The sequence below is a fragment of the Jaculus jaculus genome, chromosome 13 (assembly GCF_020740685.1).
Source record: "Jaculus jaculus isolate mJacJac1 chromosome 13, mJacJac1.mat.Y.cur, whole genome shotgun sequence".
NCBI classification, from domain to species: Eukaryota; Metazoa; Chordata; class Mammalia; order Rodentia; family Dipodidae; genus Jaculus; species Jaculus jaculus.
The window spans coordinates 22,640,069-23,162,044 of record NC_059114.1 but is presented as its reverse complement, the minus strand read 5'-3'; the positions used below and the strand labels follow the sequence as shown (position 1 = coordinate 23,162,044).

The following is a 521,976-nucleotide window of genomic DNA, read 5'->3' as shown; positions in this document are numbered from 1 at the left end:
CCCCCCTTCCCAGTTCCTCAAATGCAATCTCTGGCCAGCCCCAAAAAAGGGTGGGGAGGGGAGGAGATTTTTGCACCAGAATTCAAAGACCCTGAAAGACTCTCTAGGCAGTGCTGAACCTGTAGCATCCACGCTCCGCCACTTATTTTGATGAAGGGATGGAGACCCCTAGTTATGCTGAACCCCCTCCAAGTTGCGTGGAGTGTATCTACCAGAGCCAGCCCACCTGGACAGGGCGGAGGGGCTTCCGGAAGTGACAAACCTCGCAGCCACATGGCCTGGACTCAGAATGCGTGGGGGGCTGGAGGGGAGGCGCATCCTCCCGCCACCATTCCTCACAGCCTCAGTTGGACCACTTACACTGGCCAGACCCCTGGCGGTGACCCTCAAGCCCCTCGGCCGGTCACAAGCTGGGAACCGCTCCCTCCTCCAGTCAGCAGCTTTAAAGGGGGGTCCGAGGGTCGCTCCGTTACCATTCCATGCCCAGCACGTGGGTGGGTGCGCGGCGGTGTCGCAGGGGCTGGGACCTGGTCACCCCACCCCGGAGCACCTCCACGCGAATCAGCGGCAAGGCAGGACAAGCTCTGGGGCCTCCTCCTCCTCCCCATGGCCCTCCCAGCTTACCGAAGAGAGAGGGGGTCGGGGCCCGGCCGGCCCATGGCGTCGCGCGCCCCCGGCCCTTGACGCGTCCTCCACGGCGCGCTGGCTCGTCGCTCACGGCGCGCGGAGAGCAGCAGCAGCGGGGCTCAGGCAGGAAACCCGGGCTCGGAAAATGGCCAGCGCCTCATTTCCGCCGCCAGCGCTTGACAGTGGCGGGAGGATGCGCCCCCGGGCCGCCCCCGGGGAAACTCAGCAGCCGCCGCCGTAGCCACCACGGCGGGCCGAGACAGTCCGGGCGGGCAGCCGGGCGGAGGCGGTAGCCCGAGCCCATGCCGCCCCGCGCCGTTATGTAAAGAGGAACCGGCCGTGAGCGCGGAGCCCGGCGGGGGAGGGCGTCAAGGGGAGGAGGGGCGGAGTCACGGAGAAGCCCCGCCCACCCATAGCGAGCCGACTCCGTGGGGCGGAGCCTGGACAGGTCCCGCCCACCTCCGCGGACAGCCCGGTCCTGGAGCGTACGGGCGCCAGTCCAGGAGGAGGCGGGGCCGGGTCAGGCCACGCCCACCACCACGCCGCGGAGGGGCGGGCCTTCCTCGACTCGACCCTCCTCCGGGTGCCAGCCACCGGGTGTCTGAGCGTGGCGGGGGCGGGGCCGGGATAAGGGGCGGGGCCTGCGCAGGGCGGGGCCGGCCCAGCCGCCCGGCCTCGTGGGGACGCGCCCCTGTTCACTCTCTCCCGCCGGGCCTTATCTGCGCTCGCCCATCCGGGTCGTGCAACTGCGACCGTGGCTTTCATCATCACCGGAGGAGGGGGCCCAAGCCCTGCCAGGGCCCCGCTGTCCGCGACTCGCCACGACCCCACCTCCCCCTCCACACACACTCGGGTTCTGGCATCCTCCTCTCCGCGCGTTTGCGGCCGCTGGACCCGAGTGGACCAGCCTCTCTACCTGGCCGCCTGGCCCCTCTTCCAGCACGGGCTTAGCTTTCTCCAAGAAGTGCTCCCCTCCCAGTTCTGCTGCCGTCCGCGCGCCCCCAAACCACTCACCTGTTCACTATGGCTTCGCTGTGGCTTCACGGGGGTGAGGTTGGGGAGGTGCCCCCTATTCCAAAGTGGACCATACTGCTCGCCAGCGCTTCCCGCGACACACGGGAGGGAGGGAGGAATGACTGAGCTTCTCCCCCTCCCCCAACAGGAAGCAGGCCGCCCACGCCCCAGCTTGGAGGGGCCACTGCTGCCCTTCCCAGACTGCACACTCCTGCGAGCCACTGCCTCCCCCCACACCGCCACTCCTTGCAGCCTGCGACCAATAACTTGACTTCAGTCCTCAGTCTCCTCACCTAAGGAAATAGAAATAACGTGTTTCCAGCCCACTGGGGGTGATGGAAGGATTAAATGATTTAGCACGACTCGGCTCGTGCTGAGGAGGTGCTGCGGCGTTAGTGTGTTAACCTAGGGGCTTGAGGGAGGGGCTTCCCTTGGGAGCCAGAAAGGGACTCCCCAGAAGGTGGGGATTTCCAGGGTCCAGGCAGAACGCAAGCAAGGAGAGGAAGCAGAGGGTCGGTCGGCTGTGGATCCTAAAGGTCAAAGAGTTTTCCACAAGTCTGTGTCAGATACCTGCTATGTGTATATATATAACTATACTCTTTTTCTGGAAACACACAGGAAGTTACCGGTTCTGGTGAGGGGAATAGCATCACATGAAGGTCACACAACAGTTGAGGGATGCGGAGTGGCAGTGGGCTGCTGGAGCTCAGGAAGAAACAAGTTTGAGTGATATTTAGGCTGAGACATCCCCCAAACCTCGTGACAAGAAGAATGGGGTATTCTAAAGCCTGAAGGGCGGGCATTCCAGGCCAAGGGCACAGCAAGTACAGAGGCCCTAAGATGGGAGTGTGTTTCGTGTCTTGGGAGTAAGTGAAAAGAAAGGGCATATAAGATGGGAAGACCAAGGTTGAAGAGGCAGTCCCCGTCGCGTGGTGTGTCATCACGATCCTGGTGATCTGGGAATTATTTTTGAGGGCGATGGGGAGCCAGAAAAGGACTGTGGGGAAGAGAAGAACCTGTTGAATGTTGGGACTCTTGAGCTGCAAAGCCTGGAGTTTGGGCCCCCCCGATTACGAAGTGTCCCCTTGACTGTCACCCAGCATCTGAGGATGTGGGAGGCGTGGGCAGGGTTGCAATGACGTCTAGCCTGCTAAAGCCTTATCACCATCTCTCTTTATTACACTTGGGGCGACAGTGTTTGGGGGGGGGAGCATTTCAGCTCCTGCAACCAGGTATTCGAAGCCTTTGCTAAATGGCTGCGGCCCTCGGCAGCCACAAGCACTTTCCCTCTCGCGGCCGGCAGCAGCTCTGCTGACTTAAACGGGGAATTGCGGTTCTTCCCTTTTTAATCACAGGCCCTGCCTGCCAGATTTCTCCGAGGCCCGAAGCCGTTTCCTTCCTGGCTCAGTTTCTTCTCCCCACGGGGCCCTCCCTGGTCGGGGTTCTCCTCCGAGAGAGGGCCCCGGGCCATCAGGACGCTTCTCAGTTTTGTGTGCGCTTTTCCTTCGAAAGTCACGGGGCTCCCCGGCCTCCGCTGGGCCCTCCGTGAGCCCCGCCGAGACAGCCCAGCCGCGACCTTCTCCCACGCCTGTCCCGCAGGGCCGGGCCTCCTCCCTCTTCCCCGAGCCGGAGGCCCAGGGGGGAAAGTGGACGATTCCCACGGCCAGCCCGGGTTCCTGGAAGCAGGCCGTCCTGTCCTGGGGGCAGGCCACCCGCCCTTCCTTCCTGCCGAGAGGCCCAGGCACCCAGGAGGGAATGACCACCAAACCACAGTCCTAGCCTGTTCTGTAGGTCACCAAGGTCATTGCCATTGATGTTCACATTAACAAGATCCGACCAGCGGGGGTTGGGGGGTACACCAGTAAGCCCAGCACTTGGGGAGTGGAGACCAGAGGGTCTGGAGGCACAGGCCAGCCTCAGTCAGCTACAAAGAGAGTCTGAAGCCAGACAGTGCTACATGAGAGACTGTCTCAAAACAAATACAAGAAGGGGGAAGGGCCCGGAGAGATGGCTCAGCCCTTAAGCCTGCAAAGCCTAACAACCTGGGTTCGATTAACCAGTACCCATGTAAAGCCATGCAAAGCGGCACATGTATCTGGAGTTCATCTGCAGTGACTAGAAGGATACAGGTTCTGGAATGCCCATTCTCTTTCTCTCTCTGTATCTCCCTCTGCTTGCAAATAAATAATTAAAAAAAACCTTTCACCAAGCATGGTATTGCACGCGTTTAATCCCAGCACTCAGGAGGCAGAAGTGGGAGGATCGCTGTGAGTTTGAGGCCACCCTGAAAATACAGAGTGAATTCCAGGTCAGCCTGGGCTAGCGTGAGATCCCCCACCTCGGAAAAAAAAAAAAAAACCTAAAACTTTCAACAATCAACATCAATAAAAGTTAAGCAAAGTTGAAACAATATTAAAAAATCAATGATCAATGCCATTCACATTAATATCATCAATAACATCAATTAACAGAAGTTAACTATTACAGGAAAATATTAACAAGATAAGAATGTAACAATAGGGCTGGAGTGATGGCTTAATGGTTAAGGCATGTCCCTAGAAAGCCTAAGGACACAGGTTTGGTTCCTGAGTACCCAAGTAAACCACATGCAGAAGGTGATGCATGTGTCTAGAGTTTGTTTGCAGTGGCTAGAGACCCTGGCATGCCCATTCTCTATATACATATGTTGGCCCCTTTCTCAAATAAATAATTTTTAATTAAATTAAAAATTTTTTAAAGTGTAACAATAAGAGCTAGAAATACAGCTCAGTGATAGAGTGCTTGCCTTACATGCATGAGCCCTGGCTTCAACACCCAGTATTCCCCTCGCACAGTAAAATAAGCCAGCTGTGGGGCACACACGTGTAATCCCAGCATTTGGGAAATGGAGGCAGAAAGATTAGGAATTCAAGCTCATCCTTGGTGACACAGAAAATTTGAGACCAGCCTGCCCTATACATGACCCTGTCTGAAAACAATAAACAAAGGAACAACAACAACAAAAAATACTCCAGAGGCTGGAGAGATGGCTTAGTGGTTGAGGTGCTTGTCTGTGAAGCCTGAGGACTCTGGTTCGATTCCCCAGTACCCACGTAAGCCAGGTGTACAAGGGGTCTCATGCATCTGGAGTTCCTTTGCACTGGCTGGAGGCCCTGGAGTGTCCATTCACTTTCTATCTGCTTCTTTCTCTTTCTCTCCCTCTCAAATAAATAAAAATAAAATATAAGAGCTGGAGAGATGGCTTAGTGGCTAAGCGCTTGCCTGTGAAGCCTAAGGACCCTGGTTCGAGGCTCGATTCCCCAGAACCCATGTTAGCCAGATGCACAAGGGGGCCCACACGTCTGGAGTTCGTCTGCAGTGGCTGGAGGCCCTGGCGCACCCATTCTTTCTTTCTCTCTCTCTCTCTCTCTGCCTCTTACTCTCTCTGTCTGTCGCTCTCAAATAAATAAATAAAAATGAAGAAAAAAATTTTTAAAAATAAAATATAAAAGAGCTCCAAAAGATAAATAACGATAGGATATTAATTATTAACATAATTATAAAATGATACTTAACAGTAGTATACTTATACTTAGCTTTATAATTATAAGGATGATTAATAATATTAAAATAATAATATGGGGACGGGGAGTGAGTGCAGCTCCTTCGGTAGAACACATGCTTGAGGCGCTGTGTTCCTTTCCCAGCACTGCAAATGAAAAACAAAAGAAAGATAATAGTGTGAGCATAATAAAACTATTAATGTTCAATAGCAATAAATAATTTACATTTAATAAAATGGACAATAAACAAACTAACAATAGGCTGTTTGCAAGTGATGATAAGTATGACGTGACTGCCTGAAATGTAGCCAGTGTCACCAAGGAAATGAACTTGTAACTTCTGTGTGTGTGTTTTGGTGCGGGGTCCTCAGGAGTGCTAGGCAAGTGTTCTACCACTGAGCTGTAGGCCCAGCCCCCCTTTTATTGTTTATTTATGTATTTGTGTGTGTAGTCTGTGGCCTGGAGCTCAAGCCTTTTTTTTTTTTTTTTTTTGGTTAGGATAACCAGAGAGCCCCAACAATCCGGCCTCTGTTCCACGCCCCCTTTAGCACTGGAGTCACAGTCAAGCATGGCCATGTCCAGCTTTTTAAGTGAGTGCTCTTGGGATCAGACTCATGCTTGTGCAGCAAGCACCCTTACCTGCTGAGCCATCTCCCCTCTTCTAATTGTTTTTGTTTGTTTTGTTTTGTTTTTGTTTTTCTCACTCTGGCCCAGGCTGACCTGGAATTCACTATGTAGTCCCAGGTGGCTTCGAACTCACACTGTTCCTCCTACCTTTGCCTCCCAAATGCTGGGATTAGAGATGTGTGCCACCACGCCCAGCCCTCTTTTAATTGTTTTGTTTTGTTTTTTGAGGTAGAGTCTCACTGTAGCCCAGACTGACCTGGAATTCACGATCTAGTCTCAGGGAGGCCTCGAACTCACGGTATCCTCCTATCTCTGCCTCCTGAGTTCTGGGATTAAAGGCGTGTGCCACCATGCCTGGCTGCCGCCGCCATTATTATTAATAAATAATAATAATAATAATAATAATAATAATAATAATAATAATAATATTTGGGGGATGTTTTCGAGGTAGGGTCTTGCTTTAGCCCAGGCTAACCTGAAATTCACTATGGAGTCTCTGGGTGGTCTTGTACTCTGTGATCCTCTGACTTTGCTTCCTAAATGCTGGGATTAAAGGTGTGCACTGCCATGCACAGCTCTAACTTTATTATTATTTTTTATTTTATTTATTTATTTATTTATTTTTCATTTTCAAGGTAGGGTCTCACTCTCGCTCAGGCTGACCTGGAATTCACTATGTAGTCTCAGGGTGGCCTTGAACTCATGGTAATCCTCCTACCTCTGCCTCCCTAGTGCTGGGATTAAAGGTGTGCACCACCAAGCCTGGCTAACTTTATTTTTATTTTATTTTATTTTATTTTTTGGTTTTTCGAGGTAGGGTTTCACACTAGCTCAGGCTCTCCTGGAATTCACTATGTAGTCTCAGGGTAGCTTTGAACTCATGGTAATCCTCCTATCCCTGCCTCCCAAATGCTGGGATTAAAGGCGTGCGCCACCACGCCCGGCCTGGCTAACTTCATTATTTTTTTCTTTTTTTCTTTCTTTTTTTTTTTTCGAGGTAGGGTCTCACTCTAGCCCATGCTGACCTGGAATTCACTCTGTATTCTCAGGGTGGCCTCGAACTCATGGCAATCCTCCTACCTCTGCCTCCCAAGTGCTGGGATTAAAGGCATGTGCCACCACGCCCGGCTAACTTTATTTTTTAAAAATATTTTTACTTAACTTAGGAAGAGAGAGACAGACAGAGAGAAAGGTCAACAGAGAGATGGCGAGAGTATGGGCACACCAGGGCCTCCTGCCACTGCAAATGAACTCCAGACACATATGCCACCTAGTGTATCTGGTTTTATGTAGGTATTGGAGAATAGAACCCAGGCTGTCAGATTTGCAAGCAAGTGCCTTTAACCATTGAGAAACCTCTCTAGCACACTTAAAAAAAAAATTTATTTATTTATTTGTGAGAGAGAGAGAAAGAAGGAGAGAGAGAGAGAGAGAGAGAGAGAGAGAGAGGGAGAGAGAGAGGGAGAGAATGGGCACGCCAGGGACCTCAGCCACTGCAAACGCATTCCAGATGCATGGGCCATCTTGTGCATCTGGCTTACATAGGTCCTGGGGAATCAAACTGAGGTCCTTTAGCTTTGCAGGCAAGTGCCTTAACCACTAAGCCATCTCTCCGGTCCATTTCATTTGTTTGTTTTGAGAAAAAGTCTTGCTAGGTAACCCAGGTAGCCGGAAACTTGTGATTCTACTGTCTCCTCCGAAGTGCAGGAGTTCTCAGGTGTGCAACACCAGACCGAGCTTGCACTGTAACTCTATTTAATATGAATTGAAACAATGACCAGAGCCAGTGGGGTAGCTCACACCTACAATGCCAGCACTTGGGAGGCAGAGACAGGAGGACCACTGCAAGTTTAAGGCCAGCCTGGTCTTTTCATAGCAAGTTCTAGGTCAGCCTGGGCTACAGAGTGAGGCCCTGTCTCAAAAAAACAGCTAAAAGCTCCCTAGTTCTTGGACACGCCTCCATTGAAAGGCTGGGCCTGGCCCCCGCTGTAGAGTCTGAGAGGCATTACTGACTCATGGCAGCTAGCAGGATCCGGTAGAAGTGATGCTGAGTAATTTCTGAGGCTGTAGGGTCATCAGATACATTGTGACAGCTTCTGTCCTCAGCCTTCCACGACTCAGGATGGCAGCCATCCCGTTAAGAGGTCTCCTGCCTCAGCCTTCCAAGTGCCAGGATTACACATATGAGCTACTACCCTCACCCTCCAGTCCTCTTGTTAATCCTTATCTGTGTGATGAGTGTGTAAACATGCTCATGGGTGTTCATGAAAGCAGGCACGTGCATGTAGGACAGAGGATAACTTCAGGTGTTAGTTCTTCCATCTTGTTTGAGACAAGGTCTCTTTTTAAAAAAATTTATTTAGGGCTGGAGAGATGGCTTAGCGGTTAAGCACTTGCCTGTGAAGCCTAAAGACCCTGGTTCGAGGCTCGGTTCCCCAGGTCCCACGTTAGCCAGATGCACAAGGGGGCGCACACGTCTGGAGTTCGTTTGCAGTGGCTGGAAGCCCTGGCGAGCCCATTCTCTCTCTCTCTCCCTCTATCTGTCTTTCTCTCTGTGTCTGTCGCTCTCAAATAAATAAACAAACAAACAAAAAGACGGGTGTGGTGGTGCACACCTTAAAAATAAATTTATTTATTTAGCGGGGCGCAGTGGTGCGCACATTTAATCCCGGCACTTGGGAGGCAGAGGTAGGAGGATTGCCGAGAGTTCCAGGCCACCCTGAGACTACATAGTGAATTCCAGGTCAGCCTGAGCTAGAGTGGGACCCTACCTCGACAAACAAACAAAAAATTATTTATTTACAAGCAGAGAGAGAGAAGACAGAGAAGAGAGGCAGAGCTTCCATCCACTGCAAACAAACTCCAGATACATGTGCTACTGTACATCCAGGTTGTTAGGCTTTGCAAGCAAGTGCCTTAACTGCTGAGCCATCTCCCCAGCCCCCCAGGGTCGCTAGCTCTCCACTGCACTGTGTACACCGGATTCATTTGTCTCTCAAGCTTCCAGGAATTTTCCTGCCTCTGCCTTCCATCCCACTTTAGGAGTGCTGGGATTATAGATAGGTGCTACTGTGTCCACCTTTACAAGGGCTCTGGGGATCTGAACTCAGGTCCTCAGGCTTAGACAGAAAGTGCTTTATCTACTGAGCCATCTCCCAAGCCAATTAAAAGAATATGATGCCAGGTGTGGTGGTGCATGCCTTTAATCCCAGCATTGGGAGGCAGAGGTAGGAGGGTTGCTGTGAGTTCAAGGCCACCCTGAGACGACAGAGTGAATTCCACGTCAGCCTGGACTAGTATGAGACCCTACCTCGAAAAACCAAAACAAGGGTTGAAGAGATTGCTTAGTGGTTAAGGTGCTTGCCTGCAAAGTCAAGGATCCAGGTTTGATTTCTGAGAGCCCAAATAAGCCAGATGCACAAGGTGGCACATGTGTCTGGGGTTCATTTGCAGCAGCCAGAGGCCCTCACATGCCTATTCTCTCTCCCTTTCTCTTTTTCTCTGCCTCTTTCTCTCTCTCTCTCAAATAAGTAAGTAAATTTAAAAAAGGTGGGGGGGGGGGCCTAGAGCGATGGCTTAGCAGTTAAGGCATTTGTCTGCAAAGCCAAAGGATCCCAGTTCAATTCTCCAGGACTCATGTAAGCCAGAAGCACAAGGGGGCACATGCATCTGGAGTTCCTTTGCAGTGGCTGGAGGCCCTGGCGCACCCATTCTCTCCCTCTCTCTCACTCTTTGCCTCTTTCTCTCTCAAATAAATAAAAAGCCGGTGTGGTGGCACACACCTTTAATCCCAGCACTAGGAAGGCAGACGTGGAGGATTCCTGTGAGTTTGAGGGCAGCCTGAGAACATAGTGAATTCCAGGTCAGCCTGGGCTAGAGTGAAACCCAACCTCAAAAAAACAAGAAGACAAAAAAAAAAGGGGGGGTGTCAGAGAGATGGTTTAGTGGCTAAGGCACCTGCCTGCAAAGCCAAAGGACACAGTCAATCTTCAGTATTCACGTAAGCCAGATACACAAGTTGGCACATGTGTCTGGAGTTCATTTGCAGTGGCTGAAGGTCCTGACACACCCATTCCCTATCTGTCCCCACCTCTCAAGGCCAGCCTGAGACTACATAGCTAATTTCAGGTCAGCCTGGGCTAGAGTGAGACCCTACCAAAAACCAAAAGAAAAAAAAATTATTTGAGAGAATCCTACTATGTAGCCCACACTGGCCTCAAACTCTTTTTTCCGAACATTTATTTATTTATTTATTTGGGGGGGGGGTTCTCCAGCCACTGCAAACAAACTCCAGATACATCGCCCCCTTGTGCACATGTGCAACATTGCATGCTTTTCATCACTGCGCATGTGGGACCTGGAGATTTGAACATGAGTTCGTAAGGTTTGCAAGCAAGCACCTTAACTGCTAAGCCATCTCTCCAGCCCAACCTCAAACTATTTTTATTTTTAAAATTATTTAGTTATTTATTTATTTGAGAGCAACAGACACAGAGAGAAAGACAGATAGAGGGAGAGAGAAAGAATGGGCGCGCCAGGGCTTCCAGCCTCTGCAAACGAACTCCAGACGCGTGCGCCCCCTTGTGCATCTGGCTAATGTGGGACCTGGGGAACCGAGCCTCGAACCGGGGTCCTTAGGCTTCACAGGCAAGCACTTAACCACTAAGCCATCTCTCTAGCCCTATTTTTTGTTCTTTTGAGGTAGGGTCTCACTCTATTCCAGGCTGACCTGGAATTCATTCTGTATTCTCAGGGTGGCCTCAAACTCATGGCTATCCTCCTGCCTCTGCCTCCCAAGTGCTGGGATTAAAGGCATGCACCATGATGCCCAGCAGCCTCAAACTCTTGATCCTCCTGTTTCAACCTCTCCAATGCTGGGATTATAGGCACATCCCACCACCCTCAGCTATCAATGCCCCCTTTTCTCATTAGAACCCTTGAGCCACAATTGATCAAACTATACCTAAATTCCCAAAACCATATGTCACAGCTAAGGATTGCTTCATCTAGCAAGCCACAGAGTTTGGGAGTAACTTCTTAGGAAGCAGTTGCTAACTGATATAGCGCCCTGGATGGCTCTAAGGTGTCTTTCTAGCCTATTTTCCACACACTGTGTCCACACATGCTGGGAAGGTTCCAGAAAAGCTCCTTGGCCTTGCTCATGTCTGACACAGGTCTGCCCCAGGCTGGGAGGTGTTATGTAACTGGGTTCTTCCTCTTTCTACAGGCACACAGAACTCCCAAGCCAGATTCCTGGGCTGTGGGTTTAATCTGCTGAGCTCAGGTGCTCCATCTACTCTCCAAACTTCCTCCTTGGGCTCTGGTTCCCTTTTTTAAACCCAGTGGCTTTGACTCTAAAACTGCCACAAGGCCTTGACTAAGAAAAGAATGTTCAGTGTTCACCACCCATCGGATGGATCTCTGTGTGTTGAGCTGAGGCTGCAGGACTCATCACCATCTCTGGCCCAGAAAGGAAGGGGTTGCTATTCATTTCCACGTTTCACATAAAGAAACTGGGGCTCATGGCCCGGGAGGTCCCTGATGCCCCCAAAACATTATAGGCCATTGCCGAGGCCCTTGGTTTCCCACCAGGAATAGATGGTAAGACCCCATTGCTGAAGACTCCACATACTCTGGCTGCAAGGCCACTGAGTAATCCTGCTGGAACTGAGCTAATAACCTCCTCCATGTAGACCAGCTGACAGAAAGCTGGAAGAAGCCATTCTGCATGCAGTTCAATAGGAGAGAAATCACCAGTGATGATACTCAACAGTGGACACTACAAGTCTCATATTTGGCCAGCCAGGCCAAATGAGCCAATGGGTGCCACAATGGCCCATCTGTCATGGTGGAAACCAACTGCCCTCTAATTGGACTGGAGCCCCACTCCATGGAAGGGAATACATCCCTGATACTGAAAACTTAAAACAGGGGTAGTCATGAGCCCTAGGGGTGTAACGTCTGCTGCTGTCTGGCTAAATGTATATACTATGCTCATCAAACTGCCCAGTAAGCACTTCTCTTAATATTCATACCCTTATATTAATGTTACTCTCACTTTTGGTAGAGAAGCTTCTCTTTTCAGATTGCAGTGATCTTGGGGTGACTCAGAAGGCATCATGGTGCTGGGAAGAAGTGACAAGAGTGCTCATTACTGCAATATCTCTATCACACCTTCCAAGACTCAGGATCTCTTGTGGAAGAGGTGGTGGAAAGAATGTAAGAGCCAAAGGAAGGGTTTGACTCCTTACAATGTGCTCCTCCAGACACAAAATGGCCTGGATATCCATGACCTCACAGTGCCTGACACTACCTACACAAGACCATTATAACAGGAGGAAAAGATCATGACATCAAAATAAAAGAGACTGATGGAGAGGGGGAGGGGATATGATGGAGAATGGAGTTTCAAAGGGGAAGGTGGGGGAAGGGAGGGCATTGTTTTTATAATGGGATGGGATTTTTTTATAATCATGGAAGTTGTTAATAAAAAAATTTGAAAAAAAAAATGCAAACTAAATGAATAAAAATAAAGCCAGATGGCTTAAAAGAAAGAAAAACTGGGGCTCAGAATAGTAGAGTGACCTGATCAAGGCCACACAGCTGGTAAGGGACTAAAGCAGCTGCCCTGGACTTCAGACCTGTCCGTTTTAGAGCCATATTGGCCCCTACAAGGACTGATTTTTGTTCTGTAGTCTCAGGCCTCGAACTCACAGTGCTCCTCCTACCTCTGCCTCCTGAGTGCTGGGATTAAAATCATGCCACACCCGGTCCCTGTTTTAGTTTTTATTATTTATTTATTTGCTTTTATTATTTATTTATTTGATAGAAAGAAAGGCAGACAAAGTAAGAGAGAGAACAGGTGCATCAGGGCCTCCAGCTGCTGTAAACAAATGCCAGATGTATGCACCACCTTGGGCATCTGGCTTAGGTGGGTCCTGGGGAACTGAACCTGGGTCCTTCGGCTCTGCAGGCAAATGCCTTTACCGCTAAGCCATCTCTCCAGCCCCTTGTTTTTCTCTACAACCCCTTGTTTTTGTTTAATCCTTTATGTGTGTGGTGCGCGTGCTTGTATGTGTGTACTGGCACATGTGAGTGTGGAGATAGAGGTCAACGCTGGTGTCTTCCTCAAATGCTCCCCACCTTATTTTTGTTTAAAACTTTTTTCTTTATTTGAGAGAGAGAAAGTGGGGGGGGGGGAGAATGGGCGTGCCAGGGCCTTCAGCCACTGCAAACTCTAGACGCATGCACCACCTTGCGCACCTGGCTTATGTGGGTCCTGAGGAATTGGCTTTGGCTTTGCAGGCAAGTGCCTTAACCACTAAGCCATCTCTCCAGCATTTTATTTTATTATTTTTATATTATTTTTATATTATTCTTATTATTTTTATATTATTATTTTTTATTTTTTTATTATTTTATTTTATTTTATTATTTTATTTTATTTTAGACAGGTCTCTCCCTGAGCTTGAAGCTCACCCATTGCACTAAGGTGTTCATCAAGCCCCAAGGCTGCTCCTGTCTGTCTGCTCAGCGCTGAGATGACTGGCCAGCACCTGTCTTTTACATGGATCGAGCTTTTTACACGAGGCGGGGGTGCTGGGAATCCAAACTCAGGTCCTCATGCTTGCTCAGCAAACTCCTGGCACCTGTTTTGAGGGCTTTCAGAGGATTCATAATTGGCCTTGCCAACAACTATACAGGATGCTTCTCTTCACTGGGCAGAGGAGGAAACTGAGGCACAAAATGTCACCAGGCGGTTGGGAGCCTCCCCCGCAGGGCTCTGCACCCCGCTGGCCCCGAGGTTCTGGTGCTGGCTGGCGCAGCCGCCCCCTCTTCCGCCAGCCCCGGGAATCTGGTTTCTGGGGAAGTGACTCAGTGGCCTGAGGCCTCGCAGATAATTATCCACTTCCAATCCCGGTAATTAAAGGCCCTAATTGCTCCGCAGAGGACGAGCAACCCAGAGACGCCCGCCCCTACCCCCGCCGGTTCAGCGCGAGCGCTTCCTGGGTGGGAGCCCGGCCACCTCCCAGCCCGCCGCGGGGACTGCGGCTCGCGGGGCTCGGGCGCCCCCTGCTGGTTCCAGACGCGCCCTGCCCCTGGTCTCATCAAACAGCACCCAGGCAGCACTGAATGCTGAAAGAAAGGCCTCCATGGAGGTGAAGGACACAGCTGGGGGGCTTGGTTTCATTCCGCCTTTCTTCTTTTTTTTTTTTTAATTTTAATTTTTATTTATTTATTTATTTGAGAGCGACAGACACAGAGAGAAAGACAGATAGAGGGAGAGAGAGAGAATGGGCGCCCAGGGCTTCCAGCCTCTGCAAACGAACTCCAGACGCGTGCGCCCCCTTGTGCATCTGGCTAACGTGGGACCTGGGGAACCGAGCCTCGAACCAGGGTCCTTAGGCTTCACAGGCAAGCGCTTAACCGCTAAGCCATCTCTCCAGCCCCCGCCTTTCTTCTTTAGTGAGAGTTCAGGCCTGTAACCCCAGCGCTCAGGAAGCTAAGGCAGGTGGATCGCGAGGAGTTCAAGGCCAGCCTAGTATACAGAATGTGACAGACCTCCATCTCCAAAAAAAGGTAGCATTCTCCCTCCTTCCTCCCTTCTCCCTCCTCCCTCTCTCTTCCTTCCTTTTTCTTTCCTCCCCCCCCCGCCCCCAGGTAGGGTCTCACTCTAGCCCAGGCTGACCTGGAATTCACTACTATGTAGTCTCAGGGTGCACTTGAACTCACAGCGATCCTCCTACCTCTGCCTCCCAAGTGCTGGGATTAAAGATGTGCACCACCATGTCCAGCATTGTTTTATTTATTTACTTGAGAGAGAGAGAGACAGAGAGAGAGAGAGAGAGAGATTGATTAGGCCTCTGCAAACAAACTCCAGATGCATGGACCACCTGTGTATCTGGTTTACATGGGTACTGGGGAAATCAAACCTGGGTCCTTAGGCTTCCAGGCAAGTGCCTTAACCACTAATCCATCTCTTCAGCCCTCCTTCCTCTTTTTTTTTGGGGGGGGGATGATGGTGGTGGTGGTGAGAATGGATCCCAGGGCATCATACATATTAAGAAAGAAGTGGCCAGGTGTGGTGGTGCACATCTTAAATCCCAGCACTCAGGAGATAGAGATAGGAGGATCGCCGTGAGTTCGGGGCCACCATGAGACTACATAGTGAATTTCTGGTCAGTCTAAGCTAACTTGAGACTCTACCTCAAACCCCCTTCCCCCCCATAAAAAAGGAAAGAAAGAAGGAAGTAAGTGCTTTACCACTGAGCCACATCATCAGTGACTTAGGTCTTTAGTCCTTCACTTCCTTCACCTGTAAAATAGAGTGAGAAATGACTCTACGGGCTGGAGAGATGGCTTAGTGATTAAGGCGCTTGCCTGCAAAGCCTAAGGACCCAGGTATGAATCTCCAGTACCCAGGTAAGCCAGATACAAGGGTGGCACATGTGCCTGGAGTTCGTTTGCAGTGGCTAGAGGCCCTGGTGCACTGATACTCACTCACATGCTCTTTTCTTTATCTCTCTCAAATAAATAAATAGGTACAATTTTTTTTTTTTTTAAGGCAAGCCCAACAGACTGGCCTCCTTTTTTGGTTTGGTTTTTTGGTTTTTTCGAGGTAGGGTCTCACTCTAGCTCAGGCTGACCTGGAATTCACTATGGAGTCTCAGGGTGGCCTCGGACTCATGGCGATCCTCCTACCAATGCCTCGCGAGTACTGGGATTAAAGGTGTGCGCCACCACGCCTGGCTCTGACTGGCCTTTTTTTTTTTTTTTTTTTTTTTTTGGTGTGTGCGAGAGAGAGAGAGAGGGGGGGGGGGAAGAATATTGGTGTGCCAGGGCCTCCAGCCACTGTAATAAAACTCCAGTGTGTGTACCACTTTGTGCATCTGGCTTACATGGATACTGAGAAATTGAACCTGGATCCTTTGACTTTGCAGGAAAATGCCTTAACCGCTAAGCCATCTCTCCAGCCCTGCTTGCTCTTTTTAAAAAATTATCTGCTGGGCATGTTGGCACACACCTTTAATCCCAGCACTCAGGAGTCAGGGGTAGGAGGATCGCCGTGAGTTCGAGGCCACCCTGAGACTCCATAGTGAATTCCAGGTCAGCTTGAGCTAGAGTGAGACCCTACCTTGAAAAAAAAAAAAATCTATCTATATATCTACATATCTGAGAGAGAAACATAGAGGCGCAGAGAGAGAGAAAGAGAGTGAGTGTATGGGTGTGCCAGGGTCTCCTGCATCTGCAAACAAACCCCAGATGCATGCACTACTTTGTGCATCTGGCTTTATGTAGGTACTGGGGAATTGAACCTGGGCTGTCAGGCCTTGTAAGCAAGTGCCTTTAACCACTGAGCTATCTCTCTAGCCCACAGAAAATGCTGTTCATGCTGAGCTATCTGTCTAACCCTATTTCTTTTGAGACAAGGTCTCATGTAGCCCAAGCTGGTCTTGAACTCCCTATGTAGCTGAGGCTGTCCTTGAACTCTTGAGCCTTCTGCCTCTGCTTCCCAAGAGCTGGGATCTCAGACATATACCACCACACCCAGTTAGGATAAATAAACATTTATAGAAACTAAACAATTCAGTGGCTCCCAGTGTCTGGGAAGAGAGAACAGGGAGTGGCTTCTAAGGAGTACAGGGTTTCCTTTGGGGGTGGTGGAATGTTCTGGAACTTGACAGAGATGAAATGCTAGCTGTATAACCCTGTATATGTACTAAATACCATGACTAAGCTTAAAATTTATTTTTACTTATTTGCAAGGAAAGAGAGAGAGAGAGAGAGGGAGAGAGAGAGAGAATGAGAATAGGTGTGCCAGGGCCTCTAGCCACTGCAAACAAAGTCCAGATACATGCACCACTTTGTGCATCTGGCTTTATGTGGGTACTGGGGACTCCAACCTGGATTGTTAGGCTTTATAGGCAAGCGCCTTAGCTGCTGAGCCATCTCTCTAGCCCATAACTGAACTTTAAAATGGTCATTTCTAAGCTATGTATTTCACCATCTATCTGTCCATCTACCTACCTACCTACCATCTGTCTTTTCATCCAAACAGTAAGTGTTTTGGCCCAGGGTCTCACTACGTAGCCCAGGCTAGCCTTAAACTCAGAATACTTCCTCTACCTCCTGAGTGCCGGGGTTATAGGCATGTGCCACCGAGACTAGCTGTCCCTTTGAGTTTTAGAAAATGCCCAAAAGAGCTGGGGACATGTCTCAGTAGGTAAGTGAGCTTGTCTCACAAGCATGAGGTCCTGGTTCATCCTCAGTTCTGTTCCCTAGCACCCATGTAAACAACTGCACATGAACACACACACACTCACCCCCCCCCCCATAACAGCGCCAGTTCTGTCGGGAGTGGAGATCAGAATTGGTGAGACTTGTCGCAACTTTAGGCTCAGAGACAGACCATCTCAAGGAGACATACAGGTGAGGAGGACACTGACGATTGCCTCTGACTTCCACACACATGCACACTGTCGCAGTCCTGTTCTCATTGCTGGTAGCAATCACCCAACCAAGAGCAGGTTCTGGGAAAAAGAGATTTATTTTGGCTTACAGCTCCAGGGGAAGCTCCACGATGGCAGGGGAAAACGATGGCATGAGCAGAGGGTGGACATCACCCCCTGGCCAACACAAGCTGGACAATAGCAACAGGAGAGTGTGCCAAACACTGGCATGGGGAAACTGCCTATAACACCCATAAGCCCGCCCCAACAATACACTCCCTCCAGGAGGCGTTAATTCCCAAATCTCTATCAGCTGGGAACCTAGCATTCAGAACACCTGAGTTTATGGGGGACACCTGAATCAAACCACCACATTCCACCCCTGGCCCCCATAAACTGATAACCATACATGATGTAAAATGCAATGCATTCATCAAACTTTAAAAGTCCCATAGTTTTTATCAATTCCAATGATGTTATACATCCCCATAGTCCAAGATCTTTTAACTGAGCCATAATACCAAAAAAATAACCTCAAAAAACCCATAGTGGCACAGAATAAATATCCACACTGCAAAAGATGGCATTGGGCATAGCAAAGAAACATTCAACCAATACAAGATTTAAAACAAGCAGGGCAAACATCAAACTCTGTAGCTCCAAGTCCAACAACTCTAGCCAGTGACAAACAACCAAGTCTGATAATTCTAACCAGCAACAAATCTCTGGCATTCCAATTCCGCCCCTCCAGCTAGGCTACTCACAATCCTGGAAACTTCATCAGGGCCGGCAGCTCTCCTTGGCAGCCATCTCATGGTCCTGGCATCTCCACTGGGTCTCCACTGAAAGCCACAGTTCATCTTCATGGCCCCATGGGGTTTCCATGCAGGCAATCCAGCAAACCCGCTTCACACTGCCCATGGCCATTTCCAAAACACAAGACTGTGTTGCAAACTCAATGACCCTCTTTCCAGCATTTCTTATACTCCACAATACCAGGTAGGGTGCCAATTTGTTAATCTATGGGAGAATAAAGCAGACTTTGAAGAACAGGACACTCCTTGAGCACTCAGGCCCCTTCAAAAGAGTTGACATTCTTCTTGTTGCCCCAGCGCAGGTCAGCTAGCCCAGTCTCAAAGGTTGTAATCTCTCAGTTGCAGCTGAATGGGCAACAGTTCACCCCAAAGATTTTACTTTCTGTGCCATCTCCCTCTGCTCACACCAGTTCATTTCTATGCAAAGCAATCCTACACAACTTCTCAGGACATGGGCATAAGAGCAAGCTTCTCGCACAAACTGCTAGCCCAGTCCAAGCAAAGCTCTTTCTCACCCTCATACACCAAACCTCACAGTCCATAGTTCTTACTGCCTTCAGGTCTTGCAACTCAGACCAGAATAGTCCATCAAGCTGTATTTACAGCACTGCAAGGCATCTCTTAGGCCAAGGTTTCAAATCCTTCCACATTCCTCTTGAAAATCAGGTCCAAAAGGCCAAAGCCACACAGTCAGGTGTCCAGCAGCAACCCCACTCCTCGGTACCACTTTACTGTTGCAGTCAGATTCGCATTGCTGATAGAAATCACCCAACCAAGAGCAGCTTGTGGGAAAAAGAGGTTTATGGGAAGCTCCACGATGGCAGGGAAAACTATGGCATGAGCAGAGGGTGGACAGCACCCCCTGGCCAACACAAGCTGGACAATAGCAACAGGAGAGTGTGCCAAACACTGGCATGGGGAAACTGGTTATAACACCCATAAGCCCGCCCCCAACAATACACTCCCTCCACGAGGCATTAATTCCCAAATCTCTATCAGCTGAGAACTTAGCATTCAGAACACCTGAGTTTATGGGAGACACCTGAATCAAACCACACACACACACACACACACACACACACACACACACACACACACAGAGCATGCACGGCTGCACATCGTGCATTTGCCAACCCCCGACACTCATGTGAAAAAAGTATGAGAAAAAATTCGGGGACTTGGCCGGGCCTGGTGGCACACACCTTTAATCCTAGCACTCGGGAGGCAGAGGTAGGAGGATCACCGTGAGTTTGAGGCCACCTTGAGACAACATAGTGAATTCCAGGTCAGCCTGAGCTAGAGTGAGACCCTACCTTGAAAAAAAAAAATTAGGGGCTTGAGAGATGGCTTAGCGGTTAAACACTTGCCTAGGGACCTAGGTTTGACTCCACAGAACCCACTTAAGCCAGATGCACATGGTGGTGCATGCATCTGGAGTTCATGTGCAGTGGTTAGAGGCCATAGCATGCACATTCTCTCTCTCTCTCTGTCTCATAAATAAATAAAAAATATTTTTAAAGATTAGGGGTCCAAGGTGTGGCTCAGATGTGGGGTGGTGAACAGGCGTAGGACTTGGGAGAGGAGTAGTGCATACTAGATCTTCCCTCTCTCTTCTTCCAACAGCCTAGGCTGGTCTTGGCTCAACAACAGATTTGCCCAAAGCTGGGAAGCTCTTTCCCTACCCATTCTTCCCTGGCAGAGGCTGGGGACGGTCCTTACACGTCTGCCAGGGTGGCTCTGTGGTCCTAGGTCACTGAGGCAGGGTCAGGTGCCTGGACACAGTGTGGCAGTCGGGGAGCCTGAGGCAGGACCCAGGCTGCCATTGGTGTGCAGGCTGCAGGAAGCACGGAGCTGCACAGAGCTGATGGGGAGGCCCATGGCCTTTCTGGGCCACTAAGGGCTGTATGGTCACAGGGCATGCCATTCATCACTGGCTGCAAAGGGGTTGTCTGCCAGGCGCCTGAGTCCTTTCCTTCTGAATTTGGACTCAGGGCTGCAGAGATGGCTCAACACTTAAGGCACTTGCCTGAAAAGCCTGATGACCAGGGTTTGATTCCCCAGTACCCATTTAAAGCCAGGTGCACAAAGTGGCGCATGCATTTGGAGTTTGTTTGCAGAGGTTAGAGCCCCCCCCCTCTTTTTCTGTGCAAATAAAAAGAAATTTGGACTCAGCCCCCCCCCCCAGGCTACCCTGAGATGTGTGAGCAGTGTTTGCTTACTCCAGGTCAGGAACTGAGCTCTGGGGTCACCTTGGTGCTCAGCCCCATAACCTGCCAGGCCAAGGAGAGGGTGAGGGACATACTTGCCCATGCTCCGGGACACAGAGGAGGAGGAGGGGCAGGGATGCAGAGTGGGGGCTTGTGGTGGTTGGATTCAGGGGTCCCCCATAGACTTATGCGTTCTGAATGCTGGCTCCCCAGCTAGTGGCAATTTGGGAATTGGAGCCTCCTGGAGGTGACGGATTGTTGGGGATATTATAGTCAGCTTCCCCTTGCCAGTGTTTGGCACACTCTCCAACTGCTCTCCCCTTGATATTGGCCGGGAGGTGATGTCCAGCCTCTGCTCATGCCATCGTTTTCCCCTGCCATCATGGAACTTTCCCTTGAGTTTGTAGGTCAGAATAAACCCTGTCCTCCTTGGTCTGGTGTTTTCTGCCAGCAAGGTGAGGCTAACAGCAACAGGCCCCAGTACCGTTTTCCTCAAGCTGGGAGCCACTCAGTGTGAATCAAGAGATCAGAAAGGAGTTCATGCCCAACCCTCCCCCCCATCTCATCACCTGCCTTTCCCTAGTATCTCGGGTCAAGCAAGTCCCTGGGCTGACCTTTTGGCCCCTACCCAAGTGGCAAGTGTAGGGAGAGGTTGGTGAGATCAGTTCCAGGCTTGGCAAAACACTGTTGACAAATTATCTCACTCTACTGTTTATTTATTTATTTATTTTTACTTGTTTATTTGAGAGGGAAAGAGAGATAGATAAATTGATAGAGAGAGAGAGAGAGAGAGAGAGAGAGAGAGAGAGAGAGAGGGCATGCCAGGCTTCCATCCACTACAAACCTTGTGCATCTGGTTTACATGGGTCCTGGGGAATTGAACCAGAATCCTTTGGCTTTGAAGGCAAATGCCTTAACCGCTAAGCCATCTTCTCCTACCCTCACTCCACTGTTTAGAGAGGTGGGAGGACCTAAGTCTGGAGCTTCTTGAAGTCTCTTATCCTAGGGCCAAGTAAATCCCAGGGACCAAGAGAAACTGAGTCCAGATAGCTATGGCTGTGCTCCCTGATCCAGCCACACCTGCAAGCAATACACTGGAACTTTTCAGTGACGGGAGACCATTGTTGCCAGGGGATGGAAGCTGGCATCCTTCTGGCATTTCATACTTGGCCACAGCTCTCTGTCATGGCTCTCTCATCCTAACATCTCCTACTGGGCATTTCAATACTTACGGCTGGAGGCTGTGAATGGTTCAGGGGCTGGAGGGACACCTTGGGAAAGGCAACCGAGAGGAGCTGGGTCCCATGAAGTGGTGGAACTCACAGCCTCTGAGGTTGACTTTTGAAGCCCTCCTGTGCACAGTGCATTCTGGTTTTTTTTTGAGGTAGGGTTTCACTCTAGCCCAGGCTGACCTGGAATTCACTTCGTAGTCTCAGGGCGGCCTTGAACTCACAGTGATCCTCCTACTTCTGCCTCCCGAGTGCTGGGATTAAAGGCATGCACCACCACGCCCGGCTCACAGTGCATTCTGAACACTGGGGTACATCGGTGTTGCAGTCACCTACATGCTGCTGGCACAAAGCACCTGACCAAACACAGCTTGCAGGAGGAAAGGGTTTGTTTTGGCTTATAGACTTAAGGGGAAGCTCTATGATGGCAGGGGAAAACGTAGCATGAGCAGAGGGCGGACATCACCTTCTGGCCAGCATCAAGTGAACAACAGCAATAGGAGAGTGTGCCAAACACTATCAAGGGGACACTGGCTGTAACATCCAGAAGCCCGTCCTCAACAGCACTCCTCCTTCAGTAAGGATCCAATTTCCACATTGCCATCAGCTGGGGATCTAGCATTCAGGGCATATGAGTTTGTGGGGGACTCCTAATTCAAACCAGCACAGATGTGAACATAGACAACCTGGAACATGGGCTGTTATTGAATGGCTCCTTATGTAAACAGAGGCCAGTTAGGGAAAGCGTTCAAAGCTCAGTGACTTGTACCACCTCACTTCCAGATGGGAAAGTGAGGCTGAGAGAGGGGAAGGGACTTGTTCAAAGTTGCATAGCTACTTAGATTCTGAGCTGGGATTAAACCCAGGTCTAGCACTCAGACAGACATCTTGGTTTTTATAAGTTATTAAAATTAAAATAAAATATTCCACAATTATGTTTTAGACTAATAATAAATTATTATGCATCCATTTTTCTTCTTCTTCTTTTTTTTTTTTTGGTAAGGACTCGCTATAGCCCAGGCTGACCTAGAATTCACTACATAGTCTCAGGCTGGCCTCAAACTCATGGTGACCCTCCTACTTCTGCCTCCTGAGACATCTCCTTCTTTTATGTCTGGCTTTCTGTGAGCACTGAGGAATCAAACCCAGGATGGCAGGCTTTGCAAGCAAGTGCCTTTAACAGCTGAGTCATCTCTTTAGCCTCCATTCATTCATTGGATTTTTTTGGGGGGGTACTTTTTTTTGAGATAAGGTGTCACTCTAGCCCAGGCTGATCTGCCTCTTGAGTGCTGGGATTAAAGAGTGTACCATCATGCCTGGCCTGGCCCTATGTGTTTAAACTTTTTAACATTTATTTTATTTATTTGAGAGAGAGATTGAGGGGGTGAGGGAGCATACCAGGGCCCGTAGCAATTACAAATGAACTTCAGATGTATGCACCACCTTGTGCATCTGGTGTATGTGGGTATTAGGGAATGAAACCTGGATCTTTGGCTTCACAGGCAAGTGCCTTAACCACTAAGCCATCCCTCCAGCCCAAAGGACTCAGGTTCTACTCCCCAGGACCCATATAAGATGGATGCACAAGGTAGTGCATGCATCTGGAGTTTGTTTGCAGTTACTAGAGGCTCTGGTGCACCCATTCTCCTCTCTCTCCCTCTCTAATAAGTAAATAAATAATTTTATTTTTCGAGGTAAGGTCTCACTCTAGTCCAGGCTGACCTGGAATTCACTATGTAGTCTTAGGGTGGCCTCGAACTCACAGCAATCCTCCTATCTCTGCCTCCCGAGTGCTGGGATTAAAGGTGTGTGCCACCACGCCTGGCTAAATAATTTTTTTTGTTTTTTGTTTTTTTGTTTTTCGAGGTAGGGTCTCACTCTGGCTCAGGCTGACCTGGAATTCACTATGTAGTCTCAGGGTAGTCTCAGCAATCCTCTTACCTCTGCCTCCCGAGAAATGAAAAAATTTTAAATATTTTTATTAATTTGCGGGGTGGGGGAGAGAGGGAAGGGAGACAGAGGGAATGGGCGGGTTAGGACCTCTAGAACTCTGGATGCATGCGCCACCATGTATCTGGCCTTATGTGAGTACTGGGGAGTTGAAGCTAGGTCACCAGGTTTTTCGGGTAAGCTCCTTAACTGCTGAGCCATCTCTCCAGCCCCATTCATTCATTTTTGACAATGTTTTTCTATGTTGCCCTGACTGGCCTGGAACTTGCAGCACAGACCAGGCTGCCTGAGACTTGCAGCAATCCTCCAGCCTCCACCTCCCGAGTGCTGTGATTCAGGCATGAGCCACCATGTCTAGCCAAAAAAAAAAAAAAAAAAAAAAAATTTTAAAGTCAAGGTCTCACTCTAGCATATACTGACCTGGAACTCACTCTGTAGCCCCAAGCTGGCCTTGAACTCACAGTGATCATCTGACCTCAGTCTCCAGAGTGCTGGGATTAAAGGCATGTACCACCATGCCCAGATAAAAACATTTTTTAGTTTTATTCTTTTGAAGTAGGGTCTTGCTGTAGTCCAGGCTGACCTGGAATTCACTGTGTGGTCTCAAGGTAGCCTCGAACTCACAGTGATCTTCTTCCCTCTGCCTTCTGAGTGCTAGGATTAAAGGTACGTGCCACCGCACCCAGCAACAATTATTATTTATTTTTATTTACTTATTTGAGAGAGAGAGAGAAAGAAGAAGAATGAGCAAACAAGCGAGAGAGAGAGAGAGAGAATGGGCATGTTGGGGTCTTCAGCTGCTGCAAACACCAGCTGTGTGTACATGTGTGACATTGCACACTTGTGTCATGTGTGTTTGGCTTACATGGGACCTGGAGATTTGCACATGAGTTCTTAGTCTTCACAGGCACCTTAACTGCTATGCCATCTCATTGTCTGCTTTTTTTTTTTTCAAATTTTTATTAACAACTTCCATGATTGTAAACAATATCCATGGTAATGCCCTTCCTCCCTCCACTTTCCCCTTTGAAACTGTTCTCCATCATATCCCCTCCCCTTCTCAATCAGTCTCTCTTTTATTTTGATCTCATGTTCTTTTCTTCCTATTATGAGGGTCTTGTGTAGGTAGTGTCAGGCACTGTGAGGTCATGGATATCCAGGCCATTTTGTGTCTGGGCAGTTTGATAAGCATAGTGTATACATTTAGCCAGACAGCAGCAGATGTTATACCCCTAGGGCTCATGGCTACCCTGTTTTAAGTTTTCAGTATCAGGGATGTATTCCCTCCCATGGAGCGGGCCTCCAGTCCAATTAGAGGGCAGTTGGTTTCCACCATGACAGATGTGCCACTATTGCAACCATTGGCCCATTTGGCCTGGCTGGCCAATTATAAGGCTTGCAGTGTCCACTGTTGAGTATCTTCACTGGTGATTTCTCTCTACCATTGAGCTGCATGCAGAATGGCTTCTTCCAGATTTCTGTCAGCTGGTCTACATGGAGGAGGTTATCAGTTCAGTTCCAGCAGGATTTCTCAGTGGCCTTGCACGGCTTTATTTTTATTTTTTTGAGGTAGGGTTTCACTCTAGCATAGGCTGACTTGGAATTCACTATATAGTTTCAGGGTGGTCTTGAACTCTTGGTAATCCTCCTACCTCTGCCTCCCAAGTGCTGGGATTAAAGGCATGCACCACCATGCTGGGATTTTATTTTATTTATTTATTTATTTTTAATTTATTTTTTAATGTGTGTGTTTGAGTCAGATTCTCACTCTAGCCCAGGCTAATCTGGGACTCACTATGTAGTCTCAGGCTGACCTCAAACTCACAGTGATCATCCTACCTCAGCCTTCCTAGTGCTGGAATTAAAGGCAATATTTTACTTATTTATTTGCAAACAGAGAGTGAGGAAGCGAGAGCGAGAGAGAGAGAGCGAGAGAGAGAGAGAGAGAGAGAGAGAGAGAGGGGCGCGGAAGGAAAGAGGGAGAGAGGGAGAGAGAGAATGGGTGCACCATGGCCTTCTGCCACTGAAGGTGAACTCCAGACATAGACACCACTTTGTACATGTGGCTTTATGTGGGTGCTGGGGAATTGAACCTGCGCCTTCAGACTTTGCCAGCAAGCGCCTTTAACTGCTGAGCTACCTCCCAAGGCCAGCAATGGCATCTTTTAGTGCAGGGTTTATGTCTTCTGTGTGAGGTGCGTAGAGCCCTGCAGATCACCCCAGGAATCTTCCTGTCTCCCCTCCCTCTGTGTTGGAATTGGAAGTGCCTACACCACCCCTGGCCTTTTTGTTTGTTTGTTCTTTTGAACCCAGGCTGATCTGGAATTCACTCAGGCCGGCCTCAAACTCACAGTGATCCTCCAACCTCTGCCTCCAAGTGCTGGGATTAAAGGTGTGCGCTACCACGCAGGGCTTTTTTATGTGGATCTCAGGTCCTCATGCTCCAAGACAAGCCCTTTACCCACCGAGCCATTTTTCCCAGCGCCCAGGGAAGCAGCTCCAAGCCCTTATCCTCTCCACAGGCCATTCACCATCCCCACCACTGTGTCTGTGGAGCACTGGTTCTGTTCCCCTTTTCCCAGGCTCTGCCCTGGGAACAACTGCTGGAAGCCACCAGTCCGTGTACTGTCCCTAGGGATTTGTATGTTCTGGAAACTTCTCAGCAGCATCGTTCCCCGTGATCTTGGGGTCTAGCTCTTCCGCTTGGCTTCAAGTCTGCGAGATGGTGCCACATGCAGTGAACATCTGTGTATGGGTCTTGTTTTAGATATTAATGAAATAATGATTTGAGGGAGGGCGAGAGGCAGATAGAGAGAGAGAGGATGGGCACACCAGGGCCTTCAGCCACTGCACACAAACTCCAGACACATGCGCCACCTTGTGCATCTGGCTTATGTGGGTCCTGGGGAATTGAACCTGGGTCCTTAGGCTTCACAAGTGTCTTAACTGCTAAGCTGTCTCTCTAGCCCACATTTTTTTTTTCCCCGAGGTAGGGTCTCACTGTAGCCCAGGCTGACCTGGAATTTACTATGTAGTCTCAGGGTGGCCTCGAACTCACAGTGATCCTTCTACCTCTGCCTCCCGAGTGCTGGGATTAAAGGCGTGCACCACATGGATCCTTTTTATGGTTGACTAATACTCTGTACTGGAGAGGTACCGTGCTGTGTTGACCCATGATCCACTGTGAAACCTTCTGGCTGCCGTAGAACATGAACATCAGGAACATGTTTAAAGAAGCCTTAAGCTTTTTTTCCAATATATTTTATTTATTTATTTGGAGAGAGAGAGAGAAAAAAAAGAAAAGGGGTGCACCAGGGCCTTCAGCCACTGCAAACAAACTTCAGATACATGAGCCCCCTTCTGCATCTGGCTTACATGGGTCCTGGAGAGTCGAACGGGGATCCTTTGACGTAGCAGGCAAACGCTTTAACTGTTAAGCCATCTCTCCAGTCCCCATGTCTGTTTATTTACTTATTTGAGACTGAGTAAGAGAGAGAGATACAGAAATAGGCAAGGAGAGAGAGAGAGGGAGAGGGAGAGAATGGGTGCACCAGGGCCTCCAGCCACTGCAAATGAACTCCAGATGTGTGTGCCCCTTTGTGCATCTGGCTTACATGGGTCCTAGAGAGTCGAACCTGGGTGCTTTGGCTTTGCAGGCAAGTGACTTAACCACTAAGACACCTTTCCAGCCCTTATGTCTGTTTTTTAACTTGTGCCCCTAGTGCCTGGGACGACAGAGTGCTCATTGAATAGTACTGGCTGAAAGAATGGTTGATTGGGTGTGAGGATGACCCTGAAGTCAGTAAGAAAGAGGAGCAGGGGCTGTATGAGGAGATGGCTCAGTGGTTAAAGGTGCTTGCTTGCAAAGTCTGATCTTCCCAGTATCCAGTAAAGCCAGATGCACAAAGTAGAACATCTATCTGGAGTTCATTTACTCTAGCAAGAGGCTCTGGTGTGCCCCTCTGTCTCTCAAATAAATAAGTAAATAAAACCAAGTAATATACTTTTTATTTTTATTTATTTTTGAGAGAGAGAGAGGGAAAGAATGGAGGTGGCACCAGGGTCTCCAGCTACTGCAAATGGACTCCAGATGCATGCATCGCCTTGTGCATCTGGCTTACATGGGTCCTGGAAAATTGAACCTGGGTCCTTTGGCTTTGCAGGCAAGCACCTTGATGGCTAAGCCATCCCTCCAGCCCAAAATAAAACAAATAAAATAGGGCTGGAGGATGGCTTAGCGGTTAAAAAAGCCAAAGGACCTAGGTTCGACTCCCCAGGACCCACGTTAGCCAGATACACAAGGGGGTGCATGCATCTTCGTTTGCAGTGGCTGGAGACCCTGGCACACCCATTCATTCTCTCTCTCTCCCTCTTTCTCTGTCAAATAAATAAATAAATAAAATATTAAAAAATTAATAAAGCTGGGTGTGGTGGTGCAGGTCTTTAATTCCACTTGGGAGGCAGAACTAGGAGGATTACTGTGAGATTGAGGCCACCCTGGGACTACGTAGTGAATTTTAGGTCAGCCTGGGTCAGAGCGAAACCCTAACTTGAAATAAACAACAAAACAAAACAAAACACCACTCTGCTGCTCTGCTGCTGCTGAAAGATGACAGTGGCCTGGAATGTAGAAGTGTGGGAGGGAGGGGACGTGACAGCTTCATGCATGGCTTGGAGGGGAACTCATGTGGACTTGTGGCCACAGCCCAGTTCTGGTTTCCAAATTCCCCTTACCAGCCTTTCTTTCTTTCTCTCTCTCTCTCTCTCTCTCTCTCTCTCTTTTTTTTTTTTCCCGAGGTAGAGTCTCATTGTAGCCCAGGCTGGCCTGGAATTCACTATGTAGTCTCAAGGTGGTCTTGAACTCAGGGCAAATCCTCCTACCTTTGCCTAGGAGTGCTGGATTAAAGGCGTGCACCACCACGCCCAGCTTTTTTTTTTTTTGGTTCCTTACCAGCCTTTCTGACTCACAGTCCTTTCTCCACAGGCCTCCAGTACCCAGCCACAAAGGTGCCAACTACTCATAGTGGCCCAATGGTGGGAATGGCTTAGGGTTTCTCAGTGGTTGGGCAGATAAGCAAAATGAAGTCTGCTGCTGATGCATAATTACTCAGCTATGGCAAGGACAGAGGTGCCAACACAGACTAGAACGTGGGCAAGCCTAGAACCCTGGTCAGTGAATTCCGTAATTCCATTTACATCAAATAGCGCACATCCGTGGGGGGAAGGTTGGCTGGGGGAGTGGGGACATGGTAACTAGATCTCTCAGAGCTCTCTGTGCTGTAAATTGAACACAGGACATCACTCATTCTGGGCAAGTGCTGTACCACTGAACTATAACCCAGTACCTGGATATGTGTGTGTCTCTCTTCGTACATACACATGTGTAGTATGTGATGTGTGTGTGGGGGGGTGGGCTATGAGCATGAGTATGCAGATGTGTGTGCCTACCCCATGTGTGTGAACACAGGCTAGAGGAGAACCCCGGGTGGCCCCCTCCATGGCTCACTGTGTGTTTCCTTGAGAAGGAGGTTCACAACTCTGGAGCTTCCATTTTCAATTCTTGGTCTCTGCTCTCCACAGGACTGGGGTTAACATGCTTGCATGTCACACTCAGCAGTTCACATGGTAGATGAGAACTGAACTCACGGGGTCTTGGGCCCCCTTAGGTCCTCAAGCTTGCCTGGAAAGCACTCCTAACTACTGAGCCATCTCTCCAGCCCCCTGAATCTCTCTATTTATTTATTTGTTTTTTGTGAGGTCAGGTCTCACTCTAGTCCAGGCTAACCTGGAATTCACTATGGAGTCTCAGGGTGGCCTCAAACTCATGGTGATCCTCCTGCCTCTGCCTCCTAAGTGCTGGGATTAAAGGCATGGTCACCATGCCTGCACTATCTTTGTTTTTTGTTTCTTTCTTTAAACATTTTATTTATTTATTTATTTTGAGATAGAGTTTCACTCTAGCCCAGGCTGACCTATAATTCACTATATATTCTCAGGGTGGCTTGAACACACAGTGATCCTCCTACTTCTGCCTTCAGAGTGCTGGGATTAAAGGCATGTGCCGCCACACCCAGCTATTTATTTATTAATTTATTTTTCTTGGATCTGAAGTTTTTATTAACAGTAATTCATGTAAAGGACAAATGTCTTTATTTTCCAAATCACTAAGAAATATGTCATTTTGCTGTTTTTTAATAATTTTTAAATTTTTATTAACATTTTCCATGATTACAAAAAATATATCCCATGGTAATTCCCTCCCTCCCCCCTGACATGTTCCCCTTTGAAATTCCATTCTCCATCATATTACCTCCCCATCTCAATCATTGTACTTACATATATACAATATCAACCTATTAAGTACCCTCCTCCCTTCCTTTCTCTTCCCTTTATGTCTCCTTTTTAACTTACTGGCCTCTGCTACTAAGTATTTGCCTTCTCATGCAGAAGCCCAATCATCTGTAGCTAGGATCCACATATGAGAGAGAACATGTGACACTTGGCTTTCTGGGCCTGGGTTACCTCACTTAGTATAATCCTTTCCAGGTCCATCCATTTTTCTGCAAAATTCATAACTTCATTTTTCTTTACCACTGAGTAGAACTCCATTGTATAAATGTGCCACATCTTCATTATCCACTCATCAGTTGAGGGACATCTAGGCTGGCTACATTTCCCAGCTATTATAAATTGAGCAGCAATGAACATGGTTGAGCACGTACTTCTAAGGAAATGAGATGAGTCCTTCGGATATATGCCTAGGAGTGCTATAGCTGGGTCATATGGTAGATCAATCTTTAGCTGTTTTAGGAACCTCCACACTGTTTTCCACAATGGCTGGACCAGATTGCATTCCCACCAGCAGTGTAGAAGGGTTCCTCTTTTTCCACATCCCCGCCAACATTTATGATCATTTGTTTTCATGATGGTGGCCAATCTGACAGGAGTGAGATGGAATCTCAATGTAGTTTTAATCTGCATTTCCCTGATGACTAGTGACGTAGAACATTTTTTAGATGATTATATGCCATTCATATTTCTTCCTTTGCTCTATAGCTCCATAGCCCATTTTTTGATTGGCTTGTTTGATTCCTTATTATTTAACTTTTTGAGTTCTTTGTATATCCTAGATGTTAATCCTCTATCAGATATATAGCTGGCGAAGATTTTTTCCCATTCTGTAGGTTGCCTCTTTGCTTTTTTCACTGTGTCCTTTGCAGTGCAAAATCTTTGTAATTTCATGAAGTCCCAGTGATTAATCTGGTTTATTGCCTGAACAACTGAGGATGTATTCAGAAAGTCTTTGCCAAGACCAACATGTTGAAGGGTTTCCCCTACTTTTTCCTCTAGCAGTTTCAGAGTTTCAGGTCTGATGTTAAGGTCTTTAATCCATTTGGACTTAATTCTTGTGCATGGCAAGAGAGAAGAATCTATTTTCATCCTTCTGCAGATATATATTCAGTTTTACCAACACCATTTGCTGAAGAGGCTGTCTTTTCTCCAATGAGTATTTTTGGCATTTTTATCGAATATCAGGTGGCTATAGCCACTTGGGCTTACATCTGGGTCCTCTATTCTGTTCCACTGATCTACATGTCTGTTTTTGTGCCAGTACCACGCTGTTTTTGTTACTATGGCTCTGTAGTATAGGTTAAAATCAGGTATGGTGATACCACCAGTCTTATTTTTGTTGCTCAGTATTATTTTAGATATTCGAGGTTTTTTGTGATTCCAAATGAATTTTTGGATTGTTTTTTCTATTTCCATGAAGAATGCCTTTGGAATTTTGATAGGGATTGCATTAAATGTGTAGATTGCTTTAGGTAAGATTGCCAACATTTTGCTGTTTTTGATAAGAATTTTCCCAGGAAATTTCTCCTGTGCCCACTTAGTTACAAGAGTAAAGACATTTATAAGAATGTTATCTTGTGCTATTACATCCATTTTTTAAATTTTTATTCCAATGTTTTTCATAAACCAAGGAAAACAAGGCTGTTGTTTAAAAAGTCAGATGTTTTTCTCATATTAACCCTGTATAATATTTACAGTAAAGGAAAACTTATTTTAACTGAAGTGTGAAATGGGTAGAAACGGTAAATAACACAGTCCATTTACAGTTACAAAAACTGTTTCCCAGATAGATATTTAGTAAATAAAACAAGCACTTGGAAAAATCCTTTGAAAACAGGCCTAGGGCCATGGATGGCGTGCATCACTCAGCTGCACAGGTTTTTTTTTTTAAGAAAAGGCCAGATTCGAGCCAAGCGTGGTGGCACACGTCTTTAATCCCAGCACTCGGGAGGCACAGGTAGGAAGATCACTGTGAGTTCGAGGCCACCCTGAGACCACATAGTGAATTCCAGGTCAGCCTGAGCCAGAGTGAGACCCTATCTTGAAAAACAAAAAACAAACAAACAAACAAAAAAAAGACCAGATTTGAAAAGGTACCCTGTCAGGAAACAAGCAAATGCAGACATAATAGGGGTGTCCTCAGAAAAGGGTCACGGGGAGTCCCGCAGTAGTGGCTGATACAGAAAACACCACCTGTGCAGCGCTAATCCAAGTCTTTGACTCAGCAGCAGATTTCTTCTATGAAGTTGGAGCATTTTGCATTGCCTCCTAAATCTTTCGTTAAGCTCTTCCCATCCTTAATTGTAGCAAAACACGCAGCCTCAACTTTGGCAGCACTGTCAAAAAGTCCCATGTGGCGCAGCATCATCCCAGCACTGAGCAGGAGGCCAGTGGGGTTGGCCATGTCCTTGCCTGCCATGTCCGGGGCCGTCCCGTGGACCGACTCAAAGATAGTGATCCTGTTGGCTCCAATGTTGTCACTTGGAGTCACACCAAGACTTCCAATCAATCCTGCACACAGGTCACTAAGGATGACTCCATACAAATTTGGCAGAACAGGAACATCAAATTGGGATGGATCATGTACCATATTCAAACATACTGTATCAAGGGACATCTCATTGAATTTAATATCTTTACAGTTCTCTGCAGCTTCCCCGCATTTCTGCAGAGAAAAGCCCATATGACATTCGCATGATGCTGGCTTCGTGCACAGCCATAATGTTGCTCTGGTGGTTGTTCTGGGTGTACTCAAAGGCAAACTCGGCAATGCGCTTGCTGGCCTCCTCGGTGATGAGCTTGATGCTCTGCACGACTCCTTCAACAATCATGTGCTCCATTCCACTGTATTCTCCTTCTGTGTTCTCTCGAATGGTGATGACATTTACATTGGTGTAAGGGGTTTTACAGCCTTCAATCGACGCACATGGCCGGATATTGGCATAAAGATCAAAAGTTTTACACAGCAATAAATTCATAGATGGGTGACCAGCAGCTATTAGGGTCTTCAAAGGGCTTCAGCAGCATCAAAAATCTTCATAACTGAGGCTGAAATTTCTGGGCCAATTTCATCTCCTGGAACTAAAGTTACTCTGGTCACCTGTTTTATATTTTGGAGTGCGCCCAGCAGCCAAGAGACCTTGGAGATCCATGCAGACCCGGTCATCTCGCCCACTCCTCTTGCCCACAGACAGTGGCGACAGCCCCGGCTATTTATTTGAGAGAGAGAGGGGGGGGGGGGAGAGAAAGGGAGGGAGAATGGGCGCACCAGGGCCTCTGCTGCTTCAAGCGAACTCCAGACCCACGTGCCACCTTGTGCATATGGCTTATGTGGGTCCTGAAGAATCAAACCTGGGTTCTTTGGCTTCACAAGCAAGCACCTTAATCACTGAGCCATCTCCAGCCCTCTTTCTTTTCTTTTCATTTTCTCTATCCCTCTGTTCAAGTCAACATCATGTTTCCTTGGACCACTGCAATAGGTTCTTGTTTGGCCTCTTAGTTTCTTCCCTACAGTTCCCTAAAGACTCTCTCTGCTCAAGACCCTCATGACTTCCTAGTACTCTCAGAGTAAAAGCTAACAAAATTACTTTATTTATTCCTTTATATTTGCTTTGAGGCAGGGTGTCAATCTTGCCATGGCAGATCTGGAACTCACTCTGTAGCTCAGGCTGGCTTTGAACTTATGAAAATCCTCCTATTTTAGCCTGCAAAGTGCTGGGATTAATGACATGCACCATCACACTCAGCTTTAAAAATAATTTTTTTTTTAAGGCTGGGGAGATGGCTTAGTGGTTAAGGTGCTTGTCTGCAAAGCCAAAGAGCCCAGGTTTGATTCCCCAGGACCCACATAAGGCAGATGTACAAGGTGGCTCATGCGTCTGGAGTTCATTTGCAATGGCTGGAGGCCCTGGTGCACCAATTCTCTCTCTATCATTCATCTATCTATCTGTCTATCTACCTATCTATCTGCCTCTCCCTCTCTCTCTCTCAAATAAATAAATAAAAATATATAAAAATCATTTTTTAGACTGAGTCTTGCTATATAACCCTGGTAGACCTGGAACTCCCTATGTAGTCCAGGCTGGTCTAGAATTTCCAGCAATCCTGCCTCTGTTTCCCAGGTGCTGGTATTGTAAGCTTGTGCACCATGCCTGCTTAAAAGCAAAAATTTCCCTACAGTTCACCAGGCTCTATGCAGTGTGGCTGTGTCAAAACTCTTAGGCCCAATTTCCCAGTCGTCCTCCATTTGCTACCTGCCCAAGCATGTCAGGAAGGTTCAGTCCTCTGGGCCTTTGTACTTGCAGTTCTCTGTGTGGGGCACCCTTCCTGCAGGTGTCCACGGGGCTGCCTCCCTCATTCCTCCAGGTCTTGTTCAGAGGCTGAGCCTTATCTCAAAGCTGTGCTTTCAGTCTAGTCTTTTTTTCCTGGCACCAATCACTTCTTGACCTGTTTGTTGACAGACTCCTCTGGGTCAGAGTGCACCAGACACACAGTAGGCGCTAGTGAGACTCAACAGCTCTGGAATGAGCCTGAGATGCTGGTCTGTCCTGTTAGTCTTTACCGCCAGGCTAGGACTGGACTCCGGGGTGGGAGGTGGCAGGACCAGGAAGTAAAAAAGGATTCAGGAAGGTAGGAAAAAATAAAAAAGAAACACCAAACAAACAGCAATTCCTACTTACTGAGAGCACCTGCTGCTGAGATATAAGGTCTTTATGCTTGTCTTTGACAGATGAGGACATGAAAGCCCAGAGAAGCTAAGCGATTGCTCTAAAATCACACAGCCATCCAGCGTCTTAGTGGACTCCACCTCTGCCCACCTCTAGAACGTTCTCTCTTCAACTGGATGGAGCAAAGAATTGGTGTGTGTATTTAGGAAAGACCTGTAATTAATTTTGTTTCGTGACATTCAACTTTGTTCTTTCGATTACATTAAACATTTTCTGGGATTATTTTTCCTTTCTTTCATTTCTTTCTCTTTTTCTTCCTCGAGGTAGAGTCTTCCTTTATTTAGCCCAGGCTGACCTAGTCTAGTCTCAGGGTGGCCAGGAACTCACGTGGATCCTTCTTCTACCTCTGCCTCCCGAGGGCTGGGATTAAAGGTGTGCGCCACCACGCCCTGCGGAGGATTATTTTTCATGTCGGGCTGAACGTTAAATTTGCTCAATCTGTCAGCCCTGGAGGGGAGCATTTGTACTTGGAGCATTGGTACTATTTGTACCAAGCCTAGGACTCCGTTCTGCCCCGAATCATCAGAGTTTTCCAGGTTCAAGTGTGCCAGAACGGACGCCGGGGTTTCCTCGAACCCCACGAGATCCCTTTAAGAGGGGTTCCCAGGCGCTCGGCCCCCTTAGGGGCGTGGCCCATATGGAGTTGGCCAATGAGGAGGCGCTCCGGGCGCGAGGGCGGGCCCTGCGCAGGCGGGCCGCGGGGGGTTAAAGGGGCGCGCCCGCAGGTCGGCGACCGCCCGGCCGCCCCGCCTCCCTTCGTCCCTGGGGCACCCTCCCGCCGCTGTGCCGCCCGGAGACAAAGCGCCGCCGCCGCCGTCGCCGCCGCCTCCGCCGCCCTGCTCCTGGACCATGGCCGGACCGTCCTCCCCCGGCCTTGCGCCTCCCGGCTCGCCGCCGCCCTAGGCCAGCAGCGAGGTAAGGCGGGCCTCGCGGGGGACTGCGCGCGCACGCGGGCCCGGACCGGTCTCCGCTCCCGAGACGCCGCGGAGATTGTGGCCGTGAGCCGCAGCCCGCTGGGGACAATCGCGGGCCGGTTCCCCGGGCGGCCCCTGTCCTCCCGCCACCCCCACCCCTCGTCGTCGGCCTCGCGATCGGGGCCCGGGCCGCTGGAGCGCGGCGAGGCCAGCGCCGGGCCGCCAGCCCCGAGCCCGGGCCCGCCCCTCCCTCCCGCACGCTCACTGCTGGGCGACGCTCCGGCCCGCTGGACCCGGCTCCCGGACTTGTGGTTTTGGCTGCTTTCCTTGACGTGAGTGCCACACCTCGCTTTATCCGGAATGCTGATGAGCCTGGAGGCGGTGGGTTAATTATTGACCTCCTCCCTCCCCCCTCTCCCCACCCGGAGTCAGGAGCTGGCTTTGTAGCCCAGGCTGGTCTCGAACGCTGGGCCGACCTCAGCCTCCAGTGCTGGACCGGCACTTGTGTTCCAGCACATCCACACTAATTCTCAGCGCCTTTCCCGCGGGTTGCCAGTGGTTTTCCTCAGTTTAGCTCTGCTGGTCACTTATCAGATGAGGAAAGCGAGGCCCAGGAGGGGGAGGTGGCTGGGGCCAGAGTGTTCCAGCCTGCCAGGGCAGTGGCAGGAACTTGGTATTGGGAACCCACTGGTCCAGTCCCCAGCAGCACCCTGCATGGCTTCAGCCTGCTAAATCAGGACTTTAGTGATCACCGGGACTCTGAACTTTCCGGAGAGCAGCCTGGTTAGATAAGCGGGGAGTAGGCACTCCCTCCAAGCCAGGTTGGACCCAAGCCTGTGCCCTGGCTGCTTCCAGACCCCCCCTACCTAGGTCTGGTGTAGGCAGAGGCCAGGGGCCTAGCTGGTGACCTTGGATGAAGGTAGCTCCTTTCGGGAATTCTTGGGAGAACAGCTGCTGAGCATGAGGGAAGTTACTATTCCTTTAGTGTTAGTGGGATGGGGAGACCCCAAGACTAGCCCCTCATTTGGGCCGTTTGTCCAGAGCCCTGCTCTTCCCGCAAGTTCCTGACCCCTCTAGGCTTCCGTTTTTCTATCTGGGAATGTAGACTGGGGGACAGATTCCCCTGGGGCTGTGAGGTTGACAAAGGTGACCAAGCGCTTGCTTTGCCTGCTGCCTGCAGGCTCCTGCACACCTGCTAATGCCAGGCACATAAATGACCCATCTCTTGTGCTGAGGGAGGTCAGGGACTGCATCCCAAGGAGGTGGTAATGTCAAGACTAAAGGTGGTTCTGTGCAGACAGAACAGCTCTGGCAGAGGCCCTGGGATAGGACAGTTCTTGGTATAATGGAGGGACAGAAAGGTGGCTGCAGACCAGTGAGTGAGGGACACGGAAGTCTAGAAAAGGAACTCGGAGGGGGTGTTTGGTGTGTGTGAATGTGCATGTACTCATGTATATGAGTGCATGTGTGCAGGGGGGGTCGGTGTGTGTGAATGTGCATGCATTCACGTATGTGAGTGCGTGTGCAGCGAGGTCAAAGGACTAATTTTTTGTTTTTCCGAGGTAGGTTCTCACTGTACCTCAGGCTGACCTGGAATTCACTATGAATTCTCAGGGTGACCTTGAACTCATGGCGATCCTCCTATCTCTGCCTCCTGAGGCTGGGATTACAGGTGTGCGCCACAACACCTGGTTTACAAAGGACCTTTGAGGCAGAGTCTTGTGCTGTTCACTGTTTCTTTCACCAGGCCAGCTGACCTCTTAAGCCTCTGGCAGATTCTCCCCTTTAGCCTGTACGGGGGACTGGGGTTACCAATGTCTGCCAAAGCTCCCGGCCCTTTCCACGTTTTTTGTGGGTTCCACAGTTGGGTCCTTAGTCTTTCACAGCAAGCACTTTATTCACTGAGCCGTCTCCCCAGTCCCAGGATTGTGTTTTATACTGAGAAGTGAAGAGCCATGGAAGGTGGGAGACAGGAGGAGTGTGGTAGAGGAGATATTGGCCTGGCAGAAGGTCTTAGGGAAATCAGGATTCAACCCTGAGGTACACAGACAGGGAGGGCAAAGGTGGAGGCACATGATAGCCACCCGTCCCACCTAGTATGGATAGGGATCTAGAATGGGGGAGGGGCTGAACAGTGGGCTGCTGATTTGAAAGACATTGGAGTGATTACCTAGCCTTAGTGACCGGGTGTGGGAGTGAGAGGGACTTTGAGAACCATTTAGCTAAGAATGTCAACAGTTAGGACATCTGTTGTCACAACCTTGACCTAGGCAGTGTTATGCTCCCATTTTACAGATGCAGAAACAAAGGCTCAGAGAGGCTGTGTGTATGTGTGTCCCGGGTGACCCAGCCTGGAGACTGCAGAGCTGACGTGTGAACCGAGTGAGCCGAGCTGGGCGCTGGGCACAGGTAGGAGGCAAAGGGCCCGTGGGGTAGGAGGTTCCTGTGGGAAATAGGCTCTCTGTCCCCGTGGGGTTATTTTTCTGGGTGGGGATGCTTAAGTCCCTTTATGTGCTGAGAGAGCTTGTGCGTGAGGTCCCACAGCTCAGGGAGGCAGGATAGGAATGGAACTTGCTGAACCCCTGGCTGCTGAGATCACAGCCTTGCTGCTTTGTTGAGAGAAGCTGGTCCCAACTTCTGACAACAGGAAGCTGTCCCTGGCTGCATGCGATGTGGGTGGCATGAAATGGCAAGAAAACAAGGATTTGTTTTGGCAGCAGGTTCTCCCTCCGCCCTGGGTCAAGTGGCCCAGCCTGGCATCACAGTGGTGTTCCCCAGGGAGCCACCACCTAGACCTTATTCCTCCAGGCCCCAAGAAAGGCACCACCCAGGCAGGGGAGTGAACATTAATCGAGCACCGACTGCTCTGCAGGCTCTTTACATTTGCCTCTTTGAAAGCTCAGCCACCATCTTTATGGGGTGAGGCTTGGGGCTATGGAAGCTTGGGGCGCGGGTCTTTCTTTGCAGCCACACTGGGAGCCCACATGTCACCTCTTGGCGAGTCCCACGTGGTGAGCATTGACCTGCCATCTGCTCCCTGTTGGGAGGTGGATGGAGTTAGAATGCCCTGTGCTCTGTGAGTGGGCATGCAGCATGCGTGCCCCTGGCTGCATCTTCCTCTCCCTCTCCGCTCTGCTCCCCTTCCTCCTCCGACCACAGGTTCTCGCCATAGGGCGCCTGCATCTGCTGTGCTCTCTGCCAGCCACGCACAAGGCTTCCTCTCTCCCCAACTTCCAGTCTCTACTCACATGTCACCTTTTCAGGTTGGCTTTTCTTCACTCTGAGTCAAATGCTGTTCTTGTCCCCAACATTCCTGACCCCTTCGCTGTCTTCGTTTCTCATAGTACTTTAGACTACCTGGCAGACGTATGAGCTGTTACTTGCCTCTGAGTTACACCTGTCACTACCATATTCGCACCTCTGTCCTTGCTCATGGCTATGTCTGCAGTGCCTAGAACATCACTGAACATACCTGGGCACGTTTTTGGGATGAAGTGAGTCCCTGCAGCACTAATGTATGCTCTGCAATTCTCCCTATTTTTCAGATCAGACAAGATCAGGGTGGTATGGCTATGACGAAGGAGTTCATATCCCCCCCCTTTTTTTCTCTCTTTATTTATTTATTTATTTTTTGAGGGAGGGTCTCACTTTAGCTCAGTCTGACTTGGAATTCACTGTGTAGTCTCAGGGCGGCTTCAAACTCAAAGTGATCCTCCTATCTCTGCCTCCCAAGTGCTGGGATTAAAAGCATGTGCCACCATGCCCGGCATCATATCTCTACTTAAAAAAATATTTTAGTGGGGCTTAGCAGTTAAGGCGCTTGCCTGCAAAACCAAAGGACTTTGGTTTTGATTCCCCAGTACCTACATAAGCCAGATGCACAAGGTGGTGCATGCATCTGGAGTTTGTTTGCAGTGGCTGGAGACCCTGGCATTCTCTCTCTCTCTCTCTGTCTCTTTCTCTCAAATAAGTAAATAAATAAATAAAAATAATAACAATAAATATTTTAGTGGCTGGAAAGATGGCTTAGTGGTTAAGGCACTTGCCTGCAAAGCCTAAGGACCCAGGTTCGGTTCCCCAGTACCCACATAAGCCAGTTGCACAAAGTGGTCCATGCATCTGGAGTTTGTTTGTAGTGGCTGGAGGTCCTGATGCACCCATTCTCCCTGCTTGTCTATGTGCTTCTCTCTCTCTTAAAACTAAATAAATAAAATACTATTTTTATTTATTTGTATGAGAGAGGATGCACTGTGGCTTCTAGCCACTACAAATGAACTCCATATGCATGTGCCACCATGTGTATCTGCCTTATGTGGGTTCTGGGCAATTGAACCTGGGTCCAAAGGCTTTGCAAGCAAGTGCCTTAACTGCTAAACCATCTCTCCAGCCTCATATCCCTATTTTTATTTATTTATTTATTTTTGTTTTTTTTGAGGTAGAGTTCGAACTCATGGTGATCCTCCTGCCTTTGCCTTCCGAGTGCTGGGATTAAAGGTGTGTGCCATCATGCCCAGCCCCCTATTTTTTTTTTTTTCGAGGTAGCCTCAAGCTGGCCTGGAATTCACAACAAACCTCCTGTTTCTGCCTCCTGAGGCTGGGATTAAAGGCATGTGCCACCACTCCTGGCTCATATCCTTATTTTTAAAAATAATATTTAATTAATTTATTTATTTGAGAGGAAGAGAGAATGGGCACGCCAGGGCCTTTAGCCACTGCAAGCGAACTCCAGATTATGTGACCCTTGTGCATCTGGTTTATGTGGGTCCTGGGGAATTGAACTGGGGTCCTTAGACTTTGCAAGCAAACACCTTAACTACTAAGCCATTTTCCAAGCCCTTTTTTAAAATTGTTGTTTATATATGTATTTATTTGAGAGCGACAGACAGAGAAAGAGGTAGATAGAGAGAAGTAGAGAGAATGGGCACACCAGGGCCTCCAGCCACTGCAAACGAACTCCAGATGCGTGCACCCCTTGTGCATCTGGCTTACGTGGGTCCTGGGGAATCGAGCCTCGAACTGGGGTCCTTAGGCTTCACAGGCAAGCGCTTAACTGCTAAGCCATCTCTCCAGTTTTTTGTTTTTTTTTTTTGAGGCAGGGTCTCACTCTAGCTCAGGCTGACCTGGAATTCACTGTGTTGTCTCAGGGTGTCCTTGAACTCACAATGATCCTCCTACCTCTGCCTCTTGACTGCTGGGATTAAAGGCATGTGCCACCACGCCCAGCTATATATCCCTATTTTTAATGGATAAACTGAGGCTGAGTCATACAGTCTGAGCTGAGACCTGCAATAAGGGGCCAACAGGTCTTGTCTGGGGATGGTGGAAACAGTAGCTTTTCCCAGTTTGCTTTGTGATCCTAGATAAATGCCTTCCCTCTCTGTGCTTGTTTCCTTATCTGTCAAATGGGAGCAATACCAGTTCCTGCCCCCTGAGGTCTGTTGCCAGGCTGAGTTAGTGAATGCTGTCTGGCACACAGTAGGAACTCTCACCATCATTTCCAGAGTCAAGGGCAGAAGCTCCGAGGCTGCCTGTGGGGGGCCTGTCAGTACTGGGGGTGAGTTCTGTCCCCCTCCGTGGGGCTGTATGAGCTCAGGCAAGCAGATTCCTTTCTATGGACTGGGATGTTGGGTGCTCACGGTGGAGGGCCTGGGAGGTCCCTGTGAGGGGCTGGGGGACACAGACTCTGGCTATGGAAATAATGGGGGTTCCGGTGGTGGACAGGCCCTGGCTCACCACCATGAAGTTGAACGAGCGCAGCTTGGCCTTCTACGCGACATGTGATGCCCCCGTGGACAACGCAGGCTTCCTGTACAAGAGGGGCGGGAGTCGGCGCTGGTTTGTGCTGCGAGGCAACATGCTCTTCTACTTCGAGGACGCGGCCGGCCGCGAGCCGCTGGGCGTCATCCTGCTGGAGGGCTGCACGGTGGAGCTGGTGGAGGCCCGCCAGGAGTTTGCCTTCGCCGTGCGCTTCCCGGGCGGCCGGGTCCGGCCCTACGTGCTGGTGGCTGACAGCCAGGAGGCGCTGGAGGGCTGGGTGAAGGCACTGTCGCGGGCCAGCTTCCACTACCTGCGTCTGGTAGTGCGGGAACTGGAGCAGCAGCTGGCGGCCATGCGTGCAGGAAGCCCAGCCTCGGCCTTGACCCCAACCCCGGCCTTGACCCCAACCCCAGCCCCAGTCCTGCGGCCCAAGGAGAATGGCCGGGCAGCCTGGAGCACACAGCCTGAGCTGTTGGCTGTCCCAGAGGGCCCACCATTGCCACCTCGACGCCAGGCCTCAGCACCCAATGGCCCCCTAGCCTTGGCACCCTTTGCCCAGCTGCATGAGCGCTATGGGCAGGAGGTGCGGGCCCTCAGGAGCCAGTGGCGGAGAGGCCAGCCTAGTCCAGAGACACCCTGGAGTCCCTCAGGTTCTATTGGGACTCATGTTCCTGCCCCACTGTGACAACTGTAGTAACTCTGAGGGAACCCTGGGGTCTCATATCTGAAGGAAACCCTGGTCTTAGCAGGTCCTGAGGGTCCTGGACTTGCTCTGAGCAGTGCTGGGTTCCCAGGGGATGAAAGCCCAAGCCCAACATCCAGACATCCACAGTGGCTAACACTGAGGAGAAGCCAGGGCCTGCTCAAGGTGCCAGAGTGGAGCATTCGGCTTCCCAAGTGGCCATGTGACCCAGACAAAGCCTTCTGCTGGCCACAGGCCAGGGCCCTGCCTGGGTCCTGACCAGGATCTCTTGGCTGTTGACTGAAATGCTGACGTGGGCCTGACCTGCCTTGGAAGCATCAGGTGCAGGGCAGCTGCCAGGAAGGTGTCAGTGTGAACTGGCCTGGTCCCCAGGGTGCTTGGCCTGGAACATGCCGAGACAGGACTTTGCCCAGGCCCTGCCAGGCCTTAAGGCGGTGCCCCTAGCAAGCAGGCAGATAGCTCTGGGCCCTCACACCTCACCTGACACTCCTTCCCGCAACTTCCAGTGCTGGGGCCTGGGGTTGCCTGACCCGAGGAGATAGGCCTTGGACTGACTGATCACCTGCCTGTCTCAGGAAGGGGAACGCAGCAGCTGCAGAATGGTGCTCCCTCCACCCAGGCCCTCGTGTCCCCTGGGGACGGCTCTCCCTGCTGGCTCTGCTCCTCAACCCACCACAGTGCCACTCCTCATCCGGGATGTTGAGGGTTAATACCCGCCTCACCTTGGTCACGTTTACAGTTCTCAGTACCTCACCCAGGGACACCTGAGGACACTCACTCCAACGTCTGCTTGCCCAAACCAACTCCTCTCTGGATGGACAGATTCACCCTGCTGTTTGACAGACCCTAGGTTGGGGATCTGTGGGGAACTGTCTTGTCTTAGGACCTCATAGCTCCCTGCTGGCTCAGGGGCTGGGGCTTGGCTGGGGTTTTATTTTTAAGAATGTAGATGTTTGATTTTGCTTTCTTTTTGTCTGGCAACAAAGCTTAGGTTTTGTTTTTTTTTTTTTTTTTTTTCCCTGCCACTTTTGTTCCTGTTGGCTAACCAGGACGGATGGCTCCAAGCTTGGGTGGCATTGTCTTTGGGGAACAGGCCCGCTGTAGACGCACAGGCGCCTGCTGAGGGCAGCTGACTTGGTCCTCCCCTTTCATGTTCTGACCCTGGAGCTCTGCTTTCGGCACTGGTCCCTCTGGACCTTGGTACGTCCCATCTCTCCTCTCTGAGTCACTGTGCGCTCAGGACATCTTGGCAGAGCCCAGCTGGAGGACTGGGGTAGACCCCAACCTGGGACAGGTTTACAAACTGTATGGTACAGAAGTCCTGGTCCTCAGGGGCAGGACTTTCCCCTTCCTTCCAAAGCACAAGTTGGGGGTCTCTAGCTACCTCTGAGCTGGGGATGGCATATAAGGGTCAAAATAAAAGTTGGTCAAATAATGGCTGGTTGTGTCAGGTGTGTGTGTTTGGGCATGCAAGTGCAATGGCTTGTTTGTGGAGATCAGAGGACAGCTTTGGGGTATTGGTCCCTGCCTCCAACCTTATTTGAGACAAGGTCTCACATCTTGTGTGGCTCTGTAGTGCCAGGCCAGCTGGCCCATGAACTTTGAGCTTTGGGGTTCTCCTGGATCTGCCTCCCATTGCCCTAGGTGTGTTGGGATTAGAGACGTATGTGCTGCATGCATCTGCCTTTATGTGGGTTCTGCAGATCTGAACTCTGGTCACAAGGCTGAGCAAGCATCTTTAACCACTGGGTCATCTGCCTTTGACATTTTTTTTTTTTTTCCTCCCAGCAAAATCCCTGATCCCTGTGTCTGGTAGAGCCTGGGGCAGGCACTACAAGGGAGGTGACCCATGTAGTCTTGTGGCTTGTGCTCTGCTAGGCATTGCCACCATCTCTTAGGGCAGACAGAGTTCATTGTAAAGCACAGAGGATCCCAACACCTGGGAAAGTTTGAAGGAAAGAGTCCAATTAGTAATGTCTGCTGTGAGCTACGGGTCTGCTCTCTTGGGCTTTTCTGCCGTGCCGGTGGTGGTGGTGGGGCGGTCACATGTGGGAAGGGACTGTCTGAGGTGGCCCTGTGTGATGGCTGAGACCCAGAGGTTCCAAAGGTGGGCTCAGAGCACTCGTCCCACCTGTCCCTTGGCATCCTGGAAACCTGGCACCTTTGGAAAAAATGTGGTGTCAGGATGAGCTGAGGAACCTCTGCATCTCATGTTCGAGCTCAAGAGGCAGATTCAGGGTCAGGGGTTCATGTACCACCCGCGTTTCCAGCCCGTGCTGAGTAACTCTCCCCATGTCTCGTGGGACTACATGATGGGGACTGGGGAGGCAGCCATCTCACAGGCTGAGTCAGGCACCACCGGCAGCACTGGTGACCACAGCCACCGCAGAACACAGGCTGGGGGAAGTAGCAGGGGAGACTCCCAAGAGGGAAGGCCACAGTGTGCCCTCACTTGCCAGAATGTTCCCTTGGAGTGACTAGGGAGATCGCTCAGTGGTAAAAGGTGCTTGCTTGCAAAGTCTGCCAGTCAGGGTTCACTTCCCCCAGACCCATATAAATCTGTATGTAAACTGGCATGCATACACACAAATAAATACAAATTTTTAAAAAAGGCAAAGGGGGCCTGGGCATGGTGGTACGTGCCTTTAATCCCAGCACTTGGGAGGCAGAAGTAGGAGGATCGCTGGGAGTTCAAGGCCACCCTGAGAGAATAGAGAGTGAATTCCAGGTCAGCCTGGGCTAGAGTGAGACCCTACCTTGCGGAAAATAGATAAACAAGCAAAATAGTCAGATGACACAGCAATCCGGGGTTGGGACCCAGAAAGGCCGAAACAGCGTCCTGGTATTTGCACACCTGGGTTCATAGTTGCACACAGAATGATGGTCACACAACGGTATAGCATTCTGGAGGATGTGGGGCCTGGAACGCATCAGGCCCACCCAAGAATCTCGGCCATGAGGACTTCCTAGACAAGGTGATCGTTCCTAGATGCCTGTGATGTCAGGGAGTGGAACCAGAGTCACCAAGAAGAGAGACCAGCCTCACTGGCCCAGTAGCCACGTGCTTTCAGATCCTCACCTGGGGCCGGCCGCATCTACATCCCAGTCCCAGGTGCCACATGAGGACAGCTAGCTATCCCCTTGGAACTCGCAGGAACAACTTTACTGGCCCGTTTCTTTTTCTTTTTCCTTTCTCTCTCTCTCTCTCTCTCTTTGTTTTTTCAAGGTAGGGTCTCACTCTAGTCCAGGCTGACCTGGAATTCACTATGTAGTCTCAGGGTAGCCTCGGACACACAGTGATCCTCCTACTCCTGCCTCCCAGGTGCTGGAATTGAAGGTGTGCATCACCACGCCCGGCTCTCTGGCTCTGTTTCTATTTTTCTTTGTAGTGCTGGGGATGGAACCCCAAGATAGCAGCTGTGTGATGAAGTCACTGTGGCAGCCCCAGGAAAGGGTCACCTGGAGAGGGCACCAACAGCCAACCAATTGGAAGCCCGGCTGTGCCAGATTAGCATCTCAGAGAAGATGAATGGCCTGCCCCAGAGCCAGCTAGGTGGTTTATCAGATTGCTGACCCAGGCTGTGGGAGAGAAGAGGCTCTGGCTGTAAAGCAACTAAGTCCAGGTGCCTTTGTTTTATGTCACAGATGGCTAGCACATGAAGACAGCCATTTCACTGAGGCCCTGGGTACCAGATGGAGGTACCAACCCAAGCTTAAAAAAATTTTTTTTTTTCAGTTTTGTTTTGTTTTTGCTTTTTTGAGGTAGGGTCTCGCTGTAGTCCAGGTTGGCCTGGAATTCACGTAGTCTTAGGCTGATTTTGAACTCAAGGCGATTCTCCCACTTCTGCCTGCCGAGTTCTGAGATTAAAGGATTGTGCCACCATGCCCGGCATTAATTTTTTTTCTTTTAAACAATTTTATTTATTTAATTGAGAGGGACGGGGGCAGGGAGGCAGATAGAGAGAAAGAGAATGGGCACACCAGGGCCTTCAGCCATTGCAAATGAGCTCCAGATGCATGTACCACCTTGTGCATCTGGTTTACATGAGTCCTGGGGAATCGAACCAGGGTCCTTTGGCTTCACAGGCAAGCGCCTTAACTGCTAAGCCATCTCTCCAGCCCAACCCAGACTTTTAAGGTCTGCACCCTTGGATATTACAGGACCAGATCTCAGGCCAACTCTCTGGGGACCTGGAGTGAGGAGTCACATTGGCCAGGGTCATCCAGCTGCCTGTCCAGGTTGCCCCCTGCCCAGCCCTACCCCTCTGGGGTCTGGTGAGGTGACTTCAGCATCCAGGTGCTATGGTGGCCATCTCCTATCAAGTGGCCTACGGAGGAGAAAAGGGAGGGTAGGGGTCCTGTCACCGTTCTTGGCCTGCCACCTCCACAGGCAGGTGGAACCAAAGTGCAGATCTGACCACAGCAGCCCTCCCCCTCCCCCGAGCCTCATGCCCTGCCTTTTCTTCTTTCTTTTCTTCTTTTTGAGGTTGGGTCTTGCTTTGGCTCAGGCTGACCTGTAATTCACTATGTAGTCTCAGGGTGGCCTCGATCTTAGGGTGATCCTTCTCCCTCTGCCTCCTGAGTGCTGGGATTAAAGGCGTGTGCCACCCCACCCAGCTTTCCTGCATTTCTTTAGTGACCAAGAGAAAGGCACACTTTTAGTCATGTCCCAAAGTGCTTCTCCTTCCGGCGCCATCTCTCTTCCTCCCATGCCTCTTCCCAGAGTTCATCTCTTTCTTTCTTTCTTTCTTTCTTTCTTTCTTTCTTTCTTTCTTTCTTTCTTTCTTTCTTTCTTTCTTTCTTTTTTTTTTTTGTTTTTTTGAGGTAGGGTCTCACTCTAGTCCAGACTGACTGGAATTCACTATGGAGTCTCAGGGTGGCCTCGAACTCATGGCGATCCTCCCACCTCTGCCTCCCGAGTGCTGGGATTAAAGGTGTGCGCCACCACGCCCAGCTTCTGCTTCTATCCCTTGTCTTTGTTGATGGTCTCATGGAGATGCCTTCTTCAGGAAGACTTCCTGGATCCACATCTCATGTTTTCCCCTTCATGGACTCTCCCATCAACTACTGAACTTGCAGTAGGTACTAAGTAGATATTTCCCAGCTAGAGGACCAGATATCCATTGTCCCTAACTTGGCTCCCTGCTCACCTTGGCCCTATCCAAACCACCCTTCTCTGGGAAGGCCTCCAGGCTTTCTTAGTCTGTTCTACTCTCTCCATTGCCCTTCTCTCCCAGGTCAGAATCCCACATTTTGATTTTCTACCTGCAATTTTCACTCAGAAAATGACTGCTGACAATATAACAAAAAGCAGGTGACTCTCAGTCCCCAGAGTCCATAGGGACCTGCTGCTCCACAAGGTCTCACATGGCTTCTGACCCACATTCCCTCGGGGGGGGGGGGTCACAGAATGAGGAGCTTGCATTTTTTTTTTTTTTTTTTTTGTGGGGGAGGACAGGGTTCACATATCCCAGGCTGGCCTACAACTTGCTAGGTAGTAGAGGATGACCTTGAACTTCTGATTCTCCTGTGTCTTCTGAGTGCTGGAGTTAAAGGAATTCACCACCATGCCTGGTATGTATGGTGCTGGGATTGAACCCAGGTCCTTGTATGTGCCAGGCAAGCATACTACAATAAACTGAGCTACACTTCCAGTCTGTTTGGCCTTTACATTTTTTTTTTTTGTTTGTTTTGTTTTCTTCAAGGTAGTGTCTCATTCTAGCCCAGGCTGACCTGGAATTCACTATGGAGTCTCAGGGTGGCCGCGAACTCATGGCAGTCCTCCTACCTCTGCCTCGTGAGTCCTGGGATTAAAGGTGTGCGCCACCGCACCTGGCTTAAAATTTGTTTTTAATTTCAAATTTCATTACTTGCATGTGTATACACACCAGGGTCCCTTCCCCACTGCAAATGAATGCCCATTTAGTTTTACGTGAGTAGCTGAGGAATTGAACTGGGATCCAGCAGGCTTTGCAAGCAAGCACCCTTAACCACTAAGCCATCTCTGCAGCCCCCTCTTGGCCCCCCTTGTTTTGAGACATTTTCACTATGTTGCCTAGGTTGGTCTTGAGTCCCTAGCCTCAAGCAACCCCCTGCCTCAGTTTCCTGCGTAGCAGTTACCAGGCATACATCATATCATCACATTATTCTGACTTCTGACCTTCCCAAGAGCTGTGAAGCACATCCCAAAGGTCCAGCCCATCTTCATGCTGAAATTTAAAGCCATCTGGTTAGGAGGGTACATTACTGTTACCCTCACTTTAAAGCTGGGGAACCCAAGGCACAGAGGGATTAGGCATTTGTTCCAAGTCGCAGAGCTATCAGACATGGAAGCCAGGCTGTCTGGTTCCTCAACTCCGAGGGAGGCCTGGGCCAACCTGCAATGTTGCCTTTTGTGAGACATCTCAGGATCTGCACCTACTGCCCACCCACCCTGTTGGGGTGTCCAGACCATTCCAGGAGATCCTGCTTGGCTGGAGGTTGGATCATTGGTCACTAAGTACTACCATAGGGTATGTGGCAACCTGGAGCTGGGGGAAGGTTTTCTGACCAGGGCGATGGTCTGTGCCCAGTGCCATGTGGCTTTGGCTTGTGGGTGGGTGATTCTCACTGCCACATCAGGCCTTTCTTGTCCAACCCCCCAAGTAGGGTTTAGGGTCTCACTGTAGCCCAGGCTGACCTGGAATTCACTATGTAGTCTCAGGGTGGCCTCAAACTCAACGGTGATCCTCCTACCTCTGCCTCCTGAGTGCTGGGATTAAAAAGGTGTATGCTACCACACCTGGCTGGCCTTTCTTGATATTATTCATACACCTTCATCACATGGTCACTGGACTGGGCCAGGTATATCTGATAGCTGCACCCATGTTCTGCACCCTGCCCTGTGCTCCATGTGCTTCCAGAGCAACTCAGAAAAATCTCCAGCCAGATGCTATGACACCCCATTTTACAGGTGAATAAACTGAGGTCTGCATTCTGCAACAGGGAAAGAGGTAGTACTCTGTCTCATTCAAGACCCTCTTGGCCTGACCTCATCACTAACACTTCCCCTTGCTTATTTTTTTTTTTTTTGTTTATTTATTTATTTACTTGAGAATGACAGAGAAAGAGGCAGATAGAGAATGGGCGCACCAGGGCCTCCAGCCACTGCAAACAAACTCCAGATGCACGTGCCACCTTGTACACCTGGCTTATGTGGGTCCTGGGGAACTTGAGCCTTGAACTGTGGTCCTTAAGCTTCATAGGCAAGCGCCTAACTGCTAAGCCATCTCTCCAGCCCTTCCCTCATTTTTATTTTTTAATTTTTCAAGGTAGGGTCTCACTCTAGCCCAGGCTGACCTGGAATTTACTATGTAGTCTCAGGGTGGCCTTGAACTCAAGGCGATCCTCCTACCTCTGCCTCCTGGGATTAAAGGCGTGCACCACCATGCCCAACTTTTCCCTCACTTACTGCCTGGCCTGTGGAGCAGGGCATGACCTTGACTTCTTAGGCTCAGGCGGCAGGGTCTGACCATCACACTCCCCCGCAGCACCACTGCAGGCAATGGCTGCAAACCTCCCCTTTCTTCTCAGCAGCTTGCAACCAGAGGCTGGAGGAGCAGGCAGGTGCCTGTGCAAGGGAGGCTCTTCAGACTGCTGTTGTCACATCAAAATGTGACCGTAGGTAGTCACATATTAGGGTTTTCAAGAGAAGGCAGGATCTGCAATTTTTAGGTGACATGCCCCCATATTTTAACATTGGTACTTAATTAAGAAAACTTTTTTTTTTTTTTTTTTTTTATTAGCCAGGCATGGTGTCACACTATAAATCCAGCACTGAGGGGAGACTGAGGTAGGGGGATCCCCATGAGTTTGAGGCCTGGGCTACGGAGTGAGTTCAGGTCAGCCTTGGTTACAGGGAGACTGTCTTAACACACACACACACATGCACACACCCAACACAAGTTTTAGTCAGCTTGTGGTACATGCCTGTAATCCCAGCACTGTGCAGATGCAAGCAGGCGGATCAGGAGTTCAAGGTCATCTTTGCTGCATAGCTGGTTTATGGCCAGCCTGAGCAACATGAGACCGTGTCTCAAACAAAACCAGTTTTTGTTGGGAATGGTGGCATACGCCTGTATTCCCAGCATCTTGAGAGGCTCACGTGGGAAGATCACAAATTCAAGACTGGCCTGGGCTATACAGAGAGACCCTGTGTTAAAACAAACAAAAAACCCAAAAAGGATAGTTTTGAAGAAATACAGTCTTAGTCTGAAGAGCTGGCTTAGAGGTTAAGGCACTTGCCTGCGAAGCCCAAGGACCCAGGTTCAATCCTCCTAATATCCATGCAAGCCAGATGCACAAGGTGGTGCATGTGTCTGGAGTTCATTTCCAGTGGCTACAGGCCATGGCAAGCTCATTCTCATTCTTTCTTTCTCTTGCTCTCAAACAAACAATAAATAGTACAGTCTTTACCCAGATGTGATCCCAGAATATAAAAGGTGAAGGCAGTAGTCAGGAGTTCAAGGTCACCCTGAGCTACATAGCAAGTTTGAAGCCAGTCTGGGCTACATGAGATCTTATCTCTAGGAACAAAACCAAAACACTCCCCCAAAACAACCAAACCAAAATACAGTTTTGTAAAAGACCTCTGGGGCCCACCTCTGACCCCCTACCATACACCCCCAGCTCCAGAACAAAGAAGTGGAACCCCAGGAGTTATACAATTCTGTATTTAGTGACTCATTTACAGAATGTGTTCCTTTTTTTTAAACTTTAAACAAAGTTCATCAATCTCTCATATGAAACAGTTTTGTGGGTTTTTTTTGTTTTGTGTTAAACCATTACAGGATGTGAACCACACAAAATTGCTCACAGGTCCTCAAACTTCAGTACAACAGGATTTCTGTGTTTGAAAGACTAGACCAAATGTCTATTCAGATCCTGTTACACTAAAGCCAAAGTGAACTCTGATGAGTGGAGTCAGTATGCAGCCTGGATTTCAAAGACATGGTGGATTCAAGAATAAAAACTGGTGTTTCTCCCCCAGGGATGTCTAATTGTGACCGAGTGGTGGTGGCTAGATGATGCTTCATTTGTTCCAGATTGGATTACTCTGAAAATTGAGCATTGTTTCCTAGTGTCAAAATATAAAAATACCTTCCTCTGGATAAAAATGTATTCAGTGGAAAACTCTTGAATGCATAGCCAGGGTGTGTGGAAAAAGATGTTCCAGGGTGCGATGTGGACTATCTGGTGTGGAGACTGCAGGCTGGGCTTGGTGCATGTTAGTTGGGACTTCTGGATCATTCCTCGTTTGTCCCTTTCTGGTTGCCAGTATTTGCCCCTTGGTTTCAAAATGCTCACTGGGTTCATCAGCCATCTTTCCTTCTGACACTGGATCTGCACCAGTGATGGTCACATTTTCATCATCATTCCAGGAAACCACCAATTCAGTTTAGAAAAGAACATGAGAGTGGTTGCTCCCTCCGGATGGGGATCTCTCTTCCAGGAAATTGTGATGAGGACACTGGAGATAAGGTGCCTTTAAGTGGGAGGGAGCCAATTCTTTATTCCCCAAAAGCTCCTGTGTTGGAAAGCAGGAGGGTGAACCTGGAGACTGGGGTAAGGTGGATGTGCTGTGATGATCTTGGCCTTGCTGACACCTTCCCCTGATGGCACTTTGAGGTCCACTTGAGAGAAGATGGTGATAAGGGGAGTTGAGGTCTCTAGCTGGTTAAAATTATCTTTTGGCACTGAGTGCTAAGCTTCAGTGTTGAGAAGGACCAACAGTTGTACTTTCTAGAAACAAGGAGGGAAGATGGTGGCCAGTCTTTTCTGGAATGTCCTGCTTATACCTACAGGAAACCTGGTACAGCCACACTTCAGGTTTGGAAACATGGTCACTCTGGCCTAAGTACCTCTCTGAGCACCTCCTCTATACACAGCTCTCCAAAATCTCTGGAAATACTTCCTATCTTCACAGGGTCAGGATCAGGATGCAGCCCCACCTGTTTTGAACTCAGGGGGTGTAAGCATTTGCATTGTGCACCATGCTGCATCCTGTACTGGGCCACGGTCACACCACTACAATATTCCCATTAGTAAAAGGGCATTCTGTGACATCGAGGTTGCAGACAGACCACCAGAACGGACCACATCCTCAATGGTGTGTAGGTTTCATTTAGAGTCTTTTGGACTTTCTTTTCAGCATGGTTTCTGGAAGGGTTGTAGCCACGTGCTGCATCTCACAGACAGGCGTGGGGGAAAAACCAAATGGCGGTTCAAAGGTTATTTAAATTTGGTCAGTTTTAGAGTGTTTTATGATGGCTTTGATCATTTGTCTTCTTTTAATCTCATCTAGTGGCAAAAATGACACAACATCAATGTCTACTCCGCAACAGTTGTGACAGCATCCTGATTTCATAACTCTCTGTGATATCAAAACAGTATCGCTGGGAATAAATTCCAAAGGATCCTTTATTAAAATAGCTAAAAGAGGTCTATAAATATTTCTTTATTTTTTTTTTTTTCTAAAAGAGTTTGGAGTTTTCAGGTGAGAATGTAGCGCCATTTTGTTCCTGTCTCCTGTAGAGGAGTCTGGGTGGGGATAATGGGCAGGATTCTGGTACCTTCTGTGGCATGGGATACTGAGAGGAAGAGGTGGTGGCATCTGCTCCACCCACTTACTCATGACTTCAGAGAACTAGGATTACAACAATAAACGTAAACGGCGTAACATTGCTGTCCACATCTGGATGGCTGAATTCTACCCTCTCTGGCCCCACCCACCCTGTCCACAAGATCAGTGAGAGAGGGATGTGGCTAGAGCATGCCCATTGCCTCAGAACTCCCACTCCAGGGCCTCCTCTCGGTTGGCAGCTCTCTCCAATCTGTAAATAATACTGTTCAAGTTGGCCATTTTCTCGTGCCGTCGCTGCAAGTTAGGGTTCACCTTGGCACTGGGGTGCAAGGTCCCGGTTGTGTCAGCAGTTGGGCTGGCACTTGGTACTTTGGCAGGCAGGGCACTGGGTGAGGATGGGGAGATGGGGGCTGAGGAGGAAGGGATGGGTGATACACATGTTGTGAGGCCTGGTGAGGAGGTGGCAGAGGGTGAGTTCAGGGGCTCTTCCAGACTGCAGTGTGAGGACTCTGAGGCAGACTTGGACCTCAGAGGGTCTGAGTGAATCCGATCCTCTCCCTCCCTCTCCTGGGAGGGGTGTAGTGAAGAACAGTCTGGGCTGGGCCCATCTGGAAGGTGGGTCTCAGGGGCTGTTTCTGAAAGTCCATTGCTCTCCAGAGGGTCAGGATGCTCCTCTTTGGGGGAACCTTGCCCTTTGTCAGGTTCCCCTAAGTCTTGGGGCTGGCTGCCCACCCCTTCCTCAGCATCCTCCTCACTCTGCTCCTGCTTGATCTTCACTGGGACCCTGTCCACGGTAGTTGTGGGTATGGCACCCTCCTCAGACTCCCGCAGTCCCAGGCTCTTCACAGCAGGCTTCTGATCCTCAGCCTCTGAATCAGGGCTCTGCAGGATGGAGTCTGTGTGGGTGTGGCCTGGTGGCAGGACACCAGGGGTCCCACTGGGGTCGAGGTCCGGCTCCTCCTGCGTTCCTTCCACCAACATCTCCCGCCGCATCCTGGACCTGAGGCAGAAAGTGGGGTAAGTCTGGGGCTGAGTCTGCTAACTCTGGACTGAGCCCCCACAAAAAGCATCTGAACTCTACTCAGCACCCTGGATGATATCTACGTCTACAGCAGTGTCTCCCTGGTCATGTTCCATAACACCTCCTGTTGTTCATTCTTCCTGTAGTTTGCTGTCATCTGTCACTATATTTTCTACATTTATTTACTTATTTATTTATTGTTTTGAGAGGTAGGGTCTTGCTCTAGCCCAGGCTGACCTAGAATTCACTATATAGTTTCAGCGTGGCCTGAAACTCACAGTGATCCTCTGGCCTCTCCCTCCTGAGTGCTGGGGATTAAAGGCATGTGCCATCATGCCCAGCCTTTTTTTACTTTATTTATTTGTGAGGAGAGAAAATGAATATGGGCATACCAAGGTCCCTTGCCACTGCACATGAAATGACACACGCACCACCTTGAGCATCTGGCTTCATGTGAGTACTGGGGAAATGAACCCAGGCCGGCAGGCTGTGAACACAAGCACCTTTAACCACTGAGGATCTCTGCAGCCCTGTTGTTCTATATTTAGACGAACATCTGCCATCAGAAAGAAGTACTGAGGGCCATGGCTTTATCTTGCTTTCTGAAGTTCCTTGGACAGAGTTTTCTCTCTAAGTCTTTCTGTAGCACAACTGGGCAAGCACTCTGTATATCTGTATATCTCCATTCTGACTTCTTTTGAAAGTAGAATTGTTTGTTCCATGGCACAAACTCTTACTTAGCCTTTAAAACCCACCTCAAACACCTCCTCTGCCCAGCCTTCTGTTTTATAGCATTTATTAGGTGGTGGTGAAATGACTTGGCTTGTGATGATAATCTTCCTAGGTTTAGGGAAGGTGACTTTGAACTCCTTATTTTCAGACCCCCTTTTCACTGTGCATACATTATATGTGTATATATGTTTAGTTGTTTTTTTTGTTTTTTTTTTTTTTTTGAGGTAGGGTCTCACTCTGGCCCAGGCTGACATGAAATTCACAATGTAGTCTCAGCGTGGCCTCGAACACATGGTGATCCTCCTACCTCTGTCTCCCGAGTGCTGGGATTAAAGGCATGTGCCACCACGCCCGGCTATATGTTTAGTTTTGCTCATGTGAGTGTGTTATTTTGTGTGCGGAGGGCGGTGACATGGAGTCATATATCCCAGACTAGCATTCTGTGTAACTGAGGGTGACCTTGAATTTCTGATCCACCTGCCTCCACTTCCCAGATTCTGAGATTACAACAGGTTGCAAACACCATTCCTGGTTTATGGGAAGCTGGGAATTGTACCCAGGACCTTGTGCATGGCTAGGCAATCACTCTACCAACTGGGCTGTATGCCTAGTCCATTTTATTATTTATTTATTTATTTATTTTTTGATAGTCAAGGTCTTTATTAACAGTAACAGCAACCATTGGTGAGAATTTCCCCCCACCCCCCACTTCCAAACGTTTTCTGGCTTGGAAGGACTGCCTAGTCCATTTTAAAGGAAAGAGCCAGATGCTGATGGAGTGCTTAGTTCCTGTGTGCAACGAGAAGGGAGATGTCCCCATGTCACTGAGGGAGGAGAGGAGGCAAGGTTGTAAAGACCTATGCCATTTGTTGTTTAGCAGCCTGAGGTCTGAGTCAGGTAATCTGCGAATACTGTAGGATGTGTGTCATCCTTCATTTGACCATAGTTCGGCACTTGGAGGCAGGCATTACATTCCTTACCATATGCTATCTGGACAAGACTATGAGAGCTCATAGAACTCCCTCCTAGAACTGTGGGATGTCAAGCACAGGCTGGGAGGGGGGACTGAGCAGTCCATCACCAGTCCCCACATGCCCTTTTCCCTGGGAATCTCAAGACTTCTCTCTGCCCCAGGACCAACTGGATAGGTATATGTACCACTGGTACCAGTGACACTTCCTGCTCAGGAAGCAGGGTGTAGCTTCTGAGCTGGTCCCTGAGGTATGTTGTGTGCAAACCTCCCTATGGAGTCCTCAGTTGGCCTCAGGAAGTTCTCTGCCGTGACTTCCTCCAAGCCACAGCAGCTGGAATGGGTGAAACTGGGGCTGGGAGAGCAGGAAGGGGTACAGGAAAGTGGCATACACAGAGGTGGAATGGGGTTCTCCTTTGGGTCCCTGAAGTGGCAGAGCCCCTGGAACTCCAGCTGGAGGACCCCAGGCCTTGGCCTGCACATGGATCCCTGTCCCCCCTAGAGGCAGCTTTCCAGAGAAAGCTGGCTGGCAGACTGGAAGTAGCAGCCGTCACATATTCAAAGCCCGGCAGGTGTTTACATAAACGTCTCTGGGTCCTCCACAAGGGGGCCTCTATGGGGAAGGAATGTCACTTGCTTAGGTTCCTCAGCTGGAAGTGAAGGATCTGGATATGAATCTAAACACCTGTATTATCTGGCCCAGCTCCACGGGACTGATATACCTAGGTCTTCTATGTACATCTGGGTCTTCTTCTATGGCCCTTTGTGTCTCCTGTGGGCCTCTGGGTTTCCCCAAAGATATCTATGTCCCCTGAGGTCCCCAAGGGCTTCCTGTGCCTCCTAGGTTCCCAAGGCCCTTGGTAATCCACATGTCTCCCCATGCCCCTGTGCTCCCGAGGTCCCCACTCCCCTAGTGTTCCCCGTGGCCACCTGTAGTTGTGGAACCAGTTGATGACAGTGTTGGTCTTGAGGTTGAGCTGGAAGGACAGCAGCTCGATGGTCTGCTGAGAGGGGTAGGGCTCCAGCTGGTAGGCCTTCCGCAGTGCCTCCTTCTCCGCGGGCGCCAGCACCACGCGCGGCTTCTTGGCCTGCAGGAGGCTCACCTCCTGCGGCTGCAGGCATGGGCTGGGGCACTCAGAGCGTGTGGCCGGCGACTCACTGTCTGAACCGGTGCTGATGAGCCCATAGCGGCGCTTTAGGTAGGCTAGCGGGAGGGAAGGAGGGAGGCTGAGGGGCAATTGCCAGTCCCCCAGTTCTCCAGGGACAGTGGGAGCTCTGGGGCTGGTGATCAGCCAGTCCAGCAAAGCCCTCTGTGCCCCCTAGTCTCGTCCCCTTGGCCTGTGTCCACTCCCCAATCCTCTTCTGAGATACTAGCCTGTCCCCCTGCCCCTGTCCTGCTGCCTGAGGCCTTCTCAGGGGTTCCTAGAACATGGCTGCACAGAAGGGTGGCAGGACCTCACATGCAGGAAATGCTTGAGCCAGGGTGCCCTGTGGCACTGTCACAAAAGTCAAAGGTGGGCTGGATGTGGTGGCGCACGCCTTTAATCCCAGCACTCAGGAGGCTGAGGTAGGAGGAATGCCGTGAGACCACATAGTGAATTCCAGGTCAGCTTGGGCTATAGCAAAACCCTACCTAAAAAAAAAAAAAAAGAAGTCAGAGGTGCCACTGAATTTCAGAACAGTCTAATGTGAGAAGGCCTGATTTAGATGAAGCCACTTACTATCAGACACATCTGAACTCTCCACCATCAAAGTACTGCTAAGGTTTGGATCTGAAAGCCAGCCACCTCCTGCCCCGACCCCAAGAGACACTTAGGTTGAAGGCTTGGTCCCAATTGGGTGCTTTTGGGAGGTGGTAGGCCCTTTAAGAGGTGGGCCCTTGTGGGCCCTTGAAAGGACTACTGAGACCCCAGTCTCTCCTCACTTGCTGGTTGGGCCCAGGAGAAATGGAGACCAAGAGAAGGCGCTTGTGTGCGGCAGAGGATGGCAGCAAGACTTCACTAACTCTGGGCCCAGGAGAGAACAGCACGCAAAGCGCCGTGTTGGATTTTCTTGGGAGATGTATGAGTTACTTTTATACATGTCTGTGGGTGCATGTGCTTACAGAAGCCTTGGGTGCTGTCCTCAGGATCATCAGACTTCTCTTTTTTCTTTTCCGATTGAGGTAGGGTCTTGCTGTAGCCCAGGCTGACATAGAACTCACTATGTAGTCTCAGGCTGGCCTTAAATTTATAGTGATCCTCCTATCTGTCCTCCCAAGTGCTGGGATTAAGTTATATATCACCATGCTCAGCTTTTTTTTTTCCCCGAGGCAGGGTCTTACTTTAGCTCAGGTTGATCTGGATCTCACTCTGTAGTTCTGGGCTGGCCTTGAACTCATAGCCATCCTCTCTCTTCCAAGAGCTGGGATTAAAAGTGTGTGTGTGCCACCACACGTGGCCAAATATTTTTTTAAGACAGGGTTTCTCATTGGCCTAGAGTTCACCAATCAGGCTAGCTTGGGTGATCAATGAGCCCTAGGGATTCTCCTTTCTCTGTCTCCCCAGTACTGGGATTATTGCTACATATCACTACACCTGGCATGGGGCTTGAACTCAGGTCCTCATGCTTGAGAGGCAAACATTTTACTGACTGAGCCATCTCTCCAATCTCAAGATGTGGGTATGTTCATTGCTGCCACTGGCATGGTTCTTTGGGATTATGGTTTCATGAAGTCCTGTACCTGGCTGGTACTGAGTTGACCCGAGTCACCCAGTGAAGCATTTACCTTTCTTCTCCAGCTTCTTCATATCCCGCAGCTTCTCCACATTGTGAGGGTCACTGAGCCACAGCTGCATGCGCACAAAGGGCTCCCGGCCCTTTAGGCTCAGCTTGTGCCAGGGCTTGGGCCGAGACAGCAAGTCAGACACAGAGCCCTGGGTCAAGCCCAGGATGCTCTCCCCAAACAGCCGCTGCCCTGGGAACAGGGAAGAGCAGCTGTTACCCCAGCAGGATGGAGAGACAGACGGGGAGCAGGCAGGATTCAGGTGAGCCTAGGGAGGGTGGGCTGCAGGCATGAGGACCCATGCCCAGGGGAACCCCATGGAAACCTCTACATAAGAGATTTGGGGCGTGGCACTAAACAGCAACTAACAAAATGCTTTTCCATTTATGAGGTCCTTCATTCCTAGAGGATCCCCAGAACTGCCTGCAACTGTCATGTATGCAAGCGTCTTATCATTTTTTTTGTTGTTGTTGTTTTGGATAACTTGGCAGGCTCAGAATTTTAAATATATTTGGCCTTTGATTCAGCAGTTGCATGGCCTGGGATTAGTTTAGAGTGATACTTGCTTGAGGGCACAAAAATGCATACAGACTTTTTTTGGGGGTTGGGGGACTAGGGATCTAACTAGGGCCTCATGCATACTAGGTAGGCATTCTACTACTGAGCTCAATCCTCAGCCCATATGTGTTATATTATTTACTAATATATATTTTGAGATAGGGTCTCATGTAGCCCAGGCATGCCTAGAACTTGCTGTGTAGCCAAGGCTGTCCTTGTAATTCTGATCCTATTGCGCACACCTCCCAAGTGCTAGGAGTACAGGCATATACTACCATGTCTGGCCTTCCTCAACATATCTGTAAAGACAGCAGGAAACTCAAATCAACCACCATGTCTATCATCTGGCCCAAGCCCTTTGTTACAGTGGAAAACACTGTGGGTAATATGACCCCCCCATCCTGAGGCTGTCCCCCAAAGTGGGGGGTTCTCAGGAGCAAGTTGCAAGACAGCATGTGTAGAATCCCATACAGAACTAAGAGCTTAGCCACAGAGTTGTAAATATATTCATTCCCATCTGTGTTCAGAAAGTATCAGAGATGCCAAAAGTGGAACAGCTAAGAGGTGGGGAGGATTTCCATAATTTTTTTTTTGTGTGTGTATGCATGGTATAGGCACTGGGAATCAAACCCAAGGCCTTATACATGCTAGACAAGCTCTTGGCCACACTTAGCTGCTGTTATTTATTTGTTTGTTTATTTATTTAGACATTGAGACAGGGTCTTATATAGCTGAGGCTGGCCTTAAATTTGGTTTTTCAGTTTTTATTTATTTGTATGTGTGTGTGTGTACTTGGTACACTAGAGTCTTTTTTTTCCCAAGGTTGGGTCTCACTCTAGCCCAGGCTAACCTGGAATTCACTATGGAGTCTCAGGGTGGCCTCGAACTGACGGCAATCCACCTACCTCTGCCTCCCGAGTGCTGGGATTAAAGGCGTGCACCACCACGCCCGGCTCAAGTCTTCTGTTGCTGCAAATGATTGCTCATCCAACTTTATGTGGTTGGCTGGGGGTTTGAACCTGGACTGACAGGCTTTGCAAGGAGGCACCTTTAACTACTAACTCATCTTCCAGGCCTTGGCTCCAAACTTGTGATCCTCCTGTCTCAGCCTCCTGAGCTCTGGGATTATACAACCATGCTGTCTTGATTACTTGATAACTGCCTGGGTGCTGGGATCCTAACTCAGGTCCTCATGCTTCCAAGATAAGCACTTTACTGACTGAGCCATCTTTTCAGACTTCTTATTTATTTATTTATTTTTTAGACAGGGTCTCACTATGTAGTCCAGGTGAGCCTTGAATTTGCTTGCTGCAGCCTCCCAGGTGTTGGGATTACAGACGTGAACCAACATGCTATGCTCCTGCCTGGTATTCTGAAATACCAGCTCTGTCTTATTTTCATGGTGGAAGTCACATTGAAAGGTTCTAGGTTTACATGTGGCCCTGGGGAAGGGGGAAGAGCTGGCACTTGTCACTATGAGTGTGTCATGCAGACAAGGAAAGAGCAGGGACAGGTATCCTCGCTGGCTGAGCACCCAGAGGACATAACTTTGGCCCTGGATGAAGTCATCCTGGGGTCAAAGTCATATGTCACCTTCAGAGTCCTGGATGCCCAGGGCTAGTGGGCACTTATGGGGCTGTCCCAGTAACACTTTTCTTGAGACCAGAAGGAGCCAGTTGGGGCTGGAGACAGTGTCCCAGGCCCTGCCCACCATACCTAGGTTGTTGTCTGTGAGGACCTCTTTGACCTTCTTGGTGATGGAGTAGGTGTCCAGCTCCGGGGACATGGCCACGATCTCCTGGATCCCCCCTGTGGCCTGGCTGACCGAGATCATCTTCCCGCCCAGTGAGGAGCCAGCACGGCCTTCTGGCTGCTGGTTCTCTTTGCTGCTCTCCAACGACAGGCCCAGGGGCTCCTGTGAAGTCTTCTCAGGCTCTGTGGGGCTCAGGGGTGGTGACGGTGAGGACCTCAGCTCGGTGGGACTGGCTGTGGGCCAGAGAGACAGCAAGGTGGTCACCACTATCTGCTGTGTCGGGGGCGGGATGGTTTGTTGGAGCTGAGTCAGCACCAAGCCATTCTGTGGCCACCACAATGACACCCAGGAAGGGGCCATCCACAGGAGGCTCACAGAGGCAGAACAGTCACTGAGCAGGGGTAGTCCCCATGGACATAATGAGGTGATCAGCATCAATAGTCACAGGACACATCAACAGCCCGTGTCCCTGTTGTGATACAATGGGAGGACCTTGTGTCACTAATGTGAAACTCCTGTGTTGAGTATGGACATAATACCAGGGAATATAGGAAACCCAATAGAGGCCAAGCACTAAGGACCCAGCACTAGGGAGGCTGAGGCAAAGGGTTTTCATGAGTCTGAGGACAACCTGGGCTGCACAGAAAGACCTTGTCTCAGAACGAAGAAACAGGGTAGGGGAGGTGGCTCAGTGATTAAGAGCACTTCCTGTACAAGCACAAGGGCCTGAGGAGGCCTGAGAGACCATTGAGTTTAATCCCTAGGACCCACATAAACAGCTGGGCATGGCCACATACATCTGAAACCTCAGTCTTACAGGAATCACAGACTGGAGAATCACCAGTCGCCAGGAATTGCTAAACAATTGCAGGCTCTAGGACCAGTAAGAGAATCCAGTTTGAGTAAGAATGGTCACCTTACCTCAAAAAACAAACAACAGAAACAAAACGCTGGGCGTGGTGGCACACACCTTTAATCCCAGCACTTGGGAAGGCAGAGGTAAGGGGATCACTGTGAGTTCGAGGCCAGCCTGGGACTACAGAGTGAATTCCAGGTTAGCATAGGCTAGAGTGAGACCCTACCTTGAAAAACAAAAAACAAAAGAATGGGCAGGAGAGTGATGGAGGAGAACATCAGATATTCTTCCCCAACCACTGTAGGTGAGTGTTCCCCACCACAGGCAGTCACGTGGGGTGCTGCAAGGACACCATACCGCATTACACACACACATACACACACACGAGCAAATAGAATAAGAAATGGGCTGGGCATGTGGCCCCATACGTAAAGTGCTGTGTTCACAGGTATGAGGACAGAGTTCGGGTCCAGAGAACTCAGGTAAAAACTGGGTGGTGGGGCTGGAGCGATGACTCAGCTATTAAAGGAACTTGCTTACAAAGCCTGAAGCCCTGGGTTCAACGCCACAAGGTGGTGCACATGACTAGAACTCGTTTGCAGAGACAGGAGGCCTTGGAGTACCCATTCCCTCTCTAAAAAGAAAATGCTGGGTGGTGGCATGGTGGCTTGCTTGTAATCCCAGCACTTGGAAGGCAGAGATGGGATCCTGCAGGGAAGCAGACCAGCTAGCTGAATCAGTGAGCTCTGGGTTCAAGTGAAGAGACCCTACCTCAATAAACAAAGGGGACACACCTAATGTTGACCTCTGGCCTCTATATGCACCTGCACACTGAGCACCTACAAGAATATGAACACACACACTGACGTGCAAAATAAAATTTATGAAACTGACAGACAAATCTGGGCATGGTGGCGCACACCTTTAATCCCAGCTCTTGGGAGGTACAGGTAGGAGAATCACTGTGAGTTCGAGGCCACCCTGAGATTACATAGTAAATTCCAGTTCAGCCTGAGCTAGAGTGAGACCCTACCATCTAGTGCCAGAAGGTGCTACATGGGCGACTAGGGGAAAATGACCAATATCTGTCCAAGCAACTCATGGTCTAACCTACTTAGCAGCAATCTGTTGTGATGCCCACACAAATGTAATAGTGGTGCACAGCCATGGTGGGAACCAGCTGCTCTTGATTCGGCTAACTGATCCCCTCAGTGGTATGTGACCCATAGCTGGAGCTGGGAAACAAGTCAGAACCATATCCAAACATGAGCACACTCTCCATTATCAAGCTACCATCAATTGTGGGCTACAAGAGGGCACACACCTACTAAATTCTCTATAAAAAAGTAAGGGTTATCCCATTTGTCTGGTGCTAACTTACTCTCCGTTGGAGAATCTGCTTCTCTTTTTCAGATAGATGTAGATCCTAAGGAGAGAGCCACCCCATCATACCTCAAAAGGGCCCCGGCTGAAACTAAGAACAATTGGCGAAACAAGCAAGGGTGCTGTTTTCTTGGTGAATCGGATACCAGCACAAGGGTGAAGGAGATCAACACAGAGAAAAATCAACTCCTACCAAATCAGAGATCCAGAGACCCAGAGGCCCCCAACACCTCATCACTGAAGCAGATCAAAAATGAACTCAACATGGCTCAGGGAAATTTTGCGGAAGAGGGATTTTGCGGAAAGAATGTCAGAGCCACATGTTGGGCCATGATATACAGAGACATTTATCCTAACCCATGACTGGGCTAACTCCAGAATGCATGACCCAGATACCTCAACAAGGAGGGGCCAAGTGGAGGGGGTAGGTCATGGATGAGCCTAATAATGGTACCAAAGTGACTGTATTCGCTGAGTACAAAACTCATTAACAAAAAAATAAATAAAAGAAAAAAGAAAAAACAAAACCAAACCCCCAAAATCCCAACAAACAAAAAACAACATGATGAGCCGGGCATGGTGGTGCACACCTTTAATCCCAGCACTCGGGAGGCATCCCTGAGAGGCCACCCTGAGTCTAAATGAATTCCAGGTCAGCCTGGGCTAGAGTTAAACCCTACCTTGAGAAACAAACAAACAAAAGCAACATGATAACTGAATGTAACAATGGCTTCTGAGCTGCCCCTGGAAAGAGAAAAAATTTATGTGTGTAACATTTATTAGAGTATAAAGTATAATCTTTTTTACCAGCACTAGGGATTGATCCCAGAGTTTTGCATAAGATAGGCAAATGCTCTATCACTGAGCTACAGCCCAATGATTTAAAAGAAAAATGACTTTGCCAGGTGTGGTGGTGCATGCCTTTAATCCCAGCACTCGGGAGGCAGGGATAGGAGGATCACCATGAGTTTGAGGCCACCCTGAGGCGACACAGTCAGCCTGAGCTAGAGTGAGACCCTACCTCGAAAAATAAAAAAAAAAAAGGAAAGAAAAAATAAAGAAAAGAAAAAAGGAAAATGACTTTGAGATAGGTCTCTCTAAATTGCCCAAGCTGGCCTTGAACTGGTGATCCTCCTGCCTCAGCCTCCTGAGGGTTGGGGTCACAGGCATGTACCACCAGGCCTGATTTCATTTCTGTTTCTTGGAAAGTCCTGCCAGCCTCGGTCTCCTTGGATTCAGCAATCACAGCTCAACCAACACTGAAGAGAAATATTTAGAGAAGCTGCCATCTGTTATTTGTGCACCTGCTGGTCTATCTAGCTGACCATTCGCCTGTCTGATCACCTGCCTGTCACCTGTCTGTCCACCTGCTTGCTGTCTGTCTGCCTCTTCTGTCCATCTGCCTGTCATGTCGGCTGTCTGCCCACCTGTTGCCACCTTTCTGCCTGCCTGTCCACCTGCTTGCCTGTTGCCTGTCTGCTGCTTGTCTTCATGCTTGCCTGTCACCTGTTTGCCCGTCACTCTGCTTGTCTGCTCACCTGTCACTTATTTGCCCACCTGCTTGTCACCTGTCTGCCCGTCTGTTTGCCCAGAAGCTTCTCTCTACTTTGCAGCCACAGATTAATCAGACAAGCTATTGTCCTGTGGGTGATGAGTGCCAAAGGACCTTGGTTTCTGTCACTTGACATGTTTCTGGTCTGTAAACCTGTTGGCAGTGCCTGTCCCTGGCTCATTTCTGTGCATGTAAAGTGGGGGGTCACTGAAACTGGGCTCCAGTCCAAGAGCTTGGAGTCTGTCTCTCTCTCGTCTCTGTGGCAGTGTGTACTCTGCAGCCACATGCCCTGATCCCAGTGCCACCAACAGGGTCTCCAACAGCCACACCTACTGGCCATCTGAGCAAGAGGGAGCTTGGTCCCTTCCTCTGGGCCCTGTGACTTTGGGGACTGTCTGAGCCTCAGTTTCCTCACACTATGAGCTCAGATTCCACCTGCCCCACACCTTGTTAATGAATGGCTAATTTCTCCTCCTCTCCCCAGCCTAGGCTAAGAAGGCTTCTGGGGCACAATTCTGTGTCTTTGGAGAAAGCTGAGGTCAGCCAGTGAGACTGATGATGCAGGAGGAGAGAACTCTGTAGGAAGTTTGTCCCACCTGCTTTGGTGCCTCAGGCCCCCTGCAGGGGCATTACCAGGGCGTCTGCTGTGGGATGTGGACATTTCCTTCCAGCTGGGATCAGAAGGGGAGCAGCAGGGGGACCACAGAAGCACACGTGGTCCCCAGGGGCAGCAATGGAGGCCAGGACCAGAGCTGGGTTGTGGGGATGGAGGGAAGGAAGGGAAGTCCATGGGGAGCATGGGACCCCATACAGACCCCCCCCCCCCACAGCCCCGTGCTCACCCTGAGAGGTGCCAGGCTGCCGGGCTGTGGCCTGGCCCAGCTGGTCCGACAGCCAGAGCTGCATGCGAATGAAGGGTTCCCGGCCTTTCTGGGTCAGCTTGCTCCACGGCTTTGGCCGGGACAGCATGTCGCTCACGCTGCCCTGTGACAGGCCCAGCACCTGTGGGTGGGATGGGTCAGCAGGCCTCGGGACAGGCTTTCCTGGCCCTCTCCCTGGACCTTGGGGCCGCCTCCCTCTTGTTCCTCCTACCCCTTCGCCCTGATGGCCCTGTGTTTCAAACTCCCAACTGCCTGAAGGGCCTCTTGTGCTGTGCTTCCCCTTAGGTCACTCCCGTGGCCCCCACCCCGTGCTCTGGGCTTCATGACTTTCCGTCATTCCTGTGCTATTTAAACCTGGTCCTCCAGGGATACATGAGCTGGGCTCAGCGCTAATCCTTCAGGGGCCGGACCGCGAGGACTCTGGAGGAGGGAGCGGGTGGTGGCTGGACACAGGACAAGAGGCCCGATCGGGGTCCTGAGGCGCAGCTTCCCACCCTGGTCTCCCTTCAGACCACAGGCCAGGGCCAAGGACTTGGCGGGCCTCCTGGGTGCCCAGCCTCTCACTGTCCACACCTTCTCCCCGAAGATGCGCTGGCAGATGCCATTTTTGGCCAGTTTCTCCTTGACCTGGCGCGTCAGCTCCAGAGTGTCCACCTCGCGGTACATGTACAGCTCGTACTGCTCGGGCGTCAGGGGCGGCACGGTGGGCTTCAGCGTGCGGGGCACGTAGGCCGGGTAGTAGGCCAGGCGCCCACTGCCCGCCTCGGGAACCCCAGCCTCGGACTTCAGCTCTCCCACCCTGGAGGGATCGTCCTCTCCCGTGGGTGCCTCATCGTCAGGGGCAGTGGAGGCCTCGTCGGTGCGGGGCCAGGCCCGGCCGTTGGGCTGTCCAGAATAGCCGGAGGAGGAGGAGGACAGGGAGGGCGACACAGAGGCGTAGGGGCGGCTGAGCAGGCCGCGGTCCGAGGCCCAGTGGTGGTCAAAGTAGCCGGCATCACCGATCTCAGACTTCACCTTCCGGATGATGCTTTGAACGAATGCAGCGGGGGACAGGACCGTGAGCGCCGTCTGTGTGCCGCTGCTGCCGGGGCCTCCGCCAACACCGCCGCCGCCGCCACCGCCCTCCTGCTTGACGTAGGTCGGGGGTCCGTTCTGGCTCACGGCGGCCAGAGAGGGGTGCTCTGGGGGCGAGGGAGGTACCGAGCGGCCTCGGGGTCCAGACTCCATCTCCAGCAGGGCTTGCTGCTGGGCTTGCATTTCCCTGCGAGCTTGTTCCAGGATGTTCTTGATGGCGTCTTCCGAGGTGCTGGAGGAGGCTGTGCCATTGGGAATGCTCATCGGGGCTGTTGAGTTCTTGGGCTCACCTGTGGAGAGGGTGACAGGGTGGCCAGGGGCCCAGCATCAGGGTGAAGTCATGTGTAGCATTGGGGTTGATGCTGGCCAAGTGTTGGGACAATCTGTCCAACAACTGGGGACTGGTTAAATAAGCTATGACCTAACTGTATGGTGGCATATTAGTCAGCCATTGAAAAGCTGGCTATCAGGGAGATTTTAGCATAGGTGGAGAAAGTGCATGTGGGGATAATACAGCTTTAAAAAACCTGCCTTTTGGACTGGGTGTGGTGCCGCCCTCCTTTAATCCCAGCACTCTGAGGCAGAGGTAGGAGGATCGTGATGAGTTCGAGGCCACCCTGAGACTACATAGTGAGTTATTCCATGTCAGCCTGAGCTCAAGTGTAGCAAAACAGTGGTACAAACCCAAATGCCAATGGACAGAAGAGAAGAGCAAATACAACGGAGTATGTCTCGCCAATTCAGGCTGGAATCTTAATGACATAATATTGGGCAAAATAAACAAACAAATGAAGCAGAGTCCTAGAAGGTGACACACAGTGTGACAGGTCCTCTATAAAGCTACTAAGCAAACAAATTGGACCGTTTGTGGTTTAGGGACAAGGCTTTATCAAAAGGCAAACACAGTGGAGTGATGACAGGGAAAGGATGAGGATGACAGCTGTCTCTGGGAGGGGCGGGGTGGGAGAGGCAAGGCCAGAAGGTCAAAGACTCGGGGAAATTTCTAACTCTTGGGTGGGGTCATAGAACCCCAGAGACTCATTTTGTCGTATGAATGAATGACGAATGAATGTGTAAATAAGTATATAGCAGAAGGCTGCAAGGGAGCCTAGGACAAGGTGATCAGTGCCTGGAGGAGTGGCAATCAGCGTGTGAACAGATGCCAGCACCGTTCTCTGAGCAGTGTCTCCCGTGTCAGAATCTCCCACCCCCGGGCCAGGCTGACCAACAAGGGTGCCTCCATGACCCCTCTGTGCAGTCTCCATCTTGGAGATCGCCTTCTATAGAGCCACTAAAAGCAATTTTTTAAACTAAAAAAGTAATTCTGGCCAGTGTGGTGGCACACATCTTTAATCCCAGCACTCAGGAGAAAGAGGTAGGAGGATTTCCATGAGTTCAAGGCCACCCTGAGACTACATAGTGAATTCTAGGTCAGACTTGGCTACAGCGAGACCCTACCTCAAAATCAAACAAACAAAGAAGCCAAAAAAGAATAAGGAAGTAATTCTGCAATGGAACATTGTTGAGTCATGAAAAGGAACACAGCACAGATCCAAGCAACTACTTGAAAATGATTCAGAAGGACACAGAGGCACAATGATGCATCTGTGGGAACTGTCCAGAAACAGCTGGGGAAAGGGGGTATGGAGAGTGGCTGCTTAATGGGGATGGAGTGTCTTTTTAGGGTGTTGAGAATTACAAATGATGACCTAACATTGGGACTGTATGAAATGTCACAGTTGTACACAGTAACACTTAATTTTTTTTTAAATATTTTTTGTCCATTTTTTTAATTTATTTATTTGAGAGCGACAGACACAGAGAGAAAGACAGATAGAGGGAGAGAGAGAGAATGGGCATGCCAGGGCTTCCAGCCACTGCAAACGAACTCCAGACATGTGCGCCCCCTTGTGCATCTCGCAAACATGGGACCTGGAGAACCGAGCCTCGAACCAGGGTCCTTAGGCTTCACAGGCAAGCGCTTAACCGCTAAGCCATCTCTCCAGCCCAACACTTAATTGTATGTTATGTGATTTTCACCTAAATTTTAAAACAGATCACTCACTCCAGGAAAGGTCACAGATGCTAATGTGGAAAACATGGAATACCACAGAAAGACAAGGACTGAGGACGAAAATAAATGCTAGCAGTTTCTCCCAGAAGCCATCGTGGGAAGTATTTCCTTGTAGTCTGTTTTCTACATGACACACATCCTGTGAGCAAGGCCACTGTGTGGAAACACAACCTGCTTTGTGCCCAAGAGAGTTACTAACATGACCTATTTTTCCTATCATTAAAAGCTCTTCCTCTTTAAGCTGGGTCTGGTGGCACAAGCCTGTCACCCCAGCTACTCAGGAGGCAGAGGCAGGAGGTCTGCAAGTCTTAGGCCTACCTGAGTCTCAAGATCAAGATAAAAACATGAGTGCTCTGCCGGGCGTGGTGGCGCACACCCTTAATCCCAGTACTCAGGAGGCAGAGGTAGAAGGATCACTATGAGTTTGAGGTCAGCCTGAGCTAAAGTGAGACCGTACTTCAGAAAGGAAAACAAAACAGAACAACAAAAAGCCCCACAGTGCTTGTCTGGTGTGTGGACGGCTCTGGGCTCCACCTCCAGTACCGACACAACATGCCGATGGGACAAAGCGAACTCCATCACTAATGGCTGCCCAGGCCACTGGAGGGACATTATCTGGTTTATGTGCCCAGCGCTCCTCTGCGGGGCGCTTGGTTGTTTTCACTTGTATATAACTCCCTACTCTTGTGCGGTGTATTTCTTTTGAGTCCCTGAAGCAGAGCTCCCCGGCTGGTAGCCAGCCGGCCACATGCCTTTCTTTTCTGGGGACTGCTCGTGCCCTCCGCTCGCTCCGTGGCATTCACCTTTGGGGAATGTAGAGGTGTCCTGTGGCTTGGCCTTTTGCCTTTTCAGAGGTCCCAGACCACCAGCTGCCTGCTTGTGACGAATGTTTCACTGTGTCTGTTTCTGATTCCCAGAGGAAGCACTGTGGTGGGGTCAGGAGCCCGGGGTCTATCTGTGTAACTGATCTCATGGCTCGTGTCCAGCACGCAGGGAGAGCTTAAGGAATGTCTACTGTATGACCAGCCAGAGCTGAGTAAGAAGAAAAACGGCGTGCTTCAGGTATACAGCATAGGGCTCAGGAGACAGGTGACACACTGTTCTCTCTTCTATTGTCCCTCCCAGGGAGGGAGCTGGCAGGAGGGCAGCCATGGGGACGCATCTCAGCTCTCAGGACTTTGGCAACCCAGGCCGAAGTTGAGCAGGAGTAATAGCAGCCACTAGAGGGCAGAAGATGCCACACACTGGAGAAGGGAGCTGGGAGCTGAGCATCCTGGCTCTAGGTCAAGGTCTATACTGTGCTGGGTTGATGTGCCCCTACAACCCGGTCCTGGCTGCAAGAAGACCCCATACCACGGACAGGACAGACACGTAGGCAGAGCCATTGACAATAGTATGGGTATATATATATATATATATATATATATATATATATATATATTTATATATATATATATATATTTTTTTTTTGGGGGGGTGGGGGGGCTTTAGAGGTAGTGTCTTGCTCTAACCCAGGCTGACCTGGAATTTACTGTGTAGTCTCAGGGTGGCCTTGAAGTCACGGTGATCCTCCTACCTCTGCCACCACACCCAATAAGAAAGATGATCTTGACTGTAACGAAGTCAGTCCTCACAAGCCTGGGACAGACACACAGCAGGCTTGTGAGGACTGACTTCACTTAAAGATGGGAGAATGGGGCTGGAGAGATGGCTCAGCAGTTAAGGTGTTTGCCTGTGAAGCCTCAGAACCCAGGTTCAGTTCCCCAGTACCCACATAAGCCAGATGCACAAGGTGGTGCATGCATCTGGAGTTTGTTTGCAGTGGCTAGAGGTCCTAGTGTGTTCATTCTCTTTCTCTATCTGCCTTTTCGCTCTCAATCTCAAATAAAATAAAGTATTTTAAAAAAAGATGGGAAAATGGAGACAGAGGGGCTAAGGAACTTATGCAAAGTCACACAGTTAACAAACAGCAGAGCCAGAATTCCTGGCCAACCTGAGTCCGTTAGGTCATGACAGGGGAATGGTGAAGGGGCAGCGACCAATCCATCTGGATGAGCTTGGGGGCTTCCTGGAGGAGGTGAAGTAGACTGTCGGGCCTAGACATCTCACTGAGGAGTTGAGATTTTACCAGAAGGACAGAAGAGTCACGCGGAGATCTTAGCAGTGCCAGGACCATGTTTGTGTTCTAGAAAAAATTTTTCTGGGTCCTGGCAGTTTGGACTGGCTTGAGATCCCTCTGGGGTAGGCAGGGGTGGACAAGGCCTCACCTCCTGCTGAGAGCAACCCTGGGTGGCTCAGGCGTTGCCGCTGGCTGAGGCCAAACTCACCCCCCTTCTGAGACTCGATCTCCTTCTTGGCCTGTTCCAGGATATTCTTGATGGCATCATCGGAGCCTGTCTCTGGTGTACGAATTCTTGGGGTGATGCTGCCTGGGGAGGCAAGAAGATGTTGGTTGTGGGGTGCAGGCAGGGGGTGAAGTGGTGGATGGCCCTGTGACTGGCTAAGAAACCATGATGACAGAGACGATGGTGAAGACAACCCGTTCTTGAGCTATTAGGCTGTGCCAGGTGCTGTGGTCAGGGCTCTAGGATCATTTAGACCTTCCCCAGAAGGATGACAAATGGGGAAACTGAAGCACATGCTCAGGGCCCAGGCTGAGCTGCCCTGGGAGGGCTGGGGCAGGAAGGCCATGGTTGTCTGGGGAAGGAGGGAGCAAGACTGTGTTTCCTTCTTTTATAGAGGGGGGAAACTGAGGTGCAGAGTGAAAGAGCCACCTGCCCCAGGGCTGGGCTCTGTCCCCAGCTGCTCACCTCGCTGCCGCACCTGGATGGTCCTGAGGGCCAGCACGTTCTGCTCGTCTGACAGGAACTGCCTCATCTTGATGAAAGGTTCCTTGCCCTTCACGGTGAGCTTGCGCCAGGGCTTGGGCCGGGCCAGGATCTCACTCACTGAGCCCTGCGACAGCCCCAGCACGTAGTGGCCGAACACGCGCTGGCCGATGTTGTGCTTCAACAGCTGTTCCTTCACCTGGAAGGCGATCTCGGCCGTGTCCAGCTGCTCCTCCTCTGCCCCGGCCCCGTCTGCAGCCTCAGGGGCCCCAGGAGGCTCTGAGCCAGGTGCTGGGGTGGCAGGGGCCGTGGGGGGCTTGGTGCCACCATAGAAGGCTGGTGGAAAGGCCAGCAGGCCGCCTGCCTCCCCCTTGAAGACAGCTGGGCCCATCATGTGCTTGGGTAGCAGTGTGTCCCCAGCCAGCCTCTCCCCCGATGCCAGGCTGGGGAAAGGGGACAGTGAGAAAGTCCGTGGGCCTTCGGGTGCCAGGCTGGGGCCCAGCAAGGGCTGCCCAGGACTCGGGGACAGTGGGTCTTCGGGCCCTGGCGGAGGCGGGAGCTGTTGAGGAGATGGGTAGGGGGGCTCTGTGCCCAGTGAGGCCTTGATGGAGTCGTCCTCTGAGGGGTCTTCCTCTAGAACGCCGGGAGGGACGCACAGATGGACAGAGGAGGGTGGCAACGGGGGCAGAGGGAGTTGCAGAGATAAGCGAGACAAGGAGAGAGGGAGGCGGAGACGTCATGGGGGAGGAAAGAAAAGGAAGGAGGGAGAGATAATGAAGGACAGAGGGACACAGACATAGAGAGACAAACTCAGAGGAAAGGAGGAAGGGAGGAGAGACGAAGAGGGGGTAGGGACAGGGGTGGGAGAGAAAGGCTATAGGCCTCAGCGGTCATACGTGCCCGTACTTCCCCCTCCATTCTCAAATCCGGAGTCCTTGGGGCCCCTTCAAGTGCCAGCTTTGGGAGCTGACTGCTGCCATGGGGGACAGTACCCTAGCACCTGCTATGGGTCCCCCATGTCACTGAAGGTAAGGAATTAAGCCTCACCATTACCCACAGGTGTCCTGGCTTCCCAGATCTTCCTCACTTAGCCTGCCCAGCACCAAGGACCCCTACTACCGCCCCCATTTTGTAGGTGAGATAACATGGTCTTAGAGGTAGGCAAAAGGCTGGTGAATTGTGGGAGAAGGCAATGTTAGCAGACAAACAATGACTGTGGGCCATTGCCCAGTGGTCAGTTATGAGATGCGACATGGATACCTTTCCCTGTCCCTGTGAAGTCTTGGAAGGCTTTGGGACTGAGTTGTGTGACCTTGAATACGGGTGAATACCCCTTGCAAGAGGCACACAGCGGGGGCTCAGTCAACACCCCTGTCTCTGGGTTCTCCTGTTACATGGACGGCAGTGGCCCTGGGGTGTGGAGTCGGCCAGGGGCTCAGGAATCTCTGTGTGGCCCTCAGCCCCATAGTGCCTCAGTGTGTCCTTCATACCCTACCAGGGCTGGCCAGAAGTGCCGGCTTTTCCAGAAGAAACTTCTGCGTGGGGAAGAAGGCCTCCTTTGCCATGAGCAGGGGGTCGTCGGACTTGGCCAGGCCCTGAGGAGATGGGAAGCAGGGCTGAGAAGGTGTGGTAGGTGTAGGCTCAGGGATAGCAGCCTTTGGGGACAGGGATGGCGGCAAGGACATGTACCTGTGGGAGGTTGCAGGTGCTGGAGGCCAGCTTCATGGCTCTCAGGATGCTGCCGGAGAAAGCGAAGGGGCCTGGGGTCAGCAGGCCCTGGCTGGAGGAGAGGCCATGCAACAGGCTCTGCCCATGTGGGCATGCTACCTGGGGGGCTCCTGGGCCTCAAGCCCACACTCTACTTGTTTCTTTTCTGTTTTATTTATTTATGGAGTCTGTTTTCTTTCTTTTGTTTGGTTTTTTGAGGTAGGGTCTTGCTCTAGCCCAGGCTAACCTGGAATTCACTATGTAGTCTCAGGGTGGCCTTGAACTCATGGAGATCCTCCTATCTCTGCCTCCCATATGCTGGGATTCAAAAGTGTGTGCCACCATACCTGGTGTTTATTATTATTTTTGATAGTTCAGACTGGCCTTGAACTCACTATTTAAGAAACTGCCTTTGACCATTGAGCAATCTCCTCAGCCCAGTGAACTCACTGCACAATTGAAGATGACCTTGAACTCATTCTTCTGCCTCCACCTCTCAAGTGCTGGGATTATAGGTATGTGCCATTACCCAAGCGCTCTCTCTCTCCTCTCCTTTGTGGTGCTGGGGATGGAATCCAGGGTCTCTTGCATGCTACACAAGTAACTTAAGTACATGCAGCCCACCTTCCACATTATGATCTTATTAAACCAGGAATGAAAAATATTTTAAAAATTTTTTCCAGAAACTTCCAAAAGGCTTTTTTTTTTTTTTTTTTTTTTGTATTTGCCTCAGACTGAATGCCACATGCCACAGACTCCATACAAAGTGATGCATGGGCACTGTGTTAGAAATCACAGGGAACAGACAGGACAGAGTCTCTGGGGAATGTGCCTTGGTTCTACAGAATACAATGCCACTTACATGAAGGACCTGTGCACTCCGGGAGTCTGGCCTTGGCATTCCAAGTGGACACCAAGGGTCAACTGCATATTGTTGACTTGTGGCAACTGTAGGCCTGATGTCAAGGGTTTTCTAGTGGCAGCTGGGTCTGGTGACATCACCCCCTTTCCCAGTCTGTGCTTAGCTGGCTCGTGGGTGAGCTCTCAGTGTTAATACCATGACAGAATGGCTACCTCGTGTGTCCTTCATGGGTCGCTCTGGATGGAAAGGGCCAGTTGGTTTTGTTTTGTGGCAGGGTCTTGCTATATAGTTGAGGCTAGCATCCAACGTGTGTTCCTCCTGCCTCAGCCTCCTGAGTGCTGGGATCACAGGCACGTGCCAGGTGTCATTCGAGGAGACAAGGGACTATGGAGGGCAGCTGTGAGGGGGAAGTTTTGCTCCAGCCCTGCAGTGCACTGTACCTCAGTTCTGTCTTAATTTCTTCATAGTCAGCCTGGGCCTGCAGCTTCTCTTCTAGCTTCTAGAAGACAAACAGCACCGTGAAGCTGGCCACGTGCTCCGAAGCTGCCTCCCCACCATGGGCCACCTGCCACCAGGGACCTGCCTCTATGGCCTCGGACTTGGCAGCCAGCTGCCGCTCCAGGTCGGCGATCTGGTTGGCAGAGACCTCCTCCAGCTCTTGCAGCGAGTGTCGCAGCTGCTGTGCATCCTTGAGCAGCCGGAGGATCTCCCTGTCCTTGGAGGCCAGTGCTGCCTCCAGCCGGGGCCCGGAGCACAGTGTGAAGCTCACCTTCTCCTGGGGAGAGAGGAGCTCTGAGGGGCTGTAGGGGGACAGAGCCAGGGTCCGCCATCCTGGCTCCCAAGCAGGATGCAGTGCCCCATTTGTGAGAACCAATTCATTATGCCATGTATTTCTCTTTATGTAGCTACACTGCAGTCAAAACATTTACTTGAGTCTTTTTTTTTAAAAGTCATCTCCGTTTTCATGGCTACAAGTATTTTATTTTTATTTACTCATTTATTTGACAGAGAAAGAGGGAGAGAGAGAGAGAGAATGGACGCGCCAGGGCCTCCAGCCACTGCAAACGAACTCCAGACGCGTGTGCCCCCTTGTGCGTCTGGCTAATGTGGGTCCTGGGAAATTGAACCCGGGTCCTTTGGCTTTGCAGGCAAATGCCTTAACCACTCAGCCATCCCTTCAGCCCTAAGACTTTTTTTTTTTTTGTGTGTGTGCGTGTTTTGTTTTTTCGAAGGTAGGGTCTTTCTCTAGAGCCCAGGATAATGTGGAATTCACTATGTAGTCTCAGGGTATCCTTGAACTCATGGCCATCCTCCTACCTCTGCCTCCTGAGTGCTGGTACTGAAGGTGTGTGCCACCATGTTCTATATATATAATTTAAATATTTATTTGAGAGAGGAAGAGAGAGTGAGCTAGAGAGAGAGAGGGAGAGAGAGAGAGACAGAATAAATGAATGGGCCTCCTGCTGTTGTAAACAAACTCCAGATGCATGCATCACTTTTGGCATCTGGCTTTGCGTGGGTACTGGGGAACTGAAACCAGGCCATCAGGCTTTGTAATTAAGTACCTTTAACCACTGAGTTGTGTCTCCAGCCCCAAAGCATTATTAGAAAAGAACAACCGGCGGCCAGGGAGATGGTTCAGTGGGTAAAATACTTGCTGTGCAAGCATGAGGCCCTGTGTTCAGACCCCCAGCACCCACATAAAACCAGGACATGGTGGTGGGTGCCTGTAATTCCAGGTATGGGGAGGTGGAGACAGGGAATCCCTGGGGCTTGCTGGCTAACTGCTCTATCAGAAATGGTGGGTTTTGGACTCAGCAAGAGATTCTGCCTTAAAAAATAAAGTAAGAGCAGCTGAAGAAGACACCCAACATCTACCTCTGGCTTCCATGTGCACATGTGCACACACGTTCACACATATGTGTGCAAGAAAACAAAAGAAAAAAAGAGAAAGAACCACAGCCAGATGCAGTGGCACACACCTGAAATCCCAGCAAAGGCAAAAGGATCACCACAAGTTCAAGGCCAGCCTGGGCTACACAGCAAGAACTTGTCTCAAAAACCTGGAAAAGGGGGCTGGAGAGATGGCTTAGCGGTTAAGGCGTTTGCCTGCAAAGCCTAAGGACCCAGGTTTGATTCCCCAGGACCCATGCTAGCCAGATGCACAAGGGACACATGCGTCTGGAATTCGTTAGCAGTGGCTGGAGGCCCTGGCGCTCCCATTCTCTCCCTCTCTCTCTGTCAAATGAATAATAGTAGTAAAAAAAAATAAATAAAACCTGGAAAAGGGGGCTGGGGAGATGGCTCAGCAGTTGAAGTGCTTGCTTGCAAAACCTGAGGTCTGAGTTCAATTCCCCAACTATCCATGTAAAGCAAGATGCACAAAGGGCTGTGTGCATCTGGAGTTCATTTGCAGTAGTCGGAGGCCCTTTTGCATCCATTCTCTGTCTCTCTCTCAGAAAAGTAAATATTTTTATTTATTTTTTTATTTCAAGATAGGATCTCACTCTAGCCCAGGCTGACCTGGAATTTCCTGTATTCCAGGGTGGCCTTGAACTCATGGTGATCCACCTACCTCTGCCTCCCGAGTGCTGAGATTAAATGTGTGTGCCACCATGCCCAGCTCCAAATAAATATTTTTTTTAAAAAACTGAGAGAAAATCTGGACAGTGGGACACGTGCTGAGGAAGTGACTGACAGAGGTTTGGACTGTGGGGCTGGAAGATGGCTCCAATGGTGGTAAGAGACTCTGTGGCACATGCAGACAGAAAAGGTCTGAGTTGCTAGGTTAGTCTGGGTTCCCCTCCAGGGGGGCAGCCCATCCCAGGCAACCCTCATGGTTAGAATAGAAGCATCACATAACCACAGGCCACATTATGATGTCTTCTCTTGGGTCACAAACCAGGTTCATGGCCACTCTGGGCTTTAAGAAACAGCTCCCAGGACCAGAGGGATGGCTTAGCAGTTAAGGTGTTTGCCTATAAAGCCAAAGGACCCAGGGTCAATTCCCCAGGACCCACGTAAGCCAGATGCACAAGATGGTGTACGTGTCTGGAGTTCATTTGCAGTGGCTGGAGACCCCGGCATATCCATTCTCTCTTTCCCTGTGTCTCTCAAATAAAAAAAAGAAAAAGAGAAAGAAATGGCTCCTGTGTCCTGGGTGAAGAGGGACAGGTCTTGTGTACAGGAACTTAAAGTTAGGCTCCGTTTAGCTACACATAAATCTAAGAAGCATAAAAAGAGAAGAAAAAAAAAAAACCCTCACAACAAAAAACAGCCCACCATTACCGACCCTGAGATAAATGCCAATTAAAACAGGAAGCGGATGCCATTAATACATTAAATTAATTAGCATCAGGCCCCACTGTTGTGCTCAGGAAAGCTTGCCTCCCAAAGCCGCGAGCTCCCTGCGGCTGATTAGCCTAGCCATTTACAGGTTCCACGGGGGTTAATTAAGAGCCGCTGGTGAGCTCTCTCGGAGGCATCTGCGGGACCTTGCCTGCTCCAGTTATCTCTTCTCCGTGTGGGACAGTCAACCTGACAGATCAACACACACACACGGGTATCACAGAGATATCCATAGGGTCATGTCACCATGACACCCAGATGCATGGAATAATAGCAAAGAGCCCAGGTGCTCTCATGAGCACAGCCACCAAAGACACACAGTATCAGTCGAAGCATCAAATATTTCCTGAACATCTGCGAGACAGGATCATCCAAGTACTTCCCATGCAACCTTCCCAATAACTGCGTAAGGGAGGTGAGGACAGGTGAGGCAACTGAGGCACAGTTAGATATTAGGGACACAGTTACTTGTCCACAGGTCACAAGTGTACGCGCATGCACACACACGCACACACACACGGATAACTCCACAGAGACACCAGCCAGTGTGCAAATTGAGAGACAACCATGGACACTATGGCCTTTGTGTCAGGCCAGGTAGAAATTATACCAGCCACTTCCAGTTCAAGGTGGAAACTGAAATGGACATGCAGTTATTTTATATAAGGTATGGTGACTCTTAACTGCCCAGGCATACGGATGAAGAAGGAAGTCCGACCCATTTACGGGAAGCAGGGATGGAAACTGCTAAGACGTGGTATATGGGCAGAGTGGGGGAATTCTGACTAAAGTCCTTAGGCAGGAAATGACCTCATGGGTGCTAGCCAGGGGTGACCTGATTTCGCCTAGGAACCTCAGGTTGCTGACCAAGATGGGTTCTTTGCAGTGTGTGGCTGGGGTGGGAGGTCCTGCAAGAATTGCCTCTGCAGGTTTTGGGAACCAAGGCTGTATGCTGACACTGCTACCCTGCAGTTCTCTAGGAATGAGCGGACACACCAGCCAGGGCTCCTCTGGCACATGCTAAGCAGTGAAAGCCCCGCACTCAACAGGGCCCCCTGGTGGCCTCCATCCACACTGCATCTGATGCTCAAATTCCTTGTTCGGGGCCATCTAGCATTAGGAGCAACCTTCTGTGTTCTGAGATATTCCTGGACAAGGGATGAAGGGCCTCCAAAGGAAGATGCGAGAGTTTTTCTTACAAAAGAGTATCCGGAGGGCCGGGCGTGGTGCCACACACTTTTAATCCCAGCACATGGGAGGTAGAGGTAGGAGGATCGCCATAAATTGGAGGTCACCCTGAGACTACAGAGTGAATTCCAGGTCAGCCTGGGCTACAGTGGGACCCCTACCTTGAAAAAAAAAAGAGCATATGGAGGAGCTGAGGAGGTGGCTCAGTGAGAAAAAGTGCTTGCTGGGTAAGTGTAAGAGCTTTAGTTTAGACGCACCCCACCCATGTAAGCTGGACACAGCAGCAAGTACCTGTATTCTGTCATCCTATAGCAAGATGGGTGGCAGAGACAGGAGGCTCCGTGGAAGCTCACAGACCAGCCAGCCTGGTGTGAGCAGCGGTGAGCAAGAGACAAGGTGAAAGGTCAGGACGAGCCTCTTAGGTTGTCCTCTGACCCTCCCCGCATGGGCCGTGGCACATGTATAACTGTGTGCACGCATGCACACCCACACAGAGATAAGTATATAGCGTATACATAATGTGGTGGCTATGTGTTGTCCTTGCTGGCACAACAGGTCCCAGGAGTTATGTTTAACTACACTGCCCTTGGCAACGGAGACATGATGTCCTCTGTACACACAAAGACCAATAACTCCCTGCTCCTGATTCCACATGGATGTGCAGAGCAGACCCTCGGCCATGCCACCCAGCTATTCATCTTTCAAGAGATGCAGCCCTTCCTTCTGGATAGTTCCTCTGCCCCCTACCTTCCCATGCCCGGCCTCCTTACCCCACTGGGTCCCTGCGGGGAGCAGCAAGCCAGGCGCACGGAGCTGTTGACGGATGCCAGCTGTTCCCGGAGACTTTCCACCTCCCTTTGGGCTGCCTCAGCTCGCTGGGGAGAAGGGAGTGCATGGGTGCAAACTGCGAGCCACAAAACCCCTGTACTCACGCCAGCTCAGGGAGGCAGCCCGAGCACCCCTTTCTTGGTATGGGGTCCAGGCCTGGAGCTAGGAAGCCCTATCTTAGAGCTCTGGGGTGGGGATAAAGAAATGGCCATTCCATGTTTACTCTGTGCCTGGAGGGGGGTGGTCAGGACAGAAGCAGCTGTGGATGATATTTGAGACCCCCCCACCAAAGTGACAACATTCCCATTTACCAGGGTAGGCGGGAAGGACCGTCAGGGGTGGTGGCGGTTCTGCCATCCGCACTTCAGGCCTGGCTAAGGCAATCTAGCAGTAAAGCGCTTGCCTGTGGAGCCTAAGGACTCAGGTTCGACTCTCTGGGTCCCACGTAAGCCAGACGCAGTGACACAAGTGGGGAAGTTTGCACATGAGCACACATCTAGAGTTCATTTGCAGTGGCTGGAGGCCCTGGTGTGCCAGTTCTCTCTCTCTCTTTCTCATTAAAAAAAAAAAAAAAAAAGAGTTTGTCAGCTCTTGGATCACTGCATAGAGAATGTGTCCTGGATGGAGTGTCTGCCAAGGTGACTCCAGCTTACAGGCTGTAACAGACCCCTGGGCAAGTTCCTTTCCCTTTCAGGGTCTCTTTTTTTTGTGAAACAGGTAATGTAACCCCCGAGGCATTGAGCAGTTAAAAATAAACATGGCAGTATGCTAAATTAAATCTATGGTATATCTTGTATGTGTGTGTGTGTAGTATGTGGTATGTGGGTGTGATATGTGTATGCATAGTGTGTGCATGTGTGTGCATAGATGCATGCCCTGTGGAGCCAGAGAGAGAGAGACCAGAGGGGTACTTGTGAGTCTCTTCCTCTGTTGCTCTTCCGCCTTATTCCCTTGAGATGGAGTCTCTCACTGAACCTGGAGTTGTCATTATTTTGGTCAGACTGGGCTGATCAGGGAGCCCCAGTGATTCTCCTGTCTCCACCTACCACAGGATTGGGGTTCCAGGCACATGTGGCCGTGGCTAGCTTTTTTATTTAATTTTATTTATTGATTTGCAAACAGAAAGAGAGAGAGAGAGAGAGAGAGAGGGAGAATCAATGAGAATGGGCATGCCAGGGCCTCCTGCCACTGCAAATGAAGTCCAGATGCATGCACTGCTTTGTGCATCTGGCATTATGTGGGTACTGGGGAATCAAACCTAGGTTTGAAAAGATGGTGACACCAAAATAAAAGAGACACTGACTGGGGGGGGAGGGGTATGATGGAGAGTGGAGTTTCAAAGGGGAAAGTGGGGGCAGAGAGGGAAAGTTGTCAGTAAAAAATTTAGCCAGGCGTGGTGGCACACACCTTTAATTCCAGCACTCAGGAGGCAGAGGTAGGAGGATTGCCATGAGTTCAAGGCCACCCTGAGACTGCATAGTGAATTCCAGGTCAGCCTGGGCTCAAGTGACATCCTACCTTGAAAAACCAAAAAAAAAAAAACAAAAAAACAAAAAAAAAACAGTAAATAAATAAAGCCAAAACAAACAAACAAAAAACAAACCAACTTAGGTTTGTCAGGCTTTGTAAGCAAGTGCCTTTAACCTTGGAACTACCTCTCTAGCCCTCTTCTTGCTTTTTGAAATAGGGTCTTACTGTGTAGCCCAGGCTATCCTCAAACCTGTGGCGGTCTTCCTGCCTCGGCCTCACTAGTGCTGGGTATAGGCACAAGATAACACACCTGGGCAAGATCCATCTTCCCCGTAGTTATATGATTGGCCAAGATCTGAAGGCACTGGCCTGCTACCAGACTTCTCCCCCTGTCGGGAGGATCAGTTTTACTGTCTGTGTAAGGCAGCTTCGCTCTATGTGCTGTGTTACAAAGGTACAGGCCCCGCAAACAATTCTGCTCCCAGGAACAGGCCCAACACATTGGCTGGGGCATGTGTGAAACGGTGTCTGCATGAGGTTAATCACAGAGGTATTAGTTGGGATAGGAAAAGATGGCAATACTATAAACATTCATCAATGGAGGCTTAAGCAGAGCAGGGATGACAATCTGTAGCTACTGTCTGTTATAAATAAAGGTTTAGTGGCACACAGCCACACTCACTCACTGACAGAGTACGCTTTCCTGCTGTAGTGGTGAAGTCTCTCTGTGACACAGACTGTGGTGTTTGTAGATCTGAATGCAGTTATTCTCCAACATCTCATGAAAAATCTACTGTTCTCTGGGTGAGCTGAAGGCGTGTCTATATAGCAGACACCACGAGGTATAAGCTACCAGAACCCGTTTTTCTTTTGTTTGTTTGTTTAAAACATATTTTATTTATTTGAGAGAGAGAGAGAGAGAGGGAGAGAGAGACAGACAGACAGACACAATGTACACACTAGGGCCTCCAGCTGCATGTGCCCCCTTGTGCATCTGGCTTACGTAGGTCCTGGAGAATCGAACCGGGATCCTCTGGCTTTGGAGGCAAACACCTTAACTGGTAAGCCATCTCTCCAGCCCCAGAGCCTGGTTTTTATGGTGACCCAGAAGATGCCAACACCTACATGATTCAGGATGATATGAATGGGTGGGTCATCTCTGTAGGAAGATTCCAGAAACTGGGCAGGGAGTTTGAGTTTCTGGATATGCCCTCATACACCTTTTTTTTTTCTTGAGTTTTTAAATTAATTAACTAATTAATTTATGAGAGAGAGAGAGAATGAGAATGGGCATGCCAGAGCCTCTAGCCTCTGCAAACGAACTCCAGATGCATGCATCACCATATGCATCTAGTTTACGTGGGTCCTTGGGAATTGATCCTGGGTCCTTAGGCTTTGCAGGCAAGTGTCTTAACCACTAAGCCATCACTCCAGCTCCCCTCCCTTTTTTTTTTTTTTTTTTGAGTTTTGAACTATGTGAATGAATTATATCTTCAAAGAACTTAGAGTAAAATGCTATGCAGGTTGTAAAAAAAAAGGCGACTAGCTCAGTCGGTACAGCATGAGACTCTTAAAAATGGGGCGTATTTAACATTTACAACACACAGGAGCCGGCAAAGCTACTGCAGCCACCACCACCACTGCTGTGGCTCTGCTTCTCCTAGGGGGACGCAGCTCCTGTCAGGGGCAGGCGCGGAGGCTCATGGGTACCAGCCCTAGAGTGATCCTATTGCAACACTGCCTTGTAGAATGGCTCAGTGAATGAGCGCTTGCCTAGCAAGCACAAGGCCCTGGGTTTGGTCCTCAGCACCAGGAAAAACAAACAAACAACAACAAAAAACAAACAAACAAGGGACCTAGAGTGGGGAGGATGGGCCAGTGTGGGCCTGTAAGTTCTGGTAACTTCCTATGGGGATGGGACCTTGGAACCTGCCCTCCTGGCCCCAGGGCTTCTGCCTGGAAGGTGCGGGGCTCTGAAACCCAGCCCTGATGTTCGCTCCATCACAGGGTCCTACAATGACCCCTGTAAAAATGACCATGTGCCCAGGACCCCTTCCACCCACCAGCCTCAACCCCAGCCCAGCGGGAGGTACTGGGCGGCTCACTCTCACCTGGTGCGCTTTCTCCAGGTTGGTCATGATCAGGCCGACCTCGTCCGCCCTGAGACACAAAGACACAAAGGTGGGGAGCCCTTAGAGAGGCTGGCAGCCTTGTCCAAGCCTGCCCCATTATGGGGGTCTTCAGCGGCTGCCTTCCCCACTTCCCGTGGGAAGGAAACCAGGCTGGGTGGAGAAGAACCTTGGCTGAGGGGCACTGGGAGCCATGCCTCAACACTCCCCCCAACTACCCCAGACCCCTGCTGTCTGGGGAGCTTCCCACCATACCTTTGCCCCCACCATGCCGATCCCTAGAAAACTCAGCTCCAAGATGGTTCTGGGGGTCCTGTTTAACTTCTCAGGGGTCAGCCAGGGCCTGGGACGCACTTGGTGACTATCACCGTGCTGCGTGCATGCTCAAGGTCTTCCCTGGGTCCGGCTGTTCTCATTGCCCGGAAGCCACCCTGACTACCCTGGATGAAGGATCCACTCCTGCTTATCTTCTTTGCCTACCCCGAGCTCTCCCGGTCAAAGCGTTGACCACTGCCCCAGTTATGATCGATGTCTTCCGCGATTGAGGGCAGGGACCGACATCTAATGTCCCCCCCAGGGACTTAGACACAGCACAAGATAAACAGTAGATGTTCAGTAAATGTTTATGTTGTGACTGATGTCTTCGGGCCCTGGATAATTCAAGTGATGTCACTTGGCCTCCAAGGGTTGGACCGTGGAGTTGAGGGGTGGTGACAGTTCTAGAGGCTGGTCCCCTGGAACTTGGCTGTGAGGTGACTGAGTGGCTTGGGAAGGCAGGACAGGTGTACTTGGGGTGGCGAGGAAAGTAGACAATCAGAGGACATCAGAAAGAGGAGCATGCGTGAGAGGGACAGAGGAGGGATGCCGCAAATCTGGAGGGTCCAGGGGAGGGAGGAGGCACCCCGCAGGGCGCTCACTTACTTGGACGCGGCCTCCTCGTCATATTTCCGCCGCAGCTCCAGCAGCTCTGTCTGGGTGGCCTTCAGCGCTGGGAGAAGTGAGGAATCAGGTGAGCGCACAGGGACAGGGCTGGGCCTCTGTGCAAGGCCCTCTCTTGCATCCGAAGGCAGTAAGGGTGGGTGGGTGAGGCAAGCATTGTTGACAGTGGCGAACCTCCTGTCCCTAGAAGGGTTTCAGGCTGGGGCAGGTGGGACCAGCAGAGGGCAGGGCTGGCGAGATCCCTCTGGGCCTGGGACACGCAAGGACCGAGAGAGTGGGCACGGGCCATGGGGCTGTAGGTCCCAGACTGGCAAGGAACTCAAGGCCTCTCCCACTGCAGACTGTGGGTGGGGCAGGCACCCATGAGCTCAGCCCACCTTGAGGCCAGCCTGGTAGCAAAATCTGCAGGTTCACATCTATGAAGAAATTTCTAGAACAGTCCACACTTTTTTGTTGTTGTTGTGCTTTGAGACTGGGTCTCATCATAGAGCAGAGGCTGATCTTGAACTCATGATCCTACCTCAGCCTTCTGCCTGGAAGTTAGGCTTGCATTACCACAACTAGGCTAAGGCCCAGACTTCTGATGGCTCCAGGAAACTTGATGGCTGGGTCACTCACTCTGGGCCACAGGGTAGGGCTACATGGCACAGGCAATGGCTGCCTCTCTCCCAGGCTGGTTCTACCAAGGGTCTTGGATGCTGTCTGTCTCTGTCCTTCATATATCAGACACTGTCTACACTGGCCTTGTCACCCTGTTCTCTCTAACCCAAGTCCTGCTTCCACAACAGTCTGGCTGCCCGGGACCCTCTGGGAAGGATGCTCTCCCGGCTCTCTTCCTAGCTGTCCCTCTGCGCGTGTGTCCCTGGAACCCTGCACATGGCAGACCCAATCTGTGTCCAATCTGTGTCCATAGCTTCACTATGACCCTCCCCCAGCCTAGCTGTGGGCCGCATGGTCTGGGGGTTGGGGCCGTCATGATGGGGCCAGGACCATACCTGAATGTAAGACCTTGATTTTCTCCTCTGCCTCCCCCAGCCTGGCTGCCAAGGTGACTTGTACTTCTTGAAGGCCCCTGTGGAGACATGGGTCTGCTCATGCTGGCCACAGGGACCAACTTGGTCCAGCCCCTGAGCCAGGTCCTGCCCAACCATCTGCACGTTGGTCTGCATCCTGAACTGGGACATCCAGGCCTCTGGTTGGCATGTGTGATTGTAGGGACCCTCCTGGTGGTTTTCCCTGTATGTTTCTGTCAGTGTCTTTTTTTTTTTTTGTTTTTTTGAGGTAGGTTTTCATTCTAGCTCAGGCTGACCTAGAATTCACTATGTAGTCTCAGGGTGGCCTTGAACTCATGGGGATCCTCCTACCTCTGCCTCCTGAGTACTTGGATTAAAGGTGTGTGCCACCACGTCTGGCTTAAGATTTTTTTTATTTTTATCTGAGAGCAACAGAGAAAGAGGTAGAGGGACAGACAGAATGGGCTCACCAGGACCTCCAGCCACTGCAAACGCACTCCAGATGCATGAGCCACCTTGTGCATCTGGCTTATGTGGGTACTGGGGAGTTGAACCCTGAACCAGGGTCCTTAGGCTTCACAAGCAAGAGCTTAACTGCTAAGCCATCTCTCCAGCCCCTTAAGATTTGTTTTTATTTATCTATTAGAGACAGAGAAAGCGAGAGAGAGAATGGGTGCGCCAGGGCCTCTAGCTACTGCAAATGAACTCCAGATGCATGCGCCACCATGCATGCTTACGTGGGACATACGATCCTCCTACCTCTGTCTCCCGAGGGCTGGGATTAAAGGCATGTGCCACCATGCCTGGCTTCTTTTTTTTTTTTTCAAGGTAGGGTTTCACTCTAGCTCAGGCTGACCTGGAACTCACTATGTAGTCTCAGGAAGAGAGAGAGAGGGAGGGAGGGAGGGAGGGAGGGAGAACATGGGTGTGCCAGGTCTTCAGCTGCTGTAAACAAACTCCAGATGCATGCATCCCCTTGTGCATCTTGCTTATGTGGATCCTGGGGAACCTGTGTCCTTTGGCTTTGCAGGGAAATGCCTTAACCACTAAGCCATCTCTTTAGCCTTTTATAAAAAAAAATTCATTTTTATTTATTTGAAAGAGAGAGAGACAGAGAGAGAAAGAGAGAGAGAGAAAAATAGACAGGAAGAGAGAGAGAGAGAATGGGCAACACTATTTCTTTGTCTTTAGGTATTTTTCTTATGAAAGCAACCCATGGCGGGGGTGGGGTGGGTGGAGGAGATAGGGAGCTTTGTCCAGTTTTGTCACTGTTGTGTTTTGTCCCCAGAGTCTAGAACAGTACATGGCACATGGTAGGTGCTTCCGTAGACAGGTGGAATGATGAGGGACAAGAGGAAGTGTGGGGTGACCACTGTGAACACGCCTGGAAATGTCCTGGCTTGCAGAAGTGAGTCCCACAGCACCGGTCACTTAGGTGACCGTCCATGCCACCCATGCCTCCAGAGCAGTCCCTTAAACCAACAGGTTCCTCTCATTTCCAAGTGGACGCCACTGAGGGCAGTACACCAGGCTGGCTCCTCCGCATGCTAACTTTGGTGTCTCTACAGACGGTCTCAGCTGTGACATCACATCGAGGAGACACTGGGGTGGGGGTGCTCATCTAAACACTGGGTCTAGAGCAAAGAGAGGATGAAGGTTCTGTCCTCAGACTGCAGGAGCTGTGATTGCGGACAGTTCCCACCTGCTCTACCAATTGTACAATTGCTAGCCTCGTGGTGACCATGTGACCAGTGTCCCTGAGATACATGCGTTTATAAAACCAAAACAAAACAGAGCACAAAACTCAAAGGTAACACAAAACCCCTACTGTTTCTGCAGACCCCTGATGAATGCTCTGCCATCAGCCCCTCTCTCCAGATGGGGAAACTAAGGCTTGGAAGAGTGATATGAGCCTGCCTCAGTGAACCCAGAGCCCCTGACCCTTCCCCATCTTCCACCTGCCCCAATGCCCCACCCTCCAGGCCTCCTGGGCAGGGAGCCCCTCTTTCCCTCCCTCTCTCCCTCCCTCCCTCCTCACTTCGGTTTCTCAGCCTCATTCCTTTGCAGCAAGGTGTCTGTCAACAGGGCGTTCCCAGGACCTGGGAGGTGGCTGCCCTCGGTTGGCGTGGGCCCAGTGGGACACGTCCCCTCGTTCTGCTCTGCGTGAGAGAGGGAGAAACACTCATCGCTAAGAGAGCCACATGCAGGCTGAGTGACTTTCTGCAAGCTGGGTGCATCCATTGGGTCCGGTGCAGTGAATTCCTCAAACCTGACACTGAACTAAGTGTGAGGTTCAGGGCCAACTGAGGCCATGGTGTGTTGAGGTCCAAGAACAGCCTCTAGTGTCCTGGTCTTCTGCTCTCTCCCCCTCTCTTCTCTTCTTCAGCAGGGTCTTACTGGCCTAGAACGCACTCTGCAGTCCCAGGCTGGCACAAACTCACTGCTATCCTCCCACCTCAGCTTCCCGAGTTCTATAAAGGCATGCGCCATCACACTGGCTTTCTACTTTGGTGTTTTTTTTTTTTTTTTTTTTTTTTTTTGTTTATTTTGAGATAGCTCAGGCTGACCTGGAATTCACTATGTAGTCTCAGAATGGCCTTGAACTCACAGCGATCCTCCTACCTCTGCCTCCCGAGTGCTGGGACTAAAGGTGTGCGCCACCACATGTGGCTTTCAATTTTATTTTATTTTGTTTATTTTTAAAAATTTGTTTATTTATAATTTATTTGAGAGCAAGAGAGAGAGAGAGAGAAAGCAAGCAAGAAAGAAAGAAAGCAAGAGAGAAAGCAAGAAAGAAAGCAAGAAAGAAAGCAAGAAAGAAAGCAAGCAAGCAAGCAAGCAAGCAAGCAAGAAAGAAAGAAAGAAAGAAAGAAAGAAAGAAAGAAAGAAAATGGGAGCACCAGGGCCTCTAGCCACTGCAAATGAACTCCAGACGCATGCACCACCTTGTGTATCTGGCGTATGTGGGTACTGGAGAGTCCAGCCTTGAACCAGGATTCTTAGGCTTCACAGACAAGTGCTTAACTGCTATGCCATGTGTCTAGCCCCTCAATTTTATTCATTCATTTTTTTTTTTTTTTTGAGGTAGGGTCTCACTGTAGCTCAGGCTGACCTGGAATTCACTATGTAGTCTCAGGGTGGCCTTGAACTCATGGTGATCCTCCTACCTCTGCCTCCTGAGTGCTGGGATTAAAGGCATGTACCACCATGCCTGGCTAATTTTATTTGTTTTTAAGAATACTGTTAAAAATATGTGTTTGGGGGCTGGAGAGATGGCTTAGCGGTTAAGCGCTTGCCTGTGAAGCCTAAGGACCCCGGTTCGAGGCTCGGTTCCCCAGGTCCCACATTAGCCAGATGCACAAGAGGGCGCACGTGTCTGGAGTTCGTTTGCAGAGGCTGGAAGCCCTGGCGCGCCCATTCTCTCTCTCTCCCTCTATCTGTCTTTCTCTCTGTGTCTGTCGCTCTCAAATAAATAAATTAAAAAAAATATGTGTTTGGGGGATGGAGAGATGGCTTAGTGGTTAAGGCATTTGCCTGCAAAACCAAACGATCTGGGTCAACTCTCCAAGACCCATATAAGCCAGATGCACAAGGGAGCGCATGCATCTGGAGTTTGCAGTGGCTGGAGACCCTGGCATACTCATTCTCTCTCTGCCTCTCCCTTTCTCTGCCTCTCTCTCTCAAGTAAATAAAATAAAGTTAAAAAATGTTAAAAAATATGTGTTTGCAAGGAGAGAGAGAGAGAGAGAGAGAGAGAGAGAGAGAGAGTGAGAGAGGCATATATATAGAGAGAGAGACAGGCAGACAGAGAGAGAGAGAGAATGAATATGAATAAATGAGAAAATAGACACACCAGGGCCTCTAGCCACTCCAAATAAACTCCAGATGCATGCGCCACTTTGTGCATCTGACTTTACATGGGTACTGAGGAATTGAACCCAGGTCATTAGGTTTTGCTAGCAAGTGTCTTTTTTTTTAAATTTAAATTTTATTTTTTATTTGAGAGCGACAGACACAGAGAGAAAGACAGATAGAGGGAGAGAATGGGCGCGCCAGGGGTTCCAGCCTCTGCAAACGAACTCCAGAGGCGTGCACCCCCTTGTACATCTGGCTAACATGGGACCTGGGGAACCGAGCCTCGAACTGGGGTCCTTAAGCTTCACAGGCAAGCGCTTAACCGCTAAGCCATCTCTCCAGCCCACTAGCAAGTGTCTTAATAGCCAAGCCATCTTTCCAGTCCCACTTTGATTTTTAAAAAATTTATTTATGTATTTGAGAGAGTGGAAGAGGCAGACAGAGAGAGAGAGAGAGAGAGAGAGAGAGAGAGAGAGAGAGAGAGAGAGGGTGGGCACACCAGGGCTTTCAACCACTGCAAATGAACTCCAGTTGTATGTGCCACCTTGTGCATCTGGCTTACGTGGTCCTGGGGAATTGACCCGAGGTACTTTGTTTGGCTTTGCAGGCAAATGCCTTAACCACTAGGCCATGTCTTCAGGGCCTCACTTTGAGTTTTTTTTTTTAATTTATTTTGGGTTGCAGAGATGGCTTAGTGGTTAAGGTGCTGGCCTGCAAAGCCAAAGGACCCAGGTTCGATTTCCCAGGACCCACATGAGCCAGATGCACAAGGTGGCGCATATATTTGGAGTTCATTTGCACTGGCTAGAGGGCCTGGTGTGCCATTCTCTCTATCTGCCTCTTTCTTTCTCTCTCCCACAAATATTAAAATATATTTTATTATTTATTTATTTTTGATACTTTATTATTTATTTATTTTTAATATTTTATTATTTATTTATTTATTTGAGAAAGAGAGGGAGAGGCAGATAGAGAATGGGCATGCCAGGACCTTCAGCTGGTGCAACTGAACTCCAGATGCATGCACTACCTTGTGCAACTGGCTCATGTGGGTCCTGGGAAATGAACCTGGGTCCTTTGGCTTGGTAGGCAAGTGCCTTAACCACTAAGCAATATCTCTAGGCCCCACTTTGATTTTTTTTTAGAGAGACAGCAAGAGCAAGAGTGAGCGTGCGTGAGGGAGAATTGGCATGCCAGGGTCATAGGCACTGAACTTTCCCTCTAGACACTTGCGCCACCTAGTGCACACGTATGACCCTGTGCTTGCATCATTGTGCATCTGGCTTATGTGGGGTCTGGAGAGAGATCAAACCTGGGTCCTTAGGCTTCGCAGGCAAGTGCCTTAACTGCTAAGTGATTTCTCCAGCCCTGATTAAAAAAAAGTTTTTTTTTGTTCATTTTTATTTATTTATTTGAGAGTGACAGAGAAAGAGGCAGATAGAGAGAGAGAGAGACAGAATGAGCATGCCAGAGCCTCCAGCCATGCAAATGAACTCCAGACGTGTGCACCCCCTTGTGCATCTGGCTAACGCGGGTCCTGGAGAATCGAGCCTCGAACCAGGGTCCTTAGGTTTCACAGGCAAGCGCTTAACCACTAAGCCATCTTTCTAGTCCTCCATCACTGATTTTTTTTGGTTTATTTTTATTTATTTATTTGAAAGCGACAGACAGAGAAAGAAAGAGGCAGATAGAGAGAGAGAGAATGGGTAAGCCAGGGCCTCCAACCATGCAAACAAACTCCAGATGCGTGCACCCGCTTGTGCTTTTGGCTAACGTGGGTCCTGGAGAATCGAGCCTCGAACCGGGGTCCTTAGGCTTCACAGGCAAAGGCTTAACCACCAAGCCATCTCTCCAGCCCCTGATTTTTTAAAAAGTATTATTTATTTGTGAGCAAAGAGAGAGAGGGAAGGAGGGGTATAGAGACAATGAGTATACCATGGCCTTTTGCAAATGAGCTCCAGATGCACGTACCACTTTATGCATCTGGCTTTATGTGGGTATTAGAGATTGAATCGGAGCCATCAGGCTTTGCAAGCAAGCACCTTGACTATGAAACCATCTCTCCAGCCCTCCACTTGGATTCTGAGGTAGGGACTCTAGCTGTTCACCACAGTGTCCACCAGCCTAGCTGGCCCTGAGCTTCAGGATCTCCCGTCTCCCATCTCATAAGCAGGCTGGGATTACAGATCGGTTTTATGGTGTCCAGCTTGAAGTGGGGTCTGGGGATCTGAACTCAGGTCCTCACACTTGCGCAGCAAGTGCTTTATCCACTGAGCCATCTCCCCAGTCCCAATCCCACCTTTTAACCATTTTAGTGACATTTAGTCCATTCACAATATTTTTTGTTTGCTTAGGTTTTTGGGTGTGGGGTGGGTGAGGGACAGGGTCTCACCATGTAGCCCAGTTGGCTTTGAACTCATCATCTTCCTGTCCCAGCTTCCAGAGTGCTGCGATTGCAGTCAGGGCTGCCAGGCCCAGTGTACATTCCCAGTATTGTGCAGCCATTACTAAGTCCAAAATATTGTCGCCACCCTAAAAGGAAACCCATTGTCCACTCCCCCAGCCCCCAGCAACTAACTTCCAGTCTGCAGTCACCTCCCTGGATTTGTCTGCTCTGGACTTTTCCTATTGATTGCATCAGACAGGACAGGTCCCCTGCGTCTGGCTTCTTTCATGGGCAGCACTTGGTTGTTGCCCTCCCAAGAGCTGGTGGCAGCACACTGTTCCTGCTACAGTTTGCACATGGCTTGTGTTTGATGCCAGGGCAGTTGTTGTGACCTACATCTCAGCATCAGATGCGGAAAGCCCCTTATCTTATGACCTTGCCAACCTATGGCACCATCAGACCCACAACCTGGCATCTGAGATGGGGTGAGGACCTGACTGGCTGTTTGGCATGGAACACCAGTGAGGTCCTGGTCCCTCCCTGGGCTGTCACCTCTGTGAGATGTCTACTTGTACCTTCCAGCCTTTTAGTGTCTGTAGACCAGGCATGTTGTTGACGGGAAGGACAGGAGAAGCTGGGTATAGCTGGCTTGGACCCTTGGGGATCTGTGTCCCTCACTGCAGCCTGCCCATGTCAGCTGCACCCTCCCTGTGTGCCAAAACATCCTCTTGTGGCAGACCCAGCCTTTCTGAGAGAGGCCTTGAGGTCAAACCCTGGCCTCCACTCTGGCCCTGGCAACAGGTTGTCTTGGTGGTCCTGGGACCAGAGGAGGTGCTCCTGTATACTCTGACGGGCTCTTCCTTCTTTCTTTTTTAATTAAGAATTTAATTTTTTTTTTTTTTTTTTTTTTTAGAGAGAGAGAGAGAAAGCAAGAAAAAATTGGCACACCAGGGCCTCAGCCACTGCCATTGAACGCCACATGCTTGTGCCACATAGTGGGCATGTGCAACCTTGTGCTTGCCTCACCTTTGTGCATCTGGCTTATGTGAGATCTGGAGAGTCGAACACGGGTCCTTAGGCTCCGCAGGCAAGCACCTTAACCACTAAACCATCTTTCGAGCCCTGGCTATCCCTTCTTTCTGTGCAGGAATCAAGCTCTGGCCTCCATCACTGGCTCTACCCATTCTGCTTCTTTTCTTTAATTTTTTTTTTTAAGTGCTGGGGAAGAACCCAGCCAGGGCTTTTGGAGCCATGCCAGGGTGTGGCTCGATGGCAGAGTTTGTTCCTCACATGCACAAGGCCCTGGTTTTAACCCCTTCACTGTGAAAAGGACACAAAGGAGTCATAGCCATGTACTCCCGTCAGACCCCTGCGATTACAGGCCTCTCAGCTTCTACAACCATAAGCTCCCCAGAATCAGGAAGTAGGCTACTTCCTGTAACCTGTCTTTCACTTAAGAGGTCTTGGGGGCTCACCCTGCCCTGGGCAACATCTCTCCTACCCTTCTCCTGGACACACAGCTGGACTACATCTCCCAGACTCCTCTGTGGCTGGCTGTGGCCACAAGCCTGGGCTCTGGTCAGTGGGATGAAGATTCTTAGAAGGGCTGCAGGGGTCCAAGCTGGGCGAGACTCCATATGCTTTGGTGTAACCTCCATATTCTTTCTCTGCCTGCTGGGGGTGTGTGCTAACATTGCTGGCGGTCACATGTGTGAGCTGATTTGACCTTGGCCACGTGGGGCCCAGAGTGACAGAATACACTGACCTTCAGCAGATCCAGCCCCGAGATCCGGGACTCATCTGCTTTAGCTGCGCCCATTCGACAATGATAAGGCCCGGCTTCCTGACCCCAACACCTAGGCCCTACCACCAGAGCTTGTCACAGACCCCCTTGATGGCCTTGTCAGTACCTTTGGGGCTGAGGATCTCTGGATACCTCTTCCACAAAGCGTGGATCTCTCGCCGGGGCTGCCCGCTGGGGTCGAAGCTGGGGCGCTGCAGTCTGCTGTCTAGGCTACGTGTTACCTCAAATGCTGGCACAGGGTCTGTGGAGAGAGACACAGAGGGTTGGGTGGGGTGAGGCGCTCCACGGGGTACAGATGTCCAGGCTGAGGCTCTCACATCTTTCTTCTGGTAGCCGAGGGACCGACAACAAGAGCCACCTGGAGTCACTGTGGTGACTATGGGGAAGCAATGAGGACTTTCTGCTTCACAGGAGAGCACCTTCTCCAGGCCCCTTTCACAGGGTGGGTGTTGCAGTCAGCTTTGCGTTGCTGGCAGAAAGCACCCAACACAAAGAAGCTTGTGGGAGGAAAGAGTTTATTTTGGCTTACAGACTTGAGGGGAAGCTCCATGATGGCAAGGAAAAACGATGGCACGAGCAGAGGGTGGATATCACCTCCTGGCCAGCATCAGGTGGACCATAGCAACAGGAGATTGTGCCAAACACTGGCAAGGGGAAGCTGGAAGCTGGCTATAACACCCATAAGCCTGCCTCCAACAATATAACAGCTCTGGGAGGTTCCAATTCCCAAATTGCCATCAGCGGAGGTCCATGTATTCAGAACACACAAGTTTAGGGGGAGCATTAGAATCAACCCACCACAGTGGGGATCCTGCCCAGCTGGGATGAGGGTCATAATTGTCACACTCATAGAATGTTCTCAATTTGGCAATGCCATCTGTGGGGGCCCCGAGACTATGCCTTGCAGACCACCAAGCATGAGAGCCACCATGCATGGACACAGTGGCCACCTTCTGGAACCGTTATGTTAGTTTTCCTGAGAGCGTCTGTTTCTATTCACTTGGATAGAGACGACAACACAGACTGAAGAAACAATTCCATGTGAATGTAGCTTGGTGAGCCAGTGAGTTTTGGGGACTACTTAAAGAGAAGTGTGGGTGACTCAAAGGCAGCTTCACCACCAAAAAGCCCACCCCAGCATGGGTGACAGATTATGGATGCTGCATCCTTGGCGCTCCCTGCTCAACTTGCAGGCAGCTCCACTGAAGAGTCTCCTCTCCCCAGAAGTGGTGGCAGCTTATTTAACTTCAGAGAGGCAGCCTGAGCCTTGTAGCTTTCATGTGAGTTTCCTGAGCCTCCACCTGGGAATGTTGCAATCTGGAAGAAACAGAAACCTCTCCCAAGGCCAATCCCAGGCCTGCTGCACATGCTTGCCTGACACAGCACGGGGTGGGGCTGCTCTGGGGGCCGGCCACCACGGCTCGGACCCGCCACCTGTTGCTTCCAGCTAGCCTTCAGCCTCTCCAGTCCTTAACTGGCCACCTGGTCTGCAGTTGTCCTGTGCCTTCTGGCCCCCCAGCTCCGTGTGCCTCATGGCACCCTTGAAGCTGCTCCTGGCTGCTATGTCTAGTGGACAGGGTGGACACACTGATTTGTGATAAGCACCGCCAACAAGTGGCTTTTCTGGGACCAAAATCCGTGGATCTGAGACACACCCAGCTGCCTAATCACTAGGAGGTAAAGACTTCAGTAGACCCTTGTGCCTGCCTGAGACTCATCCGCTCTCTACCCCTCTACAGAGTCCTGGTGGCACTTCCTCCAGGGTGTAAGGACTACCCTGCATGATTCCTGAGGTAAGGCGGGGGAGGGCACCATATAGGTCATAGAACCTACCACAGGAATGAGTCCTCACCGCATTCCCCAGTGGCCAGATTGGATGGACCCATTATCACGGATGAGGAGACTGAGGTTCCGAGAGGCTGGTGGTTTGCTGCAGTTGGAGGTGACACCAGAATCAGGGTTTTCTGGGTGATTCCACAAAGGTGTCTAGGCCTAGAGGGAAATCATGGCCCTAGCAGATCCACAAGGTGCCCATGAGGCTAAGAAAGCCAGGGACCCGTTGTTTCCCACTGACCGTGAGGCCTGTGGCACACCCCTTTGCCATCTGGTCTCCTGCCAGCACCCGCTTAGCACTGCTCTTGGCTGGGGAGCAGAGGGACTGTGGGCATGACTCTGCAGTCGGGCCTGTCCAGACCTGGTCCAATCCCAGCTTGCTTCCTGGGATGGCTTGGCAAGCAAGTCCACCTCTCTGTGCCGCACCAATAAGCGACAGTGTCCCGGAGCTATGGGCACAATCCCCAGAAAGTTATCAGCCTAGAGCTGGAGATCTCATCAGCTCAGAATAAACCCAAGCCCCTACTGCCCTGTCCTCATCTACTCACCTGCGGCCACCCTGGCCGCCTTGGCATTCCTTGGCAGCACCATCTCACCTCACAGCCGTCACACATGAGCTAAGGCAGGAACACACTCCCCACGTGCAACTCACACACTGCCTCTTCCAAGGAGCCCTCCTTGATGACTCCATCTTCTCACATGAGAATAAATTTCATGTACCCCTTCATAGCTGCCACCACAGTCACAGTTTATTTCTCTGTAAGTCCATCTCATTATAACTCACTGGATCCAAACCATACAGGGGAGGGCCAGGGTTACATCTCTCTCTCTCCTTTATTTTTTAATTTTAGAGAGAGTGAGTGAGCAAGAGAGGGAGGGAGAGAATTGGCGTGCCAGGGCCTCAGCCACTGCCATCGAGCTCCACACACTTGTGCCACCTAGTGGGCATGTGCTACCTTGTGCTTGCCTCACCTTTGTGTGTCTGGCTTATGTGGGATCTGGAGAGTCAAACATGGGTCCTTAGGCTTTGCAGGCAAGTGCCTTAACCTCTAAACCATCTCTCCAGCCCACATTTCTCTCTTTTAAAAATATTTTATTTATCTGTTTATGAGAGAGAGAGAGAGAGAGAGAGAGAGAGAGAGAGAGAGAGAGAGACAGATAGATAGAGAGAATGCAGGCACGCTACTGCAAATGAACCCCAGATGCATGTGCATCTGGCTTTTCATGGGTACTGGGGAATCGAACCTGAGTCCTTAGGCTTCGCAGGCAAGTGCTTTAACCACTAAGCCATCTCTGCAGCCTCAGGATTACATCTCTTTTTGCCCCTTCCCCCAGATCCCCCTGAACTCAGCCCTACATGGTTCAAAGTAATACATTTTTGTTGGCAGAAGACATGGGTTGTGCCTGCAGGGGGCAGCCTGTCCTTTTCTTGGTCTTCTGCTTCTGTTTGTTTAGGTGGCAGGGAGGGTGGACAATGGACACGTGCCGAGGTGAGCAGGTGCCAGGGACGGACTTGGCTCTCGTCAGTGGAGACAGCCCCCTCCCCACGCCCATCATTAGGCCAGGGCCTGCTCAGCAGGGTGTGCCATTCTCTCTCCCCGGGCTGGTGTAATTATACATTGACATAATTAACCCAGCAAGCGCATTAGGCAGGCCGGCTAAAAATTCATCTATAATTATTTGTTGTGCGCGTGTTGATGAGCCCATCTGCACTGCCTTTGTACAACACGAACAAATTAATTTACAAGTCTGGATTTTTTAATAAGTTCAAGGAATCGCTGCCTATTGTGCCCTGGGTTTTTGAGGAAAGAAGAAAAAGGCGACAGCGAGCGCACCGGGGTCAGGGAAGTTAGATAAACATGGCCGGGTGTGGGCTGGGCCGGCCAAAGGGATCCCTCTCAGGGTCCGATGAGTAGGCCAAGTGCCAGCTCCTGGCCAGGGGCCTTGGCACCCACCTCATTCACAGCAGGCAGTGACAGCCCTTTGTTCTGCTTGAGTCCTTTGTGGCTGGCTTGTCCTGTCCAGGGAGACTGCCCTTGGGTGACACAACCCTCCCCTCAAAGAAGTGGAGGGAATGGGGGGTGGACCCCCAACACAGGACCCGTGGGCTTCGAGCTTTCTGCCCTCATTTGATGGCTTAGCGACTGTCATTAACTCAATAGAATCTGAAGTTTGTCTCTGGGTCCAAGTTCAAGTTCCCAGGGCCTTGAGCCTCACATCCCCCTCCCCCCCCCTTTTTTGGTTTCTTGAGGTAAGTTTTACTCCAGCCCAGAATGACTTGGAATTTATTATGTAGTCTCAGGGTATCCTCAAACTCAGGGCGATAGTCCTACCTCTGCCTCCCGAGTGCTGGGATTAAAGGCGTGCGCCACCACAGCTTGGCCAGTTTCCCCATTTTTTTAAGGTGAAGTTTCATGTAGCTCGGCTGGCCTCGAGCTCCCTATCTGCCAGAGATGACCTTAAATTTCTGATGCCTGGTTTATGCAGTGCTGGGGATTGAACCCAAGGCTTCATGCAAGCTAGGCAAGCAAGCACTGGGATTAAAGGCGTGTGCCATCACACCAGGCTAGCTTCCCCATTTTCAAGTGGGAATAACACAACAGTTCTTACTTTGCAGGAGGTCATATTGGGGAGATTAAAGAGAAGCAAGTCTGGGCTGGATTAAAAAAAAAAAAAAAAAGAAACTCTCATTGTTAAAAAGGCCTGGAGGGCTAGAGAGATGCTTAGCGGTAAAGCGCTTGCCTGTGAAGCCTAAGGACCCCGGTTTGAGGCTTGATACCCCAGGACCCACATTAGCCAGATGCACAAGGGGGCGCATGCATCTGGAGTTTGTTTGCAGTGGCTGGAGGCCCTGGAGCACCCATTCTCTCCCTCCTCTCTCTCTGCCTCTTTCTCTGTCTTTGTTGCACTCAAATAAATAAGCATAAACAACAACAATAAAAAAAACTTAAAAAGGCACAGAGAGATGGCTTAGTGGTTAAGGTGCTTGATGCAAAGCTAAGAACCCAGGTTCAATTCCCTAGGACCCACATAAGCCAGATGTGCAAGGTGGCGCATGCATCTGGAGTTCATTTGTAGTAGCTGGAGGCCTTGAAGCACCCATCTCTCTCTTTCTCTCCCCCTCTCCCTTGTTCTCTCTCAAATAAATAAATAAACAAACAAACAAACAAACAAACTTTTTTTTTTTAAGTGAGTCTGGCCTGGTGGCACAGAAGGAAGACTACAAGTTCAAGGCCATCCTGGGCAATTTAGTGAGCTCCTGTCTAAAATAAAAAAGCAAAAAGAGCCAGCGTGGTGGTATATGCCTTCAATCCCAGCACTCGGGAGGCAGAAGTGGGAGGATCGCCTAGAGTTTGAGGCCACCCTGAGACTGTACAGTGAATTACAGGTCAGGCTGGGCTAGAGCGAGACCCTACCTCAAAAAACAAAACAAAACAAAACAAATACAAAAACAACAAGAACAAAAAATCAAGGAGAGGGCTGAGGATGTACCTCAGTGATAAAGAGATTGCCTGGCATGTTTGAGACCTCTAGCTCTGAAAAATAAAAAAAAGATAGCCATGGAGAGGTGTGACTTTGGGTACAGCTCCAGCTCCCATTGGTCCCAGGGCCTCTGGACCACTGGCTGACATTGGAACCTCTGCTTCCTGCCTGTAAAGGGCGGTGTCTGCAGCATGTGGAGGTGTGAGGGACTGAGTGGGGCAAGGTGCCGAGCAGGCCACTGTCCCCCAACTCCAAAAGGCAAGAGCTCACTGGGGCTCTGGGTCTTGTGGTCCCAGGGCGGGGGCACATAGTGGTGCTTTGCTGAGTCTGGGAACGAGAGGGTGTCCTCACATGTTGGCATCTGTCTCCGGGAGAGATGGGATGCAGTCGCTTTGAGCTGTGCTAACTCCGCTCTAGGATGCCAAGATCCCACCCAGACAGTTGTCCTGGGGACAGAATTGCCAACTTCATCTGTCCCATACCTCACTAACACAGTGCCCAGATGGGGACTGGAGGGGTGTCCGGGACCTGCTAGACAGCTGGTGGCAAAGCAAACACAGCCACTTATCCCAATATGAGCCTCTGGGGTCCTCAGAGTGAAGAAGACCATGGAATAGAGGGGTGTTCCCATGACTCCCTCAAAGTCAGTCTGCGACTGGGTCCCTCTACCCACACAGGAGGCAGTTAGTTCTATATCCCCACTTCACAGGCAGAGAAACTGAGGCATGGGTTCTAGTACTTCCCCATGGTGAGGCAGTGAGCACAGAGGCCCCTGAGGTGGGCTGGAGAAGATGGCTTAGTGGTTAACGTGCTTTCCTGCAAAGCCAAAGGACCCAGGTTCGATTCCCCAGTGTCCATGTAAAGCCAGCTGCACAAAGCGACACATGTATCTGGTGTTTGCAGTGGCTACAGGCCCTGATGTGCCCATTCTCTCTCCTTATCTGTCTCTCTCTCTCTCATATAAATATATTTAAAATTTATTTATTTGCAAGTAGAGAGAAGAGAGACAGACAGAAAGAATGGGTGCCAGGGCGTCCAGCTGCTGCAAACACACTGTCACCCAGATGCATGTGCCACTTTGTACATTTGGCTTTATGTGGGTACTGGGGAATTGAACCTGGGTTGTTAGGCTTTGTAGGTAAGTGCCTTAATTGCTGAGCCATCTCTCTAGCCCTTAAATATTTTTTCCCTTCAGGAGCATGTTTATTGTGTTTGAGATGACACATTAGTGCTCTCTGAGCTACAAAGGGCAAAAGAAATCCTCTCATTACAAGCTGACAAAGGTAAAAGGTAAAACATTTTCACAACAGCATGAATCATATACTCAGAAATAGATCCGGGCTTAATACAAATGACATAATTCCTAGTCATCTACAGCTACTTTTTGACTTCATACAGATATGAATTGGGCTAAAATGCACTATAATATTTGGTAGACTTCAGAACCCGTATCCTTAGTACATGACAAAATACAATTGATATCCTAAAGAAGCAAGGCTTGCAAATAGGCGTTTTGAACAGAACTAATCTACAGCTACAAAGTTCTACTCCTGATAGCATTTACCTTTTGGGGGAGTCTCCCAGGCTCCAGAGGATCAAAGCAGAGTAGAACCAGTATAACATATACACAGAAGTCCGTATTGTAAAGGCTATAAAGATCTGCAGCACAGGGAGAAGAGGCTTCTGCTCCCTCACACTGCACACAGCTCATGTGGATTATGTTCGTATCTCTTGGTCCACTGTCTGGCTATCCTGTCATGTTCTGCTCTGTTGGTCAAATACTGAGTGGCCCTTAAATATTTTTAAATATATTTTATTTATTTAAGGGAGAGAGAGACAGACAATGGGCACGCCAGGGCCTCCAGCCACTGCAAACAAACTCCAGATGCATGTGGCCCCTTGTGTATCTGGTTTATGTGGGTCCTGGAGAGTCAAACTGGGATCCTTAACAACTAAGCCATCTTTCCAGCCCCAGCCCTTAAATATTTTTATTTACTTATCTGCAAGGGGAGAGAGAGAGAGAGGGAGAGAGAGAAAGGCAGGGAGGGGGGAGAGAATGAATGAATATGGGTATGATGCCAGGGCCACTGCACACATGTGCCACTTTATGCATCTGGCTTTATGTGAGCACTGGGGAATCAAACCCTGGCCGTCTGGCTTGTGAGCAAGCACTTTTAACTGCTAAGCCATCTCCCCAGCCCCGGCCCTGCAGTTTTGATCTCCTCTTAGCTTCCAATGGGGCTTCCAATACAGCCTCCCTGCCTTCCCCTGACTTTGGCTGGCCAACCAGACATGGCCATGGGAACTGGCTCTCCACCCAGCCCCAGGGCCATGCCAGGCACAGCCCCATGATCTTGCTGTCTGGGACCTCTCTGCCTCCCGATGAATCCCCCTCCGACTTTATGGCATCTTCTGCCTGATCACTGCACACTCCCAGTGGCTATGACAAAGGGGCTCTGAGAAGTCACACAGCCAGGGGGCTCATTTCAAGGCTGCGTAACGATGGGCCACATCATAAAGGGACCAGGACCAGGAGCTGTGTACCTATCGCAGGCTGATGACACACATCTGGGCTGACTCAGAGCAGTGGGCTGGGTGGAGAGCCTCAGAAGGAAGGAGTAGGGAAACAGCCCCAAAGGATCTGCTGTGTTTACTGACATACAGTAGGCGCTTGATAAATGCCAGCTGAGTGAGAGGCAGGGGGTCCAGCACCAGCCCTTTTTAGTCACAGACCTGGGTAGATGCTTAAAGTGGGCATCAGAGGAAGGACAAGACTTCAACAAGACTCTCGGGAGGCTTGTGTTTAAGTTCCACCTCTCAGGAAGGAGAGATGGCTCAGCAGTTAAGGAGCTTGCCTGCAAAGCCTACCTATCCGGGTTTGATTCCCCATTGCACACATAAAGCCAGATGCACAAAGTGGTGCACTCGTCTAGAGTTTGCAGTGGCTGGAGGTCCTGGTGTGCCCATTCTCCCTGTCTCTCTTCTCTCTACCTCTCTCTTTGCTTATAAATATAATAAAATAAAATAAAAAATCCCACCTCTCACCAACTCAGCAGAGGCCACAGATAAAGCACGTGACCACTGAAGGTCTTAGTGTTTCTGCCTGCAGAATGGAGATTCTAACAGCATCCAGAACAGACCTAGAGGGGGAAGTAGCCACTCTGGTTGGCTGACACAGGTCTCAGCACTGGGGACCCTGCGCCAGACCCCTGAGAGCTAACAGCTGATGATGCTGGGTCTTGTATTTTTTTGGTTTTTCGAGGTAGGGTCTCACTCTAGCCCAGGCTGACCTGGAATTCACTATGTAGCCTCAGGGTGGCCTGGAACTCACAGCGATCCTCCTACCTCTGCCTCCCGAGTGCTGGGATTAAAGGCGTGCGCCACCACGCCCGGCGGGCCTTGGATTTTATTCACATCTATAGCAGTCTCAAAGGCGTAGAAGGTGGGGCAAGAGTCACTGTGGGTCTTGGGGGCTAGAATCTCAGCAGGGAAGAAAAGAGCAGTGTGTCCCGACCACACAGCCTCCGCAGAGGAACGGAGACAAGAAAGCAACAGCACCATCAAGTGCAGCGCTGCACCCGGGGCCTGGCATAGCACCAGGGCAGCCAAGAGCGATGCTCGGCTGCAGCCTTCCGTGTTGGGTATGTCCTTAGCCACATGGCAGTGATCTGGCTTGAGGGGACATCTTGATCGACCTGGCAGCCCCTCCAAGACCGTGACCACAGCCCAAAGCTCTGTCCACAGAAGCCCACGTTTTCTCTTTGCATCCTCACAATGGCAATCAAGTGCCCATGGCTGTGGTCTCCATTCTCCAGACAAAGAAATGAAGGCCCACTGAGGATGTCTAATGTACTCGGTCAGACAACTCAAAAGTAGCAACGGTGGGATTTGAACCCAAGGCTGGGTTGCCTTGAGGCAAGGTAGAGGACACCTGGCTTCTCACTATTCAACAGAAGCACAGGGCGGGCTGGGAGTGGCTTGCTGTGTGACCTCAGACAGTGCACTGACCTCTCTGGGCTCCTCATCCACATTCCTGTTACAAGTAGGTCCCAGGCAACCCGGGGGCCATCACACAGGGCAGGAACATCAAAGCGGAGTGATCTGGGCCTCGCTGTAGTGCAATCTCTGCACTGCGATTATTAAACACCTTCACCATGACAGGCCTGAGTTCTGGGAGAAAGGCGAGGGCAGGGTGGGAGATCAAAGGTTAAATCCTGTCGGCGACACCATCAGGAAAGGTGGCTTAGGGAGTCCTGGGCCTCAGTTTCTCCGCTATCAGCTGGAGAAGGCAAGGGAATGTAGGGCACAGGGCCAGTAGGCCCACACCTCACAGGGTCCTGGGGTTCTCAGTGTAGCTCTTACTGCGGATCCTGGTTGTGGGATTATGCCACGCTCTACCCCGCGCCCCCAAACACCTGTGAGGGGCTCAGATGGCGCCTGTCTCCTGCATAGAGTTCACTGGAGGCCACAGGAGCCAGGCTGCTCTAGATGACTGGGTGTGGCCAGGGTGGCAGGGCTACATGACTCCTGCACCTTGCAGCGGGCCACCGTGTTAGGGAATGAACTGCCTCCTGGTCCCACATGGAGCCCTCACCCCAACGCAGCTGCGTGTGAGATGGGGGCTTTGGTGGAAACCGCTCTGCCTGCCTGGAATTGGATGAAAGCATGCAGAATCAGGGAAGAGAAATGTTTTCTGTTCAGGCCACAGGGCTATGGTACAGCCACCCAAAGTGACCGGTGCGCCGTGCTGGGGTGCTGTTGCCAAGAGACACATTCAGGGCTCTGCTGGAGTGGGCCGCCCTCTGCCCCTCACCCATATTTCATACATCTAAGACCACCTGACATCAGCTTCCAAGGACTGGCCAGCATATGCTCCTGGTCCACCTCTCGGTCTCCGTTTCTGGTGTGTGAAATGGGACAAGCCACTGCCTTCCAGGGGAAGGGGTTGGGGCGTGACGCCAGGCATGTGTCTACCAAAAGCCCTCCCTGGTGGGGCTCAGACAGATGGTACAATGGATAAAGCACTTGCCAGGGAAGCATGAGTCCCTGGGTTTGGATCCCCAGAACCCATGGAAAGCTGGATGCTATTGTCTGCAATTCCAGCAGGCACCCAAGGAGAGAAGGGAGGTGGAGATGGGTGCATCTCCTAGAAGTTCGTGGGCCAGCTAGCCTGGTGACCAACGAGACCCTGCCTCACACTATGTGGAAGGTGAGCTCTGACTCCAGAAGTTGTCCTCTGATCTCTCTACACATATGCTGTGGCATGTGTACACACACACACACACACACACACACACACATCATACGCCATACCTGTAGAGACATACACACAACAAAACAAAACAAAATTTAAAAAAAAATTGTGGGGGCTGGAGAGATGGCTTAGCGGTTAAGTGCTTGCCTGTGAAGCCAAAGGACCCTGGTGCGAGGCTCGATTCCCCAGGACCCATGTTAGCCAGATTCACAAGAGGGCACACGCGCCTGGAGTTCATTTGCAGTGGCTGGAGGCCCTGGCATGCCCAATCTCTCTATATATATCTTCTTCTTTCTCTCTGTTGCTCTCAAATAAATAAATAAAAATTTCATTAAAAAAATCCTTAAAAAAAAACCTTGGGGATCTGGAAGCCAGTCTGAGTGGGCAACACAGGGCCCATGGACCAGCTGTAGAATGGCTGTACTTTGTGTAAAGTACAATTGCACCTCAGCACACGACACCTGTGGAGTTGGGCAAGATGGGAGGATTGGTGAGCAGGTAGATCCCACAGCTGGGGACAGGGCTGACCCATGGGTTGTGGGAAGCGAAGCTTGCTGTGGGAAAAGTGGGCTATATATAGAGGGCATGGCATAGGAGGCCACTGCTCAGCAACAGTGGGCAGCTGGGAAGCAGAGGCAGGCGGGAGATGCCAGTTAGACAGGGAGCATGGGTGGTATGTGGGTGACAATGTCCTCTCAAATCTGTGTTCATCTGGAACCTCAGAACGTGACCTGAGATGGGAACAGGCTCTATGCAGATGGGAACCAAAGACCGTTGTCCCGAAGAGAAGGGGGACAGCGGGAGGAGCCCCAAGACGCCAGCCACATGCATGGCAGACAGTTCTCAGCCTCAAGGAGCCCCCAGCCCATGCTGCCTTTAGGCTCTGGGCCCCAGAACTGCAAGGATATGGTCCTGCCACCACCCGGTTGGTGGCAGTTTGTGGGACAGACAGCAGTAGCGGCCCTGGGAACTGTCCCTGTGTTCTGGACACTGCAGACTGGAGCCAGGTGGCATGGCAGCTGTGTTGAACAAGAGCTCAGGATCCAGCCTTTCTGCCCAGCTCTGTCACTAGCAAGCTTGGCAGTCCTTGGCAGCTAGCCATGTCCCCGTAATGTCTGCCCTGTTGTGGTCTGCCTTCTCTTTCTCTCTTTGATCGATTGATTCATTGATTTGTAGACTGCCTATGTAACCCCAGCTACACAGCACTTGAGATCCTCCTGCCTCAGTCTCCTGAGTGCTTCGGTGACAGGCATGTCACAAAGTCTGGCAGTCTGTCATTTCGTGCTAGGGATGGGTCCCGGGGTTTCAGGCATGCTAGGCCAGTGCTCCGTTGATGAGCCTCGCCCCAGCCCTCCCTCTTTTTTTTAAATTTAATTTTTATTTATTTAAATATTTATTTGATAGAGAAAGAGGGAGCGAAAGAGAGAGAGAGAGAGAGAGAGAGACAGAATGGGTGCACTAGGGCCTCCAGCCGCTGCAAATAAATTCCAGACACATGTGCCCTCTTGTATATCTGGCTAATGTGGGTCCTGGGGAATCGAACGTAGGTCCTTTGGCTTTGCAGACAAATGCCTTAACTGCTAAGCCATCCTTCCAGCCTCCCTTTTTGTCAAACCAGGGGCTCACTCTAGCTCAGGCTGAGACCTGGAAATCACTATGTAGTCCCAGGCTGGCCTCAAAATCACAGTGATCCTCCTGTCTCAGCCTCCCAAGTGCTGGGATTGCAGGCGTGCCTCTCATGACCTTATCATAAACTGGTCACATCCCTCCCTGGTGCTAAGGCCCTGTTCACAGGAACTGGCAGGGAGGACTGTCTTTGGGGGGGGGGAGATGCAATTCCACGTGTGACACGTGACAACAACCTGCCAGCCTGAGGAGGGAAGGAAGTCCCTCACTCAAGGCTAACTTCCCTCCTCGCTGCTGTTCACGCGCCTCCTGTGTCGGGGAGATGAACCCTTTCTGGAAGAGAAGGAAGTGCATCCTGGCTCTGGCCCTCCTGCGGAGGCTGTGGGCTGAGTGGGGTCCCAGCCAGCTCTGAGAAGCACATATGTGACATGGAGGATCATTTACTTTCCCTGATGTCTTCCACTCCATTTCTTCCCTGAGAGGAACTCATTTATTCCCCCATTCCACATTTAGGAGACAACTCTGGAGCCCTGAGCCTGCACCCAGTTGTTGGGAATAGGGTTTGCGAAGAAAAACACGACTAACCTCACGATCCCCCCAGGGCTCCCCGCTCACTTTCCCTCGTGGGTGTTACTGTGAGCACTAGCCACGCGGCACCAGGTGCCACGAGCAAACACAGACTGAGAGACAAGACAAGAACTCCCTTGACCTGGCACGTTGTCCCCAGATGAGCCGGCAGTGCTGGGGTCTGGGTCCCTTGCTTTCCTTATGTCCTCTTTTTCCCAGGGCAGGGGCTGGCCTGTCACATCGGAGCTGTTCAATAAACGTGGGTTGTCTGAGAAGTGTGGTATGCGAGGCTGAGGGCTCTGTTTGGAGGTGTGTGAGGCAGGCACTGACCCCTACGCTTGTGACCATGCTGCAGCTATCGAAGAGTCCAGGCCACAGACAGGAAAGGTTCGAGAAAGTGACTGAACATGTTCACCTCACTGCCTGAAGGGTCTCTAAGACAAATGATGTAGGCGGTTTCTAGAAGGTGGGATAGGTGGGAGAGGGCTCTCCCCGCCAAGCCTGATGGATGCAGCCCTGACAGCACCCAGGTTGCACTTCGTTCAGACCGGCTGCGGACTTACAGCTTCCAGGGCTGGGAGGTGAGGGGTATGTGTGGTACCGGGTTGGTCTCCTGTTGCGCAAACTTTCCTATAGCCACTCACTATTTTTTAAAATTTTTATTTATTTGAGAGTGACAGAGAGAGAGAGAGAGAGAGAGAGAGAGAGAGAGGGAGAGAGAGAATGAGAATATGGACATGCCAGGGCCTCCAGCCACTGCAAACGAACTCCAAATGCGTACGCCCCCTTGTGCATCTGGCTAACGTGGGTCTTGGGGAATCGAGCCTCGAACCGGGGTCCTTAGGCTTCACAGGCAAGTGCTTAACCGCTAAGCCATTTCTCCAGCCCCACTCACTTATTTTTATTGAGTCAAACTTTCAGTTTCAGACATGGGTTCTCCCCTTGCCACGGACTTCCTGAGGACAGGCCGTGTGCTGGCAAAGGTCAGGGCTGTGGAATGGAGCAGTGAGTCAGAGGAGAGCCCCGATTTCCTGGGACCAACACTCAGAGGAGATAGAGGGGCAAGGGACGGAAGGGGCTGCAGCGGTAATGGGGGTGTGCGCTGTAGGAGCATGCTGATGGGAAAGCTGAACAGAGCAGACCTGTCTACGGGGTAACATCTGAGCACAGCTTGCTAGGAGACAGAGAAGAATATTCTAGATACAGGACAGATCACGAGAAACAGTCCAAGTGGGGGCTGAGGAGGGGAGCTTTCCTTGCTTGACACCCCCACCCTCTTGGGTTACGCTCCTAGTAACACGGTCCAGTTTTCAGATGAGGATGTGGGCCTGCTAGATCTCAGTGAATCCTTATGACCTGGTTCAAACATGAGTTTCCGGTGATCACCCCCCAAAAGGCAGCAACAGTGGACCCCCATGTCTAGGAAGCTGGGGCCTAAGGCAGACAAGCACGCACTTAGTATCCCAAGTGTGGGAAATACTCAGAGGAACCTGGGCACTTTGCAAATGTTAATACCTCACTGTCCATCATATGAGACACACTTCCATCCCCCATCACCTGAGACACACTTCCACCCTCATCACGTGAGACACACTTCCATCCTCCGTCACGTGAGACACACTTCCATCCCCATCACGTGAGACACACTTCCATCCCCATCACGTGAGACACACTTCCACCCTCATCACGTGAGACACACTTCCATCCTCCGTCACGTGAGACACACTTCCATCCCCATCACGTGAGACACACTTCCATCCTCATCACGTGAGACACACTTCCATCCTCCGTCACGTGAGACACACTTCCATCCCCATCACGTGAGACACACTTCTATCACTCCACTTTCCACATGAGAATGTTGAGGCTCATGCTCAGGGTCACGGGAGCAAGAAAAGGCAGCATTTGAACCTGGCCTTCTTGCCTGCTAGCATTGCCTGAAAACTCACAACCTGTGTCATATGCACATGCTCTACCCGGCAATCAGCCTGGTATGTTCTTATGTGGCTCAACTTTTTACACTTGAGCTTAGCCAAAAGTCTAAGAAGTGATCAGGGTTTTGTTTTAGAACTTAAAAATATTTTAGCTGGGTGTGGTGGTGCACACCTTTAATCCCAGCACTTGGAGGCAGAGCTAGGTGGATGGCCATAAATCCGAGGCCATCCTGAGACTACATAGTGAATTCCAGGTCAGACTTACCTCAAAAAAACAAAGAAACAAACAAACAAAATTTTAAGGTGCCTGGGAAGATGGCTCAGTGGATAGTACTTGAGTTTGGAACCCCAGACCCTGTGTAAGAAAGCGAGAAGCCACTGGCTTCTGTAAACCCAGCACATCGACAGTAGCAAGAAAGGGATGCCAAGACAGGAGAATTTCCTGGAAGCCTTCTGGTCAGCAAGCCTGGCGAACACATGAGAAACCCTGCCTCAAAGAGAGCAAGCAGAAGGTGAGGACCGACTCGGGAAGGCTGTTCTCTGACCTCCACACGTGCCTACCCTTAGGCACATAATACATGCTGGAAAATACAAAAAATATTTTAAAGGAATTCCAACTGAGCATTTCTAATCTGGAATTTGAAATTCTCCAAAACCTAAAACTTTTTTTTTCTTTTCTTTTTTTTTTTTTTTTTTGGTGTGCACATGGAGGCTAGGGGTCCTTGCCTTCCACCTTGTTTAAGCAGGATCTCTTACTCACCATTTTGTTTGCCAGACTGGCTGGCCAGGGAGCTTCTGGGAGATTCTCCTATCTCCACCTTCCTACTCGCTCTAGACGTGCTGGGATTCCCAACGCCCGTGCTTTGCATGGTTTCTGGGGATCTGAACTCAGGTCCTTGGGCAGCAGGCGCTTCATGCCCTGGGCCACCTCTGTAGCTCACCGACACGGTGCCTTAGCGGCAGGTTTTGCACCGTGAAGCTTTGAGGCCCACAGCTGCTAAAGTCTTCTACAACTTACCTTCAGGCTGTGTGCGAGGCATGCACTAGGTGGAAGGGGAGTTCGGGGTTAAACCCCAGCCCCATCCCCAGACCTCTCGCTGCAAACATGCGAACACCCCAGAGCTAAAGGAAACCCTGCTGGTCCCAAGCACTTTGGATGGGAGTACTCAACCAGTCCTTTCACTCGACATTGTAAACAGAAAACTGGGATTTCCTATCACATGTAGACGTTGTCTCCGCCATAAAAATAGATACAAAGCTGGGCGGACCCGCAGTCCCAGCTACTTGGGGGTTTGAGCGGGGGGGACAGCTTGATTCGAACCTGGGAGTTTCAGGCCAGCTGGGCAACATGGCCAGGTCCGGTCTTGGGACAAAACAATAGAGCAGGAAACCCCCGATGAGAAAACAAGCAAGACAACCGATGATGGGCTGGGAGATGGCTCAGTGGTTTTACCTGCTTGTTTGTAAAGCCTGCCAGCCTGGGTTCAATTCCCTGGTACTCACATAAAGCCAGATGCATTAAGCATGCATATGGAGTTCAGTTGCAGTGGCAAGAGATCCTGGAATGTCCCCCGCCTCTCTCTCTTTATCTCCCTCCCTCCCTTTCCCTTCCTCTTTCAGCAAATAAATAATAATAATAATAATAATCAACCAATGCTATTAAGTTCTATTCTGACCCTGCTGCCCACTGGGGCCCAAAGGGGAGCCTGCGGGTGTCTGTGGTATACAGGGCACTGTGCGATTGCTAGGGTTGTCCCTGGCAGGAAGTGGAGAGGTGACCGCTGTCACATCCGCAGCGTGCTCGGAAGGCACAGCCTTGGCTCAGGTGCTGATGCTGCACCTCATCTCCAGGGCTGCCACGAGGAGAAACACAGGTTGCCACCCAGCTCTGGCCTCCACAATGGCCTGGGTCTACATCCAGTGCCACACTAGCCTCACCCAGAGGAGAAGCGCAAACCCCAGCAGCTCCTCGCCTGGTTCCCACCTGGCTCTGCACATGTACCAGAAACCTTCCTGTGACATGGGGCAGCCCAGAGCTGTCAGCGTGGGGCATTCCCTCCCCATATCAATCCTGCGGCTCAGGGCCTAGATGGACCAGGGCGGTGGGGGCTGGTTGCAGGGACGTGATGATCTTCCAGCCAACCTGGATTTGCAAAAGCCGGAACCAAACCCCAAGTGTGTGAACACGGTGAGCCTCGGGTCCATTGGAAACAGCGCTGACGGATATCGATGGATGTGGCCAGAGGTGGTGGCAAGGGTGTGGAGCAGGCTGCCATGGCTCACAGCTGCTGCCTGAAGAGGCCTGGTCTATGCCACCCATGCCACTAGCTGATGCCACTGGTGTCTGTGAGACATCGGGCAGGAGGCGGGGGCTGGGGATGCAGGCAAAGCAGTTCATTCTCCCACCCCCCCACGTCCATCTGAAGGCAAGTGGCATTTGGAGCTTTTTTGGGAAAGCTGGAGTGGGAAGACTGTCCACGAGACAGTTTAGAAACATATATGCAGAGGTATGCATGCGCCCCTCCAAGATAGCGCCCAGACGGGAGCCTGCTCCCATCTGGGCTCGCACTCGGTGCCCGCGTGGGTGGCAGTGAGACTAAGTTTGATCCTTGAGTCTTAACTTTTCTATAGCAGATGGGCGCAGAAGCCCTCCCTGCCGCTGTGAGCCGTGCACCCACCCACTCCTTTCTTCTTGAGCGACCAGAGCTGCCTGATTTTTTTTTTTTTTTTTTTTTTTTTTTTTGGTTTTTCGAGGTAGGGTCTTACTCTAGTCCAGGCTGACCTGGAATTCACTATGGAGTCTCAGGGTGGCCTCGAACTCACAGCAATCCTCCTACCTCTGCCTCCCGAGTGCTGGGATTAAAGGCATGCGCCACCATGCCCGGCGCTGGATTTTTTTGAGGGGGGGGGGTGTCTCCTGGCTTGCAAAGAGCCAGAGAGGCCGGGAATGAGGGTCTTTCTGGCACTGAGCATCTTAGGTTGACAGCAGATGCAGCGATGGCAGCACAAGCAATGGTCACAGTGACCACTATTGACTGAGCAGTGACTGTGTGCCAGGCACTCGCTCAGCCCTTCCAGGGGTACCAAGAGGTGAGTTATCTGTTCCGAGGAGGAAAGGGAGGTTCAGAGAGGTAGAGACAGTCACTCAAAGCCACCTAACCACCGGGGCCAAAACTGAAACCCATGGGTGCTATAATGAAGATACAGCCCCTGTCGATGGAGGCGCGTGGTGAGCGCCAGGTGGTCAGTGATGGTGCGCGCCTTGCCCAACCCCACCTCTGTGGTGGGGTAGAGGGCTGGCCCATTGCTGAACGCATAGCATGGGTTGATGTGTGAGTGCCAGGCACCAGGCAGGGTGCCCTTTGCTGCTCAGGGACCCCGTCCCCTGGCCCTGTAGTGATGGATGAATACAGTCCACGTTTTATAAAATGGCCTAGCGGGGCACTGACCCAGCTCTGCAGGAGGTCTTTCAGCCCAGAGCTCCCCTCTCCTTCCCCAGCCCTCCAAGGCTGGGGCTCTCTGGTTGCCCTCAGCTTTGGGGTGCTGGGCTAGCAAGGCCATGTTGGACTCTGTCCTGCTGGCCTCTGCCCTCCAAGGCTTGTGGCCATGAAGCCCCCTTTCTGTGAGGCTCCTGCTTTGGAGCCCTACTCTCCAGCTGGGCAGTTTTCAAAACCCTTTGATTTGTACGTGACTCCTGCAGGGAGGGTGGGATCTGGAGCCTAGGACTGTTCCTCCTCCAGTATTCCTCCACTACGTGACCTCGGGCCAGTGGTTTTAGACCTCTCTGAATCTACAGTGCCTCAGCTGTCCCATGCACAGGTGGGATACTGGGACCCACCTAAATGAGGTGAACACTGTCACACAGAAAGTATCCTAGAAATGCCCCTTCCAATCCAAATTTAAATTAATTTTTTTTTTCAAAGTAGGGTCTCACTCTAGCTCAGGCTGACCTGGAATTCACTATGTAGTCTCAGGGTGGCCTCGAACCCTTGGCGATCCTCCTGTTTCTGCCTCTCAAGTGCTGGATTAAAGGCGTGCGCCACCACACCCGGTTTACCTTTTGAGTGTCTGTGTGTGTGTGTGTGTGTGTGTGTGTGTGTGTGTGTGTGGTGTATGTATGTGCCCGCCCTGTGTGCACACATGCAGAGGCCAAAGAGGAACACTGGGCGTCTACCTCTATGTTCTTTAAGTTATTTCCATGAGACTAAGGGCCTCTAACTGAACCTGTGTTGCAGAATCTCTAATTGAACCCACACCGTTTGTGCATGGTGAGACCAGCTGATCGGTGAACCTGGTGGTCTGCTCCCGCCAGAGCTTGGATTACAGGCACGTAGTCATGCCGGGCTTTTTACACGGATGCTGGGGATCCCATGCTTGCTCAGCAAGTGCTTTTACTCCCTGTGGTGGCTTGATTCAGGTGTCCCCCATAAACTAAGGCGTTCCGAATGCTAGGTTTCCAGCTGATGGAGATTTGGGAGTTAACACCTCCTGGAGAGACTGTATTGTTGGGGTGTTATAGCCAGTGTTTGGCACACTCTCCTTGATGCTATTGTGCATCTTATGTTGGCCAGGGGGTGATGTCCACCCTCTGCTCATGCCATCGTTTCCCCCTGCCATCGTGGAGCTTCCCCTCGAGCCTGTAAGCCAAAATGAATCTCTTTTTCCCAGAAGCTGCTCTTGGTTGGGTGAGTTCTCCCAGCAATGTGAACCGGACTGTGACACTCACTGAGTCATCTACCCTCCCCCTTCTCTTAAACATGCGCATGTGTGCGCATGCGTGCATGCAGGCCAGAGGACAACCTCCGGTGCCACTCATTTGTTAGGAACACCATCTACCTTTTTTTTTTTAATTAATTTTTTTTTAAATTTATATATTTGAGAGCGACAGACACAGAGAGAAAGACAGATAGAGGGAGAGAGAGAGAATGGGCGCGCCAGGGCTTCCAGCCTCTGCAAACGAACTCCAGACGCGTGCGCCCCCTTGTGCATCTGGCTAATAGGGGAGAGGAGAAGAGAAGTCAAAGCCATTGGCCAGTTTCTTGTTATACTAAAATCTCTCTTCCCCAGGGCTATGAAGTATCATATCCACTAGATGGTGCTAAAATTAGTCATTTGGGACAAAAACCCAAACTATCCTTAGCCTTCCTATTTCCATCCAAATATATTTCAGATATTTTGTATGGTTCAGATCATAAGAATTGAAAAGATCACAAAAATACTTAGGAAAAAAGCAACCCCAAACTCCTCTAACAAATGTTTTAAATGGTGGAGAATGCCTTTAATCCCAGCACTTGGGAGGCAGAGGTAGGAGGATCACCATGAGTTCAAGGCTACCCTGAGTGAATTCCAGGTCAGCCTGGGCTAGAGTGAAACCTTACCTTGAAAAACCAAAAATAAAAAAAATTAAGAAAAAACCAGGGAAATGCAGAAAGATTTGGTAAGACCCTCTATTTTCTATAAATATTTGTTTGAACATCTGCCATATTCTAGATATAAGAGACATTATAAATAAGGTCAAAAAGCAAAAGTCAGTTTAGCGGGGAGGGTAAGTTACAAAATATGTCTACTGGCACAAAGTCTACTGCCCCTAATATGCAAAAAGCACCGACAGATCAATAATCTAGTCTCCAACAGAAAGATGACCAAAGGATAAACACACTGGTTATGTACACGAGAATAAATATAGATGGTTCATAAACAACGAAATGACATTCTGCTAACTAGTTAATAAAAGAGGGCAATAGACGTCAACATGGAGAAGAGGAACTGTGATTGTCCTGACCCGGGACTTTGGAGCTGTGATCAGTATGGGGCTGCCGTATATTTTCTTTCCCACAATAGCACTTTGCTTTCTCACATGAGCGCCCTAAAAGCCCAGCGGAGAAAGAAGCCCTGGGACTAGTCTGTCCAGCTGCTGGAGAGCCTGTCGATCCGGCAAGTAAGTTTCCAGTCTGGATCTCACAGGGAAGCCGGATGCTGGCGACGGGAAGGGGAACCAGGCACACAGATCGCAGGAGAATCAGGACTGTTTTGTAGCAGAACTTTGGGGCAAGACTGGGGCGGGGAGGAGGGAGGAGGTTTAGCAACAAATTGCATTTCTAGAAGGTTTTCTTTTCCTTCAGACTTTCTGCCTTTCAGGGCTGTGTACAATTTCTACTTCTATGCCTGGGGAGATAAACTTAGCAACCCTTAAACCCTGTTGGCCACACAGGTGCCCACACGGCTCCCCCAGCATCCTAGGGACAGAACCTCGTGTGATCATGGAGTACACTAGCAACACTCACACCCTGGTGTCCACGATTCTGCTAAATGCTCTCATGCACGGAATGTGGAATCCTCTTGTCAACTGATGGGCAGGTGCTCTGACACCCCCCCTTTTCTAAAGACAGAAACCACCGCTCAGAGACGGTAAAGCTCCTGGTAAAAGGCCACCCAGCAGAACACACCTAGTGTACAGTCCCACCTGGGTGTTATCTACCACTGTGGCCTGAGCCGTCACCCCTCTGCTGACCAGCCCTGTCCCCAGACAAGTTGCAGAGCGAGAAACACCTTGCCAAGAGCATCAAGACCCACATCCAAGTTTTCAAAACTCAAAGAAAAGCAGAGATGCATTTTGGACCACTCACCTGTCTTCCCGTCTGCTCAGCTGCACGCGTCTGCCTGCCCCCCGCCCCCCATCCTGTCCTTCTTTTGTTCCCGTCTTTCCTTCTCCTCTCCACTAGTCACTTGGTCCCCAAGTTAGCCTTCCGAAGCCGGGTCGGTACCCAGTGACTTGGTGCATGTGGTGAAGACTTTTAGCTGTCACCACAGCAAGCCGAAGCTGGGAGGTTTAAATCAAATCTTCCTTCACAACAATGACATTAATTATGCTTTTAACACGTTTTACTGCTTTTTTTCCTCACTTCACGCCACATCTGTGTGAACAATATCCAAAAGATTTACGGGTTTCTTTCGTAATTACAGATACACAGGCTGAGCACTTATCAAAATACTCGCTGAGCCATCAGCTCGTGCCTCGTTCCCTGCCAGAGATCTGGGCTGGCAGCAGTCAGTCACACAAAAAGCGTCGACTCAGGACTTGTGTGGGGCTGGGGTGGGGGGATTGCCACAAATAATACGCCTGTCAAGAAAGAGACGAAAGGGAGCGAATGTACCCCGCCTGTGTTGGAGCATTTGGGGCTCTCATGCAGAGGATGGGGGGGCAGCCAACAATGAGACTCTGAGCTCCCCCTCCAAACCACATCTGACATTTGGTTCTTGTGTCTGAGGATAAAATTTAATGAGAACAAAAATATGTCTTCCCAATTCCCCTAAGAAATCATTAAAACATTTTGTTATTCTTAAATGTCTCGAAAATGAATTAGTGCCCCTGAAGGGGCTGTTTGTGTGGCGCATCTCCATCAGTTAAGGTGCCTCGTTTTCCAGCTTGGTGACAGCTGGGGATGTCCCCCCACCCTCTGTTTCACGGTGGGTGGGGGGAGAGATGGGAAGTTAGACATATGGAGTCAGCACTAGGCTCCAAGTGACCCGCCACACTCCCAGGCTCTGGGGACAGGGGCAAGAGACCACATGGATCTTCGAGAAGGTTCCATCCATTTCAGTCTTAGGAGCTCATGTGGCTCTTGGCTGTAACAGCCTGGGGTCTAGAAAGATGAGGTTCCTGTGGTCACTCCTGAATCAGAGCCTTATTTCCCTTTTCATTTAGAGTTTTTCTTTTCTTGAGGCTGGCCTGGAACAGCGCCTTCTGTCTCACTGTCCTGGGTACTGGGATGACAGGCATGAGCCACCACACCTGGCCTGAAGCCTCATTTCTGCTCTGTCCCTCTATATCCCAAGCCCTAGATTGGCAGTTCCCAGAGGCTTTCAATAGCAGGTTATCTGAATGACAGCCTGGGCACCATGTCACCTGAGGAAGGCTAGATTCTTGTTTCTGGGTCAACAAATGGGACTATGTCGGGGACAGGCCCTCTGTGCTTAGCAGGATGTCCTCAAATGGGTCACACCTGTGTGATTCCCCCCAGACCGAAATCAACATCCCTCCTGCATAGTGACCCAGCCCCGTCAGGACCTCAGCCCTCCAGGGGCATTACTGCCTTGCCTCCCAATAGCACGAGGCCATTTTGTTCAATGGGGTGACAGTCACCGATAGGCCATTATCTTAAAGGGAATTCAGGATATCATGCTGTATGCAGCCTGACCTCTGTCGAACCTTCTTCTGTGGCCAAGAGGAAACCCCACACTCACTAAGCGGCTGCTGCTATGCCACTCCCCTGGGCCCTGTCGCCTGCTGTCTATCTTGGGGATTTGCCTATTATGGAGGTTTCTTTTAAAGGGAATCTCACACTCCATTTGTCTAGCTTCTCTCGCTAAGCAGTGTCTCTCCAGGGTCACCCGCATGCTGTAGCAGCTGTCAGCACTTTGTTCCTTTTCATGGCTGACTTGCATTCCAAAGTGTGAGGTCCACTTCTCCACCCACAGACAGGGGCCCGGTTTGCTCTGGCCACTGTGAGCAGAGATAGTGGACTGGCTTGTGCTGTTCACACTGTCTGTAAATGGAGCCCCGCCTGTGACATGTGTTCCTTTGGGTCTGGCTCCTCCTCACCATAGTGGTTTTGGGGTTAGCACTCTCTTTTTTTATTTTTTAAAAGATTTATTTATTTTTTAGAGAGAGAGGGAGAGAGAGAGAGAGAGAGAGAGAGAGAGAGAGAGATTGAGAATGGGCATGCCAGGGCCTCTAGCCACTGAAAACAAACTCCAGACACATGCACCACCATGTGCATCTGGCTTATGTGGGACCTGGAGAATTGAACCTATGTCCTTAGGCTTTGCAGGCATGTGCCTTAACTGCTAAGCCATCTCTCCAGTCCTAGCCCTGTTTCTTATCATCCCCTGCTGGCAGACACCACTGGCCCCTGTCAGGCATCTGTGGCCACAAGAGAAGGACTCCAATGGGCCAGACATGGGCTTCCCCAAAAGATCTAGGTGGGTATTACACCAGGAACCCACCAAGATTCCAACAGGAAACAATGGAGTGAGCTATGAGGACATGTCACACTAAGCTGGGTATGGTCCCAAGCCCCCAGACAGCCTGAACTCCTCCTGGACACCAGGCCTGTCCCTAGATCTCAGCGTCAGGAAACACCCAGGTAACCTGCGCCTGGCTTTTGGTAATCATTCAATGGTGGAGCCCGAGCGGTTCTTACCTGGTGATTCAATTAACTGCTTGTAAACACTCAGGAAAGCCGCCTCTGCCTCCTGACTTCTCTTACTGAGAGCCACCACCTTTGGAAACAAGAGAAAGTGTCACTTGTAGCCATGGCTCTGTGTCTGCTGGCCCATCACTTTCTACCTGCGTGGAGGATGGAGGGGGACGGGCAGAAGTGAAGGTTCCAAATCTAGGTTCTCACATTAGGGAGCTGAGTGTAAAGCTTGGGACCTGTGCAACCAGGCTGTATGACCTTGGGCAAGTCACTACTCCTCTCTGGTGGCTCAGTTAGTTACCTCATTGGTAAAATGTGGGGGCAAATAATAAAGAACCAACCTGGAGTGGGGATTAAATAAACCTGCATAGAACTGTGAAACAGGGCAAGTGCTAGGTTATTAATATCTGCTAGTAATCTCGTTATTCAAGGGCAATGTTGGCAGTTCAACTATGACACATTTTGGGAGAAAGTAGGACATTCCCTTCCCTTTCCTCCCGCCCTCCCTTCTTTCTTTCCTTCCTTCTTCTTCTTCTTCTTTTTTTTTTTTTTTTGAGGTAGGGTCTTGATCTGCCCAGGCTGACCTTGAACTCACAGTGATCTTCCTACTTCTGCCTCTCCAGTGCTGGGATTAAAGGCATGTACCACCACACCCAGCATTTTTTCTTTTCTTTCTTTTTTTGAAGCAGGGTCTCACTCTAGGCTAGCCTGAACTGGACCTCATTCTGTAGCCCAAAGTGGCCTCAAACTCACAGTGATGCTCCTACCTCAGCCTCCCAAGGGCTAAGATTAAAGGTTATGCACCATCATGCCTGGCTGAGAATATTTCTTGCTACTGGAAATTTAAGAGAAATTGTTCAAGTTCTTTTTAAAAAAGGTTTTAAATTTTGGTTTATTTTTATTTTTTTGAGTGAAACAGAGAGAGAGAGAAAGAGGCAGAGAAAGAGAGAGAATCGGTACACCAGGGCCTCCATCCAGTGCAAACAAACTCCAGATGCATGTGCCACCTTGTGCATCTGGCTTACATGGGTACTGGGAAATCGAGCCTCGAACTGAGGTTCTTAGGCTCATAGGCAAGTGCTTAACCACTAAGCAATCTCTCCAGTCCTGTTCAAGTACTTGAAACAAAACAATTTCAGCAAATGTCAGAGAGTAATAGAATTAGGTGAAACAGTCCCTGGTGTACTGACGGCGCTAAATCAACGCTTCCTCTCTGAATGGTTAAGCACAGTGAGGTGCCCAGGCGTTGAAGAGCTATATGCATGTCTTCATCCTGGATTTTTTGTTTGTTTGTTTGTTTGCTTGTTTTATGAGGTAGGGTCTCACTCTAGCTCAGGCTGACTTGGAATTCACTATGTTATCTCAGGCTGGCCTTGAACTCACAGCAATCATCCTACCTCTGCCTCCCCAAGTGCTGGGATTAAAGGCGTGTGCCTCCATGCCAGGCCCATCATGCTCTTGCTCAGGGTTCTTTCTTGTTTGGCCAGTGAGACTTTGTGGAAGATGAATGTCACCCTGCTACACGTGGAGAGACAGCTCTTGAAGGACCAGCAGCTTTGGAACTTCGGGGCTCCGAGCCCTCTCTTTTCTCGGATTTGGCAATGAATTCAGCTGCCTACATCATGGCTCTTGTTGCCCAGTAGCACTGACATGTCCCGGGGCTCCCGTGCCAGGCAGGCCACCAGCCTCAGTCCGTGCCATGGAGCACAGTGGTTGGAGTGAGTGTTCCACTCCCGATGCGGCATGACCCTCTCAGCACCAGCTTCCGCATGGTGAGAGCGCCGGGAGACTGGCTTGTCAGTGTTCCTCTGAGCTGGCATTTCCTGTGACTCCATGGAGCCAGTGAGAGAGCCAAGGGGCACAGTCAATGTGGCAGCCCCAGAGGGCAGCTCAGAGAGCTCTGTCTGCACACAACGGTTGCTCAACATAAGTTTGCTTTTGTGATAGGATCTCATGTAGCCCAGGCTGGCGTTAAACTTGCTATGTAGCTGAGGATGACCTTGACTTTCTGATCCTTCTTTCTCCACCATGCTGTCCAATATGGTTGCCACACTGTCTAATACGAATGTGGCATTATCCAGTGTGGTCACCATGCTATCCACCATGGCCACCACACTGTCCAGTATGACAGCCCATGGTGTTCAACATAGCTTCCACAAGCCACATGTGGCTAGTGGCCACTTGAGCTATAGGGAGTCCAAATCAAGGTGTGCCGTGACTGTGACATACAGAGACTTAGTATATGAAAAAAAGAGATAGTGGAATATCTCATCAGTGTTTTAAAAATTATGGGTTATGCCCCAGTTGCTCAGGAAATAAAACCAGAGATCAATTGCTGGGACCTCTTGAAATTATAAAAATTTTGTACAGCAAAGGACACTGTGAATAGAGCAAAGAGGCAACCTACAGAATGGGAGAAAATCTTTGCCAGCTATACATCTGACAGAGGATTAATATCTAGAGTAACAAAGAACTCAAAAAACTAAATAGTAAGAAATCAAAGAACCCAATTAAAAAATGGGCTATGGAACTAAATAGAGAGTTCTCAAAAGAAGAAATACAGACAGCATATAAACATATAAAAAATGTCCTATATCCTTAGCCACCAGGGAGATGCAGATTAAAACTACATTGAGATTCCATCTCACTCCTGTCAGATTGGCAACCATCATGAAAACAAATGACCATAAATGCTGGGGAGGATGCGAAAAAAGAATCCTTCTACACTGTTGGTGGGAATGCAATCTGGTCCAGCCATTGTGGAAATCAGTGTGGAGATTCCTGAGACAGCTAAAAACAGATCTACCATATGACCCAGTTATACCACTCCTAGGCATATATCCTAAAGACTTGTCTCACTACCTTAGAGATACTTGCTCAACCATGTTTATTGCTGCCCTATTCACAATAGCTGGGAAATGGAACCAGCCTAGACGTCCCTCAACTGATGAGTGGATAATGAAGATGTGGCTCATTTACACAATGGAATTCTACTCAGCAGTAAAGAAAAATAAAATTATGAAATTCGAAGGAAAATGGATGGACCTGGAAAGGATTATACTTAGTGAGGTTATCTGGGCCCAGAAAGCCAAGCATCACATGTTCTCTCTCATATGTGGATCCTAGCTACAAATGATTGGACTTCTATGTAAGTAGGAATAAAACTCAGTAGCAGAGGCCAGTAAGCTAGAAAGGGGATATAACGGGAATAGAAAGGGAGGGAGGGGGGACTTAATAGGATGGTATTGTATATATGTAAGTAGAAGAATAGATTAATGGGGGTGAAAAGGCCTAAGTGAGGTCAGGGGAAGAGAATGAGTAAGGGAAAGGTGGAGGGAGGGCTCATCAAAATATAAGAGGATATAAATAAGTCATATGCAAACCTACTTTGTTTGGACAATGGAACATTCAGAAGCCATAGATTGTTAGTAGAAAATTTTCAGTGCCTGGGATGAGATACCTTCCAGTAAATTGTTGGCCAGGGAGGTCCCTGATAACCCCAAAATGTCACAGGCCATTGCTGAGGCTCTTGGTTTCCCACCAGGAATAGATGGTAAGACCCTATTGCTGAAGACTCCACATACTTGGGCTGCAAGGCCACTGAGAAATCCTGCTGGAGCTGAGCTGAAAACCTCCTTCATGTAGACCAGCCAACAGAAAGCTGGAAAAAGCTACACTGCATGCAGTTCAATAAAGAGACAGAAATCACCAGTGACGATACTCAACAGTGGACACTGCAAACCTCATATTTGGCCAGCCAGGCCAAATGAGCCAATGGTTGCAATAGTGGCACATCTGTTATGGGGGAAACCAACCACCCTCTAATTGAAGGCCCACTCCGTGGGAGGGAACACATCCCTGATACTGAAAACCTACAACAGGGGTAGTCATGAGCTCTAGTGGTGTAACGTCTGCTGCTGTCTGGCTGAATGCATATACTATGCTCATCAAACTGCCCAGTAAGCACTTCTCTTAATGTTCATACCCATATAATAATGATATTCTTACTTTTGATTAGAGAAGCTTCTCTTTTTAGATGGCAGTGACCTTGGGATGACTTGGAAGGCCCCATGGTGCTGAGAAGAAGTGACAGAGGAGTGCTCAGCACTGTAATATCTCTAACACATTTTCCAAGGCTCTGGGTCCATTGTGGAAGAGGTGGTGTAAAGAATGTAAAACCCAAAGGAAGGGTAGGACTCCTTACAACGTGCTTCTCTAGACACAAAATGGCCTGGATATCCATGACCTCACAGTTCCTGACACTACCTACACAAGACCATCATAATAAGAGGAAAAGATGATGACATCAAAATAAAAGACAGACTGATTGAGAGGGGAGGGATATGATGGAGAATGGAGTTTCAAAAGGGGAAGTGGGGGCAAAGAGGAAATTAGCATGGGTTATTGTCTATAATTATGGAAGTTTTCAATAAAAGAAAAAAAAGAAAGAAAAAAATTATGGGTTATGTACTTACGTGATAACGTGTAATCACTTCTTGCTGTTTAAAAATGCAGCTGCCAGAATATGTGAGATTCATGTTTGGATTGTTAGATTTCTTTTTAAAAATATGTTTTAAAAATAGTTTATTTATTTCTTTGAAAGAAAGAGAGTGAGAAAATGATTAGGCACACCAGGGCCTTTTGCCATTGCAAATGAATGTCAGATGTATGTGCCACTTTGTCCAATTGGCATTACATGGGTACTGAAGAATTGAACCTACACTGTCAGGCTTTGCAAGCAAGTTCCTTTAACTGCTGAGTCATCTCTCCAGTCCCACTAAAAATATTTTTAGGGCTGGAGAGATGGCTTAGCGGTTAAGCGCTTGCCTGTGAAGCCTAAGGACCCCGGTTCAAGGCTCGGTTCCCCAGGTCCCACGTTAGCCAGATGCACAAGGAGGTGCACGCGTCTGGAGTTCGTTTGCAGTGGCTGGAAGCCCTGGAGCGCCCATTCTATCTCTCTCCCTCTATCTGTCTTTCTCCCTGTGTCTGTCGCTCTCAAATAAGTAAATAAAAAATGAACAAAAAAACTATTAAAAAAATATTCTTAGTGGGACTGGAGAGATTTCTCAGTGGTTAAGGTATTTGAGATTTCTATTGGATAGCACTGTCTGAAGATTTCACAAGGCCCATAGACAAATTTCAGAAGAGAAGTAAAGAGAAATGTATGGTCGATGTTGAACAAATGACTTTAAAAGAAAGGCCAAGCCAGGTGTGGTGGCACACGCTTTTTAATCCCAGCACTCAGAAGGCAGAGGTAGGAGGTTCGTTGTGAGTTCGAGGCCACCCTGAGAATACAGAGTGAATTCCAGGTCAGCCTGGGCTAGAATAAGACCTTACCTCAAAACACCAAAAAAAAAAAAAAAAAAGAAAAGAAAAAAAAGCTTCTGACCTTTGACCTTTCTGAGTGAGAGAAAGTCTCTTAGTCACTCAACAAACACTGACTACAAACGACGTGGCGGGCACTGGGAACTGAGAGCAGCCATGGTGATGTAGACTCCACCCCATGTGTGACTTGCAGTCTGGTGGGGACGTGGACATGAAGGCAGAGTCCCCAGTAATTCATTCATTGCAAGTGCCTAAGTGTTTGAAGGAAAAGCACCGCGGGGCCAGGAGAGGGGGCAAGAGAGGAGCTGACCCAGTTCGGGGGTGGAAACCAAGGAGGAAGGGGTGGGGAGGGAAGAGAGGGTGTGCGGAAATCCAGGGACAGGGCGAGATCATCAAACAGGCAGGCCGAGGGGACAGGTGAGTGACTGTGACCACCCCTCGGACCAGCAGCAGGGAGGTGCAGCGCCAGGGTCTCCCGACGGCGAAGGACCAGTGGTGAGGATTTTGGGATACCGTGGGTGAGACAGACATGACAGATGTGCCAGACGCTGTTTCCATCCGCGAATACCATCTGCAAGAACATGCTGGGCTCTAAGTGGCCATCGCCACTGTCCCACGGTGCAGGCAAGCAAACCGGGGCCAGGGAGGGGAGCTCCTTGCTCGAGGCCCTTTGTCCAGGGACAAACGCACACTGTCCCAGCAGGGGTGGTCATTTCTACCCTATCTGGATGCTGCTGTCCCCATGGGGTTCTGCAGCTGACCGACAGCCAGGTTGACCATGAAAAGCGATGCAGCCGGCCTGTCCCTCCCGAGGGGGAGCCAGTCACTCACACGGAACACGGCGGGTGGCTGGGGTTTGTGGAAAGGCAAGAATGTTCTCAGGTCTTCTAAAAAGGGACGCTGAGCAGGTGTGGGGATGAGGGCTGAAGAGTCCATTACTATTTCCTGCAGGGCATGCACCAGGGTGTGCCAGTGTATTACTTATCTGTGATTGTCCCCGATAATGATAATACCCAGCTTCCCCACGACAGCTAAGCCATCCAATAAGAATACCAGCAGCCTTGTGCCAGTGAACACGTGAAATAGTACAGGCGGGTGACAGCGACAGCGACAGCCGCTTGGGCATGAGAACCAGCAGCAGGACGGTGCAGTGCCAGGGTTTCCTGGCAGTGACCATTCCATGCTGAGGTGACCCGTAAGTACAACAAAATGGGAATGTAAAAGATCCCAGTAACTATTTTATATGGATTCCTTATTGAAATGATAAGAGTTGTAGATCAGGTTAAATGAAAGCTATTGTTAAGGGCTGGAGAGATGGCTTAGTGGTTAAGGCACTTGCTTGTAAAGCCTTAAGGACTCTGGTTTGATTCCCCAGTAACCCAGATGTACATGGGGTGGTGCATGTTCTGGAGTTCAACTGCAGTGGCTATAGGCCTTGGCACACCCATTCTCCCTCCCTCCCTCTCTCTCTGCCTTTTTCTCACTCTCAATAAATAAATAAAAATATCAAAAAAGGTATTATTAAAATTAAGTTTATCTGTCCCATCTTACTTTTTTTTTTTTTTTTTTGAGGTAGGGTCTCGCTGTAGCTCAGGCCGTCCTGGAATTCACTATGTATTCTCAGGGTGGCCTGGAACTCATGGTATCCTCCTACCTCTGCCTCCTGAGTGCTGGGATTAAAGGTGTGCACCACCATGCCCAGGCCATCTTACTTTTAAAAGCATAGCTTCTAGAAAAATTTAAATGGGGGGCGGCGGCTGGATAGATGGCTTAGTGGCTAAGGTGTTTGCCTGCAAAGCCTAAAGCCCTAGGTTTAATTCCCCAGAACCCATGTAAGCCAGATGCATAGGGTGGCACATGCATCTGGAGTTCATTTGCTGTGGCTGGAAGCCCTGGTGTGCCCATTCTCTCCCTCTTTCTCTCTCAAGTAAATAAATAAAACATTTTTTAAAATGGGAAAAATTTAAATGGGGGCCAAGGGCAACAGTTGGTACAGTGCTTACCTAGCATGGTGAAGCCCTGGGTTTGATTCCCAGCACCGCATAAAACTGGGCATGGTGGTATACACCTGTAATCCCAGCACTCAGGAAGTGCAGGCAGGAGAATCAGGAGTTCAGGGTCATCCTCCACTATGTAAGAGGTCAAAGTCAGGCTGTGCTACATGAGACCTTGACGAGAAATAAAGAAAACTGCAAATGACTTAAATGGCTTGAGTTGTATTTCTACTGGACAGTACTGAAGTACTGAGCCATCAAACACAGACTGGCAAACTATTGGCCCTCAGTCCAAATCTGGTTTTTCACTTTTGTTTGTATAAATAAATAATATAAATAAATAAATAATACTAAATAAACCAGAGCCATTCTTTTTTTTTTTTTTTTTCCGAGGTAGGGTCTCATTCTAGCTCAGACTGACCTGGAATTCACTAGGAGTCTCAGGGTAGTCTTGAACTCAAGGTGATCCTCCTACCTCTGCCTCCCAAGTGCTGGGATTAAAGACATACACCACCACACCCGGCATCAGAGCCATTCTTTGATGCATTGTCCGAGGCTAGTTTTGTGATTCCAGGACAGAGTTATGCCATGGTGACGGAGCCCCTGTGATCCACAAAACTAAAAATATTTACTAGCTGTTCCCTTGTGCAGAAATGCTTGCTGACCCCGGCGTCAGGGTGCCATCTGACAGGTGGATGTATTTTTAATATTTTATTTTTGTTGATTTATTTGAAAGAGAGAGAGAAAAACAGGGAGAGAGCGAGAGAGAGAGTGAGCGAGTGAGAGAGAATGGGCACGCCAGGGCCTCTAGCCACAGCACATGAACTCCAGATGCATGTGCCACCTTGTGTATCTGGCTTACGTGGGTCCTGGAGAATCGAACCTGGTTCCTTTGATTTTGTAGGCAAGTGCCTTAACCACTAAGCCATCTCTCCAGCCCTGGATGTATTTTTATAAGCATGGTCTTCAGTTGGGCATTGGTCTTATTTAGGGCTTCCCAAAGTCAATGTGAGTCTTAGGAACATAGCTATGTGGCTGTCCTGCCTGGCTTCATCTTGTTTCATAACAATGACCCTGTCTCCTTTTCTTTTTAATTATTAAATTATTATATGTATTAAGGGAAGTACAGAGAGAAAAAGTTCAAGTTGCTACTGCCATGTGGGGAGCTAGAGGAGATAAAGAACCCATGTGGAGAGTAAGGGTTGGGGCCCCTCCCAGTTGAGCCTGGGCTGAGCCAGCCCAGGCCCAGCTGAGGGAAAAACTCACCCACAGCTGGAAGTTCCCAAGTGGTCAGAGACCCTGGCTGTTTCTAGAAGGCCAGGTCCTTAGAGTTCCAACTTGAATCTGACCTATTTCAGGCTAATGGCACTGAGCGCCATGACGTGGGCAGAATGATCTGCTCCTGTCCATGGGTGTTGGTGGAAGACGCTCTGCTTTGCTATGGAATATGCCACAGGCTTTTAGGTGACTCAGGCTGTTTTCCTTTACACACATGGGTGCTCTTCTAGGGGCTGTGGGCAGCGGGGTGGGGCGATGACAGAAGAGAAGGTGGCCCTGTCTCTCTCCCGGCCACACCAGTAACCTGGAAGGGGAAGAGGAAAGCGCCCGGGCTGGGCTTGTGATAGGAAGCTCTTGGAAGGCCACAGGGGGAGGAGGTGGCCAGTCACCTATACTTCAGAAGGTCACCATAAGAAATAGTTCTACCTGCTGGGCGTGGTGGCGAATGCCTTTAATCCCAGCACTCGGGAGGCAGAGGTAGGAGGATCACCATGAGTTTGAGGCCACCCTGAGACTACATAGTGAATTCCAGGTCAGCCTGAGCTAGAGTGAGACCCTACCTCAAAAAAAAAAAAAAAAAAAAAAAAAAAAAGAAATAGAAATAGCATTTCCTAGGAAGGCCCCAGATCTGGGCCTCCGGCTTCTCTGAGCTGGCCTGGCCTGGTATGGTACAGAGGACACCCAGGAGACAGAGGCAGGCGCTGAGAGGCGTCCTAACACCGTATTCGAGGAGCTGGTCAGGGCAAGGGGAGCACAGTGAACAGAAGCAGGAAGAAGGCATGTGGGATGTTGTGTGAGTTGCATCATAGCGCCCAGCCTTGGAGGAGCGTAGTGGAACTGACTTTGAGAGGGAAGACATTTCCGAGCAGAGGGAAGAGCAGGTACAAAGGCCCTGAGGTAGGAGTGTGCTTAGGCTGTTTGAGCAACAGCAGAGGTTCGCAAGGCAAGACGGGGGCAGAAGCAGGACTGGGGAAGTGGCTACAGTCCAAGAAACAGATGGAGGCAGCTCAGAGCGGCAGGGGGTGGGAATGGGGGTAGAGGGATGGAGGGATGGAGGGGTGCAAAGGTTGGGTGTGAAGCTCAGGCTCTGGATCCACAGGACTGGCTCAGGGTGGATGTGGTGGAATATGAAGGGGGGAGGGGGAATCAAGGACCACTGCATGGTTTGGGGCCTGGACAACCACAAGCTCTTAAAGGGCCACTGCTATGCTACTGTTCTCAGAGCTGGGGGCAGGGCTGGGCACGGCCTGCCCTTCCAAACTGCCACCCTAGCACCCGAGGCTTTAGGATGGAGAAGAGGGCATCTTCAAAGTACTCTGCTGGGGCTGGCATCCTAAGCCCTTTGCTGATCTCTCTTCCCTGAGAGACTCATTTCAGGTGGGGACAGAAGTACAAGACCTGCCCAGAAGCCCCACCTTGTCCTAGGTACACTGAGATGGACAAGTCATTCACCCTCCTGAGCCTCAGTTTACCCATCTGTACAGGACCTTCCTAACTTATTGGTGCGCTGATTCTAACCACTCAGGCAGACAGATACACGCAGGTGACGTTTCCCTCTTGCACACGGACCACTGTCCACAGGACGGTCACCAGGCAGGGCCTGAGGCATGGGTGGCTTGGGGAAGGCTGGGGTGAAGAGAAACACAGGGTAATTTTATTCTAACATTTGTAATTGTGTCCAGATTACAACTCAGGTAGCTTTCAAATGTGGGCTGCAAGCACACATTTCATGTGACAGAATGCGGGCCAGAATGTGTTCATGCCAGACTGTGGGGACCCCACAAGGGGTACCCTACATGGGACAGAGTGCAAGAGCCTCACGCCAGGCCCACTACTAACACTGATGGTGTCATTACCAATGACACCTGATGGCAAACTGCTCACCGAATCACCAGCTGAACTTCTGACTTGTCTACTGCATGTGACGGCAGCTCGCGGAGTCTCTTGGTTCCAAAGCAAAGCTGGTTTCTCCCCTACTTTGCCTCTCCCCTCTATCTCTTTCTCTGTCTGGGGTGTGTAGGGGGGGGGGGAATCCCCCAGCCTCCACGTAAAACTGAATTTAAATTGCTTGTCACTCAAAACAAAAGGCGAACCACTCATTTGTAATTCACCAGCCACCTGAACGCGCTGCCTGTTTTCCTGCAAGCTTCCACGCGCTGAAGCACAAAGATCATTTTTCTATTGTTAAAATTGTATAAGCTGTTTTTTTTAAATAGCAGCAAATACACAATTTCGCTTCCCTTCTGAGAGCTCCTGGCATAAAAGGAAGAGGAGACTTTCTTCAGTGTCTTACAAATAAATTCTGCTTTGGGGTAATAAAAAAAAATCCATCATCAGCTCAGAGAATGAGCTGGAATACTATCAGTTAATTGTTAAAGTCCTGTCTAGTGAGGAGGGCAGGATAGAAGTCCTGGGGGACGAGGCTGGAAGATGGAGTCTCTGTCATGGGTGCTGCGAAGCGTGTATGTCCACGGTTCTTTCTTGGGCACTGCTGGCACCATGAATGTGGCTCTGTGCTGACTGGCATGTGGCCGGTTTCAATGCCACCTACACAGCTTGTAAGTGGGCGCTCTGAGGGACCTGATCATGCTGATGCTGCCAAGGGGCAGTCTGTCTGTGTATCTGTCTCTCTAGCTACCTCATGGGGATAATCCACAGACAACGGCCACCGAGCTCCTAGGTTTCTGTCCTTGTGGCTTAGCCTCCGATGGCCAGCCCTCCTTCCCCAATAGCTCAGTTATTCTGTGTGAAGTTACAATCAAAATACCTTCCAATTTTTACCCACAGTTTTTTATAGTGTACAAAGACTTTTCGTGGGAACAGTACATTGGAGCCCTCAAATGCTCCCTGGGGCAGCCCTGGGTGGGAAACAGTTCTTTTTTGCTTTATTTACTTATCTGCACATGCGTATGGGTAGGTTATGGCCTCTTGTTGCTGCAAATAAACACCAGGCGCTTGCATGATTTTACATCTGGCTTACGTGGGTACTGAGGAATTGAACCCATGGCTTTAACTGCTGAGCCATCTCCCCAGCCCCTCTCTTATATGAGAGACAGTTTGAGACAGTAGCTTCAAGTCACACAGCAGGGGAAGACATTGTCATCGGCAGACAGGTGTTTTCGCATGCAGAACCAACCATGTGGCAGACAATGTGGGCTGGAGTCTGTATGACCCTGACCACCAAAAGTGGCTGTGGTGGCTTCCATTTTTGAAAACTAGAATAGTCTCAAGTTCACCTTGTAATGTCCCCTGTCCCTCAGCAAAATGAGCTGTTCTTTCTTTTTTTTTTTTAAAAAATATTTTTTAAAACTTTTATTTACTTATTTGAGAGCAACACAGAGAGAAAGGTGGGGGGAGAGAGAGAGAATGGGCGTGCCAGGGCCTCCTGCCACCGCACATGAACTCCAGATGCGTGCGCCCCCTTGTGCATCTGGCTTACGTGGGTTCTGGGGAATCGAGCCTCGAACCGGGGTCCTTAGGCTTCACAGGCAAGCGCTTAACTACTAAGCCATCTCTCCAGCCCAGAGCTGTTCTTTCTTGATATCATGCATCTGTCAGAACCCACAGTGCCAAGCAACACAGCACAGAGGCCATCAATTCACTGGACACAAGATACACCCAGTGGGAGCTATGGGGGATATGGGAATCTATACTTCTGACTCCCAATTCGCTCTCAACCTAAAACTGCTCTGGAAAAAAAATGGCTCCAGGGCTGGAGAGATGGCTTAGCGGTTAAGCGCTTGCCTGGGAAGCCTAAGGACCCCGGTTCGAAGCTAGTTTCCCCATGACCCACATTAGCCAGATGCACAAGGGGGCGCACACATCTGGAGTTCCTTTGCAGTGGTTGGAGGACCTGGTGTGCCCATTCTCTCTCAATCTCTCTCTCTCTCTGTCACTCTCAACTAAATAAATTAAAAAAATGAATAAAAAAATTTAAAAAATGGCTCTACACACTAAAAGACAATACTGAACCTAACGCACGTATTAATGCTCTGAGTGCTCTTCCCGTGAACAGGCCTATGAGGCCAGCACCACCTTCCTCAGTTCACCAATAGCGAGAACAAGGATAGAGGTGGAGAAGCAGCAAGTCACAGAGCAAGCGATGCGATAGAACTTGCACCCAGGTCCCAGAGCCCATGCTTGACATCGTACGTCATCTGGTTCTCCACAAAGCCATACCTGTCCCGTGGGCAGTGTCACGCGCGCGCCGGTGTGTGAGTCAGCACGTGTGCGTTCCTGGGTCCCAACTCACTCACCGGTAATGCGAAGGATGGGCTGGGGACACCCATACTCCTATTTTCTTGGACCTTCTAGTGTTTTAAAAATATTGGAGCTGTCAAAATTTGTCAAGCCATACACTTCAGATTTGCGCATTTGACTGTGGTATGTAAATGACATCCTGTAAAGTACTGAGGATATGTAAATATGTGCATGGAGAGCGAGCCAGGATTAAAAAAAAACGACAAGCCTTCCAAGTGGCTGGCTTCTCTGGGGAATCGGAGGATCTGGCCACCCGGGCCCACGCTTCCATCCGCAGCCACCACCTGGAGCTGGCTGGGCCGTCTGTTGGGACAGGCCTGGTCTGTAGCCCACCTCCCCCCACCCAGGCCTGGCGCACCTGCTGTGTGGGCGGGGCCTGTCCCCCCATACAGAGTGGGTTCCAGGTCAGCTGGGGCTAAAGTGAGGACTCCACCTTGAAAATAACTGAACGCCCCCACCCCATTAAAAACCCAAAACTTTTCTTGAGGCCCATTAGCTCCCTCCACTCCACACCTAGAAAGAGCAATTTTGTAGGTAGGTGACAGGCAGGGTAGGGACCTTGAGGACAGAACCTGGCCCTGCTCCTGCTTCCTGCAGGCTGCCTCGCATGGCCCGCCAGCTGCCTTTCCTCGAACCTCCCAGCCAGGCCCTTCCCACCCAGTCCACTTCGACTTGGAGAATGGAGCCCCTCTGAGCACTGGAAGATTTCTGATGGAAGCCAAGTCCTGACGGGATAGAGGGACGGATGGGCTCCGTGGAGAGAAGGGTTAGGAAGGGGGGCGGGGTGCGCGTGTGGTTGGTACTCTACAAATGCTAGAGGATTCAAAGAAGTTGCCAGGAGAATCAGGCCTGATGGCTTCCATGCGCTTCGTAGACCCTCAGCCTCCCCAAGTGTGAGTGGGGACAGTGATGCACAGAGATGTTGGGGACCAATTCAGTGAGGCAAAGAAGAGGTGCAGAGTATGTCTAGTGCTTGGCAAACATGCGTCACAGGGCGGCCGGCTGAAAACACAAATGCCAGTCTTTGCTTTCCTCACCTAAAGAGGAGCAACACCATTCCCAGCCAGCATCTCATAGCACAGAGGACGATGGCCCAGCCCAGTCCACTGTTAAACATGGCTGGAAGACCACGAGGGTGAACTGGAAGTCAGCCCTGTCCAGTGAGAGGTGGAAACAGCTGGAATTCAATGGCTATGGCCAATGGCAAGAGTGTGAGGGAGGGTGAGTGACGTCAGGGACCGTCTCTCCATCCCACCCTTGCCCGTTAGTGCCCTTTGAGCCTCTGGCTGAGTCCAGGGGTCTGCTGTGGGCACCACGTCACAGCTGCTGCCTGGGCTGGCCCTGTGTTCTCCCTGTAACATGCTGAGGTGGCTTTGCCTTGGGAGGACTGCAGGGATCCCAGGTGGCAAGGGTCTCCCCTCTCAATGCCATTCTGGAAAGTTCTCCAAAATGCCATCCCAGAAAAGCAAAGCTGCAAAACACGCATGCCCTTTAAGTAGAGAAGTGGCCACTCAAATGTTACAGAAGAACCACCCCCTCCGGCCCCCAACCCTCAGCGAGGCTTTTAAATATAGCTGTGTCCTTTCCAAGGTCTCTGTGGAGTGTGGCTAGAGACGGCCCCATGGGAGCATCAGCCAGAGGTGGCCGCCTGTGTGTGCACCCGCTCTGTCTGCTGTGCCTGCTGGGGTCTCAGGGCTCTGAGGGGCTCCAGGGCAGAATCCCAGCAGCTTTCTCCATTGTTCTGGGGCCCTGGGCAGTCTTGTGTCTGCTTTGTACCTGTCCCCACATCTGAGGACCAAGGAGACAATGTAGGTATGCTTCACACTGGCCAGGCAAACCGATGACCCTTAACGGATGTTCACCCCATGATCATCAAGCACATGTTCATCAGCCCATGGGTGCTACAGTCAGAGGGGGGTGGGGAGAGGGGCGCAAGGGCACAATTTACTCTGCAGGGTGTTGGCCAGAGGAGGGCTTCCAGGAGGAGGTTGCTGGCGTGGTGAAGGGTGAGGCTTTCTGATCAGTAGAAGGGGAGTGGAGACAGGACCCCACAGAGCTCACAGCACAGTGAGCGAGCACCCCCGCCCTGGCAGACTTGAAGCCTCTCATGTCACTGAGGATGGGGTTCACGTCAGGAACCTTTCTGGCACCCCAACCTGATATCAGTCCTACATCCCAAATGTGAAAATCAAGACACAGAGAAGTCAAGAGACTTGCCGAGGGTCACACAACAAGGCAAAGCTGGCGGAGGAAGGATTTAGGGATGAGCAGTGTGGTTCTGCAGTTGGTCCTCTCAGTCCTCATGATGCTCTGCAAGACCCGAGTGTCATGATCTGCCTGATTTGGACAGAGGTCACTCTCCTATGTGGTCCATGGTGCTCCCCGCCCCTCCCTGCTGTCTTACATCCCTGTTGGTCATTTGACCTATCTAATGGCCTCTGCGGACACCTGAGGCTTCCCTGCTTTAAGATGTGTTGTCTGTGGTTGGAGAGATTGTTCAGTGGTTAAGGCACTTGCCTGCAAAGCCTAATGACCCGCCTAGGTTCGATTACCCAGCACGCACATAAAGGCAGATGCACAAAGTGGCGCATGTGTCTGGAGTTTGTTTGCAGCAGCTAGAGGCCCTGACATGCCCATCTATTCTCCCTCTCTCTGCTTGAAAGAAAATAATACATAAGTAAAATAATTTTTTTTAAAAAAAGGTGCATTCCCTGGTCCCCAATCACAAAGAGTTGGTCTAGCAAGGGTTAGGGAAGTGGCTCAGTGGCAGAGGACTTGCCTAGCATGCACAAGACCCTGGGTTTAATCCCCAGCATTGAAAAAAAAAAAAAAAAAGGCAGGGACTGGTTCAAGGGTTAAAGGTGCTTTTTCGTGAAGTCTGCCAGCCTGGGTTCAATTTCCTAACCACTCATGTAAGCAGGATGCAAAAAGTAGCATAAATGTCTGGTATTCATTTGCAGTGGTAAGAGGCCTTGGTGTATCAACACACACACACACACACACACACACACACACACAAATAAAAGAAAGAAAAGAGCATGTGCAGCCAGCACCAGCTCCTGACCCAAAGTTTCAGTGCATTTAGTCCAAATCTGGCCACCTCTCTCTCAACAGTGCTGTCATGGTTTAAGTATAAAATGCCCCAACCAGCTCATGCATTTGAATACTTGGTTCCCAGCTGTTGGCACTGTTTGGGAAGGCTGTGGGACTTTTAGGAGGTGGAGGCTTGCTCGAGGAAGTGTCACCAAAAACAGGCCTCAAGGTTTTATAACCTGGCCCCAAATCCTTTTTATAATTTATTTACTAAAGAGGAAGAGAACAAGTGAGAGAGAGAGAGAGAGAGAGAGAGAGAGAGAGAGAGAGAGAAAGAGGAAGAGAACAAGTGAGAGAGAGAGAGAGAGAGAGAGAGAGAGAGAGAGAGAGAGAGAGAAAGAGGAAGAGAACAAGTGAGAGAGAGAGAGAGAGAGAGAGAGAGAGAGAGAGAGGTGGGAGAGGGAGAGGGGGAATGGGCATGCTTGTGCCACCTTGTGCATCTGGCTTAGGTGGGTACTGGGGAGTCGAACCTGGGTCCTTAGGCTTTGCAAGCAAGCACCACTAGGCCATCTCTGCAGCCCTGATCTTTCTTCTTGACTGTGGATGTGATCAGCTGGCTTCCCACTCCTGCTACCGTGCTTTTGCTACCACGATGGACCGTGCTCCCTGGAACCGTAAACCAAAATAAACCCTTCCTTCCCTGAGTTACTTCAATACAGCGATTGGAGAGCAACTCATCCAAGCACCAACAGCACAGGGTTTAAGAAAACCTGTCGTTTTTCTCCCTCTCTTCCCCATTGCCTTTTCATACAGCCCAACTTGGACCTGATGGAATTCAGCAATCATGGTTGGTCTTCAACAGATGTGAATACTGCCCTGTTTTCCCACACTTTGCAGGGAGAAGATGCTCTATTTAGGGAGGGATGCCTGGATGGGGACCCCCATTTGTTTCTACTTCTCAAAGACAGTAAGTCTTCGTGAAGCCCCATGGCAGCTGTCACGACTCTCAGGACGGAAGCAAGTGACAGGAGGGGCTTGTGTGGAGGGACACGCATGCATGACCAGGTGTGTGCACCTTGCGGGGGGGGGGGTAACTGTGTGACTCAGCTCAACTTGGATATCACTACATCTGTGGTCGATGGTAATTTTCCGAGGCCAAGGTTTGACTGACACTTCCTGCTGTGCTGGGGAGGGGACTTTGGTGTCCTAAGCAGCCACACCAGGTTCATTCTCAGTCAGGCTTGTGTTCCTGCCCTGTTCTGGAACCCACTGTCCTGACTGGTCACACTCTATATCCAACTGCCCCTGCTTGCCAAGTGCAAGGGACAGAGGAACAAGTTCAACAGCATTTTCGGGACAGCAGTCAGCAAAACCATAGCTCCAGCCGAGGCTTGGTCCACTCGGTCCCACAAAGGAGCGCAGCACTAGCCTGTAATCCTGGAAGCAGGAGAAAACACAGTTGGGCATCCCAGAGGATGGGATGGGCCACTGGGAGAACAGTCCAGAACCAAAGTGAGTGCTCTAGTCAGGAGGGACAAGGTGGCCTCCATGATCACCCAAGGGGACAGCCCAGATGTATCAAAACCTGCATGTTCCAAGTGTTCTAGAGAGATGAATGTCACTGGCTTGGCCTGAGGCCAGTGCTGCTGGCCCTTGATCCACTCAGCTGGTATCAGAGCAATGTCTTCAGGGAAACATCTTAGTTGCTGTCACCTGTATGCCATCAGCAAGCATGTGTGCACACAGGGGCAGGACAGAGGAGGCAGCAACATTAGAAAATAATATTGTTAAATTAGCTCAGTTTGCTTGGAAATGTTCTAGTGTGAGGGACGTCAAGACTGTTTCAGTTTTAAAAACAGGATTTCTCCTTGTCTCAGACTCTAACTACAGCCATTGGTCATTCTTCCTCTTTTGGTTTTTTGAGGTAGGGTCTCACTCTAGTCCAGGCTGACCTGGAATTCATTGTGTAGTGTCAGGGTGGCCTTGAACTCATGGGAATCCTCCTACTTCTGCCTCCTAAATGCTGGGATTAAAGGTGTGCATCACTACATCAGGCTCCAGTGGTCATTCTTAAAGAGGCAGAGCAAGGAGTCATGACATATGGCTCTTATCTGAATTCTCATAGAGGCAAAAACTATTAACAAGCCAGACAGAAACATTGCCTGTATATGTGATATAAAGAAACTACTGTTGGTAGGCCCAGAGGTGCATGCCTGTCACCTCAGCCCTCAGGACGCTGAGTCAGGAGGATTGCTGTGAGTTAGAAGCCAGCCTAGGCGACAGTGTAGGACTCTATCTCAAAAAACCTGAATGAAAGCTCAGAAGATGGTTCAGCAGGTAAAGGTACTTGCTTGCAAAGCCTGATGGCCTGGGTTCTATTTCCCAGTATCCACATAAAGTCAGATGCACGAAGTAGCACATGCACTGGAGTTTGTTTGCAGTGGTAGGAGGCTCTGCTGTGCTCAATCTCTCTCTCTCTCTGTCTCCCCTTCTGCCTCTTTCTTTCTGTCTCTCTCTCCAAATAAATAAATAATATTTTTAGGGTTGAGTGAAAAAAAATTTAAATAAAATATTTTAGTTATTTTGGGGGTGGGGAGGAGGGAGAGGATGGACATGCCAGAGCCTATAAGCTACTAAAAACTAACTCCAGATGCATGTGTTACCATGTGTATCTGACTTAAGCTGGTACTGGAGAATTGAATCTGGGACCTATGCTTTGCAAGAGCCTTAACAGCTAAGCCATCTCTCCAGCGCCAAATATATATATGTATGTATGTATATATATATATATATATATATATATATATATATATACACACACACACACATATATATATATATATATGTATGTATGTATATATATATGTATAATTTTAAAGGGAAAGGAGATGTGGGAATTGGATTCATGTGGCTCACACTTTATTCTCTCTACTTTTATATGTTTGATTTTTTTCTTAATAAAGAAAGGAAGGAAGGAAGAGAGGAAGGGAGGGAAAGGCAAAAATATTACAGAAACATACACTTTTCTTTTTTCTTTTTGAGGTAGGGTCTCACTCTAGCCCAGGCTGTCCTAGATTTCATTGTGTATTCTCAGGGTGGCCTTGATGGTGGCCTCATGGTGATCCTTCTACCTCTGCCTCCTGTGTGCCAGGATTAAAGGTGTGCACCACCATGCCTGGCAGAAAGATACACTTTACTTTTTTGTTTTGCATTTTTGGTTTTTGAGTTAGGGTTTCACTCTAGTCCAGGCTGACCTGGAATTCACTATGTAGTCTCAGGGTGGCCTTGAACCCATGGCGATCCTCCTGCCTCTGCCTCCCAAGTGCTGTGATTCTTAAAGGCATGTGCCACCATGCCCAGCCAGAAAGATACACTTTGAAAGGTACTCCAAGTCACACTTGACCACTCACATTTGTTAAGTCTGATCTGCAATACAGGTTGACAAATATATCCTGGGGAAGGGCCAGAGAGGAATTACTTTCAGCACCTTTGGGCAATCTGGTGTCTGTCATAGCTGCTGTTTTCTCCCCTTATGTTGAAATAGCCTGAGACTATATATAGGTCATGACTGTCTTCCAATAAAGCTTTATTTATAAAGACAGACAGTGAGCTATGGGAATAGACCCACAGGTTATAATCTGCGTAATGGCTCATGCCTGTAATCCCAGGATATGGAAGATTGAGGTAGGAGGATCAGCTAACCTTGGCTACCCAATGAGTTTGAAGTCAGCCTGGGCTACATGAGACCCTGTCTGAAAAAAACAATCATGGAGCTAGAAATATAGCTCAGTGGGAAAAAGAGCTTTCTGCACAAGTGTGGGTTCAGACCCCTAGAGCCCACAGGAAACCAGACGCTGTAGCACGTGTCTATAATCTTAGTGCACTTGTAGCGAGATGGAGGAGAAGATCGCAGAATCCAAGAAGCTTGTAAGCCGGACCTTGTCTCAAACAGGATGGACGGCGAGGACTGATATCACGTGCGTGACACAGTATGCACGCGATCACACCCACCCGCACAGACACGCACGTGAACATACACAAGAGCATAACACGAACAATCAAACAAAAACAAACACACAAAGACCTCAGCCCTATGTCCATCAGGGCTAATGGGATAAGGAAGGGACAGAAGCTGGCCTGGTGTCGTCAAAGTGAGAGGGTCTCAGCGGCCAGCAGGTGATACTGCTATCGACCCGCCACGCCCGGCTAGAGCGCTCTGCTCACTGCTTAGAACAGCATCTGGCATGTAGGAGAAGCCCAATAAATATTTGCCCAAATGATGAACGACTATGTCTTCGCCCAGCCAGCAAGGAAAGTGCAACTGGGAAAACATGGCTTCATATGTTTTCCAAAGTTTCAGGGTCTTCCCACTGTGTGGCTCGAGAGCAGGAACTCTTGACATGGAAGGCCCCACTCCTTCCCGCGGTGAGCAGTTGGCTTGAGAGACTAACGTCCCAAGAGGCTGTGCCAGAGGGAATGGAGTCTCCAGAGTGTGAGGAGACATTTCAGGTGACAGGCCAACTGTCTCTCCAAGATCTGCCCAAAGGGTGGAGCCAGTGTGGGAAGCCTTCCTGAAGTTTTGGCAGCCACCTTGTTTAGAATGGAAATAAACTCCATTGGAACAAGGCCCCTTGGTGGGTACTCCTTTCACAGAGAACCTCCCCCTCTCTCAAAACCCTTTCTCCCTGTGTGTGTGTGTGTGTGTGTGTGTGTGTGAAAGAGAGAGAGAGAGAGAGAGAGAGGGAGGGAGGGAGGGAGGGATAGAAAGAAAGAACAGCCCAATCACATGTAAGAATAAAAGAAGATGGCGGACTGGAGAGATGGCCCAGTGGTTAAGACGCTTGCCTTCAAAGTCTACCGACCCAGGGTTCAATGCCCCAGTACCCATGTAAAGCTGGATGCACAAAGTGGCACATGCATCTGGAGTTTGTTTGCAGTGGCTGGAGGCCCTGGCACCCAATCTCTCTCTCTTTCTTCTTCTTTCTCTCTGCTTGCAAATAAATAAATAAAAATATTAAAAAAAAAAACAGACTGCAAGATGGCTTAGTGGTTAAGGCATTTGCCTGCAAAACCAAAGGACTCAGGTTCAATTCCCAGGACCCATGTAAGCCAGATGCCACAGGGTGGCACATGGATCTGGAGTTCATAAATAAATAAATAAATAAATAAAATACAAAAATAAAACCAACCAAAAAACAAGACGGCATAAGAACTTGACCCTAGTGGGCAAGTTCTTTTTAGGAGTGTGGCCCTCTTCAGACCTTACTTCTGGGTAAAGCATACCTATGGAGTCATTCTGCATGTGACCCTGTGGTATTTGTGCGTGTGTGTATCCACATGTTCACGTGTGTGTGTGTCTTCCTCAATTGCTCTCCACCTCATTTTACTGTGACAGGGCCTCTCGCTTGAACCCAGGGCCAGCTGATCTGGATGGACAGTCTAGCTAGCCAGCCTGCTCAAGGAATCTCTGGTCTCTGAGCCCCAAGAGCCGAGAGGCGTGCTGCCATACCCAGCTGGTATTTACATGGCTTCTGGGGAACCTGAACTCTGGCTCCCCACACTTTCACGGTAAGCACTTTATCCACAGAGCCCTGGTAGCCCAGCCCCTTGAGCCACTCAACAGGCCACCAGGGTGGCCCCCAACAACTACTGGCCTCTTCCCATTATGGGGCTCAGTGACATCTACCCACTTCATGGCTTTTTAGACACGGAGGTAACTAACTGCCTGTCAGCTTCTCCTGACTGAGACTCATGCCACCATTCCTTCTTCCTTCTTCCAGAGGGACAAACCCCAAAAGCCTTCAGAAAGCTGCAGGTGAGCCCGGCCCCGAAGCCTGCGTGGGAGGAGAAGACGTGGCGCGGGGAGGCTGGGGGCCGTCGGAAGACGCTCCCAGCCAATTGTTCAGAAGCTTCCATGCCAGGCAGACGAGATCGATATGAGGCGGACAGGGCTGAGGGCCAGGCTGCTCATCTGTGCCCTCTCCTCCTCCCTCCCCCGAGGTCACCGCAGCCACCAGGTTCGGGCTGCAGTAACTTCCTCACAGCAGCTGACCAGTCCGGGCCTACTCTGACCTCAAGCTAGGCTGGGGATAAGTGTCACCTCGGGAATTTGAACTGGGATCTGGTTAACTTCGACGCTTGCAGGTTCTTAGCTTGAGTGACCAGGAATTTGGGCTTGCTGCCACCCAGGAAATATGCGGAAGCCGAGAAAGCCAGTCTGGAGAAGGGCAGCAGGAGGACCTTGCCCTGGTGGGGACATGTCAGTTTTGGTTCTGGATGGTTCTGGTCGTTTGTCCTGCCCCTGAGAGCCCACCTGTACTTGCTTAGCTCTCATAAGCCTGGGCTCAAATCACAGTTCCATCACTAGCTGTGGAACTGAAGGCAATTCACCTTGATCCTTGATGAGCCTCAGTTTCTTTACCTATGAAATAGGCAGCATATTGATATCTACCTCACAGAACTGTGATCAAAATGGAATGCACCAGTGCACCTAGCATATAGTGGATACCCTACAACATCACAGCCAAGATGCTGATCAGCTCTCCTCCCTCCTTCCTTCCTTCCTTTCCTCTTTCTTTCCCTCCTTCCCTCCCTCTTTTCTTTCTTCTCTTGAGATGGACTTCCAGGGAACTGAGGAGAAGGCTCAGTGGTTACAGGTGCTTGCAAACCTGGGTTCAAGTCCCCAGTATCCACAATGTGGAGCATGCATCTGGACACCTGCACCCATCAACATACACATTTAAAAATATATATTAAAAAATATATATATATATTAAAAATTGACTTGTGGGCTGGAGAGATGGCTTAGCGGTTAAGCGCTTGCCTGTGAAGCCTAAGGACCCCGGTTCGAGGCTCGGTTCCCCAGGTCCCACGTTAGCCAGATGCACAAGGGGGCGCACGCGTCTGGAGTTCGTTTGCAGAGGCTGGAAGCCCTGGCGCGCCCATTCTCTCTCTCTCCCTCTATCTGTCTTTCTCTCTGTGTCTGTCGCTCTCAAATAAATAAATAAATAATTTAAAAAAATTGACTCGTAGCTGCCCTTACTACAGACACCTCTCACTTGGCAGCCCTAGGACATGTGAGGGTTCCTTCCTTCCCCACCAAGGCCAGGGACGGAAGCTTGGTGGGCACAGAACGTGGGTGGAGAGGCTGCCCCTGCTGCTCCCTCACCTCAGTCTCACCAAAAACAACAGACCAGACAAGCACATGGAGGAGACGGGCATCTTCTTCCCCCTGAACAACAAGGTGATGAGGACAGCTCCGCCAGTCAGGGCTCCGAGGCAAATGGCCGCTTTCACAAACAAACTCTGCTCCGACGCTCTCCCCGGAGAGGCACTGAATCCTGCTCCTGGGGCTGGGATGAGGGAAGGGTCTGGCTTGCTACTGCCTATCGACGTATCATTAATTTCTTTTTTGCTTCCCACTCAGCGCGCGCTGGGCTCAAGGTGAGAGAACGCGCCCCGGCTGCGGTTCCTCAGTGATAGATTGCATTTCTGTGCCGGGTCCGTTTCATGCTTGGTGACTCCGCAGCAAAGCAATTATCACCGTGGAATGCATAATGACCTAATTAATAACTGATGTCAGCTCAGCCTCGGAGCCATGACTGTACCTTAGCGTGCCAACTTTTTTTTTTCCTCTTAAACATTTGGAGAGAAAAATATTATTATAATTGACTGATTAAATCGTCAGAGTGTCCCTGCCCTGTGGACAGGGCATGTGGTGAGAAGCACGCGATGCCTAGAATAAGGAGAGGGAGTCGACCCCTAGCTGCTGGGGTAACTGGGAGCCAGAATTAGCTGTGTGACCTCGGGCAAGTTGCCCAACCTCTCTGTGCCCCAGACCTTGTTTGTAAACTGGTGACAACAGCAGTAGCCCTGGTCACAGGAAGACTGCACGGAAACCTGACAAGTGCTCAGAATGCTGCCTGGAACACAGCAGCATCTAGAACCACGTTTGCCAACTTATCACATGTCAATGGTCACTCAGTAAACCCCACCTCAGCATCTAGAACCATGCTTGCCAACTTATTCCATGTCAACAGTCACTTCATAAATACTCCATCAGCACCTGTTATATAGGGAACCAAGACTCCCCAAGGTGTGAACACCTTCCTTGGAGGGACAAGTATGACTCAAATGATTAGGCAGTCACACGGAACAGACAACTGTGATGAGCTCTGCGTAGGGTCCCGTGGGTGGACAGGGCCGGGGGCTGGGGGCTGGCTGAACGTGGGAGGTCATGGGGGCTTTCTGAGGAAGTGACATGAAGCCAGGGCTGTGGAGGGGGCATAGGTGTCAGACTCCTGACGACTCCCCCAGAGGGGTGACTGGCGATGTCTGCAGCCATTTCTGGCTGTGACCGAGGGACATGTTACTGGTGTTAGTGGGCACTTCCAGCCATGCTGCTGGACACCCTCCAAGGCTCAGGACAGCCCTGTGGCAAAGAACCACCGTGGTCCCGAGTATCACAGTGCCTACGCTGAGAACCTGGCATCCAGTGGCACAGTGGGTGGGGAGGAGGCCTCGGGCAGACGGTCCAGCAAAGGCCTTGGGATGGGGAGAGTGAGTTTCCAAGGAAGCATGGAAACAGGTGAAGCGAGCAAGAAGGGAGGGCAGAGTGGGTGGCAGGAGAGCCCACGTGGGTTGTTGGTGGGAGTGAATGTGGGAGCAAAGGAAACTACTGGTCATGCAGGTTCAGGAGTAGTCATGGTGGCCGGCACCTGTCATTCAGGGGCACCAACGATCACTCGGCAGATGGTCAGGAAATCTGACTCCGAGGCCTCACGGGGGGACCCTGGAAGGACAGGTGAGCCTTTACCAGGGGACTCAAGGGAGATCAAACATTCTAAGCGAAGGGAGCAGAAGCCCGGTGCCACCTCAGCGCTCCATCTCATGTGACTTGGGGCAAGTCTGTCAGTGGAGGTAGACACAGTGACCCTACTTGGCCTTGGGTGGTGGAAGGCTCTTGTTGCTTTTAGGTGGCCATGTTTTTGACAACTCCTTTGGAGGACATAACAGAGCATTAGCGCATAGCTTGGAGCTGCTGAGCGAGGGGCGCTGGAGTTGGAACCCAGGTGTCACAGATGGAGGGAGGGTCTATCGGGGGCTCGAGCTCTCTGTCCCTCTCTAACCCCTCTATTGGAACAGGGTCTTGCTATGTGGCCCAGGCTGGCCTTGAACTTGTGACCCTCCAGCCTCTGCCTCCCTAGTGCTGGGATGGCAGGCATGTGGCACCAAGCCTGGCTTGAACTCTCTCCTGTCCGGCTGTGGCCTGTGGTTTGGAGGTATCTTTGAGATACTCTGCACCCAAGCAGAGCGCCCATGTGGAGTCGCGTGCCTCACAGACAGAGCCCATCCGGGTACGCTGAGGTTGCTGGGTGCTCATCCCACCTCCCAGCTGTGAGTCCTCACGTCACTCTCTTCAGTGGGCCTAGGAATGCTCCACGAGCTGTTTCAAAGTGTGCCCATCTTGGCTTTCCTGGGGTTCTGGTACCCGGCCCCAATGTATTCTCAGCCCCTTTGCTCCAGGAAAGTCTGTCACAGAACAATTACTTTCCATCTCCGGCCTCCCATGCATGCCTCTCATCTCTTCCCAGTAAACCTACACAGCAGGCACCCATTTAGTGTCAAGGAAGCTGAGGCTCAGAAATAATTTGTCCAACATCATCGAACCAGTGACCAAACTGAGGCCGGAACACAGGGCTGTGCAGAAGAAGGCCTGTGCTCCTGCCATGGCCCGTTTCCCCACATTCTCCATCCTGCTGGGAGCTCACCTCCTCCAGGAAGCCTTCCCTGTTGGCTTGCCTGCCTAGAACCAACTACACCCTCCTTGGCGCACCCGGGATGGCCACTGTGTATCTGCGTTTGTCTCAGTGGGCTTCAGACTCGCGTGGTGGGCTCAGCATCCCTGATGGACACAGCTCCTCTCTTCCCTCACAGCCTGTCACAGAATGTGACCCTTAGTAGGAGCTTTGTAACCCTACTATGACCATGCTCCTCACCCCTGTGCTGGTGTTCCCTGGGCCTGGAAGACCCCTTGGGGTCCACTTCCCAGGCCTTTGTCCAAACATACTCCAGGGGCTGTTTTCGGGCTGTGTCCTGCTCCCAACAGCAGGGGAGGTGCTCTGTCACAGCTAAGCAATAGACAGGGCCGAGCACACTGCCCCCCGTCTCTCCTCCCCTGTAGACAGAAGCGACACTTCCTCCTTTCTCATCCACACACGAGCTAGGGGGACTGGGGGAACTACTCTGTTGAGTGGAGCAGAGCCCTGCGCCCCCACTGGCCGGCTCTAGGCCACACTTTGACCCCATCGTGCACGATATCACTATTGCTCTGATGCCTACCACAGACCCTAGCTCAAGAACGAGCTCTGCCACTTCTAAGTCAAAGCGGGGACGTTTCTCAGCACCTCAGTTTCTCTACATCTCAGTTTACCCTTGGTGGGAGAACTAGTATCTTCCCCGTGGGCTCTCTAGAAGATTCCACAGCATCTCAAATATCAGGTCGCCAGCCCTCAGTGTGACACTCGACAGTTGCTAGGGAGATGACCCCTGTCCTGTCCTGTCCTGTCTTGGGGAGTGGGACCCAGCTGTCTTTACTCTCTGCTCGCTTTTGGTCTTGTGTTATGAGTGTGTGAGGAAAGATTTCATTCCAGAGCAGCAGCTTATAAAATCTCAGGGAAGCTGCGCATGGTGGCACACGCCTTTAATCCCAGCATTTGGGAGGCAGAGGTTGGAGGATTACCATGAGTTCGAGGCCACCTGGAGACTACATAGTGGATTCCAGGTTAGCCTGGGCTGCAGCGAGAGACTGCCTTGAAAAACCACGATACAATACAATACAATACAATACAATAAAAAAATCTCAGGGAGGACATATTTTGAGAACCCTTTTCTGCACTGTGGGCTCTTGGCCAAGCAAGGGGATAGAGAGGATTTTAGGGTGGCCTCTGTGGGGGTCTGTATGCCAAGGGAAGTCTGGGGGAGCAGCACAGGACCTGGGGACACAGGGCTCGCAATTCTGGCCTGCTTCCTGCCTCAGGGCTGTTCCTTTCATGTGGGATGGCAATCCAGCCTCGGGATGGCTAGACTGCCCCCTTTCTTGCTGTGGAGAAGGGTCCCCTCCTGTGGAAGCCTTCCCTGGCTCTCAGAAGGCTTTCACGGACCCAGGGAGCTCCCAGCACAGCCCTGCTCACACAGTAACCACTGACTCGTATGTCAGCGGCTGAGCTCCGCCCGTCTTCCTAGCCGAAGGCTAGCCCTGGGAAGGAACCAGAGTTCTGCTGTCTGATTTGGCCCAGAACTTGTAATAATGCCTAGTGTGTAATCGGGACCCTGGAAATATCTGCTGAGCAGATGGATGAATGAACGCGTGAAGGAATGAAGTGATCACATGTCTGCCATTGCTAAAAGCAAGGATTAGCAACTTTTCACAAGGTGCCCAAAAGTTTTAAGGTCCACCCTGGTACTGTGGTAGCTGCTCAGTTATGTCATGGGACAGGTAGCCATGAGCATGGGGTGTTCTGATAAAACTTTATTTACAAAAGCAGATGTTGCCCCAAGGGCCACTGCTTGCTGGCCCCTAACCTCAACTGTGCCTTTGTACCTCTATCACTTGGTAGGAGGATTGTGTATGGGGATGTAATGGGGGTTAGCCTGTAGCAGCTGAGGAAACTGACGTTTTTCTTTTCTTTTCTTTTTCTTTTTTTTTTCCCCCCGAGGTAGGGTCTCATTCCAGCCCAGGCTGACCTGGAATTCACTTTGTATTCTCAGGACGGCCTCAAACTCACAGTGATCCTCCTACCTCTGCCTCTTGGATGCTGGGATTAAAGGCATGCGCCACCACACCCGGCTTTCTTTTATTTCTATAAATATTTCTATGTATTCATTTATTTGAGAGAGAGAGAGAGGGAGGGAGAGGAAGAGAAAGAGGAAGAGGCAGATAGAAAGAATGGGCATGTCAGGGCCTCTAGCCACTGCAACCAAACTCTAGATATATGTGCCACCTTGTACATTCCACACCATGCTCTGAGTCAGGGGTGGTGGCGCAAGCCATTAGTCTCAGCACTTGGCAGGCTGACGTAGGAGGATCACTGTGAGTTCAGGACCAGCTTGGGCAACAGAGTGAGTTCCAGGTCAACCTGGGCTACAGTGAGACCCTACTTCAAGAAACAAACAAACAAACAAACAAACAAACCAGGGCTGGAGAGATGGCTTAGTGGTTAAGGCATTTGCCTGTAAAGCCTAAGGATCCATGTTCACTCTCCAGGTTCCATGTAAGCCAGACACACAAAAGGTGACACAAGTGTGCAAAGTCACACATGCACACAAGGTGGCACACACATCTGGAGTTCGATTACAGTGGCTGAGGCCCTGGTGCTCCAATTTTCTCTCTTTCTCATTAAAAAAAAAAAAATAAAGGCCACTCTGTTGGGCTTACCAAAAGAAAGAAAGAAAGAAAGAAAATACAACTCACATGTGGAAGACCCGGCACCCGAGGCAGCAGAGCTCAGGGCCAGGGGCATCATAAGTGGTGGATTCCAAGGGCTCTGACCTTGCCCATGGCTCATCCATTGGCGGGCTCAGAACAGCCTCACTGGAGGTCACTTGGGGGCCACACCCCTAGTCCTTTTTGTCTCTATACTTGCTGCCCACCATGAAGCAAGCAGCTTTATTCTGTCCCATGCCCTTCTGTGACAATGGTCTGCCTCTCACATAGGCCAGAAACACAGGGCCAAGCATCCATGCTCTGAAATTGATCCAGATAGTCTTTCCTCCTCGAAGTTCTTTTTCTCCTGGCACTTTTCTGACCCTCACAGGCTGTCTTTCTCATCCCCTGTGTGCCTGGTGCCCTGCATGGGGCCTGCACACATTAGGAGCCCAAGGAATAGTGTCGGAATGATAGGGTTGGAAGGTGGGTTGAGTTTCTCCCAGGCCACCCCCCAGCCACATGAACCCCAGTCATAGTGGGGGCATTATTGGTTCTGGGGTTGTGGGCATGTCTGCTTATCTCCCAGGGGGCCACAGGCACCAAGATGGCTGGAAAGGTACTGTAGCTGATCACTCATCCTGGCATACAGCAGGTGCCAAATCAATGCTGCTGAACTAGTTCTGAGCAAGGCAGGGAAGGGAAGCAGGCATGTGTTTTGGGGAGCCGATGGAGGGAAGGAGCGCTCTTCACAAGGAAAAGTTGGTGGGAATCAGTGTGGGCTACAGGAGGAACCTTAGGAACTTACACAGTTATGGCCCACAGAGAGGTTGAACTATGAGTCTAGAACATTCTGTTCTGGTAAGGCCTGGGAGAATGTCAGGAGAATCAGATCCCCAACTGCCTTTATCTGTGTGTATCCACCCCACCTCCCTGGAGGGGGGCAGGCACTGTGCCTACCCCCACTTCAGACAGTAGTAACCTGGCTAAGAACAGGGCTACCCTGTGAACCCAGCTCCTTGTGCACCGCACCAGGTGATGGGCCTGTGAGGGGTCTGTCTGCAGCCCTGGGTACTGCGCTGGGCCACAGTAGGCGCTCAATTAGCAACGACTGAGCAGCTGAATGTGAGGCTGTGTGGTTGTCCACGCAGCCCCTGCTGGACTCGGTGAGCTGCTGTTCCAGTAGCTTCCACCTCCATGGGCTGACCAGGGGGAGGCCTCTGGGAGTTGAGGCCTGAGATGGATGCCAGCCCGGCGGCCTCATCTGCCCGCTGCCTGGCCTGCTCCGCTTTCTACAATGCAGTCCATTAAAAGGCTTGTAAATTTTCATACGTGCAAGTCTACCACGGCGTCGGCTCAGACTAATCGCTGTTAAATGTGCGGGAATGTCCCCGCCACACGCGGCCCAGGCGATCGCTCTTCACAGCCGGCCAGGCCTGGCCCAGCCCATTCCTCTGCCCGGCGGAAAGCTTACAATGCTCACACAAGGCCAAAAAAGCAATTCACGTCAGAAAGATCAATAATATCAAAATAAAGCACAAGAATTCTAGTTAAAGGGAACACCATCTAAATATGTGGCGCACGTCTGTGATTCTGAGATTAAAAAAAAAAAAAACAAACCCAGTCAATATCCTTCTTTAGATGACGTTATTTCTAATGAGAATAACGGCTTCACCGGGGGCAGGAGCATTAATAATTGACTTGATAAGGCAGAGGAGAGCGAGGGAAGAGGATGGCTGCGGGTTCTTAATTTGGTTGTAACACGGTGTGACAGGCTGGGTTTCAACAGGACATCCAGAAGGAGGAGCAGGTGAGCAGTCTCCCAGCTCATGTGATGACGTCATTGGAGGAGGGTCATGGAGGGCACACTGGCATGTTGAGGTGACAAGGAGGGAGGGGTGTTGCATCTTGCCACATCTGACTCATATTGAAGGTGGTGCCCAGTTTACTGAGCACTTAGTATGTGCTATGTCTGGGCTGAGCATGTAGCCCTTGGGTTTGAATCTCACCTTGATGAGCTTTCCTGTCACACTGTGCCCAAGCCAACAGTTGGGCAACGACACCTCTGAGTGACTCAGGTCTGGCTGAGTGACCAGGCCCTCTGCAGCCTTGAGCATCTACAGATCGTCACCTCAGATGCCAGGTCCAGAATGGAGAACCTCCTAGCTCTGCCTGCACCTGGAGGGACCTGCTGAGTCCTCCAAGCTGAGACCACATGGGCGTAACAGTGTGGGCCTGGGCAACTGCCATGCCCTTTCTGAACCCATTCAAATGTCCACAGGGGGTGAGCCAGCCATTCCTCCCTTGCCTCATTGAACCGGAAGGCTCAGTGACTACTGTCCCCAGACTGGATTCACGCCTCATCATTGTAGGCTGTGGGTGGGCCTCAGTTAGCTCACCCAAGAAATGGGTGAGAGTTGGGGGCAGGGACTGCCTCATGGGGCTCGTGGATGGCCTAAGTGTGATAGGGCTGGTCTTCTCTGGTCCTCTACTGTCCCTGTACATGTCCACATGACAGGTTTCCCAAGTAGCAACTCATTAGCTCTCATGTGGTGGCCGTGATTACTCTCTTCATTTAAAAGTGTGTGGGTGGGGGGATCTGGAGAGATGGCTTAGTGGTTAAGTGCTTGCCTGTGAAGCCTAAGGACCCCGGTTCGAGGCTGGATTCCCCAGGACCCATGTAAGCCATTTGCACAAGGTAGCACATGCATCTGGAGTTTTTTTGCAGTGACTGGAGGCCCTGGCACGCCCACTCTCTCTCTTTCTCTGCCTTTTTCTCTCTCTGTCTGTCAGTCTCAAATAAATAAATATAATTAAACAACAACAACAAAAAGTAGAGAGGGCTGGAGGGATGGCTTAGCAGTTAAGGCGTTTTCCTGCAAAGCCAAAGGACCTGGGTTCGATTCCCCAGGACCCATGTTAACCAGATGCACAAGAGTTTGTTTGCAGTTTCTCTCCCCCTCTTTCTCTGTCAAATAAATAAATAAATAAAAATAAAATATTTTAAAAAATAAAAGTAGAGGAAGCAGAGGCCCACAGAGATTAAGTGACTTGCCCAAGGTCTCAGAGGCAAGATGAAGCCATGCTGGGAAGCAAGCCCTTACCGACCTGGCTCCAGAGCCCACGCTCACCCGCCACAGGTCCTTCCAGGTAAGAGGACAGTCTCAATGGTCAGAGGCCACTCCTCTTGGTCTTGCCTGCTTGTTAGGGCTGCATGTGGCCCTTTCCCTACTTATAAAGGGAAGGCCACATCCTTGCTGGGGAGCAAGGGGTGGCGTTGCCAGACAGTGGGGAGAAGAACAGGCCTGGGTTCCATGGCCGCTTACAGGGGGAGAGGCGGAAGGCAGATGCAGAGCAGGAGGTCTGTAGGCAGCGGAGGGCCAGGCAGCACTGGGTAGGGAGAACAGGGGCTCAGAGTGGTCAAATATGGTCCCTGTTACCTTTGGAGGCCAGCAACTCTTGTCTCTTGCTTCCTCCTCCACTCTATAGCCTCTCATGACTCCCACTCACTTACAGTCATGGTCAAAGTCACGGCACGCTCAGGGCCTGAGCTCTCTGGTACCTCTAACTTCAGAAGAAGGGTGTTTTGCTAGGTGTGGGGTGGGCAGGCTGCTCCTGAGGACCTCAGATCTGAGAGGGCACATGAGCTAATGTGGTACTGGGAAGAATATCCAGGCAGAGGGCACAGTGGAGTGCCAGCTTCCCAAGGCGGGAAGAGGTCTAGTGCTAGGGGTGGCCCTGGCCCAGGGGGTCCTTCCAGCCTCCTGAGACCCAGCGCTCATAGCCCCTCCCATTCTCTCACTGCCTCAGGTCCAGACTTAGCCCTCAATGGACAATAGCTTCCTCCTCTCGGCACCTCGGTTTCCCCACAGGGATAACTACAGGCTCTTCCCCTGCGATGGAAGTACCAGGAAAAAGCCATGTGATCACCACAAGTTGAGTGTGAGTCCATGGGGGTGCCCAGGCAGAGTCACTGCAGGTGATAAGGAAAGCAGTGACAGTCCTCCCTTTGCAATCTGGCTGCTCCGTAAATGGTGATGGTGACGGCAATCCTCTCAGCACCCGGGCTTTGTCTGCTCTCCCTGTCACCTGCTGGGCACACTCTGGTCTGACTGCCCACCACCAGGATGGTGGCATATGGACATGGACAGAGGAAGGGACATCCCAGCCCTCTTTCACCTACAAGTGGGGAGTACCAGGGTGGACTCCTGGGTAACTTTGGCTTAAGTCTACAGAGAAGGATCCGGAACATAGTAAGCCATGATACTTCATATCTCTAAGCACGGGGTGCCCCAAACCCACATGGCTATAGCCAAGTGTCACAGCCCATCTCTTTAAGCTCAGAGGGTAACTGACTCAAGCCACAACTGTGGGTTGAGTCATTTGCTCATTGAACAAATCACTGTGAGGCTGGGGGTGTCACAGCGGTGAGGCACCTGCCCTCCCTGCCTGGCTACCTGCAAGAGACAGCAAGACTAGTTTCCTGTTCCTGCCAAGCTAACTACCTCTTTGCTCTTCACCCCAAAATGGATGCTGGATCTGCTGTTGACTCCCTTCAATGATCTCAAGAGAAGCCATTCAAAGGTCTTGCCTGGGTCTCCACAGGCAGCTTGGGAGGATCTGTGCCCCAGCCACCCAGCTGTCCCTCTGGAGCTGGAGGGAGGAACCCATGCTTGCCTGGAGACATGGGTCTGAGGACTAACCAGCCGAAAGAACACTGTGATAAGATCCCAACTCTACAAAGGCCAAGGGCACTGGGCTAAGGTGGGGTAACTACAGACCCCAAATGGAGAAGCTGAAAACAACCCCTTAGCACGAGGGCTCACGGTTCTGCAGGGTCCTCTTGGTGTCTCTCAGGGGGTGGTTCCTGCCTTACAATCCATTGGCGGGGTCAGATGTGTGATGTGGTTCCAACTCCCATCTGGTCCTATGTGCCCACAGCTCTTGGTCTCAGCCCTCTGGTAGTGTCCATGGACACCTGGGCATCCACCTGGTATGGCTTCTCCCAGCAGGACAGGCTCAGGCCAGTAGGATGTGGCATGAGATGAGCCACCAGGCAGGCTTAGGGCCACCCTTGGTACTGTTCCCATAATCACTTCTGCCATGAGCTCTTGGTCAAGCAGGCACAGGGACCCCCTAACATGGAGACAGAGATGCTGTGGCTTGGCAGGGGACACAAAGACATGCAGATGGCAGGAGAGATGACTATGGCTGTTATGGGGACAGGTGTGTCAAATTCAGCAAACATGGAGAGGTTCTGGAAGGGCCCATCAGTCCTCCCTTGGGTACCTGATGGGGCTCCAGACAGTCTCTCAGTGAAGGGACTTGTTACTTGGGCTTCCCTGGGTGACAGGGACAGTGTCTCACCATCTCTGGCCCATCCCCAGCCTCACCTGAGCCTGACATACAGTAAGTGCTGCCCAAGGGCACCTGCAGAGGGCCAAGTGGAAAGGTGTCCCTATCTTCTCTGGGAAGTCCTTTTGTTTATTGAACACTTGTTGACCCCCACACCAAGACAGACAGAGATGACCACCAGCTGTGGCCTTCCCTGGGTTGACATCCAGACGGCCACCCGGCAGGCTGTAGGCACTCACAAACTATTTACTGGATGACGAAATGATTGTGTGGACTCAGGTGATCATTTAAAATGTTTCCCGGCGAGTGGCATCTTGGTCCCCTCCCCATGCTCCTAGAAGACGGCCATGGTCATAGTCACATGAGCGCCTCAGATCCTGGGAGGGTGGCAAGAGAACTCCTCAGGTCCCTCAGGTCCAGGTAGACACATATAATCCACTGGGAATTGGTCACTCTCTTGCCCTCCCCCACACACATGGCATCTCAGCCCCAGGGGCTGTCCCCACCTAGGAGTGAAAATGGTGGCTCAGCGACATGAAGTCTCATAAGCTCCATCACTGGGGTGTCAGTCTCTTTCGTCCCCAGATGGCCGCTTCCAAGAGGCGTGAATGAGCATAGCTGCTCTGGGCCAAACAAAAGCCTTCCTTCCTGCAGGTCACCCTCCACTGGTGACAGACAGAAGGGGACGAGAATAAGCAAACCTCCTCACATGGCCCCATGGTCTCCCCAGCTGGTAGACAAGCTCCTTGGAAAAGTCTCCTCACCTCAGATTTAGCAAAACCAAACTTTTAATTTAGATGTTTTCATCTCTCCGTCTCCAAGTAAAAATAAGTTTAAAATAATGACTGTAATAAATGAAGGTAATTAATTGTAGTTTGTTCCTTTACTGTCTAGTCAGCTTAATTTTACCTTTTCAACTAATAATGAGAAAATAATTTTTGTGCTTGGAGGGTTAATGATATGTAACTGTGCGGACTGCTAATTGCATGTTGCGATCCATCCATCAACAACCCCATCTGTGTGCCTTGATTATGTTTCCTAAATTATTGCTTTGAATTATCTTTCATAAAGCAACTTCTGTAATTAGCGGGGCTTTTGCTTTGCTCTTTTCTCTGCGCGCAAGGATATTCAAACTTTGGTCATTTCAAACTGTCACGACAAGCCACCTTCTCTGGCTGTCTTTGTTTCCCTGAGCAGGGGAAATCAAAACTGTCCTGTGAGTAATCAAGGCTTCCTTGATTCTCAGCAGGGCAAATTTACTTCCTCCTGCCCTGCCTCCCACAGATAGGAAAGAAAAAAAAAAAAAAAAAAGGAAGACAAGGAGGAGAAAGGTGGGGGTGGAGAGAAACCAGCCTCCTCCCCCTCCAATTCTGTACACACTGAGGCTGCTGGAGAGAAATGTAGGAATGAACTTGAACATGGGAGCTTTCAACCAGAGCCCGGCAGGCAGCCTGTGTGGGGTATTAAGCCACGGGGCATTTTACAGACTGGCTTATATGACTTGGGGCAGTCTTGGTCCTTGGAGAATACTTCTAGGAGGTGGTTAACCCCCACTTGGAAACTCACAGCTCTGACAAGGAGTTCACTGTGGTGGCCTTGTTAAAATAATGAAAACTGAGCCAGTCATGGTGGCTTACTATCACAATCCCAGCACTTGGGAGGCTGAGGAAGGAGGATCGCCATGAGTTCTAGACCAGCCTGAGCTACAGTGAGACTGCCTCAAAACAAACAAACAAACAAACAAACAAACAAACAAACAAACAAACAAAGCCAAGAGAGCTGGAGTGATGGTTTAGTGGTTAAGGCTTGCCTGTGAAGCCTAATGGCTCAGGTTTGAGTCCTTAGAACCCATATAAGCCAGATGCACATGGTGGCACACGCATCTGGAGTTCGTTTGCAGTGGCTAGAGGTCCTGTTGTGCTCATTCTTATTCATTCTTTCTCTCTAATAAATAAATAAATAAATAAAATATTTTTAAAAAACCAAAAAAGGTAGTATTTTGATTATATAGCCCATGTATGAACAGTTTGTGGGGGTCCCAAGGATAAGCTTGTTGTAACAACTTGTTTCTCTCCCCGCACTGGGGAGGGGCAAGCAGCCATAGTGGCTCAGTGGAGCGATCACAGGGAAGCAGGGGCCTGGGGAATCAAAGTCCAGATAGACAGAGTCCTCTAGGCACATGCCAGGGATGGTGGAGGAGGTATCGCTTAAGAAAAGAAACATTGGGTATGGTGGCACACGCTTTTAATCCCAGCACTCAGGAGGCGGAGGTAGGAGGATTGCTGTGGGTTTGAGGCCAGCCTGAGACTATGTTGTGGATTCCAGGTCAGTCTGGGTTAGAGAGTGAGACCTTATCTCAAAACAAAAAAGGAACCAAGTTCTTTGAGGACTACCCACCCCCGGATATTTAAACAATGTCTATGTAATGTGCCATGTGGTTTAGGATATGAGTTCTCTGTTTTATCTTCCCTTTCAATACCCTGAAATTGTTCTGTCCTGGTTCTTACTGAGCACCAACTGTGTACCAGACACCTTGTGCATGTGCGTGTGTCTGTCTGTCTGTCTGCCTTGCAGCTGCTTCATGCTTTGCATCCCTCAGGCTTGTCTCAGGCATCACCAAAGAGGTTGAGGAGTTGCCCCAGGCTGCACAGCTTGAAGGAGGAGGCTGAGGTACGAAGCTGAGCCCGACTGCCTGTGCCGCATGAGGCTATGCTTAGGAGCTCCTGAGCACCGGCCACGTGGACTGTTTAACTGCTACCAAGCAGCCGTGCCAAAGTCAGCCAGCTTCTAACCAGTACAGGAAGCCTGCGTTGTTTTTTTTTTTTTTAATTAAAAAGCCAATACTGAGGTCTGTAGAGATGGCTTAGTGGTTAAGGTGCTTGCCTGCAAAACCAAAGGACCCAGGTTCGATTCCCCAGGACCCGTGTAAGCCAGACACACAAGGTAGTGCATGCGTCTGGAATTCATTTGCAGTGGCTGGATGCCCTGATGTGTCTCTTCTCTCTCTCTCAAATAAATAAAAATAAAAAAAATATTTTAAAAAGCTGATACTGGAGGCTGCAGATAAGAGGAAAAGTAATATCCAGGGCTTTGTTTCCTTTTTTTTTTTTTTTTTTTTTTGAGAAAGGCCCTCCTTATGTAATCCAGACTGAGACTATGGGCAAGAGCCACCACACCAGGTGTTCCCAAGACTTCTGAAGTACCTGGCGGCGTTTTGAGCACTTTCTTGACATTAACCTTGGTCTTCCTCGGTCTCAACCCTATGAAGGAGGAATGGTTGTTCCCATTTTATAGATGAGTACATGGAGGCACAGAGAGGTTAAGCAAACCACTTAAGGTCACACAACTAGGAAATGACTGAGGCAGGATCAAACCCCAGTGCTCTTCATTCCCTGGACGTTCTTGGAGTGGCCGACATCACATCAAGCCCTTCCTGGCTCTAGGTCTCATGTCTCACCCCCAAACAACACAAGAAGACGGGTCTTTATTGCCGAGTTATAGACGGGGAAACGGAGGCTCTCAGAGGCTAAGGGAAACTGCCCACACCAGTCCTAGCAAGGAAACACAAGGAGGTGGTGTCACCACAGTGGCTCAGTGGCTGTCCTCCGGCCAGGCAGTGGGATCAGCCGCCCAGGGAACCCTGTGCAGAGTGGCATCCATGAATCAGCAGTCAGACTTCTGAAGTGTTAAAGTCACAAAGCCAGGAAAGCACTCTTAACAGCATTTCCTCTTATGACTTTGGTTGGTTTCCTCATCAGGTGCCTCATAGTTCAATGAATCAGCATGAGCGACTCTATTAAAAAAAATTAGGCCGGGTGTAGTGGTGGACGCCTTTAATCCCAGCACTGGGGAGGCAGAAGTAAAAGGAGGATCGCCGAGAGTTCAAGGCTACCCTGAGATTACATAGTGAATTCCAAGTCAGCTTGGCCTAGAGTGAGACCCTACCTTGAGGAACCAAAAGAATAAAAAATAAATAAATAAATAAAATAAAAATTCGTGCATCAGTCTCCTTGGTCATCAAATGAAGGACTGAGAACTATGGAACAGATATAGGCCATTTATAGGACATTTCATGCCCCCCATGTGCTTATGTGGCGTGAAGAGATGGCTTTGAAGGAAGGGTTGGTGGGCGCAGAAAGTCTGATAAGAAGACCAGTCCCGGGGTCCTGCTGAGTCTAAGGGGAGCCCCGTCCCTTCAGACACTAGAGCTAACCTTCCCTCTGCTGCCTCACTCACTGTGACCCTAGAATCTTCTCAGCCACCTCCTGCACCAGCCAGGTGAGGGACGTCCTTGGCTGGGGCAGGAAAGATTGATTACGGCTGACTTCTCATTCACACAGCGGCTGGGAGCAGAATTTCTTGTCATGCTGGTAACCCCTGGGACTCGTCTGCCTGGCTGCCTTGGGCAGGGAAGCAGGCAGAATGCCATGGAGTAGTGGGGGTGGGGGTTCACTTAGCACAGGCCCCCCTCTATCATAATGGGGAAACCTGGAAGTGAGGAGAGTTGGTGACATTTAGCCCACCCCACCCCCAGTGCTTTGCCCTTGGATCTTACCTCGGCTTGGAAGCTTTTTAACACGGGAGCCACCATCTCTCTGATTTCCTGAAAAAGAGATCAGAAAAGAGTCTACCACAGGGCAGGTGGGCACTCTATATTGTCCCCTGCACCAGTTCGCGGGACCTATACCTGAGGGGTTTCATAAGGGACAGGGACACACACACACACACACACACACACACACACACACACACACACCAGATTGCAGGGAAATGGCGAGTGTGAGAGGTTCTTTTCCTGCAGGACATCTCAGAGCTTTCAATGTAATGCACATTGGGAATTTCTGGAGGAGGGAGAGAGGAATGGACTCTTCCCAATGCATTTGATCATGGCATAGTCCTTGTCACTCAATTCTGTTTTTTTTTTTTTTTTTTTTTTTTTGAGGTAGAGTCTCTCTCTAGACCAGGCTGACCTGGAATTCACTATGTAGTCTCAGGGTGGCTTCAAACTTACTGTGATCCTCCTACCTCTGCCTCCCGAGTGCTGGGATTAAAGGCGTGCACCACCATGCCCGGCTTCTAGCCCTTGTTTTTAAAAATATATTTTTATTTATTTAGAGACACAGAGAAAGAGAGATACATGATAGATAAACAGATGAGAGAGAGATAGAATGGGTGTGCCAGGGCTTCCTGCCACTATAAATGAGCTCCAGACACATGCTACATTATGCATCTGGCTTTACACAGGTACTTTACCAGGCTGTCAAGTTTTGCAAGCAAATGCCTTTAACTGCTAAGCCATTGCTCTAGCCCCCAGCCCTTGGTTTTTTAAGACCGGGTCTTGCTACATAGCTGAAGCTGTTTCAAACTCATGTTCCTCCTGTCTCAGCCTCCCGAGTGCTAGGTTTACAGGCAGGCTCACCATACCCAGCGCATGGCATGGTCCTTTACATAATATCTCATGGAAACAATAGACTGCAGTAGGGGCTGGGGAATTGGCTCACTCTCAGAGCTTGGTCACCAAAGTTCCCTCAGGAAATCCTTCTGGGGCTGTTTCCTAGTTGTCACCTGTCCCAAAAAGAATGCCTCTTAGGCCGGGCGTGGTGGTGCACGCCTATAATCCCAGCACTCGGGAGGCAGAGGTAGGATGATTGCCATGAGTTCGAGGCCACTCTGAGACTCATGGTGAATTCCAGGTCAGCCTGGACTAGTGTGAAACCCTACTTCAAAAACAAAAAAAAGCCTCCTATCTTGGCAGTGCCACTTCTCTCCTGGCTGTCCTTTGTCACCAGAATGTGCAGTTGGTTTCTTGGAGCTTGCCCAGGTCCCTAGTCCTGCCATGTACAGAGGAAGCAGATCAGTGCTGGTGAGAACAAGGGGACTTGGCTCTGGTCCTTCGACCCTGCTATTTCCAGACCCAAATCTCCTAACTTTCTCAAGTGACCCTGTGGCTCCCGGACCGAAGGGGTTCCCTGGTGGCCCTCAGGGTTCTCCCCAGCATTCAACAGGGATGTCATCTGTGCCACGAGTTCCAAGTTGCCAACCCTGAAGTTTGTGGTTTCCTCTGAGATCTACCAGGGACCATTCCTCTTGTCCCAATTGGTGAAGACCACAGGAAGATCTCGTGGGAGGAGGATTGAAGGGGCTGGAAGGTGACAGAGAGACCAGGAAGGAGAAGAGGGGCTGGAGGGTTAAGAGAAAATTCTGCCCCTGTTCTGGTCCCGGCTACCTCTTCTGGCTCACTTCAGTCTCTGGAGCGTCTCAGAGAAGCTGCTGTTCTCACATAAGCTGAGGGTGTTGCGGGTGTACAGAGCTTTGAACCCAGTGGCTTTGGCCCCAACATAGTGAGCTGGCTGAGCAATGGTAATGTCAGGAAACTCATGTTCATGGTCAGTCAAGAGCCCAGATGCAGAGGCCAGGCAGGAAGTGGGTGAGAGGGAGGCTGTTGGGGACCACAGCAGCAGTTCATGGTTGCTGTGGGCAGCCTGGATTCTCTGGGCTGCAGGACAGACCCAGCCACTTCAGAGGACACCTGAATGCCAGTTTGCAGGTTAGACAGGTCTCTGCTTCTGCCACTCAGATAGGAAGTCTCTGACTCTTCTCTATGCCTGGGACATGCATGCTGCCTACTTATCACAAAGGGCAGGAGTTCTGAGCCCTCAAACATCCAGAAGGGGACACTGAGGCCTGGGAAAGGCTGGTTTACTCAAAGTCATGTAGCAAGTAGGTGACATAGTTGAAATTTTTAAAAAATATTTTTATTTACTTATTTGATAGAGGAAAAGGAGAGAGAGAGAGAGAGAGAGAGAGAGAGGGAGGGAGGGAGAGAATGGGTGCTCCAGGGCTTCTAGCCACTGTAAATGAACTCCAGATGCATGCGCCACCTTGTGCCACTGGCTTACGTGGTTCCTGGGGAATCGAACTGAGGTCCTTTGGCTTTGCAGGCAAATGCCTTAACCTTTAAGCCATATCTCCAGCATGACAGTTGAAATTTGACCTCAGGTTACCTTACACCCCACAGGGGTTCTTTTCAGAACCCACACTCAAGCGAGGTCAGGGGTTCATATCTGAGAACTACTGGAAAGAGGAGAGCTGTCAGGCCAAGATGGGCCTCTTGCATAACGGGTGGGGAGGAGCCAGGCAGGGCCAGACACAGGTGAACTGGGCCCTGGCGAGTAGTGTTCTTAAATAAAGCTCTGGCACGACGTTTCCATCAGGAGAGGCAAGTTCCAAAAATGAGAATTTTCAGAGCCATGACTATAACAGGAAACTTATTCCTCTTAATTACATAATTGCATAATTATGCAGTATTAAAAAATTATGTAAGTCAAACTCAGAGGCTTAAAGCCTGGCCTGGATTCTCTCATCACCTGGGGCTCCCGTGTGGATGGAGGGAGGAGCAAGTTGACTTTACCATGCTGGGGGAAATATTACAAGACCGAGGGTCCGAGAGGACCAGAGAGAGAAAGAGGGTGCCGGGCTTTGAAGATCTGGGGCACAGTCAGCTGTTTTCCAGAGACTGGAGAGTCAGAGGCATTCTTAATATGAAGAGAAAAATCAGCTTAAAGACCATGCTAAGAGAACTGGAGAGGGGGCTTAGCAGTTAAGGCACTGGCCTGTGAAGCTCAAGGACCCAGGTTCAATTCCCCAGAACCCACGTAAGCCGGATGCACATGGTGGCACATGTGTCTGGAATTTTTGCTGTGGCTGGAGGCCCTGCATGCCCATTCTCTCTCTCTAATAAATAAGTTAAAAAAAATATATATGTATATATAAAGACCATGTTATGGTCTGCTTAAAAGGGAATGGAGAGTCCCTCCATGTTACCATGTCACCTAGGCCTTCTTAGCTCTCAGGGTTAAATCAAAGATTTTGCTTGAGCCGGGGTATGGTGGCACACGCCTTTAATCCCAGCACTCGGGAGGGAGAGGTAGGAGGATTGCTGTGAGTTCGAGGCCACCCTGAGACTCTATAGTGAATTCCAGGTCAGCCTGGGCTAGAGTGGGACCCTACCTCAAAAAACAAAAAAACATTAAAAAAAAACCCCAAACATAAAAAATTAAAAAAGATTTTGCTTGGCCTTGCTGAGGTCTCAATGCAGGCGACACTCAGATAAAAAGACTTCTGCCTATTTTCTTTGAAAAGCCTTTCGGTTCTCAACCCTGACTCCTAGACTTGTTTTGTGAACAAGTTCTAGCTATACCCTCATCCCCTCTCCTGCCCTGAAGAAGCGCAGCTGTTTATGACCTGATTTTACAGCTAAGGCCCCAGGCCAAAGCCCCTTTGTGCCCATGTGGCCTGACCCCGAGCTAGGTCTGCCTCGCCTCTGACTTCCCACATCCCCTCCTCCACCAGCAAGACAGCAGTGGGTGCCCCTTAGTGGGTACAGACAGCAGGCAAAAGGTCTGTGGCTGGATGCCAGCCCCCACCCATGCTCCTCCATGACCCAGTGCACCTGAGCAAGTAAGCCTGAAGTGCAGGAAACAGCAGTTGACCTCAGGGTTCTGTTTAGCTGATGTCACAGCCCCACCAAAGTTACAGACTCAAAAGCCTTTATCTTTTGTTTGTGTTTATTCCCATTGCTTTATTCTTTTTGTTTTTAATTTGAGAAGCCACAGGGGGTCCTGATGGCAGAGGGGAAAGAAATTCTCACATTCACCCCAATGAAGAACACAGACATGTCTGGGCTGGTCTGTTCCTCTGGGGTCTTTCTCTGCTTGGGGATGGCCATTCTGAGGGCCGAGGGTGGGGGGGGGGGAACGGAAGGGATAGATTCATTGACTGGCTTGGGGGAGCAGGATTCCAGAGGTAACTATGGAGGTTCTAGCTGCATTTCCCAGACCCAGTGGAAAAGTAAGATAAGAGCCAGAACTAAGGGCTGGGGAGGTGGCTAAGTTGGTAAAGTGCTTGCCTCACAAGCTTGAGGTCTTTGGTTCAATCCTCAGAACACATGTAAATGCTGGACATAATGATACACACTTACAGTCCCATTATTGGGGAGGTGGAGACAGGAAGACCCCTAGAGTTTGCTGGCCAATGAAAAAAAAGGGAGGCTGGGAAGATGGCTTAGCAGTTAAAAGTTCTTGGTTGCCTACAGAATGGGAAAAAATCTTTGTCAGCTATACATCTGATAGAGGGTTAATATCTAGGATATACAAAGAACTCAAAACATTAAATAATAAGAAATCAAACAAGCCAATTAAAAAATGGGCTATGGAGCTAAATAGAGAGTTCTCAAAATGAAGAAATACGAATGGCATGTAAGCATCTAAAAAAATATTCAACATTCCTAGTAGTCAGGGAAATGCAGATTAAAACTACATTGGGATTCCATCTCACTCCTGTCAGAGTGGCTATCATTATGAAAACAAATGATCATAAATGCTGGCGAGGATGCGGAAAAAGAGGAACCCTTCTACACTGTTGGTGGGAATGCAATCTGGTCCAGCCATTGCGGAAATCAGTGTGGAGGTTCCTGGGGCAGCTAAAAATAGATCTACCATATGACCCAGCTATAGCACTCCTAGGCGTATATCCTAAGGACTCATCTCATTTCCTTAGAAGTATATGCTCTACCATGTTTACTGCTGCTCAATTCACAATAGCTGGGAAATGGAATCAGCCTAGATGTCCCTCAACTGATAATGGATAATGAAGATATGGCACATTTATACAATGGAGTTCTACTCAGTGGTAAAGAAAAATGAAGTTATGAGTTGCAGGCCAATGGATGAATCTGGAAAGGATTATACTAAGTGAGGTAACCCAGGCCCAGAAAGCCAAGCATCGCATGTTCTCTCTCATATGTGGGTCCTAGCTACAGATGACTGGATTTCTGTGTGAGAAGGAAAAAACTCAGTAGCAGAGGCCAGTAAGCTAGAAAAGAGATAGAAAGGGAAGAGAAAGGAAAGGAGGGGGTACTTAATAGGATGGTATTGTATATATGTAATTAGAAGAATAGATTAATGGGGGTGAAAAGGCCCAAAATGAGGTCTGGGGATTGAGTAAAGGAAAGGTGGAGGGACAGCTAATCAAAATCTAAGAGGATATAAATAAAACATATGTAATCCTTCATTTTTGGATAATGGAACACTCAGGAGCTGTAGATTGTTACTAGAAAATTTTCAGTGCCAGGGATGGGATATTTTCCAGTGAGATGTTGGCCAGGAAGGTCCCTGATGCCCCCAAAACATTATAGGCCATTGCTGAGGCCCTTGGTTTCCCACCAGCAATAGATAGCAAGACCTTATTGCTGAAGACTCCATATACTTGGGCTGCAAGGCCACTGAGAAATCTTGCTGGATCTGAGCTGATAACCTCCTCCATGTAGACCAGCTGACAGAAAGGTGGAAGAAGCCATTCTGCATGCAGTTCAATGGGAGAAAGAGAAATCACCAGTGAAGATACTCATCAGTGGACACTGCAAGCCTTATAAGTGGCCAACCAGGCCAAATGAGCCAATGGGTACAATAGTGGCATGTCTGTTATGGGGGAAAACAACTGCCCTTTAATTGGACTGGAGGCCCACTCCATGGGAAGGGAATATATCCCTGATACTGAAAACTTAAAACACAGGTAGTAATGAGCCCTAGGGGTGTAACATTTGCTGTTGTCTGGCCAAATGTATATGCTATGCTTATCAAACTGCCCAGTAAGCACTTCTGTTAATGTTCACACCCTTATATTAATGCTACTCTCACTTTTGGTTGAGAATCTTCTCTTTTCAGATGGCAGTTAACTTGGGACGACTCAGAAGGTATCATGGTGATGGAAAGAAATGACCACAGTGCTCAGTACTGCAATATCTGTATCACACCTTCCAAGGCTGAGGGTCTAATGCGGAAGAGGTGGCGGAAAGAATGTAAGAGCCAAAGGAAGGGTAGGACTCCATACAACATGCTCCCTCTAGACACAAAATGGCCTGGATATCCATGACCTCACAGTGCCTGACACTACCTACATAAGACCATCATAACAGGAGGAAAAGATCAAGACATCAAAAGTAAAAGAGAGGCTGATTGAGATGGGGAGGGGATATGATGGAGAGTGGAGTTTCAAAGGTGTAAGTGGGGGGAGGGAGGGTATTACCATGGGGTACTTTTTTTATAATCATGGAAGCTGTTAATAAAAAATTTTTTTAAAAAAGCTCTTGGTTGCAAAGCCTGCCAGCCTAGGTTCCATTTCCAAGCCATCCATGTCAGCCTGATGCAAAAAGTGGCTCAAGTGCCTGGTGTTTGTTTGCAGTGGCAAGAGGCCCTGGGGAGTGCAGCCTGAAAACCCAGGAGGGGAATCTGAGTTGCGCCACCATAAATGTAAGGAAATTATAAGAGAAAAGCAACAGAGTACACCGGATTTGATCTCTACAGACAAGACTTTCATTTAGAGAAAACAGCGAGGAGCCTTAGCTTTCCTGCGGGGTGAAGGCTGAAGCACTGGGCCAGGTTGGGGTTTAAGCTTATAAGGAGGATCCTAAGAAAAACAGGCTGGAGCAGGTGCAGTTGATAAGAAGATTGGAGCTGTTTGTTTCCTTGTTCAGAATAGCTTCTTCAGCTGGAAATGTCTAAGGGAGGACACTCAGATGGTCTCTGGTCCTTCAAAACCAGCTAGGCTAAGGGGAGGGCATCAGTCAGGGGAGGGTGCCAAACTTCTTTATTGTCCGCAAGCTTTAGGGGTAACTATTAACTCTTCAGTTCCCTTTAGTTTTCAGGGAAGGCTATTTACCCTTCAGTGTGCCCATCCCACTGCAGAGAAATAAAATAAAATAAAAAGTGGGGTACATTCCTGAGGGAGACCCTCAAAGGTGGCCTCTATGCTCTTGTGCCCAAATCCACACACACACACACGCACACATACACATTAAAAAACTCCAGAACTCTGGCCAAACCATTTTTGTTGCTGTCACTGTCACGCCTTTCCCTCAGAGAGGTACAGTAATGGTTAAATCCACGTTGCCTGAGTCCGAGCCCATTCTGCCCTGACTTGAGATCTCCCACAGAGCCCCCATACACCAGGAAGCTCTGGCAGGCTGGGGCTGTAATTTCTCTTGGTGGCTAATTAGCTTCTTTTCTTGTTCGTCACTTATGTCTACAGGTTTCAAAATATAGTTTGAACAGAGAAAAATCTACATTCCTACTGGGTTAATTCCAGAACAGCAAGCATACTGTACCTCAGGTACATTTTTCTTCAATTCCCGGCGGAGTTCAATTAAGTGTTTATGAGAATGTTCACTTTCTTCCTGCCGTGCAGACAGCTCTGAAGCCACGGAACTGAGCTCTTTCTGGAAAGACAGAGAAAGCGAGAGAGGGAGAGGGAGAGAGAGAGAGAGAGAGAGGAAAAGATTTTTCTTTCTCCTTTTTAATTATTGTACAAAACAGCATTCTTAACAAGTTTTTGTAACTTATAAAGCTGAGAAGAGACAAGATATTGACTCCTGGCACAGTAATTTCAAAAACAGCATACCACCCCCAAAAAAAAAATTTTTTTTTTTTCCAGGACAGCCTTTTCTCTCTTCTTCCCCACTTCCCTTTGGAAGTCACGCAGGTCAGATCAATAATCTCCCATAAAGTTGAGTAGAGGGTTGTTTTTTCCCCCTCTTATCTCTTTCCCACTCCACCCCACCTCTTAAATTTCCAAAGGAGCGGTGGCATAAGCTTGTCAGTAACTGAAGAAAACATCTCCAAAGCATGTCAAAATACTCAAGCGTGGCATATTGTATGGGCATGCTGCAGCCTCAGAAAGTACTGCCGACAGCTTTCCTATATCAGAGGCGGGAGCCCATCCAGAGATGACTAACTTCCTTAACGGCTCATAAATACGCCTCTTAAGATATAGATGGCTTTTTAATTTCAGTAGATTTTGGAAAAATGAAGGTGCCAATAGGAAGCAGGCTGACCTTTTGTGTACCCCACAGTAAATCATTTAAGGTTCACTTCGGGTATAAGGCATATTTCATGAAATGAGTCTCGCCTGTGTGTGTCAAGCCAGTCCTTTACCCAGTCCTACCAGATAGGGGGAAACAAAAAGAGAGAGAGGGGGGGTGGTGGTGGATGCTGTGGCTTGAAGGTGACAGACAATGTCTACTGGTCCTACATGTGTATGTGATTGCCCTTCTCGAAGCTGTCCTCACGTCAGGAGGGGAGAACAACTCACCAGTTGTCACGGCATTCGTTTGCATAATTCAAGGAACACTCTGTTTATGTGGTCTGCTGCTGCTGGCACCATCTCGAGATGGGCTTTCATTTTTTTTTCTGGACCATAACTCGAGAAGCATTTCTGTATATATCACCCGATTATATTTGTAGCAATCAAGCCCCATAATTTCCTAAATCCGGCGGTGCAATAAATTTCTGCAATCAGATTTATTAAAAACACACACGCAGATGCGGGGAGTGTATTTCCAGGACGAACTCTTTAATTTAACATGTGTATGACGAGGCCCGGAGCCGTGGTGAAAGACCCCATTTGTCATCGCTAATACACATTCATCTTGCAACACACAGCGAAACACTTTTACCATTAGATAATGAAATAAAAGTACTATTAACCCACTGCAAATCCTTTTCCCTCTAAGAGACAAGACGTACCTAATTGTCTTATATCATGTCTGAGATGTTGCTCACTGGCAGCTCCCTATCGCACTGTAAACCTGCGACATCTGTCTCTGGCTTATTGGGACCTTCTGGATCAGTCCAAAAAACAAATTTATTTCTAGAAAGAAAAGAAAACAACACACACCTAACCTTTGTGGAGAATCATGAGACTAGATGGGAGAAGGCTGAGGAATTAAAATAAAGGAGTGAGAGCGGCGCTCTCCAAGGTTCTGAAACTGGGTTTTGGGTGAGCTTGGAATCTGTCCACTTGGGGGCTTCTGAGCCCAAAGGTCCCAGGGGAATTTTGAGCTAAGTGTCTTAGGAGTGGGGAACAAAACTTCAGGTTTATCATCACTTAAAACGAATTGTTGTTTCAGAAACCACAGCTCCCTGCAAACAAAATACCATGTAACTGTGGACAGAGGTGGGTGCTGAGGGCAACATAAAGATGGACGGAACCCAATAGCTGGTATAGCCAGGTGGGCAGAGCCTCACATGGCAAGAGAGAAAGGACTAGAATGCTATGGTTCAATGGAGTTGTAGCACAGTGTGTGTCATAGTTTCTCTTAGTTCTAGTCTTTTTTGAAGGCAAAGATGTGACTTTTTTTGGTTTGTTTTGCTTTGTTTTCCAGGCAGGGTCTCACTTTAGCTCAGGCTGACTTGGAACTCATTCTGTAGCCCAGGCTGGCCTCCAATTCACAGTAATCCTCCTACTTCAGCCTCCAAAGTACTGGGACTAAAGACATGCATTAGCATGCCCAACTTAAGATATATATATAGGCGCACACACATCTATATATGTATATATATTGTTGCTTATTTTTATTTATTTGAGAGTGACAGACAGACAGAGTAAGACGCAGATAGAGAGAGAATGGGCACATCAGGGCCTCCAGCCACTGCAAGTGAACTCCAGATGCATGCGCCACCTTGTGCATCTGGCTTACGTGGATCCTGGGGAATTGAGCCTTGAACCGGGTTCCTTAGGCTTCACAGGCAAGCTTTTAACTGCTAAGCCATTTCTCCAGCCCCCAAGATGTCATTATATTTGATAGAACTGGGGTTTGGATTTATGTCACTTGGTTTCGGATTATTGTGTATCTGACATTATAAGCTTCTTTCTGTCTCAAAAGAAAGGAGAAAGAAAAAGAAAAAGAGACAGAGTCTTGCTATACGGCTTACGCTAGCCTGGAACTTGCATCCTTCTGCCTCAGCCTACTGAGCGAGTTTGGCAGGAGTGTGTCACAACACCCAGCAGACTGATACATATTCTTATCCCAGGGACCCTGTGCTCTCCACATCACAGCAACCAGTACCGTAGCATCATGGGAACCGGGCTTTAACGCCCCATTAAAAACAAACAACCCAGGGCTGGAGAGATGGCTTAGCGGTTAAGCGCTTGCCTGTGAAGCCTAAGGACCCCGGTTCGAGGCTCGGTTCCCCAGGTCCCACGTTAGCCAGATGCACAAGGGGGCGCACGCGTCTGGAGTTCGTTTGCAGAGGCTGGAAGCCCTGGCGCGCCCATTCTCTCTCTCTCCCTCTATCTGTCTTTCTCTCTGTGTCTGTCGCTCTCAAATAAATAAATAAAAAATGAACAAAAAATAAAAAAATAAAAAAAAAAACCCAACCCAGTTTCTGGAAGGCAATTCCAGAACAGGGTAAGTCTGGTTTCTGGGCGTGGTGCACGTGGCAGTCTTGCTGGCCTCCGTCCACCTGCACATCCTGGACTGCTGAAGGGTGCACCTCTCATGAGCAGAGGCAGCCACGGCGGGTCGACAGGCAGCCCCAGCCCTGTCCCATCACAGCGCCAGCGCTTCTTCTTGCCAATTCTGTCACCCATGCCCCCGTTCTCCTCAACTGTGCCTGCTCTTATGCACATTTTTCAACCATGAATCCTTGCCTGCCATGGTTCTGTGGGAAAGCACACTAACAAATCAACAATAATAAATACAATCATCATAACTACCATCTCTGGAGGGCTCCTGGGTACCAGGCACTAGACGACATTGCTAGCACACGTCATCGAATATAACAAGCACATTAATGTGCCTGTAAAGCGACTCGAGCAGGGGCTAGGAAATAAATGACAGGCAAGTCTAATGAGTAAGGTGGGGACTGTCTCCTCGGTGGGTTATTAAGGCAAAATTTTAGTACCTTGTTCGTCAGCAGTGTTTTTTCTCTTTTTCCCATCAGCTGGGGGTATTTAAGGCGCCTGCTTTAAATAAAGCATCGAACCAAGCATTCAATAAATACTGGTTGACAGTAAGTTTTTTATTTGTGTGTGTTCATGTGTGTGATCGTGGGTATGTGTGTAGGTCAGAGGACAATGTCAGGTGTTCTTCCTTGCCTTCTACCTTGTTTTTGTTTTGTGACGTAAGGTCTCACTCTAGTCCAGGCTGACCTGGAATTCACTATGGAGTCTCAGAGTGGCCTCGAACTCATGGCAATCTTCCTGCCTCTGCCTCCTGAGTGCTGGGATTAAAGATGTTCGCTACCATGCCTAGCTTTTTATTTATTTTTTATTCATTTATTTGAAAGAGAGAAACAGAGAGAAAAAGGCAGACAGAGCAAGTGAATATGGGAGCTCCAGGACTTGCAAACAGACATATTCTCCACTTAGTGCCTCTGGCTCTACGTGGGTACTGAGGAATCAAACCTGGGCCCTCAGGCTTTGCAAGCAAGTGCCTTCAACCACTGAGCCATCACTCCAAAAAATCTTACCCAAAAGACAATGAAACAAAAGCCGAAGCCCGACAGGGCATTGCCAAGTGTCCCTGTATCAAGCTCATATGTTACAAATGACTTCCTCCCACTTTAAACTAACAAATATCTGACTACCAACCAAACAAGTAGGGGGAATCTACAGTGACCTTTTAAGATAGACACACTAAAAAAGCCCACACCTAGCCGGATGTGGTGATGCATGCCTTTAATCCCAGTGCTCAGGAGGCAGACGTAGGAGGATTGCTGTGAGTTTGAGGCAAGCCTGGAACTACAGAGTGAGTTCCAGGTCAGCTTTGACTACAGTAAGCCCCTACCTCAAAACAAAACAAAACAGCTCACAGCACTATATTATCAATTTCAGAGAAATAGATGAAAATTCTGCCACATACATAAGCCAGTCCAGGTCTGAAGCCAAGTGTCCTGTGCCCAAGTGGCAGGATCTCTCCTGCCACACTCCAGCAGGACTCAGACCCTCTCCCTGCCTGGCCCGCAGCCCGCAGCCCCCAGCCTGAGGGGAGCCATGATTAATGCAGCTCCAGACTTTGGGCCAAGCCCAGGCAGGAGGAGACTCAACTGATTAACCGGCCATCAGCAGCAGACAGACAGCCCGGAGCCCGGGCAGACCATTCACATAATGATCATCATAAACAGCCCATTTGCAACTAAAAAGAAATAATTTTAATGAGCTCCAAGCAGATGATAGATGCAGCTGAGGCTCTGCCAATGTGTACAGAGAAAAGAAGCTGGAACTGAGCTGCACACTGGGCCAGGAGCTGCAGAGAAAGGGGCTGGAGGAAAGGGTTCTACTGCTGGGGTCAGCAGCCCCCATCTTCACTGCGGCCCAGCATGCACCCCAGCTCCAAGATGGTCTGTTGTCTCTGGATACGAACCTCCAAGGCCTGACAACCTGAGCCACAGCGTCCTCGGGGGCCTAAGCCTGGCAACATGGATGGCTCTCAGTTTCTGCCACAGTGCTATGCCACCCGAATTACTCTTTTCCTTCCTTTCCTCCCTCCCTTTCTTTCTTCCTCTGTCTTTTTAGAGACAGGGCTTAATGTAGGACAGGCTGGTCTCAAACTTACAATGCTTACTATGTAGTGGAGGTTGGCTTTGAACTCTTTTTTTAAAATTAATTAATTAATTAATTTATTTATTTGAGAGTGACAGACACAGAAAGAAAGACAGATAGAGGGACAGAGAGAGAATGGGCGCGCCAGGGCCTCCAGCCTCTGCAAATGAATTCCAGACGTGTGCGCCCCCTTGTGCATCTGGCTAACGTGGGACCTGGGGAACCGAGCCTCGAACCGGGGTCCTTAGGCTTCACAGGCAAGCGCTTAACCGCTAAGCCATCTCTCCAGGCCTGAACTCTTTTTTTTGAAAATATGTTTTTGTTTATTTTTATTTATTTATTTGAGAGTGACAGACAGAGAGAGAACGAGGCAGATAGAGAATGGGAGAGCCAGGGCCTCCAGCCATTGCAAACGAACTCCAGATGCATGCACCACCTTGTGCACCTGGTTTACGTGGGACCTGGGGAACCGAGCCTCGAACTAGGGTCCTTAGGCTTCACAGGCAAGCGCTTAACCGCTAAGCCATCTCTCCAGCCCTGGCCTTGAACTGTTGATCCTCCTACCTTCAACAATCAAGTGCTGGGATTATAGGCACGCACTAGCACCCCTGGTCTGGATTATTTTTTACTATTTTTTTTTTTCTAGGTAGGGTTTCACTCTAGCCCAGGCTGACCTGGAATTCACTATGTAGTCTCAGGCTGGCCCCGAACTCACAGTGATCCTCCTACCTCTGCTTCCCAAGTGCTGGGATTACAGGCGTGCGCCACCATGCCCCGCTTTACTTAGTATTTCTATTCAAATTAACTCCTAGGGTTCTTTTCTCCTCCTCTTTTTTGTTGAGACAGGGCATCACTATGTAGCCCAAGCTGGTCTTGAACTCGATCCTCCTTTCTCATTCTTCTTCCAGAGTGCTAGGATCACAGGCGTGTGTCACGATGCCTGATTCAGTGTTGTCTTTGTGATCAAGACAGGTATGACTTGTTCAAAGCTCAGTGAATTTTAAAACCCACATAACTATTAAGACAGACTGTTCATGTCTCTAGTGTCACAAGCGCCTACCTCATGGTGTTCCTAGAAGCGACACTATTCTAACCCTGGCATCACAGTTTGCCGTTCTGGGTGTTTGCATGACAACACTCCCTTTTTAAACCTTAATAGCTGTCTTTGTAGTGGAAACCAGATGCACAAGGGGGCGCACGCGTCTGGAGTTCATTTGCAGAGGCTGGAAGCCCTGGCACGCCCATTCTCGCTCTCTCTCTCTCTATCTGCCTCTTTCTCTCTCTCTGTCACTCTCAAATAAATAAATAAAAATGAACAAAAAATTGTTAAAAAATAGAATTCATATTCATAGGGCAGGCCTCAATACATCTTGACTGTAAGCAGAAGTAACCAACGCTGTGCCTAGGGCCTTCAGAGGAAAATCCTTGCAGTAGCGTGTTGCCCCCTCAACAGTGTTCACACGTGTTTCTGCAAGGTTGAGCTCCATGCCCGGGACACAAGAGGCACCCAAGACTATTTGTAAAATGCATGTTGGTAGAGATAGTGAGACGTGCTTCGTGGCAGCAGCAAGGTGGAACATATCTGTGATAAATGTCCATTCTGTGTGCCAGGTCTATGAAGCCAGGGAAGGGGTGGGCTTTGCCACTTACAGCCCAGGGAACAGCCATGAAGAGAACTTCAGGGACACTGCTTGTGGCGGCGGGCAGGCGGGGAGTGTGGCCTGTAGAGAGGCCTCAGAGGGCAGCTCTGGGAGCCGGGGGGGGGGGGCGCTTGGGGATGGAGGGCACATCCTGGCCTGCCATCAGGAAGGAGACAGAGAAGACGGATGGCTGCACAGCCTGCTGAGATGGATAACTGAGCTGGGCTGAGAGGCAGCCTGGCTTACCAGAGCCATCCATCACTTCCTGTGCCCTATGTAAATTTCCAGTGCCAAGATGTATTGGACCAATTATCAGAGGTTGGGGCAAGGGGTGATGCCTACGAGAAAGGGTTCTGGCCAGACTGGCTTTGTGGCATTCCATCAGTGAGTGGTGCAGGTGATGGGCAGTTTTCACATCCAACAAGCCCATCGAGGGGAAGGAGGCCAAATTCAGAAGCCTGCGCATGTGCAGTGGGCTGCCAACAGCTGCCAGGGGACTGCTACTCAGTCATTGCCCCAGGGTAATAGCTGCCGGGCATCCAGCCCAAGTTCACTTGGTTCTCAGTGACATGTGTTGAGGGAACAAATGAATTGTGCTGATGTCCATATATGTGACATGTGGGACCTGCAGGGAGACACTTGCCTAAAGTCACCCAGCTAGAAAGCGATACCATGGGGACTCAAAACTCATGTCTTTTGGTTCTCTTTTCTAGGGTGTTTCCTTGGGGCTATGCTTCAGAGGAAGATGTTCCCTAAACTGTTTATCCATTCACCCATCCATTTATCTATCCATCCATCTACCCATCAATCATCCATCTATTCATCTATCTATTACCCATCCATCCATCTATGCATCCATCCATCATTCACCGATCCATCACCTATCATCCATCCATACATCCGTCCATCTGTCTGTCCATTCATCCATTCATCCATCCATCCACCCACCCTCCACCCACTCATTCACTCAACATGCATGTGAGGTCCAGGAGAGGACGGGCTCAGGTCCTGCCCACATGCAACCTCTCAGGCCCTTCTAGCAGCTCTCCTCACAGCTCTGGAGAACCCAGGCGGTGACCATCTGCAGCTTGGGGGAGGCCCTGAGCTGACATTTGACAGGTGGACCAGGAAGTCACACTGGCTCATGGACGACCCTCTGTCTCTCAGTGACTAGGTTTCATCATTGTGAGATGGACTTGTGACCTTACCTCCCTTTGGAGGCATCAACAGCAGGACAGGCCAGTGGCTATGGGGAAAAGACTTGTAGGAGGTACCTTGGCAACACTGGGTGCTCTTGGGCCACTGCCAGCCCTAAGATACTGGAGGGTGTGGGGGCAGCTATCTTCCCTGAAGCATTCTTCTGCGTGTCACTGGCACACAACAGCACATCTTGTCAGCTGAGGCTGAGATTTTTTTCATTCTGTCTACTACCACCAAGTCTCTGGCGTTGCTCTCTGGGTGACCACAGGAGTCTCCCCTTGGGCTGCCACTCCTGTTCTCAGCTTCTCCTAGATCCTTTGTGCTCCACGTGTCAGCCAAAGGGCCATTAAATCCTCCTCACCATGCCCTTCCTCTGCTCAAAACCCTTCCATGGTGCCCCTGGCTCACTCTGCCCTGGTCACCTGGGGTCCTGGCTGGCTCCCAAAGACATGAAGCACAACCACCCCTTTGCATGGACTGCTCCCTCTGCCTGAAATGCTGTCTTCTCAGCATTCTACAGTTTTCTCTCACAGCCTCAAATCTGCACAAAACTTCCCCACTCTCCTTCCTACTTAAAGCAGTCCACAGGTCTTTTTCTGCTCACCCAAGCCCCCTGATCATTTTCTCCATTTTGCTTGCCATCCACATAAGTGGTCACTTCTCTATCCATTTCCGGCCCATTTTCTATGCCTGGCCTCTCCAGTGACAGTTCCACAGAGACAAGATGTGGTTGCTTGGGTCAGTCCTAGACTCTGAGTGTCCAGTGCACACCAGGCGTACGTTGTTCGCTGAGTGAACAAGTGTTCAAATAAACCAAAGAAAGAGACCAGCCACCCCCGGTCCCCACTGCTACCCTCAGCCCTGCTCCTCTTTGAGCCGTGACCCTTCTCAACCACCAGGCAGAAAAGTGGCCTGCTCCTGCCACAGGCGGGACTTAGGTGGCTGTCCTGGAGGGAGGGTGCCAATCAAGCACTTAATTATCTTGCACAAATCCCAGCCACATCCGATTGCTTCCTCCCGGGCTTGATTGCTGCTTGCTATTCCAGAGTGCTTGGCATGGGTACCATCCCCCCAGTGGCACCAGGAAAACGAAGCCCTACTCTGAGGGTTTCAGGTGAGGGGCCAGGCTCTGCAGGTGGTGGAGGGACAGTTAAACCCATTACAGTCCTAAGCAGATACTGGTTTCTGATGAAGGTGGGTGGTTCTGGGGAGGGCTGGAGTGGAGGCTGGAAGTCTAGGCTTCTTGGTGTTCCCAGTAGGAACACCAAGGACTGGGTCAGAAAGTCCGGGACAGGGCTGGAGAATTGGCTTAGCAGTTAAGGTGCTTGCCTGCAAAGCCAAAGGATCTCGGTTCTATTCCCCAGGAGCCACATAAGCCAGATGTACAAGGTGGCGTATGCTCCTGGAGTTCGTCTGCACCCATTCTCTCTCTCCCCTTTTCTCTCTCTCAAATAAATAAACAAAAATAAAATATTAAAAACAAGAAAGTCTGGAACAAAATCAACGGTCCCTGGGTGCTTGCTGGAGGGGGTTGCTGGGCAGCAGTAGAGCACTTGCTTTTGGGACTGTGAGCAAGAAATGGAGCTGGGAGGCCAAAGGAGTGGAGATACCCTCTATGCCAGCTGCCTGCTAACAAGGGTGGATAGGGATTAGGCAGATGGTGGGTCTAGCTAACACCACCCAACCACAGGAGGCTGAGTGAGGTTGGATTGTAAGTGATGGTTCTCCGTGGCTGGCCTAGGAAGCCCGGGGGTCCACATGCCCTTGTCCTCTGATTCGATGTTGACTTGGCCAAGAGCTTGACCACGACTGGCTCAGGGAGGATGCCGATGTCTCAAAGGCCCCTGAGATGCTGGACTGAGCAGACACTACTTCTTAAGCAAGCAGAGGACCGTTGTTAATAAACACCCGCCATGCCTACCTGGTAAGAGCTGAGATTCAAACTTTTTTTTTGTAAAAAAAATTGTATCTTAAATGTTTTTGAGCCCTTAGAACCATTCCTAAAGAGAAATACTTGGAGCTGCATGTGATGGCGTATGTCTTTTACTCACAGCACCTGGGAGGCTGAGGTAGGAGGATCTCCATGAGTTTGAGGCCAGCCTGGGTTACAAAATGAGTTCCAGGTCAGCCTGGGCTAGAGCGAGAGACCCACTCCCCCCAACCACAACCAAACAAGTTTGGGAAGGTTGCCCTTCCTAGACCTGTGGAGGCCCAAAGCCAGGGTGCCATGCCCAACTCAGAGGCACCCCCCACCTCCCCAATGTTCAAGTCTGTTCTCCGTAGGGTAGGGGGACATTCACACGTCTTCTCCTTAGGGCCGGGGACGTTTACTGGCATGCTGATGCCTCTTAGATTGGAAGGGGTGGTGGTTGGGGGTCACTTGAGGATCCTCAACAGGGCCCATGGCAAGACCCCATCTCAGCCTCCCCCCAACATCACTGTAGCCTGCTCCTAACTGGCTGTGCCGGGCAAGTGTGGCTTATTTCTCATCAGGGTGCACAGGGCCTCGACAACTTCTTGCCACTCCAGAAGGAGAGGATGGAGGGAGAGGCAAAGCAGTCCTTCCCTTGCTGGACTGCTAATGATGGATCCTAGGTTGTCATGTGCACAGGCTGGGCAGGCTGAGCTGCACCCCAGCCCCAACGTCTGTGTGTGTGCATGGGTGTGTGAGGACACTAGAGGAGAATGTTAGGTGCTCTGTATTGCTCGTCTGTGTCTTTCCTTGAGATGGATGGAGTCTCTCCCTGACCTGGAGCTGCTGTTCTGTGGTCAGACTGGCTGACTGATCTGGACTCCATTCTGTGTGTGTGCAGTCACTCCTGGCTGTTTACGTGGGTGCTGGGGACTTGGACGCAGGGCAAGCCCGGCTCTCCCAGCCTATGTGCTTGGGTGGCAAGTGCTCTTAATTTGCTTTAGCCATATCCTCAGCTCTTGTTTATTTATTTATTTATTTATTTATTTATTTATTTATTTAAGAGCGACAGACAGACACAGAAAGGCAGATAGAAAGAAAGAGAGAGAGAATGGGAGTGCCAGGGCCTCCAGCCACTGCAAACGAACTTCAGATGCGTGCACCCTTTGTGCATCTGGCTAACGTGGGTCCTGGGGAATCGAGCCTCAAACTGGGGTCCTTAGGTTTCACAGGCAAGGGCTCAACCGCTAAGCCATCTCTCCAGCCCAATTTATTTATTTTTTAAAAGTATTTTATTTATTCATTTACGAGAGACAGAGAGAGAGAGAGAGAGAGGAAGAGGCAGACAGAAAGAGAGAGAGAGAGAGAGGTAGGGAGAGAGAATGGGTGTGCCAGGACCTCCAGCCACTGCAAATGAACTCCAGACACATGTGCCACCTTGTGTACCTGGCTTATGTGGGTACTAGGGAATCAAGCCTGAGTCTTTAGGTTTCACAGGCAAATGCCTTAACCACCGAGCTGTCTCTCTAGCTCCCCTTGTTTTTATTTTTGAGACAGGGTCTCACATGTCCCAGGCAGACCTTAAACTCAATATGTGGCCAATGATGACCTTGAACTTCAGATTCTCCTGCTCCCACCTCCTAAATGCTGGGATTCCAGGGATGCGTCACCACACCCTGTGGATTCAGTGGTAGGGATGGAACCCAGGGCTCTGTGCAGCTAGGCAAGTGCTCTACCAACTGAACTATATCCCCAGCCTATGAATCATCCTTTAAAGAAATTATTTATTTCCAAAAGAGATACAGACAGACAGACACATAAATTAATTGCCACTGCAAACTAACTCCAGACACATGTGCCACTTTGTGCATCTGGTTTTATATGGGTGTTGGGGAATGGAACCTGGGCTGGCAGGTTTTGCAAGCAAGTGTCTTTAACCGCTGAGCAATCTCCCCAACCTACCATCTTTTTAAATCTACCTCCGCTTTATTAAAATGTTTTTCTCAAAATTGTCACCCAGCTGACATCCATGAAACCTACAGTCACGCCCCCATCCCCACATTCCTCCACAGTTGATGGAGAGAGGTTCAGGGAGAATATAGGTGGCTCCATCCCAGGAGAAGTCCAGACAGCTGACACTCAAGTCCTCCATGCCCCAGAAATCCCCTTTCAAAACAGCACAGGCAAGATCTATCCCAACGCCCTCACTTCACCTGTCCCCCAGCCCGAGAGGCTTTATGGCAGAGCGCTGCCTCTCAGCCCGTGTCCCAGAAAGGGAGCGTGCGTCACTCATAGCGGATAAAAGTTAAAGACAATGGCCACCTCCAGCATCCGAGAGCCCTGAGGGAAATTCCCTGTGAGCGTGGGGGACATACAGACCCGAACAGCCACACCAATGCACACAGACTTGCAAATACACATATGTACACACACACACTACGCAAGACTTACATACACACGGAAACACAGGTGCACAAGTCACAAAACCACATAGAAATACACGGACAAAAATACATGCAGACATACACTAAAATATAGACACAAAGACATACAGGGACATAGACACAGACAAGTTCATGGGAGACCCCCGACAGAGATGCACAGTCTGAATGGAGCTGGGCTCTTGCTGTACTGACTGACTGAGAAAATCTGCTGAGCTGGCCCCACGGACCTCAGACTCCACCCTGTGTGGCTCATTCATATTCTTTCTCCCCCACCCCGCCTAACATTTAATTAATTTATTTATTTGAGAGAGAAAGAGGCAGATACAGAGAACAGGTGTGCCAGGGCCTCCAGCCACTGCAAATGAACTCCAGACACATGCGCCACCTTGTGCATCTGACTTTACGTGAGTACTAGGGAATCGAACACGGGTCTTTAAGCTTTGCAGGAAAACACTTTAATGGCTAGCCATCTCTTCAGCCCTCATCCACTTTCTTATCCCAGATGGAGACGTAAGCAGAACTGAATCTCCCCTTTAGCTCCCTCAGCTGGAGACTCCATTGCCTGGTGTGTAAAATGGGGACAGTGCTGGGTGACTGTCACTTTGGCTAGAGTCCCAAAGGATACCCTGGAGAAGAGGACAGGACCGCGGTGGTGCAGACCCCACAACGGCTGCCTGTGGGTCAGTCACCCTATCTGTAGTATGAAGGTGGCAGTAACACTAACCGAACCCCAAACTACTCCCTTCACAACTTCTTTTTTAAATTTTTTTTTGTTTATATTTATTTATTTCAGAGCAACAGAGAAAGAGAGAGAGAGAGAGAGAGAGAGAGAGAGAGGGGCAGATATATATAGAGAGAACGGGTGCACCAGGGCCTCCAGCCACTGCAAACGAACTCCAGATGCATGCGTCCTCTTGTGCATCTGGCTTATGTGGGTCCTGGGGAATCGAGCCTCAAACCGAGGTCCTTAGGCTTCACAGGCAAGCGCTTAACCACTAAGTCATCTCCCCAGCCCCCTTCACAACTTCCAAGCACCAGAAGTAACAAGGCCCACCCCCAATCCACCGTGGTCCAGGCTGCCACCAGCTCAGGCTATTTCCAGAGCCGCCGCCCCCTTTGCTACGCCCACTCCTGCTGCATGGCAGACACAGTGAGCCGCTCGGCCTTTGCGAGCCAGCGCTCCTCTCTCCCAGCTGGAAGCTCATCTGTGGTTTACAGTGCTGCAGTCTCAGATGAAAGGGTTTGCTTCCCTGTGTGTGCATTCCTACAGCTCCTGGTCTTCCGCACACCAGGACACTTGGCATACACAGTCCCCACTGCTCGCAAGGCCTCTTGCCCCCCATAGCGTTGGCATCTCCTTTGGGGGGAGAACCTCCCTAGACTGACCTCTACCCCAACTCTAAAGTAGACCCTTCCTCCTTTTCCATGGATCAGCTGCGGTCATTTGTGAAGACCAATCTATGGCAGGTTTAACCATCCGCCTCTAAGATAAGGCTTTCTGGGGCTCCCCTTCCCTCTGGGCACTAGGCTTCTAGGCCTGCAATGTTGTCCCCCCTCCCAACCCCCTCTTTTTAGTGAATGTTGGCCTCACTGGGTTTCTTTGCATAGGAAACAAGAATAAAGAAGAAAAGGTTTTGAAAACTACAAGACTCCCATACAAAGAAAAGAAAAAAGAACTATTATGTTAAAAAAAAAAAAAAGGAAATACCTTATTTTGGAGTCTAGAGGTAGAAAAACATGCGAGGGAAGAAAAGATCCAGGAGGGAACATTCAGAATGCAAGGGATGGATGGAGCCTGTGTGAGCGCCAAAGCCACCTGAGGTGGGGTGTGGAAGTCCAGACAGTAGTGTGTCCTCGTGGCAGGGCCCAAGAATTTTGCTTAGCTACAAAGCCAGACGCATTTGGAACTGTTTCCCACTGTGGACCCTGTCAGGCCGGGAGCTGGGGTGGCCTGGCTTGAGTGACCCCAGAAACCCTCACTCCCTCCACACCCACCTGACGGTCCTCCACGGCTGGCCCCAGCAACAGCTGTACCCTGTTACGACAAACCCTTGAAGGAAAGAAAGCTGGTGGCTCTCACGTTAAGCTGGACTTTGATTTATTTTATTGTTTTTTTTTTTGAAGTAGGATCTTGCTGTAGCCCAGGCAGACCTAGAATTCACTATGTAGTCTTAAGACGGCCTTAAACTCACGGTGATCCTCCTACTTCTGTATCCCGAGTCCTGGGAGACTCATGCCACCACACTCAGCTTTAAGCCTGGACTTTGGATGTCACCGAACGTGGATGTTTTCAATCATGCTTTCTGAAGGGCAGTACTGTCCTCCCCAGAAACCCTGGTCTGCTCATGCTCTGTTTGTACAAGCTGATGGCCACCATTTACTTGCTCATTCTTTCAAGTAACAAACATACACTGAATGCCTCCTCTGAGCCGCGCCCTGGGGATCCAGCAGTAGCTACGGCAGACCAGACCCCTGATTCTGAGTGCTGGGAGTCTAAGGGAGAAGATGTGGATTCAGGGAGTAGCTGCTCTTTATCCAGACCTGGGACCAGACAGAGCAAGAATACCCCAAGAAATCCCACTTCCCGTGCACGGCTCTGACTGCTTCCTTTCAGACGGCATTGCACCCTGCAGCCTCCGAAGTAGGTCTCTTGCCCTTCCCCCTGCCCTTTCATTCTCCCTTGGGCAAGCCACAGACACTGTAATTCCTCTCCCCCAAGGTGGGCCTTACAAACCATAGCCCTGTTCTGCCCCAAAGCCATAAAATCCAAAAAGTATTGCATAACCTTCCCCGCCATTATGTGGAAAAGCTGGCCAGAGAGCAATTCTCTCACCTACAACTTCTGACTATAGTTCATAGACTCCTTCCTCTTCTCTCCTCGGGCCCTTTCTCGACCCCACATGGAGGAAGAGAGCCTGGTTGAAGGGCTGGGGCATGACTCAGTGACAGATCCTTTGCCTAGCATGCAGGAGGCCCTGGGCTCCAGTCTCTCACACTGTAGAGAGAATAAAAAACCAAACCAACCGGGCGTGGTGGCGCACACCTTTAATCCCAGCACAGAGGGAGGCAGAGATAGGTGGACCACTGTGAGCTCGAGGCCACCCTGAGACTACATAGTGAATTCCAGGTCAGCTTGGGCTAGACAGTGAGACTCTACCTCAAAAAACCAAAAAAAATTAAGAAAACAACAATAGCAACAAAAAACTGAACCAGACAAAACCAAGACTGGAGGGGCTATAGACTGATGGACTAGAGCCCAGCAAACACCTACTCAGGTTAGCACAGGTTCAGCAGGGTGCCCACAACCCCAAGCTCATGTCAGCAAAGCAGAGCCCCCAACCCAACCTGTTCCCCGCGCCTGTGCGGAGTTCACTGGAGCAGGCAATAAGATGGAAGACTCCGTGTCTTCAGTCTGTGGCTTCCAGGTCCCAGAAAACTATTTTCAAATCAATGTGTCAAGCCTTTTCCAATGCTTATTTTGTCTTTTGTTTTAGGGAGTATTTGCTGTGCCATGATGGGCAGGAAATTGATCACCCCATGCCATCCCAATGGCAGACATGGACACAGGGGATCTGTGGACATCATTCTCTGACCCTCACACTTGTCCTTCAAGAGTGACGTTGTTATTCCCTCCATTTTTCATATGCAGAAACTGAGGCCTAGAGGGGACGGATCTCTTAAAATTTTTTAAAATTTATTTGCAAACAGAGAGAAATGGAGAGAAGAGAGACAGAGAGATGGAGAATGGGCCCAGCAGGGCCTCTAGCCACTGCAAACAAACTCCAGATGCATGGGCCACTGTGCATCTGGCTTTATGTGGGTACAGGGGAATCAAACCCATTAGGCTTTGCAGGCAAACACCTTAGCCACTGAGCCATCTCTCCATCCTGGAACAGATCTCTTGCCTCAGGTCACACACTTGGCAAGTGACATGGCTGGGATTTGAACCTGGGTTCTCCTGGCTCCTACATGTGGCATATTGTGTGCAGGGCCTAGAATCACCTGTGTGAGCTTATGTAGATGAGGTAAGTCTCTGTGCAGTTGGTGGGGGATTAACTTGACTGGGTTAATTAAGGTGGAAAAGACCCACCTTAACTGTGGGCGGCCCTATTCCTTGGGATGGGGTCCCCGACTCTAAACAGTCAAAAGCTAGTTGTGTCCCAGCATCATTGTCCTCTGCTTCCTAGTTGTGTTGAATGTGACCAGCTGTGTCAAGCTACTGACACTGTGCCTTCCCCACCATGATGTCACCTGGATTATCACCTGGAACTGCACACTGAAAGTAGACCCTTTCTCCCGCAGACAGATTTGGGTCAAGCATTTTTTTTTCCCCAACCACAAGAAGTTGATTAATACACACAGGCCTCACGTAACTTCACCTGTGGGCTTCTATCTAGATGCCCCTCGTCCCAGCTCTACCCCGGCCGCCTGTGGCTAGGACAGTAGAAATGTGACCAGCACTCAGGAGCTTATCGAGCAGTGACCCTGCACTTCTGGCTGTCCAGTGAGGTGTCATCTGGGAATTTCTATCTGGGACAGCTGACTGAACTTGAATGAGCCAACAGCACGTATGCACCTGTAGGCCCAGTTACTGGAAAGACCAAGACAGGAGAATGGCTTGAGCCCCAGAGGCTGGCCAACACAGATCTCATTCTGAGACAGAGAGGAGGAGGGGGAGGGGGAGGGGCAGGGGAGGGGGAGGGGTGGGGAGGGGGAGGGGGGAGGGGGAGGGGGAGGGAGAGGGGGAGGGGCAGGGTGAGGGGGAGGGAGAGGGTGAGGGGCAGGGAGAGGGGGAGGGGCAGGGGGGAGGGGGAGGGGCAGGGAGAGGGGGAGGGAGGGGGAGGGGGAGGGAGGGAGGGAGAACTTCCATTTTCGGTCTCTCTGTCAGTTGCACAAGCCACGGCTTAAGTGCTCAGTGCAGGTACCTGCAGCTGCCACTGTGCTTCTGAAACCGTACGAGCGCTACACGACAGGGCTGCTTTACGACCTTTCAGAAGATGTGACTCTGTCTTGTGCCCCTCTTGCCTGCCATTCATCTCTTTCATCCCCCACAGCTCCTAGAACCCTCCCCCCCCCCCCGCAGCTCACACCCTGATGGAAACCAGAAACAAGAAGATGCACACTCTTGAATCTCAGTGAAGACATTATCAAGTCCCCTGACTGCCAACGGGAGGTCAAGTTGGCCTGGCGCCCCGGCAGGATGGTGTAGCAGTGTCTTCATCAGTTAAGTACAGGTTTGTCTTGTGACCCAGCGAATCACACCCCTCCAACACAAGGGCACTGAAAACACCCTTACATGTTTACACAGAGATCCGCACACAGCAGCGGTGGTCACACTGGCTAGCAAGTAGGAACAGCCCATGGAGGGATAGCCTGTGGTCTCTCCATGCACAGGAATATTACTTAGCAATGTAAAGGACAAAGTACTTATGTGTGTGACAACATCTTGGGAGCATGATGCTCGGGAAGGAGTTGGCGGCAAAGGCCACAGGTTGTAGCACCCCAATCTTTAGGGAAGGCAAACCCCTCGAGGAAAGAAAGGAGTCTTGTGCTTGCCAGGGGCTGGGAATGTAATCAGAAAGCGACCATACATTGATACAAAAGGTCTTTGTGGAGTGACAGAAAGGCTTTAAACATGAGTACTGGAAACGGTGCCACCAGTCCATAAATATACCAAAACCCGTCACACTGTCTGCACCCAACAGGTGAGTTTCACAGTCTGTCACTGTAACTCAGCAGAGCTGTTCAGGACTGCTCAGAAGAGATTGGGAGGTGGGTCAGCCACGCTCCGCAGACACTTAGGTTCTTGAGCTCACACAAAAGCTTTGTTTCCGGAGCGCTGCACATCTGGGCGTTGTGCTACCCCGATGTAAAGATCATGATACACGCATGGCTGGGCATCCCTCTGTCACTGGCATTTCCATATCACAGAGGGCCGCACTGTAAGCTCAGAGAAAGTGCTTCTTTGGTTCAGGGACACAGAGCATGGTAGAACCAGGGTCCAAACCAAGTCTGTCTGCCCTGCCTCCATCCTGCGAGTTGCAACCAATCCTGTGATGCCGGGGGAAGCTCCCAGGAAGGAACTCCAGCTTCTGACCCTGAACTCTCAGGTCTACTGTGCTGTGGGTTACTAGGGACACCTGCTGGCCAGGAACCCTGGGTTGATTTCAGACCATTCTCTATTCAATTTTTTTTTTTTTTAATATTTATTTGAGAGTGACAGACAGAGAAAGAGGGGGAGAAAGAGAGAGAGAGAGGATGGGCACGCCAGGGCTTTCAGTCACTGCAAACGAACTCCAGACGTGTCCCCCCTTGTAAATCTGGCTAACATGGGTCCTGGGGAATCGAGCCTTGAACTGGGGTCCTTAGGCTTCACAGGCAAGCGCTTAACCGCTAAGCCATCTCTCCAGCCTGATTCTCTATTCTAAAACAATGTTTTGTGGTACTTCTTCTCTCCACCCCTCCTAGAGGTGTATAAACCATCTTTCTCATATCAGGTTCAGACTTTGCATACAGGTTGTTAGCCAACATACTAGGCATTTATTTCTAAAAATAACCCGCAATGGTTAAGTTATCCTTAAGCAATGGAACCAGCAGATGAGGGAAGATTTTAAAGGTGGTGTCAGTTGCTCTGTTATTTATTTATTCAGTTATTTATTAACAGTTTGAAATTGAACAGGAAAAAGTCGTCATGTGAAGGAGATGAGAGCAGGGATTAGAGACCACAGGGTCCTGGCTGGTGTGGGACCACGGGTGCTTTGGGCCCCAGGGCTGGTGCTGAGAGGTGGTACTGCTTGAGCCTCTGGGACACCTGCATGGGGAAATGGGAGAGGGGCATAGGTGGGGGCAGGACTGTCACTCAATGGCTACTGAGAGGTAGAGAAACTGGGGGACCCCCAAGTAGACATGACCAAGGCTGGGCCTACTACCTTCTTTTTGGCAAGATTCATTGAGACTTACTGTCATTCACGCCCATCCACACATATTCCAGGGACATCTGGGGAAGGCCTCTGGCCCCTTGTCGCCAGTCCCTGGCAGACCTCCTGGGGCTCAGAGCAAAGCGGGGGCTCAGAAGGCAACGTTACCGAGTGAAGACTGTGATCACCGTGCACGTCTCCCCACTGTGGGTGCTCAGTTACGGCCAGGTGATGCCACATAGGCCCCACGGGAACGGGTGTCTGATGCTCCAGACAAGCCCCAAATCCAGATGTCTTTAATGTTAAAAAAAAAAAAAAAACCTTCCCAGTTGTAATCATTGGCAAATAATTCAGGGGGAAAGACAATGTAACAATGCAGTTTGCGCCAAACAAGCAGATTTGACTGGGGGATTTGCAGCAGGCCTGTCCGTTTGCAAACTCAGGCCTACACTGTTAATTATGAGGGGTGTGTGTCGGCTCACACTGACAGCATACATGCTGTGTGTGTGTGGGGGGGGCTGTGCTGTAAGAACCCCAGCGGCGGATCTGTCGTTATCCCCATCTTACAGATGAGAACGCTGAGGCGCAGAAAGGTGAAATCACCGGCCTAGGGTCCCACGAGTAAGTCAGCAGAGCTGACTCCAGGGACTTGCTTTAGCCCTAAGTAAACTGTAAGAGAAGAGACCACTGGGGTTGTATATCCATAGAGTGGGATCAGAGATCCGTGGAGACAAGCTTTTCTTAACACTATCCACATTCATCCCCGTGCCTTGTATAAACCTGTAGCCCAGAGAGATTGGGGCTAAGCCAGAGGTTGAAAGTAGTATGTGGACTTTGGTTTTTTGGGCCTTTCTTTCTTTTCAAGGTAGGGTCTCGCTCTAGCCCAGGCTGATCTGGAATTCAAGTCTCAGGTTGGCCTTGAATTCACAGTGATCCTCCTGCCTCTGCCTCCCGAGTGCTGGGATTAAAGGTGTGCGCCGCCACATCTGGGCCTCTCGGGCTGTTTTATCCATCCTGAAACTGTCTCCAGCTGAATGCGCGCTGCTTCTGAGATGGTGTCTTTCTCAGAGACACCTCATCAGGAGGCAGGCACCAAGCTGTGTGGTGTGGCTGACCACTGCCCCCCTCCCTCAGCATCACTATTCCACTCTCAGGCTGGTGTGAGGTCCCTAGGCTGGCTGGTCTTCATGCCCACAACCTTGGGAACCCTAATCCCAGATCCCAAGCAGGGGGACTGTTCACAGCAAAGGGCTCCTCACCACCCCCCCCCCCACAGCCAGCAGATGTGCAGTCATTACAATAGTGGGAGAAAATAGAAAGAAAATTTGGAATTTGTTCTCCAAAGATATTCAAATTAGTTAATCAAGGGGCTTATTATTGCTTCTCCCCCTCAGCAGCAGTCCGTGGGGATAATTGATCCGCTGGTAATAAGAGCTGTGCTTCACTGCGGTGTTCCCAGCCCATCACCAGTGTGTTTAAAGACATTTGGCAAAGTTCTCATTATTTCAAATTGTTCTGCTGTAGAAAACCCACTTGGCCTCTTGGTCAATGGCAGGGCTGGGATGCCAGGCTGTCTGGAGGTGCTGTGAGTAAGGTTCAAGTGATCCTACATCCCCTCCTTCTTGGACAGACTCCAAGTCACTCCTCTCTCACAGCCAGCAGGGTACTGTCCCAAAGCCACCGTCTCTTAAAGACGTATCAGGTCCAACTTCCTCAGTGTGCTCTATTCGTTCATAGTTACAGAACATTGCAGTCCTCAAAGCATTATAGCCTTAGAACTTTTTAACACCCTTCAATGTGACAGACAACACCAAGGAGCCTTGCCATGGTTCACAGAGATTGATATATACATAGTATTCCAAGGTAAAACAAGGGCTTTGGTTGCATGCATTCGGGTTTGGTGCTTCTTGTGACCAAGGTTGAAGCGAGGGGTCTGGGGTCTGGTAACAGAGCCATGCGGGGAGGGGGGTCCCTGATCAGTATATACTATGAGTAGATGTATGGGAATTAGTCTGGATTACTTGGAGTTCCCATGGAAATTTCTTGGACCCTACTAATGAGGGTCAAGGCCAGAGTTCCATCTGATGGCCATCCAGCATGGAACATGGGCCAGCTTCACAAAGGGTCCTCAATTTAGGTTTCATCTTGATTCCATAGGCAACAGAAAACCCCCCACTTGAAATCATCAAGCACAGTCTGCAGGACCCACTGTGTGGGGTCAACACCGGGAGTGTGCTGAGCCCACGGTTGGAGGGGCTGGTATGCTCCTCTCTGGCTGTCTTGGAAAAGGTGGGCGTACCTAGTAGAGGTTGGAAATGTAGGAGATCATAGGTAAGTGGCCATTGTGGCTCACTAGCAGGGTGGGCAAGTGAAGGAGTGGCTACGCTGCATTCTGTAGACACTGCCGTGAGGAGCGTCAGGAATGAGAGCACAGAGTTGGCGAAGTCCGAGGGAGGGCTGGATGTGGTGGCCACACACCTGGGGTCCCAGCACGGGGGAGGCTGGGGCAGGTGGATCTGGAGCTGAAGGCCAGCCTGGTCTACAGAGTGAGAGCCTGGCTCAAAACAGCAGCAACAAAAAAGACAGAGGGCCCCTCCTCCTTCACATTGGACACCTGCTCCAACCCTGGCGCAGTAACTGTCAAATTAAAAACAACAGATGAGGGCTAGAGAGATGGCTTAGCAGTTAAGGTGCTTGACTGTGAAGCCTCAGGACGGAGGTTCGATTCCCCAGAACCTGCGTAAGCCCGATGCCCAAGGTGGAGCATGTGTGTGTTTGTCTGCAATGGCTAGAGGCCCTGGTATGCCCTTTCTCTCGCTTTCTCAAAAAATAAACACAATAAAAAAAGGTTTAAAACACAACAGATGAGATCATCTTGCAAACGTCACAATGTGGAAGAAGGGACATGCAGTTTATCTGATAAAGGAGTGTCCAAAGTCAAGAACTCTTAAAGCTTCAATAAAAAAGACAAGCTACCAGAAAAACCGCCAAGAGGGATGGAGAGATGGCTTAGAAGTTAAGGTGCTTGCCCACAAAGCCAAATGACCCAGGTTTGATTACCCACATGGTGGTGCACATCTGCTTAAAATTTTCTTTGGTTTATTTTTATTTATTTATTTGTGAGTGAGAGAGAGAAAGAGTCAGAGAGAGAGAGAGAGAAAAAAAGGTGCATCAGGGCCTCTAGCCATTGCAAACGAACTCCAGATGCATGTGCCCCCTTGTGCATCTGGCTTACGTGAGTCCTGGGGAACCAAACCAGGGTCCTTAGGCTTTGCAGCCAAGTGCCTTAACCGCTAAGCCATTTCCCCAGCCTACATATATATATATATATATATATATTTTTTTTAAAAAGTCACAGCAGAGCTGGAGGAGAAATGGCTCAGTGGTTAGGCACACTTCCTGTGCAAGCCATGAGGGCCTGATATTGATACTGCCAGAGTTCAGATTTCCAGATTCCACATAAAACAACTGCGCATGGCCACACACATCTGTAACCCTAGTCCCAACTCCAGAGAGACGCAAAACAGGATGAGGCAGAAGAGCAATGAAAAGGAACACCGAACCGATGCCTGCAGATGAGCAAGCCCACCACAGGCAGGCATATGGGGTGCTTCAAGGGCGCACACACACACACACACACACACACACACACACACACACACACATGCACAGATACATAAGCAAAGAATAAAATAAAAATGCCGCTGCATAGCTGAGTGGCCACAGCGAGCAGAGCCTCACTTAGCCGGGAGACTGTCGTGTCTATTAGGACACTAACACAAGGTCTCAAGGTGTGCAGCATGGTTGTGGACTGAAAGCCAAGATGTCACCAGAGAAGCCTCAGAGACTGGCTGCTCAGGGCTCTGCCAGATTCTGTGGCTCATGCAGATCTCCCCTGGTGGTTCACATGTGTGCTCAAGGTGTTGAGAGGCACTATTCATAACAGTCCCAGACCGGAAGTGACCTGGACACCCATGAACATACATGTCTAATCGCTCTGAGATGTATTCACCCTACGGAACGGTGTGCCACAGCCCCAGAAGTGAGGGACTGGGAAGCCAGGCCGAGAGGTCTTACATATGCCATGCTGGGTGAGAAGCTATGGGGCACGAAGGCAAACGCTGAGATACTTTTCTGGGTATCCGCCCAGCCAGAGGTCCGGGTTGGGGACATAGACGGGCCAAGTGCAAGAGATGCTTCTGGGTGATGGCATGCAGGGGTCCCTGGATCCCACTCACAAGCTTGGCTGTAGCCTCGGATCTATGTACATTTCCCAGTGAACATTCCAGGCCATGGAGGGAGAGAGGCTAGGCCCTTCAGTCCTCTGGAATGTGCCTGCGTCTGCCACGGCCCCTGCTATGACACACTCATGGAACTTAATAGGCAACTTTATAGAAAACTGGGCAACAGGGCTGGAGTGATGGCTTAGAGGTTAAGGCGTGTGCCCGCGAAGCCTCAGGATCCGTGTTCGACTCTCCAGATCCCACATAAGCCAGACACACAAGATGACGCAAGTGCGCAAGGTCACGCATGCGTACAAAGTGGTGCACGTGTCTGGAGTTTGATCGAAAAAGTGCCTGGTGTGCCAATTCTCTCTCTTTTTCATAAAAAAAAAGTTATCAAAAAAAAAAAAGAGGGTGACTGCCCAATACCCAGCAAGCTGCGATCTGACCCTACGCACCTCTCTCTCTCTTCTGTTGACATCCCGTTCTCTGTGTTCTAGCCGCTTGACTTTCTCGGCTACCTCAGGGCCTTTGTACCTGCCGTTCCCCTTTGTGTGTTTGTGTGGACCCATAAGATTTCTCTCTAAGTGACTCCATCAGACTTTCCCCGCCCTTCCTGCTCCACAGCCCCGCTCTCAGTGCCTTTGTTCGCAGCACTTGGCCTAGCTTGTGCCTGTTTCTTAGACCTCGTTGCTCTCGGAGGATGGCAGGGTCAGTGGGTGTGTCTTCTCATGTCCCCATCTCTGCTAACATTTGCTGCTCACAGTGCCTGTCTCCGTGCATACAAGGAAACGGGGAACTCTTTCCTCCTGGCTGTGGCGGTTTGTATGGGAAATGTTTCCCATAGCCTCATGTGTTTGTGATTAAGCCTTATTTATACTTAGTTCCCAACGAGTGGAGCCTTTGGGAGATGGAGCCTTGCTGAGGGAGGCACGTGAGTGGGGGGCGAGACTTGGGGTTTATCGGTCCGCCCCCACGCGTGTTCACAGCTCTATTTTCTCTCTGCTGCTGTGGAGATGTGACGCGTGGCTGTCTTCCCCTGCCACAAGGAGGGTTCCCTTTAAATCTGTTAGCTAGAAACAAACCAGTTTCTTGGGGGCTGGAGATGTGGCTCAGGTTTGACTCCCCAGTACCCACATAAAGCCAGATGCACAAGGGGGCACGTGCACCTCGTGTTCTGTTTGCAGTGGCCAGAGGCCCTGGCAAGCTGTTGCAGTCAGGTTCTCGTTGCTCGTAGAAGTCACCCGACCAAGAGCAGCTTTTGGGGAAAAGGGTTTATTTTGGCTTACAGACTCAAGGGGCAGCTCCATGATGGCAAGGGAAAATGATGGCATGGGCAAAGGGCGGACATCACCCCCTGGCCAACATAAAGTGGACAACAGCAACAGGAGAGTGTGCCAAACACTGGCAAGAGGCCACTAGCTATAACACCCATAATCCCCCCCCAACAATACACTCCCTCCAGGAGGGGTTAGTTCCCAAATCTCCATCAACTGGGAACCTAGCATTCAGAACACTTAAGTTTATGGGGGATACCTTAATCAAACCACCACATTCCGCCCATGGCTCCCATAAACTGATATCCATACATGATATAAAATACAATGCATTCAGTATGACTTTAAAAGTCCCATAAGTTTTTATCAATCCTAATGATGTCCAAACATCCCCATAATCCAAGGTCTTTTAACTGAGCCATAATACAAAAAAAAAAAAAAAATTCCCCCAAGCCCATAATGGCACAGAACACTCACACTACAAAAGATGGCATTGGGCATAGCAGGGAAATATTCAACCAAGACAAGATTTAAACAGGGCAAACATCAAACTCTGTAGCTCCAAGTTGAACAACTCTAGCCAGTGACAAATCTCCAAGTCCGAGAATTCTAACAAACAAGTCTCTGGTGTTCCAATTCTTCCCCTCCAGCTAGACTACTCACGGTCCTGGACAATTTCATCTGGGGCCAGCAGCTTTCCTTGGCAGCCGTCTCGTGGTCCTGGCATCTCCACTGGGTCTCCCCTGCAACCCACGGTTCATCCTCATGGCTCTATTGGGTCTCCATGCAGGCATCCAGCAAACCTGCTTCACACTGCCCATGGCCATTTCCAAAACACAAGACCATGTTGCAAACTCAGTGACCCTCTCTTTCCTGCAGTTCTTATACTCCACAATATCAGATACGGTGCCAATTTGTTAATCCGGGGAGCGGGGAAATCAGAAGACTTTGAAGAACAGGACACTCCTTGAGCATTCAGGCCCCCTTCAAAAGAGTCTCTATTCATCCTGTCGCCCCATTGCAGGTCAGCTGGCCCAGTCTCAATGGTTGTAATCTCTCATACAATCGCAGTTGAACGGCAGCAGTTATGGCCCAAAGATTTCATTTCTGTGCCATATCCCTCTGCTCACACCAGTCTGTTTCTACGCACTGCAGCCCTGCAAATTCTCGGGACATGGACGTACAGCAAACCTGTTACACAAATTGTTTCTAGCCCAGTCCAGACAAAGTTCCTTTTCACCATCATAAGCCAAACCTCATGGTCCATTACTGCATTCAGGTCTTGCAACTCTGACCAGAATGGTCCATCAAGCTGTACTTACAGCACTGCACGGTGTCCCTTAGGCCAAGGTTTCAAATTCATCCACATTCCTCTTGAAAATCAGCTCCAAAAGGCCAAAGCCACACAGTCAGGTGTCTAGAAGCTAATGACATCACTCCTTGGTACCAACATTACTGCTGCAGTCTGGTTTGCACTGTTGCCAGAAACCACCCAAGCAAGAACAGCTTTTGGGGAAAAAGGTTTATTTTGGCTTACAGACTCGAGGGGAAGCTCCATGACGGCAGGGGAAAAGGATGGCATGAGCAGAGGGTGGACATCATCCCCTGGCCAACTTTAGATGGAAAATAGCAACAGGAGAGTGTGCCAAACACTGTCAAGGGAACACTAGCTATAATACCCATAATCCCGTTCCCCAACAATACACTCCCTACAGGAGGTGTAAATCCCCAAATCTCCCTCAGCTGGGAACCTAGCATTCAGAACACCTGAGTCTCTAGGGTGCTCAGCTGCCATTGACTTCAGCAGCAGGGCCACTGCCTGGCTGGCCCACTTAAGGTTTTGATAATAGGCCCTAGAGGGAAGCTGGAAAGCAAGACAGAAAGGCCAAGCTCAAAAATCAAAGTAACTTAGTACAAGCACTGGGTCGATGCTCTGGGTTGTTGGGGGAGGGGACATGGCCACCCTGGCTCTGTCAGCCCTGCCCCTCACCAATCTGGGCTGGGGACAGCTCTGTCTTGAGAAGGGGACCACATGGCTGGGGTGGCTCTGGAGAGGGCCTGGGGCCATTTGGGGCTCCTGAAAAGCCAGTAAACAGTTCTCAGAGGTCCAGGAACCCCTGGAGGCAGCAAGAGAAGTGGTGGGCTGGCCCCGAGAGACCCACAGCAAGATGATAATCCCTGCCCTTGGGGTTGCATGTTCTAGGCTGGCCTGGGTTACACAGTGAATCCCAGGTCAGCCTGGGCTACAGTGAGACCCTACCTCAACCCTTCTCTCCCCAAAACCCCTAAGCAATAAAAAAAACCAAAACAAATAGTAAAAATAAAAACTTGCTAAACATATAAAAATAAAAAAGAAGTAAACTTGGGCTGGCGAGATGGCTTAGCGGTTAAGGTGTTTGCCTGCAAAGCCAAAGGATTCTCCAGGACCCATGTAAGCCACAGGCACAAGGGGGTGCACGCATCTGGAGTTTGTTTGCAGTGGCCCTGGTGCACCCATTCTCTCCCCCGCTCTCTCTGTGCCAATTTCTTTCTCTCAAATAAATAAATAAATAAATAATTTTTTTAAGAAGAAAAACTTTTACTTTCCCGTTTCCAGACAGTGCTTTCTGTTTGGAAAGGTGCTCGGGAGGTGACATGAGGGAGATCTTTGACTGCATCCTTCCAGAAACCCTGTCCTCATTTCCGGGGACCCTTGGGGCCTCTTCTGAGACTCTTGGAGGGAAGGAACTAGGAAGTTCCCTCACCCAGGCTCCGTGGTTGGATCTCCACAATGGTGATTCCAAGGACTGCACTGTCCTGTCCTGCCGTCCTGTCCTCTGGGCTTGCGCACACTGTCATGGCGCGTGTCACTGTTCTTATCCTGCTTTACCACCGCACACACTGAGGTGAGGATGGGCTCCAGACGTGGCCCTGGTCAGTCAGACACCGCGCGAGGCCTGGCACGCCTTCCCTGCACGGCACGATGCCAATGCCACCTGTTACCAGTGACTTACGGCCCCTGCCAGGTCCCGAAACCTCAATATGCCCGGACTCAGCTCTGCCCACCTCGCTTTAGGAGGCTTTGGAGTGGACTCAGGTTCCTTTCATTAAGTGGGGAGATGGTCAAGGCCAACATGAGCCCACATGAGCAGGACCAGGATCGTGACCCCCAAATCACCTTCACTGAGCCCTCAAGGATTCTGGGCAACCAGTCATCACTCTGCACTGAACCCAACAAAAGGGAGACCCCAGCCTGCACTTTACTCCTGTGCAAACTGGGCCTCTGAGAGGACACAGAGCTACATCCCAGCTAGTGGGAAGGAGCCAGGTGGCAACCCCTACTTGGCCAATACAGGAATGAGCCTTGCCTACAGCATCTGCAAGGAGGGCACGCACAAGGGCCCTTGGGCAGCACTCCACGAATCCTAGTGATGCTTGCTCCTGCCACCACACACCCACCAGAGCACCCACTCTGTGCCAGGCGCTCTGCCAGGCACTGGCCACATGGTCATTCATTCCATCCTCATAACTGCCCTGTAAGGCGATACCCATTGAGCAAGCAAAAGAACACTGTGGTCAAATAACCCACCCAAGGGCACACAACAAGCAAGAAGCAGTGCTGGGATTTGAACCGCGGAGCCTGGTTCCAGGATCCAAGCATTTAGCCACATCCTGTACTACCCCTGAATCAAACCTCAGCTGGGCCACCTAGAGATGGCAGGCCTCAGGGTTTCCCCAGCGCCCTCCCAATCTCTGAGAGCAACTGTAGCCACCAAAAGCTCAAACTGCATTCTCGGGGAGGGAGAGGAGTCATGGGTGAAGGGGCTAGGAGAGGGGAAGAGAGGGTGTGATTCCACTCAGAGCAGACAGAGGGGGCTCATGGGAAAGAAGATTTGGGGTAGTGTGTGTGTGTCGGGGAGGGGGTCAAGCATGTGGCTACGGGGGGGAGGCGGCTTATGCGTTTGAGGGTCTTGATGAAGGTTCCCGGGACTCGCCAGCTGCATTGGACACAAACTGTGAGCTGGGGGCTCCGCGGAGTACCAGAGCAAAGCTGGTGAAACCCGCACTACCCACTCGTGCCCAGAACGTGTTTGGCACGTTTAAGGAAATCGATGTGTGCACACCTTTCATCACGGATTGCACTCAAGAGTGGCAAGGTCACATAAAACCATGGGCCCTGAAAGGCAAATCCATCGCCACCCTGCTCCACATGTGGCTGGCACCCAGCTCACCCCTGTCCCACCCAACCACAGGACCTTGGCACAGGCCTTTCTCGCTGACTGGTACGCTTCCTCCCTGCCTTCCAGCTGACAGCGTCATTTGTACTTCAGGTGTCTGTTTAAGCACCATGGCTTGCAGGAAGCCACAGGGATTTCTCCAGCAGGGTCTAATGGAGGGAAGAGGAGGGAAGGGCTTAGAGGGAATAGGACAGAGGGGAAGCAAGAGAGCACTTCAGCGAGGGAGGGGGAGGGGGGAACATGGAGGAGAAGAGGGTGCAAGTGCCTGATCACCTCACATCATGGCAGTAGCAGACGGGCACAGCGGGTCTCGTTCAGGGCTGGGAGCACGCTGCTGGTCTCTGGGGAGGGGGGCGTTACCGAACCTTCCTGGCTAATGGGCTCAGGGGCTGCCCTGAGTGTGTGCGGTCTCTGGAGGGCTTGGGGACTTGCCTTTGTCCTCGGAACCCTGGCTGGGAGACCAGGGCTAGCCCTCCTGGAAGGACCCTGGGCTAGCCCTCCTGGAAGGACCCCGTGCCCAGCACTACCGCAAACAGCCTTCCTTCTGCCACGTGAACCACTGCTCATGGCCACAGAAGGGGACGTCTGCTAAGCGCCCCACATAGAGCGCCGCCACTCCACGCACACGCCATCGTCCAGGGGGGCGGAGGGAGACCTCAGCTCAGGCCAGCCAGCCAAGTAAGGAGGGGGGTGTGTGTGTGTCTCTGTTTGTATCCAGATCTGATGCCGAGAACCATGTTTTATGTTGCAGAAACGTCACACACAAAGGACAAACGCTGAGAGTGCACAGGGACGTAGCAGAAAGCTCTCATCTCCGGGGTGCCTACGACCGAGCCCCTGCAAACACGTCCACTCCTGCTCAAGCATGACCGCACCGTCTTCTCTGCCTTTAACTCCACTTAGAGCACATTACATCCCAGGTTACGCAACAGCCCATCTGCATAGACTGACCTTGCCTGCTCCTGCAGGGATGGAGAGAGAAAGTGGGGGGGGGGGGAGGGAAGAGGAGCTCTCCTTTTCGTGCTTGTAGAGCATTCTTTGTGGACAGGCCTTATTTTGTGTGTCCACTCCCCCTGCACAGATTCTTAGGTTATCTCCAAGTTGCCACTCATGGGCATTTGCGTTATTTCCCATCCTTATGACATGCGAGTTATTTTGATTCTCCCCATTCATGGTCACAGGTCATTTCCAATCCCCGCTTCATGCATGCTTAGGTTATTATTAATCCCCCATGCACACACACTTAGAACATTACCAATTTCTCCTTGGTGAACACTTAAGGTTATTTCTAATCCCCCCCCATTCCATGGGCACTTAGGTCATTTCAAATCCCTCGCTCATGGGCACTTAGGTTATTTCTAATTTCTTGTTCATGGACACAGGCTATTTTTAACCCTCCTCTCATAGACATCTAAGTTCTGCCAAGTTTTGTTTTCACTACAGATCCCACATCAATCCACCAAGACGTTTTGGTACCCACAGATGGATGTATCTAAAAGATAAGTTTTTAAACAAAGACAGGCCAGTTCCAGGGCAGGTGCATTTGTTAAAGTGACAGATGCTGTCTGCCCCCACGCCCCGCCACCAAAACAAACTGTTTCAGTGATTGCTGCCACCCACCTGCAGGAGGTGGTGTGTCTCTTTTCCCAGTTGTGATGAGATGACCTGACAAGTGGACGCAGATAGTGGGGTGTGAAAAGAAGGACAAAAGGAGAGAAACAGATATTTCAAAGGTGTGTAGAAAGTCACAATGGTTGAAACAAAAGATGGCCAGTTGACCAACTACTTTCTTTATGACTTCAGACAGGTTAATGGACCCATTTTCCCCAGACTGGAATTCTCCCTGGCCAAGTGGGTGTATGAGCCTCAACTGACCTCCACTGGTTCTAGACTAACAACAACCACACGTCTCGGGTGCTGGGCACGGGGAGATAGCCGTGCGTATAAACTCACTGTGACCTCATAGTCACCCTGGCAAGGTGACACTGGTACAGGTTTGATCATATGCCCATGGACACAAAGAGCCAAGAGTGGAATGAGGGCTGGAGGGATGGCTTAGCAGTTAAGGCGCTTGCCTGAAAAGCCAAAGGACCCAGGTTCAATTCCCCAGGACCCACGTAAGCCAGATGCACAAGGGGGCACATGCATCTGGAGTTCGTTTGTAGGGGCTGGAGGCCCTGGCACGCCCAATCTCTCTCTCCCTCCCTCCCTCTTTCTCTGTCAAATAAATAAATAAATAAATACAAATTAAAAAAAAAAAGCCAGGCATGGTGGCACATGCCCTAACCCCAGCACTTGGGAGGCACGGGTAGGAGGATCATCATGAGTTCAAGGCCACCCTGAGACTACATAGTGAGTATCAGGTCAGCCTGGGCTAGAGTGAGAACCTACCTCGAAGACCAAAAACAAACAAACAAAAAGAGTGGGATGACTCCAGGGCTCCAGTTATAGTCAATGTGACTTCAGGGTCACTGCTCACTACCAACCCAAGGTTGTCTGGTCCCAGTCAGGGGACCCAGAAAGTCACTTGCTTCCCAAGACCTTCGAGCTGCTCCTCCCAATGGCGAGACCCTCTTCCCCCACCATCTGCACTTGAGGCGTCCTTTCACGGAAGCTTCCTGGTGTGACACCAAACCGTCTCCTCTCTGTGCCCACGAGGACAAAGCAGGCTCATCCCGGGGGCTGTCTGGAGAGATGTCCTGGTTTGACTGTCTCTGGTATCCAGGAGCCCAGCTGAGTCCCCACTGGGGACGCATGTGTCATTCATCGATTCACCCACCTCACATATACTAATGGCACTTTGCCCTTCCCCACCGGGGTTAAAAGCCTTGATTCTGAAATCAACTTAATCTAATTTCCAATCTTCCCACTTTTTCACCGAGTGACCTTGGCTAGGTCACTCAATGTCTCCAAGCCCGTCTCTGCATTTACCGAACAGGCGACAGGGCTGCTTGAAGGAGGAAGGCACACAGATGGCTGGCGCTGTGTCGGCAGCAGTCGGTGGCACACAAGGGGTGGGTGTTTTTCTGATTGTTATTGAACACTGATTGACCTCTTGCCCTGCCCTCAAGTAACTTCTGATCCTCTCCACGAGCTCCTCAGGAGGGCCCTTCCGGGCGCAGTCGATGGCCGCTGTGGGGCTAGGGGACCATCAGCTCAGGTCCACCTGGTGATGCCCTTGCTCCATGGTCACGGTGTGTGCGATCGATGCTTTTCTGAGCTCAGCCAATTTCTGCAGGGCCCATTTCCTGACCCCAAAGTCAAAGTGGCCCCTCCTCTTTCTCTCTTACCAACTACTCATAGTCTAAAATTAGCCAGCAGTCGCCAATTCCAAGCGGAGCTGGCTTCTGGGAACTGGGAGGCCTTGGCATTGTCACCTGAGTCTGTCGCTCCATTCAACCGTGTAATGAATTGTCAGTCTTGGCCACCCCACTGACGGGCTTGGGTTTTACAGCTGTTTCACTATCAAGGACACTGGGGCTAATGGCTCCAAGAAGACAGATCAACTGGAGAGCACCATGATGATGGATGGACTCACCCAACGCCAGGATGCTGGCTGCTGAGTTGTGCGGAAAGGGGAATGCTTAATTTGCTTATACCCACAGTTACCTGGAGCCTGATCTTCAGGTATGATGGAGTAGAGAAGGGGTCCAACCTGGGGTCTCAGTTTGGAGCAATTTGTTACTCCAAAGTGCTGCCAACCTCTGAGGTGCTATAGCTGTGGATAACTTCCTGAGCCCCCTCCCAATATGGGGGGGGGGGTGCATCCTAGCTGGAACGAACTGTATGAGGAACCAGGAGGCTAAACATGTCAGAGGCACTTCGACAGCTCTGGAGATTGATTTAAAATTTTTATATATGTATTTTTAAAATTTTTATTTATTTATTTGTAAGCAGAGAGAAAGAAAGAGAGAGAGAAGAGGGAAAAGAGACAGTCAGAGAGAGAATGGGCACGCCAGGGTCTCTAGCCACTGCAAACAAACTCCAGATGCATATGCCCCTTGTGCATTTGGCTTTTGTGGCTCCTGGGGAATTGAACCTGTGTCCTTAGACTTAGCAGGCAAATGCCTTAACCGCTAAGCCATCTCTCCAGCCCTGGAGATCGATTTTTATCCTGAGCTTGTCTGAAACATTTCTGCACCCAGCCTTCCACTGGTATACTTTTTTGTTGTTTTTGTTTGACAAAGAATCTAACTACTTGGCCCAGGATGGCCTCAAACTTATGATTCTCCTGCCTTCCTTCTCTTGAATGCTATGATGATAAGCATGCGCCGCCTCTCCCAGGCCCCTTACATGTTTTTAAATGGTCATCCTGATGCACCTTCGCTGACTCCCTTCCCCCTAGCAGATAATACAACGAGCAGGTAGGCTACCACCTTCCCCACTAGATTTCAAGGATATTCCCCCTGCCAACCAAATATTTCATCCAGCTGTAGATATCATGAGGAAACGGCAAACAAAGAGAGAGATTTAATAACTGGAAATAAGAGTAAGGATGCAGAGGGCTTAATTTTTTTTGTATCACATCTAATTGCAATCAACAGTAGACATCTGAGTCAGTGACAGGCTCAGCAAAATTGCTGCTGAGAGAACAGAATCTTTGTCTAAAAATAATCAGACATTCTGCGCACCGCTGTTTGTTATAACGGTAATCGATGCTGGAGGCTTTGAATTCCATCAATTTATAGATCTGTGCAGGCCTGCCTGGCGATGGGCGGTGTGCAGCGGCCGCGGCCAGCTCGGGCAGCACCGGGGCCCGGTGTGTGATTAAGATAAGCCTCGATTCCTTTCTACATTCCTTATCGGGGGCTCATTCTCTAGCAGGCTGAGATGTTCCCAACAGTTAAAGATCACTGCAGCTTCTCAGACGCCAAATTCAAGGGGATCGATCAATAAATCAAATCAGGCCGATCAATCGCCCAATCAGGAGAGTCTAGCCAGTGCATTATTACCGGCGCCTCGAAGCCAGAGCCTTCCATGGGTTTCATCAAACAGCCTCACCTTGGCTCGCCGCCAGCCGCTGGCTTGTCTAATAGACTCCACAGCCGAGAGGGGCCTCCTGCCCAGCGGAAGAGCAATAAATTTCTCATCAAACAGCCGATGGAGAAACAAGATGAACATCTGTTTTGCTGCAATGAAACCCCCGTGTTCTTCACTACGGGCAAACCGCCTCTGACAGACCACCCCAATGGTGGCTTCCCTGGCACGAGGGGACCCCATGGAATATTCCACCAGTTATTTCAATCAGGTAATTTAAGGAGACTTTTGCATTCTTCTCTCAGCAGCTGCTGGAGCTCTGCAAAGACTATTCCAGCACAGTCGATAATAAATACCATCCAGGGACCCTGTAGTATGAAGGCAATTTTATGATGCCCATTATGTAGCGATGTAACTTCATTAAAAGCTGTTTATTCTCTCTAAGCATTTTAAGCACTTTTCCTCACCCATAAAGGTGGAGCCGGGAGGTTATTTTTACAGAAAAGGTTCCAGACTGTATTTCTCCTCCCAATAACATGGGAGGGGGAGCTTTGCCCAATCTCCTTCTGTCTTTGAGGTTGGGTGACGGCTCAGCCTGGGGTAACCAGGAGAGAGGAGCATGTATTCCCAGACCCACACATAGGGATGCCTCAACTGTGGGAGCTGAGAGGTCTGGGAGAGGAGAGGGCATGAGTCTCACCAGATCCTCACAGGCTCTTTGTTCTAAGCTACAGAAAGTTCTAGAACAAGACAGTAGGAATATGCCAACCAAAGACAGTGTTTCCCAAACTGGGGTTCCTGGGATCTTCCCCTCCTCCTCCTTTATTTTACCTTCAGTGTTATCATTTGAAGCTCACACTTTTAATCTCAACACTTGGGAAACTGAGGTAGGAGAACTGCTGTGAAGTTTGAGGTCAGCCTGGGTTAGAGTGAGATTCTGTCTCAAGAAAATAATAAAAATAAAGGTTGGAGAGATGGCTTAGTGGTTAAGGTGCTTGCCTGCAAAGCCTAAGGACCCAGGTTCAACTCCCAAGGACCCATGTAAGCCAGATAGATGCCCAAGGTGGCACATGCATTTGGAATTCGTTTGCAGTGGCATAAGGACCTGGCACGTCCATTCTCTCTCTGTGTGCCTCTTTCTGTTTTTTTTTCTCTCTCTCTCAAATATATATATGTATATATTTTTTTTTAGTATGTAGGAGAGGGAGAAAGGGATCCTTCTGCAGGTAGAAAATCCTGTGAGGACAACACAGGTGATAAGGGTCCCTGAGGACCCCCTTCTTTGGATGAGCAGGCTGTCTGAGGCGGGGGGACAACTCAGTCAGGGGACCCATTCTAGCAGGGTGGGTGGGGTGACAGGTTCTCGTCACTGTACACCATGGGACAGACTTCTATCCAGGCACAATTGGGTACATGAGGATCTGCAGGTGGGCACTATGTGGATCAGAGGACGGGGTCAGAGAGGCAGGACTCACGTGGGGGACAAAGCTCACAACCCTGCCTTTGACCTTGTGACATGTGGACGCCAAGGAGACAGTGCAACAGCAGCAGTGGTACCAGTGACAGGCGACTCTCCTTAGCCTGGTGGGGGCCAGCCTCCGCTCTAACTCTCACCAACCCCGCAAGTCCTGTCATTATTATTTTTTAAAGATTTCTTTATTTTATTTATTAGAGACGGAGTGGGGGGGGAGGGAGAGAATGGGCACGCCAGGGCCTTTAGCCACTGCAAACAAACACCAGACATATGTGCCAACATATGCATCTGGCTTATGTGGGACCTGGAGAATCGAACCTGGGTCCTTAGGCTTGCAGGCATGTGCCTTAACTGCTAAACCACCTCTCTAGCCCTCACTATTTATTATTTTTTTCTCAAGGTAGGGTCTCAGTCTAGCCCAGGCTGACCTGGAATTCACTATGGAGTCTCAGGGTGGCCTTGAACTCACAGAGATCTTCCTACCTCTGCCTCCCGAGTGCTGGGATTAAAGGTGTGCGCCACCAAGCCCGGCTTCATTATTATTTTTTTATTTATTTATTTTTTTTTAAAATTTATTTATTTGAGAGCGACAGACACAGAGAGAAAGACAGATAGAGGGAGAGAGAGAGAATGGGCGCGCCAGGGCTTCCAGCCTCTGCAAACGAACTCCAGACGCGTGCGCCCCCTTGTGCATCTGGCTAACGTGGGACCTGGGGAACCGAGCCTCGAACCGGGGTCCTTAGGCTTCACAGGCGAGAGCTTAACCGCTAAGCCATCTCTCCAGCCCTCATTATTTTTTTTTAAGAGAGAGAGAGAGAGAGACACATGCGTGTCCTTGTACACATGCATCTGGCTTATGCAGGTTCAGGGGAGTTGAACCTGGGTTCATAATGCTTTGTAGGCAAGTGGCTTAACCACTAACCCACCCCTTCAGCCCTCCTGCCATTATTATTCCTGCCTTGCCTAGAAAATGAGGTCCAAAAAGTAAAGGGAACCTTCCTGCAGCCATACAGGCAGCAAACAGAGCTCACCAGGGACACTGCTGGGGTCTTGCTGAGCCCCTGCTCTGGGCACCTCATATGCATTTTCTCCATGGATTTTCCCACTACTCCTCCACCAGGGCTATCATGTTTGTTTTCTAAGTGAGACTCAGAGAAACTCGGGATCAGGGAGGGAAGGGGTTCAAGCAGGTCACTGAGGCCTGGAGCTGGGAGCAGAGCCTCTTTCATGGTCCTTGGCTCCTTCAGGGCCTGTTTCCCAGCCTCCGAGCTCACACACTGGGCTCTGAATGAGGAAGAGGAGTCTCCCTGCTCCTCATGAGGTGCCCACCATCACCTGGATCCAGACAACCAGGCTTCGCCACACAGAGCTCCTACCTGGCCTGTGCCAGCCCAACCCCAGCTATCCCTTGCCCTTCACAATGCCCACCACACCCCAGCTTGGCTCTTGACACCATATGGCTTCTCAAACACCCAGGGACCAGGTGTTTCCACCTGAGCTCTGGTCACCAGCCTCCAAACTCCACATTCACGAACGCCCATCCCCCATGGGCCCAGCCTTTATGTCCTTCACCTCTAGGTCCCCAGCCTTCCCCAAGGAGCTGCAGGCACCTGACAACTTACTAGACAAAGTGGGGAGTCCTCCCTTCCTGGTGTCCCCCAAGGCCACAATACCTACAATGGAGGCCCTGTGGGCCCTTCCTGGCTCTGTCCTAGCTGAGTCCCCTCTGAATTCAGGCACAATTTGAGTCTAAATGTGGAGAGCAGGTGGTGGAAAAGAAGGGAAGGAGAGGTAGGAAAGAGGAGGAGGAGGAGTTGAAGGAGGAGAGGGGGCTTGTGGCCATCCACATGGTGCCCATGGGAAAGCTGAACCCTGCCTAGGGTTGGCCTTGTCAAGCGGAGAGCAAGTCTCAATCTTGCCAGAGTGTGGCTGCCTGCCCAACACAGATGTGTCCGGGGTCCCTCATCCAGAGGCCACGGTATGTTAGATTTATCACACACTCCAGCCAAGATGTACCGCTGAGATTTTGGGGCAAGATTTATTACACTGGCTGGTTTTTAAAATGAAAGTACGAAGAAGATATTCTGGCAAGAGCGAGTTCTGTTAATGGGGTAAGCACTGCATCCAGGGGATGGTCTTCAAGTCTCTCCGCTGGGGGTGCAGACAAGCCACCGCAGAAATGCCCGGTGCTCGGCCACATGAGCCCATGGTCGACCTTGAGGGAATGACCCTCATTCTTGGACGTGTGTCTCTTGTTTGCAACAACAAACTAGCTCTACTTTAAGCCTCCTAGATGTTGGGCACTTTGCAGGAAGTGATTCTTTGATGTGTCAATGTTTTCACTTATCTTTAAATAGTTTAACAGCCAACATAAAAAGATAAAATAATGCCTATTCATGGGGTGGGGGGTGCTTTTTAAATCGTGGCTATAATCCTTACAGACAATTATTTTCTTCCATTATGTGGATGAAGAAACCAAGGCTCAGGGAGATAGGGTCATTTGAACAGTCATCCACAAGAACAATGATGTTTAAGGCTCCTTCTAAAACCTTCTATAAATGGATCATCTCATTTGTTCTTTTTAAAAAAAACTTTATTTATTTGAGAGAGAGAGAGAGAAAGAGAAAGAGACAGAGAGAGGGAGAAAGAGAATGGGCATGCCAGGGACTCCATTCACTGCAAACGAACCCCAGATGCATGCGCCCCTTGTGCATCTGGCTTAAGTGGGTCCTAGGGAATCGAACCAAGGTCGTTTGGCTTTGCAGGCAAAACGCCTTAACCGCTAGGCCATCTCTCCAGCCCCATTTCATTTATTCTTGTCAACAATGCCACGGCATGGATCCTGTTGTCATCTCTGTTTTATATACTAAGACATCAGGGATTAGAGGGAAAAAAAATCATGCATCTGAGGCCACAAAGCTGATCAGAGAAAAGTCAGGATTCAAATTCATGTCTCCCTGATTCAAAGCTCTTAAGATTCCTCACAACCAGTCCACTGACTCTTGATGCATAGTCTCCAAATTTTTTTGTCTGTTTGTTTTTCAAGGTGGGGGTCTCACTCTAGCCCAGGCTGACCTGGAATTCACTATGTAGTCTCAGGGTGGCCTCGAACTCACGGTGATCCTCCTACCTTTGCCTCCCCAGTGCTGGGATTAAAGGCGTGCGCCATCACACCTAGCTTAAACATTAAATTCAAAATTAAACCTGGGGAAATCATCTGCTGCCACTCCCACTTAGATTGAGAACCACAGTTCAGAGATGGGGACCCAGTGCCCCAGATTCAAGTTCAACAGTTCAGCCCTCTCTCATGTTAAGAAAACAAAAAACAGGGCTAGAGAAATGGCTTAGTGGTTAAACGCTTGCCTGTGAAGCCTAAGGACCCCGGTTCAAGGCTCGATTCCCCAGGACCCACGTTAGCCAGATGCACAAGGGGGCGCATGCATCTGGAGTTTGTTTGCAGTGGCTGGAGGCCCTGGCGTGCCCATTCTCTCTCTCTCTCTCTCTCTCTCTCTCTCTCTCTCTCTCTCTCTCTCTGCCTCTTTCTTTCTCTGTCTGTCGCTCACAAATAAATAAATAAAAATAAACAAAAAAATTAAAAAAAGATAACAAAAACATGCTCAAATGCCATCCATCCCCTGCTTATCTTATTCCAACAAAACACTGCGATCTCAGGCTGGGGAGATGGCTCAAGGGTTAAAGGCGCTTGCTTGCAATGCTTGATGGCTTGGGTTCGGTTCCTTAGTACCCATGTAAAACCAAATGCATAAAGTGACACATGCATCTTGGAGTTTGTTTGTAGCACCAAGAGGTCCCTGCATGCCCGTATACTCTCTCTTTCTTGGAAATAAATAAAAATAACTTAAAAATTTATTTATTTATTTATGTATTTAAGGGGGGAGGGAGAAAATGGGCACATCAGAGCCTCCAGCCACTGCAAATGAACTCCAGACACATGTTCCACTTTGTGCACCTGGCTTTACATGGGTACTAGGGGATCAAAGCTGGGTCCTTTGGCTTTTCTGGCAAGCACCTTAACTGCTAAGTCATTCCTCTAGTCCTAAAAAGAACCTTTAAAAAACCAAAACCAACCCACTGCAACCAACAGTGAAAAGCCATTGCCCTAAGCACACACTTTAATTGATGTCTCCGGCCATTCAGGAGCACAGAGGGTTTGCTGTATTAATTCATAATAATTAGCATAATATATTGTTGGGGAGGCTGTCTTTGCTTTTGGCAACTGTTGTTAAATGCTCACCAAAAACTTCTGTCACGATCAAGCCCACCAGGAAAGCTGCATGGTCTCTTTAAGGCCATTTGGAGCCATAATGGTATAGGTTGATGATGTCACACAACCAGGTCAGGGTGATAAACAAGCCCCCAATTTAAATGTCACCTGCACATACGTTCACATTTCTCCAAATTTTGAGGAACCCTGGAGACTGGGAAGCTGTGAGGAAAAGTGTAAGAAGGTATGTGGGGGGAGCGGGGGGGCTGGGGAAAATCCCTTAAATGTTTAATATTCAATAATGTGTCAATTTTACATGGAGAGGCAAATGGGTCTTTATTGAGGAATTGGTAAATTTCCTCGGAGAAAAGTAAGTGCATTTCAGCCTTCAAGGAGTCCCAGCTGAATAGAAATGGGATGTGATTTGTGATAAAACTCAGCTGCTCTTATAAAAGACGTTAAATAAATGTTGCTGTTTCACCAGGGATATACAAAATTGATTGTGTTATAGACTGATTTCAAGATGCTGTGTCCCAGCACGGCCCCATCAGCATCCGTGTGTGTGTGTGTGTGTGTGTGTGTGTGTGTGTGTGTGTGTGTGGGGTTGCTTTTAGATGGCTTACATTTCACAATGCTCTACTTCCTCATCCTACAGCAGAATTTTCCAGAACCACAACTCCTTCTACCCCATACTTTAATTTAGGTTGAACTCTGTAAGTGTGTTGCTATATAGCTATTCTGATCTTTCCCCAATAGCGACTTCTTTCATAGCTATGGAATATTTGTGGTGGGCCAGCCGGCTGCTGACATTAAAGGAACATTTAGTGACTGGCTGAGGTTCAAGTGGGGGGGGGCGTGCAGGGGCAGAGGAGGTCTCAGTTCTTCCCAGCCACACAGGAGTCCTGCCTTTCCCTCAGTCCAGCTAGGTGTGTGTAAGTGAACCTCCCTTTTCCTATCTGAAAAATAGGCACAACTCTACCCTTCAGGGGATTTGGAAAAATCAAGCTAACTGTGGGTTGTAGTCCCATTCTCAAGCAGCTGATGCCACACAGGACTCAGGTAAGAGGCTGGGCTTCCGGGGAAGATGGGTGCACCAACACCTATCACAAGTGGAGGTCAGAATTCACTCAGATCCTGACCTCTGCTACCCGCCTGGTCCAGGCATGACTGACTCAGGCCTGAGGCCTTACGGCAGCCTCCCCTTGGGAGCTCTGCTGAGATACCCAGAAGGGACATTCTAACTCTTTCACTCTTGGTATCCAGAGGGGACAGACAGATACTGGTTCTTCCTTGTTGGAGATCTCAGATGCTCAAACGAGAGTTCAGCAGCTCCATCCACCAGGCCTGACGCGGCCTGCTCTTCCAACAGTCTGCCTCCATCTCCTCGCTCTGCCTCCACTGTTCCGGCCTTTCATTCTGTTCCTGACAGTGCAAAGCTCTTGTCAGCCCCAGGGGCCTTCACACATGCTATTTTTGCCAGTGGACACCTTCTCTTCCCAGTCCCTTGCCCTCTCTGGTGGTTTTCCCAAGTGTGGCCCCTGGTCCTTCAGCAATGTCACTAAGAACTTCTTAGAAATGTGAATTCTCAGACCAGCTCCAAGGCCATGCCATCTCTTAAAAACAAAAAACTTCCAAGGTATTCTTAGAACTGCTCAAGTCTGAGAACCAATGGTTGACCTCTGTGCCAGCCCCAGACAAACTTCAGCTTGGGGCTGGAGAGATGGCTTAGTGGTTAAGCGCTTGCCTGTGAAGCCTAAGCACCCCGGTTCGAGGCTCGATTCCCCAGGACCCACGTTAGCCAGATGCACAAGGGGGCGCACGCGTCTGGAGTTCGTTTGCAGTGGCTGGAAGCCCTGGCGTGCCCGTTCTCTCTCTCGCTCTCTGCCTCTTTCTTTCTTTCTTTCTTTCTTTCTTTCTTTCTTTCTTTCTTTCTTTCTTTCTTTCTTTCTTTCTTTCTCTCTCTCTCTGTCGCTCTCAAAAATAAAAACAAAAACAAAAAAACTTCAGCTTGGAGGAGGTGGGGGAAGGACAAGAGGAAAAGCAAGAGGCCTCTCCTCAACAGCTTCCTGCTGTGCAGATAGCTTCCAGAGAGAAACTTGGAGACCAAAGAATTGGCCTGGAAGATTCTGTCCCCGAGCCAGCCCAGACCACGCTGTCCCCCTGGGAGGAGGCCTCACGAAGCCCAGTGTCCTGGAAGCCTCTCAGGGCTCCATGGCAGGCTGTTTGGCTCTTCCTGGAGCTGAGGAGGAAGGGAAATTGTTTCTTTTCCTATAACTCAGAGCAAGTCTGTCCTCCTGACGCTGGCATCTGGCTGATGTAACTGAAAGACAGGCTCCTTCGGACCCAGGGGTGACTACGGAGAAATGTGTTTGTCCACGAGGATCTGGGGCAGCTCGGAGTTCTCTCCACTGTGGGGGACACCAGGGGCGGAAGCTCTGCTCAGGATGGGAGGTGACCTCGAGCCCCTTCCAGATCCCCAAAAATCCATTTCCATAAGGACCCATGGGGAGCTGGGCAGTCACGCGGTGGCCACGTGGTGAGCAGCCCCAACATACTGGACTTTTCCCTTTCACTGTCATCCGTCACCAACAGGGCCATCAGCCCAGATCTCGGCAGCCGGCAACCAGCAGGTGTTAAAAGCCCGACAGTTGCACCTCACTAATGGGTGGCTTGGTTTTCTTAGCCTGCTGATTTTTTTTTAAATAAGACTAAATTCCAATAATTGCTTAATGTTTATTTTTACTTAGCTCTGGTTCAGATGCCCTGCGTCGCTCCAACAGAAATTGATATCTGGCTCCTGGTGAGCCTTGTTAATACACAGATACACACGGACACACAAAGACATGCACACACAGTTACACGTGCGTGGATTCCCAGATACACACACGGACACACGTGGACATCTAGACGCATATACACAGACACAGACACGCCGACTTTCTCACACTCCTTGGGAAGTGGCGGAGATGCGGGGGTCGCATAGCTGGGGCGGGGGATGTCACCGGCTCCCTGGGCCAAGTGCTTTCTTTGTACCTTGTTCCTTCTCAGGGCAGTACAAAAGATGAAGGTTTGCACCAACGACCTGTCCTTAGCTCCAGAAGTGACGAAGGCCACCCCAGACCTTGCATTACCCCTGGAACACTTTTGCCTCTAGGTGCCCCTGATGTCACGTGCTTAGCTCTATCTGCGTTCAGAAGAAGTAGGTGGCCATGCTCTGAAGACCCACAAAACATCAGGCCACTGTGTCTGGCAGGGACTGAGGCCTGGTACTGCCTGGGTCAGCAAGAGATCCGCCCTCATCCTTGCAAGAGAATCCCCATAAGGTGCGAGGCTCTGAGGGGCCGAGGCCAGGCTAGGGACCAACGGTGCTGTCCAGTGCTTGCTCCTCTTCGTGTGCACCCGTGGGTGCTCTTCTGTGAGTGTGTGGACCGCCACCGACTTCTAAAAGGTCAGTTTCCAATTTGGTCACTCTCTTGTGGTGGGAAGGTGATGTGTTTGGCAGGAACTGTACTTCAAGTCTGGCATCTGGACAATGGCAGCGTGTTGGTCCAATGTTGGGCTGTATGGCCCTGTGATCACTTGGGCACTGTCCAGGGCCCACATCAGAAGCACTGGGGCTGGAGAGACAGCTTAGCAGTTAAGGCACTTGCCTGCAAAGCCAAAGGACCTTGGTTCGATTCCCCAGTACCCATGTAAGCCAGATGCACAAGGCAGCACATGCATCGAGAGTTCATTTGCAGTGCCTAGTCACTCCCACAGTTCCTCCTCCACTGCCCTTCCTAGTCCCACCACACAACCTGCCCATCCCAGCTGAAGTCAAGGCCACCAAAGCCACAAAGCCACCAAAGGGACAGCCTGCTACTGCCATCTCTCCAACAAAGCTACCCCAAGGAAGTAACATGCTGGGTCCTCTCTGAGCTGAAGAAGGGAACAAGTCAGACGCTTTTACAGCGGGCAAAGCGACATGTTGGGAAGGTCTCCTCATTCAAAACGTTCACTAGCCTCTGGCTATTTCCTGGCTGCAGGTCCTGGGCCAGGTCGCCCATCCTAGGATCGTGTGAGGGTGTTTCGGTTCCTAGCTCACACCTCATGACCATCTCAACATCACAGGAAGCCGTCAGAGGGCTCCACTTTCAGAGATCATGACCTTTGAGCTGCTTCCACCAGCTTCCTGCCAGGAGGGCTTCCAAAAGGCTCTGTCCACACCCAGGATTCACATTTGTCCACAGCAAGCCATTATGATGAGTAGGTCACTTTCGGACCCCCCCCCCCCGCCCCCGACCAGCCACTAGCCACACTTGCTACCCTGTATCCCCTGTCTGATTAACTCTGATCACTGTCGCCACACATATGGCGCACTCCAGCACTGTTATCAGCTAATGAGTAAGTAATATTCTGTTCTAAATCCAGAAGTGCTATTAGATACCAGAGGGGGCTAATGGGTGTTTTAAAGACCCCTTTAATCACATATTAACATGATGCCAGGCAGGCTGTGCAGCCCATATGCCAGCCTCCCGCCACAGCAGGCCTGTTCCTGGTCCCCAAAGAACAAAACAGTAAGATTTAGCACAGCCAGTGAGTCACCAGGGCTCAAGACCACCCCTAACTTGGGTCTGTCCTCCCTGAGCTCACGGAGTTGCTATCTCATCCTTGATTTTCTGGGGTGATGGGAAAGGGGGGGTACATTCATTTTCTGGGGCCACTGGGTAGCAAAGGACGATAGGGCATGGTTCTCTTCACCGGTGCAGGCAACAAGTCCAAGTTTAAAGTGTGGGCAGGTGGGGCCTCCTCTCCCCCTCACCCCGCGGTTCCAAGTACTATGCTCACCTCTGCTGTCCCACACTGTTCCCCCTGTGCCTATTTTTCCATGTGGCCCTCTCACTGTGATGCCTGTCATTAGGATCACCTTAATCCAGTTTGATGAGTGACAGCTGTGGAGACCTTGTCCCAAACAAGGTTCTGGGTGGACAGGACTTTGGGGAGACATGATTCAACCCAGCACGGGAGCTTGGTTTTGGTGCTGACAGTAGCTGGGGAGCAGAGTTCAGAATTCCTTAGTTCTTGAGGTGGATGGTACTATGGAGTGCTTGCCATTTTGCACCCTAGCCTTCCAGAAAAGATCTACCACCAGCCCCAATTCCTCCCACGGACCCATCATGCCCTATTAGCAATGCAGCGTTCTTATTAGCCCCTTCCATCACTTTCGGGAATATTCGTTTTCCCGGGTACAGTGCAGAGTCATTTCAAATTAGCCACTTTCGTATCACATTAGTGGAAGCGACAGCCATCCCGCTATAGTCCCAACATGACATGCCTGATGGAGACTTGCTAACGCAACACGACACGACCTCACTCAGACATGGAAATTGGGGTGCGCACTGAGTGACGTTGGGCCCGCGGTGTCCACGTATCCTTTAGAAGCCATGTGTCCCCATGAGCACAGCGTGAAGGCCACCTCTGCCCATTGGACAAAGCTTTAGAAGAAAGAACCAGTTCAGGGGTGCCTCTCCTGTTTCCAGTGTTCCCACCTCTCCACTTTCAAAGAACATTCCAGCTCTTGTAAAGGTCTGCAGGGGCAGGTGACAGGCAGAGAGGGACCTGGTACACATTCTGCAGTACAGTCCTCCGTGGTTTTGCCTTTATGGTGTGATCGATGGCTACTGATTACCGATGCCACAGCAGTGGACGCAGCAGAGCAGGACAGTGGGGGCCAGAGATTGCTAGGTCATGCCATGCTGACTCGGCCACGGGGCGTAGATGGTGTTGGGGTGACTGAGCTAGCCCACGTGGGTTATCACTGACTAGTTTAAAGAAAACCTCACACATCCAGGCATGGTGCTATATGTGTCTTTAATCCCAGCACTCCAGAGGCCAAGGCAGGAGGATCACTGAGAGTCTGAGACCAGCCTGAGACTACATAATGAACTCCAGGTCTAAAACCCAGACTGGCTATGCGAGGTTTTCCTTTTTCCTTAATTTTTTGAGGGAAGCTCTCACTATAACCCATGCTGACCTAGGCCAGCTCAGTCACCCCACCACCATGTTCTTTGAAGTTCAGGTTCACCACTGCTTTGTCCTAACTGGGGGCTCCTGGTCATAGACTGTTTTTTCCCCTTTTTGTGTGTGTACGTGTGGTGTGCGTGTATGTCCATATAGGTTTGTGTGTATGGCTAGAGGTCGATGTTGGGTGTCTTTGTCTATTACTCTCCATCTTATTTTTAATTAAAAAAATTATTTATTGGGAGCCAGGTGTGGTGGCACATGCCTTTAATCCCAGCACCCAGGAGGCAGAATTAGGATTGCCATGAGTTCTAGGCCACACTGAGACTACATAGTGAATTCAGGTCAGCCTGGACTAGACTGAGACCCTACCTTGAAAAACCAACCCCCCCCCAAAAAAAAACCCCAAAATTTATTTACTGGGCTGGAGAGATTATGCACAAAGATGAGGCAAGTGCAAGGCCACACATGCCCACTAGGTGGTGCAAGTGGCTGGAGTTGGAATACAGTTGCTGAGGCTCTGGCATGCCAATTCTTTCTCTCAAATCAAAAAATAAAAAAAAAATTATTTGAAAGAGAGAGAGAGAGAGAGAGAGAAAGAGAGAGGCAGATAGAGAGTATGGTGCACCAGGGCCTCCAGCCACGGCAAACAAACTCCAGATGCATGTGTCAGTTTGTGCATCTGGCTTATACGGGTATGGGGGGAGTCAAATCTGGCTCTTTAGGCTTTGCAGGCAAGCACCTTAATCACTAGGCCATCTCTCCAGCTTTCCATATGCTTTCTTTTCTTTTTGAGCCAGGGTCTTTCATTGAATCTGGAGCTCACTGCTTCAGCTAGACTAACTAGTCATCAAGCCCCAAGGATATTCCTGTCTCTGCCTCCTGGGCACTGGGGTTCCTGGTGTGTGCCACTCTGCCTGGCTTTTACATGTGTGCTGAGGACTGCACTTGAATTCTTATGCTTTCATGGAAACCACTTTACTCACTGAGCCATCTCCCCCAGTGCTTGGGCATGCAGTTTAATTGCCCAGTGTCTCAGTTTCTATGTCTGTAAAATGGGGGTGAAACAGAATCTACCTAAGAAACTTGTTATGAGATTTAGATGAGACAAAGCGTATTTAAAAAATCTGAGGGCTGGAGAGATGGCTTAGCAGTTCAGGTGCTTGCTTGTGAAGCCTAAGGACTCATGTTTGACTCTCCACATCCCATATAAGCCAGACACACAGTGAGGCAAGCGCACAAGGTCACATATGTGCACAGGGGTCACATGCATCTGGAGTTTGACTGCAGTGGCTGAGACCCTGGCGTGCCAATCCTCTCTCTCTCTTTAACTCTTGCTCTCTCACATAGAAATAAAAAAAAGAAGATCTGAGCTTCTTGCCCAGTACCTGGCCTGTGGTACATTTGCCTGAAGATATAGAATGATGGTACCCTCTCTGCTGCCAAGGGTGAATCTCCCTGCCCTTTTGAGTTCACCCATGCATTGCAGTGAGCCTTGGGAGGGGGGTTGGCAAAAAGAAAATGCTAAGTGTAACAGTCTTCCTGTTTAAGACATGCACCATCTACTTAGACAAAAGTCAGGCCCAGAAGGCAGATGTACTATCATAAGAGGTTTCCCGCCCAAACCAAGAAGACTGAACTCTGACGAGGGAAAGAGGGAACTGCAGAAGCCAGAGGTCTCAGTTTTAATATAGCTGAAGGAACGGATGTCTGTGGGGACAGGGGACATTGCTTCATTTGATATTGCAAACACTAGCGTCTCACTGGCTCTGTCCATTCAGACACAAATTCAGTGAGAGGAGATGGGGAGATGCCCAAATGAGTGCAGTGTAGCTTCTGGGTGACAGTGCTTGCTGTCTTGCTGTCTGCCAGCCTGTCTGGGCCCTGGGCAGAGTCCCTACCTGGCCCCATCGCACCCCCAGCTATCCCACAAGGCTGACAAATAACCCCCACTGTCTCCAAACGGCTCCAGGAGCGCACTGCCAAGGGGCAAGTGGCCAGATCCTCTTCCAATTGCGACATACCCTCACTATCAGAATGTGGCCGGCACACAGCCCAGAAAAATCACATTGTTGCTGGTGCTCCCCCTTCTCCCTGCCTGTCCTTCAAAAGCAGCCACCTCTTAGCCCAGATTAGATTAGTTTAGATTATTGCATGCTGGGATTACAGAAGCCTGCCATGGCCTCCCGCTTTTTGAGTGGAGTCTGGGAATCAAACTTGGGTACTCAGACTTGAGTGGCAGGCGCTATATTCACTGAGCCATCTCCCCAACCCTGTCACTGTCTTTCGCTTGCTTGCAAGTCTGTAACATCAGTCACCAGTTGCCCTCTCAATACTGGGGCTGTGGCTGGAGCTGTGAATGCCAAAGGACCCATCTCCAGCCTCGGGAAAATATCGACTGCCTGTGACAACAGTGTGGGCTTAGATGGGTCTCAGAATGAGGCAGGGGTGGTCTGAGCACTTTGAAAATATTAAGTCATTCAAGCCTTTTATTCCGCCCAGCACAGCAGGTGCAGCAATTAACCCCCAGGTAAGGGACAACTGTGGACAGAAGTCAGGCTTGGACACACACTCGGAGAAGCAAAGGAGCTCAACTCACGCAGGAAAGCAGGTGTGACATGTGGCCATATGTCAGGACCAAGGTACGCTCTGGGAAGAGCAGATAAACTTGTCTCCAGGCAGCAGGCAGGGGGATGTCAGCAGGTGGCTGTTCACTGGGCATGAGCAGGGAGAGGCTGGTATTTGTCTCTGGGGTATAAACAGCAGCACCCCAACTCAATGTGGCTTAAGCATGTGACAGAAACCATCTCCCAGGCAGCTGAGTAAAACAGGAGTGCTTCGTGGTGGCTGGATTGAGCTATACGTGCTCCGGGCAGGGTTTGATTCTCTGTTCTCCCTTTCTCTGGCCTGTTCCTAGTCACCTGAGACAAAGGGTTTCTGGCCACCCAAGGTCACTACCTGCCAGAGATAAAAGGGTTTTTCTCTCTGTTTATATATAAGTCACAGGGAAGCTTTTAAAATTTATTTTTTATTTAAAAATATTTTATTTATGTATCTGTAAGCAGAGAGAGAGAGAGAGAGAGAGAGAGAGAGAGAGAGAGAGAGAGAGAGGGGACAGACAGTGAGACTGGGCATGCCAGGACCTCCAGCCACTGCAAATGAGCTCCCGATGCATGCACCACTTTGTGCACCTGGCCCTACATGGGTACTGGGGAATCAAACTCAGGTTGTTAGGCATTGCAGGCAAGCGCCTTAACCGCTGGGTCGTCTCTCCAGCCTGGAAGTTTTACCAGAAGACAGCCACATGTGCCCATGGATACAATGCCCACAGCTGTCTTCCTGTTACAGTGGCCGAAGTGATTAGCAACAGTACAGTTTGTGTGGCTTGTAAAGCAGGAAGTATTTCTTCTTTGGCCATGTTTAGAAAAATTGATTTCCTAAGGGAAGCCTTGAAAATGTCGGGGGGCTGGGACATCAGCCCAGGTGCCCCACTCCCATCTCTTCCTGCGTCTCTTGTATCCTCTGAGCACCAGTGACATAGGACCCAGAGGAACCTTCTCTGACCACGTGACACGCATACAGGCGTATCCACTGCCCTGCGCCACATACAGGCACTCCTCTCCCCCAAGAGACGGGGCAGAATGCACTCGGTTGACCCAGACACACTGAGACATGCTGGCCTGTCTTCCTGCCAACTCCTCAGCCTTTGGGTGCAGAATCCCACTTCCTCCCTTCCTGGTTCACATGCTAAGCATCTGTCCTATCCGGTTCTAGAGGACAGGGCTATTCCTCCCATGGTCCCCAATCCCTTTTACACCCTCAGAGACAGGGCCGCACTCAACACACACCTGGCGGCCAAGCATAGTGTCCTCCAAAAGCCAGTGAGCACTACAGATGCTCCTGTCTTATTATGGGATATGCCCCAACAAGCCTGATGATAAGTTGAAAAGACTACCCCATCACAGTGTCACTTCTCCACGAGTGTTCTGTCCCAGGTGAGCGGGGCTGGCTGCGTATCTGCGGTGGGGAAGGCTGCTCACCAGACACTCCCCTGAACGTCTCCATTTAACATCGTACGTATGTTACTTATAGAATAACGCTTTTTTTTTTTTTTTTTTGCAGAGCTCACAGGTCTAAAATGGCCTGCCCAGATGTTCCCCAATCTGGCCCAGCATCGGCTCCCTTGGGAAGCATTTCCAAACTTCTGGCAGCAGACGTAGCTTGGGCGTCAACACTTCACTGGGGGAGGAGAAGAGAGGGTCCCCACACCAGGCAGCTTGAGGGGAGGGGGCCTCCCACAGGACCCGGCTCTGTGCCCCATCGGATGAAATGACACTTATCTGGGCATTAGCTGACAAGGCGGACTCTACATGAGGCTGGGATAGTTGAGGCTTAAGGCAGAGACTAGCTTATGACCTGATCAATTTTCCTAGACTCTTCCAGAAGTGGGAACTGAGTTAACTGGGTCAATATCACAGAGGGTGACCTTGAACTTTTTTTTTTAAAGAAAGAGTACATTCCATGCATAACTCTATCTAACATAATTTCACGTTTTGAAGTATTATTTTCTTGGCGCGCATGCATGTATATGTAGTATGTGTGGTATGTGTGTGAGGTGCATGTACGTGTGGATACTAGAACCCATGGAGGCCAGAGGGACATGTCCTGTGTCGTCCTCTGTGATTCATCCACTTGTTTCCTTGAGACAGAGTTTCTCACTGAACCCAGAGCTGCTATTTTCTGTCAGACTAGCTGAGCAGAGTCCAGCCATTCTCAGGTCTTCTCTCCCCACCGTGATAGGAGACAGAAATTGGCTAGGCAGTCAGGGCAACCAAACACAAAAGTGAATGGTTTTGTATTCCTTGACTAAAAGCAGGGGATGTCACTGAGCTTGTAGAAACCCGGATGTCACACCCTGCAGGAAAGATTTCTAGATTACGTGTGCACCCTTCCTAGAGGACAGAAATCCTGATCCTTACCTAAGAATACTGGCAAAGCTGTAAAATCTGGTCTTTGTCCATAGTAACCTGATGACCTGCTCTTCCTTATGTAGCCACTCCCCATAAAAATAATACTTAAAAAAACCCAGATCTGCCGGGCGTGGTGGCGCACACCTTTAATCCCAGCACTCGGGAGGCAGAGGTAGGAGGATCGCCATGAGTTCAAGGCCACCCTGAGATGACAGAGTTAATTCCAGGTCAGCCTGGACCAGAGTGAGACCCTACCTCGAAAAACCAAAAAAAAAAAAAAACCAAAAAAACCCAGATCTGAGTCTTGAGGGGGGCTTCTCAAACCCCCTCTTTTCTCTCTGGGCAAGAGCACCCCCTTGCTTCCTTCTCTTATGTTCTAGGCTTAAGCTCCCTTCTCTTTGTCTTCCCAAAGCTTTAAGCTATAAAAAAATTATCTTTCTGAACCTTATCTTCTGGACCGTGGATTTCACTCTTCAAATTCATAGGACAGGGATTTGGGAACATCCCAAATTATTGGTGCATTGGCGTACAAGGAACCTAAAATGCCTGTATCAATAGGACGGGAGTTATAGGAAGGCGTGACCATGACCAACTTCTTACACAGATGCTGGGGAATCAAACTCAGGGTGAATCAAGATCCTTCCCAGGCTTTCACACTTGCTCGGCAAACACTCTTACCCACTGAGCCATCTCTCCAGTCCCTTGTCCTGAAGTATTTCTAAAATAAATAAGATTCCAGGCCCCTAACTGCTACCTATTCCTATTCTCCTGAGGGTGCCTGGCTTTCAAAACAGCTATCCCACAGATCCCAGCTCCCTCCCCATGATAGTCTGCCTTTCCTCCACCCTTCGTGACCACAGACTGTCTCCAAGTGTCCGACGATGCCCCAGCTTCTTAAATGAGATGGGATTATAGAAAACAACAAGTGATAAAACCTAAGGAGGTTGTCAGTTGCTTATTAACTCTTTGCGGCCTCTTGCATTCTTGCTGGCTGGGGGCTGGAGAAGACGGGGAAGGACAGTCCTCAACCTCGCTTGCCCCTGACATCACGGAAACTGCTCAGTTATCCCCCTCGTCCACACTGGCCACCTATGTTGTCTCTGTTCTTTGAACTTTCCCAACTATGCTTGGCATGCAACCATGCTGGTCCTGAGGGCATCTATATTGGGTGTCGGTCAACTTTCTACATCTTCTGAGGAGTTCATTGCCTGACTGCTCTCTGGTCAATGTCAGGTTCAGGCAACCTGGCATTTCATTGTCCCATCTTCTTTCTTTCCCAAACACCCCCAAGAGCAACTAATGAATACGACTATTTTTTATGCACCTCCAAAAATACCTGTAGCTATTGTCAAAACCATCAAATACTATCCCTGGGTGGCCCTTCACCATCCCCATTCCCTCCCACCAACCACCAAATGCTTCCCAAGAGAGTAAATATGGGCCATGCATGTTGTCACTGCCTTCTCCCATGCCCATGGCAGGCACTACTAAGAGTCTGTCACATGCATCAAAGCCATCAGTGAATACATTGTGACCCACCCTCCACTGTTTACTGTGACAACTGCAGTAACCTTAAACCTGACCTTTGAACTCATCTTGCTTCTTTTTTTCTATGAACACACAAAGACACACACACTCTCTCTATATATCCTAGAATGGTCTTACTAAGTTTTTAAAGCTTTAATACTTTAAGCATATGGGAGATCTTAGCATCTGCCCCCAGAAATCACTCAAATGGAATTGAATTTCACATAGGATGCCTGGTTAATCTTGTGCCCCAAGAGTTGGCCTTGTTGGCATACATTGTGACCCTCTCCCTGCTAGAGTGTGAATTCCTTCAGTTGGTCTAAGAGCTGTGTCCAGTGCCTGACAGACAGCAGGTGCTGCGAAATGCTCATGGATTAGATGGACTCTCTGTTGCTGGTCAGAAAGTGGTCTGGGAATCCAGAAGGCTCCCACCCAACCCTCCATCAACATGGAAAACACAGCGCGTCTGCAGAGCGTTGCTGAATCCTGGGGTGCCTCCCGCCTCCCGTGACAGGGCAGGTACAGAGGCAGAGCACAAAGGCATCACTTTCACCTCTGCAGTGGACAACTCGGAACTCTTTCCTCTCTGCACTCTCAACGATTTGTGGAGGTAAAGCTCGGAGCCTAATGGGGCTTCTGGTGGGGACCTCAACAGAGACCTTGGGGGACCTCCTTCTGGGTTTGGACCAGTGTACAATTGAGGCTGACCCTGGCTTGTGAAATATCCCTTCCCCAACTGGTGGTTGGAAACACGGTCTAGAAAAATCTAAACCTTCCAGAAAATGCTGGTTTCCCAGAACTTGAAGGGGCTACTGGCAGGTGGAAGGAAAAGTTTTTTAAGCATGGTGTCCAGGGTAGGGTGAGCTCTGAGTTTGACCCCTGGCTCGCTTCACCCAGGGCAGCTGGGAGCAAAAAGACATTCTTAGGCCTCCTGCCAGGTTGTCTTGGGGGACAGGGGTAAGGACAGGAAGGGGAGGAGAGGGGACGGGAGAGTAATTAGCACTATTAATTACATCTCCAGCTCTGTCTACATTTCTGCCCTGGGATTAAAGAAACATTCATTCGGAACAACTATTAAGTCCTGAAATTCATGGCTTCACAAATCAGGGATGTGAATAAAAACTTGTCTGCAGGCCCTGGAGGCTGGAAGCAGACTTCTCTGTCGCAGGTGCCACAGCCTTGCTGGAAAAGCAGGACTTAAGAGTGAGGATGGGAACGGGCTCCCTGCTCCTGTTGCTGGCTGTTCTTTTCTATTTTTTTTCACACTGTTCCAAGCAGGGATGTGGTCCAAATGTATAATTTAATGTGCTATAAAAGTCACTAATGTGATTATACTTTTATATCATATTAGAGAAAATGAATACTAATTCAATAGCACACGCCAACTCAGTGGAACCTCAACATACTGAGAGGCTGCAAAACACTGGCTGGGTGGAACTTTCTGGAATGCGTATGTTTCAAGAGGTGGTGCACCTGGTGTAGCCATCCCTGGGCAGCAGATAGAGGTAGCTCCCCTGGGAACACATGGGTCTTTCCAGTGCCCAGGGAGTTTTTCAGATCACAAGGCACATGAATCTGTTTGGAATTCTAAAGTTAGTGTGGCATTGCCAGGTGAGCGACAGGCTGCTTCTAAATGCCTGTCTGGGTTGGGGACATCTCCTAGGCAGAACCAAGGTCCCGGGGGTGGGGGTGATCATGAACTGCTCAAGTTTATTGAGCACTTACTTACTTGGGGACAGACACTATTCTAAAGTCTTTCCCGTCATGTGCTCATTCTAGGACACAGAAGAATTTTTGGTACCCATTTGACAGATAGGGAAAATCGAGGCTTGGAGAAGTAAAGTGACTTACCCAAGGTCACACAGCTAGTGAGGAATAGGGCTGAGATACAAAGTTTGCTTGTGTGACTCTAGGTAAGAAAAGAAGTGGGGCCTGGGAACCAGACAAAGGCAGCATTAACCTTGAGGTAAATTGGGAAGGATTTGTTCGTATTTCCATGAACAAGCTGACACACCATCCGACTTTCCAAACAGCCCCAGACCATGTAGGTCAGAGCTGGGACCAAAACCCAGGGATGGCTAGCTCCCAAACCCAGGGCTTCCTTGGCACAGTACTACACAGCTTCCCAAGACCCCAAGGTCAGGGCCACACTCTCCATACTTCCAAGCACCCTGCATTTTCACAGAGATGCCCATACTTCTGTTTCTGACCTGGGAGCCCCCAGAAGGATGTGTGGGTAAATTTCAAGGACAATGCATTCCCTGATTTCCCTTGTGGAACCCCCATCTTCATGCACCCTGTACCCCACTCCACCCCCGTCTCAGAGGCACGATGTCCTGCTTTATTATCAAGTATCTTGGCCAGCCACATCCAGACACGCAGAGCCAGATTACACCAGCGGCCGCCTTCATAAATAATATGGAGCCATGTCCTCGTGCGAGGCATGGATAAATTACTCCTCTGTGCATCAAGGTTATGATGATCAAAAAGGTGGCCCGGCTGGCCTTCCTCAAGCGTGGATAAAAAGATGGCTCTGATTACACGGCAATGGCGCCACGTGTAAGGCGGAGCCTGTCGGCTGCTGCTCTGTGTGTGACAACCTGGGATCAAATGGCCAAACACTCACCAACTCCACTTCAAGGCCCTGCTCCTTGGGGACAGACGTAACCAACATCCCTCAGAGCTGAAAGGAGCTCTGGAGGACAGTGTGTGTGGCACTGCTTTCATGTCCTTTTTATTTTATTTTATTTTATTTTATTTTATTTTATTTTATTTTATTTTATTTTATTTTATTTTCTAAAGTTTATTTAGGCTCCCAGCTCCCAGTCCGCAGGTGTGGGGCGGCTGGGACCCTACATGGAGGTGAACCACCCATGAATTGGGGAGATGAGCAAGAGCGCTGCTTCCATGATGAGCCTGACAATCTGGGCCAGGGTGACAGAGACTGAGGACACTCAAAGCACACCGAAGCTGGAATCCAGAAGCTGCTGGGGGCTCAACATTAAAGTAGACTTAAAACATACCCACCAGGGCTCCGGGAATTTTGCAGAAGAGGAGATGGAAAGAATGCAAGAGCCAGAGTGGAAGGGAATGTCCAGAGGCACTGCTCCCCCTTACCATGACTGACTGCTGCCCTCACATCTCATAACCTGCAGCCCTAGGGGGGAATACCAGCAATCCCACGGAGGAGAGCCCTCAGCAGAATTGGGGGCAGGGAGGAGGGAAATGATGGCGCCAACAAACACATGATGTGTTCATATGAAGTTTCTATTTAATAAAATAACTTTAATTGTTTATTCACAAGCAGAGAAGGGTGGGGAGAGAGAGAGAGAATGGACACACCAAGGCCTCCGGCCACTGCAAACAAACTCCAGATGAGCCACTTTGTGCATCTGGTTTTATGTAGGTACTGGGGAATCGAACCTGGGTCCTTAGACTTTGCAGGCAAGCGCTTTAACTGATGGCCCATCTCCAGTCCTTTTTCTTTTTTTTTTTGTTTGGTTTTTTGAGGTAGGGTCTCACTCTAGCTCAAGCTGACCTGGAATTCACTATGCAGTCTCAGGGTGGCCTCGAACTCATGGTGATCCTGCTACCTCTGCCTCCTGAGTGCTGGGATTAAAGGTGTGCGCCACCACGCCCTGTTCTTCTTGTCCTTTTCGATGAGCACTTCCATCAGCCCTGTCACCACCACATCTGCACCACCCCTCTACCTAGAGTATTATGGACTAGAGGGTGACCCCAAATCTACATGTCGTAGGACTTCGGGATATGATTTTATTTGGAAATAGTGTTTGCACACAGGGAAGCAAGTTCAAATTGGGTAAGTCTATCTGGTAGACCCGATGTGTAGAAAAGGGGATACCTGGAACAAGGGAGCGTGGAGGGAAACGGGCACAGGAGATGAAGACCCATCCCCAGGACTACAAAAAGAAAGAAAAATGTGAAGGGCCAAGAGGCCAAGTGGGAGCCACCGTGAGAAGACAAACTCCAGGTGTGAGCTAGTCAGCCTGCAGCACTCTGTCCTGGTGGCCCTGGTGCATGCCACTTCTGAAAGTGCTCGGTCAAGGTACCAATACCAGGTCCTATGAGGATGGGCGAGGTTAGGAGCGTCTGGGCCAATCTGATCTTCACGACACGTTCGCGCAGGGGCGCCGCCTGTCCCTAACAGCAGGTTCTCTCCCAACGGGGCCATGTCTTCCCACAGTCTCAACGAAGGAGTGAGGGACAGGCAGCACGTGTGTGCTTTGCTGTCACGTGCTGCAATTCGAAAGGCTCGTGCTACCCAGAGGTGCTTCTAGAAACGGACGCCAGGTCTTCCCTCCAGGGCTGTCCCACACCTGGGGCTGCTTCTCAAGACTCACAAGAGAATAGCTCCAGCCACCACCATCTTTTGGGGCTCCACCCCTTTGCCCTGCCTCACTGTCCAGTTGACAAGTCCCAAGCCACAGCCTCCCTTCTGTCTTTAGTTCTGTTCTGAAAAATTGCCCTTATTACGTTTCTGGGATGGCTTGTTCGCAACCCCCTGACTGCTAGGAGGGAAGCTCCGGCCTCCTGCCACCTTCCCCATGCCATGATCACGTGTCCGGCTCCGCAGACCTGTCCCAGCCGGTCAAGCCGCCGCACACCTCCTTCCCCAACAGCATGTATTCTGTCAGCTGACAGCCAATGCTTTTTGCTTTCACAACTGAGTCTTGTCTGGGAACAGACACTACAAACAGGTGGCCCCTGGGCAGGCTGTGCCCACAGACATACTGTATTTAGTTTGGCCTGCATGGTTGTATGTGTTTTAATTTTTCTTTAAAAATGAGGGAGTTTTTGCATGCAAATCTAGAGGCCTAGCTTTACATGGGAAATGAATACGCCTTGACAATCCTAGCGACACATGATTGGATTCGTGGAGCCATTGTCCCCTTCTGGAGACATACCCTCCGGTCTGCTCCATGAACAGAGGTCCCAATGTCTGGCCTCTGTGAGGTTCTAGGTTTCCCCTTCTCTCCCTTCCTTTCTTCCTCCCTCCTTCTCTCCCTCCATCCCTCCCTTCCTCCATCTCTCCCTTCCTTCCTCTTCCCTCCCTCCCTCTCTCTCTCTCTCCCCCATCTCTCCCTCTCTCTCTCAGGTGTGTGTTATGAGTATGTGCACATGTATGGGTACATGTGTGTGTGAGGGTGTGTGCACCTGTGCGTGCAGGTGTGTGGAGGGCAGAGGTTGACACTGGGCATCTTCCTCAGGAGTCTTCCACCTTATCCCTTGAGATGGAGTCTCTCGCTGACCCTAGGGCACTGATTTCAAAGCCTAGCTAGCCAGCCAGCCCAGGCATCCTCTTGTCTCTACTCCTCTAGTACGGGGATGAGAAGAGGATGCCACCACGTCCAGCTTTTACAAGGGTTCTGGGGATCTGAACTCAGGTCCTCCTGCTTCTATGATACACCCTTACCCACAGAGCCATCCCTCCAGCCCCTCAAGCCTTCTTTAGATCTTAAGGCCTCCATCAAAATCAACAAGAGACCTGATTCAGAAGCGTATCCCAACAAGGTGCTGCTGGACCACTGAAGGCCTCAGCACATAGCAGGACCTCAATGCATATTCAACAAGCACTTAAACAGATGGCAGAAGAAAGCCCAATACGCCTCTGGGAAGGGGTTGGTATGATGTCATGCCCAATCCGTCAGCACACGATGGGCCTGGTCAGCTCCGTGTGGCTTCAGAGCCAGCTGGGGGACTCTCAGCCTCCTGTCCTGTCTGGCTGGCCATCAGCGCCAACAGCCAGTGATGTGACACCATCCTCCTAGCACATGCCCGCGATACCCCCACCCCGGCTGTCAGTTAAGACAGAGCTGGGCCATGGCCCTCTGCCACAGCCACCTGCCCTTGCATGCATCCAGCAGGCGCCCACTTCTCTTCGTCCTCCTAAATCCAGACAGAACTGCGAATTCCCCCTGTCAGCGTTGTATATCACTTTGAGATATATACCATATTAGCAGAAAGAACTGAATTATATTGCATTCATGATGCAATTAAACACTTCACTAGGAATCAATGTAAAACTGATGAGGCCTGAAAGTAGTGCATATGGCTTAGAACATTATAAAACATTACCTTCACTCAAATCCTTTTCAGTAGCAATTTAAATCTTCTTATAGTTACTGCTGCCAATGGTAAACCATCTACTGATTCATAACGGCACATGGTAACGAATGAATTTTTTTAAAAATTTATTCAACTACTAAATTACCCATGAAACCGGAATAGCTGACAGGAATAATCTGAATTATTATTAGCTCGGCAAGTATTCTGCATTAGCCAATTTAAAAGCTCGGCTCTCAGGCAGGAACCAGTTAGTACAGCCGGAGTGTTAAATGACGGCCATAGTTCTTCATTTCACTGCTGCTTACACTTAAAGGTCAAGAGATAAAAATTACATATGACTCCAAACATGGGAAGAGCGTTTATCTTTCCTCCACGAGTTGGGCCAGTGGTAAACTTTAAAAAACATTTGAGATGCAACTGTGCAAATTCAAAGCCCTTTGGAATATTGTGAAATTGGAAGGCCAGACATGAGCTCTTATCTTTCCCTTATATTGCTGCAAAAGAAAAAAAAATTTTTTTTTTTTTTTGAGGTGGTGTCTTGCCCTAGCTCAGACTGATTTGGAATTCACTATGAAGTCTCAGGGTAGCCTTGAACTCATGGTGATCCTCCTACCTATGCTTTGTGTGCGTGGGGATCAAAGGTGTGTGCCACCATGCCTGGCTTAAAAAAAAAAAAAAATTGGTGGTGGTGGGGCCAGAGAGATGGCTTAGCAGTTAAGGTGCTTGTTCATTTGCAGTGGCTGGAAGCCCTGGCTTGCCCATTTGTGCACGCTCTTTCTCTCACTCTGCCTCTTTCCCTCTCTCAAATAAATAAATAAAAATAAAATATTAAAAAAGATTGAAGCTGATGAGGTCCTTTTATGGACAGACACTCCTCCAAAAAAGGCCAAAATTTCTATTTTTTCTTCCCAACCTTCAAATATTCCCAAGCCTTTCCTCAGCACCCGAGTAGCTCTGGAAGGGTCTAGAAATCACAGAGCAGGTGCTCAGGAGCAAGAGTTCACATACCTCCTGCCTGGGGCAGAAGCAAGACAGAAGCTTCCACGCCCTCTGTCCATGCTCCTGTCTCTTGGGTCCCCTTCATGCCTACAAACATGCATGGGAAGCCCACAGCTACAGACAAGTGAGGAAGCAGCTTTCTCGAGGAGACCCATATGATCAATGCGCAACCAAACACGGGCATGAGATGCTGGTCCTACCGCGGCACTGCATGGCTCTCCCAGGAGCCCGTGTGCTGCTGCGCTTTGCTGAAAGAAGAGCTGGGCAAGCTGTAGGCGTGACAATTTTTTGTTTTTAAATTTCCTCTTTTTTTTTTTTTTAGGACTTCTGGTCAAGATGGCAGATTCATAAGCACATTAGAGCTCCGGGGGTGAAATCACAGAGCAGCGAGAACGGAGGACAACCATAACCTACCAACAAGACGAGGATGCTGTCTCCCTGGCAGGCGATGAACCCCTCCTCGCAGAGCATCCAGCGCCCAGGTGAAACCACAGAGGTACTGGCGAGATGAGCAAGAGCCTGACAATCTGGGCCAGGGTGATGGAGGCACACACTGAAGACACTCAACACACACCAAAGCAGAAATCCCGAAGCTGCGGAGAGCACAACGCTAGAGCAGACTTGAAACACACCCACCACCACGCCACGGCTCAGGGGATTTTGCGGAAGAGGGGGCAGGAAGAATGTAAGAGCCACAGGGTTGGGGGGGAATGTCCGGAGTCATTGCTCCCTGCCCCCCAGCCAAAATGACTGCTGTTCTCACAACTCCTTGGGGCCAGCAGTCCCACTAAGGAGGGCCACAGCGGAGTGGGGGCAGGGAGGAGGGAAATGATGGTACCAACATATCATGTGTCCATACAAAGTTTCTACTTAATAATAAAAAAAGAAGGGAAGAAAAAATTATTTAAAAATTCATTTTTTAGAGTTTTTTTTTTTATTTTTCTGATTTATTTATTAGAGACAGAGAGGACAGAGAATGAGAATGGGTGTGCCAGGGCCTCTAGCCACTGCAAATGAACTCCAGAGCTATGTGACACCCATGTACACCTGGCTTACATGGGACCTGGAGAATTGAACCTGAGTCCTTACAGGCAAGTGCCTTAACTGCTAAACCATCTCTCCAACCTGTTTTTTTTTTTTTTTTTTTAAATCCACAGAGTTATATGCTTGTTATATGGTAAAAGCTTCCCACCCTGCTTGGCTGGTATGCCAGATGTACAAGATGGCACATGTGTCTGAGGTTCGTTTGCAGTGGCTGCATACCCATTCTCTATATATATCTGCCCCTTTCTTTCTGTCTTTCTTTCTTTCTTTCTTTCTTTCTTTCTTTCTTTCTTTCTTTCTTTCTTTCTTTCTCTCTCTCTCTCTCTCTCTCGAATAAATAAATAAAATAAACATTAAAAAAAAAAAGCCTCCTTGATTTATTTACCCAAGTGAGAGTCCCCGAGCATGGCTCAAAAGAAGGCTCTGGATGCTCTGGTATGGAGACCGTGTTGTATTAATTACTTTATTCATTGCCATGACCAAAAGCCTTTAGGGCACAAAAGGGCTTATTTCAACTTACATTCATGGTTACAGCCCATCACAGCAGGGAAGGTTGATGGCAGGGACTTGAAGCTGAGCTGGTCACGTTCAGCCCACAGTGAGGAAGCAGAGAACAATGAATACTGGTGCCCAGCTCATTTTCTCCTGATTTTTAAATGTTATTTATTTATTTGCAAGCAGAGAGAGATAGAAGAGAGACAATGAGACAGAGCAAATGGGCATGCCAGGAGGGCCTCCAACCAGTGCAAAAAACCTCTAGGGCTGAAAAGATGGCTCAGCAATTAAGATGAAGCCAGAGAACCCAGGTTCAGTTCCCCAGGACCCATGTGAACCAGATGCATACAGTGGCACATGCATTTGGAGTTTGTTTGTGGGGGCCAAAGACCCTGATGCACTCATTCTCCCTGTCTGCTTCTCTCTCTCTCTCAAATAAATACATAAAATTGGTGGGTGGGGGGAGATAACTCGAGATGGATATGCCACTGTGCATCTGGCTTTACATGGGTACTAGGGAATTGAACTCAGGTCAATATACTTAGCAGACAAGTGCCTTAACTGCTAAGCCATCTCTCCAGCCCCATTTTCTCCTTTTCATTCAGTCTAGGGCCCCAGCCAATGGAATGGTGTTGCCCGCTGTTAGGATGGATCCTTCTAGTTCAATTAATCTAGAAAATTCCTCAAAAACATTCCAAGAGATTTGTTTCTATGGTGATTCGAAATCCTGTCAAGTTGACAGCTAGAGATTAACTACCACACATGCCTTTCCCAAGACCAGACAGCTTGTTTTCTTGTTTCTAGAAACTTCTTTTGCAGGGGCTGGGAAGATGGCTCAGTGGTTAAAGGTGCTTGCCCTGGGTTCAATTCCCAAGCAACTAACACAAACCCAAACTCAAAAATTAAAAAGCAGCACAAGTGTCTGACATTCCTTTGCAGAGGCAAGAGGCACTGGCACACCTAGATACACATGCATGCACATGCATGCACCCAACACACACACACACACACACACACACACACACACACACACACACACACACACAGAGAAACCTCTTTGCAAATAAGTACAATCTAAGCGTGTGCATGTAGCCTTACACCAAAACCAGATACTCAGTATTTCCCGGTGTTCTCAGGGTGACAGGGTGTGGGCAGCTGCTTTAACCTGGGGCCCTTTCCACCAGGCAGAAGGAAGCACTACAGCCCTCTCCTTCAAATGGACCCTTACACATCGGACTCACATGGCTTAAAATTTGAGCAGCCATCCAATATTCTGGGCCAACATCCCAGGGATGGGGATGGCCAAGAGATGCCCCTTCCCAGGGGACATGTGGCGATATCTGGAGACACTCTATCTCCAACTGGGCATAGCTCAATAATGGTACCAGCAGCTAGTGGGGAGCGGCTAGAGTACTTACTGTTGGACCCCTCCATGGTAGGACAGTCCCTATAGCAAAAGATGTCCCACCAGATACCCCTAGTCCAGGCTGAAAAGTCTGCTCAAATAAAAGTCTGGGAAAGGGCTGGGGAGATGGCTCAGTGGTTAAAGTCAATTGCTTGCAAAGCCTAATGGCCCAGGTCTGCTTCCCCAGTGCCTATGTAAAGCTAGATGCACAAAGAGGTTCATGTCTCTGGAGTTCATTTGCAGCTGCAAGAGGCCCTGACATGCCCATTCTTTCTCTTTTTCTCTCTCAAATAAATAAAAATATTTCTTTAAACAAAAAAAAGAAAAAGAAAAAAAAGTCTGGGCAATCCAGGGTGGTGTGGGGGAGAGAATGGATCCTGGACCCAGATATTGTGTTCAAGGCTCAGTTCAGTAGCCTACAAGCTTTGTGATGTTGGACAAATGCTTGAGTCTCTCTGAGCCTTGGTACTAAATACATTAGGTAGGTGTCCTTACCTATGTGTTAGCAGTATCTGCTTCTTAGGACATTGGGAGGTCAGCTTCACTGCTGGGATGAACCTCCAGACCAGACACAGTTATGGGAAGAAGGGAATTTATTTGAAGCCTACAGATCCACAAGAAGTTCCATAATGTTGGAAGAAGCTGGCCCCCTTTCACAGGTCCATGCAGAGAAAAAAATACCACCATCAGCACCACAAGCACACTCCAGGAACAGGCAGAGCTCCAGTGCTTTGCATATATTTAGACTGGAATTCCAGATCTGCCCCCATGCCTTAGGGCAGGACCCTAGGGTCCACCCACAGTGACACCAAATTACAAGCTTGAATAAAACTCCTGAATCTGCCAGATGTGATGGTGCATGCCTTTAATCCCAGCACTCAGAAGGCAGGGGTAGGTTAAAAAAAAAAACAAAAAACTCCTGAATCTATTGAGGAACATTCATTCAAGCTACCACACTCCATCCCTGCCCCCCCAACCAATAGATTCATAACCATCTCACAATATATGTTTTCAGTCAAAACTCAAATGTTTCATAGTTTTTCCAAACTTAAAATAGTTCAAAAGTTCCAAGTCTCCTATGAGATTTACGATTGTCTCCTAGCTGTATGTCCCATAAAATCAAAACAAATTATATACTTTCAACATATAAAGGCACAGACCAAACATTTACAATTGCTGTACGCCATAACGAGGCCAGGCTGGGACAATGGAAACTCAATAACCATCAAGCAAACATCTGCAGTTCAAGTCTGATATCATAACTAGTCACTGACAGTCTCCGGATTCTACCCTTCCAGCTGGACTGAATAGCCAGGGGAAACTTCCATCCTGAGCCAACAGTGCTCTAAGGTAGCCCTTGCACAGTCTTGGTATGGCACAGTCTTGGTATGGCACAGTCTTGGTATGGCCAAAATGTTTGTGGGTCTCTGTCCAAACCACGGTCCATCTTCCCACAGCTCCACTGGCCTATCAGGGTCATCAGGCCCTGCCTAATGCCACATCTCAGCAGTGGCTCCTGGAACCATGTGCACTTCATGACCCACTCCACACATTTTTCATGCTTCAAAACTGATAGCAGGTGTGCAGGACAACTCAGGGACAAAATAAGTCATGACCTTGAAGAGCAGGTTCTTTCTTTTCAGGCATCTTTCAAAAGAGTTTGCATGTCTACCATTTAGTCTTTCCTCAGGCATTCTTTCCATTATTTCAATGTAAAGCAGTTGGGCCCACCTTAATCATGGTTATATCTCCTTAACAATAGCACTTTTAGCAACTAGTCTCAGTGCCAGTAACTTTAAACTTGCTTGAGCTTTTCCAACTTTAAATCTTAAATTTCTCAGTTCTATATCTTTAGAAAAGCACACCAGTCCATTAGAAGTTTAACCTTGATCCAACTCTCTGGGCACTGGCATCAAAATTCAGCCAACCTTTGTGCCAGGAGCCTAGTTCCAACAAAGTTCTTTGAAGTCTTTCTTTCCCCTTAGAAAGTTTATAAGCAAAGCCTCCAAATACAATTATCTCTGCATTCAGCACTTTCAAACTCTCACCAGAATAGTCGATTAAACTTGGATTACCGCTCTGGAAGCTCTGGAAAGTGTCTTCAGTTGCAAGTACCAAATCTTTGCCCATTCCTCTAAAACAAAAGTTCCAAAAGACCAAAATCGACATGGTCAGATTCACTGTGTAGCAACACCCCACTCCTGACACCAATTCTGCAATAGTCCGCTTTATGTTGCTGGAATGAATCTCCAGACCAGACACAGTTATGGGAGGCCTCCTTTCACAGGTCCACACAGAGAAAATACCACCACCAGCACCACAAGCACACTCCAGGACCTGAGGCAAGCTCAAGTACTCTGCATATCTTTAGACTGGAATTCCGAGCTCACCCCCACACCTTAGGACTAGACTCTAGGATCCATCCATAGTGACACCAAGTTACAAGCTTGAATAAAATTCCTGAATGTATTGGGGGACATCCATTCAAACTACTACAGGAGGATTACCTGAGCTTGCTTAGGTCATGAATGAAGTTCAGGGGCTGAGGGTGTACTCAGGGACAGAGCACTGGCTAGGCATGTATAAGGCCCTGGGTTCCTTCTCAGCAACAGAGTTAAAGAATACAATGTGGGCTGGAGAGATGGCTTACCAGTTAAAACACTTACCTACAAAGCCTAAGGACCCAGGTTTGATTCCTCATACCCACTTAAGCCAGATGCACAAAGTGAGCATGATTCTGGAGTTCGTTCTCTCTGTCTTTCTTTTTGTCTGTATCTCTCTGCTTGCAAATGATTAAATAAAATATTTTTTAAAAGTACAATGAGCTGGGCATAGTGGCACACACCTTTAATCCCAGCACTTGGGAGGCAGAGGTAAGAGGATTACTGTGAGTTCAAGGCCACCCTGAGACTACATAGTGAATTCCAGGTCAGCCTGGGCTAGAGTGAGACCCTACCTTGAGAAAACCAAAATAAATAAATAAATAAATAAATAAAAGTACAATGAACATGACTTGCTAGGAGGAGTATTTTTTCTCGCAATAGCAAACAGGAGTAGTAAGAAAGATTACAGGGGCTGGAGAGATGGCTTAGCGGTTAAGCGCTTGCCTGTGAAGCCTAAGGACCCAGGTTCGAGGCATGGTTTCCCCAGGTCCCACGTTAGCCAGATGCACAAGGGGGCGCACGCGTCTGGAGTTCCTTTGCAGAGGCTGGAAGCCCTGGTGCGCCCATTCTCTCTCTCTCCCTCTACCTGTCTTTCTCTCTGTGTCTGTCGCTCTCAAATAAATAAATTAAAAAAATTAAAAAAAAAAAGAAAGATTACAGTATTATTATGTTTTTGGGGGGCAAGCCCAACAGGCTGCCTTTTGTGTGGGGGGGGTGGTTATGCAAGAGTGAGAAAATGAGAGAGAAAAAAAATTGTCTACCAGGAAGGGCCTCCAGCCACTGCACTCAAACTCCAGACATGTGTGTTCCCCTTGTGCACATGTATGACCTTATGCTCTTGCATCACTGTGCATCTGGCTTACATGGGACCTATAGAGTCAAACATGAGTCCTTAGGCTTCACAGTCAAGTGCCTTAATTGCTAAGCCATCTCTCCAGCCCTGAAGTATTGTTTTTACTGTGGGACAATACATAGAGCATGAGATCTACATAGCAATCAACGTAAGGGTTTCATTCCATGGCGTAAGCATGTTTTGTGGCTGCACAGCCATCACAGCTATCCATCCCCAGAACACTGTCAGTTCATCCCTCTGTGTATCTGTGTCCTGACCGCCTCATCTTGTAGGAATAACAGTCACTTTGGAAGGCAGCTATGCTTAGCACTATGCCACCAATGCCACACCAGTAGTCATTTTGGATTAAGGCCATTCCGCTGACCTCACATCGACTTAATCACCTCCTCTAAGACCTCTTCAAACAGAGCTACACCTGAGGCCTTGAGGGTCAGGACTTCAACACATGAACTTAGGGTGTGTGTGTGTGTGTGTGTGAGAGAGAGAGAGAGAGAGAGAGAGAGAGAGGGATAACTCAGTCCATAACAGCTTCTGTTCCTGGCTCCCTTGAAGCTGTGGATGGGTCTGGGTGAGGGGATATGAAGCCCCGGATGGACTTCCCTTCCTGAACGAAGAGGGAAAACCCTAGAGGAAATCCTTCTCCCTCAGCCACTTCAGCCTTTCCTTTTGCTGCCTGCTGGGCCCACAGAGCGTGAGCCCCAGAGGAGCAGCCACTGTGGTCTGGGACAAGGATTACTCAGACAGAAAAAGTAGACAAACGTTGCCTCCCTCTGATCTGATTGCCACATCAGAAAAGCAAGCACTGTGAGGCCATTCAGAAGCTGAGTGGATGAATATACTGGCACCACCAGACAATGGAATGCCATCCCACACCACAAAGAAAGGGCCAGGAGCCTCCTACCTCTTGCTGAGTGGAAAAAAAGACAACCCGAAAAAGTTGTGGTTCCAACTAAATATGGCCTCCAAAAATCTGTGTGTTGGAAACTTGATTCCTAGGTGTAGATGCTTGGAGGTGGGACCTTGGGAGGCCATGAGGTTAGATGTGGCTCAGCATAAGGGTGGCCCTACATGGTATTTGTGATTGAGAAGTGAGACCTGAGCTGGCATGCTTGCTTTGCCCTGCTGTGGGATTACTTCTGCCATATTCGGATGTGGCAAGGAAGCTCTCACCAGAGCCAGTGCCCGGTCCCTGGATGTCCCAGCCTCCAAACACACCTCTAGTATTTAGAAATTACCTTGACTCTGGAAATTTGTTATAGTAACAGAACACGGACCAAGACACAAAGTACATGAAATTCTGGGAGAGGAAAAGGCAGCAAGGTGGTTGAGCAGGGAAGCTGAGCTAGTCCAGATGGCTCCATGGTGGTGTACACATGCTGCTATCCGCTCGCTCAGACCCACCGACAGCAAGCCCTGCAGCAACCCATGGGCTCTGGTGATGACGCCAACACATGTCCCCCTGTGGCTCAAAGGTTGGCAATAGGGAACTGGCAGGTGGGGGCAGGACATACTTGGGAGCTTCACTTCCCACTCAAACTGCTGTAAGTAAGATAAATGAATGTAATGTGTCTATGTGAGTGTATGACACTGCTCGCTGTGTTTACAGTCCCAAGCAGCTAAATGTAATTCTTACAGAACAGAGGCCCCAAGGGTGCGCGGGGGGTGGGGGGGGTGTGGATGGTCACTGGCCAGGTCTCCAGAGAAGAGAGACATGACCAGGGCACATGGAACCTGTCACTTAGCCCAGGACCACAGACAACAAAGGGTCTCCTGCCAGCAGTCAGAGGGGAGGTGCCTGGGAGAAGCGCCAAAGGGCTCAGAACTATAAGGAGGTTCCAAGATCCTCAATCACCCATCCACAAGTCAGAAGAAGACTGCCTGCTTCTGCTGGAGCAAGAAGGCATGTTGGGAAAGAGACCTTCTGCAGGGAAAGGATGACGGCAACTCAGTGACAAGAGCAAGAGCTTTCCAGGCCCTCAGTTCCCACCCAGACCATCCCCAACCCAATCAATGGCTACATTCAACAAGCCCAGCTAGGAGAAGGTTCAGGGGGCCTTCAGCTCGTGGGTGCTGGGTGAGTGAGGGTAGTCCTTCATCCATCACTCATCATTTACTCAATCACTCACTCATCTCCAAGCATGCAAGGGATGAAGGCCTCGAGGTTGCGCTGGGTGACGCCCCGGGAAGGACATGCGCAGCCTCAAGTGTGTACCGAGGTTCTGTTTTTTATTTTATTTTATTTTATTTTTTGGTTTTTTCAAGGTAGGGTCTCACTCTAGCTCAGGCTGACCTGGAATTCTCTAAGTAGTCTCAGGGTGGCCTCTAACTCACAGCGATCCTTCTACCTCTGCTTCTCAAGTGCTGGGATTAAAGGCGTGCGCCACCACGCCCTGCTGTACCGAGGTTCTGCGGCCTGAGGCCCAAGGGGCGCGCGAGGCCCCTCCCCAGTGCAGGGCTGGGCTAGTGATCTGGAAGAGGTGACATATTTGTGGGGAGTTAGCCAACTGAAGAGCTAGAAAGGGCAGTCTTGTTAGTGGGCTGAACACGGACGCAACCAGGCAGGGACAGAACAAAGGAGTTCAGTGCCGCGACAAGCGAGTGGCACCTATGGTGGCAGATGACATTGGCGGCGTGCGGGTCCTGTTGCTGTGGCAGGCAAGTGAGGCCCACCAGGGAGCCAGCGTGTGTCAGCCATCTAGTGAGCCTTATTTTAACAATATTTTATTTACTTATTTATTTGAGAGAAAGAAAATGGGTGTGCCAGGGACACCACAAACAAACACCAGTCGCATGCGCCACCTTGTGCGTCTGGTTTCCTGTGGGTACTGGGAAATAAAACCTGGATCCTCTGGCTTTGCTAGCAAGTGCTCAGCTGCTAAACCACTTCTCCAAGCCTTAGCGAGTTCTCATTAAGTGCCCTGAGTCCCAGACACTGTTCTGCGCATCCCAGAGAGAGGCGGTGTGACAAAGACTTTCGAGGCTCACCCGGGTCCCCGCACCTCCCCATGTGGCAGAGGACCGAGCCTAGGGCAATGCAGCCAGGGGTGTGAGAAAGACAAGAACTCAGAGAAAGGACAGGGCTGGCCACAGAAAGCTTCTCTGAGGTAATGGCCCCCATCACTGAACCTTTAGCACCTAGTAAACAGACCCCACTGGGGACCACCACAGCCATCAAGAAATGCAAGCATGAGGCTGGGGAGATGGTTCCGTGGATAAAACACCACACACAAGCATGAGAAGCAGAGTTCAGATCCCCGGAACCCACAGAAATGTCAGAGATGTGCGTCGGCTGCCTCTAATTCCAGAGACCAGACCTCTGGGGGCGGCGAGCTGTTTATCCAGACTAGCCAAATTGGCAAACTCTCCAAGTGAGAGGCACTCAGTAAAGAAAGAGAGCGAATGAGAAGACACTTGACCTCCGGCCTCTACACACATTCACATCCATACCCACACATGTCTACACATGTGAACATGCTTACACACACACACACACCTACATACACATGTACACATACCCCCCCAAAATTGAGAAATTCAGAGATTTTTGTACAATAGCTGCTCCCAAGAAAAGGAACCTTGGGAGGTGCTGGAAAGGGAAACTGAGGCTCCTGAGCACAGGTGAGGGAGCCTGCAGACAAGAGGCCCACACTGGCACCCCAGGAAGGGGAAGGTGTGGCGGGCAGCTGCTTAGCGCGCACACACATCAGTGGGGAAGGCAGCCACCAGAGCTTCCAGGAAAAGAAGCGAGCTCCAACTCAGAAAGGAGGCATTGTCTCTTTAAGTGAGCAGAGCACTGTATCATCCTTTCTCTTCCTATTTTGGGTTTTATTAGGAAAGCAGTACAATGTTTATACTAGTGGGTATTACATTTGCCAGAACAATTACAGTATGACAAATGCTCCGTCAATGTAATCCATCAAGTTCGCCAAGACAGGAATCCTTTACCCGGCGCTACCATTAATTCTGCGCTCCCGTCTCTGGGGTCCCAGGCCCTGTAGCCATAGCAACGCTGATGACGCCTGATGAGAATGCCAGGGCTGGGGAGAGAGGGGCACCGCCAAGATGTGCTGGGCTTTGACCCCTGACGCCCACACGGAGTTTTCCTAGAGCAGTGGCACGGCTCCTGGGAGGCAGAGAGGGACATGCCAGCGCGTCTCCCGACCTCCCTCTCACTGCTACCAGAGGCCAACCCCGAGCCAGGAGCAAGTTCAGGTGGGGAGGGTGACAGCTGGGAGGGAATCAGGACAGGCAGCTCCAGACCCAGAGGTGGAGATGAGGAGAGCTGTCACCTTTCAAGTCACCGATGCCACAGAAAAACCTCACAGAGTACAAAAAGGCCGGCAGCCTTCTGGGCACATGGAGAAAAGGTGACGTGAGGAGAGCTTAGCTCTGTTCTGATTGGACAACCCCAGTCCCAAAGAGTGACGTACCATGGCCCACAACCCCTCTCTGGCCAAGGCACCACCTCCATTGCTGTGGCCATGGGTAGTCCACGTGTCCTTAGTCACCAGCCCTCAACATCCCCAAAATTCTTCCCTACCAGTAGATCAGAAGCCGAGAGCAGCTTTATACTATAAGACGTGGTGCTAAGGGTTTTCCAGACATTCTATGTACTTTGCTGTTAACCAAAAGAATGGACAGCCACTTCTGGGGTGTGGGGGGGAATCAAATCACAGGCCCCTAATGGAGACAGGCTCCAAAGTGCCTCGACCCACGCCTGTTTCTTTTTCTTCCCTGATAATCAATGTGGCTGCAGTCCAAGGATGCCGGCAGACAGACGGGGCTACCTCACCTGTTTTATTAAGTCATTACCAGAATCATTTTATTCCCATTTACAATGTTCAATACATGGTCTGAAGACTTTTCTAATATAGCAATTAGATGGAACAGCAGATAGATGGATTTGGTCGGGATGATATTTTATGCCATTGTTCCTTGCTTTAGAACATGCCGCCTAGCTTGGGGGGACAGCAGGATGGGGGCGTGTCTAAACTCAGCCCTTTCCTTCTGGAGGTCTGCATCAGACTGGTACGTGGCTTGTCACAGTGTGGTCCTCATTGGAGGTCAACTGGACACCTGTGACTCCATGCTAGGACCACAGAGGAAGTCCACCCTGCCTTGTCCCTGGTCCCCAGGAATCACCACCATCACATGGGTCACTGGGGTCCGTGTTTACTGGGTGTTTGCTGGACATAGAGCATGGAGCGGGGCCTTGACATTGGTTGAGGGGTCATGATATGGGGGCTCGGGGTTTTGAGATGGCCCAGAATCGGGGTTAAGTCCTGCCTCTGCTACTTGGTATGTGACTTAGAGACAGTCAGGTTGCTTCTTGAAGCCTCCGGTTCCCCCACAGCACAGGGCTTCCACTGGTGCCAACCAGGGGCGCTTCTCAGCAGCTTCAACATGACCATGAGGCACCTCACAGGACTGGACAGCGCATGCCAGCCACTCTCATCATTTCTTCATTTGGCCCAGAGAGACAACCCTGTGCCTATTTCAGAAATGGGAAAACTGAGGCTAAGAAAGAAGTCTCAGTCAAGAGGCTGTGTCCTTTGAAGAGCAGAAGACACTTCTATGAAGAAGTGTGTGCATGTAAGGGGGTGCATTGAACTAAGATCTTGAACCCCTGATCTATATCTAAGAAGAGATAGGGTTAAATTATGATCTGAATGCTAAGGGCCAAAGAAATCAGGTTTGAGGGCCAACAAACATTCATGTGCCATTTCCACTCAACCTCTGAGAGGCCACTAAAAATGAGACCAGAGAATCAAATCCTAAAGATGTCACTGGAGGCTCTCCACTCATTCTCAGGCACTGTCCCCAGGTGGAAAAAGTCAATGGAAACATCAAACCAGCAAGAATACCAAGAAACATGGGTTCAAGCTGGGAGGAGCCACAAGTCATGACTTCTTGGGCGTGGGGTCAGCCCTGTCCCTGCTCCTGGGGCTGGGTGGGCAGAGCATCTTGAAGTCCCCTGGAGGGGGTGATGCTCTGCCCAGTGCTTCATGCAGTCAGGACTCTCAGAACACCCATGTCCCCCAAGATGTTCGGGTCTCCACCTCAGCAACCAGAAGGGACAGTAACAGGTACGGGAGATTCCTGCCTACATGCAAAACCAAACAGAGGCTATGTAGCTTCTGAGGGGGGGCCCAGGGAAACTGGGGCAGAAAAGGGAAGCTCAGCGAGGTTAAATGGCCTTACCAAGGCCACACCGTCGTCGTTCTCTTTAGCACCAAAAGGCAGCTCTCATTACAGCAAGAGCTGGCTGACAGACAGCCTCTGTAACCCGCCCCCCATGGCCGCCCTCCCCCTTGGCCAGCTCCCCAGCACCCTGGTGGTAGATGGAACAGCGACACCTTGTCAAACAGGCATTTCATAAATGCAAATCTCTCTTAATTTGAATTTAATTATCAATGAAGTGAGCGACTCCCAGATCGCGTCTCCCCATCAGAAACTGGCAGATACATCTGTGCACGGGCCGAGACTGGCATCTGCTGGTCCTCGTGCCAAGCCCCTCCTGGTGGTGGCAGATCTGCCGTGACCATGTCATGTGGGGGGGAAAGGGGACAGGATATTTAGAAACTGGAGTCCCCCACCTTCACTGCAGCCCAAGTTACAGTTTTAAAAATTATTTATTTATCTATTAGAGTGAGAGAGAGAGAGAATATGAATGGGTACACCAGGGCCTCTAGTCATTGTAAGTGAGCTCCAAATGAATGTGCCACTTTGTGCATCTGGCTCATGTGGGACCCGGAGAATCGAACCTGGGTCCTTTGGCTTTGTAGGCAAGTGCCTTAACTGCTAAGCCATTTCTCCAAACCCAAGCTGCAGTTTTTCAGATGGTTCACCCACACAGTCCCTTTCTACATGACCAGAGGTTAAGACACTTGTCCAAGGCCCCAGAGCAGGGCTGGACCCAGACACGTTGCTTGTGTCATGGCCACGCCAGGGGCACGAAACCTCATTCCTTCTTCATGCTCATTTATTTCTAAGCAGTCCAGAGAGAGGGTGCCAGTGAACAGTTATGGGGCACTCACTGTACGCCACATCCTGGTGTGTGACTCTATTTGTGATTCTACTCATGCTAACTAGCTGCAGCTGTGCCAAGCCTGACTTGCAGAAGGGGAAACTGAGGCTGAAACATTGGACTTCTGCCCAGGGTCTGGCTGTGAGCCCCGAGACCTGAGGATGTACCTCCTATGCACCAAGGGAGCTCTTCAGGGAAGCAGGTTGGAGCGAGCAGCTCAAACTGTGGACCAGAGCCAGGGCCCCCATTTGACAGAGTACTCCAATTGTCCTCTTGGGGACCCTGATCCTAGGGATTCAAGGGGCAGAATCCACATTTTATCAGAAAAACAATACAAGTCAGGGGAGGTGAGCCCCACCCCCAGCACTTTACAGAAAGGAGCTCAGAGGGGGTCAGTCAGAAACCCCACTTTACGGACAAAGAAACAGAGGTGCCCAGAACTCTTCCAAGTCCAGCAATTTTCAAAGTCAGACGAAAAGAAATACAAATCTTAGCCCACCGACTAGGTAATTTGGACAAATCAAAAATAACGATGGCTCAGAATCCTCCCACTGTCCACGGAGGCATCTGAGCCTCTGTCCCAAATACTCCAGGAAAAATATGGAGAGGCAGCTGGATACACAAGACCAGAACAAGACCAGCTGTTGTACTGGGCGGATAGGACAAGGAGATTATTCCATTATTCTCTGTTTCTGTGGGTGCTTAGTATTTGCCATATTCAAGTTGGGAAAGCTGGGTATGGTATTCACCATCTACTCTCGGCTGCTTAGCCCAAACCGGGGAGTTCGCATCCTCAGCACAAGTCTGAGATGCCAGGCAAGGTGGCATGCACCTATAACCCCAGCTCTGGGGAAGCCACAGGAGAGGATCCCTGGGACTCGCTGGCAAGCTGGTATAGTCAAAGGGACTATCTCTAGGTTTAGTGAGACAGCTTGTCTCAAAATGTAAGGTGGAGGCTGGAGAGATGGCTCAGTGATTAAGTGAGTTTCCTGCACAATCATGAGTGCAGGCTGCCCAAGTTCAACAGTTCAAATCTCCAGATCCCACAAAAAACACCTGGGTGAGGCCATGTGTTCCAGAAACACTAGACACCAGCCGTTCTACTTTTGTGACTGCTGACAGACAACTCCTGCTCCAGGTGAGTATACGGGAAGCTACAAGGACATTATTGTGCAAATACCACACATACACACACACACACACACACACACACACACACACACGCTAAAAGTAAAAAAAAGGTGGACAGTGATTGAGGAAGATACCTGCTGGCAACCTTTGGCCTCTACACCTCTACATTCATGCATACATGTGCACACAGACCTGCATATACATCACATATACCATAAAATGTAAGGTTTTTGTTTGTTTTTTGTGAACAGGGTCTTAGTATACAGCCCAAGCTGATCTTGAATTTGTCATCCTTCCTGCCTCAGCCTCTGAAGGGCTGGACATAGGCCAGCACCACCTTTCTACACCTAAGAGATAAGGACTCTTGACAGGTAAGTAGCCAGGTCTTGGGCCAGGTCTGCGAGATCAAATCCTGCCTGACAACTCACTTGCTGGGTGATCTCGGGCAAGTGTCACTCCTCTGAACCTTGCATGCCCATGGGAAGAACGGGAGAGGCACTGGAGCCACTTGAGTGGCCGCTGCCTGGAAGACCGATGCTGCAGGCAGAGGGTGAGGGGCAGGCCTGCAAGCGTGGAATCCGACAAGCCTTTGGTCATTTTGATTTTGGCCTCAAGTCCCCTGGGCCCATAGCACGTGAGGTGTCCCAGAGCCTGTGGGGCCTTGACCTCTGGCCCCCTCCCCATCCCTGGCAAGGTCTGTGCGGTAGTCTGCTGTGTCCTGGCATTCCAGGTCCCAGGGCTGAGCGCCTACCCCGTTCCAAATCCCATTCCTCTCACAGACACCCATATCAGCAACGGGCAGCCCAGGCCAGGCTGCTGGCGGGTGGAGGGGTTGGGGGGTCTGAACTCCTCCCCCAACTTCTTCCACTCAAGTTCTGGCTCCATCTTGACCTCTCACAAGGATCAGTCCCTTCTCACCCTTCTGCCTTCTCCACCCCATTCTTAGGGGTTTCCTGTTCCCCATGTGAAGGTGGAATTGACCAAAACCCTCTGCTCAGGCAAAGCCTCCACCTGGCTCCGCCCACGGGCTCCCCCGTCAGGAACCACGTGGGAGTGCAGGTAGCATGACCATTAGCATTTCCCGTGTTGGCTCAGCAGCAATTAGTGCATTCATGTAGTACAACTGTCTCTGGTACCAGAACTTTCTCATCATCCCCAAAGGAGGCTCCAAACACGAGAGAGTAAGGCGAGTGGATAGCTCATGTTTTTTTCTCACATACAGAATCTAGACTTAATGATGTGACACAAAACCAGAAAGGAACTGACTGCTTGGGAGAAAGGAGACAATTTGGAGAAGGAGTTGGGCAGACAAGGGACGTTTGGGAGGGCAAGTCTGAGAAAAGTACAATGACGTGTATGTATGTGTAAAATATGCCAAACCCCATTATTTAATACACTAATTAAAATTAATAAAATAACTGTATTTTTATTTTAATTTAATTAATTTATTTGAGAGAGAGAAAGAGGCAGATAGAGGGAGAGGATGGGCATGCCAGGGCCTCCAGCCACTGCAAACAAACTCCAGAAGCATGCATCACCTTGTGCATCTGGCTTACATAGGTACTGGGGAATCAAACCTGGGTCCTTTGGCTTTGCCAGCAAGCACCTTAACCACTAAGTCTTTTCTCCAGCCTTTTTTTTTTTTTTTTTTTTGAGATAGGGTCTCTATCTAGCCCAGGCTGACCTGGAATTCACTATGTAGTCTCAGGCTGGCCTTGAACTCACTTCAGTTCTCCTTACCTCTGCCTCCTGAGTGCTGGGATTAAAGGTGTGCGCCACCACACCTGGCATTTTATCCATTTTATGGGTTGACTCCTGGGAGCATAAGTGCTGAGTCATATGGTGACCACAGCAGCTGTACGATGTGACCCAGGGAACACGTGTGGGAGTGGATCTTAAGGGACGGGATGGATGGCAAGGTTGTGATGCTGGGTGGAGCTGGATGCACTGATCTGGGCATGCTACGAAGAGGTTTGAATTTAATCTCAAGGCTCAGGGGGTTAAAAGGGCTCTCATTGGCCAGTGGGATGCGTAGTTAAAGCATAGATAGTAGGTGACCTCAGCGAATAGCAGAGCCACCGTGGAGTAAGCCAGAGGAAGGGGTCCTGATGCGGGGCAGGTAGGGGAGACAGTGGGCTTGTCATTTCCACTCTGGAAGGAGCCCACTGCTGAGAATGCATCTGTGATGGGGTCCTGGCTTCCCAAGGGGCTATGAATCAGGAAACACATGGGATTCACCTGGATACTGGGGTTGCAGGGGCCAGTGTGGCAAAGCAGCAGTGGGAATAGACTGGACTCCCCCAACCTGATGGCTAATTCACTGCAGGGTTCTCAGAAGTGAAATGGACAGGAAGCTCACTGAATTCTTACTTGATCAGTACAAACATGGCACTGACCATCTGAAGAGCATTTTAAGAACAGAATCGTGGCCCCTGATGAGAATTTCTGGGTGACATGGTACCTGGCTCCTGCCAGGGTGCCAGGAGGGGCATGGGAACACTGCCCAAAGTCTGTGCAGTTAATCTTTCTCCTGACTTCCACCAAGGGCCCATGACTTCACTGGGGATAGGAAATGACCAGAAAGTTCTGGCACTTCGGAGCTTGGGCTCTGAACTGACATGGATTTGAAGGAACCCTGGGGGTGCTGGTCAGGGCTACTGAAGGTCATTCAGCTTGGGTTCTTGTCATGGCAAGCCTGGTGAGTCCCCACCATTCTGAGGGCTGGGATGGGTGACAGGAACAGATATACCAAGCGACTGGAGGACCCCACTCTGACGCCCTGACCATGGAGAGAGAACTGCGGTGCTGGGAAGTCCAAGCATAAATGACCAGCACCACAGCTCCTAGGACGACCATAAAACACAAGCGATACCATGACTGTAGGATGACCATGACTGTGCCACCACTGAGAAGAGACCAGAGAGACACAGAAGATGCTGTCACCATGTCCCACTCAGCACACCCATCTGGCCTGCATGGGAGACTTGGGGACCTCAGAGAATCACAGTGGAATATTGAATGTTTAGCCAGCCGTGACTCCAGCGAGGGATGTGGTACTCGATGCGCCTTTGTTGCTGAGCAGGGGAACACACACTTTTTTTTTTAGACAAACCCAACAGACTGGCCTTTTTTTTTTTTTTTAATGAGAGAGAGCAAGAAAGAGAATTGGTGTGCCAGGGCCTCCTGCAAGTGTAATCTGCCTTAAATGAGATCTAGGGAGTTGAACATGGGTCCTTAGGCTTTGCAGGCAAGCACCTTATCAGCTAAGCCATCTCTCCAGCCCAAGGGAACATGTTTCTTGGTGTCTGGTCTGCAGCTACAGATCTGGCAGATGCCACTGTCTCCATCCCTGTCTGTAAAGCCACCAGACACAGGCTTTCAGTAGGCAAGGCAGAAGTACACACGCACTGTCCTTCCCCGGTGCATGTCAGTCCTTTGTCAGTGTGGGTCAGAGGGATGCTGACACATCGCCCTGGTCCTGACATGGGTGATGTCAAGCTGATTGTACCTAGCAAGTAACCACTGCTCAGCGCTTACTGCTAACGTGTACGTGGGTCACAGGGTGGGAAACACATCTGATGAAAGGGGTTGGAGGGATGGCTCAGCGGTTACAGGAGCTTGCAAAGACTGCTGGCCCAGGTTCTATCCCTTAGTATCCACATAAAGCAAGATTACAAAGTGGCGAATGTGTCTGGAATTTGTCTGCAAGTGGCAAGATACCTTGGCATGCCCATTCTCTCACTGTTTGTCTCTCTCATCTTCCCTAGAAAATAAGTAGATCTTTTTTTTAAAGTTTTATTTATTTATTTGACAGACAAAGAGGGGGAGAGAGAGAGAGAGAAAGAGAGAGAGAGAGAGAGAATGGGTGTGCCAGGGCCTCCAGCCACTGCAAACAAACTCTCGATGTGTGCGCAAGCCATGACGCTGGGTGTGCCCAGCAGCAGCCATCACCAAGTGGACTTCTCTAACGTGACTGGGCAGGGAGGGCGTGGAGGGCACAATTCAGTTTCATGAAGACATGACCCAAATGCCCATGGTCGCCTCTCCCACTACTGACCTCCTGTCCTGGCCCCACATGTAGCCTCCCACAGAAATTCTCACAGATGTACCTGGCAAAGGGAGAGAGAGCTTGTGTGACAAGCAAGTGCCATCTTCATATGGGCAGCTGTCTGGGACACTGTCCTGAAGGGACAAAGAAAGCTGTTCCAAGGGGGACTTCACACAGCACACGTGGCTGCCGAGGGCTTGGGGGAGAAATGGGCTTGCAATCATGGCTACATTCATGGGCTGGGGGTCAGTGGCTTGGATGGAAGGGGCATGATTGGCACATTGGTGACAAGGGACTCTGGGGAAGAGGTATGAGGACTAATGGACACTGTTTGCTTCCCGTCTGAAGGCCTACCTGAGTGAACTTGGCAGCAGAAGGACATCGTAATCAACTGGACAGGGTGATGCGCTCTGTGGACAAGTCAGCCACCCTTGCTACTCAGACCGAGTGGCCATGGCTACAGGGCTGGATGCTCAGCAGTACGGACATAGTAGTTAAAATTGATTGCCACTGAGCCACTGCAAGACGCTACACTGACAAGGGCTGGACCTGCGGCTGTTAATCTTATGTCAATTTACCTGGGTCAAGGGAGGGCAGCCCAAATATTGGGTTATTATGGGTGTGTCTGTGAGGGTGGGCCTGGCTAGGACTCGTGGCTGAGGGAGCAGACGAATCCTCCCAAATCTGGCTGAGCACGTTCTCCCAGAATGGAGCAGAAAGGGGCCGCCCCCTGTAAGGGGGACTCCTGATACCTGCCCCCTTTGGGTAGGGCTTTTTCTGCCTTTGCACTTGAGTTGAAACACTGGTTTGTCCCAGTCTCCAGCATGCCGGCTTTTAGACCAAGGCCACAGTGTTCCCACTCAGAACACATAAGCAAGTCCTTGTAATAATTTCCTTTTTTTCTTCTCTTCCCCCTTTCCTAGTCTTCTCGCTCTCTCTCCCCCTGTCTCTCTAACATATATACATGCACATACATTCACATATTCATACCTTGTTGCTCAACAATAGAGAATGCTCTCAGGCGATCCCCACTTTGTGCAAATGTCTCTGTGCCCCACACAGAGCAGCCTGCTGCCCGCTGAGGCCCTATGGAACATCTGCCACGCTAAAGCCACAAAACTGCAGCATGTTATGGTCCCCAACACCGTAGGCAATCACCATACAATGCCCAGTCTGTGTATTTAAACAGAAAGGGCGCAGTGAAAATGCTAGGTGACAAGACTTTTCAATCTCCATTATGATGTAACGGGACCACTGTCATTGTATAGGTGGTCTGCTGTTGACTAAAGCTGACCCTGGAGACCGCCGGTGATAAGCTTAGCAACCTAGGGCCGACACTGTACTCTGCTTGCATCAGGCTTCATCTTAGGCATGAGGGATTTTATGTAAGATGCATTTCCAAAGTGTCTTTAAAAAAGAAAAGATATATTTTTATTTTATTTATTAGAGAGAGAGAGAGAATGAGTGTGCCAGGGCCTCTAGCCACTGCAAACGAACTCCAGATGCTTATGCCACCTTGTTCATCTGGTTTATGTGGGACCTGGAGAATCAAACCTGGGTCCTTAGGCTTCGCAGGCAAACGCCTTCACCGCTCAGCCATCTCTCCAGCCCTCCAGTGTCTTCTTATAAGCCAGGAAGATCTTGCCACACTGGGCTAGCACTCCTGTCTGACAACTGTCAATCAGGGCCACCGGCTGGGACGCCTCTGGGTCACCAACCCCCGTGTCCACCACTTCCTCTCCTTTTCCTGTCTGTCAGACCCCTGGGGGAGTTGGGAAAGTTTAGTCTGTGCTTCCTGACTCATGAGTCCCTTCCCCGTTTCACCTGTGAAGCGTGACGCAGGACCACCAACACACTGCCAATACATCTGGGGTAGCATCTCCCTTAATACCAGTGTCCCAAGTCTGCTGAGTTGATGAATAAATTTTCTGAGCACTCAAGAAAAAAGCCAGCCATGTCCCTAGACTCAGCTATCCTCACTAGCTTCCTTCCACATGGCCGCACATCACTTGGGAGGTCCTGAAGGTCCAGCTACAGTTAAGACAGTTGGTCCTCAAAAAGTGAAGCAGCCGGGCGTGGTGGCGCATACCTTTAATCCCTGCACTCGGGAGGCAGAGGTAGGAGGATCGCTGTGGGTTCGAGGTCACCTTGAGACTCCATAGTGAATTCCAGGTCAGCCTGAGCTAGAGTGAGACCCTACCTCAAAAAACCAAAGCCAAACCAAAACAAACAAACAAAAAGCAAAGTGAAGCATACATGTGGGGAATCCCAATGTGGCTCATGAAGACATGAAAAAATTGTTCTTTGTCACCCCAACAAAAAGGATGCCAGCTTCACTCCCCAGGAGCGCCAGAGCTTTGGGGTACGGTCGCAGGATGCAGCGCTGGCTGACGGCTTTCTGCACCTCCATTCCAATACTGCCTATGCGTACACATTTGGGATGAATGCTTCTTCTAAAAGTGTTGGTTGGCGCCTTGATGACTTTTTTTTTGTCCCATTCTCTTTTATCTGCATTGTGTGACAACAAGATTCCTTCCAGGGCTCTTGGCAGTGATCACTGTCCCATCACTCTTACCATCACTCTCAGCACCGTCACACCCTGACTTACTATGTGCCTGGGACATCTCCTCTCCCCGCCCCCCGACTAAATCTTTTAACAGCTTTCTCGAGAAATCTAGACTGTTTCCCTCCTGTATGAATACAAAATCTTGGCACTGGAGAGATGGCTAAGCAGTTAAGGCACTTACCTAAGAAGCCTAAAGACACAAGTTCAATTCCCCAGAACCCACATAATCCAGATGCACATGGTGGCACATGTGTCTGGAGTTTGTTTGCAGTGACCAGAGGCCCTGATGCACCTATTCTCACTCTCTCATAAATAAATAAAATATTTTAAAACACTACAAAACTTCAGCTAGGTTTCCTTTAAGTCCAAGGTTTTTGCCTTACAGATATTCCTCACCATTTTTGTAAAAATTATACAAAACTGATGACTTCCTTTGAACATCCAAGTTAAAAATAAAAATGCCATAGTTAACCAAAACAAAGTGAAGTACAGAATTACTATACAAGCCAGCAATTCCACACTGAGGTGGGTACCCCAAATAATTGAAAGCAGGTGTCGAAGCAAATACTTGTCCCTGCATGTCTCCAGCAGCATATCCAACACGGCAGCCCAAAGGAAGAAACAGTCCAAATGCCAATGGAAAGATAAAATATGATCCATGTGTGTCGTGGAATCTTAATCAATCATGGAAAGGTACAAGGTGCCAACATGTACTGCAACACTGGCCGACCTTGAAAACATGCTGCTGCATTCTGCCAGACATGATGCCAGGAAAGATCTAGAGGAGATGAGCTGGTGATGACAGGATACATACTGTCTGTTACCTGGGCCTGGGACTGTCAGGGAGGGTGGATGGCACGTGGGAGTAACTACTAATGGGTGGGAGGTTTCCTTTGAGGACATTTTTAAAAATTACTTATTTATTTGAGAGCGACAGACAGAGAGAGAAAGTGGCAGATAGAGAGAGGGAGAATGGGCGCGCCAGGGCCTCCAGCCACCGTAAACGAACTCCGGACGTGTGCACCCCCTTGTGCATCTGGCTAACGTGGGACCTGGGGAACTGAGCCTCGAACCGGGGCCCTTAGGCTTCACAGGCAAGCGCTTAACCACTAAGCCATCTCTCCGGCCCGAGGACTTTTTTTTTGAGGCAAGCCTAACAGACTAGCCTTTTTTTCCTAATGTGTGTGTGTGTGTGTGAGAGAGAGAGAGAGAGAGAGAGAAAAGAGAAGAGAAGAGAAAGAGCATTGGCACCCCAGGGCATCCAGCCACTGTAAGTGAACCCCAGATATGTGTGCCACCTTGTGCTCATAAGCCATCTGGATCATTTGTGTGTCTGGCTTATATGGGACCTGGAGAGTTGAACATTGGTCCTTAGGCTTCACAGGCAAGTGCCTGAAGTGCTAAGCCATCTCTCCAGCCTGAGGACATTTTTGTTGTTAGTTTTTGAGGTAGGGTCTCACTCTAGCCCAGGCTGACCTGGAATTCACTATGTAATCCCAAACTGACCTCAAATTCACAAGTGCTGGGATTAAAGGCGTGTGCCAACTCGTCTGGCCTTTGAGACCATTTTAATGGGCAGGAAAGGAACAAGTCTGGGGACTGTCTGGAAGTGACGGTTGCACGCTGTCGGTGGTGTGAACGTAGCATGTGCCCCCACAGCCTTGTGTGCTGGTGATTAAGTCTCGTATTCAGTCCCCAGCTGGTGGCGCTCTCTGGCAGGTTTGTGGAGCCTTTGGGAGGTAGAGCCTTACTGGCCAGGCATGTGGTTGAGGTCAGGCCTTGGGGTGCTGTAGTCCAGCCTTATTCCCTTGCTCACTTACTGTCTGCTAATGTGGAGATGTGACACCTGGCTGAGGCTCCTGCCCTGCTTTCACAAGCATGATAAATTGGAAATAAACCCTTTCCTCCCATAAGCTGCTGTGGTTGGCTTTTCTGTCCCAGCAACCTAGAAAACAACTGCTACACACACCATCGCAGATGTCCTAAATGGCACTGAATGGCTTACTTTGAAATGGTTCATTCCGGGCTGGAGGGATGGCTTAGTGGTTAAGGCAATTGCCTGCAAAGCCAAAGGACCCAGGTTCAATTCCCTAGGACAGATGCACAAGGTGGCACATGCACCTGGAATTCGTTTGCACTGGATGGAGACCCTGGTGCGCCCATTACCATTCTTTCTCTATAAATTTTTTAAAAAACTTAAAAAAAAAAAGAAATGGTTCATTTCATGTTGTGTAAATTTCACCTCAATGTATTAGAAGAGTCTCAAGTTCAGAGCCAGCCTGCAAGGTTTCCAACTCTGGCTCGGATATTGGCTAGACTCCCCCTTGTGAGCCTCAGTTTCCTCATCTGTACAGTGGGACCTGCGGGCTCCTGCTTTTGCTTGGTGATGATTAGGTAACCATGTGTAGAGTATGTGAGGGGGCTGGGCAGATAGCTCAGTGGTGAAGGTGCTTGCTTGCAAAGATTGACAGGCTGGGGTCAGTTTCCCAGTACCCACATAAAGCCAGATGCGCAAAGTGGTGCATGTGCCTGGAGTGCAGTGGCAGGAAGCCCTGCTGTGCCCATCCTTTCCCTCTCTCTCTCCAAATAAGTAATTTTTTTTTTTTTAAGTAAGAAATGAAGCCAGATGTGGTGGCATATGCCTTTAGTCCCAGCACTTGGGAGGCAGAGGTAGGAGTATCGCTGTGAGTTCAAGGCCACCTGAGACTACTTAGTAAATACCAGGTCAGCCTGCGCTAGAGTGAAACCCTACCTCGGAAAACAAAACAACAACAAAAAAAGTAAAAAAATGAATGCTCTCTTTGGCAGCACATATACTAAAACTGGAATGACACAGAGAAGATGACCATGGCCCCTGTGCAAGGATGACATGCCAATTCGTGAAGCGTTCCATATTGTTCTTTTTGTCATGGGAAGACCCTTGGGTTTGGAATCTATATCTGTCCAGTCGAAGGTCTCCTATGCTCACTGTCTTTCAAAACAAATCTTATTTAAGTAAAGGCAAAAAAAAAAAAAAAAAGAAATGAAAGTACATGAAGGACTGGGCTTGTAAAACCATTCATGGGATCTAAGGGGCACTTGTTCCCTTGGGACTGGGTCACCCAGAGGTACACAGAAGGCTCCCAGGGGCTCAGCAGGCCCGGCCAGGACTCCACAATCCCATGGGTTGCCTCTGCCATCTAAGGATGGCATCAAACCTTTCCTGTCTATTACCCAAGAGCAGGAACCATGTGCTTAGCATGACCTTGCACATACATGACCTCCTTAAGCTTTGGTTACAACTAACTTCTCTTCCGTAGTGGTGAGGCAGGATGGGGCGGGGGAGGTGGTCCCTACCTCACACGTCAAGTTCACTGTCACCAGCAGTGCCTTTGGTCCCCATATCAAATACCTTCAGCCACAAGGCCAAGCATGGGTGGCGGCTGTTTGCTCTCCAGACGTTATTTATTGCTGGCATAAATTGCCAGCATCTCCCTGGGTGCTGAACTCCCCAGCCCCCTTCCCACCACAACTTGTTCCTTCCCAGAAGAGATCCCAGACTACAGAGTCGGGGGGGGGGGGTCTAGCCTCACAGACGCCAACAGAACAATCTTTCAACAACATTAATTATCTGTATGGCTTTCCATAACAACAAAAGAAAACATCTTGACCCCGCTGCCTGCCAATATTAAGGCTCTGGGAGAGGGGCACCCTTTCATCTGCGTCTCCTGGAGCAGACTGGCTGATGAGACACTTCCCTCCACCCGCCCTCTTCATACTGCAAACTTTCCGGCCTGATTAATTCTCCCCTGTCTCTGGAAGGGGTTGGGTATACTCCTGAGTGTTGCCTTGATTCTCGTCTATAAAAACACCCTTGCAGGAAATTACAACAGCTTAGCCCGTCCTGGCTCCAGAAGTCTTTTTTGAAAAAAGACTTATTTCTCCATCCTGAAAGTTGGGGGGCAGATTATGAGATGGGTCCTGTTGGACCGGGGTGGGGAGCTGAGAAGGGCAGGAAGGACAATGGTGGGTGAGTCAAGACAATTTCTTTCTTTTTTTTAATTAAAGTTAAGGATTAAAGGCATCAGGCTTTCAAGAGTTACTGGGAAAGGCTTTTCAGCGGTCCCAAGTGGACAGGCCTGTAATCTTCTTTTTCAATGGCTATATTTAGACCCAGGGCTCTCAGCCAGGGGGGGAAGCAGGTCCACAGGGCTGTGCTCACATGAGATGTGGAGATGGGGCAAGACTTCCTAGGACATCATTTGGTTTCGAGGGATGGGTGGCACCCTGGCATAGTAACTGGATTTTGGGTATCGGTGGAAGAAGTCCCTGGCCAGGGTCAGACCCTTAGGAAATCAAAGCCTTTTAAAAGACAAGACTTGGGCTGGAGAGATGGCTTAGCAGTTAAGCGTTTGCCTGTGAAGCCTAAGGACCCCAGTTCGAGGCTCAGTTCCCCAGGTCCCACGTTAGCCAGATACACAAGGGGGCGCACGCGTCTGGAGTTCGTTTGCAGAGGCTGGAAGCCCTGGCGCACCCATTCTCTCTCTCTCCCTCTACCTGTCTTTCTCTCTGTGTCTGTCGCTCTCAAATAAATAAATAATTAATTTAAAAAAAAAGACAAGACTTTACCCCTCACCCCAAATTCCACTCCATACAAAACTCATCAGATTCAAACCTTGCCAGGCAAATCCCATGCTTTCACCCATGGCTTACAACGTACAACCATTTCCTTTGTTTCTTTTTTTAAAAAAATATGATTTATTTACTTATTTAGAAAGAGAGAGGGAAAGATGAGAAAGAGGCAGATAGAGGGAGAGAGAGTGGGCACAACAGGGTTTCTAGCCACTGAAAGCAAACTCCAGGTGCATACACCACTTTGTGCATCTGGCTCTACGTGGGAACTGGGGAATCGAACTTGGGTCTTTTGGCTTTGCCGGCAAGCGTCTTAAGTGTTAAGCCATCTCTCCACCCCCTGGTTTGGTTTGAGACAGGTTCTTACTCTGTAGCCCAGGCTGGTCTCAAACTCAAAGCTATCCTCCTGCCTCAGCCTCCCAAGTTCTGGGTTTATAGATAGAAGCCACCATGCTCAATTTGAGTAGACATCTTTGAATTGGAAAAATTGGAAAAATGACCTTGCCTCTTACCAGATCAACCAGCAAGTAAAGGCACTGACTATTCAGAGGAAAGCCACTGGCTCTACCCTGTGCCTGCTGGTTTAGGTTCTGCGATCATGCTGAAGAGATCTAGAACCTGACTGAGTTCACGGCTGCCCTGGTTGGGACAGAGGGGTGATGGACGCAACTGGAACAAGCCTAATGCTACACAGTGAGTCAATATGGAAAGAGTCATTCTTCCCAAAATACAATACTCAGGGTGAGGGATATTTGGGGTAATGATTTGAACATGACGAGTACCTGAAATAAACCACCCAAGTGGATGTGACCTGGTGTAGGACCCTTGAGCAGCTGGCATGCAACAGACAGGCAAGGGATCTGGAACTGCCCAGAAATGAGACGACTTCAAGCTATTGAGATAGCGGGGCCACCCAAGCTTTGTGTTTTGTTCATCACGGGAGACACAAGTGGATCTTTACCAATTCAGAGTGAAAATGGCCGCGTTTAATCCTCACCCCAGACGCAAACTCAAGTTTCCTGCATCTATCTCCAACTGTAATCTAGAGCAGTCTGAGATCGTCTCTAAACCCAGGGATTTTAAAGGGTTTAAGTGAGACCAGACTTGAAGTGTGTGTGTGTGTGTGTGTGTGTGTGTGTGTGTGTGGCCATTCTCCTTCTTGCTGGCCAGGACTCTGGGGAGATGATGTCAGACAGAGCAGGACAAGAGTGGCCGTTGTAACCCCGAGGCTGTTGTTTCCCCCACCTGCAGTTCCTCCCAGGCTTCCCCACACTCAGGAGTGAGAGCTGGAACCAAGGGGTAAGAAGTTTCTCGGGGGCTGTGGATGTGGCTCTGTCGGGACAATGCTTACCCAGCATGCACAAAACCCTGGGCTTGATCCCTAGCACCACATAGACCAAGCATGGGAAGTCACGTCTGGTCCCAACTTGCAAGCTGAAGACAGGAGGATCGTGAGTTCAAGGTCATCTTCAGCTACATAGAGAGCCAGCCTAGGCTACATGAGAATCTATCTCAAAAAGAAAGAAAGACAGGAAGAAAGTAAGTAAGTAAGAAAGAAAACAAAAGAAAAGAAGAAAAAAAAAAGTGCTTGGGATTCTGATGTCCATCGCTGACACTGAACCCTGGCTGACTGGGCTTGGACCCAGAAGGAGACATGATTTAACCTATAACACTTCCACATCTAGGTAAAGAGCCGTGGACCTGTAGAAATTGTGTCACACCTAAAGGCCCCAGCACCACTAAGTCTTTCATTCATCTAGCATGCTGACTGGCCAGAGCACATAGGGACATGGAGGATGACGGGGGGGGGGGAGGGTAAGGGGGGTCTCTGTCCTTATGCAGAATGCAAGGCAACACCCCAGGAGCAGCTTCAAGCCAGTACCGGCGCCAGGCTCTGAAGTGAGCTCACCGCCTCGCTTACCTTGTGTGTATCTTTGAAATTCTCCACGATGTAGATCTCAAAAGAGGGAGTGTTATTTATTTTCTGAATTTGTTCATCCAACAAATATATGTTACGTGAGGTCCAGCTCAGGTACCCCATGGGGAGGATGCAGGGACTCTCTACTTCAAAGAGCTTAAGACTAGAGGACTAACAAGGCTCAAGTCAGTCTTTCTGTCTATCTGTCAGCAAGAATAGTTATTCCTGTTGAAAGATTTGGGGGCAGGAGATTCACAGGCCTGCCTAGTCAGCAGTGGGTAATTCATGGTGATCATATACATAGATTTTTGTTTTTTATAAATTTTATTATTTATTTGACAGAGAGAAAGAGGGAGGGAGGAAGGGAGGGAGAGAGAGAGAGAATGGGCATACCAGGGCCTCTAGCCACTGCAAACGATCTCCAGACACATGCACTACCTTGTGCATCTGGCTAATGAGGGTTCTGGAAATCAAACCTGGCTTCTTAGGCTTTGCAGGCAAACGCCTTAACTACTAAGCCATTCCTCCAGCCCCATGTACATAGATTTTTAAGAACAAACTCTGGGCACATGTGACTGACATGTAAAGAGACATGCTAGACCATGGTTTACCCATGAGCCAAATCCAGCTCACGCTACTTTATCAAGTTTTATTGGCACTCAAGGCATGTGCCTTCCTTCACGTATTACCAGTGTGGGGGCAGAAATGAGTAGCTAGGGCAGAGACTAAAGGGCCCTCCGTGTAAACAAAAAATGATTTAGCTTTCCGTGGTTTCAATTATGATCAATGGCAGTCCCAAAAGTATGAAATAGAAAATTCCAGAAATAAATGGTTCATAGGTTTTAAATTGTGCATTGTTCTAGCACCGTGATGCTATCCCAGCTGGGAAGTAAATCACACCTTCTTCCCACATATCCACACAGTATATGCTACTTGCCTGCTCTGTCACTCAATAGCCATCTCTAATGCAAAACTGCATGTTAGTTAATGGAACGCTTATGTGGTAGCCCAGTAGTCCATGGCAACGCCTTACGTCATGCTGCTTGCTACACAGACCCTGGACTGCCTCATAGTGACACCGGAGGATGGGCGGATACAATGCAAAGAGGTGAAGAGACAAGAGAACAGTCATACTTCGACTATGATGTGTTTTACTTCATTAGTACTCTTAACCTACCAGGTCTGATTGACATATGACATTTTCTGCTAGGTGTGCATCTATAAGGAAAACATAGTCTAGGCAGAGCTTAACACTACTTGAGGCTCTGAATATTGTAGGGGTCTTGGAATATGTCCCTGTGGATAAGGGGCATGACTGGACGCAACTATGGTACGCTTATAGCAGGTAAGTTTCACACCTCCTGCTTTGAAACATCCTGGGAAGTTAACACTGACTCCCATGGAAGCTAACTCCACACAAGCAGGTGCTGGCCCAGTGCTCGCTTCGGGGACTTGAAGGCCAAGGGTTGGAGTCACCCACCCAGGATAAAGCTAGGTGGGATGACTGGCAACCCCACCAGAAACTGAACAGGGGGGTGTCCTGGCCTTTACACTGGGAAGGCAACAGAGCTTACTGCCCCTCGTTGCATGAGCTTGGGTGCAAAGCCTCCTTGCAGTAAAATTTTCTTTGCTGGACTCTTTAGTCTTTGATCTCAACACAACAGATTCCTTCACTCATCCTCTACACTTTTCTTTTCCTTTTTTTTATTATATTTATTTTTATTTATTTAGTTACAAGCAGAGAGCCAGAGAGAAGAGAAACAGACAGAGAGAAAATGGGCACGCCAGGGCTTGTAGCCACTGCAAATGAACCCCAGACGCATGTGCCCCTTGTGCATCTGGCTTACGTGAGTCCTGGGGAATTGAATCTGGGTCCTTTGGCTTCGCAGGCAAGAGCCTTAACTGCTAAGCCATCTCTCCAGTCTTTTTTGTTTGTTTTTTGTTTTTGTTTTTCAAGGTAGTGTCTCACTCTAGCTCAGGTTGACCTGGAATTCACTATGTGGTTTCAGGGTGGCCTTGAACTCACTGAGATCTGAGTGCTGGGATTAAAGGCGTGTGTCCTCTACATTTCCTTAACAACTATCTATCAATCACTTTGCAAAGTCCTATGGCTAAAACAAATAAAAATATAGATTTTACTCCCTTAAATAAAACTGATGGGAGACCATGGTTTTAGACTAGCTTCCAACCATAGGCACCAGCAGATTAAACCAAACCAAAATGGAGACGCTTATGCTGGGTTCCACTAGAGCTGACTGACAGGTGAAGGAAGCAAATAAATTCCCACACAAGCATTTCTCCTGAAAACAGGAGGCCCGGTGAGAGACATGTGACAAGGAAGCCCTCTCTGCCATGACCCTCACAAGGAAAGTCACCCACATGACTTGGCTAGCCCCCTGTTTTCATGGCTCTGTGCCCGTCATGATCTCAATATCACCAGAGATCCTACTATGCCTGGTGGAATGTTCTTTCTTTGGTGATGGGGTGAGGTTCCAGAAGTGTGATTAAAAGCCGATCAGATCTACAAACTAAAAACATTAATTAGGGGCAGGAGAGATGGCTCAGCAGTTAAAGCACTTGCCTGCAAAGTCTAATAATCCTGGCTCAATTCCCCAGTATCCATGTAAAATCAGATGCACAAAGTGGCACATGAATCTGAAGTTTGCAGTGGCTAGAGGCCTTGGCATGCCCATTCATTCTCTCTCTCTCCCCCCTCTGTCTCTCCCTGCTTTTAAATAAAGAAATAAATATAGGGCTAGAGATATTTCTCAGTGGTTAAGGCACTTGCCTGCAAAGCCTAAGGACCAGGTTTTGATTCCCTAGGATCCACATAAAGCCAGATACACAAAGTGGTGCATGCACCTGGAGTTCTTTTGCAACAGCTAGAAGCCCTGGCATGCACATTCTCTCTCTCAAGTAAATAAATACGTTTTTAAATTAAAAAAAAAAACATTAAAAACACCCCAGGGCTGAAGAGATGGCTTAATGGTTGAGGCACTTGCCTGTGAAGCCTAAGGACCCAGGTTCAATTCCCCAGTACCCACATAAGCCAGATGCACAAGGTGGTGTCTAGAGTTTGTTTATAGTGGCTAGAGGCCCTGGTGCACCCGTTCCTCTCTCTATCTGCCCCTTTCTCTCACAAACAAATAAATAAATAAAACATTTTAATTTAAAAAAAAACACCCCTAAAGGAGATGGAGAAATGGCTCCACAGTTAAAGTTACCTCCTTATAAGCTTGTTGGCCTGAGTTCAACTCCCCTGTCCCTGCCCTGCACCCATGTAAAGCTAGACACAAAGTGGTAAAGAGGTATGTGTTTAATCCCAACACGCCTAAGGCATTGGGAGGCAGAACCAAGAAAACCCAGGAGCTCTGGGGCCAGCTAGACTGGCGCACGGAAGGTAGGGGCAAAGTGGCCAAAGCAAAATAGTCAGGGAGACACTGTTACAAGTAGAGTGGAAGGAAAGGGCACACAGCCTGAAGTTGTGCTCAGACCTACACACATGTGCTATGGCAAATGTATGCCCCCCCACACATTCACACGTACACACACACACACACACACACACACACACACGCACACCTCTCTGAAATGCACAGTAACACAAAAAACTAACCAACTCCCCACCTCCCTTCTCAATCTGGCTTCAACCAGTCCTGGCTCAATGGTGAGTCCCAGACCCCAGCGTGGTACCCTACTTGAATCCCTCTACCTCCCTCCAGTCCTGACGCCAGCTCCCGGGCGGAGCCTCAGCCTGCTGACCTGGGATGCTGAGAAATAATTGCCATTTCTGCCCCGGCCTTTCCAGGCTGCTCTGCGGCACAAATGGGACCAAATGGTGTATGAAACATCAGCTATGGTGGACTGGCGGAAACTCATAGGTGAGGTTATTTTCCCCTGTGCTTTCAAGGAATCCCGGCCAAGTTTTCACCCGGGCTGAGCTGAGCTACTCCTCATGGAACCCTTTCCTGCAGGGTGCCTTACCCTCTGCAGCTGCTCCCCCATCTCATCTTGCTCTGAACCCCCAGCATTCTACAGCCAGGGCCGCTTGTCCCACAAGCTTGGGCCTTCTAAGAAAGTTCTTCCTCAAGTCTTCCTTGGAAATTCCTGCCCTGGGGATTTAATTAACACCAGGCCTATATATTGACATAGGATCAAAGTGTATCTCTCTAGCCTAGGAATGCCCACAAACCAATTAGTTAACTACACAATGCCTTAAACTGCCAACGCAACTCCTGAGAGAGAGAGAGAGAGAAGAAAGAGAGAGAATATATGTGTGTGTCTTAATTTCACAGCCTGTCTTCTACCATGTGTTGGCATTTCCCAACCTTGGTGTGAACTATGAGCAGAGCCTGATTCCATACAGAGCCACCACTGATTTTCATAATGCTTGGGCTGAGGCTGGGAAAGCATCAACCTTTTCCCCACTAAATAAACTAAACCTCTGTATCACAGTCATAGCTTGAAAGTTCAGTGTACGTGAATGGTGTCTTTTTTGAAAAACCATATTGTCTACCCATCAAATAAGCAAGTGTTCTCAATACACAGTGCACGTCAGCTGGAGCTGAGCATGAGGCCAAGGCCAAGGAAGAGGTCGGGGGAGGGGGAGCCCTTGGTTTCCCCATCTGCAGGCAGAGGTCAAGGTGTATCCCACTGAGAATGACAACAGCCAATGGTCTGCAGGCCTGTGCCTAAAGATAAGATGGGAATCCATTCAGTCCGTCCATCTGTCATCATTCAGAAATCTTTATTGAAAGTCAGCTACGTGCAAAGAACTTGGGGCTCAGTGGGGGAAGACAAACCAAACAGATAAAGATGCAAATAACTGTCCCCTCTGTGAATAGTACCAAGAAGGAAGAGGAGGGGCACCAGAGAGCAGGAGCTATATTTTGTGGTCAAGAGGGCAACAAAGGCCTCTCTATGTTGACATCTGAAAGAGGAGTTCTGAGAGAAAAGCAGGGGCAGAGGGTGGGGGGGGGAGGGAAGCTATACCATGTTCATGGACTGGACAACTCAATGCCATTTAGAAATTCTGTCCCCTCCAAAGTCATCTATAGATTGGATGCAATCCCACTGAAAATTCCAGGAAGCTGGTTTTGCTTGTGATAGAAACTGGAAAGTCAATGACAAAGTTCATATGGAAATTCAGAGGGCTTCAGCTATGGAAAGAAATCTTCAAGCAGAAGAGCAAAGTCGGAGGTCTTTACCTGGGAAGACCCAGGGCTGGTGTGTGCGACCTGCTGGAAGGACGGACAGGTTGCTCAGTGGAAAAGGACAGCCAGACATGTAGATGCTTCACTTGAATTTTGAATAAAGAGACCAAGCCACACAGTGTTTAAAACTGGATGCCCATGCAATAAAATACCCTCAAACCCTTACCTCACATCATCTACCAAAACCATTTTGAGACAGACCACAGATCCACACAGAAATGGGAAGAAGGGTTCGGATGCAGGAACAACACGAGGGAATGTGTGGGGCGATGGAACCCGATTATATGCTGACCACGTGGTCAAAGCTCTCAGTACAGGAGAGCCAGGCAACAGGTTGAGCTCTGTAAAAGCCCAGCCTCATCTGTCATCTCAGCCCCACCTAGACATCCTCACCGCCTACACGAGAGAGCCTAAAGCTCCTATCAGGCTCCTCCCCAACCACAGCTCTCCACCCATCTTCCCTTCTTCTCCCCTCCACCATTCAGTGGAGCAGCTCCTCTGTGCCTCAGGACCTTAGCCCGTGCTGTTCCCTCTATCTGGGGGACCCTTACGTCCCTCCTTCCTTGTCAAGCATCTCTGTTTTCCCAGATGTGGTCCATATGTTCTCTCCTAGGGTAATCATCCAAGTGCCAAGTCCAGAGACCACAGAGATGCTGAGCCCAGCCAGGTGAGACAGATCTGGCTATCCAATGCCATCCGCCGCACATAAGAACACGGGGGCCCAGCTACATTTAGAGCCACGACAGGTCTCATTCCCACAGGGCTCTAACGTGGAAGCAACCAAGAGGCAAGAAACTTGTGTCCAGCTGTAGCCCACACAGCTCCCTCCTCAAGGCCGACAGCAACGGTGAGATGGGGCTTCCAGCAGGGAGAGAGCGATCACTGGGGCTGCCGGGAGCTTGCTAGAAACTGGCCCTTTAGCAGCTCTCGAGGTCCAGCCTCCACAAAGTAGAAGCAACTCCCTCCCCATGCCCCGATGGATTAAGGAAAGAACCGAGCCCCAGAACGCTGCTTCACAGCTTTCTAAGGCTGTTGGCTCTGTGAGTCGCAGAGGAAAAGCGGGACTTTGGCGTCTCAGGACGGCTGCAGAGAGCATTGATTTCTGCACTGTGAGAGGCTGCCTCATCAATTCCAGATGCTTCCACCAGCCACGGCCAGGCTCGGCTTCTTTGCGGCACGAGGCAAATGAGGAACACTGAATTTTCAAATTCCTTTCTGCACATCCTTTATTACCAAACAGAGCATAAAACCCACCCACCCAGACGGCTTAATTCTTCCTAAGTCATTAAGAGCACCTGCTCACCTTGCTCAGGAGGGAGCGAGGCATTGGCTACCCACCTTGGCTGCTCCCCACCCAGGCGGGCACAGCGATGCTATGCACACAAATGATGAAACACCCCTTCCAGGCCACCCAGAAGCAGGACTTCTTTTACCAGATTAGGTTTTACTCAAAATCTCAAAATGGAAGATAAAACCCCCCACAGGATTCCCAAGGAACACGACTGGGGTTTCCTGGAAAAGGAGGAGGCATCCCCCCCCCCAGGCTCCCTTCCTTTTCTCAGGGCAAGTTTCCCACAGGGGAGCAGGTGTGGGTAACAAACCTTCCCTGGAAAGTTCAAGTCTAAGAAAACCCAGCCGGCGGCCAGGTGTGCTGTTAGGGCTCCTTGTGACTTGGTTAGAACCTTCTTTTTTTTTTTTTTGTTTAATTTAATTTAATTTTTTTCTCAATTTTTAAAACATTTTCCATGATTATAAAAGATATCTCATGGTAATACCCTCTCCCCGCCTCCCCCCCCCCCCCGTTCCCCTTTGAAATTCCATTCTCCATCATATCCCCTCCCCCTCTCAATCAGTCTCTCTTTCATTTTGATGTCATGATCTTTCCCTCCTCTTATGATGGTCTTGTGTAGGTAGTGTCAGGCACTGTGAGGTCATGGATATCCAGGCCATTTTGTGTCTGGGGGAGCACATTGTAAGGAGTCCTTCCCTTCTGTTGGCTCTTACATTCTTTCCACCACCTCTTCCGCATTAGGCCTTGAGCCTTGGAAGGTGTTAGAACCTTCTTACTCAAGGGTGTTCCCCCTCACATAGCACCCACCAGCTTGACGTCACCCGGGAGTCTGTTCAATGTCTTGGGGCTTATGGAGTCCTTGGGAAAGACACACATTTCATACATTGAGGTTCTGGCCAAGTCATAGCTGAAAGGAATGTGCAGAAGGCAAGATGCACTAGGGGAGTCAGAAGCAGGCCCTAGGCTTCCTGTCTAAAATGTGACGTCTGGTCTGCCAGCCCAGGGACCCCCACATCCCTGGAACAAAGCACCTCTTTGCCAGGCACCAGCCAAGATCAATCAGCCTTTCTTGTTACAATGACATAACAGCATGGGTCAAAAAAACCCAAACCACTAGGTCCTTGGGGAATCCAGATCCACGGTGACAGCACCAGAAAGTCTTAAGACAGCCAGGCTTGCTCCCAGGGACCGGGGAGGCTCCTAGGGGGTTCTACGGCAGGTACCAACTGAGACAAAGGGGTTCCACCTGGCAGCCATGTTGTTTGATGGATTCCAACTTGCCGTGGGCTTGAGATGAGGGGAGTGCAAATAAATTTCCTAGTGAATGTCAGGGAACAAAGGCCTCCCAGTGGCTCAGGTATGTGGAAGAGATGAGGCGGCCACAATCCAAGTTCAAAGTCATTGCTAGTCGACTAATGATGAATTTCTCTGGTGAGAGGAACCAGCAAGCCCAATTCCACTCCTCTCTGCACCCAATTCCTCATTCCCCTTCCCCAGCTTAAGAAAGTTCTTGAGCTGGAGAGATGGCTAAATGGTTAAGGCGTTTGCCTGCAAAGCCAAAGGACCCAAGTTTGATTCCACAGGACCCACATAAGCACAAGGTGGTGCATGCATCTGGAGTTCGTTTGCAGCAGCTGGAGGCCCTTGGCACACCCATCTCTCTCTCTCTCTCTTTCTTTCTTTCTTTTTTTTTTGGTTTTTCGAGGTGGGATCTCAGTCTAGCCCAGGCAATTCACTATGGAGTCTCAGGGTGCCCTTGAACCCATGGTGATCCTCCTACCTCTGCCTCCCAAGTGCTGGGATTAAAGGCCTGCGCCACCATGCCTGGCTTTTCATTCTTTCTCTCTGTATCTCTTTCTCTCATTCTCTCTCTCAAATAAATAAATACAAATAAAAATAATTTTAAAAAATAAAGTTTTTGATGGGCGAAGAATTTAGGGACGGTACACTTAGTCTTTTGACCACGTGGGTCCCCTGCCTGTGTGCCTCCCCACACTCCTCAGCCACCCTGATGAACGTGGGGAAGATTTCATGCACCAAATACCATCCAGCCCCGATTGTCATTTCAGGATTCACACCGTTTTAATGAATGCCAAAACTGTTTTTTCACTTGATAGATCCTGACAAGACCAACAATCACAGATTAGAGGGAAACTTCTTGCTTTTCAACAAAGGTTAATAAATAGTGACAGCATTAAGTCTATTCTGATTAACTATGCTGAAAGATATTATTGCTGTTTGTAACATGAAATCATTATTGGATTAAGCACAGCATATAAAAATGAAATGTGAGTTTTAATCTCAAATGTAGACTGCAGGCTGCTCGGGTGGAGGCGGGGTGGTACTCCAAGGCCCATATTAATTTTTAAGTTGCTCTGGTGAAGGGATATTGCATGTCATGTTTCTGGTCTGGGTTTGCTGGGGAAGAAGAGGTCCTTTAGTGAGTTCTCGTTTTGCCTCCCTCCCCCAAAAGGTTATTAAAAAGGCCAAGCACAGTAGCAGTCTCCCCCCCACCCCCAGGCAAAATCTGATCACAATACAGTGCACAGCAACATGCAAATGTGAGTGAGGGGCTACAGGTGTCTCCTCTAGGGGGCTCTTGACCTCAGAGCCCTTCCTTCAGAAGGCACCAGCCCCAGGCAAGATTCCAGAGCTGGAGGTTTGCCTCAAGGAAGACAACACTGTGGCCAAGGAGCTGATGTAACTCACTGGACCCCAGTGGGGTACAAACCTGGGAAAGGGCTGGGAAAGAAATGTTTTTTTTTTGTTTTTTTTTTGTTTTTTTTTTTTGAGGTAGGGTCTCACTCTAGCTCAGGCTGACCTGGAATTCACTATGTAGTCTCAGGGTGGCTTCAAACTCATGATGATCCTCCTACCTCTGCCTCCCAAATTCTGGGATTAAAGGAGTGCATCACCACGCCCAGCTGTGGGAAAGCAATGTTAAGCCAAGTTCAAAGCCGCCATCTTGCTCCCTGCTCAGCCATCCTGTCCAGCGAGGACCTCAGAGACTGTGGCTGCTATATGGCGTTCTGCGCACTTGTTCATTCTGCCCTAGAGTGTGGCCCTATCTACCAAGGATCCAAGGCTGTGGTGGGAAGGAGACTAGATGGACACCGTGGTCCTCCTGGAGCCAATGTGTGGAGGGCCCCAAGAGCGAGAGAGGGGACAGTCTGAGCACCCATGAGGACAGGAAGTGAGGTGGACTGAGACAGGTTGATAAGCTTAAACCATGGGCTTCTGTTGTGTATGTGTGAGTGGTGTGCATGGATGGGCGGGTGTGTATGCATGACCAGATGTGGGGGGCACAGGTATATGACAGGGGTGAAAGTACACGTGTGTGCCTGTGTGTGTAGAGGTCATAGGTCGGTGTCAGGTGTCTTCCTCAGTGGCTTGCCACCTTATCCTTTGAGACAGGGTCTAGCACTGAACCTAGAGCTCACCAAGTTAGCCAGTGAGCCCCAAGGATCCTCCTGTCTACCCCTCCCTAGTGCTAGGAGTACACGTGTGCACCCCCACTATATGCCTAGTATTTTTGTACGGGTTTTAATATATATATAATTTCACTGGCCATTTTTGGAAAATGCCAGGAAATCAGTTTATTCTTCTGAAGATTGGCAAATAAAAGAAGCAAGTATTATCTTCCCTTCTGAACACACTTTTTTTTCTCCCCAGGGGAAACAAATAATTTGCTGAGGATGGGTTCCTCTGTGCAGGAATCTCTCAGCTAAGAAGAGAGGAGGAGGTGGTGAGTCCATGCCTGGGTGGGGAGCAGCTCTGGTTAAGTCAACGGATCCTGGCAGACACTGCCAGTGGGCATGAAACCCACTGGGTGGGAAGCTGTCGGGAAGCTTGACATCTAGTAGATGGCTCAGGCTGACAGATCCAAAGCCGCAGATCAGTCTTAACATCATACAGGGGGAGATGGCTGATGCCAGGGCACAGGGCACTGTCATGAGTTCTTGCCAAAAAACTATCAGACCAGGGCTGGAGAGACGGCTTAGTGGTTAAGGTGCTTGTCTACAAAGCCAGAGGACCCAGGTTCCATTCCCAAGGACCCACATAAGCCAGATGCGCAAGGTGGCGCGTGTGGGGTTTGCAGTGGCTGAAGGTTCTGGTGCTCTCATTCTCTCTATCTACTTCTCTCTTTTCCTCTTAAGTAAATATAAATAAAGAAAATACAAGTACCAGGCCAAACCGGCATCTGACCCTAGGCTCTGACCAGTTTCCAGGAGACCCCAGAGGCAGAAAAGGACGTAAGTGACCCCATAGGGATTAACTCAGTCTCGCCCACTGGAGGGAAACTTCATGGAACAAATGGACTGACTTCCTCAGGGGAAAAAAGAACAAAAGAAAACATGCATGGCAGAGCAGGGATGTGGTGGCACATATCTGTAATCCCAGCACTTAAGAGGTGGGGACAGAAGGATCAGGGGTGCATCCTTGGCAACACAGCAAGCTTGAGACCAGCCTGGGGCTATGTGAGACCACCGCCTCACAACTAAAATTCAAAGAACAGCCAGGTATGGTGCTGTGCACCTTTAATCCCAGCACTTGGGAGGCAGAGGCGGGAGGATTGCTGTGAGTCTGAGACCACCCTGGGACTACATAGTGAGTTAACTCCAGGTCAGCCTGAGCTAGAGTGAGACCCTGTCTCAGGGGTAAAAAAAAATGGATGAGAGAGGAGAGGAAAAGAAGGGATGCGATATGGACAGAAAGAGAGCAGGGGAAAGATATAATAAGAACCCTTGGGTGCATATGACATAAATAACTGAACTAATAAATGATTAGGGGAGAAGGAAAGCTCCCACCAGCAAATGTAGAAAGGAGTGTTGAATCAGAAAACCAACATTTGGGGCTGGGGAAATGGCTTAGTGGTTAAAGTATTTGCTTGCAAAGCCTGAGGACCCCGGTTCAGTTCCCCAGGACCCATGTAAGTCGGATGCACAAGGTGGTGCATGCGTCTGGAGTTCATTTGCAGTGGCTGGAGTCCCTGGTGTGCCCATTCTCTCTTTTTCTCTGCCTCTTCCTGTCTCTAAAATAAATAAAGAAATAAATCTTTTTTTTTTTAAAAAAGAGAAAACCAACATTTGGGGCTGGAGATGTCTTTAGCAGTTAAGGTGCTTGCCTGCCAAGCCCAAGGATCCAGGTTCCATTCCCCAGAACCCACGTAAGCCACATGCACAAGATGGTGTACGCGTCTGAAGTTGGTTTGCAGTAGCTGGAAGCCCTAATACACTCTTGTTTACTCTCTCTCTCTCAAATAAATAAATAAATATTAAAAAAAGAAAACCAGTATTTGGCAAACATCCTAGCAATAATTGTTTTAGGCAAGGGGATTCTTGGATGCAAAAGAATGATAAGAAGAGTATGTCTCTGAATGTTTCCCCCACAAAATATTTACTAATTACACAGGGGTGGGAGAGAAGAGTAATATTTCAAGGAGAAAACTCAGCAGGATACTACCATGAATGAGGAGTCAAAGTTGGCATCAACCAGGGTGGGGTGGGCTGGCAGCAGATGCCTCCTGACACCAAGCACCAGGAAGGACACAGCCTCCCTTCCGCCGTGACGCTGTCCAAGATGCAGAGCCAGTAACTATGAGTGAGCACCCTACAAAGTGAGCACCCTACACACAGCTTCCCCAGACAGACATCCTGCAAACAGGATCACGGGATCATGGGAGGCTGACTGGAGGCCAGGTTCTAGGTAAATGGGACCAAAGAGGCGACAAGCCAGTGAAAGGGAGGGCCGAAAACCATCCTCAGGGGCACTTGGCAAGTCTGCGAGCAGAGAGGAGCCAGAGTCGAACAGATCAGTGTTCACCGGCATCCTTGTTACTTTCCTGATCTTGGCACTGTCCTGTGACTAAGTTCAAGGTCATCACTCAGGAACTCTGGAAAAGTCTTCGTCCTGTTGCTTTTGACATTTTGTGCCTTTTTTTTTCTTTAAAGGAAGGTTAAAAAGTAATGCTTTTCTACCTCATGGCTTTGCTTAATTTCTTCCTTAGAAATTGTGCCTTTAGGCTTTTTTCCTCCTGCAGTTACAGTCCCTTTGCTCCCAGTTCACCAGGGCACACACCATCTTGCAGTGTCACCTGCCCCATGCCAGCAGGACCGAGCAACAGGAACATGGCAGGCCCTGCTTGGAGGAACTGCCGGGGAACTCCTGGAGGCCACAAAAAAAAAATGTGTAGCTGGCAACATGCAGAGGAAAATTGTAAGTGACATCTTTGTGACAACTTTGCCCGATTAAATTAGGCAGGAGGCCTGTGGAAGAGAGGGATGCCCCAGCTTAGAGTGCGACAAGGATTGGCTACGGGAGGAGCTGACTTGGGCTTTGAAAGTAGGACCCAGGCTGGGTGGGCAGGGGTGAGGCGGCCTGAGGGTGGGGCCACAGAGTGGGAGGGTTGTAGGGGCCTACTGGTGAGATATGAGGGAGGCAGTGACTTCCGGTGAGATATGAGGGAGGCAGTGACTTCTGGTGAGATATGAGGGAGGCAGTGACTTCAGGTGAGATATGAGGGAGGCAGTGACTTCTGGTGAGATATGAGGGAGGCAGTGACTTCCGGTGAGATATGAGGGAGACAGTGACCTCTGGTGAGATATGAGGGAGGCAGTGACTTCCGGTGAGATATGAGGGAGGCAGTGACTTCTGGTGACATATGAGGGAGGCAGTGACTTCCGGTGAGATATGAGGGAGACAGTGACCTCTGGTGAGATATGAGGGAGGCAGTGACTTCCGGTGAGATATGAGGGAGACAGTGACCTCTGGTGAGATATGAGGGAGGCAGTGACTTCTGGTGAGATATGAGGGAGGCAGTGACTTCCGGTGAGATATGAGGGAGGCAGTGACTTCTGGTGAGATATGAGGGAGGCAGTGACTTCAGGTGAGATATGAGGGAGGCAGTGACTTCTGGTGAGATATGAGGGAGGCAGTGACTTCTGGTGAGATATGAGGGAGGCAGTGACCTCTGGTGTGATATGAGAGGAGGCAGTGACTTCAGGTGAGATATGAGGGAGGCAGTGACTTCTGGTGAGATATGAGGGAGGCAGTGACCTCTCGTGTGATATGAGAGGAGGCAGTGACTTCAGGTGAGATATGAGGGAGGCAGTGACTTCAGGTGAGATATGAGGGAGGCAGTGACCTCTGGTGTGATATGAGAGGAGGCAGTGACTTCAGGTGAGATATGAGGGAGGCAGTGACTTCAGGTGAGATATGAGGGAGGCAGTGACTTCCGGTGAGATATGAGGGAGACAGTGACCTCTGGTGAGATATGAGGGAGGCAGTGACTTCAGGTGAGATATGAGGGAGGCAGTGACTTCAGGTGAGATATGAGGGAGGCAGTGACTTCCGGTGAGATATGAGGGAGGCAGTGACTTCCGGTGAGATATGGGGGAGGCAGTGACTTCAGGTGAGATATGAGGGAGGCAGTGACTTCAGGTGAGATATGAGGGAGGCAGTGACTTCCGGTGAGATATGAGGGAGGCAGTGACTTCTGGTGTGACATGAGAGGAGGCAGTGACCTCTCGTGTGATATGAGGGAGGCAGTGACTTCAGGTGAGATATGAGGGAGGCAGTGACCTCTGGTGTGATATGAGAGGAGGCAGTGACTTCAGGTGAGATATGAGGGAGGCAGTGACTTCAGGTGAGATATGAGGGAGGCAGTGACTTCTGGTGAGATATGAGGGAGGCAGTGACTTCTGGTGAGATATGAGGGAGGCAGTGACTTCAGGTGAGATATGAGGGAGGCAGTGACTTCAGGTGAGATATGAGGGAGGCAGTGACTTCCGGTGAGATATGAGGGAGGCAGTGACTTCTGGTGAGATATGAGGGAGGCAGTGACCTCTGGTGAGATATGAGGGAGGCAGTGACTTCTGGTGAGATATGAGGGAGGCAGTGACTTCTGGTGAGATATGAGGGAGGCAGTGACTTCTGGTGAGATATGAGGGAGGCAGTGACTTCTGGTGAGATATGAGGGAGGCAGTGACTTCTGGTGAGATATGAGGGAGGCAGTGACTTCTGGTGAGATATGAGGGAGGCAGTGACTTCTGGTGAGATATGAGGGAGGCAGTGACTTCTGGTGAGATATGAGGGAGGCAGTGACTTCTGGTGAGATATGAGGGAGGCAGTGACTTCTGGTGAGATATGAGGGAGGCAGTGACTTCTGGTGAGATATGAGGGAGGCAGTGACTTCTGGTGAGATATGAGGGAGGCAGTGACTTCAGGTGAGATATGAGGGAGGCAGTGACCTCTGGTGTGATATGAGAGGAGGCAGTGACTTCTGGTGAGATATGAGGGAGGCAGTGACTTCTGGTGAGATATGAGGGAGGCAGTGACTTCAGGTGAGATATGTGGGAGACAGTGACTTCAGGTGAGATATGAGGGAGGCAGTGACCTCTGGTGTGACATGAGAGGAGGCAGTGACGTCTGGTGAGATATGAGGGAGGCAGTGACTTCAGGTGAGATATGAGGGAGGCAGTGACTTCTGGTGAGATATGAGGGAGGCAGTGACCTCTCGTGTGATATGAGAGGAGGCAGTGACTTCAGGTGAGATATGAGGGAGGCAGTGACCTCTCGTGTGATATGAGAGGAGGCAGTGACTTCTGGTGAGATATGAGGGAGGCAGTGACCTCTGGTGTGATATGAGAGGAGGCAGTGACTTCAGGTGAGATATGAGGGAGGCAGTGACCTCTGGCGAGATATGAGGGAGGCAGTGACTTCTGGTGAGATATGAGGGAGGCAGTGACCTCTGGCGAGATATGAGAGGAGGCAGTGACTTCTGGTGAGATATGAGGGAGGCAGTGACTTCTGGTGTGATATGAGGGAGGCAGTGACTTCTGGTGAGATATGAGGGAGGCAGTGACCTCTGGTGAGATATGAGAGGAGGCAGTGACTTCTGGTGAGATATGAGGGAGGCAGTGACCTCTGGCGAGATATGAGGGAGGCAGTGACTTCTGGTGAGATATGAGGGAGGCAGTGACCTCTGGCGAGATATGAGAGGAGGCAGTGACTTCTGGTGAGATATGAGGGAGGCAGTGACTTCTGGTGTGACATGAGAGGAGGCAGTGACGTCTGGTGAGATATGAAGGAGGCAGTGACTTCTGGTGAGATATGAAGGAGGCAGTGACTTCTGGTGAGATATGTGGGAGGCAGTGACTTCTGGTGAGATATGAGGGAGACAGTGACCTCTGGTGAGATATGAGGGAGGCAGTGACTTCAGGTGAGATATGAGGGAGGCAGTGACTTCTGGTGAGATATGAAGGAGGCAGTGATTTCTGGTGAGATATGAGGGAGGCAGTGACCTCTGGTGAGATATGAGGGAGGCAGTGGCTTCTGGTGTGATATGAAGGAGGCAGTGACTTCTGGTGAGATATGAAGGATGCAGTCACTTCTGGTGTGATATGAGGGAGGCAGTGACTTCTGGTGTGATATGAGGGAGGCAGTGACTTCTGGTGAGATATGAGGGAGGCAGTGACTTCTGGTGAGATATGAGGGAGGCAGTGACTTCTGGTGAGATATGAGGGAGGCAGTGACTTCTGGTCAGATATGAGGGATACAGTGACTCTGGTGTGACATGAGAGGAGGCAGTGACTTCTGGTGAGATATGAGGGAGGCAGTGACTTCTGGTGTGACATGAGAGGAGGCAGTGAAATGGGGAGACAGGTGGTGTTTCAATGAGATGGGATCTTGTCTCTCAGCACTGTGCCTGGCCCACTTGTAGTATTTTACCAGTCACAGGTTGTGTCATGGGCTGCTAAAGCATCTTGTCCCTCAATCTCAGCTGAGTAGTTACATGACCAAGCCGGACAACTTCCTCCACTATTGCCCTTGCCTCTCCGTGGGCCCAGCTATTGCCGTTCCTCCCCGTGTCTTGGCCATTGGACAACAGGCTGTCCAGGGTCTCCAGATGTTTCTCCCTCTTCATCTGTCGGCTCGTGAAGTCCTGAAACAGACCAGGGCTTCCTGCCCCATCCTTTTCTTCCCAGGTCATGCAAGGCCCTCCTCGTGACATTTTTGTGGCACCTTGCTCCTAGATCTCCCACCAGAACTCATTCATTGGGGTTGGGGAGTGTGGCTTGGTGGTAGAACACCTGCCCAGCATGGGTGTGGCCCTGCGTCCCATCCCCAGCACCACAACCGCAAACAGAACCCCCCCTATTGTTAGTTATCCACACCATCCCTGCGATAAGAGCCACCGTTGTTTACCAGAAAGTAGGAGTCTACATCCTCTGTACCGCTCAGCAGATACCACTGCTCACCCACAGCGCAGACAGGGAGACTGAGTCACAGAGCAGGGAAGCCATGGGCACAAGGTGACTTAAGCAGGAAGGCAGAGAGCCAGGCTTCTGCGTGGCTCCAAAGTCCTCCCTCTTCCCTGGTCACCTGCAAGAAGAGGCCTTTCTGAAGGGGCCGGCATCCTCCTGCCCAGGTCCGGCAGGCTTTGATGGGATAAGGGAAGAAAGCACATGCGCCTGCGCATACCCAGAGCCTCCCGGCTCCTCCGCAGCCCTGTCCTGAATCTCAAACCATCCCCCTCCGCTGAGTCACCTCCTCCGTCATCCTCCAGCCTGGCTGTGAGGAGAGAAATCAATACCCGCCACCTATCAGCTCAGTGATCAAATGAACTAGGATGGGTTCCCAAGGCCATGGTCCATCCTTCCAAGCCCACCAACCCCCACTTCGTCATGGTTAAAAAAAATTTCCTTTTTTGTGTGCCTTTAATCCCAGCACTTGGGAGGCAGAGGTAGGATGATCGCCATGAGTTCAAGGCCACCCTGAGAATACAGAGTGAATTCCAGGTCAGCCTGGGCTAGAGTGAGACCCTACCTCAAGAAACAAAACCACAACAATTCCTTTTAATCACCCCAAATATTTCTGAGGAGGAAACAAATAAGACTGCCTGCAGAGAGAGGGGGCCTGTACCTTTGCTCGTGGGCTCCCAGCATGGCCCTCGGGCTATCTGGGGACAGCAGGGATCCTCAGCGCTGGGTGGACAAGCCCAGGAGAGGAGTGAGATGCTGCACTGCTCTACAGGTAATGCCAGGGGAGGCAACATCTGCTCACTTGCGGAGTGCCCTCTTGGCACGGTGGTGCCTCATCCTCCACGGGCCACAGAGGTCCCAACAGGAGAGCCAAGACGAACACAGGGGCTGGCTGGCTTAGGAGTCAGGCTGAGCGGGCGTGGCACAATGACCCTCCTGGTACTTGGCTTGGGGGCATCTCTGGGACACACACAGTGTGCTCTCTTCCCTTCCCTGATACCCAGGAATAAAGATGAGAGTCCTCTTCTCACTCTCACTCGGTGACCCAGAAAACAGCCCCACAAACCTGACAATGGCCGGTAGACCATACATGTTCCTTAACTTCACTGCGTGAATGCCGTCATTTGACAGATGAGCAAACTGGTACAGACAGCTGAAGTGACACGCCTCACGTCCCCCAACCTGAAAGGCAGGGCACTGGGATTTGAGCCCATGAAAGCCTGTGGGAGCGTCTCATGCTTTGGGAACTTGTCTATAAACGAGCAGGTCAGCAAGATGATTCAAGAGCTTCCTTTCAGACTCTGCTGGCCTGTAGGCCTCCCACAAGACACTGGGGGCTTGACTTCTAAATGAAGTCCTTCCTAGGGTCTCAAACCTGGACAAACCCTCATTAGGTCTCTGTGGTGTTTCTGTATTACGTGGGGGAGAGGCAAAAAGGAAGGCACTTGCCTGCAAAGTCTAAACAACCCCAGTTCAATTCCCCAGTGTTCACATAAAGCCAGATGTACCAGGTGGCACATGTATCTGGAGTTCACTTGCAGTGCCTAGGGGCCCTGGAATACCTAGGCTCTCTCTCTCTTTCAAAGAAATTAAATATATTTTTTAAATGAAGCCATGAACTGCCAAAGGCCCTGGCCTTCAAGATTCGAATGTAATAGCATAGCCAAGACACAGCAGAATCAGACACAAGACACAAGCAAGATGACCATGCCCGAGAAAGACACTATGGCAAAATGAGAGGGGACAGTTAGTGGCAGCTATGGATCCAGATGAGACCTGAAGCACAGACAGGTATGGCTTAGCTAGGAGAAGGACAGACACAGGAGGTCAGAGCTATGTGGATGGACACATGGGTCAAGAGGGTCCCATCAGTGTGACTCCCAGGATGCTTACTGGAGCTATAATGAAAAGCTGCTTTGGGGCTGGAGACATGGCTCAGTCGTTAAGGCATTTGCCTGAAAAACCTAACGACCCTGGTTCGCATCCCCAGTACCCACACAAAGCCACATGCCTAAGGCGGCACATGTGTTTGGAGTTTGTCTGCAGTGGCTACAGGCCCTGGTGCACCCATTCTTTCTCTATCTGTCTCTTTCTCTCAAATAAATAAATAAATAAATAAATAAATAAATAAATAAATAAATAAATAAATAAATTTTTTAAGTTGCTTTGTTGCCATGGGAATCAGCAGGCCGGTGAGAGAGCTACTTAATAAGACGACCTCCTGGAGCAGCTGGACAGAACCGTGCCTGAAGCCATGCCCTGTAACTTTCAGGTCACATAACATGGTAACAAATTCCCTGTTTGCTTACACAGAACCTCGAGTCTTGCTCAGGACAGTGGAGTGGCCCCAGGTTCCCACCACACTCTGATCCAATCCTGGAACACTCCGTCTTGGATTCACACATCAACCAGACTTCCTCTTAGCACAGGCCCCCTTGCGTCCGACTCCTGAGCACAGAATTAGTCGCAGAATAACAAAGTCACCCACCACTGACACACGCTGAGGTCGTCGAGGTCCCTCCTTTAACCTACTCCCTGGCATTCCTGTTGCATGACATGGCCTCATGGTTGCCTGCCATCCTCCATATCTGGTGTCACACATAACTCGGTGACCAGTCGAGCTGCTAAATGAGACTGGACCCCAGTCACCCCCTTGTCCACAGTGGGCTCAGCAATGTCCACGAGCCACCTCAGCCTGGCACAGCCAGGAGCCCCTCTCCTTCCTCAGGTGAGGCTCTGCCCGCAAGCGCCTCCAGTCACGAGAGCGCCCCATCCAGGCAGGATACACACACCTTTATCCTGCCAATGCAGATAACAGGCTGTCCTCACAGCAGCTATGCCCAAGGCACGGACTTTAGTTCTTTATGGTATTTTCATTAAAGTAGCAAAGACTACTTTCCTTGCAAAGAGGTAAAATAAACATGTTTAACTACATGTCTATATAGCGGGGGTCACATGTGCGTGTGCATGTGTATATGCACATGGGCACATATATGAGAAGACTGGAGGACAACCTCTGGTGTCATTCCTCAGTTTACCTTTTCTGAAACAGGGTCTCTTATTGGCCTGGAACTCAGCAATTAGTGGACACTGGCTGGTTAGTGAACACCAGGGATCACAAGCACACACTTCCTGTTTTTTTTAAATTAATTAATTTATTTACCTTTATTTTATGAGAGAGAGAGAAAAAAAATGGCTACACCAGGGCCTCTAGCCACTGCAAATGAGCTCCAGACATGTGCACCATCTTGCGCATCTAGCTTTACGTGGGTACTGGGGAATCAAACCTGGGTCCTTAGGCTTTGCAGGCAAGCGCCTTAACTGATGGGTAAGCCATCTCTACAGCCCCCTCCTGGTATTTTGTGGGTACCTGGGATTGAACTTGGGTCCACATGCTTGTGTGGCACTTCATGGAATGAACTATATCTTCCGAGCCCTAACGGCAGCGTAAAAAAAAAAAAATTTTTTTAACTTACCAAACCAGCTGTGAGGCTAAATGATTTACCTACCCTGTCACACTGAATCTTCATTATGGTCCCATAAAGTGGTTAAATAGAGGCTCAGAGAGGTTGGGCAGCTGCCTCCAGGTCACTCAGCAACGGGAGAAATTTTACACAGACTTGGAAGACTGGGGTACGTCGAAGCTGCTCTGGGGACTATCTGCCTGTGCAGACCAGTCATGCACGCAGCGCCTGCTTGGCCCACGCACATGCCTCGCCCCCAAGCACTTCGCACGAATGGTGCCCCAGATACGGCGCAAGGTGGGTAGGCTCTGGGTTTGGTGTGGTGGAAGGCCCCCTTCCCCTCTGTGCCCTGTCAGCAGCATTTGCATGTCGGTGACCGCAGAGTGCGCACCACGGTTTTGGGTGGCCATAAGCTGGGAGCTTGCTGGACCCAACCTCAGAGCCGGCACTATCAAAGGGACTCCCTCCCCCAGCTGGCCCTCACCCCTGGCCGCTGTCCAGGGTGACTTCACCCGAGTCTACGCCTGCTGTGCCAACTTGCTGGAGAACGGGGCATGGCACAGCCCACCCCGTGCCATGCTGCCCGGCACGTCCAGCCAGGTGCCAGGCTGCCGAACGGAGAGCTCCACGCCGTGTTTAAAACCAGGAAGATCTTGCAAGCTGACGGGATGCTTGAATCTACATTCTGGTGTTCCAGAAATAACAATAATAGCTCTTGCTCGGCAGCGCTTTCTGTAACCTTTCATGTGAAATGAGGAACACAACGCTTGTGATGCTGCCAAGCAGCAGGCACTATTTATAACCCTATTGACAGGTAAGGACACTGAGGCCCAGGCTAAATGACCTCAAGTTAGGCTATATAACCCAGGCCACCTGGCCACGGAGCTCTGCCACGATTAGGAAAGGTCACGAGGTATCAGGTAAGAGATAACCATAAGCTTGGCATTGCCCCGTCCCGTGTTGCACCCAGTGAGGTTCAGAGTAGCTGAGCAACATGTTCGCCGTTACACAGCATTCCAGATCTGTGTTTAGCATTGGCTTTGTCCTATTGCACAGTGACTGGTTTCCACGTGTTTTGGCGGGGGGCGGGGTGTCTACCTACCTCCACCCCAGCTACCTGCTCTGCAAAGGGCAGGGCCTGTCAAAAGGTGAGCCAGACAGGAGTGGAATTAAAGGCTCGGTGAAGACGTTGAGCAGCTACCAGGTTCTATGAGGGACAAGGGTGGTGGGTCACTCCTCGCTGCTGTACGTGGCAAGGTCCAGGGCCACACTGATGATCTCTAGGGACTGGTGATAACCCCCTTGAAGGAGGGGCTGACAAACACCCCTCCCCAGGGGTAGGACAGCATCTATCAACCAGGGGAGGGTCCCATTGTGAGAGTAGGTGCCTTTTGAAAAGGTACCCTTTATGCCAAGAAATCATGCTACACTTACAAACAGCATGGGTGCCATGACCCTTTCGCCCCCTGCTTGTGTGGCACACATCACAGAGGGCAGCAAAGCCTGGTGGGACCGACCTGGCTGGGCGTGTGAGGTAAAAGAAACCACAACCCTGAGAGGGCACAAAGGATGTGAGGCCAGCACCCCCCCACACCCACCCACACACCACCCTAGCCTGCACTGGCTGTCACAAGCCAGACAGGTTTGGGTCAGCCCAGCTCCGCCAGGAGACAGAACAGGTCTTGTCTCTGCTCATACACAATTCTCACGTGCACAGACGCATTCTCCCACACTCCCATGCACTCTCATACCCTCAGATGCCACGCACACACCACATGCTCCCCATGTGACCCACTGTACTTGTCCACATGTTCCAATGCACTTACAGTGCTTGCCCAGCATGCTCATGCATGTCTTACCCTCTACCATAGGCACACAGAGCCGTGGGCACCAGGCCCCCAGACAAACCCGTGGTCACACACACACACACACACACACACACACACACGTGCACACACGAGACAGAAAAAGCCTTGACCCATGTCCAACCACATCAGTAGCCGCTTTCCAAAGACGCTCAGAGAGTCCTGCACACAGAGGAAGACTCACGGAGGGCCACGCACGCGGTGGGCAGGATGCACACAGTCTCAGTTCCCACTCTGGACCCCATGTGCCTGGCCCCTGTACTCACCAGGGCAGCTCTGTCCCCACCGAGGCCCCGGCAGCATCCAGGCACGGCCGGAACCCGCAGCCTGAGCCTCTCGGAGCGAGAGCGCCGAGTGAGGGCCGCCAGCAGCCGCACGGCACATGAAAAGCGAATGTGCAAAAATAAATGCAAAAGGCTGTGAGGGAGCGTCCCTTCCCACAGGACTCCGAGCTGACGCAGGTTCGGCTCGGCAATAAACATTTTCATTCTAATTTTAAAGACATTAGCATTACCTCTTAAGCAAGCCAGACGGCATCTTGAGGGCTACATTGCCCACTGGCCACGCTGGACATCGAGGGATACACTGCAGGGGCACCCTGCTCCTCGGACTCCAGCCTGGGTACCCGCCGGGCACTGAGAGCTCATGTACACCATCCCTGCAGGTCCTGGCCTTGCATGCCATAAAGAAGCTGGGTGGTCATGGAGACCGGGAGCCCCAAGTCTGGCAGACACTCTAAACTCCCCTAAGGATCATATCTTAGTGAGCTGATCCCAAGGACACAACATTCATATCAGCATGAACCATGGGATCACTGGCTCTCAAGTCTTTACCTGGAAATGGTAGACCGGGTGTGAACAAGGGTTCCAGTTGCTGCATCACAATATATCCCGCCTGCACATCACCTCACCTCACGCCTCCCAGTAGGGTGTGATCTGGACTTCCTGGCTTGGCAAGTTTTGGGGGAGGAGAGAGAACACATGGGGCCTGGGGTGGATGAGTGGGATGAACTGGTGAACCCTGAGGCAGACACTCTGAAATGCTAGCCTGCCTCAGGCCTTAGGCCTCACCTCACATTTGGAAGCCCAAGACTGTCCAGGCTGTGGCCCTCCCAAAGCCTATCGAGGACTTTGGTCCCAGCTGTTCCCTCTCTTGGAGCAGACTTTGTCACCTCTGAGCCACTAAGTAACTGTGGCTCAGCTGCCAGCCTGGGATCCTGGACACAGTAAGGCAGTCCACTCCTGCCATCACCTGCCATACAATGTGGGCAGCTGCCTCCTCCAAGCTCTGATCTCAGCTTTTCTGGCCAGCCAGAACACCTTCCATAGCTCTGAAGCCTCCTGGCTCCTGGCGCAGGGGACGTTCTTCCCAGGCCAACTCCTCCATCTGCCTTGGTCCTGGTCTGTCCTGGTCTTGGCCTCTTCTACAGAGGCCAGGGCAAGAGCTCGCTAGAGGGCTGCTGAATGAGTGAATGACTGATCAACCACTCTAGGCCACTGTGGCCTTGGGCTCAGGGCCGGAGTTCACAGAGGATGAAGCAGGGGAGATTCATGCAAGTGCTAAGTGGAGAGAGGGAGGTGATGTGGCCTCCAGGCTCCCACTGGCTCAGCTAGCGGTTTAGGGGCTGTGGGCACAGAGCTCCTGCCATCCACTTAACCACTAACGCATCACTGCATCTTCACTGGAGGCTCTAAGCAGAAAAAAAAAAAAACGTGGGGTGGGAGAGAGAAATGCCAGCAGATGGCTCTCTGCAGCCTCCGCTAGTTCCCTTGGGGACTCTAAGCCTCCCTTTGAAATGTCCCTGGGTCACCTGCACACCAAGGCTCAGGTCCCTGGACATACAGGCCTGGCTAAACACAACAGTTCCTCTGGGGTTTCCTGACAACTCCTGCCCCCCCCCACCCCACAGCCTTCCCCTCCATGGGGCTTGAGAGCTCTCTGCAAAGGGCCGGGTTTTTCAGTCCTCATCTCTGCAGCTTCAGCGGCTCAATGGCTTCCCGCAGTTCACTGACCCAAGCCCCCAAATACCCAAATGACCACCTGACTGTGAACCAGAGGGGGGACTGCCTGATCCCACAGCCGAATCCCCCACAAATAACTCACAGTTCCCTACAGCGGGGTCCTCGCCTGTGTGACAAAGCCGCACTGTTTCAGGTGCCCAGTGTGGGTTCTCAGGTGTGAAACAGCTCCCAGCTTCCTGGCTGGCCCAGCTGTGGGCAGCCCCTGGGCAGCTCTCCACCCTGGATCCACTAAGCGAGGTATTCGCTGCCACAAACGGATGCCAGCTTATGCTGGCATAGGTGATGGAGAGAAGCAGTCTGTCTTAAATTTATCTAGAGCCCCCCAGATCTGGCCAGAAGGAAACACATTCATATGTATTAGCTATTGCTGCCATGATTAATATAATTTTTAAGCTCCCTCTGCTGCTGCTGTCTTGTGTTCGGCTCTGAGATTAGTTTGTTTTTAATAAATAAAGCCCAAAAGAAAGATCCAAGCATCTCGGCTTCCTCCCCAGAGCCCCAGGCTGCAGGGTGGAGGGGTAGGCTAGAAAGTAGGAGGTGGGGCCCAGAGCCATTGTGAGGCCACCTTTGGGACTCAGGCGACAGTGCACAGTCCGAGGCCCCACAGCACCTTCCTGAGGGCACCTGGGCCAGAACTGCTGTCAGAAGCCAGATGAGGGCAGTGTGGAAGAGGGCAGAAGAGAAGGGCCTGATTTAATGACGTAACAGGGACTCTTACAGCCCTCCCTCAACTTCTAGCTTAGGTCCTCAGCAATTCAGGACCACCGAGGACCCAACAGGAACAGCTCCTTGCATGGAAAGCTAGCCAGGAAGTGGGAACGTTAAGAGAAAAAGCGGGAGTGGGGAGACAGCTCAGTGGGTAAAATTCTCGCGTTACAAACATGAGGACCTGAGTTCGATCCCCCGCACCTTTGTAAAAACACTAGGCAGGATGGCTGCGCCTGTAATCCCAGTGCTAGGGTGGTGAAGACAGGAAGACCCCCGGAGCTCACTGGTCAACTAGTTTAGCCTACTTGATGAGCTCTAGGCCAATGAAAGACCCTGTCTCAAAAACAAGGACTGACAGGGACTGGAGAGATGCCTTAGTGGTTAAGGCGCTTGCCCGTGAAGCCTAAGGACACAGGTTCGATTCCCCAGTACCCACATAAAGCCAGATGCACAAGTGGGCACACGCGTCTGGAGTTCCTTTGCGGTGGTTGGAGGCCCTGGCATACCCATTCTCTCTCTCTCTGCCTTTCTAAATAAATATAATATTGCAGTGTTCCTAAGGAAGGAAGACATCTAAGGTTGTTCTCAGCCTCCAGACACATGAACGTACCCCCCCCACACACACACACCCACATTAGAGAGAAAAGAGGGATGAGCGCAATGGTGCTGTGAGAAATCAGGCAAGTCACTGCATGAAACTAAGCTTCCTCATCTGGAAAATAGGCAAAAATCATTAAAAAAAAAAAAAGTCATAAAAGTGCCTGAGCGTCCACACGGGACACAGTGGCTTGACCTCAAGCATGCTCCAGGAATGGGCTCCTAGGCAGGAGCCAGAGGGCAGGGAGCCACAAACAGCAGCTGGGGGACTCGTCTACGGTCTGCCCAGCTTGGACTCTGAGCCACTGCGAGACTGAGTCGGGCTCTGACAGTGCTTTTAGCGCTGGGCAGCTCTGGCTTCGGAATCCTCCCTCAGTGCCCCCCCCCCCCCATATTTGCTATTCATGATAGCCCAGGAGGGAGCAAGATCACAGGATGCTCATTTTATAAATACGGAGAAATATTTAAAGTGGCCGAGTCATTTTTCCCCTTCCTTCATTTTACAGATCAAGAGACAAAACCCAGACATGGAATGCCACGTGCTTGAAGACACACAGCTCGTCACAGACCAGAATTGGACCCCAGTTAGTCTGACCCTCATGCTGTTAAACACAGCTGTTCCCTCCCCAGGAAAATCTTCAGTCAGTCATTCAGCAAATGCTCATGAAATTCATAAGAAATGCCAAGGAGTGTTTGCTGGGGAGACTAAAAGGCGATGGGATCGCAGGCTCTCATGGCTGAGTCCGAGACAGAAAAATCCCAGTGAAGTCTCCATTATTACTCTCAAGGTGATGAGGGCCACAGGCCATCGAGGGGACTTCCATAGTGAAAAGAGTCTAGCCAAATTTCTGGTTCCATGGGCTAGCCACAGGGAACAATCTTACTACTGCTTCTTCTGCTATAAACAGTGGCTGTTCCCAGAAGCCAGATATAGTCACCAGCGTGCGGAGGGAAGACACATATCCCAGGTCCACATCCCTGTCACCCCTCCAAGCTCAAATCGCTATAGCATTCCTTACCTGGTGGGAAAGCCAGGCTGGGGACCGGGTGTAATCCTTGCTTCCTTGGCCAGCTTGAGGTCTCACAAACTGCCTGACCACAGCCTGATGGCTGGGGACCTCCAGCTCTGTCTCTCACCCTTCACTCAGTTCTGGGCCTTAGGATCCTGCCACTGTTAGTCCCAATGAGTCTGCTTAGCTTCAAATAATTGGAGCTCACAAAGCTTCCTCGCGACATGGGGGAGATCAAGGCTGCCAGTGGTCATGTCGCCAGCCTGTTCATCTCTGCCCGCAGCTGAAAGGCCACCATGAGATACTCACTTAAGCAGCCTGGCTCTCCACGCTGCCCAGAAAGTCCTTCCCTGCATTGTCCCCTCCTGGCTGTGCTTCAGATAAGCATCGACTCACTCCCGCGCATCACAGTCACAGGAAATAAATTTTTCAGGAAGCTTGAGATCTGCACAAAGGCTCCTCCAAGCTCCCATTTCGCACAACATCAATGTTTGGCCCCCAAGAAATAAAGGCCCCGAGGTGGCCGTCGCCAGGGCAAAGTGATCCACTGTGACGTGACTCTTGAGTGGGACAGGAGCGTCTGGGGGAATGCTGCCTCCGGTGGCTTACAAAATAAAAGGTAGGCAGATCATCACCGCACCCACACTCGTGTCCCCTAACAGTGCAGGTGTCTGTCCCCGGGGGCGTCTGGCCAGGGACCTGCTGCCCCTGAAAGAAAGCTAGAGCCACCAGTTTCAGTTGACTTGGGTGACTTCAGTACCTCAGCCATTGAGTTATTTTTATTTTCTCAAAGTAAGGTTTTTTTTTTTTTTGCCACTACTTTTAGAAGTGGCAGACGAGGCCTGTCTATTATAAAATATTTGTTACACACACACGCACAAAGCTTATACACTTCCCTGCTCACCGCAACCCCCCCGCCGCCCCAGTTCCTGGCTGTTTGAGGTCTCAGGTTACTGTGGTGTGAGGGACAAGGAAGCTGACACGCTCAGGGTGCCAGGGTTGATGGAACAACCCTAGGCTCAGCATGGTGGCTGCGGCAGGGGGAACCTCTCGTGACATCTTCTGCAGGAGATGGCAGCCTACCAAAGAGGAAACTGAGGCACAGAGGTGCTTGAGGAAGCCATGGACCGGATGTGCTGCGTCATCTAGCTGTGTAGCTTTGGGCTGGTAGATTTCACCCTGCCTGAGCCTCAGCTGCGTGGTCTGCAAAATGGGGTGATGTTGGTCTCCCTGTAACAGGACCCCGACAAAGAGCAGCCTCTGAGTTCCTGTTGTGGTTTTCTTCTGCTTGTTAGCCCACTGTGGAAGGGGGAAGGCTATGTTTCTGTTACTTTAGGTCACGCAGTGAGGCCTTGGACATGCCTGTCTCTGGCCTGTCTTTTGGACCTGTGGCCTCCAGATGTACCACCTCACAGCTGGTTGCCAGGTGCTGCTTCAGGCCTGGCAGTGTGCAAAACTGGACAGCAATTATCTGGGTCCGGAAGGAGCAGGCCTGGCAGTTTGGGGAAAGTTAGCATAGGAGTGAGCACCCCACTGGATGAGGCAGCCCGCCTGCGTTCTTCAGTGGGCCCCGGCGCCGTTCTGCCTGGGCTCAAGAACAGGTCTGACCCCAGCTGGGGGCTTTAGGCCTTGAGGGTATGGGTGCAGCTGCAGAGTTCTACCTTGTCAGCTCTGCCCCGTCACTCCCCTCTGGAAACAGGAGTAAAGAGGCCAAACAGCTGCGATGGGCCTGTCTCCATGATTGTTCTCTATGCTAGACTCCCTCTGCCACTGTGTGAGAGGCAAATGCTGACCCCTCACACAGATGTGCAAGCTGAGGCCAGATTGGCTCCACTCCCTGTCCCTTAATCCACAAGAGTATGAAGGCAACGTAGGGAGCCCCACAAACAGAAGGTGCTCTGTATGTGCAGGCTTGTGCAAGCTTTGGCACCTACTGTTTAGTGATAGCATTTCTCAACCTATCCTGAGACAGTTGGTGGCGTTGTTGGGGGGTGGGGGGGTAGGGGTTAAACCAAGGCCTGCAGAAGCCTCACCAAGGCTGTACCGGAGACCCTGGTTTCAGCCCTCAGTTACCAACAGCACGGTTGCCCTCCACAATGGGTTATCAAATGTTCTTATTATTAACTGTCAGGATTATCTGTCTCTCAGAGGACACCGAGGCTTGGAGAAGAGGAGCCAGGATGCCCCAGGCAGACCCGAGACTCCACCACTGGAGTCTGCGCCCTGGGCCTGATGGAATGATTTCTGGGATGGGGGATATGGAGGAGCAGGGAATGAAACTGAGCTAGGTGCCAAACAGCTACCTTCAGCCTGTCCCTGGGAGTCAGAGCTGGGAGGGGCCAGACTGCATTTCTTCCCCAGACCTCAGCTTCCCCAACTGCAAACAGTTGTGAAAACCATTCAGCATGGCTCACAACATTCTGAGTAAGGTAAAGGAGGGCACCAGGCAGGGCCTGCGGCTCGAAGCCAGTTGTTCAGTCAGGAGCAGCTGGACCACAAGTCCAGGGAGCCTGGGATCTGCTCGGCATCCAAGCCACAGGGCCTTGGAGTCCCGTGCCTGGAGGAAGGTATCTGGTTCGACTCCCATCTTTTCTAATTGCTGGCTGTGTTTCTTCAGGCAGGCCGCTTAACCTCTTGGCACCTGTTTCCTGTTCTGTGAAATGGTGACACTGAACCCATTTCCTTCACACAGCTGCTATGAAGCCTCAAATGGTGGACAGCAAGGTGGCTCCTCCCAGAGCAGACACCCAATCAGACTTTCCAGAATCCTCCACTTTCCCTGAGACAGCTCTGGATCCCGTAACAAAGAAAAGAGACCTGTTGTTTCCAACCTCCTGCAGTGGCACCCTTTGCAAGGGTGTAGGTCAGACCTAGAACATTCCTACGGCTACAGGTCCCTCCGGAGGCCCCTTTAGAACCACTTCCTGTTCCACCCCAATTTGTTCCTGGCTTCCTGAACTTTGACTTTGCATTTCATTTATTTGAGAAAAAGGGAGCAAGAGACAGTGAGTATGGGCATGCCAGCGGCTCCTGCCTCTGCACACAAACTCCGATGTGTATGCCACATTGATGCACCTGGCTTTATGTGGGTACTGAGCAATCAAAACCCGGGCTATCAGGTTTGCTAGCAAGTGCCTTTAACTGCTAAGCCAACTCTCCAGCCCCTGAACTTTGTCCTTGCAAGAAGGTCATACAAAACAATCCTCAGGGGGTGGAATCCCAGCACTTCGGAGGCAGAGGCAGGAAGATTAGGAGTTCAAGGTCATCCTTCACTACATAAAGAGCTTGAAGCCAATCTGGGTTATGTGAGACCCAGTCTCCAAAAGACAACAAAATGGGAATCCTCTAGTATGGGGCCGGCCTTGTTCACTCGCTGTAATCCCTCCCTGCCTGTCCCTCCTTGGGCACGTGAAGGTTCACTCCTGTGTGCCGCTGAGCAAAGTGGACATACCACAATGTAACCATGGCCCATGTGGACGTACCACCGTCTAACGACAGGCTCATATGGGCACACCACAGTCCAATCATGGAGCCACGTGGATATCCCAGTCTAAACACGTGCCTACAAGGACACACCACAGCCTAGGGCTCACTGAAAGCAGCTGGGTCCAGTCTTGGGTTCTTACGAACAAAGCTGCTGAGGACATTCCCACGCAGTTCTTCGTGACAGCTTAAGTTTCATTTCTCTGGACACTACCCTTGGTTCTTGGACTTCTCCAGGTACACACTTGCATACGGCGCTCAGCACTTATTGTAGGCACAGGGATGTCAAAGTGATGCCCTTGACTTTGACTTACACATAATCAAATAACCGGATCAATGACTCATGGCAAAGTCCACAGGACAGTGAGACACACCGAGACAGAGGAGGCCCCGAGTGCCAGTGACTCAGCGGCCATGTCCCAGGGCCAGCATGTAGACCCTGGGTCCTTGCCCAAGGAAAAGTGCCTCTTCCTCCTTAAACACAGGATGGCCTGAGAGGAAGTGGCAAGTTGCTGTGTCAGCAAACTCCATGGTGCCTTTTCCCTTTGGGTGCTCCTTTAGAAAGCTCCTTAGGGTTGAGCCCTGACTTCACAAGTCGGGGTCAAAGCAGGAAACTTCACTGTGTCCACACTGTTTCAAGCTCTCCATCCATACGTGGCCAATTCTGACCCTCACAGACCACCATGCCTTCCCAAAGAATAGCAGCAGTCACCCACCTTCACCAAAGACGACACGGAGGACCTCAGAGGCCAGCACTGGACTGACGGGCACACTTCCGCTGGGCAGGGTGGCAGGTGGCAGGCCCTAACGCTTGCAGGGCAGTGGGCAGTGGCTAGAAAGGAATCCCCTTCCACCTTCATCTGCACCCTGTTTTCCTCACTCCCTGCACGGCAGGCTTCATTAAAAGCCCTGGGCAGCGACCGTTTCCAATATAAATCAACTGGTTCCTCATTAACTATGAAAGATCTAAACGCTGATCACCTCAATCAATGCATTCTAAGCTCTCATCATTAAAAGAAAGAAATTATCAGGTCAGCTGAACCTGTTCCCTTTGATCAAAACGCCCCCCCCCCCCCCCGCATACACCTCTGGCCACGTAGTCCCAGGCACCGGCGAGCTCTCTATGCTTTCCCCATCCACAAAACCAGCGTGTCCTTAAGTCCTGCCCTCCTCTGCTCTCACAACAAGCAGCAGCCACGGCTTCAGGGGAACTAACATCCCACATGGCCAATGTCTGCAACAAGAAAAAGGGCATGCTCTCTCACGACAGGATTTGGTGGCCTGTGGGGTGATTTACATGGTCATTGCCACAAGTCCTCACGGCTTCCAGGCTAACTAGAAAGGGCTTGGAGCTAGGCAGCTGGAATGAAGCTGGGCACAGGGGCGGGCGCCTCCATCAGTGTACCCATTCCCAACCGCTGCCTTCACAGCATGCATACACCTTCCTGCTAATGTCAGGCTCTGGGCAGGTCCTCCAGAGACACCTTACTGACATGAGGTATGTACACCATACAAGAGAGTACAGAGGGAACAAGACTTCTCAGGACTTGAACTCAGCAAGGCAGATAGACTCCAGCTTTGAATAAACAACCCAGTGTCCCGGACAAACTAAACCAAATGCAGGACAGGGAACCAAGTGGTGCCCACAGAAGGGGCACTGAGTGCTTTCAAAGGAGCTGAAGGAAGCAGCTGAGAGAGAAGCAACCTGGGAAACAGAAGCGGCATGTGCCAAGGTCCTGAGGCACGGAAGGCACCTCTCTGGCATTGTCTCTTTCCCCTCTCCACTCACTCACTCAGCCTATCCCCATTGACCTCTATGACACTCCCCAAATCTTATGAACACATTCCCACTACAAAAAAAGCCCTTGGGCACTCTTCCCAACTCTCCCCCAGATATCTGCTGCTAACATTTCTCAAAGGGCTCCCCGGGGAGAATGCCCCCACCCCAGTGGCCTCTGCTACATTCATGGAGTCAACCTTTTCATCATGGTGGACTGGTGGACTAGCTGCTGTCAACCACATCCCACAGGCCCCTCAGGCCCCAGGCTTGCTTCCTCACTTCCTGTGGGCCTTTAAGTGCCACCTCCTCGCTGAGAAGCAGAAAGAGAAAGGGAGAGTACTCAGGAGGCAGAAAGGTAGGTGGACTGCTGTGAGTTCAAAGCCACCCTGAGACTACATAGTGAATTCCAGGTCAGCCTGGGAGACTCTACTACCTCAAAAGACAAGAAACAAAGAGAAAGAGAAATAGAGGAAGGGATTGGGTTCCCATGTCCCCTTCAATGATCTAACTCCTTCCTATCAGGCCTGGCCTTTTACAGGCTCCACCATCTCCCAGCAGAGCTGTAGGCTGGCAACCAAGCCTTCCCGTGGCACTTGGGGAACATTAAGCCTCCTCCTGGAACAGCCATCGCCTCCCAACGCGGCCCCACACAGGGTTCGTTTGCGCCCACGTTGCCATCATCATTCTCGGTGAAAGGCCAGCTCCAGGGAGGCTGGAGGCCTGCCGGGTTCACCGAAGGCTTGGCACACGGTATGCTCAGTGAACACAAAGCGAACACCTAGAGCTTTGGGGTCCCACAAGGGCTTTGATGTTTCTTCCTACTGCAACAGAAGCTACCGGAACGTTGTTGAGCAAGGAGGCTGTGGCTTGTCAGGCTGCTGGTTGGATGGAGGCTGACAAGCACAAAAGAAGCCAGGGGCCCCATGAAGAGGTGTTTAAGGTCACCCCAGAGGCCAGGAGAGGGAAGAACAGATAGACACGCTTCAGCCTCCTTTGGGAAGACAAATCAGGCCTGTGAGTGACCAGGGGACACTGGGATTCTGAGACACTTCCTGTCACCCTCATCTAGTGGGGCTCCCTCAGAAAGGGAGCCTCAGGACAACTGAGTGGTCAGAGCAGGCCACCTGCCAGCCACTGCCACACAGCTCCTCGTTATACAGCCAGCCACCGTGGCAGAGCCCACGCAACCCTCACCGTGTCCTGCTTTTAAAATAGAAGTTTGCTGTGAAACTGGGAATAAATCATCGCCGAGAGTCCTTAAAACATTCACAGGTATTTAAAATGCTATATAATCAAGTTCGCAAAAATATAAAGTGTAAGCGCTAAGCTACTTGAACGCTCTAATTAAAACAGGCCACTTCTGCCCCGGCTGGCCTCCTGTTTACTATTTCCGTAACAGCCCATGGCCTGTTCTTGGGGGTGGGGAGAATCCTGTTTAAGTTGGCCTTTAAAAAAAAAAAAAAGGCAGAAAAGAAAAAGTTAAGTTTGTTCTCTCCCACAGCACTGAAAAATCACAGTCACTCAAAATACCCCCAGCTTGCCAGTGGCTGGGGTGGATGGGAATATCTGTGGTTTACTCGGTCAGCTGCTCTGGAGGTAGAGGTGACCCTGTATAGGACAGAGGGACGCACTCAGAGGTCTTCATGTCCCCTGGCTTCAGGATGTCCCTCCCCTGGCCACCAGCCTCTCCATCTCCCATGAGGTCCAAGGTCAAGATTCTGCACAGCCTCGGAGCCTTTCTGCACCTGCTCTTGCTCATCCGCCCCTGCGGACATCTGCTTGACCTCTGTGCTCAGCCCCAGGGTCACCTCCTCTGGGAAGCCGCCCCTTACTACCTCCTCCCCCAGGACAAGAGGAAAAGCTTGCTGTTGTCTGATTTCTCCTCTGTGACCCCGGGACCCCACCTTGAATGAATGAGTTCTCTGGGCTCAAAGTGGGTCTTGCTGCAGCTGGCCTTTTTTCCTGTCCTCCTTGCCAGCCCCAGGGCTCCCAACACGTGGCCCCATGTGCACCTTCACAGAGAATCATCTGTGATCATGTGTGAGCTGTGTGTGGCTAACTATGCCCCTCCAGCAGATCACAGTTCCTGTGAACTGGCCTCTGCGGTACACACACGGTCAGTGCACACTGATTGTCACAGGAAAGAACCTCAAGTCCTTCCTCAACCTTGAAGGCCCAGACCTGTGTCATTCATTCACTGCCCACCCCTGGACCAATTTTCACCTTGTGTCAGGGTCTAGAAGCACCCGAAGACTCGCCAGCAATGAAGTTCCCCATTGAAAAGCTCCTCTTCCTTTGCTGCCCTCTGTCCCTGCCCCACGGGCCCATCAGGACTTGACACCCAGCCTGGGCCTCTAGAGTGTCCCGACTTCCCACCCCAGCTCCCTCATCTGCAAAGTTCTCCAGCACCTCCCAGCCTGGCCACAGCACTGTTCCCCATAAGCCAGCTGCTGCCTCACTATCTTCATGATCCCACGTCACTGACATCGAGGGGCACTGTGTTCCCAGGAGACAGCTAGTAACATCCAGATACATTTTTGGTTTATCATAACTTGAGGGACAGGCAAATGCCATCTAGTGGGCAGAGGGCAAGGCTGCTGCTGAATAGCCTATGGGCGCACAGAGTAGCCCCTCAGTGACCCTGATGTCAATACTATGGGCGACAAGAAGCCTGTGGTGGTGAAATCTCTTCCAGCTCCAGACATCTCCCTCTCCACTTGGATCCCTTCCACGGCTCCCACACCCACCCAGCAATCCACCAAGCCCTCTTTGTTTTTAAAATAAAAATTATTTATTTGCAAGCAGAGAGATGGGAGGGGGGAGAAGAGGAAGGAGAGAGAGAAACGGGCACGTCAGAATCTCCTGCCACTGCAAACCAACTCCAGATGTATGTTCCACTTTGTGCATCTGGCTTTAGTGGGCACTGGAGAACTGAACCCGAGCCATCAGGCATTGTAAGCAAGTGCCTTTAACTGCTGAACCATCTCTCCAGACCACCAAGCCCTCTTCTTGACACCCTGGCTCTTGCCTCCTCTGTACCTAGCTTCCATATTATGGCTCCTCCCTGACCCAGCCAGACCATGTCCTGCGTCCCAGCTGTGGCTCTGCTCTTCCTGCCCCCGTGACCTTTGCCTAGGTTAGGCTCTGCCCCCTGGCACACTGGCCTCCTCTGTCCCTGGCATGCAGAGCCAGGTTTCAGGTGCTCTGTCCTCACCTCACTCCTGGCTGACCCAACCTGTCCTCTGCTCCACATCCTGGGCTCCAACGCCACCGCCAGACCACCTGCCACCTACCCAGCTCGGGCTGCTGCTGTCTGCCACTTCTTTCCAGCTCGGTGGAGTTGGGTCTCACTTAGCTCTGGTCACCCACATGTCTGGCATGGACCCTGATGCACAGGTGGTGCTCTAGGAGTTCATTCAGATCCTTTTCCCACAGCAGCTCCAACCTGGAAACTTCTGGAGCACACACCAACTTAGGGTGGGCAGCCATCTGCTGGGTGGACTCCAAATCCTTTGGTTTTGCTCTCGTGGCGTGCATTTTTGTCTCTTCTGCCTCATCTCAGCCGATGAAAAGCTAAACTGTCCACGGTGCTACCAAGCTGCCTGCTGTCCCCACAGCTTTCTCAGGGACATTCCTGCCCTTTTGTGGCATGTTGATTTTCAATGACAAAATACATCCTCAATGCCAAAAATGCCAAAAACTGTCCCCAAGAAAGCCATACAATAAGCCACCGCTAGATCTATGGAAACAGACACAGGGGACCTTCTGCCATGGAGGGCTCCTGAGAGTAGACAGTAGGGGTGCCCTCTGCTCTGGCCTGCCCCAGACCTGGGCACAGTGGCCTTGTGGTTTTGGAAAAGCACTGAGTACAGAGGCATGGTCACCAATCAGCAGAGGCTCAATGGAAGACACCAGAAAGCCCAGGGCAGGGGCAGGATCCAACACTTCTGACCTGCTTCGGCCCCACTGCCTGTGCAGAACATGGGCAGCCACTGTTTCCCACAGCGTCCAGCAGTCACCCCCAGTCATGGCAGAGATCCTACCCTTGCCCCATTCTGCCCTCCTCACAGCCAGATGCATGTGTCCTGTTTCTGCCCAGCTCATCTCCTCCTGTGGCTGGGGAGGCCCGCCTCACAGGAGTCACAGGGAGCTTAGGTGGTGATGTGGTTACTGTCAGGTCCTGGGAGGGGACTCCCTGGCCTTGGCTAATGGGTCAATCTAAGGCCCCTAGCCAAGAGTGGCTCCAACATTTCATTCTACAGAAATCTCACCTGCCCCTGCTTCACAGCGGCTTTCAGCTACACAGTAAGGTGCTGGCACTTCCACAGGACAGTAAGTTGCAACTAGTCTTTTCCTCCAAAATGAGGCCATTGCTCAGTGGTACAGCTCTGGCCTAGCATCCTCAAGGCCCCTGGCATACACACATATGTGTTCACACACAGAGACGGGTGGCGGGGGGCAAGAAAATTAAAACAAGGACAAAGTTTGGGAGAATCTGAGAAAGCTGGAATCATTCTGGGTATAGCAATGAATGAGTGAATGAATGAATTAATTAATTAATAGAGCTGCAAGTAAATGAGATTATCAGTGCTCCCATCACCTCAGTAGTCAATCAGGACTGATAACCAGTGATGAGGGCCTGCCCCTGGGTCCCAGACACTAACCTCAGTTCCTAGAAACACCCCTAGACCTGGGAAGGTCTCTGCTCTTTTTACAATTTAAAAAATTTATTTCTTTCTATCTGTGTGTGTATGCATGCGTGCGTGCGTGTGTGCGTGTGTGGATGGCAGGCCAGGACCTCTTGCAGTTACAAATGAACACCAAATGATTATGCCTTTGGCATCTGGCTTCCAGATGCTTATGCTTTTGGGCATCTGGCTTCCATGGGAATTGAACTTGGGCTGGCAGGCTTTGCAAGCAAGTTCCTTTGACTGTTGAGCCATCTCCCCAGACCTGTTCTCTTCTTACTGACAGCCCTAACATAACAGCCGCTGGGGCACTGAAACATCGTGGCCTGGGGCGCTGCATCAAGATCTTGGCGCCCACATCACCATGACTGCATATCCTGTAGATGGCTGTCATCAGCAATATCTCCATCTGACAGGTGAGGAGACAGCCTCAGCCAGGTTCCAGGCAGGAACAGCATCAGGAACCCGCCCCTCTCCTTTGCTTGGGGCTTTTCTCTGTGCCAGGCACCGTCCTAGGCACCCTGCATGATATTTCCACATTTCATCCGTTCCTTCCAGATAGCCACCGCACAGCTGGGAGCCAGATGCCACTATAGGTGTCTGGAACACAGCAAAGCAGACAAAAGTCCCAGCCCTTCTCAGAGCTGGAATTTTAAAGGAACCAATCAGTCAACAAGAGAAATGGGTCAAATATACGTTTAATCATGGTTAAGTGCTAAGGAAGGAAAAATACTGCAGGGAAGGGAAGTGACAGGTATGCAAAGGGTTTAGGGTGGCCGGGGAAAGCCCTCCGGAGGTGACTTTCGGGTAACCACCAGACCAAGTGAAGAGGCATAGGCCCATGTAAGAAACAAGGTACAAAATTGGCAGTTTCTTATGAGTTCTTCCAGTAGGTTCTAGAGCAAAGCTGCTCTACCTGGCTTGTCTGTGCAAGGAACAATGTCTGAGGAAAGATGTGCTGAGAAGTGGATTCCCTCCATGCATCTGACATCACAGCCATGTGCCACCTGTTCCCAGCTTTCTAGTTTGGAGGAAAGTGACACCTTTGTTCATATTGGTTCTGTCATAAACCATCCCTCTGCCCTGTGAACCCAGGACACAGGGGGTGGTGGGGCTGTACCATCCCCTCGTTGACCACTCGACCGTGGCCCACAACTGTCAAATGTGTCCTCTTCACCCCTGCAGGCTGTCCCTGGTTGGAAAACACTGTCACTGGCCCCGGTGGCTTGGGGAATGAGTTAGTAAAATGTCCAGGAGCCCTGTTCCACGCCACTACCATCACTTCCACAGATTCAGATGACTGCATTGTAAAAATCTCAGAGGACAGGGCTGGGGACCCCTGCTGCACCCCCCAAGTGCTGACACCCATCGGCCTTGACCACTCCCAGGTACCACCTGGTCTCTTTGTTTCTTCCCTTCGTTCTTGTGGTTACATTAAGCAAAATTTCTTCATTGGCAAATAAATGCTTTTACCATCAATAACCACGAATGACTAAATCAAACCTTTAGCCACTGTTCTTATCTCTTAAACAGACCCATGGATTTCCCAACTAATCAGAAACGGCATCAGAGCTGCCATTTGAGGTGGGAGATAACCCGGTCAATCCTTGCCAAGAGGAGGGAGCGGGCAGGAATTTGCGTACGGCCCCCAAAAAACAAACACTCCTGTAAATAAAGCCAGCCTCCATCCTGTCTCCACAATGCGACTCTTATTGAGTGAGTCAGGTGCTTGGCTGATTAAAAATTGATCCATTTCAAAATCTAATCAACAGAATAGGATTCTTTCATACGTTATCGAGAGAGCTGCTGACATCGAAAACCAAACCTGTTATTAACCCATGAACTCCAGTGACCCGCTCCCGGCCGCTCCCAGGGACTGTAAATTATTCAGTGGTCGCGACTGGGGCCAGCAGGCCTGATGGATTTAGACTAGGGCGGCAGTCCAGGGGTTCAGGTCGATGGCGTGGCCCAGTGAGTCCCTGGAGGCCGGGGTTCAGGACACACGGGTCTGCGTGTCACGACTGTGAATGCATTACCCACGTCCACCGGGACCTGGTCTGGGCTGCGCCTTTGCCGGAAAGGCCTCTCTCTCGGCTCCCTGCGCGGGGTAGGCAGGCTGGCCAGGGCCTTGGGGGACAGAAGACTTGGAGCTGGTGATTTCTAATTCCCAAGCTAATAAATGATTTCCCTTGAACTACTGGAAAGGAAGGAATAAATAAAGATGGGGGTGCAGGGTGGCATTTGATAAGAGACCAAGAAATACCATCCACTCAAACATTTGCCGCCTCTTGATGGGGACAGCGCTGTAGCCATGCACGTTGTCAAGAGCTACCCAGGGGCTGCTGGTGTGTCCCTTGGGGCCTGGAGGCCTGAGGCCTTTTTGTCAAATTCCAAGCTCTTTGACCTTGAATTAGAACCTCCTTACGAGCTATATCTTATCAAAACCAAGGCAGAGAAAAGAAAACTTTTTTTTTTCTCTCTCTCTCTTCTTTTTTTTTTTTAAGGACAGACACATGCCTGTGCCAAAATTTCTGTCCTGCTGAGCAAGCAGGAGACCAGGAGCAATGAGTCTGCCTGCCCTTGGCATTGAGATTTCCGGCCCTCTGTTCAATACCTGAGCTGATGAGATGGAAGGACATGGGAAGAAGAAATGGAAAAGTCCAGCAAGCTAGACGTAGCCTGGAAACGGGGAGGGTCTAGTGGACCCACTTGCTCTCTGCTCTGAGCCCCTGGGAGAAGTGGGGCATGGTCAGTCATGTACGCAAAGAACCCAGATCCTGGCTCTGGCACCGCCGGGCTGGGTGAGCTTGGCGCAGGGACTCAGCCTCTTTGAACCTCCATTTCCTCCTCATCAGCTGGGTAACGAAGCCGCTCGCTCTCCACTCGCCAGGTCATAAACGTGGTGGGAGGTCAGGGGAGTGGCAAAAGGGCTCTGCACAGGACACCTGTGTTGTCATTCTCGCCATTATTATTATTATGACGATGATGATGATGTGGGCTGTGCCCCTAGAGTTTTTGATGCAGTCAGCCACCAATCAGCACCCCTCTCTGGACCACTCCCCACCTCTCTGTGCTTCACACCTTTCCACTTAAAAAAAAAAATTCTATTAAAAACTACCAGCTAGGGGCTGGAGAGATGGCTTAGCGGTTAAGCGCTTGCCTGTGAAGCCTAAGGACCCCGGTTCGAGGCTCGGTTCCCCAGGTCCCACGTTAGCCAGATGCACAAGGGGGCGCACGCGTCTGGAGTTCGGCTGCAGAGGCTGGAAGCCCTGGCGCACCCATTCTCTCTCTCTCCCTCTACCTGTCTTTCTCTCTGTGTCTGTCGCTCTCAAATAAATAAAAAAAATTAAAAAAAAAAACAAAAAACACTACCAGCTAGATACAGGCGTAGTGGCACATGGCATGCCTTTAATCCCAGCACTCGGAAGGCAGAGGTAGGAGGATTGCAGTGAGTTTGAGGCCACCCTGAGATTACATAGTGAACTCCAGGTCAGCCTGAGCTAGAGTGAGACCCTACCTCGGAAAAAAAAAAAAAAAAGACCACCAGCCCGAGCTCCAGAGATGCAGCTTCCGTAAGTCCAGAGTGGGCTTTCTGGTGATACAGCTGCCTTTAAGTCATCTATTGCTCCTGTAAGCAACCCCTCACCCTGCTCTGCAGGTAACCCCAATAAACTCACTTGTTCACAAACACACACACAAATTCAACAGCCTCAAACAGGCATGGTGGCGCATGCCTTTAATCCCAGCACTCAGGAGGCAAAGGTAGGAGGATTGCCGTGAATTAGAAGCCACCCTGAGACTCCATAGTGAATTCCAAGCCAGCCACGTATAGAGTGAGATCCTATCTCAAAAAACCAAAACCATAAACAAAAACAAAAACAAAACAAACAAACAAAAAAATTACCAGCCTCATAGAGCTTAGCACTGTGCTTGGCACAACATAAGCCCTTGACCGATGCCAGCTATGGCCTTCATCACTATTCAGACTCAGTTTCTCACTCTGTCCAACGGGCATTATTTTGTCCATTTAACAGCGAGCACTGGAGGACCCATAGAGGCCTCTTGCTGAGTGATCCCGGGCAAGGCACTTTGCATCTCTGAGTCCTAGGTTCCTTCCCAGGTGAGTAATGAGACCTGTAAAGTCCATCACACTAGGTCATAGCCCTCCTCCCTCAGTCTAGAACAACGCCTGGCTGACAGTGAGGGCTCAAATAAGTCAATAAAGCACTGCCAATGTTTGTGCAACGAGTTTGCCTCAGGAAACGCCAGCATCCAGCAAGGCTCTCAGCAGCAAGAGCACCCTGCTAATCCTCGTGTTGCCTGACAATGGAGCCCGGCCCCAACAGCATCCAGAGGGTCGAACAATTGGGGGCTGGACATAAAAAAAAACATGTTGGGCTAGGGAGATGGATCAACAGGCAAAAATACTTTGTGTAAGCATGAGAACTCTGAGTTTGATCCCCAGCACCACACATAAAAGCTGGGCATGATGGACTAGAGAGATGGCATGGAGGTTAAGGTGCTTGCCTGTAAAACCTAACATGCCAGGTTCAATTCTTCTGTATCTTTAAAGCCAAGATGCACAAGTGGCACATGTGTCTAGAGTTTGTTTGCACTGGCTAGAGGCCCTGGTGCACCCATTTTCTCTCTCTCCTTGCAAACAAGCCATTCATATTTTTTTTTTTCTTTCTTTCTTTCTTTTTGTTTGATTTTTCAAGGTAGGGTTTCACTCTAGTCCAGGCTGACCTGGAATTCACTATGTCGACTCAGGGTGGCCTCAAACTCACGGTGATCCTCCAACCTCTGCCTCCCGAGTGCTGGAATTAAAGGCGTGCGCCACCATGCCCAGCCAAATAAATAAATAAATAAATATTTTTAATTGGGCATGGATGTACATGCCTGTAACCCCAGCACTGAGGGGGAAAGAGACAGGAGGATTGCTGACCTTGCTGACCAGCTAGTCTACCTGAAAAACGGCATGGATTCAGGCTCAGTGACAGACCCTGTCTCAAGGAAACAAGACAGAGAGGGATAGAGGACACTCTACGTTGTCCTCTGACCACGGCACAGTGAGTACAGGGTGCATGCGTTTTCACACGCGCATACAGACTGTGTGTGCATGCAAATAAAACACACAGAAAAACCCCACAGCGTCTTCAGTCTGCAGCTGCCTGACCTTCCTCAAAGTGGAATCGGCCCCTCAGGCCCCTTGACTGACCACACCCACTCTGTCCTGGCTGTCACTTCCTGACTCTCCAGCACACCTGTCCTGTCCAGCTGGTGGTAGCCAGTGGCTCCAGGTGTCCCTGCCACGGAGGTGACAGAAATCAGATCAGGCCTCCAAAGCCAGGCAAATAGGGGTACCTCCGGATGGAGGGGTACATACCTCCCATCAGATGACCCAGTCAGGCTTGGTCCAGAGGAGCCCCAAGGGGAATGAATGAATGGATGAACAAATGAAACCTAAGTTCTGGGGTTCTAGCAGAGAAGGGACAGAGAGCTGAAGGACCCAGCCCTCAGCCAGGCCCAACCTTACCTGGCCAGAAGGCAGGTCTCAGGCCTGGGCCCACAGGCCACTGCGTCCCTCACAGTGGTCCTGGCTGTCCTGAAGTGAGCTGGGTCTTCAGGCCGGGCCCAGCCCTAGTCTCTGATGGCCACTGTTCTCTGTTTACTCATTGCCTCTTTGCCTCGTGATGGGCTTTCCAAGAATTATGATCAATGCAGGCTCAGCTACCCACAGGCCAGGCTCCGTGTACTGCCAAAGGTCAGCAACTGCAGCCTAAGATATGACCCCAGGCCCAGCCCCAGCCGCAGGCTTGTCCACACCCACAGCCCAGAGCCCATGGCAGTGCCCACGTGGGCTGTTCCTGTCCCACCTTCCCACCCAGCAGGCTGTGAGCCTGTAGGCTACAGCCCTAACTCCCTCACCTTGGGAATTCACCCAGAGCCTGGCCAGGAACCAGCCGGGCCTTGATTTCAAATCATCTGGGCCTCTGGGATTGAGCTTCTGGAGGCCCAGGGGATTCAAAGGAGAAGCTGAATTTGGAAACCAGTTCTGGTGGGCCAGGATTTAGCTCTCAGGATGTTAATCCTGGTGCTGAGGAGAGAAAACTGGGATTAGGGCATTGCTAGATCAAATACAAGATACTCAAATCAGGCCAGGCATGGTGGCACATGCTTTAATCCCAGCACTTGGGAGGCAGAGGTAGGAGACAGCATGAGTTTGAGGCCAGCCTGAGAATACAGAGTGAATTCCAGGTCAGCCTGGGCTACAGTGAGACCCGACCTCAATATATATTTTCCCCAAATCACAGCATTCAGGAGGCTGAGGCAGGAGTTGCAAGTGTAAGGCTAGCCTGAGCTACACAGCAAGATGCTGTCTCATGAAGCAAAAAGTAACAAACAAAAAGAATGCAAGATTCCTAGATTGTCCAGCTAAACAAATAACCAATGCATTTATTTTTAAGTGTAAGTATATCCCAAATGTTGCACATGACATACTTATACTAAAAACTGCTTGTCTAAAATTCAAACTTAACAGGGATTTTTTTTTCTTTTTTTTTTTTAATTAATTAATTTATTTATTTGAGAGCGACAGAAACAGAGAGAAAGACAGATAGAGGGAGAGAGAGAGAATGGGCGCGCCAGGGCTTCCAGCCTCTGCAAATGAACTCCAGACGCGTGCGCCCCCTTGTGCATCTGGCTAACGTGGGACCTGGGGAACCGAGCCTCGAACCGGGGTCCTTAGGCTTCACAGGCAAGCGCTTAACCGCTAAGCCATCTCTCTAGCCCTTAACAGGGATTTTTATATTGCTATTAATAATTATCTTTATACTTACTTATTACAAAGTCTGATCACTGTAACTGAAAGCCAGCACCAACCTCACACCAAAGGCTGTCATAGTTTTCAGCTCTCCCACTGGATAGAATATTGTACACACCCACTAAGTTCAAATAATATGGGTCAACACTTCCCTTGCCATGCGTCAGGTCCTGTTCCAACATGCCTCTCGTATATTGATCAACTCATGTAATCCTCCAAATAAGGGAGGCAAACAGTGTTACAGTTCCTGTTCACAGATGACAAAATTGAAACACCGAGAGGCAAAGACATTGAGTCAAAGTCACACAGTCAGGGGCTGGAAAAATGAACAGCTCAGCGGTTGGGACACTTGCCTGCAAAGCCTGATGACCTGGCTATGATTCCCCAGTACCCATGTAAACCCAGATACACAAAGTGGTGTATACATCTGGAGTTTGCAGCAGCTGGAGGCTCTGGTGTGCCCATTTTCTCCCTCTCTGTCTCTCTTCTCTCTCTCTGCTTGCAAATATTGAAAATAAAAACACAGTCACACAGTCAGATTTTGAACTAAGTCAGATCCCTGAGATGAGGAGACTCATGCCTCTATTGCTCTCTCATCCAAAATAGAATAAGAGACAGAGAAGATATAAAATTTATGTCACCTGGTGTGAGGCGGAATAATATTTAAAGCAGGATCCCATTCTGCAGCCACTGTACATAAATTAAGTGCAAATGCCTTAGAAGTGACCAGAGGCCCCGTGTAGCTTGTAGAGGGGGCACCTTGCTTTGGGGAGCCAGTCACAAGCACCTCCAACTGTACACACACCACGGAGGCTGGCCACCCCTCCACAGTCACCAGCGCTCATCAACCAGGGTACTCTGTGCACCCCTGGGGGATGCTGGGTAACTCCTGAAGACATTTATGTTTATCATGACTTGAGGGATCTGGTGAAAAGGGACCAGCGATACCCATAAACTCCCCACGGTGAGAAAGGCAGCGCGCCCCCTCCAATGCCAACAGTGTGGAGACTGAGAAGCCCTGCCTGACACCCAGGAAACGACATGTCCCTCGGCAGCAAGAGACACCATGTGCCAGAACCGTGCTGCGGAGAGCCCCGGATGCCCAACAATAGGAGACTGGGGGCCAGGACCTGGGAGGTTAAAGGAGGAGGATTTCTGTGAGTTATAGCCCAACCCCCCCCCAAAAAAAAAACCCAGCCAGCCATGAAGGCTCCTTCTAGCCCAGGGTTTCATTGTAGTCATCATGAGAAGGATGACAAAAAGGGCTTCTCAGTGGGTTGGGTGTGTTCAGTTCACGGTAATGAGTTGAGCTACACACACACACACACACACACACACACACACACGTCATGTGCTGTCACAAAGTCCAGAGAAATGGTGGTGCACCCAGCCCTGGATTCTTTCTTTCGTCTTTTTGCTCATCTGTTGTTTCTACCATCTTGCTTTCCATGAATGATAAGGGTGCCAGAAAGTGCAGGTTTTCAGGGATAGAGATGCAGATGACTTAGTGGTGAGGGGGCTTGCCAGTAAAGCTAAAGGACTCAGGTTGGAGTTCCCAGTACCCATGCAAAGCCAAAGGTACTAGGTGGCGCATGTGTCTGGAGCTCGTTTGTAATGTCTACAAGGCCCTGGCGCACCCATTCTCTCTCTCTCTCTCTCTCTCTCAAATAAATACACAAACAAAATATTTTAAAATAAAAAGATAATAACAATAAATATAAAATAAATAATAATCAATAAAATAGTAAAATAAAAAGAAAGTGCAGGTTTTCATTCTTGTAGGGTCAAGGACAGGATGTGATTCCACCAATCCTGTCCCTATGCTTCTGGGAGTTTCTCTGAATTAGATATTGCCATCAGCACTGTACTGTAAGAGAGATGGATGACAGGAAGTGACGTGTGTGTGTGTGTGTGTGTGTGTGTGTGTGTGTGTGCGCGCGCGTGTGTAGGCCTTCCTTGTACATGGGAGATGTGGTCTTGGCAGGAATATAAACACCTATATCTAAGATATTACTATATAAAACAAGGCTCAATCTAACAAATTTGATTCAGGATTTGTAAGAAGAAAGCTATTAAACTTTCGTGACTAAAAGCAAGGAGCTAAGGAGGTGGAGAGACATCCCATGTTCATGGATGGGAAGACTCAGCAAAGTCAATAGGCTAGTACTTCCCAGGTTTATCGACAGGCTCAGGCAGTTCCAGTCATCACCTCCGCAAGAAGGCATCACATGCTTCAGCGGCAGAGCACTGAGAAATCGAGCTGGAACGGAGCTGGAAACCTCTTCCCTGCTGGCTAGCTGGAACAGGACTGGAAAGTTCTATGCAGGCTGCTGGCAGAGAAAAGTCCTCAGTAGTTTTAACCAGCAGTGGACCCTGTGAACTATACAACTGTCCATCTAGGTAGGAAGCGCCAACTGATGTAGTAGTGGCATGACAGTAATGAGTGGATCTTTGATGAAATAGCAAAGGCTTCAGCGAAGAAAAAAATATGTGTTCAACAGTGTGGAACATCCAACCTTTACACACAGCAACATTTTTCCTGGACTTGACCCTTTCCAGGGTGTCCAGCCTTTTGACATTGCTACAGGACATTGTCATCTACAAATGTGTTGGACTTCATTCACAGTGACCCTGGGGCACATGTGGCCCATGGGCTGCAGGTTGTACAACCTTCACAAACATTGACTCAAGAATGATTATGGACCTAAATCCAATGCAAAACTTTTATCAATGTCCCAGAAGATAACATATGAGGATTCTTACATGAGCTTGGACATGGTGATGACATTTTAGACCCAGCACTGAGCATGCTATCAGTAAAAGAAATAACAGGGGGGGGGAAAAAACAATAACCTGACTCCATTAAAATTAAGAGCATCTGTGCCTCAAAAGACAGTGTCAAGAATGAAGCCGGGTGTGGTGGCGCACTCCTTTAATCCCAGCACTCGGGAGGCAGAGGTAGGAGGAGTGCCATGAGTTCGAGGCCACCCTGAGACTCCATAGTGAATTCCAGGTCAGCCTGGGCTAGAGTAAGACCCTACCTCCAAAAACAAAAACAAACAAAAAAAAAAGAATGAGAAGGTAATATTTGTAGAAGATCCATGTGGAAAAAATACTTTCATCCAAAATACACAAAGAACTCTCAAAGTTCAACAATAAGAAAACAAATTATTCAATTTTAACAGGAACAGATACCTCACCAAAGATATAAAGCACATGAAAAGGCATTCCACATGGTGTTATAGAAAAAATGCAAATTAGAATGAGATCCCACCATGCGCCTGGATATTAGAATGCAGGAAATCCAGGACAGTGACACCATCAAATGCTGATGAAGATATGGAGCAACAGGAACTCTCAGTTGCTGTGGCTCGGACGACAGAATGCTGCAGCCACTTTGCAGACAGTTTGGCATTCGCTTACAAAGTCAGTCAATCCAGCAATCGTTTGCCTTGGTATTATCCTGAAGGAGTTGGAAACTGATGTTTATGTCCACACAAAACCTTGCATGCGGATGCACAGAACAGCTTTGTCCATAATTGCCAAACTTGGTAATAAAATATTATATAGCACCATAAAGATTTGAACTAATGGGCTAGACAGATTGCTTAATGGTTAAGGCACTTGCTGGTAAAGCCAAAGGACCCAGGTTTGATACCCCAGTGCCCACGTAAAGCTAGATGCACAAAGTGGCGCATGCAACGGAGTTTGTTTGCAGTGGCTAGAGACCCTGATGTGCCCATTCTCTCACGCGCTCTCTTTCTATTTGCCCCCCCCCAATAGATAAGCAAATAAATAAAATACATTAAAAAAGAATTGAGCTATCAAGATGACACGGCAGACTCTTCAAGGCAATTACAAAATGAAAGAAAGGGCTGGTGAGATGGCCCAGTGAATAAAGGTGCTTGCTTGCAAAATGAAAGAAGTCATGTGGATAAGGCTCCTACTGTGATAGAACTTTGGAGACCATACAAAAGTTAAGTGGTTGTTAGGCATAGGGGTGAAGGGTGGGAATGGATGGAGTGGAGTACAAGAACTTTTAAGACTGTAAAATAACTGTGTGCCACTATCATTGCAAGGTTTATTATACACTTGGTCTAAACCCACAGGCCACACGGGACCATGGGTTTAGACCCATGAGATCCCACCATGCGCCTGGATATTAGAATGCAGGAAATGCATTCTATGGACCATGCAGACCATGGACCTGGGAGGGTAGTGAAGGTCATTACAGGTTCCTTGATTAGCACAGAGGGACTACCCATGTAGGGACTCCCAATAATACTGTGACCCTAAAGCTGCTCTCAAGAAGTAATGTCTTGGGCTGGAGAGATGGCTTAGCGGTTAAGCGCTTGCCTGTGAAGCCTAAGGACCCCGGTTCGAGGCTCGGTTCCCCAGGTCCCACGTTAACCAGATGCACAAGGGGGCGTCTGGAGTTCGTTTGCAGAGGCTGGAAGCCCTGGCGCGCCCATTCTCTCTCCCTCTCTCTCTCTCTCTGCCTCGTTCTCTGTCTGTTGCTCTCAAATAAATAAATAAAAATAAACCAAAAAAAAATTTAAAAAAAAAAAGAAGTAATGTCTTCACAGCTAGAGAGATGGTTCAGTGGTTAAGGCACTTTATACCCATTCATTTTGAGGCCTCTCTGGGGCTCATAGTTGGCCATCTTCCCCCGAGTCCTCACAGTCTGCATCCTGATCTCCATTGCTGTGTTGTTCTGTTGATTTTTGAGATAGAGTTGTTCCACATAGCCCAGGCTGGCCTGGAACTTAAAGCGGATCTTCCTGCCTCAGTCTCCTGAGTACTGGACATGCACCCAGCATGTACTCTTAATTTCTTTCTTAAATACCCCTTAAAGACTTTATCTGCCAATACAGTCAGCTTCTGAAGACTGGGGGGGGGGGGCGGTGGTGGTGTCAGGACTTTAGTCGAGTTTGGTACTAGGGGATGCAATTCACCCACCCAAGTGGGCTCACTGTCCTCACATATGCTTCTGGGCTGTATGTGTGTAGGCTTTGGTTCCTCAGGACCTGAGGGATTTTCCTGTGTGCTGTGTGTATATGAACATGTGTACCTGTGTATGTGGAGACCAGAGGTTGACATTAGTTGTCTTCCTCAATCACTCTCCACCTTAGTCTTTAAATTTTTTTTAAATATTGGGCTAGAAAGGTGGCTTAGTAATTAAGGTACTTTTCTGGAAAGCCTAAACACCTGGGTTCAATTCCTCAGAACCCACTTGAAGCCAGATGCACAAGGTGGCACATACATCTAGAGTTCATTTGCAGTGCCTAAAGGCTCTGACATGCCCATTCTCTCTACCTGCCTCTTTTGCTCTCTCTCAAATAAAGAAAATGCTTTTAAAAGTTTAAATATTTATTTTCATGTATATATGTATATATCCATGTATATATATATATACACATACATATGCATGTATGAATACACACACACCACAGCTTTCTCTATGGTCATCCTCAGGATAGAAAGGTTGCCAGCAGAAAAGGCCCACACAGGGCTGGAGATATGGCTTGGCAGTCAAGGCGCTTGCCTGCGAAGCCTAAGGACCCATGTTCGACTCTCCAGGTCCCACATAACAGAGACGCACAAGGCGACACATGCACAAGGTCGCACATGCACACAAGGTGGCACACACATCTGGTGTTCATTCACAGTGGCTGGAGGCCCTGGTGGGCCAATTCTCTTTCTCTCTCCCTCACTCTCACTCTCTCATAAAGACAAGGCCAGTCTTCTGGGCTTGCCTCAAGAAAAAAAAAAAGAAAAGAAAAGGCCTACACAGAGGTGATGCCCTGCCCACTGGACAGACCGAATGTGGACAACTACGTGGGCAAGGGAAGCTGCACAGGAGGAAGGAAACAGCACTGGCCTCTGTGGGCTTTGTGGACATCATCATGGCTGGCATGTGGACTGTGAGCAGGGATAAGCCAGGGTGGGCTTAAGGAGGCGAGAAACAGTCACTGTAGGGAGCTGGTGGTGCTGACCAGGAGGTCATGGAGCCTCTAGGAGGTGGGGCCTCACTGGAGCAAATGGGTAGCCATGGAGCTGGCCTTATGCTTGTAGCTCCTCCCAAGTTCTCAGCTTCCTGACCCACAATGAGATGTAAGGAGCTGCCTCATGCTCCTACTGCGACACTGAGAGCCACTCCTACAGCCACACCTTCCCCACCCTGATGGACTGTGAAGCCAAAATGCATCCCTCCTTCCTTGTTGCTCCTGTCACAGTGACAAGGAAAGTAACTAAAACACTCACCTCTTTGTTGCTATGAAACCCACCAGCTCCATTCTACAGATGGGAACACTGAGGCCCAGGGAGGTGACAGGGTGAGCTCTGTGAAGATGGCAGAGCTGGGATTTGAGCCCAGACCGAGTCCAGCTCCAGAGCCTCATTCTTAACCTTGAGATTTCCCCTCCCCTCCCACAGGGGGGCCCGGAGACACGGCCGGCACCCCAACTCCTCTCACAGCTCAGCCCGGAGCTGCAGACAGACCTGCAGTGGGTACACAGATGAAGAGAAGCAGGGGGGCTGTGGGAGAGCAGAGCAGGGAGGCCGCGAAGCGGTGGCTGCAGGGCCCTGGCAAACAGCAGCTGCTGCCGCCAGCCTGGCCTTTCATCTCCACAGAAAATGGATGCAGCTCTGTCCCTCGAGGGCCCAAAGTTTGGGCTGAAGGCATTCTGGAAAGAAAAAAAAAAGCTCAGAGTGGCAGGCGTCTCCACAGTCACCCTGGGTGACGCCTGACACTTCTCACCACGCACTCGCTGACAAGCATCTTCAAAGGACAGGCCTTGGCCAGCTTGCTGGCTTTTGTACCCACATCATTCTGCACAGGAAGTGTTTTTTTCCCCCGTACAATGTGAATTTATTTTGGTTTCAAGGAAGCCAACTCCTATGCACATCCAAGAAAGAAAGAAAAGCAAGAGGGTAAAAGAGCAACTGTGACAAAACCAGAGACAGCGGCGTGCGGGTAAACTACACATAAGGTAACCTTGTTCCTGGAGACCCTCCTCACGATCAAAGAGTAGAGAACGGTGCCAAGTGTTGCAGGTGCAGCAGCAGTCCCCTCCAGACACAGGGGACACTGTGGGTGTCCACTGGCCACTTTAAATAAGGGGGCAAAATCCACATCCAGAAACATGGGACTGCTAGGCCAGAGTGGGAGGTGGATCTAGGTGGTCCCCACAGGCTCTGCTAAGTGACACCAGAGAATGGAACTGACCCCTCGACACATTGCCAAGTCCTCGCACACCAGCTCCTGTGGGAAGGGGTCCAACCGTTGTGACCAGGTGATGAGGTCCTGGGATTGACAGGACTGGGTGCTCTGCCCCGTGGATTTCAAAGCCAATGCCCTTAATCTACACCTTTGATCATGAGAAAATCCTGTTAGGGGAATCAATTTCCCTAGATGGCGGAGGTCTGCCTGCCGGGACACAGGGAGGTCGCTGGCACGGCACGCCGTCTAGGCTCATGCGAAATCAAGGTCTGCTCTCACGTGGGCTGCAAGTTCTGACTCGGTGGGCATGGGACCACCTGGATATTAGGCTAGAGACTTCCAGGTCCCATTCCCACGCTTCTGCGACGGTGAGCCTGTGAGAGTGAGTGCCTTGCATGCACACAGCTACTCTATCTGATTCCCAGAGAACATGACCGCTACAGATCCAAGAACCTCAGTGAAGAAATTACCTGAAAATAAAAATCACTCTCATTGAGTAACACTGCTGAACATTTAACAAAAACAAATAGAGACTCTCTCGAGCACAGTGAAGAGACTCTGACCTTTGGGCTGAACCTCCTGGCCTGTGGGCTGGATCCAGCCATGCTCATTGGTTCCCATGTCACTTACAGATACTTTTGCATGGGACAGTTGTGTAAGAGAAATGGTAGGTAGACTGAAATGCCCAAAATATTTACTATCTGGCTGGCTTCTGGCACTAGGGTCTGACAGGATCACACAGAATTCACGGGGAAACAAGCCTACCTAAAATGAACTCCCAATCCAAAGTTACCATACACACTCAGGCTTCTGATCCACCATGCGCAAAATCGACAGACACAAAAGGGCATCCAAGAGCTTCAGAAAGCAAAATTATTACCCATAGACTCTATAGTAACTTTTCTCGTTGTTGTGACGGAACCGCCCAACAGCACTTAAAGGAAGGAGGGCTTATTTTGGTTCATGATTTGAAGGGATCCAGTCCACCACTGCCTGGAAGACATGGCTCCGGAGGCTCTATGGTGACAGCGTGTGCGGCTGGGATTCCTCGCTTCTTCACATATGGGTGGAATAGGAAGCAGGCTGGACAGGAAGTGGGGATGGACTATAAACCTCAAAGTCCACTCCCAGTGACCCACTTCCACCCGTGAGGTTTCATCTCCTAAAGGTTCCTCAGCATCCCAGGAAAGCCATCAGCTTGGTCAAATGTGTGAGCCTGTGTGGAACACTCTAGAAGCCACTGTGAGGCTTGTCAGCTCGGGTCTGTGACAATGATGGTGATAGTTACTGAGCGCCTGTTGTGTACTGTGTCCCAAGCACTGGGCCCAGGGCTTCCCATGCCCCAATCCTTCCTTGCCACATGAGGCACCCCCAAATGTGGATACAAGACTGATCGGCTCAGAGAGAGGGTTCTCCATCTGCCCAACTTCACACAGCGAATCTGAGGACCTATCAGGATGAGAAAGACCCAGGCCTACCCTGAAACCAAGTTCTAAGGATTTCTAAAGCAGATAACTCACTTCCACCCAACCCTAAGGTGTTCCATGAGAGAAATGTGGATCTCTCTATGGCTGGACTGGGGGAATCCTACAATGTCCCCAAACTGTATACAAAATCCTATGCATCTTTATCTCATTTCTAAAGCGAACTTTCCTTGGATTCTCAAAGAACAAAGGCAGCCAGGTCCCACCCAGGCCATCTGTCCACCTCACTGCAATGGGACATCGTCAGCTTGTTCACCCACTGTGACCCCATAAGAATCCCTCCATCACCCCACTCCACCGAGAAGACTGAGGCGGAGGGAGCAGCAAGTAACTCAATGAGCGAGCGACCATCGTTCTTATTCAGAACCCAGCCCCATGTCTACACAAGACCCCAAAGACCTACAGTCTTCCCGTCCACCCTGAGCCTGGACACACAGGTGCCCCTTTCTTAGCTCCACGCTCCATGTGGAGAACTTATCTCCAAGGCCTGGGAAAGCTTGTGTCCCCTGTCCCCCCACCACCTTGCCTGGAGCCCACCTGGATGCCAACTTCCTACTTGACTGGCGCTTGGCACATCACAGTGTAAGCACATGTTTACCCAACTCTTTAAAATGAGCAGTGTTTGCTTAACAGTCCGCGGAATGGCTCATGTGGAACCATTAAACCCCGCCACCTCAGCCTGCAGCTCCGACTTCAATCATGAATCAGTACTTTGGAGCGATTTTGATGCTAAGAGGACAGCATGAGGCACAGAGCATCACTACACAGGGGTGGCTGCCAAGGACCCTGATCTCTTGCTCCCAGTGCACTCAACGGGGACTCACACAAGGCCAGTCAGCAGCCAGTGCCCAGCTTCCAGCCCCCACAGTGGTAACCCCCCTCCCCACCGGGCCACCGAAATGCAAGGCAGAGGAGAGACAGGTGCCCACCACCTTGTAGAGCCTGGCCCCACTATGCCAGCTTTGTGCAGCCCCAGACAACTAGGGTGTCCCAGAACCCCCTGTTTTATGTTCTGGCGTGGCTGGAGAGCTAACATAGCATTTCACACATGCATTGCAGAAATACTGGAGATGAGAATATTTGTTCCCTCAGGCTGACAAGCCTGGAGCAATGTCGGATTTATTTATTCATTTATTTATTTATTTTTGGTTTCTCGAAGTAAGGTCTCACTCTAGCCAGGCTGACCTGGAATTCACTATGTAATCTCAGGGTGGCCTCAAATTTACGGCAATCCACCTACCTCTGCCTCCCAAGTGCTGGGATTAAAGGCGTGCACCACCACACCTACCTTGGATTTCTCTCTCTCTTTTTTATCTTTTTCATGAGTCCCTAGGTAAATAATAATGGCAGGGGGGGAAAAAAGACATATGTTTGAATGTGGTGAGGCCAGCCCTTCTGTGACTCATTCTTATCCCTATGCAGACCTGCTGAGTGCCAAGGACTAGTGAAGATCCTGTATGTCCACAGGTATGAGAGGTTGTCAGAGGACAGTGAAGACAGAGCTAAAGTGTCTCTGGCCATTTCTCCCACCCCAGGCTTTGGGCCCTTGATCTACTCTCACCTTCCTCTTCCTCCATTCCCCCAACCTCTGCAGCCACTGTTTCCCTCTGTCCTGGACGAAGGTCTCAACAGGGCCTGGTACCGGCACAATCAGAGATGGCCTGTCACTCATCCCAGCCTCAGCCAGGGGCTCTGCCCCTCACGCTGGGACCCAGACACTGTTCCCTTCCACTTCCTGATCCAGGACTTCTGCATGAGCTGCTTCCCTCCTTCGACTGGACTAACGAACACAGCCTCTTGTTACTTCCAGAGTCCCCCCGTCCCCCCAACTCCCTGATTAAAGGCGATCCTGTTACAGAAGCCTCATGGCCCGCTCATTTCCTCCCTCGCCCTCTGCAGACTTGCAATTTCAAATGTGTGATTATTTGATTAATGTCAGTCTCTTCCGGGATTCTACTTCTAAACACCATGACGACGGACAGCACCAGGAGGGCAGAGAGTGACCATTTTGATCTCCAGGGGGGCATCCCTGGCAAGTGACCGGGACCCAGAACTCAAGACATGCCAAGCACGGGCAGCTGAAGGAATGGCTTCCTCCCTACCTGACTCCCTCCCGCTCTACGTCCTCAAGCCAGCTGGGCACACGGCTCCTTTTATGCATGACATCGTTTTTATCTACCACCAGGCACCATGTTCACAAGTCCCAGATAAATATTTAATCACAATAAAATGAGTAAGACCCTACACCCGAGTGCTCCTGCACGCTTGCTTGGGTTTAGCTGAGTGTGTGACTGCACATGCCAGTGTGGAATGCACACATTCCTTACCCAAGAACCCCAAAAGACAGCCTGCAACAGCACAGGCAGGTGAGCCTGACACCCGTGTCCATTCCCAGGTCGAATGCTTCCCAGGCCAAGTCTAGAGGAGACAGCAAAGAACATGACCTACCAGGCCACGTGCAGCAGACACAAGAACACTTACTGCAGGCCAGTCCTGCATTAAGTTCATTCCTCTGGCCCCAAGTAAAGTCCCTGGGAGGGGGCCCATTTCACAGAGAAGGAAAAATGAGGCCTAGAGGTGATTGTGTTCTTGACCCGAAAACCAGGATATCAATCCAGAGTCCTCCTGCCCTCCCAGAGCTAGAACCTCGAGGTGGAACATCGCCAACATTTAAAAGCAGAGTCTCACAGAGGTCAGGCCCAGGCCCAGGGGAGCAAGGCACTAAGAGGGGTGTCAGGCTGGGAATGTCTGTTCGGAAGACAGTGTGACATGTACAAAAGGACAGAGCCAAACGGCCACCGGGGACTGGTCCTGAGCACCCTGTCCCCCACCCCCTTCATCCTCTTCTCCACGCACAAAGCCCTCCCGACACGGGACTGTCATCATGTAAAACCAGTGATTCAAGTCCCTCTTTCCTTGCAGTCCTGGGATTCCCTGGAAGCCCTTCTGTGGCCCGTGCCTCCCTGCCTGCCCCAAATCCCAAAAAGCTTTCCTGGGCTTCTCTTTGTCCTCTAGTGACTGGACCAGGAACAAAACCAGAAGAGAGCTAGGAGACCACGTGCCATGGTGTGCAGCATCCCAGGTGTGCACGTGTGCGTGCGTGTGTGCACATACTGGGAAGGCCAGGGGAGCAAGCAGGGGTTGAAGTCACCTGCCCTATCTTGCAGATGGCAGGGGGGAAACTCAGGCCGAAGTGGGGCCCTTGCTGGAAAAGGTGCCAAGAGTCAGCAATGGGAAGGGCTGGCTTTTCTCTTCCCAGCACCTCTTCCATGGGGGGGCCTTGGCATGAGTGAGGCTAGTTAGGGTTCCTGTCTCCTCTGCTGGCACGGCTCACCATGCTCAGTGTTGGCCGAAGACAAGATTAGAACAGAATCGGTCCTCCTTCCCTCCCTGGGGCCTCCTCAGCTTAGGAGCAGCTTCCCGTCCAGCCATCATCTCTGCAAGGGTGCTGTGAAATGTCACCTTGGGCCCCACCTTGGCAACCCTCTGTCTTGTGTGGTACCTGAGATTTGAAAATTGCTCTCTCCATTTCTCTCCCTCACATATCTCTGTCTTTCCTGTTTCCTCCCCAGTCAGGGAGATGGGGGTAAAAATCTCCCAAGACCCCCAATTTAAAGGGAAGTCAGGCCTGCCTGTCCCCCTTCCCCAGCACCTCATAATCACACTTGTGAAGAGCGGGTGTGCTCTGTAACGAACAGCGAGGCCTCCTTGGAGAGGGCACAATCAGACAATTTTTAAGATCATGGAGTATTAGACTGTTCCCAACTGGGTTTACTAATCAAACAGCCAAATCCTTCATAACCAGCCAATCCCTACAGGGCAATTAAATCCTTCCCCTTTAAAACACTTGCCACACTGTCTGGGGACAGAAAGAAAAATTTGCAAAATTCATTTGATAAATTAGCCAGGGAAAAGAAAGGAGGGGATCAAGCTTTGTTCTTTTCATTTTTTTTAATTATGGAATTCACAATGCCTGAATAATGTTTAATAAGAACTATGAAAATTCCTAACAGTATTACAACACAACACAAAAGAATTAACCTGGTTACCGTGAAAAATTGCATATTTAATTAAGAACAGAGAGTTCAAAACTATCCTGAGATTTCAAAAGTGCTGTTGCCTGAGGGGCCAAATTACATGCTTCCAGGGCTGCTAACGGAGTTAGTGCGTTCAGTCATTACCCAGGCGTCCCCATTAAGTGACTCTGGGCAGATGACATCAAATTCATTTCAAAAGCACCAGGAACTGAAGCATTCACTTGGGTAGTTTAAGGAAAAGCAACTACCCTGCTGGTACAAATCAGACCCCTGGTTGATAAAGGCAATAATTAAAGAATAATGTTAATTAGCTGCTTTTATTTGAAGAAAAGTACGGGTAGTTGGAGGGCTTCCAGGCTGCTGAGGTGGGAGTCGCTCTTTCTGGAAGAAGGGGAGGCTGCTGCGGGAGTGGGGGGGGCGCAGAGGCCCGCTGGAAGAAAGGGAGAGGCTCGGCAGCGAGCTAGACGGGTGCTTAAGGAAGGTGCTGGCTGGTCGACTGGGGCCTGTGTCCTCATGCCACACATGTGGGAGCTGGCCAGTCACCCCAAAGGACCTCAAAGAGGCAGTTTTGGAAAGAAGAAAGACGGCACCATCAGCCTCGTAATTCCATCACGGCAGACTCTGGCAGAACCAGATCACCCATTTCCTTTCAAACCATCCCCCCACATCCAACCTCCTGTTACACTCACTTCCTACTCAGCCGCTTCTGTCACACTCACTCACTCTCAATACCCTCGCGCCACACTCCCAACTCGGCCATATCTGCTGTACTCACTCCCTCTACAACCTCTTGGGTCATCTACCCTCTCGCTCAGTCACTTCCTGTCACACTCATTCCCCTCACATCTCCTGTCAAGCTCATTTCCCACAGACACTTCCCATCACACTCCTTCCACACAGACAAACTCTGATCAGTCCCATGCAACCCACACAATTTATAATACCTACTCTCTCTCCCTCCGCCACTTCCTGTCACTCCGGCCCTGAAGCACTTGAGTCACCACCACACCCTCACAGAAGAATGTTCTTCCAAAGATGGCCGCCACCATCTCTCTCCTACAAGGCTCTTCTCGTAATGTGACCTTGACACTCCTCCCAGTGAAGATCTGGGCCCAGACCTCTCCTTTTAGACTCGGGCTGACCACTGCCTGAGCCTGGCCCCACTAGAAGAGATATTCAATTTCCAAGGCTACATGATGAAAACACCTCACTTCTACCTTGTTCTCTGGGAACCAGCCATCGTACCGCGTGCCAGGAGACCAAGGGACAGGCCATCACAGCGGTGTTCCAACCGGCATCAGCCACCAGGATTAAGGGCCCCAGTCACCCCAAATTGAGAATCTTCCCAGCTGAAGGCTAGCTGTCATGGAGTGGTGACAAACTGCTTCAGCTGGGCTCTGTCCTCATTCCTGAATGACAGATTCTGTGAGTCAAACAGTTGTTGTCCCTCCACCCTCAAGGCTTGGTGGCTTGTTACATGGTGAGGAATGACTGATGTGTCAACACAGACATGCAAGGACTAACTGCCTCACTCCCAACATCCCCTTTCCCCCTGGACCAGCCCCTCCCCCACCAAGAGGCCCAGCACGAGGAACAAACTGCTCACAAAGAAAGCCATCATTTGCCTCTGCCTCTGCCCCTGAGGGCCTGCTGGACATGGTGGCAAGAAGGGCCTGGCATACTGTAGCCATGACTCCACGGCAGACGGGCCTACCAAGCCTGCGGCTCCAATCGACCCATCACCCATCGCTGAGGCCCAGTGAGGAAGTGCTCAGGCCGAGGCCACTCACCTGTGGGGCCCGATCCAGCCCCACCCGTGGAAGGCACCATCCCCACAGGATGCGAGGAACCTTGCGTGGCAAGGCAGCCTGGGACAGAGGGAGCCGTCTTCCCTTCCTGAGCCTCTCTTGCCACTCCGGGGCCTCTGCAGGCCTCACCCACCACGAGACACGGCGCAGCTCTGCACCGCGCTGCTCGGAGAGTAAGTAATTCTTTTGCAGAGAGATGAGTTCCACAAAGTAGGCCACGGGCTGTGGGACCAACCCCCTTGCTCACGGAGGCTGCGGAGGACGTCCTCCAAGGAACCAGGCTGGCTCAGAGAGGCTCCAGGCTGGTGGCCCAAGGGACCTGGGCCCGGTGACCCCAGAAGGCAAGGAGAGGAAAGGGGGCCTGACTCCTCTCAGCATCTCCTGCTATGGGGACCCAGAGGACGGGCTCGAACCTCACCCTGGGACCTAAACACCTGCTGTCCAGCGCAGGTCTGGGAGCCATTCACAGGAATCCTGCCCGAGGGCATTCCTGCCAGGCGGCTGTACCTACTCTCGGGCATGATGTCTGTAAGACAAACGTACACACGCAGCGGCTTTGCAGGGAGGAGATGGACAGCGGGCGCGGTGTTAAGTCTCACAGCTCTCTACCCACCCCCTCTCGGTCCCCTACCAACTTGGCCATGTTCACCTAGGACTCTGGGACTGCCTCGCGGTCTGGTAATTGAGTATATCTCCAGCTCAAAGAAGGGAAGGCCGCTTCGCCCACCCTTATCTCTGCACACCACCCAAGGCCCCTCCCTCACATCAGGGTCTCGACTCTTCCCATGAAACCCATTCTCGCCCACCCTTACTTTTTCCCCTCTTTCCTTTCTCCCTCTCTCTCTCTCTCATACACACATCCCCTTTCTCTCTCCCTCTCCCTTCTCTTTCTTCTCCGTTACAATAAAGCCTTAGATCCAAGAAGTTGTCTGTCTTGGTCCTCCATTGCGAACCCTGAAATCGAACACTTAGAGCAGCCACAAGAAGGAAAGCTTATAGGCACAGACTCCGAGCCATATTGCTAAACTCTGCTGTGTGGCCTGGGGCGAGATATCTAACCTCTCTAAGCCTCAGTTTCTCCTCTGAAGAAAGGGGTATTTAATGGAGCCTAGATCACGGTGCTGAGCAAATAAAACCACTTGACCCACGGTACGGAGGATGCACTGAGTGTCTTAAGTTAAAATAAAAGAAAGTTCCGAACTCTTTTCATCTCTGGTGATGCAAACTCTGCCTGTTTCCCAGGACTATGTGGGGAGTGGCTAGGTCAGGGAGGAAGGTGCCTTGCCAAGCTCAGGGCCGGGGGAGGACCACGTCAGCTAAGAGGAAGGGGACACTTCTCCAGGCGGGTGGAATGACCAGTGCAAAGGTCCTGGACGTGAAAAGACGTGTCTGTGGAGGCTGTGGGGCAGCAGGACAGAGGACCAAGGCTGGGGACCTGAGGAGCAGCAGGCAGCTGCTAGACATAGGGTAAAGCCCCTTGTTCCCACTGGACGACTGCTGTGTGTCCAAGGGGAGCTGCTCAACGTCTCTGCACATGGACAGACCGAAGAGCTGCTCGCCTTCGCGTGGGGGCAGCTCTAGAGTCCTGGGGGAGCCACCCGGACGTGGTCCTCCATGCTGCAGCCTGAAGCCACATCACCCACAGCTAAGGCATAAGGTACTGGGCACACAGACGAAAGCTGGCAGTAAGAGAATACTCACAGAATGCTTAGGTGTGCCAGGGGCCATGCTGGGTCATCCTCATGGGTTATCTCGTGGTGGAGGGAACTGAAGGACAGCGAGGGGCTGTCTCATGCAGCTGCTAAGAGGGAAGCTGGTGTCTGTCGCAGCACCATGCCACTAATCTGGGGTTTCCTTGAAGGGATCAGGTCAGGGCTGGGGACGTGCGACAGGTATAGCGGCCAGCTCGGCAGCTGTCCCACATCACCCCGTGTCACCCACACTGCAAAGAGATCAATACCAGGAGGGGTGAGCTCAGCTTTGGGGAAAATTGTTAAATACTGCACCAAATTAGTAAGAAAATAACCACGTAGCAAGGAGATGACAGAGCTGTGTCCAGGAGCATGGGCGCACGCAGGTACACACCTGCCAAAACGCCAAGGAGCATACATGAGCACACAGGACACTCACACACAGGTGCGGACACGTGCAAAGGCGCACTGAGACACATACACACACAGACACGCACACACGAACACGCGAGAGACATCACAGCAGAACTGGAGGGACGGCTTAGCAGTTAAGGCGCTTGCCTGCAAAGCCAAAGGACCAAGGTTTGATTCCTCAGGACCCACATAAGCCAGATGCACAAGGTGGCAAGAGCCATCACACCAGGGCTGGGGTGATGGCTCCGTGGGTCTTAAGTGCTTGCTGTGAAACATGAGGGGCCTGAGTTTGAAACCACAGAACCCCCATAAAATGTTGGGCATTGTGGCCTGTGCCTGGAATCCCAGCACCGGGGAGGAGGAGACAAGAGGATTGCCTGGGCTCATGGACAAGCTAGTCTAGCCAAGTCAGGGAGCTCTATGTTCAGCAAGACACCCTGTCTCAAAGAATGTAACTGAGGAAGACCCCTGATATTGACCTCCCCCACACATGGACAACACAGTGCACTTATTTAAATCCATCCCAGCTGGCTCATTTGATTGACATTTTTTGGTTTTCCAAGGTAGGGTATCGCCCTAACCCAGGCTGACCTGGAATTCACTACGTAGCCTTAGGCAGACCTAGAACTTGCAGCGATCCTTCTACCTCTGCGTCCCTAGGGCTGGGGTCAAAGGCGTGCGCCACCACGCCCGGCTTGACTGATACTTTTCAGACCTGTTATGGGCTCAGCACTCTGCAATTCAGTTCCGGGGACAGGTGGCCATGCCTTCCTGGAAGGAGTCTGTAGGGAGCTATGGGCGTTCAAGAGAAACCCCTATATTGGTTTCATGATCATCACTGTGACGAGCACCTGACCGAAGCAACTTGAGGAAGGACTTGTTTTGGCACACAGTGTGGACAGGTGACTAATCCCCTGCACTTAGCCAGAACATCACTACAGCGAGCATCTCTTCACCCCATGGTGCGCAGGGAGCAGAGACCAGAAGTGAGCAAGGACAAGGACCTGCCAGGACTCACCTCCTAAGTCTCCAGAATCTCCAAAAACTGTGCCACCACCTGGGGACCCAACACAAGGGTCTGTGGGAGGACATTTGCTACTGAAATGGTAACACCCAGAGAGTCTGACACCACCATAGCCAGCATTGCGAGATGAGGGGCTCGGGTCTGTACAAGGAAGAGCAGGCGCTGCCACAGCTTGACCTTCAGCAAGCACTCAGGGACCCTCCTGTCTCCGCCTCCCCAGCAAGCAAACTCCTTAACTGCCAAGCCATCTCTCCAGCCTGACTTAATTTTTTTTTTCTTTTTTTGGTTTAAGGTACTTGCCTACAAAGCCTAATGACCTGGGTTCAATTCCCTAGTACCCACATACAGCCAGATGCACAAAGTGGAACATGCATTTGGAGTTCATTTGCAGCAGCAAGGAGGCCCTGGCACACTCATTGTCTCTCTCTTCAATCTCTGTTTGAAAAAAAAAAAAAGAAGAAGAAGAAGAAGAAAGAAAGAAAGCTGAGCGTGGTGGTGCAACGTCTTTAATCCCAGCCCTCAGGAGGCAGAGGTAAAGGATCACCGTGAGTTCGAGGCACCCAGACACTGCATAATAAATTTCAGGCCAGCCTTGGCTAGAGTGAGACACAGCCTTAAAAAAAAAAAAATCAGGTGTCAACAAAGAGCCTCGTTAGCAGGTAGCATGTCAGTCTCATAAAAGGTGTCAATACAGTGGCTTGTTTGAAAGCCATGGCAAAAAGCTGCTGAGTGTCTAGGAAGATTGCCCAGTGGTTAAAGGCACCTGCTTGCAAGCCTGACAGTCCGAGTTTGATTCCCCCAACAACCCAGATGCAAAGTGGAGCATTGATCTGTGGTCCTAATGTGACTATGACAATGCGGGCATAAGCCAGGAGAATCTGAAACTCATGGGCTAGCTAGACTGGCACACACATAGTGGCAAAACAGTAAGAGAGACCCTGTCTCAGACAGGCCATGAATCCCAGCACTCAGGAGGCAGACGTAGAAGGATGGCTGAGTTCAGGGCTAGCTGGGACTACAAAGTGAGTGCCAGGTCAACCTGGGCTACGGTGAGACCCTACCTCAAAAACAAATGAAAAGAGAGAGAGAGGAGGTTGAAGGAAAGGATAAGCACCCCGAGGCTGTCCTCTGTGCTGCAGCTCAGGGACTCCTAAATACCATATTCAAGACCCACACTTAAAATGGACTGTGTGAAAAGCCAGCAAGGAAGTGGTTCCAAGAAGTGGGCGGGAATGAGGAGAATGTGGTCAGGAGTGCCCAGTGAGTGCCCGGTGGAATTAGCTTCAGGACAGGTGGGAAAAGCAGAGAGAAGAGTGTGAGCAGGGCTGGAGAAATGGCTTAGTGGTTAAGGTGCTTGCCTGCAAAGCCAAAGGATCCACGTTCGATTCCCTAGGACCCATGTAAGGCGGATGCACAAGGTGGCACAGGCGTCTGGAGTTCATTTGTGGTGGCTGGAGGCCCTGGCATGCCCATTCTTTACCTGCCTCCCCCCTCAAATAAATAAATAATATTCTTTTTTTAAAAAAGTGTGAGCAGATGTTCTAGAAGGTGGCTGAGCAGGAAGGGAAGCAGGCTTCCCTGCCTTGCTTTTTCTTTCTTTCTTTCTCTTTTTTTTCTGTTTATTTTTATTTATGTATTTGAGAGCAACAGACAGGCAGAGAGAGAGAGAGAAAGAGAGAAAATGGGTGTGCCAGGGCCTCCAGCCACTGCAAACGAACTCCAGATGCATGCGCCCCCTTGTGCATCTGGCTAACGTGGGTCCTGGGGAATCGAGCCTTGAACCAGGGTCGTTAGGCTTCACAGACAAGCACTTAACCACTAAACCATCTCTTTAGCCTTTCTTTCTTTTCTTTCTTCCTTCCTTCCTTCCTTCCTTCCTTCCTTCCTTCCTTCCTTCCTCCTCCCTCCCTCCCTCCCTCCCTCCCTCCCTCCCCCCCACTCTCTCTCTCTCTCTCTTTCTTTCTCTCTCTCTCTCTGGCAGGGTCTCACTCTAGCCCAGGCTCACCTGGAACTTACTCTGTAGCTCCAGACTGCCCTTGAACTCACCGTGATCCTCCTACCTCAGCCTCCTGAGTGCTGGGATTACAGGCTTGTACTAGGTGCCCTGCTATCTTGAAACAAAACAAACAAACAAATAAACAAACAAACAAACCCGTGGGTTTTCCCAGCACACGCCCTGCTGTGTAGCCTCCTCACAGCTGCATTCCTTCTTTTTCTCTTCCCATTGAGCGAATCTTAGAAACAACTTCCAGGAGGGAGGGTTTATTCTAGCTCCTGGTTTGAGGGGGTCCAGTCTACTGCGGTAGGGAAGACATGGCAGCAGAGAGCCCATTGTGGCAGAGGTATGGAATGCTCTCATCGCATCTCCGAGGAGCAGGAAGTACAGGCGGCACCAAAAGAACTGAGCTGTAAGTCTCCAGGCCTGCAACATCAGAGACCCACTTCCCCCAGCGAGGCCCCTTCCCCAACACATCCCAGGACAAAGTACACAAGCTCATGAGCCTGTGGGGGACAACGCAGAGTAGAGGTGGCCCACCAGCCCAGGGGGCCACTCCTGCCAGGATTTGAGTCCACGCCGGTTAGTGCCGCGAGTCTGCATTGTGAGGTTCAAACCAGGCACCGGGCCGAGCGGCAGCCTGCACACCAGCCGTCGCCATCTCCCGGGGCATGGACATTCTACTCAGGAACGTCTCTCTCAAGTATTTTAATGGGGTCTGTCTTCTACAGGACCGAACTTGGTCCTTCCTAGGCTTGGCCCAGGAGTCTGGGGACAGCTCTTCTGTGGTCCCCTTGGAGGCACACTAACCTCTGGGACCACCTTGCCCACAGAACCCAGGCAAGGCTGAGAATCACGCATCTCCTCCACCCCCTTTCTAGGTCTATGGTGCCAGTGGTTTGCTCTCCCTCCCCCAGCTCCTCAGTTTGGTGACCTTGCTAATGACACTGTCCCAGGGTCCTTTCTCCACAGGTTGACTCCCCCACCAGTTTATCCAGCTCTTTGGAACAGGGACCACTCCCAGCCAACCTTCGCCTTCTCAGTGTGGGCTGAGTTGATGCCGGGTAAAACCGTGCGTGAGGAAGGGGTTGTCACTGGGTGTGTGAGAAATGGAGGGGTCAGGTGAGAAGGTGGATGGGTAGAAAGGATGGATGTGGATAGCTGAATTGATGGGTGGGTGGGATGGAAGGATGGGAGATGATCATCAAGCCCCTGCAAGACTTCTAATCCATGGGAGCTCATGGATTAAGCAATAACTAAAGGTTCAGTGGGTCTCTTGATCACATTGTTCCAGTCCTGACCTCTGCTATTCCCCAGGCAGATGTGCTCCCCCCCTTCCGCCCCACAGCTAGACATACATGAAAGCAAGACATGAACCCCAGGGACTGGGCATCTTCACGTAGCCTGGGCCCCACCACGCATAGCATCTTGGTCACCTCACCTTCCCATGGTCCTTCTTGACAAGAGTTCCTGGGAACACCAAATCTAGATCCACAGTGGCCGGGGGCAAAAGGGCCCTTTTCAAAGTCCTTTGTAGCCCCCCAAAGTCCCTGCACCCACTCTATCTCAGTGCAGAGACACAGCCTCCTGGCTGAACCACTGCCTACATGCTACCAACAGCCTCCAGTTGTACACCAGGTCCACCTGTGTGTGGGAACAGCCTCCATCCTGCTGGGGACTAAATGCCGGTCTCCATGGTAACTTCTACCCCCCCCCCCATGCTGTTATCCTCAATGCGCCACTGTGATCTCCAAGGGCCTGCACCATGGGGACCTTCCTCCACTGACCTCACCTCCTTCCTTCCCTGCCTGCAACCCCTCCCCAGCCATACTACGGAAGTTCCCACCTCAAGGCCTTCACACAGACCACTATGGTAGCTGTTGTAGTTACCTTTGTGTCGCTGGCACAAAGCACCCAACCAGAAGCAGCTGATGAGGGGGAAAGGTTTATTTTGACTTATAGACTGGAAAGGATGCTCCATGATGGCAGGGGAAACCATGACATGAGCAGAGGCTGGACTTCACCTCCTGGCCAACAGCAGCAGGAGAGTGTGCCAAACACTGGCAAGGGGCAAGCTGGCCTTAAGCCATGAGCCTGCCCCCAACAACACACCTCCTCCAGAAGGGTCCAATTCCCACACGACCATCAGCCAGGGACCCAGCCGTCAGAACACATGAGTTCATGGGGGACACCTAATTCAAGCCACCACAGTGGCTATGAGCTCTCTTCTACCTGCACTTTGCTGAAGCACCTTTTTCGTCATCGCTCAAGTCTGACAGCCTGAATGTCACCTACTCAGGGTGACCTCCATAACTGCCCCCAGAAAACAGATGCCCTGATTTCGACACTCAAGTTGTTTCTTTCCTCTCTTCTGTCCATTTCTGCCACCATGCACTCATTTGTTTAGCTTGCCCCCTTGGTACCCAGCACGTGGTGGGATGCTTGCCCAGAGGGTACCGACTGGATACATATTTGTCGTCTGCTGAGTGGCTGTCAGGTTCTGAGCAAAGACTCCATCCAGACTGTCTAGGACAGAATCCTGAGCAACATAGACAAGCAGATGGACCGCCCTGGACCTGTTTCCTCATGTACAATATAGGGTCACAGGGCTAAGCAACAGAATGGAGCAATGAGTGTTAAGGATGTGGGGTAAACCCGAGCCTAGAAGGACAGTGGCCTGCTGGACGCAGCTTGGGAAGGGTGGGGGCAGGAGTTGGCTGTTAAAAAAAAAACTGAAAAACTTTTTTAATACAGCCTACAAGTCTATCTCCTTCCTTCTTTATCAACGACACGATTTATTGAGCGGGGAGGCCATATTGACTGAATAAATCTTGATAATGACCACAGCGGCGATCAATAGCTTCTTATTATCAGCCCAGGCTGGGAGTTCCATCTTGCGGAACGTGGGTCCGACGACAGGGGCGCCACACAGCCTTGGCACCAGCAGGCAGGTGGGTGGGTGGCTGCCCATCTACACAAGGGAATGTCCTGGGGTCGCTGATAAGGGATGCCCAAGGTACTCAGGTTGGGGGCCCAGATGGCCTCCAGGCGTTCTCAGTGATGGGTTACTTCAAAAAGCCCTTAAAAGGAAAAGAAAAGAGGACCTGGGGAGATGGCCGCTCAGCAGGCAAAGTGCTCACCGTGCGAGGGTGAGTTCGATTCCCAGAATGGGCGTGGTGGCGGCGTGTGCTTTTAACCCCAGCCCTGGGTAAGTAGGTAGAGGCAGATCCCTGAAGTATGTTATCCAGCCCATCCGGCCTGACTAGTGAACTCCAGGCCAGTGAGAAACCCTATATCTAAGGAGGTGGATGGTATCCCTGAAGATGACATCCAAGGTTCTTCTCTGGTCTCCACATGCAAATACACACATGCATGCACACACACATGCGCACACACACATGCACACACACTCATATGCACGCACATACACACACTTTTTTTTTTAAAGACACAAGAGCATCTAGACTGGACAAGCCTTCCCAAGAGCATGCTCTGACCTCCAGAGGCCAAGAGAGTCCTGTCTATCTGACTGCTGGCTGCCAGCTCTCAGTAGGCCTGGCAAGGAGGCCCTGGTTGTCTGTCAATGGGCTGTGGGAGGAGTTGCCTGGGCTTGGCTGAAGCCCGGGTGACTTTCTTTTTTTCTGACAGCAGAACAGCTAGCCTGTCATGTATATGAAGGCTTCACCCAGGCCTGGCATCCCTGAACTGACCAGAGAGGCAGGAGTGACTGGCAGTGGCAGTAATGGTGACAGCAATGACAGAGGCGGTGTCAGCCACTGTGGCTGCCGGGGGAGTAAGCGTGTTCTCGGCCATGGCTGAGGGTGAGGCTGGATCAAATTCCCATTTTGAGGAAACTGAGGTGCAGGGTCTTACCACAGCCTCTCTGACAAAGCATCGAGTCCAGGTCACAGCAGGGGTGTCACCGAGGATAACTGAAACCCTACAGGAATGGTCTTACATTGTAGGACAATAAAAGCTGCTAAGAGCAATGATGAACAACCTGTTGGTGATGTACTGAAAGCTAGGGAGAGGTCCCCACTTTTTCTTACAAACGTGACATCATGGACAACACCTTAGAGGCAGAGCCTTGGCCAGCCATGCCCCCTGCCTGCACCCCAGCACCTGACCCAGGAGGGGCTGCAGCGTGAGCTGAGGTGATGAATGGGCGGCCATCCCCACAGGTGGGGAAGCAGAAGTTTAGACAGAAGAGCTGAGCCCAGGGCAGCCTCAGAAGGAGGAAGATGGCTCTAAACCTGGATACCCTCATAAGGTAGGGGTCTGGAGGATGCTGAGAAGAGTCCCTAGCCTAGGTCACTGTTCCCAGACCCCCTTCCCTTCTCTGACACCTGATGAGCTGTTCACAGCGCCCATATCCCAGCCATGGGACGAGCTTGTTATCTGATTGGAAAAATACTACCAGGCTATCCCATGTCCCTAAGACAGCTGTCCATCAGACTGCTTTGAGCTCTCGATGACGAGGCCCAGCAAACTGCTTGTGACCCACAGCCACCGGCAATTCTTCATGGCTGTGTTAATTAGGAGGGGAGGGGGTCCATCACCTGGGCTGAAATTGGGGTCACCAGTTTCTAAAGCGAGGCTCACAGAGCTAAAGATAGACCTGCTTACTACAAGCCTGAGGCCCAGGCCCCAATTCTAGGGTCGGAGTTGAGTGACCTCCAAGAGTGGTGGGGGGGGGGGGGAGAAAGTAGAGGGAGAGCGAATCACACAAGGCCTGTGGACCGAGTAATGCTGGCAGCGACAGGATGTGACAGAGAATTCAGCAGTGTGCTCTGAGGCACTGGGAGCTGCAACCAGATGACATTCTCATGACTTCTGACTCCCAGAAGCCCACATGGAGGTGGGTGCACGGCTAGGAAGTGCAGTGAGCCTGGCCCGGAATGCCTGTGGCCGCTGTGGCCTACGTCTCCATGCAGGGCTGAGACAGGTATGCTCCCAACATCCAATCACAGCCCCTCAGGAGTGCATCACATGCTCATCCTCCACACAGGCAAACCTCAAGCCTCAGGAGAGGAAAGGAAGTTACTCAGGAACACACAGGCAGAGCTGGGATTTGAACCCCAGCATCCCAGGCACATCATGAGATAGAAAGGGGAGGCAGTAGGCTGGAGAGATGGCTCGGAGGTTAAGGTGCTTGCCTGCAAAGCCTACGACCCAGGTTCGATTCCCTAGTATCCATGTAAAGCTAGGTGTACTAGGTAGCGCATGCATCTGGAGTTCATTTGCAGTGGCAGGAAGGCCCTGGAGTGCCCATTCTCTCTCTTTTCTCTATCTCTCTCTACTTGTAAATAAATGAATAATATTTTTAAAGAAAGAAGGAAGGAGGGATGGAGGCAGGGAAAACCATTTGCCAACAAACCAGCAATTGGGCCATCTAGTTAAAAAAGAAAATTGAGTTGGGTGTGGTGGTGCACACCTTTAATCCCAGCACTTGGGAGGCAGAGGTAGGAGGACTGGTTTGAGTTCAAGGGCAGTCTGAGACTACATAGTGAATTCCAGGCCAGCCTGGTCTAAATCAAGTCCCTACTTCAAAAAAAAAAAAAAAAAAAAAAAAAAAGGTCTTCCAGTCAAGATGCTGTCTGCCTAACTGTGCCACATCTCCCAGGGAAGGAAAGATGGACGCGGATCCTGAGAAGAGAATCAGCCCATCACACCTCACCAGAGCCCCAGCTAAAACCAAAAGTAATTGGGGAAAATGAGCAAGAGTGCTGCTTTCTTGGTGAACCTGGTACCAGCACAAGGGTGAAGAAGATAGACACAGAGAACACTCAACTCTTGCCAAACCAGAGATCCAGAGACACAGAGGCTCCCAAGACCTCATCATGGAAGTAGACCTAAACAAACCCAACATAGCTCAGGAAAATTTGCGGAAGAGGGGGTGGAAAGATTATTAAAGCCACATGGTGGGTCATTATGCACAGAGACATTGCCTCTTACCCATAACTGATGGCCAACCCCACAATGCACGGACCCACATTCCCCAGTGACAAGGGTCCCTGACAGGGGAGAGGAAGGGAGGAGGCTAATGAGGGTACCAACATGTATACACACTGTGTGCATAACTAATAATAATAAAAAATTAAAAAGAACTATCCTCTGAAACATGTGATTCTATAATTTGAAAGTGAGTTTGTGACAGTCCTTTTCACCCAGATATAGCTTTCAATAACCTCCATTGTTGTTCATTTAGTAAAGATCTTCATGGTAAAAATAAATAAATAAACTAAAATATAACTGATGTCCATGGCTTGTGTGGTATGTGACAGTTTACAAAGTAGGGCTGGGCGTGGTGGCGCACGCCTTTAATCCCAGCACTTGGTAGGCAGAGGTGGGAGGATCGCCGTGAGTTCGAGGCCACCCTGAGACTACATAGTGAATTTCAGGTCAGCCTGGGCTAGAGTGAGGCCCTACCTCGAGAAACAAAACAAAACAAAAAGGAATCCTCAGAGAGTGAGAAGAGCCATGGAGCCTGGGAGCCCACCGCCTCCAGTTCCAGGTATGCACCGTTCTCTGCACCTCAGGACCTCTGCACACACCACGCCACGCCCTCTTTTGCTCTGTCCCTTTCCTTCAGCCTTGAGATCTCTGCTGCACAGTGACAGGTCCAGGAAGCCAGGCTCACAGCTAACTTTATGTCATTGTGTCAGAATACGTCTGCAGGTCTGAAAACACACTCAGCCTCCAGGAACACACGTCTTCCTTCCCCGCTGCTGTCTGTGGGCTCAAAGCGAGCTGCCACCCAGCCTCGCCTGTTGATACTTTCCTATTAGACTTGTCTGCTATCTCCACCATGTAGTTGTCTTAATTACGCCGGTACAGTTATTGTCATTTATGACATTATTAACTGTCATTGTTAGTGCCGGTGAGTGTAAACACATGTGAAGAGTAAAGCCCACGGCATTCACTTGAACATGCGGTGGTGCTGTGTGCTGGCCTCCGGCACCTCAGTCCATCGACTCTATCTCCACTGTTCTCCACGTTTCCCATGTGAGAAAACCAAGGCTCAGAGAGGTTAAGTAACTCCCTCAGGTTGCACAGCTGCTAAGTAGTGGGCCTGGGCCTTGAGTCCTGGCTGCCTGGCTCAAATCTACACTACACGCCTCTGGGCTGGGAAAGCAGCCCCCACCACGCTCCGCAGATACTGGGACCCACGGGTGCTCACAAGGGATGACACACACTCTGGGCAGGTGTTCGTAGAAGCATGTTTCCAAGTGACCACTTCTTCATGGGGGTCTGCCCAGCCTGGATGGCCCCGGTGACCCCTGTGGTCTCCCTAGCCGCAGCACCCACACCCATACAGCCGGCTGGACACGCAGATCAAGCATACTGGCTCCCAGGGAGCGACTGGCGCTGTCCAGTTTGACTGACGACGGCGGTGGTGGTGGTGGCGGCGGCGGCGGGAGACATCCTCCGGGCACCTCAGGCAGACGCCCAGCTCAGGCCAGAGAGCCCAGGGGATTGATTTTGCTCTGTCTGCCTTTTTAATGACAACTGAGTGTCTGGGAAGTACAGTTTGGCTTGGCTGAAGGATGGCACAGGCCGGGTGGGGGTGAGGTAGGGGATGAGCAGGCTGCCCCAATCCAAACCTGGGAGCAACCACCTACTGGGCACCATACCCACGACCACCTCTCTCCATTGGACTGTCAGGGTCTCTTGCTGCTCCTGGAACCACAGCCTCACCCCGCAGGAGGCACCGCTAGCAACCTGGATGTGGATGACCTTGACAGCCAGTGAACTTGACCCCCAGGGATTCCTGGAGCCGCCTCAGCGCTGGCTGTTCCCTCAGCATGGACCTCCCCCCGCTTCCCAACTGACCTGCTTCCGTGGTGGGGAAGAGACTCTATGCATCTGGAATGCCTAAATACCAATAGCTTTCACAAGAATGATCTCCAATCTGCATGCACCCAGACAGACAGACAGCTGGAAACATTTGAAGGCCAAACATGGGCTCCCCATCTACAACCTCTGCACTCAGTATTCCCAAAGCACAGGGCATCACGTATGACACTAGAAACATGTGAAAACTGAAAACCCCAGGGTAAGATGAGAGGGACCAACGGCTGCCCAGAAAGCTCTGGTATCAGCTACAACATTGGCAAGTTCCAGTCACTGCTGTCTGCCCTCTAAAACCATCCGTGACAGGAGTGAGGCACTTATAAAGCACTAACTGTGTGCTGGGCACCACCATGTCCAAACGACCTGAAGGAGGAGACAACTATAGTCCCATCAAGAGAGAAGTGGGGCTCAGGCTGGAGAGACGGCTCCGAAGTTAAGGCACTTGCCTGCAAAGCCAAACAACCCCAGTATCCACATAAAACCAGAAGCACAAAGTGGTGTGTACATCTGCAGTCCAGTTACAGAGGCTGGGTGGAACGCCAGAACAGGTAAGGCCCACAAAGCCCAAATGCAAGCAAGTGGTCACATTGGATGGCAAGTCACCATTGCCTAGAAAGTCCTGAGGTCAAACTGCAATGTCCTTAGAGACCCTGGGTATATATTTGCATATTAAAAGAGGAAAAGGGGGCTGGAGAGATGGCTCGGCCATTAAGGGCACTTGCTTGTAAAGTATGATGTCCTGGATTCGATTTTCCCCAGAATTAATGTAAACTAAAATGCACAAAATGGTACATGCATCTGGAGTTCTTTTTCAGAGGCAAGAGACACTGGTATGCCTATTCTCTCCTCTCCTCTACTGTTTCTCTTCTTCTCCCCTCCTCTCCTCTCTTCTCCTCTTCTCTTCTCTGTCTCTCTCCCACTACCTTGCAAATAAATACAGTATTTTAGAAAAGAGGAAAAGAGTTGTGGAAACTTCTTTAAACTTCTGGAGGGCTGAGTGATCTTGACTTCTGAGATTGGATGAGTGGAGAAAAGAGTCTTAGGCAGAGGGAACTGCAAGTCGCAAGGCCCTGGGGAGGGACAGGTTCCATATGATGGAGGGACAAATGTCCTGGAGCTGGAACAAAGTGAACCAGGGAAAGAGATGAAGGAGGCAGGATACATGGGATTCATAGGAGGGAAGGAACTAAAATTTTTTCTTTAGATTTTTTTTTTTTTTTTGAGAGACAGAGAAAGAGGCAGGTAGAGTGGCCTCCAGCCATTGCAAATGAACTCCAGACACATGCACCACCTTGTGCATCTGGCTCATGTGGGTTCCAGAGAACTGAATCTGGATCCTTAGGTTTCTCAGGCAAGTGCCTTAACCACTAAACCATCTGTCCAGCTGGGGACTAGAATTTTAATAGATGCATAATAGAAGAATATTGTCCACATTCTACCAAATACTGCAAATAGTCATTGCCAAGGGCTCATGGACACTTAGCAAACAATTCATTCCACCCTAATGATTTTATACAAAAAAAAAAAAATGCTTAAAAGGCCAACAGCCGCCCCACCCCCATGACTGCTTCCACTGCCAACCACGGTGGGGTTGAGTCCAGGGTTAGGCCATTAGAACACAACAACACTGGTCCAGAAAGTACACCGTCACCCTTCCTCGTCACCTGAGCATCGGGATCAGCACACTGGGAGCATGCAGGACACCTCCCCCACCAGCTCAGAAAGACTCGGCTCCCAATGCCAGGACCAAAGTTGGGCTCAGAGCAGGGTCCTACATCTGGAATCTCAGAACTGGGGAGACTGAGGCAGGAAGTACTCAAGTTTAAGACCAGCCTGGGCTACACAGCCAGCCCTTGTCTCAAAAAAAACAAACAAACAAAAAAAAAAAAAACACAACGGGGAGAAAAAACACAAGGTGAGTAGGTCACTGCCTCATTCCCGTGCATTACCTGCGCCAGGAGAGCCTGAGGATGGAATGACTATGAAGTGGCTGGCATTTCAGCCCCTGAAGAAAATGGCACAAAACCCCACAGTTTCCAGGCAGCCTGGGTCTGCCATCAAAAAAGGTCCAAATTTAGACCAGCCAAGGTGCTCACGTGTGAAATCCCATCTGCCGGAAGAAAGGTTAACTCGGCAGAATGTCAAGTTTGAAGATAGAATCCTCTTTTTAACAGGCAAGTTAAAAGGAAAAAAAAAAAAAAAAGGAAGAAAAAGATAGAGGAAGGAAAAAGGCCCATGAGGAACGCCATGCATGCCATGCCACTGGCCCTGTCATACCAAGAGCCCGGCAAACCTGAGACAACCCACTGATACCCTGACGCAGCCCTGACTCCACCTCCTGCGGCGGACACCTAGTGAGAAAAATCCCAAGACCCTCCCAACCCCCAAGAGCCAGATCGGAACCCAAGGAGTTGTTTGCTCTTAGCAACCAAGAGGGTGCCCACCATTAGACAGCAAAAGGTACCAGAACTGGGGGAATGCCCAGACAGGACGGTTCGGATCCTTAACTTAAATACATGTCAAATACCTGTTTCCAGCTCCCCTGCAGGAAACGGTCACAGAGCAAGTCCCCACAAGACTGGACTTGTAAGAGTATCTAGCGGTCTGGATCTTAATCCTAACCTCCTTCTGGAAGGTTCTCTTCATCCCACATCCCTCTTCTCCCTGTCTCTCCTCTGGTCCTCACCTAGACCCAGGCCATGCCAAGCCCTTTCCACCCAGCATCAATTGTATTCTCACAAAGTTTCCAAAGTTAGGATTCTGCCAACAGGACGGATAGCTTATTTACCGCTGTCATCTGTACAAAGGAGAATTTTGACACATTGTTAAATGATAGCACATTTAGATAAGTCAAGCTGTCACTGGCTCTAATGGATGTCTTCCCCTCTCTGTGGCTGATATGTAAAATTTATGCACTTCAGAATATCATAAGGTTATAATATTTTAATCACATCCACGCTCTTTTCTAAACTTTAAGCTGAGGGAAAAACATGCCACAAAGCACCATCCTCCCTCTGTGCTCCAAGAGATCGCACCATCCTGAATGTGTCTGAAATCTCCTCATAGAAACCTGGCCTTTCCGGCTCATCCTGAGGGTCACCCTCATTACAAATCCCTCAAGTATAACTGGCCTTTTCCAGCCAAAGTCCCCTGTGAGGTGCCCCCAGCCACCTCTTCCCATCTCCAGAAACACAGTCATGCACAGATGGCATTCACCCTCATTTGAACTGGATGCCCCTACTCTGGTTAGCCTAAGCCACCCTCTTAAGAGGGGAGGAAAAAATGGCCTAGGGGCCCTGGACCCAGAACATCATAAAAAGAGGGGGTGGCAGAGTGACAGAGGAAAGCAGAAAGAGAAATCATAAAGGCATGAATCCAGTTATGACGATAATACACAGAAAAGCCATAAAAAAACCTGCATTAGTAATGTTCACCATAAAGCCATCTTATAACCAAATGAAATATGCCCAGCATTAGCTTCAGATGGGATTTTATTTCTTCTCGTTTCCTGAGCTGCTTGAAGCAGAGGGGTGGAGGAGAAGAGAAGGAGGGAGGCAGTTCAGAGGTGCTAAAGTGGGGTCCACATGTCAGATAAGCTTTTGCATCAGTCCTTAAAAGTCCCCAAGGTTGTTGACTGACTTCTATCTACCGAATTGGCCTGCTGTGCTCTGAGACGGGGCTGAAAGAATAATGACTAACTGGACAGCTTCCATATTTGAAATATATATACTTCCAAAAGGTTGCAGCCTGGGCTAGCACAAGGTCACCTTTCTTGCCTAGGTGGGGTGGCATCAGCAGTGTGGCCCAGCCTGGGGATGTGGAACCACCTTGACTGGCTGAGCCACTTGAAGGCTCCGCAAGGAGGCTGTAAAGAAAGCATCCAACCTGAACAACTGAGAATGCCAGCCACATGCCTCTCCCAAGGCCACCGGCCTAAAGCTGTGGGCCAGCACAGGATGTAGGCTGGGGACCTAAGGCCCTTACCTACATACAGCTCAGAGCAAGTGGCAGAAGTTTTCCTTTCGGTGATGTCCCTAGAAGGGAAAATGAGGACGCAGGTGTGGAGGAGGATTTGCTGGCATGGTGCTGAGAAATGCCCTGAGGTTGGGTGAGGCCTGGGAGCTGTCCCTGGTGGGCAGGGGGCCACAGCAGCAGAATCTGGGAGGGGGCAGGAAACAGGCAGATGTGCTGGTTGAGGCCTGACTGTCTGCAGGCGGTGGCTGCCACGTTCATTTCTCTGGGCTCTAGAAGTGTGCAGCCTTTCAAACTCCCTGGGGGATGGCCCCCTCTTAATATCGATGCAAATGAGCCCCCCCTTCCTCAGGAGCCTTGGTGGTTTGGGCCAGACACACAGCCATTGTTTTAATGAGCCACCCCCCCCCATGCACTGCCCTGAGGGGGAAGAGGTCCGGGTGCTCAGTGTCCCTGTCACCTAGGCAGGCCCAATGACACCCCCCCAACACACACACAATTTGATTTCCAACTCAAATCTGCTTTTCCATCTCAGTGTGTACTAAAATCTTAACAAAAGGCTCCCAGACCCTGGGGAGTCAGCTGGAACCAAGGCTGGGGTGACCTCCACTGCTCCACAAAAGACTCCCCACCAAGAATAAACAGGGGGAGCTTCAAGTCTCCCCTACCAAGCTCAGAAATCAGCCCCCCTGGGAGCCCCGCCCAGCCCTCAGCACAGGGCCCCGGCCTCTCCTCCAACCCCACCGTGCACAGCCCAACCTCGGGCTCCCCAGATGGAAACGGAGTTATCTAATGAAAATTGTGTTAACTGACATTCCAGCCGACCTGGAGCAAATACCAGCGCTGTAAATCTCACCGCGGAAATTTTTCTCCAGCTCAGAATAACAATAGGACCCAGCAAAGGGCTTTCGCCAGCCCTTCTGCTCGCTCTCCTCTCGTCTGCCACGTTCTTGTCATTGTTTATGTTACAGAACATCAATCATAAATAAAGACGCTGTCCCCGAGCCATGCCCGGGTCTCATTTACAAACATTAGCAGGGAATACGATTACCATTGGCCTTGGTGCCAAGCCCAATGTGGCTGCCCAACTCACTCTCTCTCTCTCTCTCACCCTCTCTGTCTCTCTCTCCCTCTCCCCTCCCCCCCAAAGGCCACTTTAGCATCGTTTAAATGGGCAAGCACAGCTCACAGCCCTGCCCATCTCAGGCGGCCACCAAATTGTGTAGCCTCAACTGGAGCGAGGACCTGGAATTGCAAGGCTCTCGCAGTTATTAACTACATGCCTGAGTGCCCCGATTTTCTCTCCGGCTCAATGGCTTTGGGGGGAGGAAGGGCGCGAGGAGTTGGGGGGGCTAGGAACGAGAAGAGCTGGGATCACTTATGAGAAGAAACTTAATGAGATCTGCGAACAGATTTTAAAATTGTTTTTTTCTTTAAGTGGATCCCTTTTCATCTCCAGACATACTGTCACGTATAATGCGAATGTCACAGCCAAGGCAGGACGCGCTCACCGCGCAGTTATCCGCGCCGTTTCCCCCCGCCCCTGCCACGACTTTGCAAGACTGCGGGGATTTGGGGGTGCGGGGGGAACCCATGAGGCGCATCCTGGACACCCTAGGAAAAAAATCAGAGGCTGGAGTTGTATCTCCAGTGCGAGGTACACTGTGATCACCCCCAACCCGGGGCACCGAACAACCCCCCTCAACCCGGTGAGCCCCGGAACCCGGGCAGAAGGAATGGGGAGGACAGTGCCAGAGCTGAGGATGGAATCGCCCAGGGGAAGGAGTAGGGGGACACTGGGCTGGAAAAGTTCCGGGGGTCCGGAGCCCCGTTCCCCGCTCGCTGCCAGGGTTCCCGCGGGCAGGTGCGCAAAGTTGCGCGCGCCCGGGCGGCGGGCTTGGGGAAGGACTCGAGGAGAACTCGAGCCGGCCACGGAGGAGGGAGAAGCAAGAAGAAGCAGAGACGAACCCGGGAGAGCACGGCGGCCGACGAGCCCCGGACCGATCCTTCCTTCTTTCCTTCCTTCCTTCCACCTTCCCCGGCGCCTCCAAGTTGCGCGGCGCGCAGGGCGCGGGGGGCCGCTCGGCTCCGCGGCTCCTTCCGCGCTCAGGCTCGGGCTCGGGCTCCGGCGCGTCCCGGCGGCCGATCGATGGCGAGAAGCGAACAAAGAGCAGCGGCGCGGCCGGCCCGGCCCGGCCCCCCGCGCGCCCCGCCGCCCGCGCCCTCCCCGGGCCCCGCGCGCGGCGCCCGCGCCCCGCCGCGCACTCACCTGCAGCCGCCGCGGGTCCAGGCGCCGCCGCGGCCGGGGCTTCGGTCCCCCCTCGGCCGCCATCTTGGGGGCGGCGGGCGGGCGCGCGCCCAGTGGGGTCGGCTCTCCGGCTGCTCCCAATACCCGGGCTGGACCCCCGGCCCCGGGCCCTGCGCGCCCTGCCCCGCTGCAGCCGCCGGCGCCCGGACCGCGCGGCGCTCGCGCATCGCCCTCCTCCCCCGCCGGGCCCCGGGTCGCTGCGCCGCGCGGTTGCACTTGACTTTGCCTTTCTTTCTCTCTCTCTCTCTCTCTCTCTCTTTTTTTTTTTTTTTCAAACTTATCAATACTGACGTAACGTGCGGATCAATGCGAAGGGAAGTTTGGGAAGAGGAGGCTGCGGAAGGTGTGGGGAGGGGGAACGGGCTGCCCTTCCCCCCACACCTGCACCTGCCCACATCCCCCTAAGGCTCTCAGCGTGGCATACTTAAAAAAAAAAAAAAAAGTTAACAGTTTGCAATGCAATTTTTTCTTCCCACCCTTTTCCCTTTTGCAGTCCTGGAGCACAGACAACACGTGCCGCCGCTCGGCCGCCAGCCAGCCGTGCTTCCCGGGCTGGGGCGGACCCGACCCGACCAGACGCTCCCGCGGGCGCGCCGAGGCGGGGGGCAGCCGCCTGGGGGCGCCACTGAGTCGTGGGAAAGGTCACTGCCAAGGCCAGCATTATGCACGCCCCCGTCCGAGGCTATTAGGATGTCAGGGGTCGTCTTTGCCTGTGTGGCCGGGAGGAGGCTCCTTTTACAGTAGGGATTTCTTGTGGTTGTTGCTTCGGAGGAGAGGGGCTTAAAGCCCAATCGTAAGGGAAGCTCCCCACAACTTCGTAACGCGAGGCCCTTTTGTGCAATGATCGTGGTTGCAGGAGATTACTGAGCTCTGCAGGGTCTCTCTCCACCCGCAGCCGGCTGGTCTGCTGAAGGGGCCTCAACGCCAATGTGAGGACTCTGGACACCTAACCACTGGGGTGGTTGCGCTGTTGTCATCCCTGCTTGGGGTCAAGGCCCTCTGCAGCCTGGAGTTTCTGCACTATAGCTGTCCTTTGGGAGCGGGTCTTTAACCTGGGGAAGGGAAATCCAGGTCTTTTGACCCTGGTCTGCAGGGATGACTAGCGTTCCTGCTTTACTTTATTTCCCCCTCTCCGTCTGTTTCTAGAAGGTCCCTAGTCCCTTTCCAGCATCTTATCCCCAGAAGAGACTCCAATTCCCCCATGCCCAGGGACACCAACCCGCTTGACCCCCTCCTGACTCTGGGGTCACCCTCGTTGTCTGACCTATCCCCTATCCCACATATCACCCCACTTGCTTCCCCTTCCAAAAGAATGGACACGGCCCCCCTTCTATTCTGATCCAAAGATTTGCTTTTATGGACAGCAAGCGGAAATGATATTCTCATTTTATGACCCAGCTTGGACTTGTGACATCACTCTTGGTCTGGGACAATAGATCAATACAGTGGGTTATAAAAAAGATGAAGTTTAGAAGAGTTGTAAAGGAGAGAGAATCATGATGAATATTTTTGATGATTTTCCAATATTTGTGTCTCGGAACACGTGCTTTGAGGCAATTAAAGTTTTTAATGTAATGTAAATAATTGTTTCATAACTGCTAGAGAAGAAGGTGTGATCTCTTCGGGCAATCATTTGAGCTGCTTAAAACTGCACCGTGATTTAAACAAGGATATAGTATTTCTGTTCCTATCCTCATACATTTTCCTTGAGGTCTGGGCAAATATATTAACGCAGGAGTTGAAAGGCTTCTCATACCCAAAGTACAGGGTTTTTTTTTTTTCCAGAGATGAAATGAATTAGGCCTAGTTAGCAATTCCGAGTGGCCTGTTTCCCTGCCAGAGTAAATTGCACGTGATGTGTGGTTTATTTCAGCTCTCGACAACTTCACGTTTAAATTACAGCTCTCATTCTGCGAAATGAATTTAGGGAAATTTCATAACTAACGCGCTGCAATTTTTTTTAAATGGCTACATTTTCTCTTGAGCATCTGTAAAGATTACAGTTTCCTTGTCTTTCAGTCTGGTTTTAAAAGATCTGCAATAAAAAAAAAAATCTAAAGTGAGTGTGAAGCCTTTCCAACTCATGTTTTAACAAACCAAGCTTCTGATAAAAGATTGTTGTAAATTTATGTCTGACTTTGCGGCAGTGGGACATGTTGATCTCCTGCTATGGGCTGAGGACACAAGGCTTCAGTGGGATTTCTGCCCAAAGTGCAGTCGAAATTTTATTGTGAAGAAAGATCAAACAATCCTAAATGGAGGGGTGATTTTCCAAAATAAACGGGCCATTCTTTTCAAAAATGTCAATGTCGGATGAAACACACAGACCGAGTGGCTCTTCCAGACTAAAGGAGACTAAAGACGTTTGGACAAGCGATTAAAAATATGTATGACCAGGGACCCTTTCTCTAAAGGACAGCAAGTTGGAACCAATGGTAAATTTAGAACAAAGTCAAGAGATAGATAATAGTATTGTGTCAATGTTAATTTCCTGATTTTGATCCCTCTACTGTGGCAGCTATGTAACAAAGTATCTTTGTTTTTAGCAAACACTGAAATGCTTAGGGAAGAAAGGACAGAACTCATTCCTGTGACTTAACTCCAACAGCACACAGGAAGATAATATGTTATCTCGTTCTCTCTGGGTAGAGACAGAAAGAAACCTTCAGTGGACTACTGTTTGAAGACTCCATGTCGAGCCAACACATGTTGCTTATATCTCCTTGAGAGGTTCTAAGAATCTGAAATTATGTTAAAATGAAGAGTTAAAATTATATAAATAAAATCTAGGACTGATCTAATTTCACCTTTTTAAAATTTTTTTTTTCTTCTTTTAGGTAAGTCCACATAAGAATTCTGCCGGCAACTATTCTCACTGAAGTAGTCTACACCTTTGACCGAGTAGGAAATTGCCACAGCAAACATGCTTACCCAAGAACAGCGAGGAAATCCAATAATTTAGATTGTTTTAAGTCTGTGATATTTTTAAATGACTTAATGCAGGGGAGTCTCTGAAGGATTCCGACAATTTTAATGGTGGAAACTTGCAGTCCCACTGAGGAATGAGTTGCTACATAAATACTGAATGATCGTGTCTTTCTGTCTGGTCTGAGACATATTAGCTTTGCTTAGCGGCTTATTGCTTTATTCACAAAATAAATTTCAGCCGTCTCCCCCACCACATTCCTAGCACATCGTGAGACTGTGCCTTATTAGATGTGGAGGCTTTGGTTCCAGAGGCATCTGTAACCGTCTTCTGGCTCAGCAATAATGAATTAAGCAGTTAAGTGTTTACCCCCTAAATAGAGTTAGCTGGGCGAAATGATAGCATTATGGGTGGTCCTTAATGAAAGATGGGAAACTGGGAAATACAGACTTTTTTTTTTTCCTGGCACACACTGGCCTTGGGCTTTGGAGCTAAAGCAATAAAAAATTGAAGTATTTTTGTGAGAAGCTGCTTTTCATGTCATGTACACACTACTCTCCCACAGACACACAGGCATGGGTACACAAGACTCAAACAGGGAGCCAGGGAGAGGGCTTAGCAGGTTAGAGCATTTGCTGCTCAAGCCTGAGGGCCTGAGAGGGCTTCAGTTTGATCCCTGGCGCCCACATCAAATGCCGGTCATAGTCATGACAGCTGTAACCCCAGTCCCATGGGAGCAGGGAATTGCTGGGGCTCACTGGTCAGCCAGTCTGACCAAAAAAAATGGCAACTCAGGGTGCACTTGTCTCAAGGAAACGACACCGGAGAGCTATAAAGACACCAGATGTTCTCCCTTGGCCTCTGCCTGCGTACTCATGGGGCGTGTATACATCTGCACACTCACGTGTAGACACTATGCACACACCTCACACACCACACACACATATGCCAAAAAAAAACAGGTTCCTGACTCCCAGAGAACCCCCCCCACACACACACATACCATAATGAGTGTTAGGAAATTTCAAAGGGGAACACAGTACCCCCCCACACACACTTCTGCACAGGGCAGAGTGAGGCAGCCTATCCCCAAATCAGAAGCAGCCAGGTTCCTTTGGGAAATTCATAAACTGCAATAATCCCAGGGAAGATAATGGCAGGTCCTCAGACACACGCATAATGATATGCGAGATCCCCAGCGTCAAAGCTGAAACAAAAGGAAAAAATGTCCTTTGAGAGCTTTGCTTGGCCCAGCGCAGCTGCCGGGCAAGGAGGAAAACAAGCTCCGAATTCATCTAGAAGTATTCACACCCCTGGGAGAGAGGAAGGGAAGTGGGACTGGCTGGCAGATGCCTGCAGAGCATGCTTTGGGAGGCTGGGCCCTGAGTCAGGTCCATAGTGCAGCCCGAGGGTTGTCCTGACTGGATACCCAAACCAAGCCTGCATCCTTACACACAGGGCCGGTGGCCACGGCCTCTATGAAGGTCCTACTGTTTGACAATGCTTGTCTCAGCAGACAAAGCACTTGCTACGCAAGGGCGTCTGAGTTCAGATCCCCAGAGCCCACGTAAAGGCCAAGCGCCCACAATACCAGTGCTCCTATGGTGAGGTAGGAGGTGGAGATGGGAGAATTCCTGGAAGCTCACAGGCCAGCTTGTCTGACAAGAGACCCTACCTCAAGCAAGGAGGCAGGTGAGGACCAGCACCCGAGGGTGTCCTCTGACCTCCATGTGTGCACCATTGCATGCATGCACCTGCACTCATGCACGAACATGCACACACATATGCTGAGGTAACAAGTCAGAGGTCCCGGGGGCTGGAGAGATGGCTTAGTGGTTAAGGCGCTTGCCTGCAAAGCCAAAGGATCCCGGTTCGACTCTCCAGGACCAACATAAGCCAGATGCACAGGGGGGGCGCATGCATCTGGAGTTCGTTTGCAGCGGCTGGTGGCCCTGGTGCACCCATTCTCTCTCTTCTCTCTCTCTCTCTCTCTAATAAATAACTGCATTTAAAAAAAAAGTCTGAGATCCTGAGAGAAGTGGCTGGCATGTGGCCACATGAATGCAGAGGGTCAGAGCTGGGGTGGGTGGTTGGTTCATTCACAGCACCCTGGGGCTCTGTGGACTCAATGGGATGCTGATGCCAGGGAGATACAGAATGGGTAGAGAAGTCAGGGCCCCAGACTCAGCCAGGTGCCAGCTCTCCCTAACCAATCAAACTGCAGAGGAACACCACAAGATGGTAGGCTCTCCAGGTCTGCCTTCCCTTCCATGTCAGGATGAGCTAAATAACCACGTGCATGGTCACTGAGCCCATGGTTTCCCTTCAGCTCTTCCTCACTCCCACTGCACCCGCTGACCTCAACGGACTACATCTCCCAGGTGCACTTGTTCTCTTGACTGTCATTTGGCCTGGCCAATGGGAAGCCTATAGGAGGTCAGGGACAGAAGGAGAGGAAGCTCAGGGTATCTGTTCTCTAGCTCCCTCCCTGCTTCTCAGCTGTTTAGACAGAGCCCATGATGGCCCACAGTCACAGCCCCTGTCTTGCTGTCTGTCTCTCTTGCCTCCGCTGACCCCACAAGCTGCTCCTTCTGCCTCCCCCTCAGGAATGGGGCATGGCTTCTCCTTCTCACCTTAACATTGTCCTACCTACGCCCCTCACCCTTAATCCAAGCTCCGAAGGGTGCCTGAAGCCTCGGACAGCACAGTGTCCCTATAGGCACATGCCTGTGGCCAAGCAGAATTCATAACCCATCAATTCAACACGGTGGTTGACAATAACAATATAAAATGACAGAGCAAGCATAATCACACACCGGAAGAAGAGATGTATTGCGCTCACTCTGGAATTTTCCATTTTGCGTTTGCAGACTTTGGTTGGCCACGGATAACCGAACCCCTGGAAGCAACACGGTGTTAACATGAAGCGGGGGCTGTTGTGGTCCCATTGAAGCACCCTACGGAGGGGGCTGAAAAATATTGCTCATCTATTGCGGAAGACAAGGGCTAGTTAGTTATGTGTTGAGGCGCGTGCTTCCAAGTCTGTAAGATGTCACAAAGTAGACACACGATGATGAACAAGATGCACAGCATTCCCATCTTTGCTTAAAATGTGATTCTTAGGGAGGAAAAGTCGATACCAACTGGATGCATTTTAATTCCCACATCAACATCTTTTTCTTTTTTTTTTTTTTTCAAGGTAGGGTCTTGCTTTAGCCCAGGCTAACGTGGAATTCAATATGCAGTCTCAGGGTGGCCTCAAACTCTCGGCCTATCTCTGCCTCCTGAATGCTGGGATTAAAGGCGTGCACCACCACATCCAGCTTTATTTATTTATTTATTTTTCTTTTTCTCATTCTAGGGATGGAATCCAGGGCTTCCTTTATGCTAGGCAAATATTCTAGCACTGAGCTCTCCACTCCTAGCCCTTGATCATCACCTTATTAGCACAGATTAGTTTTATGACCAAAAAAATTGGTTCAGGGCAGAGAACTTTGTCCTTGGGACCCTGCCTGACATCCCCTCCCCACCACAACACATACCACATCCATCCCACAGGTCTGTAAAAGAGTGGCTATATTCATGATCAGGAAACTTCCCAGGATCAAGGTGTCTCCTCTTCCTCCTCCTCCTCCTCCTCAAATGAGTCCATAAGTTTCAGGCCATTCCAACCTAAACCCCAGGGACGTTTCTCCTGGCACCTGACAAGTGCATCTTCAAATGCTTATTCAGGTGCAAGGGACAAGAACAGCCATGACACAAGGTAGGAGAACTCTTCCCATCAGATAGTGAGGCCTGTCACCACATGGTGATGACAGAGAGAGCAGCAGAAGGACAAGGAGGAAACAAGACGCCCAGGCACAGACTCACATGCATAAAGAATAGATGCACACAAATGGACAGAAGAACAGATACCACCAACTAGAAAGGAAAGAAAGGACAGATTTCATGTTCTGCACGATGCTGGACCGGCTGGCTATCCGCGTGGAAATAGCACCCACAACCAGATCCCTGCTTCAAACCGCACGCAGGGATTGACTGGACAGGAGTGGAGGGTGTGTCTGCATACCATGCCTCGGCTTATTAACTCTTTCTTGTTTGTTTGTTTGTTTTTTCAAGGTAGGGTCTCACTCTAGCTCAGGCCAACCTGGAATTCACTACGTAGTCTCAGGGTGGCCTCAGACTCATGGTGATCCTCCTACCTCTGCCTCCCAAATGCTGGGATCAAAAGCATGTGCCACCCATGCCCAACATTCCTTTTCTTTTCAAAGACCAACAAAGCCATTTTTGTTTATTTATTCAACAGAGAGAGAGAGAGAGAGAGAGAGAGAGAGAGAGAGAGAGAGAGAGAATGGGTGTGCCAGGGCCTTCAGCCACTGCTAACGAACTCCAGACGCATGTTCCACCTTGTGCATCTGGCTTACATGGGTCCTGGGGAATCGAACTCGAGCCTTTGGCTTTGCAGGCAAGCACTTCAACCACCAAGCCATCTTTTCAGCCCTATTATTTTTTTTTTTTTAATATTTCACTGGGGCTGGAGAGATGGCTTAGCAGCTAAGGCACTTGCCTACAAAGCCAAAGGACCAAGATTTGACTCTCTAGGACCCACATGAGCCAGATGCACAAGGTGACGCATGTATCTGGAGTTCGTTTGCAGCAGCTGGAGGCCCTGGAGCTCACTCTCTCTCTCTCTTTCTCTCTCCTTCTCTTCCTCCCTCTTTAAATAAATAAAAAAAATAAAATATTTTAAAAATATTTTATTTATTTGAGAGAGAAAGAAAGAGGCAATAGGAGAAACAGGAATGAGCGTGCCAGAGCCTCTTGCAAATGCAAATGAACTCCAGATTTACATGTGCCACCTTGTGCATCTGGCTTTACATGGGTACTGGAGAATCAAACCTGTCCTTAGGCTTTGCAGGCAAGCACTTCAAATGCTAAGCCATCTCTCCAGCTCTATTATTTCCTTATTTATTTTGAAGATAGGGTCTCATGTTGGCCTGGAACTGGCTGTGTAGCTGAGGATGACCTTGAAACTTCTGATCTTCCTCCACCTCCTGAGTGCTGGGATCAAAGGCCTGTGCCACCACAGCTTGTCCCATATCATGGATCCAAAGGGAGAAACCACCGTCTTCCTTTAGTCCAGCAGCACAAGGCAGTGAACCAAGACACTGGTATCTGTCTTCAGTCAGATACACTGGGTCCACTGCACATCTGTGGTCATGGGGTTGAACCCAGGACCTCACTCATGCTAGGGATACCCTACCCTTGAGCTTTAGCCTCAGCCCTCTTGTGTTTGATTGCTTAGTTCTTTCTCTCTCTCTGTGTGTGTACAGGGACATGCATATTGTATGTGGAGGTCAGAAAACAACCCCTAATGTTGGTGCTCACCTTCCACCTTATTTGAGGAAGGATCCCTTGTGAATGGCAGGCAGGCTGGCCCAGGGGTTTCTAAGATTTTCTTGTCTCTGCCTCCCATCTCTCTATAGGAGGGCAGGGATTACAGATATTCGCTGCTGTATCTGGCTTTTCCGTGGGCGCTGGGGATCTGAATTGAGGTTAGCACGCTTGCATAGCAAACATTTCACCCCCCTGAGCCATCTCCTCAGACTCCTCCCTTGGATTTTCAGCATCACAATAGCTCTGGTGGGGTACTGGTCTGGAACCCTCCCAGAAGAGCTCTGGCATCAGAACCCTGGCTAGCTGTGCTTTGAGCATCCCCAGGAGGAAATGTCACTTGGCTACTGGCAGCATCTGATGGATATGGAGGCAGTGCTCACTGGGTTTCCTAAGAGTCTGCTTGTCACAGGGGCAAAGTTCTTCCTCAGCCACACAGATGCCGTTCCAGGACAGGAACTGCCTCCCAGCTCCAGGAGCTGCTGAGGGTTCAAACCACACAATAGTGAAGGCCTCCGAAGTAGTCACGGTGGAGTTCACGATGCCAACTTCCCTACTGGGCAGCCCGGCCCCTCTGTCAGCCCCACGGTGGCCATGGGCCCCCTCTGCGCTCTGAGGAGACCTGGGCTCCCTGCCACTTCTGATCACTTCCACCAAACCCTCCAGTGGAGCCCGTGGCTCTATAGCTTCCTCCGTGATGTGCAAGCCCTTCCTCTTCTCCCAAGTGGCTGCTCCAGTTGTGTGTGTGTGCGTGTGTGTGCGTGTGTGTGTGTGTGTGTGTGTGTGTGTGTGTGTGTGTGTTTAAGAGGGTCTCACTCCTCACTCTATAGCCAACACTGGCCTCAAAGTCATCATCCCCCTGCCCCAGCCTCCTGACTGCTGGAATGACGGGTGAGCAACATCATGCCCAGCTTCTACTCTCTTTGTTTTCTCTCCTCACAACCACTCTTCCCCTTTCTCTCCTGCACGACTGTTTATGTCACCACTTCTCCTTCTCCTTCCCCCTCTTTCTCTCTCCTTCCTCCTCCCTCTCCTGGCAATCTGAGGGTCTCACATTTAATCGAGTCAGCAAAACAGGCTGTGAGCCAAACAAAAAGAAAAGAATTCTGCTAATGCTTTGGTAAGAAGAGGAAAAGGAAACCTAACGCTAGTCTCTTTGTCCCTGACCCAGCAGCATTGCCATCCTCACTGTCATTGTCACAGTGGTGTCTACTATGCATGGGGGTGCTGCCAACGTGTGCCTCAGCCCTCACAGCTGGCATCGCCATAGCCATATTGCAGGTAAGCAAACTGAGACCCAGAGAAGCAGGAGAGATCGCCATGTCACGTAGCAGGACAAGGGCCACAAATAATTTGGAAGCTGGTGGGAGCCACTGGCCTTAGGCCCTAAGCTCTGGGCAGGAGGAAAGTAGATAAAGATGCCATAGGGCAGATGGGTTGAGGGGCATGTGTCTGATGCCCTCAGTCAGCCTGCTTGGAGCTTCTGCTTTCTACACAGTTGGTGTGCACAATCCAAAGAATGATGCCCATGGCCCACGGGGTGGAAGAGTAGTGATAAGGCCATTATTTATGACCTGCCCCTGACAGCCATCTGGTTTCCTCCTCTTGACAGCTCTGGAGGTAAGAAATGTCCTTTCCTGTATCCCTTTTGTAGTTTAGGAAATGGCTCAGAGAGGGTAAGTGACTTGCCCAAGGTTACCCAGCCCATGAGCAGCCAAACTGGGGGTTAAATCCTGTTCTGTCTGAAGTCAGGTCCTAGTTCTTGATTTTCAATACTTCCCTTTCTTCTCTCAAGGGCCTCTGACTCTTCCATGGGACACGGAGGTACCTGCTGCCTAGTGGGTCTCTTCCTCTCTCCCAAGCCCACAGTCTCCAGCCACACTTATCATAATAACTCAGAGGGCTCAGGATGAAGGTTCTAGAAGCTCTCTTCATTCCCTCCAACTCCAGTAACCTTTAAAGATGTAAGAACTTGGGGGGGTGTGCAGAGACTATCCCCCCAACATTCCATCACCACCTGGCTGAGGGCATTTGGTAAATGTTCCAGGCAGACAGCACCCCAAGAGATCACCTGTTCCATCCCCCTGCCCCCAAACTGCCCAGGAAGGAGACTCTAAAGTGACTCAGGACCCACGTTTGACATCTTATCCTCCATCCTCATCTGCACACACGCACACCTGCACATACGTGTACATACAAGCACACACGTCAGCACGGAGGTACACACATCATGGGGCTGCTTGCTATACTCACACCCACCTGTCCTCACAAGCACTGTGTGTCTGCACTTTGTCTTGCACATGCATGCATATGTGCACTTGCCACTTTGTGCATGTTGACACCAGGCCCCTTGTGTGAGACACGCATGATTGTGCACACGCGTTTGCATAACTGCGCTCACAGGGTGAGCAGGCTGCAGATACAGGAGGGTGAGCGACGCAGTATACCTTCCCAAGTCCGGCTTTGGCAAAAGCCCCACCTTCTGGACACTTTGTGTATATGCCTTCTCACTCCAAGCGTGCCCACCTCATCCCACCGCAGGATTCTGGGAGCTCCCACACTGGCCTGAAATAACCTACTGGGTGCAATGTAGACTTTGGGGACACCCTAACCTCTTTTAAATCTTTTTACTTTTTATTTTGTTAAATATTTTTATTTATTTATTTGGGAGAATGAGGAGAGATATCAGAGAGAGAGCCAGAGAGAGAGAGAGAGAGAGAGAGAGAGAGAGAGAGAGAATGGGCATGTCAGGGCCTTCAGCCGCTGCAAAGAAACTCCAGACGGACGCATGCACCACCTTGAGCCATCTGGCTTACGTGGGTCCTGGGGAATCGAACCTAGGTCCTTTGGCTTTGTAGGCAAGGGGCTTAACCACTGAGCTATCTTCCCAGCCCCAATTTTTATTTATTTATTTATTTGAGAGAGAGAAAGGAAGATAGAGAGAAAGAATTGGCCCTCCAGCCACAGCAAACGAACTCCAGATGCATGCGCCACCTGTGCATCTGGTTTACGTGGGTACTAGGGGATCAAACCTGAGTCCTTAGGTTTCACAGGCAAGCACCTTAACCACTAAGCCATCTCTCTGGCCCCACCCTGCCCTTTTAAGGGATCCTCTCTTTCCTATCCCTCCCCCTGGCAGCGATGTCCTTGGCCACAGGAAAGGAAAGAGCTCATGGGGAGCAGGCACAGCACCCCTGCTCCTGGGCCTGGGCCACTCGGCTGTAAAATGCAGCAAAATCCAAAACTGCATCTGGAAAGTGCACATGTCATGGCTGCAAAGTCATCACTGTGTAACTCAGAATGGACAATGAATCAAGAGTCAGCCTTAGACCCAAGTTCAAGGATGCAGATCCTGGTCTCTCCCTGGCTGTGTGACCTGGGCAAGTCGCTTCCCCTCCATAGACCTGTCACATCTGCTATAAATAAGTCACAGCTCCCAAAATGACAGTTGAAAGAAGTAATCAGCATTATGGGGGCAATGCCCATCTCTGTCCCCATCTCCATCCCAGTGCAGGATGGTACCCAGATGACAATTAGCAGGGATGAAATCAGATTCCTGTCTTGACTTGGCCATTTCTTAGGGGTGCACCTGTCAATATCATCCTACATTTTGGAACCTCAGTTTCTCAGTCTGCACAATGGGAATTTCTTGTGCTGCACTGAGAATTAAATTCATGTTGTACAAAGCATGGGGTCCCAATGGGTAAGTCCGAGCAGGTGGCCACAGCCAGCATTCATATTTGGGAAAAGAGGCCCGGATATGGTGCCTTTAATCCCAGCACTCGGGTGGCAGAGGTAGGGGTATCACTGCAAGCTCAAGGCCACCCTGAGACTACATAGTGAATTCCAGGTCAGCCTGGAATAGACTGAGACCTTACCTCAAAAAAAACAAAACAAAACAAAACAAAAAACCACGAAACACATTTGGGAAAAGAAGTGAGTCATGGGTGTAGGTGGTAGGGAACTCTGAGGAGCACAGCTTAATAATGACGATTAATTGTGATTTTGCACTGTTCTAAGCACAAATTATCTCCATGGCTTTACAACAATCCTGTGAGGTATTACTCCATTTCACAGAGGAGTGCCCTGAGGCATGGAGTTGACTTAACCAGGGTCATGGAGCCAGAAAGTGAGAAGAGCCAGGCAGACTGATTCCAGAACCTTCTGGATTTCCCCTTTCCCCTGCTCCAGTTGAGCTGTGCCACTAGCTCTGACCTTCCAGTCCTCCTTAGGTCTAAAAACTTGTGCTTAGGGCTGGAGAGATGGCTTAGAGGTTAAGGTACATGCCTGCAAAGCCCAAGGACCCAGGTTCAATTCCTCAGGGCCCATGTAAGCCAGATGCACAAAGTTGTGCATGCGTCTGGAGTTCATTTGTAGTTGCTGGTGCTCCCCCCCCCCCGCCTCTCTCACACACTTAAATAAATAAATAATAATAATAAACTTGCACTTAGAGATCAAGTTCTCCACCACTCGAGTTCTTGACAGCCCGGCTCTTTGTCCCAACCCTCGGGAAAAAGAAGAGAAAAGGGTTAGATCAGCGCAGTGAGCCCCGGGATGGACACAGAACAAAGATAATCTCAAGGAGTCATAACGGGCTGGAACTTCTGCTCATTAAGAAGCACCTGCTGGCGGAGGGAACTGGTGTGAAGAAACTTGCATCTGTCACATATCGCTAAGTGGCAGGAAGGTGGAGGGAACCTGGCTGGCAAGGCCTTGCCCTGCCGCTGACGCAGCGCTGCAGAGCAGAGGGACAGATGGTGGCCCAGACAAGAGACAAATGTAAGAGAGAGAGAGTAGGCATGGGAAACAGTGGTGTCACACTTTACTTAAAAGGCACATATTGGGAAACGGCTGGCTGCTGGGTGACTGTGAGGTCTAAGTCTAGACCTCAGAGCTGGGGTCAGCTTCCTCCTCTAGAGATCAGGGTGGAGAATCCAGAGAAGGAATCCTCCACGGTGGTCATGCACCATGGGTGGGACATGCTTTCTGCCCTTCAATGTTGGATAGGAGCATGTGACCTGGAGCAGTGGAATGAAGCAAAGTGTTGGCTTCTTCTTTTGCTTTGACAAGATTCCCCCAAACCAGGAGTGACATTCCCTGGGGCACCAGCTGATTCTCTGGTGGACTCCACCTGGCTCTGGGTTCTGGGGTCACAGAGGGAGGGTCATGCATGAAGCTAGCCAGGGTCATGATGCCATGTGCTTTGACCAAGCTCCCCTGCACAAGGCACCCCGAGGCCTTGCTTTTCACATCTATAAAGGAGCTGAGCTGTTCTTTGCTGGGTTGAAGTTTAGGGACACGAAGATCCATGACTGGGGCTGGGGAGATGGTTCCAAGGAAAACGCGCTTGCTCTGTGAGAGTGAGGACCTGGCTTCAGATCCCCAGAACCTATGTTAAAGCTGCACATTGTAGCATGAATGTTTGTAATCCCCCCTCCTACAATGAGAAGGGCAGACAGAGACAGGAGAGTCTCCCAGAAGCTCAGGGGCCTGCCAGCCTAGCGAATGGAACAAATGAGAGGCCGCCTCAGATGAGGCGGAAGTGACACACACCCTCCCCCACACAAACATGCTCCCACATATCAGACACACATATACACCTAGTAAAATTAAAAAAATCCAAAGGGGGTGGTGGGAGATTATAATCATGGTATTCTGTCTGTATGTATGAAGATGGTCAATAAAATGTTTTTATTTATTTGATAGAAAGAGGCAGATGGAGAGAGAATTGGGCACACCAGAGCCTCTAGCCATTGCAAATGAGCTCCAGATGCATGTGCCACCTTGTTGTGCATTTGGCTTACGTGGATACTGGGGAATTGAACCTGGGTCCCTAGGCTTTGCAGACAAGTGCCTTAACTACTAAGGCATCATAAGTTCAAGCCCACCCTGAGACTGCATAGTGCATTCCAGGTCAGCCTGGACTAGAGTGAGACCCTATCTCAAAAAACCAAAAAAAAAAAAAAAAAAAAAAACAAAACTTTTTTTTTTTTTTTTTGGCTTTTCAAGGTAGGGGGTAGGGTCTCACTCTAACCCAGGCTGACCTGGAATTCACTATGTAATGTCGGGGTGGCCTAGAACTCAGGGCAATCCTACCTCTGCCTCCAACCTCTGCTGGGATTAAAGGCATGTGCCACCATGCCAGGCCAAAAGTTTTTATAAAAAGAAAATCCACTATTAGAAGTAAGGTTCTCCTGGTCTGAAGAGATGGCTTAGTGGTTAGGTGCTTGCCTGTGAAGCCTAAGGTGCCCAGTTCAAGGCTGGATTCCCCAGGACCCATGTTAGCCAGATGCACAAGGGGGCGCAAGCGTCTGGAGTTCATTTGCAGTGCCTGGAGAGCCCATTCTTTCTCTCTCTGCTTCTTTTTCTCTCTGTCTGACACACTCAAATAAATAAATAAAATAAAAAACAAAAAAAAAATTTTTTTAAAGTAAGGTTCTCCTGAAGTAGGGGGCATTGCAGGATTCCACAGTCCATACAGACTCTAAGGGCTGTCACATGGGAAAATGAAGGAATCTCTCTGCCTCCCCCAGGCCCCTCCTGCCTCTTTATATCTCGCCTCTGTAACATCTGGACTTCCTGTTGCTTTGGCAAGCTGGTACTTAATCTTTTATTTTTATTTTTATTCGAGACAGAGAGAAGGAGAAAGAGGAAGAGAGGGAGAGAGAATGGGCATGCCAGGGCCTCCAGTCACTGTAAACAAACTTCAGATGGATGCGCCACCTCGTGCATCTGGCTTCTGTGGGACCTGAAGAGTCGAACCTAGGTCCTTAGGCTTCGCAGGCAAGTGCCTTAACTGCTAAGCCATCTCTCCAGCCCCAAGCAAGTACTTAAAATGAAAGACTTAGATGTCCTCAGAGAAGTCCCGTGAGGTGGCTTTCTAAGCACCAGGACAGTCACCTCACAGGAGGAGAAATGCCAACTGCCAGTATATTGGTGCAAAGCACGGAGCTTCACTAATAATTAGGAAAAATGCAAACAAAGGCCAAAAATATTTCATACCAGACTGACCAAAATCTTAAAACTCATGACATCAAGCATGGACAAGGATGTGGAGCCACCAGAACTTTGTCGGCTATGGTGGGTATAATTGGTTAATAGAAAGGCATCTTAGGGTCGCCCCTCAAATATGCATGTGCATTGTAGCCTGGAATCAGGGACTGATGTCACAAAATTCAAGGTGACTGGTATGTAGCCGGTGTTTATGAAATCATTGTTAAAGAAAGGCGAGAAGGAAGGAGAAAGAGAAGAGAGAGAGAGGAAGGAAAGAAGGAGGGGAGAGAGGCTGGGAAGACACAGGAGGTCAAGGTGCTTGCTTGCAAAGCCTGTTGACCTGGATTCAATCCCCCAGCAATCATATAAAGCTGGATGCAGAGTGGCATATTCGTCTGTGACCCCAGGGTGCCTGCCACAATGGGAGGCAGGGGCAGGACAGTCCCAGACCAGCTAGTCTGACATTCATTCACTCATTCACAGTTCTGGCAATTCATTTGCAGTGCCAAGAGACCCTGTCTTAAAAAAGGGGGAGCATAAACAATTCAAATTTTACATGTTAAAAAAAATCCACCCCTAAAAGATATAATTAGGCCTGGCGTGGTGGCGCACGGCTTTAATCCCACAGTGCTCGGGAGGCAGAGGTAGGAGGATCGTTGTGAATTTGAGGCCACTCTGAGAATACAGAGTGAATTCCAGTTCAGCTTGGGCTAGAATGAGACCCTACCTCGAAAAACAAAACAAAAAACAAACAAAAATAAAATAAAATAAAATTAGATCTGGAAAGATGGCTTAGCCATTAAGACGCACTTGCCAGCAAAGCCAAAGGACCCAGGATTGATTCCCCAGTACCCACATAGAGCCAGATGCCCAAGGTAGTGCATGCATCTGGAGTTGCAGTGGCTAGGAGGCCCTGGCATGCCCGTTCTCTCTCTCTGTCAAATAAATGAATAAATAAAAATATTAATAAAATAAAATAAAATTAGTTGGGCGTGGTGCTATTTTATTTTTATTTAGTTATTTCAGAAAGAGAGAGAGAGAGAAATAGAAAGAAGCAGACAGAGAGAGAGAGAGAATGGGTGTGCCAGGGCCTCCAGCCACTGCAAATGAACTCCAGATGCATGTGCCACCTTGGGCATCTGGCTTATATGGGTATTGGGGAATTGAACCTGGGTCCTTCGACTTTGCAGGCAAGTGCCTTAACCATTAGATCATCTCTCCAGCCCAGATTTGTTCTTTATAGGGAGAAGTATACACAGAAGGCCCAAGGAAAATTGTTAGGATAGCTTTGAGTTCGCAGCCACCTGAGGAGTCATAGAGGCAGAGACAAGAGAAAAGATCTTCTATGGAAGAGGCAGGTTGTGGTGCATGTGGGTGGTAAAGCCAGAGAGCCAATGCTGCTGGGTTGGGGGATGGATCCTGGGGACCAGGAAGGAAGCTGGTTACCAACTCTACAAGTCACGTCCAAATCTCAGCTCACAGGCCGGTAGTGATATGGTGGCCTTCTGATGGTTCCTTCTGCTCTGGTCCTCCTTCTAGTTCTCAGCCTTTTCCATGACGCCAAGGAATGTCACTAAGTCAGGCACAAGAAAAAACACACACTGGCTCTATCCTAGCCAAACCTCTGGGTTTGCTTGTGTATTTATGTAAGATAGGATCTCATATAACCTAAACTGGCTTCAGACTCACTATGTAATCCAGGCTGGCCTTTAACTTCTTTTTAAAGAAATAGTTTTATTTATGATTTTGTGAGTAGACAGGGAACAGGAGAGAATATGGGTGTGTGGGTACACCAGAGCTGTTGCCACTACAGGCAAACCCCATACACATGTGCCATTTTGTACATCTGGCTTTTACATGGGTACTGGGGAATTGAACCAGGGCTGGCAGGCTTTGTAAGCAAGCAAGCAGCTTATTTTTACTCTTTTTTTTTTTTAAATGAGAGAGTGAGAGAGCAAGTATGAGAGTGATAGAGAGAGAATTGGCCCTCCAGGGCCTCTAGCCACTGCAGTCAAACTCCAGACACATGCGTCACCTTGTGTGTTTGGCTTACGTGGGTTCTGAGGAGTCCAGCCTGGGTCATTAGGCTTCGTAGGCAAGCATCTTAGCCACTAAAGCTATCTCACCAGTCCAAGCAAACACTTTGAACTGCTGAGCCATTTCCCCAGCCCTTCTACCTTTTTTGTTTGTTTGTTTGTTTGTTTTCAAAGTATGGTCTCACTCTAGCCCAGGCTGACCTGAAATTCACTGTGTAGTCTTAGGCAGGCCTCAAACTCACAGCTATCTTCCTACCTCAGCCTTCCCGATTCTGGCATTAAAGGCATGTACCACCACATTTGGCTACCACCTTATTCTTTTAAATATATTTTATTCATTCACTTATTTGAGAGAGAGAAAAAAAACAAAGGCAGAGAGAGAGAGAGAGAATAGGTGTGCCAGGGCCTCTAGTCACTGCAAACAAACTCCAGGTGCATGCGCCATCTTGTGCATCTGGCTTATGTGGGCACTGGGGAATTGAACCTGTGTTTTTAGGCTTCACAGGCAAGCAAGCGCCTTAACCGCTAAGCCATCTCTCCAGGCCTGCCACCTTTTTTTTAAGGCAGGGTGTCTCGTTGAACATGGAGTTCACTGATTAGGCTAGACCAGCTATACACTGAGCCACCTCCTTAGCCCCCCAGCCCCTTTTTTTCTTTCTTTCTTCCTTTCTTTCTTTCTTTTGTCCCCTTCTTCCTTCTGTAACAAGCAGAACTATCCACTTGGCTTATTTTGGGTAACCCCAGAGACAGACCCCAAGATGAGGACTCAAATGTAGACTTTTTTGGTGAGGGGTACACCCCATAGAGTAGGTGACTAAGAGGCAGAAGAGAAAGAATTCTTTTTTTTTTTTTTTTTTCTTTTGAGGCAGGATCTCGCTCTAGCTCAGGCTGACCTGGGAATTCACTATGTAGTCTCAGGGTGGCCTCGAACTCATGGCGAGCCTCCTACCTCTGACTCCCGAGTGCTGGGATTAAAGGCGTGCGCCACCACGCCCGGCTTATAGTTCTACAATGACTTACTCAACCAGTCACTGACGTTGGCAAATGAACTGGAGTTCAACGTGCCAGGAAACCCTGGGAGATGACGTCACAGGTCCCCCAGTTCAGTTTTCTCCCACCTGAGGAGTGAGGGATGAGGGAGGATGGGGGTACTTCCTCCTCGCTGCTGATTGTCTACCTGCCTCAAATCATGACTCTGAGGAGCACGGAGATGACTCTCTCCCAACCCTGTTCGAGAGTCTGGGAGTGGACCTGTGATTCAGGCCTAGGCAGTGAGACGCGAGGGGACCGAGGGAGGTTTGCTACGGGCATCTTTGTGTCTGTGTGTGATGCTTGGTTCTGGGGCAGCCCTTTTGGGGCCATGAGGGGAGGAAGCTGACTGAGGTTGAGGGTCACAAGGCACAGTGGGGCACAGAGCTGAGGTCAGTGCTACCCAGTGCATCAAACCTGGACTCGCCTACCCCTGGGCTTCCATCTTTTTTTTTTTCAAGGCAGTTTCTCACTCTAGCCCTGGCTGACCAGGAATTTATTCTATAGTTCCAGGCTTGCCTTGAATTCATGATGACCCTCCCACCTCAGCCTCCTGGGCTAAAGTCTGTGCCACCACATCTGCCCCCAAGTACCTCTTGAGTAACACAGTCACGCGCTAGGTAACCACGTTTTCAACAACAGACTGCATATGAAACAGTGTCCCACGTGTCCGTATTGCTGCTGACATTGCAGCTGTCTCAACGTGGGAATGCCACAACGCTCACATGCTGAAAGTGCCCAAGGACTTACTGTTCATTCGGGGCACTGGCCCGCATGGATGAGAAAGGGGAGCGTACTTGCATGGAAGATGCATTTTCAGCTGTGTGGTTTGAAACTCTGTGGTACTCACAGGAGACATGTATCGTTTTGGCTATTAATGGAAAGTATAAATTCAGAAAGTGAGAAAATGCACTGGTGGGAGTGTCTCAAGTTATATGATTTAAACATAAACCAAGTGAATTTTAAAGTCCAACATGCATGGTGTGACACAGTAGACAGAAAGACAGAAAACAGTGGCTTTATGAAAGTGAAAATAGCGACTTGAAAAAATTATTTATTTATTTACTTGAGAGTGACAGAGAGAGAAAGAGGCAGAGAGAGAGAGAGAAAAACAGGGGGGGGGGGAGAGAGAGAGAGAGAGAGAGAATGGGTGCGCCAGGGCCTCCAGTCACTGCAAAGGAACTCCACATGCATGTGCCCCCTTGTGCATCTGGCTAACATGGGTCCGGGGGAATGGAGCCTCGAACTGGGGTCCTTAGGCTTCGCAACAAGCGCTTAGCCACTAAGCCATCTCTCCAGCCCCCCCACTTTTTTTGAGGCAGGGCCTCATGTTGTGTATCTCAGAATGGCCTTGACTCACTATGTAACTATGGATGACCTTGAACTGCTGGCCCTCCTGCCTCCATCTTCCAAGAGCTGGGATTACAGGCATGGACCACTGGCCCCTGCTTGGAAAAGATGTCTTTAAAGTGGCCCCATGTTCTCAGCCCAGAACCTTAAGCTTCCTTCCCAAATCGCAGAAAGAAATGGGGCCATGGGATCTGGAAGGTTCTGGGGAGACGCAGCCTCCAGCTCACAGATCTGGGCTCGTCTGGCCTTCAATGTGCGATTCTGAGAGTTGGAAGCGAGAAGCTGCGACTCAGAATGGCACGCAGTGCGAAGCGGCTGCCTCGCCAGCTATTTGTCTGTATTTAAAACACATATGGGTGATATTTTTAAATATCTTAGCTGTGTGATTGAAAAACATTGCAGTTGCTATTTCGTGGACGTGGGTTTTTATGCAAACCCAGGGTGAGGAGAGTGAGTTTGTTGGGCCTCCATGAGCTGTGCGGGAGAGGACACAGGGCCAGAGGCCATCGGGGCAGGCTGACCAGAAGCTAGTGCTCCCTCCACAGGGATTGGTGGAGAGGCAAGCTCATGTCCTAAGGCCAGCCAATGAGACTCAAGGAGGGAGTTTCTGGAGTCTGTGGACACAGAGGCTGTACCTGAAACTGCACCTGAAACTGCATTCAGAACTATGAAAACTTCGTCACCTCTTTGGGTACTTCCAATAAAGCCAGTCTGGTGACAGTGAGAGCTGGAGGGATGGAGGGAGTCCTGGATACAGCCATGCCTGAACTCTACACTTAGATCTTTTTTCCTCTCTTTCTTCCTCCTTCCCTTTTTTCTTCCTTCTAACCTTTCATTCTTCTTCCCTCCTTCCCTCTCCCCCTTCTTTCCTCCTCCTCCTCCCTCCCTTCTTTCTTTCCTTCCTTCCTTTCTTTCTTCCTTTCTTCCTTCCTTCCTTCCTGCCTTCCTTCCTCCCTCCCTCCCTCCCTCCCCCAGAAGCTCAGGAGTTTCCCTGTAAGTCTCAGAATGTTTGGGTCTTAAATGACACCCCTTCTCAAGCTCACGTATTGAAGCCTGGGTCCTCAGTACAGCCACTCCGAGGCCTCTGGGAAAGGTGATCACGAGTGTTCCGGCCTCACGGCTGGTTCAATCCATGGATGGATTCGTAGCTTGATGGGCTTCTGAGTGGGGCTCTGCCAGAACTGAGCCCTCTCCGTGTCTGCTGTCATCTTCCAGCCCATAAAAAATACTGGGCTGAAGCCGGGCGTGGTGGTGCGCATTTTTAATCCCAGCACCTAGGAGGCAGAGGTAGGAGGATCGCCATGAGTTCGAGGCCATCCTGAGACTACATAGTGAAATCCAGGTCAGCCTGGGCCTGGGCCAGAGTGAAACCTTACCTCGAAAAACCAAAAAAAAAAAAAAAAAAACCTGGGCTGGAGAGATGGCTTAGTGGTTAAGTCTGTGAAACCTCAGGACCCGAGTTCAATTCCCCCAGTATTCACATAAGCCAGATGCACAAGGTGGAGTGCATTTACGATGGCTGTAGGCTCTAGGGCACCCATTCTATCTGCCTGTCTCTCTCTAATTAATTAATTAATTAGAAAAAATTACTAATTTATTGGAGAGAGAGAAAGAGAATAAATGGGCAAGTCAGGGCCTCCCACCACTGCAAACAAACTCCAAAGGAATGTGCCACCTTGTACATCTGGTGTTACCCTACCTCTGCAGGGAGCTGAGACGGACAGGGAAGTGGAAATGCAGTCCACATTGTGAGGAGACACAGGGCTGGCCATCCCAAACCTGGGAGGATGAGGCGCTGTCGCCATAGGACAGAGTAGCTCCAGCCAATGCAATGGAATAGCCATGTGCTTCTGATACCAGCTGACAGTTAAGCTGGCTTAACTGGGAAAACCTGGTGGTGGACGGACTTCAGGCGCAGCTGACATTGGCGTGCAGGCTCCCTCACTCTCCTCCTCGGGGCTCTGACTTCCCCCTTGTCAGTTTCATAGTCTGGATAAGCCTGTCCCTTCAGGGTGGAAAAGTTGGTTCCAGAGCCCAGGGCTCCACCACCCAGCGGCTGAATAGCCCTGGGGAACAGTGCTTTCTCCTCAAAGCCCCATCGGAAATCCTGGAGAAGAACTCATTAGTCCACATTGAACCACATGCCCATGCCCGTGCCCATGCCTGAGTCATTCAGCAGGACAAGTAGGATAGGCTGATAACCAGGGGAAATGCCACAAACTGGTCAGTGGCCAAGAGTCCACTTTTACAAGAAACGTGAGTAGCATGCAGGCTGACGTAATGCTGGAGTCCTAGAGGCGTCAGTTACCCACTTAGGCCCAGAGAGGGTAGGACACTTGCCCCGGGTCTCACCACAATAGGCCCAAAGCCATGGACTGTGAGCCATCCTGTGGCCTTCCAAGAAGAGCCAAGAGTGTTGGTGGCCAAGGTACCCTGCCATGCCCACCCTAAGCTCCCTTCCTGTCCAGATCTGTAGTCTAAGACTTGTCTCGAGCTGAGGTTTGTCAGAACATTGAATGTTCCTCCCAAGTTCATCCCACACCATGCCTTTGGAGATGGGGCCTCTGGAAGATAAAAGTTGAGTTTAGATGAGGTCACCAGGGTGAGGCTGCCATCGTGGGATGGGTGTTCTTATGAGAAGAGACAGCAGACTATTTCCTACTCTCTCTCCCCACCTTCTCTTTAACTTCACCGCCCGCCCTGTGACAACATGGAAGTGTGTCACCCACTTCTCTGAATGGAAACACTCCTTTCTGAAGGGAGGTTCATGAGCTGAGGAAACGAAGGAAATTTAGAAAGATTCACCAGGGGGCTGGAGAGATGGCTTAGCGGTTAAGTGCTTGCCTGTGAAGCCTAAGGACCCCGGTTCGAGGCTCGGTTCCCCAGGTCCCACGTTAGCCAGATGCACAAGGGGGCGCATGCGTCTGGAGTTCGTTTGCAGTGGCTGGAAGCCCTGGCGTGCCCATTCTCTCTCTCTCTCCCTCTATCTGTCTTTCTCTCTGTGTCTGTCCCTCTCAAATAAATTAAAAAAAAAAAAAAAAAAAGAAAGATTCACCAGGTCCCTCCCCAGGTTCTTTGAGCAGTGACAGTTGGGGAGAGGGAACTCTTCAGTGGAGCTGCCTGCAAACTGCACAGCCATCAGGCCTGAGAGTCAGCCATCCTGTCACTGGGTCACAGAGCTAGACATGGGTGAGTCATTTCTTTGGTCTATGGTTGGTACCCTGTCTGGGGTGAACATATGCCTCCCCAGGAAGTCACACAACAGGAGCCATTTGAAAGCTAGGACCTCGACCATGCCTGATGTCAGACAGGCCATCTCTCCAGCCTTGTACGAAGCTGACTTCCTGTGGGAATTTGTCACTTTTTCTTTGGTATTTTGCTGGAGCCATCACGCAGGGGCCATTTATGGGTACTGCGCAGGGGGCGAGGTTCCCTAGCTAGGTGTCAGTCCCCAAAGTACCCAGGACATAGGCGCAGCACTGAGCTGTGAGTGAAAGCTCCTTCCAGCACCATTCTAACTTCACCATCATTTTTCTGAAGAAAAAATATATTCTAGTCTAACCAATGACCTCTTTGCCCTTTCCTTCCTCCCCCCATCTGTCCCTGGAGGCAGAGCAGCACAGAAACCTCCATTCCTCTCTCCCTTCTTATTTCCAGGCAAGAAAAATCCTGTAGCTATAAGAAGAGACAGCAGACGCTGAGGTGCCCCAGGGGTCATGGCTGTCTGTGTTTAACGGATTCCATCTTCCAGTCACGAAGCATCCATTACTCCTCACATTGTCCAGATGGGGCAGCTGAGGCTCAGAGAGGCAAAGTGATTTGTCCAAGGTCACACAGCTGGGAAGCCAAGCTGGGAGTTTTGGGAAGAGTGTGTCTTTTTCATGAGACAGACTCTCAGTAAGTAGCCCAGGATGACCTGGAACTTGGCCATCCTGCTGCCCCAGCCTCCTGAGCACAGGGAAGGTAAGTGTGTGCTGTCAGGATTAGAACCCAGATCCCTCAGCTGCAATGACCACATCCTTGGTTCCCCACTGACCCCTTGGCTCCTTGGGACTGGGCTTTAGTCCATACACTGGATACGTGCATGCTATTGACACATTAGGACTCTGAAGTTCTCAGTCACCCCACAGCCAGCTGTGAGGTGGTGGATACCCCGGACCTTGCGTGGACCCTCAATAATGTAGCCATGGTGTGCCTTCCCAGGAGCCTAGACTTAAGGGCAGCTGTGCAGATGTCTTAACCATTCTGTGAGGTGGGTTCCCACCTTGTTCTCCTTTTCCTGACCCCAAAGCTGCGGCCCAGCTCGGGCATGTGGGAGAGAGATCTCACCATGGACACTCAACTTAGGGTTTCAGAACTGTCAGAAACCAGAGGAAGATGGAATCTATTTTTATTTTATTTTTTGTGACAAGCTGTCCTTGAATGCAGCAATCTTCCTGCCTCAGCCTGCTGAAATTCCAAGTCTAAGCTGAAGGGTTAATGAACCTTGGTGGACCATAAAACTTTCTGGGACCATAGCATGATAAGGCACATCTGTTACAAAAAAAGCTGGTAACTCACAGAGCTGCCCTCAAGAGCTATCAGGCCACCTGGACATGAAAGGTCTCATCTTCCCCCTCCATTCTTCATTCCTAAAGACCCCCTTGTCCCCCTTCCCTGGGCCCTTTAAAAAATCTCTGGTTTCCAGCTGACAGAAAGCAGGAAGAAGCCATTCTGCATGCAATTAAATGGGAGAAAGAGAAATCACCAGTGAAGATACTCAACAGTGGACACTGCAAGCCTTATATTTTGCCAGCCAGGCTAAATGAGCCAATGGGTGCAATAGTGGCACATCTGTCATGGTAGGAACCACTTGCCCTCTAATTGGACTGGAGGCCTGCTCCATGGGAGGGGATACATCCCTGATACTGAAAACTTAAAACAGGGGTAGTCATGAGCCCTAGGGGTGTAACGTCTGCTGCTGTCTGGCTAAATGAGTATACTATGCTTATCAAACTGCCCAGTTAGCACTTCTCTTAATGTTCATGCCCTTATATTAATGCTACTCTCACTTTTGGTAGACAACCTTCCTTTTCAGATGGCAGTGACCTTGGGACGACTCAGAAGGCATCATGGTGCTGGAAAGAAATGACCGGAGTGCTCAGTACTACAATATCTCGATCACACCTTCCAAGGCTGAGGTTCTATTGCGGAAGAGGTGGTGGAAAGAATGTAAGAGCCAAAGGAAGGGTAGGACTCCGTACAACATGCTCCCCCAGACACAAAATGGCCTGGATATCGATGATCTCACAGTGCCTGACACTACCTACACAAGACCATCATAAGAGGAGGAAAAGATCATGCCATCAAAATAGAAGAGAGATTGATTGAGAGGGGGAGGGGACATGATGGAGAGTGGAGTTTCAAAAGGGAAGTGGGGGGAGAGAAGGTATTACCATGGGATATTTTAAAATTTATGGAAGTTGTTAATTAAGAAAATATTTGAAAAGAAAATAAAAAGGAAAGACCCTCACATGCTAGGAAGAGGACTCTGCAGAATAAAATGCTGGCTATGCAAGAGCTAGTTCCTGACTTCCGATGCCAGAACCCACATGGAAACAGGGAGCAGCTGTGGGCTCCTGGAAGGCCAGTATGTCTACGCTGAGATGGGAAGCAGACACAGGAGGATTTCCCCAGAAGCTCGAGGCCCAGATAGTCCAGTAAATGGAGCAACGGACAAGAGACCTTGCCTCAGATGAGGTGGAAGGTGAGGACCAATATTGGAAAGCTGTCCTCTGACCTCCACTCAGGTGCTGTGGCACACTTATATCCATACGTACACACGTACAACGGCGGGGGGGGGGTGACTCACAGGAAATGTAAGCAGAGCATTATTGTGCCTGTGTGGGCGACAGTGTGGCAGGACGCCTGAAACCACAAATGACGGTGAGCTCTACAATGCCAGCCCAAGCAACGGGAGTGTTGGTTGTTACTTACCACAAAGCTTCAAGGTAAGAGGTTCTAGGCTTGGCTCAGAGACTGAAGAAATGTTAGCAGGGACCCAGATACCTGTGCCCTTGGCATTCCTGTGCCACTTGGTGTGTTGGTGACATCTCTCCTAATGATCACAGCATGGCTACCACCGTGCCAGACATCACGTCAGAGTCCCAGCAGCAAGGAAGAGCTGATGGGGCCAGAGAAAGCTTGACCTTCATTTCTTTTCTTTTTAAAAACATATTTTATTTTATTTATTTATTTTGTGTGTGTGTGTGTGTGTGTGTGTGTGAGTGAAAGAGAGAGAGAGAGAGAGAGAGAGAATGAGCACACCACGGCCTCTAGCTACTATAACTATATAACTGATGCATGTGTCACCTTGCGGATCTGGCTTTATGTGGAGAATTGAACCCTGGTCCTTAGGCTTAGAAGGCAGGTACCTTTAACTGCTGAGCCATGTCTCCATCCCTCCTCCTCCTCCTCCTTCTTCTTTTTTGTTGTTTGTTTGTTTGTTTTTCCAGGTAGGGTTTCACTCTAGTCCAGGCTGACCTGGAATTGACTATGTAGTCTCAGGGTGGCCACTGACTTACAGTGATCCTCCTACCTCTGCCTCCCAAGTGCTGGGATTAAAGGTGTGCGCCACCATGCCCGGCTTCTCCCATCTTCTTTTCTTGGGGCTGGAGAGATGGTTTAGCAGTTAAGGCACTTGCCTGGGAAACCTAAGAACCCAGGTTCGATTCCCCAGTAGCCATGTAAGGCAGATGCGCAAAGTCACAAAGTGGTGCATGCATCTGTTGAGGGTCTGGTGTGTCCATTCTTTTTTCTCTCTCACTCCCTCTCTGCTTCTCTCTTTCTGCCTCCCTCCCTCTCAAATAAATAATAAAATAAAAAAGAGAGAGAGCTCTCTTCCAGATATTGTCCCCTTCCTTGGCAAAGTGGAACGGACTGTGTCCAAACCCTAGCTTTCCTACTTCACCTCTCCGAGCTTTAATTTTCTATCCTTGGAAAGGGAACAATGGTATTTTTCTTTTCACAAGGTGCTGTGAGAATGGCAGGACACCGCTCTTGGTAGATGGAGAGCAGTCCACATGTGCACTGGTGGCTTCCCTTCGGCAGAGTCCTTTTGAGGCAGGGTGGAATGACAGGGAACAGGGCAGAAGAGATGACTCAGTGGTTAATGCACTTGTCTGCAAAGTCTAATGACCTGGGTTTGATTCCCCAGTCCCCATGTAAAGCCAGATGCACAAAGTGGCACATGCATCTGGAGTTTGTTTGTGGCAGCTGGTGGCCCTGGCAAACATATTCTCTCTGTCTGTCTCTCTTTTTACTACTTTTCTCTGCTTGCAAATAAATTAAAAAAGATATTATTTTTTTTTTAAAAAAAGAAAGCTACACCCAGCATGGCTCAGGGAATTTTGCAGAAGAGTGGCAGAAAGATTGTTAGAGACACAAGTTGGGACATTAAGCACAGAGACATTGCCTCTCCCCCATAACTGACTGCTGCCCCCATAATGCATGACCCACAATCCCCATAGGGTTGACCTGCATCCCCAGCGAGGAGGGCCTCCTCAGAAAAGGGGCAGGAAGGAGGGAAAGGATGGTACCAACATATGTTGTTTATCTACTAAACATGTCCATATCTAATAAAAATAAATTCAATATTATATATATATATAATGTAAAGCCAGATTCACATTATATATATTCATATATATATATGAAAGCTAGAGAATATTGGAGGGACATGAGAAAGGAGAGGAGCCCCGCCCCCCTCAGAGATCTGGCTTAAGCCTCTCACCTGCAGAGAAACAAGACTTCCGGCAATGATTATCTGCTTAAGGACTTTCTCCCGTTCCCAGCAATCTCACCCCAAACCTCATGTACAGTAAACTTTGAGGGTCCTGGTTTTATTTCAGTAGATTGTGGCCCCTTCCCAGAGCCGCCCTAAAACCTCAATAATCGAAAGGGAAACACAGATAAAAGAGGGAGGGACCCCTGGGAACGCATTGCCAAAAGGCTTCTAGAAACCCATCTAGAGGCACCACCATCGGGATGGGACTCACCCATGCTCCCGTGGGGCTCCGTTCTCTTTCTGAGCCCCCCTTCTTCCTCCTCACTCCGTGGGTGGGCCTGTGACAACACAGTTTTAGGCCTTCTGCCTGGCTGCCCGGCTGCTTGCTGGCGAGGGCATCTGCCCAGTTGCTTTTGTCCTTCGCGGACCTCAGAACCCAGCTTCTCGGGCCTTCCTCCCTGGTCTGAAGACCAGCAGCTCTTCTGGTACCCTTCAGGCCTTCAGATCAGAGCTACTCATAACCTGTGCAGCTACCATCTTGCAGACAGGAATTGTTTTTCAAAATATTTGATTTTCATTTATTTGTTTGAGAGAGAAAGAGGGAGTGAGAGAGAGAAGAGAGAGAAAGAGAGGGCATCAAGCCACTGCAAATGAACTCCAGAGGCATTCATCACCTGTGTATCTGGCTTATGTGGGTCCTGGGGAATCGAACCTGGGTCCTTGAGCTTTGTAGGCAAGTGCTTTAATTGCTAAGCCATCTCTCCAGTCCTAAATATTTTATTTTTAATTATTTATTTCAGAGAGGGGGCTAAGGGAGAGAGAATGTGCACATCATATCCTCCAGCCATTGCAAGCAAACTCTAGACACACGCACCACCTTATGCATCTGGTTTACATGGGTTCCAGGGAATAGAACCTGGGTTCATAGGCTTTGCAGGCAAGCTCCTTAACCGCTATGGCATCTCTGGCCCATATCATGTAAGCCAGTCTAATAAATCCCCTATGTAATCTAACAACACCTTTAATAAAATCTTCAACATTCTGCTTCATGCCTGTTCCTCCCAGCATTCTTCTCTGTGGTGACACCATGAATCCTGGGTTTCACCCGATTTGAGGTCCTTAAAGTCTAAGGGAACTCTTGAGGTTGCTGTGGGTGACGGTGCGGAGCTACGTTTCAGTCCCCTCTCCCTCACACCATCTTCTCTTTCTGGTGAATCTCTGCTGGCCCAGGTCTGCATCTTGGTCTCCCTCAAGGGCTGGCTCTGGGTGGGTTGGCGCTGGAAAGGATCAGTCAGGAGATCTGGAGGAGGAGAGAGGTTGATCTCCTGCCCTGTGGACTCTCAGTGCCGGACCCTCCCCACAGGGCTCAACAATGTCCAAAAAGACCAGTTCTGTGAGGAGCCTGGGCCTGCATCTCTGCTCTGTGTGAACCTCCACCTAGACAAACATGCTTTTTTTAAAAAGAAATTCATTTATTTATTTATTCCACAGAGAGAGAGAGAGAGAGAGAGAGAGGGAGAGAGAGAGAATGGGCACACCCAGACTTCCAGCCACTGCAAACAAACTCCACATGCATGTGCCACCTTGTGCATCTGGCTCACGTGGTACCTGGAGAATCAAAGCTGAGTCCTTAGGCTTCACAGGCAAGTTCCTTAACCGTTAAGCCATTTCTCCAGCCCAGACATGCTCTGTTTGTTATTGTTGTTTGAGATGGGGTGTCTAGCAGCCCAGGCTTACCTTTGAGTCACTATGTCCCTAAGGCTGTTGGAATGTCCGCCTCCACTCCCAGGCGCTGGGATTATAGATGCGCACCTCCATGCCTAGTCTGCGTGGTGCTGGGGATCAAACCCAGGGCTTTGCTCGTGCTTGGCAGGCACTCTGCCCACTGAGCCACATCCTCGGCCCCTCGTCAGACTCGTTGGTAAGCTCTTCTCTGAACGACAGGTGGAACCCATCATTTTTTTTTTTTTTCCTGCCAAGAGCTGGACTGTTTCAAAACACTCACTTTTTTCCCCAAAGTAAATTATTTGCAATTTTTGGTATTTTAGGAGTAGTAACAAATGACTTGTGCCTTTGTGTCATGATTAGAAGTCACCTGTCAGCCGGATGTGGTGGCACATGTCTGTGATCCCAGTTCTCATGAGACAGAGAGTTCTAGGTCAGTCTGGGCTACATAATGAGACCCTGCCTCAAAAAAAAAAAGAAAAGAAAAGAAAAGAAAAAAACCTTTGGAAAAGCAAGGTGTGGGCTGGAGAAGTGGCTTGGCAGTTAAAGGCACCTGCCTGCAAAACCCTGCCATTGCTTGTTCAATTCCCCAGTACCAGCATAAAGCCACATGCACAGAGAGACGCATGTGGCTGGAGTTCATTTGTAGCAATAAGACGCCCTGGCATGCTCATTCTGTTTCTCTGCCTCTCCATACAAATAACATGACAAAAATAAAACTTATTTTATAAAAAGCAGGGGGCTGTGTAGATGGCTCAGTGTGTAAAAGCAAATGTCACTTGGGAGGCAGAGGTAGGAGGATTGCCATGAGTTCAAGGCCACCCTGAGACTATATAGTCAGCCTGAGATAGAGTGAGACCCTACCTTGAAAACCAACCAACCAACCAAACAAACAAACAAACAAAAAACCAAAGCATCTGTCATGAAAGCTTGAGGGTTCAAGAGGCCTTGAGTTCAATTCCCCATAAACACTCCCAGAAACAGCTGAGCATGGCCATGCAAATCTGCAACCCCGGTCCTGTGGGGAGCAGAGATGGAGAATCGCTGGGATTCACTGCTCAGCCAGTGGGACGCAAAGGAGCAGCTTCAGGTTCAATGAGAGACAGTCTCCAGGAGGCGTGAAGATGAGCAATGGTGGAGGACACCACTGGTCCCCTTCGGCCTCTGCAAGCACGCACAGAAGGTGGACGCATTGGCACACACCCCGGCATACGTCATGCCCACACACACCACACATTCCACATAAGTGCCACTAGAAAAATGGATCAGAAACCAGGGAGATGGCTCAGTGGTTAAAGGCACTTGCTTGCGGAGCCTGCCTTCCCAAGGTTTGATTCTCCAATATCCACATAAAGCCAGATTCACAAAGTAACCCAAAGTGACCCATGCATCTGGAGCTCCTTTGCAGCAGCAAGAGGCCCTATGGTGCCTCACACTCTCTATCTCTCTCTCATAAATAAGTAAAAAAAGTTTTTAAAGGAATCAGTGCTAGAGAGATGGCTTAGTGGTTAAGGCGCTTGCCAGTGAAGACTGAGGACTGAGGTTCGATTCCCCAGTGCCCACGTAAACCAGATGCACATGGAGGGCACATGCATCTGCTGTTTGTTTGCAGTGGCTGGAGGTCCTGGCGTGCCCCATACTCACTCTCTCTGTCATTCTGCTTTCTGTCTCTCAAATAAATAAATAAATAAATAAATGAACATTTTTTTTTTAAAGCAATCAATTGTCCACTGGTCAAAAAGACAGTCACCTCCCATTTTGATTTATTTGGCTGGTGTAATTGAGAATTAATTTGAGATTGTTAGGCTTCTGACAGTATCCTGAAACATCATGTCTTTGTACATGATCATGATTGAGAGAGAGGGGATCTCCCACTCCTGAAGCCCAGCCTTACAGCCACTTATTCTTGACATCCTTCAGTCAAAGAGAAGCCACTGGATTCGGCACCGGTATTGATTCCAGTGGCTTAGATTATTTTACTGTAAGTACAATGTCTGCTGTAGTTAATATACAATGGGGTAATTTAAAATGCATTAGTTTAATAAAAATGCATAAGATAGAATTGCATCAGCTTCAATAAAAATTCAATTTCATAAATATTATCTCGTGTTAAAATGCATTGATTTCCAGGAAAATATATCGGTCGGAGGTAATTTACATGGGCTGGGATGGCAGTGCCCAGGTCTCCATACATATGGATTAGTTTAGCCAGATATGTCCAATTGTGTAGAGAACCAGTCAGGCCGAAATGGATTCCGACCCTGTTGTCGTCAAAACTGTCACCATCCTACTCCCCTTGGCTGGAATGTCTCACACAAAGGCTGAGTGCTGAGCCCGAGGAATGTTCTGGGAGTCCAAGTGAGGGGCTTGCTGATGTCAGGTGGCCTGTGAACTAGACTCCCAAGAACAGGCGGGGACACCATCTCTCTGTGTGCCTGGGCAATGTCAGCTGCACCCCTAGACCAGGGGAAAAGTGCTTTTGTCACGAGCTGACTGCAAGCCTTTGACTGGCCAGGGTGGCTACAAGAGGACCTACAATAGGGAATCCCTGGAGACCGAAGCCAGGAGATGAGCTTCGGGTGACCAGGACAAGGGGTCACAGCTAGGGCTTGGGGGTTCAAGCAGTCCTGAGTTCACATCCTGCGCCTGCTACTTCTTATGTGACTAGCCTTGTCACTTACCCTCTCCAAGTCTTTCTCTGAGATCCTGGCAAACTGATTTGTTTCCCATGGTTTGCTAGCAGCTGACAGAGCTAAGATTTGCACTTAAGTTTGGGGCAAGTGGACATTTCCCAATCATTTTGTGTGTGGAAAAAAAAAAAAAACACAAAACACATTATACCAGAAAACTAAGTCAAACAAAACTCACTGTTCAGCACATGTGGCTTGCCAATTCCCTCCACCCCTGCCCGGTTTGTTTCCTGCTCCTGGAGTACTGGTGGTAAAAGGTTTATAGTCAATCCTGCATCCTTTCCACACTCAAATCGCTGTATGATTGTTATCTTCAGGAACATAACACTAATCTGAATTGTACCCTCAGACCATGTTTTGTAGCTGAAGGGTTTGCCAGGTCTCTTGAGACTCACTGGCTCCACCAAAGGTGTATTTCTTGAGGGTAACATAATTTAAATTTTTTTATTCTATTTTTTATTTTAGAGAGAGAGAGGGAGAGAGACCAAGGGAAAGAGAGAAAATGGGCACACCAGAGCCTCAGCCACTGAAATTGAGCTCCAGATGCTTGCGCTACCTACTGGGCATGTGTGACCTTGCACTTGCCTTACCTTTGTGTGTCTGGCTTTCGTGGGATCTGGAGAATCGAACATGAGTCCTTAGGCTTTGCCAGAGAGCACCTTAACTGCTAAGCCATCTCTTCAGCCTAAGGGTGACATCTTTAAGCACCCATCTTGGAGGTAGCTCTTGCTGTGTGTTTGCCTGAGGTTCCTGGGGACGAGATTTGGTCAGGTCCATGACAGGGAAACCAAGGACACCAGACTGAGTCATAGTCCATCACAGTTGCAGGCACCTGGTGTCACTGTGTCCCCTTTCCTGGGCTAGAACCCCTCATAAGTCGGGCTATAGCACTCCACTATCACTGTGTCCTTTGTAAAGAATAAGAAACAGAAAGGGGGGGGGGTGACAGACAAGACCATGCCCAGAAGAACATGGATTTTCTTAAACTTTAATATTTAAATATTTATTTTTAGGTTGCATTCTATTTCTGCGAAGGAAAACTGGCGTTTCGTTTATAGTAGCAGAATAAAAGTTGCCTCTCCAGTACATCTATTTACAGTTAAAAAAAAAAAAAAAGATAAGTCCATCTGAAGAAAAGTATAAAATAAGTGACAATCCGTGTTCATGGATTACACATGCGGCAAAATGCTACGAAGGGGCTGGAGAGATGGCTCAGTGGTTAAAAGTACTTGCTTGCAAAGCCTGAAGGCCTGAGTTCGAGTCCCCTGTACCCACATAAACCCAGTTGCACAAAGCAATGCGTATGTATGGAGCTCATTTGAAGAGGCACTAGGTCCTGGCGTGCCCATTCTCATTCTTTCTCTTTCTCCTTGCAAATAAATAAATAATATTGTTTTTAAAATGCTAGGAGAGATGGCACCCTGGCATGGCAGTGGTAGTGGAAAGATCCAGAGCTGAGCTGCAGGGTGGGAGGTGCCATCCGGATTCATCTGCAGTGACTGCCGGAATGGTCGGTTTTCCAGGGTAGTAACAAGACATCTAAAGCGCACGACACGCTGTGTGACCTCTGCGAGCAGGTTGGCCTCTCTGAGCCTGTTTGCTCCTTATTCAAATGTCACTGAGAGGCCCTTCCAGACCCCTGCATCTGTGGTGAGACTTGGAGGAACCCACAAAGGCCAGCCAGGCCTGCTAGTGGAGGCTTTGTCTCCTCCTTTCCTTCCTTATTTCTCCTTCCTTCTTTCATGTTTTTAAAATTAGTTTTTGGCTTTTTAAGGTAGGGTCTTGCTCTAGCCCAGGCTGATCTGGAATTCACTACGTAGTCTCAGGTTGGCGTAGAACTCACAGTGATCCACTTAACCTCTGCCTTCCAAGTGCTGGGATTAAAGGCATGCATGACCACATCTGGATCATTAAAAAAAAAATAATAAAATTATTTGAGAGAGAAAGAGGGAGGGAGAGAGAGAGATAAAGAAAGAAAGAGAATGGGCGTGTCAGGGCCTCTAGCTACTGTAAATGCACTTCAGATGCACACACCACCTTGTGCATCTGGCTTATGTGGGTCCTTAGACTTTTCAGGCAAGTGCTTTAACTGCTAAGCCATCTCTCCGGCCCCTTTTTTCATTCTTGCTTGTGTGTGTGTGTGTGTTGTGCGTTAGTGTGTGTTTACGTGTGCATGGGTACACATGTGTGTGCATTCATGCATGTGGGGGTTAGGGGTCAGCATTAGGGTGTTCCTCAGTTACTCGCCACCTTATTCTTTGACACAAGGTCTCTCACTGAACCCAGAACGTGCTGACTCAGCTAGACTGCATAGCCATGAGCCCCAAGAATCCTCCTGTCTCTGCCTCCCCAGTGCTGGAATACAGGCGTGGGCCACCGCACTTGGCATTTTATATGGGTTCTGGGGATCTAAGCTCAGGTCCTTGTGCTTGTATGGCAAGCACTTTACCCATTGAGCCTTCTCCCCAACCCTGTTATTCACTTATTTATTTATATTTGAGACAGGGTCTCAATATGTTGGCTAGGCTAGGCTGGAAACCTTGTGATCCTCCTGCCTCAGCCTCCCACATTCTGGGACCACAGGCATCATGCTTGGCTCTAAACTTTAGATAGGTTTTATTGTGTGTTGTTATTTTTGCTTTTTGTGTCACTAGTTTTCCTTCATCTCCTGTATGTGATTTATAAGTTAACACCATCAGACGCATGTGTTATGATAGGTCTGGACCATTGGCTAGGGGCTCTCTGAACACATACCCTGAAGACGCACTTGTATATCATTTATTTATTTGTTTTCAAATTTCCTTCTCAATACATCTCCAAGTCTTGTACCTGACTCTCTTGTTTGCCTGGGACTCTGTAGATTGTCTTTCAAGCCTTTAATTCTTGGGTCATCCCCTCCCAGGAGCCTTCCCAGACAATGTAAGACAGGCTAAGAGGCCCTTCCCTGTATACCTACAGCTACCAAAGCACCCAGTTCCCCAAGATATGCTTCTGGTATTTTTCATTTCCACCTGACACCTGGCGGCAGCTGTGCTTTCTCTCTTGCCTTCCTGGCTTGGTCCTAAAGCACTGTGGCACTGGCTCAAGGAAGGGGACTCTGCCCTCAGCGCGTTCGGAGTGCTGATGATGCCGTTGTCCTATTTCCTCCTTGCTCTGACAAAACCGGCTCAAGGACAGGGTCTATCACGGCCCACAGCTTGAGGTACAGTCCACCGCGGCTGCAGGAGCGTGAAACAGCTGCTCACATGGTGTCTGCAGCCAGGAAGCAGAGAGATGAATGCTGGTGCTCAGCTTGCCCTCTCCTTCTTCCTCCTCCTCCTCCTCCTCCTCTTCTTCTTCTTCTTCTTTTTTGGTTTTTCAAGGTATGGTCTCGCTCTAGCTCAGGCTGACCTGGAATTCACTATGTAGTCTCAGGGTGGCTTTGAACTCACGGCGATCCTCCTACCTCTGCCTCCCGAGTGCTGGGATTAAAGGCGTGCAGCACCACACCGGGCTGCCCTCTCCTTTTTATTCAGTCCAGGACCCAGTCTGTGAAATGGTGTTACCCACAGCTAGGGTGCATCTTCCCACCTCACTTAGCCTAATCTAGCAACTCCCTCATAGACATGCCCAGAGGTTTGTCTCCTACCTGATGGAGATTAGCCATGGCACCCCCTCTGGGGAACAGTACAGGAGTGTGTTGAGTGACTTACGGCCCCGTCCCCATGTTGGATGTGCTTTTGGCCTCTCACTGTGATTGACACTCCCCATGGCCTAAGGTGACCCTGGCCGCAGGATCTCTGTCCCCTCCCAGGAGCGGTCCAGAGAAGGTTCCAGGCTTTGGCTGTAGGTGAGAGAGCGGTTTCTGGCCCTAGCTGCTCAGCACCCTGCTGCACTCTGGTTCCCCAGACCAGCCAGTCTCTAGAAATAGAGTGTTTTGTGGCTTTGCATTTTGATCTGCCCAGACAGTCGCACTTCGCCAATCCACCACAGGACACACCAACTCTCCAGGCTAAAAATACCCCTGACATTTGTGAAGGTCTAGGAGGGCCCCCACTGCACTTCTCTGCATGCCCAAGCCCAAGGTGAGAGTCACAGGTGCAAGATGCCTGCCCCTTCTCCCATATGGGCTCCACCCATAGCTGGACATACCTGTCCACCCAGCCCCAGCTCCTGGAGATGTACGGAGGCATACCCTGCAAGTTCGCATGTGGCACCCCATTGTGACTTGTCATACACAGTGCCTTTGGGGACGTGATTAGATTTGTACAAAGCAATGGGGTGGGGTCCTGGCCCATCAGTACTGGGGGGCTTGGGAGAAGAAGCAGGAAGTCTGTCGTTCCCCTGTCTTCCTCTGCACACACACACACAGGCCAGGGGAAGCAAGGAGGCCAGGCCCACCACAAACCAGCCCCAGTGTGCTTGGTCCTGGACGTCCAGCAGGCCAAGAAAGGATGTCTGCTTTTTCTGCTACTTAGCTGGAGGCAAGTTGTTATGGCAACCAAGCAGTGAATTTCCCAGGGACCAGGGCTGGTTCTTCTCCATGTGGGCCCACAGTCTGGTACACAGTAGGTGCCTAATGAATGAGGTAGACTCATGCACACGCCTTACAAACAGGATCCTACAGCCAGATGACTGGGGTTGCAGTTCTGCCCCTGCCCCAACTTCTGGGCCTCAGTTTTCCATTCTGTGAACAGAAGTAATAATATTGCTAAGCTCTCAGGCTGCTGGGGCTGGGGGCAAAAGCATCACCAGGATCCCATGCTCTGCTTGGCCAAGCCTGAATCACATGAGTATTGATTGAGAACCAATCATTGTACGGAAAGGAATAAGATGATCTGACTGGCCAGGCCTGACTCACACACACGTCCTTTGCTCCAAAACCTGTGTTGAGCATCATCCAAGTGCTTGCACGGTGGTGATGGGGTGTGAATGGTGCGGCTCTCAGGCTCAGGCTTGCATGAAGGGCAGGTGTCAACAGCTCCAAAGTGTAACAAAGCCCTCTGTCTCGTTTCCTCCTGCACCCTTCATTCCTGAGCAGCCACCCACATGGCAGGGTTTGCAATTTGTCGTCAAGGCCTGGTCACTACAGGAGCTTACCCAGCACGGCAAAACCACTTCTCAGACCGGGCCTGAGACTGGGGACTTAGCTGGCATGGTGCTTGCCCAACATGCACGAAGCCTTGGGTTCCATCCCCAGCACCGCATAAATGGGGCATGGTACTGCACACCTGCAATCTCAGCATTCAGCAGGTAGAGGCAGGAAGATCAAAAGTTCAAGGGCCGGAAAGATGGCTTAGCAGTTAAGGTGCTTGCTTGAGAAATCTAAAGACACATGTTCCATTCTCCAGGTCCCACCTTAGCCAGATGCACAAAGGTGAGGCAAGTGCAAGGTTGCATGTGCCCACTAGGGGCGCAAGCATCTGGAGTTTGATTACAGTGGCAGAGGCCCTGGGACACCAATTCTCTCTCTCTCTTTCTCTCTCACGCACTTGCTTTCTCTTAAAAAGTAAAGTAAATTGGAAAGTTCAAGGTCGAGTCCACAGGAGGCCTACACACTGTCATGTCTCCAGTGATCCCTGAGAAATTCCAGCACATCTAGTGAGCACTCAACACCAACATCGATGGGCATAGGAAAATAGTCTTTGCCATCACTGCCATTGAGGGTGTGGGACAAAAGCATGCTCACGGGGCGTTGAGGAAAGCAGACGTCGACCTCACCAAGAGGGATGCAGGTGAGGAGGAACGTGTGATCACCATTATGCAGAATCCATGCCAGTACAAGATCCCAGGCTGGTTCTTGAATAGACAGAAAGATGGGAAGGATGGGAAGTACAGCCAGGTTCTGGCCCATGGCCTGGACAACAAGCTCCGGGAAGATCTGGAGCCACTGAAGAAGATCCGAGCTGCTTCTGGGGCCTTTGTGTCCGAGGCCAGCACACCAAGACCAGTGGCCGCTGTGGTGGCACCGTGGGTATGCCCAAGAAGAAATGAGTCTACAGGCCTTTTCTGTTAATAAGTATTTCTATACAAAAAAAAGTTCAAGGTCGAGGCTAGAGAGATGGCTTAGCAGTTAATGTGCTTGCCTGTGAAGCCTAAGGACACAGGTTCGATTCCCCAGGACCCACATACGTCAGATGCAAAAGGGGGTGCATGCATCTGGAGATCGTTTGCAGTGGCTGGAGGCCCTGGTGTGCCCGTACTCTCTATCTGCCCCCATCTCTCTGTCTTATAAATAAATAAATAAAATATTTTTTAATTTTTGTGTTATTTTTATTTATTTATTTGAGAGTGACAGGCAGAGAGAGAGGGAGGGGGGAGAGAATGGGCGCGCCAGGGCCTCCAGCCACTGCAAACGAACTCCAGACGCATGTGCCCCCTTGTGCATCTGGCTAATGTGGGTCCTGGGGAATCGAGCCTCTAACCAGGGTCATTAGGCTTCACAGGCAAGAGCTTAACTGCTAAGCCATCTCTCCAGTCCAAATAAAAATTTTTTTTTTTTTTTTTTGGTTTTTCGAGGTAGGATCTCACTCTGGTCTAGGCTGACCTGGAATTAACTCTGTCATCTCAGGGTGGCCTTGAACTCATGGCAATCCTCCTACCTCTGCCTCCCAAGTGCTGGGATTAAAGGCGTGCGCCACCACGCCCGGCCAAATAAAATATTTTTAAAAGTATATAATCAAGGTCATCCTCAGCTAATATATGGAGTTAGAGACAGCCCGAGCTACAAGAGACCCTGTCTCCAACAAACATCTTAGAATGCTAAGCAAGACACCATATTATAAATTCAAAATTCCAGGAAACACCCTGGAGCTGGGATGGAGCCTCTTGGTCTGCAGAATCAGGTGGACAGTTGTCTTATTTGATAAGAACTAATGGATTTCCCAAAGATCACCCATTTGGTTTTAAGATTCCACCCTTGCAGGCAGTGTTGACAAAACGCCTTTGCAGAAATGCCAGCGTGCTCAAGTATGGAGGCCAGGCCTTATGCTCCCGCGGCCTAAGGTAAATATAATGCTAGGATGATGCCTGAATGAATGGGAATAATTTCCCAATAAATACAGTCAGTTAGTGAGGTGTTCTGGAACTGCTGGTGGGAGATAGATTTTAGTAAAATATGATTTTTGTCTCATAGGGAACTGGGATGGGGGAATGTGAAAGGCATAAATTTCCACAGAGGAAGTATCTTTTATGATTATTCATTCATTCCATGGTAGCTCCAAAAGCCTAATGGAGACTCATATTTACAGTTTCTAGAAGTACCTGGGTTTTGTACATTGGGGGAAGATTTAGCTTCAGTTCTTGGGGAAATCGGGCATATGCGGGAGATGGCGGGCAGATTAAGTCACCTTGTGCTGGAATATTCCAGGGACTGGAAGGAAACTGCACCCAGGGGACCAAGCAGGAAGAGACTTAGGGAAATGGCTTCTGGTTGGGTGCAGGTGAGAGGGTCTGATGGGGGAAATCTCAGAGCTGATGAGCCAGAAGTGGGCAAAGTGTACCCAAACAAGCTAGCAGTAGTCACTGTGAATGGTGTGAGTGTCTGTCCCCAAGGAGTCCAGGCTGGCACAAACATCCCACTTCACCTGCCATCTGTGAGTCCCCTGGTTGGCACATGGAAGAAGGAATCCCTGTTCTGCCACTTGTAATTTCCTTTGTGGGCATCAATTTAATTGTAAAACCTTTTTTTATGCTTTATTTATCTATTTATTTGAGAGAAAGACAGAAAGAGGCAGAGAGAGAGAGAGAGAGAGAGAGAGAGAGAGAGAGAATGGGCATATCAGGGCCTATAGCCACTGCAATGAACTCTAGACACATGTGTCACCTTGTGCATCTGGCTTTATGTGGGTCCTGGGGAACCAAACCTGGGGGGTTAGACTTTGCAGGTAAATGCCTTAACAGCAAAGCCATCTCTCCAGCCCTGTAAAGACTTCTTGCCCTGGCAAATGGAAGAGATCAGCAGTCTCCAGAGGTCTTAACCACTGTGAGCTTCATGGAAAACTCAGCTGGTGACAACATGCACTTTCGCCAGGAGTCTCTTTCTCTGACTCCTCCCACTTTATGGGAGTGTTTTTTATCTCACTGGGGAAGTCATAAAGAGTTTGACCCTGTCCTTTCTGTGAGGGTTCCATAAGGCACACGGGGCAGGTGGCACTCAGGAGCCAAGCACAGTCTGAATTCTGAACTGTGTCTCCCCAGAGCTTTCAGATAAGAGGCTGAGAGCTTGAACTGGCTCACTGGAGGAAGAAGAAAGCCAGTTGATATCCAAAGATGGCAGTGTTGGGTGCATGGCTCAGAGGTGGACCACCCGCCTAGAATCCACCAGCGAGAGGTTTGGAAAGTGGATAAGTGGATTAGTGGTAGAGTGTTTGCCTAGCATTCATTAGGTCCTAGGTTCTATCCCAGCTCCCCAAAGATGGCTTTCATCTCCATCCATGTTATCAAGCATGGGGAGGATTTGCCAAAAGATTCTCCCATCCACGCAGTGATGGGGTCAGTCAAAATCACTCTTCTGGGGCTGGAGAGATGGTTTAGTAGTTAAGACACTTGCCTGTAAGCCTAAGGACCCAGCTTCAATCCCCCAGGACCCACGTAAGCCAGATGCACATGGTGACACATGTGTCTGGAATTTGCTTGCAGTGGCTGGAAGTCCTGGCATGCCCATTCTCTCCCTCCCTCTCTCAAATAAGTAAATTAATTAATTAAATTAAAAAATATTTTAAGAAATCACCTTTTTGAAGAGTTTGGCTATACCCATGGACATTAGCCCAGAGATGCCAGTTGGTATAATTTTTCTTTTGTGAGAGCCAACTTCACATTACTATGCTGAAACATCCAAGACAATCAACTTATAAAGACACACGGTTTATTTTACCCTATAGTATGCCGGTTTTGTCCACAGTCAGTAAGTCCCTTTGTGTTTGGGCCCTTGATGAGCTAACAGCACATCCTGGTGGCACTGAATGTTCATTTCACAAGCCAGGGAACAAAGAGAAAGAGGAAGGTTCAAGGTCCCTGGATCCTTTGAGGGCCCACCAGCAGTGACTAAGGCCTCCTCACCAGACCATAACTTTCAAAGACTCAGCCACTCCCTAATGTATCACTCTAGAGTACATTTTGTTTGGTTTTGTTTTTGAGGTAGAGTTTCACCCTAGCTCAGACTGATGTGGAATTCACTATGTAATCTCAGGGTGGCCTCAAACTCACTGCAACCCTCCTACCTCTGCCTCCTGAGTGCTGGGATTAAAGGCATGCGCGACCATGCCCAGCTTGAGCACATTGAAATAAAATATCTTTTTATGACAACCTCTCTATATATAGACAGTTTATATAATCCTAATACTCTCCCACCACCCTCCATTTTCCCCTCCCAAATCCCCCCTGTACTGAATCCCTTCTTCTTCCCAACAAGTATCTCTTCTATTTTGATAACGTCATTTTCCTCTTCCTATTATGGAGGTCTTGTGTAGGTAGCATCAGTCACTGTGAGATCATGAATACCACAGACACCTTGTGAGACCAAACTTTTAGTCTGTGGTCTTTGGGAACATACAGACTATAGCACCTCACAGCAAGTCACACTCATCAGGCACAAGGATGAATGGGAGCTCCAGAACAGGATTCACAGTTAGTAGCGGCAGGAGACTGGAAGCAAGGTGAATGCTCTGTCCTCGGAGGTGGACTGGTAAAATATGCTGGAAGCTCACGATGGAATATGATGACGCTGTGAAATTAAGTGATGCAGAGACCACAGACTGGGCAAGATGCTAGTGATGTGCCCTTCTACAAAAAAAAACAAAAAACAAAAAAAAAAAAACAAACAACTGTTGCCATCAGCTCCACATTGCTGGAATGAACATCCAAACCAGGCACAGTTTACACAAATAAGGTTTATACAAACAAAATATCTATACAAGGGGCTGGAGAGATGGCTTAGCAGTTAAGGTGCTTGCCTGCAACGCCAAAGGACCTCTGTTCGATTCCCCAGGGCCCACGTAAGCCAGATACACAAGGTGGCACACGCATCTGGAGTTCATTTACAGTGGTTGGAAACCCTGGTGAACCCATTCTCTCTCTCTCTCTCTCTCTGGCTGCCTCTTTCCCTCTCTCAAATAAATAAATAAAAATATTTAAAATATTTATAAAAATAAGGGCTGGAGAAGATGGCTTAGCAGTTAAGGCATTTTCCTGCAAAGCCAAAGGACCCCGGTTCCATTCCCCAGGTCCCATGTAAGCCAGATGCACAAGGGGGCACATGCATCTGGAGTTCATTTGCAGTGGCCGGAGGCCCTGGCACGCCCATTCTCTCTCTCTCTCTCTCAATAAATAAATAAAATATATTAAAAATACTTATACAAATAAATATAAGTTTATCAGCTTACAGATTCAGGGGAAGTCTCTGAATGATGGAGGAGGCTGGCTCCCTTTCACAGATGCAAGCGGAGAGAAGCCACCAGCCGGCGCCAAGGCAGCACATACAAGGAACAAATAGCAGGGAGCCAGGCAGAGCTCCGACTGCTCCCCACACCTTTGGGGTAGAATTCAGATCCTCCCCTAAACGCACCTTAGGACTGGACCCCAGGATCCACCCCCAGTGACACCTCCCCCAGCCAGGAGGCTGGAAATCCAAGTTACAAGATTTAATAACACACCTGAGTCTATGGGGGACATGCATTGAAACTACCATAGAAACAAAGAGGAGGCATTCCACAGTCAGTTCCTTTTTATTCGTTTTTTTCTAAAAGCACCTCCATGCAGGTTATATTTTCGTGCAAAGAAAAACTTGAGAAAGAATCTACTCCAAGCTATGGCACTCCTTCAGCAAGCCTCGCTGGGACTAGGAACATTTCTGTAGACTTTAGACATTTGTAGCATTTAAAAGTTTTTCATGTTGAGTCTATACGACTTGTCAATTAAATTATGGGCCATGGGGAAGGGAAGCAAAAGTTCTCTATAACTCAACTCTTACTCAGAAATTGGCTTTGTTCAAATTTGGTTGGTGCTCCAGAATTTTCTCTGTGAATTCATCATAGTTTTTTTTTTCTTTAAATTCATCATATTTTTTTTTGAATTCACATTTACATGCACACATATGAGGATTTCTTTTCTACCACAAGAGTGAGCTTATTTTCTTTTCCCTTTTTGACACAGTGTCCCCACCACCTTCTCCTGTCATTGCAAAAGCTCTTTCTGCAGCATCCACTGTGCCAAGGCGTCACCATCTCCCACGCTGGCCGCTGTGATGGACACCTGGGCTGGCTCCAACTTTGGAGGCCTTATGTTTTGAAAGATTTTTGTCAACCAAACTGAATTGATTAAGTGATAATTAATTCACTTTCTCATTTTTTTTTTTTTATTCATCAAAGACACAAACCACAGAGCAGAGCTCTGAGCAGGAGGTTCCCAGAACCTAGACAGACCTGGCCAGGAGCAGCGAAGCTGGTGTCAGGAGGTACCTGAGAAGCCTGGGAAGCAAGTGAGTTCCTCAGGGATGCCACATTTTTGGCTTTATATATATATATATATATATATACATATATATATATATATAGTGGCTGGGCATGATGGCCCATGCCTCTAATCCCAGCACTTGGGAGGCTGAGGTAGGGCAACAGCCATGAGTTTGAGGAAGGCCTGGGACTACAGAGTGAGTTCCAAGTCAGACTGGGCTAGAGTGAGACTCTCGAAAAACCATTATATATATTTGTGAGAGGAAGTGTGGGCACATAGGTGTCTCTGTCAGCCTCAAATGAACTCCAGACGCATGCACCATGTTGTGCATCTGGCTTTACATAGGTACTGAGGAATGAAACCCTGGGTGTCAGACTTTGCAAGCAAGAACCTTTAACCACTGGGCATTATAGCCCCCTCCTTTTATGAAATGTGCATGTCTGTGCCGTGCATGTAGGTGTGTATGGATGTCAAGGCTTGAATAACCTCAGGTGTCGTTCCTCAGGATCCACCCACTTTTTGTTAAGACGAGGGGTCTCTCCTTGGCCTCGAGCTCACCCATTGAGGCAAGATTGCCTGGTGAGCACGCCCTTGTCATCCTCCTGTCTCCACCTTCCCAAGGCTGGGATTACAAGCGTGGGCCACCGTGCCTGGCTCTTTCACACGGTTCTGGGAATTGAATTCAGGTCCTCATGCTTGCAAGGCAAGCACTTTACCAACAGCGATCTCCTCAGCCCCTCAGCTTTCTCTGCAGCAGGAGTCTTAGGAGCCAGCAGGCAGCTCACCCTCTTCTCCTTTCTCCCTGCCATGCGTCCAGGGAGGCCCAGAGTAGAAAGTCCTCCATCACCTTCCGCCCTGAGCAGCATACGACAGGGAACAGAGCCACGGGTTGACGGGTGGACCGGGCGAGAAGTGAGCCTGCGTGGTTGCATGGTAACAAGCCATGGAAACTCAGGGGACTTTTGTTTCGTCAGCTCCCCGCAGGCTCTCCTGACTGTTCAGGTCTCTCTGGAAGGGCTTAGGGCATGCTGCCATCCCTCCGGTCCTCACAGTCACCGAGTCAGCCCGTCAGTGCACGCCACGGGGAATAATTTGGGTGGGGTGGGAAGATGCTCTGAACCCAGTATTTTCCTGTTAAGGGCAAATTTGCAGAGATTTGGAAAATTGGGTTCTGTACGGCGTAAACAGACCGAGCGTCTCCAGCTACAACACAGCTGAGCTTGGGAACGGGGTTTGATGGTTGTGTCAGCACAAAGAATGAAAGAGCAAACCCGCTCCAAATGTCTGTGAACACTGTCAACTGAAAAACCGGGCCTGTGGGGTTGTTTTTTTTTTTTTTGTCTTTTTTTTTTTTTTAAAGCAATTTCCCTAGTCACTGTGGCTAATAATATCTCATTTTGTTAAGTAGGAAAGATCTAAAAGAAAATTCTGCACCACGTGTCCTTTCCTAGCTCGATCCCTTTTAGTGACTCCTTATTGCCCCAAAGGTCAAGTTCAAAGTCTTTAAATGACTTTTAAGCCCCCATGTGGTTCCTGCCTGCTCCCCTACCCAACTCCATACCTGCCTCCTCCCATCCTGGGTCTCCAAGCCACCCCAGAATTGAAATTCCTAGCACAGGCCACATCCACTTCGCCTCGGAGCCTTCAAGTTTGCTGTTCTGTTGGCCTGGAACACTCTTCCAGCCATTGGGAACCAGGTCAACTCACGAGTTACACTGCCACGGAGATAACTGTTCCAAATATTTCAACGAAAACAAAAACCTTAAAAACAGAGACTAGGGCTGGAGAGATGGCTTAGCGGTTAAGCGCTCGCCTGTGAAGCCTAAGGACCCCGGTTCGAGGCTCGGTTCCCCAGGTCCCCCCTTAGCCAGACACACAAGGGGGCGCACACGTCTGGAGTTCGCTTGCAGTGGTTGGAGGCCCTGGCGCGCCCATTCTCTCTCTCTCCCTCTATCTGTCTTTCTCTCTGTGTCTGTCGCTCTCAAATAAAAAAATAAAAAATTAAATTGGACAAAAAAGTATTAAAAAAAAAACAAAACGGAGACTAAGTTTCTTCAAGTCCACTTGTAGCCATTACTTTGTGTGGTACCATCTCTCATCTTTTATTTTATTAATTTAAAAAGAATTTTTTAGCCAAGTATGATGTGTTGCATGCCTTTAATCCCAGCACTTGGGAGGCAGAGGTAGGAGAATTGCCATGAGTTCGAGGTCACCCTGAGACTCCATAGTGAATCAGCCTGGGCTAGAGTGAGACCCTACCTCAAAAAAAAAAAAAAAAGATTTTTTTAGAGAGAGTGAGAGAGAATTGGCACGCTAGGGCCTCGGTCACTGCAATTGAACTCTAGACTCTTGCGCCACCTAGTGGGCATGTGTGACCTTGCACTTGCCTCATCTTTGTGAGTCTGGCTTATGGGGGATCAGGAGTGGAGCATGGGTCATTAGGCTTCTCAGGCAAGTGCCTTAACCACTAAGCCATCTCTCCAGCCTCCTTTTTTTTTTTCTGAATCACATATAAAGACCATGACAATCTTCATGCTAGGTTTAAAGCCCAGATCCCACTGGGTTCCTGGCACTGTCCCCTACTATTTTCCTATACTCTGTAGGTTTTAGAGTAAATGCCACTTCCTCCAGGAAGACCCCATCCTCTACCCAAGTCAAGGTCAGTGGTCTCAGGATCACACTGTCTTGTGGCAGTGAGAACCTGGCAGCTCTTTTCACCTCCTCTGGTTATGTAGTATATATGGGTGGTGTCTGTGTGGAAGCCAGAGGTTAACCTCGGGGTGATTGTTCCTCAGACAACATCCACCTTTTGTTTTGCGACAGGGTCTCTTATTGGCCTGGAACTTGCCCATCAGCTAGACTGGCTGGCCAGGAAAGAGGTCACCTTCTTGTTGCTGGGACAAAACACCAGACCAGGAGCAGCTTATGGAAGGAAAAGGTTTATTTCCAGCCTACAGTTTCTAGGGGAAGTTTCATCATGGTGGGAAAGCATAACAGGAGTGGGCAGCCGGACAGCATATCTCCACAGCAGCAGAGAGGGAATGGAGAGAATGAGCTGAGCTCTGAACACACAGTGGGGTGGGACTGAGGAACTTCCAGGCCTGCCTCCCGTGACACACCTCCTCCAGAAAGGCTCCACCAAAGACTTAAGGGGATTAAGTACGAGGCTTAATCACAAACACAAGAGGCTATGGGGGATATTTATAGCCAGGAGTGTAGGGGTCCTTCCCTCCAGTCTCTGCCTCCCCTGCACTGGGATCACAGGCTCACCCACCACACCCAGCATTTCCTACAGGAGGCTCAGTTCCTCTTGCTTGTGAGGCAAGTGCCTTACCAACCAAACCATCTTCCTAGCTCATCTTCTTCAAGATCTCTCATGGAGTTTGGGGGAGGAGGTTCTCTTTCTTCTGGAAGTATTACACTCAGGTGGGAAGATGGAGGTCTGGACTCTGGGAGCCAACCTTGTCACCCAGAGAGGACAGGCCTGCCTAGCAGTGAAGCCATCACCACTATTTCCCTACTTGACCATCACTTCTATTAGAAACTCTAACACATTTATTTATTTTCAAGGAGAGGGAAAGAGAAAGAATGGGCATGCCAGGGCCTCCAGCAAATTAACTCCAGACATATGTCCTACTTTGTGCATCTGCCTTCATGCAGGTACTGGGCAAGCAAACCTAGGTCATTGGGCTTTACAGGAAGTTCATTGACTGCTGAGCCATCTCTCCAGCTCCTAGAAACTCCTTAATAAGCAGTAACATCCCCTACTCTTCGCCCCTCTCTTCCCAGCCCCTGGTGACTTCTGACTAACTTTCTGCTAGTGTGTGTCTGTCTCTTCTGGATATCTGTCAGTGAGATGATACAGCACAACGCATAGCTTTTGTGACTGGCTTTCACTCAGCATAAGATTTTAAAAAATATTTAATTTATTTATTTGCAAGGAGAGAGAGAGAGAGAGAGGTAATATGAATGGGTGAGCCACAGCCTCTAGCCACTGCAAACAAACTCCAGATGCATGTGCCACTTTGTGCATATGGCTTTATGTGGATTCTGGGGAAATTGACCCTGGGTCACTAAGCACTTCAGGCAAGCGCCTTAACCACTGAGCAATCTCTCCAGCCCCAGCACAAGATGGGTAAGACCATTCATACTTCCTTCCTTCTGATGGCTGAATATATACTATTTCATTGAATGAATCTATTACATTTTCTTCTTCAGTCTTTTGATTTTACACGCAGACGGTTTTCATTTGTAATCTCATGGGACTAGCGCAGCAGTGGAAAGTTGGTGAATAAGCCCCTGTTTTCAACCTTTTTTGGTGCATATCCAGGAGGGAGGTTGCTGGGAATTCTGCCACCCACACTCCTATCTTCTCTCATTGTACGTCCTCATTTTCAAACAGAGAAACCGAGACCTGAGTACGTTCAGCAGCTTGCCCCAAATTACACACGTAGGAAGCGTGCTTCCTCGCAGGGATGTGAACCCTGGAGTCAGCTCTGAGCCCATAAGAATCCCATGGAGGGCTGGAGAGATGGCTTAGCGGTTAAGCGCTTGCCTGTGAAGCCTAAGGACCCCGGTTCGAGGCTCGGTTCCCCAGGTCCCACGTTAGCCAGATGCACAAGGGGGCGCACGCGTCTGGAGTTCGTTTGCAGAGGCTGGAAGCCCTGGCGCACCCATTCTCTCTCTCTCCCCCATCTGTCTTTCTCTCTGTGTCTGTTGCTCTCAAATAAATAAATAAAAATATATATATAAAAAAAAAAAGAATCCCATGGGATGGTGGCAGGACAAGAGCAGGGAGAGAGGGACACCCCCGCGCTGAGAGCACTGCCCCGTCCACATTAAGACCTGCTCGGTAGTCCCAGAGCGTAGACGCATTGGCAAATTTCACACTGTTTTCATATAACCATCATTATTGGTCAATTCAAAATATACATTTGAGCCGGGTGTGGTGGTGCACACCTTTAATCCCAGCACTCGGGAGGCAGAGGTAGGAGGATCACCGTGAGTTCGAGGCCACCCTGAGATGACATAGTGAATTCCAGGTCAGCCTGGGCTAGAGTGAGACCCTACCTCGAAAAACCAAAAAAAAAAAAAAAAAAAAAAAAAATTGGCCAAGCATGGTAGTATACACTTTTTTTAAAAAGATTTTTAAAAATTTATTTATTAGAGACAAAGAGAGGGAGAGAGAGAGAGAATGGGCACCCAAGGGACTCCAGCCACTGCAAATGAACTCCAGATGCATGTGCCACTTTGTGCATCTGGCTTATGTGGGACCTGGAGAATTGAACCTGGGTCCTTAGGCTTCACAAGGCAAGCCCCTTAACCACTAAACCATCTCTCCAGCCTGGTATACACCTTTAATCCCAGCATCTGGAAGACAGAGGTAGGAGGATTGCTGTGAGTTCAAGGCCAGCCTGAGACTATAGAGTGAGTTCCAGGTCACCCCGGGCTACAGTGAGACCCTACTTAGAAAAAAGAAAAAAAAAAGTTTTAAATGAGGGATCCAGAGCCTCCTAATACTCATCACTGAGGTAGACTTAAAACACACCTACCATGGCTCAGGCAATTTTGCAGCAGAGAGGTCGGAAAGAATGTAAGAGCCACAGGGTGAGGCATCATGCCCATCATGCCTCCCCACCCCCAACACCACTGCTGCGCCACAGCGCATAAACCACAGCCCCCTAGGGAATACCTGCCACCCCACAGAGGAGCGTCGCCAGTGGAATGGCAGCAGGGACGAGGGAAAAGAGGGTACCAACACACGATGCGGCCATTCAAAATATGTTGTTAATGATAAATAACTATTTATTTATTTATTTTGGCTTTTCAAGGTAGGGTCTCACTCTAGCCCAGGCTGACCTGGGATTCACTACGTAGTCTCAGGGTGGTCTTGAACTCGCAGTGATCCTCTACCTCCCAAGTGCTGGGATTACAGGCATGCACCACCATACCTGGCTCAATAATAAATAATTTTTTTTAAAAAAAGAAAATAACAACAACAAAATAGATTTGGAGCCAGGAGCAGTGGCACACATCTTTAGCCCCAGCACGTGGGAGGCAGAGGTAGGAGGATTGCTGTGGGTTCATCATACTTGAACTACAAGATTGGAGGGTAAGAGAAGGATGGCCCCTAGAAAGAACATTAAAAAAGACTTGTCCCAAAAGCAGAGGAATGGAGCAGCCTGTGGGCAGACAATCCCAAGTGTCGCTCAGGAAATTCACAGGTCCAGTGACCCAAAATGAGTATCCAAATATCCAAACTTACAGGGACCAGAAAGGATCAGATTCAGGGATATTAACAAATATATAATGGGACATTTGGGGGAGGACAACCAAGTCTAAATACAAGGTTCCTTTCTGTTTCATACAGACCTTGGTCACACAGTCTGAGGGTGACTTTGATGCAGTGTTTTCAGTAGTTTTGTGTATGAGACAAAATTGGTACCAGTGAATGGTCAGACTGGAAACTTGAATTCTCAGAAAGTTTCAGGGTTGGGGACATAGGTCCATGGTGGAGCATCTGTCTAGCACAGGAAGACCCAAGTTTCAGATTTTTTTTTTTTTTTGAAGTAGGGTCTCCCTCTAGCCCAGGCTGACCTGGAATTCACTATGGAGTCTCAGGGTGGCCTCAAACTCACCATGATCCTCCTACCTCTGCCTCCTGAGTGCTGGGATTAAAGGCGTGCACCACCACGCCTGGCCCAAGTTTCAGATTTTTGGATCATTTCGGATTTGGAGTTTTGGACTGGAGATGTGCAACGTGTGGTAAACATTTTATTTTTCCCAGTAGAAGGGATGAGTCATACTGAGCCTTTCTTTCCCCTGTGTTTCTTACTTTCTCCCAAATGTCAAACTGTTTTGGTGAGTTCACTGAAAGAAGCGGTGCTATCTGAGAGAACTTTCTAGAATGAAGTGTTTCATGTAAGTGCTTGCTTGCTTTCTGGTTTTGAAGCCCCTAGCCACAACGTTGCTACCAAGTACTGGAAATAAGACTAGCAAGGTTTATTTCACTTTAAATAGCCACAGGGAGCTGGTGGTACTGCATGGGACATCGCAAAGTAAAAGCCTTTCACTAAGTGTTTACACTGGACTCCAGTAAAGGACTATTTTTTTTTTTTTTTAAAGAAGTAGGGTCTCACTTCGGTCCAGGCTAGCCTGGAATTCACTATGTAGTCTCAGGGTGGCCTCGAACTCACGGCGATCCTCCTACCTCTGCCTCCTGAGTGCTGGGATTAAAGGCGTGCACCACCCCGCCCAGCAAAGGACACTTTATAGCCTGTGTCTGGTGGCAGGGCATGCTCTGAATCCCAGGGCCATTTTCTTGTCTAGGGATGGGATGCACAAACTCTGTCTGCTTGTAATGAAAACACTGAGCATGGTTGTGACTTCAGAACCCAGGGTCTCCCCTCCTTATCTCCAAAGTGCCCTTGTTTTACATGAAAAAGCCTTTCTAATTAATAGGCCGGCCCCTCTTGAGTTTGATAAAAACAGAAGAGAAAAGGTTTTGATTAACCCCCAATCTTTTCAGCTCCGCTTGTTCTGCATGAGCGAGGCGTGTTTTCTGCAACCAAGCCGAGCGCCACTTGTCCTGGTCGGGGCGATAACATTCTTCCCTTTGCCAGCGCGGCCTGGAGAGGGGGGAGGCCGGGGTCTCAGAGGCGATCAGCGCTGGCCTGCCGGGGTAATCAGGATTCTTGACACGGGGCAGCCCACCCTGGGAGAAGAAGATGACAAAAGCTTCCACTGTCCGTAAATGAGATAGTGTTTTCAACCTGGGGTGAGGATGGGAGGTTTGGGCTGAGTCAGGGTAGAGGAGCCATCTGGATGGCCGAGTGGTACACTCAGTTAAAAGGTTGGGGGCTACGAAGTGACAGTCCATTGTGGTAGTCATTGCCCAGTGTGATGACCTGGTGCCTGTTGGTTGGCATTCCCAGCTTCTGCTCCAGGCCCAAGAAGCCCTCATCCCCTGGGGGGTCACATCAGGTCATGGAGTCACTGCTGACTTGGTTGCTTCATTTGTCACCTTGTGGACGTAGAAGTTAAAACACTTCTCCTTTCTATTGAGAGGGACAGGAAAGATGGCACATGTCATGCTCTCTCTATATATAGGCAGAGTTTTTTTTTTAAAGATTTTTATTTTTAATTATTTATTTGAGAAAGAGAGAGATAGATAAATGGAGAGAGACAGAGAGGAAGAGTGAGAGAGAGAGAGAATAGGTGTGCCAGGAACTCCAGCCACTGCAAACAAAGTCCAGATACATGGGCCACCTTGTGCATCTGGCTTATGTAGGTCCTGAGGAATTGACCCGAGGTCCTTTGGCTTTGCAGGCAAGCATCTTAACTGCTAAGCCATCTTTCCAGCTCTAGGCATAGAGTTTTAAAACATGACTGCAAATCTCTTGCCTTTCAAAGCACAGAGGTCTCTGGGTCATGCCCTTGTGTCTGCATGACCTGGTCACCACCACCCTGCCTCAGAAGCCACTTGGAGCTTTCAGCCAGGGCCCTGACAAACCCTGCCTTCCAGGCCACCACAGTAAGGCATAGGATATGGGATCAGACCCCTCTCCAGAGCTCAGCCACCACTGCTCTGCGACAGAAGGCCTGGCTTGAGCTCAGCCTACATGGTCTGCACGTACAATCCTGCCCCACCATAGAAGAGCTAGAAGCTGAGGATAGAGGTGGCTTCCACAGTTCTTGGAATGATGCAGAGGTGATGTGGACAGGTCTTGGGTCTGTCACTGGGCCGCTGAAGGCTTTGCATAGGTATCAGCCACACGTCCATGGCTGGGGGAGATGGCTCAGTGGGTAGGGTACTCGCTGTGTAAGATGGAGATTTGGATCCCTAGAACCCATGTCAAAGCTGGGCATGCTGGTGTGCGCCTGTAGTTCCTGGGGAGATGAGACAGGCGGATCCCCGAAGCTAGCTCGCTCGCTAGTCTGCATGGATCCATGAGCTCTGGATGCAGTGGGATGCTCCCTGTCTCAATAAAAACCTGGTGGAGAAGGCTGGAAAGATGGCTCAGTGGGTAAGACGCTTGCCTCCAAAGCCTAACACCCTAAGTCTGACTCCCCAGTACCCATGACAAGGTGGTGCATGCATCTGGAGTCCATTTACAGCAGCTGGAGGCCCTGGTGCGCCCATTCTCTCTGTCCATCTCTCTTTTATTTCTCTCCCTGCTTGCAAATACATTTTTAAAACATTAATTTAAAAAAAAAAGCCTTGGGTGTGGTGGCAGACGCCTTCTGTTTTTAAAATTTAATTTATTAGTTTTCTTTTCAGTAAATACAGGCAGTTTGGTACCATTATTTAGGCTCATCTGTGATCTACCCCCTCTCATTAGACCCTCCTTGTTAACGAAAATGGGTCGTGCATTGTGGAGTTAGCCCCCAGTTATTGGTATGATAAATGTCTCTGCAAATCATGACCCAACATGTGGCACACGCCTTTAAACCCAGCATTCAGGAAGCTGAGGCGGGAGGAACGTCCTCACCAGTCCCCAGCTGAACTTAGGCCATGTGGTGGCTCTAGGTGAAGCTATGAGTCACATGCACACTATTGCCATGGGACTCAGTGCTGATGATTTCACAGCCATACCCCTTTCCCTGGCTGCAAAGAGCAACCTTTAAGACAATGCCCACTGTGCCAATTACTGCAGACCAAGGGACAGCATAGACAAAAGACATGTGTCACCTCTTTTGTTATTTGCCATTCGAAGTCCTCTTGTCTTCATTTATTTGTTTATTAAGATATATTTTAGGGGCTGGAGAGTTGGCTTAGTGGTTAAGGCATTTGTCTGCAAAGGCAAAGGTACCTTGGTTCTGTTCCCCAGGACCCACGTAAAGCCAGATGCACAAGGTGGCACATGCATCTGGAGTTTGTTTGCAGTGGCTGGAAGCCCTGGTGCACCAATTCTCTTTCTCTCTGTCTCTTTCCCTCTCTCAAATAAATAAATAAAAACAAAACATTTTAATAAAAAAGTGCCTTTAATCCCAGCACCTGGGAGGTAGAAGGAGGAGGATTGCTGTGAGCTCTAGGCTACCCTGAGACTACTTAGTAAATTCCAGGTCAGCCTGAATTAAAGTGAGACCCTAGCTCAAAAATAAATGAAATAAATAAAAATATTTTTATTTATTTGCAGAGAGAGACAGAGACAAAATGATCATGCCAAGACCCCCAGCCACCACAAATGAACTCAAGATGCATGTGACACTGTGCATCTGGCTTTATGTGGGTACTGGGAACTTGAACCCAGGTTGTTAGGCTTTGCAGGAAAGTGCCTTGACTGCTAAGCCATTTCTACAGCCCTATTTATTTATTTGAGAAAGAGACAGACAGACAGAGAGAGAGAGCGCATGCCAGGGTCTCTAGCCACTGCAAATGAACTCTAGCCACCTTGTGTGGCTTACATGGGTACTGGGGAATCAAACCTGGGTCCTTAGACTTTGCAGGCAAATACCTTAACCACTAAGCCATCTCTCCAGCCCCCATTCTGATTTTTCTCACTGTGGGTTACACGGCTTACCTAGATAGGGCTGTAAAGAATGGGTCATTTGGGGCCAGGCTTCCTCACATAATATTTTTGATTCATGCTTCTCCTAAGACACTACCAGCTGGGAAGAGCAAGAGCCAAATGGATAAATAGAGATGTGTGGTGCCAGGCCCCAGGTCGGGGGTGATTTTGGATACAAAGTGGGACAATTCTGATGGCCAGAAGTTCGTGAACATGGCAGAGGAAGGAAAGAAAGAGTCCACGGTTCTCAGCAATAACAAGAGCGGATGGGTAGAGCAGAGACAGAAGGTCCCAGACACAACCCCAGCACTGTCATAGCTTATCTGAAGTCTTTCTTTAAACTAATTTTTGTTTGGTTGGTTGGTTTGCTTTGTTTTTCTGAGATAGGGTCTTGCAATAGCCCAGGCTGACCTGGAATTCACTGAGTCGTCTCAGGCTGGCCTCAAACTCATGGCGATCCTCCTACCTCTGCCTCCCAAGTGCTAGGATAAAGGAGTGTACCACCACACCTGGCTAAATCAATTACGTATTGACTTATTTATTATTTTATTTTCGAAAGAAAGAGGCAGAGAGAGAGAGAGAAAGAGAATGGGCGAACCAGGGCCTCAGCTGCTGCAAATGAGCTCCAGGCACATGTACCACATTGTGCGTCTGGCTTTACGTGAGTGCTGGGGAATTGAACCCAGGTCCTTAGACTTCACAGGCAAATGCCTTAACCACTGAGCCATCTCTTCAGACCAAAACCAATTATTTTAATTCCACTGGGAATTGAACCCCAAGTCCCATACAGGCCAAGCCAGCACTCTTCCAGTGAGCTAAATGCCAGCTCTCTTTCTGACTTTTTAATTTTAAGACAAGGTCTCACCAGGTTGCCAAGGTTGACCTGGAACTCACTGTGCAGTCCAGGCTAGCCTTGCATTTCCAATCCTTTGCCTCGGCCTCGTGAGCAGAGGAGATGGCAGGTATGCATCCCTGGGCCCAGCCTCTGGCTTTTCTGTAGTCACAGTGTTTGGACATAAAGTATTGTGCTGACTAAAACTGCTTTTGGCTCCCCGTGTAGCAGGGAGGAGCTGGCCACCAGTCCTCCCAGATGAATCATAGGCAGACTGGTGGATAGAGCTCCAGGATGCTCTGTGATTTCTTAGTGAAAATGGGGGCCAGAGAAATGATTCAGTGGGTGAAGTGTCTGGCTTGCAAACATGAGGACCTGAGTGTCATCCCAGTAACCACATTAAAAAGCCAAGTGTGGTGGTGGTGGGGGAAACAAGTGTCATCATAGATATCATTGGGGAGTCTAGTAAAAAAATTTGAGCCAGGCATGGTGGTGCACGCCTTTAATCACAGCTTTCAGGAGGCAGAGGTAGCAGGATGGTTGTGAGTTCAAGGCCAGCCTGAGAGTACATAGTGAATTCCAGTTCAGTCTGGGCTAGAACGAGACCCTACCTTAAAAAAAAGGGAAAAAAAAAAGAGAGAAACTTGGTCTGGAAAGAAAGAGAGAGAAGAAGAAGAAGGAGAAGGAAGAAGAGGAGGAGGAGAAGAGGAGAAGGGGAGGAAGGGAAGGAGGGAGGGAGGCAGAGAGGGAGAGAGGAAAGAAACTCAGTCTCCTGTGAAGCAGACAGTGTTCCTGAGATAACAACCAAGGTCTCCACACACACACGTGCACACCTACGTGAACACACACAGACACACACACACACAAGGATGGTGGTGATGGGGGTGGGTGGGCATGCTCCTTTGGTCCAGACTTTTCCCCTCCTCTCTCCCTCCTTTCTGCCTGGAAGGATGAAGGGCTGTGCCTTCATTAGAGCCCCTTAGACCAGACTCTGGGCTCACAAAGATAGGGAGGTGACGGCAGGTGACGAGAACATGAAACGGACCAGATGTGTGTGTCTCTGGGGCTGTGCTCAGAGGCGGACTTTAGCCTGCGGGTAAGCAGGGCTCAGCCCCTATCACCCCTGGGAAATGTGCTCTGGAGGTAGGAACCCAAGCTTCTCCACAGGAGAGCCTGCCAGGAAGGTGGGCCGGTTACATAAATGACATAGACCCAAGGCTGCTCAGGGTTACCCAGAATGCTCAGGGAAGGCCGAGTGGAGATCAAAATTCAGCCCTTCCTGATGATCTGGTATGGCCTAGGGTCTAGGGTGCCATCCTGCTGGCAAGTCCATGCATGGCTGGTTCTTCCCGGATCCTCCGGGCCCCCTGACAGCTCCCAGCAGCTCTGTGTTATAAAATCAGAGGCCAGATTATGTCTGTCTACAACTGAAGACTGAGCAACTGAGCAGATGCGGATGCTCACAGACGCCGTGAATTATACATGGCCATCTGCAGCCTCGGCAGAGCCGGCCAGGCTCCCAGCCCGGCACCAGCGGCCATATGGAGTCTTATGTTTGCAGTGCATTGCCCCTGCTGGCACCCAGCAGAGTGACACCCTGGGCTAGAGGGAGACCCTACCAGGTGGGCTAGACTTCTCAGGGGGACAAGGACTAGGTCATTTTTCTCAAACCTTAACAATGTTATTAGACCCCTTTCCTAAACTGGGTATAATAACTCACACCTATAATTCAGAGGCTGAGGCAGGAGGATTACTCTGAGTTGGAAGCTAGCCTGAGCCACAAAGCTCCTAGATAGATAGCCTGGGCTACATAGTAAGACCCTGTTTCAAAACAAAAACAGCAGCAAAACAAGGTGTGGTGGCACACGCCTATAATCCCAGCACTCAGGAGGCAGAGGTACAAGGATTGCCATGAGTTCGAGGTCACCCTGAGACTATGTAGTGAATTCCAGGTCAGCCTGGGCTAGAGCGAGACCCTATCTTGGAAAACTAAAAAAAGCAACAAAACCCCTCTTTCTTGTTACTTAGAAGGCAGACCTCACATCCTCCACTTCATAAGTACCCCTGGGACATGGGATTTAAAAGAAAATCTTATTTGAGAGAGAAAAGATGAATGGGTGTGCCAGGGCCTCCAGCCACTGCAGATGAACTCCAGATACATGAACCACCTGGTGCATCTGGCTTATGTGGGTCCTGGGGAAACAAACCTGGGTCCTTTGGCTTTGCAGACAAGCACCTTCACCACTAAGCTTAGCCTATTCTCTGTCTGGCTCTCTTTCTCTCAAATAAATAAATTAAAAATATAATATTTTAAAAATAATAAAAATTAAAGTCTGATACAGGCAGACTAATGAATTCTTTCAGGATGAGGGCCTGGTCCCCACTGTTTCCTTCTTTTTATTTTTTTTTAACATTTTTATTGATAGCTTCCATAATTATAAGCAATGGCCCATGATCATAATCCCTTCTTCCCTCCACCCTTTCTTTCCCCCTCTCAAATCCCCCTCCACTAATCCAACTAGTCTCTCTTCTATTTTGATGTCATAATTTTTCTCTCCTATTATTCAGGTCTTGCATAAATAGCATCAGCCACTATGAGGTCATGAATAACAAGGCCACTTTGTATCTGGAAGACTGTATTGTAAACAGTCCTACCTTTCCTTTGGCTCTTATGTCCCTTTTGTTAAAAAAAGATTTTATTTTTACTTCTATGTATTTATTAGAGACAGAGAAAGGAAGAGAGAGAAAGAATGGGCGCACCAGGGCTCCCAGCCATTGCAAACGAACTCCAGGCACATGCGCCACCATGTGCATCCGGCTTACGTGGATCTGGAGAATCGAACCAGGGTCCTTAGGCTTCACAGGCATGCCCCTCAACCACTAAGCCATAAGCCATCTCTCCAGCCCAGCTCTTACATTCTCTCCACCACCTCTTCTGCAAGGATCCCTGAGCCTTGGAGGATGTGATAGAGATATCTCAATGCTGAACACTCCTCTGTCACTTTGTAGCACTTGAGTGAGTTTTGAGACTCCCCAGTGGGCACCGGCATCTGAAAAGAGAAGGTTCTCTAACCAAAAGTGAGAGTAGCATTAATCCATGGTCATAAACATAGTGTTTAGAGGGCAGTTTGATGGGTGTAATATACCCATTTAGCCAGACAACAGCAGTAATTCCCAGCTAGCACTTATAACCTCCTAGGCCACAGGCTTTTTCTTTTGGTTTTTCAAGGTAGGGTTTCACTGTAGTCCAGGCTGACCTAGAATTCACTATGGAGTCTCAGAGTGGCCTTGAACTCATGGCGATCCTCCTACCTCTGCCTCCTGAGTGCTGGGATCAAAGGCATGCGCCACCACTCCTGCTGGCTTGGCCATAGGCTTTTGATTAGGTTTTTCAGTACCAGGCAAGAATTCCTCTCGTGGAGTGGGCCTCAAGTCCAGTCAGAGAGCAGTTAATTTTTCCTAAAACAGACATGCCACCATTTTGCCAGTTAGCCTGATTGGCAGGCCATAAAGCTTGCAGGGTCCACTGCTGGTTAAGACTGTTGATGACTTTTCTCCTCCAGCAGGCTGCATAGCTCTTTCCAGCATCCTGACAGCTAGTCAACAGGGAGGAGGCTTCCGGCTCAGCTCCAGCTTGATTTCTCAGTGGCCTGCAGTTAAAGCATGTGTTGCCTTCAGTAACAGGATCTTAAAAAAAAAAAAAATAAAAAAAAAAAAATATATATATATATATATATATATATATATATATATATGTGTGTGTGTGTGTGGTGTGAGAGAGAGAGACCTTAATTCAGAAAACCATATATATATATATATATATATATATATATATATATATATATATATATTTAATTTAATTTATTTATTTGAGAGAGAGAGGTACACCAAAGCCTCCAGCCACTGCAAACTCCAGACGCATGCACACAAACGCATGCACCGCCTTGTGAGCATGCGTTTCCTTGTGCGTCTGGTTTACATAGGTTCTGGGGAGTCGAACCTGAGTCCTTTGGTTTTGCAGACAAACACCTTAACCACTAAGCCATCTCTCCAGCCCAGCAATAGGATCTTTTAAAGGAAATATTTTTATTTATTTATTTGAGGGAGAGAGAGAGTATGGATGCACAGGGGCCTCTTGCTATTACAAACTACAGATGCATGTACCCCTTTACATGTCTGACTTTACATGGGTATTGAGCGATTGAACTTGGACTGGCAGGCTTTGCAAGCAAGCACGTTTAACTGCTGATTCGTTTTCCCAGCCCCTCCCAACACCTTCTTGGTCTGTAGGGTGGATGTGTCAGGAAGGCTTGCAGAAGCTTGGAAGGCCTGGATGCAAAACAGGCAGCGTGGTCCTAGCTACGTACAGCTCTGGGGCTGGAGAGCCACAGCTCTTTTTTTAATAGCTACATGTTTATTTTGAAGATTATTTTCTACTTTTGGCTGGTCCCTCATCAACAGCAGTGATCTGAAATTCCTTTTCAACATAAATGCTTTGAAATTAAAAAAGAAAAGAAGCCAATTTTAAGAAAACTAAGTCAAGCTGGGTGTGACGGCATATGCCTTTAATCCCAGCACTCAGGAGGCAGAGGTAGGAGGATCACCATGAGTTCGAGGCCACCCTGAGACTACATAGTGAATTCCAGGTCAGCCTGGGCTAGAGTAAGACCCTATCTTGAAAAAAAAAAAAAAGAAAAAGAAAGAAAGAAAAGAAAACTGAGTCAACTGTGAGCAAGAACAGTGACATGTGTGTATGGAAACCACAATTTGAAAACACACTAACAAGTTTTTAATGTTTTGTTTATTTATTTACTTGAGAGAGAGAGAAAGAATGGGTGTGCCAGGGCCTTCAGCCACTGTAAACGAACTCCAGACACATGTGCCATCTTGTGCATCTGGGTTATGATGTCAGAAATATTCCAGACAAAGATTCCCAAAAGAAAAAACAACTGCAAATGAGGGGCTTGAGAGATGGCTTGGTGGTTAAGGCGCTTGCCTACAAAGCCAAAGGATCCTGGTTCGACTCCCCAGGACCCTCGTAAGCCAGATGCACAAGGGGGCACACGCATCTGGAGTTCGTTTGCAAAGGCTGGAGGCCCTGGTGCGCCCATTCTCTCTCTCTTTCTACCTGCCTATTTTCTATATCTTTCTCTGTCTCAAATAAATAAATAAGTAAAATTGTTTTAAGAAATTTAAAAATTAGGGCTGGAGAAATGGCTTAGCAGTTAAGCGCTTGCCTGTGAAGCCTAAGGACCCCGGTTCGAGGCTCAATTCCCCAGGACCCACATTAGCCAGATGCACAAGGGGGCGCACACATCTAGAGTTCGTTTGCAGTGTGGCTGGAAGCCCTGGCGCGCCCATTCTCTCTCTCTCTCTCTTTCTGCCTCTTTCTCTCTCTGTCACTCTCAAATAAATAAATAAATAAAATTTAAAAAAAAGAAATTTAAAAATTAAAAACTGCAAATGAGGAACACCTAAAAATAAAGAAAAGAAGAAAAGAAAATGAAAGGAAACTTGGTGTTCAGTCATAGGGATCTCCAGCCACTCCAGCCATTTGACAGGAAAAGGGACCCCTGGGCAAAGTTCTGAAGAGAAGCTCCCACTCATTGCCAAGTCATTTTCTTCCTGAAATTCCCTAAAGCTGAGAGCCCAAGGGGGTCCCAAACACAGGTGGTTTTGGAAGGAGCAGCAGGAGTTGAGTAGAGTTGGAATGCAGGAAACAAGGAGTCTGGCTACAGTCACTGGAGGCACATGGGTCCTACCCAGAGTGGCAGATTCACCGAGGTAGTTGAGAGAGATAAGGTGCTTGGCATTTCCAGAACAGCCCTGGGGGAAGACGGGAGAACCAGGTGCTGGATTGCTGGTGCTGACAGGCAGGTCCAAGTCCTCCCTCCTCTGTGATGGACTTTTAGCTCCAGCTGTAAAAATCTAGAATGTTGGGCTGGAGAGATGGCTTAGCGCTTGCCTGTGAAGCCTAACAACCCAGGTTCAGCTCTCCAGATCCCATGTAAGACAGACACACAAAGGTGAGGCAAGTGCGAGGTCACACATGCCCACTAGGTGGTGTGTCTGGAGTTTGATTGCAGCGGCTGAGGCACTCGGGTGCCAATTCTCCCTCTCTGTCTCTCTCCTCATCTCTCTCTGTCTCTAAAAAGAAAAAAGGAAAAAGAAAAAAAAAATCCAGAATGTTAGGATGAGATAGCTCAGCAGTTAAGGTGCTTGTCTGCAAAGCCTAAGGATCTGGGTTCAATTCCCCAGTACCCACGTAAAGCAAGATGTACAATGTGGCACATGCATCTGGAATTGGTTTGCAGTGGCTAGAGGCCCTGGTGTATCCACTTTCATTCTTTCTCTCCCTCCCTCTTTCTCTCAAATAAATAAACCTTTTAAAATAAAAGAGAGAGAGAGAGAGAGAGAGAGAGAGAGAGAGAGAGAGAGAGAGAGAGAGAGAGCTGGCCCTGGTGGCACATGCCTTTAAGCCCAGCACTCAGGAAGCAGAGGTAAGAGGAGCGCTGTGAGTTCAAGGCCAGCCTGAGACAGCATAGTGAATTCCAGGTCAGCCTGGACTAGAACGAGACCCTACCCTGAAAAACCAGATAAAGAAAAGAAAGAAAAGCAAGTAGTGAAACAGAAAGGTCAACTGCTCTGTTCTCAGTGAGCTTTACCAGGGCAAGCCTGTGTGTAGCAGGCAGTAAAGCAGTTTTCATGGTACAAATGCAGGCTGAGTTCAGTCACCTCAGCTGAGACCATCTGGTTTCGAGACTTATGATGCTGACTATTAGCCGGGCGTGGTGGCACACGCCTTTAATCCCAGCAGTCGGGAGGCAGAGGTAGGAGGATCGCTGTGAGTTCAAGGCCACCCAGAGACTACATAGTGAATTTCAGGTCAGCCTGGGCTACAACGAGACCCTACCTTGAAAAAAAAAAGGTCAACTGTGGCCCTTTATAGAAGGCCCTGGCTAAGGCCTCAACCAGCAGGGTTGGGCTTCCTTGCAGAAGAGCCCAGGTTGGTGTAGTCTTGTGTTGGGTACCAGGTGCACTTCTGAAGGCAGGACTGGTGTGTCCTGTGTGACCGAGGAAAAGACACTAAAGCTTCAGGGACAAAATGAGAGACAAAGGGTGGGGACCCAGGAGGACCAGCAGTGTGCAAGAAGGCCCTGACCAGCCCCTTCTGTCCTGAAGTCTCACAGAAAGTCTCCTAAACTCCCAGACCTGCTAGAACGGGTCCTGTGTCTGCACACACACGATCTCAAGCACCTATCCCTAGCCCAGCCTGTGGGGAAGGAATTAAGTTCCGTCATTCATGATGGATTACAAGACTGAGGCACAGAAGGTTAATCAACTCAATGTCACACAGCTGCTGTGCAGTGGAGGCAGGATTCGAACCAGCAGCAGCTCCAGAGCAGACCACTAGGAGCATCCCCCCTCCCCCCCATGGTCAAAGCTAGTCCCAGGAATGAGAAAGTTACTACGATGAGCGTGTTGGGACACCCACTTGTTGCCTCCTCTTTGGGGAATGGCATGTCACCAGAAATGTGACCCATGGCACTCCTGCATAATACCTTGGTCTAGAGAAGACGGAAGGGCAACTGGGTTGTGCAGCAAGGGCCACCTTGGTTCTGTGACACGCTCACGGCAAGCTTGTGTCACCATTCTGGCTTCCAAATCGTTACCTATGATTTCCACTCACCGTGGCTGGCAGATGGCGTGGCACCTGGACCCGGTCATGCTGGTTTTTCCATCCACATCATGAACAAAGTGGACCAGAGCCACTGGACACCCTCACTGGCTTCCCGCTGACCTGGATAAGCATCTGCAATACTGGAAGACTTCACCTGATTTTTTAAAATATTTTTTGTTTATTTTTATTTATTTTAAAGTGACAGAGAAAGAGGCAGATAGAGAGAGAGAGAATGGGCACGTCAGGGCCTCCAGCCTCTGCAAACGAACTCCAGATGCGTGCGCCCCCTTGTGTATCTGGCTAACGTGGGTCCTGGGGAATCGAGCCTTGAACCTGGGTCCTTAGGTTTCACAGGCAAGTGCTTAACCGCTAAGCCATCTCTCCAGCCCATTCACCTGATTTTTAATGTTACTCATTGTGGAAAGGGTATGGTGCCACACACTTTGGGGGTTCATCTGAAGGCTTGACACCTTTTCAAGCTCTTATGAGAACTGGCTCAACCAGCATGTTGGAAGCCTGTGCTAATTTCCATGGTGTAAAGATCCCACTGTGGCCTGATAACCAGCCACCAAGCAGTCACGGGGGTGAGCTGGGAAGAGACACAGAGCAAGACTCCGCGGCAGAGGTTCAGCCACAGATAGGGCAGTGTGGTGGTGTGATTCGGGTGTCCCCCATAAACTTAGGTGTTCTGAATGCTAGGTTCCCAGCTGATGGATATTTGGGAATTAATGCCTCCTGGAGGGAGTGTATTGTTGGGGGCGGGCTTAAGGGCTTTATAGCCAGGTTCCCCATGCCAGTGTTTGGCACACCCTCCTGTTGCTGTGTCCACCTTATGTTGGCCAGAGGGTGATGTCCACCCTCTGCTCATGCCATCGTTTTCCCTGCCATCGTGGAGCTTCCCCTCGAGCCTGTAAGCCAAAATAAATCTTTTTCCCAGAAGCTGCTCTTGGTTGGCTGATTTCTACCAGCAATGCGAACTGGACTGCAACAGGCAGTCTTCACTTGTTCCCACAGCATGGAGTTAGGCAGCACTTGGGAGGCTGAGGAAGATGAAGGGATGGGAGTTCAAGGCCAGCCTGGGTGATAGAGTGAGTTCCAGCTCAGCCTGGGCTAAGACCCTGCATCAAAAAACCCCAAAAACAAACAAACAAATTAAAACAAAACAAGAGCATGGATGCAGGGCAAAGTCTATAACATGGTTAGAAACCAGTGGGTTTTGTCCATAACCATACTGCCCTGAATGCATCTGATGTCATCTGATCTTGGAAGCTAAGCATGGTACTTGGATGGAAGACTGGAGTGGGTTTTCCAGGGCATGTTGGCACATGCCTGTAATCCCAGCACCTAGGAGGCTGAAGGGGAGGATCTCAAGTTCAAAGTCAGCCTGGGCTAAACATAACTGAACCTCAGAGAAAAATAAATAAATAAGGAGATATTTTATGGTTGGCCAGCCAGGCCAAATGTACCAACTGGTGCAATGGTAGCCTGTTATGAGGAAAACCAGTTGCTCTCTGATTGGACTCGAGGCCCACTCCATGGGAGGGAATTCATGCTTGGTACGGAAAACCTAATGAAAAGTTTATGGCTAGGAAGGTGTCATAAGCCCCAGGGTGAAAACTACTACTGTTGTCTGGCTAAATGGATATATTATACCCACCAAACTGCCCTCTAAACACTTATGTTTATGCCCATATATTAATGTTACTCTCACTTTGGGTTAGAGAAGCTTCTCTTTTCAGATGGCAGTGAACACTGGAGTGACTCAAAACTCATCAAAGTGCTGGGAAGAAAAGATCGTGGAGCGTTCAGCACAAAGTGAGATGTCTCTGTTACAACCTCCAAGATTCAGGGACCATTGTGGAAGAGATGGCTGAAAGAATGTAAGCCCCAATGGGGCTGGAGAGATGGCTTAGTGGTTAAGGTATTTGCCTATGAAGCCTAAGAACCCAGGTTCGATTTCCCAGGACCCACGTAAGCCAGATGCACAAGAGAGTACATGCGTCTGGAGTTCCTTTGCAGTGATTAGAGGCTGTGGCATGCCCATTCTCCCTCCCTTCCTCTCTCTCTCTTATGGATAAAATTTTTTTTAAAGTTTTTTAATCTTATGGATAATTTTTAAAAAAGAGAATGTAAGAGCCAAACGGAAGGCAGGAGAAGGCTGTCTTCCAGACACAAAGTAGCCATGGTATTCTTGACCTTACAGTGGCTGGTGCTATCTATACAAGACCTGCATAATGGAAGGAAAAATGATGACATCAGAATATAAATGACTATTTTATTTTATTTTTTTGTTTTTTTTTTGAGGTAGGGTCTCACTCTGGTTCAGGCTGACCTGATAAGTGACTATTTTAATAGAGGCCAACAGTACTAGTTGGAAAGAAGGGATTCAGTGAAGGGGGGACTCAGGAAGGAAGAAAAGGAGGGTGGTGACACAGGATTATGATCATGGTATATTGTTTATATGTATAGAAGTTGTCAATAAGTTTTTTATTTTTATTTTTTATTTTTATTTTTTAAAAAAGGAGAGGGCCGGGCGTGGTGGTGCACTCCTTTAATCCCAGCGCTCGGGAGGCAGAGGTAGGAGGATCGCCGTGAGTTCAAGGCCAGTCTGCGACGACAGAGTTAATTCCAGGTCAGCCTGGACTAGTGTGAGACCCTACCTCGAAAAACGAAAAATAAATAAATAAAAAAATAAAAGGAGAGGGCTGGAGAGATGGCTTAGTGGTTAAGGTGCGCTTGTCCGTGCAGCCTAAGGACCCATGTTTGACTCTCCAGGTCCCACATAAGCCAGATGCACAAGGTGATGCAAGCGCACAGGTCACACGTGCACACAAGGTGGTGCACGCATCTGGAGTTCTATTGCAGTGGCTGGAGGCCCTGGTGTGCCAATTTGTCAATTTTCTCTCACTTTCACTCTTGCTCTCTCACAAAAAAGGGGCCAGTTTGCTGGGCTTGCCTCAAATAAAAAAAATTTTTTTAAAGAAAGGAGAGTTTTAGCTGGGCATGGTGGTGCACATCTTTAATCCCAGCAGAGGTAGGTTGCTGTGAGTTTGAGGCCACCCTGAGACTATATAGTGAATTCCAGGTCAGCCTGGGCTAGAGTGAGACCCTGCCTTGAAAAAAAAAGGAGAGCTTTTCTGTGGTATGTATTGCCTCCTTTTAACTTAATCTACTTAAGTGTGAGATTATATAATTTAAAGTAATTGCTGTGTTTACCAACTGGCTTTCGGAACTCCCCAGAATTTGTCAGCCACTGTGAACCACCTCCACACATTACCAGCTTTGATCCCTAATTTCCCCAGAAAACTTCAAGCAAGATTAAATGAGGAAATACATTCAGTAATGATGGGACATGAGAGATTTTTTTTTTTAATTAAGCAGAATTTTTTTTTTTCTTTTTTCATAAAGGAAGGATTTCCTTAGACTGTTACATCATAGATTTCGACATGGCCACAACAGTCTCTCAGATGCTCTTAGAATTTTGTCACTCTCTTATCCAGAGGGAGTTTCCTGGACAGATGTAGATGGCATAAGTGGGGTCCATCCAGACGTGGCTTCCACAGACAAGTGGTAGATGACGGCATGTTTCCTTCCTTATGCGTTGCGGACTCACTAGTGACACCTCTGGCTGCAGGCGAGATCACCACGCATAGGGAAGCCCTGGCTGGCTTATGTAGAGGGATTCCCTGAGTCTCCGTGAGAGAGACCTGCAGTCTGCAGCGCCCCCTGCTGGCTAGGCTCCACACACCAGCAATTAGCAATAGCTTGCTGGTCCAGAGATCAGCAATAGAGAGCACCCCCTTCTGACGTAGCCAGATCCCAGCAGCCTGTAGCACCCGCTATTGGTCCAGCCAGAGACCAGCAGCTAGCAGTGGCCCCTGCTTGTCCAGCCTCTGCCAGAGGCCAACAGTACTAGAGACACTGAACTTTAGTGTACAAGGACAGTAGCTAGATCTTAGTCCCTGAGGCTGTCCTGGGGCCCTGGAGTACTTGTGAGTCTATAAAGCCTTGAGGAGGGCATCAGCACAGACTTGGGGACAATGTGATTGTCAACTGGAGGAAAGAGAATCTTTTTTAAAAAAATATTTTATCTTGAGAGAGAGAGGAAAAGGTGGATAGAAAGAGAGAATGGGCATGCCAGGGCCTCTAGCCACTGCAAACGAACTCCAGATGCATGCGCCCCCTTGTGCATCTGGCTGATGTGGGTCCTGGGGAATTGAACCAGGGTTCTTAGACTTCACAGGTAAATGCCTTAACCACTAAGCCATTTCCTCAGCCTGAAAGAGAATCTTTGTTCTGTAGTGACAGAATGCTTGGTCACCACAGTAACGTGAGAAAGAAGAAATGTCCCTAATGAACTCAAATGCAGAAAGTGTCATCTGGCTTTTCTTGCTACTTATAACCATAGCTTGCAGGAAGCTGAGACACAATTGCAGCAAGTTCAAGGCCAGCCTAGGCTACATAATAAAGTTGTCTAAAAAAAAAAAAGTCAGGTCTGGTGGGTAGCACATGCAAATCCCACTCAGGAAGGGGGAGGCAGGAGGCTGTCTTTGGCTACATATTTCATTCAAGGCCAGCCTACACACACACCCCCCAAAAAAAACCTTCCAAATAAATCCTTTAAAATGCCTCAAATTAAGTCTGAACTGCTGGAAAACAGAGCAGAGCAGAACCATTCCTCATTCCTGGCTTCCAGGTTTCAAACACCTAACATTCTCCAACAGAGGAAGGAACATGCCTTGCTGGTCCAGACCCAACCAAGCGGACTGCAGCACCCTCTGCTGGTCCAACCAGAGCCCAGCAGCCTACAGCAGCCCCTGCTGGTCGAGCCAGAGACAATAGCCTGAGCCCCACAACCTGTGGTGGAAGAAGAAGAGGTACCCCGATCAGTGGGGTGGTGGAGGGGACAATGGAGCTTAGGAACAGACCCCTCAGTTTCCACCATCTGATTTTCAACCGAGGCGCAAAGGCGATTCAATATAGAAAGGATGGCTCTTTCAGAAACTATGCACAAATAATGGGGCATCAAAAGTAAAGAAAAAAAAAAGATAGTGTGAGCAAAAACTAAATAAAATAAAAGGCTCCAGCTTACACCTGGATCTCCCTACAAAACTAACTTGACATGGGTCATCGACTGAAGGCAAAACCTAAAACTATAAAACGTCTACGGGTGGCACGGAAGAGATCTTTGTGGCTTGAATATGGCAAAGATTTGTCATGTAGAACACAAATTGTAAATAAAAAATAAACAATCCATTAGGATTTATCAAAATATAGACCTCCCCATTCTCTCAAATACATGGTTGGGAAACTAAACTAAAAGAAAACGGAGAAAATACTGGCAAAGCACATAGCTTATGAAAGACTGGTTTTCATGGTAAATTTATTTGAAAAAACTTTTCTCTGCAGGCTGGAGAGGTGGCTCAATGCTTAAGGCACTTGCCTGAAAAGCCTAATGACCCAGGTTTGATTCTCCAGCACCCATAAAAAGCCATATGCACATGCATCTGGAGCCATTTGCAGTGGCTGGAGGCCCTGGTATTCCCATTCTCTCTCTCTCTTTACATGGCGCACGCCTTTAATCCCAGCATTTAGGAGGCAGAGAGGTAGGAGGATCACTGTGAGTTTGAGGTCAGCCTGAAACTACAGAGGGAGTTCCAGGTCAGCCTGGGGCTAGAGTGAAACCCTACCTTGAAAAATGAAAACAAAATAATAAATAATTTTTTTAAACTCAGTGGTTAAAGGCATTTGCTTGTAAGGCCTGGTGGTCCAGGCTCAATTCTTCAGTGCCCATGTAAAGCCAGATGCACAAAGTGACACATGCATCTGGAGTTCATTTGCAGTAGCAAGAGGTCTTGTTATGCCCGTTCCCTCTCTTTTTCATTCTCTCTTATTCTCTTAGTCTCTACTTGCAAATAAATAAATAAAAATTATATCCCCAGACTCAACTTTATTATAAAATTAACGACCAGATTTCAAAATTGGTCAAAGGCTACCTGTTCTCCATGCAGTTGCTTGTGCCCTTTTCTAAAATCAGTTATCCATATCTGGGTGTCGTTTCTATTTAAGAACAGCCTCGTCTATATCCTGTTTCTTGTAGTCAGGCCTGAAATCAAGTAGTGTTTGGTCTCTGGTTTGTGGTTGTTTTTTGTTTTTATAAAAATATCTATTTATATTTTATATTTGCTTTTTTATTTTTTGAGAGAGAGATTGAGAGAGAGAGAGAGAGAATGGGTGCTTCAGGGCCTCCAGTCGCTGCAAATGAACTCCAGACAGCTGCCACCTCTTGTGCATCTGGCTTCATGTGGGTCCTGGGGAATAGAACCTGGATCCTTTGGCTTTGTAAACAAGTGCCTTAACCACTAAGCCATCTCCCCAGACCTCTATGTGCCACTTTTAAACTGACTTTACATAGATGGTGGGGACTGAACTCAAGGCCAATAGGCTTTGCAAGCAAGGGCTTTCAACTGCTGAGCCATCTCCCCAGCCAGGTTTGTTATTTTCTTTCTTTCTTCCTCCCTTCCTTCCTTCCTTCCTTCCTTCTTTCCTTCTTTCCTCCCTTCCTTCCTTCCTCCCTTCCTCTCTCCCTCCCTCTCTCTCTCTCTCTCTCTCTTTCTTTCTCCTTTTCTTGTTTATTTTTTTTCTTGAGGTAGGGTCTTGCTCTAGCCCAGGCTGACTTGGAATTCACTGTGGAGTCTCAGGGTGGCCTCGAACTCATGACGATCCTCCTCCTACTGCCTCCTGAGTGCTGGGATTAAAGGCGTGCGCCAATGTCTGTCTTTTCTTTCTTTCGCAAAATATTTTTTAAATTTTTATTTATTTATTTGAGCAACAGACAGAAAGAGGCAGATAGAGAGAGAGAGAGGGAGAATGGGCGTGCCAGGGCCTCCAGCCACTGCAAACAAACTCCAGATGAGTGTGCCCCTTGTGCATCTGGCTAACGTGGGTCCTGGGGAATCAAGCCTCGAACCAGGGTCCTTAGGCTTCACAGGCAAGCACTTAACCACTAAGCCATCTCTCCAGCCTTCGCAAAATATTTTATTTATTTATTTTTCAAGGAAGGAGGAAGAGAGAGGGAGAGAAAGAATGGGCGCACCAGGGCCTCCAGCTGCTACAAATGAACTCTGTGCATTTGGCTTTATATGGGTACTGGGGAATTGATCCTGTGTCTTTGGTTTTTGCAGACAAGAGCCTTAACTGCAGAGCCATCTCTCCAGCCCATGCCATTTGTTTGTTTGTTTGCTGGCATAGCTCCTGGAAACCGTTCATACACAATGACTGCAATGTCGTTTATTAAGCCCAGAAATCTTGTTTTTCTACTTTACATTCTTCCCTTCTGTCTTGTGTTGGTTCTTTAATTTATTTTTTAATTGATACACATGTGTTGGATTTTTATAATAAGCTGATATTGTCTTTATGAGAAAAATTAATTGACAAAGTAATGCATTCCCAGTGTAGAAAAACTTAATGTAGAAAGAAGAAAATTAAAATAAAAAAATCATCTCCCAGGCCAGACCATAGTGACAAGCCCTGCAAATGCCACAGGGAGCTTATTCCTCTTCAGAACAAGCGATTCGATACCAAAGGCCTTTCATCCCAGCACTCAGGAGGCTGAGGCAGGAGGGCTATGAGTTCAAGGCCATCCTGGGCTACATAGTGAGGCTCTGTCTCAAACAAAACAAACAAACAGCCCACCCCCACAAGGACACGTCCTTGGTGACTCCAGGATCCCTTGAGGCCCCAGAGGTCTCGCTGGCTTTGAAAGCAAGCCCAACAGCATCCCTGCTTCTTGAAGCTGAGGAGGGGCTTCAGTATGGCTCAGTGGTGAGATCTTGCCTGGCAGGTGGGGTGCCCTGCATTCTATTCCCTGTACTGCAAACAGACAAGACAGCACACAGAAACATCAGCTACGGGTAGCATAAAAATGCCCCCCCCCCAACGAATAAACCCGGGAAAGACCCTAGCTTCCTTATTTGTATGGATATCCACACAATGGAACACCCACGGGTGATCCCATAATGGAAATCAATATTTATTGATGTAGAATGATTGATTGTCTTGTCCTATTACTAAGCAAATGAGTGGTTACAAAGCTACATGTGGCATGACTCATTTTCATTAAACATTTTTTGATTAACCATTGGGAAGGAGATGAGAGGGTAACAGGGAAGGGTGAATATGCTCAGAATACATTATGTACATGTATGAAAATATTACAATGCAAGGCTGGAGAGATGGCTTAGTGGTTAAGGCACTTGCCTGCAAAGCCTAAGAACCCAGGTTCAATTCCCCAGAACCCACATAAGCCAGATACACAAGGTGGCGCATGGGTCTGGAGTTCGTTTGCAGTGGCTGGAGGCCCTAGTACACTCATTCTCTGTGCATCTCTCTCTCTCCCTCTCTCTCAAATAAATAAACAAATAAAACAGATAGATGTCACAATGCAACCCATTGTTATGTATAATTAACATGTTACTAAAATAGTAAAAGTTATTTGAAACAGGAAGAGAGAGAGGGAAGTTAGAAAGATTGGCTCATTTTAATAAAATAAGGAAGAAGTGAGAAAGGAAGGAAAGAAAGACAGGAGGGGCCTGGAGAGATGGCTTAGCGGTTAAGTGCTTGCCTGTGAAGCCTAAGGACACTGGTTCGAGGCTCGATTCCCCAGGACCCACGTTAGCCAGATGCACAAGGGGGCGCACGCGTCTGGAGTTCGTTTGCAGTGACTGGAGGCCCTGGCGCGCCCATTCTCTCTCTCTGCCTCTTTCTGTCTATCACTCTCAAATAAATAAATAAAAATGAATAAAAAAAATTTAAAAAGAGAAAGACAGGAGGGAGAGGGAAAGGGAAAAGTAGGTAAGCACTAAGTATGTGAGCTTAAAAACACCCAAGGTGGGGCTGGAAAGATGGCTCAGCTAAGCTTTAAGGTGCTGTCTGCAAAGCCTAATGGCCCAGACTCAATTCCCCAGGACCCACTGAAACCAGATGCACAAAGTGGTGCATGCATTTAGAGTTCATTTGCAATGGCTGGAGGCCCTGACACACCCATTCTATCTCTGTCTGTCTCTCTTCTCTCTAGCTCTCTCTGCTTGCAAATAAATAAATAAATAAATAACACATAGATAAGGTGCTAAGGAGCTATATCAGCAGTTAAAGGTGCTGGCAAAGCCAGCTGGCCCAGGGTTCAATTCCTCAGTACACATGTAAAGCCAGACACACAAGGTGGCACATACATCTAGGGTCCTGACTCACACATTTCTCTCTCTCTCTCTCTCTTTCCTAGCAAATAAATCAATCAAAAACATTTTTTTTGTTGTTGCTGTTGTTTTTCAAGGTAGGGTCTCACTCTAGCCCAGGCTGACCTGGAATTCACTATGGAATCTCAGGGTGGCCTTGAACTCACGGATATCCACCTACCTCTGCCTCCCGAGTGCTGGGATTAAAGGCGTGTGCCACCACGCCTCGCCTGATGTCTATTAAAAAAAAATATTTATTTAAACTGGGCATGGTGGTGCACATCTTTAATCCCAGCACTCGGGAGGCAAAGGTAGGAGGATTGCCTTGAGTTTAAGGCCAGCCTGATACTCCATAGTGAGCTCCAGGTCAGCCTGGACTAGAGTGAGACTCTACCTCGAAAAACCAAAAAAAAAAAAAAAAATAGACCTCAAAATCACATGGCACTGGGTTAACAGTCCTTGTTCCGGGTAGGGGATCACAGGAAAACGTTTCTTTCTCTATGTCTGATTTCCTCACATACATGGATATCACCTTGCCTTGTGCTGGTTGCTTGGGGCTAGGAGGGAGCCAGGCCTCTCTTACACTTTACCCAAGGAGCTGTCCTGCAGCCTGACCTAGCACCTCAAACGGACAGTAAAGGAGCACCTAAGAGATTCACCCCCAGGACCTTGGCCTTGGCGTTCCCTCCTCCCAGCGCTGCTCCCAACAGTCTCAGCCTCCCTCAGGCCTGTGTATTAAAAAATAGTTTTTAATTTAAAAAATTCACCTATTTGAGAGAGGAGGAGGTGGGGGACAGATAATGGGCGCTCCAGGGCCTCTAGCCACTGCAAACAAACTCTAGATGCATATGCCACCTTGTGCATCTGGCTTACGTGGGTACTGGGGAATCAAACCTGGGTCCCTAGGCTTCACAGACAAGCACCTTAACCACTAAGCCATCTCTCCAACCCTTACATTTTTTTTTTAATTTACACACGCATGTGCAAGTGTGTATGGGTACTCCAGGGTCTTCTGCTGTTGCAAATGAATGACTGGCTTTACCTAGTGGCTGGAGAATTGAACCCAGGTCAGTAGGGTTTTTTTTTGTTTTTAATATGCAAGTGCCTTTAACTACTGAGCCATCTCCCCAGCCCCCAAATCTGTGCTTAAATGCCATTTTCTACATCCCTACTATGTCCGGGACTCAGTATATTTGTCATTCAAGGTGGGTGAGGACGCAAGGTAAACTGAGCTTTATGTTTGAGGAATGACTGAACAAAAAGTCAATTCACGGATATTTTCCTTTCTCGAGACTCCAGCCCATCCTCACCCTTCAGGCTTCCAGAAGCAGCAGCGTGGGTCACAGATGCGGTGGGTCTGGCACGCAGGGCCAGGACAGGTGGGACAGGGGTCCTCTTCCCTCCTTCTCCAGGCCCCGCCCTGTGCGGAACCGAAGCAGTGCTGCCCCTGCTGGCCTGTTTGGAGAACTGCAGGACGGAGGCTCAGCCTGTGCATTGGTCACAAACCTCGTGGGCGAGAAAGGACCCAGATGGACAGGTGTAGAGTGGCCAGGTTGGGAAAGCCAAGCGAGTACATGGGGGGCCTTTCTAGGGTCCCGAGGAGTCTGGGTCCAAGCAGCGACAATCTAGCTGTGAATAGATCTTTCCTGTTGAGAGAATTTGACCTTTGGGAGGTGGCTCAGTGGGTAGAGAGGCTCCCTCACCTCCCTCACCAGCATGAGGCCCTGGGTTCTATCCTCAGCACCTCTTACATCAGGTGTGGTGACACAAGCCTGCAATCCCAGCACTCAGGAGATGAAGGCAGGAGGATCGGAAGTTCAAGGTCATCCTCAGCTACACGGGACAAGCAGCATTTACCCAATAAATGGCCATTGTTACTAAGACTCCGAGAAGTCTTCCTGTAGTGGAGCGCTACTGAACGCAACTCGCTCTGTGGTGGAGGAAGCATTTTGTGTTCCACTGCATACATCCGGGAAACACTGCTTTAGTTACGGGGGAGATCATAAAAGCATTTATTGCATACCCCAGATCCACTTGCCTGAGACTTTGATCTCAAAGAATGCCGACTAGGCTCGAAGTAGACCGGGCCACTCACTTTGATCTGGCCCATGACATGAGTGGATAGTGTCCTGGACAAGTCCCCAGGAAGATGTTTTCTTTCTTGACAAGAAGCGGGTACACAAATGAAGTCATGCCTTCCTGCCTTGATCTGGCGGTGTAAGCAAGTGACAAGCAGATGGACACTATCTTGAAGCCTGAAAGGAAGACAGACGCAAGCTCAGGACCTGACTTGCTTAGCTACTGAACAGCCCAGGACCCCAGTGCCCAGCTCATTGTTATTGCACTTAAAAAAATTCTTTTAGTGTTTTTATTTATTTTTTTTGCAGGACAGGGAGAGAGGGGGAGAGAACATGGGCACAACAGGGTCGTCTGCAACTGCAAACTCCAGATGCCTGCACCCACCACTTTGTGCATCTTGCTTTATGTGATGGAGAATTGAACCCAGACCAGCAGACATTGCAAGAAGTGCTTTTGACCATCACGCACCTCCTCCACCCTCATTGCAGAAGTCAATCCCTTTGCTTTCAGATGTGTGGATGGCTTCCTGAGCCCACATCTCACACCATTCTCACTCACCCAATCTTCCAGCTTCCCATCCAGAACTAAGAGCAACTGGCTTTCTCCCTTGGTCTAAGGGCTTCCTGGTTCCTTTGGGTTCAGTCTGGACACAGTGGCCGGTCTGGGGCCAGTTCCCCTGAGAAACCCATGAGTCACTCGGAGAATGGCTGGCTGCACACCTCATTCCAGAATGGCTTCTGTAATCCCTCCCTCTGTCTTTCTTCTCCATCCTGTCTATTTTTGTCCTCTGGTCCTGGACTAGGATACGGAGGTTTTAGCATAGCCTCGCCTAATCCCTCAGCCGCTTGTTCCCTGTCCAGAGTCTACAGAAAAATGAGGCCAACCTGGCTGCTTCTCTCCAGCTTTCCCGGGGAGACAGAATGGCCATGTCCTTCCATCTGCCCCAGTCCCATGGGTGCTCCCTTACTATGTCTCATAGTAGAGTGCGAGCCCTGGAAAGATGGCTAGTTCCTCACCTTTGTCCTGGAAACTTCTAGGGGAGACAGAGTGACAAGGTGATGAAGCAGAGCAGAGCGGAATGCTGCCAGGGACCGTCGTTCAGTTATTCAGTAACATCTATTGAGCGTCCATCATGTGCTGACAACTGCAGGACCCAATGGTGGCCAACACAGGTGTGGTTCCTGCTTGGAAAGGGGCTTCGGGGAGTCAGACGTGCATCACACAGTCGGCCAAGGAAATAAGCAGTGGAGATGGGCGGGGAGCTGAGCTGAGTGTTAGGGGAGCAAGAATGTACTCAAGTGAACCAGAGAGGCAGGTCGCCAGAGGGAGAGACTTTGTCCCCAGGGTACATGTCTAGAGACATGTTGATTGTCATGACTGAGTGACATCTAGAGACAACGGCCAGATCTCCCAGGGTGCAAGACAGCCTAGCCATGGAGAAAGGGCGAATGGGTTCCACGTGACCAATATTGATGATACACATTGGTTCAGACTGCAGTAGGAGAGTCTGTTTCCCCAGTCCAGAGGCCACATCCCACACAGGCAGGGTCCCTCTGTGGCCTTGGCTGGGGAGAATGGTGGTAATGGGGTTATGCAGGAGGTGAGGTCACTGAGCCACACTCCCTGCATCTTGACCCTTGGTGGCTGTTGGGCTCCATGTTATAGATGTAGCAATGTGGGCTGGACCTTTGCCTAAGAGTGAGTGGGGGAGGGGAGAGGGGGGTTCCCAATTGTCATCCTCGCAGGTAGCCGAAATGGCCCTGGGAGCAAGTTTTGGGATCACAATGACTTGTGGTCATTTTGGCTGTGGCCATCTGGGAGCTGCTCCTGGCTGTGAGTGTGGCAGGAGCCTCTTTATGTCCTGCAACAAGGAGCTTCCACCTCTCACCAGAGTGGGGCAGCGCTGTCCCCAGTGCCTCAGAGCTGAGTGTTGGCTAAAGATGTGTTGAAAGGTCCTTCACCCCATGACCCTGGGTCGTATGACTAAGGAGCCAAGAGTGTGGCCTTTATATAGCTCTGGCGGGCGTGGGGGAACCAACGGGGCTGTCATGGTGCCACGTTCTTCAGTGAAGGGTCCGCCAGGGGAGATCAGCACAGCTGTCACCAGCATCCAGGTTTCGCAGAAAGGACAATGCCCTGGAACGTCAGGCACGCCACCATGACAGCTGGCCGCGGGCATCTGAAGGGCATCGTTAAAATGGGATTGTCTGCACCTCTGTCCCCAGCAGGCAAGGCAGGGGGCCCAAAGCTGAAAACACTGTGGAAGAAAAAGCCTCTGATGGGGCTTGGCAGGAGCTGAGGGACAGGGTGACAGCTGAATCCCAGGCTAAGGTGAAATGCATGGAGGCACCCGACAGCCTGGGGTGGCATCCTGTGTTGCTAGACACCAGCTATGGGGCTGGTAGGGAGTGAGTATCAGAGCTGCTTTGAGCCTCTGCTTACTTGATTTTATTTCTTTTAAAGGTTTTATAAATAGAGAGAGAAAGAGAGAGAAATGGGCGCGCCAGGGACCCCAGCCATTGCAGACAAACTCCAGACATGTGCTCCCCCTTGTGCATCTGGCTAACGTGGGTCCTGGGGAATTGAACAGGGGTCCGTAGGCTTTGCAGGCATGCACCTCAACCACTAAGGCTTCTCTCCAGCCCAAGCCTCAGTTTATTCATCTAGAAAGAGGGTCTGGTGCAAGCCCTTGCTTTGCAGCGCTGTTTGGGGGTGAACTGGGATGGAGCAGAGCACTGGCCACAGAGCCTGACGCGAGGAGAGGCAAGCAAGCAGGCAATGATACTCGATGTCTTTGAGACCTTGGAGAGGCCAACTGGGGGTGCTGTAGTGGGTAGGACCCCTGAAAACCCTGGTTAGGAGCCAGTACATGTCCACTTGAACTCAGCTGGATTGGGGCATCTGTCCCCAAGAACTGTGAGTAAGGAGTTTGCAGTGGGAGTGGGACAGGAAGTCAGATACTAATGATAATAATCTCTCTCTCTCTCTCTTTGTGCCCCCCCCCCCACCATGTGTGTTCATGTGCTTTTCGTTTGTTTAGCCTCCATGTCTAGAACTGCTCATGGGCATTTGTAGTCATGCATAGGAGACCATGTGACCCTCTGTCAACCGTGCCTGGAGCACAGTAAGCATGTGATAGCTATTAGCCACTATGGTTTAATAACAACCATCTTCTAAAGCCAGCATTATTGTCCGCCCATTCACCAAGTGAAGACTCTGATGATGAAGGGTCCCACAGTCGAGGAAGTGGAAGGTTGACCTGGACCCCCTGGTACAACTTTCGATCCTTGTACCACTCGGGTAGGCCAGTGTCAAGTGTCAAGCCATGGGAGACATCCTCCTGGGGTAGCAGGAAGCCATTGAAGGTTCTGGAGTCATTGTTAGTGTGGTGGTTTGATTCAGGTGTCCCCCATAAACTTAGGTGTTCTGAATGCTAGGTTACCAGCTGATGGAGATTTGGGAATTAACAGCTCCTGGAGGGAGTGTATTGTTGGGGGTGGGTGTTATAGCCACTTTCCCCTTACCAGTGTTTGGCACACTGTCTTGTCACTGTTGTACACCCGATATTGACCAGGGGGTGATGTCCACCCTCTTCATTTTCCCTGCCATCGTGGAACTTCCCCTTGCATCTGTAAGCCAAAATAAACCTTTTTCCCTCTCCACAAGCTGCTCCTGGTTGGGTATTTTCTGGCAGCAATGCGAACCTGACTGCAACAGTAAAGTTGGTACCAAGAGTGGGGTTGCTGCTAGACACCTGTATGGCTTTGGCCTTTTGGAGCTGATTTTCAAGATGAATGTGGAAGGATTTGAAACCTTGGGCTAAGAGACGCCTTGCAGTGCTGTAAGTACAGCTTGATGGACTATTCTGGTCAGAATTGAAAGACCTGAATGCAGTAAGAACTATGGACTGTGAGGTTTGGCTTATGAGGGTGAGAAAGAGCTTGGCTTGGACTGGGCTAGAAGCAGTTTGTGTGAGGCTTGCTGTTATGCCCCTGTCCTGACAATTTGTGCAGGGTTGCTTTGCGCAGAAATGGCATGGTGTGAGCAGAGGGATATGGCACCGAAATGAAATCTTTGGGCTGAAACTTCTGCCTGTTCTGCTGCAATTATATGAGAGATTACAACCTTTGAGATTGGGCCAGCTGACCTTCACTGGGGCAACAAGAAAAATGTAGGCACTTTTGAAGGGGCCTGAGTGCTCAAGGAGTGTCCTGTTATTCAAAGTCTGCTTTACCCCCCGCCCCCTGGATTTACAAATTGACATCCTCCCTGGTATTGTACAGTATAAGAAATGAAGGAGAGGGTCATTGAATTTGCAACATAAGCTTATGTTCTGGAAATGGCCATGGACAGTGTGAAGCAGGTTTGCTGGATGCCTGCATGGAGATCTGACGGAGCCATTAGGATGGACCGTGGATTGCAGTGGAGACCCAGTGGAGATGCCAGGACCACGAAATGACTGCTAAGGAGAGCTGCCAGCCCCAGATAAAGTTTTCCAGGACTGTGAGTAGCCTAGCTGCAAGGGTGGAAGTGGAACTCCAGAGACTTGTTGCCAGTTAGAATTATTGGATGTGGAGATTTGTCACTGACTAGAGTTGTTGGACTTGGAGTTAGAGTTTGATGTTTGCCCTGTTTATATTGTGTATTGGTTGAATATTTCTTTGCTATGTTCAATGCCATCTTTTGCAATGTGAATGTTTATTCTGTGCCATTATAGCATTTTTATTGATTTTTTTTGGTGTTATGGATCAATTAAAATACCTTGGATTAGGGAGATGTTTGAACATCATTAGGATTGATTAAATATATGGGGAATTTTAAAGTTGGACTGAATGCATTGCATTTTACATCATGGATGGTTATCAGTTTAGGGGGGGCAGAGCGGAATATAGTGGCTTGACTCAGGTGTCCCCAATAAACTTAGGTTCCTAGCTGATGGAGATTTGGGAAATAACACCTCCTGGAGACAGTGTATTGTTGGGGGTGGACTTATGGGTGTGATAGCCTGTGTCCCCTTGCCAGTGAGTGCTTGGCACACTCTCCTGTTGCTATTGTCCATAAGATGTTGGCCAGGGGGTGATGTTCACCTTCTGCTCATGCCATCATTTTCTCTTGCCATCATGGAGCTTCCCTTCAAGTCTGTCAGCCAAAATAAACCTTTTTTTCTCCACAATCAGCTCTTGGTTGGGTATTTTTTGGCAGCAATCAAACCTGACTGCAACAGTTGGGGAGACATCAGGAGATGACGTGGATGGGGGAAGGAGTTGGAGGAGGTGTGTGTGATAAGTGGGGTAGGATAGTGAGAGAGAGGAGACCCCAAGCTAACTGGGAATTACTACTGTGATCTGGAGCAAGATTGGAGGGAAATGGATTTGCAATGCATCTTGGGAGCAGAATAGAAAGACAGTGTTCACAAGGGGCAGAATCAAGATGGCTGAAGATTTCAGTCTAGGAACCCAAGAGAGAAAGTGGTGATCGAACAGATACCGGGGAAGGAGAGGCAAGAGAATATATACACATGTAACATGTCCAGCTAACGTCTGAAGTAAGAGCTGACTGACCATTGCTGTGCCTGGAACAGTCTAGAACATTAATGATATCAACAGTCAGCCTTCTCCTAAGGATTGCTATGTATCTTTCCCATGTGAGGAAACTGAGGCACAGAGCCATGATGCCTGTCTAAACATTTGGCACTCCACCCTCTCAGACTGGCTGGAGCAGCTGCCTCCCTGCAGGTTGGCTTGTCACTGACACCAGGGGGCCCTGACATGAGGGGATAAGGCTATCTTTGATAACAGAGCTGGCAGAGCCTTTGCTCTGCAGAGACACCAACTCCATCACCTCCTTAAAGGGCACTGTGGGCCTGCTTTCAGAAGAATTCAGGGAGCCGCTGTAGGGGGCTATCCTGCCCCGGTACTACACAGCTTCCTTTGTGAGGTGATCCAGGGAAACACTTCAGATGTGGGCTCTGCTGAGAAATTAATTTTTCATGTATGTGTATATGGTATGTGTACCTGTGTGTGTATGTGTGTGTATGTGTGTAGGACAGAAGTTACTATCAGGTGTCTTCCTCAATCACTCTCCACCTCTGGCCGACCCCAGGCCTCACTGATTAAGGTAGACTATCTAGCCAGTGATTCCTAGGTATGCTCTTGACCCCGCCTCCCCGGAGCTGGAGTTAGACATACCCACCACCTGAGGGTCAGAGTCCAAAAACCTGCCTAAGGTCACACACCTGGCGTGGATACAAAGGTTGGCCTGGCTGATGTTAAGGTTCTGAGATACAAGGCTGGGCTTAGGTAAGGGGAATCAATCTAGTGGGATATCTTGTCACACTGAGGGTCCATGGGTTAAAGGCCTCCGTCCTTCCCTTTCGTGAGGCCTGGAATTGCCAAACCAGTATGATCCTGTCCACCTGGATGACTTTTTTTTTCTGCCAAGAATGTGCATTGGTATTTCCCATAATCGCTGGAGTTTGTTTGTCACGTCCCGGTGTGTTCCTCCCTCGCTGTTCCGTGCGTGGAGTGGCAGGCTTGGCGGCCTACAGAGCGTTTGCTTGAGGCTGAGCATCTCTGTGTGCAGTGTGCTGAGGTTTGGACCTGCGTGGCTGGAATGGTCACTGACTATAAGTGTTCGTTGTCTTGCTCTGAAGAACCCATTTCCAGCCTAACTGCTGTTGAAGGCAGGCCCATTCCTGTAATCGAGTTCTTCAATGTCAGGGTATACGACTCCAATGGGACAGTTCTGAGCTTCATTTGAATTTCTCTAAGGTTTAGCATGTGGATTTGGTTTGTTTGTTTGGTGTAGTGAAGCAATACTTAGGCTTTAAAAATAATAATATTATTATAGCTGGGCATGGTGGTGCACGCCTTTAATCCCAGCACTCAGGAGGCAGAGGTAGGAGAATTGCTGTGAGTTTGAGGCCACCCTGAGACTACAGAGTGAGGGCCTGGCCAGCCTGGGCTAGAGTGAGACCCTACCTCAGAAAACAACAATAATAATATCCAGATATAGTGGCACCCACCTATCATTCCAGCCCAAGGTCATCCTCATCTACATAATGAGAGCAAGAACAGCCTTGGCAACATGAGACCCTGTATCAAAAACAAATGGTGCCTGGCGTGGTGGCACACACCTTTAATCCCAGCACTCAGGAGGCAGAGGTAGGAGGATCATTGTGAATTTGAGGCCACCTTGAGATTACATAGTGAATTCCAGGTCAACCTGGACTAGAGTGAGACCCTACCTCGAAAACAAACAAACAAACAAAAAATAGCATCAATACACCACTATAGTTTTAGAATTGAAGGTTGTTATCCCATGTACAGCTGAACCCAAGTTCCCATGTTTCAAATTGAAAGTTAGTCTGGTTCCTAAAACAGCTAAAGATTGATCTACCATATGACCCAGCTATAGCACTCCTAGGTATATATCCGAAGGAATCATCTCATTTCCTTAGAAGTACGTGCTCTACCATGTTTATTGCTGCTCAATTTATAATAGCTGGGAAATGGAACCAGCCTAGATGTCCCTCAACTGATGAGTGGATAATGAAGATGTGGCACATTTATACAATGGAGTTCTACTCAGCAGTAAAGAAAAATGAAGTTATGAAATTTGCAGAAAAATGGATGGACCTGGAAAGGATTATACTAAGTGAGATAACCCAGGCCCAGAAAGCCAAGAGCCACATGTTCTCTCTCATATGTGGATCCTAGCTACAGATGACTGGGTTTCTGCATGAGAATGAAAATACTTAGTAGCAGAGGCCAGTAAGTTAAAAAGGAGACATAAAGGGAGGAGAAAGGAAGGGAGGAGGGTACTTAATAGGTTGATATTGTATATATGTAAGTACAGTGATTGTGATGGGGAGGTAATATGATGGAGAATGGAATTTCAAAGGAGAAAGTGGGGGGAGAGGGAGGGAATTAACATGGGATTTTTTTTATAATCATGGAAAATGCTAATAAAATTAAAAAAAAATAGTACAACATAAAGGATATACCCAGAAAAAAAAAGAAAGTTAGTCTGATTGGTCCCTTCAGATTGAGTCATTTTGTGTTGCTATAATGCTATAATATAATATAATGCTATAGATTGGGTCATTTACAAAGTCAAGAAATACCTTATCCCGCTGCTGAGGTTGTAACTCGGAGGGCATCATGCAGTGAAGGCAAGCTGCCAGCTGGGGGCACTCTTCCTCACTTTATTAAGCCACTAACACCATACAGGGGCCCCATCCTCATGATGTCATCTAACCTCAATTGGCTCCCTATACCCCACCTCCTGATAGCAGCAACATAGGAATTTGAGGCTTAAATTTCCAGCCCATGAACTTCTGAGTGACATATCCAACCCTTGGTACCCACTTCCTCCTGATGCATCAGGTCCTGCCATACAGTAAGGCCCCCAAATTAAAACCCTTTGAACTGAGAGTTAAACTCATTTTTTTCCCCAAGGCAGGGACCCACTCTAGCTCAAGCTGACCTAGAACTCACTCTGTAGCCCAGGCTGGCCTCAAACTCATGGCGATTCTCCTACCACAGCCTCCCGCGTGCTGGGATTAAAGGTGTGTGCCATGGTGCTTGACTAAACTCATTCTTGCATCCATAAATATAATTTACATTTTTCTTCTCCTAATCTCTTAAAATTTTCCATGAGTAAAGTTTTAAAATCACCACTCAATAAAATTGAGCTTCATTTTGTAAAATGTGTGTATGTGCCTCTGTGTGTGTGTGTGTGTGTGTGTGTGTGTGTGTGCACCTCTGTGCATGTGAATGTGGAGAGCAAAGGACAACCATGAATGTCACCCTTTAGGAGCACCCTCCACCTTCTGTGAGGCAGGGTCCATCACTGGCCTGGGTTTCACCAACTGAGCTAGAGTGACTGGCCAGTGAGCCCCAGGAATCCTGTTTCTACCTCCCCTGTTCTAGGATTGCAGGTGGGTGCCACCATGCCGGGCATTTATATGTGGGCTCTGGGGTCCTCATGCTTGTGTGGCATTCATTTTGCTGGCTGAGCCATTTCTCCAGTCCCGAGTTTCGATTTTTTATTTTTATTTATTTATTTATTTATTTTTTGGAAGAAGGGTCTTGCTCTAGCTGGGGCTGACCTGAAATATTTCACTACATAGTCTCAGGGTGGCCTGGAATTCACAGCGATCCTCCTACCTCTGCCTCCCCAGTGCTGGGATTAAAGGCATGCACCACCTCGCCCAGCAAGTTTTGATTAAAAAAAAAAAAAAATTTTCTTTGCACTTGGAGAGATACATAGAGAGGGGAGAGAGAGATGGGGCACACCAGGGTCTGAATTGAAGCTCAGTTGTTAGGCTTTGCAGGCAAGTGCCTTAACCTCTAAGCCATCTCTCCAGCCCCCTGAGTTTTGATTGGAGGGGGGATTGGTTTTCTTCCTTAGTGTGTATTTCCACTCATTTCAACGTGCTCATGTGTCAGTCACCACATATTTCTTGAGGTGTTGAGGGTGCCAGAAAAGACTCCTCAAAGATGCACATGTCCCAATCCCTAGAGCTTGTGATCGCATGCCCCCCCCCCCCAGTCACAGGGATGCCCACCGGCCAAAGGCTGGATGCGGAAGGCAGACTGATGCCGACCATGAGCGGAGGGACGCGGGGCTGCGGGGAGCTGAAGAGCTGAGGATGGGACGGTCCCCCAGCCGGGGCAGGAATGCAGCCTGTGGCCCATTTTCTATTTCTGTCGGCCAGTACTGCCAGGTAATAAGACTGGCTGCTTAAAGCCGCCAGGTTTATGCTGGTATTTTTATTGCAGCCATTGGAAAGCAAGCCTCTTGCTTTGCTTCCTGCTTGTTCTAGAAGTTCCTGTTCTCACTGCTCTGCCCAGACTCTCTCTCAGGCTCAGAGGCTCTCAGGCTTGGTGTTCGGAAACTTCTAGGCCGCAGGAAGCTCGCAGGCAGCAAAGAGGCGGGCTGTCTCTGGGAGGTGCTGCGGGGGTGGAGGGGTGGGGATGGGTGACAGCCACCAGTCTGGGGGCCGAGCAGTCACAGCACCTGTGCCCCTCCCAGGAACTCCGGGGGGTGGGGGTCGCTGAGATCCCTCTACCACTTAAAGGCAGACCTTCCCAGCATCCTTCATTTCAGGGTCTGGTCTCTGGGTAAGGGATGTGGGGAGATAGATAACCTTTGGACGTCCAGCTTCCATCACAGAGGTCAAGGCCTGACACTGAGGACCCCAGCAGCCCTACAGCCGAATTCAGGCTGCCATGTTCCCACACTCCCTTGGTGCGAGCTCACTTAGCCTCCCCATGTCTCCATGCTCCTATGAGGCAGCTGAAGACCATGGGGACTTGGTTCTGGGACTCTCACCTCTCAGCAGCCCCTCAGAACTCACCTCTTCCCACCACCTCCTCAGATGGCCCAGTGGACAAGCGTCCCTGGGACCCGCTTGGACAGGCCGTCTCTGTGGGGCCTGGGCCTATGGTAACCTCTGAACCCGAGCTCCTCATGTGCCAAGTCTGTTGTGGGAAGACTGCATTCCCAGGCCACTCACCAAGGCTTTGACAAAACCCACCCTTGCTTCCAATTAGTCAGGAAAATGGGTTTCTGTTTGTTTGGTATTTTTGTTTATTGGTTTGCTTGATTTTTGTTGTTGCTTTTTAAAAATATTTTATTTGAGCTGGGCGTCGTGGCGCACGTGTTTAATCCCAGCACTCGGGAGGCAGAGGTAGGAGGATCGCAATGAGTTCGAGGCCACCCTGAGACTACATAGTGAATTCCAGGTCAGCCTGACCTACAGTGAGACCCTACCTCAAAAACCAATATACATATATATTTTTTTCTTTATTTATTTGAGAGAGAGAAATAGGCTGGGGCTGGGGGGGTTAAGGGGGGAGAGAGAATGGGCACACCAGAGAGAATGGCCTCCAGCCACTGTTAACAAACTCCATATGCATGTGCTCCCTTGTGCATCTGGCTTATGTGGGTGCTGGAGAATTGAACCTGGGTCCTTTGGCTTTGCAGGCAAATGTCTTAACCATTAAGTCATCTCTCCAGCCCCCGTGGCATTTTTTTTTTTTTTTTGAGGTAAGGTTTCATTCTAGCCTAGGCTGGTCTGGAATTCACTATGTAGTTTCAGGCTGGACTCAAACTCACGGTGATCCTCTTACCTCTGCCTCCCAAGTGCTGAGATTAAAGGCGTGCACCACCACGCCCAGCTTCTGCTGTTGCTTTAAAAAAAATAATTTATTTTATTTATCTGATAGATAGAAAGAGGCAGAGATAGAGAGATTGGGAGATAGAGAAAGACAGATTGGGCTTGCCAGGGCCTCCAGCTGCTGCAAATGAACTCCACCATGTGCATCTGGCTTATGTGGGTCCTGGGGAATCATACGGGGGTCCTTTGGCTTACCGCTAAGCCATTTCCCCAGCCTTGTTATTGCTTTGTGAGAAAGGGTCAAATGTAGCCCAGGCTAGCCTTGAGTTCCCGATCCTCCTGCCTCCACCTCCCAAGTGCTGGGATTACGGGTGCACCACTCTGCCTCGCTTATGTGGTATTGGAGGATGAGCCCAGGACTTGGTGCATGCTAGGCAAGCACTGTATCCACTGAGTCCCAGCCCCAAGCTTTTATTGTCACCGTCCTTGCCGAGTCTGGACTCTGGAGGCAAAGTCTTCTCTATGTGTCCAGATATATCACTGGTGTGTGCCCCAGGCAGCTTATGTCGCCTCTCCAGACCTCAGTTTCTACACATGGAAGATGAGGGCACAATTGATAAGGTGGTCCCTTGTCCACAGGGTGCCTGGAAGTCTGAATAGGAATATGAGATGTGTGTCATTTCTTTTTTTTAAAAAAATATATTTTTAGGGCTGGAGAGATGACTTAGCGGTTAAGGCACTTTCCTGCAAAACCTAAGAGCTCATGTTTGACTCTCCAGGTCCCACGTAAGCTAAACGCCCAATGTGACACAAGCTCACAAGGTCGCACATGTGCACAAGGGACACACGCATCTGGAGTTCGAATGCAGTGGCCAGAGGCCCTGACACACCAAAACACACACACACTCTCTCTGGCATTTAAAAAAAAAAAAAAAGGCCAGTCTATTGGGTTTACCTCAAAAAGAATTTTTTTACATGGAGGTTATGGAGGTTGGAGAGATGGCTTAGCAGTTAAGGCACTTGCCTGCAAACCAAAGGACCCAGGTTCAATTCCCAGGACCCGCGTAAGCTAGATGCACAAGGTAGCGCATATTCCTGGAATCCCTATGCAGCATCTGGGGGCCCTGGCATGCCCATTCTCTCTCTCTCTCACTCACTCACTCCCTCTCTCCTTCTCTCTGCCTCATTCAAATAAATAAGTAAATTAATAAAATATATTTTAACTTATTTGCAAGGACAGAGAGAGAGAGTGAAAGAGACAAACAGAGAGAATGGGCATGTCAGGGCCTCCAGATGTTGCAAATGAACTCCAGGCACACGTGCCATCTTGTGAATCTGGCTTTACATGGGTACTAGGGAGTTGAACCCTGGTCATGAGGCTTTGCAGGCAAATACCTTAACCACAGAGCCATTTCTCCAGCCTGACATGTGCTATTTCTCCAGTGACATGTTTCCGCTTCTGAGAAACTGTACCAGGTAGGCTCTGAGAGCTGGGGGACAGCGTAAGGACAGCCCCGCGGACTCCGCCTTTGTGAGTGGTCTGTCCAGACACCCAACGAAATAAATAGCAGGTGAACTGGCCCACCTGCTTCAAAGCGATGAACACTGGGGAGGAAAGATAGAGAGGGAGGGCAGAGGAAGGGCAACATTTGAACAGAGATAGGAAGGAGAGAAGAGAGAGGGCTGGGCCAGGGTGCCTGGGACAGTCAAACAATGTCTCCTGCTCCTGGATCATCTGTTCTCCCTCTAGACACTCAAGGACTGAACGGAAAGTCCACAGCATCTCTCCCCAGACCACACCCTAGCTGCTTGCTGTCTCTTTGACCTTGAGGCCCTTTCTGGGTCTCATGTATCACCCAGCGGTGGCAGCCAGTGAGCAGCCCTTACTTCAGAAGAACGGTATGGAGTGGTGGTGGGGGGGTAGGTGACGTCCACCACACCTAGGACAGCCAAAAGTGGTCATGGGGTTATTTTTAACCCAAGGGACAAGGTATTTATTGTTCCCAGGCAGAGGGGAGCCAGCCAGCTTGTGGAATTCTCCCACGAGGCAGCTCAGCGCTCCTGCCCACCATGGTGAGTGGCTTCAGGTCAGCAAGGGAAGATGCTGGGTGGGCGGGAAGGGGACACCCCCTTCAAGCCCAGCACGTGTGTGGAGAGGGGAAGAGGTGTTCCCTAGGAGCCCAGCCTTGGGTGGACAGGCTCCACACTCTAGGTGCACAAGAAACAATGCCAGTCAACAGCCTGTAAGGGCACCAGTGTAGGCAAGTTGGCTTTTTCTGACCTGCTTGCTAGTCTCTCAAGGAATCGGTAAATCCCAGTACTTGCCAAGTGGGATTGAACACCTAAGAATTGCAATTCATTTCCCTTATTCAAGTGCTAGGGGAATCTTCTTGTTTTCACCTTTAAATTTTTTAAAATTAATTTATTTGAGAGACAGACAGAGAGAGAGAGAGAGAGAAGATTGGTGCTCCAGGGTCTTTGGCCACTGCAAATGCTCCAGACACAGGCACCACCAGGTGCGTTTGGCTTACGTGGTTACTGGGGAATAGAACCTGGGTCCTTAGTCTCCACAGGCAAGTGCTTTAACCCCTAAGCCAACCTTTGGAACTTGTGAGTGTAGAGGTTTCCTCCTGTATTTTCTGGATAGTGTACCCCTCTCCAGCAGCTCTAACTTGGGGCGATGGTGGGATAGTGGCTAGGCACACAGAGTGCTCAAGATTTTTGTGGCTGTGTGACCTTGGGTAAGTAGCTTATTGTCTCTGGGCCTCAGGTGCCTCCTCTGGGACGTGAGAACGATCACCGCTATGTGGGCTTGCTGGAGCAGTTCTGAGGACTGTATGAAATAAATGTGCACGCAGTGTTTGGGTTTCTGCTGTCAAGCACCATTTGGTCTCAGAGTTCCCCGTGGCTCAGTGACCCTAACTTGTGACTCTTTCAGTCAGTCTCACCTGAGGGGTGCAGATACATCCTGCTCTGGCTGGCCCGCCAGCTGGCCCTGCGGTGGTGGTGGTGGGGGGGGATGCCTGCAGACCACAGATATGCCACGCATCTTCCAGCACGCACAGTCGCTTTAGTTTCTTTCGTATCCTTTCCTCCCTCCACTGGCTCTGCTGTGACCCGTTTCACAGCTGGGGGACAGGGACCAGCTTGCTCCTGCTCTCCATCCACAGCCTCTGCGCTGCCTCTTACCCAAGCTTCCTCCCCAGGCACCAAAGAAAGCCAAGAAGAGGATTGAGGGCGGCAGCTCCAACGTGTTCTCCATGTTTGAACAGACGCAAATCCAGGAGTTCAAGGAGGTGGGTGCAGCTTTTGGCCACCTTCCGTGCAGGCTCTCATCTCCAGCGCCTCCAAGTTCACTGGGACTAACTGTGTGTGTGTGTGTGTGTGTGTGTGTGTGTGTGTGTATGTGTGTGTGTGTCTGTCTGTCTCCAAAGACATGATTGGTTTTAGTAACTTTGCTAGCTAACAGTAGCATATGCCTTGTTGAGAATCTAGGGAACTTTTCCTGAAAAGCACAAAGAACAGAATAGGTACCATGTAGCTACTTTTAGCCCAGGAAAGCTCAGTGCCCTGTCGGTCTCAGGCCAGGCATGGATGAGAGATGGGGGGGGGGGAAGGGAGGGAAGCTTGCAGGTATTCTTTATTAAGGGTACTGTGTTCCACCTGTAATCCCAGCATCGGGCAGGTGGGAGGAGTTCAATGCCAGCCTCAGTTACATAGTAAGTAGGAACCAGCCTGGGCTGCTTTGTCTCAAAAATCAAATGAGAGAGCTGGAGAGATGGCTGAGCAGTTAAGACACTTGCCCGCGAAGCCTAAGCACCCAGGTTCGATTCCTCAGGACCCATGTAAGCCAGATGCACAAGGTAGTGCATGTGTCTGGAGTTGGTTTGCAGTGGCTGGAGGCCCTGGTGTGCACACACGCCCCACCCTGCTTTCTGTCTCTAATCCCATCACTCGGGAGGCAGAGGTAGGAGTATCCTTGTGAGTTCAAGGCCACCCTGAGACTACATAGTGAATTCCAGGTCAGTCTGAGCCTGAGTGAAACCCTACCTTGAAAAAAAATTAAAAATCCAACCCTCACTTCCTTAGCAGCCCCCATTGAGACCAGCTGTGGGTGAGGTGGATGGGGATGGGGACATCTGGGGTCTCCCTGACAGCTGGTGGGAAAAATTCTGGCCCCACTTTCCAAATAGCTTAGTTTTAGGGCTGGGAGTAGAGGAGGACCCCTGACTTTAGCTTTAAAATAGAGCTTTAGCCAAGTGTGGTAGTGCATGCCTTTAATCCCAGCACATGGGAGGCAGAAGTAGGAGGATCGCTGTGAGTTCAAGGCCACCCTGAGACTACATAATGATTTCCAGGTCAGCCTGGGCTAGAGTGAGACCCTACCTCAAAAAAAAAAAAAAAAGATAAAATACAGCTTTATTGAAGTAAATTCACATATAAAATTCTTTCTGTGTGTCTTTTTGGTTTTTCAAAGTGATATCACAAAGGCCCAGGGTGACCTGAAACTCATTCTGTAGTTCCAGGCTGGCCTCATACTCACAGCAATCCTCTTACCTCTGCCTCCTGAGTGCTGGGATTAAAGGTGTGCACCATTATGCCTGGCTAGAAAATTATTCTTCTTTAAAATATTTATTTACTTATTTGCTTATTTGAGAAAGAGAATGGGTGCGCCCGAGCCTCTGCCACCCCAAACTCCAAATGCAGATACCACTTTGTGCATCTGGCTTTACGTGGGTACTGAGGGGTCAGACCTGGGCTGTCAGGTTTTGCGAGTAAGTGCTTTTAATCACCAAGCCATCCCTCCAGCCCAAATTCTTTCTTAAGTGCGGTTTTAGTATAGTCACAATGTTTTGCACCTGTCACCACTATCTAACCTCAGGATGTTTCCATCACCCCAAAAGAAACCTTGAGAACATTAGTCATTCCTCACCCCACTCCATCCCTGGCAGCCAGTGGCCCCAATTCACCATCTGTGGGTTGGCCCACATTTCACAGAAACGGAATTCTGCGGCATGAACTGTAGTGTGTGCCCTGGGTTCTCAGTCAGTGTCCTGCCCTCAGGGTTTCATCCCGCTGTGGCAGGTCTCGGAGTCCTTCCTTTTCAGGCCTGAATCGTACTCCGTTGTGTGTTTGATTCTTGGTTTTGATTCTCCATCCCTTGGAGGACACTAGGACATGTCCATCCTGGGCCTTTCATGAACAATGCTGTTGTGAGCGGGGTGGGGGGTGGGGGCGTGTTTACGGTTCTGCCCGGTGTGTCCCCAACAGGAAGACCATGGAGTCATCGTGACTTGATGTCTCAGACTTGAAGACATTCTGTTTCTAGTCCGTGCCACCTCCCCTCAGGACTGACCAACACCATTCCCTCACAGGCCTTCACCATTATGGACCAGAACAGAGATGGCTTCATTGACAAGAACGACCTGAGGGACACTTTTGCAGCCTTGGGTATGTGCCTCCCCCAGTGGCCCTGTACAAAGGTCTCCTCCCCACACCTGGGTTGAGAGTGGACATCAGAAAAAAGGCTGTCACTGTCCAAAAAACAGCTCAGGGCTGGAGAGATGGCTCAGTGGTTAAGGTGCTTGCCTACAAAGCCAAAGGACCCAGGCTTGAGGCCCCAGGACCCATGTAAGCCAGATGCACAAGGTGGCGCATGAGTCTGGGGTTGGCTTGCAGTGGCTGAAGGCCCTGGTGTGCCCGTTCTCTATCTGCCACTCTTCTCTCTCTCACCCTCTCTTAAATAAATAAGTAAATAAATAATATATTAATAGAAAAAAGAAACAGCTTAATCATAGCCTTTGGGAAAACTTCAGAAGGTGAACGAAAAGCACCCAGTCCCCAAGGGTCTTTGCGAGTCTTTCATTTTATATGTGTGTGTGTGTGCGTTTGCATGCGTGAGTGCATGTGTGCTTTTACGGGTGTGGAAGTCAGAGGATAATTTGAGGTGTCTGTGCTCCACCTTCCTGAGACAGGACCTCTTACCACATACGAACGTCAGCCTGGCTGGCCCTCCAGCCTGGGATTCTCCTGCCTCTGCCTCCCACACACTTCGGAATCGCAAATGTATGCGCCGCTTTGTATTTGGCTTTCTGTGGGTGCTGGGGAATTGAACCTGGGACATCCGGCTTTGCAAGTAGTTGCCTTTAATGCTGAGCCCTCTCCCCAGCCCCCTATTTTCCCTTTGCAACTACTTTTTCATGTATAAGTTTGAATGCAGTATCAGGTCACAAGTAGAAAACTCAGAATGTTCAAAGGAGAAAGCGGTTTGTGTATGACCCAAGGCCACCCTTCCGCTGCCAGCATTCCGTCTCCTAGGAGGTTTTCCTATACATGTTTTCCAGATAACAGGGGTCATCTTCTTGGGGATATCAAACAAATTGTACCTCAAAAGAATGTATGTGTGTGTGTGTGTTTTTAAATCATTTTATTCTTATTTATTTGAGAGAGAGGCAGATAGAGAGAGAATAGGCATGCCAGGGCCTCCAGCCAACTGCAAACAAACTCCAGACGCATGTGCGAGCTTGTGCGTACTGGGGAATTGAACCCGGGTCCTTAGGCTTCACACAGGCACCTTAACCACTAAGCCATCTCTCCAGCCCAAGACAGAGAGTTTCAAAGCTAACCTGGCTGGTGTGATGAGCACCACTGAGACCATCCTGGGTTTCTTTGTCCATTCTCACCAACCTCCCATGAGTCCCAGGGGCTAGCTTCCTGAAGCAGGATTCCGAATGCTGATGCCCCCACGGCTCGTCTCGTAGCTCCGAGTCTCTGTGTCTCCCACACCAGGCCGTGTGAATGTGAAAAACGAGGAAATTGACGAAATGATCAAGGAGGCTCCTGGTCCAATTAACTTCACCGTGTTCCTGACGATGTTTGGGGAGAAACTCAAAGGTAAGCTCAAGTGTGAGCATGTCTCCATCTCCAGCCTGAGGTGGGAACTTGGAGAGACAGGGTGGGCAGAAATGGGCAGCTCCTGAGGGCTCAAAGGACTACTGGAAAACAGCCTAGGCCTAACTGGGGTACCGCTCTGCGATCTCTGCCAGGCCAGGGCTGGCTTCATGCTGCATTCCTGACACCCGCAGGCCGGTTCGGCTTTTCCCCAGCGTGGGTGGGGACTGAGGATCAGAGAAGTCCACTTGCCTGAAGGCCCCGGCCTGTAAAGTCCAGGGTCAGAGCTCACACCTGCGTCTTTGGAAACGTAGGTCGTTCCTGGCTTTTGGTCGGCTTCACTGACCTCTCTTTCAAAGCATGGGTCTCCCCCAAGGGAGGTGGTCTTGCTTTGGCCCCCTGAACCTGGGATTTGGGGGTTTGCTGCTTGGGGCCCTGCTGGTCCCAGCCACTACAGGTGAATGAGCCCCGTGCTTCATTTCAGGGGCAGATCCCGAGGAAACCATCCTCAACGCGTTCAAGGTGTTTGACCCTGAAGGCAAAGGGTCCCTGAAAGCTGACTAGTGAGTGGGTTCTGGGGAAAGGGACCCTCGCTTTCTACCCCACTCCCTGTCTGTTACCAACACCTGTTGTCCTCCTCCTGCAGCGTCCGGGAGATGCTGACCACGCAAGCTGAGAGGTTCTCCCAGGAGGAGGTACAGGGTTCTGGGGTGCCCCACTGCCTTGCCCTGGGGTTTCCCTTCAGGGACTCTAAATCACCTAGCCCCATGCGGGGAGAGAAGCAGCTAATGTCCTACCAGACACACAGCTTCAGACAACCTCCTTAACCTCACCAGGCCTCAGTTTCCCATCTGTAAAGTGCCCACTGCAACACACACCTGAGACTTGAACTCACTCACTGTGCAGAGTGCCAGTCTGGAACGAGGGCACTGTCCATGTGTGTGCAGGCTAAAAGGGTAATAAGACAGCAAAGCCCTGTGGCGCCAGCCTGGCATACCAGCTACTCAGGAGGTGGAGGCAGGAGGATTGCAGGTTTAAGGCCAGCCTGGGCTATGAAGTGAGTTCAAGGTCAGCCTAGGACTACAGAGTGAGTTTCACGTCAGCCCTGGATAGAATGAGACCCTACCTTGAAAAATAAAACAAAACAATACTAAAAATAAAATATAAAGCCAGGCATGGTGGCACATGCCTTTATTCCCAGCACTTGGGAGGCAGAGGTAGGAGGATCACTGAGAGTTCGAGGCCACCCTGAGACTACATAGTGAATTTCAGGTCAGCGTGAGCTAGAGTGAGACCCTACCTCCAAAAACCAATAAATATATAAATAGTAAGCAAAAGGGCTGGGCTGTACCTTAGTGGTAGAGTGCCTGCCTGGCATATAGGAGACTCTAGGTTTAATCCTCAGCATTGCAAAAACATCAGCCAAAAAAAAAACCCTATCCAATATTATTTTTAAAATTATTTACTTATTTATTGACTTGAGAGAAAGCAGCAGAGAGAAAGAATGGGTGATCCAGGGACTCTAGTCATTACAAATGAACTCCAGATGCATGTGCCACCTTGTACATCTGGTTTTACGTGGGTACTGGAGAATTGGATCTGGGTCCTTAGGCTTCTCAGGCAAGCACCTTAACCACTAAGCCATCTCCAGCACCCCCAACCCCCATGATTTTTTTCTTTCTTTCCTTTTTTTTTTTTTTATTGGTTTTTCAAGGTAGGGTCTCGCTCTAGCCCAGGCTGACCTGGAATTCATGATGCAATTTCAAAGTGGCCTCAAACTCATGGCGATCCTCCTACCTCTGCCTCCCGAGTGCTGGGACTAAAGGTGTGCCCTACCATGCCTGGCTCCCAATATTCTTTAAATGGGGAAATTGCATGTAAAACACAATCTGAATTTTAGTTTCCCTCCCAGAAGGCAACCTTCTCACCCATCTCAGACCTGGTCTGAGATGTTGCCACACTGTGCCTGCACCCCACCTCTCACCTGGCCCTCTCACACACTCATCCACCTCCCTGCAGGGTGTCTGGAGGGAGCTTGGGGTCACCCTGGTGAGGAAGGGTGGGAGGGCATCCAAGGATGTATGAGTGGGTTGGGAGGGAAACTGCTGGTATTCAGGCTGGAAGGTGGCCTGGGAGGAATTGCTAGAGATCTTGGAGCTGGACCGTCCCCTCTGAGCCTGCACAGCCCAGTGCTGACTGCCCTGGGCAGGACCTGTCCTGGGGACAATGCCATCCCTTCCCGGTCCCAGCGCCTGCCCCACCCTCAGCTTCCCTGCTCCCCATGGCTCACAGATCGACCAGATGTTCGCGGCCTTCCCCCCTGATGTCACGGGCAACCTAGACTACAAGAACCTCGTGCACGTTATCACTCACGGAGAGGAGAAGGACTGAGCCCCACGGCCTTGGGCCTTGCACCCCACTTCCAAACTGCCTCATCCCCGCCTCCCCTGGCCTGCAGGTGGAAGCCATGCAGGTTACTTGCAAATAAAAAGAAGGTCATATACCTGGCCATGACGTTGCCTAGACACGCGCCAGAAGGCAGGCCCTTGGGGGTCACCGGCTCTGGGTCACCAGAGCTACTGTTGAAGCCTCCGGGGTTGCGCTACACGAGCTCAGGCTTGGAAAGCCCATGGCCCACGTGGCTAAGGCGGCCGCGGGCTTCAGGCACAGCTGCACCCAGGAGCTGAGGCGTCACGAGCGGCTGAGGTGACCCTTCCTCAGAGCTGCTTGCTCTCTGTGGTGCCACGCGAGGGGTGGCAGAAGGGAGCTCGTATCTGTGCCAGCTCGCTTCTTCCCCTCCGCTCCAGGAAAGCCTCCAGCGGGGCCTGGTGGGATCTCTGCCGTTCCCCAACCAGCCTTGACCTGAGCCAGTCCCTGAGCCTGAGGCTGAGGTTCGCCCTCTCCTGGTCCGCATGGTCTGGGGATGACGAAGGGAGGCCCCAAGACAAACAAAAAGAATGGTGGGGGGCAGACTTCAGGATAATCTGCAACTGGGCACATGCTTGTGGTCTGAGCACGCTAGATCCTAAGGCAGGAGGGTCTCCACAAGTTCAATGTCAGCCTGGGCTCCAAAGTGAGACGTTGTTTGGAAGAAGGAAGCCCACATACCACCCTCAGGAGCCTGGAGTCAGGCCCAGCTCTGTAGCCAGTGAGGCCCCCTGGGCTGCAGAGCGTGGTACCCCTTGCCAAATCAAGCCAGTATGAAGCTGCGAGACAAGGAGGGTGACCCACACTCTGCCATAGTCCATGGCCCCGGGGCCTCTGGGTCCATCCAGAAAATGAGGCAGGGTTCTCGTTCCTGGGCTTGCAGAGAGGCAGCCAGGTCTCAGCTCTGTGGTGACGTCATTGCCCACAAGATGCACACATCCAACCATACCCACATACAAGCACACATGCACGCACAGAAACATGGGCACAGACAGAGGGTCCCACACTTCTTTGCTCCCTGCTCTGAAAGTCCTTGGTGAAGGGCCATTCACACCACACCTCCCCAGGTCCTTGAGGGCCACACACACTCCATATGACTCTCGCCCCGCCTCATTTCCCAGCTGGCTCCCAGCCTCTGAGCTCCTCAGCATGGCAGGTGAAAAGGCCCAGGGGTTACCGAAAACAAACAAACAAACAAACAAACATTTATTCTCTCTGGGTATGGGACAAAGGCAGCCCCATGGCTCAGAGCGTCGCCTTCTTCTTGGACCTCGGCTCGTCTCCCTTCTCTGTCAGGCTGCCCAGATCCCTGCCGCGTGCCTCCTTCAGGAAGTAATTGTCCAGCACCAGCTGCCGGAGGGAATCATGGTCCAAGGGCTGATCAACTGCCAAGGACAGAAATACGTGAGGCACAAGGAGGCAATATCCAGCTGGGGGGTCCTTCCCCGGGGTCAGTGCTGCTCCAGCCTCTTCCTGGCTGCCCCAAAGGGAAGGTCCCTCTGGGGCACTGACAGTGGGGTAAGAACACCCCCAGAGATCAAGGGCAGAACGCACTTCTCAGAGGTGCACAGGCGACCACAAGAACGTGTAGGATGTTCCGTTGAATATCAAGGAGTCAAAGCTATCATGTATGGTTGGTTGGTCAGGATGTGCACTATGAAGGATGGAGACCACTCCATGGGCTCAGCCCGACTGCCACCCGACTTCTAAGCCATGTCTGCCCAGAGGAATGCCTCCCCTGATTGATCTACCCAGAAAGGGCATTTCTTCCAAGTCACTGCTGTGGTGCAGAGAGCTAGTGACCTCAGGGAACCCAGTGGATGGCCATGTTCGTGGGCTGAAGGGAAAGCCACTAGCCAAGGTTCCGGAGCCATTGCAAACAGATTCCCAGCACTGTGTCCCACCTTCTTGTAGGGACAAGAAGGGCTAAAGGAGCCATGCTAAGGTGGTGCTGACCAGCTATTCACCCCGTGTTTCACTCGAATGGAATAGGAGCTGCCAGAGAGAGGGGACTGGGAGGGAGGGAGAGAGGGAGAATGTATGCGTGCCTGTGTACTGCAGATACACGTGACTTTTTTTTTTTTTTTCAGAATAATACCAGACATACTGTTTTGTAATGTGGTGGCTTCATCTTTTGGTCTGAACACCCCCACAAGAGCCCATATTGCCCGGGGCATGCTTTTTTTTGGTGGCTGTGAAGCACCCCGTGTTATGCTTGGGTGAACTGTGGCTTACTTAACCCTGAATGGGGGGCATTTTTCTTGTTTCTGGTTTGGGGTGGCAGAGAACACCTCCTACTTCTTCTCTGACCTTTATGATATTTTCTACAAGGGCCAATTCCCCTTTGTGCTTTTAAACTGCAAATGGGTGATTTGATTCCTGCTCAGGGCTTATCTGGGAACCCCAGAAACAGCTGGACCAGGAGGGTCATAGTGAAGCGTGTCACTTTTGGATTACAGCCACACACACTGGTTTTACCATAGGCTTGGGGGACACAGACAGGGAGGACCCAAGGATAGGGTGTGAGACACAGAGAGGGTCAGGGGTTGGGAGCATCATGGGTGGGGGAGAGAGACTCCAAGGCTTAGAGTGAGGCGGGGGAGGGAAGATCCCAGAACCTGCATATACCCACAGCTTGCCAACCTATACCATTTCAATATTTGGGAGATTTTAATTTAATTGTATTTGGTTTTTTTTTTATTTTGGTTTTTTTGAGGTAGGGTCTCACTCTGGCCCAGGCTGACCTGGAATTCACTGTGTAGTCTCAGGGTGGCCTCGAACTCACAGCGATCCTCCTACCTCTGCCTCCCGAGTGCTGGGGCTAAAGGCATGTGCCTCCCCACCTAGCTTTGGGGTATTCATTTTTAAGTCATCACAAAATAGTAGAGATTGTTTTGCATGTGCGTGTGTGGGTGGTGTGTGCATGTGCACATACATGTTTGTGGACGTGCAGCTGCATTGTGTGTGGCAGTCGAGATCAAGGTCAGGCATCTCCTTCCACCTCAGTTACTGAGGTGGGGACCTCATTGAACCTAGAGTTCACAGCTTCAGCTAGTCTAAGAATTCAGTGAGCACTGGGGAGATTGGGGGGAGTAAGGGGGTATGCACCACCAGGCCAGGCATTTACAAGGGTTCTGGAGATTTGAACTCAGGTCCTCATGCTTGTGTGACAAGCACTCTTACCCACAGAGCCACTGTCTCAGTCCAGTTATAATTGTTTCCAAAACCTCCTGGATAATGAAATTTGGGGATCTAAGGCCGATGACTCATGTCATGGGGATATGACCTTAACTAAGATGGTACCAGTGGAAGTGAAAGGGCCAAAATGAGGCCACACAGGCCCTCAGGGGGATCAGGCTGCTGAGGACCCAACCCTGAGGCCTCCTCAGGCCGCTGTTGAGAACTCACAGTCATCCAGTTTGTCGATTAAGGGCTCAGTGCCAATCGCAGGGGGCACAATCCTCATGGGCTCTGGGGGCTTGAGGAGTGCAGAGCCGCCCCAGAAGGGGTTGTCAAAGGGCATACGGACCTCAGCCATTGAGGTCTCCGCCTCCTGTAGGCGCCGGTAGGTCTCCAACAGCAGGAGGTCGTTGGTCTTCTCCTCTATGATGGCTGGAAGGAAGAGGTTGGCAACAAGGTCATGGGTCAAGGTCACAGTTGCCTGCCTAGGTGGCTGCCACTACTGCAAGGCAGAAAGTGAGGAGGAGTCTGGCGTGTCTGTCCGGAGCTCCTGGGAGGACACTGGCTGGTCGCAGGACATTCCCAGTGGGACACGTCACCCCAGCAACCTCGCGGGACACAGACACCCTCCTTGATGCCCACAGTGCACACCCAGGCATGCAGCGGCACTGGGGCATGGGAACCTCACCAGGAGCAGCAATTTCTAGCAAAGGATGTCTAAAAAGGCTCCCCACCAAGTGACAATGACAAGAAGGCCAAGGAACACTGTCACACTGGGAATCAGAAGTTGGGGGCAAAGCTGTGCTTAAACTTTCCATCTTTTCCCAAATCCACTCTCTGCCCCAACCTCCAGGGTTTTTGGGGCTCCTTTGACCCTGAAAGGCCTTTCCCTAGACCCTGTCTGAATGGCGTTGGCTGGTTTTCGAAGGCTCAGAGGTTCTACCACCTACAGACTGCTTCCTTGACCTGCCTGGGTTGTGCGAGCTGCTTTTCATTGTGCTTCTAGAAGGAAGTCACTCACTCGCTCCTTCATTCATTCCTTGGTTGATTAATAAACTGACCGCGTCAGGCACCATGATGGGTTCAGTGCAGCAGACAAGAGAGATGCGTCCTTGTCCTGGGAAAGTCCCAGTGTGCCCAGAGGGACAGAGAAGAGCAAGCAGGACCAGACAGCCAATGAAAGTCTGTTGCCTGACTCAATGGCTGTTGAGTTTGGATAATTTTTAACTTCAATAAACTATTTTATCTGAAAGCCAGGAGCCCAAAATATTTGCGTCGGAAACTCGCTATATATTCTCTTGAGGGGTCTTGTGAACACAGACAGTAAAAACTGTCTCCGTGTGTCAGACACAGGAGCACCAAAAGTTGACGGGGGGGGGGGTGTGGAGTTGGGGGGCTGCTTGAAGACAGGGCAAATGAATGAAGAGGAGCTGGGAAGAGGGAAAGCCCTCCAGGCACTGCCCAAGCAAGGGCGCTGAGGCAGGAATGAGAGGCAACGGGGCAGAGGGGGTTGGGGGGACGGACAGAACTGCTGGACTAGGCGGGGAGCCGCGGGGACGGTCCGCAACCAGAGAGGAACCGCGAGGGGGGCCCAGGCTGTGAGGAGGCTTGCGCAGTTCTCAGAGCAGGCTCCAGGCCTCGCTCTTTTTGGATAGGCCATCTATCAGCATGGTCTTGGATTTGGGCTGGAAAGATGGCACAGTGGTTAAGTTGTTTGCCTGCAAAGCCTAACGGCCCAGGTTCGATTCCCCAGTACCCATGTATAGCCAGATGCACAAAGTGGTGCATGCATCTGGAGTTCATTTGCAGTGGCTGGAAGCTCTGGTGCACTCATTCATTTTCTCTTTCTTTCTTTCTCTCTCTCCCTTCCTCCCTCCCTCCTTGCAAATAATTTTTTTTTGTTTGTTTGTTTTTGTTTTTCGAAGTCGGGTCTCACTCTAGCCCAGGCTGACCTGGAATTCACTATGGAGTCTCAGGGTGGCCTCGAACTTATGGCGATCCTCCTACCTCTGCCTCCCGAGTGCTGGGATTAAAGGCGTCTGCCACCACTCCCGGCTTGCAAATAAATTTTTAAAAAAAACATTTTAAACAGAAAGAAGGAAAACTAGATTTGAAGAGGGTACCTGCCTCCATTAGCTGATGAGTGGCTCACCTTGTCCAAACTGTCTGATGTGGCTGAGGAGGTCAAAGCACGCCACACTCCTTTTTTTCCTTCACTGACTCTATCTTCTGCCCTCTCCCAGGAACCAACCACAGCCACGAGTGAAGCTGCGTGCCGAGTCCTAGGAACCTTCTTTAAAAGAACTGCTGAAAGGGGCAGGGACTCCAGCGCTATCTGGAGACCTCCCAAACATGGGTTCCAATAGGTTGAACTCTTTTATTAAAAAGATGCATTTTATTTATTTATGAAAGAGAAGGGAGAGAGGGAATGAGCATGCCAGGCTCCTAGCCATGGCAAATGAACTCCAGATGCATGTGCCAACTTGTTCATCAGCTTATGTGGGACCTGGAGAATCAAACCTGGATTCTTAAGCTTCACAGGCAAGTGCCTTAACCATTAAGCCATCTCTCCAGCCCTGATAGGTTGAATTCTAAGAACAGTGGGTACCATTCACTGCAAGTTGTTATAATCTGGGTGTGCTGGTTTGATTCAGGTGTCCCCCATAAACTTAGGTGTTCTGAATGCTAGGTTCCCCAGCTGATGGGTATTTGGGAATTAATGCCTTCTGGAGGGAGTGTATTGTTGGGGGTGGGCTTATGGGTGTTATAGCCAGTTTCCCCATGCCAGTGTTTGGCATATTCTCCTGTTGCTATGGCCCACCTTCTGTTGGCCAGGGGGTGATGTCCACCCTCTGCTCATGCCATCGTTTCCCCCTGCCATCGTGGAGCTTCCCCTTAAGCCTGTAAGCTAAAATAAATCTCTTTTTCCCAGAAGCTGCTCTTGGTTGGGTGATTTCTACCAGCAGTGTGAACTGGACTGCAACACTGACTAATAGGCCCTCTGTGTCCCTGAGGTGAGGGCTCACACCATGAAATATGTATGGTAGTTAACAAGCATCTGTTACAGCTCTGAGCACTTGATCGCCTCTATTCCAATCAAAGCGCCTTTTCTTTCATTTTTCTTTCCTCATTGAATTGGCAAGGAACACAGTGAAAGCAGAATTGTTTCCAATCTTATAAGAAAAGCATTCAGCTTAAATGTTAAATTCAGTGTGTGTATGGATGTGTGTGTGTGTGCCTTTTTGCTAAGTTAAAGTTTCCTTCTAATTCTAGCTTTTTTCAATTCTTTTTCTCTTTTAAATTATTTATATGCAAGCAGAGAGAGAAGAGAGACAGAATGAGCACACCAGGGCCTCCAGCCACAGCAAACAAACTCCAGATGCATGTACCATTTTGTACATCTGGCTTTACATGGGCACTGGGGAAACGAACTCAGGTCCTTGGGCTTTACAGACAAGCGCCTTAACTGCTAAGCCATTTCTCCAGCCCCAGGCTTTTTCTATTTTTATCATGAATGGTATCGAATTTCATCAAATGCCTTTTCTGTATCAACTGAGATCATCACAAAATTTTTGTCTAAGAACTAGTCATTTCGTAACCTGCTTAAAAAACTTATTAAAAGTTGGGCATGATGGCGCACACACAGCTTTAATCCCAGCACTTAGGAGGATCACTGTGATTTCAAGGCCACCCTGAAACTACATAGTGAATTTCAGGTCAGTCTGGGCTAGAGTGAAACCCTACCTCAAAAAAAAAAAAAAAAAAATCTTATGAGAGCACTGCCTTTAATCCCAGCACTTGGACGGCAGAAGTAGGAGGATCACCATGAGTTTGAGGCTGCCTTGAGACTACATAATGAATTTCAGGTTAGCCTGGGCTAGAGCGGGACCCTACCTCAAAAAACAAAAACAACAGCAGCAACAAAAATCTTATGAGGACCCAGGCATGGTGGTGCATGCCTTTAATTCCAGCACTTGGGAGGCCGAGGTAGGAGGATCACCATGATTCAAGGACACCGAGTCTAGAGAGTGAATTCTAGGTCAGCCTGGGCTAGAGCAAGACCCTACCTCAAATGTACCTTGAGAAACCAAAATGAAAGAAAGAAAGGAAGAAGGAAGGAAAGAACTTCGTGAGGAGGCTGGAGAAATGACTCAATGGTTAAAGGCATTTGCTTGCAAAGCCTAATATTCCAGGTCGGATTCCTCAGTCCCCACATAAAGCCAGATGTACAAAGTGGCACATGCATCTGGAGTTCATTTTCAGTGGCAGGAGGTCCTGGCACACCCATACTCACTCTCTCTGTCTGCCTTTCTCTCTGTCTCTCTCAAATAAATAAATAAAATATTTTTTGTAATTTGTTTATTTTATTTTTATTTACTTATTTGAGAGATACAGGCAGAGAGAGAAAGAATCAGAGAAGAGAAAGAGAGAGAGAATGGGTGTGCCAGGGTTTCCAGCCACTGCAAACAAACTCCAGATGTGTGCACCCCCCTGTGCATCTGGCTAACGTGGGTCCTGGGAAATCAAGCCTTGAACCGGGGTCCTTAGGCTTCACAGGCAAGCACTTAACCACTAAGCCATCTCTCCAGCCCAATAAATAAAATATTAATAGCAACCTTATGAGGTAACTCTTGTGTTTACTCTCATTTTGGGATTGAAAGAACTGAAACAGGGCTGGAGAGATGGCTTAGCAGTTAAGGCGTTTGCCTGCAAAGCCAAATGACCCAGGTTCTATTCCCCAGGACGTATGTAAGCCAGATGCACAAGGGGGCGCATGCGTCTGGAGTTCATTTGCTGGAGGCCCTGACATGCCCATTCTCTCCCCACCTCCAGCCTCTCTCTCTCTCTCTCTCTCTCTCTCTCTCTCTCTCTCTCTCTCTCTCTCTCTCAAGTAAATACATAAACAAATAATTTAAAAAAGAACTGAAACACAGAGAGGTTCCGAAGCATGCTTCACATCACCCATCTCACAAGTGTACTGCCGGGACTTGAACCCAGGAAGACTGGCTTTAGGACCCCATGCTTCCCCATCCTGCTTACTACCGACTGAAGAACAAGTTCTTGTGGACAGAACACACAGGAGAGGGATAGCAGGGGCTGGGCAGCCCCCCACTCACCGAAATACTTCAGGAGGTTGGTGTCGGTGATGCTCCCGGTCTCCCCGAGCTGCACCAGGATCTTGGTGGCATCACAGTTGATCTTCTTAAACAGCCTCTCCACTAAGCTCTTGAGGTGCTCCAAGGTCTTGTTCATCTCCTCGCATTTCTTCTCGTACATATCGGCCTCCTCTGTGGTCTTCTTCAGCTTCTCCTGCGGGCAGACACACCAGGGGAGCCTCCCCGGCTCAGTCTGAGGGCAAGGACTTCTCTGCAAAGGGCTCTAGGACTCTCTGGGGGCAGCAACCCCCAAATGCAGGAGTTCAAACTTTCCAGGGTGTAACATCAAAGGCGTGAGCTCTCTGGGTACAACGTGTGGACTGGTGCGATGGTGCCATGGCTGCTGTGGGGGAAACCAGCCGCTCTCTCTCTCTGGTTGGACTGGAGGCCGGCTCCATTGCAGGGCATCCACGCCTGCTACTGAAAAGTAGTCAAAAGCCTATGGCCGAGCTGGGCGTGGTGGCATGTGCCTTTAATCCCAGCACTCGGGAGGCAGAGGTAGGAGGACCACCATGAGTTCGAGGCCGCCCTGAGACTACATAGTAAATTCCAGGTCAGCCTGGGCTAGAGGGAGACCCTACTTTGAAAAAAAAAAAAAAGAGAAGAAAGACTACCTAGAAAGAAGGGATTCAGTGGAGGGGGGATGGGGACAAAGGAAGGTGGTGGGAGGGGAGTATGATTATGATCAGGGCACATTGTGTATGCATGGAAGTTGTCAATAAAAAGTTTAAATATATATATATATATATATATATATATATATATACAGACATATACATATACGGGGCTGAGTGTAGCGCACACCTTTAATCCCAGCACTCAGGAAGCAGAAGTAGGAGGATCGCCGTGAGTTCGAGGCTACTCTGAGACTCCATAGTGAATTCTGTCAGCCTGGACTAGAGTGAAACCCTACCTTGAAAAACCAAAATAAAAATAATAATAATAAAAAATATATGTATATGTACATACACACACACACATGTATATATGTTAAGCAAAGAGTGAGGGAGAGAATGAGTGCACCAGGGCCTCAAGCTGCTGCAAACAACCTCCACACGCATGTGCCGCTTTGTGCATTTGGCTTTAAGTGGGCACTGGGGAATTGAACCTGGGTCACTAGGCTTTGCAGGCAAGCACCTTAACCACTGAGCAATCTCTCCAGCCCACAAAAGGTTTTTAGGAAGAAAAACAGTGGACTGGAGAGCTGGCTCAGAAGTTAAAGGCACTTGCTTTTAAAGCCTGAAGACCCGGGTTTAATTCCCCAGTGTCCATGTAAAGCCAGATGCATAAAGTGGAGCCGGCATCTGGAGTTTGTTTGCAGCGGCTAGAGGCCCTGGTGCACCCATTCTCATTCTCTCTCTCTCACTCTCTCCTCTCTCTCCTTGCAAATAAGAAAAAAAGTAACAGGCTGGGCTTTCATCAGCATTTTAAAAATGAGTGGTGGCTCACACCTTTGATCCCAGCACTGGGGAGGCAGAGGTAGAAGGATCAGTGTAGAGCGGGGCCAGCCTGGGCTTACAGATTGAGTTCCAGGTCAGCCTGGCCTAGAGTGGAAAAACACCTCAAAATCCCTCCAGATAAAAGTGTGCTGGGGATACAGCTCAGTGGGTAGAATGCTTGCTTAACATGCATGAAGCCCTGGGTCCCAATCCCAGCACTGCATAGACTCCTGTGGTGGTGCATGTTTGCAATCCCAGCCTTCAGGAGGACCAGGAGTTCAGGTCAATCCTCAGCTATAGCAAGTTTGAAGCTAGCCTGGGCTACATGAGACCCTATCTAAAAATAAAGGAATAGTCTGGTTTCTCTTTAGGGTGTATAAATCTTTTGCCTTTTTAAAAAAGAAAGGAAAGAAGGGAGGGAGGGAGTTGGGGAGAGAGGAAAAAAGGAAGGAAGGAAAGAACTCGAGAAAATACTACCTTGCGTTAAGAGCCAGAGGAGAAAGTGTGCATTATTAATCTGTCGCGCTCACACAGACACAGGCCTTCCTGTGGCTGGATCACAGTTGTTTTCTTTTGTCTTTCTGAGGCAGGGCCTTGCTGAATGTAGCCGACCCTGATCTCAAACTCACAGTCCTCTGCCTCCGCCTCAGCCCACGGGGTGCTGGGATCCCGGGCACATACCCATTTGCTTGGGTCTTTGTGTGTGTGGGTGTGTGCATGTGTGTGCGCACTTGTGTGTGCGCACGTGTGCATATGGCGGCCAGAGAACCACCTCCAGTGTTGTCCCTCAAGCGCTGTCCACCTTTCTTTTCCTTGTCCAACTTTTCTGAGAGAGGGTCTCACTGGCACGCAGCTCACCAATTGCACCAGGCTGGCCGTCCAGTAATCTCTGAAGATCGGCCTGCCATAACCTCCCTGGCACTGGGGTTCCGGGCAATGTGTGTCACCATGCCAGGCATTTCTAGGTGGTTTCTGGGGATGGAACTCAGGTGGTCGCACTTGCAAGGCAGGCACTTTACCCACCGGGCATCTCCCTGGGCCTTAGTGAACCTCCAGGTGATGCTGAGGTCCATGAATGGGGGAACCCCAGTGAGCCTGTGGGGTCCCAGGCCTCGTGGCACCCTGCGACTGCCTGGGAGTGTCAGCCAGTGCCATCCAGCTCCTGACACGTTCCCACCACAGGTCAGCCTCCCGGGTTTCCCACTAAGGAAAACAGGGGTCAGGGGAGAAAGGGAAACTGTGTGTACATCCCAGCATCAGCTCATCTGAGAACCTGACCTTCAGCTCATGTATAACTAGGCAACCATTTAGTGCCCAGGTGGTGGTGGTGGTGGTGGGGTGACGTTTTCTGGATTACACGATAGCTCCCATTATAGCTCTCAGCCTTGAAGTTTATGGGGTGTGTCCCCACAGAATATGGGACTCTAATCCACGTTTGAAGCCCTAAACATACATAGGCTCAGAGAGGTGAAGCCACTTTTTCAGTCATTCAGCTAGAAAGTGACTGCTCTGAGAGTTTACCCAGAATCTGAGATTCTGGTTTCTTAACTGCTATTAAAAAAAAAAAAAATGGTGCTGGAGAGATGGCTTAGCGGTTAAGCGCTTGCCTGTGAAGCCTAAGGATCCTGGTTCGAGGCTCGGTTCCCCAGGTCCCACGTTAGCCAGATGCACAAGGGGGCGCACGCGTCTGGAGTTCGTTTGCAGAGGCTGGAAGCCCTGGCGCGCCCATTCTCTCTCTCTCCCTCTACCTGTCTTTCTCTCTGTGTCTGTCGCTCTCAAATAAATAAATAAATAAAAATTTAAAAAATATTAAAAAAAATGGCCTGGGAAATGGAACCAGCCTAGATGTCCCTCAACTGATGAGTGGATAATGAAGATGTGGCACATTTATACAATGGAGTTCTACTCAGTGGTAAAGAAAAATGAAGTTATGAAATTTGCAGAAAAATGGATGGACCTGGAAAGGCTTATACTAAGTGAGGTAACCCAGGCCCAGAAAGCCAAGCGCCACATGTTCTCTCTCATATGTGGATCCTAGCTACAGATGATTGGGCTTCTGCGTGAGAATGAAAATACTCAGTAGCAGAGGCCAGTAAGTTAAAAAGGAGACATAAAGGGAAGAGAAAGGAAGGGAGGAGGGTACTTAATAGGTTGATATTGTATATATGTAAGTACAATGATTGTTATGGGGAGGTAATATGATGGAGTATGGAATTTCAAAGGAGAAAGTGTGGGAGGGGAGGGAGGGAATTAACACGGGATTTTTTTTTTATAATCATGGAAAATGCTAATAAAAAATTTAAAAAAATGAATAAATAAAAAAAAGAAAAAAATGGCATGGTGGAGATATGGATTAGCAGTTAAGGCACTTGCTCAAAAAGCCTAAGGAGGCATGTTCAACTCTCCAGGTCCTATGTAAGCCAGACACACAAGGTGACTCAAGTGCTCAAGGTCACACATGCACACAAGGTGGCACACGTGTCTGGAATTCAACTGCAGTGGATGGAGGTCCTAGTGTGCCAATTCTCTCCCCCACCTCTCATTAAATTACCAAAAAAAATTAATAATGGCATCAAGATAGAAGAGAGACTAGTTGGAAAGAAGGAAGGATTCAGGGGCTGGCGAGATGGATTAGTGGGGCAGGACGCACATAAGCCATATGCACGAAGTGACACATGTGTCTGGAGTTTGTTTTCAATGGCTGAAGACCCTGGCGTGCCCATTCTCTCTCTCTCTCCCCCTCTTTCTCTCTTAAATAAATAAAGTAAGCACAAATAAAGAAGAAAAAAAAAGAAGAAGAGAAGGGATTCAGTGAGGGAGAATTTAGGAAGAGGAAAGGGGAATGTTGGAAATGGATTATGGTCACTGTATATTGTCTGTATTTATGGAAGTTGTCAATAAAATGTTTAAAAAAACACCTCTAAGCTGGAGGGATGGCTTAGCAGTTAAGGTGCTTGCCCACAAAGCCAAAGGATTCAGGGTGGATTCCCAGGACCCACGTAAGCCAGATGGACAAGGTGGTTCATGCATGTGGAGTTTGTTTGCAGTGGCTAAAGGCCCTGGCTCGCCTATTATATTTCTCTCTCTCTCTCTCTCAAATAAATAATAACAATAATAAAACCACTTAGGGGAGTTCATTCCTCTACCCTTGCCCCTTAGTGTGAGGGATGGGGAAGGTTGTGCATCTGGCAGAGCAGGTGGGAGCAACCTTCAGCAGGTGAGAAACAACCCTGAGCCCAGCACTATTGAGATGAACTCTACTTAGGGTACTTTAAGGAGGGGATCCCACACCCTCCATGGGGACAGAGCCAAAGCAGGAGAGCAGGTGCCAGGCAGAGGCTTCCAGAACCCTGATAGAAGGTAGGCCAGTCTCAGTCGCAGGGACGGTCTGCACGCTGGGTGGCCCAAAGCCGAGGGTGTGGGACCAAGTATGGAACCTCTTTTTGGGCCTTGCCACGCTCAGCTTCTGGTCCAAGGCATGTGATCTGCTGCCCTCCAGTGGCCCAGTGGGGAATAGCACCGCAGGCCTGGTCCATGAGAAACAGCCACATACATCCTGAGCCAGGACTGGTTGCCGGCTTTGAACTCTCTATCCTCTACCTCAGCCTCTGAGTGCCAGGATTACCGGTGTGTGCCACCATGAGCAATTGCGGTCCTGAATTTACTACCCATTCTCCATTCATACCATAATGATAAGACCCTGATTGTCGTTGGGGTGGCAACTCTTTTGCAATAGGGGTGGTTGGTGAGATGTGAAGACAGACGTCATTGGCTGAGCATACTGGGAAACATCTGTTATGTTTCCTGACACAGGATCTTTTCCTCCCTCCCCCGCTTTCTTCCCATCTAGGATGTGTTAGCTGGACCTGTGGCATGATACTTCAATCAACAAGCACCACTGAGATGCAAGCCACACATACCAAAAGAAAACATGCTCCAAGGAGGGCTGGAGAGATGACTCAGTGGTTGGGGCACTTGCTTGAAAAGCCTAAGGACCCGGGTTCAATTCCCCAGTACCTATGTAAAGCCAGATGCGCAAGGTGGTGCATGTGTCTGGAGTTCATTTGTAGTGGCAGAGGCCTAGAATGCCCATTCTCTCCCCTCCCTCCTCATAAATAAATAAATGAAGCCAAGTGGGGTAGCTCACACCTTTAATCTCAGCCCTCAGGAGGCAGAGGTAGGGGGACTGTTGTGAGTTTGAGGCAAGTCTGAGACTACATAGTGAATTCCAAGTCAGCCTGGGCCAGAGTGAGACCCTACCTCAAAAAAACAAAACTAGGTTTGGAGAGATGGCTTAGCAGTTAAGGCACTTGCCTGCCAAGCCTAAGGACCCAGGTTTGACTCCCTAGAATCCATGTAAGCCAGATGCACATGGTGGTGCATGTGTCTGTAGTTCATTTGCAGTGGCTAGATGCCTTGGCACGCCCATTCTCTCCCCCCCCCCCGTCTATCTGCCTCTTTTTCTTGCTCAAATAAATTTTTAAAAAATTTTAAGAAGGCGTGTGCTACCATACCTAGCTTGAAAAAAAAAAAAAAAGCCAGGCATGGTGGTGCATGCCTTTAATCCCAGCACTTGGGAGGCAGAGGTAGGAGGATCACTGTGAGTTCAAGGCCACCCTGAGACTACATAGTGAATGCCAGATCAGCCTGGGCCAGTGAGACCCTACCTCGAAAAACCAAATAATAATAATAAACAAAAATTATTATTTATTTTTTTTTTTCGAGGTAGGGTCTCACTCTGGTCCAGGCTGACCTGGCATTCACTATGTAGTCTCAGGGTGGCCTCAAGCTCACAGCCATCATTCTACCTCTGCCTCCCAAGTGCTGGGATTAAAGGCATGCACCACCACACCCGGCCAAAAATATATTTTAAAAAACTACAAGGATGGGCTGGAGAGGTGGATTCGAGGTTAAGGTGCTTGCCTGCAAAGTCAAAGGGCCCAGTTTGATTCCCTAGGACCCACATAAGCCAGGTGTACAAGGTGGTATACATGTGTCTGGAGTTCATTTGTAGTGGCTGGATGCCCTAGTGAGCCCTCCCTCTCCCTCTCTCTCTCTCTCTCTCTCTCTCTCTCTCTCTCTCTCTCCCTTAAATAAATAAATAAAAATAAAAGTATTTTTTTAAAAAAAGCTACAAGGAGCCTGGGTCATAGATGACGGCATGACCGCCCCCTGCCTGCTGCAAGGTGCCAATTTCCAGGCTTATTGAACAAAAAGTAGACTTGCATCTTGCTCGGGCCACTGTCATTTTGGGTCCCTGTTACTGGCAGCTGAAGACAATGACACATTTACAGCATGTCGGCTCCTTGAGGTTGGCCGCGTGACTTTACCTCTGCCAGCCTTGGTGGCCTTGTCTGTGAGGAGGACAGACCAGCCACACCTACCATCCAAGGGCTGAGACGAGACGGAGAGAGCAGAGCGTGTAGCTCAGGGTCTCATGTCCGCCGCCTGCTGCCAGCTGGGCTGAGCCTCAAGGTTGAGTGCAGGCATGGCACCGGAAACCCGGGGTCCAATCCCAGCACAGAGAGGAATGGAGGAAATGAAAGAGGGGAGAAGAAAGAAGGGAGGCAAGGAGGAAAGATACAAAGGAAGGAAGGACGGAAGGAAGACAGGCTTGTGATTGCTGACATCACAAGAACAGGGTGCAGCCAGACTAAAGGGGACACAGAAGAGAAACCGGAGCAGCAATGCAACTTAATGTACGCAACGATAAATGTAATCTCAGGATGAAGTTACAACCCCAGGGCCTGGGAATGATCCCTGGAAAGGGGTGCCTCTTCCCAATAAAGAGACACTGGGGGAGTGCAGGTGGAGAGGTAAGTCAGCAGTTAAAGGCACTAGCTTGCAAAGCTTGCAGGCCCGGGGTTGAGTCCAAATAAAGTCAGATGCAGGGCTGGAGAGATGGCTTAGCAGTGAAGGCACTTGCCTGCAAAGTCAAAGGGCCCAGGCTCGATTCCCCAGGACCCACATAAGCCAGATGCACAAGGGGGAGCATGCATCTGGAGTTTGTTTACAGTGGCTGGAGGGCCTGATGCGCCCATCCATTCTCACTCTCTCTCTCTCACAAGTAAATAAAGAAAAAAAAAAAAGTATTGTTGATTTAAAAAAATAAATAACTGAAATAAAGTCAGATGCAGAAAGTGGAGCATGTGTCTGCAGTTTGTTTGCAGAGGCAAGAGGCCACAGCGTTTTCTTTCTCTCTCTCATAAATAATATTTAAGAGAGAGAGAGAGAGAGACCCTAGGGACAAAAGTGTGCAGCCAAGTCTGACTAGGACTCAGGCCACCTGAAGTCTTAGGACAGACATCTTTATGCTCCTTGAACCCTGCAACAGGCTTCCTGACAGAGGGGAGACGCCCTCGTGCCTCCTCCCCACCAGTCTCACCTCCATCTGCTTCAGGATGCTCCGGGTGTCATCATGGATGGACTGCTGCTGCGATCGCAGAAGGATGATGTCATCCTGGTGGGGACAGAATGAGACCTTCAGAAAAGGTATGTTCCCTTCCCTGCTGCATGCACCCTTTCTCTGGGGTTTAAGTGACCCATTCTAGGAGCCCCAGAGCTCCCAGCCACTCCTGCACCTCACAAGGGTTTTTTCTGATGTTTCCTAGTTTAAAAAAAGAAAAAGGCATAAGGAGGTGGTATCTTTCCTCTCTGAGAACCATCTAAAACAGGGCAGTCAAATGGCCCTTCATGTTGTACCTACACTAATGTAGTCACCAGCCACTTGTGGGCACTGGTCACTGGGGAGTTAGAGTTTCCTTTTATGCTTTTTGGGTTTTGTTTGTTTGTTTGTTTGTTTTTTGAGGCAGGGCCTCTCCCAGGCTGACCTGGAATTCACTATGTAGTCTCAGGCTGGCCTCAAATTCACAGTCTGCCTCCCAAGTGTTGGCACTACACCCAGCCTGTTATTTTTTTTTAAATATTTTACTTTACTTATTTATTTAAGAGGGAAAGGAGAGAGAGAGAATGGGCACATCAGGGCCTCTGGCCACTGAAAACGAACTCCAGATGCATGTACCCTCTTGTGCATCTGGCTAATGTGGGTCCTAGGTCCTTTGGTTTTGCAGGCAAATGCCTAAATCGCTAAGCTAAGTTTCCAGGTTTGATTCCTCAGGACCCACGTAAGCCAGATACACAAGGTGGTACATGCACCTGGAGTTCGTTTATTTATTTGAGAGAAAAAGGCAGAAAGATAGAGAGATTGAGAATGGGTTCACCAAGGTCTCTAGCCACTGCAAACAAACTCCGGATACATGTGCCATTATGTGCATCTAGCTTACGTGGGCACTGGGGAATGGAACTTGTGTCCTTAGGCTTTGTAGGAAAGCACTTTAACCACTAAGCCATCGCTCCAGCCCTCAAGTCAGATTTTGAAGGGACTGGTATGTGGCGCTAAGTGGTTTAGACCCAGAGCTGGTGTCCCAAGGGATGTTTACTTATGTTCTAGAGGAATGAGGAGTCCCAGAAACTAGTTAACTGTGGGAAATTACGGCTCCAAGCAGAGTAAACAGGTTTCATCCCTACAGAACTTGTCAGAGATTTCACTATGCTCGTGGGCAATTAGGCCTGTCCAAGGCAAGAGTCAACCATTTCTCTCCAGCGCAGGGGTCAGGAAACATAGGGCAATGCTACAGTAAACATGTTAAGCTTTGCCTGTCTCTCGTATACTTTTCTCTTTTCTAGCTCATACTCTAAAAAAAAAAAGTAAAAGTCGTTCTAGCTCATGGACTGTAGTTTACCAAATCTGTTTTATGTGGCTATCGATGTCGTTGTTGGGTGAGGAGACCTGAACATGCTATCAGCATTGGCTGGAAGACTTTGGGGGCCACAGGGCTGTGTGTGCCTCACTGGATCCCAGGTATCTCAAGGAGATGCTCTAACCCGAACCCGAACCCTGGGACAAGGACTGTCCACCTGGGAGATGCTCTGAGTTCTGGGGACAAGGACTGTCCACCTAGGAGACGCTCTGGGCTCTGGGGACAATGGCTGTCCTCCTAGGAGATACTCGGGCTCTGGGGAGAAAGGCCGCCCACCTGGACCCTCTGCGTCTTCTTGTGCATCGTTTCCATGTCGTTGTTGAGCTCAGTGACGTAGGTGAAGCGCGCAAAGTTGTTGTCCTCTTTGGCCAGGAACTCCTCGGTGAGCTTGGTCAGGTTCCCATGCTCGGCCAGCTTCAGCAGGCGCAGGTGAGCCACCTCGTAGCTCTGGAAGCTCTCGCCCTTGTTCTTCTTCCCGTGCTTCTTCACCTTCAGAGCTGGGGGGGTGGGGGCTGCTCAGCTGGGCACCGCAGGGAACATGGTGTGTGTCGGTTTTGATTAACGAGCTCTGGGGAGGGTGTTAGACCCAGAATGACCCCATCTTTGGAGTCTGGCTTCCATCTCATTGTAACCCTCTGTTTCCCAAAAGTGGCCCAACCACCCCTCCGAGTGATCGCATTGCTGAAATGCCCTGCACCATCCTCCCCCTTCATCATTCTCCTGGAATGGCCCAAGCCGCCCATCCGATTATCACTTCCCTAAAGTGGCCCAAACCCTGAGCAACCAAGGAATTCCAATGCTCCCACCACCCCATTAAGTATCCCCTAGTCTGGAAGGGAAGTGGCTGCTAAATTTATTTATTTATTTATTTGAGAGAGAATGGTGGTGCCAGGGTCTTTCGCCACTGCAAATGAACTCCAGATGCATGTGCTACCTTGTGCATCTGGCTTACATGCGTACTGGGGAATCAAACCTGGGTCCTTTGGCTTCACAGGCAAGCGACTTAACTGCTAAGCCATCTCTCTAGCCCAGGAGGTGGCTTTTTGATCTGCCTAGTCACAGCCCTCCTCAGGCTTCCCCTGAATAAAGCCTGCCTCTGCTGTTGAGCTCATTTCATTTTCTTTTTTTCTTATTTATTTATTTATTTATTTTCACAATTTTTATTAACATTTTCCATAATTATAAAAAATATCCCATGGTAATACCCCCCCACTTTCCCCTTTGAAATTCCATTCTTCATCATATCACCTCCCCATCTCAATCATTGTACTTACATATATACAATACCAACCTATTAAGTACCCACCTCCCTTCCTTTCTCTTCCCTTTATATCTCCTTTTTTGTTTTCCTAACAGAGGGGACCAGGGCTTTCCAGAAGGTGAGGTAGAAGCATCCCTTGTTAGCCATGTTGCAAGTACCTAGTTGACTATGTGCCCTACACTGGGCTAGGTTGCTACAGTATCCATAAGTGAGGGACTCCATGAACACAGGAAGGAAGAGAGCGGAGGAAACTGAGAAAGAAACCCTGGGGACTGGAGAGATGTCTCAGTGGTTAAGGCGCTTGCCTGCAAAGCCTAATGACTCAGGTTCAATTCCCCAGAACCCACATAAACCTAGATGCATAAAGTGGTGCAAGTGTCTGGAGTATGTTTGCAGTGGCTAGAGGCCTTGGCATGTCCATTCTCTCTCTGTCTCTCTCTCTCTGCATGTAAATAAATACATAAATAAAACATAGTTTTAAAAAATCCTGGGCTGAAGAGATGGATTAGCAGGTAAGGCACTCGCCTGTGAAGCCTTAGGACCCGTGTTCTACTCTTCAGACGCCACCTTACCAGACACAGAGGTGAGGCAAGCGCAAGGTCACACGTGCCCACTGGGTGGCGGAAGCACCTGGAGTTCAATTGTAGTGGCTGAGGCCCTAGTGTGCCAATTCTCTCTCACTCTCTCTCTCTCAAAAATAAATAAATAGGGCTGGATGGATGGCTTAGTGGTTAAGGAGTTTGCCTGCAAAGCCAAAGGACCCAGGTTCTATTTCCCAGGACCCACGTTAGCCAGATGCACAAGGGGGCCCACACTTCTGGAGTTTGTTTGCAGTGGCTAGAAGCCCTTGTGGGCCCATTCTCTTTCTGTCTCTCTCTCTCCCTCTTTCTCTGACAAATAAATTAATAAAAATAAAAATAGTAAATAAATAAACATATAATTCCTAAGCCTACTGTGAGACACATGCACCTAGATGGAGGGGCTGTGCCTTGGATGGTTGGTAAGGTCACCTCTGTAGAGGTTACATCAAGCACACTGAAGGTCAAAGTCAGTCCCTGGGCTGTGAGTTCTTATGGTGCCTCAGCTTGGCCAATGCAAGGAATTAGAGCAAGGAAAGTTCTCTCTGGGTCTTGCTCTCCCCAGGCTGGAAGCCTGCAAGAGGCCTGGCTCTCCTGGGCCCAGTCTCGTCTCTCTGACTTGGCTTCCATGTGGCAATCCGAAGGAACTGTCTAGATCTTTCTAGGCACATCTAGCCATGGGATCCCTGACATGCTGTGGCTCCCCACTGGGATAAAGTTGAAGCTTCTTAACATCATGTGGGATCCGGTCCCTCTACCTCTGTGGTTTGTCACCATTTGTCTAAATCCTACACGGGATCCCCACAGTCTGTATAGCCGCTGCACTCCCGCTTCAGCCTGCAAGACTCCTGGTCATCTGGCTCCGTCCTGCCTCTCCAAGCTCATCTCCTCCCTTCACCTCCCCTGACCGGTCACCCAAGCCACCCTAGCACATAAAGCAAGCCCCCCGTTACTGTCTGCCAACTACCCTGTTTTATTTTCCTCCTGTTAATTGTCTCCAGAGACATCTGGTTAGCCTCTGTGTGTCCTGACTTGTCTTCTCTGGGAGGTCAATTCTGTGACAGTGGGGTGGTTTGTCTTACTGCCCACGATGTCCCCACAGCTAACCCAGCCCCTGATATGTGGTCGGGTCAATTTTTCTTTGGTTGGTTTTGTGTCTTATTATTATTATTTTGTCTTTTCGAGATAGGATTTCAGATGTGAGAGCGATCTGGCTGCCACATCTGTCACCCTGTTGTTGATTGCCAAGGCTGATTCGGCTGATCTGGCTGGCTAGCGGGTGTCCCTTTCCTTCCTCACCACTCCCTGTGCGTCCTTCCCAAAGCTGTGTGCTCAGCTGAAGAGGATGACCTTCCCAAAGTAGAGGGGGACCTGTCTTCAGTCAAGGGTCTACAAGTAGCTGGGCTCCCCTGCTAGAACCTCCAAGCAAGCTCTCAAGATGATAAGCCCAGGCTGACCTGGAATTCACTCTGTAGTCCCAGGCTCGCCTTGAACTCACAGCAGGCCTCCTACCTCTGCCTCCTGGGTGCTAGGGTTAAAAGTGTGCGCCACCATGCCAGCAGGTCGCAATTATTTTTATCAAAAAATTTTGATCCCTGGTTGGTTGGAATTATGGGTGCTGAGGCTAAAGATAAGACCTGCATAATGGAGGGGAAAATGACGACATCAAAATAGGAGAGAGAGCTGGGTATGGCGGTGCATGCTTTCAACCCCAGCACTCAGGAGGCAGAGGTGGGAGGATCACTGCGTGTTCAAGGCCAACCTGGGGATACAGAGCGAGTTCCAGGTAAACCTGGGTTAGAGTAAGACTCTACCTCTAAAATAAAATTAGAAGAGACACCAGTTAGAAAGAAGGGATTCAGTGAAGGGAAGGGGGAAAAGGAGGGTGGTGGGAAGGGATTGTGATCATGTTATATAATCTATATATATATATGGAAGTGGTCAATGAACAGTTAAGAAAAACAGAAGCTGGAGAAATGGCTCAATGGTTACAGGTGCTTGCTTGCAAAGCCTAATGGCTGGGGTACCCAAGTAAAGCCTGATGCACAAAATAGTGCATATGTCTGGATTTGCATTGGGAGGAGGCCCTGGCATGCCTATACTCTCTTTCTGTCTGCCTCTTTCTGTCTCTGTCTCTCTCTCAAATACACACACACGTAGAGAGAGAGAGATAGGGTCTCCCTCTAGCCCAGGCTGGTCTGGCACCCACTCTGTAGTCTCAGGCTTGTCTCAAACTCATGGTAATTCTCCTACTTCTGCCTCCCAAGTGCTGGAATTAAAGGCATCCGGGATCTTGTGATTTGCAGGGTGGGGGGGAGCAGACACGTCTGGGGTGACTCCTAAAGCTGTCAGTTGCTGTGAACCTTGGCTAGGTCATTTGCCGTGGCTGCAGGATCCTCTGAAACTGGGGTACTAGTAGAAACATCTAACTCTTGGCACTGTCCTGATGGACACACGGACACCATGCATTCCAAACAACTAGAACAGAAGTTTGCACAAGCTAGTGGCCTGAAAGAGGATGGGCAGATGATTGGTGGATAGAAGAATGGATGACTGGATGGATAATTAGGCAGGTGTGTGAAGGAGTGGATGGATGGATAGATGGAAAAAAGGAGGACCAAAGGGTTTTGTTATTTTTTTTAAAGCTCTGGGTATTTTTGTTTTATTTTATAAAATAAGACATGGGGTTTCTCAGAAATACTTCTTACAGTCCCAAATGATAAGGCAGAAGAGATCCAAAGAATACACATAAGGGGCTGGGGGTGGGGGGCATGGCTCAGTGGTAGAACACATGCTTAGCATGCACAAGGACCTGGGTTCAATCCCTAACAACAACAACAACAAACAAAAACTGGAGTTGTCTGGGCTGGAGAGATGGCTTAGCGGTTGAGCGCTTGCCTGTGAAGCCTAAGGACCTCGGTTCGAGGCTCGGTTCCCCAGGTCCCACGTTAGCCAGATGCACAAGGGGGCGCACACGTCTGGAGTTCGTTTGCAGAGGCTGGAAGCCCTGGCGCGCCCATTCTCTCTCTCTCCCTCTATCTGTCTTTCTCTCTGTGTCTGTCGCTCTCAAATAAATAAATAATAAAAAACAAAACAAACAAACAAAAAAAAAACTGGAGTTGTCCACTGGGGGTGTTCAGAAGAGCTACGTGTTCTCAGTCTTGGGTAGGAGGAGTTGCCCAGCAGGCACAAAATGTTCCCTAAACGATAAAGGTGGCTCATGGTGCCCAGGCTGTCCGACGGTGTGGCTCATGCTGAGCACCTGCTGTCCCTCTGAGTATCTGCGAGCTGGTATGCACCGAAGAGAGTGTGCCTATGCCACCAGCCCCCTGTAACAATTTGGAGCACTGAGGCTTGGTGGGGCTCCCACAGCATATCGCTCCTCACACATGGTGTGCAGTCAGAGGCCGGAAGAATTCCGAGTACTCTGTGACTCCACGCGCAAGCTGCCACCTAGTTGCCTCTGGTCTTCAACCCTTTGTGCCTTTGTCCCTTCGAGGGTTTCACTTTGTATGTTTCATATGTCATAGCCACCAGCTTGATGATATACTGAGTCCTGAGGGGCCCCTAGTGAGCCATCAGACCTAGGCACTCAAGTGTCTTCCTAAACAATGGTCAGAGAGTCTTGGGCCAAGAACACATTCTTCTGGTGACCAGTTATCTGTGAATTGCAGGCAAAAAAAAAAAAAAAGTGTTGCCCAGCTGGGCATGGTGGCGCACATCTTTAATCCCAGCACTCGGGAGGCAGGGATAGGGGGATTGCTGTGAGTCTGAGGCCAACCTGGGATGATAGAGTGAGTTCCAGGTCAGCCTGGGTTGGAGTGAGACCCTACCTTGAAAGAAACAAAGCAATAACAAAATCAGTTCATTTTCCAAAGTCTAAATAATGGGGTTGAGGAGAAAGCTCAGTTGGTAAAGTACACGCATGCACTTCCCCATGCCCACACAGGGCTCTGAGTGCAATCCCCAGAACCCACAGAAAAATGCCTGACATGGTTGTGAGTGTTTGTGATGCCAGTCCTGGGGGGGTGGAGATGGGCTGGTCTCTAGGGCTCCCTGCCTGGCCAGCCTAGCTTAACTGGTGAGCTGCAGGCTGCTGAGAGACTCTATTTTATTTTTATTTATTCATTTTTATTTATTTGAAAGCGACAGACAGACAGAGAAAGTGGAAGAGAGAGAGAATGGGTGTTCCAGGACCTCCAGCTACTGAAAACGAACTCCAGATGCATGCGCCCCCTTGTGCATCTGTCTAACATGGGTCCTGGGGAATTGAACCTCCAACCAGGGTCCTTAGGTTTCACAGGCAAGCGCTTAACCGCTAAGCCATCTCTCCAGCCCGAGACTGTAGTTTTTTATAGGGGGGTTGTGGAGAGATGGCTTAAGAGTTAAGGCACTTGTCTATGAAGCCTAAGGACCAGGTTTGATTCCCCAGTGCCCATGTAAGTCAGATGTACAAGGTGGCACATGCATCTGGAGTTCATTTGCAGTAGCTAGAGGCCCTGGTGGACCCATTATCTCTTTCTCTCTTTTTCTTTTTTCTCTCTTTCTATCTCTTTCAAATGCATAAAATAAGTAAATAAATATTTTTTTAAACATAGGGTAGGTGGTATGGTGTTCTTGAGTTATTCTCTGGCCTTCACATTATGCCCACGTGTGTATATGTACCCCCCCACACACATTCACATGCACAAGAACACATGCACACACACATTCACATCTGAAGAAGTCTAAATATGCCCTCATTGTTATTAGAAACAAATAACTTTTAAAAAACATTTCCAATTCTTTTTATTTATTTGAGAGAGACAGAGAGAGAAAGAGACAGATAAAGAGAGAGATTCGGCACACCAAAGCCTCCAGCCACTGCAAACAAACTCCAGGTTGCATGCGCCACCTTGTGCATCTGGCTTACATGGGTACTAGGGAATCAAGCCTCGAACCAGAGTCCTTAGGCTTCATAGGCAAGCGCTCAACCACTAAGCCATCTCTCCAGCCCAGAAACAAATAATTTTTAATAAAAGTATAGCCTAGATAGTGAATGGTACATATATACCCTAAAAATGTGTCCATTGCTAACTTGAGATTTAAATTTACCTAGGCATCTCCTGTTTGGCAGCCCTGTTACAAGGAGATGTGGAGAGAGGGAGGGAGAGGCTGGGAGGCCAAGGTGCTTACCTTCCTCTCTCTTGGCTTGCTCCTCGAACTCCGAGCGGTCGTTGAGCTTGACAAGCAGGAAGGACTTCAGCTTGGTCTCGTGGGCGTACAGACGCTCCAGCTCTCGGATCTCTAGGTTGTACTGAGAGATGTCCTTCTGCTGGCGGTCCTTCATGGCAGCCATTCGAGCCATGGCCTCCACCCTGCACAGGAGAAGGCAAGCCTCACTGTCCCTTCTTCCTTGCCAGTCCATGGGGACAGCCTGCCTAGACAGTGGCCATTAGGTTTGTTGTTTGTTTTTCTTTTCTTTTTTAAATTTCTTTTTAGAGTGAGAGACACAGACAGACAAACAGAAGAGAGAATTGGCATGCTAGGGCCTAAGCCACGGTACTTGAACTCCAGACACTTGCGCCACCTAGCGGGCATGTGTGACCTTGCACTTGCCTCACCTTTGTGCGTCTGGCTTACATGGGATCTGAAGAGTCAAACATGGGTCGTTAGGTTTTGCAGACAAGAGTCTTACCTGCTAACCCATCTCTTCAGCCTGTTTTTTGTCTTTCTTTTTAGAGAGAGTTTTTCTTTTTTTTAATGTAAAACCATTTGTTTAATTCTAAATCAAATCACTTTCACAACAGAGAAAATTAGTGACTGGTAAAGGTGTGCTGCTGTGCATATTGCCATTTTCTGACTGTGGTCAGGACCTGGTCCTTATCCATGAGGGTGGAGGCTGAGAAGACAACGTGCGCGCGCGCGCACACACACACACACACACACACACACACACACACACAAAGAAAGACAAGCTGCTGTGGCCGAGGGTGAGTGGTGATCCTATGGAGGGTACCCTGTAGAGGGAAGGGGGCTCCCAAGCTGGCTCTCCTGCCCCAGCTCCCAGCAGGAGGTGCATGGGAACCCATAAGGTTCACAAGAGGCATGTTGCACCCCAGCTTTACTAACTGTGTTCCCGGATATCTTTGCTGATAGAGCTCTCCTGGGCTCACCCCATTTCAAAAATGTTCAAATAACATAACACAACTCTTCTTTAATCTTTTCTTCCGGAAACTCATATCTCTGAATACACTGATTAAAGTTCTTCCTGAACTACTTGGAGCCACACTACAATGAGAGGACCTACCAATTTTCTCTAGAACAGGGACACTCTAGGGACCCCTGTAACTGGGGATTTCCAGGTGACAAAGAGAACATTTGAGGGGATGCCCATGAATGTGAAAAACCTGTTAGACATACTGCAAAGTTGGTGGCTTGTTCCTTGCAAGTGAATTTGCCTAGCCAGCCCACTTACTCAGTACTTTACAGTTGTGTCTGTTTCAGCGCTGAACGCTGGCATGGGCAGGTGCGCGGAGAAGGCGGGACTGTGCAGTGGGAAGGATGGTTTCCTCACCATCCCCAAGGTCTTGGTTTCCATACATTATATAGTTGGAGGTGGAAAAAGCACCAGGTAAGGTTTTCTTCTGTTTACTGGCTATTGCTGCAGGCAAGCCAGGAGCAGTGTGGGCTGGAGGAGTGAGCAAGAGACCCCAGCAGAAGCCCATCTCGTGTCACCACGGACAGCTCTAGGGAGACGCTACGTCTCCAAGAGGTAGCTTGGTGGGCAGCGCAAGAACTGCCTCACCTGCCCGGAGCCACGTTCCCGCAGTCAGATCTGGAGGAAGCACTTTAGGAAACTGGAAAACAAATCAAAGACCTGGGAAAAATAGTTTCTCCTGAATTCACATCTGTGTCCCTTTATCAGCTTTAAGCATTGTCAGGGGCTGCTTGCTAAGGAGTCACACGCTCCCTTGGCTTTGGCATACATACAAGTTTTCAGGGATTCTATGGAGCCATACTAAAATTAGGTTCACTGGTGGGTTCCCCCAACTCCCTGTCTCTTTAACAAGGAGAACTGGGCTTCTGAGGATGGTGTGTTCCTGCATGTGCAGCTGGGCGGCCCTGAGGGAGCCTCCAGTCTTCTCTGGGTGAGTGCTGGGAGGAGATGTAATCAGATCTTCAGCGCCCTAGGGGCAGGGCCTGCTTGTTTGGTGGTTCCTCATCATCGGAGCTCTGAAGCAGAGCAGCCAGTCTCAGGTTAACGGTAGTCTAGGCTCTCTTCCCTCTGGAGGAGAGGGGCAGATGCACTTAATTTTGAGGAGAAAGTTGATGGGAAATCTGTGAGTGGAGTGACATGTCTCACTAGGGACAGTCTACACCTGGGAAGCGAGGAGATCATTCAAGTGGCCTTGAAGGGCCAAGAAACCAGCAAGGCCTGGGTCAGTAAGAGACCTGAGTCTCAGGTAAATTCATGAAGCAACTCCAGCTTCAGCTGCTGCAATTATGGTCTTCCCAGGACAGCAATTTCTATGTCTCTGCTGAGGGAGGGGAAGACAGACAGACCAGTGCTGGACTCTGGAAGGGACCCTCTCTGTAGAAAGCAGCCCACTTTGGAGGCCACTTATTAAGGGGTGTTTAAAGAGATAAAAGTAAGTTTCCATAAATACCATTTAGCTCATCCCTTTGTTTTTGCAATATAAAACTCAGGGTAAAGATAATCTGTTTCTCTGTTCCCTGTGTCTAGTCAGAACTTGATGAATAGAACTTGATGAACAGGACTTCACATAGCCACCCACGAGAGGGGACCCAACACCAAGGCCTGAGGTGACTGTTTACAGCAGTGGTTAACACTTGTGGGGGCGAGGAGGGGGTCCTCATCTCCTCCTCAACTGGCCTTGAGTTTCGAAGCTCTAATGGAGAGAACAGACTCCTTGACGTCTCTCTCCCTTCCTTCCTTCCTTCCTTCCTTTCTTTTTTTTTCTTTCTTTCCTTCCTTCTTTCTCCTTCTTCCTTCCTTCCTTCCTTCCTTCCTTCCTTCCTTCCTTCCTTCCTTCCTTCTTTCCTTCTTTCTTTCTTTCTTTCTTTCTTTCTTTCTTTCTTTCTTTCTTTCTTTCTTTTTCTTTCTTCCTTTCTTCCTTTCTTTCTTCTTTCCTTGACATATTTCTGACCCCTGACTCCAGGAAGCCGAATACCAGGAACGGGGTGGCACATCACCAGTCCAGAGGCTTTGCTATGGATACAGATGGGAAGGAGCCCAGCACTGGGCAATCAGGAGCTAGAACATGACCACAAGGGCTACCAACAGGAAAAGGCGTGACAGGAACTGCTCAGGCACGTACTGGGGTGTCCCAGGGACAGCTGGGGAAGACCATCCATCTTTATGTTAAATGCTGTGGCAAATATACCAAATGGAAATGCCCCAATTCCAAATGACGTCTGGAATCCACCACCTCCAAATCCAAATCCTTGAAATCCCAGAAGAGGTGGCCACACACGCTGATGACAACGTCCTTGGCTGTGTCCAGACAGTCGCACTCAAAGTTGCTGCCCTGACTGCTCTCCATTCTAGCCAGAGCCATTGCTGCTACCACTGTCCCCCCCCCCCCAACCCCAGGCTGGAATCTTCAGGAGCTCCAGAGGCTAAGGGCCCCTTGCTTGCCATCCTCGACTGTCATCAAAGCTTTCAGTGATGATTCTTCCCAGGAAAATTCGGTCCCCAGTCTATGCAATCTGTCAATGGACAAGCCAGTCTTAATCTCTTAAAACCAGACCTTCTCCAAGCCTCCTATGCAGGTTCCGGTCGAGTTTTTCTTTTTTTTAAAAAAAGATTTATTTATTTATTTATTTATTTATTTATTTATTTATTAGAGACAGAGAGAGAGGGAGAGAGAGAATGGGCACACCAGGGCCTTTAGCCACTGCAAATGAACTCCAGATGCATGGAATCTGGAGAATTAAACCTGGGTTCTTAGGCTTAGCAGGCAAGAGCCTTAACTGCTAAGTCAACCCCATCAGGTTTGTTTTGTTCTTCCAAAACAGTATCTCACTCTAACCCAGGCTGACCTGAAATGTACTCTTTAGCCCCAGGCTGGTCTCAAACTCATAAAGATCCTCCTACCTCAGCCTTCTGAGTGCTTGGAATAAAGGTGTGTGCCCACAAGCTTGGCTAGTCTGTTATTTTTTTTTATTATTGGAGAAAAAGAGTGAGGGGAGATTGGAAGAGAAGAGATAAAGAGAGAGAGAGAGAGAGAGAGAGAGAGAGAGAGAGAGAGAGAGAATGCGCACACCAGGGCCTTCAGCCACTACAAACAAACTCCAGACGCATGTGCCACCGTGTGCATCTGGCTCTCGTGGGTCGGGGGTAATTGAATCTGTATCCTTTGGCTTTGCAGGCAAGCACCTTAACTGCTAAGCCACCTCTATAGCCCCCCTTATTTGTTTTCTTTTTTTCTTTCTTTTCTTTTTTTTTGAGGTAGGGTTTCACTCTAAGTCCAGACTGACCTGAAATTTACTATGTAGTCTTACGGTGACCTTGAATTCATGGTGATCCTCCTACCTCTGCCTCCCAAGTGCTGGGATTAAAGGCGTGTGCCACCATACCAATGTTGGATTCTGAGCATGGAAGAATGACCCTTGTTACCTGAACAACTGGAACTATGAGTCCAGAACACACCAAAGAAGTATTTTTCTACTATCCTATCATCATCATGACCACCATCATCACCACCTGTGGTGGTTTGAATCAATGGCCTCCAATATATTCAGAGTTCTATTACCTTGTAGTTTGCACCTGCAGCTCTTGGCTGGAGGCGGTGTCACTGGGTGGGTCTTAAGGTGTGGTGGTGGGTTTCAGATTTCAATCTAAAGATATGCAAAGTGTGCCTAGCTGGAGTTGCTGAAGTGTACTCTGCTGTGTAGCTTTTTTGCTTCTCTCTCTGTGCTTGGACCCGTGAAGGCAGACCAGCTTCTGCCATTATGGAACTTTCCCTGGATCTGTAAGCTTCAATAAATTCCTTCCTCCATAACTGTGCCTGGTCTGGAAGTTCAGCTCAGCGAGCCTGAAGCTGTCTGCTACACCCTCATCATCATCACCATCAACATCACCATCATCATCACAACCATCACCACCATAACCATCATCATCACAATCATCACCGTCATCATCATCACCATTACCATCATCATCATCACTGCCATCATCACCATAATCATCATCACCATTACCATCATCATCATCATCATTACAATCACAACCACCACAATGTTAATCACCACCACCCTTTTCACTCCTACCATCATAATCACAATCACCCCCAGTATCTTCATCCCCTTCCCCGCCATCACTATCTGTATCCTCACTTGCATCACCACCAACATCATTGCCACCACCATCACCATCACCACCACCCTCACCACCACCACTTGTCACTTGAAGATATGGATTAACCCTCCCAACTGCCTATGTAGGTCCTACAACAACGTAGAAGTGATAGTCAGCCCCAGACATGCCTGACTGTAAGTCCTGTTCTCTTCACAGTCAAGTTTTATGGCAGGAGAGACCTGGTGGAGAAAGACCATCAGGCATGTGGCAGGGGAACACAGAGGACAGTTGAGCTATAGTCTTGCCTCCACCATCTATCTGCCTTTTCCTGGACAGCCTCCCTGTCCGGTCTGTGAAGTGGGGTGTTACAAACTCCTAATTAGGTTACGGAAGCCCCATAGTACCTGGGATCATGCCAGGCACAAGGTCAGTGCTATTACTGTTGTGATTTATGGCCCCTCAGGAGGCAAGAGGAAAAAGCTACGTGCTCGGTGGAAAGCCCTGGGTGCTCCTCCCCACCTCTGCTCGTAGGCCTGCGCAGACAGCTCAATGGCCTCAGTCATGGTCTTCTTCTGCACCTGAAGGCGCTGTTGGAGCTGCTGGTAGACATTGTCATAGGCGGCCTTCTCAAAGCGCAGGTCCTCGATCTCCTTCCGGAGTTGGGCATTGGTGGTCAGCATCTTGTCAAAGTGGACAGTCACCTGCAGGAGGACTGTGCTTTAAACAAGGCTCATCCAGATAGCAGGAAGGCTTCCGGTAGGTCATCTTCCACCCCCACACCAGGGCCTTGGGACAACAGCAGAACACTGGGCCAGAGACCTCAGCTGGCCACCGACTAGCCAACTGGCCTTTGGTAGCTCTTTCTAAATTGTAAATCTCACATCTTTGAGAGCTGACTTCTAGTTCTTAGCAGCCATGAGGGAGACAGGACCAAGGCAAATGACACCCTCAGAGCTCAGTGGCCAGACTTATAGGTGAGATTCCTGCATGGCAATCAAGCAGAACCTTATGGGGGGTGGGGACGGGGATGAAGGGAGCTGGGGCAGTCTTTGGAGTGAGAGGTTCTCAAGACCAGCACTGGACTCTGGCTCGGATGGTTCTTGAGGGGAGGGGCATCCTTTGCTTTATAGGGAATTAGGTTAGGTGCCCACTGCTTTCTACTGGATGCAAGTAACACACCAAACCAGCTGTGACAACCATATCTCCTTGGTACCTTTGGAGGCAAAATTCACCTTTCCCATTAGGATCCGGTATGCTAGATTAAAGGATGTTAAGAGACTGGAGCTTGGAAGATGGCTTGGTCAGTAAAGCACTTGTCACTCAGGCAGGAGGACCTGAGTTAGGATCCCCAGAACCCACATAAAAGCCAAATGAGGGCTAGAGAGATGACTTAGCAGTTAAGACGCTTGCCTAAGGACGCAGGTTGGATTCCCCAAGACCCCACATAAAGCCAGATGTACAAGGTGGCACAAGTAGCTGGAGTCCCTTGTGCACCCATTTGATCTTTGTCTCTCTCTCTCTCTCTTTCCTCTCCCTCTCAAATAAATACATATTTTTAAAGCCATATGAGATGGTATGTGCCTGTAATGCCACCAGTGGAGAGAGAGAGACTGGAGGATCCCTAGGGCTTGCGGACTCTCTAATCTAACCCCTTTTGGTGAGCTCTGGGTTCAGTGAGATACCCCATCTCGAAATATAAGGTAACAAGTGATTGAAGAAGGCGTCCAACATCAATTTCTCATCTCCACATGCATATACACATGTGCCTACGCATCTGCAAACATGCACACACACACACACACACACACACACACACACACACACACACAAACACACACATGTAATGTAAAGAGAAACGTAAGAATTTATGAACTTTGAATATTTAAAAGATGTTTGGATCTGGCCAGTTAACTCAGTTGGTTAGAGCGTGGTGCTAATAAAAGATGTTTGGAGCCAGGCACGGTGCCTCACACCTTTACTTCCTGAAATTAGGAGGCCGAGGATCACTATGAGTTCGAGCCCAGCCTGGAACTACAGAGAGTGCCAGGTCAGCCTGAGCTAGAGTGAGGCCATGCCTTGAAAACAAACAAACAAACAAAAAAAGATGTTTGAACCTGGCATGGTGGCACACACCTTTAATCCCAGCACTTGGGAGGCAGAGGTAGAAAGATTACTGTGAGTTCAAGGCCAAGCTGATACTATAGAATGATTCCAGGTCAGTCTGGGCTAGAGTGAGACCCTACCTTAAAAAAAGAAAGAAAGAGAGAGACAGGGAAAGAGAGAGAGAGAGAGAGGAAGAAAGCAAGAAAGAAAGAGAGAGGGAAAGAAAGAAAGGGAGAAAGGAAAAGAAAGAGGTTTGGGGTCCAGTGAGAGAGATATCAGCACAGATTAGGTATTGGAAAATATTCACAGCATGCTTATTTTGTGAAGTGAAATACTGTTATTGTGATTGTGGAAGAAAGTGTTGAATTTTAAGAATTGAAATTGAAGGATTCAGAAGTAAAATATAAGGATGCCTTACCTTAATTATCGTCTTTGTTAAGGTAAGTCGCTGAACTTAAAATACTTCAGGATAAAAAGCAATGAAGCAGGGTATTCACATGATCAAACCACAGTTATAGGTACGTGGGTGTTCGCTGTGTTAGTCTCTGCTTTTCCGTATGTCTGAATAAGTTAGTTTTGGGGAAAGTTTTTTTGTTGTTCATTTTTTATTTATTTATTTGAGAGTGACAGAGACAGAAAGAGGCAGAGAGAGAGAGAGAGGGAGGGAGAGAGAGAGAGAATGGGCGCGCCAGGGCTTCCAGCCACTGCAAACGAACTCCAGACGCGTGTGCCCCCTTGTGCATCTGGCTAACGTGGGACCTGGGGAACCGAGCCTCGAACCGGGGTCTTAGGCTCCACAAGCAAGTGCTTAACCGCTAAGCCATCTCCCCAACCCTTGGGTAAAGTTTTTTAAAAGGTCATACGTGTCACTCTGCTCATGGGATGTGCACAGACTGGTCCAGCTGCTATGGAAAACAGGGTGAAGGTTGTTCAAGGGATTAAAAACAAAATGAGGGCACATACCTGTAATCCTGGCACTCCGGAGACTCAGGGGTTCAAGGTCATCCTTGATGATCAGCACTTGGAGACCAGCCTGAGCTACAGGACACCCTGTTTCAACATACACACACACACACACATACCTCTCCTGAATCTACCAAGCAAATGGGGTGAAGGTGGGTGTAGGGAGTGTTCTGCTGGTGGCCAGAGGATGCTGTCTTTCCTGGCAGTGGGTGGAGCTACGGGCGAGGCCAGGGAGAAGCGTACCAGGTTCAACCGGGTCTCCAAAATTTGGATCTGCTTCTGCAGCTTCGGGGGGTTATTGGCTTCCTGTGCTTTCACGAAGATCTGTTTTTGGACTGAGATTTTCTTTTCCATCTGATTAATCTGAAAGAGAGGGAGGGAGGACACACGCCCAGCTGTGCTAACATCTGTTGGGATCTGAATTCTGTAGCTCATGCCTGCAAGTGGGCCAGACTAAATGCTGCAATACTCTCTTGTCCTGTAAACAGAACTCGGATTTAGCTCTTGGGGTACCCGGTCCATTCACCTTACTCAGCCTGTTTGGGATAAAATGAGGGAATTTAGGGTTTGGCTCTCACCTGTACATGTCAGTCTTCCTCCCCTGTGGACATACATTTTCTCGACTGACACAGCTTCTGGCAGAAATGACATTACCCCTGTGGTATTTGACCTTGACCATCACCTTGATTGGGTTAAGAGTTGCCCAGGTCAGTTCATGGAGGCAAGCAAGACTACTCTGGACTGAAGTCCCTGAAACAGTCAGCCAAAATAAATCTTTCCTCTTTTAGGTCATTTCTGCCAGGCAATTAAAAAAACAAGTAACTCTTGCTGGGCGTGGTGGCGCACGCCTTTAATCCCAGCACTTGGGAGGCAGAGGTAGGAGGAACGCCGTGAGTGCAAGCCACCCTGAGACTCCATAGTGAATTCCAGGGCTAGAGTGAGACCCTACCTCGAAAAACAAAACAAAACAAAAAAGTAACTCTTACACCCCACAAAGACCCTTCAGAACCCCTGGGGAAGGAGGCAGAAGCCGGTCCCAGAGGAACGCTGGAGGCCCGCCTTCAGCCAAGCCACAGGCCACAAGCTCACGTCCAGCTGTGGTGTTGGCGAGATGGTGACATAGTGACTCCTCTGGTCACTGGCAGAGAGCAGTCCCACCATGTCACACTCTGTGACTTTAGGGCAGTGGCCTGGTGTCAGCTGGAGAATCACTTGTTTAAAAGTGTGCTGGCGGCTAGAGAGCTGGCTTAGCAGTTAAGGCTTGCCTGCAAAGCCCAAGGACCTGGGTTTGATTACCCAGGACCCACATAAGCAGATGAACAAAGTGGCACATGTGTCTAGCGTTTGTTTGCAGTGGTTGGAAACTCTGGGGCACCCAGTCTCTCCCTCCCTCCCTCCCTCTCTCTCTCTCTCTCTCTCTCTCCCCCTACCCCATCTGTCTTTCTTATTCATAAATAAAAAATTATATGTTTTTGCTGGGGGTGGTAGCACACACCTTTAATCCCAGCACTCGGGAGGCAGAGGTAGGAGGATCGCCATGAGTTCGAGGCCACCCTGAAACTACATAGTGAATTCCAGGTCAGCCAGGGCTAGAGTAAGACACTACCTCAAAAAAAAAAAAAAAAAAAAAAAAAAAAAAAAAAAAAAAAGAGAGAGAGAGAGAGAGAGAGAGAGAGAGAGAGCTGAGGGCTGGGCAGATGGCTCAGCAGGCAAGAGCCCTTGCAGAGCAAACATGAGGGTCCGAATTCAACCCCCAGCACCCATGTAAAAAGCGGGGCGTAGACACACACACACACACACACACACCCCTGCAGTTGCAGTCCCGCCAGGGGCAGAGACACGAGAATCACTGGGGCTCACTGGCCAGCTAGTCTGACCAAAAACAGCACTTCTGGGTTCAGAGAGACTCATCTCAAAGAAACAATACAGAAGGATGGAGGGGGCCTCCTGGCATTCTCCTCTGGCCTCTGGACAGGGTGCACACATCTGCGTATACAAATGCATACACTAACCCGGCGTGGTGGCACACACCTTTAAGCCCAGTACTTGGGATGCAGAGTTAGAAGAATCACCATGAATCTGAGGTGCCCTGAGACTCCATAGCGAATTCCAGGTCAGCTTGGGCTAGAGTGAGACCCTACCTTGAAAAACAAACAAACAGACAACAACAACAATAACACATGGCAAAAAGAAAAAGAAACTGATAAAATGTTGTCAAATAATGAAAGAAAATTAAATATGTGTGTGGAAAAAAATAAAAATCTGGGCAGGGATGTAGCTGTGAGTTCAAGGACAGCCTGAGACTACACGGTGAATTCCAGGTCAGCCTGGGCTAGAATGAGACCCTACCTCAAAAAAAAAAAAAAAAAAAAAAAGAGAAATGCATACACTGCACACACACACACACACACACACACACACACACACACACACCCCTGAGCTTCTCCTGGAGCCAGGGGTCAGGAAACGCCTCCCCCGAGCCTGCCACAGCTCGGCACTGAGGGCAGCCGAGGAAGGCAATCCTGAAGAGCCCGAGGATGGACACGGACAAGCTGAAAGTGTGAAAGTGAATTGGAGACTGGTTCAGACCGGAAAGCGCACAGGGAGAAGTAACGGCGCTGCCATGGCTGCGAGCAGATCTCGTCCACTGAGAATAATCCTGGAGCTTGAGAGATCGGAGCGGAGGCCAGCATCGGGTTCCAGACCCCGCCTACCTGAAGAGCCCTGATTCCTGGGGTGTGCACCATATCTGCAGCAGCATGAAACTGGCATGTAACAAGCAAGAAACTGGCATGTAACCAGCATGAAAGTGGCATGTAACCAGCAGTCTTCAATCTCTGAGAACCCAGAAAGAAGCTGCTCCAACACCGAGGTTTAATTTTTACCCTTGTGACCCTACACATCTTTAGCAGGACTCTTACTTTAGTGTATTAAAAAACCTTTTGGGGGGCAGGGTGCTAGAGAAATGGTGTGGTGGTTTGATTCAGGTGTCCCCCATAAACTTAGGTATTCTGAATTCTAGGTTCCTAGCTGATGGACGTTTGGGAATTTATGTCTCCTGGAGGGAGTGTATTGTTGGGGGCGGGCTTATAGGTTGTTTACGGTTATTAATCACCTGTTCTATGCCAGAGAAGCCTGCCCTTAGAGTACTTATAATTCAGCCCTGGGAACAAGCCAGGGAGGACATTAGGCATGAGAGCAGGGAGGACGAGACATTTAGAGGAGCAGCTAGAGAGGAGAGGTCAAGCAATCACAGGGCACTTGAGCTGGGGCGGAACGACAGGTTGGATGCTGAGGAGTTCACCAAGCAAGTGTGGGGGAGAAGGGGCAGGGCTGTCAGACAGCACAAATGGCTTATGTGAGCAGCAGCACTAGGGGTTCAAAGACAAATAAGACCAGGTGTGTTGGACAAATGAGAAGAGGGGCCCAGAGACAAGGGGGAGAGGACACAGAAAAACCTAGTTCCCACCCCAGAAAGTCACATTCAAATTGAGATCTGAGGGACACTCGGGGGAGGATGGTGGAAAGAGACACCATGCAAAGGCCCCGAGGCAAGCTGGAGGAGTGGGCAGGAGGGTCTCTAGAGCCATCCTGAGGGACATGACCATGAATCCAGTCAACCTGGATACTTGGAGGACCTTTATGGATGGATAGCGTTGGAAGGTCTGACCTAATGAGTCACGTGCAGAAGTGACGCGAGTCAGCGTGACAGCCTTCAGAAACCTTTCTTCATGACGTAACACCTGGCAATGTTTCAGATGGAAGTTGTCCCACCGGCTCAGTCCCCGAATGAGAAGAAACAAGGACTCTTAGTACGTGGCACAAATGAAGGAGAAACCATCCCTGTCCTACGCCACAGAGACTGGGCAGGGGGTGGCATTTGTTGTCGCAGCAAAACCTAGCCTGCACTAGCTGATGCTGGAAGGATGTGCAGGTCAGATCTGGGCCAGTGGTGGCAGAGGCAGGACACCATGCTCAGCTCTGCCTAGGGTACCCCCCCCACAACCGCCCCAGATCTGTCTCGGGTTGACCCTGGGAAGCCCGCACCACACCTTGTCATCAAGCTCGGCCAGTAGCATCTTCATGGAGAGGATGAGCTTTTCGTAGTCCTCCTTGGTCTGAAGCAGGAAGCGCAGCTCCATGTAGTTTTTCTGGTCCAGATCCACGTTCTTTGCAGACTTCATGAGACTCAGAAGCAGTGTGGTGTCCTCCTTCTCTGCTTTCAGGCTCTGGATTTCCTTGCTATGGGGAAGCAGCACTTGGTGAACCCTGAAGCCCACAAACAACCTTGACAGAAGCCAGGCGCACCTGTCCTGGAAAAAGGCCGGGGCTGGAGGTGGGAGGGTTGCTCTCACTGGGCTACAGCAAGGAAGGGAACTGCCAAGGGCTCTGTTCAGGTCTGAAACCCTGATCGATTGCCAGCCCTGGTGCCCTGCCAGTCTCCTGTTTTGCTTCCCTGAGGGAATATTTGCCCTGGGGCCTGTCAGACACCGTCACCAAGACAAGGCAGACATCTGTCTGAGTCTATAGGTGGTCTTCCCAGACTTCCAGCCTGCTGATGAGAGGCAAACCTACTAGGCAGGACTTGTCAAGTTTATGTGAACACACAGATATGCGGTGACCCTGAACTGCCACCAATGTCTCTCTCCCAGACTAATGATGTGCTCAGGTAGCTGCAGCAGATCTCTGTCTGCCCTGCAGAAGGGCCAGTAGGGTGGAAAGTGGCAGAGGCTCAAGAGAGAAAAGGAAGCCGAAAGGGGTGGTCAAAAGAGAAAAAGGGCTGGGTGTGGTGGCGCACGCCCTTAATCCCAGCACTCAGGAGGCAGAGGTAGGAGGATCGCTGAGAGTTCAAGGCCAGCCTGAGACTACATGGTGAATTGCAGGTCAGCCTGGGCTAGAGTAAGACACTATCTCGAAAAACTAAAAGACAGAGAGAAAAGGGACAGCTAGAGAGATGGCTTAGCAGTTAAAGTGCTTGCCTATGAAACCTAAAGACCCAGGTTCGATTCCCCAGTACTAACCTAAGCCAGATGCACAAGGTGGCACATGTGTCTGGAGTTCATTTACAGTGGCTAAAGGCCTTGTCAAACCCATTCTTATCTCCTCTTTCTCCCTCCCTCCCTCCCTCTCTCTCTCTCTCTCTCTCTCAAATAAATAGACAGAGAAAAGGGATCCAAAAAGGCTGCTGGCATCTGAATAATAGGGAATGGTCAGGGGCATGTTTCAGGCTCCAGCTGGGTACCAGGCACCAGCAGCTGGAGTGACTTGTAGACCAACTTCCCCCATGTCCTTGGAAGCTTGGAGAAAAGCAAAACCTTGGGCCCAAATCTGGAGCCAAGAACCTCAAGTGAGCCATGTACACATTCAACTGCTAGAAGTGTTGATCTAGAAAGGTTGAAAAAAAAAAAAAAGCTCTAGAAAGAGGTTGGAAAACCCGTTTCTATAAAAAGCCAGAGCCAATATTTTAGCCTTTGAGGGTCATGAGGTTCGTGACCCAATTCCTCAGCTCTCCCCAGAGTGAGGGAGATTGTCTATAGGAAATACTGACATGAATAGGTGCGGCTGCACCAGTAAAACCTTATTTACAAACGCAGCTGCCTGCAGGCCATGGTCTGTGAACTCTTGTCAGAGAGCACACTGACCGGTGGACAAGGAGAACACGGGGCTCTGGAATTTAAGGAAATACTCACTCTCAGGATGGGTCAGTGTGGGGGGAATGCTTCCTTAAATACTATGCCTCCTTAAATACTGCATCCCAGGCACTTCACCAGGGTTCTGGTCCTAGTATAGGTGTTTTATTCTAAAAACACCCCAACTCTTCACTCTCCCATGCTTCCCTCCAGTTCCATCAGTGTGAGTCTCAAACGGACTGACTTCAAGGCATTTCCTGAGGCCCACCAGGTGCATGCTGGGATCAGGGATGGCTAGGCACAGGTGTAAGGCCTTTGGACTGCACAGGCCTGAACAGCAGCAGCTAAGCATCCCTCCTTTGGCTGATTTCAACGTTTTGGGGCAACCCTTGTTCTTGATCTACATAGAGTTGACCCACTCTTCCAGCAGATGGCAGTAAAGAGTTCTGAGAAAGACTGCCTGTGAAAAACCGACAGGGATGTCCTCTGTGGACCAGCCCTGGGTGTGAGTATGAAGCCAGGTTAAGCCTAAAGAACCCACATCACATGACATCAAAATAAAGGGGATATGATGGAGAATGGAGTTTCAAAGGGGAAAGTGGGGGTGGGAGGGAGGGAATTACCATGGGATATTTTTTATAATCATGGAAGTTGTTAATAAAAATTTTGAAAAAAATTTAAAAAAATAAAAGAGAGACTGATTGAGAGTGGGGAGGGCTATGATGGAGAGCGGAGTTTCAAAGAGGAAAGTGGGGAGAGGGAGGGTATTACCATGAGATATTTTTTATAATCACGGAAGTTGTTAATAAAAATTTGAAAAAAATAAATAAAAATAAAAGAGAGACTGAGATGGGGGAGGGCTATGATGGAGAGCGGAATTGAAAGGGGAAAAGTCGGGAGTGGTTTATTGTCTAGAATTATGGAAGTTGTCCCCCCCCCAAAAAAAAAACCCACAATAGCAGGAAGCTATAACAGACACCTTCTGCACTCGTAAGCATCACAGATGGAGCTGCGGAATCACATCCCTTGCAGGGAGTCTAGGAATGCCTGCTCAATGCCCGCTCCCGGAAGCACCTTTCTTTGCATAAGGAAACCGCGCATCACCACTTCTAGGGCAGCCCAATTCCAAAAGTTCTTTCCGGCAGTTCCCAGCAGGGCTCACAAATGGGCTGCATCATTTGGGGCTCACAGCCACTGAAGCAGGGATGCTGAGAGCCCCCCTCTGGCATGGCTAGACTGGGAGGAGGACAAGCCTTGCTCACTAGGAGTGCCACAGCTCTGCCCCTATCACAGCTGGTTGGACCAGGGGTAGACAACTGAGCCAATGTGATTCCCCGTCTCCCTATCCTGGGAATTTGGGGTAGAAACTATGGAGGAAATACCTCTGTGTGGCCACCTGCAAACACTGGAGTTGGGGGACAGAAAAAGGAGCAGGGAACAGGAATGATTTAATGCAAGGCCACCTGTCCCCTCAGAAGGGATCCCCACGGCAGAGGCCAAGGAGACAAGGCACCCAGGTGCCCCCCAAAGTCACTCGCAGCAAGCCCCACTCACTGCTGTCTCGCCATCTTGCGCTGGTTGCGGAAGTTGTAGGATTTCTGGCTCTCTACCATCTTCCGAAACTGCTGCCTCAGTTTCCGCAGCTCCGCCTCGGCCAGCTGCTCCCGGACCTTCTCCGAAGGTTCCGGAAGGCCTTTGGAGTCCTTCCTCCAGTGCTTCTTCCCCTGGGGGAGACGGGGCAGAAAGGAGGGCCCATGACACAGGCAGGGGACGGAAGCCCTCCCCAGGGTGGTGGCCCCTGATGGTCTGTTACAGGGGAGACCCTCCCCGGGCTGCACGTGCACAGGAGGCTTGGCCTTGCCATGGCTTTCTGAAGAGGCGCCTTGCTGTGTTGGGAACAGGGTTCCCATCCTAGTTCTACCCAGAGTGACTTTCAGGGAAACACTGGATGTCTCAGAGCCTCCAACCTCCCATCTATAAAGTGGGTGCCCAGAGATGGGGTGTTGGGATCAAATCAGCCAAAATAGGAAGGGGATGGCAGAATGTCTGAGTGCTGTCACCTACCAGAGGCATCATGAAGGACTCGACAGCAGGCCCAGGAAGTCAAAGCCAGTGAGCACACCTCTCCCTCTCTCTTTCTGTCTCTCCCTCTGCAATGTCTGTCCAAAGCAAGGAAAGGAAGTGAGCCACCCTGCCAGCAGTGAGGACCAAAGGACCCTCCCCCTTCTCCATTTTCATGGTCTCCCTCCTCCTCCCACAGCTTGGCATGTGAGGAGGACATGGCAGATGGCTGCTGGTGTGACAAGAGCCCCCCCAAAGCCACGCTTGCCTAGAACTTGTTCCTCAAGCAGTTTATTATTAGGACCTGGGCAGATGGTCCCTTCTGCTCCCTGTGTTCCCAAAGAGTTAAAATGCAGTGTGCTCCACCTCAGACACGGAGCCTGGGGCCCGAAGGGGCACGCCACCCCACGTTGTAACTTGATGTCACCTGGCCCAGAGGTCCTGAGAGCCCTATAGTTCTGTGCCATTCTCTTCCTAAACCTTAACCCACCAAATACTGCGGCCTTGTCACTCACCAAGGACCCTGCCATGGGTGGTTTAAGGCATTGGCTGTGCGGAATGTGGGCTCAGCTCAAATTCCTCCCCCTCTTGTTAACCTGGGTGAGTCGTTTCAGTTCTCCAGGGCCCGGCACAGTGGCCGTGGGCTAGGGTTGTATCAGGAAGGTCCCAGTGGTTTGATTTATATCACTGTTGGGGAGATGGGGATGATTTTTCTTGTTCTATTTGGGGTGTGTGTGTAGGCCAAGGACAGCTTTCAGGCCCCTCCTTCCAGCTCTTGAGGGTCTCCCCTTGTCCTTCACCTCTCGGCCTCCCTTCTCAGGACCTCAGGCACACCCGTCTTACAGAAGTTCGCCACCGCTCTCTGTATGTGGGGTCTTGGCACAACAACTACCTCGGAGCCATCTTCCCAGCCCCATTTCTTCTTCTTCTAACACAATCGTGTTTTTGCTTCTTCCTCAGGGAAGCCACACCTTCTCTCCATCCACTTCTCCTCCTCCTCCTTCTCCTTCTTCTCCTTCTTTTTTATTTTTTGGCTCCCCAGGGGTTACCAATTTCACGATTGGAGCCTAATGGGCCTAATGGGCCAATCAGGGTCCAAATACCTCACCTAATCTGCATAATCCACGCCCACTCGCCTGGGTGCCTGACCCTATCCAGTCTCAGCAGTCAAGGGCGCTTCCCCGGCAATGAAGTCAGGAGTGCTGGCCTCATCCAGAACCCAAGAATCACACGAATGTGGACCTTGAAGGCAACTAAGCCCCTGGATTTGGCCAAGCGGAAGCTGCCTCTGGGTCATGTCCAGTCAATCACAGGACCAGTATCTCCATGAGAGCAATCTGAGATGAGCTTTTATACTTAGTACTGGCGTCCATCTGGCACACAAACGGCGCCTAATGTGTGCTGACAAGATTATAGGAATGCAGCCTAGGGTGCTACAGGTCCAACAAAGGAAATGATTTTTTATTTTAATATTTATATGTATTTGCAAACAGAAAGAGAGAGAGAGAGAGAATAGCACTAGAGCCTCTAGCCAGTGCCAATGAACACCAGGTGTATGTGCCACCTTGTGTATCTGGCTTTACATGGGTCCTGGGGAATCGAATCAGGGCCCTCGGGCATTGCAAAGCAAGCACCTTGACCACTGAGCAATTTGTGTAGCCCAAGGAAATGATTTTTAAAATTCTGGTTCTGAAGAGTATATAGGAGCTTATTAAGCAGAGGTGAAAATGGACAAGGAATTCTGGGCACAAGGAACAGCCTGGACTGTTGAGGAGGAAGTAAATAAAAGGGATGTTCAAAAAATTATTTGCAGGGCTGGAGGGATGGCTTAGTGGTTAAGGCGTTTGCCTGCAAAGCCAAAGGACCTTGGTTCGATGCCCCGGGACCCACGTTAGCCAGATGCACAAGGGGGCGCCCACGTCTGGAGTTCGTTTGCAGTGGCTGGAGGACCTGGCGCTCCCATTCTGTCTCAGTGTCTCTGCTTCTTTCTTTCTCTCAAATAAATAAATAAAAATGAAGTAAAAAATTTAAAAAAAGAAAATTATCTGTAGGCCAGATGTGGTGGTGCACGTCTTTAATCACAGCACTCTGGAGCCTGGGCTAGAGTGAAGCCCTACCTTAAAAGAACGAGAAAAGAAAAGAAAAAAGAGAAGGATTTGTGGGCTAGGGCAGGTACTCCCTGAGAAGTGACCAGCCCACCAGGATCGCTGTCAAGGCAGTGTCACATAAACGAGATGACTGTCTTCTTATACCGCTGAGATGCAGACACCTGTTCCCGCAGCACCCTCGCGCCCAGGTAATTTGAGCGTTTTCCTAACTCAGCTTTGCCCCACACGGTGGAACCAGGCCCAGAATCTGAATTATGATAGGTTCCCGCCTCACTTCTCTTTGTCAGTGATTGGTCTAAGGGCGGGCATTTGACCCAGCTCTAGCCAATGAGACACAGGGAAGTCTCTCCCTTTATGACAAAAAGAAAAGACAGAGAATTTCAGAATCTTGGCAAGTCAATGGGAAAAGAAAATGGCTGGTGCCGTGGCAACCATACCATGACCAAGAGGAGAAATACTCCTCTACCCTAAAGGAATCTGAGGTCCTTATGGACAGTTTTGCTGCTGCCCAACCCTGACAAGTGACTACCTCCGGCTTCCTGCTAGAGGACATGATGTATCACTATTGTTTGGGGCCCTGTCCCCAAGTATTTTGTTCCTTACAGCCACTCTCAAGTCTTCTTATGCAATTTAACCTTGAAAATGACTGTTAGGCTGATGGTGACAGCTGGCATCGGCTGGCTATCTTTGTTGCTTTTCTAGAGGGTTCTGGGAGCCCGCAGAAAAATTCGGTGAATCCCACGAGGAAGGGGCGGTGACATCACCATTTATTGTTTCTGGAGCCCTCTTCAGCGTCTCCCATTGCCCTAGCAGTGGTCCGGGACACACCGAGTTTGTCATAAACGCGAAGACCAAGCTAGGTGGCACGCAGCCATAATGCCAACGCTGGGGAGGCGGAGGCAGGGGAGCCAAGGCCAGCCTCAGCTACATAGTGACCAGCCTGTCTCAAAACAACGACAAAAAATACAGACACAAGGACCGCTGTCGGGAGGAAGTGGCAGCTGATGGACTTTGGGGAGGGGCTGGTCCCCCAGGGTGACTCACTGAAGGTGACCAGGGTGGGGACGCCCGGCCTCGGCTGGTCCCAGGCAGGGGGCGCTGAGCGCGGCCTCGGGGTCGCACCCTGGAACCGCCCTGGAACGCACGCCTTTCTGACCGCAGGACGTTCTGCCCGGCCGAGGCCCTGTGCTAAGGTCTCCTAGGCCATTGTCCCTTGACTCTTAGGACAAGCTGTGTTCTAGAACTTCAGAAAGTTAGTATGGTGCACAAGAAAACCATGCCCCCCCCCCATGTTGCTGGCAGCCATGTTGTAACCATGAGGAAAAGTATATTAAGTACCGTTTTTTTTAAACATTTTTATTTATTTGCAAGGAGAGAGAGGGGGTGGAGGAGAATATGGGTGTGCCAGGGCCTCTTGCCACTACAAATGAATTCCAGACACATGTGCCACTTTGTGCATCTGGCTTTACATGGGTACTGGGGAATTGAACTCAGGCCATCAGGCTTTGCAAGCGTCTTTAACAACTGAGCCATCTATCTAGCCAAGCATAGGGTTTTAATTCAAGCACAAGAATGTCTTTACAATGAGTCATAAGGAATACTCAGGGCAAGCGTAATAAAAATTATATGTCAGGTTTTTGCTTTCCAACAATCAAACATATATGTATATATACCATTTTATAGATGAGAAGATTGAGACTTGGAGAAATAGCATATTGAATGGTTGTGCGGAATTTGAACCCAGAACTGTGTGTCTCCAGAGGCCCATGCTTTCCCACAGCTCTGAGTACTCCCCACCTCAGCCTGAGCAGCTGTCTGGAAGTTGCCCCTCCAGTCTGATATTTAAAGGGCTGCTCCATCCTGACACTTCTGTGACTCACACATCACAACTTTCAGCTGCTTAAAAATAGGCCTTTCCTGGGACAGAGCATTCTCCCTGAATTCCTGGGCACAAAACTCAGCTTTCCTGCGGAGAACAAGGCTTTTAGGGTTACAGCATGCCAGAATGGAGTCTGCCAAAGGGATAGTGGCCCTAGCAGGAGGTGGGGGGGGGGGAGATCCTGGAGCAGTTCGAAACCCCAGCCTAACCAGGACTGAGGGAAGTAAAGCCAGGCTGCACCCAGGAGCTGCCTGTCCCCAGGGACTGGCTGCCTGGATCAGAAGCCCACTCAAATCCATGATTGCTTTCACCTCTCCAGCATCCACCCCACTCCCCTTTCTGGGAAGATTCTGAGGAGGAGGAAGGTCGCCATTAGTGTCAGACAGTCGCCCCAGCTCACCTTCCTGCCCATGTTTGGATCAAGAGCGGAAGTGTAAGCCCATAAGTACACCGCTGGCCCCTAGAGCCTGCCACCAGTCCAAGGACAGGCCCACAACTGACAGAGGTCTAATTCTTCTAGAAAAGAAGGATGTGGGTTGGAAATGGTTCAGAGGTTAAGGCACTTGCCTATGAAGCCTAAGGACCCAGGTTCAACTCCCTAGGACCCAAGTAAGTCAGATGCACAAGGTGGTATATGGGCCTGGAGTTTGTTTGCAGTGCTTAGAGGCCCTGACAGGCCTCTCTCTCTCTCTCTCTCAAATAAAATAATAAAATAAAACAGAAAGAAGCATAGTCCAAGGTTAGAGGGAGGTGTTTTGTGCCCCGGAGGATATGAACCAGGAAGTATGCTGCCCTAGCTGATGCTGGCAGCCCCTTTGTAACCATGAGGGAAGCCAGGACTCACAATCCACAACATTAACTAGGTAGGTGCGCTCATGGAGGAATACAGTTCTGCTCCTGCCACACAGACACCGAATGCATGGACTGCTTAGTCACTGGCAGTAAACTTCATGTCGGCCTCAGCCACTAGCGAGGACTCGGTCCTGTAATAAAGGACCACCAATCACATGTACAGGTGGTGGGCATTGTCAGCACCGTTCCAAATTCTCCTGAGCAGCATCCATACTGCACCTTTCTGGCCCTCCCAGTGAGGCCTCAGGTCACCTGTTAAAATCCTAAGGCAGGGCTTCAGAAATGGCTTAGTGGTTAAGGCACTTGCCTGTGACACTTCAGGACCCAAGTTCAATTCCGCAGTACCCACATAAACCAGATACACATGGTGGCACATGCATATGGAGTTTGTTTGCAATGGCCAGAGGCCCTGGTGTGCCCATTTTCATTCTCTCTGTCTCTCAAATAAATTTAAAAAAAATCCCTGGGCAGAGATAAGCAAGGCAGGAACTGGGTATCTCTCAGTAGGTCTCTGTTTGTACAGCCATGTCCTCTGAATAGAGACACCCCCTCCTGGAAGTAGAAGGGGGACACTTAAGACTTGGAAAGTTCACAAAACCTTCAAGGCTGAGTAGCTCTGAAAGTTCCAAGACTCAGAAGCTGGGCATGGTGGTGCATACCTTTAATCCCAGCACTTGGGAGGCAGAGGTAGGAGAATCACTGAGTTCAAGACTACCCTGAGATTACACAATGAATTACAAGTCAGCCTGGGCTAGAGTGAGACCCTACCCCAAAAATAATGGTACTCACTTTATACTGATTAAGGGCACACTCCAACAGGAGGACATTACAATCCTAAACATATATGCACCTAAAATGGGGGCTCCCAAATCCATCAAACAAACACTATTAGAACTAAGGTCACAGATAACACCAAACACAGTGGTGGTGGGTGACTTTAACACCCCACTTTCATCAATTGACAGGTCATCCCGGGAAAAAATAAACAGAGGCATCTGGACTAAATGAGGTCATAGAAGGAATGGACCTAACAGATATATACAGGACATTTCATCCAAAGGCTGCAGAATACACATTCTTTTCAGCAGCACATGAAACATTCTCTAAAATAGACCATATATTAGGACACAAAGAAAATCTTAACAAATTCAGGAAAATTGAAATAATTCCCTGCATTCTATCTGACCACAATGGAATTAAACTATAAATCAGTAGCAAGAAAGGCTATAGAGCATACACAAAATCATGGAAACTAAACAATACACTACTAAATGATGAATGGGTCAATGAAGAAATCAAGAAGGAAATCAAAAAATTTATAGAGTCAAACAATAATGAGAACACAACATATCAACAATGAAGGCAGTTCTAAGAGGTAAATTTATAGCCTTAAGTGCCTATATTAAGAAATTAGGGGGCTGGAGAGATGGCTTAGTGGTTAAGTGCTTGCCTGTGAAGCCTAAGGACCCCGGTTCGAGGCTCGGTTCCCCAGGTCCCACGTTAGGCAGATGCACAAGGGGGCGCACGCGTCTGGAGTTCGTTTGCAGTGACTGGAAGCCCTGTCGCGCCCATTCCCTCTCTCTCCCTCCCTATCTGCTTCTTTCTCTGTCACTTTCAAAAATAAATAAATAAATAAATAAAAGTGAACAAAAAAAATTACAAAAAAAAAAAAAAGAAATCAGAAATGTCACAAGTAAATGACCTAATGCTTCACCTTAAAGCCTTGGAAAAAGAAGGACAAGGCAAACCAAAAATCAGTAGATGGGAAGAAATAATAAAGATTAGGGCAGAAATTAATGAAATAGAAACAAAAAAAATCCAAAGAATTAATGAAACAAAGAGTTGGTTCTTTGAAAGGATAAACAAGATTGATAAACCCTTAGCAAATCTGACCAAAAGAAAGAGAGAAGAGACACAAATTAATAAAATCAGAGATGAAAAAGGTAACATCACAACAGATTCCAGAGAAATTCAAAAAATCATAGGGACATACTATAAAAGCATATACTCCACAAAGTATGAAAATCTGAAAGAAATGGATGATTTCCTTAATTCATATGACCTACCTAAATTAAATCAATATGAGATTAATCACTTAAATAGACCAATAACAAATATGGAGATCTGAACAGTTATCAATAATCTCCCAACTAAAAAACGCCCAGGCCCAGATGGATTCACTGCTGAAATTTACCAGACCTTTAAGGAAGAGCTAACACCATTGCTTCTTAAGCTTTTCCAGGAAATAGAAAAGGAAGATATTCTACCAAACTCCTTCTATGAGGCCAGCATCACCCTGATACCAAAACCAGGCAAAGATAGAACAAAAAAAAGAAAATTACAGACCAATCTCCCTCATGAACATAGATGCAAAAATTCTCAATAAAATATTGGCAAACAGAATACAAGAGTATATCAAAAAGATCATTCACCCTGACCAAGTAGGCTTTATCCCAGAGATGCAGGGATGGTTCAACATATGCAAATCTATAAATGTAGTACATTATATAAACGGGTTGAAGGGCAAAAATCACATGATCATTTCATTAGATGCAGAGAAAGCATTTGACAAAATCCAACATCCCTTCATGATAAAAGTCCTACAGAGACTGGGAATAGAAGGAACATATCTCAATATAATAAAAGCTATTTATGACAAGCCTACAGACAACATATTACTAAATGGGGAAAAACTGGAAGCTTTTCCACTAAAATCAGGAACAAGACAAGGGTGTCCACTGTCCCCACTTTTACTTAATATAGTTCTGGAAGTCTTAGCCATAGCAATAAGGCAAGAGACACACATAAAAGGGATACAAATTGGAAAGGAAGAGATCAAGTTATCATTATTTGCAGATGACATGATTCTATACATAAAGGACCCTAAAGACTCTACTAGCAAACTGTTAGAGCTGATAAAAACCTACAGCCATGTAGCAGAATACAAAATAAATACACAGAAATCAGTAGCCTTCATATATGCTAACAACAAACACACAGAGGATGAAATCAGAGAATCACTCCCATTCACAATTGCATCAAAAAAAAAAAATAAGGTACCTTGGAATAAACCTAACGAAGGAAGTAAAGAATCTCTACAATGAGAACTTTAAAACACTCAAGCAAGAAATTGCAGAAGACACTAGAAAGTGGAGAAACATCCCTTGTTCCTGGATTGGAAGAATCAATATTGTGAAAATGGCAATCTTACCTAACACAATCTACGCATTTAATGCAATCCCTATCAAAATTCCAAAGACATTCTTCATGGAAATAGAAAAAACAATCCAAAAATTCATTTGGAAACACAAAAAACCTCAAATATCTAAACCAATTTTGAGCAACAAAAATAAGGCTGGTGGTGTCACCATACCTGACTTTAACTTATACTACAGAGCCATAGTAATAAAAACAGCATGGTACTGGCACAAAAGCAGATATGTGCATCAATGGAACAGAATAGAGGACCCAGATGTAAGTCCAGGTAGCTACAGCCACCTGACCTACGACAATAATGCCAAAAATACTCATTGGAGAAAAGACAGCCTCTTCATCGAATGATACTGGGAAAATTGGATATGTATCTATAGGAGGATGAAAATAGATCCTTATTTCTCTCCATGCACAAGAATTAAGTACAAATGGATTAACGACCTTAATATCCGACCTGAAACTCTGAAACTGCTAGAGGAACAAGTAGGGGAAACCCTTCAACATATTGGTCTTGCCAAAGATTTTCTGAATATAACCGCAGTTGCTGAGGAAATAAAACCAGGGATCAACCACTGGGACCTCATGAAATTACAAAGCTTTTATACAGCAAAGGACACTGTGAATAGAGCAAACAGGCAACCTACAGAATGGGAGAAAATCTGCCAGCTATACATTTGACAGAGGATTAATATCTAGGATACACAAAGAACTAAAAAACAAAAACAAAAACAAATAATAAGAAATCAAGCAACCCAATTAAAAATGGGCTATGGGCTGGACGTGGTGGCGCACGCCTTTAATCCCAGCACTTGGGAGGCAGAGTTAGGAGGAACGCTGTGAGTTCGAGGCCACACTGAGACTCCATAGTGAATTCCAGGTCAGCCTGGGCTACAGTGAGACCCTACCTCAAAAAACCAAAAAAAAAAAAAAAAAAAAAAAAAAAAAGAAAAAGAAAAAACCAAAAATGGGCTATGGAACAAAATAGAGAATTCTCAAAAGAAGAAATACAGATGGCATATAAACATCTAAAAAACGTTCTACATCCCTAGCTATAAATATATGTTAAAACTACATTAACATTCTATATCACTCTTGTCAGATTGGCTACCATCATGAAAACAAATGATCATAAATACTGGCAAGGATGCAGAAAAAGAACCCTTCTACACTCTTGGGGGGAATGCAATCTGGTCCAGCCATTGTGGAAAACAATGTGGAGGTTCCTGAGACAGCTAAAAATAGCTTTACCATATGACCCAGCTACACCACTCCTAGGCATATATCCTAAGGACTTGTCTCACTACCTTAGAGATACTTGCTCAACCATGTTTATTGCCACTCTACTCACAATAGCTGGGAAATGGAACCAGCCTAGATGTCCCTCAACTGATGAGTAGATAATGAAGATGTGGCACATTTACACAATGGAGTTCTACTCAGCAGTAAAGAAAAATTAAGTTATGAAATTTGCAGAAAAACAGATGGATCTGGAAAGGATTATACTTAGTGAGGTAACCCAGTCCCAGAAAGCCAAAAGTCACATGTTCATATGTGGATCCTAGCTACAAATGATTGGACTTCTATGTGAGTAGGGATAAAACTCAGTAGCAGAGGCCAGTAAGCTAGAAAGGGGAAAGAAAGGGAATACAAAGGGAGGAGGGGACACCTAATAAAATGGTATTGTATATATGTAAGTAGAAGAACAGATTAATGGGGGTGAAAAGGCCTAAGCGAGGTCAGGGGAAGAGATTGAGTAAAGGAAAGGTGGAGGGAGGGCTAATCAAAATCTAAGAGGATATAAATAAGACATATGGAAATCTACTTTTTTGACAATAGCATACCCAGAAGCCGTAGATTGTTACTAGAAAATTTTCAGTGCCAGGTATGGAATACCTTCCAGTGAGTTGTGGACAGGGAGATCACCAATGTCCCCAAAACATTACAGGCCATTGTCAAGGCTCTTGGTTTCCCACCAGGAATAGATGGTAAGACCCTATTGCTGAACACTGCACATGCTTGGGCTGCAAAGTCACTGAGAAATATTGCTAGAGCTGAGCTGAAAATCTCCTCCTTGTAGACCAGCTGTCAGAAAGCTGGAAAAAGTCACACTGCATGCAGTTCAATGGGAGAGAGTCAAATCACCAGGGGAGATACTCAACAGCGGACACTTGCAAGCCTTATATTTGGCCAACCAGGCCAAATGAGACAACAGATGCAATAGTGTCATGTCTGTTATGGGAGAAACCAATCGCTCTCTAAGTGGACTGGAGGCCTACTCCATGGGAGGGAATACATCCCTGATACCAAAAACCTGCAACAGGGGTAGTCATGAGCCCTGGAAGTGTAATGTCTGCTGGGGTCTGGCTAAATGTATATACCATGCTCACCAAACTGCCTAGTAAGCACTTCTCTTAATGTTCATACCCATATATTAATGCTACTCTCACTTTTGGTTAGCAAAGCTTCTCTTTTCAGATAGCAGTAACCTTGGGATGACTCAGAAGGCACCATGGTGCTGAGAAGATGTGACAGAGGAGTGCTCAGCACTGAAATATCTCTATCACACCTTCCAAGGCTCAGGGTCCATTGTAGAAGAGGTGGAAGAAAGAATGTAAGAGCCAAAGGAAGGGTAGGACTCCTAACAATGTGCTCCTCCAGACAAAATGGCCTGGATCTCCATGACCTCACGGTGCCTGACACTACCTACACAAGACCATTATAGTAGGAGGAAAAGATCATAACATCAAAATAAAAGAGAGACTGAGAAGGGAAAGGGTTATGATGGAGAGTGGAGTTTCAACAGGGAAAGTGGGGGGAGAAGGTAATTACCATGGGTATTACAATTATGGAACCTGTCATACAAAAATTATTTTTAAAAAAGTGGCAGGCATGGTGGTGCACTCCTTTAATTCCAGCACTTGGGAGGCAGAGGTAAGAGGATCGCCATGAATTCAAGGCCACCCTGGGACTACATAGTGAATTCAAGGTCAGCATAGGCTAGAGTGAGACCCTACCTCGAAAAAAAAAAAAAAAAGAAAGAAAGAAAGAAAGAAAAAAGAAAAAGAAATCAAGGTCGAGCTGAGCTGGAAGCCTCCTCCCTATTGACCAGCATGACTTGTCATGTTGGAAAGAACTAGGGAGCCTGTGTGAGGAGAAAAACTATCAACTGTCTTAATTAGCAGTGGACCCTGCAGGCTTTGCAGCTGCATAAATATACCAACCGGTGCAATGGTGTCACGTCTGTGAGGGAGGAAACCAACTGTTCTGTAATTGGACTGGGTGCCTGCTCCCCAGGAGGGAACACATGCCTGGTACTGAAACCCAGTCAAAAGCCTATGGCTGGTGAGGTCATGAGCCCTAGGGGGGAAACTTCTTACTGTTGTCTGACTTAATGGATATATTATGCCCACCAAACTGCCCTTTAAATATTTACGTTTATGCCCAGATATTAATACTACTCTCAGTTTTGGTTAGAGAAGCTTCCCTTTTCAGATGGTGTGACCACTGGAGAGACTCAAAAGTCACCAAAGCACTGAGAAGTGACAGTGGAGTGCTCAGCATCGTAAGGCTTCTCCATTACACTCTCCAGGGCTTAGGGACAACTGTGGAAGAGGTGGCAGAAAGAACGTAAGAGCCAAAGGAAGGGGAGGAATGCTTACAATACTGTCTTCCAGAAACCAAATGGCCTTGATATTTGTGCCCTCACAGTGGCTGGCACTGCCTAAACAAGACCTGCATAATAGGAAGGGGAAATTATGACATCAAAATATAAGAGACACTAGTTGAAAAGAAGGGATTCAGTGGAGAGGGATTCAAGAGTGAGAAATGGAGGGTGTTGGGAGGGATTATGATCATGTTATAGTGTCTATATGCACACAAGTTGTCAATAAAAAGTTTTGTTTTTGCTGGTCATGGTGGCACATGCCTTTAATTCCCAAAATAAATAAATAAAGTATTTAAAAGAAAAGAAAAGGCTAACACGTTGGGCATAATTTTCCTTCCATCATTGCATGTAAAATCAGCAACTTTAACTCTTCTCTCCTCTTTCCCTAAATAGGATAAGTCCATATTCTCTTTCAAATGCAAACTCCTGGGCTGGAGAGATGGCTTAGCACTTAAGGCACTTGCCTGCGCTGTCTGAGGACCCATGTTCAATTCTCCAGATCCCATGTAAACCAGACGCACAAGGTGATGCAAGCTCACAAGGTTGCACATGTGCACAAGATGGCACACACATCTGGCATTTGGCTGCAGGGGCTAGAGGCCCTGGCACGCCAAGTTTCTCTCAAAAAATGCAAACTCCTTTGATGATTAGCCTTTATAAACAATGTCCAGATACACTGTCTTTTTTTTTGGTTTTCTGAGGTAGGGTTTTGCTCTAGCCCTGGCTGACCTGGAATTCACTATATTGTCTTAGGGTGGCCTCGAACTCATGGCGATCCTCCTACCTCTGCCTCCCGAGTGCTGGGATTAAAGGCTTGTGCCACCACACCCAGCTAGATACGCTGTCTTTTAAGTTCCTTAGTAAGTTATCCACTACTTGAGCTTTCCACCTATAACCTTGAGAATGAACAGATGTCCTTTCCCTCCTGATAAAAGACGAGGTCCCCTCTCGGCGGTGGGCATCTCCAGTTCAGTTTGCTCTGTGAGGTCACTTACTTACAAACTCGGTTCGTCTGAGATTACGTTGTGTCACCGTCCCACAAACCATTCCCTCTTCTTCAACAGCTGTCCCTAATCGTCTACAGCAACACAGCTGCAATCGGGTTGTCCGACACTCCTCACGGGCTCACGATGCTAGGCTGAAACCTTTGGTCTGTGGTTGGCACCCTCTCTACTTTGGGTGAACAGGAAAAGTCACATAACAGCGTCCAGCAGTAAAAGCTACAAGACCGCACCTTCCGCTTAAGGAATCCAACCCTATATGTGCATGCGAGATGAAGCAAAGGGCAGGGGTGGAAATCACACACAGAGAGCTGTATCTTGATAGCTCTCTCTCTCCTGGGGGAAGTGGAAATGAGTAAATGTGGCACAATCGGGTATGGGATGAAAGAAGTCAGGCTCCCAAAGTGCTGGTAGTGACGCACGCCATTTCTGAGTTCAGCCCAGAGGGAGAGCGGTCGGTGTGGGCTGCTGAGAGACAAGGCTGGAGGAGTGACAGGAAGATGTAAAGAAATTCTGTTTCTTTTTAGACAGTATTATTTATCAAGATAGCCTTGCTGGAGTCCAGGCTGACCTAGAATTCACTATGTAGTCTCAGGGTGGCCTTGAACTCACGGCAATCCTCCTACCTCTGCCCCCTCCCCACACCCCGAGTGCTGGGATTAAAGGCGTGTGCCACCACACACACCTGGCTCTAAATTATATATATATTTGAGACAGAGAGAGAAAGAGGCAGACAGAGAGTATGGACTTACCAGTGCCTCTTGTCTGCAAACGAACTTTGGATACATGTGCCACTTTGTGCATCTGGCTTTATGTGACTACTGAGGAATCCAACCCAGGCCAGCAGGTTTAGCAAGCAAATGCCTTTAATCACCAAGCCATCTCTCCAGCCCCAGTGTTCTGGGGGTGTTTTTGTTGTTGTTTAATTTTTTTATTATTTGCAAGCAGAAAGAGAGAGAGAACATGTCAGGGCCTTTGGTACCATTTCTCTTGTCACTACACACAAGCTGCAGACACATGTGCCACTTTGTGCACCTGGCTTTACCTAGGTACTGGGAAATTGAACCCAGGCCATCAAGCTTTACAGGCAAATGCCTTAGTCACTGAGTCATGGCTCCAACTTTATTTTTCTGGCTTTTAAATCAAGCCATATAGATGAATTTACTTGCAAAAATCCATCAAGTGCTACACTTCTGGTTTGGACCTTTTACCTTCAGCTATTGTATGTAATAAAACAGGTTTCATAGATGGGCCTGGTGATTCATGCCTATAATCACAACCCTTGGGAGGTAGAGACAGGAAGACCAGAAATTAAAGGTCATCCTGTAGTACATAGTCTGGGCTACTCAGTGTCAAAACAAAAACAACAACAACAAAATAGAGGGCTGGACAGATGGCTCGGTGGTTAAGGTGCTTGTCTGCAAAGCCTAACAAGTCAGGTTGGATTCCTCAGGACCCACATAAGCCAGACTCACAAAGAGGCACATGCATCTGGAGTTCATTTGCAGCAGCTGGATGTCCTGGTATACCCATTCTCTCTCTCCCTCTCTCCTTACAAATAAAAAAATAAAATATTTTTTAAAAAATAGAAACAGAGCAAAGTGTGGTGTCTTGCACCTATCATCCAGCATTTGTGAGGCAGTGTGAAAAGGATCACTGTGAGTGGAAGGCCAGCCTGGGCTAGAGTGAGACTGCCTCAAACACACACATGTGCTCTCAGAAGAAAGGGAGAAGGAAAAGGAGGAAAGAGGGAAAGGAAAGGGAGAAGAAGGGAAGGGAAGAAGAGGAGAGGGAAGGGGAGGGGGAGGAGGGGAGGGGAGGGGGAGAGGAGAAGGGGAGGGGAGGAGGGGGACGAGGACAGGGGAAGAGGAGGGAGGAGGGGGACAAGGAGGGGGTCAGAGGAGGGGGAGGGGAGGAGAAGAGAGAGAAAAACAAGACAGATTTTAAGCAAATCTGTTAAGACACTGGAGTGTTGAAAATCATTTTTAAAATATGTTTATTTACTAGAGATAGAAGAGAGAGAATGGGTGAGCCAGGGCCTCCAGCCTCTGCATAGGAATTCCAGGTGGATGTGCCATGTGCATCTGGCTTACATGGGTTCTGGGGAGTTGAACCTGGGTCCTTAGGTTTTGCTGGCAAGTGCCTTAATTGCTAACCATCTCTCCAGCCCTGGAAAATCATTTTAAAATAACACTTATTACTAAGTGTGGTGGTGCATGCCTTTAATCCCAGCGCTCAGGAGGCAGAGGTAGGAGGATCACTGTGAGTTCGAGGCCAGCCTGGGAATACATAGTAAATTCTAAGTCATCTTGGGCTAGAGCAAGACCCTACCTTGAAACAAAAACAAACAAACAAAAAAAATAGCATTTATCAGGCTGAAGAGATGGCTTAGCAGTCAGCAGTGCTTGTTTGCAAAGCCTCCGTTGGCATGGATCCAACTTCCCAGCACCCACACGAAGCCGGATGCACAGTGGCACATGCTTCTGGAGTCCAGTTGCAGTGGCAGGAGGCCCTGGCATCATGGCCATTTCTCTCTCTCTCCTTGCAAATACATAATACAGAAAAGAATTTTAAAAATAAATAAAATAACACTTAATGAATGTAAGCTTCATGCTTCATACATGTCTTTACCCAGTCTGTCCACCTCCAGCTCAATTTTCACTTCTCTGCTTGTCCTGTGTGCCCCAAAACAGGCTGCATGGTCCTCATGCACACAGGTTCCCTCACAGGCTGCCTTCAGGTTAGGTTTGGCCCATGGGAGGGACCAGCAAAGACAAAGAGATGGGACAGGAGGAAACATTGCTTGCTTCTCCTTTCTTTCTTTCTTTCTTTCTTTCTTTCTTTCTTTCTTTCTTTCTTTCTTTCTTTCTTTCTTTCTCTTTCTCTCTTTCTCTTCTTCCTCTTCTTCTACTTCTTTTTTTTTTTTTTTTCTTCCAAGGCAGGGTCTCATTCTAGTCCAGGGCAACCTGGAATTTCAGGTAGCTCAGGCAGGCCTTGAACTCACAGCGATCCTCCTACCACTGCCCCAAGGCATTCACCACCACGCCCTGACTCCAAGGACATTGCTTTCCACGCGCCCTTGCTTGAGCCTCATGACTCTAGTGCTGCCGCCTCCTCCACAGCTGCAACTTCTGTTTGTGACCTGCTCACAGTGCCCCTTCACTGGCCTCCCGCCACCCTGCCTCCTCTGCCTGTATGTGACACTGGTATCCCTCTGTTCTGTTCCAGTTCTTCTCCATTCTCTGTCATCTTGACCCACTCAACTTTGACATTTCTGGGGATTGTATGTTTGTTTTGGTTTCTCAAGGTAGGGTCTCACTCTGGCCCAGGCTAACCTGGAAGTCACTATGTAGTCTCAGGGTGGCCTTGAACTCACTGTGATCCTCCTACCTCTGCCTCCCTAGTGCTGGGATTAGAGGCGTGCGCCACCACGCCCAGCCAACTTTGACATTTCTTGAAAGCATCTCTTGGCACTGGGGAGATGACTCAGTGGGTAAAAACACTTTCTGGGCAAGTATAAGGGTCTGAGTTTGATTCCCAGCACTCACGTAAAAAGCCAGGTGTGGCCACACGTACCTGTGACCCGAGCACTGATGGGAAAGGAAACAGGAGGATTGCTGGGACTCCCTCATCTACCAGCCTGACAGAAAAACAGCAACTTCAGGTGTAGTGAGAGACCCTGCCTCACAGAAAGTGCTAGAGGACCATACCCAACATCTACCTCTGGGCACAAACATCAACACACGTGTGTGCATACATCATATGTACATATGCACATACATACCACATATATTACACACCACACACCCTAAAAATAGTCTTCTGATCACCTCCTAACAAGCACTTAAGAAAAGCTTTTTGTTGTTGTTTTTTTGAGGAAGAGTCTCACTCTGGCCCAGGCTAACCTGGAAGTCACTATGTAGTCCCAGGGTGGCCTCAAACTCATGGCTATCCTCCTACCTCTGCCTCCCTCTCAAGTGCTGGGATTAAAGGTGTACGCCACAACGCCTGGCTTAAGAACAGCTTTTTTAAAAAAGATTTATTTATAAGAGACAGAGAAGTTGAGAGAGAGTGAGAAAAAATGGGCATACCAGGGCCTTTAGCCACTGCAAACAAACTCCAGACGCATTTGCCACCTGTGCATCTGGCTTATGTGGGACCTGGAGAATCAAACCTGGGTCCTTAGGCTTCACAGTCATGTGCCTTAACCGCTAAGCCATTTCTCCAACCCAAGAACAGATTTTGAGGGCTGGAGGAATGGCTCAGTGGCTAAAGTCACTTGCTTGCAAAGCCTGATTGGCCTGGGTTCAATTCCCCAGTACCCATGTAAAGCCAGATGCACAAAGTGGTACATGTGTCTGGAGTTCATTTGCAGTGGCAGGAGACTCTGACATGCTCACTCTCTCTGAGAAAGAAAGAAAGAGGGAGGGTGGGAGAGCAAGAAAAGGCAGCTTTTGTGGCAGGCATGGTGGCACACACCTTTAATTCCAGCACTCAGGAGGCTGTAGTAGGAGGATTGCTGTGAGTTTGAGGCCAGCCTGGGCTGAAGAGTGAGTTCCAGGTCAACCTGGACTAGGGTGAGATACTGCCTCAAAAAAAAAAAAAAAAGTGGGAGGTTGGAGAGATGGTTTAGCAATTAAAGCACTTGCCTGCAAAGCCAAAGGACCCAGGTTCAATTACCAGGGCCCATGTAAACCAGATGCACAAGGTGTGACATGTGTCTGGAGTACATTTGCACCAGCTGAAGGCCCTGAGGCACCCATTCTCTCTCTCTCTTCTCTTTCTCTCAAATAAAATAAAATAAGATAGATGAATAAACAAATGAACAAAAGAAAAAAGAACAGCTTTTGCAAAAAGACACTGCCCCTTGCCCAAGGCCACTAAAAAAATCCTTTTTATCCCCTTTCTTTGGGTATTGCTCTTCTTGACCCGACACGGGCATATTAAGCCCTCTGGAGCAGCTGTCTACCCTGCCCAGCATCTTCCCTGCAAGGCCGAAGGTGCGGGAAGGAGAGCAACCAAGCCCCTGACTGCCAGCTTTGACAGTGTCCCGTCCCAGAATCTACAGGCCCCTGAAAGCCTCCAGCCACTGTCCCAAGCCTGCAGTCACCCTGGGTTCCAGGAACAGCAGAGCTCCACAGCCATATCACCCCCAAGAGGGAGCAATCACCCCATGGAAACTGGTTTCTCTCCTCAAGCAGTGAGGACTTCTGTAGACACCTTGTGAGCCACCAACTGAGATACCATGAATCACACCAGGAACTGCCTGACTCCGCAGACCCCTGTCCCCTGCTCCAAACCTTGCTCTGGAGCCCTAAAGCTCACAGCAGTGCCTTGGAAGACAGACTAGGGACTCACTGAACCCCTATACCTCTATTATGGCCATGTGTTGATCAAACCTCCTCTCTGTGCCTGGCACCATGAATGGCCTATTTCAATGGGTATTAGGACATATAGAAGAGCCCAAACCTAGTTCTTCAGGTGTTTGCCCTAAAATTCTGGTTACATAACAACCCGAGCAAGATTCCGTTTCCCTCTGGGTCCTTCCCAACCATCATAGCATCTACTCACCTCCCTTTTGACAAGCAAGTGGCCTTCCTGGATCCCAGTCTGCTAAATGTCTGCCCAGGAGACAGTGATGGGAACCAGCCTGGGACAGATGCCAGCATTCCTTTCCATTTGGCACCATGCTGCCATCCATGACCCCACAGGATGTTGGGGACACCTGGCCACCGTCTGGTGCCCTGGGCAGTGTCTATCCCTGCCATGTCCTTGGCTGCTCGAAGAAAATTGTTCCCATCTGGTGGGTCTTCAAGAACACTGTCTCTCTCTCTCTCTCTCTCCCTTCCCTCCGTTTCCTTCTTTCTCTTTCCCCTTTCTTTCCCTTTCCTTTCTTCCTCTCTCTCCCTCTCTTCCTTCCTCCCTTCTTTCTTCCCTTCATTCCTTTTCTCATTTCTGAGATGGCTTTGCTCCAATTTAAAAGCCACATATTTGGGGCTGGAGAGATGGCTAAGTGGTTAAGGCAAGCTTGCCTATAAAGCCTAACGACCCAGGTTCAATTCCCCAGTACTCGCCTAAAGCCAGATGCACAAAGTGGTGCATATATCTTGAGCTTGTTTGCATTGGCAGGAGGACCTAGAATGCCCATATTCATTCTCTCTTCAGTTGCCTCTTTCTCTGTCTATCTCTCTCAGATAACTCAAACTATTATTTAAGATACTCTAGATCTCCCGGGCTTCTATGCGGATGGTTGAGCCAGACATGAAGTCAGGAGACGTGGCAGGTGGGGCTCAGTGTGAGCTATCTGGATGCCCTGTTTGCTGGGCACAGAGTTTCTCCGGGTCCTCCCATATTGCTCTGCCATTCACACAGCACTGGGCCCTGGCCCAGCCTCCGGTAGGAAAGCCAGAAGTCCCTAGAGTTTGACTTTCTCCCAGTCTCTTCTAGCTGGCCAGAGTCTGATAAGGTAGGCCCAGGAACCCCGCAGTGTCCTCTGCTGTGGGGCAGTTTGAGATGATCCCTCAGCATCAGGCTGAATGTCCCTTGGAAGCATGTTCTTAGTGAGTCACTTGAATCTGGGTCCCTGGCTTCGAGTCCCCTGCCTAGAAAAACCATCCCATCCAGATGGCTTCCTAAGTAAAAGGGCAAGTTTCACCCTGAGAGATTCATTGCTAGTCTTTAAGTAGCCAGCTTACATCAAAGACAACCTTATAAAGTCATGCGTGGTGGCGCACGCCTTTAACCCCAGCACTAAGGAGGCAGAGGTAGGAGGATTGCCATGAGTTCGAGGCCACCCGTGAGACTACATAGTGAATTCCAGGTCAGCCTGGGCTAGAGCGAGATCCTACCTTGAAAAATAACAAAAAAAGACATTCGTTTGTTTGTTTTGCAGTGCTCAGGACATAATTTAAGCCCTGTGCATGCTGGGAAAGAGCTTTCTACCACTGAGCTACATCTCAAGCCCTTTTCTCACTTGTGTACTTTGAAGCAGAGTCTCACCTTGAACTCACTCTGTAGTCCAAGGAGGTTTTCAACTTGTGATCCTCCTGCCTCAGCTCCTGAGATTACAGACCTAGTGCCAGGTGCAGCCCTTGTTCTGTTTTAGAAATGAATGCCAGGCAGGAGCTCTCCATCTGCTCTCCTCTTTCCTTCTCTTAATGCCAGGCTGTGGGGATGGCGCCGTGAGTGGTTAACAGTGCTTGCTTCTAGACAGTGAGCACCAGCTGGTTTCTCTGGACACACAGAAGGGATTTTTGCTGCCCTCCAGGGTCATAGCTCTGAGGAATCAAGCGCCTCAGTCTTTGCCATCTTGGGCCTTCTGCAGTGCATCCTTGGCAACTCAGTCCATTTGTACTGTGCCCCTTGGCATGTGGGGTACTTACCAGGGATCAGTCATGTGGGCATAATTGACAACAATGCAGTCTTTCTGTGTTTGTGTGTGTGTGTGTGTGTGTGTGTGTGTGTGTGTGTGAGAGAGAGAGAGAGAGAGAGAGAGAGAGAGAGAGAGAGAGAGAGAGGGAGAGAGAGAGAGGGAGAGAGAGTGGGAGAGGGAGAAAGGGGTTGATGTCAGCTGTCTTCCTCAATGGCTGCTTACCTCATCTGCCAAGGCAGGGTCTCTCACTGGAATCCAGAGCTCACTGACTGGCTAACCTAGCTGGCCAGTTTGCCACAGGGACTCCTGTTCTGACTCCTGAGTGCTGGGATTATGGCATTGGCATGGGTTCTGGAGGTCCAGCCCCAGGTTCTCACACTTAGATGGCAAGCGCTTTACCAACTGATCCATTTCCTCAGCCCCTGCTTGGTCACTTTGTCTCCACCTTCTCCAGAGGGCAAGCCCAAGTACACCACATGGCTCTGAAGACCCCACCCAATGGCACATTCATCGTGAGGTCTCAGAGGCTGTTGCCCAGAGCCGAGCAAGGACCATGCCTTTCCTGGCATGTGGAAGGCTCAGAGAGCATAGATTTTTGTCAAGGTAACCTTCAACTGCATGGTCGTCACTCTATCCATCAAAAAAAAAAAAAAAAAAGCGGCCTTCTCTCCCCCTAATACCCATTGAAATAGGCCATTCATGGTGCCAGGCACAGAGAGGAGGTTTAATCAACACATGGCCATAATAGAGGTATAGGGGTTCAGTGAGTCCCTAGTCTGTCTTCCAAGGCACTGCTGTGAGCATTAGGGCTCCAGAGCAAGGTTTGGGGCAGGGGACAGGGGTCTGCGGAGTCAGGCAGTTCCTGGTGTGATTCATGGTATCTCAGCTGGTGGCTCACAAGGTGTCTACAGAAGTCCTCACTGCTTGAGGAGAGAAACCAGTTTCCATGGGGTGATTGCTCCCTCTTGGGGGTGATATGGCTGTGGAGCTCTGCTGTTCCTGGAATCCAGGGTGACTGCAGGCTTGGGACAGTGGCTGGAGGCTTTCAGGCGCCTGTAGATTCTGGGACGGGACACTGTCAAAGCTGGCAGTCAGGGGCTTGGTCGCTCTCCTTCCCGCACCTTCGGCCTTGCAGGGAAGGAGCTGGGCAGGGTAGACAGCTGCTCCAGAGGGCTTAATATGCCCGTGTCAGGTCAAGAAGAGCAATACCCAAAGAAAGGGGATAAAAAGGATTTTTTTAGTGGCCTTGGGCAAGGGGTAGTGTCTTTTTGCAAAAGCTGTTCTTTTTTCTTTTGTTCATTTGTTTATTCATTTATCTTATTTTATTTTATTTGAGAGAAAGAGAAGAGAGAGTGCCTCAGGGCCTTCAGCTAGTGCAAATGTACTCCAGACACATGTGATACCTTGTGCATCTGGTTTACATGGGTCATGGTAATTGAACCTGGGTCCTTTGGCTTTGCAGGCAAGTGCTTTAACTGCTAACCCACCTCTCCAACCTCCCACCCTTTTTTTGAGGCAGCATCTCATGCTAGTCCAGGTTGACCTGGAACTCACTCTTAGCCCAGGCTGGCCTCAAACTCACAGCAATCCTCCTACCACAGCCTCCTGAGTGCTGGAATTAAAGGTGTGTGCCACCATGCCTTCCACAAAAGCTGCCTTTTCTTGCTCTCCCACCCTCCCTCTTTCTTTCTTTCTTTCTCAGAGAGAGTGACCTCTTTGAGAGCAATGGCACCTTAGCTAAGCTCTTAAGTGGGCACAACTTGGGACCTAGGGTGCTGGTTCTCTCAAGGAATAGAAAAGCTCAGCTGAGTCATAGCTTCTGGGTTTTTTTGTCCTGAAGAATTTGGAGGATGGGTCTCACAGAAAATGTAGGATGAGTTTCAAAGGGAAAACTTGGGGCTGGGGTGATGGCTTAGCAGTTAAAGCCACTTGATTGCAAAGCCTGACAGCTCAGGTTCAATTCCCCAGTACACATATAAAGCCACATGCACAAAGTGACACATGTGTCTGGAGTTTGTTTGCAGTGGCAAGAAGCCCTGGCACGCTTGTAGTCTCATTCTTTCTTGCTCTCTTTCCTCACAAATGAATAAATTAAAAGAGAAATGTGAGGGCTGGAGAGATGGCTCAGTAGTTAAAGGCCCTTGTTTGCAAAGCCTGACAGCCTGGGTTTGATTCCCTAGTACCCACGTAAAGCCAGATGCTGACCTGGATAATAAATTGAAAAAAAAAAAAAAAAGAATGAAGGCTGGGCATGGTGTTGCATGACTTTAATCCCAGCACTTTCAGAAGGCAGACGTAGGATTATCTCTGAGAGTTCAAGGCCAGCCTGGAACTACAGAGTGACTTCCAGGTCAGCCTGGGCTAGAGTGAAACCTTACCCCCCCCCAAAAAAAAAAACATAAAATAAAGGCCAGGTGTGGTGGCGCATGTCTTTAATCCCAGCACTCAGGAGGCAGAGGTTGGAGGATCACCATGAGATTGAGGCCACCCTAGACTACAGCGTTAATTCTCAGGTCAGCCTGGGGCAGAATGAGACCCTACCTAGAAAAAAAAAAAAAAGGAAAAAAATGAGAGAAGGGCCAAGGTTGTAATTCAATGGTAAAGTGCTTATTTAGCATGTGTAAGGCCCCATGTTCCATTCCCAGAACCACTATGACCACCACCACCACCATCTCACACATGTGTGTGTGTGTGCGCGCACACACACACACACACACACACACACACACACACACACACAGACTTAAATCAGGTACATTCTACTATTCTAATATTGGAGAGCTGAGGTAGGAGGATCACTATGAATTCAAGGTCAGCCTGGGCTACAGAGCAATTTCCTAGTTAACTTGAGCTAGAGAGAGAGAGAGAGAGAGATTGAGAGAGAGAGAGAGGGAGAGAAATAGGCAGAGAGAGAGAGAATAGACACGCCAGGGCCTCTAGCCACTGCAATGAACTCCAGACATATGTGCCACCTTGTATATCTGGCTTACATGGATACTGGGGAATGGAACCTGGGTCTTTTGGCTTTGTAGGCAAGTGCCTTAACTGCTAAGCCATTTCCCCACCCCAAAATATCTTTAAGTGAAAAAAATAGGGGAAACTTTATTACAGAGAGAAGGTAAGTTTAGAGGAAAAGCTTCTATCAAGCTTATTGAGAAGCAGATGTAAGCCGCTCTCTGGGACAAAAAGGAGTCCCAGAAAGGGGGGGGGGCTGCTGCTGGATGGCTGTTGTCTAGGGGTTTATAAGGTTTTCTGGATAAATAGGTTGATCTTTAAAATGACTGGACTGAGGTCTGGAGAAGTGAAATTCTGGCTCATTCATCCTACGAGGGGTCCCTGTGCCTCCTTTTCCATCAGGGACTGGCCCCATTTCCTCCCCGTCGCAGTAACTGGGTTGACGGAGGTTTCTGCACCCACTTGCAAGCTTTGCAAGGGAGAAGCAGGCAGGCGGGGAACTGTGGAACCCAACTGCCCAGCATACATCCCCATGAGATGCTTACACACCCTCCATCCTGGCGTCCAGGCCAGGACCTCAGTGGACACTTCTAAGGATGAGTGGGGTATCTGGTCACGTAGATCTCCAGACAGCTGTGCTTATTGGTTTGCTTTTATTTAACAGATGGCCGGACGTGGTGGCACACACCTTTAATCCCAGCACTAGAGAGGCAGAGGTAGGAGGATCGCCGTCGGTTCAAGGCCACCCTGAGACTACGTGGTGAATTCCAGGTCAGCCTGGGCTAGAATAAGGCCCTACCTCAAAAAACAAACAAATATGGGCTGGAGAGCCTGCTTAGCAGTTAAGACATTTGCCAGCAAAGCCAAAGGACCTGGGTTCAATTTCCCAGTACCCACGTAAAGTCAGATGCACAAGGTGGTGGTACATGTGTCTAGAGTTCGTTTGCAGTGGGGAGGCCCGATGCACCCATTCTCTCTCTATCTGCACTCTCTTATCTCTTAAATATATATATACACACACACACATTTGTTGTTTTTGAGGTAGGGTCTCACTTGGATTCACTATGTAGTCTCAAGGTGACCTTGAACTCACAGCAATTCTCCTACCTCTGCCTCTCGAGTGCTGGGATTAAAGACATATGCCACCATGCCTGTCTTAAAATATTTTTTAAAATTATAAAAACAAACCAAAAAATAAAAGAAAGACAAAGTCAGAAAAGGAAAATAAACAAAGGCACTACTAACGACGGCCTGGCCTCTAGCTGGGCAGAGCGAATGCCAGAGACTGCTTACTTTGCTGTCGCAGTCTCTTCTCCCTGACCGCCTAGAATCCTTTCTCCCGCTCGCATCCCAAGGATGTTTCCAGCAGGTGGTGAGCATGCATGGAGCCTGGTACTGTGCTTCGAGGGCACAGCTGCCTTAACACAGAGCAGGGCACACACGACTATGTCCTGCCCCTCTCATTCTTTTGTTTGTTTGGTTGTTTTGTTTTTTGAGGTAGGGTCTCACTCTAGCTCAGGTTAACCAGGAAATTCCTCTGTAGCCCAGGCTGACCTTCAATTCACAGGGATCCTCCTACCTCAGCTCTCTAGTACTAGAACCAAAGGCATGTGCCACCATACCCTTGGTTTAAGTCTTCGTGTGTGTGTGTGTGTGTGTGTGTGTGTGTGTGTGTGTGTGTGTGTGGTGGTGGTCACAGTGGTTCTGGGAATGGAACATGGGGCCTTACACATGCTAAACAAGCACTTTATCATTGAGTTACAACCTTGGTTCTCTCTCTCTCTCTCTCTTTTTCTCTGAGATAGGGTTTCACTCTACTCCAGGCTGACCTGGAATTCACTCTGTAGTTCCAGGCTGGCCTTGCACTCCGAGATCAGCCTATCTTTGTCTTCTGAGAGTTCTGGGATTAAAGTCATGCAACACCATGCCCAGCCTTCATTTTTTTAAAAAAAAAAATTATTATCCAGGTCAGCCTGGACTAGATTAAGGCCCTACCTCAAAAAACACACAAACAAACCATAAATAAATAAATAAATAAATAAATAAATATACTAGCAAGGAGAGAGAGAGCAAAAAAAGAGAGAGAGAGAAGCTGGGTATGGTGGCACATGTCATTAATCCCAGCACTCGGGAGGCAGAGGTAGGAGGATCACCGTGAGTTGGAGGCCATCCTGAGACTCCATAGTGAATTCCAGGTCAGCCTGGGCCAGAGTGAGACCTTACCTCAAAAAGAGAGAGAGAGAGAGAAGGTACGCCAGGGTCTCCCATCACTGCAAATGAACTCTAGATGCATGCACCACTTTGTGCATCTGACTTTATTAATGAGCCATCTCTATAACCTTAATGTTTCTCTTTTTATTTTATTTTTTTATTTGTGAGGAGGGAGAGCTAGAAAGAATGAAACTATGGGCATACCAGGGCTTCTTGCCACTGCAAACAAACTCCAGTCATGTGGGTCACTTTGTGCATCTGGCTTTATGTGTGTACTGGGAAATCGAACCTAGGCCATTAGGCTTTGCAAGCAAGCACTTTTAAGAGTTACCCCCCTCCAACCCCTCTTTTTTTTTTTGAGTTAGGGTCTTGCTCTAGCCCAGACAGATCTAGAATTCACTAGGTAGTCCCAGGCTGACCTCGAACTCATGGCATTCCTCCTACTTCTGCCTTTGCTGCGATTAAAGGGGTGTGCCACCTCACACTGCCCTCTCTCATTCTTAATGAGAAGAACCATGACTGTCGGGATGGAACTGAAACCAAAGGAGGACAAGACAGGCAAATCATGGTGACATGGAGGGAAATGAGCCCCAGACTTCAAATCTGACTGAAGGCTCTGGACAAGCAAGAATCCCAGCACGAACGTTTGCTGAGAACATGGAGACAATAGGCCTTGCATTGATTGTTTTAAATAAGAACATGAAAATAAACCGGGTGTGGTGGTGCACGCCCTTAATCCCAGCACTCAGGAGGCAGAGGTAGAGAACTGCTGTGAGTTCAAGGCCACCCTGAGACTACATAGTGAATTCCAGGTCAGCCTGGGCTAGGGTGAAACCCTACCTTGAAAATAGCAACGAACCATGCTTAAGGCTGAATCCCACCATTACCTTCCACTACGACCTTACTCTCTTCCCAGATGCGTTCTGGAAATTTCACAAACAAGACTGTTAACCTTTGCCTACAGGGAAAACAGCTTATAGCGCAAACTTGTGACCAAGGGTGTGACCGTCTTAATTGTAGTTACATGGCGGGAGCCACCCTGTGATCTCATTTAAATTTCTTAGCTATCCTCTGAAGGTAATAACTTCAGAACTCTCCAAAATCTCATATATGGCTTTGGTAAACACTGTGAGGTGGGCTTTTCTCCCAGAAGCCCACCCTCATGCTCTGCATATGTCTTATTCTTTCTCTATTAATCCCTGTGCTTAATTAAAATTTATGTTTAAAATGCTTCTTAATAAGCTCCAATTCTGCTTCATCCTGGGATTCTTTTTCATTTCTTTATTTCATTTTATTTTTGGTTTTTTGAGGTGAAGTCTCACTCTAAGCCAGGCTGACCTGGAATTCACTATGTAGTCTCAGGGTGGCCTCGAACTCACAGTGATCCTCCTACCTCTGCCTCCCCAGTGCTGGGATTAAAGGCCTGCACCACCACGCCCGGCTCATCCTGAAATTTTCTGCCCAGAAGCCAAGGACTCCGTTGTATGTGCTGGAGAGATGGTGCAGTGGTTTCAGGATTGGGGTTCGTGTGAGTGGAGGCCTCTGAGCGCTCCTGGGGCTTGGGGGCAGCGGCGTGGCACTGTCTCCACACCCCCTTCCCAGCTCTGTGGACAGATGTGGCAGCTTCTGTGGGACCTGGCAGCTAGGGGTGAGACTGAATCCAGAGGCCAGCAGTGGGCAAGGCTGCACAGCACAGAGGCTCAGCCCTGGGCTCCCTGGCCTGGTCAGCTCATGAGGTAAGATGAAAGGCCAGGTAAGAGAAAGGCCAGGTTCAAGACTTACTGTTTCCCACTCTTGGAATTCTGGAATAAAAGAAGAAAGGAACGCCTCCTGTCATCCAGAGGTAAGACAGCCAGGTTCTAAGTCCACTTGGTTTTATTTGTTTAGTTTTTGGTTTTGTGAGCCAAGGTCTCCTACAGAGGCCATGCTGTCCTTGAACTTGTGATCCTGGGACTACAGGGTTGCTTTGCCGCCTACAGCTTGATAGCAAACCACTTGCCCCCTCTGAGCCAAGAGTTTTCCTTCTGAAAATAGAGGTGATGACTCCCACAGCAGGAAGTCTTTGAGAACCAGTGCTTTGTCGGTGCACGGTAAGTACTTGAGATCCTGCTGGCCATTGACATTCAGGAAAGTGGTCTTGAGGGTTGGCTCTCAGAGCAGAGTATCCAAATGTCATTTCTGGGTCCTTCCAAGGACTCACCAGTACTTGACATGTGTACGCACGCTCATTTCTCATGCAGCCCACGAGTGGGTCACGTGATTGCTCTAGCGGATGACATGTGGATGGAAGAGCTCAGGAAAGATCTGAGAGCCAGCTGTTTCCAGGCAGGGCCAGCAGGAGGGCCAAGAGCCCCACAGAGAGGCCACTCGAGGGCTTGCAAGCCCCTCGCCCCACCCTGCGCCACCCCCAGAGCAGCTGTGGGAGAGTGTTCTCTTTGAGAAGGATATGAGCTCCCCGGTTCACCCCAGCCCTCAGTCCACCTTTCTACTTCCTCCTGCCAGGCCTTTGGGCTCTGCTCACCCACAGCCCAGGGGCTCCACCAAGATGGTGGGTTTTCCAGCCATCTCCAGGTGAGCTTGTCAGAAGTCCCACATCCTCAGGATTTGGAATGACACTGACAGCCCACGTTCAACTTTCACATCCTTGAGGAGCCAGCCTCTTTCTGACAGACTTAGTTTAATCCTCTTATCCAAGAGCTCAAGATCAGGGGACAGTTGGGTCACCTGCCTCAGCCTGGCCAGATCCGATTACCTGCTTTGACCCCAAAATTCACTCATGCGCACCCAAGATGATTAGTCCCAGCAGGGCACTGGGGATGGTAAGTCGTCCCCTTTTGGAAGCATCCTGGCTAGGACGCAGAGGTCACCGATGCAGAGTGCCACCTCATGCCCAGTCCCCCACCCTGCCCTGAATCTGGGTCATCTTCATGTCCCAGTGAATTCCACATAATTTTAACATCCCAGAAAATAAAGGCTGACCCAATCGAGGGTCAGGAAATGAAAGAATCTGAGACCTATGAGCATGTTCTGAAGCGATGCAACTCGGGGCTGGGCTTCTCCAGCACCCCCATCATCCCTTCCTCACCATCAGCTGGGAGGCTCTGGGCCGCCCAGTGCTGCCTGAAGCAGGCCACCTGACTGATCAGAAACACGGTCTTGCCGGGCGTGGTGGCGCACGCCTTTAATCCCAGCACTCGGGAGGCAGAGGTAGGAGGATTGCCGTGAGTTCAAGGCCACCCTGAGATGACAGAGCTAATTCCAGGTCAGCCTGGACCAGAGTGAGACCCTACCTTGAAAAACAAAAAAAAAAAAAAAAAAAAACACGGTCTTGTGGCTTCTGCTCTCATGGGCTTCTGGAACACCCCAGAGCTTCCCCTTGAGATATGCTAATCAGCCTCCTCAAATAGCTATAGGACCTGACCCATCAGAGCCTGGTAGAGAGCCTTCTTGTTTTTTGACGCTGTTGAGGTGGGTGTTTTCCTTCCTGGAGCTGGGCACGGAAGCCAGGGCCTCGCGCATGCTAAGCAAGTGAGGTACCACTGAGCTACACTCCCAGCCCCTGACCATGCTTTTCACCCCTTGACCTCTTGGCCTCAAGCCTAAGACTCATCCACTTCCGTTTCACTGAAGATGTTACCACCACCCTCTGTCTTTTGGCGTTTCCCTTTTTATTGTGAGCTGCCGAGTGCGGCCTGCCTTACCTGGCTCTCCAGCCTCACGGCTGAGGGCCTGATGTGCCCCAGATGCCGCTGGAGGCTCTGGTGGTGTGAACGCCTTTGCTTAGGGAGTTCAGTCATGGGTGCTGAACTAATTGTGTCACATATCTAAGTCACGGGCAGGAGGGTCTGGTGGTAACCAGGCTGGGCCAGACCTCAATTCAAAAAACAAGCAGGGCTGGAGAGATGGCTTAGTGGTTAAACGCTTGCCTATGAAGCCTAAGGACCCTGGTTCGAGGCTTGATTCCCCAGGACCCACGTTAGCCAGATGCAGAAGGGGGCGCACGCATCTGGAGTTTGTTTGCAGTGGCTGGAGGCCCTGGTGCACCCATTCTCTCTTTCTCTCTCTCTGTCTGCCTCTTTCTCTTTCTGTCTGTTGCTCTCAAATAAATAAAGAAAGAAAGAAATAAAAAACAAGCAAACAAATATATATACACACGTGTGTGTGTGTATTATTTATTTGAGAAAGGGAGAGAGAGAGAGAGAGAGAGAAAGAGAACGCTCCAAGGCCTCCTGCCGCTGCAAACAAACTCTAGACGTGTACCACTTTGTTCATCTGGCATTATGTGGGTACCAGGGAATCAAACCCAGCTATTCCCTGTGTACTCTCAGGCTTCCCTCAAACTCACAGTGATCCTCCTGCCTCTGCCTTCCTAGTGCTAGAATTAAAGGCGTGTGCCACCACGTCTGAGAGATGTGGGGGGTGGGCAGGGGCAGATGAACGCACTGGGGCCTCCAGCTGCTGCAAACAAACTCTAGACACACACACCACTTTGCGCATCTGTCTTTACGGGGTACTGGTCATTCACACTCGGGTCATTCGGTTTTACGGGCAAGCACGTTAACCTCTGAGCCATCTCTCCTGTCCTTCTTTTGGCTTTTTGAGACAGGGTCTCACTCTGTAGCCCAGGTTGGCCTTGAACTTGTAGTGATTCTCTTGCCTCAGACTCAAACGCTGGGATGGTAGATGCATATTGTACAACCAGCTCCTTTCATCCACTGCTATTGGTCCGATGTCCGAGGCCCTTGGTGGGTTAGTGGGGGGAGGAGGGATGAATGATGTGCCCTACAGACCTGAGCACCGACAGGAGCAGACCACAAGGGAGAGCGCAAGGAAGGGCGCCTGAGGCAGGGGGAGCAGTAGGCGCCAAAGCCACAGGATTGGAAAAATTTCAGGGCGTTTGAAGAAATGAAGTGAGGGCAACTCATCTGAGATGAGCTGGGATGTTAGAAAGGTGGGCTTCTGAGCCCAGCTTCCTGGCTGTCTGTCTGAATAAGTCAGGTCACCCCTCTGAGCCCAGAGAACATAGTGATAGAAACCTAGGTAGAGGAAATTGGGAAGATTTTGGAATGTATTCTGGAACGAGGGGCCCAAGTCCTGTAAAGCCAACTTCTCCTTAGGACTGGCTCCCTGGCCCCAGCCAAGCCCAGGGGCCTGGCTCTTCCTGTCTCTCCCCGACCACACCAGGCTCCATAGGCTCCCTTGGGCCTTCATGGGGCTCCTGTTGAGGTTCCCATAGTTAGGATGCTACAGAGCTTGTTTCCTTATTCCCTGCAGAAGCTGTATTCATGTTGCTAAGCAACCGGCCCCCATCCAGATGCCGAGTTTCAGCGCTCTGGGGACAGTCCGCTGAGCTACCCCCCGGGACCACAGGCTGCATCCAGTCCCGGGGCAGGAGAAAGTGGGTCAGGATGAAGCATGAAAGTCCACAGGATGGAAGGCAGATCCTAATGAAACAGCAGCTGTGCCGCCTCAGGCAAGCCACTGAACCTTTCTGAGTCTCAGGTCTCAGCTCTGCTGTAAGGAGCCTGGACTGAGCAGTAGATTTGCTATGAGAATCAAGAGATGATGAGCATTTTTAAAATGTCCAGCCCAGAGAGAGATCTGATAGATATCTTGGGGTGCGTCCCCAAATTGTCATTGATCAGTGAAGCAAACTGGTTGGCTTACCTTTATGGTCCTCTAAGCTAATCCCCCCATTTCTTTTTGCGACAACAAATTGGCCTTTAAAAAAATATCTATTTATTTAAGAGAGATAGACAGAGACAGATAGAGAGAGAACGGGCACACCAGGGCTTCCAGCCACTGCAAACAAACTCCGGATACATGTGCCACCTCATGCATCTTTTTTTTTTTTTTCACCTCGTGCATCTTGATTACATGGGTCCTGGGGAATTGAACCATGGTCCTTTGGTTTTGCAGGCAAATACCTTAACCACTAAGCCATTTCTTCAGCCCTCCCCCTTTTTTAATATTATGTTTTTATTTATTTAACAGAGAAAGAGAGGGGGAAGAGAGAGAGAATGGGAGCACCAGGGCCTCCAGCCATTGCAAACGAACTCTAGATGTGTGCGCTCCTTTGTGCATCTGGCTAACATGGGTCCTGGGGAATCAAACCTGGATCCTTTGACTTTGCAGGCAAATATCTTAACTGCTAAGCCATCCTTCCAGCACCCCCCCCCCCTTTTAAAGAGAGAGAGAAAGAGAATTGGCCCACCAGGTTCTCCAGCTACTGTCATCAAACTTCAGATGTGTGTGCCACCTAATGCATTTTTATTTATTTATTTATTTTAATTTTCATTTATTTATTTATTTGAGAGCGACAGACACAGAGAGAAAGACAGATAGAGGGAGAGAGAGAGAATGGGCGCGCCAGGGCTTCCAGCCTCTGCAAACGAACTCCAGACGCGTGCGCCCCCTTGTGCATCTGGCTAACATCGGACCTGGGGAACCGAGCCTCAAACCGGGGTCCTTAGGCTTCACAGGCAAGTGCTTAACCGCTAAGCCATCTCTCCAGCCCGCATTTTTATTTTTTAATATTATATTTTTATCTATTTAACAGAGAAAGAGGGAGGGAGAGAGAGAGAAAATGGGCACGCCAGGGCCTCTAGGCACTGCAAATGAACTCCAGACGCTTGCATCACCTTGTGTGTCTGCCTTACATGGGACCTGGAGAGTGAAACATGAATCCTAGGCTTGGCAGACAAGCGCCTTAACCACTAAGTCATCTCTCCAGCCCCAGTTTCTTTTAAATATTCTGTTTATTTAATACTTACTTATTTAAGAGTGAAAGGAGAGAGAGAAGAAGCAGAGAGAGAGAGAGAGAGAATGGTCACACCAGGACCTCTAGCCACTGCAAATGAACTTCAGATGCATGTGCCACCTTGTGCATCTAGCTTACATGGGTACTGGGGAATCGAACCTGGGTCCTTAGGCTTTGCAGTCAAGCAACTTAACCACTAAGCCATCTCTCTAGCCCCAATATTTTTTTTGAGGTAGGGTCTCACTATAGCCCAAGCTGGCCTTGAATTCACTATGAAGACTCAGGCTGGCCTTGAACTCATAGCAATCCTCCTATGTTAGCCTCCTGAGTGCCGAGATGAAAGGTGTGTGCCACCATGCCTGGCCCATTTTTTTTTAATCCTTTCAAAGTTATTAGCTACTTATCCAGGGTTCTTAGCCTCGGTACTATGGATTTTTTTTTTTAACTTTAGAAAGTATTATGGATTATGTTTGGTTTTCTGTTTTATTTGTATTTGGCTGTTCATTTATTTATTTGGGTTGGGTATTGGCCCAGAGTTTTGGAGATGCTAGACAAGTACTTAACCACTGAGCTATATCCTAGTCTACTAACATAAGATTGCCAAACGTTATTAGTCCTTGGAATATTCCAGTGCTGAGTGGGGGCTGGCATACCCACCAAGCATGCTCACTGAACACGTGAACAGCAAAGGTACCCATTGTTCAGCCTCTACTGCCCATAAGCCTCTGGCCACACAGCAAGGCCTTTCTTCCCACCAAACCACCACATCTTATCGGGCCCCCCAGAGAAGGCCTGGTGGGGGCCAAGTGGACAGCAGTTCCCTCAGCCAAGACACATTCTATCTGGCAGAAGATTATGCCTGGTGCTGATCAGAATTGGAGCCACTTTATTGTTCATACCAAGGTCTGTGGGATTTGTCATTGGAGTGTTCACAGGCTAGTGGCTCAGGGGAGCAGCTGCTGTGACTCCAGACCTGCGTGCTACAGCTGCTATGTTGGGACAAGCTCAAATCTCCACTTGGCCACCACCACTGAACTAAATGCATCTGTATACAGCACCTGTCTCATAGCTGGAGACGATGGCCTTGGCCTTCCAGAAGGGACTGCAAGCAGCCACCAAGAAGAGCTCTCCAGCCGGGCGTGGTGGCACACGCCTTAAATCCTGGCACTCGGGAGGCAGAGGTAGGAGGATCACTGAGAGTTCGAGGCCACCCTGAGACTACATAGTGAATTCCAGGTCAGCCTGGGCTAGAGTGAGACCCTACCTCAAAAAAAAAAATTTTTTTTTTAAATAAATAAAAGAACTCTTCAGAAACCCTGAGGAAACATTCCTCCATATCCCTTAGCTATGGTAGACCTGCATGGCCACACTCACCCACAAAATAGCCTGGGAAATCTTGAGTGGCCATGTTCTCTGTTACAAATGGGATTTCTTGTGCGGGAGAGATGGCTCAGAACCTACTTGCAAAGCCTGATGGCCTGGGTTCAACTTCCCAATATCCTCATAAAGCCAGTTGCACAAAGTGGCACACTTATTTGGAGTTCATTTGCTCAGATTTCACTCTCTCTCTCTTTCTCATAAATGAATAAAATATTAAAAAGATGTACAAATGACCTTTTCTTAAACTTTTTGTTTGTTTGTTTGTTTTATGGGCGCACCAGGGCCTCCAGCCACTGTAAACAAACTCCAGATGCATGCGCCTCCTTGTGTAGCTGGCTTACATGGGTCCTGGGGAATTGAACCGGGATCCTTTGGCTTTGCAGGCAAACGCCTTAACCGTTAAGCCATCCCTCCAGCTCGGGACTTTTCTTTTTTTTTTTTTTTTTTTTTTGAGGTAGGGTCTCACTCTAACCATGGCTGACCTGGAATTTGTTTCGGGCTGGCCTAGAACACACAGAGATCTCCTACCTCAGCCTCCCAAGTGCTAGGATTAAAGGAATGTGCCCCCATGCCTGGCTTCTTTTAGCTTTTTATTGACAACCTCCATGCATCTATCTGTATACATCATGATCACGATCGCCTCCCACCACCCTTTATTTTCCCTGTCCCAATCCCCCTGCACTGAATCACTTCTTTCCAACTAGTCTTTCTTCTATTTTGACGTCACCATTTTTCCCTCCTATTATGCAGGTCATGTGTAAGTAGTGTCATCCCCTGTGAGGTCACAAATATTAAGGCCACTTTGTGTCTTGAAGACAGTATTGTCAACATTCCTGTCTTTCCTTTGGCTCTTACATTCTTTCTGCTGCCCCTTCCGCAATGATCCCTGAACCTTGGAGGGTATGACAGAGATGTCACACCTAGTGCTGAACACTCCATGGTCAAGAAGTGGGGTTTCTTTCAGTTTAGGACAGGAAAGAAGGCTAGGGCTACATTCAAGAGTCTGAGGCAGGAGATTGCGAGTTTGAGGCCTGCCTGTTTTAAAACAAAATCAAGTCCTCAGTGGCAAGCATGAGGACCTGACTTCAGATCCCTGGTTCCTACATAAATGCCAGCGTTCTGCTGTGTGCCCATAATCCCAGCAGTAGGGATGCAGGCAGAAGGAAATGCTGAGATGAACCTATTGCAATCAATGAGCTCTGGACTCAGGGAGAGACCCTCTCCACAAAAGTGGAAAGTGAGGGCTGGAGAGATGGCTGAGCGGTTAAGTGCTTGCCTGTGAAGCCTAAGGACCCCTGTTCGAGGCTCAGTTCCCCAGGTCCCACGTTAGCCAGATGCACAAGGGGGCGCACGCGTCTGGAGTTCGTTTGCAGAGGCTGGAAGCCCTGGCGCGCCCATTCTCTCTCTCACTCTCTATCTGTCTTTCTCTCTGTGTCTGTCACTCTCAAATAAATAAATAAAAATTTAAAAAAAAAAAAGTGGAAAGTGATAGAAGAAGATATTGATATCAGCCTATGGTCTTCTCCACATGTGCATGCATGTACACACACACACACATGATCACACACATGAACACACACACCACATATATGCACATACACTGTATGAGTTACCGTTTTGTTGCTAGGACAAAATATTGGACAACAATGAGCATAAGGGAGGAAGGGCACGTTTCAGTTTACAGCTCCTCTGAGTCCCGTCATGGTGGCAGGGATTTGAGGCAGCTGGTCATGTTCAGTCCACAGTGAAGCAGCTGAGAGGGACGAGTGCTGATGCTCGGCCAGCTCTCTCCTATTTGTTTATATTTATTTATTTGAGAGAGAGAAAGAAAGAAGCAGATAGAGAGCGAAGAATGGGCGTACCAGGGCCTTTAGCCACTACAGACGAGGCTCCAGATGCATGCTCTACCCTGTGCATCTGACTTACATGGGTCCTGGGGAATCAAACCTGGGTCCTTAGGCTTCACAGGCAAGCATCTTTCCTGCTAAGCCATCAACCCAGCCCTATTCATTTTTTAAAAATATTTATTTTATTATTTATTTGTAAGCAGAGAGAGAGAGAGAGAGAGAGAGAGAGAGAGAGAGAGAAAGAGAGGGAAAGAGAATGGGCAAATTAGGGCCTCCTGCCACTGCAAAAGAACATCAGACACATATGCCACTTTGCACATCAGCTTTATACATGGGCACTGGGGAATTGAACCCTGGGCCATCTCTCCAGCCCCTTATTTATCTAGGTAGGGTCCTGCTCTAACCCAGGTGAATCTGGGACTCACTCTGTAGCCCAGGCTGGGCTTGAACTCATGGTGACCCTACTACTTCAGCCTTCCAAGTGCTCGGATTAAAGATGTGCACTACCATGCCAAGCCCACTCTCCTTTTTTTTGATTGTGTGTGTGTGTGTGTGTGTGTGTGTGTGGTATATGCATTTGTATATCCTCTTGAGCTTGCCTGAAGTAAGGGGCAGCTAGCTCTTCTTTTTTTGAGAGTGACAGACAGAGAGAGAAAGAGGCAGAGAGAGAGAGGGAATGGGTGCACCAGGGCTTTCAGCCACAGCAAACGAATTCCAGATGCATGCACCACCCTGTGCATCTGGTTTACATGGGTCCTGGGGAACCGAGCCTCAAACCAGGTCCTTAGACTTCTCAAGCAAGCGCTTAGCCACTAAGCCATTTCTCCAGCCCTTCTTCCTGTTCTTATTTGAGCCTAAGTCTCTTACTGATACTAGAGCTTGCTTTTTTTTTCTTCTTCAAGATTGCAGTTACAGGCTCACGTGAACATCGTTACAGGCTCACGTGGCCATGCCCAGATGTTCATGTGGGATCTGGAGATCTGAACCCTGTGGTTTTAGGCCCGCTCAGGCCTCTATGCTTGCACGGGAAGCACACTGGGCCATCTCTCCGGCTCTCTCCTTTTTATGCAGTCCAGAATCCTGGTCCATGGGGGTGGTGAGACCCCCAGATAGCATAGGTCTTCCCACCCCAATTAACCTAATCAGCATAATCCTCCTCAAGTGTGCCCAGAGACAAAAATAATGCAGATAATCTGGCACGGGTAATTCTAGGTCCTGTCAGGTTGACTATCAATATAAACCCTCCCTTTCCCACCCCCACACACACCAGAAGAAGAGGGGAAGAGAGACATGGGAGGACGTGCGACAGCTTTGACATGGTTCTTCTGGGACCTGAAGGTGACATTTCTGTTGCATAAGGTCCTTGTGGGCAGTACCTGAGTTCATAGGTTTAAGGAGCTTATTAAACAGGCAATAAATACCAGCAATTAGAATGATGGATTCAAAGATCAGCAACAGGAAACAAGTCAATGTTTTCTGGGCCAAGTAGGGTGTGTCCAGGGTCCACAGCTCAGTGCTTTGATAAATGTAGGTTCCCTCCCTAATGACAGGAGCCTGGCCAGGAGACCATGAGGATGGCCTCACACCCAGAAACTGCGGAAGGAAGATCAGCGGTTCCCTTTGTGCCAGGAGCGGAGCCAAGGTCGGCAGGAACAACGTGTGCTCCTGTGGGAGCCAAAGGTGACCCTTGAATTGGCGGGTACAACCCCTTTGCTTCTTGGCCTGGCTCTCAGGAGCTGTCTGGAGAAACTGCTGAATCATATTTTTTCAAACGTTCTTGTCAAGTCCAATAAAAAAGGGGGAAAGATGGGCAGGCAGAAGAATGGGCAGAGCTCCTGGCAGCCAAGATAAAAGGGGAAACAAGCCAGGCGTGCTGGCTCACGCCATTAATCCCAGCTTAGGGGAAGCAGAAGTAGGAGGCTTGCTGTGAGTTCGAGGCCACCCTGAGACTACAGAGGGTATTCCAGGTCAGCCTGGGCTAGAGTGAGACCCTACCTCGAAAAACAAAAACAAAAAACAAACAAAAAAAACTAGGATGGGAACAACATAAATCACATCATTCCCATGGAATGGTTAATGCCTTCCACACTCAGATAAAATGGTTACCTCTTTGGAGTTCCCACTTGGGACCTGGTATATTGTATCTTGGTGTATCACATAGTATAAGATCTATCCCCATGGGGGGGGGAGGGCAGGGGGAGATCGCTCAGTGGTAAGAGTACTTGCTTCACAAACATGAGGACCTGAGTCCAATCCCCAGCACCCATTTAGACAAGCCAGGCACATACCTGTAATGCCAGCACTGAGGGGAGAGCCCAATGGAGGAGGATGCACAATGTCTTCCTCTAGCTCTGCACCAATGCACACTATACACGTGCCTCTGCGCGCGCGCATGCACGCGCACACACACCAAAGAGAAAAGAAGAAAAGAGCTATTTTCCAGGGCTGGAGAGATGGCTTAGTGGTTAAGGCATTTGCCTGAGAAGCCAAAGGACCCAGGTGCGATTCCCCAGGACCCACGTAAACCAGATGCACAAGGAGCGCATGTGTCTGGAGTTTGTTTGCAGTGGCTAGAAGCCCAGGTGTGCCCATCTCTGTCTGTCTGTCTCTTTATCTCTCTCTCTCGCTGCTTACAAATAAATAAATATTTAAATAAATAAATATTTTTTAAAGAGCTATTTTCCTAACTTCCCTATTTGACTTTAACTCTTCACCCCTTCTTTAATCTTCTTTGTAGCACCAGTCATACCCTCAGCAAACATTCATTTAGAAGGCTCTGATTGCCAGGCTCTGTCCTAGGCATTGGGGATATAGCTGTGAACAAGACAGAGCAGCCACACACTCCCATGGGCTGCCCACAGGTAGATGAGATGACAAGGGTAATACTTAGTGAACATACATGTAATGAACACTCTAGACCAGATCTGTTCTGACATCTCAACACATACTCATTTCATCCTCATAAAACCCCATGGAGTGGACTGGAGAGATTGTTTAATGGTTAAGGCACTTACCTGTGAAGTCTAAGGATACAGGCTGGATTCCCCAATACCCACATAAGCCAGATGCACAAGATGGCGCATATTTCTGGAATTCATTTGCAGTGGCTAGAGGCCCTGGTGCGCGCTCTCTCTCTCTCTCTCTGTGTGTGTCTCTTTCAAGTATATAAGCAAAATTACTTTTTAAATAATTTTTAAAAATCCTGTGGGGGTGGTAAGTGGTAAGGTGGCTATCCCATTTCACAGAATGGAGAGTTGAGGAACAGAGAAGTTAGGTAATTTGGCAAGGTGACAAGGTTTGAAAGTAGCTGAGCAGAAATGGAAACAGGTGGTCCCCCACATGGGTGGGAGCAAAATGTCTCAGCAGCACCTTGCCACAGAGGGAGATCCTGGTGCAACCTTGGGGGCAAAGCAGGTGGAGGGGTGGACAGCGGGACAGGAGGGGCCAGCAGAGACCCTAGTATGGGCCAGGCACTGCCACTGCCTAGGGAGGACCAGAATGCAAACCCCAGCTATCGGGCTCCCACGGACACTGAGAGCTGCTGGTGGCAAAGTAGGACAGGCACCAACTGACAGACCACTTTATTCATGCCGGGCCTTGGTCCACTAGCAGGGTCATCAGCTAAGACCCTGGGCTCCTTCCAGAGCCTTCTCGGGCCTCTGTTATATTTATCTTGTGAGAAGGGGCTCCCCATAGCACTGAGCCACATCCCTGACCTAGATTCTCACCCCACCCCATCAGAGAGTTGAAACCCAGTCTACTGCATGCTAGACAAGGGCTCTACAACTGAGCCCCAAGCCCAGCCAGGGTGCTGCTCCTCTCCTTGCCCAGTCTTGCCTGCCAGCCTCCAGTGGTCCCCCACCCAAAGCAGCAACTTGCTTCCCCACCCCTGTCCCAATCCCTCCCCCCCCCCCCCCCCCCCGCCTTGCAGAGGATCAAAGTCAGAGAACTTCAGAGCTCAGCGGGATCCCCCCTAGGATTCAGCCAGCTCAGGGACCCAAGCAATTACAGAAATCTCTTGGATTTGCAGTCCAAGCAAATCGGATCTTTAAAAAAAGAAAAGAAAATTTCTTCTCTAACTCAATCCCCAACTGGAAGAGACTACACCTGCTGCCTCGCAAGCTAGTTCGGAAGGTAAGGGGGTGAGTGCTTGGATAAGGCTGCCCCCCAGCCGAGGCACCAGGACACGACTCACACACACTGAAGGGCATTTCACCCCAACGACTATCTAGACCCTTTAAACTTCTCAAGGTCGCTGGGCATGGTGGCTCACGCCTTTAATCCCAGAACTCGGGAGGCAGAGGTAGGAGGATCGCCACGACTTCAAGGCTACCCTGAGACTACATAGTGAATTCCAGGTCAGCCTGGGTCAGAGTGAGACCCTACCTCACAAAAACAAAAAAATAAAAATTAGAAAACTTTTCAAGGTCATGAATAAGCCCCTTCCCCCTCAAAAAATCAAATGAGCTCTCAGGTTAAATGGACCCTACCAAAACAAGACAGGAAGAAGTGCTGTATGATTATTGCTGGGGGAGGAACAATGAAGGTAATACAGATTACATAATGGTATCACACTGAGCCAAACACCCTGAATCTCATTATGACACTGCAGCTCTCAGAGAACCCGGATTTACAGGCTGGAGAGATGGCTTAGTGGTTAAGGTGCTTGTCTGCAAAGCCTAAGGACCGAGGTTTGATTCCCCAGAACCCACATACGCCAGATACACAAAGTGGTGCATGCATTTGCAGTTCGTTCATTTGAAGTGGCTTAGAGGCCCTGGCACACCCATTCTCTTTCTCTCTCTCATAAATAAATAAATAAAATATTTAAAAAATTAAAAACACATTGTGCCAGATATGGGGGCACCTGCCTGTAATCCTAGCACTCGGGAGGCAGAGGTAGGAAGGATCGCCATGAGTTCAAGGCCACCCTGAGACTACATAGTGGATTCCAGGTCAGCCTGGGCTAGAGCAAGACCATACCTTGAGAAACAAACAAACAAACAAAATATATATATATATGTATGGCTGGGACAATGACTCAGCAGTTAAAGGCATGTGCTTGCAAAGCTTGCCAACTGGGTTCAATTCTCAAGCCACATGTAAGTTAGATGCAAAAAGCGATCCAAGCATCTGGTGTTCATTTCCCTGGTACGTACACATGCATACAAACAAATAAATAAAAATTAGAACATAAAAAAGCATATGTCCAGCTAGCAATAGGAAGAATCAAATGATAATATAAGCTTAACAAAAGTGAGGGTGCATGTGAATCCTGAAATCATTCTTTTTTTTTTAATTAAAGATTTAATTTATTTATGTATTTATTAGAGACAGAGTCCCTGCCAATCAGAGGGCAGAAGCCAGCCGAGCCCTCTGGCTTGCAGCCTGCCTTCCCTGCAATGGGGCGAGCCACTCGTGGGGGATTTTGCAAGCCAGCACCACGAGGGCTTCGTCCATGCTTTTGCCAAGAGCAGAGCTGCTGCCAAGCCTCTAACCCACTTAGAGTGACTGGGTCCAGAATGCAATTTGCTGAGGACAATCTGACCGGGAAGGGACATGGGAAGACAGGGCCAAGAGCAAAGAAAGAGGTAACAGAGGGCCGGGCATAAAGTCAGTCGTGTTCGCCTGGGGACATGGCGGCGGCCATCATTTCTTAACACAAGGGAGGGACCAACAGCCCCGTATGGCTGTGGGCCAGGGCACTGTTTCTGCAAGACAGGCGGCTTCCCAAGGAGGCAGCCAAGAAAAGTGTCACTGAGCCACAGGCAATTAGCAGGAAAACAACCCATGTCACTGCTGAGGTGCGGACGCTCCTGCAAACCCCTTGGCAGAGAAGACGTTTGCATCACGATCTAGAATATTCTTGCACTGTATTGGACATAAGATGCTCAGGTCCCAATCATGGGAGTTGTTAATTATAAGAAATTAAAAATTATTTAAAAAATTAAAATATATTTTTTTAAAAAAAGATGCTCAGGTCCTTTTAAGGCTGGGAGCACTTGTCTTCAGAGAGGCCAGAGCCCCTGCTGTACCTTGCCCAAGTTCTCTCTTCTGCATGTTTCTGGATGAACCCTCATCCAAAGATGGATGACTGGACGTGCGGGGGAGGGGTGTGTACAACTCGGAATAATCCCCAAGAGCAGTTTGATCGTCAGCTCCTCCAGGGTGGTTACTGAGCCTGAAAGCCCAGGGTTCTCCCTGCCCCTCTGCTCCCACTTGGCCTCTCTTTTCCTGCTTCCCTCCCTGGGAGCAATTTCAAGAGCACTCTCTCCCCCATACACCTCAAATTCTCCCTGAATTCTAAGTTCAATCTTCCTAAGAAACATAATTATATATCATTGTATCAAGAGTTTGGTTAAGGGCTGGAGAGATGTTTAGCGGTTAAAGCACTTGCCTGTGAAGCCTAAGGACCCATGTTCTACTCTCCAGATCCCATGTTAGCCAGACCCACAAAGGTTAGGCAAGCACAAGGTCACAAATACCCACTAGGTGGTGCAAGCATGTGGAGTGTGATTGCAGTGGCTGGAGGCCCTGGCCCACCCATTCTCAGGCTCTCTCTAAAAAAATTTTAAAAACAGAGTTTGGGGCTGGAGAGATGGCTTAGAGGTTAAGGTGTTTGCCTGCAAAGCCAAAGACCCTGGTTTGATTCCCCAGGACTCATGTAAGCCAGATAGATGCACAGGGTGGCACATGCATCTGGAGTTTGCTTGCAGTGGCTGGAAGCCCTGGTGCACCCATTCTCTGTCTTTCCCTCTCTCATTCTCTCCCTCTCAAATAAATAAATAAATAAAAATATTTTTTAAAAAAAACACAAAAGGAGAGTTTTGCCAAATAAGATTTATCCTCTGAGCTGGGTATTATGGTGCATTCCTATAATCCCAGCACTTGAGAGGCTGAGGCAGGAGGATCAGGAGTCCAAGGCTAGCTTAAGCTACATATCATGCCTAAGCTACATGAGACCTTGTCTCAAAAGTAGTAATAGTGAAAAGCTGAGCCTGGTGGTGCAGGCCTTTAATCCCAGCACTTAGGAGGCAGAGGTAGGAGGATCACTGTGAGTGCGAGGCCACCCTGAGACTACATAGGGAATTCTAGGTCATCTTGTTCCCACCCCACTTTTTTTTTTTTTGAGGTAGGGTCTTGCTCTAGCCCAGGATGACCTGGAGTTCACTATGTAGAGAGTCTCTGTCTGGCCTCAAACTCAGCAATCCTCCTGCCTCTGCCTCCCAAGTGCTGGGATTAAAGGTATGCATCACCACACCCAGAGCAATGGCGCCACAGACTGATCCCTCTGAAACTGTGAGCCCAACTACACCTTTCCTCCTTTAAGCTGCTTTAGTCAGATATCTTATCACCATGTTGAAAAAGCTCATTCATCCAGCCCCTCCCTTCCTAAGTACCTTTGCTTTTCATTTCTTTTCTTTTTCTGAGACAGAGTCTCACTTTAGCCAAGCTGACCTGGAATTCACTCTGCAGTCCTCTGGTGGCCTCAAACTCACAGTGATCCTCCTACCTCGGGCTCCCAAGTGCTGGGATCAAAGGTGTGGGCCACCATGACCAGCCTGAGCGCCTTTACCATGTTGTGGAGTTCTGTTTTCATTTTCACCTGACAACAGGCCAGTGTGGAGGCGGGCAGGTGAGTGTGCAGCCTCCCTGGTTCTCTGGTCAGACTCCTCTACCCCTGTGACCTTGAGTGAGATGCTTGCTGTCCCAATGTGGTGGCCTATATTCTGGGAAAGGCCCTCGGGACTCCGGCCAAGCTTTGACATTCTCCGAGGAAGGTGTTAGGTAATGACCATCGGATTATCTTCAGTGGGAGGCCATGGGGTAAGTCAACAGCCCTGAGGACACTGACTAAGACCCACTTCTAGATGCTATGGCCACCTGGTCAGGTTCCCTTGGGGACACTCACTCTGCTGTGGGCATGCGCTAAGCTGCTGATGTCCCAGGTCACCATCCGGAAGGCAGCCTCCACCTAGGTGCCCTGGGTTTCCTCTTTGCTAGGAAGTGGGGACTATCTCTACTTGCCCCAGCCTTTGGGTTTGTTTGGGGTTTTTGTTGTTGTTGTTTTATTCATTTATTTGGTTTTTCGAGGTAGGCTCTCACTCTGGCCCAGGCTGTCCTGGAACTCACAGTGATCCTCTTACCTCTGCCTCCCGAGTGCTCGGGTTAAAGGCATGTGCCACCACACCCAGCTATTTATTTTTATTTTTTTCAAGGTATTGTCTCACTCTAGCCCAAGCTGATCTGGAACTCACTCTGTGTCTCCAGGTTGGCTTTGAACTCAAAGTGATCTTTCTACCTCTGCCTCCCAAGTGCTGGAATTAAAGGTGTGTGCTGCCACACCTGAGGTTTTTGTTTGTTTTTTTTTTTTTTAAATATTGTCTCATTTATTTACTTAAGAGAGAGAGAGAATGGACATGACAGGGCCTCTTGACACTTCAAACCAATTCCAGCTGCACACGCCACTTTGTGCATCTGACTTAACATGGGTACTAGGGTAGGCTTTGAAAGTAAGTATATTTGACTGCTGAGCCATCTCTCCATCCCTAGCCTTTGGGTTTAAATACCATCCTTGGGAAGCCTGTGACTCTCTGTCTCCTGGGCTGGGGTATTGCCAAGTCAAGTCTCTGTGTTCAAATCTACCTTGCTCCCGCTGCCTCACCAAAACCCTATACTGCACCACCATCCTCCACACCCTACCCGGCGCCATCCGTCCCCAGCCGCTCTGTGTGGGCCAGGTACCCAGGCAGCATCCTTGACTCTACTAGCTCACAGTTCCTCAGCATGCTTTGCTGGTCTGCCTTCAAAGTGCTTGTCCAAAGCCAAGAGTGGTGGCGCACACCTTTAATCCCAGTACTTGGGATTAAAAACAATTCAGGCAGCCCCTGCCTGAGGCTTGAATTGCAGTGCCTACCATCTTCCCTGCTCTGCTGTGCCGCACTGTTTTAGTTCCCAAGCAGCCCAAGCATGTTCCAACCCCAGGGCCTTGCCCTGAGAGGTCCCCGGAGGCTCCTCCTCCAGGGGTGTGGCTGTAAAGCTGCCTCCTTCCTGTTAGGCTGCTTGCAAAGTCAAGGTCACCTTTTGGAGACTCCATCTCCCCACAATCCTGCCCATCTCACTGTCATCATCTTACTCCATTTCCTCCAGTAGGATTCATTATCCTATGTCTTTTAATATATTTGCTTATTTATCGTCTCATTGTTGTTCACCACTCTGCTTGTGAGCTTCCGGCTTTGACCCGGGGGGGTCTGGGGAATCTGAGTTCAGATCCTCAAACTTGTGTAGCAAATGTTTTATCCACTGAGCTATCTCCCCACCCCACGCCCATTATCTCATTTTTCTTTTGTTTATTTTTATTTATTTATTTGAGAGCGACAGACAGAGAGAAAGAGGCAGAGAGAGAGAGAGAAGGGGTGAACCAGGGCCACCAACCACTGCAAACAAACTCCAGACGCGTGCGCCCCTTTGCCCCTTTGTGCATCTGGCCAACGTGGGTCCTGGGGAATTGAGCCTCAAACCGGGGTCCTTAGGCTTCACAGGCAAGCGATTAACCCCTAAGCCACCTCTCCAGCCCCATTATCTTATTTTTTTTAAATGTTTTATTTATTTATTTGCAAGGAGAGACATGCTCCAGGGCCTCTAGCCACTGCAAACACACACCAGATGTGGGGCTGGAGAGATAACTTAGTGGTTAAGGTGCTTGCCTACAAAGCCAAAGGATCCAGGTTTGATTCTCCAGTACCCATGTAAAGCCAGGTGCACATGGTGGCACATGCATCTGGAGTTCATTTACAGTAGCTGGAGGCCCTGGTACTCCCGTTCTCTCTCTCTCTCTCTCTCTCTTTCTTCCCTCTTTCTCTCTAAATAAATAAATAAAAACTCCAGATGCATGTGCCACCTTGCGCATTTGGCTTTACGTGGGAACTGAAGAATCGAAAATGGGCTGATAGGCTTTGCACGCAAGTGTCTCAACTGCTGAGTCACCTCTTCAGCCCCAATTATCTTATTTTTGTCTCTGCTTCCTTCCTCGTTTTGATATCATCCCTATTAGAATTGCAGCTCCCACGTGCCGTCTGCTTCATGATCAACACCTAAACCAGTGTCCAATATGCAAGAATTACTGAGGAAATCTCTCTCATTCATTCATTCATGCAGCACATCCTTATCGAAGTTTATTGCTTCAAGACTCAGGGAGGAGTCACCAAGACTTCTGGTAGCAGCAGTAGGCTCAAATTCGTTCTCTACCATTCCCCAGCTCTGTTTCCCCCACTTTCTCTCCACAAAATGGGAGCAATGGCACCTACATGAAAGACGTGTCACAAGAATTAAACAGTAAGAGGCTGCCAGCCAATTTGCCTTGTGATAGTACTTGGTCATCCATGGCCAAGGGTGGCTATCTGCCTGGCAGCCACCTGGACAGTGTGGGCACAAGCCTAGGGTGGTGACACAGCTGCAGAACATCTGGAGGCCTCTGTGGGTGCAGGATCAAGAACCGAAGTAGCTCCTGGGATCAGCTCTTGGCCACAGGAACAAGAGAGAAAAAGAGCAGACACAGGCCAAGGTAGCTTCTGAAAAAAAAAAAAAAAAAAGTGTGGGAAACAGCTCCAGGGCCACAAGGAGTGGGTGTCCAGGGCCAAGAGTCTGGGAAGACAGGGACACATGGGCCTCCAAGAGCTGCAGCCAGGCTGGGGACATGGCCAAGTCTTAGAGCCTGCCTTTCACCCGCTGGCCAGGGCCACACAGGTCCTTCCTTTTGCAGGAATACTAAGGACTCCTGTGTGTTCTCATAGGGCATGCTGCTGATCAGAAAAGAGCAGGTTGTTGTTTTGAGACCTGCCTTGCGAAGTAGCCCAGGCTAGCCTTGAACTCACTCTGGATTTGTACTTGTTGCAGTCAGCTCCTCATTGCTGGGACAAACATCCAATCAGACACAGCTTATGTGAGGAAAGGGAGTTATTTCAGGCTTACAGATTCCAGGGAAAACCATCGGTGGTGGGAAAAGCTGGCTCATTTCCACAGATCACTAACAGAAAGGCACCAGCAATCAGCCAGCCAACACCAGAGCTCAAAGTTCTCTCAACACACCTAATAGGGCTATAGGGCTGGACTCCAGATTCACCCCCAAACACACCATAGAGCTGGACTTCAAGGTCAGCCCCCAGTGGCATCTGCCCTGTAACAAGGATCTGTCTGAGAGGAGCTCATGTTGCAAGCTCAATTTTTAAAAATATTTTATTCATATTTACTTATTTATTTATTTGACAGAGAAAGAGGGAGAGAGAGAGAGAATGGGCGCGCCAGGGCCTCCAGCCACTGCAAACGAACTCCAGATGTGTACACCCCCTTGTGCATCTGATTAACGTAGATCCTGGAGAACCAAACCTGGGTCCTTTGGCTTTGCAGGCAAATGCCTTAACCACTAAGCCAGCAAGCTCAATTTTAATGAAACATCCAAGCCAATGGGGCCATACATTCAAGCTACCACATTCAAACTACCACAGTACTTAAGAATCAGACACTTGGCTATATGTATTTATCTCTGTCTTTAAAGGGAGAATGAAAAAGATACACCCCAAAATATTACTAAGGGTCTGCTACATTTTGCATCTGGAACATTCCCAGAGGGCCCATGTGCTAAAGATGTGTTCCTCAGTTTGGCACTATTTGGAAGGTGGTGGGACCTTTAAGAGGTAAGGCCTGCTGGGAGTGGTGGTGCGTGCCTTTAATTTCAGCACTTGGAAGGCTGAGGTAGGAGGATGGCTATGAGTTCAAGGCCACCCTGAAATGACATAGTGAATTCCTGCCTCAAAAGGGGGGGGGGGAGAGAGAAAGAAAGAAGAGAAGAAAAGAGAAGAGAAAAGAAAAGAAAAGAAAGGAACAGGTGAGGTCTGGTAGAAGGGCTTATTTAAGTCTCTTGTCGTGTGTCCTTGAAGGGGACAGCGAGACTCCATCTCTTTCCTTGCTTGGCTTTCTAGCTGACATGAGGTGAGTGGTGGCTCATCCACCCCTGTGGTGATGGGCTGACTCACCACAGGCCGGGGAGCTTCAGGAGAGCCGGCCTACCAGGAGGTACTTATCTCTGGGCATATGCCCTGAAAGGGGAACTGAGTGATCCTGGCCCCTTCCTCTTCCTCTTTTGCTTCCTGGTGATGAGCCAGCACCCCCAGGACAGGCCTGAAAACAAGTTCGCCTGACCATGAACCTCTGAAACCACGAGCTCACACAAACCTTCCCTCCCGACCCCAGGCATTTCACTATAGTGGTGAAGAACTGACCAACACACCTAATCATGTACATTTTCTGCTTGATATACGGACGTAGCCTTTCTTTCCCCAGCCAATAAATGAACAAGGGGATTCTGAAGTCTACTCAGGGCTGTTAGCGGCAGCTCCATCACAAATAGAGACCTGTGAATTGTAGCAGAGAGAACTTTAACCCAGGGAGGGCTGTGAGCTCACACAATTGCCAGGAAATCACTGGAGAGCCACAACTAGACATATTCAGGGAGCAGGCTGCTGAGGATGGGGCACCTCCTGGGGGCACACAGCAGTCTCTGGGGCCTGGCTGGCATTGCTGCTCCCCCTCCCCGCGCCAAGCCTCATACTGCTCTGTCCACTCCTGGGACATCCTACAAGAGTGCAGCGCCATAATCCCGGGAAGTCCCAAGGTCAGTGTGGGAGCCATGAGTGCCAATTTCAAAAATTCTAGAATTCTCCACACCCCCAGTGGGGCTATTGCAGTTCGACTACTCCAGTGGATGTTAAGGTTTGGTTTTATAAAGGGCTATTTTATTTTTATTTCTATTTATTTGAGAGAAAGAGAAACAGGAAAGGAGGGAATAATAATGGGCGACAGAGCCTCCAGCCACTGCAACTGAACCCCAGACACATGTGCCACCTTGTGCATCTGGCCTACGTGAGTCCTGGGGAACTGAACCTGGGTCCTTAGACTTCACAGGCAAGTGCCTTAACTGCCAAGCCATCTCTCCAGCCCAACAAAGGGCTTTTTTTAAAAAATTAATCTGAGAAAGGGGCTACTTTGCGGGGGGGGGGGGGGGTTAAGTCTAACCTACCTTCCACAGACTCTCCACCAGCTTGGTCCCTCGTTGGACCAGCCAAGGCCACCTGACCCAAAGCCAGTCAGCTCATTGGCTGGCCAGTAGCCAATTAGCGCTCTCAAAAGTAGAGCAGTTTCCAGACTTCCTTGGATCATTCTTAATTTTTTTATTTTATTTTTTTTAATTTGAGAGCGACAGACAGAGAAAGACAGATAGAGGGAGAGAGAGACAATGGGCGCGCCAGGGCTTCCAGCCTCTGCAAACGAACTCCAGACGCGTGCGCCCCCTTGTGCATCTGGCTAACGTGGGACCTGGGGAACCGAGCCTCGAACCGGGGTCCTTAGGCTTCACAGGCAAGCGCTTAACCGCTAAGCCATCTCTCCAGTCCTACTTAGATCATTCTTAAATCTCAGTAATTTTTGTTCCCCCCCCCCCCCATGATGGCCTCAGACCAAAAGAAACACCCAACTCAGCCTTGCCGGGGTAGAAGGATCGCTATGAGTTCAAGGCCAGCCTGAGACTACTCAGTGAATTCCAGGTCAACCTGGGCTAGAGCGAGACCCTACCTCAAAAAAAAAAATAAAATAAAATAAATAAATAAATAAATAAATAAAATAAAAACAAACAAACATCTAGCCATTCCATCTATAGACAAGCTCCCATTTATGGCCTAACAACTTTTTAACAGTATGAAAAGACAAAAGAAAACACTTACTTCATTCTGAACCTAGCAAGGGATGGATGGGCCTGTTGGATATACCACAGCTTATCAAACGTCAGAAGGGACACACTGAATTTTCCTTCCCTCAAGTGGCTCTTTAGGCGCTGGAAATGACGTCATGGGGAGGGAGGAAGTGTGATGTCAAGCTGGATGCTCTGCGTTGGCCAGTCAGAGGGGATGTAGATTACCAGTGTGTTCTCTCTGAAGATGTAGAGATTGGGTCATGGGACATCAGGGCAGTATAATTTAGAGGGGCCTGGAAATTCTGAGCTGCAACATCCAGAGCGAGTCCCACCTCAGGTTCTCCAGAGGCCAGTCAGCTCCTGGAACCTCAAACCTGGACCCTATGTCCACCTACCTAGCCTGGAAGCAGATCCTGTGACCACTTGGATGCAGACGGCTGGGCTGTCCAGCCAGACCTCGGCCCCTTGAAGGGGTTCTCTTGACCACGGGCCACAGAGAAACTTGACTGCTGGTGTTTCCAACTGTTATGTGTGGAAGGCATCAGGTCATCACAACCACTTCTGTGGCCAGAGATCTCCACCGGAATGGCAAACAGAGCCCAGCAAATAGTACCCAGCAGGGCTGCTCAGGATGCCTCACCCACACACAGGACCCAAAGCCGAGGGTGCTCTTGTCTCATAAAATGACACATAGCTGGGCCTAGTGGGCCCCTGGGTGTGGCACTGCATACCTGTAATCCTAGCACTAAGAAGGCTGAGGCAGCAGGATCATAAGTTTGAGGCCAACCTGGGGCATGTGAAGAGATCCTATCTCTAATAAAAATTTAAAAAGGGGATTCTGGGGCTAGAGAGATGGCTTAGTGACTAAACACTTGTCTGTGAAGCCTAAGGACCCCTGTTTGAGGCTCGATTCCCCCGTACGCATGTAAGCCAGCTGCACAAGGTGGTGCATGTGCAATATCTCTATCACACCTTCCAAGGCCCAGGGTCTACTGAGGACGAGATGGCAGAAAGAATGTAAAAGCCAAAGGAAGGGTAGGACTCCTTACAACATGCTCCCCCAGACACAAAATGGCCTGGATATCGATGATCTCACAGTGCCCGACACTACCTACACAAGACCATCATAAGAGGAGGAAAAGATCATGACATCAAAACAGAAGAGAGACTGATTGACAGGGGGAGGGGAAATGATGGAGAGTGGAGTTTCAAAGGGGAAAGTGGGGGGGGGGGGAGAGGAAAGGAATTACCATGGGATATTGTTTATAATCATGGAAGTTGTTAATGAAAAAAATTTGAAAAAAAATATTTTTTAAATCCCTGACATATCCTCTAGGGTGATTTCAAATCAGCCAGGTATGGTGGCACATGCCTTTAATCCCAGCACTCAGGAGGCAAAGGTAGGAGGATTGCCGTAAATTCAAGGCCAGCCTGGGACTAAAGAGTGAATTCCAGGTTAGCCGGGGCTAGAGTGAAACGTTACCTCAAAATAAATAAATAAATAAATAAATAATAGAGTACTTGAAATCATCTCCAGGGTATTTCCTTTTCTTTTTCTTTCCTTCCCCTCCCCCCAAGATAGGGTTTTACTCTAGTTCAGGCTGACCTGAATTCTCTGTGTAGTCTTAGGGTGGCCTTGAACTCACAATGATCCCCTACCTCTGCCTCCCAAGTGCTGGGATTAAAGGCATGTACCACCACGCCCGGCATCTCCAGGGTATTTCTAAGACCTAACGTAAATGCTATGTGAAGAATTACTGTTATTAGGGGCTGGGGAGAAGGCTCAGCAGATATCTGCAGTGCAAGCAGAAGGGCCTGAGAAGGTCTGACTCTCACCCTGAGTTCAAGCCCCTAGTACCCATATAAACAGCCTGGTGTGGCCGTGCATTCCTGTAACCCCAGACCTGTCGGGGCAGAGACAGGGGAGTGGCTGGGACTCCCTGATTGGCCAGTCTGACCTGGTTTCATGTGGGTTCAGAGAGAGAGATGGCCTCAAAGAAACGCACAGATGAGTGATGGAGAAGGACACCCGTGTTCTCCCCTGGCCTCCTCCCACATGGAGTGCACACATCTGTACACACACACGCATACCACATAGACACACATGTTCACACTAAAAAAAAGGTGCTGTTCGGGATGGAGAGATGGCTTAGTGGTTAAAATGCTTGCCTGCAAAGCCAAAGGACCAAGATTCTATTCCCCAGGACCCACGTAAGCCAGATGCACAAGGTCATGCGTGTGTCTGGAGTTCCTTTGCAGTGGCTGGAGGCCATGGTGTGCCCTTTCTCTCTCTCTCAAATAAATAAATAAATAAATGCTTTTTTTTTTTTAAACAAAAGGTGTTGTTCTATTGTATACTTGTTTCTGTTACTCAGTAAGGGAATAATGTGTATGTCTGCGTGGGCATTTTTTTCCTAAATATTTTCAACACAGAGTTGGTTGAATCTGCAGATGTGAGAGCTACAGAACTGTACACGGCAAACCCTCCCAGCCGCTCCCACACCCAGATCACTGCAGACATCAGCAATGGGTCACATGGCTCCCCTGAAATGGGACCTCACAGCTCCTCAAAGCTACCACTGATCACCCGCCAGCAATGCCGAGAGGCAAGGGGATTTCCGTCCTGACTCTAGCACTTTCGACATGGCTGTCTTCTCTGCACCCCACAACATTCATCAAAAGGCCTCATTCTTGCCCGGAAATTACTGTTAAAAAGAAACTGCTGATGCTAGATATTTGTAGAAGAAAGTAGGTAAACATGGCAACACTGTCTCTTTTGGTTTTGCTCAGAAAGTTCTGACGTTGGAAGAAGAAAAAAAAAACTGCATGAAATAATTCCCCGTTTGGGGAGCAATTACTTATATTAAGAACATTCTTTGAACCCACTCTTTCTCCGCAGAGATTAATGTTTTACATTAAGGCGTAACACACGCTGACTCCAGGGTTTGGCAGAACAGAAATCCTGGTTGTCTTTTTGTGTGTGAACTGTTTATATTCCTTCCCTGTGAGGACTGGAGACCACATCTTCTTTTTCTTCGTCCTCCTCTCCTCTTCCTTCCCTTCCTCCCCCTCATCCTTCTCATCTTCCTTTTCCTCCTCCTCCTCCTCACGCTCCCCTTTTTCTGCCTCCCCCACCCCCTTTCTGGGCCTCCCTGGTCTACAGCCCAGGTCGGGGCCAGACAGATTTCTAGGCCACCATATGGGCATCACATTTAGATTGAAACAGCTGGATAATGGAACAGCTTCCTGACTGCCTCCCCCCAGCACCACCACCACCAAATCCCACAGCCGGATGTCTGTCTGTCTGTCTGTCTGTCTGCGTGGGGAACATGTCTGCAGCTCCCCACGAGACCCACAGGGGAAAAGCCCCACGCACGCATTCTGCAATGGCACGGGTTGGAATACTTCCGGGAAAGACCCTGCCAGAGGGACTGGCTGGGGCTGGGGTCCCCGCTTCTAGCTCCTGAGACAGGGGAACCACCGGAGCTCACATCCCTCCGTGGGGTCTTTCACGCTGGGTGGCCTTAGGCGAGCTGCTTTAAGTCTCTGTGCCCCCCCCCCATCAGCTCGTTGGAAGGAACTGGTGCTCCTGCAGAGGGGTGCTGTGAGGAGCTGATGGACTAACAGGGGTGGTAGCGAACACGCGAACCTGGGTCCGCAAGAACACACCACCAAGGTCCAGGGTCCTCCCTCGGCATCTTCCCTGTTCTGGCTCCAGCGCACCCTATACCTGTCCACTGGGTCCCCAGGACACTCCTGGGACACAGGCCCCACTGTTGTCCCACTTTACAGATGAGGAAACTGAAGCCTAGGGAGTTCAGGAGCCTTGGGCGGGTTGTATGGCTAGTGGATGGTAAGGCTAGGGCCCGGGGGTGCCCCAGGGGGAGCCCAGGCTTGCCCTTATTTGCTGTGCAGATTCCTGGCCATGCAGCTCGAGTCATGCCTGCTTTTACTTTCACAAGTCATCCGGAAAGAAAATAGGGTGTTGGAGATAAAACTACAGGCCGCTTTGATGTTACGGACACCGCCGCCAGGCTTCCCCCCCCCCCCCCCCCCCCCCCCCCCCCCGCTGTTGTCTTAAACCCACAGACACCTTCCAGACACTTCTCGAGCCTGTGGCCCTCTAGGAAACAGGACTTGAAGCAGAGAATCCGAAGGAAAATGCAGGCTGGAGACAGAGTCGCTTGTGCTTTCGCTGATGCTTTGAGACACGGCGTTGCGTAGCCCAGGCTGGTCCTGAGCTCACTATGTAGCCAAGGATGACTTTGAACTCCTGATTCTTCTGCCTCAGGTGTGCACCATGACACCCAGCTCACTTTCTGATGGTATTTTTGTTTTGTTTTGTTTTAATTTGAGAAAGATAGAATGGGCACAAGAACTCTAGGTGCATGGGCCACCTTGTGCGTCTGGCTTTTATGTGGGTACTGTGGAAGCGAACCTGGGTCCTTTGGCTTTGCCAGGAAGTGACTTAACCCTCACTTCTTGTTTTTTAAAGCTCTGTTATCCACAAATACAAGAGAGTGAATTCCAGGTCAGCCTGGGCTAGAGACTCTACCTCAAAAAAAAAAATCACCAAAAATAAATAAATAAATAAATTGTTGCTATGTCAAGACTATAAGCCATCAGCACCAGTCATTCAGGCTGTGACTCTGTGAACTGTGGTCACGGACAACCTTTCCATGCCTCAGCCTCCATGTCTGTAGAATGGGCTGCTAGTGCTTACTTGCGGAGTCTGATGGCAAAGCAAGACCCGGTTCTGAACACACTGCTGGATCCACAGGCTGTGAGCACCAGCCAGATGTGTTCATCATTCCCTCCGTCTGCTGCTGTCATCTGGCAAGGCTGCCTGACCTGGTCTTCCAGTGCACTTGCTACTGAAGCACCCTCCCTAGGGACATGGCTCAGTAGTCAAAGCACTTGCTTGCGAAGCCCGACTGCCCGAGTTCAATTCTCAGCACCCACATAAAGCCAGATGCACAAAGTAGTGCGTGTGTCTGGAGTTTGCCTGCAGCCATAGGAGGCCCTGGTGCTCCCATATTCTCTCTTTTTCAAATCAATCAATATTTAAAAAGAAAGAAACCAGTCAGGGCTGGAGAATAGCTTAGCAGTTGAGGCGTTGGCCTGTGAAGCCACAGGACCCAAGTTTGATTCCCCAGGACCCACATAAGCCAGATGCACAAGGTGGCACATACATCTGGAGTTCATTTGCAGTGGCTGGAGGCCCTGGCATGCCCACTCTCCCTCACTCTGCCTCTTTCTCTCTCTAAAGTAAATAAATAAAAATTAAATTAAATTAAAATAAAGAAATCATTAAATAAAAGAAGACAACAAGTAGAAAAACGAGTTTTGAGGTCAAGCAGAAGAGGGTTCAAGTCCTTGATGCACCACTTACAGTGTGACAGTGGACATGTGACTTAACCTCTCTGGGCCTTAGGTCCTGGGTGTTGATAATCATTATTATGACTGAAGCTCAGAAGAAGAGCATTTGTCTATGGTGCATTAAGACTTGGCTTCCCAGCTGGAGAGATGGCTTAGTGGTTAAGCGTTTGCCTGTGAAGCCTAAGGACCCCCAGTTCCAGGCTCGATTCCCCAGGACCAGCGTTAGTCAGATGCGCAAAGGGGGTGCACGCATCTGGAGTTCGTTTGTAGTGGCTGGAGGCCCTGGTGCACCCATTCTCTCTCTCTCTATCTGGCTCTTTCATTATTTCTCTCTCTCTCTCCCTCTCTCTCTGTCACTCTCAAATAAATAAATAAAAATGAACAAAAAAATTTAAGAAAAAAAAAGACTTGGCTTCCATCATCCAACATCAAAAATAACAATTGTTTTATTCCTCCCTCCCCCCTCCCCCCGCCTTTGGCTTTTTGAGGTAGGATTTCACTCTAGCCCAGCTTGACCTGGAACTCACTATGTAGTCTCAGGGTGACCTTGAACTCACAGCAATCCTCCTACCTCTGCCTCCCGAATGCTAGGATTAAAGGCATGAGCCACCACACCTAGCTTCCTTTTTTTTAACTGTTTTTATTTATTTGCAAGCAGTGACAGACAGACACAGAGATAGAATGGATGAGCCAGGGCCTCCAGCTGTGGCAAACTCCAGACAAATGTGCCACCTGTGCATCTGGCTTTACATGGGTACTGGAGAATTGAACTCAGGTCATTAGGCTGTGCAAGCAAATGCCTTAATGACTAAGCCATCTCTCCAGCCCCTTATCCTTATTTTCTAAGACAGACTGATATAGTCCAGGTTGACCTTGAACTGTTATGTAGTCAAGGATGACCTTGAACTCCTTATCCTCTTGCCCCTATCTCCCAAGTGAGAGATGGCTCAGAGGATAAGGGGCTTACCTGCAAAGCCTAATGACCTGGATTTGATTCCCTAGCACCCTCGCAAAGCCAGATGCATAAAACGTCACATATATCTGGAATTCATTTGCAGCATCTAGAGATCCTGGTGTACCCATTCACTCTCTGTCTTGCTGTACTTGCAAGTAAATAAAGAGATTTTTTTTTTCGAGGTAGGGTCTCACTCTAGTCCAGGCTTACCTGGAATTCACTATGTAGTCTCAGGCTGGCCTCAAACTCACTACAATCCTCATATCTCCACCTCCCCAGGATTAAAGGCATGTGCCATCACACCTAGCCTAAATAATTTTTTCTTTTAAAAAAGGGCTAGAGAGATGACTTAGCAGTTAAGGTATTTGCCTGAAAAAGCCAAAGGACCCAGGTTTAATTCTCTAGGACCTATGTAAGCCAGATGCATAAGGTGGCACATGTGTCTGGAGTTCATTTGTAGTGGCTGAAGGCCCTGGCATGCCCATTCTCTCTCTTTCCCTCCCTCTCTCTCTCTCTCTCTCTCTGTCTCTGTCTCTCTCTCTCTCTCCCTCTTTCTATCTCTCTGTCAAATAAATAAAATAAAATATCAATTAAAAATAAAACTGATGCATGCAGGGCTGAAGAGATGGCTCAGCAGTTACAGGTGCTTACTTACATAGCTTGCCATGCCAAGTTTAATGCCTCAGTACTTGTGTGAAGCCAGAGGCACAAAGTGGCACAGGTACCTGGAGTGCCAAGAGGCCCTGATGCTGATGTGCCCCTATTCATATAACACAAATAAATAAAGGAATACAAAAATTTGGGGAAGATGGTTCAGTGGTTAAAGGCACGTGCTTGCAAAGCTTGACAGCCCAGGTTTGATTCCCCAGTACCTATGTAAAGCCAGACACAAAAAAATGACATATGCATTTGGCATTCATTTGTAAGAAGCCCTGGATGCCCATACACACACACATGCATGCATGCACACACATGCAAATAAAAATAGTTTTTAAACATGCTTTTTTTTTAGGTAGGGTTTCACTCTAGCCCAGGCTGCCCTGGAATTCATGTGTAGTCTCAGGGTGTCCTTGAACTCATGGAGATCCTTTTACCTCTGCCTCCTGAATGTTTGGATCAAAGGCATGCACTACCTTTGTTTGAGAGAGAGAGGACAACAGGCAGATAGAGAGAGAGAATACACGTGCCAGGTTCTCTAGCCACTACAACAAACTTCAGATGTATGTGCCACCATGTGTATCTGGCTTTCGTGAGTACTGGGGAATCAAACCTGGGTCCTTACACTTTGCAGGCAAGTGCCTTAACCACCAAGCCATCTCTTCAGCCCAACGAAAATATTTTTTTGAAAGGTGAATAGGGTCTGGGGAGATTGCTCAGTGGCTAAAGGTGCTTGCTAGCAAAGCCTGATGGGCAGGGTTCAATTCCCCAACACACATGAAAAGCTGGATGAAAAAGTGTTATTCTGGAGTTCATCTGTGGCATCAAGAGATCCTGGCCTCCCTTAGTTTCCCACCAGGAATAGATGGTAAGACCTTATTGCTAAAAACTCCACATACTTGGGCTGCAAGGCCACTGAGAAATCCTGCTGGAACTGAGCTGATAACCTCCTCCATGCAGACCAGCTGAAAGAAAGCTGGAAGAAGCCATTCTGCATGCAGTTCAATGGGAAAGAGAGAAATCACCAGTGAAGATATTCAACAGTGGACAGTGCAAGACTTATATTTGACCAGCCAGGCCAAATGAGCCAATGGGTGCAACAGTGGCACATCTGTCATGGTGGAAACCAACTGCCCTCTAATTGGACTGGAGGCCCGCTCCATGGGAGGGAATACATCCCTGATACTGAAAACTTAAAACAGGGGTACTCATGAGCCCTAGGGGTGTAACGTCTGCTGTTATCTGGCTAAATGTATATACTATGCTTATCAAACTGTCCAGTAAGCACTTCTCTTAATATTCATACCCTTATATTAATACTACTCTCACTTTTGGTAGAGAATCTTCTCTTTTCAGATGACAGTGACATTGGGTTAACTCAGAAGGCATCATTGTGATGGGAAGAAGTGATAGGAGTGCTCAGCACTGCAATATCTCTATTACACCTTCCAAGGCTCAGGATCTAATATAGAAGAGGTGGTGGAAAGAATGTAAGAGCCAAAGGGAAGGATAGGACTCCATACAATGTACTCCCCCAGATACAAAATGGCCTGGATGTCCATAATCTCACAGTGCCTGACACTACCTGCATAAGACCATCATAACAGGAGGAAAAGATGATGACATCAAAATAACTTGTTTTCATGGGAGCAAAGAAACCAACGTTTGCACTGGTTATGTTTCTGCGCAGCAAACTTCACCCGCGGATGCCTGCGTGTCTCATCTGCTGGTGCTCTGGGCATAGCAAGGAGCATGGCGGTGTCGTCCAGGGGCTGCAGGGGGCCATCCTGGCATCTTGTCAGAAGGAACTGCTTCCAGGCTGTCCCTGCAAGGGCTGCAGCTGCCGCCTGGGCTCCATTCCTCCTCTTACCTTTGCCCCCTCAAAGGCCAAGGCCTGTTCTACCTCAACTTTCCAATTTTATTTTTTTAATTTATTTGCAAGCACAGAGGTGGGGAGAGAAGGGGGGGTGCCTGGGCTTCTTTCCACTGCTAACAAACTCCAGCTGCATGAGCCATTTGGGGTACTGGGGAATTGAACCAGGGCCATCAGGCGTTGCAAGCAAGCACCTTTAACCACTGAGCAGTCCGTCCAATGCTGCCCCCACCTTTATTTTTATCTATCTATCTATCTGTTGGGTTTTTGTGGTTTTTGTGTTTTTTTTTGAGGTAGGGTTTCTACTCTAGCCCAGGCTGACCTGGAAATTACTCTGTAATCTTGGGCTGGCCTCAAACACACAGTGATCCTGTTAGCTCTGCCTCCTGAGTACTGGGATTAAAGGCACATGCCACTATGCCAAGCTCCCCACCCTCTTTTTTAAAATGTTGTTTATTTATTTATTTTTGTTTGCTTTTTGTCTTTTCAAGGTAGGATTCTCACTCTAGCCCAAGCTGACCTGGAACTCACTTTGTAGCCCAGGCTGGCCTCAAATTTACAGCGATCCTCCTACCTCAGCCTCTGGAGTGCTGGGATGAAAGGTATGAAGCCACCACACCCTTTTGTAAATAGGGTCAGGCTATGTAGCTCAGGCTAGCCACAAATCCAAGAACTTCCTGCCTTGGCTTCCTCCATAATGGAATTACACTTATTTCTTTTTGACACATAATGTATAAAACATATTTAAACATATAATGGCTTCTCCTGTGGTCAGCGGCGTATCAGTCTCTCACATCACCAATGCGAAAACCAGCCCTCAGAAGAGAGTTTTGTTTTTGATTTTGTTTTTGTTTGTTTGTTTATTTATTTATTTATTTTCCCTCTCTGAGGTCACACAGTGAATCCAGCGAGAACTAAGCACTGAACCTAGGTCTCTCTACCCCCTGGTTGATTCTGAAAACCTCAGGTTCTTTTAAACAGACACTTGTCTTATGGAGAAGCCAACTACTTAGCATTCCCAAGGGACGAAAAACTGGTTCTCTGTTCAAACTTTCTTTAAAAATTAGTTCAGGGCGGGTTTGCTGGTGCACGCCTTGAATCCCAGCACTGGGGAGGCAGACATAGGATCGCGGGGAGCTCGCAGCCAGTCTGAGAGTGTATAGTGGATTCCAGGTCAGTCAGGGCTACGGTGAGACCGTACCTCGAAAAAAAAAAAAAAAAAAGAAAGAAAGAAAAACAAGTTGGAAAAAAAAACTAGCTCAGGGGCTGAGGAGATAGCAAATCAGTTAAAAGCACTTGTTTGCAAAGTCTCATGTACTGGGTTTCATTCCCAGTAGACCCAGAAGTCAGATGCACAAAATGGCACGTATGTCTGGAGTTCCTTTGCAGTGACAAGAGGCTCTGGTGCGGGCTGGAGAGATGGCTTAGCGGTTAAGCGCTTGCCTGTGAAGCCTAAGGACCCCGGTTCGAGGCTCGGTTCCCCAGGTCCCACGTTAGCCAGATGCACAAGGGGGCGCACGTGTCTGGAGTTCATTTGCAGTGGCTGGAAGCCCTGGCGTGCCCATTCTCTCTCTCTCCCTCTACCTGTCTTTCTCTCTGTGTCTGTCGCTCTCAAATAAATAAATAAATAATTTAAAAAAAAGAGGCTCTGGTGCACCCATTCTCTCTCTGTCTGTCTGATTGCAACTAAGTAAATAAATAAATAAAAACTAGCTCGCAGGCAAAGACTCAGGAGCATTCAGGAGAATGAGCAGGATTGCCATGAGGTTAAGGCTACAATGGACTAAATACTGAGTTCAGGGTTGGAAAGATGGCCTAGCAGTTAAGGCGCTTGCCTACAAAACCAGAGGACCCAGGTTCGATTCCCCAGGACCCATGTAAGCCAGCTGCACAAGGGGTGCACCCATTTGGAATATGTTTGCAGCAGCTGGAAACCCTGGTGCACCCATTCTCTCTCTTTCCCTGCCTATTTCTCTCTCTCTCTCTCTCAAATAAATAAATAAGGGCTGGAGAGATGGCTTAGTGGTCAAGCGCTAGCCTGTGAAGCCTAAGGACCCCGGTTCAAGGCTCGGTTCCCCAGGTCCCACGTTAGCCAGATGCCCAAAGGGGCGCACACGTCTGGAGTTCGTTTGCAGTGGCTGGAAGCCCTGGCGCGCCCATTCTCTCTCTCTCCCTCTATCTGTCTTTCTTTCTGTGTCTGTCGTTCTCAAATAAATAAATAATGAACAAATAAAAATAATTAAAAAAAAAAACAAAAAGATCAATAAAATAACCAAACATTTAAGACTGACTCAGAGACACCCACCCATGTGAGTGCACTTGAGGTCCTTGGGGACAGGACATGCAAGCTGTCCCATCCCAATGGGTTTTGCTCCCCTCCCAATGGGACACTCCTGCTCACAGCAGACCTGCCCACATCATTCTGGGCCTCTTCATGAAACAGCTAGGCCTTTATGTCCTTTTGCAGTTTGGCAGCAGACAATAAGCCTCAAGTGCCTATTTTTAGAAATAATTTTCTGGGCTGGAGAGATGGCTTAGTGGCTAAGCGCTTGCCTGTGAAGCCTAAGGACCCCGGTTCCAGGCTCGGTTCCCCAGGTCCCACGTTAGCCAGACGCACAAGGGGGCGCACGCGTCTGGAGTTCGTTTGCAGAGGCTGGAAGCCCTGGCTCGCCCATTCTCTCTCTCTCCCTCAATCTGTCCTTCTCTCTGTGTCTGTCACTCTCAAATAAATAAATAAATAAATAAAATTTAAAAAAAAAAAAAGAAATAATTTTCTGACATAACCAAGGAGAGCTGGGCAAGAACTTAAGGGAAAGGAGGTCAGAGACCAGCTTCAAGTCAGCAGCTGTACCCTTGGCCTGATGTCTCTACCCGTCACCGCATCCTTCCCCACCTCTTCAAAGACCCGAGCAGTCAGCAATTTTAAGTCTGTACCGTATGATCACATGGCCCGAGCCTGTCCCACCAGAGCCTCATGTGACTTGGCTACTGGGACAGCCAACTAGCTCCATATGGACCACGGAGAGTCAGGCCCAGGAATTGTGTTCCACTCTGTTTCAACCAACTCCCTGCACCCACAGGAGCAGATCTGCTCAAAGGGTCAGGGGTCACAGAAGGAAGCTGAAGGGAGTGATGGGAAGACAGAGACCAGCCCTGAGAGCGTCATCGCCACCACTGCTGGACATGTCACCCCCAAGCTATTCTATCACATACACTTTGTCCTCACGCTAGCTGGTTAAACTTAATTGTAATTTTT

At 49.5% G+C, this 521,976-nt stretch overlaps 4 protein-coding genes, 1 non-coding gene and 2 pseudogenes across 10 annotated transcripts; 4 read left to right on the top strand and 3 right to left on the bottom strand.

Moving 5' to 3' along the window:
- Positions 1-32,015: 32,015 nt before the first annotated feature.
- On the bottom strand, positions 32,016-32,978 carry LOC101603068 (annotated as a pseudogene).
- A 2,364-nt stretch (positions 32,979-35,342) lies between these two features.
- On the top strand, positions 35,343-43,350 carry Pheta1 (PH domain containing endocytic trafficking adaptor 1). Of its 6 annotated transcripts, none has more exons than XM_045133118.1 (5): positions 35,343-35,454; positions 37,749-37,862; positions 39,889-39,947; positions 40,955-41,007; positions 41,175-43,350. In XM_045133118.1, the coding sequence occupies exon 5, from the start codon at positions 41,191-41,193 to the stop codon at positions 41,893-41,895; it is 705 nt and encodes a 234-aa protein (XP_044989053.1). In that variant the 5' UTR covers positions 35,343-35,454; positions 37,749-37,862; positions 39,889-39,947; positions 40,955-41,007; positions 41,175-41,190; the 3' UTR covers positions 41,896-43,350. The 6 variants fall into 6 exon arrangements, with proteins under 6 accessions (XP_044989053.1, XP_044989051.1, XP_044989052.1 ...); XM_045133116.1 differs by having other exon boundaries at positions 40,872-41,007; XM_045133117.1 differs by lacking the exon at positions 40,955-41,007.
- Positions 43,351-50,608: 7,258 nt separating this feature from the next.
- Cux2 (cut like homeobox 2) lies at positions 50,609-326,343 on the bottom strand. Its single transcript, XM_045132651.1, has 22 exons — positions 326,281-326,343; positions 162,239-162,349; positions 154,631-154,678; positions 116,410-116,488; positions 92,616-92,750; positions 86,503-86,623; positions 84,447-84,523; positions 83,434-83,500; positions 82,495-82,543; positions 78,856-78,960; positions 74,133-74,324; positions 73,990-74,048; positions 72,670-72,718; positions 72,476-72,575; positions 70,963-71,613; positions 70,480-70,581; positions 65,578-66,368; positions 64,966-65,125; positions 60,296-60,565; positions 58,025-58,213; positions 56,188-56,461; positions 50,609-53,534 (listed from the first exon to the last, which is right to left on the bottom strand). The coding sequence occupies exons 1-22, from the start codon at positions 326,341-326,343 to the stop codon at positions 52,736-52,738; spliced, it is 4,491 nt and encodes a 1,496-aa protein (XP_044988586.1). The 3' UTR covers positions 50,609-52,735.
- On the top strand, positions 245,568-245,674 carry LOC123454293. The gene has a single exon (XR_006633278.1). It is a non-coding gene; the product is annotated as a U6 spliceosomal RNA (small nuclear RNA).
- Positions 326,344-363,769: 37,426 nt separating the features above from the next.
- On the top strand, positions 363,770-364,200 carry LOC101610398 (annotated as a pseudogene).
- Positions 364,201-414,342: 50,142 nt separating this feature from the next.
- Myl2 (myosin light chain 2) lies at positions 414,343-420,448 on the top strand. The gene is made up of 6 exons (XM_004670972.2): positions 414,343-414,414; positions 416,494-416,569; positions 417,908-418,012; positions 418,494-418,572; positions 418,656-418,704; positions 420,302-420,448. The coding sequence occupies exons 1-6, from the start codon at positions 414,379-414,381 to the stop codon at positions 420,398-420,400; spliced, it is 444 nt and encodes a 147-aa protein (XP_004671029.2). The 5' UTR covers positions 414,343-414,378; the 3' UTR covers positions 420,401-420,448.
- A 1,233-nt stretch (positions 420,449-421,681) lies between these two features.
- Positions 421,682-460,494, bottom strand: Ccdc63 (coiled-coil domain containing 63). Its single transcript, XM_004670954.3, has 10 exons — positions 460,364-460,494; positions 457,232-457,421; positions 453,423-453,542; positions 450,633-450,814; positions 444,986-445,167; positions 438,248-438,468; positions 436,597-436,671; positions 428,734-428,926; positions 423,845-424,048; positions 421,682-421,821 (listed from the first exon to the last, which is right to left on the bottom strand). Exons 1-10 carry the CDS (start codon positions 460,420-460,422, stop codon positions 421,682-421,684), a joined length of 1,566 nt encoding a protein of 521 aa, XP_004671011.2. The 5' UTR covers positions 460,423-460,494.
- Positions 460,495-521,976: the final 61,482 nt, after the last annotated feature.

Bases quoted from the DNA above. Each gene is read 5' to 3' on its own strand.
- Pheta1 (XM_045133114.1), top strand. From the start codon at position 41,191: ATGAAGTTGAACGAGCGCAGCTTGGCCTTCTACGCGACATGTGATGCC.
- Cux2 (XM_045132651.1), bottom strand. From the start codon at position 326,343: ATGGCGGCCGAGGGGGGACCGAAGCCCCGGCCGCGGCGGCGCCTGGAC. The intron at 66,369-70,479 runs GTGAGTTTGGCC...CCCTCTCCACAG, and splicing joins GATCGAGTCTCAGAAGGGGG to GTGAGCCCAAGAACTCAACA. The intron at 58,214-60,295 runs GTATGGTGGGCA...CCCTGTTCCCAG, and splicing joins CCTCACAGACAACAACCTAG to GGCAGCGGCTGTTTGGGGAG.
- Myl2 (XM_004670972.2), top strand. From the start codon at position 414,379: ATGTTTGAACAGACGCAAATCCAGGAGTTCAAGGAG. The intron at 414,415-416,493 runs GTGGGTGCAGCT...ATTCCCTCACAG, and splicing joins AAATCCAGGAGTTCAAGGAG to GCCTTCACCATTATGGACCA. The intron at 416,570-417,907 runs GTATGTGCCTCC...CTCCCACACCAG, and splicing joins GGACACTTTTGCAGCCTTGG to GCCGTGTGAATGTGAAAAAC.
- Ccdc63 (XM_004670954.3), bottom strand. From the start codon at position 460,422: ATGGTAGAGAGCCAGAAATCCTACAACTTCCGCAACCAGCGCAAGATG. The intron at 457,422-460,363 runs GTGAGTGGGGCT...GCTTCCCCATAG, and splicing joins CGCAAGATGGCGAGACAGCA to CAAGGAAATCCAGAGCCTGA. The intron at 428,927-436,596 runs GTGAGACTGGTG...GTCTGCCCGCAG, and splicing joins GCATCCTGAAGCAGATGGAG to GAGAAGCTGAAGAAGACCAC.